The sequence below is a fragment of the Uranotaenia lowii genome, chromosome 3 (genome assembly GCF_029784155.1).
Source record: "Uranotaenia lowii strain MFRU-FL chromosome 3, ASM2978415v1, whole genome shotgun sequence".
Lineage (NCBI taxonomy): Eukaryota > Metazoa > Arthropoda > Insecta > Diptera > Culicidae > Uranotaenia > Uranotaenia lowii.
In genome coordinates this window covers 197288657-197855545 of record NC_073693.1, presented here as the reverse complement: position 1 = coordinate 197855545, position 566889 = coordinate 197288657, and the positions used below count along the sequence as shown (strand labels likewise).

The 566889-nt window shown below is 36.5% G+C and overlaps 13 protein-coding genes and 5 long non-coding RNA genes across 29 annotated transcripts; 6 read left to right on the top strand and 12 right to left on the bottom strand.

Moving 5' to 3' along the window:
- Positions 1–1180: 1180 nt before the first annotated feature.
- LOC129755209 (DNA replication licensing factor Mcm2) lies at positions 1181–4303 on the bottom strand. Its single transcript, XM_055751584.1, has 4 exons — positions 4144–4303; positions 3875–4071; positions 1884–3813; positions 1181–1813 (listed from the first exon to the last, which is right to left on the bottom strand). The coding sequence occupies exons 1-4, from the start codon at positions 4147–4149 to the stop codon at positions 1289–1291; spliced, it is 2658 nt and encodes an 885-aa protein (XP_055607559.1). The 5' UTR covers positions 4150–4303; the 3' UTR covers positions 1181–1288.
- An 8816-nt stretch (positions 4304–13119) lies between these two features.
- Positions 13120–13649, top strand: LOC129752991 (uncharacterized). Its single transcript, XM_055748785.1, has 2 exons — positions 13120–13153; positions 13201–13649. The coding sequence occupies exons 1-2, from the start codon at positions 13120–13122 to the stop codon at positions 13647–13649; spliced, it is 483 nt and encodes a 160-aa protein (XP_055604760.1).
- A 25661-nt stretch (positions 13650–39310) lies between these two features.
- Positions 39311–95960, bottom strand: LOC129755221 (zinc finger CCHC domain-containing protein 10). The gene is made up of 3 exons (XM_055751609.1): positions 95326–95960; positions 39753–39917; positions 39311–39693 (listed from the first exon to the last, which is right to left on the bottom strand). The coding sequence occupies exons 1-3, from the start codon at positions 95652–95654 to the stop codon at positions 39411–39413; spliced, it is 777 nt and encodes a 258-aa protein (XP_055607584.1). The 5' UTR covers positions 95655–95960; the 3' UTR covers positions 39311–39410.
- On the top strand, positions 41404–129339 carry LOC129755214 (synapse-associated protein of 47 kDa). 8 transcript variants are annotated; one of them, XM_055751593.1, is made up of 12 exons: positions 41404–41578; positions 60969–61105; positions 61173–61386; positions 84585–84875; positions 90374–90385; positions 98036–98115; positions 98193–98290; positions 98366–98503; positions 98656–98795; positions 103214–103341; positions 103518–103733; positions 126940–129339. In XM_055751593.1, exons 3-12 carry the CDS (start codon positions 61178–61180, stop codon positions 127068–127070), a joined length of 1443 nt encoding a protein of 480 aa, XP_055607568.1. In that variant the 5' UTR covers positions 41404–41578; positions 60969–61105; positions 61173–61177; the 3' UTR covers positions 127071–129339. The 8 variants fall into 8 exon arrangements, with proteins under 8 accessions (XP_055607568.1, XP_055607569.1, XP_055607566.1 ...); XM_055751594.1 differs by lacking the exon at positions 60969–61105 and having other exon boundaries at positions 84585–84866; XM_055751591.1 differs by lacking the exon at positions 60969–61105.
- Positions 129340–145651: 16312 nt separating this feature from the next.
- On the bottom strand, positions 145652–154408 carry LOC129755212 (mothers against decapentaplegic homolog 4). 2 transcript variants are annotated; one of them, XM_055751587.1, is made up of 8 exons: positions 153280–154408; positions 151451–151882; positions 151206–151388; positions 150914–151102; positions 150018–150810; positions 149787–149955; positions 149595–149718; positions 145652–149531 (listed from the first exon to the last, which is right to left on the bottom strand). In XM_055751587.1, the coding sequence occupies exons 1-8, from the start codon at positions 153341–153343 to the stop codon at positions 149317–149319; spliced, it is 2169 nt and encodes a 722-aa protein (XP_055607562.1). In that variant the 5' UTR covers positions 153344–154408; the 3' UTR covers positions 145652–149316. The 2 variants fall into 2 exon arrangements, with proteins under 2 accessions (XP_055607562.1, XP_055607563.1); XM_055751588.1 differs by lacking the exon at positions 150914–151102.
- A 2510-nt stretch (positions 154409–156918) lies between these two features.
- On the bottom strand, positions 156919–157695 carry LOC129755224 (uncharacterized). The gene is made up of 4 exons (XR_008739214.1): positions 157582–157695; positions 157319–157487; positions 157120–157247; positions 156919–157054 (listed from the first exon to the last, which is right to left on the bottom strand). It is a non-coding gene; the product is annotated as an uncharacterized LOC129755224 (long non-coding RNA).
- Positions 157696–160686: 2991 nt separating this feature from the next.
- On the bottom strand, positions 160687–173114 carry LOC129755225 (uncharacterized). Of its 2 annotated transcripts, none has more exons than XR_008739216.1 (4): positions 172979–173114; positions 161236–161698; positions 161098–161165; positions 160687–161006 (listed from the first exon to the last, which is right to left on the bottom strand). It is a non-coding gene; the product is annotated as an uncharacterized LOC129755225 (long non-coding RNA). The 2 variants fall into 2 exon arrangements; XR_008739215.1 differs by lacking the exon at positions 172979–173114 and adding an exon at positions 161777–161904.
- Positions 166405–168476, bottom strand: LOC129755220 (protein unc-50 homolog). Its single transcript, XM_055751607.1, has 3 exons — positions 168046–168476; positions 167918–167983; positions 166405–166947 (listed from the first exon to the last, which is right to left on the bottom strand). Exons 1-3 carry the CDS (start codon positions 168308–168310, stop codon positions 166451–166453), a joined length of 828 nt encoding a protein of 275 aa, XP_055607582.1. The 5' UTR covers positions 168311–168476; the 3' UTR covers positions 166405–166450.
- A 2594-nt stretch (positions 173115–175708) lies between the features above and the next one.
- On the top strand, positions 175709–243183 carry LOC129755210 (ubiquitin carboxyl-terminal hydrolase 8). Of its 2 annotated transcripts, XM_055751585.1 has the most exons (11): positions 175709–176637; positions 176715–176853; positions 176906–177261; positions 177323–177438; positions 177500–177716; positions 225329–225459; positions 241704–241803; positions 241880–241996; positions 242059–242268; positions 242332–242693; positions 242758–243183. In XM_055751585.1, the coding sequence occupies exons 1-11, from the start codon at positions 175903–175905 to the stop codon at positions 242876–242878; spliced, it is 2604 nt and encodes an 867-aa protein (XP_055607560.1). In that variant the 5' UTR covers positions 175709–175902; the 3' UTR covers positions 242879–243183. The 2 variants fall into 2 exon arrangements, with proteins under 2 accessions (XP_055607560.1, XP_055607561.1); XM_055751586.1 differs by lacking the exons at positions 175709–176637; positions 176715–176853; positions 176906–177261; positions 177323–177438; positions 177500–177716 and adding an exon at positions 206634–207204.
- Positions 189949–190815, bottom strand: LOC129755222 (uncharacterized). Its single transcript, XR_008739211.1, has 3 exons — positions 190239–190815; positions 190101–190163; positions 189949–190037 (listed from the first exon to the last, which is right to left on the bottom strand). It is a non-coding gene; the product is annotated as an uncharacterized LOC129755222 (long non-coding RNA).
- A 281-nt stretch (positions 243184–243464) lies between the features above and the next one.
- LOC129755217 (transmembrane protein 169) lies at positions 243465–246683 on the bottom strand. The gene is made up of 3 exons (XM_055751600.1): positions 246320–246683; positions 244644–245097; positions 243465–244572 (listed from the first exon to the last, which is right to left on the bottom strand). Exons 1-3 carry the CDS (start codon positions 246482–246484, stop codon positions 243962–243964), a joined length of 1230 nt encoding a protein of 409 aa, XP_055607575.1. The 5' UTR covers positions 246485–246683; the 3' UTR covers positions 243465–243961.
- A 17885-nt stretch (positions 246684–264568) lies between these two features.
- On the top strand, positions 264569–265312 carry LOC129755913 (mitochondrial import inner membrane translocase subunit Tim16). The gene is made up of 2 exons (XM_055752618.1): positions 264569–264940; positions 265004–265312. Exons 1-2 carry the CDS (start codon positions 264778–264780, stop codon positions 265246–265248), a joined length of 408 nt encoding a protein of 135 aa, XP_055608593.1. The 5' UTR covers positions 264569–264777; the 3' UTR covers positions 265249–265312.
- On the bottom strand, positions 265269–265789 carry LOC129755914 (uncharacterized). The gene is made up of 2 exons (XM_055752619.1): positions 265597–265789; positions 265269–265529 (listed from the first exon to the last, which is right to left on the bottom strand). The coding sequence occupies exons 1-2, from the start codon at positions 265738–265740 to the stop codon at positions 265350–265352; spliced, it is 324 nt and encodes a 107-aa protein (XP_055608594.1). The 5' UTR covers positions 265741–265789; the 3' UTR covers positions 265269–265349.
- Positions 265790–268651: 2862 nt separating this feature from the next.
- Positions 268652–269999, bottom strand: LOC129757645 (uncharacterized). The gene is made up of 2 exons (XR_008739755.1): positions 269611–269999; positions 268652–269534 (listed from the first exon to the last, which is right to left on the bottom strand). It is a non-coding gene; the product is annotated as an uncharacterized LOC129757645 (long non-coding RNA).
- A 4608-nt stretch (positions 270000–274607) lies between these two features.
- LOC129757008 (F-box/LRR-repeat protein 7) lies at positions 274608–439717 on the bottom strand. Of its 2 annotated transcripts, none has more exons than XM_055754096.1 (8): positions 439401–439717; positions 438136–438660; positions 336221–336260; positions 286920–287859; positions 276282–276718; positions 275961–276221; positions 275510–275689; positions 274608–275443 (listed from the first exon to the last, which is right to left on the bottom strand). In XM_055754096.1, exons 4-8 carry the CDS (start codon positions 287837–287839, stop codon positions 274908–274910), a joined length of 2334 nt encoding a protein of 777 aa, XP_055610071.1. In that variant the 5' UTR covers positions 287840–287859; positions 336221–336260; positions 438136–438660; positions 439401–439717; the 3' UTR covers positions 274608–274907. The 2 variants fall into 2 exon arrangements, with proteins under 2 accessions (XP_055610071.1, XP_055610072.1); XM_055754097.1 differs by having other exon boundaries at positions 438136–438409.
- Positions 334003–334912, top strand: LOC129757013 (uncharacterized). Its single transcript, XR_008739586.1, has 3 exons — positions 334003–334097; positions 334379–334590; positions 334675–334912. It is a non-coding gene; the product is annotated as an uncharacterized LOC129757013 (long non-coding RNA).
- A 34962-nt stretch (positions 439718–474679) lies between the features above and the next one.
- Positions 474680–564365, top strand: LOC129757009 (uncharacterized). Its single transcript, XM_055754098.1, has 3 exons — positions 474680–475742; positions 554727–555494; positions 564181–564365. Exons 2-3 carry the CDS (start codon positions 554975–554977, stop codon positions 564363–564365), a joined length of 705 nt encoding a protein of 234 aa, XP_055610073.1. The 5' UTR covers positions 474680–475742; positions 554727–554974.
- On the bottom strand, positions 483159–492543 carry LOC129752990 (uncharacterized). The gene is made up of 3 exons (XM_055748783.1): positions 492483–492543; positions 490475–491723; positions 483159–483399 (listed from the first exon to the last, which is right to left on the bottom strand). The coding sequence occupies exons 1-3, from the start codon at positions 492541–492543 to the stop codon at positions 483159–483161; spliced, it is 1551 nt and encodes a 516-aa protein (XP_055604758.1).
- Positions 564366–566889: the final 2524 nt, after the last annotated feature.

The following is a 566889-nucleotide window of genomic DNA, read 5'->3' as shown; positions in this document are numbered from 1 at the left end:
ATGTAATACTAAACTAAAGTCGTGAATTCAATATTTTTCAACTTCATACCATTAAATGGTGAAAAGGTCATCTTCTGGATTTTAACGAACATCTTAACAGTTTTCAATACTATTTGTTCTTTCGTAGTGATTTGATGTTGAATTACAATAAGGCCAACGGACTATCAATATTGAAATAGGTTATTTTAAGTTCATCTTTTGCCTTGATCCGAAATTGATCTTACTATATATTCAACCGTGGCTTATTCTCTGTAAATTTACACATTTTTAATGTTGAAGCATAGCCTTACACAACAAAGATTTCTCTTTACCCACACAAATTTGATTCATATGCACCACACTAGTTGATACTTCTAACTCTTACGTTCTTGTACAGTGATTAAATTCACCATGTAAAAACTATAAAAATGTGAATACTTAGTTGAATTCCCTGCTAGCGTTTTAAGTTGTCTGTAATATGCCTTTTTTGTGAACAAAGTGTTATAAAATCCACTTAGTAGCAGTTCATGCGGTTGAGCTGTTGGAAAAATAATTATCAAAGGATGATTTGCTAATCCCACAACTACAGACCTTTTCAGACCACAGATACAAAGCAAAATGTAACAATTGGATATTCTCAAGTGTTCAGGGATGATTTATCATTACAAAGAATTGCTAGAAAACGATACAAATTAAAATAAAAACGTCTTACTTCGAGAACATTTTGAGTGTAATCCGGTGTTCTTGGAAATCGTTGTTAAACTTGCTGGTATAATCAAAAACAAATAAAATATTATCAATAAAATTAAGCAATTGCAGCAAAAGTATGTGCACTCGAATTTAACTTTTCCGAATGATTCCTACTCCATCTGTCATTCTGGATCTTCCGGGATACATGAAGGACAAAAATAGGGGAACGCATTTATTGAAAAAAAACTCAGTACAATAATTCTTAAACTACAAAATGATTGTGGTTTCCAAAGTTTATTTTGAGCATGACTATTATGATCATCAGTTAGGTATAACTACTTAGTTATTTATGAAACAAAATGGAGAAGATCCAATGCAGAGATATTACATAACCTGTTATGCGGCTGCTTGAATCTTCAACAAAGGAAATTCAAACGATTCATAAATCAACTTCAAAAGAGACATTGTTAAAAGAGAATGTGATATTCAAAACAACTTCAAGGAAAAGCAATGATGGTTCAAAAATTGGTCTTATTCTTAAATAAAAATAATGGAAAAAAGAAAATAGGAGTTGTACAACAGGATGGTGAGCGAGCTTTGACATTGATCTCAACTCGATTTAAGCTTCCGCAGCTTCTGGCACGATTTGGAGAATAGTTTTTCGCTTGGCGTCGTACGAAAAGCCGTTCTTCTTGAACAGCTCACTGTCATAGAACGTTTTCAGGTTGTGTATATCGATCGCCTTGGCCCGTTCGGTGAGATCCTTCTCCATGATTTCAACGTGAGTCGCCCGTGGTCCATCCTTGCATCTCAAATATGCCAGTTGATCGAGCGTCAGTTGTCGTAGGATGAAGAAGAGCAGCTCTGAGTGATCCTTCTGGAAGGACAGATACTTCTGGAACGTGGAACGCATCTTCTTCATGACGCTGAATTTTTGGGCTTCGATGAAGCTTTCCAGCATCATTCGTATAGCCATATTTACGTCCACGTCCTGCACGGTGTCACGCAAATGCATTCGAGCGTGCGCTTCCGACATCCGGATCACACTTTCGATATGACGCACTGTAATAGGAAGGGATCCGGTCGAAAGTGATTCCTGTCGCAACTGCGAATACATTTTGGCTATTTTATCTTGATCCATATTCTGTTGAGAAAATTAAGCAAACAAAAATGTTAGAAAAAAGACTTCAGCAGAACACAAAACAAGAAATTACCGTTAATTTAGGATGAACGTTTTCCTTGGCATAAACGATATACTTTTTGAGCAAATCTTGTGGGATCTGCATGCTGTCAATTGGCTGCGATTCGGGAATGACTTCTTCCATTGTGGGATGGTTCTTGATGTGGGAACCAACTACAAATCGAGCCAGCTGTTGATCTTGCATCGGATCGAATTCATCCTTTACTACGCACAGAATGTCAAAACGCGACAGAATTGGCTCGGAGAGGTTCACGTTTTCTGAGAAAGTCATACTTGGGTCGTACCGACCTCCGATCGGATTAGCAGCCGCAATGACGGCGCACCGAGCTTGTAGAGATGTTATGATACCGGCTTTAGAAATTGAAATCGATTGCTGTTCCATGGCTTCGTGAATTGAAGTACGATCCTGATCATTCATTTTGTCGAACTCGTCTATGAGGCAAACTCCTTGATCAGCCAGGACTAAGGCTCCTGCCTCTAGAGTCCACTCGCGAGTCGCAGGATTACGGCGAACATATGCCGTTAAACCCACAGCAGACGCACCTTGACCGGTTGTGAATACGGCTCGAGGAGCTATTTTTTCTGAATATTTCAAAAACTGAGATTTAGCAGTTCCTGGGTCGCCGCAAAGCAATATGTTGATGTCTCCACGAAGTTTATGCTTCTCTCCGTGATTCTTTGCTTCTCCTCCGAAAAGTGTAAGAGCCAAGCTACGTTTGATGTATTCATGTCCGTAGATTGAAGGAGCCATACTTTGAATGATACGGTCGCTAACCCGAGGATCTTTACTTAATTTCTGAATTGTTGCAATGTCTTCGTCCGTCAGAGAAGCAACAACTTGCTTGCTGTCTTTCACCACGATGTGATTAGCGATTAGAACAGTGGCAAATACTGGGAATCCTTGTTCAGTATTCAACGAGCTGTCATAGTTGTTTGTGTATATTCCAGTAACTTCAATTTCATCCCCTGGTTTGCATTGATCACAAAGATCGGAAAGAAGAATACAATCTTTACTTCTGGGAATACGGCCAGCGGGAATACGCCCAGGAGACTCTTGCAGAGTAACCTTCTGATAGTTTCTGTACAAAGTTTGTTCCATGTTGATTGAGAACGGTCCAGCGCTTTGACACTCGGGACAGGAGCCCGGTTTAACTTCTGTATTCTGACTTTGAACGAATGGTCCCAGAATGTAACCACACTTGACGCAATCGTATTTGATAACCGATAGCTGTGGCAAGACTCCAGTTGTAGCTGTAACTACACCAAGTGTTCGTACTAGCTGATTCAAGTGAAGTTTTCGGAAAGTTCGAAGCTCTTCAACCAACGGCAAATCCGAAATTCTGACATGGACTTCATTGGTCACACGTTCGTATGTGGGATAGATGCTCAAGACCATTTCCTTGGCAACTTTATCCATAATTTCCAACATTTGAAAAGGTGTTTCTGGAAGGAAATAGGCCAAAACATGTTGGTTGTTCGCCAAATCCGGATAAGCAACAACAAAACTTGATTTGTTCTGTTCGCACATCCGTCGGATTCTATCGCGGTAGACATACTGGCCCTTGCTGTCAACAAAGGTACGCAAAAAGCTGTTAAATCGGTTAGCGATTTCGGTTCGTGGACCCAACATCGAAACCCATTCCTTGATACTATGCCCCTTGGTGTCTTCCAAGTTTTCGATCGACTCGATCATCTCAGTGTCTTCCACCACTCCTTCGGCAGCCTTCTCAGCCGCTCGGCGCTTGGCTCGGGGCACATCATCGTCATCGTCATCCTTTTCGTAGAAAAGTTCCCGATCATCTCGGTGAATTCCGGCTGCGCGATCACGACGTCGCATCTCAGCCTCAGCAGCCGCCCGATCCCCTTGCGAGATATCGCTGTAATCTTCCTGGTCCAGTTCATCCAAATCATATCGATCCAAATGGGGAACTGGTCGGTAATCACTAAAAAGGATAATATTTTTTACATCTCCGGAACCAAGCTCACACAGAAGGTTGAACTTACTTTTCCATGTTGTCCCCAAACAGCTCCTCTCCTTCTTCGTCCTCATCGTAATTGTCCTCGCGGACCGTTGTGTCGCCGAGAATTTCTTCTTCATTCTCGAACGGCTCGAAATCCCCGACTGGCGAGGTCATTCCGGACCTAAAGTTACGCCGATCAATGTCGCTCGGTGTATTGGGAGGCGGAGAGCTTGGGTTATCCTGTTAAAAAAAAGCCAAATTATTGCCAGCTATCCTACAAAATTTTATCTTAATTTAAATGAAAACACTTACCGACATGTTGGAAAATAATTTTTAACAACAACAAACGTGGAATAAACGATATTTAACTTTTATTTAATTTAATTTAACTTTTAAAAACACCAACTGCGAAATCGGAAGAGCACTACGAAAACACGCTCATTCAATAAAACGCTCAGTGCAAGACTCATCAATTTTTGGCGCAAAATTTGACAAGGCCACTTGCAAACTGCAAGAACTGCTAGAAAAGCGCGCGAGGGTTTGTTTTGAAAATCGATTTCAAGTAAAAGGCCTTTTTATCAATGCTGAGTTGCCAACAATTCTATTTGAAATATCCGGATTTCCCATTTAGAAAAAAAAATCCTAAAAAATGTTATTGTTCGCGGATGTTTGGATTAATAGGCCTTTTTTCCAAATAAATTAGTAAATTATGGAATTTAAAAAAAATATATATATTTTCTGACCACTTATTGTAATTGCTATTGTTATTTATTGATTTAACGTCAGCCCATACGTATAGTGGTGATATAGAGTAAACCAATAAACGAAATCCATACATACATACATACAACGTCAGCCCATCGATATAGATCATTGTTAGGGTCGAGAAAATAATGTTAAAAAATAGCCTTAAAAACTTTGCAGTATCTTTTTTTTTTTTTATTTACAGGTAGCTTTATTAAGGCATTTAACTCATAAAGTTTTTTTTTTGTCGAGTATTCACTTTCACTTTTATGTGGTGTTAGTAAGAGGGGGGCCGTAATCGTCGCGGCTACTCAACTGTTAATTGATTAACTAAGAGGGAGGGAAAGAGGATTGTGTAGGGTCACTCTCGAGAACAGATTTCCGTCTTTGGTCGGTGGTGGCTTCCTGTAGCGTGGTTTCGTAAGCTACCGCAGGTATTGTGTTCCTGGCCAGCCTTCATTCCGGTGTTATCGAACCGGTCGGACGAGAGGTTGTTCTAATGAATAGACGAAAAGAGCATTAGATAGAGTAAAGACAGAGAGGAAGAGGACTAAACGACCAAGTCAGACATTTTAAGATATTTGTATATAGGGTACAAATATTCAAGATCTAAGTTTGCCAAGATGTCTCGAATTGGAACCCCAGGTAGTTTACTTCGGGCCCTAAGGGTATCCAGTAGCCAAGCCCTCGATCGATCAAACCGTTCACACGTCCACACAACATGATCAATGTCGTGGTAGCCATCCCCACAAACACAAACATTGCTTGTAACTAGTTGTATACGAAACAAATGCGCGTCAAGCCGGCAGTGATTTGACATGAGCCGAGAAACCACACGAATGAAATCGCGACTCATGTTAAAATGCTTAAACCATGCCTTCGTCGGAACCTTAGGGATAATCGTATGGAACCAACGTCCCTTTGTGCCATTATCCCAGCTAGACTGCCAAGCGTTAATCGCTAAAGTGCGAGGTATTGAAAAATATTCATTGTAAGTTATTATCCTCTCAAAAATTTCACCTTGTAACGCGCCCACCTTAGCCAATGAGTCCGCATTCTCATTGCCTTGAATAAGACAATGAGACGGGATCCAAGCTAAGGTAATCCTGTACGAATTTTCGATCAAAGCGCCCAATATCCCTGAAATTTCCAGCAAAAAATGGGAAGAGCGCTTCATCAGTTTCATCGATCGAATCGCCTCAACGGAGCTGAGACTATCCGAATAGATGAAATAGTGGTCTACGGGCAGTGTGCGAATGTGTTCCAAGCTACAATAAATTGCGGCTAATTCAGCAACGTAAACGGAGCATGGCTCTCGAAGCTTGAACAAAGCTTCAAAGCGCTCATTGTACACTGCGAAACCAGTCGCGCCGTCGATTCTAGAACCATCAGTAAAGAACATTTTTGTAGGGTCAATTTCACGTACTTTTGATGCAAAGATTGAAGGAATGACGTGGGGTCGGACGTGATCTGGTATTCCACGGATGTCAGCGGTCATGGACAGATCGAATCTTATCAAGGAACTGCTAATCGGGTAAAAGTGACTCGTGTCCGAATTTAATAAAGAAGGATTTATTTCTAATTGACTAAAAGTTTCATAATTGTTTACATATTTTACTAGCGGATTAATATTCATAAGCCTTTCCAAATTTTCTATCACCAAAGGATTCATAGTAACACTTCGAATTAGGAAACGTAGCGATAAATCGAAGAACCGATTTTTCAACGGCATTATTCCCGCCAGTACTTCGAGACACATCGTATGTGTCGACTGCATACAACCCATGGCAATACGCAAACAACGATACTGTATTCGTTCTAGTTTAATCAAGTGGGTTTGCGCGGCGGACCCAAAGCAAAAGCTTCCGTATTCTATGACCGACAGTATCGTTGTTTGGTATAACCTGATGAGGTCCTGTGGATGAGCACCCCACCAGGTTCCAGTAATCGTTCGAAGAAAATTGATTATCTTTTGGCATTTTTGAGTCAAGTACCTAATATGTTTTCCCCAGAGGCATTTAGAGTCGAACCAGACACCCAAATATTTAAAACTAAGAGATTGAGTTAGAGTTCTACCCATCATAAGGAGCTCTATTTGAGGAGGGGAATGCTTCCTTGAAAAAACTACTAACTCGGTTTTACTAGGCGAAAACTCGATGCCTAGATTCCTGGCCCAATGTGATAAATTATTTAGAGTTTCTTGTAACGGAGGTTTAATTTGAGTGCCTTTTTTACCTGTGATATGAACAACACAGTCATCCGCAAGCTGTCTTAGCGTACAATTTTGTGCCATACAAGCATCGATTTCTCGGACATAAAAGTTGTATAGCAGGGGGCTTAAACATGAGCCTTGGGGTAGACCCATGTAACTAATTCGTTCAACTTTGGTTTCTCCATGACTAAAATGCATGATTTTTTCAGACAACAGGTTATAAAGAAAATTATTCAATATTGGTGAAAGTCCGCAAGAGTGTAACGACGGCTAGCTCAGTCACTCGTTACCTCAGGGTCGGCTTCACTTGCTGGGGAGTGGACAAACGACCTGGGGAGGAAGGGGCAAGCAAATTGACGAAACTAGAACCAATATGTACCAGGGGGTTTCGGACGTATACTCACAAGTGACGTGTACATTTTTAACAATTTATTCAGGGTAACATTTTAGGGGCAAGGGTTCAGGGATAAAGGAACGTTGGGGCCCATTCACGGAAATTTTACTTGCCGGTGTATGCTGGCGGGATTCCGAGCGATGCCGATGACCATGCGCATTGACGAGTTGGTGTCGTGTGATCCTCCCGGGGAATGCCTGGCCCATGGACGCACGTGGTGATATCTGCACCACGAGGGTACTCTCCGAGGCCGAACTACCAGCGCGCCCTACTCTTCCGACCGGTAATGCACTGTCGGATCTATCGGGATTGCAGGGTAATTCCTCCTCCCGATGACTCGGTTGAAGGCGCGCCGAGCTTACCTCCACGGTCTGCAGCGCCGGAACTAGGGGCAGGGTGATAGTCCGGACCTTCGGAGCCACGGTTCTGGTGGGCCGAGAGCTTGGTGTGGCCGCGGGGTCCTTGGAGCTGGGACCTGATGGGGCCTTTAGATGGCTGGGCCCGTCGGTGACCTTGCAGTTAAGCCTTGGGATACCGGACCGGTCTGGTGAAGGAGCCTTGGATTGCTGGCACGAAGGCTGCTGGCACGTTTTGACGAGTGCCACGTGGTTATTTGTTGGTTTGCAGGCGGACGGATTTGGACGTCCTCACCGATCAGCGACCACACTTAGAATGACGTTTTCTTTCAGCGCCTCTTCTCGTCCGCTCAGGAAATGTCATCGAAGAAGGGTTGCCAGTATTCCGAGTTCTGACAGATGAGGGATGGGGGACATTGGTTGGGACGAGGGACCTATGTATTTTTACTAATTCCCTAACCGTTATACAATTCAAAATCCGAGGTCCCAGCACATGAAGGTTCGCATTTAAATTGTTGCTACGGTTAGTCCGTAACAAGAGTTAAGATTACTAGATAGCACTTCTATGGACACCGAATCGAATGCCCCTTTGATGTCCAGAAATACTGCCCCCATCTGCTCTTTTTGGGCAAACGCCAATTGAATGTCTGATGAAAGTAATGCTAGACAGTCGTTCGTACCCTTTCCTCTACGGAATCCAAATTGTGTACTTGACAAGAGATTGTTTGATTCAACCCATTTATCCAGCCGAAAGAGAATCATTTTTTCGAGTAATTTCCGGAGACACGAGAGCATTGCGATCGGCCTATACGAATTGTAATCAGAAACTGGTTTTCCCGGTTTTTGGATGGCGATAACTTTCACCTGTCTCCATTCATGCGGCACAATGTTCATCTCTAAACACTTATTGAATAAATTCAACAAGCGTTTCTTAGCGGTATCTGGCAGATTCTTCAACAAGTTGAATTTGATTCTGTCCAGTCCGGGAGCGGAATTGTTACATGACCAGAGCGCAAGTGAAAGTTCGACCATCGAGAATTGATCCTCCGTTTCGGAACTATTCTCTGTATCCCGATAGTTTTTCTGAGCTGGTACTGCGTCTGGACAGACCTTTTTCGCGAACTGTGTCAGCCAACGACTCGAGCTTTCCTCACTTTCGTTCGAAGGTGTATGATTTCGCATGTTTCGAGCTGTTCTCCAAAGCGTGTGCAGTGACGTTTCTCGAGATAACCCATCTACGAATCGCCGCCAGTACCCACGTTTCTTGCCCCTGATCAAGTTCTTGAACTTGCGTTCCAAGGACAAGTAACGTTGGAACTTCTCTGGCAATCCAGTTCTGCGAAACTCAATAAACGCCTTGCATTTTTCACCTCGCGCGCGTGAGCAGTCTCCATCCCACCATGGAGTGGGAGGCCGTTTCTGTATCGTCGAGCTTTCATTCCGTCTGACCTGTGCCCCGATTGCACAGTCCACAATTGTCCCGGAAATAAAACTGTACTCTGCCTCCGGAGGCAGTTCATCCGTTGAGTCGATGGCTTCAATGACACCTGATGCATACTTTTTCCAATCTATATTCTTTGTGAGGTCATAAGGAATATTGATCTCTTCGGGTGGACTACGACCACTGGTGATAGAAATATTGATAGGCAAATGATCGCTTCCCTGAGGGTCTTGGATTACCTTCCACGTACAATCCAAGCTCAGAGAGGAAGAAGCTAAAGAAAGGTCTAAAATACTATGCTGTGATTGGGATCCATTAATTCGAGTCACTTCCCCATTGTTTAAGGTTCAAAATCGTGGCAATAATCATTTTCCCGTTCATATATTTCATGATTCACAAAACTTTGGAAAATTTTTAGAACATTTAGAAAATAATTTGCATATATCCAATAGTACCCCTCATATTGTTGTTGGAGATATGAATGTTGACATTACAAGTATATCAGGTAAAGCACAAGACTACTATAGTGCAATTTCATCTTTCGGCTTTTTTGTTACTAACCTTCATACGACACGTCCTGCTAGCAACTCACTCCTAGATCATGTCCTTTTTAACTATTTCCATAAATACCCCATTTTTAATGATACCATATTCAATTCTGAAAGCGATCACAATTTTATTTTTACCCACTTTCCATACTCTATCAATAGACATCGCAGTGAACCGAAATATAAGCAAAAAACGAACTTTACGAAACTCAAACAACTTCTCACAATGCGTTTCTCACCAGCGTATATGGGTACTTTCTGTTGCGAGTATGCAACGCAGCAAGCAACTGAACATCAAAGCAATCGTTGCTTATCTTGTATTACTTTTAGTTAGTCAGAATAAATACTTGTTAGAACAAACACGTTAATTTTATTCAAGCTCTTTCAAGTCTGAGCCAGTCCGATTCTCCCACCGCACCTGCCAATAGGTTATGGGCCCAGGCCGGCGGGATCGGAACTGGTGAAAAAGTATTAAAGTCCATCAAGCAAGATGGGGGACCGGATGGTGTCGTTTCCGAAGCTCAACGGCTCCAACTACGACAACTGGAGTTTCCGTATGAAGCTGTTGCTCACCAAGGAGGGCAACTGGACGGCTGTAGCGGATGTGAAACCGGAACCAGTAACGGCAGCGTGGAAAACGAAGGACGAGCAGGCGCTAGCATCGATCGGATTGGCCGTGGAGGACAACCAGTTGCTCCACATAAGGAAGGCAAAATCGGCGGCAGAAGCGTGGACGGCTCTTGAAAATTTCCACGTGAAGAGGACGTTGACATCGAAGGTTTCTGTCATGCGGAAAATTTGCAGTCAGCGCCTGGAGAAGCATGGTGACATGGAAGCGCACGTGTCCAAGTTAGCGGAATTGTTTGAAAAACTCAACAATTTGCAGCCGGAGAAGATCCTGGACGACCAGTGGCTGGTCGCAATTTTGTTCAGCAGTCTGCCGGAGGAATACGAAACGTTGGTTACCGCATTGGAAGCCCGACCGGAAACCGATTTGACCCTAGACATGGTAAAGGGTAAATTGATCGACGAGTGGCAGAAGAAGAAGCAGCGGAACTGTGGCGAGGACGAATCCGAGTCTGTTTTGTTTGCGGATTCCAAGGCCGAAAAGGACCGGTGTTATTTTTGCAAGAAATTGGGCCACCAGAAGGCGACATGCGAAAAATTTCGAGCATGGAAAAATGCGAAAAGTAACAGTCCAGTTACTAAGCAACGGAAAGCGGTTACCAAGCAACATCAAGCAAACAACGTGGCGCACCATGACGACAACAGTCAATACACGTTTCTCACTGAATGCGGTAGTCAAGTGGAAAAGCAGTGGATACTAGATTCCGGAGCCTCATGCCACATTGCCAACTACAAGGAGTTCTTCGAGGAGTTGAACGAAGCAGTCACTGAAAACGTGTGGGTGGCAAACGGAGCGAAGGTTCGTTCGAAAGGCCGTGGTGCTGGACGGATCAATGTCATCGATGGTTCTGGTCAAGAGCGTCAAGTGCTAATCGAATGTGCACTGTATGTTCCTGAAATGAAATCTAACTTGTTGTCTGTGATGCGGCTGGTGCAAAACGGATTTGTCGTCGTTTTCGAAGCAAGTTGTGCCAAAATCATGCGAGGTGAGAAGCTGTGTGCAACGGCGCAGTCTATTGGAAATTTGTTTGTGCTGTGTCAACCGACAGAGCGCATATCCCTGGCAACAACAAGTGGCGACTGCGTGCATGGCTGGCATAGGCGTTTTGGTCACAGAGACTGTGACGCGGTGCTGAAATTGCAGACGATGGCTGAAGGAATTACCATGAAGCGTTGCAGTTGTTCTGGTGCGTGCGAAGTGTGCATTGAAGGCAAGATGCACAGGGCGCCATTCCCGAAGGTTTCAGGAAATGTATCGTCGAATGTCATGGACTTGGTGCACACCGACATTTGTGGGCCGATGCGAACGAAAACTACAGGTGGAAGGCGGTACTTTATCACGTTCATCGACGACCATAGTAAATACACGGTCGTTTATTTGCTGCGTGAGAAGTCAGAAGCGCTCGAGAAGCTGAAGGAGTACGTCGAGCTGGTCAAGACGCAATTCGGAAAGAAACCCAAAATTCTGCGGTCCGACCGAGGCGGTGAATACATTGGCAAGAAGATCAAATCTTTCTTGAGGCAGAACGGTATAATCGCACAGCTCACAGCACCGTACACCCCACAGCAAAACGGGGTGGCTGAACGGAAGAACCGGTATCTGGTCGAAATGGCCAGGTGTATGCTCATCGATGGAAATCTTGAAAAGCGCTTCTGGGGCGAAGCGGTAGTAACAGCGAACTACATGCAGAATCGGCTGCCCTCACGGTCGGTGAGTGGCACACCATACGAGCGGTGGTACGGTAGGAAGCCCAATCTCGGACACATTCAGCGGTTTGGCGTGGATGCGTACTGCCACGTGCCAAGTGTGAAGCGAGGTAAACTGGATAGCAAGGCATCGAAGCTGAGGTTCGTTGGTTACAGCGAGGCATCGAAGGCGTACCGATTGGTGGACGAGGCGACGGGAAAAATAGCAGTCAGTCGTGATGTTAAATTCCTGACGTCATGTGGGTCCGAGCCGGGACCAGCGAATGAAAATCTCGTTGTTCCATTCATCGATTTCCCACGTGTGGATCCTGTCAACGAATCAGAAGAAATTGAATCCGATGAAGACGACGACGGTATTCAATACGACTCAGCTGAAGAAGAAGCAGAAGCATTCAGAGGATTTGAGTCCCAGCCAAGTGTTGCGGTTGAAAACGTTCAACGTGAAGATTTGCCTCGGAGGTCGACAAGGTCCAATATTGGTGTTGCTCCGAAGCGGTATGCTTGTTCGGTGAAAACTTCGGTTCAGGAGGAGCCGAAAACGGTGATGGAAGCGTTGTCCAGTCCGGACAGCAGTAAGTGGCGTCAAGCGATGGCCGAGGAGCTCGAATCGATTGAAGCAAACAATACATGGGACGTGGTCGAATTGCCGGAGGGCTGTCGTGCTATTGGAAGCAAGTGGGTGTTCAAGCGAAAGCAGGATGAACACGGCAAGGTGGTTCGCTATAAGGCCAGACTGGTAGCTCAAGGATTCAGCCAACGATACGGGACGGACTACGACGAAGTTTTTGCGCCGGTCGTTCGTCACACAACGTTCCGCATCATGATGTCCGTAGCAGCAAAGAAAAAGATGTTTGTCAAGCAATTCGACGTTAAAACGGCATTTTTGAACGGCAACCTTGAGGAGGAGATTTTTATGAAGCTGCCTCCCGGGTATGTCGTCGGCGCGGAAGGCAAGGTTTGCCGTCTGAAGAAAAGTTTGTACGGGCTCAAGCAAGCCGCCCGTTCTTGGAACCAGCGTCTACACGAGGTGTTGATGGAGGATGGATTCAAGCGGTGCGAGGCAGATCCCTGTCTGTACAAGAAGAAAGCTGGTGGAAAGTGGTGCTACGTTCTTGTTTATGTTGATGATCTCATCGTAGCTAGCGAAAATGAACGTATCATCGGAGCACTGGAAAAGGCGCTTTCCAGGAACTTCAAGATTAGCAGCAGCAGGTCTAGGTGACGTGAAGTTTTACCTATAGGCATCGAGGTCAAACGAGATGAAGCCGGAGATTTTCACATCAGTCAGCGGAAGTACATCGAAGACGTTGTTCGTTCTGTTGGTCTCCAAGATGCAAAAGTTTCGGCGGTGCCACTTGAACCTGGATATGGCAAGACGGAAGAGAAAGAAGTTCTTCTTCCAAACAATCGACAGTACCAGAAGGTAGTTGGGCAGCTGTTATACATCGCAGTCAACAGCAGACCCGACATCGCAGCGGCAATTTCGATCCTGAGTCGAAAGGTGAGTTGTCCAACCGAGCGTGACTGGACAGAGTTGAAGCGAATGGTTCGTTACCTGAAGGGGACAGCAGATCTGGAGCTTCGACTTAGTAGCAGTGACGATTCTTCAGGTCTAGTCGGCTATGCAGATGCTGATTGGGCAGAATGTGTCAGCGATCGGAAATCGAACAGCGGATATGTGTTCCAGTACTGCGGAGGTACAATTTCTTGGGCGTGTCGCAAGCAAACTTGTGTCTCATTGTCTACAGCAGAGGCGGAGTTCGTTGATGAGTTTATAATGAGCGTGTAGGCAAATTATGTAACGACCGTTGTTATTGGCATCCCTGCCGTTGTTGACAGTTTAACGGCAACAGCCGTTATTTACCGTTTGCAATTTCTGCATTACTTTATATCGAGACTCCGAACGAATAAAACGTGTTTTACATTTTATCTCGTCTTGCGTGATTTATTTTCCGGGCCGAAATCCATTTCCTTTATTAGGTTATGGGCCCAGGTATTCGCGAGTGCCGCGGAAAATAGTAAAAATTATTCGTTGTCGGATTAGCACGAATTGAATCGCGATGGACAATCGGGAATCGACGGATGTTGTGCGGGTTCCATTGTTTGACGGCACGAATTTCCCGTCATGGAAATTCCGGATGCAAGTGGTGCTAGAGGAGCACGAGTGCTTGGAATGCATCCAGCAGGAATTGGCGGAAGTGGAAGCGCTGCGGGTCAAACCCGAAGATGACGCGGGGGCTCGGCAAGCAAAGGAAAGGCTTGTTGAGAAGCGTCGGAAGAAAGACCGCCATTGCAAATCGATTTTGATTTCGCGTATTAGTGATTCGATGCTTGAGTATGTGCAAGACCAAGATTCTCCCAGAAAAATTTGGTTGGCGTTGAATCGAGTGTTCGAAAGAAAAACGGTTGCAACGAGATTGCACTTGAAAAGAAAGTTGCTTGCACTTCGCCATGATGGCGGGTGTTTACAAGAACATTTCTTGTTGTTTGATCGGGTAGTGCGGGAGTATAAAAATACCGGAGCAGTATTAGATGATCTGGATATTGTGTGCCATCTACTGCTTACCCTGGGTCCGGCTTACGAAACAGTGGTTACCGCGATCGAGACGATGCCGGAGGACAATTTAACAATCGAATTTGTTAAATGTCGGCTGCTCGATGAAGAGCTCAAGTGTCGGGGAAAAAGTGAGGAACCAAGTGGTTCGAAACGGGAACCGGCAGCTTTTGCTGGGAAGTCGAAAGTGGATAAAAAGTGGAGGTGTTTTGTTTGCCATGAGTTGGGCCACAAGGCGGCTGAGTGCCCCCAAAAGGAGAAGAAACCACTGGCAAAGAAAGAAGATAAGAAACACCGAAGATCCAGTGCTAATGTTTCCGAGAAGAGAAGTGTTTGTTTTGTTGCTGGGGGAGAAAGCACACGGAAAGAAAAAATAGTGTGGTACGCCGATTCGGGCGCCTCAGAGCATATGTCAACCCGCATACCACAGAGAACAGAGTTCGAGCTGGAGCTCAACACGTGTGTTTGAATACCAACCTAAGTTTCAAACCAAATTCGTAAGTGGACTAACATCCATAAGATGTCGCTACCGGTACACCTATTTTTATTTTCATTTTTTCGACACGCTTAGAAATTAATACTCATAGCTTATCTCAAATGAGGCCAGTGCAATTTATGACAGTAACACAAATTTTGATGTAATAAATTTTAAAACATTATTTAAAAAAAGTGCAAACCATATTGCAATCACACTTGAACGCTGTCATATGCACCAATCAAACAATTTTGGCGCTGAATTGAAAGTTGAATTCCAAGTGTTAAAGTATGTGTTGGGATTTTACCATCAGTTAACAGTTTACTAGAACAGAAAATGTGAACAAAAATGTTATAATTGTAAATTATGGCTCGATATTCTGGTTGATGTTACCTGAGATCGATACATGAAGACTTGTAACTCAGGGTTAGTAATCAGTAGAAATGAATTAATAATAACTGAGTTACGCATGAGTTACCAGATAACATCAACCGGAATACCGACCCAATTAACAATTATAACATTTATGTTCACATTCTCTATTCTAGAAAACTTTTTACTGACAGACATACTTTAAAACTTGGAATTCAACTTTCAATTCAGCGTCATTATTGATTGAACAATATGGGCATATGCTGGGACATATGACAGCGATTAAAATGTGATTGAAATATGATTTGCATTTTTTTTAAATCAAGATGTTCTTAAAATTTATTACACAAAAAGTTGTGTTACTCTCATATATTGCAATGGCCTCATTTGAGATAAGCTATGAGTATTAATTTTTAAGCGTGTCGAAAAAATGGAAAAATAATTGTACTGGTAGCGACATCTTATGGATGTTAGTCCACTTACGAATTTGGTTTGAAACTTAGGTTGGTATTCTCACACACGTTTTCAACACATTTTTGTTCGGGGCTCGATGTCTGTTCTCTGTGCGCATACCAAAAAACTATATCTCAAATAGTCAAAACGATACATATACCCTCCTAGAAAATGTGATTGTTTTTGTAAACGTAGCTATGATTTCAAACCTTACTTCGACAACAATAAGAACAAAACATGAACGTTCATGTGAATAAGTGATGGTATATGGAAAGGTGAATGAAGGTTTAAACAATTTACTTCAATTTTATCAATAATCGTTATACTGTTCTCGAACTATAACGCTTAGCGTTCATGTCATATGTCAAACTCACGTCAAAAAAGACCGAAACGTGGGTCAGAGGTGCCAGATGGGTTAAAAAAAGAAAATTCAGCACGGATTGATAAAAAAAATCCTCCAAATATATTAATCGAATATTTGTTCACATATGGGAAAAAATAAACATAGTTGCATTGTACATACAAAAAACTTACATTATATTAGGAAAATTGAGTTAAGTTGTGTTAAATATATCGCACTCGTTATTTTGTAATTCCTTTATTTGAAACGCCTCACACCTATTCGTTAACAAAAAATCCTTTTTTGCTATACTTATTACTATTAATCATGTTGCATTCAAAAATATGTATATTTTACTGAGTAAAGATTTATCGGTCTTGATCTTTTTGTGCATTATTTTATTTATCTATCTCATGAACTGTGTAAACACATTGCTGCTTGAGTTCAAGAAATATCACTCCTAAATTCACGTTTCTAAAACTCATCAAAGTGGTTTATAGATCAGTAAAAGCTATCGAAGCGATTGCTATTTTCTTATTGATACCATCCAATAACTCTTTTTTAGTTTCACGATTTAATTTCATTTTCATATTTGTACAATTCTGAAAAAATCAGTCTAGTTGGTATCACTGTCGACAAACAAACACAAAAACAAAAACAACAAGAACTGTTCGTTTTTTGCGGTTCATAGCCCAACTCCCGGACGCCGTACCAGCAGCATCCTCTCCGGTTCGACGAACGGCAATCAACAGCCGAGATAAGGACAAACCGGACTTACAGGAAAACGGACACCAACGATGTTCGAACAGGTAAATTTCATAAACAAAAATTAATATTAGATGACACAATTGAGAACGTTTTATTTTTCAGCAACATATTCGCTGGGGAAGAAAGGTCCCGCTTGGAGTAACCTTCCTGACTTCCGAATTCAGCAGCTACGAAAACGTTCAGGTAGATTCGGGTGGTGAGGAGCCACCTCATACGAATCTGGTAACTGGAAATCCGATCATACAGTCTAAACAGACTGGTCCTAAAATTGGAACCCGCCGCTCCAGGAGGATCCTTTATTTCTGCACCCAACCACTGTTAGTCGAGGTGATTTTTTTTTTTTTTGTAAATTATTTATTTGAAACGGCTCATACCTTTAGGCTTTAAGGAGCCAAACTCGTTTTGTTTGATTACAATTGTGTACTTAGATCTAGTTCACTTTTTTTTTTTTTTTTTTTGAAGAAAAAGAAAGATAGAAAGGGAAATATGAAAATAAAGAGAATTATAGTCGAAGATCGATAGCTTTTAGGAAAAGGTATATCTCGAACATATAGTCCAAGTCCATCATACCTAATACATCCCTCACTGGAACGTCGGGTGGTTTTCCTCGGGCCCGAAGGGAATCTATAAAGTTCGCTCTGGCGAATAGGTGGTCCTCACACGACCAAACAATATGCTCGATGTCATGGTAACCTAGACCACATCCGCATAAATTGCTGCCAGCAATATTTAAACGATAGAGTACCGCATTCATGGAATAATGATTGGACATGAGACGGGAAAATATACGAATAAAATCCCGAGTCAGGTTCAATCTATTAAACCAGGGTTTAAGGCTTACCTTTGGGATAATCGAGTGGAACCACCGACCCAACTCATCCTCGTCCCATCTACGCTGCCAGTTGACAAGAGAGTTTCTTCGAGCCAAGAAGTAAAATTCGTTGAATACGATTTCACGCTGGTAAATGTTGCCTTCCATCGCACCCACTTTTGCAAGGGAATCTGCCCTCTCATTGCCTGCTATTGAGCAATGTGAGGGGACCCAGATAAAGGTGATAGAAAAGCAACGTCTTGATAAAGTGGTCAATATATCTCGTATCATTTCGAGGAAGTACGGCGTGAATTTTCCTGGTTTTATAGAGCGGATTGCTTCAACAGAGCTGAGACTATCAGTTACAATATAGTAGTGTTCAATAGGTCGTGTGGCGATACTATTCAAAGCCCAGTGAATAGCTGCTAACTCTGCAACATATACAGAGCATGGTGACTGGAGACTGTGAGATGCGCTGGATATTTCGTTGAACACTCCAAATCCTGTTGTTTCCTCTATAAGTGATCCATCGGTAAAGTACATTTTATCAGCATCGACGTGTCTATATTTAGCTTCGAAAATTCTTGGAATCAGAAGAGGACGATGCGGATCCGGGATTCCACGAATTTCCTGCTGCATAGACAAATCAAACTGGACAGAAGAATGATCGTAATCTGGGCTACAAACACGAGTTGGAGAATACGAAGAAGGGTTTACCTGCATTGACATGAGGATATGGTATATAGACATAAATCTGGTTTGAACATTTTGCTCAAGTAACCTTTCGAAATTTACAATCACCAATGGGTTCATGACCTCACACCTGATGAGGAACCGAAGTGATAGTAAATTGAATCGATCTTTCAAAGGGAGTATTCCTGCCAAAACTTCAAGACTCATGTTGTGTGTTGAGGGCATACAGCCCAAAGCGATACGGAGACAACGGTATTGGATACGCTCTAGTTTGATGAGGTGAGTTTTGGCAGCTGACTGGAAACAGAAGCTACCATATTCCATAACGGATAGAATAGTTGTTCGATACAATTTGATAAGATCTTCTGGATGGGCTCCCCACCAGGTGCCAGTAATTGATCGGAGAAAATTGATTCTTTGTTGGCATTTTCCTTTCAGATACTCAATGTGGGCTCTCCAGGTACACTTGGAATCAAACCAAACCCCAAGATACTTGAAACTCCTCGATTGAGTGATCGTTCTGCCTAGGAGTTGAAGCTTAGGTTGAGCAGGTCTACGTTTCTTAGAGAAAACAACCATTTCCGTTTTCTGAGGGGAAAACTCAATCCCAAGCCCCAAAGCCCAGGAAGACAATCTGTCTAAAGTATCTTGTAAAGGCCTGTGCAGATGAGACTCAGTAGATCCTGTGACAGACACTACTCCGTCATCTGCAAGTTGTCTTAGAGTGCAGCCTTCAGAGAGACAGCTGTCGATGTCACTCACATAAAAGTTGTACAAAAGTGGACTCAAACATGAACCCTGTGGGAGGCCCATGTAAGATGTTCTTCTAACTGCAAAATCTCCGTGAGCAAAGTTCAAATGTTTCTCACAAAGTAAGCTGTATAAGATGTTGTTCAATAGAGGAGGCAGACCCCGGGAGTGCAACTTGTCTGACAAAACCTCTATTGAGACTGCATCAAAAGCTCCCTTTATGTCTAGAAACACTGAAGCCATTTGCTCACGTTTTGCGTACGCCATTTGTATCTCTGAAGACAGCAAAGCAAGGCAATCGTTTGTCCCTTTGCCCCTTCGAAACCCAAATTGAGTATCTGAAAGGAGACCATTTGATTCTACCCATTTGTCCAAACGAAACAATATCATTTTCTCCATCAATTTGCGTATACAAGACAACATCGCTATTGGACGGTAAGAGTTGGGATCAGACGCTGGTTTTCCGGGCTTTTGGATAGCAATGACTCTCACTTGTCTCCAATCTTGGGGAACAATGTTATGCTCCAAGAATTGGTTAAATAAATTTAACAAGCGAAATTTTGCAGCATCCGGAAGGTTTTTCAACAAGTTAAATTTGATTTCATCAATTCCCGGAGCTGAATTGTTGCAAGAGAGGAGGGCAAGTGAGAATTCGACCATCGAAAAGCTTGAGTCTAGACCACTATCAGACCTATCAGGAGGCACGTTCCGGATTATTTTTTGCACAGGTGTAGAATCATAGTCGAGGTGATGGTAATTATGTTCATTATTATTATGTAAAGTGTAAAGTGAATAAAAGTATAACATAGAAGTTAATAAAATGAAAATAAAATCTTAATTATTTTTTTTTTCATTTTCCATCGAAAACAAATTTTCTTTTGTGTGTGTGCGTGCCCTTTTCCAGTACGATTCAGAATACGGTTCGCATAACGTTAGAGAACGTCATATCGGATCGTTTTACAACGATTACTGTTGATGTTCAGTTACCAGAGAACTTTTAAAATAACTGTAACAAAAACAGTTTGATGGCCAGAATACGATTGCCGTGAGCGGTTCATGAACGTTATCGAAACTGTTTGTAGAACAGTTCTCCCATATAATAGTTTTAACAGTTTTTAACAGTTACATAACCTAACAACATATTTAAAATACAATCAAATTGAAATTCACGATTCATGCAATGTATTTTACAATCCCTATAATAGTTTGCTAAAAGTTCTTTCTACGCTTTATCAAATCATTTTGTGATTGTTTTAGAAAACGTTTAGTTACAATCCTGGTTTATGCGGGAAACGACAAGAGCCTCTTCGAAACACTGGTGCCATTGAAAGAGCCGATTGATATTGCCGTAGCATTGAACGGAAAGTGTGCGACCGCTAAGTTTTCGGGATCGGTTAAAGTGTTGGCAATTGCCGGGAACGATCGTCGTGAGTGTACGTTGGAGAATGTTCTTTATTCGCCGGATCTCCGTTGTAATTTATTCTCAATCCGGAAAGTTGAGATGGCCGGAATGGAGGTTTTGTTTAAAAACGGTGTGGTGAAAATTCTCCAAAATTCGGAAGTACTCGCGAGTGGAAAGCGTCGCGGTTTCCAGTACGAGATGGATTTCTATGGCAAGTGTAACGGATCGGTAATGTACTCGTGTGGAAAAGTTCGGAAATGCAATGAACTATGGCACCGTCGTTTCGGGCATCTGAGTGAGAAAAACTTGGAAAGACTGATGAAGGACCAAATGGTTAGGACTAGAAAAGTGCATTAGTGATGATAAAAGTGAAATAGTGTGTGAATCCTGCATCGATGCGAAGCAGACGCGGAAGCCGTTTGGAGAGTGTACAGAAAGGCGTTCAACACGAGTGTTGGAGATAGTGCATTCCGATGTGTGTGGCCCGATCTCTCCAGTAAGCCACGATGGTAGTCGATATTACGTCAGCTTCGTAGATGATTGGAGTCGTTTTACGATCATCTACGGGATGCGCTCGAAGGATGAGGTTCTTAAGTACTTCAAACAGTACGAAGCGATAGTCACGGCCAAGTTTGGCGTGAGAATATCGCGACTGCGCTCGGACAACGGCGGTGAGTACAAAAATAAACCCTTTGAATTGTTTTGCAAGCAGAAAGGTATCGAGATGCAATGCACTATCCCATACTCGCCGGAGCAGAATGGTGTTAGCGAGCGCATGAACCGTACTTTAGTTGAAAAGGCACGGTCCATGTTGTTCTGCTCCAAGGTGGACAAAGCGTTCTGGTGTGAGGCCATAGAGACAGCGGCGTTTCTCGTGAACAGGAGTCCAGCAAGTGCGGTCCAAGATGGAAAAACTCCTTACGAAATGTGGGAAGGACGTAGACCTGATGTGTCTATGATGAGAGTATGGGGGAGCCCTGCATACTGCCACATCCCACGCACAAGTCAAAGAAGAAGAAGACATGTGTCGTTACTAGAATTCGTGTGAACTAAATAACGATTGTGGAAGAACATTCGCTGTAAATATTCCCGAAAACCGCTTCAATGTGTTTCGGAGCTTGAGTTGCAATCTCACACGCGTTATCTAGTGAAAAAGCTATCCATAGCTACTTATAAACTAAAAGATAATTTTATCTTCTGAGCAAGCCGTGATCAGCTATTGTGTGCTATACTATTTGTTCACATCGCGATAAGTGCACTGTCCCGCTTTATAGTTTCTTTGCTGTCCTTCTCGCACAGTGATACGCACTTCGAAAAGTTGCACTATGTCGGTTTCACGTACTCCACCATCATCAGCCATCAGCAGCAATGAAACCAAAACAAATGCCAAGCGAATCCGATCCGACGACGATACCGAAGGAACCGCCAAAACTCTGACTCTGGAAGCCGTACTTCAAGCCATAAACGAACAATTTACCAAAACTTTCGAACGTATTGATTCTATCAATGGCAAAATCGACGCAGTGAAAGCTGAATTGGATAGCAAACTCGATCTGGTTTCCCGTGATGTCAACACGATCAAAGAAGACTGCACGAATCGTTTCAGCCGCAACGAAGAAGCTTTGCGTGCATTGGGTACGAAGGTCGAAGAAATCTCCAATGAATTTGGTGGTATTGTGAACAGAAACGAACTAATTGCTAGTGGGATTCCGTTTCTTCCAAATGAAAACCTCGCTGAATATTTTGCCGCAATGTGGGATCACGTTGGCCTACCTAGAAACAACACACCGACAGTTGACGTCAGACGGCTGAAATCGGGCCCTCAAAATCAGAGCTTGATTTTGATTCAGTTTGCGCTTCGGAACAATCGAGACGACTTCTACAGCGCCTATCTCCGGAAACGTGACCTGCAGCTCTCTCATCTTGGTATTGACTCAAATCGACGTTTCTACATCAACGAGAACCTTCCCATCGAGGCTCGCAAAATCAAGGCAGCTGCTCTACAACTGAAGAAGGCCGGAAAGTTGGTTTCGGTGTATTCGAAAATGGGTGTCGTTTACGTGAAACGGACAATCGACGGACCACCAGCAGCGATCCGGAACGAGGGGCAACTTGGACAATATTTGTAGCTAAGTACCCAGTTATTTTTCGATCACAAGTCGTTTTTTAGTTATTGTTTTTCTAAACCTGTTTGTAGTAGAATGTGTTTTAAAATAGAGTTGCAAATCGCTTACCTTCAGCCCCCTAAAAATTGCTTTCCCTATTACACATGACTCTTAATTGTAACAACCACACCTCAACGCACATCATCAGTGCAGTTTTGAATGCCTCATTACCGTTTGGGAAATTAAATGTTTGCCATGGAAACGCCCAGAGTATCTTAGCTCGGAATTCTACAAAATTCGACGAAGTAAAGGAGCTTTTGTTAAATTCCAAAATTTCGGTTGCCTGTTTCACGGAATCCTGGTTGTCCACTAAAAACAGCAACCGTAGTGTTGGAATTCCCGGGTTCACAACTTTTCGGAACGACAGAGGTTATCGGCGAGGTGGCGGCCTACTGGTCTACGTAAAACAAAATATATCATGCATAACTGTATTCAATTCACAGCTAACAATGAACACGGTGGACAAAACTGAATGTATTGGGTTGGAGTTAAACTTGGGCGGAGAAAAAATACTTGTTTTGTGCATTTACAACCCACCGGATAATGATTGTTCTCAATTTCTCTCTGATAAGTTGGAAGAATATGCCATCCGTTACAGCTGTATTATATTAGTCGGAGATTTTAATACAGATCTCTCAAGGCCAAGTAGGAAACGCTCGAACCTGGAGGATGTTTTCACAAATTTTTCACTTTCTTCCGTCGGTGTTGAGCCTACGTTTTTCCATGCAGATGGGTGCTCTCAGTTGGATCTTTTTGTAACTAGCAGTAATAGAAATGTGCTCCGTTTCAACCAGGTGAGCTTCCCAACATTATCTCACCACGACCTTATCTATGGTTCATTGGATATTGATACGACGATCACACCTAAAGTGGAAATGTTCCGTGACTACATGCGCTTAGACTTCAGAGCTTTAGAAAATAACATCTTCTGTGTCCCTTGGAATGAGTTTTACGAAATGGATGATCCAAACCAATTAATAACATTTTTCAACAATCACTTGCAGTTGATTCACGACAGATGCATTCCATTGCGCAAACGTAAACGCCGAAAGGTATGCAATCCATGGTTTAATGACGAAATCGCCAAAGCAATGTTGGAACGCGATTTGAGTTATAGAGACTGGCGTTTTGCTCCTACAGCAAACAAAGCGTTGGCTCGAAGTCGTTTCCAACAACTCAGAAACAAAGTTAATTCTTTGGTATTTATAGCAAAACGACAGTTTTTCGCAAATTTCTTGGACAGTCGTTTGCCTTCTTCGATTTTATGGAAGCGACTCAAAACCGTTGGCGTAGGCAAGGAGAGATCCACCCAAATCTGCGATTTGGATCCCGATGAAGTAAATCGAACTTTTCTGTCCAATTACGTACAAAACGAAACAGATATCCACGAAAGAAGGGCATCCCGAGTTTCATCAAACAATTTCTCCTTTCGATCTGTTCAATGGTGGGAGGTCGTCAATGCCATAAGAGATGTCAAATCCAACGCAACGGGTCTTGATGGTCTACCGATTAAGTTTATAAAAATCATACTTCCATTTGTAGTAGGACAAATCACTCATTTATTTAACCAGATCATCGAAATGTCAGTTTTTCCTACAACTTGGAAGCACGCCAAAATTATACCACTGCGGAAAAAACCACATTTGAGCTCAATAAGCAATCTTCGGCCAATAAGTATCCTATGCGCCATTTCTAAAGCATTCGAAAAACTATTAAAGCAACAGATGTCAAGTTTTATCGCGGAAAATGAACTCCTCAGCGCACACCAAGCTGGTTTCCGTAAGGGCCACAGCATCAAAACTGCCGCACTTCACGTATATGATGAGCTAGCTCGCGTGATGGACAAGAAAGGCACAGCCATTTTGGTGCTACTTGATTTTTCTAAGGCATTTGACACTATTCCACATGACAAACTCTGTCACAAGCTAAGCACGCAGTTCAATTTTTCTGATTCCGCTGTAACTCTCATTGAATCCTACTTGGTAGGAAGATCTCAAACGGTTTTCTGTGGGGAACAGCAGTCAGGACGTGGCGCGGTACCCTCTGGAGTGCCTCAAGGCTCCGTTATTGGCCCACTTCTTTTTTGCTGTCATGTGAACGACCTGCCTGGTGTTCTTAAGTATTGTTCAATCCAACTCTACGCCGACGATGTTCAACTGCATATTGGCCGTTTAGGTCCTTGTGGACGTGAGATTATCACCATGGTCAACGAAGATCTCAAAAGTATCGAGGAATGGTCCCAGCAGAACCAACTTCTTGTCAATCCAACAAAAAGTAAAGCACTTTTTCTCAACGGAAGACGACGGAACGTGACCCCACTGGAAGCCATCACTTTGGGTGATCAGGTTATAAACTGGACGGAAAGTGCACAGAATCTTGGTTTCGTGTTCCAAACCGATCTTCAGTGGGACAAGTTAATCAACCAACAATGCGGTAAGGTGTACGCGAGTCTTCGTTTATTGCGAAGCAGCGCGATATTGGCTCCTCGTGACACCCGACTGAATCTGTTTAAAGCGTTAATCCTACCTCATTTCCTGTTTGGCGATCTATTGCATGTGAACCCAAGTGCCACAAGTTTCAACAGGCTTCGTGTGGCTCTCAACTGCTGCGTACGCTTCGTCTATGGCTTGGATAGATTCGCACATGTTAGTCACCTTCAGAAAAACTTAATTGGCTGTCCATTGGAAAACCTGTACGCTCATCGCTCCTGTTTATTTATACGCAAGCTTATTACAACAGGAAACCCGCCAACACTTTCCAGCAAGCTACTGTCATCCCGAGGGCAACGGTTGCAAAATCTGATCATCCCAACGAATTACTCATCAACCTATTCAAAATCATTCTTCGTGCGAGGTGTGGTTCACTGGAATTCGCTACCTTCCACATTAAAACGAACGATACAGGAAGCAATTTTTAAGAGGGGCTGTCTAGAGTTTTGGAGCCGTAATTAATTTAATTTGTATTCGGATTAAATAAGAGTAGTTTAAAAGTTAAAGTGCTAGGATGATAAAATGTAATAACCATGTGTACTAAGTTACCCCGATAGTGGCAATTTTAAAAAAGGTTAACCTTTACGCCACGAGACAAATAAATCAACAACAACAACAACAACAACATCCCCAAAGAGCACAGGAGGAAGCTAGACCAGAAATCCTGGAAAGGTATTTTTCTGGGTTATCACTGCAATGGATATCGAGTCTGGGATCCATTGCGTAAGAAAGTCGTCGCCAAGAGAGATGTTATCGTAGACGAATCCGGTGGTATCTCCGGGGACCAAGTGAGCGAGAAAGGTCCTCCGGAACAGGATGTGGTCGGAATCCGAAAGATTGTTGATTCCGATAAAAAGAGCGAAAGTGATAACGAGCAAGAGCAATCCATTCTCGATCATTCCAATGACGAGTTTGTCGATTGCGATGATGACGAAAACGGCACAGATTCAGCAGGGGCAGATGAAGCTCCCGAAGCTCCGCAAGGTCGCAAGAGAGCTCCTCCCGCATGGCACAAAGATTACGAAATGAACTTTGCTGCATACGCTCTGAGTGCCGTAGACTACGTGGAAGACTTTCCAGCCACGGTGAGCGAAATGAAGAAGCGCGACGACTGGAAGCACTGGGAGACAGCTGTGAAGGAGGAAATGAGTTCACACGAGAAGAATAACACGTGGACTCTTACCAAGCTGCCTGAAGGAAGAAAACCCGTGTCTTGCAAGTGGGTTTTCAAGATAAAGCGAGGAGAAGACGGCGCACCAGATAGATACAAAGCCAGACTGGTAGCCCGTGGATTTTCTCAGCGGTATGGCTACGATTACGCTGAGACCTACGCCCCAGTAGCTCGTCTTGATACGGTTCGGACTCTGTTAGCAGTCGCGAATCAGAAGTGTCTTCAAGTCCACCAGCTCGACGTAAAGACAGCGTTCCTGAATGGCACGTTGCAGGAAGAAATCTTCATGGAACAACCCGATGGATTTCGGGTAGGCAGCGGATTGGTGTGTCGGCTGAACCGCGCGCTGTATGGGCTCAAGCAGGCGTCCAGAGCCTGGAATGAGCGGTTCCACCAATATGTGTCAAAGCTGGGATTCAAGCGCAGTGAGAACGACCGCTGTCTCTACATCAAGAAAGGAGAGAGATTGTTCCTGTTGCTGTACGTCGACGACATCCTCATTGCTGGGGAGAAACCGAAAGGAATCGAAGAAGTGAAGTGCCAGTTGAAGCGTGAGTTCGAGATGTCGGACTTAGGTGACGTAAAGTGTTTTCTCGGTATGCGTATCGAGAGAAATATTGAAAAGCAGCAGATAAAGATCACGCAACGAAGTTATTTGGAGAGTTTGCTTCGGCGGTTTGGCATGGAAGAGTGCAAACCAGTGAGTACCCCACTAGAATGCCACCTGAAGCTGAAGAAAGGAACAGAAGCTGAGCGAACGAGTAGCCCGTACCGAGAACTCGTTGGGTGCTTAGCTTACGTTGCATTGACAACCCGACCGGATTTGTGTGCCGCAGTGAACATGTTTAGCCAATACCAGAGTTGTCCCACGGCTGAACATTGGTGTTATTTGAAACGGGTTCTGCGCTACGTGAAAGGAACTCTCGACGTAGGACTGGAGTTCATTGGAAGTGAGCAAGCTGAAACCATGGTCATTTACTCTGACGCAGACTGGGGTAACGACATAAGCGACCGGCGTTCGATTAGTGGCTACATTGTTCGTGTGTTTGGCGGAACTATAGCATGGCTTACTCGCAAGCAGCAAACCGTAGCATTATCGTCGACGGAAGCCGAGTTTGTTGCGCTCTGCACTGGTGTATGCGAAGGTGTGTGGATGCGCAGATTGCTGCTGGACTTCGGCGTGGTGATCGACGGTGCAGTGAAGTATCTCGAAGACAATCAGTCGTGTATAAGAGTGTCAGAAGAACCAAGAGATAGTCGTCGTATGAAACATGTGGACATTAAGTTTAATTTCATTCGAGAATTGGTTCAGGAAGGACAAGTAGTGCTTGTGTTTGTTCCTTCAGAGCAACAATTGGCTGATATTATGACGAAAGGGTTACCTTCTGCAACCTTCAAGCGTCTTCGAGAGGGTATAGGTGTCCTATGAGTTCCATAATTTGAGCAGGGGTGATGAGTTTATAATGAGCGTGTAGGCAAATTATGTAACGACCGTTGTTATTGGCATCCCTGCCGTTGTTGACAGTTTAACGGCAACAGCCGTTATTTACCGTTTGCAATTTCTGCATTACTTTATATCGAGACTCCGAACGAATAAAACGTGTTTTACATTTTATCTCGTCTTGCGTGATTTATTTTCCGGGCCGAAATCCATTTCCTTTATTATTCGTAGCACTTTCCGAAGCATCCCAAGAAGCGTTTTGGTTGCAGAGACTACTGGAGGACCTAGGAGAGAGAACGGAAGTGACATTATTCGAAGATAATCAAAGCTGTTTGAAGATGTTGGAATCCGAAAAATTCAGCAACCGTACGAAGCACATTTCTACCAAGTTCCATTTTGCGAAGGACCTGAAAACGAAAGGTGTTGTCAACTACGAATATTGTCCGACAGAAAGAATGGCAGCGGATCTTCTGACAAAACCTCTCTCGCGGGTACGTTTGGAGATTCTTCGTCAGAAGTGTGGTCTACAGCAGCAGCGTTGAGGAGGAGTGTTGCGAGTATGCAACGCAGCAAGCAACTGAACATCAAAGCAATCGTTGCTTATTTTGTATTACTTTTAGTTAGTCAGAATAAATACTTGTTAGAACAAACACGTTAATTTTATTCAAGCTCTTTCAAGTCTGAGCCAGTCCGATTCTCCCACCGCACCTGCCAATACTTTCTATGATCCCAATAGTTTTTATAATTACTTCGTTGGTACATTCACAAAATCTTTAGACGAGTGTACAGAACTTATTAGAATCAAAACTTCTTATGATAGTATTAATCCATGGATGAATGACCAACTCGTTTCGTTGATAAAAACCAATCGGAACTTGAGAAATAAAAGAAGAAAATTTCTGAGAATACACAGAAAAAAATAATGACTTTTACGTGTCATTGAAAATGTTTGCCTATAAAACAAAACAACCTGTAATAAAAAAAGACACGTAATTTTAAATTGATTCATCCGAAGAGAATAAAAAATCATCTAAAATTACAGCAAATGTCCTGTAACAAAAAGGAGCATGACATTTACTGTAGTTTTACAGGTCGAACAAAAATTACGTGTCGTTTAATTTCACGTGACCAATAATTTTCAATCGCCCATAAGCAAATTCAAGTGCTTCTGGCATCACGGATGAGAATCAGAAAGAGAAACGTCAAAAGAAGCGCGCGCGGACGTTTTGTTTTTATTTTGTTTCGTTCTAGTTCTTCGTTTCGTGCTGGGCCGGAGCTATGATAATACGCGGATTTGGGACGCGTGATAACAATGTTGTCATTCCCATAACAGCGGTAAAACATTCCGTGCGTGAAACATCAGCAGATGCAGCGAATTGCGGTCGTCGAAGTTCATCGAGTTCCGACAACTGTAGCCCAGTGGTTCCGTGGCTGCCTTTCTTGTCCCAGGTTCATCAGCAGCAAGTCCAGATGGCCGTCGTCCAGGCGAAACAGATTGCTAAGCGCGAAGAAGTGAATGCGCCGATATGGGGTGAGTTTTTTTCGGTTTGTTTTTGATTTTTTTTTTCCCCGGAAAACTAATTTTGTTCCTCCGTCATAAACAGTTGCAAACAGTAGGAAGCATCCCGGAGACGGTTCGATTCTTGACTGGAAGCCACACGGTACACAAAATCGTAGTCGATCGGAAGGGTTATAACCTGACATACCGCTAGGAGGATTACAATAGTAATAAGCAACATATTAATACAATTTGAAACAAAGATTAGTTTGAGGTAATAGCCAGAAATGAAAAATGCCATAACAGAATAGCATAGGCAGCTTGTGCTGTGTTTAGTTATTAAAGAGGAATCATACAGGTAGAGCTGCTGCTAAAAAGTATAAAAACTTAAACATTTAGGATATTTTTCGCAGTGAAAACAACTTCAATGTAACGAATCGAGATTCGTTACATTGAAATGTTTTGCCATCAAGACCGAAGGAATGTTCAGTTTATATGTCGCATGCTCTTAAAGCAACGTCATTATTTTGAATTTGTTATCCTCTAGCTTTGTTCAAAATTTTGCAGTGGCAGAGCAATCAATAAGAATTAATAAAGGTAAAAAATGTAGATTAAATAAAAGCTAAATACAGTTTCGAATTATGATGAGTTAGATATTTGACTAAATTCGAAAAAAGCCCATTAAACGAATCTTACCTAGCCATTACACGAATGAACATTTACAGGTCTGTGATTTTAAACAAGCCTGTAAAAAATTCATTCACTTAAAAATAAAAAACACGTATTTTTTTTCGACCTGTAAAATTACGGTAAATGTCCTGCTCCTTTTTGTTACAGGATATTTGCCGTAATTTTACAGCAAATAATTTTTGCTGTGTAGGAAGATTGGTTAATGTAATTGATACTAAAATACGTGACCTAGATAATAGAATTAAAATTTATTCTCAGACATTGAAAAATGCATATTATGAAACTAAATTCACTAACTCTAAAAATTCTAAAGAAACGTCCCAAGCAACCAGAATTCCCTTAAAAAGGTTCCATAGAAGCTTAATCAGCTCTCGTTTGTGTCTGAAGAGAATGCTAATCAGCCCAAAATTTAAGTTCTTAAAGCTACTTTCAAGTTCGTTTAGGTGGCTGTAGAGAACGCTATTCAGCTTCTAAGAGAATGTCAAGAAACTTCTACGCGCCGAAAAAAAATCCGAGTGACAGATTGCTCTGACAACCACATGTCAGATTGCTAGGTTGCCGGTCTATCATGGTCTATCTCATTGATTTTTATTATATTGTTTTGATTACAAAAGCTGCTTACACGCCTAGAGAATTGAACCGCTGCTCTCTAGTTTGCAATGAAACTCATCAGCCTCTCGACCAATCCATCAATAGCTAATTGCCACTGTAATGATTAGTATTTAAACTTAATGTCATTTGAGATGATTGAGTGGGTTGGTCAATAGAAGGTACCTTATTTCGTTCAAAGGACTTTCAGTACACAATATGAATCGAAACAAAAATTCGCATCATCAAAATTTATTCGAATATCTTATTTAACATTTATAAGAAAAATTCGAAAAAATCTTGAATTCCATTTGTAAATATCAGTACAGATATAAACAAAACAAATACCATGACAAAAAATTGACAGACATTTTTGACATGTCGCTTAGAATTCCCATATAGGTTCTTTAAAACACCTTCAAGTATCTTAATGGTGCGCCTTAGAATGTTACGCGAACGTTATCGACCTTCTTGAAAAACATTTATGACATGTCGCTTAGAATTCCGATATAGGTTCTTTAAAACACCTTCAAGTATCTTAATGGTGCGCTTTAGAATGTTACGCGAACGTTATCGACCTTCTTGAAAAACATTTTTGACATGTCGCTTAGATTTCCCATATAGGTTCTTTAAAACACCTTCAAGTATCATAATGGTGCGTTTTGGAATGTTACGCGAACGTTATCGACCTTCTTGAAAGAAGTTCCATTGAAAGCGCCTAGAAGTTCTGTTATCGATAGTTTAACCTTTCAAAGGGCGATGGAAGTTCCTGAGTAACTTTTACGCGACAAGAGTCACCTGAAGTTCCCGTAAAACATTTTTTCAGCCAAATGTGAACTTCAGAGTTCCATCTTTAAGTAAAAACGCGACTTTTGGTTGCTTGGGGTGGAACACAATTAATGAAGTTTTAGGTCGCTCTAAACCTACTTCATCAGTATCTGATATTCGAGATACTATTAGTTCTCAAATTATTACAGACAAGCAATCCATAGTTAACAAATTCAACGACTACTTTTCAACGATAGGTAAAAATATTGTTCGACCGTGGAGTACCAAACCCACTGGGTACGATGTGTCATCGCTGGCGAGAAAGCTGGCAACAGTGTTCCTCACTCGAGTACAGTTAAGTGACGAACCAAGAGAAAACCGCGTGCTTTTTATACTTTGCTACCGAATAAAGTTTTGTCATATTAATCCGTATATTTCCACTCTTTCACGCTAATTCCACTGTCCGAAAACTCCTACAGGTTACGGACCCAGTTTGCTAGTGGAATATCGACGGGATTGCGTAACAAATCGCGTATTTTCGGTTCGCAAAAGTTCAGTTTTTCGGTTCGGTTCAGCTGCAGGAGGAGTCATACAAAATGGCTGACGCGGCTCGATTCAGTTTCCCGAAACTTTCCAACAACAATTATGTGACTTGGAAATTTCGGATGGAGATGCTGCTCACTCGTGATGAGTTGTGGCATGTCATCGCGGATGTAAAACCGGAACCGGTTTCCGCGCAGTGGACCAGGGATGATCGCAAGGCAAAAGCGACTATTGGTCTGGCAATCGAGGATAGTCAGTTGGGTCTCCTCAAGGACGCAGAAAATGCGAGAGCTGTCTGGGACGCTCTGAAGAACCACCATGAAAAAGCAACGGTGACGTCACGGGTTTCGCTGCTGAAAAAGTGTTGCAGCAAGAATTTGCAAGAAAATGGTGACATGGAGTGCCATTTGATGGAGCTGGATGAACTGTTCGATCGGCTTCAAGCAGCTGGTTTGGACTTGGGCCAGGAAATGAAAGTGGCCATGGTTCTCCGAAGTCTCCCGGATGATTACAGTGCATTAGTTACCGCGTTGGAAAGTCGGCCCGACGCCGACATTACCATGGAGCTGGTGAAAGGAAAGCTCCGTGATGAACACCAGAAGCGTGTTGATAGTGGTAGTGTGTCGTGCGGTGACAAAGCTTTGAGATCGGAATCTCAGCTTCCCGAGAAAGTGTGCTTCTTTTGTAAGCAACCGGGGCACTGGAAGAGGAATTGCCGTGCGTTGAAAAACCTCCGGAGAAGTGAGGCAAGCAATTCCAAAAGCCCGAGCAGTGAAAGAGGGGGAAAGCAGAAAGGAGCAAGTGCTAGGCAGGCACAAGATGATTTTGTGTTTTATGCGAATGCGAACTCTTCGGACGAAGAAGTGTATAAGTGTTTTTCTGCAAGTAATGTTCCCCAAAGCTCGCGCTGGTTTGTTGATAGTGGTGCGACACAGCACATGACGTGTAATAGAGCTTTTTTCACCGAGTTGGTTGAAAATGTACACGTTGATGTTACCCTGGCAAACGGGAAGAAAACGGCGTCTGCTGGCATGGGTAGTGGTGTGATCCAATGTGTCGGCGCCAGAGGAAAGAAGAGAGACATTACTCTCCAAAGTGTGCTATATGTACCCGAGCTCGACGAAAACCTTCTGTCTGTGAGCGTGCTAGTGTCAAGGAAGTACTCGGTTGTGTTTGATTCCCAAGGTTGCCGTGTTCTTAGCACAGACGGCGAAGCAATTGCGATAGCTGAGCATCGTGGGGGAATGTATGTGTTGAAAACAACCGAAAGCTCGATGGTCTCGAATGTAAGTCGCCACTCGGAGTTTTGCCAACACACTTGGCATCGGCGCTTCGGCCATAGAGATTACGACGTGGTGAAGGAAATACCTCGGAGAGAGCTTGGCACATACATGAAGATAGTGGATTGCGGAATAAGGCTAGCTTGTGAGTGTTGCATTGAAGGCAAGTTACACAGGAAGAGTTTTCCCAAAGTGGCTGAGCGACGTAGCACAGCAATATTGGATTTGGTGCACACAGATGTGTGCGGTCCCTTTAAGCACGTCACTCCAGGGGGGAAAAAGTATTTTATGACAATGATCGACGATTACAGTCGATTTGTCATCGTGTATTTGTTAGCCAACAAGTCGGACGTGTTCGCGAAGATGAAAGAGTTCGTACAGTGGTCCGAAACGCAATTCGGGAAAGTTCCGCGAGTGATCCGTTCGGATAACGGAGGCGAATATGTGAACAAAGACTTAGAAAAGTTCTTTAGTGCAAAAGGTATCAAGGCTGAGTATACCAGTCCATATTCACCGCAACAAAACGGGGTTGCGGAGAGGCGCAACAGATACTTACAAGAGATGGCTCATTGTATGCTCCTTGACGCAAAGCTTTCGAAGGAGTACTGGGGCGAAGCGGTTATGACTGCAGCGTTCTTGCAGAATCGCTTGCCGTCTCGTTCTGTACCGTGTACACCATATGAGTTGTGGTTTAAACGAAAGCCAGCCATGCGTGATTTGAAGATTTTCGGCTGTGAAGCGTATGTGTTCGGGCCAAGCGAGAAGAGAGGTAAACTCGAGAACCGTGCGAAGAAGATGATTTTCATCGGCTACTGCACACAAAGCAAAGCGTACCGGTTTCTCGATACGACCACGAAGCGCGTCAAGATCAGCCGAGACGCCCGCTTTCTGGAGCTGGGAGCGGAGGTGATGCCGGAGCAGGAAGCTGAAACGGAGCCGAAGGAGAGTGAAAAAGTGTCTAAAGAAAAAGTGCCTAAAGAAAAAGTGATAGAAGAAGAAAAGAAAAAGTGGAGTGTTGCCATAGGGCGAGGTTTACCCGACAAAGAGTTGGAAGAAGAAAGTGAAGTGCACCAAGAACAGTCCGAAGAAGAATACGAAAGTTTTTATAGTGAAGCGCCGGACGATAGCGACCCTATCGGGGCGGACAACAGTGATAGTGAAATTCCTGTTAGACGATCTGAGAGATCGACCAAAGGTATTCTTCCTTCGCGACTGGGTGATTATGTTGTTGGAGAGTGTGAAAATGGTTTTGCTGCATATTGCGCCGGTGAACCAACAACGTACAAGCAGGCTATGTCGTGTGCTGAAAAAGAAGAGTGGCAAAATGCGATGCAAGAAGAGTACGACTCTCTCGGAGAAAATTGGTGCCGCTGGGTGTACAAGAAGAAAGAAGACTCTAATGGGCAAGTGATTACACACAACGCAAGATACTGTGCCACCGAAGACATGAGAGCTGACATCATGACGAAGCCTTTAGGAGCTACCAAGGTCCGGAAGATTTCATCGATGCTGGGCCTTACCAAATCAAGTTCCTAAGGCCATCGCTGCACATCGAGGAGGAGTGTTCGACCGTGGAGTACCAAACCCACTGGGTACGATGTGTCATCGCTGGCGAGAAAGCTGGCAACAGTGTTCCTCACTCGAGTACAGTTAAGTGACGAACCAAGAGAAAACCGCGTGCTTTTTATACTTTGCTACCGAATAAAGTTTTGTCATATTAATCCGTATATTTCCACTCGTTCACGCTAATTCCACTGTCCGAAAACTCCTACAAATATGGCATCTAAAATTACAACAAATCTTAATGACTCGATTAATAAGTACAATAGTTTAACCTTTTCCAATAGCACCTTTTTTCTCACACCAACGGATGAAATAGAAATATCTTCATTAATCAAATCCTTTAGTAATCACACAAGTCCCGGTCATGATAACATTACTGTATATGTCCTCAAAGCTGTAAGTGATATCGTTTGTCCAATTTTATCCGATATTTTTAATCTTTGTTTTGAACGCAGCATTTATCCCAATAGTCTAAAAATGGCTAAGGTCACGCCCATTTTTAAATCTGGCGATTCTTCTCTATGCAACAATTATCGACCCATTTCAGTTCTACCTATTATTGATAAAATACTAAAAAAAATAATAGCGAAAAGAATAGTTTCGTTTCTAAATAATAATTCTTATTTTTATCCTATGCAATACGGCTTCAGAGAAAAATCTTCCACAAATAATGCAGTTATTGAGCTTATAAATAGTATTCAACTGAATCTGGATAAAAAAGAGGATGTCCTCGGTTTATTCCTAGATCTTTCTAAAGCATTTGACACGGTAGATAGGGAAATACTTCTTAAAAAAATGAATTTTGCTGGAATACGTGGTGCTCCTTTAGACTTGATCAAAAGCTATTTTTCAGAAAGGTCTCAATTTGTGAAACTCGATGGCTACCGTAGTTATTTAACATCAATCGATATTGGCGAACCCCAGGGATCTGTTCTCGGACCTCTATTTTTTACTATTTATTTAAATGATATTGCTGCTCTACCTCTTAAAGGTGTTCTTCGATTATTTGCTGACGATGCTGCGTTCTTTTACAATAACACTAGCCCTGAAAAAAACGATAATAATCTTTGTTCTGACCTCACATTATTGAAAGACTATTATCGCATAAATAAGTTGACTTTGAACATAGAGAAATCAAATATATTAATTTTCAAAACGTCTCAAAGATGCACTCCAAATTCCTTAGAAATCACCAAAACTAATTTTCCTAGTCTTAGAGTTGTGACAGAATGTAAGTATTTAGGAGTTATCTTAGATAATCTTCTAAATTGGAATTCGCATATAGACAGCCTTCTACATAAACTAAATAAAACAATAGGTATAGTTTGTAAAGTCAAACATAAAATTTCGCCTTATATTCTTCAAACTATTTACTTCTCTCTTTTCCATTCTCTACTAACCTATCTTATTTCGTCTTGGGGTAATGCTTGTAATTCTCAACTCGATAAACTTCAAGTTGCTCAAAACAAAATACTACGCATTATTAATAATCTGCCATACCGTAGTCATTCTGCCGAACTGTACAATATCAAAAACAACATTATTCCTGTTAGAGGCCTGTATATTTTGCATATATGTAGTTTCATTTATTTTAGCCAGGGTTCCGAAAATCAATCATAACAAACACTCAGGATGCGTTTCCTGTTGGAAACATTCTGATTGTATAATGGGATAGCGCCTCTCGCAACTGCTTCGCCTGGCTGGTATGCAATCTCGATCAGCGCTCCTATCAGCTATGCAAACCGAGTCGCATCATTCAGAATCATCGGTTTAGCAAACATCGCATATCGGAGATGAGGGAGATACAAACTGATCCATTCTGAATGTAGCTCACTCAGTATCTGCCTGAATTATATGAAATTCAAAATTATTTTTTGCAGGACGAAAAAAATCAAACAGTTGTGCGGGACACCATAAATTCTCAGCAGTATTAACGTGACGGACGACAGTTTAATAAGAGAACTTGTAAAAATTGAAAAACACGGCGAAAGTGAACATCTTTCCCTCACAAACACAACTACAATTTGATTTTGATCATACTGATGTTAAAAAACGTTATAACCACAAATAAATTTATTCATTTGCTATGTATCAAATCAAACAAAATACGCTAATGATCGGCTTCATGTATCACTCACTCACTGCCTGATCCATTCACTCCTGATCGAAGACCAACATGATTCGCCATATGCATTGCGCATTGGTGAGATTCCAATTTGATGATGGTGCTGCACTGTTTTGACAGCAAGCATCGTGCGAGGTGATCTGTATTTTAGCGATGATTTGAACGATCGATGATCGGGTAGGTCCAGTAGCAATCAATAACGAAACCCGACCGCTGTACGTTCAGGTGCGAAGTGCAATCAGAAACATTCATTGAAAATGAGTGATATTCGGAACACTGATTTAAGCATTACAAATAGTACTCACTGCAATATATCATTCAATCGTATTAGTCATCAATATTCAACGCGTAACAGAAATATGTTAGATCGCCCTTCAATCAGTTCTTCAATTGGAGAACGTTCCTTAGCCTTCAGAGGTGTAAAGTTGTTTAATTTTCTTGAAGAGACATGTGGGCCTTTTAATAATTATACTCATTTTAAAAAATCTGTCAAACAATTCTTACTGAATCCAGAAGTGTCATCAACACTTTTAAAGTCATACAATATTTTTTCACTTTAACTTAATTAAAAAAAAAAAACATGTTCATAAATTTATCGTGATAAGTTATTTTTATTGTTATTCTTGTTATTATTTTTTTTTTTTTATCGTTGAATCTATCAATTTGATTATATTTTTTTTATTTTATTATCACTCGTCAGTTATTAGTTTAGTTTCCTAAATATACGCAGTTTGCTTTATATTCACCATACAACTCCTTAAAGGGCAATGCCATTGGAGTTTTAAAACAAATCTCATGTATGTAATGTATTTGTTATGTTGTAAATAAATAAATAAATAAAATAAACTGTTTTGCTTTCAGCCAAAAACAGCTGTTTCATGTTTTGACAACAACGTTGAGAGTATTGGTGAACTTCTCGCAAAACTGACTTTCTTCTCAGGGCGACTCCGTCCATTTTTCGAGCGAACCTAGGTTGCCTCTAGAGCAATAAATGAGCAAGATGACTGCAGCTAGAGCGAACCTAGGTTGCCTCTAGAGCAATAAATGAGCAAGATGACAGAAGTTAGAGTGAACCTAGGTTGCCTCTGGATTGCCTCCATGTGAAAAAAATACGGTAAAAGTAAAATTTCTCAATGAATAATTTATAACCTATAAACAAAAAAAAGAGTTCTAAATTATACTTTGATTGATCACAACCCGCATAATCAATTACAATATATAGAGAATATTCTATATTGTCTCTAAACGTTATCGTTTATTGTAAAGTGAACAGTATATGTACAATAACACAGACCATATTAACAATCTGTATTATGATTATCTGTTAAAGTACCATATGGGGAAAGGGCTGTTAAGCATGTTTACCATTCAAAAAAAGCGATTTTTTCGAACAAATATTTCATGCTACATTATTGGATACGGTTAAAATATCATCCACTTTTGGCGAGCAAAACAATCTACCTGAATGTTCTAGCTACGTTGGAATACAAAATCATAGATTTCATCAACTTCAATGGATATAGTTTGCTTATAGTAGTTTGTAGTAAAAATAACGCTCAATCATACGTTCCGCATATTGTAAAATATTTTTAAAAAGAGCTTCCCTGTACCATAACCAATATAGTTCCAATTCTTTCCCACAAAAAATAAAATAAAATTAAAAAATTTAAATGTTGAGATTTTTATTTTTTATTTCTGATATTATACATGGATTATAGAATCTTACCTATTTGTGCAGATCTGCATTGTTCAGCCTTTCAGTAGATTTTTTTTCCGCTCTCCGCTCAGCAGAGATCTTTGTTTCTGTAATTTCATTAGTTTTATTTAATCTCACTAGTTTTTATCGATAATATAATATAGTTTTACTTACTTTTCGCGTTCTGTGTGTTTTTCTCAGCGTGATTCTTTTTTTTCGGAGCCATTTTGAACACAGTTTTCAGTTCCGAACCTGGCGTGGGGTTGCCGACACAAATTTTAACGAAGTGAAGTGAAAATTAGCAGATGCTGAACCCAAGAGCGAAAAAATGCATAAGCTCACAACTACATCTTAAAATAACAATATTAGTTATTATCCGCAAGAGGTGAAATGATAACGACTTGTCTAACTCATACAATGTTGTCAATGTTGTTTTTTTTTAATTTAATGTCTAATGCTAAGAAAATATAAGGAAACTTTGTCGTACACTGTTAGAGTCCTGGATAAGGTCCAGAGACAATATTCAAAGGTTGCAAATTTTTATTCTCTTATTATACTATACTTACTAAATCATATATCATATTGTCACTGTCACTGATACGATCCTGTCATAATTTATTGAGGTAATAAAATTTTGAACATGTATAATGAAATGATACTTGGAAGATATTTCATACTGGTACTGCTACCAATATATTAAGTTAATAGTTAGTACTATATCCCCAACTGTTTTTAATTATGCGGGAACGCAATGATCACAACAAAGATAGGTTGAGAGAAGATCAGGCGTTTCGAAGCAATAAAATTTAATGAAATTTTAATAAAGTTGCGAACATTTATGTATTCAGATCAAGTTTATTAGCGGTAAGAGTGAAACTACACCAGTAACTTTTAGTATAGTTTTACTTAGAAGATTTATTTCTTAACTTTCTTCTTTTTAGGTTTGCCTTTCCCAGAATCCGAATCTGAATCACTGCTACTACTACTACTGTCGCTACTACTGCTACTACTACTGCTACTAGAACTGCTGCTGCTGCTATTGGAGCTGGTCGAGCTCTCACTATCACTCGAATCTGAATCAGATGAGTCGGAACTTGAAGAACTGCTGTCGCTACTGCTATCGGAACTACCGGATGATTCGGATTTCTTCTTATCTGTCTTTTTTTGTTTTGTTATAGTTTCTGCCGGGTTAGACGAACTGTAAAAAAATGTCTATGTTATTGCAGCGCCAAACTAAATTTCGCAAAATAAGTTTACCTTTTTGCAGGATCGGTTTTCTTCAAATTTTTTTTCAGCATCTGAGTTCGCGATGATCTATGCACATATTTTCGCTTTCCTTTACATTCATAGCTCCAGTGACCAAATTCAAGACACTTTTGGCACCTGATACCTTTAGGGAAAGCTGCGGCGAGTTTTGCTTCCCTGCGAATAAAAATTTTACTTGATAGTATCGATACCGTTTAATATCAATTTATTGCAGATACATGCAATTGCAGATGAATAGGAATTAGTTGAATAGTTTATTTACGTGTTATTACGTGCAGATTATGAACTACTGTTTTTTAGTTTTTTATTTAATTTATTATTCAAAATTACGATAGCCTTAAAGTTATACATGTAACTTTTGTACAAGATAATTTTTCAAAGATCTTTCAGCTATGACTAATACTAAGAATAATAAATTATTTATTTCTCGACATGCAATCCATCGGGTGAATAATGGATCTGGTCCTAAATAGCTTTGGTTTTCTCAAAATATTGAAGAAATAAACGCCACCTCACCGTTTAATATTATGAGTTGGGTTTACAAGCGATAATTTTTGTAACTAACCAGAATTACTGCTTTTTTATCGTATAAGCAAATGATACTTACTTTTGTTTTTGTGCTAATTTAACTGCCCCCAGATGCATATTGACATCTGTTGAGATAAAAAAAAACTTGTAGCTTTTAACTAACGTCCTGAATAATGAATTGTATGTGTTTAATTTCGTTTATTTTACTGTAGAAGTAACACAAATTATGGACATAATTCGAGAAAAGATGCGCTTTTTGTGAATTGAAAAAAATTGTTTTGACATTTGCAAACTGCTGTAATCAAAAGGCCTTTCCAATTTCCCTTTATACGCTAAACTTGAAGTAAACGAAAATAGTTTTAAAAATGGTAAAAACGACCTGCAATCACCACAGACTAAAATAATACAGACAAAGCACTCGAAGTGCCTGCAAGTTGTTTTTGTCATTTACACTCTTTACAACAAGGATAAGATTAACCTCAAAACAATTAACCTCAAGAACTATCGGTACAAAAAACGGTCGGTGGCTTTGTTGACTTTGTTTGGTTCCAGCACGAATTTTTATTATAGAAAATTACAAATCATTTCAAAAAGTGCTCATTTTTCTGTCGAAAAGTAAAAAAAAATGCTGCAAAAATGATGCAGCGAATTTCTATTTGCCTGACCTAGCCAGCAGCAAATAGGACTATTACAACCGTATAGCAATGTTGGTACCAATGAGCTTTCCGATTACTTTTAAGGGTACATACTTTCAGAATATCATCTCGGCTGATAATTTGACGGATGTTCGGTGGACGATTTTACTACTATTACAAACATGAAGAAACAAATTCTAATTCCTGTAATGTATGACAAAAATTACTCTTTTCTGTCGAAAGGTAAAGCAGCATGAAATTTTCGTCATGAGAATAAGACATAAAAATCCCTTTTGGAAATAAATCCGTTCTTGTCGTTTTTTTATTCTGATGTACACAGATATTTAGCCTGAAATAATAACGACACGCCTTATTCTTCCTTTAAAGTTCCCTCTGTAGTAAATATCAATGTTAGATGGAGATTTTATGCAGTGTATTTAATCTCCTCCCGAAATTTCAGTCGTGTTGTTTATTTATATTGTGCTTTATCAAAGGAAATCGTATTACTGCCACTGGCGAGAAAAAGTTTTTTTTTTAAATTATTGGTGAATGATTTACTGTGTGTTGAAAAACTAAAGTTACTATAACTCGCGAAGTAGTTAAGTTTCAAAGCGTTTTGTGAAGTGACGGATTGATCGCATAAATTGGCAACAAGTATGTAGAAAAATTCAACTACAGAAACACGAATTAAACTTTGATCTTGTATTATCGATTTTCAAAGTAATGGGCATGAAAGTAAATAAAAATTCAAAATAACATTTTAAGGGGAATCATTTGAAAATATTTCTTTAAATTGCAATCTTCTGAACAGCTGCAGTTTTTTCAGCTCATCTCAATGGTTTTTTAAATAATATCGGTATCAAATTTTGAATACGGCGAATGCGCCAAGACCTTTGTTTTGAGAAAAACGCATTCCAAGTTTCAGAAAATAAAATCAATTTCCTATTTAGCTGCGTACAATCATTTTCCTAAAGAAGTCGCTAAAATGCTTTCAAATTGGTTTAATTTCAACACCCGATCGATAAATTTAGCTTTTCCGTACTAATTACCACAAAAAATTAATAAATATAACTGTGGGCCCTTTTACCACAGACTGGTGCTCTCATTTTGTTCATTCGCCAAATTGGAGTGCCCTTTTGAATTGCAGAATGACTATTCGCCTTTTGGATCACTCATTAAAGAAGCAATGGCCCTTATTCTGCGCCTCGAGTGACGTGACGATAGTAGAGTCACCCAAGTCACTCTATTCCAGCAGTCGGTTTAGGTGAGGAACGTCACTTCTGATGAACTTTGTGAGTTCTTACCCTATTCTCGTAGTCACCGTGGGTGAGAATCGTCGCATTCGGGTGACGATTTTAGGTGACAATTGTCGGTACCTTTTCAGGTGGCGACGAGAAAGAAATTCAATGAAAAATTTATGAAACAGGGAATAAATTTGCTCTATAAGTTCAACATTAAAGTATGACCATTTTAAAAACAATTTTCACGAACAAATCTAGATTCGCTGAACTAATTCGGCAATCGATGAGGATTGTCGGTACTTTTTCAGATTGTGACGAAAAAGAAACTGAACAGATAATTTATATACATGGGAATGAAAGGCTTTAAATAGTTAATTAAATGATAAAGAATAATAGTTTTGAAAAGATGGAAGCAAATATGTATTTTTTTTTATTTATTGATTTTTTGCAAAATATGAAAACGTAACACGAACACTTTGAAAATAAAATATTAGCAATTAGTCCGTTTATTTTCACTGTTATTTTCCTCGAAACCTTTCCCGACATATGTAAAAAAAATTACTTTTGTTGTTCCACCTCAACTGGTCCGCAAATCCAATGTTTTCCGGCTTATTTCCGTTATTGGGTCATGGCCTTTTCGTATCGGAAAGTTTGGTTTGGTCGGTCGGTAGTTTGGGGATGTGGAGGGAAGTGATGCCTTCTAAGATACATACAACACAGGCTTCGATCAGTTTTTATAAAAAATCGGCTGAATGCTTTTTCGACGGAATACAACTTTCCTGTGGCGCAGCCTCGAAGATGGCGATGTCATGTTGTAAGTTCTTGTTCAGTTCTAAAATTGCGACCACTCTTCCAAATCTAAAAACAAAAATCTAACAATGGCCCTTATTCTGCGCCGCGCATGAGGTGACGATTGTCACCTCACCTCGAGTCACCGTGAGATTTGTCACCTTATTCCCGGAGTCTGTGTGGGTGAAGTGACAGGTGCTCATTTGTGGGTGAGTGACCAAATGAACTTATGTGTCTAACCGGCTTGGTTTGTTTTGTTTTGTAAGCGCTTTCAAACTTTTAAATTCGTTTTTAATTCAACTAGTAAGATTTTCGGTTCGGAAAAGGCTACCGTCGAATTGCACGATCTAAGCAAGGCATTCAAGCTAGATAAGAAGTTCAGAAGTGCAGCGGATGGTGTGAAAACATAACCATGTAGCTGGCTGATACGATGATACCCAGAGGAAAATATGCAAAACGAATGCAGGAGTCGTCGGCTGCTGTCCCGACAAACCGGTATTGTATTGTCCCTGGATAAGAAAGGATTTAACAACAAGTAAGTTTAAAAAAAAACAGAAATGATCCGAGCTAATCCGGATATATTTTTTTGCACTTTTCGTAGGGGTGAATTGAAGGTGGCAGGTTTTGTTAGCATAATGGAATGCCGCCGAAAATTGGAAGCAACCGTACAACCTATCGGCTATCAGATGCGGATGCGATCCAGGAAACATGTTCGTCAGAAAGCCTCAGTTCCAGGCTTCTATGGATCCAACTGGAGATGGGCAAAACTGGAGATGACCACTCGTTGAAAGGATTATATTATCATCAACACCTTCATACCAATATTGTGCTATTATTGTAAAATTTAAATTTGGATTTTGATTTCTAAAATAAATAACTTTATACATGCAGAAACAAACTTTAGATTTGGATTTGAAAATCAGCTCTTTAAATCATCTTCATTACAATCATCTTTTTACAAATCATCTTTTTCATTACAAATTTTTTTTTCACGGGGTGAAAAAAATTGATTTTCTTTAAAAAGGTAAATAAGTCTGTGGTGAACTATTTAGAGCCTAACTAAGTTTGCTTTATGGAAAATTTTCATTGAATTTCTATCTTGTCACCACCTGAAAAGGTACCGACAATTGTCACCTAAAATCGTCACCCGAATGCGACGATTCTCACCCACGGTGACTACGAGAATAGGGTAAGAACTCACAAAGTTCATCCGAAGTGACAATCCTCACCTAAACCGACTACGGGAATAGAGTGACTTGGGTGACTCGACTATCGTCACGTCACTCGAGGCGCAGAATAAGGGCCAATAAAATCAATTACTAAAAAATCAGTACGCCACAATCAACTAGCTGTTCGGATCGGCAATTTCCGGCATGCCACGGTGGTAACCTCGGTTGGGGAAAATATATAAACCGGCACTATTCGGAGCCGTCGGCATCTGATTTTGGTTTTTTCGGCAATAATACTCATGCAGATCCGAACCCAGCTTTGATGAGCGAAATTTCTACTTACCTCGCACAAATCGTCCGTTTATTATCCTCAAGCAGCTTGCTGTGACCGTACAATCCGATGATGGCCATTTTCGAACCGAAATTCTAACCCGTTACACAAAAACCGAATTCGGAAAATCCGAAGCGAGAGCAAATTCAAAACAGCACCAGCTAAATTCTACCATTTTGACAGGTGTGTTCATTTGACCACTCACCAAGAATGAACCTCTGTCACTTTACCCATATCGACTCCGGGAATAAGGTGACAAATCTCACGGTGACTACGAGGTGAGGTGACAATCATCACGTCACGCGCGGCGCAGAATAAGGGTCAATATTCAAGCAAATTTCGGCTTGAAAGCGGGTCCAAATGATCACGTTAACACATTAGCACATTCAACGATCTTATAAATACTGATTTGTGCATCTCCTCGTCCTGGATTTTTTTTTTTTTCGAAAACTTCAATGCCCTTTTTCCATCTCGAGATAACTATTGGCCCTTTTGTTCGCGACAAAATTTCGAGGGGAAATGGGCGAATGAACTGTGGGATTACACACTCATAAAAAAAAGCTATTCGCCTTATTTAAAAAATTAAATTTAACTTCACTAAAATAAGAAAAATTGAAAGGAGATCATATTTTCGGATGTAAAATGAATAGTTTAACGCATTTATGTGACTATCTGGATTTGTTTACAGTTGGCGCATTCGCCGTATTCAAAATTCGATACCGATATGCAATTTGATCGACTCATCTATTCTATTCTGTATTGTTTATTTAGAAGAGTTTTACCCAACTTGGTCATTCGTCCTCTTAAGAGATTTATAATACTTACATTGTTACTCAAATCTAAATTATATATGATACTAGCTAATTTTACCCGGCTTTGCTCGGGTTCACATAAAATATTAATCAAAATGAGTCGTTTGACTTTCCGAAATTATAATCATTATATTAATCATTATAAGAAATTTGGCCCATGTAAGCTTTGCAAGTTGTGTTAGTCTGTTAAAGTTTTGGTTGAGATTGTTTACTGTGTTGATCGTTTTCAAAATATTGAAAAACTTATAGTTATGAGGATTGTGTTGATAGAAATTTAAAATAATTTCCCTTGAATGCTTATTCATCCTATTACGAAAAACATTTTATACCCACCATTTTTTTAGGAAACTTGAATAGATTTGGCCTTATATTTATTATCCAAATTAGGATTCTGTTTTTCCGGACTATGCACGTTCAATTTAATATTGCCCCATTCAAATTCCCCGACGGCTATCGAAGCTTTAAGATTGCAGCCTTCAACTCATCACTCTGAATTTAATTAATATAAGGAATTCCTAAAATAAGAAAAAAGTTGGTTCTTAAAAGCTGGAATTTATGAAAATGGGTTCATTAGTTTTTAGCAAACAGTCTAAATAGTTATCCAGCTGAAGAATTAAATTCATTTTGAAGATGAATCATTGCATTTCCTCTTTACACTCTGCATATTCTTGTAGACTCTTAACGTTTTCCAACGGCGGTAGAAACCACTTTGAAAACCACTATGTACTAATTCTAATTAGGAGTATTTTTTATCCAAAAAGTGGACTTATTATTTCATCCAAGAACCACGTGCTTGAGCACTGTGCTACGAGCAGTAGAAGAAATAAAAAAAAGCCCACCAAAAATTTCGTTATCAAATTTTTAATCACTATAATAGCAGACTCTGCATAGTCGTTTCTAATGCACGACCCATGTTGATGGTGAAAACAACCCAGCAAAAGAAAACGAAAATTGGTTAGCAAAAAATGCGAAAATGCGAATAGAAACGAAAGTTGTATGGGATCTCAACTCAGATCCCGGCAACGATATACAAACCGTGTGGAGCACATCTCTCAGATTTAAGCTTTTTTCCTCAGATTTAAGCTTTTTTTCTCTGATTTGAGCTTCCATCTCCTATCCTCTAAAGTCAAAAGAAGCTTAAATCTGAGGAAAAAAAGCTTAAAAACGAGATTCACCAACACTTAGCTAAAAAATGTTGGTCACACAATACATAGAAAAATCCTGTATCTTTGCCGGGATTTTTTTCTCAGATTGAAGCTTTTTTGCTCTGGTTTGAGCTTTCATCCCCTATGCTCTCAAGGCAAAACAAAGCTTAAATTTGAGAAAGAAAAGCTTAACCCTTCGTTTCATGATTTTTTATTTTTCCTAGAAAAGTATTTTAAACAGTTAGAAATGATGTGTATATCAAGAAACAAAATTAAAATAAAATACGATTTTTCCATTTTTGCAAACTTTTTACTTTATGAAACGAAGGGTTAAAAACGAGATTCACCAACACTTAGTGAAAAGATGTTGGTCAGACGATACATAGAGAAATCCTGCATCGTTGCCGGGATCTGCTCATTATACTCTTCTGAATAAAAATCTTACGATTTCTCTTCAAAAGTAAGCATAAATATAAAATATCTTAGAATCTTATGTTTTTTTATGGAAAACAGTCTTTCTATTTTATACCGATTTTTTTAAAGCCGAGGTTCAACGCAAATGGTATGGATAAAACTATCTTCAGGATCGTCGTCAATTTTCAACTGAGGTAAATTATATATTTTTAAAATTTTAATTCCAAACCTTTGATTATACGGGAAAATTTACCTTTTTAAATAAATATGTGCGAATTTGCAAAACTCTAAATTTTGAAATCGTATTTTCTTGAAACAAGTTTTTGGCAAGCCATAATCTTTCATTGATAATCCCTTCTTTACCATGTTCTTCAGGAAAACTATCGCACATTCAATCTTTTATTCCTCATGAAGCAAAAAAAAGATTGTGATAAAACCAACCTCCTTTCAAAAGTGATTACTAAAATCCACATGTTTATATGATTCGCATAATAAAACAACCGCATAAAAATCTTTTCAGTAAAAATATAATCAATTCAGTGAAATTTTTACATTATATAATGCGCATATACAAAATATCTCAACGTATTTGATCGAATTTTAAGATAAGTAAGATAAGTACAACATTCCATTTTGATCAAGTTTTTTGTTACTGTTAAATGCAATCCTTAATCGATTATTATCGCTAGATCAGCATCTGTAAAAGTGCCTAATTTTCTTTAGTATTGAGCCTTCATGTATTCAATTCTTCATGTTTTCTACATATGTATTTTATAATCAAAATTCAATTTATCATTCAAAACAAAATACCTATATCTTCGTCTTGAATCTGTCCTCGACAGGGCTCAACTGCAAAGACATTTTTATTTAAAACCAGCTGATCCCGTACGAACCTCGTTTAAAATATTGGATACGATACACTTGTTCGACAATATAGGGTAAAACATACAACAGTGTTTAAAATCGCCACTTTTTCTTGTCCTTCAACTTGAAATTCAAATTAAGAGGCTAATTGGCTTTTCGATAAAATTTATGTGAAAGTGTTTTCTTCTCAATCATTTGCAAAATTACGACATTATGACAGAAACATGTACTATTTGTTTATATGCACAACTCCTCTGCTTGTCCTTCATACTAAAATTAGATACCAAGTATTAATTGACTGTCTCCCATAGAATAATTGCACAAAACACTGAACTTTTCATGTAGACGACCTCTTTTACCGTCCCATGGCCCGAAATGAGATAATTGAAACCAATTTTACGTCTCTCAAAATTCCCTTGAGCGATGTTTTCTATTCAAATCACTTGTATAATAAAGTCAGTAACTTGAAAACAGTGTACAGATAATAGACAACCCCTTGGGCACACCCATGACCCGGAACTTGCTACCTGAAGTCAATTGCTCATAGCTTATAGCCCTCATCTGCAGATATTCATCTCAATCCGATGTATAATCACGAAAACAGTGAACAACTAACGTGAACGACCCTTTTTTGGACCGCGCTTCAAAACTTGACAACTGGAATCAAACTTTACTGTAAAACTCCCATGTACCAATTTTCATTACAATCCTATGCAAAATCAAGACAATATCGTAAAAACAGTGAATAGATAATATGGACGACTCCTTTTACCGACCCCTGACTCAAAATTTGAAACCTCAAAGCAATAAAGCGTCCTTCAAAACTCCTATGCAGAATTTTTCATCTCCATCCAATAAAGAATAACGTCAATATCTCAAAAACATTATTAAAATGTTAATATGGACCACCCCTTTGACCGACCTCTGTTCCTTAATTTGAAACCTGTAATTGATTTTTCATCCCTCAAAACACTTATCTGCTAATTTTCATCACAATCCGATGTATTGCGTATTCAAAGAAAAATTGGATTCTCGCAACGGTAGTTAGACCCGAAATTTGACAACCGTAATTTGACAGCTCTGCTGATGGGTTGCATTTTCGTCAGTGTAGCCGAGAAACACTAAAGCAAATCATCGCACAATATGTAAATCGTTTTTTGAAGATGTACTTAATTATTATTTGAATGAATAAATCGACTTCCGGCGAGTTTTGAAAATTATTACACGCTCTTTTTTTTTAACTCAAAATAAAGTATGACCGAGGTTCAAAACATAGTTCGATTCTATGAACTTAAAGTTAAGTACCCTTTTTCCTCCTTGCGATGGATCAAAACGGAGTTCGAACAGCGAACTCAAAATTGATCCCATTTTTTCCTTCGGCGAGGGATCAAAGCTGAGTTCGACCTTATGGGGGTCGGGCGCACTGGATTTTGACAGCTGAACAGAGTGAAGGAAAATGTAAACAAATGATGCATGGAAACAACACTTTTAAAAGTGAAATTTTGAAACACTTGCCGAATTTTCACAAAAACTGACGTAAGGGAAAGTTCGGAAAACTGTTCAAGATTCTTTTTTTGCTTTTTTTATTTTTCTCAATGTATTCTCAGGGTGAGTATTATGTGGTTGAAGTCAGTGCTTTCAAATGGTATTAAAAAACAAGCTTTTTTAAATAGTGATTTTATCAATGAAAAATTATCATTTTTCAATTTTTTCCAACTTTATATTCTTAAAAAATGTTCGAATAATCACATATTAGCGAGTTTTGGTTGTGTCAGGTCTTCAAGGTATGGTAAATCGGCTTGAAAGTTGACTTTTTTTTTTGGTTTTCTTTGTTATTTTTGGATTGATTCAGTTGAAAATATACACAAAGGTAAGTGAATTAATACAAAAATCAGCATTCATTATGCAAAATTTATTATTACTTTAATATTAAACTATACTTTACTCAAAAAATGTACTTTTCATGTCTAAATAATTTTAAAAATTTAAAAACCATAATATCAACAAATCTTAGACATGTTAGTTATTTATACTTGATGTCAAATTAAAAAAGAATCTCATTTTAAAAGCAATTTAATATTAAACCGATAATTTGATTTTTTTTTAATTGTTTGCCAAACATAATGTGAGGCTTTATTAAATTGATTACCAGATGTGAATCGTGTGATGAAGTATCGTTCTTAAATAATTGTATGTTTAATCGCTGAACTTTTTTTTCCATTCATTCCTTGTAACTATTTTAACTTTTTCTAAACTTATTAAGTGTTCGGAAAAAAGATCATTTTTACATTATTTAAATAACCAAATTGTAACCGAATGAACTTAGTAAATAGACAACATAAACTGTAGCCTTCCATTCGCATATAGTCATTATTCGCTTACTCGAACTGCATGCATCTTTGAGGTTAAACACACTTTATTTGCAATTTTTGGCTGACTAAGCATTCAAAACTTTTTAAGTAAATAAATTAAAACACACCAAGGTCGTTTGACCTTTATTTACATTCCACAACCGGTTCCGCTAGAGAATTAGTTTTGTTCTAATATGCTTATTTTGGTCAATGAAATCAGTGATTTTTTATGTTAAAAAATTCGGTATTTTCAAATTTTAAAATTCTACCAAAAATCATTTTGCAACTAGTTATATCTCTATTAACTTCTAGTGAAAAAAAACGGGGAGGGTTCAAACAAAAATTCATCATAAAATAATGTTTTTTGTGGAGTTCTATAAAGTAATGAATTAAACATGCATTTTATTTTAATCATCTGTCACTAGATCGTTTGATAAATTTTTAAAAACTATACGAAATATGAATCTACTTACATTAAACAACAAACTTGTAGAAGAAACGGACCAAAAAAACCTTTTTTAACTTATGAAATAAGTGTTTGAAAAACCTTATAAATATGCTCACTTTGTTTACACTTGAGCTCACTCTGTTCGTAAATTTCACAGTTGGCAGCAGTGCAGCAGGACTGAAGCGAATGAACTAAAAATTGAACTCTCTTTGTTGGACTGAAAACACTTAGCGAGTTCAGTCCGAACCGGAACAGCAACCAACGAACACGTCGCAAAATTTTGACGTTCCGGAACAATTACCGGAAGACTATGAAGGAACTTCATAATGGAATGCATGTTCACCGTGTCAGCGTAAAATTCTGTCCGTCATTGTCACCATATGGTGTGCGGCTTGGAATGTCCGGAAACTTCCGGATGTTGTTTACTTCCCATAGGAAGTAACATCCGGAAGTTTTCTTTGACCGGAAGTGTCAAAACTTTCCACCGCTCTGTAATTGCAATGCATTGTACCGGAACAGCAACATCCAGGTACAAAAAATTTTAATCATCCTTTAATTCCCTGAAAATAAGCTACCCTCGAAAAAAGGATAAATTCGAGTTCGGAAGTTGAAGAAGTTTTTGACAATTTGTTCCGAACACAAAAATTCGCAAAAGATTCAAAGTTTGAAAGAACAATTTCTTATATTGTATGTTAATTCTTCGATTTTATGTATAAAGATGCGGAGAAAAACCATTCGAAATAAGCTCTGCATTCTTTCTTTTTTTATCTTCTGATTGAAGTTTCAAATCAAGTTCACCAAACCCGATCAGGAGCGAAAAACAAAATTATATCAAAATGAGATATTTTGATACTTTTTTTTTCTATCTAAATGAGTTATAATTCAGTACTCGTAGGATGTTAAAATATCTCAAATTATATCAAAAAATCTATACGATCATAGCTAAATTATATCAGTTTTTGATATGCTCCTATCAAGATTATATCTGGTTCAGATAGCATAGTTTGATATTGGACAGAACAAATTATATCAAAATTATAACTTATCAAGATATGAGTGCTTCGAGAAAATTTTCTAGTGGAAGGTCAATAAACCACATTATTTGATAAAACCATGCCCCATTTTTGTTTTCCCAAAAATTTGATTCAATTTTATGAATCTGTTGAGCGAAACTCGTTAATGTAAGGTTTGAGCCGTTGACTTCGATGTCCGTGTTTCAGAAAAAGTTGTACATATATCAAAATAAGATATAATCATTTCATTTTGGGACAACCCGAAAAAAATCTTCATCATTGAAAATTATCTCAACCCCATTCAAGTCTGTCAATCAGAATAAGATATAATTCAGATTGGAGAAACTTAAAATCTAAATTTTTTAGTATTTAATTATAACTGAATCAGATGTAAATATCTTGGTGAGATACGTTTGAGTTATTATTTTGATATGCTCTCCTGATCGGGAAGTTCTTTAAATAGGTAAACAATGTTCCAATCAGAACGTTACCATGTGCAGTAATCATTTAAATGGTTTAAATGTTGCTGAAAAATCATGATTGATTCTGAAACATGATGTTTGTCTTAGTATAATAACGCCAATATCGCCAAAACATTAAACAGTTGATATGGACGACCCCTTTTGCTGACCCCTGACCCCGAATTTAAACCTGAAATTGATGGCTGGTCAATCAAAACTCCTATGTGGAAATTTTCATCTCAATCTAACGTATAATAACACCAATATCGCAAAAACAATAAAAAGTTGATATAGACGACCCCTTTGGTCGACCTCTGACCCCAAATTTAATACCTGGATTTGAATGCTCGTCACTCAAAACTTCTATGTGGAAACTGTCATCACAGTCCAATGCATAATAACGCGAATATCGCAAAAACATCAAACAGTTGATATGGACGACCCCATTTGGCCGACCTCTGTTTCTAATTTTGATACTTAGAATCGATTGCTCGTCCTCCCAAACACTCATGTGCAAATTTTCATCACAATCCGTTGCATAATAACGCAAATATCGCTAAAACAATATTTGTCATGTATGGGCGACCACCTTCAAAAGGGGTCATCCGGAATTCTAAAAACATTTTTCATCATTCCTAGTCCTAATGAGCATCCATGCCAATTTTCAGCTCTTAAGTCGGCTCAGTCTATAGAGGACAAACAAACAAACATACAGAATTTAATATTTTTTAGAAAAAAAAAATATTTTTTTTACAGTTGTATCAAAGCATACAGGGTCAGATGCCTAAAATAAATTTCCTATAATGAAACTGCATGTTTCAGTTTACAAAGTTATGGCCAACAAATCTTCAAGTAAAAAAAAACAACTGTATGCGGTAGAGATGTACCGAATAGCGGTATTCGGCGAACGGCCGAATACCGAATATTGACCTTTTCAACTATTAGCCCAAACGAATATTCGGCCGAATATGCTATAAAGTTTCTAATGAAAAAAAAAAACAAAAGCGATTATTTCAATTTCCTTCTATTTCTTGCATTTTAATGTGAGTTGTGTTTTGAGTCGATTATTTCCAAACATGAAGGACATTAGGTGACTCGTCGCCTCTAGGGCGTTTATCAACAAGGATATTAGGTACCTGTGAAATCTGAAAACTTGTCGAAACAGGAGCAAGGAATTTGAAATTACTTTTTTGATAACAAATTAGATGAAGATCGAATTTGAGTAAAATGTTTTCAAAATAAAGCATGGATCACGCAAAATCTGGACGCATTAAAAAGAGTCTATCTCGGAGCTATGTAAACGAAATAAAAATGTTTTGTTCTCAAAATGTACGTTTTTTATTGCAGGAGATTTATTAGAGGAGAAATAATAAAGAAATTATTCCGATGTGGTTTTGATGAAATTTCGAACTTTTCGTCGTGTACCACTCATCATAGTTTGGAAACCCTATTCGCTGACATCAGCAGCCATTTTGTTCCACAATCTTTTCATCTCTGTTGCATCCCGAGTCTTTCTACCATTCTTCTTCATCTTCTGCTTGACAATTGCACAAAATTTTTCGATAGGGCAGAATTGAGGGCAGTTGGGTGGGTTGATGTCATTTTCGACAAAAATCCACTTGTTGGCCCAATACCACTGTAGCAGGGTAAATGATCTTGAGCGGAACTAAATGGCTCAATTCGACGCACCGCGGAACAGTTGATCAAGCGGTGTGGCTTTGGTTTATATCCGAACAATTTTTTTTCAGTTCAGCAGGGCAGATAGATCTTTGTTTCTGCTTTGTAAAGATGAAATCCTAATAACTCTAGAGCTGTTTTACTGAAGTAAGAATTCTGATCTTGAGCGGAACCACGCTGATCTTGAGCGGAACTAAAATATGTTCTTGAGCGGAACCATTTTCTTCTGTCAACATCTTTTAAACATCTTATTCCCAAAAAATGTGTAACTGTGAAAACTTGAATTGAATTTCATCTTTGAAGATTTTAAAGTTCCAAAATTAATGTTTTTACGTAAAAAAAGAAATTTAGCGTTCCAAAGTTGTTCTCAAAATATCCGTTCAAATTTGTTTCTTGCTTTAAAAGAGTCCAATTTTCCCTAAGAATCAAATTCACATTTCTTGTACCCAGAAAAAAAAACTTTTTGTGTGCCTAGTTTGGTACGCTGTGACACCAATCAATTAAATTTTGTCCTATGCGAACTTAATTTTACATATTTTCTTTCCTTAAGCTGCTGTAAAAAGAAAGATACAAAGGTGCTGCATACATTCAGGGGTAAAAACCGCGTGTGAGACATTAGGTATAAGGCAGCGCACCTAGCGGTTTATTTCGGAAGCTAGTAGTTCCGCTCAAGATCAAATATGGTTCCACTCAAAATCATATTTTACTTTTAAAAACTACGCCATTAATTGATATTTTAATGGAAAACTTGTTACAAAAACCCGAATAATGCTTTTTATGAGTTTTTCTACCATTTTATTCATTAAGAACCAGTTTATAACGGTCGAGAGTGACATAAATTGACTTTCAAAGTCAGCGTGGATTGATGAAAATTGCAGCAGAAATGCGTATGTTTTTAAATCTTCTAATAACATTATTTCAGTTAATAAATTTTAGCAAAAATGTCAATGCTTGTATGAAAAGATCTTGAGAAAGTGTTTTTTCAACATTTTGATAATATTCATAAACAATCATTGCCTAGATCTTAGGAAAAGTAAATAGTTCCGCTCAAGATCAGATTTCGACTAGTTCCGCTCAAGATCATTTACCCTACCTTCTAGCTGTAGTGGCAGCATGCCAAATCTGGCGAAAACTTTACTGGCCCTTTGTGAGATCTAATGTACGAAAAAAAAGTTTTTTAAGGCACTCTTCCTTGTACATTTTGGAGTCCATGGTCTTGTTTCTCAAAAAAACCGGGGTTTTTCGTCCGCAGCTGCAAATACCTTGCCAGATCAAACACTTTCTTGCCATTTTATCGGCAACAGCAGTGTAAAAATCGTATTGGTGGATTTAACAAAAATTTATATTCATTTTGGAATTAATTAAAAATCGTTTTTGAATACAAAATCTTAAAATTTTCATGTAGAAATTTTAGTTTTTTATTTGATTTAGCAAATAATCTGAATTAACCCGGGCAAAATCCGGAAAGTTTTAAGCAATATCTGGGCATCTCGGCCAGATATAACTTATCTCGAATTCTTTATTGGATCTATGGGCAAGCCAGCATAAAGCAAGAAAATCTGGAATAAATGATAATCAAAGTATAAAGCGATATTCGTCAGCATTCTACAGTGAAAGGTATATAGATACTCCTAAGATGTTTTGCTGAACCATAAGTTTTGATGATTGTGTAGCTCTTTCAACATTACTTTAGGATATTTAATAAATTATCTATACAAAATCATTTGAAAATTTTGACAAGTCTGTTATTGTTTGAATTTAAATATAATATACATATGAAGATGAGTTGGACTTTAGGTAAAGCATGGATCACTACAAATCTGGACGCACTATTTATTTTACCATAGTGCTCCTAGTTGTCGGATCTGGAATGTTTTGGCAGCAGTTTGTAGAGGAATGTTTCTTCTACCAGTGCTGAAAATTTCATTACGATTCGTTTTGTTTCAAAAAAGTTACACGTGATGGAAGCCGCGAGATGAAAATACATTTTGAACACCCACGTCAAAAACCAGACGTGGTCGGGTTCAAAAATCGCGAAATCGTTAAAAATGGTCAAATCAACCGTGTGTAGCGTTCTCGAACGTTTCCGTGAGATGCGTACTATAGATCGGCAGGTTCATACCAAGCGTCATAGTGGAATTAAGGATCGGAAACTGCATTTGAAGGTGTTGAGAACGATCAAGGAAAACACAGGGTAGTCGGACTATGACATTGCCAAGAAATTCAACGCCGACCGTTGCACCGTCAGCAGAATTCGTCTACGCGAAGGAATACGATCCTATCGTACCAGTAAGCAACCAAACCGGACATTGAAGCAGAATTTAGTAGCCAAAGGACGTGCCCGCAAGTTATACAAGAAGATTCCAACGAAGTTCGACGGATGCATCCTCATGGATGACGAAACGTACGTGAAGATGGATTTTGGGCAGCTTTCTGGCCAAAAATTATGTAAAGCCACTGCAGTGGTGCACTGCACTGGTCATGGTGATGTCCTCGGCAACTTCAAATTCGTTTTTGCTGATAAGTTTGCAAGAAAGTGTTTGATCTGGCAAGGTATTTGCAGCTGCGGACGAAAAATTCCGGTTTTTGTGAAAAACAAGACCATGGACTCCGAAATTTACAAGGAGGAATGCCTGAAAAACTTTTTTTTTTTCGTACATTAGATCTCACAAAGGACTGGTTAAGTTTTCGCCAGATTTGGCAAGCTGCCACTACAGCTAGGAGGTTCTACAGTGGTATTGGGCCAACGGGTGGATTATGTCGAAAAGGACATCAACCCACCCATCTGCCCTCAATTCCGCCCTATTGAAAAATTTTGGGCAATTGTCAAGCAGAAGATGAAGAAGATGAAGAAGAATGGTCGGGAAGCAACAGAGATGTAGAGATTGTGGAACAAAATGGCCGCTGAGGTCAGCGAATAGGGTGTTCAAACTATAATGAGTGATACTCAACCAAAAGTTCGAAAATTCATCAAAACAACATCGGAATAATTTTTTTATTATTTTTCCTTTAAAGTGAAATAAAAACCCTACCTTTCAAGTACAAAACATTTTTATTTCGTTTATATAGCTCCGAGATAGACCCGTTTTAATGCGTCCAGATTTGTAGTGATCCATGCTTTATATGTTTGTTTGTTTGTATGCGCCTTATACAAATCCACACCACTTAAACGATCAGCCTGAAATTTTGTACAGTTATGTTTTCGGACCATGCAAAGGTTTTAGTAAAAGTTTTGAACCCCTCCCATCTAAGAAAAGGGACCTTCCCATACAACTTGCGTTTTTATCCTCACGGGCCAAAAGTCATGGGACCCATTTTGTCATTTTTGTCATGGCCAGCAAATCAAAACCTGCTAATGATTGAAAATTTAATAGCGAAATTGTTGGCAGGCTTTTTATATTTCTTCTACTGTTCGTAGCTCAGGGCACAAGCACGTGGCTCTTGGATGAAATAATAAGTCTACTTTTGAGATTGAAAAAATACTACTCGCCCGTTCGGAATATATTGATGAGAAAGGTGATTTTCAAAGTGGTCTCTACCGCCGCGAGGGGTGTTGAGAGTCCACAAGAATTCGCAGTGAGTAAAGTCAATGCATTCATCTTTATAGTGAATTGACTTCTTTAGCTGAATAACTATTTGGACGGAGTGCTGAAACCTAATGAACCGATTTTTATAAATTCCAGCTTCTAAGAACCAACCATTTTCATATATTTCCAATTCTACATAGAGAAAGACAAATTAATCAAATTCAGAGTTACAAGTTGAAGGCTGCGATTTCAAAGCTTTGATAGCCGCCGAGGAATGCAAATAGGGGATAAAAAATTGAACGTGCATTATCTGGGAACACCTCATCAGACGCATGAAACTTGATATAAATAAATCTGAGGTTTTAGATTTATACTATTCGATTTCATTAATCAATTTATACCTTTTAAGTTATTGTCGCCTACAATTTGTCGCTTATTAATGTGTTCAATATTACCATCCAATTATGAGTAAACTAAAACCGATCAGTAAAGCAAATTCAAAAGAATGATATCTAAGAATTGTTACATTGAATACTCTTCAAATTGCAATAGAACTCAAAGAAAACTTTTTTCATAACATTATAAAGTTAATATAACCTATTTCGGTTCCGAGATGATTTGTTTTCGATAACTTAAAACAACTATTATACTAAAATCTATTTAACAAAGAAAAACTATCATAAGACAATGTAAAATTAAACAGCGAAAAAAGGTTAACCTGCAATTGAAAACATGCATGGTTCTTCCGTAGCCCCGCGATACACTTCTTCAACTTTAAAAACACGTTTGGCTCGAACGGCTTGGATGCCATTTTCACTCTGTTGTGTTGTGAGCCTCCTTGGTTGAATGATTCAACTGAATCAAAGCAATCGAAAGATTCCTTTTAATTCAACCACGGTACGGAAGTTTTTTTTTTTTTAAATTTTTATGTTTATGTAAATAAAACATGAGTACACCATTGTACGGGGAGATCATCCATCTTGAAAAGTAGAATAAACTCCAAAAGAGATTTTCACTAGATGGGAAAGGGGAACGATAAAAAACAGTTTTATCATTTGAAGATAAAACAAGGATAAATCTATTCAATCTTCCAAAAAAAAAAACGGTGGGTATAAAATGTTTTTCGTGATGGGATGAATAAGCATACAATGGAAATTATCTCAAAATTCTATGAATACAAACCTCATAACTATATTTTTTTTCAATATCATGAAAACGATAAACGCAGTAAATAATCTCAAACAAAGCTTAAAAGAGACTAACAAAACTTACAAATGCCTAGAAAAGGTTACATGGCTAAATATGAGCCAAATTTCTTATTATGATGAATGCAAAGCTTCTAAAATTTCGAAAAATTAAACGATTTATATTTTTATGTGAACCCGAGCAAGGCCGAGTAAAATCAGCTAGTAATAAATATTCGGCCTAAAAGGCATATTCGGCTGAAAACTTAGCTCAACTATTCGGTGAGCCGAATATTCGGCTGAACAGTTTTTTGGCGATATTCGGCGTCGAATATTCGGCCGACCGAATATTCGGTACATCTCTAGTATGCAGACTCGTGGACCAAACATTTTAATATTGCCTGAAAATGACTCAGAAAAGATTTTATTTTATTTCAGGAAAAAAAAGAGCTCATGTTTTTTGTCTTTCAAATTCTTCTAAGCCTTACTATTTATGACTAGCATCTTATAAGTGTTCAAACCACCAATCAACCGAATAAGTATGTACCGTAAAACGGGGTAACATTGATCACCGGGGTAGCTTTGATCAACATGAAATTTCGCCAAATAATCATCAATAACTAAGTCTATAGTTTGAATTTTTGAAAACTGTTTTCTACGTTTGAAAGCCTATTAATTGAGTATCAAATAGGCAAAATCTTAAAATATCTGTCTTTTCCAAGGCTCGCAAACAAACAGCTCTCCTGAAGATACCAAAAAGCATTTAGAAGCAAACGAGTTGTTGAATGTGAAAGAACAACTTTTTTTCTTTGTATTTGTGTAGTTGTAGTGCTATTTTTATAGGCATTTAGTGATAAACTTTTTATATTCAAAAATAAAGGACGTTTTCCAAGAGTAAGCCCGTATTGGAAAATGGCTATGAACCCTATCAAATGGTTAACTTTGAAGAAAAAATGAAAATGGTAATAGTGGGTGAGCTTAGAAGAACGTGTGAAGGTAAAATTTCATTTGTATTTTGAAGCTAAAACTATTTAGCAATTGTTATAACTTTTGCCCCTATATGTATGCAGCATCAGTGTTCTTTTTTTCGATTATAAATTTTTTTAAAGAAAAGGTTAAAAACTAGGTCAAATTGATGAACAAGCATTTAAAATTTTATTATTATGGTTTTTTGTATTCTTTATGATCAAGAAAACTCGATAAAACCGTCAAAATAGAGATTGATCAATGTCACCCCAAAGCATCAAATTCTGAACAGAGACTAAATCGATTTTTAAATCAAATTTAAAGAAGTCTAATAAGTTTTACGTTCATAGGAGCCCAGTACTGGTTTTAAAAATATTAAACATGCCACATTCCCCTTAACAGAAAAAATAATCGAAAAATATCGAAAAAAGTTATCAATCTTACACCGGATTACGGTACCTGCTATGTATACCATGAGCGAGATTCGAAGAAATTATCAACAAGGCCACGATCTCCGGGAAGTTGAATTTAAAGACCATAACATCGGATTGCAAAAATAAGATGTTTAATCTAGAAGAACATTACGCAATAGAATTTGTAATTCTTAGTGAAGATTAATTAGATTGATTTCCATGCATCTGTTGACAACAACAATAGTGTTAACATCAAAGGTTTAATAAGGTTATAACTGTTGACCTAATGGAGATTTTTTTCAACCTAGCATAACTATTTGTGATTAATAAGCTTGAATATATAGTTGGTATGAACTTCACAAAATCAAAATGTTACTTTTAAATTATTTGCTTTTTAGCTTGAGAAACTTAATGCTCTTGAAAATTCTAATTTCAAACACAAAAAAAAACCGGTTTTGCTCAGTCTGTAACGAACCACCAGGCTGCAGTTTAACGGTTTTTCGACTTGATTTGTAAGCCGAGAATATAAAAAAAATCGCCCGAAAATGTGTGACAGATGAAACTCGGCAATAGTTGACAGCTACAGGCCATGGGAGGACACAGTAGCGATACTCCATCAAAATTGTCCGCCAGTGTACGCATGCCCGAGGCCACGTTCCACTTCGACCGCCTTCGTGCCTTTCGGAATCCTTCGGGCCCAGAGCGTTTCGGTCGGTGAAGTAGTAGTTTTTCACTCCGACGGCAGATGCGCATTTGCAGAACGATTTCCGATTTGGAATTCGATCGGTTGCCGTGTCAAGTGGTGGACGGAAGTTGAAACTCGTGGTACATTTTCCAGAAAATTTTGCTATCCAAAGGTCCTCCTTTCCAAATTCTTCACTGGACGGGTGTGCTCCAACTGAGATTACACATTCGTTATTCAACTTAATCTGGTAAATTAATCCTACTGTTGTATTATATTTTTCTCCTGAAAAAGGGCTGGGAAAATCCTTTGTCTTTAATTAATGTCCGATGTGTGTGAAAATTTTCTTTGCACTAGTGAATAAATATCTTAAAATCAATAACGCGTATTGGGGGAGAAGCTTGAAAATGGCATTTTCATGAAATTTATTTACTTGGGAAATAATACAAGCAAAGTGAAATTCTCGAAATTGGCTTAGCAGGAAATGCGTGAAAAATTTACTTGAGTAGAATCGCAATCAATTTGGCACAGCCTATAATTTTTCCTGTGATCGGTAGAAAAGTAGTTCAGAGTGAAAAGTGAGAGGAAGAAAATTCTTATCGTGTAAAGGAAAATTCATCTCGTGCTCTCGAGTTACGTGATACCTATTGTTCCTTGCTTGTGATTTAACCGCGCCGTGAAAAAGTTGAATCTTGTAACAAGTCCAAAGCGTTTTACGTAGTCTGAAGGTTTCTAAAGGTCTGAATCCGTCGTCGTTACAGTGAACATGTTTTCCGGATTAACAAACCAAGTCAGTTCGTGGATCGGAGCTGCTAAAGGCGAGCCACAGGATGAGGAGGTGCCTACACCCCCAAATTCTGCAGCAACAGCTCCAGCGACGGCTACCGTGGATACTTCAGCAACATCGGCAGCAGGAGCAGGAGCATCATCAGCAGCAGCAACTGCGACATCCGCGGCCGATGAAGGCGACAAAAGGTAAGCCACCCAAATCTCCCTATATGTTGGTTCGGTATCTATCCATTTATGTCAGCTTTTCTTCTTGCACTGCTCTGAAAGGCTCTGAATTCAATTCGGATGCTGAAGGCGTGTTTGGTGAGAACGGATGGATGAAAAAAATCTCGCTCATTGAATATGCGTGTATTTTCAAACAATTTTATAAGCTATCTGCATTGATTTGAAACTCGACATCAGCATAAATTTAACGATTTCGATCGTTATCGAATCCATTCCAAATCGCCTATACTCGCACATTCTAATTCATTTTTCTCTCGGGACAGATTATTTGACTGACTCTTTTTGACAGTCTGAATTTTGACTATAGGGAGAGGCTTTTGTCCATTTCTGCCTTTCCTTTTACTTTTAATCTAGTATCACAAGTTTCACTATCACATGAGACCTAAAAACGGCCAAAGGCATGGTAGAATGCGTCCGAGTTCACCAGAACTGGAGAAAAATCTAAAATTGTCCTGAATCTATGGGTGCTGGAATAGATTTTCACTGATGACGAAGAAGAAGGTCACGTGACGGTGTCCCATCGTTTTATGACATTCGTTGTGTCATCCTTTTGCTTAGAGATGAAATGATCAATGATGCAATTCCAACGCGGGTGTCAGATGACTTCAGTTCATCTCGGTATCGATTATTACCTTTTTCATTGTGACATAAAGCTTAGTTCTTTTAGAAATGGGACACTTTCATTTGCCAATAGCTCGTTAACTAGTTATTGGATATTGAAAATTTTGACAGCATTTTGTTGCCTGTAAAAAGTACTATTCGACCTATTTTTTTCAAAATTTTATATTTACGCGTTTTTGAGATATGTACGATGCAAGAGAAAAAGAAAAAAATAATTTTGCACAGTTTCCTTGAAAATACGTCATTATCAAATTGATAGCTGACAAAACCGTTGATTATTCAAAGAATTACTGAGTTTCTGTGGTGGATAAGTATGCAAACACTGTCAATAATGTCCACAAAGTTCAAATCAAGCATTGGAGAGAAGCACATGATCGGCAACAACGGTTCAGGCTCATCAAGGAAGTCGAGTCTCATACCAGCATTTTTAATTTTCAATAAACGAAAAACTAAGGGTAGATCGCTGAAACGTCCAAAACAATTTTCTCCGATAAGCTGAAAGTGTTGCCTAGTGATGACTCATTGAAATCCAACCTCAAACAACCATTTTTTGATAGTTCCAAAGCTCTTAAGCTGAAAAACCGGTACCGAAAAAAAAACGTTCAAAAATGTGGTCAAAAATATTCAAATTTGTTCATTTCGAAACAACTGTATCCACTAAAATGCTTCCAGTTTCCAGTGTCCAGAGAAGAATTGGACCAAAAAGTATCAGAAATTGAAGAAGGAGGGTGAAGCTACCTAAAATATAAATTTTACGAAGTATAAGTTGGAGAAACTGATCAATACCATGACTGAAAAAAGTGTGCGCCGGCCAATGGGAGATACCACGAATAAAGTAGAAATTTCTTTAACAAAAAACGGTAAATATTTTTTTTCAAATTTTTTCATAAAAGTTCATAACATTACCTTCTTTTTCTTCATAGAAAGTATTTCGTTCAAACGAATGGTTTTTTAGATACAGGCATTCGTAAATGTCCCATTTCTAAAAGAACTAAGCTTTAGTTAACAGCACCCAAAGGATTGATGGAGAACGCAAATCGACAGCACGAAAAAAAACATAACCTCATTCACAGAAATTCATTCAGCCTTCATTCTGCAGTTTGAAACTGTAGAGCTAGAGACGCGATGGATGCTCCATTCAAGAGGATGGTTATGGGATGATAAGTTTGATTCAGTATTCAACGACTTCTGCATTCAAGTGCTATTGAAGCAAGCTTTTATAATTAAACACATGAATTGATGTGTGGTTATGTGCACTTCAATCAATGGCTTCCAAATATCGCAAGATCAATACCACTTGTCAGGTACAGTTTCTGTCTTATCCGGTGTTTCCAAACTTTCGGAAGGAAAGGACCCTTACGAAGCAGGTAGTTATCTGTGATTTGAATAAAAATCTTGTAAAAAAATTAAGTTCTTCATATATCTATATTAGAATGAAAAAACCTGCTAATAGCTTGTATGACTTGCTGACATTATTTATGTTCAAACAAAATAAGTATTCATGAAATAAATGCAATGAGATTCAAAACAATATTTGAACGTGATGAATTTCATAGATTAACTTTTGAGCTTGAGCTTGAGCTTGCTATCAACTACGGTCGAAATAACATAAAATTTTGTTGGTATGTTTCTTAAAACACTCTGTTTGGACAGGTATTATCAAAAAGAATGAATGATCCCCAGTGATTTAAATCTTATTGACCTTACAAAAAAACAAAGGTATTAAAATAAGTTTTGAAAAAATGTATTGTTCTAAACAACTTTAATGTTTAAAAAAATTAAAACTGACAACTGGGGGAGCATTCCTTCTGCTTATTTCGAATTAAGCTGTACGGATATCAGACAACATAGTTAATTGGGCTGATGTTTTAGATTTCTCGATAAATGACGTCATCTTCTTGAGGCGAATTAAGGAAATTGCTTTTAAGACAGCTCAGTTGAGGACCTCAGAGCCAAAGGGATATAAAAGAAAAAAATGGTCGATAATCCTAACCAATGTTCCATTTCCAAACTTTTTTTGGTGACTTTTTCAGATTTTTAGATATTTATTGTGTTGTGGTTCACCTAAAAATGAGTTAGATTAACAAAACTTTCATCGATTAGGAGAGCAAGAGCAAACGGAAAAAGGGAACTTGAATACCATATTTCAAATAAGAACATAAATTCTCGTTCATTAATATCTTGAACGTGGAACCGTATACTCGATCTTTCATTAAAACCATATTTCTTCATCCAACTTCCACCTGCAGGAATATATCTTTTTATATCATTTACATACCTACACAGATAAAAAAATGTAACCTTACACTACAAGTGATTTTACATTTTTACACCACCGCTGGAAAAATTTGAAAAAGAGTATAGCATGTTTGCCTCTTCAATGAAAATTACATGTCAAAGCATGCTTATTCCAGCATCAGCCTCAGTTTGTCGGATTTGTTTTGTTTTCATTCCTATTCGTTTCAGGTTCCTCTCTGCGTCGGCAGAAGTTGTCGGCAAAAGTTTTTAGTTTTTCTTTTAATCTGACCGTGATTGCGGATAAAAGGTAAATCAATATTGAAAATAACTGTGATTGATTTAACATTTTCATCCTAATTGCTGATATTTACAGGAAATTGATGCGAAATCCCCAAAACATCATAGCCTCAACTGTGCGACAGCCAATTTTCTGCTGTCTTATCGCACCAGCCGTCGTTTCCGTCATCGGGGGAATCGTCGAGAATTAACCAACATTTGGAAGATGAAGATCGGTGTAAGTGTTGTTGTTTAAATAAAAAGTGTGATCAAAGTTAAATAAAAGTTTTTTTCTGCCTCGAACCGGTGATTTTTTTCATTTTTTGAAACAACTCCTTGTCCAGTAAGATTCATGAGATGTGCTAAAAAATGTAAATGTACAGTAAACAACAGGCTTGAACGCTACAGGGAATTTACATGAATTGTACAGTTTTATCACACGCAAATGCCCGATTCCTTTCTACCCATGTTGTTGCATGTAAATCTACGTGGATTTTTCTAAGTGTGTAGTTTTGCGTTCGAAAGAAAAATACAAATTTTCGAAAAATATATGGAAATTGGAATAACACGGCCACTTTAAAGCGTGTTTTCTTGAAATAAGCTATTTCGCAACTATAACCCTTTGGCTTCAAGGGTCCAAAAACAAGCTTGTTGATCATATCAATGATTTTTTGTGTCGTTATATTTATTATTTTGATTGTATTTACCAACTTTATTATTGTTAAAATGTGAATAAGAACACTTGTATAAAATCGGACATCTTTTCTTTGTGTCATTCATACGTCGCTATCGATGTTATCATCTATATATATAAAAATGAATTTCTGTCTGTCTGTCTGTCTGTCTGTCTGTCTGTCTGTCTGTCTTTCTGTCTGTTCCCTATAGACTCGGAAACTACTAAACCGATTTACGTGAAACTTGGCAGGTGGGGGTAATGGAGGCCGGGGAAGGTTCCTATTCTGGTTTGGGACCCCTCCCCCTTACAGGAAGGGGGGGAGGGGCCTCCCAAATAAAAGACAATTTTTTGCATAACTCGAGAACCCATCAAGCAAATGGTATCAAATTTGGCATGAGGTGGTATTTGGGAACGGGGAATATTTCAATGAATATTAGGTACCCCTCCCTCCTCTCAGTGGGGTGATAAGAAGGGGGGAGGGGGGCTACCTTACAATTTTTCATATAACTCGAAAACTAATCAAGATATTGGAACCAAATTTGGCATGGAAAGGTATTTTGATATGAAAAATATTTCAATGATTTTTTGAGGCCCCTCCCTCCCTGCATTTGAAAGGGGGAGGGGCCTCTTTCATATTTTTTTACATAACTCAAATACTAATACAGCAAATGGAACTAAATTTGGCATGGGAAGGTATTTGGATACGAATAATATTTCAATGATTATTTGAAACCCTTCCCTCTGTCCAGTAGGGAGATATAAAGGGGGGAGGGGCCTCTTTTTAATTTTTTACATAACTCAAAAACTAATCAAGCAAACGGAACCAAATTTGGCATGGGCGGATGTTTGGGAACGTGACATGTTCTAATGATTGTTTGAGACCCCTTGCTTCTTCTAGCGGGGAGAATGGAAAGAGGGAGGGAAGTTTCATAAAATTTTCATTGCATAACACAAGAACTACAACAACAAATGGAACCAAATTTGGCATGGAATGATATTTGGGTACGAGAAATGCTTCTATGATTATTTCGTATCCCTCACACCTTCAAAAAGGTGGATGAAAAGGGGGAGAAGAGGTCTCCCTTACAATTTTCAGTATAACTGGAGAGCTGATCGAGCAAATTGAACCATATTTGGCATGTGAGGGTATTTGGATACGTGAAATGTTTCTATTATAAATTGAAGCGCCACCTTTTTTCAACGGAAAGATAAAAAGGGGGAAAGGGGGGCTTCCATACAATTTTTTTGCATAACTCGAGAATTAATAGAGCAAATGAAATAAAATTTGGTATCAAAAAGTTTTTGAGAACAAAAAATACTTTTATGAATATTATGATCTCACCGCTCCATTCAATGGGGAGGACAGAAGAGGGATGGTACTTCCTTTCAAGTTTATGCATAACTCAAGAATTTACAACGCAAATAAAACCAAATTTGGCATGGGATGGTATTTTAATACGAGAATTTTTTTTTCGTCAAACAATTCCTTTCTTGCAGTGGGATGATAGAATTGGGAATAAAGGAAGGAAAGAGGAGAGAAATGGACAAAACTTATCATGGAAAATCATTTTGATATGATTCTATGATTATCTGACACACCATGCTCTATTCAGTGAGTAGGTACATGGGAGGAGGGAGGTTAGCCCAATACAATTGTGTTAGCATTAGTTCTCAATTTATGCTAACGAAGCCAACAAATGGAAATAAATATGGCATGTAAAGGTACTTGGTTACGAGATATGTTTCTACGATTGTCATAGACCCTTTCGCTTTACAGTGTAGAGAGGAAAAAAAGGACGGGGTTCCATATAAATTTTATTGTATAGCTTAAAAACTTATCAACCAATTTAACAATATTTGATTTTTGGGAATGAATAAAATGGGTATGATTATTAAAGATTACCACCCATTCAGCAGGGGGGGAGGGAAGGACAGGGGGGGGCTCTCTTATCAGTTCTCTAGCATAAATCCAGAATATATCAAGCAAAAACAACCATATTTTATCAGTTGAATTATTTGCGTACGATTTATTTGAGACCCTCCTTTTTTAGGGCGATGCCTAAAGAAACAGATTAAAATTATCAGATCATTAACACAAATTTATGGATGGAAGATTCAGAATATAAGTTTAAGTTACTTTTGGATTGCCATCCGAAACTCCAGCTGCAGCTCCCATTTTATACGGTTGCTTATGAATTATGTTATAATTTGATTCAAAATAATGCCAATAAAACAGTAAAAATTTGAGTTAATTCTGAAAATTTCATTCGATTTTGAAAGGTGTAGCAAAGCACACCGGGTCAGCTAGTGTTGTATAAAAATGTTGTTAGTTGACGCGATATCAATTAATAATCATCCCAAAAGAAGAAGGTTTGAATCTGAGTATTTTTACAAAAAATAAAAAATAGTGGCAAAATCGGGTAAAAAAGGTGACAAAATCGGGGGCAGACATAATCGGTGCGTGACAAAATCGGGGTTTCACTGTATTTGAAATTAATTTAAAATGATGATGTGATAAAACGGTAACACGAAATTTTTTAAAATATCTTCAAAAATTGATAAAATTTGCTTGGCAGGATCAATGAAGTTGGAAATTATTACTTTCCCATGAAGTTGAAAATTATTACTTTCCTCCCAGTTTCCTTGTTTGTTTTTGTCTAAACTTTAAGCATAACAATTTTTCGATTAACTCATATTTTAGGGGGCTTCTATTGTAGCTTCACCGATTGCATGAGAAAAAAGAAATCCTTTTTAAAACAAGCGAAACTAAAATTTTAAGCATTTTTCAAAATATTATTTGAGGCCTTCAGGAGCGCAAAACTCAGTTTTTTCATAATTTTTAACACCTTAACACACTTTCTTTAAACTATCATTTGAACACCTCTACCTCTCTGATCCATAGCTCCTGATTTATTATGATATCAACAATTGTCATACACATTATTGCCAACAATATTTTTTTTACTAAACAAATTAGAACAATGAAATAGCTGTAAATATCATACGAAAATAGAATTGCTTTTATGTCATGAGTACACAATAATGTTGATTATTATTAAATGCAAACAGGTACTCATCGTTCGCCAAATATCAATCATTTTTCGTGATGTGACCACCTGTCAAGATCGGTATTAAAATTTTATTTTCTATGGACATTCAAGTTTGGCGAAAATGAATTGATTTTTTAAACGATCAATTTAGCTGAGAGGCTTGAGAGTAGTTAAAAATCTTTTGTTTTGAAGCTAGGAACTTAACAGTTTTATTGTCTATCATCGAAAAATTTAGCGGAACATGAGTGCTATCGTTGTTTTTTTCTTGTGCCTCAACTTGAACACAAATATCATATAAGACATGTGGAATATTAGCTGCTTGCTACTTGGCTGACAAAATTTTTTTTCCGTCACTACTTCTTATTCTAATAGTTGTAAATTCAAAAATGTTACTAGTTAAAATTGATGATAAATTCCACTTATCTGAATATCCGGAGCAGGTTACTGGAGCTCAATCCGACAACTCGTCTGAAGAATAGCATACTTAAGATGGTCTTTTGTTCCGGGGGCGTTCATTCCAAGCGAATGACTTTTTTGAAAAATATTTACATTTTTTTTCAAAACTACACTTTAAAGTCAAAGAAAGTACATAGACACTAAACTTGAATCAATAACCATTTTATATTTCTTCATATTTTCTAAAACGAGAAACGAAAATCACAAAAAACGCAGCGAGGAAACAAACAATGTCCGGTCTCGAGCAAGGATTGCTGCGATCTCGCCTGAATTTCATAGATTAACTTTTTATACCAAACAAATTTATGAAACTTTCATAGAAAATAAATTACTTGTAAAATTATTTTTAAAAAAACTGTCCTTCATTAAAATTTCCACCTCGAAGAATGTTACAAAAAAAAAAAACAAATCGAACTTCATATTCACATAAAATCCCACTTTTAACTGAATTGTAAAATTAAACAATTTAAAATTAGTACTATCACAAGGTCCCATACAAAATTATGTGGATTTTGTTCGGAAAAACAGTTTTCACCAATAATTTTGGTCTTTATCAAACGAATTTTCTTTTAGTTTGAGTGTTTTTAAAGCTTTAACTATGACAATGTTTCATCTGAAGAATGCATTTCGATTTAGAGTTATCATAAAACTGTTATTAGGCATCAAAAACGTTTTTATAAGCGTCGATCAACGACCATTCATGTAGTTTTCGTTGGTTGACACTTCAGAAGCTAATTTTTTAAACTCATTTTTTTTATCATAAATGGTAAAACTGGGTTTTAATGTTCCTTTCAAACTGATCCTCTAAATTTAGCAAACAACTTTGTGCTAGGGCTATGATCAATTTTAGCTTGCAACTTATAAAATTTTCATAAGTTGGCTAATTTGGGTACTCTAGTGTCCAATAGTGTCCATTAATGAACTTCTCATAGATCGATGCCTTTTGAAATTATCAATTATTTTTCCTTTCCTTTGTTATTAAATATTAAAAAGATTCAGAAACACATTTAAACACTTTTACGTACAAGTTTTTACTAGCGTTGGTTTTTTTTAAATATTCACGCGATTGCACAACTAAATTTCGAATAATATTGATATGCGCTGTGTTGCAAACCTTATCTGGTTATATAGGCCTTTTTGGATTCAATGCACTTAATGTGTTGGGAATAAATAGATCATAGTTTGATTTAATTCATCTATACAAACAAAATCAATTCGAAAAACTCACCAAGCCTTGCTGCTATCTCATGACCAAAAATCTGACAAATGATTAAGTATTTTTCGATTTAATTTAAACAACAACTTATGCCTTTTTCACCAAACCATTAACAAAATCTTGTGTTTTAATTGCCAATAACTTTCGGACCTAATTTCGCCCTGCCAAAGCATAACTACATTTAGCATATTGATTTGTCAAAAACGTCTGGTAAATTAATCTTTTTTTATTTAAAAGATTTAGATCCTGCTGACAAGTAAATAACATGTAGCGTACATTTATCCGCTATCTCCCATAATAGCTCAGCGAATATTGAAACTGAAACGTGACCATAATCAAAAGTGGTTCGGTCCTCCAAATTCCGATACCATCAGTTTCTGCTAGGATGCCAACCTAAAAAAAAAGAGTTTCCACCACTCCACTTTATGCTACATGGCAGTAGGACAAATCGAAGGGATATCGCATTGGTAGACTTATGCTTTGGCACTCCTGCCTGCCTGGTACGTTTTATAATGGCGACCAAAATAGCGCCAAGGGATTTGGAAAATTGCACTAGAGGCGACGAAAAGTTCAACGCTTTGTTTAGAGAAAGCTGTTAGACCGCTATAAATTGATTGCCCTTTTGGCACCACTTGTATCCTACAATTCTGTAGATAATAGCCTTATGAAGTTTGGGGAATCCCAAAGCGGGCGGAATGATATTTGTAATCAAGAGGAAGGAGTTGTATACTACTGTTGTATACATAAGAAAGAACTGTAATGACAAATTGCTAATCTGCTTAGGTTTGAAATGATTTCATATTCCAAATAAATAAAGTTTACAAATCCTGCTTCATTTAAAGTACTTATTTATCCCTTCAAAATCCCTTCAAATTCCCAATCCCTTCAAAATCAATCCAGCATACCGGGTTGGCCAATTAAAATTTTTCTTATTTAGAAGCTACTGTAAAGTGGAAAATTTTATTTCCATTCTATTGCTTTCAAAATTGCTGAGACGTAAAATTCATTTTTTGTGAATATCAAGATTTCAAGATTTTCTTTAACCAAGGATAACAAACAGTCATCAGAATGTTTGAATAAAATAATATTTGTAAGTTAAATCTTTTGCATTTTCCCCCTGGAGCCACCATATCGAGAAAGCTTATTATTTGTTATCTAGTTAAACGATGCTTGTATTACAATGTTGTTTTAAATAGTGTTTTCTGCTATTTTCGTTTCCTAGAAACAAGGAACAGATTTTACCATATGTTGTAGATAAGCTTTGCGAATAACATTCTCTGGAGTCCCCTCCTCATATTTCTGAAGTTTTATTTTTTTTTTAAATTAAACAACAAAAATATTTTAAAAGTTCAAAATTTTAAAAATTCTGATTTTTAAAATAAAATGAATAGGAAAAAATGATAAAGTATGCGCTAAAGAGTGAATAACTGCTAATTTGTTCATCGTGGTTTTAATTAAGTACCTAACAAGGCTTTTTTATATTTAACTCTGGTTGATTTTTTGAATTATAAAACTTTCGTTGATAAATTTGTCAAAATAAGACTTAAAGTTTTTTTTTCATGTTGTTTGAGTTCAAGTCCAACATGAAAAAAATATAATTGAAATATTTATTTCGATAATAATATGAACTTCATAATGCCATATTTTCAAAGCATTGGTTAAAATTCAAGGAACACATTTTCTGAAATGCGACCTCCCTAGAGTTGAAAAATGCATAATTTTCTTCTTAGTAGATCATGATCACTGCTAAACACGATCTACTCATGATTATAAAATAACTAATTTAAAAAATTGATTTTGTAAAAATAATTGAAATTATTACTTTTATTGAATGAATATTTATCACCGCTATTCGTGTTTGTTAATCCGTTTTTACTGCATTATAGATTAATGTTATGTGTTTTTAGTACGACCATCTCAAGATTTGAATAATCATTGATAAATAGAAGCAGATTAGGTAAACAAATCTACGCATCTGTTAGCCAAGTTTTAATTTTATGAAGAGATTAATCACCGTAATTTAAATGAGAAGAAATAAAAGATGTTCTTACTAAAAAAGACATAACTTTTCACCACCAAGTAAAAATAGAATTAACACGTTCGTCGCCATGGGGCCCATATTCGGGTGACTGGTGAATTTCCCGGGAGGCCCCGTCACATCAAAAACGTGTAACGCTCTTTTGCTCATGTTAGCCTCCCAGTTTAGCCACACGCTGCAAAGCTGGAGCTCTCCTTCTTTACCTATTTTGTCGCTCCGAGAATTCCTTCGGGCCGGGTTAGTAAAACTCCAAAAACGAGCTTGGCGACGAATGTGTTAAATTATCACACATTCCTCGAATAATACTCTCTGGAGCCACTTTCACAGATTTCTATTTTTTTTGTTTTTTTTTAATCAAATAACAAAAACAATAATTTAATAATAAAAAATTTAGAAAAAATCATGGTTTAAAAAATATATGAAATAAGTAACACATGCATTGGAGGCTCCAGAGAGTAAATAAGACTTAATTTCTTCATCATCGTTTTAATCACTTAGCGAAGGAACATATCTTCAATTCATATATAAGGAATTTTGCCAAAACGTTCGCAAGCCAGGTTTTTGAAACTATTCGATCATACACTATTTTTTTCATCATCTGAAATTGCTTTAAAATAACGAAATGAATTTTGAAATTTCAGTTTTAGGTCAACTCATAAACTTTACATGTTATTTGGTCAATTAAGATTTGGTGGGCCACGATTCCCCACCATTTTTCAAAATCCAAAAAGTATTCCTTTTTTAAATAATCAGAACTTGTGGAAAAAAATTAAAAAATATATATATGGGAGAGTGGGGAATCATGGGCCACTTTTTTTCGTTGTTCCATAACTTCTTCATTATAAAAGATAAAATGAAAATAAAAAATGGTATGGTTTTCTTCATTTTCAAGGTATCATAAGGTATTTTTTATAGTTTTTAATAAATTATTTTTCCCAAATTCTGACTGTTTGAAAAAAAGCAATATTTTTTGGATTTTGAAAAATGGTGGGGATTCGTGGGCCACTAAATCCAAAAAGACCAAATAACATGCAAAGTTCATGAGTTGACCCAAAACTGTGATTTCATAATTCATTTCGTTATTTTAAAGCAATTTCAGATGATGAAATAAAAAAGAGAGTTGTGTATGATCGAATAGATTCCAAAACCTGGCTCGCGAACGTTTTGGCAAAATTTCTTATATAGGATGGACAAAATATTTTTTATAACTCTTCATTTGGCGTAAGAAAATTTTGCAGATACGTAAAACGTATTTTAAGTTCTGAATGTGTACAAAAACTTAAAAATATAGGTGATTCAAGATGTGTGGCCCACGATTCCCCACAAGCTATGATTTGCAAATTGGTTGCGTTTGTGTGACTCATTGATGTTTCATCAAAAATTCCTTTCCCACGTGAAAGATCGTGACAAAACTAAGATCATTAGCGTATGAGCATATTTTTGTTATGCACTTTAGGTTCCCCATCGATGAAATTAGCGGGTGTTTTTTTAATTATGTAAGTAAATTTTTCTAACTATTTTTAGCTTGATAAATAAAAGAAGCATATGATGCATATTTCAGTTAACAACATATAGGAATACATGCTCACGCAAAGCGACGACGATGACAGTTGGTTTGAGATTTTTATCTCAACACACATCTGAGATATTAAAAGTGGCCCACGTTTCCCCATGGCCCACGATCCCCCACTCTCCCCTATAAATTCGTCAGAATAATACATCAAAAATGTAGAAAACTATACAAATATTTTTTTTCATCTTATCTTTGATAATAAAGAAGTTATGGTAAAGTTGCCAGATCGGCCGGATTTCATTGAAAAATGCCCGGATTTTGCCCGGATTTTTTTCACTTTATTTGGCAAATCAAACCAAAAACAATAAATTGTTTTGTAAAATTTTTTTACTTAGCCACCAAAAACAAAAATTTTTAAGCAGATTTACTACGTTTTCATTCTAAGGTCCATTATTCCAAAAGTTATTAGTTGAGATTTGGCACATTTAGATATTCCAAATGTGCATTGCTCTATTATCAAAAAGGGTTAGATATTTTATTTTATTGTAAATTTTATTATTTCAGATGTTTTGGGATTTCGATGACTTTTTTCTGATACGATTCTAATAGTTTTTTTTCCCGGAAATACCTACTTCTGATTGATCCAAATGAATTCGAACAGGCTCACTCGAATTTAAATTATCGCCTTAAAACAAATTTTTAAAAACTTCAATGAATAATTATCAGGAATCCTGTAGAATCTGATCGAAAAAGACTTAAACCGGACCTAAGGTTTCGACTTAACATATAAAGATTTTCATTTTGTTCTATCTGGAGAGAGAGAAAATTTTAGATTTAGCTTTCTTTCCTTTAAAAAAAGCTTAAACCATACAAGTTTGAACTTCAAACTGGTTTCAATAACTAAAATTTTAACTCGCATTTAGAAAGTTTGGAAATTAACAAGAACAATTATCTAGAACTAGCTGACCCAGTATGCTTTGCTATACTGCCGTTCTAAGCGAGATTGTCCCATGTGGAAAAACGTGCAAACGGAAAAAACGCGATTGAAATGTCAGTTATATTTCCAATGTTTCTCTCAAACTAAAAATTCACCGACAGTTTTTTCGTAGTGAACAGTTCAAGTTAATCATTTTCCAATGTTTTCTGCCAAGAAAATTACATTTCCTACAAAAAAAAAACAGCAAATTAGAGCCAAAAATGCTCCGTTTGACACTTTTGCGTAGAATCAGAACGCATGCCGATGCTAGTTCTACGAAAAACTGTCACACAGCTACAATTTTTCTATCATTTTAAAAGCTTGCGTAGTTTATTTTTTTCCAAAAACTCATGCTAAACCGTAATTTGAGAAACACGCTCCTCTTTGTTTATAAAAATGTATAGTTGAGTATGGATCTTGTAAGTAGTGACTACCGAAAAGTGTTTAGTGAAAGTTTCTCTAAATAAAACACTCAAGGCTTCTCGCTCCTCCTCTGCCCACTATTTTAGTGTTCTTTTCAGTGAATAACATTAAATTCAACAGTTTGAACTCATCTTAAGACAATATTTTGATAAAATTTGCATTTTTTATAGAATTTTCTCTAGTGTGACATTCTTGCGTAGAACTATCAACATAGAGACAACACCCTTGATGAAAATTTCGTATCAGTTCAGAACAAAGTATACTTGTTTGTGTTTTTATTCGAAAGTTAACACTAAAAGAGACCGTTTCCAGCAAAAAAGTGAAAATGACCAAAAAGTCACATGGGACATTCTTGCTTAAAACGGTAGTATACCTTCCAGAAATTTATGAAATTTGTGAAAATCATTTAAATTTTGATTAATTTTAAATTTCAAATTTTAAATCCTTAATTTCCGGAATGATTTAATCTATATTTAAAAAAAATCAAGAATTTTAGACTTTTTTATAGCTCCATTAGGTCTTCAATTCTACCAATTGTTGTTTCATTTATATGAAATCTGGTTTCCTTCCTTATGTGAGGGCGGTTCTCGAACTACCTGAGCGATTTTTTTTAAATTTTATACAAAGCTTCACATGCAAAATTTAACGTCTTTAGCTTGGTAAGCGAGTTAGTGAGAAAATTGTTTAGCCTCTTCCTTCTTCTAGATTCCCATCGTATAGAATAGGGTTGCTAGAATTTTTTCAGCACTTATCCGGGCCGGACAAATCCGGGCTGTTTTATCTAAAAACCTGGCAAAAACCTGTCAATATCCGGCACCCGGAAATTACACAACAAAAACCAAGAAAAACAAATTTGAAATAATTTTTGTTTCTCTTAAACTCATCAGCAGATTTATATTTTTTTTTCGGCTTCCAAAAAACTGTTCATGCTTATATTCATAAAACTTGTCTCAAAATTTTCGTTTTGGAAGCATAAGTAAAAAGTTTTTCAACACAATTTGTTTCTTTTACTTGATTTGGCAAACAAAGTGAATAAATCCGGACAAAATCAGGGACCGGACCGGACTTTTCTTAAATTTTGTATTAAATCCGAGGAAACCCGGATAAAACAGGGCAATATGGCAAGCATGCATTAAAGCCAGTTAACGGTGTATGTGTTTTGACATAAGAAATGTTTCACATAGGCTGTTCAAATTTAACGTTTCAAATGGTTTGATAAAACGTACACATGTAAGGGCAGTGTCCGGCACAAATCCGCTAATCGCTGATTAGTCCGTTAACTTTCGGTTAGTGAATTTATTTTCTCGCTAATTTCTTCTTCAGCTAGCGAATAAGAAAGTTCCGCTAATTTTTAGTTTCGCTAACTGAAGAACGCTACCTCTTTGGAGTGTTAATTTGTCCATTAACTTATAGGTCATAAATTCGGCATCATTCAGATTTTAAATTTTGAATCCGATCAGGTATTTAACTTTTCGTTAAAGATTGATTTCAGAAGCTATTTGATCTCGATTTTGACTGGAATCAAAGAAATAGGCAACTTCTTGAATTGTCTTCACTTGAATTTATGTCTGAAGCATAAGCCTTCTTTGAATATAAAAGAGATGAAAAAGTTGTGAAAAATAGAAATTTCCAGAACAAAATAAATCAATAAATCAATCAACCTATTGAGTATTAATGTCAAAATAGATGAAAATCTATTCCGGACAAAACAAAACATCTACATAAAAAGAATCTTCGCATTAACTGATGTAAAAAAAAATTGATAAACGGGTGAATATTTTGAAAAATTTGATGCAAAAGTTTTTACTTTTACTATCCATCAAATACGCTAACTAAAACTTAAAGTGGACTGACGCAACTGATGTGGACAGAAATGTTACAAAACAAGTTAGAAACTGCCCCTATCGATATCATTAAACAATTTTATAATATTATTATAATTAAAGATGGCTGCAAAATTTGTGTTTTGCTTATCTTTTTTCAAAACTTTCTACTATCGATTAGCGATTAGCGATTATAGATCGATAACTTTTACGCAACATTTAGAGGTCTTAATTAGCGATCGCTAACTTTGAGTGAGTTAGCGATCTAATTAGCGCCGCTAACTTTTCAGTTAGCAATGCCGAACACTGTGCTTCATGATTAACAAAAATTATTTTAAAAAATTTATGAGGATTTCATTTATATGATAGTTCGTTTATTCTCAAATCATTTTTTTATGTTTTTATAAGAAACGTTTTAAAATAACCGCGTTTATGCGAAAAAACAATAAGTTTCTTAGTTTCGTTTAAAAATTTGATAACTCAATTCATTTATTGAAGCGCATTGTTCTGTTAAACTTCCATTGAAGAAATACTACAAAAGTGTTGAAGTTAAAAGTCTTGAAAAAAAGGAAATCAATTTTCATGACGTCATAATGCATTCTTTACCCGGGTGCAACTCGCAACCTTCTGAACTGATTTTCATTACAATAAATGCGCTGAATTCCTCTCTAAAAGTTCGAAGAGACCCTCAATTTTCGACAATAAGTGACGTTTAAAGGAACCATGAATTGAAAAGCAGTAGAATTTTCGTGACGTCAAAACGCTTAAAAATAGATACCTTTATCACAGATTCTAGAGCGTAAAAACTTGCATTGATTATTCTTTATCTCATATCATGCTTAAAAGATGGGTTTTAACATAATTTTGCATTTTTTTTTTGGCATAGCTAGATTTTTGACAAAGTTATGTTTCAAATAAGGAATAATTGTTAAAATCATTTTTTTCTTACTAAAATTTTAAGATTTCAACGATAACACACTCAGTTCGAAACAATAGTGACTGAAAATCTTTTGACGGAAAATGAAGCTCAAGAATTAACCTTTGCTGATGGAGTGCAATTAATTTTTGAATAATTAAAATTGAAAATTAGTTCTTCCGTTGTGGGGTGCTTGTAATGGGTCTTTTATAAAGAATGCATGGATGTGAGCACTTACTTTGATAATACTACAGTGAATCCGGGCACCCATGGTAGATAATATACATACAGAAACAAAAAATAGCTAAACCTTTTAAATCAAAGAGAGCTTCGCGACGCCTTTTAAATGATGTTTTCAAATACTGTGAATGGAGTACACTACCAGATCTTCTTAACTGCTCCCTATTGTTCTAAGGATTTTTTTTAATGTTAAGTATGGGCTTCGACCTGTCTCTGAAGATGTTCCGTAGAGTTGAAAAGACACCGGACAAAAATCTATGAAACATGGTTCTTAGGTGTATACGGCTCGAAAGATCTCGATGAGACAAGAAAGGGATTCTTAATGAGGCATAAAATGCCTTTACCGGTTAAGGCCATAAATACCTGGATTTCTATTTTTACTTTAGAATTAAAACTACACCTTGAACCTTTTATCGACGTCAATTCTCTAAGTTGCACAACTATTCGTTTATTTCTGGGGAAAGAGAATTGTCCATGCTTTCCTTCAAACAGGAAATTTGATTTAAAACTCCTGTTCGAGTGCTTGATGAAGAGGCAGTTAATTTTTGTTCCCGAAACTATATGTTGTTGTAAAATGTAAAATGGCTAAATATCTAAATATTCAGCCGCAAATTTTTGGATATTCAATCATTGTTTATTTCAAATATCGATTAGAAATGAAGTTTATTTAACATACATTTTTTTGTCTATTTTAATAACTTCCGTCACTTGAAAAGCCATCAGTTGATCGTTGAAAACACCTTCGTTCGAACCAAACCTTCCCCTTATTTATCTGATATCGCATATCGCACTGGGGTTCTTCTGATCCTCAAAGAGTGGTAACATTGATATGCTTCAGCTGCTGGAGTTGGAATACTAGGTGATTTGTGGAATCACTGACGAAATTTCTCAACTAAGTACATTTGTATCCAAAAAAATGATTGATTCCGGGTTCTGGATCTGGGTTCCACTACAAGATGTTCTGAAGTAGCTGGATGAACACCTTGGCCCTCCAGATATCGAAGAGAGGGCATTTGGATGGATTTGGTTTCAGCGTCATGTTAACTCCAAATAGGTCCTCCGCGCTGTTGCATGTTAGCAAAACGCAGCTTTTTCCGCCAAACTAAAAATTAATATACATTGAGCCATAAACGGGTTTTAAAAACATAGACGATTGTAGAGTTCACTTTTTCTTACCATATTCGCCAATAGAACCTTGAATAATATTCCAATTAACCTTCCCATGCCGTTCGCAAAATATCTGTAAAAAAATTTCGGGTCTATTTGACCTGCAGTTTGTTATCGCTCCCCTGGCCACAAATAATAACCGATTTTGATGATATTATATTCGTTGTTTAGGTAATTTTATCTAGTTTCTCAACGTTATGAAATTAAGTCAATATGTTTTACGAAATTACCGGTAGTCCAGAACCATTAACCTTTCTACAGATGTACAAATATGTGGGGGTCCAGTGGAAGGTTTGGCCGCTATTCCAGAACTTCCGGTAGAAAAAAATCTTACTTCAAAAAAGACACCCAATTTTGGCTTTGCATCACTGTATCTCGCTTATCAATGGACCGATTCTCAAAGTTCAAATTTTAGTTTTTTTTCGTCAACGCTATTATTAATTTCATTCATGGTTGATGGGTTCTCGGGGTTTTGTCATGGTGATTTCTCGGAAATTTTCACTAAAACTGTCCACTTTTTATATACCAAGAGATTCATTAGAATCTGCCCTTTCGATTGGTATACTTTTTGTGAAGTTTTCCAAAAATTTGTAACAACGTTTTTCCAATATACCGAAACTTGTCAGATTTCAACCAGTCCAGCACACTTTTCAGATCTGCAGACCGGTTGGCGTACTGTTTTAGCACCCCTTCGCGTAGTCTCAAGAGAAACGAAATCCTTTAGCTCTCCTGTCGCTCACCAAACTTACCTCCCAGCAGCAAACAGGAGGAATCGCCGTGCCGCGTGGCTTGTAGATTGAATTTTGATTGATTTTGCTCATGCCGATACCTACGTAATGAATATTTTATTTTAGGATTTGATTTGCTAATAAATATTTATCATAACCAATGAAGTGCTTCAATCTTTCTTTCAGTTGTATCACCTACTTGTCTTATTCGAATATTTTTGAAAAGTGTTATTTCTTTCACTAAATTCCGTCAAGCATTATATCTAAAATACAAGTGAAACTTGAAAATAAGGGAAGATGATATCTTCGATGTCCTGAGATTATGCTCTTTAGCCAAAAATCTTGAAAGTACACTGTTCATCCTCTTGAATCCATGATTTTTTCCGGCCTTGATTAAAGCTTTATCTAAAGTATTGAAAATCCATATCATTATAAAATAGAATTAATTAGGGGAAACTTATACTCAGAACTCAAATTTAGAACTCAGAATTCACAATTAAAAGTTCAGGATACATAGATACATTGGTTAAGAAGAAAGTATTCAGAACTGAAAATTCCGTATTAGATTTTACATTCATATTTTTCTGAATTCTGTATCAGAAATCAAAATGCAGAATTCAGCATTCCGAATTCCTGAATTCAGAATCTGAAATCTCAATCAAAATATATTGAAATTAAGAATTTAGAATCTTGAATAAAGAATTTAGAATTGAAATTCTAAAATGTAAAATTTTGAATTTATAATTGAAATTTTTTAATTCATAATATAGAATTAAATTGAGGATTTAAGCGTTTGGAACAAAGAATTATGATGAAAAAAACGAAATTTCTACGGGTTTTGATAATTTTTATAAAAATTATAAATTTTTCAAATGAAAATTCTAAATTCTAAGTTTTCAATTCTTAATTTATTATTTCAAAATCTCATTTCTGAATTCTTCATTTGTAACTCAAACTTCTAAAAACTAAACTACAATTCTAAATTAAACCTTAATCAGAAACCATAATCAGAAATCTGCATCGGAAATCTGAATCTGAAATCTGAATCTGAAATCTGAGTCTGAAATCTGAAATCTGAATCTGAAATCTGAATCTGAAATCTGAATCTGAAATCTGAATTTGAAATCTGAATTTGAAATCTGAATCTGAAATCTGAATCTGAAATCTGAATCTGAAATATGAAATCTGAATCTGAAATCTGAATCTGAAATCTGAATATGAAATCTGAATCTGAAATCTGAATCTGAAATTTGAATCTGAAATCTGAATCTGGAAAATGGAATCTGAATCTGAAATCAGAAATCTGAATCTGAAATTGGAATCTGAAATCTGAAATCTGGATTTGAAATCTGAATTTTTAATCTGAATCTGAAATCTTAAGCTGAAATTTGAAATCAGAAATCAGTGAGTTCGAGCACAGTTGTACCGGATAAGTTTTTCCATGACTGTCTGAAAACTGTATCGTTGATATAAGGCGCGAATGACATAAAGGCTATAATAAAAACAGAAAAAAATGTTACAAAAATAATAAATTTCACAGTTGCAGAAGATTGTGCTTGAATAAAATGGATTAATGTATAATACCATCCATAAAATATAGGTACACGTACATACCTATGTAATAAAAAATATCAAAAAAGATTCAAACAATACCTACAAAAATAAAACATTTATTACGTTATCAGCATCAGCACAATTAATTACCAAAGCCATGCGGCGAGACGGCAGTTCCTCCTGCTGCTGGGTTGGGTGGTAGATTTGGTGAGCGACAAAAAGAGAGCTAAGGAATTTGTTTCTCCCGCGGCTACGTGAGGGGTGCGAGATTTGTACAACAACCTGCTGAAAATGTCGGCCAAACTGATTGAAATCTGACAGGTTTCAGTAAATTCGAAAAACGTTGTTACAAATTTTTGAAACACTACACAAAAAGTATGTCCATCGAAAGAGGAGACTTTAATGAATCTCTAGGTATACAAAAAGTGGCCAATTTGAGTTCAAATTTTAGAGTAATCAAGCTAACAAAATCCCGTTAGCCTACCAACTCGAGGGGAAGTTTGAAAAATGGCAAAAAATATGTGAGATTCATTACGATATACTGAAGAACTGAGATTTTTAAGGAACCAAGTATGTTTTACGAAAATAATAATAGCGTTGACGAAAAAAAAACTAAAATTTGAACTTTGAGAATCGGTCCATTGGTAAGCGAGATACAGCGATGTAAATCCAAAATTGGGTGTTTTTTTTTGAAGTAAGATTTTTTTCTACCGGAAGTTCTGAAATAGCGGCCAAACCTTCCACTGGACCCCCACATATTTATACATCTGTAGAAAGGTAAATTCTTAACAATTTCGAAAATCGTTAAGTTAGTTCAAAACAATAAATCGTTCAGAAGTTATAAGCATTTCAAAAAGAGCTCTTTTTTTGGACTTTTTTCATTCGGAATGGACTACCGGTAATTTCGTAAAACATATTGACTTAATTTCATAACGTTGAGAAACTAGATAAAATTACCTAAACAACGAATATAATATCATTAAAATCGGTTATTATTTGTGGCCAGGGGAACGAGCGCAAGAGCTCGGGTCAATATGACCCGAACGGCATATTATCGGTTTTTTTCATGGGGCCATTTCCGGTGGTCACCGGAAGTTATCTGGTACTACAAATTGTGTATTCTGCGGCTCTGCATAATTGTTCCAAATTTAAGATTTTTCCGATTTTTTTGTCACGAGTTATGATGAATTGAATGTACGCTTCGGGTCATATTGACCCGAGCGGCGCGGGAAGGTTAACACTGAAGTTTAAAAATTTTTCGTTTGGTTTTGGAAAAGTTGTACGCACAATAACATTTTCACCCATAATATTATCATAATCTTGATCGCAGTGCCTTCTGAGTGTCGTTTCGAGCTGCAAATCGCCAATACAAGATTTAATAAGTTTCCGAGTTCTCAGCAAGCCTTGGTCGAGTGCGGTCGTGTTTTTTTCGCTCGTTCGAATGTTTGCGTTTTAGTTTTCTGGGAAGATAAAATTTAATTATATGATTTTGCTGTCGAATTGGAGCTTCTTGTGATTTGCTAAGCGGATCGCATCCGTTGGTTGTGTGTGTTGATTGCAACACAAACGTTTGATGATTACTTTATTGCGAAGAGATAATAAATGAAGAAAGTGTTCTGAAAAGTGAATTGCCAAAATTCATTCTAACATTGTGTGTCAAGAATAAGCCTTCGGTTGGATTGATGACTTCGGTTGGAATGAAGTTAAAGGAAGGAAAAGACAAATGTTTCGTGTTTGGTGCTTTTCCCTAACGCTTTTAACAATGAATAGCTCAGTTCAGTCGTTTAGATGAAATAATTTAAAGATGGATGGCGGCAACAACTCAGCTAAGTGTTTTTTTTTTGTTTGTATATCATACAATTTCTTTCAAAACCATTGTTTCGTGGTTAATTGAATATCCCCCAAAAAAAATATGGAGGTTAGTATACAGTAAAAGCGTGGTTTTTCCTATGGAAAAATTTCATTTTGGCTGAGAGATAGAGAATAGTTATAAAATCTTTCGTACAATCATGAAACATTTTTTTAAAGTGATTTACCAGATTTGCCTTGTTTTTGTTTAGATCTAATATTAAAAAACCAGAAATTTTTCAAGATTTGTAGAACCGATTAATAAAATTTGATAATGTTTTCAAATCAAATTACAATAGAAATATTAACAAAAGGCCTTTAGTCAGAATACATTTTTGAGTTTACCGATCTGAAATGAACCGCTTGTTCTTTTAAACATAGTTTGTCAGCATTTAATGTACCATTTATCACAACACAATACTGTATTCGTTGACATTTCAGTAGGAAACATGAGAATTTCAGAAGATTGGAAACGACAAAAATACAAAGTGATGGAACCTTAGAATGAAACATTCAAAGAATATTAATTACAAATAACAAACGAATTCAAAACAATCTGTTGAACCATTCAGCTTTGTTTACAAACGGACGGCTTTCAAACTTCTAATGCTTTTAGGTTTAATCAGGAGTTTCAATAGGAAACATAGGCATTTCAGGAGAATAGGAGAATTGAACTCAAGTGGCCACATCATTTACCAAAGTGATTTCCATGCCACATCACCATTACCCCCAAATAATCAGCGTGAGATTTGTGGAGGGATGGTGTACAGCCGGTCTCCGCAAAATAAATCATCACATGTGCTGCCCTTTATTTCCCTCTATCGACTATACGGACTTGGCCGGCGTCGTTATTGGTTCATTTGAAAGTAGGAGATCCTTAAAACTGTACAGTGAGATTATATTGCTTGTTCCCAGCAATTTTTCAATTGGTTCATTGTGCATATTGATTATCTCGAGCCAACCACGGAGTGCAATCATTATGCCATTAGCCGCAGGTGGGCCGTAGTTGATAGCAAGCTCAAGCTCAAGATTTAAAATTAACAGGTGCTATTATTTTTTTTCTTGCTAATAGAGTCCTGAATTCATACGAAAAATGTTTAGAACTTTAAGTCTTTTAGTTTTTTTAAGATCAGTTAGTGAGCAAACATATTCAATACTGTATTTTCTATATTAATTTAAACTTTGAGCAGTTTCTTTCAATTCAACGATTCATAATCATTGGACAACAGACTAGACCAGAAACGACTAATAGATTTTCAATTTTCTGCTTTGTTATGAACCTGAAATTTGGTCGACTTGACTTTTACGTAACCTTGTCTCAGTTTAAAAAAAATCCTTTTAAGTACGTGCTACATGTTAATAAATTTGTTTTGTTTTCTCTTCTCGAAAAACACCAACAGCCCCACAAAAGCTGGCGTTTTCTCCGGCGTCTCATCGAAAGTAACAGGTTGGCTGGGTAATGCATCCATGCCGTCAATGCCCGCGATGCCATCCATGCCAACGGTTTCAATGCCAGCGATGCCTGCAATGCCCTCGATGCCGTCGATACCCGGACTACGAAAGGCGAATCCAGACGAGAACGGTGGCATCGTGAACGAGGGCCTAGTCACGTCACCGGAAAAGACCACGAATCAAGGTATTGCCGGAACGACGGACGCCGCGGACGACGAAGACCGGTCCAGGTATATTAGGTAAATGGGCCGATACATAATTGATTGAAATTACCCAAGTTAGTGAGATGAAAATAACACACAAGCGAAGAATCGAAAGAGGAATCGAAGTGAGATAGATCTTTATTTGTATCGCTCTCGGTGAAAATATTTCAAATTTGATTTGCATCCTCTTTCAGTCAATCGACTCTCTTTCTTTAGATTTCTGTAAGCATCAAGGCACAGTAATTGCGAAAATCTGAATTTAGCCTGTCAGCTATCTGCTGCGTATTAGTTATATTTCATCGCGCGCTCATTTAGCATACTAATGCTTGCTTCTGGCTGTACCTTATGTACTTTTAAGTGTACCTTCTTCGTATAATGCTCATGTTTTTTCTCGGTGGTGATAAATATGAATATCCGTTGTGGACGTACTTTCTTTCGCCAATCTACTGCTGCAACAGTAGCTTCAGGAAGTGGTGTAGATCTTTTATGTATTCCCAATCAGTTGTTTCTTATTGTACTTTTAATTTTGGCATGATTGATGTTCAACTAGTTTATCCTTCGAATAGAGGATATTTTTTCGTTCTTTTTCTTATCTTTCAGTTTAAACTTGAATATCCCCAATCAATATTGTTTCAGTTATGTTAACTTCATGTTGATTTCACAACCATACTACAAAACAAACAAACCAAAAAAGAAAAGAAATTTTCGTGATGTGTAGAAAACTGGCACTAATCTCACCCTATCACCTAACATTCACTGTTTCATCGCTTCTTCACATTATACCTAGTACACATCTTCACGTCGTACATATTTGTTACGCTAAGTTCACCTGTAAATACGAAATGTTGACTAGAATAAGATCGTTCAACGCTAGATACAACTAGCAGGCTACTCAATCTTAACATGATCGATGATGCGCTCGTTCTTGAAAACTGTCATAGAAATTTTCTTAGTATTTCTTTCTTTGATATTTAATGCTAAAAAAAGCTGAATTTTATCAATTGCACTTCGAAGAATCGTTAAAATCACAAAATTTTCAACTACTTATATAAGTAATTAGTTTTGCCTCATAATCAAATTAAACTACATGATAATTTCAATTTCAAAATTTGTGTTAAGTTGTGCAATTTATCAATGTTTTTCATATTCCGTCACATAACTTTCGATTGTGTTTGTTTTATAAAAAAAACCTATTGAAATTTTCCACGTTTGTTTGTAGAACGTACCTATAAAATTTAAATGAAAAATCGAACCATTCCAGCATTATGAAACTTATAAAAACTTTGAAATTGTATTCGATTTTTCAATCACAATTTCCAAAATTATTTTTTTCATAACGTAGTGTAAAACATTCGAACAATTTCGAGAAATAGCTTCAAGCTAACTTCAGAAACTATTATCAAATTGGTATTTCGGTTCTAAAACTTTTCGTTCAAATAAGAATTAACCTTGAAGTAATTAGTAAGATTTCAAATAAAAAAAAAAGTTGAGGATCTAGACTTGGAAAACTCAAAACTGAATCAGATTCAAATTTTTTTAACGTTTTGATAATTTTACTAGTCATCAGTCATCAGAACTAATTAGAATCCAAATCAAGAATTAAAATTCAGTTTAAAATTGCAGTTAAAACAATTCACTGTCGAAAATTGAAAGCCAGTTTTCTGATTTACAATAAATATTGAGATTCAGACGTTGTAATCAATATTTCAGCATCAGAACCTTTACTTCAATCGTATTTGTTTGGCTACTTTATTAAAACAAAACAGCTTAAGTGTCTTACGAAATTTATTCACGATTCACGTTCATATTTTACATGCCTGCTGTTTGTTAAGAAAAGCGATCCGGTTCCAGATTTTCTATTCTGAAATTGTTGACCTTTGTTTCAGTTCAACCTCTGACTTTGTTTCAAGTTCATGTTCAATGGCATTGTTCATTCAGCTTCCGACCTAAAGCGTTGTTCAACTTCTAGGATTTAGCGTTTTGCCTCAAGAGTGCTGCCTTCCTCAGATTGTTTACCGAAGGAAGAGGAGCGTATGGGCTTGAGTAGAGATATGTACCTTTACTAGCTGTCAATTAGGGTGCTGTTTAAATTTTCATAACAATTAACTGAAAAAAGTACAGAATGTAGAATCTTAAATTAAAGTCTTAGCAAATGTATTTTTCCTGAATTTTTTATTATACTCAGTCTTGACCTTATCTATTTTATCTCATCTAACTGGAAGTTTGAACTACGCTTTTTGGCCTTTCATTATGTTCCATCTGAATTTTCTCTGTGGCATAAAAAAAATCTTGAAAAATTTATACAGTACCACCCTACTGTTATTTCTTCATCATCTTTTTTTTCCTTCCTTCGAGAATCATCTCCTCGACCACCTCCGGATCACTAACAAGGAAAAATGGCGAATTCTGTGCATACTTGAACGAAAATTCTTCTCTATAGGAACCACCCTTTGTGTACTCTGATACGGTTGTGTTTTTCTTACGTTGTCTACTTTCACCCTTCTGTTCAGTTAATTTCACCTGCTACACCCTTCCATAATATTCTAATAACGCTACATAAATGTCAACATCACTCTCGTCTGTGTATTACCATCTCATTCCACCGCATCTTCTCATATCCGTACTCAATCCGTTTTCGTACTTTCGCTTAACTGTCATTACTTTTCGATCCAATTCGTAAGAACCTACTACATCTGATAACATCTCTAATTTGATACAACAAGATCAAAAATAAAAGTTTCCAATTGAATCGAAAACTCAAAAGTGTAAAATAAACCAAAATGCTACAGTACAGAAAAAATAGATAAAAAAATCACAAAAATTTCTTCATTTGTGTATGGCCCATTTAAATCTAGTTTTAAGTGATATTGTTTCAACATAATCGTTCTTCTGAGTTCCGTTACCATTATTGAGTCCTTTTTGTTTTGATTTTTATGTTTACGTAATAGATACTAATATAAGTATAAGCATCTCATGAGTTGGTAAACGAAACATCCAATATTGCACCAATTGACATCACATTCAGTCGAGTTATTCCAAGTTACACTGTAATCATCAGTAAACTTATACCTTCCAATCCCAAATAAAACATCGTTATTTTAGATCTAGTGGAGGCTTGTGTCTCAATTATGCTGCATAGATCCTATATTAAGATTATATATTATCGTTCTGGCTTCTTTACCAAGTATTATGGCTTTACAAGATAGAATGATTTGAAAAAAATTTTTAACAGATTAAAAACACAGATTAATGCAAGTAGATCCTAATTTCAAATCCCAGCATTCAGGTCATAAATTTTATACCAAATCCTAATTGTGTGTTCATAACTTTGTATTTCACTGCATTGCATCAACATTATGCATCCGATTCAGGTGTGAGGATTTGACTCTGAATCGAACGTATGATTCTGAATCCTGAATCTCAATCTGATTTTGAATTTTGAATCTCAATCTGATCCTGAGTTCTGAATCTCTATCTGATACTGAATTCTGTTAAATCTGTTAAATCAGAAGTTTGATTCTGAATTTATTTTTTTTTCTGTCTTAATTTTTTTATTGAAATACAAATTCCTGAATCCTGAATGGATCCTGAGTTAAAAATAAAATTAAATTTGGATCTGAGTCCGAAATTGATATAAATTCTAATTTTTTAATCTTAATTATAAGCTTCAAACTCAAAATCTTACTTTTATCTATGAATTGACCTAAGTTGTGAAATTATTGTAAATATAAAAAAATTAACAAATTTAAATTTAAAAAATAAACCTATGAATTCTAGAACTAAATGCTGGATCTGAATTCTTAATCTAAAATATGATCCAAAATTTAGAAAACAAACTCTTAATTCATAATTCTAGATTTGAGATTCTGAAATAAATCAAAATTTAAATTCTTGGTTCTAAATCTGAATTTTGAATCTCGATTCAAAATCTAAATTTGAATTCTTGAATCTGAGTCCTTTATCCGAAAAATGAACTCTAATTCTGCGCTTCGAATCGAATTCCAAATCTCGCTTTCCGGTGCTGAATTCTGATTCTGATCTCGAATTAACACTTCTGAATTCAGAATTTAGAATGATTTCATGAATTATTTTATCGGTTATATCGGTGAAATGCTATATTCTTTGATAAAGAATATTTAATAATTGAAAGATTGTAGACGGATAGAAGATACGAATAAGATGAAAGGTGTTCGTTCGCACTGCAAGTTTTCGCTTGTTGGGCCAACCATGCATGGCCTACTATTGTGTGTTGGTAGCTACATGTATGCCCAAGATGAACAAAAATTCAAAACTATGAATTGAAAAGCTGATTTCTTATTCTGAAACCTGAGTCTGAAAACTAGATTCAAAGTCTGCAACCGGAAATTAAACTTACCTTGGTTTATTGGTTCTGAATTGGAATTGAATCATTATTTTTAATCCGAATTCCAAATCTGAGTTTGAATATTATTTTTAAATTTAATTTAATTCTAAATTCTGAATCTAAATTTATGTTTTAAATTTTGAATCTCAATTCTGAGTTCTAGATTTGAATTATGAACCTGAATTAAGAATTATGATTCCTGATTCTGATATCTTAAATTTAGTTATTAATTTTGAATCTGATTTCCGTTTTCTGGTTCCCGATATTGATTTCGAAATCTGAATTTCAAATTATAAATCTGAACACTGTTTCCGGATTGGGATCTTGATCACTTATTGAGAATTTGAGTTATGGAAATAATTATTAATTTCAATTTCAAATGTGGTTACTGAATCTGAGTTCTAAATTCTGTATTCGAATTTTGTACTAGATTTTGAAGCTCAATTTCTATTCTGAATATGAATTCAGAATTAAAATTTTGGTCAGTTTTGTATTTTTTTCATATAAAGTTAATCCAGAATTTTATTCAATTTTCACCATCCGCTAACTAAAACATAAAAAATTGACCGCTTTCGATTGTTGCTTTGAGGAGATTAGCTTTCCACAGATACGTGCAATCCCAACACTTTATTTGAAAAGCTCTGAAGAACTAAATACTTAAACCGGATGTGTGCTGAGAATTGATAAACAAGCGGCCTGCCAGGAAGGGCAGAGCAGAATATCTACCGGAAACTCCCTTCAGGGAATCCCCGCAAAGACTGGATGGGGTGCGTGGCAGTAATTTATGACGACAGCTTGGCAAAATTACATCTTCCGTCCTGAAGATTAGAAGAAAACTGAAATGCTGTCACTTTTCAGCGCTTACATATGCATATTTATTTGATGACTAGTTTGAAACTACTTAGCTGAAATTTATTTTGAAAATACTTTCAATCTCATAGATTTTAAAACCAGTTTTAAGTTTCTCTTAAATGATAAGCTCCTGAGTAATTGTTCGCTTTTTACCAAGCAGTATTTTTTTAGGAACTCAAAAATATTTCCGAATAAGCAGCATAGTTGAGACTGGGCCGCTTCACCTACCCATACATTCATACAGTAATTTTACACTTGTTATTTTATCTTTTATCTTTTCAAACCCGTCGACAACTTTTGTTCTGTAATGTATCTACAGACCACAGGAAAGGTACAAACTTCATTCAATAAGTTCCGTTTAATGCTTTTGAACACATTTTTTTATCCAAGTTTCTGGTTGTTTTTTTTTCTCTTGAGGTTGATTCTCTTTTTTCTTTATATGAAAACATAAAAAAAAACTAAATAACAATAATGCTTCGTACAAGTTCGTTTTAGCTTATGCTTTTAGCTTTAGTATTGAAATGCAACGCGCACTGGTCTTAGTGAATTGAATAGAGGTGATACAAACTGTCAGTTTTTATATGTTTTCACGGATCCGGGTATTTGATTTTAAAATTGTCGACCAAAAATTCGGGCTAATTTGGTCAAAACCCAGGAATTGCTCAACCTTTCATGATTATTTCTTAAAAACTTGCTCAAAAAAGATTATTTTTCTCTCATAAATAATTTTTACAAGGTAATTTTTTGTTTGTTTGTTTTGGCAAAAAAAAAATGTGAATAAAAATCAGGGTTTTTTTCAATGAAATCCGGGCATCCGGGCTGGACCGGACTTTTGTAAAGTTTTGTATCAAATATCCGGGCAAACCCGGATAAAACCGAGCAAAATAGCAACTTTAGTTTAGATTGTATGTATGTTTGATCTGTAAATGTGGCTTGGCGTTACAAATACAGTTTCTAATGAGATTGTGCCTATAGTTCAAAGACTTTTCCGTATTTCATGTCCTTTGAAGTTAGAATGTTATATGGTTACGATATTATTATATTAAGATATGATAAAATTTCCGCGATGACAACCTGGGGTCTCGAAATAAAATCATTTCTAAAGGGCGAACACGAAATTATTGCGACACCGAAAATGTCATTCCATTTTTCTTATAATGTTTAAAATCAAACCAAAATTTCAGGGTAGTTTTATACATATGTACATTTACTTCAAAAATCAAAAGAAAAATTAGTCGATGAAGCCTTGAGTGCAAAATTGAACGCATTTTCGCTTGATGTCCTCCATCAAAGTCATTACAGTGTCACCCAGTACCAGTTTCTCAGTTTTTTTCCATTTTCTTAACATGTCCTTCTCGTCTTTGACTGTCTTCTTCCTCTTCCGAAGTTCCCGCTTCAATATTTCCCAGTACTGCTGGACAGTACTGGGTTCATGTGGCGGTTTCATGTCCTTTGGTATAAAATGGACAGAGTTGGCCTCATACCATTCCAGGACACTTTTGGTATAATGGCATGATGCCAAATGTGGTCAAAATAGCGGAGCTTTGTCGTACTGCTGTAAGAACGGAAAAAGGCGCTTCTTGAGGCACTCAGATTTGTAGATCTCGCCATTTACTGTGCCTTTTGTCACGAAAGGCTCGATCCTCAGTCCGCAAAAGCAGATGGCCTGCCAAACGAGATATTTGGAGCCGAACTTCGACATTTTTTTCTTCTTAAATTTGTCATCCACATCGAACTTGCCCTTGCGGTGAAAAACTCCAACCCCGGAATTTGCTTACAATCGGCTTTTATATACGTTTCGGTCATATTTTGTCAGCATCTTCTCGTAGAGCTTCTGTGCCCGAGTTTTAGCCGTCGATTATGGCCTCTAATAGCGATTTGGTAAGTTCTCTACCTTGTATATATGTTGTCCGATTGTATCCCATTTACCCGAAAACCATTGCCCAGAATGAATTTTTCCCAGAATGACAAATACCCGAAATCAAACCCCAGAATGAACCATTTCCCAGAAAAAAATTCCCCAGAATGCACCATTTACCAGAATTTTTTTTCCTAGAATGGACCATTTCCCAGAATTTTTTTTCCCCAGAATGGAACATTTACCAGAATGGCACAAATCTCAGATTTTTTCCCCTAGTATTTTTATTTGTTTTTTTTCTCTAATGAATTCTTGAATATTTCATATGATTCGAAATTAATTTTTTCAAAATGATTTTGAACTACGACTTTGAAATTTTCCAACTAAATTTATTTTAGAACCAATATTGTGCTTTTTTATGGTTTGGGTACTTTAATTGATTCAATGCTTACCATGGTCCTTTAAAAAACCGTTTTGGCATCCGACTCCTCACGCTGCGCGTTCGAACTTGAAAGACGTTTTGTCCTTCACGCTGTCGCGTGGCGGACGGGGCTAAGGGATCACCCCTAGCTTTCACGCAGACCTAGGAAGCCCCGGCAGACCTAGACCAATGTCTTAGGGCCGCCGCTTCCGACGGCGGGTCGGCGGCCTCCTCGGATTTGGGAGCTTCGGCGGCTTTGTGCCGCCTCAGCCCCTTCATCCTCGTTGGTTGCGGCCTTGCCGCAAAAGAATAAAGTTATGAAACCCCATTTTTTTTGTTGTAACAATTCCTTTTTTTTAAATAATTTCTAGGTAGGATAAATGCTTTCAACTTTCTGGGAAATGGTCCCTCTGGCGAAAAAATTTCTGGTAAATGGTTCATTCTGGTGAAAAAAAATCTGGGAAATGGTACATTCTGGCGAAATTTTTTCTGGGGAATGGTTCGTCTGGGGAAAAAAATTCTGGGGAATGGTTCTTTCTGGCGATTGGAATTCTGGGGATTTTTCGTTCTGGGCAATGGTTTTCGGGTAAATGGAGTACAACCATGTTGTCCTGCTCTCTTCTCTGGATTCTGGGCGTAGCTCTGCGACATGCTGATCTTTTTAGGCAAATCACGGTTTGAGACGTTGGAATTTGCTTTAATCATCCGCTTCACCTTCCCCTCCGTCTTTTCCAGCTCCTTTGCCGTGGTTCAACGTCAACTGCTCCTGGAACTGCTTCAACACTCTGGAGATGGTTGAATGGTGAATGTTCCATATTTTTCCCAACTACCGGGGTGACAGGTCAGATAATTCCATGTGTTTGGAGAGCATTTGTTCTCTCGACTTGCGTTAGTTTACCTCCATTTTCGTTGAATCGAAAAACACGACTCCGAGTTTGACAGCATGTAAACAATACACATCAATGAGAAAGTGTGCAAAATTTGGTTGATTTTTACCCAATGGTAAAAAAGTAATGCCCTGTTGAATGTGTAGCAATAATTTCGTGTTCGCCCTTTAGAAGGTTTTGGGGAATAATTCCGACTGGAATTTCATCTTTCAACCAATCTCTATCGACTCTACCATGTTACACATGCTAGTTGGGTCGCTTTTTCGAGATTTTGATAAAACAAGATTTTTTCACGTTCATTTTCAATTTAACTGTAAACCGGGCTTTTTTTAACATTGCCTTCGAATCATGGGCAAACAAAGATTTTATGTAACATTTGGTCTATTTGCTAAGTGTTAAGGAATCTCGTTTTTATGGCATTGGAGATGAAATAAGCCCGAATCTGAGAAAAAAGCTTAAATCTGAGAGAGGTACTCCAGGCTTCTATAAGGTTGCATAGGTCTAGGTCTTTATCGCTTTTCAATGTGTATACCACATTCAACACGTCATGGGACCCATATTCGGGTGACGGGTGTATTTCCTGGGAAGCCCCGTCACATCATAAACGTGTGACGCTCTCTTACTCAAGTTGTCCACTCATCTAAGCTACACGTTGCAAAGCTTGAAGTTCTCCTTCTTTACTTTCTCGCTCCGAAAATTTCTTCAGGCCCGGATTGTAAAACTACCAAAAAACTCGGAGCGTGAAAGTAAAGCGAGAGAGCTCCAGATTCACAACGCGTGTCGAAACTGAGCGGCTATCTCGAGTAAGAGAGCCGTCACCCGTTTATGGGTCCCACGGCGTGTTAACACGATCGTCGTCATAGGACCCATAACCGGGTGACGGCTCTGTTACTCAAGATAGCCGCTCAGTTTCGCCACGCGTTGTAAATCTGGAGCTCTCTCGCTTTACTTTGACGCTCCGAGTGTTTTTTGGTAGTTTTACAAGCCGGGCCTAAAGAAATTTTCGGAGCGAGAGGCGAGAGTGAGAGCTTTAGAGGCAACTCAGTTGGTTATGTTTCGTGATGTTCGTTTTCCGGTGTTTATGTCCCTACCCTAAGTAAAGTAAAGGAGGACCGAATTTGCACTTCAGTGTAACGGGATTTCTCATTCTCTCAAGGGCCGACTTTGCTCGGCACTCGCCTTCGGTTTCACTCTTTTGCGAGCAGAGATGGTCGCCAGATCACATTCTGCAGATTGTTTGTATACTGCTAGCTCATTGCATGTGTAACAATCATATATTAATGGCAAATGCTATAAATGCAATGCAGTAATATTGTGCAGTAGGGGTAGTTTTACATAATCTTCGCAGCGTTCCCCCATTATAAATATTTATCAAACGCTTTTCAATCACAAATTCTGTATTTCCCACCATTTTGCCATGAATATTTTGAACTTCGATTTTTTAAACTATTCATACATTAAATCAAAAGTCTGGAATTGTCTGGAAGAAATGTCAAAAATTTGAAAGTTTGGAAAGCCTAAAAAAATGTCTATCGAGAGTTCAAAAAGTCTGAAAGGTTGACATCACTGATCACCAGTGTAGAGCATTTCGGAAAAAGTGTAGCGATCTAAAAATCATAGCAGAGAATAGAGCGACTTATCCAATCTGCTGTCGAATTTCAAATGTGTTTTCTGATCACCTTCACCAGAACACTAACTTCTTTGTCTTTGGCTTATCGATTGGGTCGATGACTCCCGAAGGTTCCGACGAAGACGCCATCTCTTGCCAATTCGAGCGACTCTTTCCCTTTCCCCTTTTTTTCATTATATTTACGGTGGAGTGGAGAAGGTTATACCAGGATAGAGGTTGGAGAAACTGTTAACAGATGCTCTTCGACGATGAAGTCATGTACACTGTTCGCGATCTCAGATTGCGATCCCCGACTCCTTCTGCAAAACTGTCTTAATCTGGATACCTATCTACGATATTAATAATTTCTGCCTACTGTTGAAAATAATTGTTTGGCTCTCTGCGCCACAAAATGAAGATGAATCGCAAACAGAAATTCGATAATTTAGCCCCATTTCATTTTCTGCCCCCATAAAATTTGATTTTAGTGACTTACATCATCGTCCAATCGTTTGGCATCCCTGCCGAGTTCGGCCGATCCACAGCTGAAACGTGCTCCTGCGATGATTGCCCTTCTTTTCTTGCCTGTGCACATTGGATACCTGCGCACCCGGGTCCGACGTTTGGATGCAGTCGGGCACACGATTCACGACGGTTTCTTCCACTGCTGCGAAGAACAAACTCGAGCAGCACCCAACACTGAAGTGCACTTGTGCTACTTTCGCGCGACGAGAACTGCGACCACTGCTCCGGTGTCTGATTTGAGATCTGGACCCCAAAGATGCCACCGACTGCTGCTGATGTCGAACTGTCATCAGTAGCCATAGTCGAATGAGGCGATTCAGCCTCCGCGATGCCGCTCCTGGAAGATCTTCCACTGCTCCGGTTCTGGGAAAATTTCAACCACTCCTGGTCCTGTGTATCTGTGTGGTTTTCCTTTGCTCCAGTGTTTTCAGGATGTGAGCCTTTCACTTTGCGGTAGTCCGCACACGCACTCCGGGCCCAAATCGGAGAAATTTCCTTGCACCCGCGGTCACGAACAATTTCGACTTCGCGAAGGTTGAACGCAGCACAACCTCGATTTTCTTCCGTTCACCACGTTTTTATTTTCCGCCCGTGTCGATCAATCGTTACTGTTCAAGTGTCAGTTGACCCGCCAGAACTGTTGCCAACTTTTTTATTATTTTTTATTTTTGATGATGTTTTCGTTCAGTATGCTGAACAAGGGGTGATTCATGCATATTTTGTGCTTGCATGCTAGATTAATTTTATGAGGGAATGGGTAAAATAAATAATGTTTGCGACTTTGCTCGATATCGTGTTAGGAAATTAACAATAAAAAATTCAAATGTAACACTACATTTTCCCGTTTGTTTGGATAATTTGTCGCTATAATTCCTCTTTTATCTTAGCTAAAGGACATAGGGATTGATTTATTTATCACTCTCTATATGCTTGTCAATCACAATACAATAGCCAGCTGTATTCTGTCTGGGCTATAACCAAATTTTACATTCTCGTTACGTATCCTGCAGTGTTCTACGAGTGGCTCACACTGTCATAGCTTCTCTAACTCGTGTTCTTAACTAGCCCCAGGGACTGAAACTAGGATTTCTTCTACGAGCCGTAAGATTTTGGTCTTGGTTGGGTCTTCAACATAAAGTCGAGTCACCCTCTGTGCATTGTCCCCGACTCTACAAACTTCTTTGCGTTCATCACCTTTCGCTTCCAGGGAAGCTTGCTGTCACCATTTTTAGGACCACACTGTTCACTGAACGGTTTCAGAATTTCGTCCACTTGTACTGCCTTGAACGCAAAACCTGGCTTCACGTGGTCCCATCCAATTCATCTCTGGGGTCCTGTTTGCATTGACTTTGATAACCCAAATCCGCTGTTGAGTGTCAATATGACAATATTGGAAGTTTGACGGCTTGTAACTTTACTCGGGTGCATCCAAATAATACGATTTTTCGGGTACCCTCAATAAATTCGTGAAATCTTTTATTTTGAATCATTACTTTTTTATGGACGCACACTGAAAGACCAGGAGAAAAATCCCTAATCAGACCTTGAGGGTCAATTTGACACTCCTCGCTTGCAATTGACATAAAACAGCTACCTTTGAAAATTCGTCAAATATTCTGTGTTCCGTAATTTGACAATCTATGTGAAAAATGATTGAGGTGAAAAATGTTTGAGAAACATATTTGAGTTATTGTAAAAATCGGTTGTGAAAGAAGCGAGATATATTGGTTTTGGTCAGAAGTGTCGAATTGACTCTCCAGGGACTGTAACGGGTAAAAATTTCAGGGACGGATGAGGATTAAGGCATCAGAATCTGAATGACATCTAAAAAAGCTAAAATAGAAAATTTGTAAGTCATGAGCATATAAATTATTTGAATAGTGATTTGGAGAAGAAGGAGCGATTTACATTGACTGTTATACAATGTAAATCGCTTTTTCCTCTCCAAAGGAAGAAGGAGCGATTCACATTGACTGTTATACAATGTAAATCGCTCCTTCTTCTCCAAAACACTATTAAAATGAAAAATTGTATTGGAAAATAATTGGCTGAATTTCATTTATTTTTGTGTTGGTACGAGTCATTGTCAACTAAATTATGTGTTCCAAAACATGGCTATAATAACCATGCAAATTCAGCAATCGCTACTAAACAACTGTTACAGTTTGCCATAAATAAATGGGAAATTCACTATCTAATCAATTCATCTATAATCCAGTGTTCACATTCATAGCAGAGAAGAAATCAATGTTCCAAATAGAAGTGGTTCAAAGACATTGTAAGATTAAGTTTTAGTTAGCAGCGATTAGAATGTATTTCACTACAATTTGTTTGGTTTTTGCGTTTAGAGTTAGTTCCTTGTACGAAGCATTGTATTTTACCAATTTCATCGATTCCAATATACTGTCTTGTGTTTCAACACTAACCTTTTTCAACACTTTTCACAATAGTTTTTATACGTAATGTTTCAGAGCGTTATAATAACACAATTTTACCCTTTTCTCACAATTTTAAACTTTTGGCATTATTTATTACGATACTAGTTTGATATTTAAAACTTTTTATATTATAATCCAACATTTTGAACTTTTGAAGCATTTTTGCAAAACACGTGTTTGCAAACATATTTGTCAATCTTGTTGTTTCTTTCAACTTCTCTTCAACAAACGTCGAAACCACAGTGCTACAGGAGGCGCAGACTCTCGACCTGCCACAGGTCCCGGAACACCCACAGAGGAAAATGCCGGTCAGATTGGTCAAGGTTGGTATACCGCGATTGCAAAAAGACCTTTCTAATATAAGTGAGCTTGAAATGACTCTAATATTTGTTTGCTCCAGTTACTCACAAAGTCACGGCCGGAGCAAAGTCGATCGGTTCATTCCTGTTCACATCATTCAACAAGGCGGGTGATAAAATCAAACACCTAAAGGACAACGTAGGTTTTTCTCTTGAAAAACAAATAAGAAACAAGTGAGCATTCGGTTGATACTATTAATAAATCTTGTTCCAGACCATTTTGGGAGAATTCAACAAAGAACAGGAAGCATTCATTAAGAACCAGAAAGGCGCTGGAGGAGCAGGCGCTTGCCCCTGGTCCGGGCATGCAAATGAGGCCAAGATTAAAGAAGAAATTCTCAGTCTATCTGCGGTAAGCGTCTTGCGTCTCGGCAAAAGCATCCGCCCGGAAAGGCTGTCTTCGAACGCACGAAGGCTTCTGTAAGCCGGGTGGAAGCTTCGGACCGAACGGACAACCGATGATGATGATGATGATGTTAATTCAATTTTACCTATTTAAAACAGGACCGCCGGAACTTTGTACGAGCGCCACCCGCTGGAGTCGAGTTTGAATTCGATTACGACAGCTGCTATCCGGTAGCGTTAGCCATCATGAACGAGGACAAAGAGCTGGAGAAAATGCGATTTGAGCTGGTACCTAAAATGTGAGTAGCATCAATATAGTGCGTTCTGCCCGTACGGAGGAGAACAGTTCCATGCGTTGTGGCGAGCCAAATTGAATTATCCTAAATTATCCTTTTTCATTTTTTTTAAATTTGTGGTTTCGTATATCTATGGGTATAAGATATGTTGGTCACAGTATTTTGTCCAGTACCAAGGATAAAATCTAAAAAATAGTCTAATTGACGCGAGAAGTTCTTGTATTTCAATGAACGATGGTTTCGGGGAGCAGCTGAACTGAATTGCAAGAAAGGATTTAAAAAACCGATTCCTTGTTTTTTAGTATTTATAAGCTTTAAGATGTTTTTCTTACTTGCGACATTTCTTGTGTCCGAAGTCGAATTTTCATCCACAAAATAAAACCTAATATTTCTAGAGGAGTCCTCCCAAAACACCTGTCCAATGTCCAACGAGCTTTCATTGAGTTTTATATTTCGATCCTTCGTCCAGCCATCTCATCGAAATTACTCTACACGCTACACATGTGTTGGTGTAGCGCTAAAAATGCTATTGTTTTGTCGCCAAATTTGAAAAAAAAAACGGCAGATCACTTAAGGATACCAGCATGCCCTGGAATCCATACTAGGCTTACCATTCTATGTTCTAGAATCTAGTTTAAACTCGACGGATTGCACCCATGAATTTCGTAATTTTCCAGACTCAATTGATCTTAAGCAGTTTGCAATATCAGAAAAAATGACACACTTTCTGTTTTTAGGCGAATTTTTAATGGCCATAAGAATTGTCATAGTTTCAGCACAAAAAAAAACAGAATAAGTATTCTGTAATCTTTCACTTTTAGTGATTTTTTCGGAAAAGATACCAAAGCCTGTTGTACCATTTGCTTTAGAACCATCAGAGAATATTATCACACAGTCTGGGTATACATTTCTAATTAATTCATTGTAAACTGATAACACTTTATTAGAATTATCTCCTACACGAACTTGTTGGGCAATGTACTAGTCAACTTTAGTCCCATCTATGTGGTCCCCACTTGATGAAAAGTGAAATTTTAGAAACACAGCATGACGTTATTGCTTCAAAAAATGTGGTAACTTTTTTAATCAAGACCAGATCTTCTAATGTTCTTCCCATTTCAAGCATTATTATAGCAATTCTAGCTTCAGTTAATGCTACTAGATAACCGACAGGAAGTTGACTAGCTTCACATAGCATAGATTCGGTAGGACTTGTGCAAAAAGCTCCTGACGCGAATCGCATAGCTTTATTATACACTGGCTCTAATATAGGTAGTACCTACACGTTCTTTTTTCCTACCAGCTACACCTATGCCATACAATAATCGGGGAACAACAATACTTTTTACGATCTTTATCAGCGTTTTTCTGGAGCCTCTTACTTTAGAACCAATCATTTTAAAAACATTTATCATATTAGAAGCAGACTCCTGTCTTTCTTTGGCATGCTTCATAAAATTCATTTTTATCAAAAGTTACACCCAGGATTTTGAGTGTTTTGACTGTTCGAATGGTAAGATCACCTACAGTGATCTCTGGAACATGTCCGCGATGATAACGATTGTGACACATATGAATTGACAAATCTGTTATTGTGGTATTCGGCCTATTCGGCCGTATATTTAAATCAACTATTCGGTGATGTAACCGTCGGTTACATGTTTTTGTGTGGCTCCGCCACAAAATCAGATCATCCCTGTCCCTTAAGGAAAAACAAAAACAAATCCTGCAAACAGAATAGCTAACTCCGTGTTACAATTGGCGCCCGCAAAAAAAAAATTAGCAACGGTACATTTTCCCGGAGGGAGGAATAGTAACAGTTCCTGTTAGCCTATTGGATCGTTCTCCTAACGATTGTTAATCCGATAACCATAAGTTTTTGAGTTGGAGTTGAGGACTTTTACATCATGCAAACAATTTTGAAAATCAAAATTTTGGGCCTTCATGGAACTTCAGAAAACTCTGAAGCTTTCCCTTTGCCGCTGATTAGAAAAAATCTACCAATAATGGAATAATGTTTCCCCTGTTATTTCTTGAAAAATTTACTAATATTTTCTTTTTGTTTTCAGAATTGGAATGCAAATAAATAAGAACGGAAATGAGTTTAAAAATTGAATCAAAAAGTGAAAAACACTACACGGACATAGATGAATTTTTGTACAAATTGTTCAATAAGTTCAAACCATTTCAGTGCATGTTAAACATGCTAAGTTTGAGGCAAAATATCTGTGGAAATTTGAAGATGATTCTAAGAACACCACACAAGAATGCACCAGAATTGTATTAGAATCCAGAATCACCAGAATTTATTATATTTTTGTTTTTTGCTTTAATTTATTACTAGTTACTATTATTAAAATTTTGTGAATATGTAGAATAAGAAATTGTGAAAATGTTATAGTTTTGAATCGGTATTTACCAGTTGGATTGGCAAATTAAAAGCCACTTTTTCTCTAAACTTTTGTATATAGTTCTTATTTTCTTCACCCCCCTAGGAAGTGAAAAATCTTTAGTTGTGGAATTATGGATGTTTTCCCGCAGTTTTAAGATCTAAGCAGAACAATTAGTTTCTTCCACAACGAACAATTTAGTTGTGAAGAGTCAGTATATAATTATTATAATTTTGATTGTTTTCTCCAGATATTTCTAATACTTTCTGCATGGATTTGAAATTTGTCATTGTTTGAGCCTCAAGCCTACATCAATTCTCTAATTCGAAAAAAAAACAAGAATTAAAATACATTATGAAAGGTCCGATCAAGAAAATGAACGTCGTCATAATTGAATATGTCCCAAACTGCTTCACGTTTCGAACTTTCGAATTTTTTTTCCTGATATAAGAATTGGATTTGACTTTCTAATGTAGTTAGAACTATTAAAATTGGTAAATTTGCTTTGAAGGAATTTCGGATTGGAAAAAGAGAGAATCATACAAACTTTTTAAAGTAATTTATTTGGAATTTAAATCTCAAAATACATAAATAAATTGGAACACTTACATTTTTAGGAATGAAATATTTTCCACGGTTTAATTTTCACCTAGGGTCCCATTTATTATCCATCAATGGACCCATGCAAATGCAACTAGCATAAAAATGATGACTCGCTTTTCCGGGAAGTTAACTTGGTTCTTCTCCGTGACCGACTTGAGATTCACCACCTACAAGAAAAAAATAAGAATATTACAAAGTATCTATTCATCAAATGTGACGATACATAAAACCTACCTGAAACTGATTGTTGTCGTTTTTCTTCCGTCCCTGGAACCGCGGTCCTTGTGATGAGAAATATAGAAAAAGGCACATCGAAAAACAACCGCAAGATTGCCCAACTTTTGTTATCCAACGATTCGGATATGTTGAAGCAAATCTCCAGCTGAACGGATCATCTGCTTCGTTAAATTTCTGCTTCTTCCGGACTTCTTCTTTCCGCAATTTTAGCTGAAATAGAAAAGAGATAGAATAACTGATTAATTTACTAAAATTTGCCAATAATAAGCTTTGTGAGAATACTTACCGTGAAATATGAACAGAATATTTTCCCGAAGATTGATCAACAATACCAGCTCCAATGTTTACATTGAACTCTTTGTTATTGACGTTTGTCGTGAGTGACCGTCAACAAAACACTCAGTAACTTGACGTTGTCGTGAGTGACCGTCAGTAAAAGTGCTACACTGAAACAAACGATACTGTTCCAATCTAGTGATGATTGAGATATATAGGTACTTCGTTTAAAAAGACACCATAGTAAAGAAATATTCTTTTGATCAGATCAAAATAAATTATTTCAAATGGACTGTTGCATTCATCTCCCTCATAACAAAATGAATGAAAGTTCATTCATTTTGAGAAGGGACGATGGGGTAATGTAACCGTCGGTTACATGTTTTTGTGTGGCTCCGCCACAAAATCAGATCATCCCTGTCCCTTAAGGAAAAACAAAAACAAATCCTGCAAACAGAATAGCTAACTCCGTGTTACAGTGAACCGAATATTCGACTTAACGGTTTTATTGTGGTATTCGGTGCCGCATGTACCGAATCGCCGCATGTGCCGCATCGTTGGCTAGAATTATCAAAATGAGTTTTTTTCGATTATATTTGATTTTCCATCTTTATGGCATTCGCGACTTTTTATCAACGTTGCAGTTGGCGGACAGTAATTGAAAAACTTATCATAACCCTTGTCTTTATGTTCCCGCTACTTATGATTCAGGCGTTAAAATTGTTGTGAATAGTTATGAAAGCTAAATTTTGACGAAGGATTATCAAAAGCGCCCGCATTTTGCAAACAATTTCATCGCTGTTATGAGGGAAACGGTTTCGAAATTGGCGTTCTACGGAACTATTAAATGTTTTCTAAGCTTTTATTACATCCAATATTCTTTCTCATAACATTTTGTTTTGTTCCCACATTCAGCATCACGGAAGAGAACTTCTGGCGTAACTACTTCTACCGCGTCTCTCTGATATGCCAAGCCGGAGACCTCGGAACCCTGGGCGACAACAACGATCTGGTCAAGCGAGGAATGAGCGAAGATACAGAGGGTAAACATAGCTTTTAACCATATTTTTCCATCGTCAAGATCACAGCTTCTTCTGTAGCGGCTCACCACTACGTAGAGCAGAGATGTACATTTGCTGTTTTTAGCGTATAATTTTGTATTTTTATGATTTAGTTTGATTTTTTTCCGATTTTTTGCGTTTTTATTTTCGTTTCCAAGAACCATTACTAAAAACAAGCACCAAAACGAAAGTGGCCGCGACCGAGGGCTCTGTCGGCGAAACGAAGGTTTCCAATGAAACGGAATTTGTGTCCGATTCATTCAAAGCCACCGATGTCGACTTGGAAGAAGTCCGGGCCAGTATGAAGAAACTAGGAATCGATTCGCTGGCTAAACAAGCCAACGAAAGCATTGGCAATGATTCTGAGAAAACTGGTAAGATTGAACCTGTACTGGAAACGGGAAACAACGATAATTCAACATTTTACTAATGGTTCTTGAGAGTATTGTTTCTAATGATTCCGTTGTTGCGAACTGATAAGTTGATTATTATTTAGGTGGTGGCATGGTTCATGAACTTTTACAATGATAGTGATTCAGGTAGTCAATCATAGCTACACTTTTTTTAAATATCGCTTCATCATATAGAGTATATGTGTATCGTAGTTTACGGCATTAAATACCAAAAAATAGCATATTTTATACGAATATAAAAAGATTGCAAAACCAATTTGTAGGGCTTGTTTTCAGTAAAAATGATTAATTTTTCTATCAAGTGCTGTCTTTGGCAAAAACGGATGGAAGAACTGGGTTGACCACTTTCCAATAAGTCTCAAAGTATTGTGATTTGTCAAAATCATCGATGTTGAAAACTTTTGCGATTATTCCTTGAAAAATTGGCACCCTGATTGCAATTTATATTTTTTCCTGATACTTTTATCAATTTACTGAGACCCCTAAAAGGATAAAAAATTATTAAAAGTTACTAACTTTTTGCAAATTTATGATAGTCCAGAATCACACTTTATACTGAATCATAACGGGATCGAATCCTTAAAACAAATTCTTTACATGTAGATGTACCCAAAATTCAAAAAAAAAAACTTGTTTGGCGAGTTTAGCAACCACGGCTACCTTTTGCCTCAAGTTTTAAAATAATTTTTGTGATTTCTTGCGAACCAACCTTAGGCAGTCGTTTATTATTGAATTGATGTGTATCTTAGATAGTCAATATTCGAAACATTTAAAGTAAATATGATTTATTTCTGTAGAAAACTAACTTTTCAAGCATGCCTACAGGGCAATGAATAGTCTGGTTTAAAAACAAAATAAGTTTTTTGATTTATTTACAGCACCGCAAAAAGTCGAAGCATTGCATGTCATGTGAATAATGTGATGCAATAGAGCAGACTAGTCAAAGTAGTGCATCTTATATGATTCATTTTTAAATGGATTTATAATAAGCGGACATTGTTTCAGCAAATCTAAAGGGTGTTATGAAAGCCAGTAATGGTAGGTGATTTTCTGAATATTGTGAAACATTTAAACCCCCAAAAACTAATAGCAAACAAAAAAATCATTAGACTTAAACTGTAAAGATTTTTTTTTTGTCCCAATTCAACTATATACAGTGAATGTCTTAAATGGCATCACTCGTCTCCAGATTTATTTTTAAGTTTTAACAATCAGTTTATTCCTCGTAGTTAAACGACAAGTTTTTCTGCCAATTTCAGCTGATCGCTTCATTAAAGGACCAGTTTCAAGAAATTGCTGTAATATCCGATTTCCCTAAAACACAAATGCAATTCGCAAAAAAAAGAAAACATCCCGGTATGCACACTTTTACGGACAATTTTTTCACCTAAGTTTTACCGATACCTGCAATTGTGTGCTCTTCTTTGGTTATGTTCCATTTGTTTATTTTTGAAATCATAAAATCTACCCAAAACACTATAGTTTTCGATGTCGTTGATTGCTCTGCACTTTCCATTGAGATGCAATACGCAAACCTGATCTAGGGTACTCGTCTTCCTGTTTGCCATAGTTCTTGTATCAATACTATGTGTAAGTACGTGTTTTTCCTCCTTCTTGTGCCAAATTAGATTAAAGTTGCCAACATCTATAGGTATTTTTCAATTACTGTAATATATTATCATATTGTACATTGAGATAAATCAAAGAATGAGTCGTTTCTCCAAGCAAAATTTTTAAATTAAAAATGAAAACGGTATAAGTAGCGAATTATAAAAGATTCTAATAATTATAATTAGTAGCTTTGTAGTTCTTATCTATCTATCATGATGTAATTCTGATTTGTTTTATTTGATTTCAAATTCTATAGGATTTTCGTTCTGTCCTGAACATAAGTATTACTTCGAGTTCAGAATACTGATCCTCATTTGTCATTCGAAAATCTAATTTGGAATTTCGATCTAACAATGAATTTCTTAATACTTATGATAAATTAATACTTATCAGAAGGTTTTGTTAGCAGGTTTCCATTGCAGATTCACACCAAATTATTTGTTCCCTATTCTGGATCACTTTATTCAATTATGATATTAAGGTATCTAAATCCCCGATTTTAAATCTAAATCCGATTTTAATTTTGACTCTGATTCAGAATTCCTTTGTGGATTCTACTTTTGGATGTCGTTTCTGAATTTTTTATTTGAAAATCTCAGATCCTTAACATTGTTCTAATCCTATGCTACTGATTTGAATTCAAAGGTCTCGTTCTACATTGTGGAGCTCTGAAGTCTGGCTTACTGGTTTAGCGTTTTTTAATTCGAATTCTCAATTTGTATCCTGAAGTTTAATTCTCAATTTAACACTATTAGAAGTTCTATGGCCCGTAGCTTTTACAGGGGTCTCCCAAAAAACTTTTTCTTCTGAAACCGATAATCAATTCATGGCATTTTTTTCTTTAGGTTATAAGAAATATAAAAAAATAGTGAATTTTACACTGAGTCTATACCTAGTCAAACTAGTTTCAGTCGTCTCGTAGTAGAAAAAAAATTGAAAGTTGGAATAAAAGTGGATCGATATTTAACACATTTAGGCATAATTAAATTTTTAGAATACGAAACACAGAATTGTTGACGAATTTCAAAGCTAGCTGTTTGTTCAATTTTTTGTAATTTTTCATTTTCTCAGATTATCTTAACACCTGCAGTAAACTTGTGTCTGAAGTTTGAGTAGTATAGTATAATAGCGCAAAATTTTCGTAACTATATTCACACACCGAAAGAAAAGTTCTAGTAAACTTTACCTTAGGATGTTTAGTAATGTAGGGGAGAATGGGGTTACTTGATCCCCTCTTCTTATTTTCATCATATCTTTTTGGGAAAATTTCGTAACTCTTTTTAAGCATTTTTGACAGCGTATAATTCCATATGCTTCGAAAAATAGAAAGATACATGAACTCAAAGATGAAATTTTCGTGAGACCAACAAAATTGTGATGTTTTTTAAGTTACAGGAGACTTGATCCTTTACTAAAGGAGACTTGCTTCAGGGTGACCTGACCCTAGGCGAAAATCTAGTGAAATTTGGAGATAAAAGGTCCATTGACTATTTTTTGTCATGTTAGTTGAAATGAGTTGAAATGAGTTCACAGTTTGTGAGTATCAGAAAAAGAGAATTTTAAAAGTTTGTTTACTACCCTAGAGTCATTGCATACCTTAAGACGTAATTTTCTAGTTTATAGATAAGTACAGTATTTTAGTCCTTTTTATCAGATAATTACTGGATAAACATTAGCTATTGGACAGATATTAGTAATTTCATGGTAACCAATGATCACGTTCCTTTCAGAAGAAAAATATATGAGGCCCTCAGAGCCAAAGGGGTATAAGTGACAAAATGGTGGATTTTAAGTTAATGATGCCAACCGATTTTTCATATTTCAAACAATGTTTGATGATTTACTTCAGATTTTTCAAATTTATTTACATACTTTTACGTTCCAAAGCAAAATTCAAATTTTCGAAAAATGTACAGAAAATTGCCAAACACAACAACTTAAAAGCCTGTTTTCTAGAAATAGGGTATTTCGGGGGAATATGCACCTGCTAAGGGAAATGACCGAGCATGCGGAATGCATAAGATGAACATTCAAATACATTGCAACATGTGCTTCGTATTTCTATCTTCTACTCATATTCTGTCCAAAATATTACTTTTTATTGTAAAAACTATGAAAATATTCGATTTTTTAGAAACGCCTTTAAAAGCAACTGTTGAAATCATTGGATGTTAAACGCCCCAGTGTAGGCAAATAATGCTCCAAAACATTGGTTCAAAACGACTCGAAAACAACACATTATTCACAGTGAAAATAAATTAATTCTGTTATTTGATTCGGAAAAAAGTCAAAAAATTTTTTTTCCAAGATTATTTACACATAAAAACAAGTGGCTTGTGAACATTTTTCAATGAAAAAATTAAAATTTTTGAAATTCTTGTCTTTATTTTGAACTGTGTCAGTTTCAACCAAATTTTCCTGCTGCTTTTAGCGACAAATTTAGTGAACCGATTCGATTTTCTGTGCACGTTTTTTGCTCAAGTCCGACCGAAAGTTATAATTATTTTACATCCTAATGATAATTTAGGACTAAGCAAAGAAGAAGATCGATATATCATTTCGATAATCGGTCTGTATTCATGGAAAACTGCACTCCAAAATTTAGCATAAAACACGTGGTTTTGTTTACATCTTACCGAACAGCACCTTGAGAGTAGGGCGATTTATCCATAAATTCATGGGGGCATTTTGATCGTATATTCAAAATTTAATATATCTTCAGTTTACCATAAAACAACAATTTACCAGAGTTTTTCATCAATTGATAATTCAAATATATAATTTGAACAATCATTAAAATCAATGGTGAGGCTGTTTTAAGCAATCATCTTTGAGTAAAAGCCTATTTCATTCGATCACTTTTTACAACTTGAGTGATGGATACCCACCTCAAAATTTAATTTGATTGTTATTCGTGTTTTAATGAATATCTGGTAACCATTTTTATTAAAATTACAAGGAATTGGTTTTAAAAACACATTTGTGTAAAAAGAATCCATTAGAAACTTTGCAAATCTCCAAAATTTATCAAAATATAGTCGCTGGCGTTTTACCCCGCAAGGGCATTATGGACAGAAGTACCCTAAGCTTTCATGCACTCATACCCCTTTGCCCCTTTGGCTCCAAGGTCCTCATATGTTTTAGGACTCTAGGGATCAATTATACTCATAAAGTACATTTTGGGAAAAAAATTCTTAAAAAAATTGAGAGTTTCCCCAACACTGACAATTTCCACGGGTTGCAGCAACCGCCTGCTTGTAGTTCAAACCTCGGGCAAAACTGGTGGTTTTTTTAATTAATAAACGAACACAATGACAGCAGTTAGGGCAAAACTCGTTGATAACTAGGTTGCCATTGATAATAAACGAACACTGTAAGCTTTGCACCTACATTGTTTTCGATTTTCCGACTGCTTTGATGGTCTTGAACGACATTTAACGTCGCTATGCGACCCATATTCGGGGGTCGGGTGTATTTCCTGGGAGGCCCCGTCACATAAAAAAACGTGTGACGCTCTCTAACTCAAGTTAACAGCTCAGTTTAGCCACACGTTGCAAATCTTGTAGTTCTTCCTCTTTATTTTCTCGCTACGAGAATTTCTTTGGGCCCAGCTAGAAAGATCACCAAAATGAGCGTGGCGACCAAAGGACTGAAGCAACTGTCAAATCACGTACGAGCATTCGGAGGTTTTTGCTACCTATTAGCAGCTTACCTAACTCGGATAATGAAAAAAAAGAAAAAAAAACGATACACAGTCATCACTCGAAAACGTTCACTGAAGAAGATGGTAAATTGCTATCGTAATACCGGTATCTGAATTTTTCATTTACCGTGGTTGAATTAAAAGGAATCTCTCGATTGCTTTGATTCAGTTGAACTATTCAACCCAGTTAGTCGAACAACACAAAAGAGTTTCCAGAATATTATTAAAATATTCTGAAAAATAAAATCGGCTTTTTTGTGCCATTTATATAAAGGTATTGTGTAACTCAATGTTTTGCCGAATGATATAAAACCTTAATAATTTAAAAACAATGTCCCAAGGCATTCATAGAAACTTTCAACATTCCTTCATAAATTCCTTCACCAATCTAGAGACTAGAGACATCCAGATTGGTTCTTGTTATTGGCTTCAAAAGGAACGCAGAATCGTGTTATGTATAAATTACTAGCTGATCCCATACGAACTCCGTTTCGCTTTCAACTTGGAATATGTCATGAACAGTTTGTATGAAAGCCAATTGCCAAGCATTTTCCAGATGCACTTCTGAATTCATTGTTAAGTAAAAATTGCAAAAAATATTGGTCGATCACTTTGTCTGTCGTCTGCTACTAAATTTGAAATCAGAAATCCTTTGACCGTGCCAAAAAACCACGTGTATAAATTTCGATTCGATCATTGCATAACAACGCAATTATTGCCAAAAAGCTCAACCTCTTTCGGGGGCTCTTATACAATCTTTGATGACTGAAATCGATTTCCCTTCCCTCAAAACTCCCGTTTGCAAATTTTCAAAGCAATCCATTATATAATAACGTAAATATTGCTAAAAACAGTGAAGAATTAATTTATATGGACGACCCCTTTCGTCGGCCCCTGACAAAACATTTGACATCTGAAATCGGTTGCTCGTCCCTGAAAACTACCGTGTGCAAATTTTCATCCCAATCCGATGTAAAATAAAGACGATATTGCAAAAATATTGAAATGGACGACTATGATGATATGGACGACCCCCTTTGCCGGCCCCTTACACTGAATTTAATACCTGAAATCCATTGCTCATCTTTCAAAACTCTCGTGTACCAATTTTCGTCTGAATCCGATGTATAATAACGACAATATCGCATCAACAGTGAACAGTTAATATGGACGACCCCTTTGGCCGACCCCTGATTTTAGTTTTGATAAGTGGAATCAGTTGTTTATCCCTAATAACTCCTATGTGCAAATTTTCACCCCAATCTGATGTATAAAAACGTCAATATCACTAAGATACTGAAAATTTAATATGGACGACCCCTTTTGCCGGCCCCTTACACTAAACTTGATACCTTAAATCGATTGCACGTCACTCAAAACGATCGTGTACCAATTTTCATCTGAATACGATGTATAATAACATCAATATCGCAAAAACTGCGATCAGTTAATATGGACGACCCCTTTGGCTGACCCCTTACACAAAATTTGACACCTGAAATCGATTGCTCGTCTTTCAAAACAATCATGTGCAAATTTTTAACACGATCCGACGAAAAGTAACGTCAATATCGCGAAAACAATATTTGTGTTCTATGGACGACCCCCTTCAGAAGGGGTCATCCGAAAATCTAAAAACATTTTTCATCCTTCCTGGTCCTAATGAGCATCCATGCCAAATTGCAGCTCTCTAGCCCTTAAGACGGCTGAGTCTATAGAGGACAAACAAACAAACAAACAAACAAACAAACATACAGAAATTGCTTTTTATATCTATATATATAAAAAGCAATTTCTGTATGTTTGTTTGTTTGTTTGTTTGTTTGTTTGTCCTCTATAGACTCAGCCGTCTTAAGGGCTAGAGAGCTGCAATTTGGCATGGATGCTCATTAGGACCAGGAAGGATGAAAAATGTTTTTAGATTTTCGGATGACCCCTTCTGAAGGGGGTCGTCCATAGAACACAAATATTGTTTTCGCGATATTGACGTTACTTTTCGTCGGATCGTGTTAAAAATTTGCACATGATTGTTTTGAAAGACGAGCAATCGATTTCAGGTGTCAAATTTTGTGTAAGGGGTCAGCCAAAGGGGTCGTCCATATTAACTGATCGCAGTTTTTGCGATATTGATGTTATTATACATCGTATTCAGATGAAAATTGGTACACGATCGTTTTGAGTGACGTGCAATCGATTTAAGGTATCAAGTTTAGTGTAAGGGGCCGGCAAAAGGGGTCGTCCATATTAAATTTTCAGTATCTTAGTGATATTGACGTTTTTATACATCAGATTGGGGTGAAAATTTGCACATAGGAGTTATTAGGGATAAACAACTGATTCCACTTATCAAAACTAAAATCAGGGGTCGGCCAAAGGGGTCGTCCATATTAACTGTTCACTGTTGATGCGATATTGTCGTTATTATACATCGGATTCAGACGAAAATTGGTACACGAGAGTTTTGAAAGATGAGCAATGGATTTCAGGTATTAAATTCAGTGTAAGGGGCCGGCAAAGGGGGTCGTCCATATCATCATAGTCGTCCATTTCAATATTTTTGCAATATCGTCTTTATTTTACATCGGATTGGGATGAAAATTTGCACACGGTAGTTTTCAGGGACGAGCAACCGATTTCAGATGTCAAATGTTTTGTCAGGGGCCGACGAAAGGGGTCGTCCATATAAATTAATTCTTCACTGTTTTTAGCAATATTTACGTTATTATATAATGGATTGCTTTGAAAATTTGCAAACGGGAGTTTTGAGGGAAGGGAAATCGATTTCAGTCATCAAAGATTGTATAAGAGCCCCCGAAAGAGGTTGAGCTTTTTGGCAATAATTGCGTTGTTATGCAATGATCGAATCGAAATTTATACACGTGGTTTTTTGGCACGGTCAAAGGATTTCTGATTTCAAATTTAGTAGCAGACGACAGACAAAGTGATCGACCAATATTTTTTGCAATTTTTACTTAACAATGAATTCAGAAGTGCATCTGGAAAATGCTTGGCAATTGGCTTTCATACAAACTGTTCATGACATATTCCAAGTTGAAAGCGAAACGGAGTTCGTATGGGATCAGCTAGTATATAGATAAATGGCCAACGTTATGAAATTTTTTGCTTCTGGTTTTGAATGATACTACATTTTCTATATATTTATAAAGCTTTTCTCTCTGTGCAAACTTACTTAGTGTTGGAATCATTAACCATATACTACTTAACGATTTTTAAGCTTATAAAGGGTGATACGGTCAAAATTTGGTCAAGGGAAAACGCGTGTAAACCGGTGAAATCGTTTATTTAAAAAATCAAATTTAATTTCTTTTTCAAGTTTAATTACCTAGTATAAAATTCAGGAAAAATAATCAGTTAGGCTTTCGCTTTTCCAAATCCGAATTGCCGAGCCTTACGCTTAACCCCTGCCATCAGATTTTGTACAGCCACGTTGTTCACCTTCTTCGCCGCAGAAAGCCAGTTTGCCTTGAACTGCTGCTCGTCCTTAGCAGTTTTTTTGGTCTTCTTTATGTTCCGCTTGACAATAGCCCAGTATTTCTCAATTGGGCGGAGCTCTGGCGTGTTGGGAGGCTTCTTGTCCTTGGGAACCACCTACATGTTGTTGGCGGCGTACCACTCCATGGCCTTTTAACCGTAATGGCAAGATGCCACATCCGGCCAAAACAGTACGGAACAACCGTGTTTCTTCAGGAAAGGCAGCAGACGTTTATTCAAACACTCTTTCACGTAAATTTCTTGGTTGACAGTCCCGGAAGCTATGAAAATGCTGCTTTTCAAGCCTCAGGTACAGATGGCGTGCAAAACCAGATATTTTTTCGCGAACTTTGACAGTTCCATGTGCTTGAAAATATCTGCTACCTTTCCCCTTTCTTTTGCCGTATAAAACTCCTGTCCCGGAAGCTGCTTGTACGGTTGTAGACGATACACCCAGCTTAAAGTCTGTTTCACATAGAATCTGGTCGCATAAAATAAATCATTTGTCTGCAAATAAATAACGTACAACAAAAGTAAAAATGTCATTTTGTAGGGTTTTTATTGCACTTTTAGGAAACAAATACATACAAATCATTCGTCACCTTTTCGGATGAATTTTCGAACTTTTTTTGTGATACCACCCATCATTTTCTGCACAGTACTGCAGGTAACCTCATTCGCCATCTTGTTCCACCACTTTTCCATTTGAGCGGGTTTTTTCATGGTTTTGCCACATTTCTTCAGTTTGCCCTTAACAATTGCCCAATATTTCTCGATGGGACGAAAATCCGGACAGTTAGGTGGATTGATACTTTTTTCAACACAATCGATCTTGTTCTCCTCATACCACTTAACGACATCCCGGCTGTAGTGGCAGCTTGCCAGTTCCGGCCAGAACTTCACCGGACCTTTGTGGGACCGAATGAACGGCAAAACCCTCTTCTGGAGACATTCTTCTTTGTAAACATTTTCATTCATTGTGTCCCCAGTGATGAACATCTTAGTCTTCTCCCCACAACTACAAATCCCTTGCCAAATCATCAACTTACGAGCAAATTTATCTGCGAAAACAAACTTGAATCTATCCGCAACATTCCTGTTGGGGGTCAACGACCTTTGGTCGGCACGTTTACCTGCTAGCTTCGATTGCTCTGCTACCGACCCTTGTTCCAACATCGAGGGGGGTAAGGTTGGTGGGGTTCCCAGCTGGTTATCGGCTTTTGTTGGTTGTCGGATAATGCTTTAGTTCACCGTGGTTTCTGGATTGTGGGTTTCCGGGTATTCAGGGTATGAACACAATAGAGCACACGCGACTGGTTCAACTTAACAATTCTATTTCGACTTAACTTTAACTTTTTACTAAATATAATAATAGGTTTTGGGACGTGCAAATATATGGGCGTGCAAAATGTTCTCCCGACCTAATCTGACGGTGACTCAGAACGAACTGGATTGACGATCATTGGCTACCAATGAGCTGCTCGGCTGTGGTGAGTTTATGATCTTTGTGGAGAAGATCGCCTATCGCTCGATTGTTGTTGACGATCGCGGGAAAACTCTCACAATCTCCCAATGGCCCACCGTATAGTTGGGAGGAGGCATTGGTGGGCTGATATCGCTGGCGTATCTAGGGTTGTTTCCGTACATCCTCACCCACCCAGAAATGGCACGATTTCTGAAAAAATAAAAGAAAATCCTCTTCTTTGGGAGGGGAGGAGGGAAGGGATGGATTTGGGATTCTAACTGACATCTGACACATTTTCATCTTTTTCTGGTTGAACGGGTAGTAGACAAATACGTTCGACTGCTCTTGTTTTTAATCCCATTGCAGTCTTAAGCGTGACAACCCGTATTACCCCATCACTTCCTGGATGTACTGCGTGGACCCGACCCATCTTCCAGTGGATTGGTGGAGAATTTTCATCGCAAATTACCACAAGTTTTCCGACTTCAACGCTGACCGGTCTATTCCACCTCTTTGTTCTTGCCTGTAGTTGGCAGAGATATTCTCGTTTCCATCGAGACCATATCTGCTGCAATTTTTGTTGAACAACTTGAGAATTATTCAATCGGTTCGTTGCTACATCTCTCAGATCTCGTTCCGGTAGACATTGAAGAGACGAACCAAGCCAGAAGTGTGAAGGAGTCAGTGGCTCGAGGTCATTAGGATCATCCGTAAGTTGTGTAATTGGTCTCGAATTCAAACAACTCTCGACCTGAACCAATAATGTGCACATGTCTTCAAACGGTAACGGTTGATCGCCGATTACTCGCAGGATGTGGTGCTTTGCTGAGCGTACGGCTGCTTCCCAGAGGCCACCGAAATGAGGAGCTCGAGGAGGGTTCAAATGCCACTGTATTCCCTCATCAGCGCAATGTTTTGAGACTTTCTCATGATGCTGTTTTGATTTTAGTAGTTGATTTAGATCTCGTAAATAATTCTTAGCTCCAATAAAATTTGTCCCGTTGTCCGAGAATATATCGGTGATTTTTCCCCATCTTCCAATAAACCTACGCAACGCTTGGAGGAAACGATCAGTAGAAAGATCGGAAACCAGCTCCAAGTGTACCGCCTTAGTTGCGAGACACACAAACAGGGAAACATATGCCTTTGAAGCAGGTTTTCGAGGTCCGGGCCGCACATAGATGGGACCAAAATAGTCTACGCCGGTTTTAGTGAATGGCCTAGACTCTGTCACTCTTTCTACAGGTAACTCTCCCATAAATTGTTCGATTGGGGTCGGCTTTGCCCTGAAGCATTTAAGGCAGCGGTGGACAACATTTCGAACTCCACTTCTACCTCCAAGAGGCCAGAATCGTTGTCTAATTGCGCTGAGCATCAATTGGGGTCCACCATGAAGCAACCGTTCATGGTAATGTTCAAACAACAGCTTGGTTAAACAATGTTGCGCTGGGAGAACGAGAGGGTGCTTAAACGTTTCAGGTTCCATGGAATGTTTTAATCTTCCACCCAATTTTATTAGGCTGTTTTCGAGGAAAGGATTGAACCATCGAAGAGGGGATCGACGTGACACGAACTCATTATTAGAGAGGGCTTTAAGTTCCTCGTTGAAGCATTCCTTCTGAACAAGTCGAACCAAAACGTTTTCTGCTTCTGACAACTCCACAGTGGTAAGAAATCCAGCAGTAATACCTTGTGTCGGCTTCTTAAGCAACCGCAACAATCTTATCCAAATGGCGGTGCTCCGAATTAACTTCGTGTAGGTTGAGAAGTGCGAAATATACCATCGATTGAATTCCTGCTTTTCTGAACCTGTGGCCACAATTGTAGAACGCCTCCGTTCGCTTTCTTCGTCTCCTTCTGGAAATGTTTTCATGGTTCCAGGCCAATCCTCGGGATGTTCTGCCAACCAACTTGGGCCATTCCACCAAAACTGGTTGTCTACAATTTCTTCCGGAGTGATTCCGCGGGATATTAGATCGGCTGGGTTTTCCTTTCCGGCAACGTGATTCCATTCACAACCTTCTGTTAGAGCTTGGATTTTACTGACTCGATTTGCGACGAAAGTGTTCCAAGTAGATGGAATGGATTCAAGCCAACGAAGAACGCAGGTGGAATCAGACCAGAACACGGTTTTGAGACACATTTTGACCGACCTTTTAATCTGTTCATTTAGCTCTGCGGCCAAAAGGGCCCCGCAGAGTTCAAGTCTAGGTATACTCTGACTTTTGAGTGGAGCTACTCGTGATTTTGATGCCAGCAAGCTAACCATTATCTGACCATCATTATTCTGACTACGCACGTAAGCACACGTGCCATAAGCCTTCTCTGACGCATCAGAAAAGAAGTGCAGCTCAATCGAAATCGGTTTTGGGATAATAACACAACGGTTAATTTCGATTTGGTTCAAAAGTGGAAGTTCTTGGTGATATCTCTTCCACTGCTCACCCACCATTTGAGGTACCGGCTGATCCCAATTTAGTTTTCCTCCTTGTTCATCCTGCAGCGTCCAAAGAAGCTGCATAAAGATCTTCGCGCTTGCGATCGTGGCTCCCAAGAGCCCTAGGGGATCAAACAACGTAGCAATAATTGCTAAAATTCGGCGTTTAGTAATAGGTTCGTTGTCGTGTAGAGGTTCTAAGGAAAACTGAAACCTGAATTTGTCTGTCACAGGCATCCATGTCAGCCCTAAAGTTCTAACGGATGGATTGGAATCCAGTGGAATTCCTTCCGTGCAAGGAATAGCCAAGTTTTCTTGGGGTATATTTCCTAGGATTTTCAAGCAATTTGACGCATACTTCCTCAAGCGAAAACCTCCGCTTGCCATTAAACCGTCCAGCTGACCTTGTAAGATACCGGCTTCTGATGCATCATCTGTTCCTGTGATAACGTCATCCATATACGTATCTTCAAGAACAGCCTTGGCTGCTAGTGGAAAATTGACCTCCTCATCCATAGCAAGTTGTCGAAGCGTGCGTGTGGCCAAAAAGGGTGCTGGTTTTGTTCCGTACGTCACCGTGCAAAGTTCGTAGATCGAAATCTCATCATTAGGGGAGAATCTCCATAGTATCGACTGAAGATGTTGATCTGCTGGGTGAACCTTAATTTGACGAAACATTTTCTCCACATCAGCGACTATCATAAACTGTTTGGTACGACAACGTAGGATGATCGATCGTAGATCTTCTTGAACAACCGGACCGACAAGCAATGAATCGTTTAGGGATATTCCGGAAGATGTTTTACAAGAAGCATCGAATACCACTCTCACCTTCGTGGTGGTGCTGGCCTCTTTGACCACCGGGTGATGGGGCAGATAACATCGTTCGACTGATTTCTGACACATGTTGCCTTCTAACAAAGTTCTGACATCGTTTACTAACGCATTCACTGACATTGTTCTTACTGGCTTATCAACTGACTCATCAACTGACCTTTTAACAGACTCATTTACAGACTCATTCTCAACCATTCCAACAGACCGTTCTGCTGACTCTTTAACAGACTCATTAGCTGACTCATCAACTGATCTCATGTCTGACTCATGAACTGACTTGATAGCTGACTCGTAATCTGACTCAATAACTTTACGCATATGACCCATACTGACATATTCTTCCATAAAAGCGATGTATTGATTCCTCAGGTTCTCATCTCTAGCTAATCTTCGTTCCGTGGATAGAAAACGCCGCAATGCGATCTCTTTAGATTCGCCAAGTTGCGCCAAAACGTTTTCATTTTTGGGTAAAGTGACTGTATAACGTCCATCAGGCTGCCGCTGCACGGTCTGGGAAAATAGGGTCTCGCAGCGAGTTTCTTCAGGGGATAATACGACCGGGGACTCGACCTCCTCTAGGGACCAAAATCGAGTCATCAAGGATTCTAGGGATTCTTCTGCCGAAATGGAATTATTTGCCACGGAGATAGAGGTTCTAGATTGAGAAATCCCACCACAAGCCACCCATCCAAATACGGAGTAATTTAATGTCGGTAATCCAGGCCCAAGATGAATTTTCTTGCCACTATCAAAGTACTCAAAGAACGCTTCAATACCCAAAACGATATCAACTTCGCCAGAAACCGAAAAGGAAGGATCAGCAAGGTCAATTCCCTTTGGAATCTTCCATCCCTTGGTGTTTATAGAAGCGACAGGCAAGTTAGCAGTTACCTTAGGCAAAACGAGGAAACTCATCAACCGTTCGAATTCAGAAACGCGTGATCTGACCGTTGCTTGAATTCTCTGCTTAACCCTGGTGGATGCTTGCCCGATTCCTATCACCGAAATGTCCACCCTTTCCCTGGAAACCTTCAGGCGTTGGCTCATGCGCTCCGTGAGTAGGTTGCTCTCTGAACCCGAGTCCAAAAGAGCCCGTGCTGGATACCGATTACCGTAATCGTCCTCTAGAACCACCACTGCGGTTGCCAGTAGAATTTGGGCAGAGCATTGCGAAGCATTCGATGATTTCGTGACCGTTGTTGCTGCGTTGGTGACTTGTGTGGCGCTGGGTTCAGAATCCGTTCGTGCTGGATCACTTCTGCGTTGTTCTGAACTTGTTGATGCTGTTCTTTCCTGGTTAAAGCAGACCAAACTATGGTGCCGACCCTTGCAATGCCGGCAAGAATATTTCGACCTGCATTCCGCTGCCTTATGACCCTTATTAAAACAATTCCTACACATTTGGTTTGTTCGCAACAGCTTTTCCCTATCCGCAACTGCCATGCGTTGAAAACTTACGCATTGATAAAGCGGATGTTCAGACGCGCAAGCTACACAACGTTTAGCGAATGTTTGAACAGTGTTGTAGCTACCCCTCACGAATTGTTTTGGTTTAGCGGATGATTGATGCTGCGACGGTTTTGGTTCAACTGGTTTAGCTGGCAACGATTCCAAAACGCGAATTCGCCTCTGCAGAAATTCCGTTAAATTTTTGATCAAATCCTGGTCCTCATTTGCCGAAAATTCTTCCCATCCTCTGCGTGTCACTGGATCGAGACGCGAGGAGAGAATCTGGACCAACAGTAGATCTTTATAATCCACGGGTTGAACGATTTGATCCAACGTCTGCACAATTCTTTCAAAACTTTCCAAAAGAACGTGCAAATCGGTGACGGATTCCTTGGTAAGCGTTGGCAGCTGGAACAGGGCTTGAACCTGTCTTTTCCGAAGTTGTTTGCTGTTGTTGTATCTTTTAACTAACAAATCCCAAGCGATTTGATAGTTTGCCTGGGTTATTTTCAAAGGGTCGATAAGGGCCTTAGGTTCACCTTGCAAGCAGCCCTTTAAATAGTGGAACTTTTCCACTTCCGGCAAGTCAGGTTTCCAGTGAATCAAGGAGGTATATAAATCCCGAAAACTCAACCACTCTTCAATGTCACCATTGAAGGTCTGAAGCTTGATCTGAGGAAGTCGAACATGATCAAGCGTGGATTGTGACAAGGTTTCGTTGGCTCGTGAGGTTTGTTCACTATCCGGAACCCTTTTCCGTTCCTTAATTCTCTCCATTAAAAACGATTTTGCGTGATAATATTGCTCACTGTAAAGAAGCCTATCTTTTTCACAGGTATTTTCAAACTCATCAAAGTCTTCGTGCGATTGAATGTCTACTAAAGCATCGTTAAACCGTTCCCATAAACTGTCTAACTCCTCCAGGCGGACCTCAATTTCAGAAGTAGAACATTCATCTTGAAAATTATCGACAAAACGCCAAATGTCTCCCGCCGAAATTTGAATCTGTCTAAATTTAACATTTAATAGCTTTAAGGACGGCGCAGCAGCAGTTGTTGCAGCTGCAGATGTCACCTTCTTCGTGACAGGCATAGTTAATCAGAATCTAATAAATTCCAACAAAAACTGACAAACACAAAGTGTTACTGACGGTAAACCAGCCCAAAGCTGATAAAAATCTCTGACACAATCTGACAATTAAAAATTCGTATATTTTTTTTATCACAACCAGCCCAAAGCTGATAGAACCTCCGACACAGTCTGACGAATTCAATCTGATTCAACTTATAATCAATTTCAATTTCCGTTTTTCTCGAAACTTGTTTATTTGGTAACGCACCAATCTGACACAATCCAGACTCAAAAAACCGGTAGGGTTTACATTGAATTCAGACAAACTCGAAAGTTAACGTGATCAAGTTCAACACTTACAGTTTTTCCATTATCCGGTTAATCCGATATGATTATTTTAATCCAAGAATCGATAGCCAAATCCAAAATGATAATCAAATCAGAATACCAATCGTAGCACTCCGCAATATTAACACAGAATTACAAAGCTACACTGTGGCACGGTGAGCTTTCATCAAGATCCAAAATGCAAGTTTATTTTCAACCTTCGGGTTAACCAAACCAGATGACAAAGTCCGACACAAGCTGACCAAAATCACCAACTCACAGAGGATTTCCAAGGCAATCGCACCTGTAACTGACCAAATAATTCGACAGACAAAAAAAACCTTGAGTCATAGACCTCTTGTCCAATGACGCCAGGGCTCAGGTAATTGTGTTTGGGTTGAAGAGGATTAGTTACCGTTAGAAATATATTTTCCAAAAACAAAAATCAACATTTTTTCGATTTTTTAAACTTACGTTAAGTTCAAAGGACTTCCAGGTAATCCAAGTTGAGCGCCACTGACATCTACCGATGCGTGTTGACCATTGACCAAGCGGGTGGCGAAACCTATCGCCTCGTACGAGCAGCAACCGATGAGGATAATGACGATGACGTTCCAATCACCGTCCGTGAACTGGATTAATACTGGCCGACAACGATGTTCCTATCGCCGCCAATCGATTCTGCCTGCCAACGGTCAATCCGAACGAGAGCTGAGTTCTATCTAGTCACCGAGGTCCAAACCAACGACCAAATCCGTTGGCACCAGAATTGTAGTTAAGTCACCAGTCGTGGAGATGAAACTTGTTGCCTTCAGAATGTTTCATGCAGTTGATTCCAAACGGCAGCAATTGTTTGATCTGATGCACCAAGCCAAGCCTAACAATAGCGCGCGTGCAAAGTTGGTATTGTTAGCTTGATTCCGATCGCGATGGCGAACCAGGCTTGGGTTCAGCGATTTAATTGCGATGGCGATCGGCGATGGCGAAATGGTTATTGACGCCGTCCCAGATTACTCCGAAACTGGTTCCAAATCCGGTTCGAAGGACCAAAATGTTGGGGGTCAACGACCTTTGGTCGGCACGTTTACCTGCTAGCTTCGATTGCTCTGCTACCGACCCTTGTTCCAACATCGAGGGGGGTAAGGTTGGTGGGGTTCCCAGCTGGTTATCGGCTTTTGTTGGTTGTCGGATAATGCTTTAGTTCACCGTGGTTTCTGGATTGTGGGTTTCCGGGTATTCAGGGTATGAACACAATAGAGCACACGCGACTGGTTCAACTTAACAATTCTATTTCGACTTAACTTTAACTTTTTACTAAATATAATAATAGGTTTTGGGACGTGCAAATATATGGGCGTGCAAAATGTTCTCCCGACCTAATCTGACGGTGACTCAGAACGAACTGGATTGACGATCATTGGCTACCAATGAGCTGCTCGGCTGTGGTGAGTTTATGATCTTTGTGGAGAAGATCGCCTATCGCTCGATTGTTGTTGACGATCGCGGGAAAACTCTCACAATCTCCCAATGGCCCACCGTATAGTTGGGAGGAGGCATTGGTGGGCTGATATCGCTGGCGTATCTAGGGTTGTTTCCGTACAATTCCCTTTACGCTTCGCAAGGTAAAATTTGTTACCGGGAATTTGTCCAAAATCCATTTTGACGTAAGTTTCGTCGTCCATCAAAATGCATCCGTTGTACTTGGTCAACACTTTCTCGTACAACTTCATTGCCCTGGTGTTTGCTTGCATGATACGACCGCAAGCCTTCTCGCAACAAATTCGTCGAGCTGTACTGTGGTTCGTCTTGAACTTTTTCGCCAAATCACGAAAGGAGATTCCAGGATTATTGTGAACTGATCGAATTACCTTAGCTCGCAGCTTCCACTCATATGTTCCACTTTTACGCCTGGTTTGTTTTGCTCGATCCACCGTAAGGGTCTCCCGGTAACGCTGCAGCACCGAATTTACAGTCAATTTTGGATATTTCAGGAATTTCGCGATCTTTACCCCTGACCACGTCGGTTTCTCTACGTGAGTGTTCAGAATTTTCAATCGCCTTTCGCGTTCCAGCGTCGATAACTTTTGACTGACTGCTCAATCTTGATGAAATTTTCACCACTAAGTAAACAAACCATCCGGATCAAAACACTGTCAATAGATTCGTGATGTGACAACTAGGGGCGCTGCAGTAAATAAAAAGATGCGACCAGATTCTATGTGGAACAGACTTTATTTGCGGCATCTCGGAGAGAGATGTTAGGGTTTCGCTTGAAACTACCGTCAACTCTCTTTGTCGTCTCAGCGGCTTCCGGTTTTCGATTTACCCCCGATCCAGACTTCCTGGCTGTCGACAAACGTTCCCCAAACACTTTAATTACTTTTGTAACGGTTGATTTTTTTAGCGATTTTGCCAGCTTTGCGTGCGAGTAGCTCGGATTTTCGCGATGCGCGAGCAAAATTTTGATACGCAGCTCTTCTTCCTTGGACGGCATTTTGAAAACTGAAGAGTGAATTCCAAAATCAAAATAGGAGCAACATTCTATACACACACACACACCTTCAAAATGAGAGGTGTTCAGGTTTTTTAAATGCAAAATTGAAAAAAAATACGTCAAGTTGATATTGACCAAATTTTGACCGTATCACCCTTTACACACTCTGAAATAATTTAGTAATGATACACCTTTAAGTTTTTTTTTCGTAAATTAAAAAAAAAAGCATTTTTGATATATTTTTTAAAAGGTTTCGTTCAATATTTATTACGAAGCCTCGATTATTTCGCATAAAAATGTTTAAATTACCTTTCCTTTAAGATTTTTTTCCAGTAAAGCATGTTTTTCAAGAAATCCAATTCCGTAAATTGTTCAAACAAATCTATCAAATTCATTTAACCTGTTACATTCTGATAAATTTTAGTATCTACTTCCTAAAAAAGATTTTTGAATGAACTAAAACCATCGGCTTTCGATATAATTTATTCAATGAATTTAAGGAAACGCCCAATTTTATATAAAAAAAATTCCATTGAAATAGTATATGAAGCATTGATTTAACACTCAGTTTACTGACTCAGACATTGCATCATGTTAACACTGTCGCAATAATCCTTCGCAACACATTTTTGAGCTGATTACGAATCATGCCATTGCGCTTGTAAAAACCTTTGTATACCTTGTTGAGTTATTAATTTCCTTCTAATTTATCAGATAAACTCAATTATGTTTGATTTACAATTTACCTGCTTTCAAATGTGCCGCAAATGATCTCACTGCTAGGCTTACCATATTCCACTGATTCATCGCAAATAGAGTTGCCAGATTAACTTACTGTGGCTATGATGTAGTTTTATTTTGCATTTCGTTGTCAAAAAAGTACTATCTGCCAAATTATAACCACGATAGCTTTAGGCTGTTTGATATTTTTAATTAGACTATCCCGGTGTCATGAGTTAAGCAAGTATGGGAAGTCAATCTGGCAACACTGTTTTGGTGCTACATATAATCGGTTGTATCAAAGATCACTAGTTTCCCGTAACCACCATTGAATATTTCGATCACTTTGTATCATTTCCATTTATGCTGTGTTTCATAGTTATAGATTCTGAAATCATCAGTATTGATTGTATTTGTAGAATTTTTCTGTCAAGGGTGGCGTAACTAATTCTTTTTATCCTCTCCTTTTTGCCAACATTCAAACAGCCTAAAGACGTAGTTACAATGTTAACGGCTTATCAAGCACTAATGACCGTATCAAAAAGTAACGAAACATACGCGTGTTACAAATCTGTATGAGTAAAATAATAAATTAATAACAACTCCGTAATACGAAGATACATCTCAACATTGTTCGTAAAAGAGTTTAACAACAACAACAAAAAGACAAAAGCAGAAGTCTTCAATGCTTTCTCACCTCATCATTACCAACGCTAGAAGGATTTCTGAAATTATTAGTACTAATACAAGCAGGAAACGTTAAGTTCAATTAAGAATGTACTCCAATCATGTTTAGATTATGTATTACATTTAACTATCAATTTTAACTAACGTTGATTTTGCAAGCATATAGAAATTGTTATCACTTGACCATGGTTGGTGGTTTTAAAGAAATAATCTACCTTAGTTCCACTTCAAGAACATTGCAAATAATCGACTATTCAACGCAGTAAGTGTACTTTTCTGTCTTGATGTGATTTTTCTCGTAACCTCAAAGTAAATGATAATCCCCCAAATTAAATGAAAAATATCGGATAACATCAACCCAACTTAAGCTAACACACACCACTTTGAGAATATAAAATTGAACTCTGCAACGGCTGTGGTTTCGAAAGATGAATATTCTTCCTAGTTCTACATACACATGAAAAAAAAGTAAACAACCACATCTGCGAATTGAGCGCCACTTGCAAACTGTTAAGAACCACACGAACAAACAAACATAAAAATGTATAGTCGCGTAATTCGTTAAGTACAACTCACAACCCACCGAGGCCGAGAAATTCACTATGAGTTGCTTTCGTTTCTTTTCCGAGTGTTCTCTGGAATGTTCCAGCGTATTTAAAAAAAAATCAGCCTGGGTTGAGTTTCCATTCATTTTCGGTATGTTGAGTATTGATCTAATTGAAAGTTATCATTACTCAACTTCTCTATTCGAACCCACAACGATGCCATCTTGTGATTTGAACGTCAACCATTTGGTGAACATCAACTATTGTGCAACCTAATCACCTACGAGAAAAACAAAGAAACATACAAAACACATTAACACATACACACAAATCACACGCAGACAATTAACTTGCAGAATCTCTGTATTTGAAGAAACAAAAATGGAACTCTCTGTATATACGAACATTTTCGCGTTGAAATTAAACGAAAGATTATCATAACAGCAGCAAAAAAATAGCAGTATTCATATATTATTACTTATTAACTCTGAAATGGAACACGAGGGAATGAAAATTTAAAATAAAACAAAACAGATTTTTTCAATGTTGTGCATTTCGTTAAATCTATACATCTTTGAAAGACAAAGTAGCATATACACGAGGTCATTCAAACAAACATAAAAAACTTAAAATAAAATAAAAAAAAGCTAACCAATTATTCCAAGAGGTAGGGCGTTGCAAGTAAACAAGAAAATAAAATCAAGAGAAATACAAAAACACAAAATGAATATGGTGAATGTACTTATTTAAAGAAAGATATATTTAATTCGTTACAACTCAATTAACAAAAGAGGAAGACATTAAGCTAAAATTTAAGAGAAATGACAATACAAACTAACATCGTTGAAAATCAAGAGAAATCAAAGTGTAATATTAAAGAAGGAAAATGCGACCGGAAGAAATAAAAAAAAAACATGTAACACACACGCCGAATCCACCGTACTTGGAAGATCAGAGTGACGGATTAAAACCAAATTGCGAACGGGATATGTAACGTGTTAGCCAGAATTCCATAACGAATCGTGCAGAAAACGAACGAATAATATTTAGCCATGTTAGGTTTTTATCCTCCGTTTGTTAAATAACAGCAAAAAAAGCAACTGCTTCTAGCACCCACAATTGGTTTCTCTTAGATTTCGCCATTGGTTTTACACTTTGAGGAAACCTATTACGGTAACATCACAACCAGATTAGCGCATCCAAACTTGTATGTGTTCAATGTTTTCGTTGTGTGCAGTTTATTATTGTTGTTACCACTCTTTGTCCAGCATTTTAGAACTCAACTCCAGTTTTACTATTACCAATACTGTTCTAGCAAAAAAAAAGTTGTATGATGCAATAATATCTGTATAGAAAATAAATTTTAAGGCAATTAAAATAAGCTGTGATTAAGTAACATTGAAAACCACAATGAAAGGAACATATTGACGGGCCGATTGCAAGTGATGGTATAGCAAAATGGATTCTTATTTTAATTAAACTACAAATGGATATATTGCGGAAAACATAAACGAACTGGTGAGAATGCGAAAACAATTGACTCATACACGGATCCGAATAAGAAGGTTATGATAAAAAAAAATCATCCCCAAAAACAAAACAAATAAGTTGTAAATATCAGCTGCAATTTGTGCGAAAAACATAACGACACAACGTGGCATTAGGGACAATTAATCAATTCTATACAAAATGATTTCTCGCCTGTGTTAGGGATGCGATTTTAACCAAATTATTCGTGTTGCAAACTTCCCCTGTGTTTGTTTGATTGATTTGTGACAAGACGTGGGATGGTTTCGTGTAAATGGAACAGGACTACAGCCATCACCAATCGAGGGACTGGTCGAGTTTCCCCAAAACGGAATCCTTTCCACATTTCGTTAGTTGAATATACATTTCCTTGGGACTTCAAGGGCAAATATGAACGATCATTATGTTTTTGGTAGATATGATTAGATTATAAATAGTACAATAAAATAGATCACCAAAATAACGGATGCTTAATAGCAGGACAGTGCTTTATAGCCACAGTAAGAAACAATCTCTAGAGAATTATTATGGATCTATCAGAATCGCGAATGTGTAAGATTTTCCGTTGTTTCTTGAATTTGTTTTTCTCTTTATTCAAATAATTGCTCCATTTGTTTTATTTTCAATTGATCTAACTTCCGATTTTATTTTCGACATTGATGAATAACACACTTCAACGAATTGGTAATTGAACACCAAATTCCCAACACATCTCCCCATCGATCTGAATGTGAATATTTAACCCTCAAAACGGGGTGGCTACATCGTGCAAAAAAAAAACCACAACCGCAAACAACACTAGAAGAGCAATGGGAAAAGGATCTGGAAGCCGAACTGCAAGACTACGAGGTGGTCAACGACGGAAGCGGCCGAAATTCGAACTGGGAGAAAGATGTTGACGAGCTGCTAGACGACGAACCCGACCTCAAATAAATCGTGAGTGTCCCTCGTACAGTTGTTTCGTAATGTGAAGAAATGCTGCATTCTAGGTGTATATAAACTAATTTATCATCGTATAATTTGTTGTAGGTTGAGTTATTTTAACTTATTGAAAAATAAAATGGTTTTCTTGGGGTTATCGTACGTTGCATATCGTTTTCTATCGCAATCGATGTATGCCGAACAGGATTGTAAAACTATCTTCAAAAAAATTTCGATTACTATTCCAGCTGTTTGGTACGGGGTTTCGTTCATTTTCTAATATCAATTTTTTCCATTCAATTTGATTTGGTAAACCATTACATAAATTGAGCCTGTCTTCAATACGATTTTATCTTATTGAGCAACAGAGCGAAATGTATCGTACAACACAACTGACGAAGGCATTATCAATCGCTCGGCTGTGAACGAAACACTAACACAATCGAAGCGTTATTCGGATGATTTACATCCAACGAACTTTATCTTCAGGAGCCATTACATTTAAGAAATTTTTCAAATTTCGAAATATACCATTTGATACCGACAGGTAGGGCAGAGAAAAATCACAGCTAAACATCCCATAACTCCTTTCTAGCACTGTCACCGTTTTTAACAAGTTTTGATTGTGACAAGGCAGCATTTCGCCAGGTATATGAGCATAAAAATAGAAAAAAAAAGTAAAAACAAATTCCTATTTGAATCGCATCCACTACCTTGGAAGCAATTTAGTTGTCTAAGAAATGTAATACCTCTGAAGGAATACACCTCTGAGCTAAAATCTACTTCAAATGGAAAAAAGTTATCCAATCTTTACTCACTACGATATCGAACGAAATTATATAACCCCAAACAAGTGCGAAGGCCGAATTGTCACAAATCAACTAGATTCATATTGTTATCGGCACGAACCCTAACAACTCAGAGCAGCAAATCTTTTCGTATTAAATATTGTTTTATTACGAGCGACTCTCCATAAAAACGGAAACCCAGTTGAAGATCATTTGAATGTTACTGAGAACACGATTGAGACAAAAAAGAATCCTCGGCGATACACCTGTTATCGGCGGTTGGGTATGTGTTTTGAGAAATTATGAAAAAGGAAAGAAAATGAAAATTGGTCGTTGAAATGGTGATGTCTCACTACAAAGCCGTGGAAAATTCACTCACCGTCACGTGACGCTACGTCGATTATAGGTCAATCATCGAAGACAAACACAACCAAACCAAACGAATGAAATCAGTTCAATTAGGATGAATTTTTAACGTTTTAACTTTAACTTAACAAAAAGCTGCAAACAGACTTAGTGCAACACTCGTTTCTTTTTACTTTATCTCTGAATAAAAAAGCGAACTCAACACAATCTTCCAGACTTATAAAATTTTATCTTTTTTCAAAAATATGTATAACAGATTCAATTAGTAAAAAAATATTGATTACACACAAACTCTCAAGCTTACGATTTAAGACAAACAAAGAATAAACACTGATACCAATATAACGGAAACAAAGACATTTTCACATCGCACAGTTTTAGATTCCAACAATAACAACAAAGAAAACTCATAACAAGTGACAGACAAGAAGAAAAACCATTAGTCAAGTCGAATTTTCCCAAACGATTCCTGTTTGCTGTAAAAAAGAAAGTAAAACAAAAACAAAATTATCCGTAATCAACAGCGAAACTGTCAACGGTTGTCCGATCCGCGTTAGTGATGAGACGTATTTGCACTTTTTTGGTTTTGTTACAGGAAAATTATAAATCACAAATGTCAACCGTTGATAAAATCGTACAGAAACGCGTGTTGTCTCTCGGCGATTCCACCTTAACAACCTTATTTGACCATTCCATTTTATGTTTGAACGCGTTCCGAGCATTCCGGATAACGATGCATGCAAAATAGTTGCAAATCCAAGAATAGCGTCGAGAAAACAAAAAAAACACTTTAGAAAATAGTCGAAAAGATATTTAAAGAAAAAGCAACACCAGCCGTACGTACTTCACCACTCTTTCAAACGCCTGTTTGAAGTATTCGCATACTCTTCTTTTTTCCGTTCGTAATATCTTTCAAAGCTGCATCCGCAGAAAACGACAGAATAAGAGTTAAAAAAATAAAGAATCTATCCTATATTTAATGAATAAACTGAAAGTAAGATTGTTTAATATATTATAACACAATATATACATATTACGATATACTACCGAATATTAAGCATTGATATGTGTAAGAAATCAGAAATAAAAGTAAATAAACAGAGGGATATTGTGAACATTAACTGAAACTATGATTTCTTTCTAATTTACCTAAGACATTCCGAATTAAGTTCCCAGTTGATGTTGGATCAGTTGAATTAAAAATAACAAATCTATTGCACGAACCCATAACTTAAATATTTGGTTCCATTTATTTGTTAAAATTAATAACTATTATTCATAAAACGCGAACAGTGGTTTAAAACTCGAAAAACGTGCAGATCGAGGGCTTTTTGAAGGCTTAAATGTCAAAAAAAACCTTATGATATGTTCTACAATGTTCCATCATTTTAAAATGCGCATATTTTATTGTAATTTTTTTCCTGATTAAGTAGCTCATAAGTGAGATAATTTTTCTATTTTTTTTTGTATTTATCATTTTATCACTATGACGTCTTCGAAAAAGTTGTAGATCATCACATTTTAAAAAACTTTGTTGAAGACGTCAGAGCTCTTTTAAAACAACATGTTTCAAAAACATTTTTGCAAAAACTAACCTCAAAAAATGAAAAATTCGTATAACTTTGTTCGAAGCGAATTTTGAGACCAATTTTGTATAAGAGAGTTGTGACAACTGTAAAACTACACAAGTTCATTGCTGGTTTCAAGTCACTATTTTGAACTTTAATGGTACTTTTTGGGTTATTTCTTGGATGTTTTCATGGACTATCATGGACATATAGTTTCAATTGTATGTATGAAGTTTTACTACTAAAATAACTTAACTGAAAGATACCAGTTTTAAGCTTCATGCATGTCATATGTGTTATATATATATGACATGTCGTCATATATGTTATCGGCTGGGTTGCCAGGTGCCCAGATTTGTCTGTAAAACCAAGACTTTTGACCCTTCGTCCAGATATTGGTCAGAAACAGATTTTGCCCAGATTTTTGCTGAGAGTGCCCAGATTTTACTGACTTTCAAAATTGACAGATAAAATCAATATTAACACTAAACATACCGACACTTTGTATATACCTATTCATACCGCGAGCGGTCAAATGACGGCAAACACCGTTTTCGCTAAAACTCCCTTGTTTCTCAACCGATTTCTATCAAATTTATAATTTTGAAAAGCTTATAATTTGACTCAAATATTTTTCACAGACAATTTCCAGCTACAATCAATAACTTTAAAGTTATTTGCAGTACAAGAAAAATTTTATGAAAAAACATGCTTCAGGAAAAAGGTTGTAAATCAGTTATTAAGTGCTCGAAAAAAATTTCACTTAGTGCCTTAGAAAGCTGAAATTAGAAGCTATATGTTGCACATATGGAAAAATTTTTTAAAAATTTTCTAACATCATGGCCACAAAAAATGTAAAAAAGTTGTGTAAAACCCGTACTTTTCAATCAATCAACTGCCAAAGCTGTTCCTGTTACAGTAGAAAATTTTGAAAAAGTGAATTGAAAAGTAGACGTAATTTGTCACATTTTGACATCTTTAGATTTTTAAAATACTACACCCAAAATTCAGCCTCTGTGCCAATGGCGTGTAGTCAATTACATAGCATCATTGGTACAAGAAGATAACGCGATTGGTGCTGATTCGATTTGCTCCCACCGGCATTAGGCTGATGTCATGCTGAAGCAACTAGCAACGCGACCTACAACGCAACGTTCACACGACTAACCAGCTCTCATTTGATCCCCATGGAAATCGCGCAGACCTGTCATACTGGTCGCTTTGTGTAGCGCGACCAATCTGATGCCAATGTGTTTAGTAGCGCGACTAGTAGGAAATCCAATAGGAACATTGTTTTTTCTCGATTTGAAGCAGTGATTCCGGGTTTTAAGCACAATAGTACGAAGATCTGTCCGAACTTGTGATAATAAACTAAAAACTATCTTAATCGGCGAGAAAATTTTCATGAATTCTTAGTTCCGGCAAAAAAACAAGGAATTTTGTCGGTTCAAATTCCGGCATTCTTGCAATCCGGGTCGTGATTTGATGAGTTTTTGATGGCTCCGGAAAGAAAGGAGACGATTCAAAGCATTATCAAATGTAGAGAAGAGATGATTTGTAGGGAATTTCAAAGTGACAGGTCGCGCCAGCATGACATACCAATGCAATGCAACGCAATCTTGTTGGAACGTTGCGTTGCGTTGCGTTGCTAGTTGTTTCAGCATGACATCAGCCTTAATCTCCCAAGTTAACCGAATTGCGTATGTCTGAAAGAAACAAAATAAAAACGCTTTCACGTCCCTCCCTATCGCATCACAAGACGAAGAAGGATGGAAATAAATACCGGCCAACACCAGGCAGCCGGCGAACCGAGCACTGTGCGTGTGTATGTAGCAAAAGCAACAACAAAAACATTCCTTCAATTCACCGGCAAACAACCATCGGCCAAGTTGCCCAGCTTTGGCAGCTGTGTATATGTAGCGTGTGTATGTAATAGCAGGCAGTAAGCAAAGCACAGTTCTCATTCAATGGGTTTCCCGTTTCCTCCACTCCCGTTCCCTTTCCCGTTTCCATCGCAAGACAAATGAATACCTTGAAAGGAGGCCAAACGCCGGGAAGCCACTGTCGTGCGTTTCTTTTGTGATTGATCGGTGGCAGAATGCCTATGACCAAGCTTGCAAATTTTGATTTTTTTTGCCCGAGCCGAGTTTTTCTTTGACTCCATCCTTATGCTGCCTGAGTTGGGTAGAGAATCCGCTCAAGCTAACCCGGACAGAGCCGAGTCAAATAAAATCACCACTCTAGACTCTCTTGCTCAAGATCAACTCCCTACTCAACCGAGTGGTGAGTTTAGCAGACTCGCAAGGAGCCTGAGTCTGATGGGAAAAAAATCCGTAGAGTAAAAATAAAATCCGCTCACAGGTAGGCTGATTTTAAATCCTTGAGTCGGGAAGAGTCTCTTGGTTTTGACTCGCTTGAGTATTTTATTTTGACTCGCTTGAGTATTTTTTTTGACTCGCTTGAGTATTTTTGTTTTGACTCCGATTCTTTTCGGCTAGCTTGATTTTTTTTAGATTTTGACTCAAGGTTTTTCTGGCTTGCTGGAGTCGTTTGATTTTGGCCGGCCTGAGTCGTTTTTTCTACTCGCTTGAGGCGTATGGAGTTTGGATTCTGGCTCGGCTCGTCGTTCGTGTGGAGTGCACTGGTAGAGATGATTGATTCCTTTACCTGTATTATACAGGCTGTTTATACCGGGACAAGCGTCGGGTGTCTGGTTTGAACCAAATTTGTTCTATTCGCGCTGTTTGCTTGCGTCGCTGATTGTAGTGCGCTATTTAAATTACAAAAGAGTTTTTAATTTCTATCTCTAAATATAATTCATTTAGAAATTGTTTTGAAAAATTACGGCATAAGCCAATTAAGTTTGTAATCATACAAGAAACAATACGTTAACGCAATATTTATTATGTTCCATTTTTAAATTTTCAAAACTACTTAACATTTTGGATGATCATTGCGAAATTGCGTTTTGAAATTCTAAAACTGTAATTCAAAATTAATTTGACATTTTTTATACAAATTTATTACAATTTTATTATTTATATTAAAAATTTTGAAATTCGTAACTCAGGGTTGAAAATGAGCCCTAAAAATTCACAATTCCTTAATCGAAATTCGAACTTCAATCATCAAAATTCTAAATTAAAATTCAAAATATGAAATTCGAAATTCAAAATTCAACCTACAAAATGCAAAATTAGAAATTTCAGATACCAGATTTCAGAAATCAAAATTATAAATCAAAAACACAACATTTAAAATTTAACATTCAAAATTCCATATCAAAAATTTGGAATTCATAATTTAAAATGAAAAATCTTAAATTTCAAATTCAAAATCCGATTTCAAAATCAATTTTAAAAATTGAAAATTTAAGATTGCCAATTCTAAATTCAATTCAAAATTCCAAATTCCAATTTCACAATTCAATATAAAAAATAAAAAACAATTCAAAATTTTAAATTTAAAGTTTAAATTTTAAATTTAAAATTCCAAATTTTTAGTTCTTAATTCGTAATGCTCAACTAAAATTTCCAAATGCAAAATTCTACATCAAAAATTTAAAATTTGCAATTCAATGACAAATTCTGAGTTATTTATTCTGTATTTCGAATGATGCATTGTGAAATGGAAATTTTGAATTACTTTCGAACACTTATTGGATATTATCCATGATCTAGAAATGCTCATGATGTTGTAGTACAGTAGTTTTTTGATTTTTTCACGGTCGAAAAAAATTTCACCGTGAATATGGCGAAACCGTGAATTTAGCGAAACTAATAAAAGTGGAAAAAGGATTTTTATTGTCTTTAATCAATAATTTATAATATTTTCAGTGGTGAAAAGGTTTTGTATCAATAAATTTTGATCATAAGATTCTGCTGCAAATTTCAATTTTTATTATTTTAATCTTCACACCTTTGACTAACTAAAAAATTTACCTTGTCGAAAAACATTTTTAAATTTGCTTAACTTAGACTTTTAAAGTATGTTTCTTGATAATTCTTTGTTTTTCATATGAATTTGAAAAAAACTAAGGTCCTGGAAATGTTTTCTGAACGATTTCTTAAAATGCGTGATAAAATCAAAACAATAACCGAGAAAAAATCGAGCGTGAATTGGCGAGTATTGATAAAATCAAGCAGTGATAAAATCGCAAAACTATAACTGTAATTATTGAATTTGGAATATGTTATTTTGAAATTTCTATAAAGAATTTGGAATGTAAATTTCGTATTTTGAAAAAAGAAAATTATGAATGTTAAATATAAAATTTTGAATGTTGAATTTTGAATAATTATTGAATTTGGAAAGTTTTGAATTAAAGTACTTAAATTTGAATTTTGAATTTCTAAATTTGGATTTTGAATTTTAAATTTAAGATTTTTCATTTTAAATTTTGAATTTTGATAATACAATTTTGAATGATTAATTTCAAATATTGTGTTTTCAATTTGTAATTTTAATTTATGAATTATATTTTTTGCATTACAATTCTGAATTTTCAATCTGGAATTTCGAATTTATAATTAAGCATTTTGTAAGTTCAATTTTGAATTTTGAATTCAGAATTTTGCATTTTTAATTTTGAGTTTTTAATTTTTTCCCTGGAATTTTGAATTTATAATTTGATGGCTGAATTTTGAATTTTTAATATGGAATTAATGGAGTTGTGAATTTTGCATTTTGAATGCTTAATTTTGACTTTTAGTTATGAATTTTAAAATTTTAATTGTCAATCATAAAATTTGTTTTAAAAATATCAAATTTTGAATTTTTGAAAGCGAATTCTTTATTTCGAGTTAAAGTTTTAAAATTTCAAACGCAATGATCATCCAAAATGTTAAGTTATGAAAATTTAAAAATGGACCATAATAAATAATTGCGTTAACGTATTGTTTCTTGTATGATTATAAACTTAATTGGCTTATGCCGTAATTTTTCCAAACAATTTCTAAATGAATTATATTTAGAGATAGAAATTAAAAACTCTTTTGTAATTTAAATAGCGCACTACAATCAGCGACGCAAGCAAACAGCGCGAATAGAACAAATTTGGTTCAAACCAGACACCCGACGCTTGTCCCGGTATAAACAGCCTGTATAATACAGGTAAAGGAATCAATCATCTCTACCAGTGCACTCCACACGAACGACGAGCCGAGCCAGAATCCAAACTCCATACGCCTCAAGCGAGTAGAAAAAACGACTCAGGCCGGCCAAAATCAAACGACTCCAGCAAGCCAGAAAAACCTTGAGTCAAAATCTAAAAAAAATCAAGCTAGCCGAAAAGAATCGGAGTCAAAACAAAAATACTCAAGCGAGTCAAAAAAATACTCAAGCGAGTCAAAATAAAATACTCAAGCGAGTCAAAACCAAGAGACTCTTCCCGACTCAAGGATTTAAAATCAGCCTACCTGTGAGCGGATTTTATTTTTACTCTACGGATTTTTTTCCCATCAGACTCAGGCTCCTTGCTAGTCTGCTCAACTCACCACCGAAGAAAAAATCACATGTGCTGTGCTGAGCAGATTTTCTAGTCATCTAATTTGACTCTACTCACCACTTGAGCGATTTTTTTTCGGAGCGAGTATGCGGTGCTTGGTGAGTAAGGTTCAAAAAGGAATCTTGATTTTATTTTACTCTCGCTCAGCCTGGGGTGGATTTTTTTTCTGTTCCGCCTCACACTCACGTTCGTATGAGCCGATTTTTACTCGTTGAGTTCCCGCATAATTAAAAACAGTTGGGGATATAGTACTAACTATTAACTTAATATATTGGTAGCAGTACCAGTATGAAATATCTTCCAAGTATCATTTCATTATACATGTTCAAAATTTTATTACCTCAATAAATTATGACAGGATCGTATCAGTGACAGTGACAATATGATATATGATTTAGTAAGTATAGTATAATAAGAGAATAAAAATTTGCAACCTTTGAATATTGTCTCTGGACCTTATCCAGGACTCTAACAGTGTACGACAAAGTTTCCTTATATTTTCTTAGCATTAGACATTAAATTAAAAAAAAAACAACATTGACAACATTGTATGAGTTAGACAAGTCGTTATCATTTCACCTCTTGCGGATAATAACTAATATTGTTATTTTAAGATGTAGTTGTGAGCTTATGCATTTTTTCGCTCTTGGGTTCAGCATCTGCTAATTTTCACTTCACTTCGTTAAAATTTGTGTCGGCAACCCCACGCCAGGTTCGGAACTGAAAACTGTGTTCAAAATGGCTCCGAAAAAAAAGAATCACGCTGAGAAAAACACACAGAACGCGAAAAGTAAGTAAAACTATATTATATTATCGATAAAAACTAGTGAGATTAAATAAAACTAATGAAATTACAGGAACAAAGATCTCTGCTGAGCGGAGAGCGGAAAAAAAATCTACTGAAAGGCTGAACAATGCAGATCTGCACAAATAGGTAAGATTGTATAATCCATGTATAATATCAGAAATAAAAAATAAAAATCTCAACATTTAAATTTTTTAATTTTATTTTATTTTTTGTGGGAAAGAATTGGAACTATATTGGTTATGGTACAGGGAAGCTCTTTTTAAAAATATTTTACAATATGCGGAACGTATGATTGAGCGTTATTTTTACTACAAACTACTATAAGCAAACTATATCCATTGAAGTTGATGAAATCTATGATTTTGTATTCCAACGTAGCTAGAACATTCAGGTAGATTGTTTTGCTCGCCAAAAGTGGATGATATTTTAACCGTATCCAATAATGTAGCATGAAATATTTGTTCGAAAAAATCGCTCTTTTTGAATGGTAAACATGCTTAACAGCCCTTTCCCCATATGGTACTTTAACAGATAATCATAATACAGATTGTTAATATGGTCTGTGTTATTGTACATATACTGTTCACTTTACAATAAACGATAACGTTTAGAGACAATATAGAATATTCTCTATATATTGTAATTGATTATGCGGGTTGATTTTTTGCAAGCTTGCCTATGACAAATATCCCTCTTCCTGCATGAAGCTCAAATAGTACACTGGTTAAGATGTCAGTCTGGCAAGACCATTTGGTTAGTGATTTGAGTTCGATTCTCCCTACGGGCGCTGTGGTTTATAATTTTATTTTCTTGTTTCTGCACTGACCGAAATCTGGCTATAACCCGCATAATTAAAAACAGTTGGGGATATAGTACTAACTATTAACTTAATATATTGGTAGCAGTACCAGTATGAAATATCTTCCAAGTATCATTTCATTATACATGTTCAAAATTTTATTACCTCAATAAATTATGACAGGATCGTATCAGTGACAGTGACAATATGATATATGATTTAGTAAGTATAGTATAATAAGAGAATAAAAATTTGCAACCTTTGAATATTGTCTCTGGACCTTATCCAGGACTCTAACAGTGTACGACAAAGTTTCCTTATATTTTCTTAGCATTAGACATTAAATTAAAAAAAAAACAACATTGACAACATTGTATGAGTTAGACAAGTCGTTATCATTTCACCTCTTGCGGATAATAACTAATATTGTTATTTTAAGATGTAGTTGTGAGCTTATGCATTTTTTCGCTCTTGGGTTCAGCATCTGCTAATTTTCACTTCACTTCGTTAAAATTTGTGTCGGCAACCCCACGCCAGGTTCGGAACTGAAAACTGTGTTCAAAATGGCTCCGAAAAAAAAGAATCACGCTGAGAAAAACACACAGAACGCGAAAAGTAAGTAAAACTATATTATATTATCGATAAAAACTAGTGAGATTAAATAAAACTAATGAAATTACAGGAACAAAGATCTCTGCTGAGCGGAGAGCGGAAAAAAAATCTACTGAAAGGCTGAACAATGCAGATCTGCACAAATAGGTAAGATTGTATAATCCATGTATAATATCAGAAATAAAAAATAAAAATCTCAACATTTAAATTTTTTAATTTTATTTTATTTTTTGTGGGAAAGAATTGGAACTATATTGGTTATGGTACAGGGAAGCTCTTTTTAAAAATATTTTACAATATGCGGAACGTATGATTGAGCGTTATTTTTACTACAAACTACTATAAGCAAACTATATCCATTGAAGTTGATGAAATCTATGATTTTGTATTCCAACGTAGCTAGAACATTCAGGTAGATTGTTTTGCTCGCCAAAAGTGGATGATATTTTAACCGTATCCAATAATGTAGCATGAAATATTTGTTCGAAAAAATCGCTCTTTTTGAATGGTAAACATGCTTAACAGCCCTTTCCCCATATGGTACTTTAACAGATAATCATAATACAGATTGTTAATATGGTCTGTGTTATTGTACATATACTGTTCACTTTACAATAAACGATAACGTTTAGAGACAATATAGAATATTCTCTATATATTGTAATTGATTATGCGGGAAGCTTTATCAGATTTTTTAGTGATTTTGCACTAAAGGAAAATCCAATACTTTTTACGAATGTATACACAACTTGAAATGTATAGATTTTTGTTCTGATTATCTTTATCGGAAATTCCAATGGATGTAATAGTTTGTCAATTTGATTTAATTTACAGTTCAATGCAGTGAAATAAATGTTTTCGTTTTTTTTCGGATTTCGTTTAAATGATACATCGTGATTTAAGTTTAGATTGTTTTTATTGATAAATTATGTACATATACCTGTAGGTCTGGCTGACGCATGTATGGTTCAAACTTCTGAAGTGGTCGATGTTCCGTTTTCCTGCTGCTAATCCACCGTTGCGATTAAAATTGCCACTTGATGCACACTAGCATCGTTCCAGAAGTCAATCTTGCCGGGAAATAGATTTGGGGATTCAGGGGCCTTCCGAGGGCAGAAATTTATTACCTTAAATAAAAATAAAAGAAATATTTTTACTGAATAAATTTGTTGAGTATGATTTATAAAGACAAATTTTCAATATTCTTACCTGAGGGTCTACTAGAATCTTGTTCAAATAATTTGAATATCCAGTTCAGGTGAAGTTCTCTCCGGAAGAACATCTCCTCGTTCATCAGAATGGGGCGCTTCTTTTACACCATCGAAATATTTCTTTTTCCTGTGGGGAAAGCGATACGAAGGATTAATTTTGATAATTGGAAAAATAATGAGACATTTAGCTTACTTACCTGTTTTACAATCCAATATTCGCCATTTTCCGTGTTTTTCCTATCCATCATTATAATGATTGTAAACATAGAACAATTTTAACGAACATCGGTTTTTCTTTATAATTTCACAGCCTGAACCGAAAATTATTTGTTCTGAATTCAAACCACACCTACTAAAAACTATATCGAATCATATTTATGAAATTTATTAGATTTTCAGATACAATTAATATAGTGTAGTATTACAGAACGAATGTATAAAATTTATTGGATTTTTGATTAGTCTATACTATGTACATCGTAGACAAAAATTAATTGTACAATTTATAGGATTTTAGCATTACATTTATTGGATTTTCTAGTACTTTATATCCACCTTCCTTAAAATAAAAGCTATTAAAACGATTTAGTGAATTTTATTGCCTGATTTGGTTCAGTGTGGGATGAATTATCCAATAGGAACGAAATCCCATAAAATGTTTTTCTTGTTTTGCTTGAATGTAGTGGTCATGCATCATTTTAGTTGGGAGGCGAGTCCTTATGCCAGTTACGGTTTTTCAAACATATCATCTTCGGCACAGTGCACATTTCAGCGCATTATCGGCACAGAGATGTGCTAAATAGGCATTGGATTTTTGCAACCTCTTCTATGGGTGTAGATACATAATTTTTGACGGCTTTTCAAAGGTAGTTGTTTTGCGAACTTTTTATGAATCTGGATTTTCTGAATCAATCCCTACACCCAAATTCAGCTTTGCACTGGATTTTGAGTACGTTAACGTATAGTTTAGGCAACAAAACTATATGCAAAAGAAAGCAAATTGCCAAGCATTGCACCGCCAATGCAGCTACACCACTAGAACCAATATGAAATAAGCTTTCTTTTGCATATAGTTTTATTGCCTAAACCTTACGTTAACGTACTCAAAATCCAATGAGCTTAGGTGTAGGAATTGTCTTAGAAAATCCAAATTGATAAAAAGTTCGAAAAACAGCTTCCTTTGAAAAGTCGTCATAAATTATGTACTTCGTATTTAAAAAATCTAAAGATGCCAAAATGTGACAAATTATGTCTACTTTTCAATTCACTTTTTCAAAATTTTCTACTGTAACAGGAACAGTTTTGGCGGTTGATTGATTGAAAAGTACGGGATTTACACAACTTTTTTACATTTTTTGTGGCCATGATCTTAGAAAATTTTTAAAAAAATTTTCCATATGTGCAACATATAGCTTCTAACTTTTATATTTTCAAAAATTATCCTAAATCATTTGAAAAATTTGACAATTATGTTATTTTTTATATTTAAAAAATAAATATTCGGCCTATTCGGCCGAATATTTAGTTCAACTATTCGGTGAGCCGAATATTCGGCTTAACGTTTTTTTGACGGTACATATTCGGCGCCGAATATTCGGCCAACCGAATATTCGGTACATCTCTACATTTTGGCCCTTATTCTGCGCCTCGAGTGACGTGACGATAGTAGAGTCACCCAAGTCACTCTATTCCAGTAGTCGGTTTAGGTGAGGATTGTCACTTCGGATGAACTTTGTGAGTTCTTACCCTATTCTCGTAGTCACCGTGGGTGAGAATCGTCGCATTCGGGTGACAATTTTAGGTGACAATTGTCGGTACCTTTTCAGGTGGTGACGGGACAAAAATTTAAAGGAAAATTTATGCAAAACGGAATAATTAGGCTCTAAACGTTTAATTACACTAAAGTGTGATAGTTTAAGAATCAATCATAACAAAAATCACTTCAATTTTTGATTTTTTCAATCATTTGTGCAACAACAAAAAATTACTAGGTAGAAGTTGGAAATAAATTGAAACATATAAAATTGAAAAAGGTTATAATTTCATTTTATACAACTTTATTTACATGCAACGAGTTTAAAATAACACATTTTTTGCACTTCACTTCATCTTATCCAATTCCCGTCGCGGGGGGATTTTTCACTTTCACCCGGTAATGTTGTTTTCGAACAAATTAATGTTACAACTTTGAAGTCCTGTACTTAACCATTGTTTATCGACGTCGAGGTGTCGTATCCCATGTGTTGATCTGATGCAAAGGACCAGTTTATTGGGGCAGCAGCCGTCGATTTCCGCTATTTTGTTGGATGTTTTTTTTCCAAGCCGCTCCAGGAACCAAACATATTAGACTAAATTCTGTCCGATTCGCTTTATTCGCAGCGCCAAAAGTTATTCCAGCTGCTTACTTAAACCTTGCAATCCGTTAGTGACCGTTTGCGTACCGAAATTTGTACATTTTGATTTTAAATTTAATTTCAACATTTGGAATCGCGAACGAAATAAAAACAACCCGAGCAAATTTGACACATGAGTTCATTCGGTCGCTCACCTAGAGTGAACCTCTGTCACTTTAACCGGATCGACTCCGGGAATAAGGTGACAAATCTCACGGTGACTCCGAGGTGAGGTGACAATCATCACGTCACGCGCGGCGCAGAATAAGGGCCTTTAACTCCATTGCCCCTTGTGCTATTATTGGTGCATATGTGTGTGTACCTACTTGCTTTGCGAAGCATGGCACACTGCACAGTTCAGCACGATGGTGGATTCGTAGCCGGGCCACCGAGAGTAACTGACGGTCTGGACGTAAGTTCTGTGGTGATACTATAAGAGGAAAATAAAAATAATTATATAAATCTAACAAAAATTCGTAAAATAGAGTCTCACCTTACTTCAGCGTACGAAAACAAACAAACTCCAATGTGACAGCTCGATTGCTGATTTTCCAGCAAACTAGATCAATTGCTGGAAAGTCCAGCAATTTGAAAATCGATTGCTGATTTTTCAGCAAACATGAAAAGACCAAAAACGATTGCTGAAAAATCCAGCAATTCGAAAACCGATTGCTGGTTTCCAGCAAAAATTTGGATTGCTGAACGTTTCCAGCAATTTTTTTTGCTGGAAATCGAGGCAAAAATTTACTGTGTTTGTTCTTTCACACAGATTTTACACAAATAAGCCATTCAGAGCTAATTAAGTGAACATCACATAGAATTCAACAAACCCGTTTTTTTTTAGAAATAGCTTCAATATATTAAAATGTGAAATCCATGCTTCAAAGCAAAGCACATTTTAAGTAAAAATTCTTTATAACTGTATTTGAAAAGACCATTTTTCACAAAACAACAGATGAAATGTCATAAACGATTATATTAAACATTATCTAAGACATAGCATGTTCGGGGTTGAAATAATATTACATAAATTTCCACAATCGAATAAACAATATAAAATCTGAATTTCGATAAAAAAAAGAGTGAAATATGAGGTTAGCTCAAGGTACCATAAAAATGTTATGTTTTTGACCTGAAAATCATGAAAATTTAAAAGTTATTCATTCTATACTATTACAATTGGTGCCAAACGGTTAATGACAATTACGTTGTCAACTAACTTAAAAGCTCGGACTGATTTCAGCGGTAAGCGATAAAGTTTGAGGCTGTGAAGGTACCCAATACGGCGCGCGTGATTACAAGTGCTAACGAATGTCATAAAGAGAAGTTTTTGCGATAGAGAAGCTGTTTTTTCGTAAGTAATAAAAATATCATTATTTGGTTGGTGTTTATATATTTTGCCACTTCAACAGGAAGCGGAATTGTAGCAGCTGGGATGATCACTCAACCGCTATATGAAGCCAGATTAAATACAATTTTTTCGAAGATTTTGTGAAGTGAAGAAAGTATGCAGTAGATCGAATCCTTATTCACATCCGATCTACGTTATTTTCACGTACGGCTTCACCAACAACTCATATGAAAATTACGTGAAATCTGCTCGCTGCGCGAGTTCTGTTTGCTCCTGAAATTTACGTAGATTTCACGTGATTTTCATGGTGGCAAAAATCTGTGTACATATTCGCATTTTTTAATTTTGTGAATTTTGCATCGGTCTAATAATCCTCTGCGTTAATTTTTGTTCGTCGTTGGTATTTTTCATTTACAGTGTAAGCTAGCTTCGAGCCGCGATCGTTTGAATTTTCAAATTTTTCGCACGTTCGAACAAAATTTGCTCTTAAAAAGTGGGTTTTCCGTTATCGTCCCTTTAAAAGTTCAAAATGTATCGAAACATGGATAAGGAGGCTAATGTTTATGTGAAGAATTTAAATCCGGCCATTGATGACAACCGGCTCCAGCGCATATTTGGTGTGTTCGGCCTGATCGTTTCGGCACGGGTGATGCGTCATCCGGATGGCAGGTCGAAGGAATTTGGATTTGTTTGCTTCAATACCCCGTATGATGCCCGGCGTGCAATTTCCGAGTTACAAGGACGTATAGTAGACGGGAAGCCACTTTATATTTGTGTAGCCCAAAGCAAATACGAACGCCAAAAACTGCTCGAGGTACAGTTCAACAAGGGACAATCCGTTGACCAAGTCGACATTCCAGAGACGGCTGCCAAACGGTTCGATTCGGTACAGCGTCGCATCGCTCAAAGTTCCCTTCTTCCTACCGGTAAAACGGAAGACGAACGGCTTGTGGCCGAACGCAAAAGGCTGTTGATCAAAAACATGGCCATAAGTGCCCTCTATCCTGATATTTCGGACAGGATTGAAGAATTGATGATGTTATTCGAAGAAAATTGGCTGCAGCTTTACCACGCCCATAGAATGTATCTTCTGCCAATTGTTGATGAGCTGGCTCGTGCTGTGCTGGACAAAAAGGTTTGAAAATGTGGCGTTTTTTCATTTAATTTTTAATAGACAATACTGAGAAATGTTGAAAGACTTTGCTGGTTTTGAATTAATCTTTGTAATGTATTTTTAAAACTTAATAACTGTAATATGACTTCTCTAATGTCAATTTTAATACTTTACCTGTTATTTGATAAACTAATAAAATTTGTTCAAAATAATAATTGTAATTTTATTGAGTAATGATAGCCTTCTTTGGTACTAGGTACAGGTTAAGGAAACTATGAAGAAGGTGTTTAACATTGGAGAATCAACGTTACTACATACAACTCATAATAAACTAGAGTAATATTTTTTACGGCGTTTTTGGTTTTTACAGGTCTTGGTAGGTTTAAGTTTGGTTTCCAAGGGAATGGTATTCCAACATGATGCACCTTGCACCTGTGCTCTGTCTGGATATGATGAAGTTGCGAGACCTCTCGAGCTGTCCTCTGCTGGTGTTGTTTTTTTAAATTATTGTGTAATTTTCTGCCTGTTCTACCGAAAAAGTTTTTCGAAACTTTAAAAATATCGTGTCGAATATAAATAATCGACATATTTGAATGAATTTGAATATTCGACATAATTGCATCAAATCTAGCATTAATCTCATTTTGTGAAAAAGATTACTTACCTGTTAACCTCAACTGCTTCTGGAATTATTTTGTCTTTCCGGAAAAAGAGGAATCACTTAAAAAGTGGGATGGAAAGAGTATTGTCTTACGGAAATAGCTACATTCATTTTTTTTAACTCGTAGCAAACTCTTGTTGAATCCAAGGGGTTTAATTTTAATGAATAAAAATATAGGAATTTGTGCATCTTATCCTGCTTTATTATATGTATTTAATATATTTTCCTGCCAGTTTAAAATACGTTGCAGATACAAGTTTCAATGACTTAAACTATATGAGAAATTCTTATCTATATATATAAAAATGAATGTTTGTCTGTCTGTCTGTTCCCTATAGACTCGGAAACTACTGAACCGATCATCGTCAAAACTGGCATCTGAGGGTTTTTGAGGCCGGGGATGGTTTCTGTAATAGTCAAAACTCCATCCGACTTAAGGAAGGAGAGGCTTCCATACAAAATTTGTAGTTTTTCGAGACAAATTAAAGTCATGACATCCATTTTCTTGAGTTTTTTTTTTCCTTTGGGCGGTTTGTTTTTCGTCTCTATGGTCGAGGCGTCGCGAGCCAACGTCGCAAAAGGGTAGTAACCCAGGCATAGCATACTGATCAGTAGGAATATTTTGGCGCGTATTTCTCAACCAAGCATATTTTCTTTGAGGGGTTTGTTTTTCGTCTCCATGGGCGAGCAAACGTCGTCGCAAGAAGATGGTAACCAAAGCACACTGTTCATTGATTGCTGGAAAATTTAACAATAAGGCGCCTGTTTCTCAAACACGTGGGGCGATATGCAACCTAGATGTGTTTTTTTCTTGCTTATTTGATTTGTACACAGCATGTGGTAATAAATGACGCCTAGATGTGCCACGGATTGGTATGTTATCAATAGAATGAAAACCAATTGAAAGATTTGCAAAAATACTTCCATATTTGGTTCGTGTTAATGTTGGTAGCATTCGACTTTTCATTCAAGGAACATTAGAACATGTTCAAACGTTCAACTTTTTCTGTTAAAAAAAATTACAAATTATGTTTTTTTTCTAGAAATTGTTACTTCGGCCCAAATACACAACTGAAACGAATTTAGAAATGAAAATGGGAGCATTTTATTTTGAATAATTCTGAAAAAAACCATCGTACTTTTTGCTTACATACCATTTCAAGTACATACTTAACATGAAAAGTATTTTTGTGTTACATGGCTGCATAAAAGAGACTTTTGATCCGCTTTGATTTTGAAAAGCGAGACTTTAGAACTGATATTCAACTGGACGCAAAATTTTTAAAAGAAATTTTTAGTTTACCCTATATATGATATATGGTCATATATCTTGCTTGAAGATTTTGCTCAAGAAGCTGTTGCAAATTTTGAACAGCTTCTTGAGCAAAATCTTCAAGCAAGATATATGACCATATATCATGAATTCATGTCTATGCAGGTTAATCCTTCGTCGTATTCTCCTATTCGTGTTTGTCACCCTGACTACGACAACTCTTCTGTCCAGTTTGATTTGTTCATGCAGCATGAAATTCGAGGAATTCCAGAACAACATCGTTCTCTTACTGTTCCAAGGATTTTTGATGTAAAGTATGGACACGTCAATGCTGATAAAATGTACTTTACTGATGGATCCGTTATCGATGAATGTACCGGGTTTGGAGTGTTCAACCAAATTTACAGTGCTTCCTTCAGTCTTCAATCTCCGTGCTCAGTGTATATCGCGGAGCTGGCAGCTATACATTGGGCACTAGACAGCATAGCATCAAGACCCGCTGATCACTACTTTATTGTAACAGATAGCCTCAGCTCCGTTGAGGCTATTCGTTCAATAACACCCGGGAAACACTCCCCATACTTCCTCGAGAAGATACGGGTAGTGTTGAGTGCTTTATATAGTCGTCGCTTTTTTATCACGTTTGTGTGGGTTCCTTCACATTGCTCAGTTATGGGCAATGAAAAGGCAGACTCACTGGCGAAAATAGGAGCTGTAGAAGGCGACATCTATCAGCGACAAATCGCTTTTAACGAATTCTACTTTGTAATTCGAAGAAATGCTCTTGTCAACTGGCAGCGAAAATGGAACGAAGATGAGTTGGGCCGGTGGCTCTACTCGATTATCCCAAAGGTAAGCCTTAAACCATGGTTCAATAGGTTGGACTTGCGTCGGGATTTTATTCGAGTATTTTCCCGTCTCATGTCCAATCATTGTTCCTTAAACGCGTTACTCTATCGTTTTAATCTTGCTGGCAGCAATTTATGTGGTTGTGGTCAAGGTTACCATGACATCGAGCATATTGTTTGGTCGTGTGAGGACCACCTTGTCGCCAGGGCGAATTTAATAGACTCCCTTCGGGCCCGAGGAAAACCACCCAACACCCCAGTGAGAGATGTATTAGCTGCGATAAACATTGATTACATGCTCGAAATCTACCTCTTTCTAAAAGCTATTGATCTCCGTTTATAACTACTACTTTCTTTTTCACTTTATCTAAATCTTTGGATACTTTAAAATGTAATTACACAAACCAGACATTGGCTCTTTGAAACCTACGGTACGAGCCGTTTCAAATAAATGCATTGTAAAAAAAAAAAAAAAAATAGTTTACCCTTAAAGTGTTAAAAACAATATTCCTTTCTGTCAACTTACACGGTAGGGCAAGGGCAAACGTTGAACTTTTAAGAAATTCATCTTCAAAATGATTCAATATTTTGGAAAGACCAGAAGGGGTATTCCGAATGTTGAAACTGCAGCGGATATCGAAAATTCTTAAATGTCTTTGTAAATGAAGGTCATTCCCTTTGAACAGCATTCGATTTTAAAGCTATTACTCTGACGCATCTGTAAATAAGCTTTGCATTGACACTTGCCCCGATATACGGGACAAATGAAAACTTAGAAATTTGTTTTTGCCTACATTTTTGAATATTTGACTTTCAAAGAGAAAATAAAAAAACGCTGAGAGCTTATTTAGTGATGCAACTGATATTTTTTTAAATTTTTATATGTTTACCGTAGTAAATTTATTAAAAAAAAGAAATTTGCACTGTACTTAATACATAACTAATTTAATATATTTTTTATTACCATGATAAGTGCTGTTTGGGTATCGAGCCGGTTAAATTTCTTCTTCATGCAGTGGGGGACAAAATTGAAAAAGATGGGAGAGCTCCCATGTAAATTTAAGATAAAGAGCTTTTCAAAAAGGGACCATATTAAAAAAGGTTTTTTTGGGTACAGAGTACAAATTTCAGATCTTGGAAAACGAGTTTAGAGATCAAATTTCAGTAAATAAAATATACCATCTTTGAATTGCAATTCAGAACTGCAGCTGCAGCTTTCATTTCAAAGTTGTTGGTTCTGAAGTATGATGAGGTTTGATTTAAAAAAATGGTATCTAAAATCTAAATTTGAATAAATTTTTACAAATTACATTTATTTCCGGAAGGTGTAGCAAAGCACAACGGGTCAGCTAGTACATGCGATAAACGAGGAAAGCCATTATCCCATTTCACGGCATCTTTCGGTGCTTTACACATTTTTAATCAAACATTTAATTTGTTTTTGTTTCTCTAGCGTTTGACTCTTCTTCGGAAGCTAATCATTGTAAACTAGGGTATTGTTACAGTTAATTAATCGTTAAAATATCACTTCTACATTTTTATATCTTAGATATACAACACAAATCGCTTTAAACGCTCGGGTTAAGTTAATTTCCTAAAATTAGTTGTTTGCGAAAAATTTCAACCGAAGGTTCGCAAACCATAATTGGATAGACTTTTCCGGGGCAGATTTATAATCAGACTCGAGAACATAAACGAAATCGAATCGAGACGCGATTGCGTATTTTGGTTTTTTTCTTCACATTTTGTATAATTTTTCTCGTTTTATGTTTACAAAAAACTAAAAACATAACAAGCATGAAATAATTGGTTCAGGTTTTTACAAGATTTTTTTTTGTTTTTTTTCCTCTGTTTTAATAAGTATTCATTGCACTTGTGATTTGTTTTAATTCACCGTTGTGAATTACATCGTTTGGATGCCGATGTTGGAAACAGAAATCAACAAGAATATTTTTATTCAATGTGTTTGTGATGAAAAGTTTCTCTGATTTCGCAAACCAGGACAAAAAAAGATAAAAATATGTATTAGGCATAGCTGTTGTTCATCGTCATGTTAGGTACATACTCCTTCATAAATATTCGTTTTTTACTGATTAGAAACATGCAACATTATTTACTGCGTTTTAGTAGTATATCCTCCAATACTTTTTGTCATTCATAGATTGCAATTACACTTCGTATATTGATCCTGAACTTCCATATTTTGTGTTTGTCATTTTCACACTGAATTAAGCTACTTGTTTCTAATAAATGTATTTTATTTGTATGTGTGAGTTGATGTTTTTTTATGTTAGAGGTAGAACATTTTGTTGATTGCAACATTTCTTGCTATATTTTATCTCATTATTGTTCAGAGAATTTTTGAGACGATGTCATACTTTAATAAACGAACAATCTGCGGCGCTGGCTAATTCTAACATTTTCACTATTCTATCTGGAACCAGTACAATTTTGGATGTAAAACGGTTAGTATTTTTTCTGTCAAGTGTACTTAGTTATATTACCTAAAATTTTCTGTCTAACAAATCACACTTTTTCACCTTTGAATGGCTCATTCAACATCTTCAAATGAAAAACTATTTTTTTTGTCGAAGATTTTTAAGTCTACACAACTTAGTCTTGCGTACATCTTTTCTTATATACTATGAGAAAAACTTTAATTCCACCTAATATGGTTGAGAATATATATATCATAATAGTTCAGTATAAACTCTTACGACTCGTCAGTAGAATTTTTGGTAGGAAAATTCTATCCAATCAGAATTGGACTAGTGGACAGTAGGATGCCGAACTTTGCTTTAAGCATTTGTTTTTTATAATGACACAAAAACCGGAAAAGTTCTCACTCGCTCAGCAATGATCGACACTTGTGATTTCGCATGGCATCATAAAGGTTCAATAGCTTAACCGAAATAAATCTCTTAGTCCTGCTAAGGGTGTCAAAACTGCACGTAAATATTTTACTCCACAATTCCTCGTGGTCCGTCGATGGGCATTTGATGAAGTACTTCGTCCAGTAGCTGCAATGCTCGATGGAGGTGAACTTCAACCCAGCATGGCGTTTCCTTTATCGATTGCCTTGGGTAGTCCGGGCCCCAGCCCTTAACGAACGATAACCGAAGGATACAGAGCCGGCGCAAGTCATCCACACCAATCCCAGCAGCGGCTGTGAGATCTGTGAACAGGTATTTAGGATTATAACGTAAACATAGATGGCACCAAGGCAATGAATACTTACTTCTAGGAGCAGCAACTGGCATTCCAGAAACACCGGCTACAGCGGCTGCTTGCATCTGGGCGGCCTTCTGTGCACTGGTAGCTAAGGATTGCATCTGAAGATGACATTGTCTCAAGTCAAATACCTGGAAAATGAGATCGAATATATTTTTATTAGAATTTCAATTCACATTATTGAAAAGTTCCCACACACCTTTATGCAAGCTGCCGGATAAATCTTATGCACTGCATCCCCAGGTGTCCTTCCAGCTTCTCGGTCTAGATAATAACTTTGCACGAATACTGAGTGATCACTGAGACACCGTAACCAAACGTCTCCTTCACCGCGCAGATCCAACTGAACTCCCTTTCCAATGTGCAATCTGTAATAAAAAAAAACAAATTGAATAATGATGCCCATTCTGAAAAAACTTTCGATAAGTACCTAGCCTTTTCGCTTTGCTCCGTTCGGTGGACGTTACTGAGGGCTCCCAGACAGAACCTATTCCCACCGGATGGATCGACGTATCCGTCGACTGTGACGTTCGGACGATTCGAGGGTACTTTGAACATTTCGCCAACCTGAGTATCAAGTTCGAAGTAGGCAACCGAGCACCAGTATTCGGGGGCCGGCTGTCTCGAAAGAAGACGCGGTTGACTTGAGAGTTCCTGCAGTTGGCCCGAGTTGGAACCAGCCGTACCAGATGAACTTCCTCCGTGCTGCCAATACTGCTGTTGACCACCATGGGACCGAGGATCTGGGGCCGGTGGTTGTATGGATTGTGTGTAAGTCAACGTATTGGAACCGGACCAAGTGGCAGCCCCTGCTTGATGTTGACCATATTGACCGGATGAAGTTTGTTGCTGCGACTGCTGCTGTTGTTGTTGCTGCTGCTGCTGTTGCTGTTGAGGGTTATTCGATCCGGGTACATATCCATTTTGCTGTAGATGTGGTGAAACGGGCGATGCAGTGGAGATATTGTTTTGGATACCCATGTTCGGTCCCATTTGCGGATCTCCTCCTAGGCTGGGATCTACTGAGTTATTTGCGTAGTATTGGCCTTGGCCGTCATTCCCAAGCAGACTAGGTTGCGACGAACTACCAATAAGTCCGTTTCCACCATTTGTCATTTGAGGATTTGCTTGCGATGAGGGAGGACCCTGTGGCTGTGACGATTGAGCTGGAGGACGTAAGCCACCACTTCCGGGTATGCCAACCGGATTTCCTAACACAGAAGCTGACAAGAAAACAACAATGTGTAATTAGTTGATAATTTTACTTATCAAAAACATGATGAAAAGGTAACTAGCAACCAAAAAAAAAAACATAAAATCGCTTACAATGAGGCAGTGAAGTGGAAAGTCGGTTGTGGGAAGTAGAACTGGCAGCCGAAGACGACGAAGAACTTTGACTGTTCATCCAATTTCCTCCGCTGTTGTTTCGAGGTTGATCAGATGGTTCTAATTTTGGTATCGGGCGCGGGCCACTTCCTGGTGGCGGTGGAAACATGCTGCCTATTTGAGATGGGTCTAGTTTTCGTCGTACATTAACACAACAAGACAACCAAAAAAGAAAAGCAAACCAAAGAAAATCATATAACTGATAAGGTGGAAAACAATTTCTTGAACATACCTGGAACAGCTTGGTGCATTCCCATGCCTCCATAGCCACCTCCCGGTATCAGACTTGGGTGATGTTGGATAGTACCTACTTCATTTCCGTCTATATCCATCGTTCCTCCGACTACGGAACCCGGTGTGTATTCATCCTTTATCAAACGACTAGGTCCTGTTTGGAGAGTTAATCCTGAAAGATCTGAAACAAACAAATAATCGCAAATAAATTACTAACTTCTCAAAAGTTTTCAGAACAATTACCGATTCCTGGCGATACGACTCTTTCGTAATGGTACGGATTGACACAGACTGAATCACATTTGAGATCGAAAGCAAATTGGCAATATTTGACATGCTTGAGCTCGTTTTTGTGAAGATCAGGCCACCGCCAAATGCGCGCGTAGATGACATGGGGAAATCCTTTCCTACCGGCAACCTGCAGCCGCCCGTCTAGGGTCCGCTGTATGGTGACACACTTGCTCGGGTGGGCTCCGTTTGTCGTTATGGCGGTGATGAGTGAGTCCAGCTCGTCCCGTTTTTCCTTCAGCTTTTTCACCAGAGATTCGATGGCCCGTTTCGAAAAACCTTCGCTCTCGCCGCCCTGGCGATGACACATCAGCGAGTGCACAATGCTAAGACATGCATCGGCACTCGTGGGTGCGGCACTCGGCATGGAGGACATATCGCGGACAACTGTCGGGGAAATGGAAAGATAAATGGTTAATATTGATAAAATGTTTGGGGAGGGTAGTACCTAGATATGTTTTGAAACTTTTAAAATCTTAGAAGCAATGACATATCCATAAGCATTCGGTTGTATTTTTTTTTCAAATTAGTACAACAATAAGCTCCTCCAGTTTTTGGAGGCTCCGGTATATCCACAGCGTTAGTTAGGATCGCCAATCTCTCATATTTATAGTATGATACCTAAGCTAACTTATCTCATATGGCTTTAGATTAGGATTGTTCGATCTACTGGAAAAGATCGATCCAGCCGAATGGTTCCAGGATCGATCTACCTAAAAATCGAAGCAAAAGGATCGATCCACCTAAAAAATCCAAGCAAAAGGATCGATCTCTACAAGATCGATCTTTGAAATTTTGTTTAATAAGGGTGCTGTCTGAGGGCTGCTTTATGCTGAAATAAATAGTCAAAACGACAGCAAAGCTCATGCATTTTAAAATCGCATTAGAAAGGAATAATAGTATGAATATTGTAATATTGTAGCTTGAATGATAAAAACAATTCAACCATTTGAAGTATTCACTTAATGAATGTTTATTTTGAAAAGGCTACAGATTTTTATTTAAGCTGGTGTTTTCAATACCATAAGTTCAGCCACAGGCCACGGTACACAAATTATGTATTCAGCTACCATCTGGAAGTGTAAAATTCATTTTTTCAAATATTCAAATTTTTTAATTTTCTTTAAGAAAAGAGGCAATATCAAATTATTATTTTAAGAAATGAAAAAAATCAAATGTAGATAGAAAATAAACGCTTTTTATTTCTATAAATATTTTTTATTGCGGTTTCATTCAAAACACTGAAGAGCCTTCAAACTTCAGGGTCGTTGAGCGAGCCCTTCCCGTGATCTGATCTGGCCCAAATTTGACATGAGATCTTGTGCAAGGCCTAGGATTAATTTTAGTCTGCAGCGCAAAATATTTCACAGGTTTTGAATTTCCTATACAAATTTAGGGCAGTCTAATGTATACCCTTTTCATATGTTGGTGCTGTAATGTTTAATTTCTAGATTTGGAATTATTAAAAAAAGGAAGTTTCCAAAATTTGAATCTAATTCAAACAGATAATCCAGCAAATTTGCAGCCGACAGAAATTTTTTTCTCGTGCAGACATTTTACTTCTACAAGATTTGCCTCTCTGATTCAATGTCTATACTTAATGTTTGTTATTTTTGAAAATTAATCTGAGAATAATGTCAGCATTCATCGAAACAATAAATTTAACGAATGCCATTTTTATAGGTATTGCTAATGAGATAAACCGAGCGATGACGAACGATTTCGATTAGGAAATGTACCTATTAGGCCATTGAAATTACTCATCGGAAAATTATGACACTTACTCTCTTGTGCCGGCGGAAGTCCTGCTGCATACAAATGGGCCGCTCCTCCTGAAAGACCGACCATCCTCTCGAAATCCTGGGTTAGACCCAGGTTGCTTTTGGTATCCACTTTGAAGTCGAGTTTTGTGCTTACGCGATCGAATCAAAGCACGCTCGTCGTCCCTCAATTGCACTCGAAGCGAAAAGGCAAACAACCCGAAAGAGCTAAGAACAAACGCGACCCCACTGAGAGGACAAATTTGCCAAAACTTTGCTGAACACAGCACTTGAACTTCTTTACTTGGCTTGATGGTGCACAAAACTACTTACATGGAGGAACAAAATTAACCGAAACACATAGGGCACCAGTAGGTATTTGACCCAGTTCTTTCTCGTCAAGACAAGGCAGCACTTTCTTGCGAATAAGCAGCTATAACAAGCTCTCAACAAGCGCTTTTCGCATTCAATCTAGTGTAACATTCTTTAATCCATTCATAGATATCAAACGGGACCCCTTGCTGAGCTACATCGATGGCAGATGTCTGAAAATAACATCTACGGAATTCAATATCAACCCAAACCGCAATTCAAGTTAGTTTTGATCAATGGCCTTAATTTCTGGGACCAGACGATTATCCTTAGCAGCTCTTTTCCAATTGCGTAAATCCAACATTAACACGAACTAGAAACACTTTCATGTGAGCATTAATTATTCAACTTTCATACCCGGCCCATGCACTGCACGGTCAATGTTTTCCACCTCACCGCTGGCCTACAGATTTCAGCCGTATTTGGTTTACTGATTTACTTGCGGACCAACTGACGGCGCTCTAGCGGTGCCCCAAATACACATATCATAGCACTGGCAACAAAAAAAAGTTGTTCTTAACTATGCCAGAATGAAGGGAAGGGAACCATCTAATAGGATCCCATGGTGAGCACTTTTCGAAGCGTTTTAGGCCGTTTTAAGCCGCCATCGGTGATAATCTGGAACGGAACCGGGCACTGCAGGATTTCAGCATGTTTCGGAAGATGTTCACAACACCAAAAACTCACGGCGCGATTATTAATTTGCGATTACTTCTTCCGAGCGAACTGCAAACGATTTGGTTTTCTTCAATAAAATGGCGAATTGCTTTTCCTTCTCACTATTCACGTTTTTCGATGAGATGCCGTTCTTCAGTATGCACGGTAATCAAAGTTACTCTAATCTGTATAAAAATCCATACAGATTCGAGAAAAGTGTCTCCACTTAGTTTTATGTTTGAGTGCTTTATACAGAGCGTGAGCTAAAAGCTTTTACACATTCGAAAGCTTTCAGCCAGTTAGTCAATTCTGTATATTTTGACATGGGGATGCCCATACATTTTCAAAATTTCTTCAGGAAAGTAAAAATTAATGAAATTTCTCAAAAAAAAGAACAAACTTTAAATCTCTTGCGTAGCAATAAAATCTTTATTGTCAAACCGTCATTCTGATGCCGAGTATTCTTTCATATTTTAGTTTATTTTTTTTTAATTTTATTTCGGCAGCAAACTCAAACATGATTAAAATTATAACTTCCAACGTACGATCGTCAATGTTGCCAAATTGAAATGAGGAGAATGAAGAATCTGTAAAAATGAATTTATGTTAATCTTTTGTAACATACAATTAATTGTGTAATCATGCAGTTTAGTTGGTAATGTAACGAAGTTATTATACTAGAAAACAAGGAATTCTATAAATACAATTATATTGTTAAATTGAAAATGTGCAATGAGAGGGCAGATTCCCTTGCAAAGGTGGGTGCAATGGAAGGCAACATTTACCAGCGTGAAATCGTATTCAACGAATTCTACTTCTTGGCTCGGAGAAACCACCTTGTCGCCAGAGCGAATTTCATAGATTCCCTTCGGGCCCGAGGAAAACCACCTGACGTTCCAGTGAGGGATGTGTTAGCTGTGATGGATTTGGACTACATGTTCGAAATATATCTTTTCCTAAAAGCTATTGATCTTCAGCTGTAATTCTTTTTATTTTCATATTTCCCTTTCTATCCTTCTTTCTCTTCTAAACAAGTGTTAAGCTAAGCATACCAATTGTAAAAATGCAAAACGAGTTTGGCTCCTTAAACCCTAGAGGTATGAGCCGTTTCAAATAAAGCATTTACAAAAAAAAAATTGAAAATGCATATATTTTTTAACGCCAGTCGTCAATTGTATTTTCAATTTAAATTCCAAAATTCTTAGGAAAAATTTTGTTAGATTGGATTCGTAAGTTTTGTCTGATTGGAAATGACAATTATCCACTATGAGATACCTTTCTGAACGGTTCCGATGAGCTGATCAGAATGAACACCCGCATAGCTAGAAACCATACGATGCATCTTTCGAATTATTCGGTTCTGATTACATTAATAGTTACGATTTCTTTTGGGTCATTGCTAATGTGCCTTTGCTAGAAACGAGAAAAAACCATTTCTAAAAGATAAGATTAATCTTCCGAAAAACTATTTGTGTAATTTGGCAACGCGACGATAAGATAAAAAAATATTCCTGAAAGATACAGCTATTAATCATGAAAAATATTCGATAATTTTAGCAACGCACCTCAAAATTTTCTGCTGTCACATCACACGTGCATGGTTAAATTTGTGCAGAATATAAAATTTAGTACGCCGGAACAGTTCGAGGAAATTCCACTTTTTCGGGATTATTCGGAACGCAACAGTACCGGTTCCGATGGTGCGAAGGATCGGTTGGCGACAGCGCCAGTTCTGGTTGTGCGAGGGTAAGTACTCTGATTTATTGGCAATTTTCAGTTTTACCAACAGAAAATTATTTTTTTCAGTCGCAGCTAGCCGGATGTCTTCAGATCAAAACGCAGACGCCAGAATTAACTTAAGGATCCCTTTCAACGGAAAAATTGTTAAGTTAAGCCGGTCCGTTAGGCAATTGCACCGGTTCCAACGGTGGGAGGGTCGGTAGACGACAACAGCAAATTAGCATCGGGAACAGCAGCACGACGACACTATTTGAAGTGTAAACAGTGTTTTTTTTTGTATTTATGTGTATTTTAAATAAATTATATGTATGTGTTGTGAAAAAAACGCTTTAATTTTTAAACTGATTTCCATTTCAATAATTTTAATTTTAATAATTGTATCAAAACTACACGATATGTTGTATCGTTATTCTTTTTATGGGAAAAGCATTAAGTTAAGATTCCACGTATCATACAACTCGCTCGGAGCGAGTAGAAAAAAGCAAAAAAATTGAATCGTTACTCTACTTAACGACCCGTTCGCTGTATCGTAAAGTGCGTCCATACGATTCCATTCCATGGAAAAATGATAAGCCTTATCTTACATTAATAATCCAAAACTATAGAAGTAATCTTTCGTGTGTCTCGGGAAGAAGATAATGCGAATAGTCATTGTATAATACTGCTCCATGCGGGCAGTCTGTTCCCACAAGCTTACAGGAAGAAAAAAACAATGATTGACAAATCAGACAACATTTAAGTTTAAATTAAAACCGCATGGGATATTAAATATTATGGAATATTAAATATTATGGAATATTAAATAATACTTACATTTTTCAACGTATGGAGGCTCCACTGAATGGCGATCTTTTTCATCTGCCTTAAGCTTCTCTTATAAACGGCCTTTTCATTTTCCTCTTCATACTTGAATCGGGAATGGTTCTGCTTGCCGTAATGGAATGGAGCTGATCTTCGTCCTGCTTCTTGGTGGTGGAGGGAGCCTCAGCTGCCTTCACTTTCATTGTACAAAGCAGATACTGATAAAACACTAAAAATGTAACATATAGGTAGATATGAATATTTGCTCTTCAGAATTGAATACGTAATGCTTACCAAATTCAACGGAAACAGCCGGCGGCGTCTCACGGCAGCGCTTGAATAACCAAAACTCATATTCCCTTGGTTTTACTCTGATGCAGATTGGATAGCACCACACCAGATGTAATGTTACTTTTCGTATTCTGAGTACAAAATTAGAAAACAAAAAAAAATGGAAGCAAGTAAGACAGAATATTCATTTTTATCTACTCACCAATTTCCGAAGCTCGAACGAACAACAAACTTTTCCCCGGCATATTTTTGGCTTTCGGTCTTCCGGATCCTGCTAGTTGACCGCATCTTTGTTCAAATTTTTGTTGAATCTTCCGGAAACATGAACGACAGTTTCCACCGGCTGTAGTAGATGCTTTTATTCCAACTGACTGTTTTAACATTACAAATAGAAGAATTCGATAAAAGAATTAAGTTGAATGATGATAAATAATTACTAATAATTATTAAATGATAAGTAATTACCTTTAATGAATTAAAAATAATGATTTCATCTTAAAAACGATTGAAATTAAAAACCAATGTGAATCACAATACAACACAACATGATTCCGAAAGATTTTTAGCTTTGACATCCCCTTCCAAAGCATTCCAACAACAGCAAACTTTTTATACAGACACTGACCGAAATCTGGCTATAAGCTTTATCAGATTTTTTAGTGATTTTGCACTAAAGGAAAATCCAATACTTTTTACGAATGTATACACAACTTGAAATGTATAGATTTTTGTTCTGATTATCTTTATCGGAAATTCCAATGGATGTAATAGTTTGTCAATTTGATTTAATTTACAGTTCAATGCAGTGAAATAAATGTTTTCGTTTTTTTTCGGATTTCGTTTAAATGATACATCGTGATTTAAGTTTAGATTGTTTTTATTGATAAATTATGTACATATACCTGTAGGTCTGGCTGACGCATGTATGGTTCAAACTTCTGAAGTGGTCGATGTTCCGTTTTCCTGCTGCTAATCCACCGTTGCGATTAAAATTGCCACTTGATGCACACTAGCATCGTTCCAGAAGTCAATCTTGCCGGGAAATAGATTTGGGGATTCAGGGGCCTTCCGAGGGCAGAAATTTATTACCTTAAATAAAAATAAAAGAAATATTTTTACTGAATAAATTTGTTGAGTATGATTTATAAAGACAAATTTTCAATATTCTTACCTGAGGGTCTACTAGAATCTTGTTCAAATAATTTGAATATCCAGTTCAGGTGAAGTTCTCTCCGGAAGAACATCTCCTCGTTCATCAGAATGGGGCGCTTCTTTTACACCATCGAAATATTTCTTTTTCCTGTGGGGAAAGCGATACGAAGGATTAATTTTGATAATTGGAAAAATAATGAGACATTTAGCTTACTTACCTGTTTTACAATCCAATATTCGCCATTTTCCGTGTTTTTCCTATCCATCATTATAATGATTGTAAACATAGAACAATTTTAACGAACATCGGTTTTTCTTTATAATTTCACAGCCTGAACCGAAAATTATTTGTTCTGAATTCAAACCACACCTACTAAAAACTATATCGAATCATATTTATGAAATTTATTAGATTTTCAGATACAATTAATATAGTGTAGTATTACAGAACGAATGTATAAAATTTATTGGATTTTTGATTAGTCTATACTATGTACATCGTAGACAAAAATTAATTGTACAATTTATAGGATTTTAGCATTACATTTATTGGATTTTCTAGTACTTTATATCCACCTTCCTTAAAATAAAAGCTATTAAAACGATTTAGTGAATTTTATTGCCTGATTTGGTTCAGTGGAGCTGAATAATTGAGTTTTAGTTTGCATCTGTATATTGATGACCCAAAATTACCCAAAACTGTATTGAGGGTATACAAATTTTGAACAACAATCAATTAGTTATTTTGAAGGTGTAATCTCAATACATTTAATGAATAACTCAATTTTTCCGTGTGGAGCTAATTTTTTTAGGGATGTTTATAAGAAAAAAAATGAATGTTCGCAATTGTTTTGTAATTGATTATTATTATTAGGTGTGTTCAACAGAACTCAATCGAAATCAATTGAAATGGATTGACAGCTGATCAGCTGTTTTTCCAATTGACTTCGATCGATTTCTATCAGGCTGCTGAATGAACAGCCAGACACTAATACTAATGCGCTTAGTTGTTGTCATTTTCTAATTCAGCTGTGTACTTTTAATGACGAGGTAGCGAGCAAACGAATTGCATGGTCAACCTATATAGATTGACCAGATAAAGAAATGCAAATAAACAAAAATAGGAGAAAATTTTAGAGGGTTCCAGCCAGTGTCTAACGCCATAGAGATGGTACATCACCCCGACGGCCCTGCCCCAGGTCATAGCGGTACCGAACTTAAAGCCCTGACATCTCCCAGAAGTTGCGGAATCTGCCCACATAGGTAGGAATGCTGCAGGAGAGGCCCCTTAGAGTCCGGACAAGAAGAAAAAACGCGTAACTACGCTCTCCTCAAATGATGGTGCAGGAGGCTGCGTCGGAAGCAGCATAAAAGGAACAAAAGACGTAGCATGGGAGGAGCATTAAGTCAATTTGTGGAAGCACAGGTGATGGTTACGATAGGGCAGATAGGAAAGCATGAGAAATAATAATAAACAAAAAAGAATTTTAATTGAATGGTTTATTCAATTTGTGTGTATGTTTCTTTAACAGTTAAATTCCGCATAAAACTGTCGTTTTTTTTTCACCCCCCGGGCAGGGGCTCTGTATGTCTGATGACGATTAACACAGCACTTCTAGCATAGCACCGCTAACACGACATCGACCGCCATCACTTTCAGTGGCACAGCACCACCGACTCAGAATACCTGCACAGCACCACCGACCCAGAATAGCTGACACAGCACCACCGAAGAGCACCACCGACCAGCACAACTGATACAGCACCGCCGACTCAGCACGACAAGCACAACACCACCGACTCAGCACACGACAGAGAACACCGCACCGAATGACACCACTGTCATTTCTTCTCATAATTTTGCTACAACAAACCAAATCAGCTGTTTCTGACAGTAAACAACTGCATGTGTGGTAGTGTGATAGAAATCGATAGAAATGAATCCTGCCTCCGAGCTTGATTGGTTTTGACTGGTTTCGATCGATTTCGATTGGCTTCATTGAACGTCAATTGGATTAGTTTCGACCAAAACATTGGCTGAGTGAACAACCATTTACCAATCGAAATCGATTGAAACCGATTTCAATTGCCTATTGAACGGGGCTATTATATTATTATTCAAAATTTTTGAAGATAATCAACACGGTAACCAAAGTTACTCTAATCTGTATAAAAATCCTTACAGTTTCAAGAAAAGTGTCTCCACGCACTTTTATGTTTAGGCGTTTTATTCAGAGCGTGTCTATAGAGCTTTTATACATTTGCGAGCTTTCCGTCGGTTAGTCAATTCTGTATATTTTGACATGGGGATGCCCATGCATTTTAAAAATTCTCCAATAAGTATTAGATTTTTTCAAATTAAAAATAAAACAATTTGCTTACGTAAAAGCTATAAGTTTTTTTTATTGTTTACAGGCACATGTTAATATAGATAAATAACATTTAACAGGAAATCGCCTTCTGTGCGATTTAGCAATGCAGCCAAATGTTACTGCATGGAAATTTTCCTTCATGGCATCGTTTTGTTACTTTTCATGGCCCTATATTATCTTAATCTATCCTCCGGTAAATTGTACAGTATTTTGCAGCAAAAGCTTTCCAGTGACGTCCCGAAAATCTCGAAACAATGCTTTTGCTTTAGGTGGCTCTGGGAAGGCATTTTGTAGATTACGGAGGATGTACCAGGGCGATGACGACAGCAAAATCCAGACATGTCCCGCAGTAAAGGTGAATTTTGTCTGTTCAAGATGAGATTATTATAAGTATATTACCAACCATACAGATCGAAAGGATGCTTTTTAGATTAGATCCAAGGAAACAAAAACTCACCTTTTATGCGCTTGGAATACCAAATAGGAGGGTTTCCCCAGTCGGTCCTCTACCAATTAAAATCCATCCTGTGAACGGTTTAAAGAGAAGCAGTGATAACAATAAATCGTTAGTGAAAACACATTCAATACAACAAACCTATTCCGGTGAAATCTTCCGGTTGTTCCCTTTATGTGACCTTTTCACTGGTACTCAATGCTTTCGAAAAGGGCTTTGACAATAAGTTACAAGCATACTTAATAGCTTGGCTTAGCTGAATGATGCTTGGCAACCAAATCAAACAACCAAAATTATAACACCTTCGCTAAAAAAAACTTGCACAAACCGGTCCATAAAATTTAGTTATAATTCGATTGCTTTTTGAAGGAATACAAAAGCAGGTCATACTCGTCCTCGCCGGTCGTTTTTTAATCCCTTTTATTATATCGTGAATAGATTTGTCCATGTCTTCATCCGATAGGAGGTCTCCATTGCTTTTGAGCTGCTGTACCATTAGCTGATTCGGTTGTATGTTTACGCTTTTTGTTGGGTTTTTCGATCTCCACCTTAACTTTTGTTGCCTTGCTTGGAGGTGGTATGACATTGCATAACGCCGAAATATCTGAAAAAAACAAAGTTTGCCATTTAATGCGATAATTGCTCAAGCAAAATAACAATTATTGTCTTTTCACAAATTTACCAACACATATCACAATTATCCGGTTTGCTTTAGTATAGTTTCCGACGTTTAAACGTACCCGAAAAGTGAAAATATTACTTTTAGTAAACGAACCATTCATTCCGTTTAAATGAACTACTTTTGTTGACAAATTTCAACTTCAAATTGTAAATAAAACTCTTTTTCTATATCAGCAATCTTCCAACCAGCAATCAATATGTCTTCCGAATTTGCTTTTTTGCTTTCGCATCCCCTTCCAAAGCTTTCCAACAACAACAAACTTTTTATACAGAGCATGACTAATCGAATTTTAGTTCACTTTTGTATTTTGGTCATCCAAAACTACCCAAAATTGAATTGGGATTAAACAATTTTTGAACAACATCCGCTTAGTTATTTTGAAGGTGTAATCGTAACACATTTCATGAATAACTCAATTTTTCCGTGAAAAAATCGGAAAGAAAATTAGAAAATTATTTAATTATTTTATAAAAACCGTAACATTTAAATGCTCTCTTCTACTCGTCTTCTACTCAAAAAGATAATGGTAACGGGGGTAAAGGCAACGGCTTAAGATATGCACATAAGTCGCGCATGGGAAATCACCAGTATTTATAGAGTTTAACCACAGACTAATATATTAGTCTGTGCATGTATTTCGCATTTATTTATGCGATCTAAGAAGATGTTCTGCATGTTATTTTTATTAATTGGTGGTGCCCTGAAAAATCCTGATTTTTTTCATCGCGGTGTCCTGATTTATGAAAAAAACACCTGGCACCTCTGATGCATATATGAACGTCGATGAACGGTTGATCTGCACACTCATTTGGCGCAACACCTTAAACTTGTAAAATTGACCCATTGCGAACAGCCGAGATCTGTCAAAAAAAGTGTCGTTTCCTCGTGTCAATTTTACACATTATTTAGAAAAGCTGGCTTACTAAATAAAGGGTAGTTTTTTAACTTGTCATTCAGAATATAGAACTCTTTCTGCCGTAACCGATCTCGTTCGACGATTCAATGAATCGGTTAATGCTGAAAGATCAGTTCAGTTGATGGAGTTGATTGAATATTATCCTATTCTGTAACAGGAGCATAATAATTATACCTTGCCGAATACAGAAATTCAAAACAAACTGATTTGTTTTTATTTCTTTCTTTCCATCCTTCTGACACTTTAAGGGCTAACATCAAAGGGCTGACATCGCAGAGCGGGCTTCCAAAATAATGTGTAGATTTTACATGCTTACATTACTAATTTTCACCTCTGCTTTGACGTACATGCTGTGTACACTATAAGGGGTACAAGGACTTTACATGAAAAAGGAGTTAACCCAGTCTTTTCCGATAACGGGTCAAAACTACACTAAGCCCGTTCAACAGCCAATTGAAATCGGTTTCAATCGATTTCGATTGGTAAATTGTTGTTCACTCAGCCAATGTTGTGATCGAAACTAATCCAATTGACGTTCAATGAACCCGATAGGAAATACACCCTACTATTCACTATACTTAGTCGGCTCGCGAAGGGTGCGTCGGCCGATTTCCGATCATACTAATCGGCCTATTGTTGCAACGTCGCTTATGGGAGTTTTTGCTGGGCATCAGCCGATTAGTAAGCCGATTTCGTAGGCCTATCAAATAGGGTGATGAGTAGCATGATTGTGTAGGAACCGACTTAATCGCCTGATTAGTAGGGCGATGAAGTTGATGAGATTTTCGACGTTCAGCTATTTAATAGGGGTAACAAACGAGCTATTTAGTATTAACCACCCGACTCAATCCGACTAAATAGCAGAATTGATTGGCCTCAAAAATCGATTGTTTTTCCTACCACCCTACCCAATCGTACTAAATAGCCAGATTGATTGACAGCAAGAATAGATTTTTCTGTGTAGCACCCAACTCAATCCGACTAAATAGCAGAATTGATTGACCACAAAAATCGATTGTTTTTCTACCACCCTACCGAATCGTACTAAATAGCCGGATTGATTGACCGTTAAAATTGATTTTTCTCCCTACCACCCTACGCAACCCGACTAAATAGCTGAATTGATTGACCGCCAACATCGATTTTTTTCCTACCACCCTACCCAATCGTACTTAATAGCCGGATTGATTGACCTCAAAAATTGATTTTTCTTCCTACCACCCAACTCAATCCGTCTAAATAGCCGGATTGATTGACCGCAAAAGTACCATCCGACTAAATAGGGCGATTTATGTAAATGGTTCATTTTCGTATCTCGGAGCAAGTCCAGTTAAGGTATTTTTATTTTTCTGTAGTAAAAATGTAGGTGGTTGTCGAAGTGAATTTTTGGCAGGTAGCCTGATGGTGGAGGCACGAACCTGCAAACTGGCTCATTCGGCAATGAGAATGCCGGAATCTTTGATCCTAGCATCCTACAGTAGCCGGTCGGGAAACGACCTGACCTGTGGAGAACCTTGCCATCCAAGCACTGCAAAATTCCAACGATCTACCAAGGCTTCCGTAAACTTCAGACTCAACAGCAGCTCGCACCTGAAGGTGGAAATCCGTTTTGAATGTTGAATGTTTTTCTATTGAAATAAGAGGAAAACAATCAAACTATTTTCCAAAAAAAAAAATTTATTCCATCAACTCACCTCCGGCACCTCATCCAGAAACTGGCCCACGGTGAGGGCGTCGTCAGCGATGCCTTCATCGGAATCATGAACACCTTCGATTACGGCTTCAGGCATGCCCGGCAAACGTCCGGGAACTTGGTCAGGTTGACGTCGTCATGACGGAACCGATAGAAACCCGCTCGCCACTCGAACGAACTGCTGATGAGCACTGACGAACCGTGGGTCAAGCTTTCCCTTCGATGAACTCCATCACACAACACATGTCAAAAACTAATTCAGTTATGCGACCATTCCATACTAAATAGGCTTAAAATTTGCCAACTAAATAGAGTCCTACGAAAACCTACTAAATTGACCGATCCCCCCCGATTACGTCGATCAACTTATTGTGCTACCAAATCATGCGTAATTGTGTGAGCCTACTCATCAGCCGATTTAGTATGGCATCTATTTCATATTCAAGCATAGCCCGATTAATCGGCATACTAAATAGGGTCATTGATTTAGTAGGCTGATTCGTAGCCAGACTAAATCGGCACCCAACTAAATATGTGAACGGCGAAATTTTTCAACTGTCAAATTTTCTATCGGGAAGCCAATCGGATTCGATCGAAACCAATCGAAATCGATCAAGCTCGAGAGCAGGATTCGTTTCTATCGGTTTCTATCGCACTAACACAAATGCAGTTGTTTACTGTCAAAAAACAGCTGATTCGGTTTGTTTTTAATTTTTAAGTTTGAAAGTGATGTCATTCGGTGTGGTGTCCCCTGTCGTGTACTGAGTCGGTGGTGCTGTGCCGTGCTAAGTCGGTGTCGGTGGTGCTGTGTTGGTCGGTGCTGCTGTGTCGGTGGTGCTGTGCCAATCATGCTGGGTCGGTGTTGCTGTGAAAGTCGTACTCTGCCTGGTATTCTGACTCGATGGTGCTGTGCCAGTGAGAGTGATGTCGGGCGATGTGGTGTCGGCGGTGCTGTGTCGGAGATGCAGTATTTAATAGCATCTTTCAGTGTAGTTGCTGCACCGAAGCAAATGTCGATTTAAGCGGACTAAATGTTAACCGTCATACGGTGCTCCCGCCCGGGGAGTGAAAAAAAAACGATGTTAGCAAATTAGTTTTGTTTTTTAAGTTAACCGGAGAATAAATTTATATAAGTTGTATATTGATATAAGAAATAAAATATTTAATAAAAATAAAACGCTAGCTTTTAAAAAAAACTTTATACGCATCGTTGTTTTTTTATTTTCTTTTACTTTTACTCAGTTTTTTTTGTTTTGGAAAATAAAATTAAAGATCATTTCGATTTTGCTTTTTTTAAATAAGACAATCAATCCAGAAACCTCACAGTGTATAGCTGAATAACAAAATGACAATAAACACAGCGCGTTAGTATTAGTGTCTGGCTGTTCATTCAGCAGCCTGATAGAAATCGATCGAAGTCAATTGGAAAAACAGCTGATCAACTGTCAATCCATTTCAATTGATTTCGATTGAGTTCTGTTGAACACACCTACTATAAGGGGTTGCGCCAGATGAGTGTGTGACAATGCGCTCTCACTGAATCATCATTGATTCACTCGCCACTCACTGTATATTTCTCACTGTTGTTATGACAGATGTAGCCCTATCAGAAAAATTTAATGTATTTGGTCTACTATTACCCTATTATTGAATCGTTATTCATTACTTTTCAATTTAAAATCGTATGCGACTTGGACACATTGCAATAACAGAGTTTTGTACTATAGACTCTTGGAAATGAGTACATATAGATAGTCTTTAATCATTGTGTCTTATCCGACCTGATGTATAGACCTGCGATTTAATTTTCAAGAACTTAATATTGGTATACTTAAGGTTTGCATATGTCAATATTCTAGAAACAGTTTGAACTACCTATTACAATTGAACCGATCTTATTTTCAAATGAAATTTTGTCCCATTCAATCTTCGTACATCAAATTGAATTTTACTTTATGCTATGAATTCGGGTTTAAACTTTGGGTTTTGATATTATAAAATCTAAAAAATAAAAACAGCTTAATGTAATAAATACATTTATTCGTACGCCGTGCCACAAAGTTGCTTAAAGAACGCGATAATGATAAAAATACATCAATGAAACACTCAAATTCCAACCGATGATAAGCGTTACCACGTAGAAAAGAAACAGCACCGGTAACATGACCAGAAATATTCTCGTGTTTCTTAAATTCGGTACAACGTTGTATCCCAAAAAGGTGATATAAATATAGTAACTTAGAGCGGCCAACCAAATGGTATTACCGATGAATGTTGAAACAAACCATTCGTGGCTGATCAGAGCTTGATAAAAGAACAGCTGTATAAAATGCAGCAAAATTAAAGGCGGAAAGAAAGCATTCAGATGTACATCGAATGCGTAGCCCCATTCGACGTCCATGTCTGCTGTAGATTCTCGCAGATATCGGTTGGCCACAAACCATAGCAAGGTGGCGACGATCATACCGCAAAAGATACAGTCTACGAATACAACGTACAGCAGGAACAGGATACTTTGGCCTATTCCCAGTCGAAGGACCCATGCGAATCCGATTGAAGTCACTGTAAGAAAAATTGTTAGAAATTTTGTTAGATTATTTAGCCAGAATATGGACCAAAGAGGGGCGGGCTCGCTATTTTGTATCATAATACTGCCCCTACTCGCATAACAGTCCCATATGAATTTTCGTCATTTTTCATCTAACCTGACAGTTCGTTATTTTGAACATAGGGCTTCAATATAAAACAATAAAAAAAGAGATTTTGTTCTAGAAATTTTGAAAAAAATATCAACTTGTGGCTGTCCCATATGGAATATACCCGCATAACAGTCCCATATGTGAAATACCACGGATTTGGTTACTTTTCAATGCTTCTTTCGGCGAAATAGTCTTTGATTTATTGCTTTGTATCATTTAAAAAAGATTTAACTCACTTGATGTCGAATTATGCACCCTAGTTTTCGAAGCCAGGTCAGTAAGAAGGAAGGAAAATCTTCCTAAGCGAAAAACTATCAGATGCAATCAAAAATCGTAAAAAGATTCAACTTACAGTGCGGAATTCACGATATTTTTCCAAAAGTATGTTTCTTTTAATGAAAATTGTTTTTAAAGGTTCAGAAATGATCAATTTTATGTCTTAGAAAGAAGCTTGGTGAGAAAAACATATTCTGTATGGGACTGTTATGCGAGTAGATTTAAAAAAGGTTTGAAATATGCTCGCATAACAGTCCCATAACGAAAAAAATGTGCTTCCGACCTTACCAACGACCCAATTTCGAAAATTTCAGGTCTTACGATTTATTATGACAACCTAGAACACATTCCATCAAATGTTTTTCGTTTATGCTGAAAGTTGTGGTCACAATTTCAAAATATATTCCAAAACAGGAAAAGCTGATTTTCTCGCTTGCTTGTTTTTGCATATGGGACTGTTATGAAAGTAGGGGCAGAATAATTCATGTGAAAAATCCTGTGGAAACTTTGAAACGCCTTTGCCTCATTTGGTTTTGATAAGAGTAAAAACAAATTACCACAAAGTGCTGCTACTAATAGGACAAGGAAAGCAGGGTCATCTCTTGCAAACTGAGACTTTGTTTCTAAAATATTTAAAAAAAAAATGAATAATCGTAATTCCAGAAATGTAACAGATTACGCCTACGCTTTCTATAGTTGACATTCCGGTACACTTTCTTGGGCGCTATGAAAAGGTACAGCATCTGCCACATTGCAAATTCAAAGTCCATTTGGTCGAATTTGACGAACCGCCGGAGATATTTGTAGCTTTTACTAGTCGCACTGAGGCAATCGCTGCTCCTGAAGTTTGCCGGAGGTGGCAATGGTGATGTGGTCCTAGATGATGACGAGGCCATTCCGAGCAGCGAGCTGTTACTGCGTGACGGTGTGGGAGACGTCGAGTACTTCATCTTCTTACGATTTTTCAACGAAAATTGCTTTGAAATTATGTTAAAGGACACGATTCAGGGTGCAGACATTACGTTTTATTAAAGAAAATAATATGATTTCCAAATATTTTATATGTAAACAACACCCCAACAATTTACACGCTCGTTGCTTTGCACTCAAAAATGAAAAATTCTCGCGTGAGCTTTCATTACGTCGAATGAAACAAAATATGAAAAACTGAGATATTCACTAAAAAAGCTTCATTATAACATTATCTACCTATGTGATTGATAAAACAATCAATTTAAACCCTTTTAATATGTAAAATTTAAGACTTCCAAAATGACGAATGAAACAGAACCTTGATTGCCAATTTCAATGTTGCTTACGTCCCTGTCGTGACTGATGCACCTTATTTATCATCAACTGCACTTTTTTTCACTATTCAGACTCTTCACCTTTCTTTTACATTCAACTTCAAATCACACGACGCGATAAAAAGTCCGTGCTTCTCAACAATTCTTTGTTGACTGATGGCCGATACTCGGCCGACCCAATACGATTTCTCTCTCAGAGAACTTTTCAACCATCGAACGTCTTTCTCCTTGATGATGATGATGATGTGATGGAAGGATGCTTATTCTCAAATTCTCACCTTTGAACCTCAATCAACTCTCTCGATCAAGTTCTCTCGCTAAGCTTTGCATGTTGCCAGTCTACAATTTAACCGTTAATGAATAGATCGATTCAGAATTACCATTTATAAAATAATTATATAATAATTCCGCATTTTTTCCTCCCACTTCATTTAACACATAATTTTCATATTTTTCTATTTCACTTCCAATATTCCCTACATTCGCCTCCACCCGTACAGTGGGACTTCTAACGACCAAACATTTTCGTTCATGAACTTTCATTCATCATGAAGTTTAAAAATATATATTTTTTTGTACATGATTCCAACTCATATTCAAAAGTGCTTACAACCTTTGTCAATATTTTTAAATAAACATTTTATACTCTTTGGACAACTAAGAAAACGTTATTTGAAAAATTTTAGTTTGATAATTTCATGGCTAATCGATCCTTTTTCAAATTACTTAAAGTTCACTTTTTCATTATTTCCACTGATCATCAATACACACAAATAAAATCAACTACAAAAGCCTTTTAATTTAAATTTTTGATTTTTTTTTTACTTCCGCATGCTACAATTACTCACTATTATATTGTTTTTATACTCTTGCCTCAAGGCTTCTGTTTTCCGAATCTTAACATATCTTTTTCTTGGCTGTTAAATCATGAATCTTCATCATGGACGCTGATCCGTAAAAAATTACTATATTGACGCTGTGGTTTCAGCATTAAGTAGATTATATCTCTTCAAAGAAAAATAACGTAACTCTAAGATCGTATATATGTATGTTCGTTTTCAAATTTCAGCTTCTAGCCTTTCAAACCAGGATCCTTAATTTTTAATTTTTTTTTTTTTTGACTCTCGACTAATAACTGTTTTACACATTTCTCTGATTATTAACGGTTTTATAAATTTCTCTGATCTCTGATTATTAACGGTTTTATAAATTTCTGATCTTCACTCAATTGCTAATGTCTTGGTCAAATGACACTTAACTTTTGATTTAACTTTGAGTTATACCTTTTTCTTCAGTGTTACTTTCAACTTCTCACCAATTATAATCATTTTTAACGAAATTTTCGCGATCTAACGGGACCATCATCTTAATTTATTACATACTAGCTGATCCCATACGAACTCCGTTTCGCTTTGGACATGGAATATGCTATGAACAGTTTGTATGAATACGCCAATTTCCAAGCATTTTCCAGATGCACTTCCGAATTCACTGTTTAGTAATAATTGCAAAAATCCTTCCAAAAGTCCTAATGAACATCCATGCCAAATTTCAGATCTCTGGCTCTTAATACGGCTGAGTCTATAGAGGACAAACAAACAAACAAACAAACAAACAAACATACAGAAATTGCTTTTTATATATACAGATTTCCTACAAGTAATCACAATCAAATTGATTTTACAACTAACTATCATTACCTCTAACAAAAAATTGTCTACTTTTAAAATTGCGATTTGAAAATCATTGAGAAATTACTCACACGAAGATATTCAAAATTTTCAGTTCTTCAAATTCAAAATAGTATTATCTTACACAGCATTTATTTTGGATCAAATTTTTTTTTTATGCCACGTCACTAATTACGCATTTCTAAACATTTCATTCTTTCGTCTCTTCTTCCTAGCTTCTCATATTCTTATCAGTTGATGTTTCAAGGTATACAAAAAAAAATTTTTTTTATTATCTTCAACTCTTCTTTCCTATGATTTGCTACCTTACTATCTAATATTTTTTAGTTTAAGCTCTCTTTTTCTTCCCAATATATTTTCATCGTTTAATTTGTCCCAATTTTTTCTAAATTTCACCCCCTCAGATTTTCTCGTCTTATCATTTTTAGATCTTTACTTTTTCTTATCTCTCAAGCATTTCAAATTAAAACTTTTTCATTATCTCTTCCCTTATTTCTTCATTTTACTATTTAATTTTCTTACCTCATCATTTGATGATTTATCGCCATACTTCTTATTTTGCAGCTGGCCGACCCTTTTTTGGATTCCTTTCAATTCATCTTTTCAGCAAGTCATTAATTTCACTAGCAGTTTAATATATTGTTTCTTTTTTAACTAACTTTTTTTTTTAACTTGACACTTGTCTTTTTTGTTTCTGTTTACTTTCAACTACCTTTAAAGTTGAAACTTCTCTCTCATTTTTATACGAGCTCTAGAACTTTACTTTGTCTTGTCTCTCTATCATTTCAATTCGTTTTTTTATCTTTATTTTTATTTACTCAGGACTTTGCTCTCAATTTATATTTTCAGGAAGTCATTAATTTCACTAGCAGTTTATTATACGTAATAATAATTTTTTTTTAACTTGACACTTAACTTTATACCATTTGTTTTTTTTTCAACTACCTATAAAGTTGAAACTTCTCTCTTGTCCAACCACGACCTCTATTTCAGTTAAATACCCGTTTTTAAATATAATCCAAATTTGTTTTACAAATTGGCTTTAAAAACCCTGTTAGGACTTTTTCAATTGTGTTAGTTGCAATCTACACCCTTTGCAGACTTTTCCCCCATTTTTGGTATTAATTTGGTTTACTTCTTCTTAACGAATAACGCAGCTTCAGGATCTGTTCTATCATCTTCTCATTTTTGAACTGTTGGTTTTTCTTTAAATTTAGCATTATTTTAATGTAAAACATTACATTCTCTTTTCTTTTCATATTTTATGAATCGTTTTATTTGCTCATAACCTCAGCAGAGTCAATGCTTCAAGCAGTCTTTACTCTCTCAATTATTCATCTTTTTATCTTCTTTTCGTCTTATCTATCCACCTTCTTTACCTAAACATCTGTTGTTCCAGGATTTCATCTCTCATCTTTTAATCTTTTCAACTTTTACCTTTTTTCCTTTTTTTTTACCTTATAATCTTCACTATTTTTAAAACTTCATTGCACATTTATCTTCTTGTTTCTCAAGTTACAACTTTACTTCTTTTATTTTACCATCTTTTCTCAAGTTCCAAATTCATTTCTTTTATTTTTTGATTATTTTATTTTCTCATTGTTTCATCTTTGCTTTCTCTATTATCATCTTCTAGACTTCTTATGCTTTCATTTTGTCATCGTTTTTTTCTGCTCTATTATTTGAAATCTTTTAAATATATTTTTTTTTCATTTTCTTTTACATTCCTCCCACTTCGTCAGCCCACCAGGGACTGTTATTCACCCTAGTGGAATCCTTTAGGGACTTTATTTACCCCAAGGGACTATATATTTTTTTTCACATTTTTCAATTCAGTCAACTTACTAGGGACTGTCATTCACCCTAGTGGAACCCTTTGGGGACTTTATTTACCCCAACGGGACTATATTTTACTTTTTTTTCAATTTAGTCAACCCACTAGGGACTCTCATTCACCCTAGTGAGACCCTTTGGGGACTTTATTTACCCCAATGGGACTATTTTTTTTTACCATTTTTCAATTTAGTCAACCCACTAGGGACTCTCATTCACCCTAGTGGGACCCTTTGGGGACTTTATTTACCCCAATGGGACTTTTTTTTTTTACATTTTTCAATTCAGTCAACCCACTAGGGACTGTCATTCACCCTAGTGGGACCCTTGGGGACTTTATTTACCCCAACGGAACTAATTTTTTTTCTTTTTTTTTTTTTACATTTTTCCATTTAGTCAACCCACTAGGGACTGTTATTCACCCTAGTGGGACCCTTTGGGGACTTTATTTACCCCAACGGGATTATACTTGCTCTTTTTGAAATAAATTCCTTCTACTTTAGATTTTTTTTTTTTTTTGATAATCAGTTCAACGCACCCTTTAATTGAACATTCTTTCAAGATTTAAAAATAAATTGCCGCGCATTAAAATGGATACACCAAGAAAAAAATAAGCGATACACATAGCATCTTCACCTCCAATATCTATCACATTGGACAGCCAAAAGTTTTCGGTCGCCATCTTAGAAAACATGAAGTTTTCCAACATCAAACCATCAAGTATAGCACATTCCCATTTTGGAATCCTAAACTTCAGCAACCATATTCTCTGATAAATTATACTTACACGACTACCGACTGTGCCATTGTCGTGACTGATGCACCTTATTTATCATCAACTGCACTTTTTTTCACTATTCAGACTCTTCACCTTTCTTTTACATTCAACTTCAAATCACACGACGCGATAAAAAGTCCGTGCTTCTCAACAATTCTTTGTTGACTGATGGCCGATACTCGGCCGACCCAATACGATTTCTCTCTCAGAGAACTTTTCAACCATCGAACGTCTTTCTCCTTGATGATGATGATGATGTGATGGAAGGATGCTTATTCTCAAATTCTCACCTTTGAACCTCAATCAACTCTCTCGATCAAGTTCTCTCGCTAAGCTTTGCATGTTGCCAGTCTACAATTTAACCGTTAATGAATAGATCGATTCAGAATTACCATTTATAAAATAATTATATAATAATTCCGCATTTTTTCCTCCCACTTCATTTAACACATAATTTTCATATTTTTCTATTTCACTTCCAATATTCCCTACAGTCCCTTCTTCCAAACGGCGAATGTGCAGAGGAAGAAAAACCTAGCACATTCGCTATGGATTCCATGAGCAAACAAGTGTATACAGGTAGAGGTTATCAGAATATCAACCTGGCAATGAATATTATTTCAGATTCTTCTTTTCAAGCGTTCTTAAATCGGTACTCAAGCAGGCTTTCGAACGCTGTAAAATAATGCAGCAAGGAAAAGAAACCGAACAGCAGCAGTAGCAGCAAACATACAACTAACTGCATCAGGCTGAGCGGCAGCAGCCTGCTGCTGTTAGTCACCCAATCACCCGATTCAGACTTTTATTACGCATTCACTAATAAATTTACCGCTGCACTCGACAACTCAATAAGTTAACATTCACTATGCCGAGAAAATTGAAAATTTACCGGTAATTGCCTCAGAAACATTTGGGCGTAAGTGCAAGTTGAACGAATCAAAGGACGAATGAGACAAATTTCCCCTCCAGCTGGTCGGCAACAGAAAGCTGATCAGCAGCAGCGAGCTGATTTGACCGATGGCGCACCCGATTCACACATTTCATTATGCATTTACTCACCAATTTACCGCTACACTATAGATATTAAACAGCCACTACGCCAAGAAAATTGAAAATTTTCCATAGTATTTACATGAGAAACATTTGGACGTATGTGCAAGTTGAAAGAATCAAAGGACGAAAGAAAAGAGACGAATGAAACAAATTTCCCCTCCAAACGACGAATGTGTTCAGACGTATGAACGATTTATGTTCGAATATGTCGTATGTTCCTATATGATTAAAAAATAGCTCTAAAAATTGCAAAAAATTAAATTCATAATGTGGAATATCTGACACAATTAGTTTCCATGAATATTGCGTATTTTTTGAAGGGTTATCGGCGAAGGAATGAAAATAGGATTTGAAAAACACTCTTCAAATTTCAGAAGCGTTTTTCTCGGTTCGGTGTTTCTGTTTCATTCGACGTAATGAAAGCTCACGCGAGAATTATTTAATTTAGAGCAGAGGTGCCAAGTGTCCTGATTTTCCAGGATTTGTTCTGATTTTCTAGAGGCGAATTGAACTGATTTTTGAAAATTGGCTTTTAAAATGTCCTGAATTGTCCTGATTCTCAATTAAAACATCTAAATTATAATCGAATTTGTTATTGAACTAAAAGTCGAACTTCGAACAAATCAGTAATAGAATATTTAAACTCGTCTAACCGATGGTAATTTTCGGTTCAGATCATGATATGACGCTATGAACTCCAGGATAGCCAGGAAGCTGCTTATCTGTTGCACAAATTAAGGCGTTAACTGTAAATTTACAGCACCTGCATTTCGCCTGCTTCTAGTATCTTGGTAGCCGGATTACGTGATGGTGGTACTAAGAAGGACATCGAAACCCGGATCAGAAAAGCCCGATTTGCGTTTACGAGTCTCCGAAACATCTGGCGCTCAAGCCAGATCTCTCTACGAACTAAGATCCGAATCTTCAACTCAAACGTCAAATCCGTATTGTTGTACGGGTGTGAAACTTGGTGCACATATGCGATGACGACGCGAAAACTTAAAACTTTCAAATTATTGATCAAATTCAATTGGGCGAAACTTCCTGTTGATGCATTTTCGTTGGTACGTGAAGTTACGCCTATTCAAAATGGAGTGAATTTTTCTATCCGTGTAGGGCCAATAGGCGTAACTGAGTTGACCGTGTGTGACAAAACGGCCTAATTAGTTTTTGCGTGAAGAATGGGCGAAACTTCAAAACCAAAACAAAAACGGCCGATCAATTGGGCGAAACTTGCAGGCGTAACTGAAATCGAAAACAATAAAAGGGCGAAACTCGAAAGTCTCTGAAATTAAGTAAAAAAAGTTAAAGTTCTTGATAATCATCGAACAATAAGTGAATATAATGCACATTTTTTTTATTTTGTTGAACAAAAAGTGGTCGATTTTTTAAATAGGATTTGAATAGGTGTTCCGAATTTTCAAACGCGTTTTTCTCGTTTCGAGCTAACTGCTAGTTTCGCCCTTATGAAACGTTACGCTAGAGTTTTAAAAAAATAAGAACAGTTTCTCGACATCAAGACATTTAAATCCTGAAAAATCAGGACAGCTGGCACCTCTAATGATGATGAATTTGGTTCATTTGGTTGGTTGGGAATAATTTTACCCAAATGTGGGTCAAATGAGTTAATCATGAAGTTTAATTTGAAAATTAACTTGGGTTTGCAGCTTTACAGTGTAAATGTAGCAAAAAAGCGAGTGACATTGCTTGTTATCAGCGGAATAATAATATTAAATTTTCCTAATATAATTCTATTGCATTTCGCCAATTTTACGGAATAATCGAGAACACCGATTACGCTTTTGGCAACTAGTGCTTTAAAGTTTACCTCCGATGAGAATTTATGAGTGTTTATTTCAAGCGACAAAAAGTTGAAAAAAATGACTCAGCCAAAGCAATTACACTTGGGCACCTGCTTGGAAGATTTGGACCAAATTTACAAAATAGAGAAAAGCACGACTGCCAGAAAAGTTCTGCATTTGTGCGGAAGTGCCAATAAGTTGAAGGAATTGGCTGATCGTCATTATTTGGATCGCGATGAGGAAAACGCCTATGTGTTGTATATGCGCTATATATTGCTGCTGAAAGCCATCAAGGATAACAAAGATTATTCCGACAAAAAGACGAAAGTCTTGGAGGTCCTCGGAAGCAATAAGGAGGTTCACGTCATAATGGACAAGCTAGAAAAATTAAAGGACAGCCTTGGCCGTCGTTATGCAATGGCCAATACGAAAAAGATGCGTGAAGCTAGCAGAGCTATCAGCCCCGTAATCCAAGTGGAACCGAAAGTCAGCAACCGGAAGCTTTACGTAGATGCCGGAGATTTGTACACCATGATCAACGACAGCAAGTTTAGCATGTTGATTGTTGATTGCCGGTCGAAGCAGGATTTCGAGGCTTCTAGCATCAAGTATGAGTATTTGGTCAATGTGCCGGCCCATCTTTTGGTTGCTGGCATGACTGCTGGGAAGATACATGAGCGTTTGGAACTCCCGTATCGAACCTATTGGACATCTAGATCGATTAAAGAACACGTTGTGCTCATGGATGCAGACTCAAGGGGCATTCCGTCCAAAGATACGCCTTTGTGGGTGCTTTTCGACATATTAACAGATGTAAGATTATCAATATGCATTTTTCTAAGTAAGTATTGGTTTTCTGTAATGAAAAAGTGGTTTTTTTTCACTTTTAGTGGGATCCCGATGTTGTTTATAAAAATCCGATTTTGAGAGTTGAAGGTGGCTACTATGACTTTATGTTGCGATATCCAATGTGCTGCAAAAATCCACGATCGATTCCCAGCTCGTTACCGCCAATCGACTATCACCTCAGTATGTTTACGTAAAATTTTTAAAATTTTTACTTATGAATTTTTTTTTCTAGATATCGAGTATCCAGATGACATTGAATACCAAAATGTCAGCGACATACCGATGAAAGATGATAGTTTTGGCAGCGCTCAACCGAATGCTCGACCTTTGGTAGATCGTAACAGCAAAGCTGCGGCTTTGCAAATTTACGATGGGAAACCCAAACAAGTCGCACTCGAAGAACAGGAGAAGCTCTTGGATAAATCGATCCAGAATGAACGGGAAATTATAACAACGGCGCAGCAAATGGATCAAACCTTTGCCAAGGAACAAACATCGGTCGACGATGAGGAGAAAATGGAACTGCGCAAGCAGCTTGTAGAGCAGAGACACAAGCTTATGCAAATGGAACTGGCGCAGAACGACTATGTAATGTTTGAAATTGTTTTCATTACATTTGAAATTTATTTAGAGATTTATTTCTCAATAGATGTTGGAAAACAAAAATCTTAAGGAAATGATCAAACAGGCTGAAATACAGCAAGAACATGGCAAGATGATTACTCCACAAGAAGCATCCACGATCGAAGAAGAAGCTATGCGACGGTAAGTTAGGTGAAACATGGCCGTAGTGCCTTAAATAAAGTTGATACATACTCACTTCCAGGCGCAGAATTCGAGAGAAAGAAGAAGAACAGCATCGAGCGGAGGAAGAACGCAAGCGACTTTTGAAAGAAATGCAGAGCGTTGTAGATCCTCCAAAACCACCCAAGATCCCCCAGTTCGATCGCACTGTAAAACCGGTGCCTCCGAAGTCTGATATTAACAGAAACGTACCTCCGCAAATAGTTAAACGCAGCTTCTCGCCAGTTCTGGGCGCTGTGGTGAGTACTAAATTCTCCTTGATATTTTTTTCTAGTTTTTACTTATAAAAGAATTGCAAGCAATTAATTTAGTTCAGCGATTTTCGAAGCGTTTGTTGTAAGGGCTCAAACAACAACACCTGTCATCTGTTCTAATGATTGACATTGATCTTTTTAATCATCACACAACGAAAAATTTCCTAATTCAATTATTATTTCAGCAGCAACATGAGAAAAGGGTATAAAAGACAAAGTAAACAAAACCGGGTTTCAGTGGATTCAAATAGCTCAATATAAGCTCTACTTAACACAAAAACCGTTTTTAATTTTCAGTTTTCGTAAGGTTTATAATGCAGTTTGAGTAAAGGATCTAAAAAAATTAAGGCCATAAAATGACATTATCCTCACACAGATTGTTTTATACACCCTTTACTCCACAACGAAGCATACGGTCTAGATGCAAAACATTAAAAGGGGAAGAATGCGGAAAGCTATTCACTCACTCCTATAGCTAGAACCATAAGCTTTTGTCAAAAACTAGGGGAAACTTTATCTCCATCTCACTCACACATATGAGACATACAGTACAAAGCGAAGGGTGTATAAAACATTTAGACGAATTTCATACTCCAGCTAGGGTCTATAAACAATTGCGAGCTAGTTTTACATTATAAAACAGTGATAAAACCGTCGTATCGATAAAAAAATACTTAGAATGATCCTACGCACCGTTTTGACCATAAAGACTAGGGAGATTCCTCGTGAATTTTAATTAGCGATTTGAAAAAGATTGCAAAATTTTCAAACGCGTTTTTCTCGAAACGTCATATATGAACATAGACCCTTTTCACGTGTTGGTGCTGATTTCTATTATTTGAACGATTTTTAATAAACATGTCAAGGCAGGGCGATGCGCATCATGTCCGTTTACCCATAAACGGAAATTCATATTTTAATTTCTTGAATTTAATATAGATTCAATTAACTATTCACGAGAATATCAGTAAGGTACACCGGGGTAAGTGTGGACGGGTTTTCGTATAGTTCAAATTTAAAAAATCATTAAAAAATCAGCAGTGGAGCAATTTTGATAAATTGACGTTCAATGTGATGCAGAACATGTTGTTTACAAAAGCTGAAGAGATGAGCTCGATAGAAGCAAAGCGAAAAAAGTTATCACGTAGATCGCTATGGACGGCTGGTGTCTTCACTTACCCCGCTTTATGGGGTAAGTGTGGACGGTAGATTTTCCCTTTGATTTCTCAGGAAATTTTCAAAAAATGTGTGTTTTCTTGGTTGAATACGTTACTTTATTGCTCGAACCGTCCAAAATTTTGAAAAAAGTCCATGATACTGTAATTATAGTGTGTAATTTATGTTACAACACACGAGATCCGATTTTATCAAAAACACAAAACAAATAAGTACTTTACTCAAATTTTCATGATCCGAATGCTAAATATCGTTAAATAATACAACTCATAAAGGATGAAGGACAGAAAATTGAAAAAATGAGTAAACATCAAGTCTTTTTAAAGCCGTCCACACTTACCCCAGGTAGGGGTTGGAGACAAAATTTTAGTTTTTTGTAAATAAACTCTTTTTTCTTAATTTTTAATCGCCGTTTCTTTTCCTAACTGGTTGTTTGGAATGTAAGGATTGTTTCAATGTAGAGTTTTTCATCGAGAGCCAGCTAGTTTAGGAGAAATTTGCAATTGAAAGAGATGCACATCAACTCGACATCGTAGTTGAAAATAGAAAATTCCGAAAAAGTCGCTGTAAACATCCGTTATTGTCTGAATCGTATCTTTTTCACAGTTATTGGATAGATTACAAGTAAATTGAACATTCTGCATCAAAAGTTTGAAAAAATAGTGCACAGTATTGTTTTTATAGCCATCGTCCACACTTACCCCGCGTCCACACTTACCCCGGTGTACCTTATATCTATGGTAGCACTGTGCGTAGCAATGCATTTTTCCATCTGTGAAGAAGAATATAGAAGTATTTTTACGGCTTTTAGCTAAGAGCAGTTTTGTTTTGTTTTCGTCTAAATGCGACTTATTAATTTGCTTTTTTGTAGAAAGGTCAAAATCTTCTTTTCTTCGGTGGGACAGTTGGAAAGAACCTGTCGAAGGTTATCTGCAAGCCCACTTTCAACTCGGGCTTGATGGTACTGCGGACAGTTCAGGATAATATGTTTGACACTAAGCGGGATTTTACAGGCAATACAGACAGGGGGATCTTCCTTTTCCATCAGGTACTCGTGGGTAAGTCGGGTATGACCTATTCGAAGACGGGTTAAAATGCGTCTCTCGCTGACGGTTTTCCGATCATTCCATGTATCAGTAGAATTTTTGACCTCTCTGAGTATATTGTCGTGTATGTGGTTCCACTCATGGGACCAACATAATTTGATTTTCTGTTTTAGCCATTTGATTGCATCTGGAGACGGTACTGCTTGGTTGGGAGGATCCATTTGGGTTCCGACGTTTGCGAGCTGATCAGCTATTTCGTTGCCCGGGATGTTAGAGTGCCCGGGGACCCAACACAGAGTGATGTTTTTTCGGACAGCTACTTCTGATAGCTCGGCTATCCAGGGATGTTTGACGTTTCCGCCAAATGAAGCTTTCAAAACGCTGGCAGAGTCCGAGAATACAACCGAGCCAGATGGAGGGCAGTAGTTGAGGTTGATAACAAAGCATATGCCTCTGAACTGAAGACCGAACAGGTAGTGGGGAGGGATAATGATACGTTCAGATTTTCGCTGTGGATACCACAACCTACCCGTTGGTCGGCTGTTTTTGAACCGTCCGTATTATACTATAATAGTACTTGGGGACGTTTCCATATTTTTCCCTTGAGAGGTGGCGAAAAAGGGGTAACACTTTGGAAGGATTTTCGCCTGCTTTTACTTTTGATAGTAGACTGAGGTCAACGCTGGGCATTTTTCTATTCCATTTCAGCAGTCTTGGTTCGTTACGAGGAGATATATGAGGAATCGTGGCTTGGATTTCATTAAGTAGCATTTCAGTGCGTGCAATCAATGGGACTGCAGGGTCTCGCGCAAATGACAACCATCGTACTGTTTTTGCGGATAGGCTTTTCAGAAGGATGTACTCAAAGGGAACTTGGCCGCTTTCCGACATGAGGGAAGGTATAGGAGAGCTTTTGAATGCCCCGCTGATCATTCGTATCGCATGGTTGTAGGCAGGTGCTAGTTTTCTTATTGCATAATCATATCCACGGCCGAAAATTCCGATACCATGTAACATTGTAGGCAACAGCCAACCATGGACGAAGAGGAACAAAGTTGCCCGCGATTCTGAAAAGCTGCGTCCGCATAGTTTCTTGAGGATGTTAAGTTTTCGATTGGCAGTTTTACGCACTCGGTTTATGTGATTTGAGAATTTGAGCTGGTCATCAACCCAGACCCCAAGAATACGGGATGCGCGAACTAGGGGAATGGTCTTATTGCACAGGTTAAGAAGAGGAATTTTGCGCAATCTTTTTCTATGGGGACCAAAGTGCAGCAAATTAGACTTCTCCGGAGCAAAAGTGAAGCCGATTGTAGGGGCCCAAGCGGCAATTTTGTCCACAGCTGTTTGAAGCTTCCTCCGAGCGATTCGAGAAAAAGGAGAGGTGGCTATCAGCACTGACCATACTGACTGGACACTCGATTTCGTTTTCTGGATAATTTTTCCAGAAAAAAAAAACAAAAAAATCATTTTTCCAACAGTACGCAATGTCGATTCCAGAGTGCGCATCGATCGATTTGAAGAAATGCTATCCCAGTTAGGAAATGCCACCCAACTTTAAAAAATAAAACACGCAATTTCTACGATAAAATCGAGCTAAACAGGACCATTTTTCCTACAGGGCATTTTTTGTCAAATTTTTCAGGTTCTCCACCTGCCGTCGGTATTGCGAACCTGCAAAAGCTGACAACAAAAAATTAGACAGAAAATGGTTGAATTTTTGTTCTAAGAGTCAAGTCAGTGTAGTCAGTGCTATCAGGGTGATATCATCAGCATAGGCTAGCGTTTCAATTTCTTCGGGGATGATTTCAAAAAGAGATTGCATACCGATCAAGAAAAGGGTGGGAGCTATCACCGAGCCTTGTGGAACTCCATTTGATATTTCTCTAGGAGGCGAGTAAACTCCATCGATGAAAACCTTGGCCGTTCTGCAGGACAGGAAGCTTTGAATGTATTTGCCTAGCCTACCCAAAATTCCCCAACCTTTAAGAGAGCTAAGAATTTTGTGGCGGCTAACTCGATCAAAAGCCTTGGAGATGTCTATATACTTAGAGTATCAGCAGCGGTCAGGTGTCAAAGCTATAATAACACCCCATTTTGACACTTAGACGGCGCACCGCAAGGTTTCAAACCAGGTGTTATCTTGCTCCTGGGTGTTAAAAAAGCAAGCCAGGAGCCATATTTGAATACCGACCAGCTCCTGATTTGACAGGTGCTAAAGTGTCTAGGGAAAAATTACAAAAGAAAACAGCAACAAACAACAACAACACCTATCGGAGCGTCACCAGTGGCAAAAATGGAAACCAGTTTAGCACTTATCGGTGCGCAAATGAGCTGCTAAAGTTAAAATAAGACCTAGAATGTGTCTCGGGTTAACACCTGGGATAGCACTTACCGGTACTGGTGCTCTTATACCGTGTCGTTACCGGTACTTTAAATTTTTCCATTTTTTCTACACGCTCAGACAATAGTACCTTCAACGAATGAAAAATGCACTCAATGCCAAATGTATTTTCAGTCACCCAATCGGGTATGAAAATAATTGTATGATTTTTTGGTTTTTGGCCTGTATTTGTTTTTGTCAACAACAAAAAAAAAAAAAAAATAATAAATACATCAAGCCTCCCAATAAACATTTTGGCTGCTTAAGAACGGCAATTCGCTGAACAAAAGCTGAGCTAAAGCGTAATTGCTGCTTCAGCTTAATGGTTGAATAAAGGCACACTATAACCATGTTTCAGCGTTTAAAGAAGTCTCAGTGCAGCCAATGAGAGGAGTTGAAGAGTTGCTTCCATAACATTTTTTCAGCCTTTGTTCAACCATTCGCTACCATTGGAATTTGACAGACTGTGAACTGTGGTAAAATTGCCCTGATGCATGATGGCGGCTTGATTGGAATGAGAGGGGAATTTATGTTTTCCTTTTGCAATGAGATTTTTTTTATGATTTCTCATTTAGCTCAATTTTTAAATAAAGAGTAAATTTTCTCACAAATTTTATTTTTTGTGCCCAAAACTGAAAAAAAGATAATTTTTCTCACAATTATTTTGAAAAAATCATCGATTGAGAGGCATGTTGGTCGCTTAAGATCGACAAATTTTCAACGCACCGCAGACTTCATGATTGGTTCTGCGTACTGCGGCATGCGACCAACAAGCCGGAGGTTTGAAAGTCGGGTCAGTTGAAACGAAAAAAAAAACAACACAGAGGGGAAAATGTGGGTGCCAAACATCGGATAGACTGATCTTTTTTTTGTTTTTTTTTCGCGTTGATCCGTCAATTGACGTTTAATGACGTTTGCTGAATAACTTCTCCAGATCAAGATGATTAAAGGCTGAAGATACGTGAATTAGTGAATTTTTGAGGCCTTCTTTCAGCCAGATTGCTGATTAAAAATTGAACCACGATATTTTTTCAGCTTTTAATCAGCAAAAAGTGTTCGTTGGGCTAATCTAAAAAAAAATATATATATAATTTAGAATAAATTTCCATGATAAACATAAAGTCAACAATTTGCTCAGTATTACTTTTTCCACAAAATTATTATCTCGGTAGAATTGGTAAAAAATTGGCGCGTTTTGTTATCGGATATCTGTAATGAGTATTATGCAAGGGAGTAATATTTGAAGAATTTTGATATCGAGTTGCTTTAAATGCCTTTTTCTTTTCCCTTAAATTCTTAAGAAGTGTCCGGGTAACCTCTATGCAATTACTCTGCTCCGACTAAGAGGCCAAATTCGGTACTCGGAAAGCTATTCCAGTTTTCTAATATTTTCCGAAGCATGTACTGAAGTCCTATCTTGGCCAAGGAATGACGCGAGGCTTACGTGCTATAATTTTGCAATGTTCGAACGAAGATGGGTGGTGAAACTTTCAATTGATTAGATTTGAAATGCTTCGTTATGAGTGAAATTTGTTTTAAAAATCTGATCCTTGAAAAGTGGAGTTTATTTATCCAATCGAGGGTATCACAAATTAACACATCATACAGAAATCCTGGGGCAAATAATAACTTAACTATTTTGAAATTATAATTTATATTAAACCAGACTACCAGACACATAATTAAACCAATGATCATACTGACAGGACACTTAGAACAAAAGTTCGATCATTTTCTGGCTAATTTTTTTCGTCAAATTTAGCAGGTTCGTGTGAAATCCTCGACTTGTCCGCGAAGTGGTCCAATCCAGACTGGCTCCGTATAGCTTGGCTAGTTACCCAGTAGTCAAATCGCTCTCACTCTTTGTAGACTTTCTCATGCTTTCACGCTTAGCTGAACCTAATTTAGTTGGTGTAAATAATACTCTAATTGTAGGATGCCACATCCTCCCCATGCCACATGATTAAGAAGTAAGAATAACTGATTTAACATTTTGGGTCAGTGTTTCATTTTGCTGCTAGTAAATACGATAACGGTAATAATAATAATAACGGTAACGATATTGTTTTGTTTTTTTTCCAATGACATACAATGCTTTCTGCATCTAAAATCTTCTATAAAATTTAGCTATACTTTTTCAACAGTGTTTCTTATGTTTTTTAGAACATCTTTATTTTGAACCTTATTTTTTTTCAATGTACATTCCGTATTTAAAGTGTATGTATTTCTATTGTAATAGTTCCGTTGTTTACTTAAACGAAACACTTAATCTCTCTGAGAATTGTACATCATCTCATTAAATGTAGCATCATCCTTCATCCTCCGCTTACAAAAAAGTGATTCGAAATGCTTTTATTAACATTTAAACTCATTTGGGGTTCAGCGCTTGATATCGTTTTCTAAATTTTTAGTTTTATCATTTGGTTTACTAAGATTCTTGCTATCCAAACACTGCTATTTTTTCTTATTTTTATTTTTATGTATATAGGAACACTGCCATGAGCTGAAACTCGGCTGTTGTGTTTTTTTTTCTTATTACGAGACACTGCCATCGGCTTAAGTGTTTGATTTTCTTTTCTTTTTTTCATTTACCGGAACACTGCCATGAGCTTAAACTCGGCTGATGTGTTCGTTGCTTTTTTATTTAATTTTATTTCAACACTGCCATGAGCTGAAACTCGGCTATTGTGTTTGTTTTTTTTTTCTTATTACGTGACACTGCCATGATCTGAAAATCGGCTGAAGTGCTTGATTTTTTTTTCTTTTTTTTTCATTTACCGGAACACTGCCATGAGCTGAAACTCGGCTGATGTGTTCGTTGTTTGTTTTTAATTTTATTTCAACACTGCCATGAGCTGAAACTCGGCTGTTGTGTTTTTTTTCTTTTTTTAATGAAACACCGCCATGATCTGAAAATCGGCTGAAGTGTTTGATTTTTTTTCATTCACCGGAACACTGCCATGAGCTGAAACTCGGCTGATGTGTTCGTTTTTTTTTTAAATTTCATTCAAACACTGCCATGAGCTGAAACTCGGCTGTTGTGTTTTTTTTTATTTAATTTAATTTAATTTAATCTTAAATTATTTTTAATTTAATTTAATTTTAATATTAATAAAATTTTATTTTAATTTAATTTTAATTTAATTTAATTTTAATTTAATTTTAATTTAATTTTAATTTAATTTTAATTTAATTTTAATTTAATTTTAATTTAATTTTAATTTAATTTTAATTTAATTTTAATTTAATTTTAATTTAATTTTAATTTAATTTTAATTTAATTTTAATTTAATTTTAATTTAATTTTAATTTAATTTTAATTTAATTTTAATTTAATTTTAATTTAATTTTAATTTAATTTTAATTTAATTTTAATTTAATTTTAATTTAATTTTAATTTAATTTTAATTTAATTTTAATTTAATTTTAATTTAATTTTAATTTAATTTTAATTTAATTTTAATTTAATTTTAATTTAATTTTAATTTAATTTTAATTTAATTTTAATTTAATTTTAATTTAATTTTAATTTAATTTTAATTTAATTTTAATTTAATTTTAATTTAATTTTAATTTAATTTTAATTTAATTTTAATTTAATTTTAATTTAATTTTAATTTAATTTTAATTTAATTTTAATTTAATTTTAATTTAATTTTAATTTAATTTTAATTTAATTTTAATTTAATTTTAATTTAATTTTAATTTAATTTTACAGACCCCGTTCGATTTTGGCAACACGCTCGTACATTTTGTGTTGCCAAAATCGAATGTTGCCAAAATCGAACGGTTTTTTTTCTCCACTTTTTTATCAGTTATTTTTACAAAATAACTAATATTATTATCAAAAATGTTATTTTTAGTCAATTTTCGACCATTTCTAGTAATTTTTGTTTTTTTTTCATCATGTTTTTGATGCATTTTGCACTTATCTTGTTTTGTTTATAATGTTTGTTTTCATTTGTCATATTTGCTGTTTTTTTCGTTCTTCATCATTTTTCAGTTGTTTTTAGTCATTTTCAGTCTTTTGTTTGAATTTGTTTTTTAACTTTTTGAATTTTTCATCTTTTTGTCATTTTTTAGTACTTAATAAATTTTTTAAAAAACTTTTATTTTTATTGATGCATTTTATAACCATTTCAGAACACAAAAACGTATTAGTGGTATTTGTCTGATTTAAATTGGTCCTGTTATAACGAAAACTAAATTGTAATGTTGTTTCTAAAAACCGTTCGATTTTGACACATGTGCCAAAATCGGATGTTGCCAAAATCGAATGTTGCCAAAATCGAATGTTGCCAAAAACGAACGGGGTCTGTAATTTAATTTTAATTTAATTTTAATTTAATTTTAATTTAATTTTAATTTAATTTTAATTCAATTTTAATTTAATTTTAATTTAGTTTTAATTTAATTTTAATTTAATTTTAATTTAATTTTAATTTAATTTTAATTTAATTTTAATTTAATTTTAATTTAATTTTAATTTAATTTCAATTTAATTTTAATTTAATTTCAATTTAATTTTAATTTAATTTTAATTTAATTTTAATTTAATTTTAATTTAATTTAAATTTAATTTTAATTTAATTTTAATTTAATTTTAATTTAATTTTAATTTAATTTTAATTTAATTTTAATTTAATTTTAATTTAATTTTAATTTAATTTTAATTTAATTTTAATTTAATTTTAATTTAATTTTAATTTAATTTTAATTTAATTTTAATTTAATTTTAATTTAATTTTAATTTAATTTTAATTTAATTTTAATTTAATTTTAATTTAATTTTAATTTAATTTTAATTTAATTTTAATTTAATTTTAATTTAATTTTAATTTAATTTTAATTTAATTTTAATTTAATTTTAATTTAATTTTAATTTAATTTTAATTTAATTTTAATTTAATTTTAATTTAATTTTAATTAATTTTAATTTAATTTTAATTTAATTTTAATTTAATTTTAATTTAATTTTAATTTAATTTTAATTTAATTTTAATTTAATTTTAATTTAATTTTAATTTAATTTTAATTTAATTTTAATTTAATTTTAATTTAATTTTAATTTAATTTTAATTTAATTTTAATTTAATTTTAATTTAATTTTAATTTAATTTTAATTTAATTTTAATTTAATTTTAATTTAATTTTAATTTAATTTTAATTTAATTTTAATTTAATTTTAATTTAATTTTAATTTAATTTTAATTTAATTTTAATTTAATTTTAATTTAATTTTAATTTAATTTTAATTTAATTTTAATTTAATTTTAATTTAATTTTAATTTAATTTTAATTTAATTTTAATTTAATTTTAATTTAATTTTAATTTAATTTTAATTTAATTTTAATTTAATTTTAATTTAATTTTAATTTAATTTTAATTTAATTTTAATTTAATTTTAATTTAATTTTAATTTAATTTTAATTTAATTTTAATTTAATTTTAATTTAATTTTAATTTAATTTTAATTTAATTTTAATTTAATTTTAATTTAATTTTAATTTAATTTAAATTTAATTTAAATTTAATTTAAATTTAATTTAAATTTAATTTAAATTTAATTTAAATTTAATTTAAATTTAATTTAAATTTAATTTAAATTTAATTTAAATTTAATTTAAATTTAATTTAAATTTAATTTAAATTTAATTTAAATTTAATTTAAATTTAATTTAAATTTAATTTAAATTCAATTTTAATTTAATTTTAATTTAATTTTAATTTAATTTTAATTTAATTTTAATTTAATTTTAATTTAATTTTAATTTAATTTTAATTTAATTTTAATTTAATTTTAATTTAATTTTAATTTAATTTTAATTTAATTTTAATTTAATTTTAATTTAATTTTAATTTAATTTTAATTTAATTTTAATTTAATTTTAATTTAATTTCAATTTAATTTTAATTTAATTTTAATTTAATTTTAATTTAATTTTAATTTAATTTTAATTTAATTTTAATTTAATTTTAATTTAATTTTAATTTAATTTTAATTTATTTAAATTTAATTTTAATTTAATTTTAATTTAATTTCAATTTAATTTTAATTTAATTTTAATTTAATTTAATTTTAATTTAATTTTAATTTAATTTTAATTTAATTTTAATTTAATTTTAATTTAATTTTAATTTAATTTTAATTTAATTTTAATTTAATTTTAATTTTAATTTTAAATTTAATTTTAATTGAATTTTTTTTATATTATTTTATTTTTGTTACATGTTTTTTTTTTATTATATTTTCCTTAAATTTTATTTAATTTTTTTTTTCAAAATAAGTGTTATGATAAAACTCAATTTCCAAAATATTCGATAATTTGTTAGTGTTTTTTTTTCAGTTAATATTCACGCTGAATATGAAATCAATTTTGTTAGCGTGAATAACAAAAAACACGCGTACAGTGTTATTTAATTAAAAGTGTACCAAACACCGAAGATGGCAGCAGCAACCAAATAATGATGGCGAAGATGCCTCCATCTTCCCTCTCTTACCGATGCCTCCCGGAATATACGATTTGGTAAAAGAATCCAGTATAAATGATTTCGTAACTGTCCCTGGATCCAGGGACCCGATATCCTCTTTGCCGATTCCTCCGAAGCTCCAAATTTGTGTCCATATTTCCGTTTCTTTTCGTGTTCATTTCTCTCTGAATGGAAAAAAAACAACTGCTTGACTAATTATTATCACCACTCAACCTGGCAGAAAATCGCCAATGTGAAATCCTCGACTTGTCCGCGAAGTGGTCCAATCCAGACTGGCTCCGTATAGCTTGGCTAGTTACCCAGTAGTCAAATCGCTCTCACTCTTTGTAGACTTTCTCATGCTTTCACGCTTAGCTGAACCTAATTTAGTTGGTGTAAATAATACTCTAATTGTAGGATGCCACACCGAAAATAATTTTCACTTTAAAGGTAAGTGACATCTGGAGTGAATTTGCGCCATACGTAAATTCATGTGAATTTTAAGTGACCGGTCAAGTGAAATCACTTAAGTGAGCGATCAAGTGAATTTCAAGTGAATGGCAAAGTCAATTTCAAATGTTTGCTCAGGTCATTAATATCTTTCAATTGTAGTGGTTTTTAGGTGAAATTTCGGAATATCAAACATTAATCAACTTTGTTTCTACAAAACAATTATTTATTAAAAAATACAACGTAAAAAACGTCACTTTTTCTTCTTCAAAAAGATTTTTCGGCTTCGAAAAATCATTGACTTCCTCACTTTGACGAGACATTCGGGTTGATCTTTTCTGAAATAATAATTAAAAAATAAAATAAATTTAACTACACCGAAAATAATTTTCACTTAAAATGTAAGTGACCTCTGGAGTGAATTTGCGCCATTTGTGAATTCATGTGAATTTTAAGTGACCGTCAAGTGATATTCACTTAAGTGACTGGTCAAGTGAATTTCAAGTGAGTGACGAAGTGAATTCTAAGTGAGCCTGAAGTGAATATGAAATGTATGCTCAGGTCTATTAAATCTTTGAGTAATAGTGATTTTAAGATGAAATTTCGGAATATAAGTTATCAATAAACTTTGTTTAATCAAAACAATTATTTATTTATTTACGAATTCGATAAAATACATTGTTTTTTTCACAAATTTATTGATGAGTTCAAATTAAAGTTTTGGCTTGAGATACTCATTTACTTTTTCGATTTTTTCCCAAAATTTAGGTTGATTTTTTCTGAAAATAAAAAAAAATTAATAATGTTTCGAGGTTTTATTTTCCTGATATGTACCTACTTACTTTTATTTGCACTGTTCTTGAAAATTTCAGAATAAAAATACCATCGGGAAGCATTTCCGAAACCTGTGTTGAAGGACAGAAAGAAAAATAAACATTAAATTGAAATATTTTGATTATTGAAAATTTATCACAACTTACATCCAACAAAGATTTCCCACCATGGCCAATTTATTCATAGTTGCTCTGTAGAAGTTACAACTTCTGCCGATTCATATTTTGGCCCCTCATTCGGATGAATAGTTGCACTACGACATATTATCCGCCTCACAGGATATTTTTCTCGGGCTCTGGAAGTATATAATTGTTATGAAACTTATATAAATGACTCTTTTTCTGCACCTACCAGCTCATACACAATTCTGTTATGTTTCCATAATAAAAACAATCTTTCACAACATGGCTGTCATTCGCTACCTGTACATTCATTTCAATTTTAAGTGACCGATCAAGTGAATTTGACAATTAAGTGACGGGTCAAGTGAATTTTAAGTGAGAATGTAATGAAATTGAAGTGAGCGGCGAAGTAAGTGGATTTTCAGAGGAATTTCAAGTGACAGTCACTTAAAACTTATGTGATGAGTTAGTGAACATTGATTCGGTCACTTGAAACATAAGTGACGGGTAAGTGAAATCTACATGAGCCACTTGAAATGAAGAAATTCACTGAACTCCCACTTTTAAGTGAAACGTCAAGTGTATTTTAAGTGTGATTTTGGGTTCAGTGCACAGTTCGCAATACCGACGGCAGGTGGCGAATTTATAATTTTTCCGGTAGAAATGCCCAGTAGGAAAAATGTACCTGTTTTGCACGATTTTGTCGTCTGAATTGCCTGTTTTTTTGAGAAAGTCGGGTGGCACTTTCTTACTGGGATAGCATTTCTTCAAATCGATCGATGCGCACTCTGGAATCGATATTGCGTACTATCGATTCCAGAGTGCGTAAATTATCCAAAAAACGAAATCGACTGTCCAGTCAGTATCAGGGGTGCCAGGTGGTTTCGTCAAAAATCAGGACAACGCGAAGTTAAAAATCAGGATTTTTCAGGACACCTCGTGATTCATGAAAATAATTAGGATTTTTGTTTAAATTGCATAAATGAAGGCGCAATACAGGTGCTGAAAGGGGGCATCCATAAATTACGTAACGCTCCTAGGGGGGGGGGGGAGGAGGGGGTAAGCTCGAGCGTTACGAATTGTGACATAGGGGAGGGGGGGAGGTATGCTCATCGTTACGTAACGATTTTTTCTTTAAAAATTTCAGTTTTATCGCAGCTTTTTTATGTCATGCAATTTTTGCAGGATGATATGCAAACCAAAATCAGTTTAAAATTTGTAAGCTTCTACATGATTGAAACTGGTTTGTAACTTTTCCTCTTTTAAGATTCATAGGTAGATTTCTTAAAATGTGTTTTGAATATCCGTGAAATAACCGTTGCAAAACCGAATATGAAGTACATCTACCCCCAAGAACTCAATTCAACCTTAAGACGGAAATTTTACTATTTTTTCTCAATTGATTTAAAAAACGCAATTTTGGTTATTCTAACGAATATTACTAAGTGGAGTATATCTAGCATAACAAGCTATGCTCTTGTCACAAAATAAAGTAAACAAGGTGGATCATCAGTTAACAAACACAGAGCAACTCGTAATATGCAATCAATTTATTTTATGAGAGAGTTATCATCAATCAGTACTAAGAAGCGATTTGGATTATTATTATATTAATTCCGCTTTGAAAAACGTTTAAAAAATTTACGATAAATTTTTTTTAACTTCGAAAATCAGCATTAAAAATGTGAGAAGATTGAAGGGGAGGGGGGGGGGGGTAATTATCAGCGTTACGTAATTTTCATAGGGGGGTACGTCGAAGCGTTACGATTTGTGACATACGGGGGGGAGGGGGTCAAAAAAGTGCATTTTTGCGTTACGTAATTTATGGATGCCGCCTAAACGCTTTGATTTATGCAACAACAGTACGCAGCTTGTTTGCTGGCATGTAGTTCATATCGAACAACACCATTCAAATATCATCTGAACCGAAGATTACCATCTGTTTAATGGGTTTATCTCTTTTTTAACCTATTTTATCGATTTTATCATAGTATAACTACAAATTCGACCATATTTAAGAATTTTTTATGACAATCAGGACAAATCAGGACATTTCAGGGACAAACTTCATAAATCAGGACAACTCGACCGTTTTTCAAAAATCAGGACGGTCTCTCGAAAATCAGGACAAATCCTGATAAATCAGGACACCTGGCACCTCTGGTCAGTATGGTCAGTGATTAAATTCTTATATTTGTTATTTGTTATTTGTTATTTATTTCTGATCAACGGATCACATGTTGATCCCAATGATTACTTAAAATTAAGGTTAAAAACAAAACATTTAAATCTAACTACGGGGATCTCAAGGCCCTAATCACTTTTCTTCGGAAAACATCCCTCGAAATGTCGAAGTCAAAATGCTCCGAAAAACGGTTGAAAGATTTCATTGCACCGATGAGGGCGCTGTTAGCTCCGTAATTGTTCATTCGAAAGGGAATGTACAATTGAAGATCCTGATTCCTGAATCCACGGGGTCGTACACTAAGCGGAATAGCCTCCAAAAGCGTGGGACAGTCGATTCGCGATGTCAGGAGGTCGGCGACAAATGAGGCACGTGTTGCTTGTCTGCGGGCTTGAAGGGTGTCGATATCTAAGAGGCGGCATCGATTTTCGTAGCTAGGCAAGCGAAAAGGGTCTTGCCAGTTCAGGTGTCTAAGGGCATATCGCAAGAATCGCCGCTGAATGGTCTCGAGCCGATCGACACCGTTCTGGTAGTAGGGACACCAGACAGCTGAAGCGTATTCAAGGATGGAACGAACAATGCTGCAGTATAAGCTTTTCAAGCAATACACGTCCTTGAAGTCCTTCGCCACTCTAAAAATGAAACCGAGGCTTCTGGATGCTTTGTCAATCACATAGTTGGTGTGTGCCTTGAATTCCAGGCGCTGATCTAAGATTACGCCAAGATCGTTAACGTGGTTCACACGTGCGATGGGTTCGTCTCCGAGGAAGTACTCCGCAATTAAAGGCTGCCGCTTACGAGAAAAGCTGATGATTGCACATTTGCTGCGGTTTAATGGCAGGCAGTTAATGTCACACCACTCAGCGAAGAGGTTGAATTGACGTTGCAGGAAATTGATGTCGTCGTTGTCGTTTATGGTGTAAAATAGTTTTAGGTCATCAGCATAGCCAAGTTTGGGGACGTCGAGGAGTGACAACACGTCGTTGAAGTAAATTAGGAAAATAATCGGTCCGAGATGGCTACCTTGAGGCACACCGGAGGTAGCAGGAAATTGCCTGGAGAAGGTGTCACCCGTTCGAACAATCAATTTACGACCAGTTAAATAACTGCGGAACCAGCCGAGTAGAGTACCACAGAATCCTAAGCGTTCGAGTTTACCGATGGCAATTTCATGGTTCACCTTGTCGAATGCAGCAGACAGATCGGTATAGATTGCATCGGTTTGAGATTTGGCAACAAAACTTTCATGCACAAAAGAAGTGAACGTTAGCAAGTTACTTGTCGTAGAGCGTTTGGGCATGAATCCGTGTTGATCATTGGAGATGTTATTTTTGCAGTACGTGAAGAAAGGATCCAAAACCACCAATTCGAATAGTTTGGCAATCGAACATAAGGCAGAGATTCCACGGTAATTGTTAACATCTCTTCTATCTCCTTTTTTATGTACCGGGAACATGTAAGCTTCCTTCCATAGTAGAGGGAAGGTGGCTCTATCTAGCGAAGCTTGAAAAATGAGCCGAATAGGGGTCAGCAAGACAGGCATGAAACTTTTTAAAAAAGCAGCTGGTATCCCGTCCGGGCCCGTAGAAAAGGAATTCTTAAGCTTCGCTGCTGCTCTAGAGATGGCTGCCTCCTCGATTTCAATACCATTTATTGAGAAGCCCAATGGCAAAACGTTCCTGACAGCGCTATCTATATGTTCTGAGGATGTTGAAGCTGAAGTGAAGATGCTGGAAAATTTTTGGGCGAAGAGATCGCAGATACCACGGTCAGAGTTCGCCGTTATGCCGTCTAAGAACATGTTTGAAGGTATACCAGGTTCTTTCCGCTGACTTTTTACGTGTTTCCAAAACGATTTTGGGCAAGTCTTGAGGTTACGTTGTACGCGACGTAGATAGTTATGGTAACAACGTTCACTGGCTTTTTTATAAACGGAGTTAAGTTTACGATATATATCCTTAGTATGCGATGATTTATGCTTCTTGTAGTTTCGAAGAGCACATCTTTTTGCCGTCTTCAGTTGTCGCAGCTCAGTCGTGATCCAAGGGATTCGCATATTTCTGCTGTTAGAGCGTTTTGGGACGTGGCGATCGATGACGTAATTCAGAATGTGTGAAAAGGTATCAGCGGCAGCGTTGGGATTAGAAAGATCAAGCTCAGATACCCAGTCGATAGTGCCTAGAATGTGAGAGATGTCATCGAAGTTGGCGTTCTTAAAGTCGAGGTAGAAGGTCACTGGTTTTTCTACTGCAGCGTTCAGCCTAGTTACTTCGAGTGATGCCATGAGAGCAGGGTGATGTGGGACTACTTTAACAAGCGGTGCAGGAGCGACTTCGATGGTCGGTAAACGAGGTCCGTCATTGGCAAAGCAGAGGTCCAGCGTACGACCGTATTCGTTCACCACATCGTTGATCTGGCGCAAGGTCGCTGCACTCAGGGAGTCCAATATGATGTTTGAAGGCGCCGAAAAAGTAGAGCGTGCTGGGTCTGGGTACAGAAAGCTGCCATGGATGGAGCACCACTTCAAACCAGGCATATTGAAGTCGCCAATGACTAGTAAGTCATCTTCAGGAGCGCAGAAGGAGCTAACTTCGAAGATGCAGCGAGAAAACGACTCGGCGAGGGCAACATCTCTTGAGCGATCGGGTGGCAGATACACTACACATACGTACAATTTCCGGTCTACAAGATCAATGCGAATCCATACAAGTTCCAGATCGCACCAGGAATTGTTGTCGATGAACTGCGCTGGAAGATTCGACTTCACGGCAAGTAGTACCCCGCCTCCACTGGACTTTTTGCTGTTTCGGGCGCTACGGTCACAGCGGAACACTGCGTAATCAGGGCCGAAGATCTGACTTGATAGTGTGCGGTCATTCAGCCATGTTTCCGTGAAGGCGATGACGTCATAGCAGGAACACGAAGTTGCGAGCAGGTAGTCGGTCAGGCAGGAATTGATACCCCCCACATTCTGGTAGTAAAGGGTAATGGTATCTAAAGGACCCGGAGCGGATCTGGTGAGACGTGCACTAGAAGGTGGAACATCATCAGGCACAGGAATACAATCAGGGGTACCATACTTGCCTGAATTCACAGGCTGGAGAACCCCTTCGCCGCAGACGAACTCAGGGCCGGGACGACTGATGACGCTGGCAGGAATCAGCGCGACTGAGTCGAAGGGCTCAGGGGTCTCCGAAGTGCCTAGCTCGTTGCGTCCCGGTGTAGAAACCCCAGAATAGTTGGAGATGTTCTCGTTAGGTGAGTGGTTGCCGAAGTAATACTGGCTGGAGTCAGCGCTGTTGGTACGACTGGAAACCGAAAAAGCGTCACGCGGTGTGAAAGTTCCAAAGGACAACTTATACTTGCCTGTCGATGCAGGCTGGAGAACCTCGTCGCCGCAATCGAACTCAGGGCCGGGACGACTGATGCCGCTGGCTGGAAACAGCGCGACTGAGTCGAAGGGCTCTGAGGACTCCGAAAGGCCTGATACGTTGCGTCCCGGTGCAGAAAACCCAGAAGAGTCAAAGAAATTCTCGTTCGGCAGGTGCTTCTCGAAGCGATACGGGCCAGAGTCAGGTATATTGAAACTGCTGGGGTTCGAAATTTCGTTACGCAGTGGAAAAGTTCCGAAAATCAATTTGTACTTGCCTGTCGTTGCAGGCTGGAGAACCTCGTCGCCGCAATCGAACTCAGGGCCGGGACGACTGATGCCGCTGGCTGGAAACAGCGCGACTGAGTCGATGGGCTCTGAGGTCTCCAAAAGGCCTGATACGTTGCGTCCCGGTGCAGAGAACCCAGAGGAGTCGAAGGTGTACATGTTCGGCGGGTGCTTGTAGAAGTGATAAGCGCCGGAGTCAGGTAAGTTGAAACAGCTGGGGATCGAAATTTCGTCACGCAGTGGAAAAGTTCCGAAAAACAATTTATACTTGCCTGTCTTTGCAGGCTGGAGAACCTCGTCGCCGCAATCGAACTCAGGGCCGGGACGACTGATGCCGCTGGCTGGAAACAGCGCGACTGAGTCGATGGGCTCTAAGGTCTCCGAAAGGCCTGAAGCGTTGCGTCCCGGTGAAGAATCTGATAAAGTCGGTAGTCCGTAAGAATCCTCCATATCCCCATTGTCGATACGGGAGAAAGATAGTAGGAGGTCGTCGTCAAGTCGAAGCGTTGTAGGGATAGCAGATGGTCCATCATTATCGTGAGTTTTGGTTAAAACCCCGGAGTAACATTGCCAAACACATGAACAAGTCGACCGGATGTACCAATCGGAGTGATTTGGCTTGTGGGTGCTATTTGAGGTATGCGGTTTCGAGTGGTTTGCCTGTACAGGTTTTTTGAGCCGGAGTCCTCGAATTCACGAAACAGTACACCGGCTGGCCATGTGCTCGCGTCTAATGCCACAGATTTCAGGCTAAGGTCCACGCCGACCTTGAATGACACTGACTTGAGTAGAGACAAGTCGGTGTCTTTCTTTACCAGGAGATGAGCCTCGGCGGAATCGCAGGATAGGCATTCCTTTACGAGGTCTACGATGTCATCGGTCGTGACGGTATTTTGAAGTCTGGCCAAATAAATCCAAAATTTCTTTTCCGGGGGGGCGACGGTAGCAACACTTTTTGCTGTTGTTGTTTTAGTGCCCACTACAGGGGTAGCCATTGACTCGTGATAGGCCCTTGGAAGGTTATCGGTGCGACGACGTTTATTCGGCTGACTATCGAGGGTTGGCCAGGGGCTTGCTCGATTTGACGGGACGTTCGGACGAGAGCTAGAAATCTTTTCCAAGCTGGCATTAATCTTCACTAGCTCAGCTTGGACATCGGAAATGACTGAATCATGCTTTTCTCTCATATCACGAAACACAGTTTCGTAACTAGCTAAAGCACGTTTGAAAGTCACGTTCGTCATAAGCTTAGTACATTCCTCGCACAGCCAAATAAAACCTCTCACTTCACTTTTGGCCTTGAAGAGCGATGGAGTAAGGCCAGCACACTTAAAGTGAGAAACGAAGCTACAAAAGCCTTGGCACCTGACGCTGTCGTTTTCGCTTACCGGCTTCGAGCATTTATCACACGCCATGTCGTAAGATCTTTTCGAAGAAAAAATTCCGATTCGACAAATCACGAGATTACCGGATACCGATTTGTGTCAGTGTTTGAGCTGCAGTCTGTTCGCCGAATATCTGTGCCGATCGAATAACCAAAACAAACAGCGGTTGCGATGGCGGACAATAGCCTCAAAAGCGAATATCAATCGTTGATTTTGCAAGCAAAAAACGGATCACAAGCACTTCAAAGGAACGCGAAAACACTGATAACTTCCCGGACACACTCAGTAAAGGTAAGAAACAACAATAAAAGCCTAAGCGACAAATAAAACCATTAAAAACAATCAAAAATCAAGGACGAAGGAAAACACGTCTAGACAATGTCTTTGGCTTGTTCTATATTACCTTTCTCATCAAACAATATTGTTTGCTTTTCTTCCCAAACAAAATCACTGGCTCAATACAAAACGGGTATCAAATAAGTCAACATTGCCAAAACAAAATGATTTCGTTTAAAGAGCGTATAGTTTCTGCCCCAAATTTCATTACACAGCAAATTTTTTTTTGCTGGAAACCAGCAAAATTTTGCTGGTTTTTGTCCCGCTGACTTTCCAGCAATTTGAATTGCTGGAAAAATCAGCAAACATTAATGCTGGATTCCAGCAATTCAAATTGCTGGAAATCAGCAATCCAGATTGCTGGAAACCAGCTATTTCTTTCAAAACATTCGGCTGTATTTGGTATCAAATTTATATTTCAATTCGAAATTAAATATTGAATACTGCACACAAAACTTTCGAGGCTCCACTTAGCAAAAATGAGCTGTTACTTTCCGTTAGCAAAAAAATTGTTTTACTATCGAGTTAGCACTTCCCCAAATTGTCATAACTTTTGCTCAATTTGAGTAAAAATAACCATTTTACTACTAATTTTAGCAATTATAGTAGCATGGACTCAAACTTTTAGCCTGTGCCCAAACTGCGTTCTTTAAGTGCTCAAATTTTAGAAAGGCGACACAGGCGGGAACCTGTCCGATTATTTTGTTTTCATTTTGCACCGCGCGCGGGTAAAACATTTTTGTTCCGCTCCTCGGTTTTTCGTCGTTTGGTTTGAAGTTGAAATTGGTAAGTAGTACATACAATAGTGGTAGATACAATTAAAAGGAAAAATGTAGAGAAAAATTTGCTTCCGATACCTTCAATTCCTCAAATCGGCATCGACTAATCAGGTTTCCGAACTTTTCCAGGATCAACAGCAGCTCGTGGGAGGGAATGCTGCAGAAGTAGCCATTCTTCCTCCAGCGGAACGGTTACCGGTTCGGTAATCAGTGGAAAAATCGCGGAATCCTTATGCCGCCGGTACACGATACCGAGAAAGGAGGAGAAAATGGTGAAGCGCAAAACCGAACCCGAACCGAAGCAGCAGAAGTGTTTCCGTCGGGTGGTGTGTGAGGTTTACCTGTTTGGTGGTCAGTATTTTTACTATCAGCTAACAAAAAAATAGACTGTCTACCTATTATAGTTTTATTTCTATTCTTCAAAATATGAAATGCACTAATCTTAATTATTTCTGTTTTTCAGATTTCATTGGTGAAGATGTAATAGTACAGCTTCAAGAACGCGATGATGGAATACATTTCGAAATTAATTTCGAAACCCGCGGGATGATGCGAACAAAAATAAAAAGAAGATAAAAAAAAATCAAATGTCACTTTTTAATATTTGAAAATGAAAACCCTTCATTAAAAATAATTTAATTTTGGATTTCACTCAAATTCTAGAAAACGTTAGAAAAATGAATTTTGCTAAAATTTCAGCAAATAAAGATTTTTGTTTACTTGAAAATTAGTAAACATTCAGTCGGGACACATTTTGCTATTTTGCTAAAATTTAAGGAAAAAAAATTTGCTAAATAGGTTGCTAAGTTTTTAGCTGGTCATATTTGAGCAAAATTTTGCTAATTTTCGGCCTCGGAAATTTTGTGTGCACACAAAACTTTCGGGGCTCCACTTAGCAAAATTTGGCTGTTACTTTCCCTTAGCAAAAATATTTTTTTACTGTTGAGTTAGCAAAAAGTTCAATTTACTTGATTTTAGCAATAAAAAGGTTCATTTTACTTGATTTGAGCAAAACAAAATTTTTCTAGCCGCTTTGTTTATGGACAGCAGCCGCCGCCGGTTGATCAATAAAATAACAACTTGACGCGATTAAGTGCGGTTCCGGAGTTCGATGCTGACGGTTCTCGTTGTGGCTAAGTAAACGACAAAATGATAGCCAAATCGACACCGGATTCGGACAGGTAAGGGCCGATCATATAAAGCGCAAATTTTGGATTTTTAAATTGAAAATTTCTTGTTTTTTTCTAACAGGTTACAACTGGCAGCGAAAACGACAGATTTTAGCAACTGTCCGGAAATTTTGAGGGTTGCATCCGGCGAATTCGTTAGTTAAGGTCGGAAACTTGGCATTTCCCTTGCCGGAAGGTACATTTCCAGAACGGTACTAATTTAACTACATTTTACAAAAAAGTGTTTAATAATGTCACGAAAAAAGTATGAAAAATAAACTAAAAGCTTAATGATTTGTGTATTCTAGTCAATAATCAAACATTCCCCTGATTCTCCAGAGAAAAAATAACAAAACATGAAATTACGGATCCGGACAATCTTTTTCTCCGGTTTTTGCTAGAAATTTGAGCAAAAACTGCGGCGGCTAACTTTTTTCTCGTTTACTAAAACTTTAGTTAAAAAATATTGCTAAATTGGTTGCTAAGTTTTTAGCTGGTCAAATTTGAGCAAAATTTTGCTAAATTCCGGCCTCGAAAATTTTGTGTGTGTGCAATGAGGATGATGAGCAATAAATAAGAATTATTTTCTTCCATTTTTTTTTTAATTATATAGGTATATTTATTTCCAAACCTATATATTTTTTCAATATACCAGCACCTGCTCTGCTCTGGTGTGGCAGCTTTGTGCCAAAGTGTTGACCACCTGAAATGGAGTTTGGATTAGTATCTTTCATGAAATATTTATCTATCCAAAAAAAACTCACCCTTGACTTGATGTATGCAGACCATGGTTGCTAAAATGTAGAGGAAAATAAGAATAATTGATTAATTTATTCAAAGTTTGTGAAATAAATTCTCACCCTTTTCAGCGTACAAAAACAAACAGACTCCAATTTGACAACTCGATTGCTGATTTTCCAGCAAACTAGAACAATTGCTGGAAAGTCCAGCAATTTGAAACCCGATTGCTGGATTTTCAGCAAAAATGATAAGAACACAACCGAATGCTGAAAAATCCAGCAATCAGAAAACCGATTGCTGGTTTCCAGCAAAAAATTGGATTGCTGAACGTTTCCAGCAATTTTTTTTGCTGGAAATCGAGGCAAAAATTTACTGTGTACGTTGCTTTCTCTACACCCAAAAAAAAAGAAAACTAGCTTAACTCTGTTTCAGTCCGACCTGGAAGTAAATTTTGGGTTATTTATGTTCTGAGTGTTCTCAACTGTTGACAAACAAAACCAACAACAACAGCTAAGTCACTTAGCTAAGAGCCACTAGATGGTGCTGTTTTTAGGCCAATTTTAACGGTTTTAAAATGGCCGACGATTCAAATTCTTACACACGGATTCGACACATATTTGTTCGGGGCCCGTTCTCTGGTTCTCTGTGTTTTATCTTCGGACTCGCAAGTGATCCTTGTCGTGACGAATTTGCGTCCTCGAAATCTGCAACGTCTATACTTGATCAAAATGTCCAAAAAAACTGAAGATCCAACGTTTCTTTCTGAATCCTCGTTTCCCTCTCTCTAGGAATAAATCTATCTCTACAAACTTTACAGAGAGAGAAAGAGATCTCTGACTCTCCTATGTTTGACAGGAGCGAACCAATTTTTTTTTCTTTTTTTTGTACACGGTAAACAAAAGATATTTACATTTGTATGATTGCAGCTTTTATTAAATACCTATTTCTGAATTTTATATTGCAATTTAGTCTTGTAATCTCGCTATAGATACATTACAATCCTAACTTCGAAGAATCATTTGAAAATTAAGGAACGTGCAGTCAAATGATTTTATCGCACGGGTGACTTTTACTTGCAGACACGTTCGACGTTCTGTTCGCAAGGTAGAAAATATCATTTTGTGTTGAAGCGGTTCCAAGAGCGGTTGACGATGGACCACGGCCATCGAGCTGGAGGAGAACCGGGACCGGAGAACAAAAATACGGAGGGAAAGGTGAAGCGGATGATTAAAGCAATCCCAACGTCTCAAGCCGTGATTTGGCTAAAAAGATCGGCATGTCACAGAGCTTCGTCCAGAATGCAAAGAAGAGAGCTGGACTACATACATACAAGGTACAGAACTTCCCAAACCGCGATGAGCGGGAACAATCAACGGCTAAAACTTGGGCACGGAAGCTCTACGAGATGATGCTGACAAAATATGGCTGATGTGTGATGGATGACGAAACTTTGCACTTTTTCTGTCCCGAGATTTGTCCTGTAATTTCAGCTGTTGAAAATACAGGACAAAATCCTCCCGAACACAGGAGAAAAGATTAAGTGTGTATATAAAAGTCGATTCTAAGCAAATTCCGGGGTTGGAGTTTTTCACTGGCAAGAAAAAGTTTGATATGGACGACAAATTTAAGAAGAAGAAACTGTCGAAGTTCGCCTCCGATTATCTCGTTTGGCAGGCCATCTGCTCTTGCGGACTGAGGAGTGAGCCTTTCGTAACAAAGGGCACAGTAAATGGCGAGATCTACAAATCTGAGTTCCTTGAGAAGCGCCTTTTGCCGTTCTTGCAGCAGCACGACGAATCTCCGCTATTTTGGCCAGATTTGGCATCATGCCACTATTCTAAAAGTGTCCTGAAGTGGCATGAGGCCAATTGTACACATTTTGTTCCAAAGGATTTCGTGTTCGCCCTTTATGCAGGCCGAGGATTGTCTAGGGTTGCTCTCGAGAACAGATTTCCATTTTGGTACAGAGCTTGGCTCCCTGTAGCTTGGTTTCGCAAGCTACTGCAGGGATTGTCTTCCTGTCCAGCGTTCTTTCCGATGAACCAATGAGGGATTGTTCTAATAAATAGACGAAACTAGCATTCAATTTCCAACGAGAAGAGGACTGAACGACCAAGTATGTTAGTATGTAGCTTTTATTGAGGACTTCAACGCATCTGTTCGTGACTTCCGTCGTGCTGATTTTGAGGTATTGAACCGAGCGCTATCCGAAATTGACTGGACGAAATTTCTGATGTAATAGATATGGCTGTGAGTACATTCTGCTCCATTTTGAGTGAAGTTTTCGATAATTCTGAACCACTGGTAAAATCTCCTCTCCGACCTCCTTGGACAAATAGTCGCCTAAAACAGCTAAAACAGATTCGATCGAAATGGCTACGACTGTATTTAAAAACGGATAGCTCCCGTTGAATGATGCCACCAGAAGATATCGGATCTACAATCGCCTTTGCTATCGTCACACAATCTGACCTTCGCCGTAATCCGAAAACGTTCTGGAATTTCGTTAACACCAAAAGGAAGGAGTCTAGTCTACCTGCGGTGCTTCATTTGAAAGACAGAACCGCCAAATCTTCTGCCGAGAAATGTAACAACCACTTTTCCAGTGTTTTCACGATACAATCGTTAAGTACAGATCAAATCAATGCAGCGGTAACATTATTACCCAGAGATGTGTTAGACCTTGACGTCTTCGCTATTACCGAAGAAATGGTTCTTGATGCTATCAATCATTTAAAGTTTTCTACCTCAACCGGTAAAGATGGCATACCTTCGTGGGTTTTAAAAAGGTGTTGCGCCGTACTGGTAAAGCCACTCACTCACATATTCGACCTGTCCTTCGAACAACAAAAATTTCCTGCCACCTGGAAGAGATCATTCATGAGCCCTATAGATATATCTTTAAAAAAGGTGACAAACAGGATGTGCGTAATTACCGAGGTGTGACATCGCTAGCTGCCTGCTCAAAGGTTTTGGAGAGGATCGTAAACGATGAAATGTTTTCTTCGTGCCGGAGTTGGATTTCTGAAAATCAGCATGGATTTTTTCCCAAAAGATCAGTAACCTCCAATCTGGCAGTTTTCACTTCATTCTGTTTATCCGATATCGATGGCGGCAAGCAAATTGATGCCATATATGCTGACATTACTGCCGCGTTTGATTCAGTGAATCACGAAATTTTGCTCAAGAAGCTACAAAATTTACGATTTTCCGAAAGATTGTGTGTATGGATCAGAAGCTACCTAACAAACCGTCGTTTAGCTGTCAGAATTGGCTCCGCTGAATCAATCGACTTCATTCCAACTTAAGGGGTACCACAAGGCAGTAATTTGGGCCCATTACTGTTTACGCTGTTCTGCAATGATATTCACATGCTTCTTGTTGGATGTGGAGTACTCCTGTATGCGGATGATCTGAAAATATTTATAACCATAAACAGCCTTACTGATTGCCACGAGTTACAACAATACTTCGATACAGAAGTGAACTGGTGTGCAGTCAACCTTCTAGTTTTGAGTGTTGCTAAGTGTTGTATCATAACATTTGGACGCAGGAAACAACCTTTCGTGCACGATTATAATATTCTGGGCGAACAATTGCATCGTGTAGACCAAATTAAAGATCTTGGTGTTATTCTAGTCAGTCATATGACTTTCAACACCACTATTCTGCAACTATCGAGAAAGCTAACTGAGAAAGCATGCTGAGATTTATCTTACGTTTGAGCAAAGAATTCATTGATCCTGTCTGCCTGCGATCTCTATACTGCTGTTTGGTTCGTTCAACATTAGAGTCTGCAAGCCTAGTGTGGTGGCCATTTGAAGCTGTGTGGATTGCGCGTTTCGAAACATTCGTACGATATGCTCTTCGGGAGTTGCGTTGGGAGAACCCTCTAAACCTGTCACCGTATGCTCAGCGTTGTTACTTACTGGGACAAACGTGGTCGATCTGTGATTGCGTTTGGTACGGTGATCTCCAGGTGTACTTGAGTGGGAGGCGGTGCTGGAAAAAGGTACTACGGACGGCCATTCCTTTGGAGGCGGCGAAATCTATAAGTCTGGGGTCGTTTTCGTTGGTCAGCTGGTGCGCACTGAACCTTCCAATCGTCGGTTTGAATTCCACCTTCTGGCTGACCTGAGCATTAAAATCCCCGATGGCGATCTTGATATCATGTTTTGGGCAATGGTCGTATTCACATTCGTGAGTTGATCGGCCACCACCCGATCACGCGCTTTTGCATCTTTCCCATCACTATAAAAGCTGTTCCAAGCTCGTCTGTGTTGTCGCAGCTCTGGTAGATGGCATCTAGGTATGTTCGTACCGTGGAGCCCTTCCAGCATACCTTCTGGAGCGCTACGATGTCGAATTTGCGGCTCTTCAATTCGTTGGAGAGCACGTGGGTACTGCCCACAAAATTTAGAGATCGGCAGTTCCATGTTCCAAGTTTCCAATCGCTAGACCCTTTTCGTCACGTTGGTCTTTGCCGATTTCCATCCGAAATTTGTTGTTCGTTGCTTATGTTTTTTTTGTAGCCACGGGCCCACAAGGCCCGCAGCTAACTCCACTATGTTGCTGTTTTGAGTCCCGAACAGCCCCAGAACCTTGTTGCACTCCGCACGCCGCCCTTGACATGGAAAACAGAGGCGTACGAATCCCCCTAACTCAGTCTGCATGGGACCAGAGCATCTATCGGGGTTAGGTACCCGATCTCCGCTAAGGTTGCACGCACCCCAGCTAGCACCACGGGGAGGTAGAGAATCGGAGTTGCAGACAAGAGGTGATATGACCACTACCCGAAGGTTGGGTGTATGGGGTCTGGAGTTGCACATTGTCTACCTTTCGCTAGCCAACAATATATTTATGTAACCTTAAATTAAGTATATCATTAAGACAACTATGTCAGATGGCAACAAAGCATAAAACATTGCAAGAGTTAAACAATATCTTGATAAAAACTCTAAGTATCATTTCAATACATCTTTACTTAAGGGTAGAGCTTTTAAGTTCACAAATAAAACAATAAGTTAACAAAAAGATAAATCATTTTTTTGGAAGATATTCTCATCAAGTTTTTCAAACCTTTTTGTTTTGTGCCTCAAGTTTTTAAATCAATCAAGTGGTTATTGAAAAGTTTATTAGATTTGATTGGATTGGAAAGTTCGTGAAACTCATTTGCTCTTTGTTTCAACATAAAATTTATCAACACTAAAAGAGTTTCCTGTATTTCCAATAACTTTTTTTTTTTCAAATTATCAGTACACTATTGAATCAGAATTTAGAATTAAATTCAAAATCTCAATTCAGAATCAAAATTCAAAATGAGATAAATGAATCAGAATGAGGTATCGTTATCATCATCATCGTCATCATCATCCATCACCACAAAACACGAGTTTTTCGAAAGATACAACTTTCGGCTGTCACGTTTGAAAATCAAATCAGTTTCAGGTTAAACACCAAGCTGCTCCTTGAATTGACGCATTTCAGCCAGCGCTTTGTTCGGCTGCGTGCCAGCTATTGGAATTTCTGCCTAAATACTTCCGTTGTGTTTTGAAATTCAATACTTTCGTATACCTACCTTCAGCATTGCTTCGTACCTACATCGGTACAACAACACAAATGTAACCGAAAGACAAACTGCTGTTTACGTAGTTCGTCGACAAAGCTGCGACAACCGACGCAATCCGGCACGTTGTCCTGTCGGTGGTGTATTTTCTATGTTATCGCCTCACCAAACAATTCCACCCCCAGGAGGCAGGACAGGCGTTCGTCGCGTTGTCGGTAGGTTTAGAATAGAGTAGAGACCATCGACATGTGCCACTTGCTTCAGGGGGCGGGAGGCTTTTTTATCATCCCAACCCCCACCCAACGATGGTCGGTATCTGGCAGGTGGTAAGGCAATAGTTTTTTCGAAAGCACACAAAGACTATAGGATGGAACAGGTGCGGAACGGTGAGGTTCTCCAGAATTGGTTCTCTTTTTCGTCGTCCGGCGTCCTCTGTTATTATGTTGTAGTGTAGGTATGTCGAACTGGCATTTCCTTGCGCAGGAATGGTAAGTGGCCGAGGGATTCGGAAGGAGTAGTAGAAAGGACGACTCCAGTCTGCCCCAACTAACTAGTGGCGGGCATAGAATGAGCGCGAGGGTGTTTCATTATTTATGTTCAAACTTATTCAGATCAGTTGTTCCTCAGAAACGTTGATAAAATGTAGTGCTTTCCTCGCGGGAGCAAATTGGTCGATTATTTGGATCGGAGTCTTAGCTATTTTGCTGTGATTATCGGTGGCTGTGAAGTGATAATTACAAACAGTGGTTTAAGATTTTCCTATTGTGACCGTGTACCTGATGGGAGAGTTAATATTTAATATTTAAGACTGAACATTTGGAAACGAAAAATTTCGATAGCAGCGAATGAGTAGTGCAAATAAATTAGTTCCAACATTTTCGGCCACAATAAATGTGCAAAATTTCTATACACCCATAGTAGAAGATCGATGATTGAATTTATCCGTGAGGAAAAAGTATAGTACCAAATTGGTCGGAGCAATCAAAGGATTAGTAACATCGCACAAAGGACAAAACGGTCAACCGGATCCTATGCGGCGTAGCAAAGTGGAGCAAAATTTGATCAAATTACTTTCGGCGATTAATTTCGTCTAACACCATCAATCATGGTCGTCGTGGCAGGATACAAGATAAAGTTACCGCACTACCATTTGCTGATTCCCTACAAGAAGGTATGTTGTATTGTATAGCAGTGCTATGGATGGCGGGTGTTTAATTTAATTCGCAGAAAATCAGTCTACCTTTCTTGTCTCGTCTTTCTGTTTTACAGCCATTTTTTTGTGGTTGTGTCGCCAATTAAATTCATTTAAAGGTAGCGTTATGCTATGCAAAATATTTTCGATTTCGTTTGCATCTGAATAAATCATTTGTTCTTCGTCGAATTAAATTTTTGCTCTCAATCCAGAAGTTAAGTTGTCCAAATTAACAACGCTTTGTGGTCGGTTAAAGGATAGATTTCTGTGCCTTTGTTAAACAATTTGAGTTAGCAGAAGTAACATAATTTAAGCTCAGCATGACCCGTGGATCAATTAGGGATGAATCAACCCAAGAGGTTGAAAATCGCGGGAAATATCCCTAAACAGTCACATGTATCGAACCAGAAATTAAACTTATGTTCTCTGAAGGACTTCAGTGACATTAACACCCATCGACTTTAATTATAAGACCAAAATAAGCTGCATTTATTTATTTAATTTTCATAGTAGGGGTGATAAGGGCATAACGAGCAACCGAGCCATAGTAAGCATTTCTCTTTTCCACGAAAGTACGAATTATTTAAAAAAAAATCATGATGAACAGTTTTGTAGTTCATATAGTATTAATTTTCCAGTACAAAAAAAATCTCCTTATCATCTTTACAGAAATATTAATAAAAAACCAAATAGGTACTCAAGTGACGAAAATATTCTAATTTTTGAGTACCGGAAAATAACTCCTATGATCGTAAAATCATCTTGATCTATAATGTACGCACTGCAACATGATGTACACATTTTTTCTCAATATTTTTCACTAAAATCAATTTTATCAATCGTTTTTTCTTTAACTTGTTGATTCGGGGCATGTAGAACACCATTGATCGGGGCACGATGAGCATTTTCTGCCGTAGAATTGAGCAGTGAATTGAACTCGATGAAGTCAACTGAATTATAGAGCCACAGCTTGGCTAGTTTTCATCTGAAGATTTGGCTTATTGGTTAGGTGTCGGAGAGGTAACCAGAAGACTCGAGTTCGATTCCTGGTCGAGACATTTTTTTTTTCATTTATTATTCATGATCGATTATTTTGATTATTGCATTCTATGGATAGTAGCATAATCTGCCAAACAAAGCACCAGAAAAACAATGTATGAGTGTGTAGAAATGTTTGTATTCTACAAACAGACATACACACTAAGATTGCAACTATTCCGCTCGGGATCATCATCCTCTGAATTACGGGAAAACAGCTCAAAATGACACTTGAATGTTCAAAAACAAGAAGTTTTCCTGAGGCACGTGGAGATTGCTAAACGATTCTCGTAGCACTTCATTTCTCCTGAAATTCGAAGGAATTCTTTTTCGAATATTCAGGAACTCGAGCAGCGATTCCCTGTAATTCGTAACACGTGAAAAATTTTCTCTGTCATGTGGTTCGAACATTGATCGGCAAAAACGATTGTTCCCAGTGATTAGTCTCGACAGTTGCAACCGCAGAAGCAGCTAAAAATCGTGCGGCAACATTCATCGGCAAAGTGTCGTCAATTTCGGCGCGGAATTGGCAGTACAGTGTGAGGCCCAAAATTTTATTTTCAGGACCGCTGCTGGTCCTGACGCCTACGAGACGCCTGATTTATAAGATCCAGTATCGATGATATCAGAAACATAAATATGTTGCTAGAGCAGGTAAATATTAAATTAAATAACATAAAGTTTACCTAAAATTCATGTGTGACCATTTTTTTCCTATTGGTTTCCAGGTGAAATATGCTTCAAATTGGAAACAACACCGAAAAAGTTGCCCAGGCTGGAGAAAAAGTTCATTCCGGGGAAATAAAAACAGTGCCGATCAGCCGTCAAAAACAATGGACATTTCGGTCCTTCAACTGACTTTATAGTTTAGTGTACAGCGAAAATTGAATAAATATTTTCATTTTTTAATTAAAAAAGTTTTAATCATTGCTGAAAAATTTCCGAATTCTTTAAAAATGGTGGATGGAAGCCGATTCGAGCCCACAGGAACACTTCAAAATTCCCTGCAAATTACAGGAGAAACCTGTTTCGAACCTTCAGGTGAATTTGACAGTTGTTTTCCTGAGCGTTTTTGCCGTCCTGAAATCGTCCTGTAATTTCAGCTGTTGAAAATGCAGGACGAAATCGTTCCGATCACAGGAGAAAAATTTAAGTGTGTACATTATTTTGTTGTTGCTTTGTTTGATGGATCTACGGCTCACCGTTTTTGTGCGAAATGCATCGATCATGAAAAAAAACATCTCGACCAGGATTCGAACTCTAGTCTTTTGATTACTAATAGGCCAAATCGTTAGATGACACAAGTCAAGCTGTAGCTCTATAATTCAGTTGACTTCATCATATATATATATATATATATATATATATATATATATATATATATATATATATATATATATATATATATATATATATATATATATATATATATATATATATATATATATATATATATATATATATATATATATATATATATATATATATATATATATATATATATATATATATATATATATATATATATATATATATATATATATATATATATATATATATATATATATATATATATATATATATATATATATATATATATATATATATATATATATATATATATATATATATATATATATATATATATATATATATATATATATATATATATATATATATATATATATATATATATATATATATATATATATATATATATATATATATATATATATATATATATATATATATATATATATATATATATATATATATATATATATATATTATATATATATATATATATATATATATATATATATATATATATATATATATATATATATATATACATATATATATATATATATATATATATATATATATATATATATATATATATATATATATATATATATATATATATATATATATATATATATATATATATATATATATATTTTTTTTTTTTTTTTTTTTTTTTAAACGTCTTTATTTACTTTTTCAAGTCTTAGGCCGCTAGCAAATCGACTTTTTAAGTGTCTGAACACGAAACAATGAAGTAACCTACAAATTATAGCTGTTTTCTAGAATTCATTCGGCCCCTGGTAGCCGTTCTCCAGTTTCTCGGGCATCCCACATTCGCCAGATCACGCTCCACTTGGTCTAACCACCTCGCTCGTTGCGTCCCTGCTCGTCTCGTTCCTACCGGATTTGTAGCGAACACCTGTTTTGCAGGACAGACGTCCTGCATTCTCGCAACATGTCCGGCCAGCGTATCCGGCCAGCCTTCACCACCTTCTGGATACTGGGTTCGCCGTAGAATTCGCCTTCACACTCCGTTCTCATGCACGTCGCCAAAGCTGGATGTACGCAGGTCCTCCTCGAGCAACATCCATGTCTCGCGCCCCCTTAAAGGGCTTAGTCTTCTCGACCGCAGTTGTTTGTGGAGTCCATAGTAGGCACGACTTCCGCTGATCATTCGCCGGCGGATCTCGCTGCTGTCATTGTTTGTGGTCACCAGTGAGTCGAGATAGACAAAGTCTTCGACTATCTCCAGCTCGTCGCCGTCGAGCGTGACCTTGATATTACGGTACAAGCGGGCTCGGTCGGTCCCGGATCCGCAGGCCAGCATATACTTCGCCTTGGACGTATTAATCATGATCTGCCAATAAGTTGACTGTTGAAAATCGTGCCCCGCATTTCGCCCACCGCTCGTCGAAAAACATTTTCTAGCGCCACGTTGAACATCATGCAGGATAGACCATCGCCTTGTCGAAGCCCTTTGCGCGATTCAAATTAACTCGAAACTTGCGATTCATCCGAGATCCGCACACAGTACTGCGTTCCATCCACCTTGATCAGTCTGGTCAGCTTCCCGGAAAGTCATTCTCATTCGCGCCGTATGCGGCTTGATGAATAAATGTTGCGTAGGGACTTGGTGTTCACGGCATTTTTGAAAAATTTGCCGTAATGTGAAGATCTGGTCCGCCGTAGACCGTCCCTTCATGAGACCGGCATGTTAACTTCCCACGAATCTGTTTGCTTGGGGCGTTAGACGGCGGAGTAGAATTCGGGACAGCACTTAGTTTTCACAGTCCAATTTATCACCCTTCTTGTAGATGTTGCGCTCCTCCTGCAGCTGTTCTGTGTCCCAGACCATAAACTGGTGTAGGCAATCTCCTGCATGTGCTCCGTTCACCATAATACCAAGGTTTTCGGCGTACTTAATCAACAAATTGAATAACGTAATCATTAAAAAGTAGGTTAGTTGTGGATAGCTAGGGAATGATTGATGTTTTCCGAAGAACATAGCTTTGATTTTAGAGGGATTGATTGGTAAAATATTTGCGTTAGACCATTCAGTCAGTTTAGTGAGATCATGGTTTATTTTATTGAAGAAGTCATTCAAGTTTGTAAACAGATCGCTTTTCACAAAGGTATATCTGCACATCATCAGCGAAAAGATGTATACAACAGTAATGCAGGGCAAAAGGTAGATCATTGATAAAAAGCGAAAAAAAAACAAGCGTTCTAAAATTGGTCCTTGAGGAACATCTGATTCGATGGTAGCCTGGACCAATTCAACTGCTGACCTCGAAAAATTATATTTGGAAATCAACTTGTTGATAAATATGGTATGCGAAAGACGGTCCAAGGCTTTGTCGGAACATCGGAACAACGGAACATCGTTTTTGATCTAAAATTACATCATCATAACGATGTTGATACATCATTGAGGCGTGTATATTTAGACCAAAGACAATGCACGAAAACGAGGACCAGCTTATTGTCGTGTAAAAATACACAGCCATGTAAAGTTTTATATTTTTGACTCAGGATATTTGCAATTTTTATGAAATATTCTGAAACTATGAGTGATATGAAGAGAAAAATACGCGCTATTTAACATTTATTTTCAAATAAAAAAAAACATCATTAAGAAAAAAGATCTGAATCCGTAAGAGGCATAGTTACTACAATGCTCCCTATAGTAAAGACACTTTTGAAGCAATGGATGCAAACTTGGCCCCTTCTTTCAGTGTTTATCTCTCTCGATGGCTAATTTAAGCCGAGAGGTCGGAGATATCACTGTGTTTCAGTGGAATTGTCGCAGTCTAATCCCTAAACTGAATCCGTTCAAATATCTTCTGCATGAAACTAGTTGCGATATTTTTGCCCTTTCTGAAACATGGCTTTCTTCTCAATCAGATATTCCATTCCACGATTTTAACATTATTCGTTTGGATCGCAACGATTCTTATGGAGGGGTGCTTTTGGGGATCAACAAGCGCCACTCCTTTTATCGAATCCACCTCCCTTTATCAGGAGGAGTTGAAGCTGTTGCATGTCATACAACTATAAGAGGTAAGGACTTATGTGTTGTTAGTTTGTACTGGCCTCAGAGAGTTGCAGTGGATCGAAGTCATCTAGAGGACCTGTGCTCAGTGCTTCCTGAGCCAATGTTGATCCTGGGTGACTTTAATTCTCATGGAACTGTCTGGGGGAGCAAATTGACAATAGTCGTTCTACTCTTATCTATGACATCTGTGACAGTTTCAATTTAACAATTTTGAACACGGGTGAAAAAACACGGGTACCTAAACCTCCTGCAAGACCAAGTGCAATTGACCTCTCACTATGCTTAAATTCACTATCATTGGATTGCCAGTGGAAGGTAATCCCTGATCCCAATGGTAGTGATCACTTACCTATCAAAATTACAATCACCAATGGGATCAACACTTCAAATTCAACAAATATGGCATATGATCTTACAAGACACATCGACTGGAAAAAGTATTCGGACGCAATTATTTCAGCTATCACTTCCATGGAGGTTCTACCTCCGTTGGAGGAATATAACTTTCTTTCTCGTTTGATTTTTGAATGTGCAGTTGGTGCTCAAACGAAACCCATCCCAGATCCATCCGTTCATCGAAGGCCTCCCAATCCATGGTGGGACAGCCAGTGTTCCAAACTTTACGTCGACAAATCGAACGCTTTTAAAGTTTTCCGGAAACATGGAACCCTGGATAATTTCAACACGTATTTTTCTCTTGAACAGCAATTCAAAAACCTTATCAAGGGGAAAAAATCGTGCGCATTGGCGTAATTTTGTGGGAGGTTTATCGCGGGAAACATCCTTAAGCACTTTGTGGAATGTGGCTCGGAGCATGCGTAATCGTTCTTCCACGAACGAAAGTGAAGAACATTCGCATAAATGGATTTTCAATTTCGCGCGTAAAATATGTCCAGATTCCACACCAGTGCAAAAAATCATCCAAAGTGTGCCTCCGAATAGATGCGATCTGGATTCTGCTTTTTCGATGGTAGAATTCTCACTTGCTCTGCTTTCTTGTAACAATTCATCTCCAGGAGTTGATAAAATAAAATTCAACTTGTTGAAAAACCTTCCTGATGCAGCCAAATTTCGCTTGCTGAATTTATTTAATCAATTCTTGGAGCATAACATTGTTCCCGAAGATTGGAGACAAGTGAGAGTTATTGCTATCCAAAAGCCTGGAAAACCTGCGTCCGATTTCAATTCGTACCGTCCGATAGCGATGTTGTCTTGCATTCGGAAATTGATGGAGAAAATGATTTTGTTCCGATTGGATAAGTGGGTGGAAACAAATCTCCTTTCAGATACTCAATTTGGGTTTCGCAGGGGCAAAGGAACAAACGATTGTCTTGCTTTGCTGTCTTCAGAGATACAAATGGCGTACGCAAAACGTGAGCAAATGGCTTCAGTGTTTCTAGACCTAAAGGGAGCTCAATAGAGGTTTTGTCAGACAAGTTGCACTCCCGAGGTCTGCCTCCTCTATTGAACAACATCTTATACAGCTTGCTTTGTGAGAAACATTTGAACTTTGCTCACGGAGATCTTGCAATTAGAAGGATCTCTTACATGGGCCTCCCGCAAGGTTCATGTTTGAGTCCACTTTTGTATAACTTCTACGTAAGCGACATCGACAGTTGTCTCTCTGAAGGCTGCACTTTAAGACAACTTGCAGATGATGGTGTAGTATCTGTAACAGGAGCTACAGAGTCTCATCTGCACGGGCCTTTACAAGATACTTTAGACAGATTGTCAACTTGGGCTTTGGGACTTGGGATTGAGTTTTCTCCACAGAAAACGGAGTTGGTTGTTTTCTCTAGGAAGCATAGACCTGCCCAACCTCAGCTTCAACTCCTAGATAGAACAATCACTCAATCGAGGTGTTTTAAGTATCTTGGGGTTTGGTTTGACTCCAAGTGTACCTGGAGAGCCCATATTGAGTATCTGAAAGGAAAATGCCAAAAAAGAATCAATTTTCTACGATCAATCACTGGCACCTGGTGGGGAGCCCATCCAGAAGATCTTTTAAAATTGTATCGAACAACCACTTTCTCTGTGATGGAATACGGTAGCTTCTGTTTCCAGTCAGCTGCTAAAACTCACCTCATCAAACTCAAGCGTATCCAATACCGTTGTCTCCGTATCGCTTTGGGATGTATGCCTTCAACGCATAACATGAGTCTTGAAGTTTTGGCAGGTATACTCCCACTAAAAGATCGATTCAATTTATTATCACTCCGGTTCCTCATCAGGTGTGAGGTCATGAACCCATTGGTGAACGCAAATTTTGAAAGGCTACTTGAGCAAAATCTTCAAACCAGATTTATGTCTGTATACCATGTCTTCATGTCCATGCAGGTAAATCCTTCTTCGTATTCTCCAACTCGTGTTTACATCCCAGACTACGACAACTCTTCTGTCCAGTTTGATTTGTCTATGCAGCAAGAAATTCGTGGGATCCCGGATTCACATCGTTCACTTATGATTCCTAGAATTTTCGAGGCTAAATATAGACACGTCGATGCTGATAAAATGTACTTTACTGATGGGTCTCTCATAGAGGAATCAACAGGATTTGGAGTGTTCAATGAAATCTTCAGCGCATCTTATAATCTCCAGTCACCATGCTCTGTGTATATTGCAGAGTTAGCAGCAATTTATTGGGCTTTGGACAGCGTTGCTTCACGGCCTGCAGGACACTACTATATCGTCACAGATAGTCTCAGCTCTGTTGAAGCTATCCGCTCAATAAGACCGGGAAAGCACTCTCCGTACTTCTTAGAGAAGATACGAGTCACATTGAGTGCTTTATCAAAACGTCGCTTTACCATCACCTTTGTTTGGGTTCCCTCACATTGCTCGATAGTGGGCAATGAGAAGGCAGACTTTCTGGCAAAGGTGGGGGCGATGGAAGGCGACACGTATCCACGTGAAATCGTCTTCAACGAATTTTACTATTTGGTTCGAAGAAACTCTCTTGTCAACTGGCAGCGCAAATGGGACGAGGATGAGTTGGGTCGGTGGCTCCACTCAATTATCCCAAAGGTAAGCCTTAAATCCTGGTTTAATAGATTGGACTTGAGTCGGGATTTTTTTCGTATATTTTCCCGTCTCATGTCCAATCATTATTCCTTAAACGCGGTACTCTATCGTTTTGATATTGCTGGCAGCAATTTGTGTAGTTGCGGCCAAGGTTACCATGACATCGAGCATATTGTCTGGTCGTGTGAGGTCCATCGTGTCGCCAGAACGAATTTCATAGACTCCCTTCGGGCCCGAGGAAAATTACCTAATGTTCCTGTGAGAGATGTACTAGCTGTGCTAGATTTGGACTACATGTTTGAAATCTACTATTTTCTAAAAGCTATCGATCTTCGTCTATAATTCTTTTTTATTTTCACATTTCCTCTTCTATCTTCTTTTTTCTTTTAAAAAAAAAGTGCTAAGCTAAGAAAACGATTGTAAAAACAAAGAAAACGAGTTTGGCTCCTTAAAACATAATAGTATGAGCCGTTTCAAATAAAGAATTACAAAAAAAAATTAAGAAAAAAGACTCCCTGATATTTTACCCGCTCCGCGTCACTGGGGGATCAAAGGGAATTGCGTTCCGGACAGTAATGGTCCGGATCCACAGGTCACTGCCGGGTCAGGATGGGTTTTTATTCACTCCACGGAAAATAATAAAAAGGTAAAATTTACCGAGTAGCGAGGTACTGTTTTCCACCCCTCTTTCGAGGTAAATTTTACCATTTTTTCATTCACCTAGCAAAAAGGTGAATTGTACCGTTTTTCTTTTCACCTAGAAAAAACGTAAATTTTACCTTTTTGGGATTCACTGAGTAAAAAGGTACATTCTACCGGTTTCCCATTCACTATCTAAAAGGGTTCTGCTTATTCACTAAATTAAACGAAACAAAGACACAAATTCATTCAAGATTTTATTTTTATTTTTTTATTACCTATGTCATTAATGTTTTGGGAATCTATGCTTTAATGTTCATCTCCGTTTTTTTCCTCGAATGTTCCGTTTTGTCGGAGTAAAACACTATTGCATCCTCTCGGCCATCAACGTGTCCATCATGGCCACTGAATCCTCCTACAATTAGCACATTTTGTCCCTTCTCCGTTCGACTCATCCGGCCAGTTGGGGGATAATATTGGCTGTTCCGGAATGATGAGGAAAACACTCCGTAGCTCAGTAGTCCAATCTGTAATATAGTTTTATGATGAGAACCAGCACAACAAAATAAAATCTAATGCTAAATTTACCTTTCTGCTCCTATTTTCACGTAGGGGAGATGAGGGCATAATGGGCACCTTAAGGAAAATGCTTATTTAACCATAGAGAACAGCTGTAATATGTGAATTACATCATTGTTTCGTGTTCCGACACTCAAATAGTCTATTGTCTAATTGGATGAAACTTGAAAAAGTAGATAAAAACGTTTAAAGATGCATTTTAAAAAAATTTGCCGAAAGCTGAAAACCAGTCACTGTAGAGGCATAATGAGAAACCCCCCGAGGCAGTATGAGCACCATTAATGAAGGCATAATGAGCATTTTCTGCCGGGGAATCTAGCAGCGAATTCGACTCGATGAAGTCAATTGAGTAATAGAGCTACAGCTCAACTTGTATCGTCTGACGATTTGGCCTATTGGTTAGATGTCGGAGAGATAATCAGTAGGCTCGAGTTCGATTCCTGGTGGAGGTGATTTTTTTTTCTTCTTTTATCATTTATGATCATGATTGCACTAAACGGTGAGGCGTAGATTCATCAAACAAAGCAAAAACAAAATAATCTAGGTCTGTTTGTAGAATTCAAAGAATTAACACATGTTCATACATTATGTTTCTGGTGTTTTGTTTGACGGATGATGCTTTGATGCTATTAGCCGTATAATGTAACAATAAAAAAATCAATCATGAATGGTATGTGCAAAAAAAAATCCCCTCGAACAGGAATCGAACTCGAGTCTACTGATTACCTCTCCGACATCTAACCAATAGGCCAAATCGTCAGACGATACAAGTTAAGCTGTAGCTCTATTATTCAGTTGACTTCATCGAGTTGAATTCGCTGCTAGATTCTCCGGCAGAAAATGCTCAATATGCCTTCATTGAAAGTGCTCTGTTCGCCTCTAGTGAACAAATTAAAGTAAAAACGCGTTTTACAATTGATTAAAGTGAAAAATCAAAAATTTTATGATGCTGAAAATTTAGAAACAATGTGTAGATCATGTTGCAGTGCGTACATTTCAGATCAAGATGATTTAAAGGTCATAAAAGCTTATTTGGTGGTGCTCAAAAATTATAATATTTTCGTCACTTGAGAACCTAGCTGGTTATTATTTAATATTTCTGTAAATATGAAAAGGATATTTCTTTTTTGGTGAAAAATTAATACTATAGGTAGTACGAAACAAGTCCTCATGAAAATTTGTTTAAGAAAATACGTACTTATGTAGAAAAATGGACTTCTCATTATGCCTCGGGTGCTCGTTATGCCCTCATCTCCCCTATTGCACACGAAACAAAACTTATTCCTGAGTGAAAAAACAACTTAACCTCAATAAACGGGTTCGGAAAATAGTTACCTTTGTTTCGAGGTGAATTGTACCGTTTTGTTCAGCGCAATCCAGGTCAACTTCACCTTGCTACGAGGTAAGCTTTACCTCGAACAGGTAGAAAGTACCTTTTTGGATTTACCTTTTTTTCTAGGTGAATTCTACCTTCTTTGTCTGCTCGATTCAGGTAAACTTTACCTCGTTGTGAGGTGAGTTTCACCTCGGTGAGGTAAAAGTTACCGTTTTGGATTTCACCTTTTTATCTCGTAAATTTTACCTTTTTATTATTTTCCGTGCTCGGATTGTTCAGGCTCATTTCTCTCCAGGCAATCATATTCCGGATCCCTGCCGCTGCAAAATCTGCGGTCGCTAACATCATTCGTTTGTTTTTCATTTTAGAACCATACTTTTAGTAAACTATAGAGATGCAGGAGCTGCGTCTTGGAAAAAGAGAGATACATGACTGAACTGGCAATGGCACAGACAATTAATGACATTCAGTTTTAAATCAAAGATATATAATTTTACACTGTTTGTGACATAAATTTCATTGACCGCTTGGTTTTGACATCATGGAATGTAAAATTACAGCAAAACAATTTATTTCTATTCGCTTCTTAAAAAAGAATAAAATTACATCAACAGGAGTGGAAAATTACATCTTTTTTTGATTACACTTGTGAAAAATTTGATCACTCGTGTTTTAGATTTCGTATATTCTTAGAAATGTGGCGTCAATATGTTCGACCGCCTCGACTCATTAACAGTGATGAATACCATCCTTAAAAGAGTTAGCCCATTTTTGAAGCCTAATAACTTTCATATCTTTACTCTAGTTGAAATGCAGTCTTCGGATGAAATATTTGCCATAGTTTAGGCTTTAATAAAACCCGTTTTTGAAAGAAATCGGTCGACGGGAACCAAAGTTATTGACGAAAACCTGGTTTTTCATGTTTCTCCCGAATAAAATGTCTCAAAATCCCATACAAACTTCAGGCTCGTTGAGCGACCCCTTCCCGTGATCCGATCGGGCCCAAATTTGGCATGAGATCTAGGATCAATTTCAGCCTGCGCCTACGAGGACTAGGATCAATTTCAGCCTGCAGCGCATAACATTTCACAGGTTTTGAATTTTCCATACAAATTTGGGGCAGTCTAATATCGACTTTGTATTGAAATGTTGAGTAATTAGAATAAATTACCTACACAATGAATATAATATCATGAAAATCGGTTGACATTTACAGCCTGGAGAACGAAATCAAACTACAACTCAAATTTCCCCGAAACGGATATTTAGCAAACGGTTTTCAAAGGTAAAAAAAAATCAAAAAAATGATATCCATATATATATATATCTATATATATAAAAATGAATTTCTGTCTGTCTGTCTGTCTGTCTGTCTGTCTGTCTGTCTGTCTGTCTGTCTGTTCCCTATAGACTCGAAAACTACTGAACCGATTTGCGTGAAACTTGGCAGGTGGGAGTATTGGAGGCCGGGGAAGGTTCCTATTATGGTTTGAGACCCCTCCCTCTCTCAATAAGGGAGGGAGGGGCCTCCCAAACAAAAGACAATTTTTTGCATAACTCGAGCATCCATCGAGCAAATGGTATCAAAATTGGCATGGGGTGGTATTTGAGTACGAAGAATATTCCTATGAATATAAGGTACCCCTCCCTCCTCTCAGTGGGGTGATAGGAAGGGGGGAGGGGAGCTACCTTACAATTTTTCATATAACTCGAAAACTAATCAAGATATTGGAACCAAATTTGGCACGGGAAGGTATTGGGATACGAAAAATATTTCAATGATTATTTGAGACCCCTCCCCCTTTTTTGTAGAAAGGGGGAGGAGGCCTCTTTCATATTTTTTTACATAACTCAAAAACTAATAAAGCAAATGAAAAACATTTCTATGATTATTTGAGACCCCTCCCTCTTTCCAGTGAGGAGAAATAAACAAGGGAGGGGCCTCTTTTATAATTTTTTACACAACTCAAAAACTAATTAAGCAAATGGAACCAAATTTGGCATGGGCGGGTAGTCGGGAACGTGACATGTTCTAATGATTGTTTGAGAACCCTTCTTTCTTCCAGTGGGGAAAAAGGAAAGAGGGAGGGGAGTTTCATACAATTTTTACATCATAACTAAAAAACTACAACAGCAAATGGAACCAAATTTGGCATGGAACCATATTTGGGTACGAGATGTGCTTCTATGAATATTTGGTATCCCTCACTCCTTCAAAGAGGTGGATGAAAAGGGGGAGGAAAGGTCTCCCTTACAATTTTCAGTATAACTAGAGAGTTGATCGAGCAAATTTAACCATATTTGGCATATTAGGGTATTTGGATTAGAGAAATGTTTCTGTCATAAATTGAAGCTCCACCTTTTTTTCAGATATTAAAAGGGAAGGGGAGCTTCCATGTAATTTTTTTTGCATAACTCGAGAATTTATCGAGCAAATGAAACCAAATTTGGCATCAAAAAGTTTTTGAGTACGAAAAATACTTTTTCTATGTGAAACAATTCCTTTCTTGCAGTAAGATGATAGAATTGGGAATATAGGAAGGGAAGAGGAGGCTTACATTTAACTCTTTTTTTACAAAATCCGAGAAATGGACAAAACTTAACATGAAAAATCATTTTGGTATGATTCTATGATTATCTGACACACCATCCTCTTTTCAGTAAGTAGGTACATAGGAGGAGGGAGGTGAGCCCAATACAATTGTGTTAGCATATGTTATCAATTTATGCTAACGAAGCCAACAAATGGAAACAAATATGGCATGGAAAGGTACTTGGTTACGAGATATCTTTCTACGATTGTTAAAGATCCTTACGCTTTACAGTGTAGAGAGGGGAAGAAAGTAGAAGGGTCCATATAAATTTTTGTTGTAAAGCTTAAAAACTTATCAACCAATGGAACTATATTTGATATAAGAGGATTTTTGGGAACGAAAAAATTAGGTATGATAATTAAAAATCACGACATGCATTCAGCAGGGGGTGAAGGTAAGGACAGGGGAGGGGCTCTCTTATCAGTTTTTCAGCATAAATCCAGAACATATCAAGAAAAAACAGCCATATTTTATAAGTTAGATGGTTTGCGATTAATTTGAGACCGTCTAGACAGCTTCAAATTATCAGATCTTTAACACAAATTTATAGAGCGAGATTTTTAATATTCGTTTAAGTTATCTTTGTGTTGAAATTCGAAACCCCAGCTGCAGCTCTCATTTTATAGCGATTGCTTATAAATTATGTTATAATTTGATTTAAAGTAATGCCAATAAAACAATAAAAAATTGAATAATTTCTGAAAATATCATTTGATTTTGAAAGGTGTAGCAAAGCACACCGGGTCAGCTAGTATATATATATATATATATATATATATATATATATATGTGCAACGTACAGAAAAACTAACTTCAGCTTTTTTGAAAGCTAAGTGACATTTTTTGAGCATTCTAGCATTGAGCAGTAGCTGATCTACAGTCTTTTTCCTGAAGCATGTTTTTCGGATTTTTTTCTAAGACTTTGAATAACGGAAAATTAAAGTGTTGTAGATGAATATAGTCTGAAAAACATATTTGAGTTACGTTACGAGGTTTGAAAAACTATAAATTTTTTAAAAATCGGTTGAGAAACAAGAGAGATACAGCGGTTTTAAGCGAGAAGTGTCAAGATAACACTCAAGGTTTTTTTGTCTTCTTTAGGTTCCGCTTGACAATAGCCCAGTATTTCTCAATTGTGCGGAGCTCTGGCGTGTTGGGAGGGTTCTTGTCCTTGTGAACCACCTGCATGTTGTTGGCGGCGTACCACTCCATGGCCTTTTTACAGTAATGGTAAGATGCCAAATCCGGCTAAAACAGTACGGAACAACCGTGTTTCTTCAGGAAAGGCAGCAGACGTTTATTCAAACACTCTTTCGCGTAAATTTCTTGGTTGACAGTCCCGGAAGCTATGAAAATGCTGCTTTTCAAGCCACAGGTACAGATGGCTTGCAAACCAGATATTTCTTCGCGAACTTTGACAGTTTTATGTGCTTGAAAATATCTGCTACCTTTCCCCTTCCTTTTGCCGTATAAAACTCCTGTCCCGGAAGCTGCTTGTAGTCGGCTTTGACGTAGGTTTCGTCGTCCACCACGCAGTCAAACTTCGTCAGCATCGTCGTGTACAGCCTCCGGGATCGCGCTTTGGCCGTCGTATTTTGTTTATCATCGCGATTTGGAGTCACTACCTTCTTGTAAGTCGATAGTCCAGCTCGTTTTTTGGCTCGATGCACGGTCGTAGACGATACACCCAGCTTATTTGCGGTATCTCGAGAGAGAGGTTAGGTTTCGCTTGAAACTAACGGCAACTCTCTTTGTCGTCTCAGCGGCTTCCGGTTTTCGATTTCCCCCCGATCCAGACTTCCTGGCTGTCGACAAACACTTAAATTACATTTGTAACGGTTGATTTGGCAACTTTTGGCGATTTTGCCAGCTTTGTGTGCGAGTAGCTTGGATTTTCGCGATGCGCGAGCAAAATTTTGATACACTGCTCTTCTTCCTTGGACGGCATTTTGACAACTGAAGAGTGAATTCCAAAATCAAAATAGGAGCAACATTCTACACACACACATCTTCAAAATGAGGGGTGTTCAGGTTTTTTAAATGCAAAATTGAAAGAAATACGTCAAGTTGATATTGACCAAATTTTGACCGTATCTCCCTTTATTTACACATATTTAAAATAACAACCCAATTTTAAACATGGATTTGAATTTTTTTCCTATTATGAATTCTAACGCTTAATTAAAACTTTTACAAGTTCCATAATGGTGACCCAGAAATGAAATATTAGAGTTTCATCATTCGGAACTTTCAGTCAATTCACAAGTTGAATTACAAATAAATAATTGAAGTAAAAATTCATATAGAAAATCAAAGATTCTAAGTTCGAATAAGAAACTTCTGTTAATAATTATTGGGAATTTTTGGTTGGACTGTATATTCAGAAATCTATTTTATAGGATAGGAATTCAAAACTTGTATTCAGGTTCAAAATTCAGAATTTAGATTCGGAATTAAAATTTAAAATTGCCTTTAACAAAACACAAAACAGGTAAAACAACTGTTAAAAAATAAGATCTGAACTCATTTTCAAAATTGCGTTCCTTGGAAATTCTATGTTTTATCTATTCACAGGATTTTAATAATGAAATAAATTATTAATGATAATTTATTGTTGTTAAAATAACTTGTAGTTCATCTTAGAGTTCAGGAAATATATTTTATTGATTTGTTGTTCAGCATTATTTATGTTGTAGATACTTAAAAAAACTAAAATCTGAATTAATCGAGTCTACAAGAGTTTTCCTTTCAAATAAAGCCTTCAAGATCCCTTGTTCTAGATCCCTTAATTTTTTTTTAGGATTTATAAAGCAATGATTTGAAATGAATAACAATTAATATAAAATATAATTCAAACCCGAATAATGAGATACTCTTAGCATCTTTTTTTTCCTTTTCTTTATTTATATATTTTTCAAGCAAAAATTTTGTAGGAAAAATTTTGTCACCAAAACCCCCCCTATGAGGCAGTTCTTCCTACGGCCCTGACTCTAGTTAATAATATTTTCCACTTTCTCCTAGTAAAAGAACCTCTTATTTGTCAGCAAAATGCAGGCTTTCATTAATGATTTTGAGAAATTCATCAGTTGATTTTGCTTAGCTTTGAATTAGCATTGGAACCAGAATAAAAGAATTTTGATTATGGGTTTGAAACATATCCCAATTGGAAGAACCCTTTGTCTTTTGACCAGATGACCATGAGATTGAGTCCAAAGATAAAAATTAAACACTGCTCACGGATATAAATCGATCGTACAAAAAAGATGAATTAAGGCATCTGTTCAGCAATAAATGTGTTACTGATCGTTAAATGCGATAGAATCAGATAAAAAAACTAAATGCATGACTGATTAAACGTTACTTGATATTGATATTCTATTGGAATTAAGCTACAATCATTTCAACCATGCATGATGTTCCTTCTAGTCGTGTCGTGGAGCTGCCCCTCAGAATTAACCAAATGAGCTGAAATTTTGCATAGGGCCTTTTGGCAGGTCAGGGAACGATTTCAGCCTTCAATATTTTCAGAATGTACAAACATGTCTAAACTTGCACACAAGGTACATATTTTCAATCAGTTTCGCGAATTTCAAACATGTTTATGTTCAATTTTCGGTATTTTATGGCGTTATGTTTTTCAAGTGTTTTCTTACATGTTTTCCATTTTTTTTTCGAGAAACTGGAAAAGTCCTGGATTAAAAAGTTTCAATCAATGTCTTAAAAACTTAACTGTGTTTACCTACTCTCCGGTTTACAAGTGAATCACTTGTGACTGCATGCTACCCCCCAAGGTTTTTCTGACTAGTTTTCAATGTCCTGCTCTTGTTTTCCCCTGACCGTTATCGGTTTAACAGGTAGGAGGTGAGTCAAGTGTCAAGCAAGCAAGTCCGCTTTGATTACGCGATGTCGGTCAGAAAGAGAGCTGTCACATTTCCATCCACGTTTTGCCGTTGGACAACCCCACAGTTTAAGTCTAGCTAGGTCGTTGATTTTTACGCGACTTTTTCCCAGCTTACCATTCTTCTACAAAATGACGTGGGAATGCGGTAGAGGGGTTCGGTCATAGGGATTTTTTAATTATTTCAAGCTCTTAAATTGTGGGTCACGCTACAAAACACATTTATTGTCGTGTTATTCAAGAACCCATTCAAAATTAACTCAGTCAACTTTAAAAAAATACTTAGTCTTACAGTATTTCGTAAACCGCCTCAAATTGGGCCATCCTACTGAGAAGGCAGTAGCTAGCTAGACAGCATTTCTTCTGTTTGGTGGTTTGTCATCGTAAACTTGACAATTGTTACTTAACGCAAAACATTCCGAGCGCGTTACATGTTGACAAAAAGGAAATGTTTTCCTGTTGTATTCCTGTAGCATTGACAACCTGACATTGCACTGGAATTTTAATCGTATAATTTGATTATATTGGGCGGTGATGTTTTTTTTTATTCTCGTACCTACTATGTATCTCTACCGGTTCATCATCAAAGCTCTGTTTATGTGTTTGGATTAATGTTTGCTTTTCTCTGCTTTCAGCGTGTCGGATTGACCGGACTTAAAAATTTAGGAAATACATGCTACATGAACAGCATACTCCAGTGCCTAAGTAATACATCGATGCTGAGGGAGTATTTCCTGAAAGAAATGTTCAGACAACATCTCAACAGGTGATTTATCAATGTTTATTCTCTTACAACAAACATTTCCACATCTACCTTGAACCCATTTTGTTCATCTCCTAGTAGCAATTAGTAAGTAACATGAAACTACATTCGTCAACTATACAGTCGTGATTTTTCGGGTTTCACAAACCTTTTCTCAACCAACTGATTTTAGAAATCAGTATTTTTTAGTTTTTTAAAAAGCGCCAGAATGATCTTTATTTTTTTTATTAGAGAGACAAAACAATCTAAATAAGACCCTCAGATATTTTGAGATGACTTTTAATGTTCATTTCAGGATTTGTTCAAATAGGACTGATACTTAGCGTTTCACAAACGCCTTACAGAAAATAATAAAACCTTATACCAAGGTTGCAAAAAAAAAATTCAGTGTTTTTTCAGAAAAAAAAAATCTGATTTTCTTTGATTAAACCCAAAAATTCGGTGACGGATTTCTGTGATGGAAATAGCATTTATTTAATTTAAAAGCAATAAAAAAATGGGGTTTTTCACAGTTTTTATGGGACAAATCAATTGAATTAACATTACCAATCTCATCATATTTTTCCTAGACAAAGAAATTGTGTGATAAAAATTTGCTCAAATATTCTGTTAAATTATAGATTTTTCAGTGATTCGGCAAGGTTGCCGATGCCGATTGAAAGCGATTGAAACACATTGCATGTTTCCTTTTTACTATCATAAAAGTTACGTCGAAGTGCAATAGGTTTGGTTCGTATGTAATTTAAGAAGAAAGACTGGATTAAAAAAAGTCTTTTTGTGCAATAATGTTAAAAATAACAATTTTCCAAAATTGAACAGAAAAATTTACCTAATGCGTTAATTCCATCAAACTGATTTTAACAGAATAAAGGTCAACGAAATTCAAATATTTGCTAGTTTTATACCTATATATATTTCCAGCTGATTTTAGCGCTGAATCTAAATGTGTAATAAGTTTTATTTCTATCAGCTCTAGTTTTTGAGATTCGAGGAATTCAAAATTTCAATTCAATGATATATTTTCAAAAGATTGGAAGTAGTTTAGACTTACGAAGTTTTATTCTTGCTTATTTCTCCCCGGTAGGTATAATTAGGGAAGTTAAACTAAATGGAAGAGATGGATGGAAATTTGACTTCAAACCATAACAGCCGGGTGTTTGCTGCCGTGTGTGGGTTCGTCCCACTTAAACCACCTTGAGCTTCGTGTGCCAGATGTGCCCCTTGGTTTCACCCTATGATACTACATCAAGGGGTAGGCTGTGCTCATGCACTTATACATCTCACCCTTTTCCTCTTTCTCAATTTTTCCTCAATTTCTCCTTGATCATCGTTCTGCTTTATCCTTCTTCCTCCTTCTCCTTTTCCTCTATCGTCAACTTCAGACTGGTACGGAAGACCCCGAAACGTGTGCCGGTTAGGTAACGCTTTCATAGTAACTCGCGCCCGTCACAGCAACCACTTCCGCAGGATTTCTAACCACCAAGGCATGGCCGATTGAGAAACTACCAAGCTAGAATCCCGACACGACCACCCCGAATGGTATCTCCGCTTCCTTTTGCTGCAGGAAAGATCGTAGCTGAGTACGTGAGACCTTTTAAGTCCCACCACACGTATGAGTCCAGATTAGGGTTATACCGCGCCCTAAGATCGCGTTGCTTTTGAATTGAAGTGTCATACGAGGCCCAAGACCTTTCATTAGCTTGTCAAATTTGGTTGACTATCTCGCTCTCTCCGTTCATCATCTTTCCTGATCCTTATCAGATCGCGCATGATTTGCGAGATTTCGTCGACTATAGCACGCCATGACTGTTCGTCGCGACACATTTCACTCACTATGTTTTCAGCGTTCAAATTTTGAAGTTGTTGACGCCTTGAATTGAACCTGGGGCAGACAAAGATAGCATGTTCTGCCGATTCCTCCGTCTCTACGCATTCCGGGCAATAAGGCGAGCTGATAAGCTTAAACCGATGAAGGTATTGCTTAAAGCACCCATGACCCGAAAGGAACTGCGTCAGGTAGAAGTTGACCTCTCCATACTTCCGATTTACCCAGTCTGAAAGTCTCGGGATTAGCCTATGCGTCCATCTTGCGTTGTTCGATGCGTCCCATTGCTCCTGCCACTTGAGCATTGACGCTGCTCGTTGAATATTACGCACTCCTCTAACAGCTCTTGCTTTGTAACATTCCATATCCATATGTAAGACAAGGCCGTGCGAACGGGGGGGGGGGGGGTTTTAGGGGTTTAACCCCCCCCCCCCCATGGAGATTTTTTCCAAGTAAAATTTTCACCGTAGTATCGAAAAAATACACATTAAAAGGTGTTAAAAAATAAGTGTTGACAAGCAAGTCAGAAATTTGGATCGCAATGAATGACCGTTTTTTAATCCACACACTCAACTTGTTTTGAGTACAAAACCTAGATAGATTTTATTCATCTGACAGCATTACGCTTGTTTATTTGTAACCATCATCATATATTCACAACACCATGTAACAAGCGTTTAACTCTCGCAGAATTAGCAAAAAAAAATCTAAAATCTACTACCCTTTACCTAATTACTAGAAATTTGATTGAAATAGAATCATTTATGTCTTTAAACATTTTATGCTGATTTGAAATTTTGTTAAAGAAACCAATTTCAGTCTCAATTTTATATTGCTTTTGTTTTTCTCAGCATCACATTTCAGCAGGTTTTGATAAAATACACAAGGCCAAAAAATTTACTTTTTTCCGAGGTGCAATGTATTTAAAACGTAATTTTGACTAATTTGAATGCCCTGAACCTAAATATGCATTTTTTCTATCATATTTTGTTATTGAAATAACTTTTCAAAATAGGTTATAATTATTTAAGAAACTTGAAAACAAAAACATAACATTTGGAAATAAAAGATTTGAATCAATCATCAACTTTCATCAAGACTTTCAGTCATTTTGAGTTCTGCGATAAAAGTTATAGAAGTTTTCTATTTGTTAACTTTTTCTCATTTAAAGAATTTGTAAAGAAGTTTTAAACTAAATGGAATTTGGTTCTGACAATAATGTCAAAAATACTTGTAATGATATCTTTTCCAAGTTTTAAAAACTGGTGAATATTACTTTTTTAGAACATGCATTATCTTCACCATCAAAATATTATTTCTTATTTGAATGAAATATAATAAACGAAATCAGAATCAGATTTTTTCTTAAATGTAGGTTTGATAGTTAAACAGTTATCAATGATTGATTTCACTCAAAACTGACACATTTTTAAAGTTCATATAATCAAAACTAAATGCTATAGTCCAAATTTGACAAAAGATTCGAATTCAGGATGCTGAAATCTACCAAATCAATTTTTAAAACATAAGCACTAAAATGGTGTTCCCTTGAGTTATCAATTTAATTCTTTAAATACGTTTTTATAATGGTAAGTCGTGTTTATTGAAAAAAAAATCCTTCATTAATGTTAAAAACCCCATCATTTTCAACCTCATATTTTTTTAAATTTTCAAATTATGTAACCAAATTTTATAGTACAGTTTTTTTTTTAATTTTGAATTAAATTTATCGAATTTTAAAGACAAGCTATTTTAATTTTAAGAATTATGCTCGATAAGTTTGTCTATGTTTTTCAATTTTGAATTTATTCATTCTATAAACATAAACTTGTTTTTTTTTCCAAATTAGAAATTCATATTTCAAATCGCGATTAATTTATTTCTTCAAATTGAAACCCCTACAGCGGAATTTTTCAATCAACCCTTCAATTGAAAATGAAGAAAAAAAATGTCAATTAAGATGAATAGTAAATAACAATTACTGTCATTTTCCCAACAATTTATCATGGTTAAAGTTTTACCTGATCTAACATTTATTTTAGGATTCAGATTTTTTTAAATCCTTGTTATAGACATATTTATTTCAATTTTGAAAGCTAATCTGTTTAAAATTATTTTGAAGCAAATTTCTAGCTCAGCTTTAGGAACAACATTTTGAAAAATGTATCAATGACTTACCGTAAATATCATTGATTTGAAACTTTCATTGTGATTTGATTTGAAGTTGTGTGATAATCATGAGTAAGAAAATGGTTATGAATTCATTTTCTTGTTAATTGTGTATTTTTGGTGTTATTACTATTTTTAGCTAAATTTGAATTCCGAAAACCCCCCCCACGAACGGGTCCTTCGCACGGGCCTGATGTAAGAGCAAGTTCACTGGTGTTGGGAAAAAGTGCAGGGCTGGTAGCGAGTCACTTTTTAGTGACTTGGTCACTTTTTTTGGGTCAGTCACTAAAAAGTCACTTTTTTCATCATTTGGTCACTAAAGTCACTATTTTCCGAAAAATGGTCACTTTTATCACCAAAAGTCACTTTTTTCACCGATAATAAACCAATGAAAGAGTAATTTGAATTGCGCGTGTTAATATTGACGGTAGTAACGGTAAATTACTTGATCAGTCAGTCACAAATTTTTTCGCCTCCGGCGGAATTTCGGCATGGATCACCCTTGGCTTGAGACATTTCGATCTACGACATTATTTGACGTTTGTGAATTGAAGCTAACTTTGATTGTATATAGATTCTAGTTTTTAGTTCAATCAACCTTTTGTATTGGAACTCAAAACTTGATATACAAAAACCCTATCTCGTCTTTAGTTAGAATGGGTTTTTATTAAGAAGTGTAACTAAGATTGAGATTGAAACGAATCATTTTTTTATGAAAAAAAAATCTTTTATGTCATAACAAATGTTATGATGATATGAAATATTCTTTAAAAAACAATTTCAGACTCAATTTTATTTCGTGTTTTTTTGTTCTTCTAAATACTTAAAAAAGGGGTTGTAAAAATTCACACAAGGCCACAAAAATTACATTTTTTTAGGTGTAATGAATTTAAACGGTAATTTCAACTAATTTGGGTTCCCCGAATCTAAATATGTATGCAATATTTCTATTAGCTTTTATATTTATTATTATTTATTTCGTCTTTGGTTTAATTACCGCAAAGACTGATGACTTAAAAACTAGGAAATTCTTCTTAAGCCTATTTTAAAACGACGTTTGCACATATTAAAATTAAACAAATTATACACTAAATTAAAAAGTTCACAACACTTGTCAATAGGGTGGTTTTGGCCATAGGCAGTACGGTGGTGAGGAATTGAAAGAAACTGACGTTGTCGAAGTGTTCTCGTTGGTACATAAATGTTAACACGTTGTAGAATGTAAGCACAGTCAATGTGTCGAATGTAAAACCTTGCTGCAGTTCGACGCGCCGCTTTTCGAGTGAGGTTCCTCGTACGGTGGGTTTGTTATTGAAATGAAAATAATTTAAAATCTTTAGAGAAGTTTCTGCACTTTCTTTTTACAAAAACTCAAATCAAAAACATATTATTCAGAAATAAAAGTTTTATATGAATTAATGAGCTTTAAATAGAATCAAGTTTTTTTTACACTTTCTGCAGTGATGTCAAAAATACTTGTAATGACATTTTCCCATAATCAGTTATCTATCAATTTTACTAGTAATAAACTCTTTATTACCAAAACTAAATGGCCGAATTTGACAAAATTTCTAGTTGAGGACACTATTTACCAAATCAATAATTGAAAAAATAAGCACCAAAATGGTTATGATGAAACATGTTTATTGAAAAAACTCTTCCTGAAATGTTTTTAAAAACTAATCTTTTTTATTTCCATACTGTTTTTTCAGTTTTTTAAATAAATCTACCGAATTTTATTGTACAGTTTTTTTTCAATTTTATAATCAACTTGCCGGATTTTTTTTAATCAAACTTTTAGAATTTTTAAGACATATTTTTAACAATTGTTTCCTTGTTTTAAAATTCTAAATTTTCGTGTTCTTTAACCATAAGCCTTTAACTCCAAATTTTAAATAAAAAAACATAATTTCAACCTTCTGTTCTTTCAGGACCCAATATTTTAATCAAAAAAGACAAAATACTCAGAGCTTGTAATTCAAAGCTTAAAAACCTGCGATTGAAACTTTAAAAACTTTTTATTAATATTTTTTATATGAAATCATATTTTTGGATCGATCATGATTTTTAAATTAATCTAAAAAGTTTGAAAAATTGTTCTAAGTAGCAACTTTCAAAATAAATAGTGCAGTGTTAATAACAAAAGTTTTGAACTCATTATTTTTATTTTTTTTATCAGTTTTTATCATTCACATAATTACTCATTTTCTAACATTTCTTTGTCAGTAGTTGAACATGGAGGATTTTACTTTATTAAAGGTTTTATGTCTGGCTTCTATAACTGGCTCTTCTAAAATAATTATAAATATATTCTTCTTTTTATAAAATTAAATTAAAACATCAAACATTGAATAAACTCTGTTCAAAATTCATTTCTTATTCAGTAATCGGTAATTTACATTTTAAATCGTGATTAAATATTTTTTGTTCAAATTAAAAAATTACAGCGGAATTTCTCACTAAACTTCCAGTTAAAAATGAGGAAAAGAATTCCAAATTTAGATGAATAAAAATTAACAATTATTATCATTTTCCTAACATCTATTCATGCTAAGTTTTGTACAAGATTTGACATTTATTTTAGAATTCAGATATTTTTTAATTTTAAATTTGCTAAGAAATTCTTTTGAAACTAATTTATTTCTTACTTTCTTGACTTATCGAAAATTTGAAACATTCATTGTAATATGTTTCCAAAATTTTGTTTATCAGTCATTTTTTTTTTAGTTTTTGTGTTGATCATGAGTGACAAATGGTGTAAGAAAACCCTTTCCTTTTCAATTGTTTATTTTTGGTATTGTTATTAATTTTATCTAAATTTGAATTTTGAAAACCCCCCCGGAAGGGTCCATCGCACGGCCCTGACTGGTCACATTTTTTGTACTTTAAAGTTATTTTTTCGTTCTACATAGTCACTATTTGGTCACTTTTTTCGGTCCTCAAAGTCACTATTTGGTCACTTTTTTTCAAATTTTGGTCACTAAAGTCCCTACTATTTCATTGTCAAACCGCTACCAGCCCTGAAAGTGGTAGAAATTTTGACATTTTGAAAATTTTACCATGCAAAAATGTTTTCAAGATCTTTGGGCGTTGTATTTTTTTACAACACTGTTTCTATTTCAGCCGTATGTGATAGAAATATTGCTATTTTTGCATCACAGCATGCGAAACTACTGTTGTAAAAAAACTTGAAGGCCACAGATCTTGAAAATGTTTTTGCATTGCAAAATTTTCAAAATGTGCCAAAAGTGACAAAATTTCTACCACATTTTCTCAACACCAGTGAACTTGCTCTAACAGTTCTGAGCGATGTGTAAAGGTTACAATATGATTTTTAATTTTTCGCTTTGCCTAGAAGAACAAAATCATTGCTAAGTAAACGTAATGAACTTGTTAGAGTAACCAAGGTAGCCTTGATCACTAACGTAAAATGTAAATTTAGGAAGATAAAACTTTAGTTGTTACCAGACAAAAAAAACACTTCAGACGTCTTTTAATTACTGCGTTCATCAGGTTATGCGCCCAGCCTCTGACCTGTGAGTTCTGGTATAACGATGCGCGATGGAAAGCGAAGATTCCAAGAAATGGCTTTCCGATAATTGGGTGTTCCGGATGCAAATCGCGTTGGAAAAGAAGGGTCTCATGGACTGCGTGGAACGTTGCGCAAATGAGAAACCGTATGCAAGGGATTTGGCCACGGACATACCGGAAGTACGGACTGCGAAGGCCGCGAAGCGTGCTGAAAGGTTGCAGCGAGATCGTCAATGCAAATCGGTGATTGTTCATCGGATTGCCGAAAGCCAGCTTGAGTACGTGAAGGACGAGCGCTCTGCAAAAGATATGTAGGACACTCTGAAGAACACGTTCCAACGGAAAGGTTTCGACAGCCAAATTTTTCTCCGCCGGAAACAGCTGACGATAAAGCTACATGAAGATGTTGAGATCCAAAGCCACCTACTGGAATTCGACAAGGTTTTGCGAGATTTGAAGGCGAGTGGAGCAAAAATCGACGAACAAGATGCAATTTGTTATTTGCTGCTGACCCTCCCTCAATCCTATGACGCATTAGTGACCGCCCTGGATACTGTGGAACCCGCGAGGCTTAACCTAGGATTTGTTAGAACACACTTGTTGGACGAGGAGACTAGGCGTGTCAAAAAGAACATGGGCGGAACATCTGGAGGAACCGTGTCAGCATTTGTAAGCAAAAGGTTCACCTTCAAATGCTACAACTGTGGTCAGTCAGGACAGAAACGGGCTGACTGTAAGGAGAAACCTGCGGACTAAAAAGAGCGTACAATTTTCAAGAAAGACGCTGGTCGGAAGCAGAGAGGGCAAGCTCACGTTGGTGTGGAAACGGCAGCGAGTGGCGAAGAAGCGCTACTTGTCAAGACAGCGGAAGCAGAATCGAAAATCGACTGGTATGTAGACTCGGGAGCGACGAACCATTACTAAACTCCGAGGCCTATTTTGAAAACTGCACAAGTTTTCGGAACCGGTTCAAATCATCGTTGCCAACAGCGGTCAGTGCATGGAAGCGGATTATGCTGGTACTGTGCGAGCGGAAACCGTTGTCAATAAAAGACGGTACAGAGCTGTTCTGGAAGAGGTTTTGTACGTTCCGAAACTCAGCTGCAATTTATTTTCTGTGCGACGAGTTGAGCAAGAAGGATTCAAATTCAAGGTGACGTTTTTCAATGGCTAAGTCGAAATCGAGAAGAACGGGAATTTGTTTGCTACCGGAAGGCGAGGTCGATCGTTGTACAACCTGGACATCTACATGCCGCAACCGAATTCGAATGCAATGTTGGCTAAAGCAAACAATATTGGCTTGTGGCATCGAAGATTTGGGCACCTTGGTGTTGCGAATCTAAAGAAGCTGTGGTCCAACGAGATTGTCATTTCGAAGGAGACGATACCCAAAGCGAAATTGGACACCGTTTGTGAAGGTTGCGTTGCTGGAAAATTTTCACGATTACCGTTTGTCAAGGTTGAAGAAACGAAATCTAGAAGACCGCTGGAATTGGTTCATACAGACGTATGTGGGCCCTTCAACCCAAGTACATGGAACCGAAAAGGTTATTTTGTGTCGTTTGTTGATGATTTCACACACTTCATGGTGGTTTACCTGTTGAAAGCGAAGGACGAGGTTTTCGAAAAATTCCTGGAGTACCGAACGAAAATGACGGCCTATTTTGGATCGAAAATTGCCAGGTTGAGGTGCGACAATGGCGGTGATTACGCTAGCAACAAGTTCCAGAAGATGTCGTCAAGAAGGGGTGGGGTGAAGCTGTGTTGATCGCTGCCTACTCAGGTTTGGATTCTGTATAAAGTTCATTGTTCTTGAATTTTAGTTTGGATTATCATTTGGTTGAAATCCTGATTTGAATCTAGGTTTTGCATTTCAAACTTAAACTAGATGCGTTTTCTATATTCGAAACACGCCATTTCGGAATATGAAAACCAATTTTTAAATTTCAAACCATTTTTACGACATGAATTTTTTACTTTAAATACTTATGCAGAATCGAAACTTATCACATTGAGCACCAAATACGAGATATCTCGTAGCTGCTTTTCTGCGAGTGTGCTACACTTAAAAGAATAACTCTTTAGTTGTAAAGTATGTACGATATTATATTCTACAAAACCAAACAACATTATGAATAACTCAATAATATTAATTAATTAATCAACCGAGATAGATAACTTTAGAATTAAAACAGGATTCAAATTTGGAATTTAAACTAAATATTCAATTCAGCTCGAAGTTAACCCTTCAAAGCCGTTCGGGTCAATATGACCCGAAGCGCAGATTCAAATTATCTTAATCGTCGTTCCAATATACTGAGGAACTGAGATTTTTTAGAGACAACATATGTTCTATGAAAATGATAATCAAGTTGACGAAAAAAAAAATTGATTTAAGAAAATCTGTTCAGGATCGCCCCTGATTTTTTTTTTTTTTTTAATGTTTTATTTGTCTAGTTTGTTTTAAGATTATCTTACATTCAGTACTTAAATAAAATTTTAACTCATTTGTGTTGATAGTGCTACTGGTTTGATTAATATAAACTATGTAGTTAGAAAACAGTTTCAAAATATCTACTCTTTGATTTAATCCTACTCGTTCAAGCGTTGGAAACAGTAGGTCTTGAAAAGAAAAGTTCATTCGTCTGTCTATAATGTCTTCAATTTTTCTTTGAAGAACAGTCCATGCCGGTAATACTCGAGTACACGTCGCAAATTTATGTTCAAGTGTCTCAGTGTTATTACAGTGATCGCAAAATTCACTGTTTACTCTACCCATTTTATGCAATAACTGTTTGTGCACTACTTTTTCATTCGCTAACATGTAAAGAATATCTCGCTGCTTAGAAGTTAGAAGACGGCAGGCTACGTTTTTCCATGTTCGAGGCCAGTTGACATTAGGATGTTTCATTTCTACTTTGGGTCTATCAGTTTGTTGCAAGAACCAACAGTAGATGGATGCCGAGGACGGTCGCTGGCGAAGGTTTCCTGGGAGCTGTAATTCAGTTTCTGCGATGAACTTCAAGCATCGCAAATCACTAGGAATGTTGTGGATTGCACTGTTTGTTTGTAGAAGGGAATCATAGAACGGGATGCTTTCTGATTCGCAAAGATGTCTATTCAGCAGTAGAGCTTTGCTTTTAAGAGCCGGAAGATGCAGGTTGAGTCCTCCTTCGGGAATGCTTCGTGCAAGCTGTTGAATCGGGACCCGTGTGGGAGAATTCCTCCAGAGGAAAGAACCAATCGTACTTGCTAGTTTAGCAGTATGTAGGCAATACGGTGGAAGCAACGAAGCAATGTACCAGATCCGAGAGGAGACAAAGATGTTCAGCAGTAGAACTTTCTGATGGATTGTAAGTATTCTGGTAGTGTGTAGCCAAATGAGTTGGGAGAATTTGCTCACTATTGCGTTCCAGTTAAGGCGAATCATGACACGGATTGAATTCGCAAAAATAACTCCAAGCACCTTGAGAGTGTGTTCCGTTTTTAGCCAATCGGTATTCAGTGGGGATCCATTGATAGCACCAACATCAATAGAACATGTTTTCTGGAGGTTCAACCTTGCTCCCGATACTCGCTCGAAGCTCTCGAAAAGTGTTTTGATTGCTTCAATTTTTTCGGTCGATGTCACAACTACAGTTACGTCATCGGCATACGCAACTACTAAATCGCTCCCACAGATTCGTTCTAGCTCAATCGATCTGGCAGAATCGATAGCATCAGACCTTTCTTCGATAAATAAAAACCGTATACACATTTTCAAAACATTACAACAACTTTAGTGGACTGTATTTTACTCCGATAGACTTTTAACAATTATGGACTTCTCACAAACTATAGCCCCCTTGGACCCCTGACTCTGGCCACTAGGCCTCTGATTTTGTTACCGTCTCCGCTGGTGGTTGGCTGGGAAAAGAGGCCGAGCCTAGGGCTCAATTTGTTTCGAACCTTTGGAAAACCCGAGGCCCGAGGAAAACCCGAATGTTTTGGCGCGCAACGCCAACCGTTAATGCTAGCAGCATGGCGATGCTACTACTAAGCCTTTTCTGGTGTTAGGGTGGTTCGACGGAGCTCGTGCGTTCCAGAACAAAATCGGTTCATTCAGAAATGAGATACACAGCAAAAAAATCTGAATCCTTAACAACACTGAAATTGAAAACCTCTAATATTACATGACGTAGAACGCGATTTATTAATGTAAATTTACAGATTCAAATAAAGTTGAATCCTTAACAGCACTGAATTCTAATGACACAAATAATACTTGACACGGAACGCGATTATTTGATGTAAATTTACATCACATATGATGAATTGATTGAATATTACACGTCTTAAATATTTTACATGCCTTTCAAATTATACACGTCTGTTGAAGTTTACAATCGTGTAATATTCAACTCGCACTGGAAATTCAATCATATATGATGCTTCTTTTTCGTTACATCATATGTGATGTAATTTTACAAATTTATTTGGTCACACAAAATTATCAACAGCACTGAAGACAATTTTCTTAAAATTACATGACCTGGAATGTTATATGGACATTGAATTTTAATTAAATGGAAATTACTTTACACTGAACGCAATATATCATGTAAAAATATAGCCTGTCAAACTGGCACACACAAAAGTAAACAAAGTGTTGCGTCAAGTGTTGCAATTAGTCGAAAGATGCTTTGAAGAAGTTTTCACGTTTGTAAGTTAGTGGATACTGTTGATTCATCGAATTCATTGCGGCGCTACGGCAGCGGACCCACAGGATGCAACTCTGGGAGCGGCATCCTGTACATAATTGTCCTTCGAAGCTGGCAATCCGGAAAAGTTGCTGATGAAATATGCAAACATTTTCGGATAAAAATTATTTAGTGTTCCCATGTGTTATAAATTCTAATGCCTTCGAAAATCTTTGTTCTTTAGACGATAAAAAATAATTGTAGAGTTCATAGAATTGGATGTTTAACAAATAAATGATTTTTATTAAAACCAAATTGATTTTATTTTAGAGATGAAAATCCGCTATTAAATTGGCTTTGGCATTCCTAAAAGTAACTAAAAAGTAAATCAAAAAAATCCAATAGGAAAATTTTGCCTAAATTCAGTGGTTTTAAAATTTACATGACTTTTAAATTACACGTCTTTAAAATTTCACAGGCGTGTAAAATTCAACACACACTGAAAATTCCGTCATATATGATGCTTCTTTTTATTTACATCATATGTGATGTAATTTTACAGATTTTTTTCGTTGTGTGTACAGCGATGCAAAGACAAAATTGGTTACATTTTTTTTTCTACCGGGAAATTCGGAATAGCGGCCAAAATGTTTGTTGTGAGACAGCGATGTAGTTTCGATTTATGATTTATTCTTTTGGAACTAATATAAAATTCCTAAAATTAACAAAGGTTCATGAAAGCCAGGTTTGTTTATCGTAAACTCACTGTAAGTGATCGGCCGTCACACAACTTAGTAGAAAATTTCGTATCAGCAAGTAAGTATAGCGATCTATAACGGTTTGAGGTTAGAATTGAATGGGTGAATTCTAGTACACTTTTGTTACCTTACCGTTTACTTTTTATGTCAGAAACGCCTGATTGCTCGATCACTAACTTTGTGCTGAGTTACTGCGAGTATACTAATAGTAAAATCGAAAGTTAGTTTCCCGTTTGGGTGGTAATTAGATATTCTTACCGATCAATGCTTTTGTATGTTGCAGAAGGCAACCAACGTGGAGTAGAGTAGTAGGTATGGTAATTAGCCTGGCTAGAGATACAAAGTATTGTTACATAATATGTTTTCAATTTTAATTTAATGATTAATGGCATTTCGGTGAATTATACATTCTAATAGGAAGAATTTCAAATGAAAGTAATGAAAATTATAGACGGATAGATTAGATTAGGAAGCATGAAAGGTGTTGAAAATGAGCCAAGAGCGTGATTTGAGAAAACTTCTTGCCGCACAAGACCATTTGTCCCACATCGTATTATTGTCTAGAAGAAGCAAAGTCGATAGGCTGACTTTGCATTGATCTATACAATGATACATGGATGGATCGAAGCACGTGTTTTTCGTACCCCGATCGGATCGGGGTACGAAAAACACGTGCTTCGATCCATCCATGTATCATTGTATAGATCAATGCAAAGTCAGCCTATCGACTTTGCTTCTTCTAGACAATAATACGATGTGGGACAAATGGTCTTGTGCGGCAAGAAGTTTTCTCAAATCACGCTCTTGGCTCATTTTCAACACCTTTCATGCTTCCTAATCTAATCTATCCGTCTATAATTTTCATTACTTTCATTTGAAATTCTTCCTATTAGAATGTATAATTCACCGAAATGCCATTAATCATTAAATTAAAATCATAAACCAGCGGTGATAAACTGTTAACACACATAATATGTTTTCTGATTAATTCATGATTCTGATTTCTAAGTAATTCATGTAGTACCTTCGGATAAGAACAACGTAACTATGGATATAATTAATTCACCCGTCTTTGTCTTTAAGCGCCGAAACACACTTTAGCTAGACAACTTGCAATGCGAATCACTACCTCTTCTACTTAGATTTCTTCTTCTTACATACTACCGAAGCTTTTCCTGTGTCAAAGATGACAGCGGATTTGACAGGGTTTTATAGGGGAGTGATGTGTTCGGAGCACTAGTTGGCGCTCGTAACAATGTTTATTGGACCCCCGTCAGATAAATGTATTCTTAACAATTCCAGGAATAAAAGACGCACTTAAATACTGCACAGTTGTCAAAAATTATAAGCAATTTAAAACAAATTGTTTTTTGGGACTTTTTTCATTCGGAACCAACTACAGATAGCCTGGTAAAACAAATTCACTTTACTTAAAATTATTTAGAAACAAGAATAAATTACCTACACAATGAATCCAATGTCATAAGAGTCGGTCAATATTTGCGGCCACGGGAATAAAAACAAATAACGAGACAAATTTCACCGAAACGGATATTTTGCGAACAGCTTTGCGAGGTTAAGTTTTTTTTATCAAATTAAATATCATTTTGAGAAGTTCATTAAGGATTCAAATTGCAAGAGATCGCAGTTTCCTTATTTTAATCCTGTTTAAAAAAATTTTTTCTTCAATTAAGTAGATACAGTTTGGAAACACAAATCAGACGAAATCACACATATTTTTAAGTGGCTTTATCGGTGAATGTTATAGATTTGAAATGAAAGACGGTTAGACCCAGATGGCTGCAACGTTACACGATTTGTCTATGTATCGTGTGACCAACATCTTTTAAATAAGTGGTCGTGAAACTCGTTTTTAAGCTTTTCCTCAGATTTAAGCTTTTTTTTGCCTTGAGAGCATAGGAGACGAAAGCTTAAATCTGAGGAAAAAAGCTTAAATCTGTCAAAACGAGGGGAAACAAAGGGGAAATCTGAGAGATGTGCTCCATACGGTTTGAATAGCGTTGCCGCCGTCTGGTTAGACCATAAGAAGAAACTAAGGTGTTGAAAAGTCCGAGGAGCATTTTGAATAGAAGCTTGATCACATTTGAATTTGAGATCATTTCAAAGATTTTGTTCTTAGAAAGTCTAGATTTTATTTTTTTTTTTAATTCTCACAGGATTCTTATTATAAATGATAAGTTTGTGATGATCAAACAACTTGTACTTAATCTTCCTGTGAAAATCCAGCTGAAAATATATTTTACTGGTTTGTTGTTAAAGATTATAAATATTGCAAATTCTTCAAAAACAAAGTACAAACTAAAATCATTAAATTTTAATCGAGTTTACAAGAGTAAAAAAAAATTTGATTTAAACCGCAAGAAATTAATCTCTAAATTTTGTTTTGTGAATATTTGATACATTTTCACCAATGTTTATAATGATTATGCCTGTGGTTAAAAAATAAGCTTATTACTAGCTAATTTAAGTGTGTACAAAGTTTTTCTATTGAATAAAACCTTTAAATCCTTTATTTGTTTTTTTAAAACTTTATAAAAATTGTTTGGACTTATTTTCGAATATTAGGATTTTAAATACATAGAGAACCATAATGTAAAATAACTCAATCCTAAATAATTATACAGAATTGATTTTTTTTTCTTTTATGTATGCATTGTTTAAGTAAAAAAAATCACCAAACCCCCCCCCCCCCCTCCCCATGAGCCGGCTCTTCCTACGGCCCTGGCTGAAGCGTTGGTCGAGTATGCACTGAATGCTGAAAGTTTTTTGGAAGATTTGCCGTAAAACTATCGAGGGACTGAAACAACGTGAGGACTGAAATTTTTGGAAAACGGCGATCGAGAGCGAATTAGAATCTTTGCGGCGGAATGAAACTTGGGAATTGATGCCAAGGCCGCAGAACTTTACTTACTTAAATTACTTAAAATTCTGTGGAATTATAGATTTTTCCGTGATTTCGGCAAACTTGGGTCTCACTCGCATTAAACACACTATGGCTTGTTCTCTGGAGGTCGGACCAATTGCGAAACATGTGGATAGTTTCTGAAAGTACCTTTTCTTCTTTACTGTCGCAAATTCAGTGAGCAGATAAATGAAGAGTCGTTTGCGAAGTTTTATCATGTGAAAAATCATATCTATGATAAAACCCATGAAGAACAGCTATCATACTTTTCAGGAAAAACAAATATTGGTTTAAATGACTAATATGATTATATAAGCTTTTCTTAGTTTTTTTTGTTTTCTTGAATTTGTCTCTGATTGCAGATCTAACAAAACTCAGGGCCGAATCTGTGAAGAAGTGGCAGCTGTGATAGAAGCCCTTTGGACCGGTCAATATAAATGTATTGCTAGTAAAAACTTAAGGGTGAGCGACATACTAATATAGCTATTTGAGTAAAAAAAAAACATATCGAGTAAAAATTTACTTTTTCAATTCATAGTACGTTGTTGGGCAGTATGAAGGCCAGTTTGGCGGAATTGAGCAGCAAGACTCGCATGAGTTTCTCACCATCCTAATGGACTGGCTGCATTCAGATTTGCAAACCATTCCGATCAGGGTAAGTGATTCGTGACATAGAAATTTCAGTTTGTCAGCTTCTAACGGTACGCATGGTTCCAGATTGATCCGAGTGTGCAGAACATTCCCGCCTCCGAAAAAGCCCTGATGGATTACTTAAAAGGAAAGGAGAGCTACATTTCACAGCTGTTCTACGGTCAGATCAAAAGCACTCTGAAGTGTATTGCCTGTGGGAAAGAAAGTGCAACTTATGAATCTTTTTCAAATCTCAGTTTAGAACTTCCTTTAGCTGCCAATCGGTGCCATTTACAGGTAAGTGTTGTACTTCTCATTCGGATAAAAACAAAATTTAACGAATCGATGCGACCGTTTCAGGACTGCTTGGAAATGTACTTTAACGGTGAAAGGGTTGCAGGCTGGCACTGCCCTAACTGCAAACAGAACCAGGATGCTATTAAAAAGTTAGATATATCTCGACTACCCTCGATATTGGTGGTCCACTTTAAACGATTCTATGCTGACCCGGAAGCGATTTCCACGGTCTATCGAAAGAAGCAGAACTATGTCAAGTTCCCTCTAGTCGATTTCGACATCTCCAAATTCATCGCTCCATCGGAAATGAATCGAAACAAAAATCTCAGGCGTCGCCGGTACCATCTCTACGGAGTATCGAATCACTACGGTTCGATGGAAAGTGGCCACTACACAGCATTCTGCCGGAATTCGATGCATCAAAAGTAAAGCTTTTTAGTTGTTGGTGGTTTCAGTTATAATTTTAACATTTAACAAATTCATTTTCAGGTGGTACAAGTTCGACGACCACACCGTTTCTAGTCTTGATGGCTCCGATGTATGCTCCAGTGCTGCATACATTCTGTTCTACTCCTCTTTCCCGGAACAGGCGGACCTGCAAATGCGATAGGGCTTACCTTGATGAAACATTTCCGTACTTGTTGATATTTTCTTCAAATTTTTGTACCCAAATTCCATTATATTTTGTTTTTATGCGAGAGTTTATTCTATGAGAAAGCAAACCAGTGACTCGACCTTGTCTTCAAAGGAGGTTCCATGATGGAGGTTCTTTGGCAAATTTGATTGATCGAAAGCAATGATTGCTAGCCTTTCATCGATCGATCGAAAGTACTGTGATTATCAATCAAAACGCATCGGATAAGATTACCTACATATATGAAAATAGATCCGAGTATATTTTAAATATGTAAAATATTCGATTTGTGATGCAAATGTTGGTTATGTGGAATGAGACAGAAAAGAAAGCCTTTCATAGTTGTCGGAAACACATAAGTTCAATCCATTGTCGATATTGAGAGCTTTTTACATAACTTGAGTAGACAATTAAAAATTAGATAGAAAAAGATTTAAATGTTTATTTTCATTTTTTAAACTACTTTTGTTTCAAAGGATTTTTATCCTTTTAGGGTGATTAATTTTTTTTTTTTTTGAAACTATGAGAGACAAAGGTTGGGTGGTTATTGAAAAGAATAGAATTTTAAGGGTAGCTTTTCAGCAGTTGTATCGTTTATTAAGCTTAACCAGCTGAATATTTACATGTATTTTTGGGATTATTGTTTAATATTATTGAATTTTTAACGTTAGGTTGAGAGCACCTTACTTTGATTCCGGATATATTTGAGTAGATTATTGGATAAACATCGAAATAGTCTATTGATTCCTTTATCAAGTCTTAATTACTTGTAGAAAGTCTCCGGTTAAAGTTGTAGAAAAAAAATATGTTTAAACTGTTTATCTAAACTGATCGTGCTCTCAAAAAACCTAATCCAATATAAGTTATGATCGATAGCTAAATTTAAACAAAATTCTCTAACCTAAGATTACTTTAAGAACGTGCAATGGTCCCTCGTGTCACCTAAGATGGCTATTCGGTTTACTCGTGTGAGGGATACTGGCATTTAGTTATTTGATCGAATTTCACTATAACACAAAATTGCCGCCCGATTGGAAGTTTTTGTTTACAATATGCAGTCTATAGTGATAACTCCTCAGTTGAAGAGTTTATCTGCGTGGATTCGCTCTGCAATGGCCGATCTGCACCGGCCGGTGTTTCGGCAACTGGATAAATATCGGTCAATATGACCACTTCGTATGGACTACAGTCTGAGAGATGCAGGAACGAGCAAAGCCAGCCATAGAATCCTTTCTCGATATCCGATATTTCGTTGATCCAGGACGTGAAATGTAGACTAACTTGCTTGATTCCGGCATAGATGCCGAGTCCCAGTGTACAAAATACAATAACCAGTGGATAAGCGAGAACCAGTAATGGGGACATGAGTAACTTGTGAAAGTAAGACTTCTCCTCGTTGAAATAGGTAAACATGTTGTACCATGTGACCGTGCCTATGTAGAACGAGTAGATGCTGGTGGTTAGCGTGACAAATGGAAGGCAAAATAAAGACAGCAATAGAATGTGAACCCCAGCTCGCAATGTGCACTGGCAGCAACAGTTCTGCTTTACGCGAATCGCTTCTTCATGGACCGCCAGAGCCTGTTTATTTATTTGCTCCAATTCCTCTCGCGAGATGTTCAATTGGATGTCCATCGATTGTCCTTTCTTGCGGCCACGCTTTATGGTTCCTTGGAATTGAAAAAAAAAAAAAATGTTTCAATACTGTTTCATTTCAGCACTGAATGACCTCGAAACCTACCTGTAAGTGTCAAGTAGTTATCCGGCGACATGGATCTCCTGCTATTATACCTATCCAAGCTGTACTGGTCGATTTCGGCATTCAGCACGCTGGTTTCTCCCGATTCCAGATCTTCATAGTTACAGATTGCCGACGGTGACTGCCGGCTACTGATTTCGTCGACATCGGTGCGTATGTTGACGCGTTTCTTGGATCGTTTACCACTTCCGGTCAGTAATTCGTGCGATTTGCTGGACTTCCGGTCCAGGCTGCTCTCCGAAATGCTACTCGGCGTAACCGTTGAACTTTCCTTCAAAGGATGGAACTGCTGCAGCTCGTTCAGGTCATCGTCTTCGTCCAGATGCTCGCCCTGGCAGTTTCCATTGCCGATTTCAATGATCTCCTCGCTGTTCCAGCGTTTGGTCCTGCTGACGTTGTCCCGCTCTCTCTGCAAATCCCAGTCTTTTTTATTTCCCTGAAAGCATGAAGAACGGATATGTTTTCTCAACGTTTTGCACAATTCGATGATGACGAAGAAAATTGGGTTAAGGAGTTTTAACTTTTCAGTTAATAAAAAGTGGCTCCAGAGAGCCTTCTTTCAAACTGGTATACAAACAGGAATAAAATGTAATCTTCTGGATTATCGGTATAATTTTTTCTAGAACAATTTTATGGGTTTATTCCAACAATACAAGAACAAAATAAAATGCACTTAACTCTCTGGAGCCACCTTCAAAACCATTTGGCCCTATTTGGAACTGAAGAGCAAAAGACCTTAACTCTCTGGAGCCACTTTTTCAGATGGTTTATGGAACAGAGCATGCATGCATGTATGGTTTATGCAGAACAAGTTCTGTCAAGATTGCAGCACTGATAAGAATGCAGTTTGTTTTTGCAATTTCCAGAATATTTGAAATGAACTTTATAAACGGAGGACTAGTAGTTTTCAGTTGGTAAGTACTTTCTTTTATCACCAATTTTTGTTTTACAGCACATTTGTACAAACAAATAACAGATGGTTGTCTTGCATGTAACAAACAAGTGTAGAAAGAGGCTGAGGAAAAGTTGAAGAAAGCTGGTTAGCGAAAAAATAAAGGTGAACAAAACTTGACTGCGAGAGTAAAAACAAAAAGGTTGACTAAAATATACGCAATTGCTGTCGAATCTCGAACGAAACTTGAATGAATATCGAATCGAGTATCTTATTATATAGTTCAAAGGTGATCCAAAATAGGTCCCAAGGGTGGTCCAAAATACCAACATGGTGGTCCAAAATACCGGCCGGAGTAACTATCGAATAAACGAGTTTTCATACTTAAATCTTGTTGCATTGCATTGAGATTCATATTTCAGATTCCGTTCTGTGGTTGACATTCAGATTGCAAATTTAAAATTTCCTTCGTGAATTGATCTTTCTTTCATGACATATGTAAATAGTTCTTGTACGAATCAAAACAACAAAGCTGTCTCGTCCAAAAATCGTTTGGCCTTCCGGTTTTCGGGATCCTTAAAATGTTTGGTTTGTTGTTCTTGATTGAACGTCAAAACAAAATCGCGCACATGCGCACCACCATAGCTCCTTTATGCAAAGTTTTGGCAACAAAAAAGACTCTCGAACCGGACCCACCCAAGAAATGGCGGAAAATTGATATGATACCAAATCAACATAAAATCTGAGAATGAAACCTGTAATTTACCTGTAAATTTACAATATGATCTACATGATTGCCTTGAGCGGTTTTCTTGGCAGCTTGGCGTTTCCGCGGTGGGATGAAAACGGGATAATCAGACTGTGCGGATTGCGGCATCTGATGCGGTGAAAGTTGTGGTCTCATCAGCAATTCTCCACTATGGCCAACCATTTTTGAAGCATCACGATTGTTTTTCTGATCTACGAACTCACTAGTTTAGGCGAATGATTTCAACATTTGATAAACACCTGCCAGAAAAGAACTTAAAAATCAGAAAAGGAAGGGATTTAGCGATAGGCGCTCAAGCAACTATAGAACGCTAGACTGTGATTGGGGAAAAACGGAAAGCTACTGAATCAGAAGGATGTTTGTGGACTTTTGTATAGCTAGGAGAACCTGTCACATGTTTCTTCCTATGTCGTCCACTTTTTTGATGCATCGAAAAGGATATGCGTGGGAGGCAAATCTGAAGTTCTGCTCAATGGTGTCAGCGATTTTCAAATAAGTTCGATTCCTGAAAAAATTATCAATGAAATCAACATAAATCTGCAACCTCTAGTCGAATTTTGATGACAATATTTGAGGAGAGTTTTAGAGAATCATAAATCTTAAATTTAAATAGGTATAAAAACTATCTTTATCTGGAAGGAAAATTTATAATCAGAAGTTTGTAACTATGTAGTTAAATACTTGCTTCTCAAATCTGAAACTCTAAAAAAAGTTTTTTTTTCTTTCATTTATTTTATCAAAACAATGATCAATCAATCTGTATGTTTAAAAAAATCTCCGACTTTGAAACGAATGATTGCAGTTGAATAGTGTAAAAAATCATATTTGAGTCACGTTACAAGCTTTCCAAAATTTTTTGACGTAGAATTACGTCTTACGGCAACACTATAGGGGGACAAATCGAAATTCCCAAACGAATCTCGCGTCACGAAAACGTTCCAACTCAAAGACATCCTTTTTGAAAGACATATCATCTCTACTCGTCATGGATTGGCTGGTCAAAAATGAAAAAAAAACACCGACGCCCCGCCCCTTGATGGGTTTTGATTTTCCCTGTCAACGAAATGTATAAAAACGAAGGGTCGCCTTGCGAGTTGGTATCAGTTTCTGTTTGCCCGTTGTGTAGGAAAGTTCTACTGCTGCTGCTTCGATCTGCGTTTGGACCCCACCAGTGGTAATCCAACGCAGATATCAATTTGCAGATTAGATCAGTGGCAAGCAGCAGAGGCGGTGCTGACGACAAGCGGCGGACACATATTGACATGTCATGTTGACTTGTCATATGATGTCAGGTTGACATGACATCTTTAAACAAGTCATTCACGTCAATTTGTATTTAAATGTCATAACAACACCAATAGCGTTTGATACTAACACACATCATCAAACACATATCAGATGAACTGTTTATTTTCATATATTTTCCACACGTAATTTTTATGCGCACTTGATTCAATTGTTCGCACATACATTCGCCCATTTTTCACACGCAACCTAGGATGTTGAAGGTTGAAAAAGTAAGTGAAAGCAAGCTTAATAAATTGTCGAAATCAATCATTAAGGTAAATATCAAACATAATTTCAATACCAAGGACTGCTAATGATTAATTGCTTGGGCTTTCTAAATAAAACCTTCCCTGCCTTCATCTGATACAGGACTGCTGGCTCGATTATCGAAAAATTCAGTTTTGTCATTTTTTTCTCATCGAATAAGCCCCGCCTCCATTGACCGCAACAATACGAAAAGCCCGGGTGTAAAAAGGCATAAATATAACTACCGTAACATTTTCCCTTCATTTACATTAAAGCTTCTTTCGTGTATGGTCGTTGCTTGTAAAGCAACCAGCTAGGAAGGAAACAAGTGAAACCATCCAACATCAGCCTACTCCGTTAATGTGTTGCATTTCGTTCAAAATTTTCTCGCATAGCGCAAAGCGAAAGCTACATGAAAATGTTTCAGAAGAACTTGGTACGGATTCTCTCACATTCTAGGGCAAAACATGATAAGAAAAAGAAAAGCAAAGAAAAAAGTTGTTATCATTGCTTTCTATTTTATTGTTTGATAGATTTTATTATTTAATAATGAGCAGTTTTGAAAGATGAATAAAACATGAATGTATAATTCACCACTGTTTTCGATTTTTTTTAAATTTTCATGATTTTTTTTATCGGCAGAATTTGACAGAAATTAACGATTTTAACTTTTCTTGTCGTAATTCTACGACAACTTCACGGTCGTGTGTTGCACAACCTCTTCAACTTTTTTTTTTGTGAAAACCGGTTAAGAAGCAAGAGAGTTTTAGCGGAAAAACTGTTAGTGGTCATGTCATTTGACCCCCGGCGGTGTAAATATGTAAACCACATACGTTTTTCGGAATCTACAAACTCAAAATAAAACTATATTAATGTAAAAAAACGTGGATTTTGTAAAGAAAAATGGACATGAAGAAAAAAAAAATAATTATGATAGAAGTTATAGTCAACTGAAGTTCAATAATGCTATTTAACCCCCTTCTTTACGTTTAGTGTTAAAATCACATTTCATTTATTTCATTAACACAATATCAACAACAATATCGACGGGAATTTTTTTATGTCCCTTGATAACCGTTGCCTGTTCGTCCAAGCTGTCCAATTCAAAATTCTATTTTAGAAGAAAAAGATGTTAACAACAAGCCCACAAAAAATGTGTATCACTTACGACGAATCACCCGTAATTTCTCAAACAGCCAGCAGCAACGGTTAGATGGAAGCCATATTGAGTACTGTATTCTTTCACATAGATTTTACGTGAATAAGTTATATTCACAGCTACGTAAACATCACATAGAATGCACCAATAGACTGAGTCGATTTGGGGTCATTTTGGAATTTCTGAAACCCTGGGGTCTTAAAAGCTTCGTTTTGGTCCAAAACTCATCCATATTTTTTTGCAAAATTTTTAAGTAACGTTTACATGAGTAAATTTGAACTTTTAGGTTTGTATGGGAAAATTGAATATTTTGTACTGAAAAATCAACATCTTTTTTCTTTCGTCTGTGAAACCGAGCCAGCTGATGGCTTTTGTGCCAATTTATAAAATTCCTAAAGGTAATTTTCCGCTGAACAACTTTGTCGAAGACTTAAACTTCGTATCTTATTAGGAAAAAAAGTTATAAGCTGTTTAACAGGGGTATGTCTTTTTGCACCGATAAACAATAAATTCAATTGACATCCCTGCAGGGTGCCTTGCAAGGTATTGCGTGACTACTTTCCATGCAACACTTCGCGAGGCTCAAGCAGTGATGTCAATTGAATTTATTGTAAATCAATGCGAAAAGACATACCCAGTCGAGTCACCCAAGTCACTCTATTCCAGTAGTCGGTTTAGGTGAGGAACGTCATTTCGGATGAACTTTGTGAGTTCTTACCTTATTCTCGTAGTCACCCTGGGTGAGAATCGTCGCATTTGCGTGACGATTTTAGGTGACAATTGTCGGTACCTTTTCAGGTGGTGAAGAGATAGAAATTTAATAGAAATTTTATTGAAAACGGAGAAGTTAGGCTGTAAATATTGAATTTCACTACAGTATGATAGTTTAAGAATCAATTAAGAAAAATTCACTTTCATATTTGAATTTTTAAATACATTCATACAGCGAAACAATTTTTTTACAAGACGTTATAAATAAATTCAATCATATAAAATTGGGAGAAAGTTAATTTTATTTCTCTGTTAATATTCAACATGATAAAAAATCACACATATATAGCACTTCACTCCATTTTATTCGTTTCCCGTCGCTGGGGGAAAATTTCACTTGCACCGAGTAGTGATGATTTCGGACAAATTTAAGGTTCGGCTTCGAAGTCCTGCCCTAAACCTTTCTTCCTCACTCGCACCAGGGGCGGTCCTAGAGTTGGCTCTTGGGGGGGGGGGGGGGGGGGGGGGTGATTTTCCAAATTTTCAAAAATCAGTCAATATGAAGGAACGTAATATCTGGTGGAAAAACGATCGATTTTAAAAACCGAAAAGAGAGGGAGGGTGGCGGGGGTGGGGTCACTAATGAGGTTTACCTCTTTCAAATGAGTACAATGAGGTTGACGAAATAAAATAAATAAAAATAAATAAAAAAATAAAAAAATAAATAAATAAAAAATATAAGCTGCACACTGCTCCTCCTCCTCCCCTACTTCAATTTCACTGAACAAAATCAGATGAATTTCGAAAAATATAAAACAAGAGAAGAATTATGAAATTTTTTAACAAACTTTTTCAATAATTATAGAACCACCAGCAAATCTATAATATTCAATCAAAAAAAAAATGTTAATAAGAAGAAAACTGTCATAATTTGTTATCTGGTAGTTTTAAATTCTCACATTCGGGGATCTTTAAAGAATTCCTTGTTATAAATTTCATTTTACAAATGAAAATTATACACACGTTGTTGAGCTTCTGAATATTAGTGCTAGACCAAACAAGAAGTATAGTTTTGAGATAAGTTTTAATCAACTTTTGCTATGAATTTCAAACTGGTTAACGGTGATTAAATTTATCATTGAAGTAATTTACTGAATAGTGATTTGGAAATTTCGTAATATTTTTCCAATTTGGATACACAATCCTCGTTTAAAATTCTGTTTTTGATTTTTCAAATTCTCAATATAAAAAATCAACACTCCAACTATGTATAAATTTAGTTGATAATAAGATGATCAAAATGAGATACTGAAATATGAAGCTTTTGGAACTTAATTTTAAATGATTTGCTCTTGAATTTCAGGATATAATATAAAAATTTCAATTTTAATTGAACTGAAACAAATGAAATAGCAACAAATAAATTATAAAGAAGGTGAAAAATCGTTTTTTTTTCATGAAGGTACCTATTTATAATTCCAAACTCTTGAAATGATATTGATGTATGATAAAAAAAACATGGAATAAAGCCATGAAGGGTTAATTCAGTGAAGAGTATTTAACAATTGCGATTGAAATAGCCAAACTTTCAGATGTAGAATATCAAACCCTAAACTGGATTTCAACTTAAAATTTCAAAATTATTATGTGAATGAGCTGAGAGCAGTTTCGGCGATTTAATTGGTGTAGATCTTGAAATCCAGCAGTATAAGTCAAAAGTCACAAAAAGTTCTTTCGAGTGTTAGCTGGATGGATTGCCTTGTTGCCGAAAAAATAATCGATTGATAACAAGAAACTTTTAATCCACAAGGGAAAATATAAAACATAGGCAAACTGAATTTGAAAATTTTTTGCGTCATTTACTCGATTTTTTTTTATCAAATTTTTTGTCAGAAAACTTATTATACCGTATTTGTTTATGCCGAGTGTTGCACTAGTGTTGCACTGGTGCACCACTAGGTGCTGTCAAACTGTTTGTTTATTCGGACGGTGTTGCACTGGTTTTGACCTGTCGGAGTTCTGCTTACGGACGGTGGCCCACCGATAATTTTGCCAGTGTTGCGAGATAGCGTGTGAGTGAGCGAGGTAGCAATACACTGGCGAGGATTTGTGTTTGTTTTATCGGGTACGGTGGAACACTCCACGAGTGGAGAAAACAAATACAGTATTAGTTTAGAGTTTAATCGATCAATGAAAACTGATGAAGCAACTGACCTACATGAACAAGAGATAATTATTTTGAATCTATAAATTATCTTTTATTCATTCAACGATGCAGATTTTAGGGAAGAATGCCAGTAAGTGGCAAATTCTCGAAAAAAAAAAACGATACAGATTTTTTCCTAATGTTTCAACAACGATTTGAAAAAATAAATTTATCATTTTTTTTGCAATTCTGAAATTTTGTCGTCCAGAAGCCACTGTAATTACTCACAGTCTTCAGAAAAATTGATCATGAAGTTAGAACCTTTTTTTCTAAATCATTTTGATACTGTACACTTTTGCTAGAAAGTGCATAAATTTTTTCAATGAATTTTAACGTTGTGTTTTTAAAAGTTATACCGAAAAAAAAAGCAGATACAAAAAATACAAATTTGCATTCAGATGTGTTGGAGATGTTTTTAAATTCTATTCCAAAACTCCTAACACTTTATATTAAAACAGCTTTTATAAATAGTTTTTATCCCTTATTGGCTTCAAAAACTCATAGGGAACGCAAATATTACAAATTCTGCCCACCATTTTTTCTTTTGATTAATTGTTACTCTGGAATCTCTTGTGTTTTATTAATGCATTAACTTGAATTCAGAAATCTTTAAAAGGTTTGTAAAACGGAATTCTTACATTTAAAATTTTCATATTCAATTTCTGTTTTTTTTTACGGTCGATGTGATAGATTTCAAACCCAATTATATTAAATTGGATCTAAGTTTTTTTTGAATTTCTTAATAAAGGTTAGTTTGAAGTTTCATAATTCATATTTGAATGATGTAAATTCGAGGGAGAGATTAATTCGTGCAAGAGAAACTTTACTGTGATTCAAAAACTCAATTGTTATTTTGCAATCTATGTAATTATGAATTCCTCGTAAACGCAAGTGAGAATAGTACTGCGTTGGATTTTGGAATAAGTTAGACATAACTTTATACAAATTTTTAATTTTCAATAAATCAACTGTAAACAAAAGAAAAAAAATACAGAATTGGAAATTCTAATTAATATTTAAATTTCAGATTCGTCTTAGCTTTTTATTCTTGAAGTAAAACTGCATGATAAAGGCAATCAGTGTATGACTTCAGAAAAAAAATATTCAAGTATTTCAGTGTTATAACAATATTCACTCCCCTTTTGACTTTTTCAAATGTGTTAGTCCAACAAAATCAAAACATAATGAAGATTCTGTAACAAATACAAAATTTATCACAATTTGCTTATGTAAATTTGGGCATATGAGGGATATTAGTGACAAGTGAAAAAAAATGTCCCTACATTTCATTACCTAGCTCAAATGTTAAGTAGATAAATGGTTAGGAAATTCAAAGTCAAAACTCTAAGAAATTCAACAGAAGTTGATTGGTATAATTCGGTCCAGGGAACTGCAAGTTACAGCTGCTTGAGTTTGGTAGACCGACTTTTCTTCAATCTTAAGCCTTTAAGTGATAAACAAACTTTTTCATTGATTAAACACCCCCACGGAGTGGAAAATTTTTGAAAATTCAAAAGCACATATACTAGGGGAAGTCCAAATTTTTTTTAGAAATTCGAGCATCTACGGGTATATTGCAACGGTTTTTTGCCGCTTGGGGGGGGGGGGGGGGGGTGATCACCCCGATCACCCCCCCCCCATAGGACCGCGCCTGACTCGCACCCACGCCTTTCGCCATGTCCCGCGATCAATTCCGCCTTTTGTGACCCGGCTGGTTGAAGCAGCAACCATCGATTGTTGTACTTTTTTGTTCTTTTCCATGCGAATTCCGGATTCAGCGTTTTCACGCAGGGCGCACAATAATGCCCGTTTTTTTTGTTGCTTGCTGTCACCTTACGACCCGTTGGTGGCCAGTTACGAACCGGAATTATCACAAAAAACTTGGAAAATCAGCTCGGAAAATTCGAATTGCGAGCCAAAAAAATTAATATAGAAGCAATTCTGCCATTTTGACAGATGTCCTCATTCGGTCACTCACCTAGAATGAACCTCTGTCACCCGTATCGACTCTGGGAATAAGGTGACAAATCTTACGGTGACTCGAGGTGACGTGACAATCGTCACCTCATGCGCGGCGCAGAGTTAGGAAGTTTTGAATTGTAATCTTGTCTTTGCATTCTCAGTTCGTAATATTTAAATTCTTTATTCATGTTTCGTTATTATATACATTCTTAACTACTGTTCTAGATTAAGTTTATAGATACACTCGGCTAATTTAAACTTTGTTAAAGTAAAAGGCCTAGTAAACATATAACTGTAATTTAAAAAAATAATAATTCTGAAATTACAAATCTTTTTTTTTATCTCATGCAGTTGATTGATCGAAAAGTACGGGTTTAACACAACTTTTTTTTCATTTTTTGTGACCATGATCTGAATTTTTTTTTAAAAAATACCATGCATGCAATATATATAGCTTCTAATTTCAGCATTCTCATGATCTAAGTGAAATTTATTTTGAGCACTTATTAAATAATTTACAACCTTTTTCCTGAAGAATGTTTTTTCATAAATTTTTTTTGAACTTTAAATAACTTTAAAATAATTGATTGTAACTGAAAAAGCTGTAGCATATGTGAGTCACATTATAGACTTTTAAAAACTGTAAATTTTGTAGAAATCGGTTAAGAAACAAGAGAGTTTAAGCGAAAACAATGTGAGTTGTCATTTGTCCGCTCATGGTATGAATAGGTATACCACCTATACCACACGCATCCCAGCCAACAATTTGGTAGGTATATCAAAAGATATACGTCCGTCTATGTCGACACAAATCATCGTATATGACGTTAGAAAAAAGCATATACCTACCAAAAGTGGAGGCAATATACGTACATGTTTTCGTTATTTTCTGGTTCACGACATCGACTACATCATATGTGATGTCACTTACGATGTTAGAAATACTTTGGTACTTTATGTCGCATTGGCGTCGTTTTGTACGTTACATTAAAGGATTCGATTCATGCGTATTTACGATGATGGGAGGATTGACAGTTCCATCCACACTTTATGCGATGTGTGTTTTACCCTTTTACGAATTGAAGCGATATGATGATAAATTGGCGATTTAAGTCATCCTTTATGCGAGGTGTGCCGAACTCTTGTACGACTTGAAGCAATCTGTCGATGGATTTGCGATTTAAGTCACCTTTTATGCGAGATGTTTTGTACTCTTGTATGACTCGAAGCAATCTGACGATGGAATGTCGACTTATGTCACCCTTTATGCGAGATGTGTTGCAGTCTTATACGATGTTCATAGATTTTAGCATCGATTGACAACTTAAGTCACATTTTATAAGATGTGTGTTGTAAGCTTGTACGATATGATGCAATTTGACATTTGATGGACTCTTTAAACGATATTTTATGTGAGTTGGGATGTACTCATGTACGATTTGTATCATTAAACGATTTGGCGGACCATTTTATGTAGCATGTTATGTGTAATATTGTGATTGAAATACGACGCTAGGAAGAAATAAAATTAATTGATGATTTTAACTGATTTTTATTATAACTAACGTTGAAATGCACTGAATATATTTTCGTAGGTACCGCAACCGTGCATTGTCCCGCTCGCTACTTTCCTAACTGCCACCGCCTCCATGCCTCCCTCAGGATCTTTGACGCCTCTTTCTTTCGGGTTTACAGCGGAATTTGCCGGGCCACAATTCTGTCCGTGAACATTCCTTGATACTCGTAGTCACATGCAAATCGCCGGGTAATTATCCGGCGGGGTTTTTTAATCTGAGCCTAGTCTCTGCCCTACTAATCCTGTTATTTGAGGTTAGTGAGGTTTCTGTCCAACATTGTAATTCCAAAACCTACCTTTATTATTTTATTTCATCCGTTTGCTTTTTGGCTTTAGTCGTCAACTTTCACAAAATTAAAATGCTGATACAAAATTGCAAGCACGATCGCAAAATTGCATATCCACTGAACACGATTTATCACGATGAAGTTTTAATATCATGATGAGATGTGGGCAAACGCTAAGTATCTGTTAATGCGAATCTGATTTGATCGCATTAAATATATTTATATCGTGGGTAAAGTGACCGATTATACGATTATAATTATACTTGTTATAATATTTGTAGCTATATCGGAAAGAAACGGTGTTAATTTGCCTACTAATGTGACATTCTAGTAAACATACAACGTGATACGAAAGACGATGCTTACGTATAGTATTTTTTACGAATTTATTCGAAGTTATTTACGATTTCGATTCGAAAGTAATTTGTGTACCAATAAAATGCTTCTTAAGAAATCTTATGCGATCGTTATAAGATTTCATTTGACATTGGTGGAACTTAATACGACTTCATCCAACATATCGTAACTAAGTCGTATTTCATTGGGATGTTGCATCTTCTACGATGAATAAACGATATGATCGAATGGTAAGTGTACATATTTACGATTCCGATTTGAATGGCATCTATATACGAGTTCGACGATGACACGACGACATGACGACGACACAACACTTACAAAGATTTTAAATACGTAAAAATACATGCATTCTAAAAATTAAAATAGTCCTGTCGTTACATTTGCGAAAAAAATATATTAGGCGTTATCATATCATTTAAAGTTCAAAAACCGTCATTTGACCGCCTCCGGTACGTTTAGTGTTAAATATTCCTTGGTTTCAGACGTCGCTCCTCTTATAAATATGTAGGTTCACTATTTAAAGCTTTAAGCCTCAATGTACAACTTTTTTTTTTAAATTTTGCCTGTTTCAAATTAAAATTTCTCTCTGTTGACTCAATTTGATTCAAGGAATATTTAAATATTCCTGAATTTGATCATTAGGGTAACGGACCTATTTTGGACCGCTTTGGGAAGTGGCTATGCTTTTTTCTGAAATAAAAAAGTACATGTTACAATTTTTGGCTTCTTTATCCGTTCATTACGAAGATACTGGCTTTTTCTATCGAAACATATCGTCGTTTGTTGCAATGTAACAAGATTTAAGCCTAAAAATTCGTTTCTTCGATCATTACTCTGGTCGGTATTTTGGACCACCAGATTTCTATTTTGGACCACCCTCTGGACCTATTTTGGACCACCCTTAAACTAAATAAGTTTTTTTTTAATTTTGCTATATTTACGACAGCGATTGATGCGCAATTATGCGAATAATTCAGTTAATCTTTTCCTTTCTTATTCTAGTAGTCGAGTTTTGTTTGTTCACCTTAATTCATTCCTGAACTAACTTTTTTCAATTTTTCTCAGCCTCTATTTAGCTACACATGTTTCTTGAATATTTGCTACTACAACCATCTGTTGGCTTATCTTTAGGATCGAATTTTGCGTTCTCCTTTAGGCGACCCAATGATAAGTTAAGAAAGTCTGACATCATCAACTCAGCGACATCAATTAATGCATTTTGACTTGAAAAACCTTGGTGGATTTGGTTTGGCTTCAGTTCTGTAGAATACATAGATTCAAAAAGATAAAAATGTGCGAAAATTATGCGATCTTTTTAACCATCTAAAAGCCAGATTTTTTTCGCTGGAGAATTCGCAAAAGTTTATTTTTATCTTTAAAACAACTTTTGTTCTACGAAAAAAAAATATCGTGGGAGTAAATTCTTTAACCGTTTTTTTTTCATCTATTGCATAACTACAGGGACTGAGAAACTAGATTTCTAGTATGTTTCGCTTGTAATTTTTACACATTTTAATTTTTTTTTCTATGTTTTGAATCACGTTAAGACTATCTCATAGCTATAGTTGAATATATTATTTACTAAAATTGTCCTTCTATTAGCTGAGATATTTGACTATTTCAAATATTCAACTCAGTTACATATTTGTCAATTTGTTGTTATTTTTTTGCAACCCCTCCATTAAACGGGGTTTATATTTCGTCTCTTCTACCTAACCCAGTTTATTTTGATCTCTCAACAATAAACCCTGTATGGTTGTAACTTTTAGACCAAACTGTCAATAATTTTTCATGAAGCATAAAAAATAACGACTTAATAAAAAATAGGTACATGTCAGTTTTTTTCATATTTTTAAGCGTCTTTAAGCTGTAGCTTTTGACAATTGCTTATCAAACAGTTGTCATTAATGTAGATAGTAAAATTAACGTGGTTTAAAGGATAGTGCACAAAAAGTAAGTAAAAACAATGATTGGCTTGGTTTTATGTCGTAAACCCCGCTTAAAGGCGGTTTTGGGCTTTAGCGAGTTGAACGGATAAAATAATGCCAAAATTCCAAATTTTATTCATAATAAACGATTGAAATAGTATGAATAATTCTTTTCATATTGCCGTTAAACGTTTTATTACGTCCATGAAAATTTAAAAGCATGTTGAATACTCAGGTTATGTTGGGTGGTCCAAAATAAGTCCCTAAGGAGTTAAGTTGGACCTATTTTCGACATGGGTCAAATTGCGATTTAAACAAGTTTTTTTTGTTCTTCGAGCTTGCAAACTAGTTTTCAAGTGTTTTATCATAGCTGTGAACATGTTTGTAGTTGTTAAATTCATCACAGCTAGAAAGAAAACTTCTTGGAAGTTTACTCCAATATAATGGCACGTCCTCCTGAAATGGGCTTGATTTGGCCCAACTGTGAAAATTCAAAAATTTATTTTCAATTTTTTATCCCTTATCAGTTTATTTAAATGGAATCTTAGATATGATTAGAATCATAAGAAAAAGCTTTTCCTATATCTGTTCAAAATTTTCATGATAAACATGATTTATGAGAGAAATATTGAAAAAAAGCTGCAAGGTGGTCCAAAATATGTACCCGGTCCAAAATAAGTCCGTTACCCTATATGTGGCAAATTGATATTGGTTAGTCGCCCTATATTGCCCAGTTTTCGTCATTTTCAGAGTAAGGCCGATGACATAGTGAATACGATGCGATGCGATGCGGTGAATGCGATTCAATGCGGTGAACCACATTTGATGAAAATGTATGAGAATCGCTTAAACCTGACATACTCAACGCGGCGAAGCAGATGTCAATTTGTTCCGCCGCTCGAGTTCGCATAGGCTGCGTCCGTAAATTTTCCGCCAATTCGCATCGCATCGCACTCACTATTGGCGTATTTTTTTTTTATTCCGGATTTGGCTCTGGAACCGTCAGAATAAAAAAGCGAGTTTCGTGTTTCGAGTTATTCCATACGTAGGTGTGCGTGAGAACGAGCGCAATGTTTACATGCAGCTGTCATTTTGTTCTCCCTTCTGGATTCCTTCATTCGGTTCTTCACATCCGGATTGCCGTTTTTCGTGTCCGGATTGCACTGGACTGCAGATAGTACGATTTTGCTTGGCTGAGAGGTTCAAAATCGCGGCAATAATCATTTGCCCGTTCATTATTTCAACTGTTTTGTTTTCAGCCAAAAACAGCTGTTTAATGTTTTGACAACAACGTTGAGAGTATTGGTGAACTTCTCGCAAAACTGACTTTTTTCTCAGGGCGACTCCGTCCCTTTTTCGAGCGAACCTAGGTTGCCTCTCGAGCAATAAATGAGCACGATGACAGCAGTTAGAGCGAACCTAGGTTGCCTCTAGTTTGCCTCCAGGTGAAAAAAAATACGGTATATGTCCAGCGTTGCCACATTTAAATCTGTATTTTGGAGCCAAAAAATCTTTTTTATCTGTATAAAATCTCAAAAATCTGTATTGAAATCTGTATCACAAATTTTCATTCCGGGTACTTACGCTGAACTACGGTGACAATTTTTATAATGCGTAGCGCACTCATTTGGACTACGCTGCTCATGATATTTTGTATACGCGTACCATTTTTGGTTTAACTTTGTCCGATTAATTGTGACGGTCAAAATACATGTCTGCTACGTATAATATGAAAAATAAGGTTACGCAAAGTTTAAGGTCGATATATTCCGTTAAATATAACGAACTAGGGGCCGTTCACATACCACGTGGACAACTTAGAGGGGGGGAGGGGGTATGGAAATGTCCACGCTTGTCCACGGAGAGGGGGGTAGGGGTTTGGGTCATGTCCACGAGGACATGCTTACTTTCAAAATATTTTCTAAAGGTGAATAAATATTAAGATGTTTAAATCAAAATCTTAAAACGGCATACCTTTTCAGTTTAAGTTTAACAATAAGTAGCTTTCAAGTAGCAAGTGATGATAATTGAAAAATTTAAAATTTTAATTTTTTTTTATATTAGGAAATTCTTATTCGGCTTTACAAAATCAGCCATTTCTATAACAAAAAAGCAAAAAATTGTGTTTTCTTACCGTCAAATTAAGGGTATTTAAAATAAAAACTTTTTCAAATGTGTCCATGTGGACATCCGGGGAGGGGGGTAGGGGTTTTCCAAATGTCCACGTTTGTCCACGGAGGGGGAGGAGGGGGTCAAAAATCTCATTTTTCTGTCCACGTGGTATCTGAACGGCCCCCTATGTCCTTCTGGGGCTTAACAATCAGTCGAGATTCGAACATTGTTTCAATAGTCTTTACCATTAAAAGTTACATTTCCTATAATGTAATGATCAATTTTGGTATATGATTCTTAAACACAGGTTTTAAAACTTCCTTAACCTGTTGCTTGTTGTATTGCATTGTAACGGCTCCGAGCTCTGATCTGGAAGTTTTTCCTTATTTGTAAGCGTGATAATTGATGGCGTGATAATCATCAAAGTAGATAATTATTGATTGACTTGAAGTATAATCAAAATATCTTGGAAAATCTTTGATTTTCTGGAAATCTGTATGAAATCTGTATAAATTTCCAATTATCTGCAATCTGTATATACAGATTCTGTATTTGAAAATTGCCAAAAAATCTGTATACTTACAGAAAAATCTGTATATGTGGTAACGCTGTATATGTCATCGGCCTAAATCAAGAATCCTATCCCCCGGTTATTTACACGTTTAAAATAAACTATCTGCATTGCATTAACGAAGTTTTATCAGTTTTTCTATAAGGGTATATTAGGATATATTGACAGTTTTACACGAACACCACCTTAGCAGGAGGCCTCAGCCCTAACCTCAAACCATAGGAGAACAGAATCAATTTTTGAGAAGGGCGCACGATAAACGCGATTTTGCGGTACTAATATCGACAAATTCGCCCTGTGGAAAAGCGACACACAGATGCTCGTGTTTTGATTTTTTTGGGTGTTCAGGGCTGCCAAGTGCATTGATATTTGGAGAATGATTATTTTTTTTTTAATTGCATTTTTATTGAAAAACGTTTTCATGGGTACTGAGAATTTGCAACTTTCCCGTAGATTCCAATTAGAATATGAAATTAAACGCAACATTTATCTGAACTTAATAACAACTGTCTGTATCGCACACTTAAACGATGTAGCGAATTATGTGAAAATATTATTAATAAGGGGCCGTTCACATACCACGTGGACAACTAAGGGGGAGGGGGGGTGGAGGGTGGTATGGAAATGTCCACGCTTGTCCACGGAGAGGGAGGTAGGGGTTTGGGCCATGTCCACGTGAACATACTTACTTTCAAGATATTTTCTGAAGGTGAATAAATATTAGATGTTTTAATCAAAATCTCAAAATGGCATACCTTTCCTGGTTCAGTTTAAAAAATAAATAGCTACTTGAAAGCAAGTGATAAATATGATATTTAATAAATTTAAAAAAATAATTTTTTTTATATCAGAATATTAATATTCGGTTTTACCAAATCAGCCATTTCTATAACGGAAAGGCAAAAAGGGTGTTCTCTAACTGTCAAATTTTAGGTATTAAAAATAAAAACTTTTTAAATTTGTCCACGTGGACATCCGGGGAGGGGGGTAGGGGTTTGCCAAATGTCCACGCTTGTCCACGGAGGGGGAGGAGGGAGTCAAAAATCTCATTTTTCTGTCCACGTGGTATCTGAACGGCCCCTAATCAGAGCAAGCAGGCTATTATTTTCATAGTCAACATAGACGTGGCTTTCATTAATTTACTTTTTTTTGTAACAGTGAATGATTTTGCATTCGTTTCGAAGTTGGAAACAACTCTTTTTAATTTACCGAGCAGTACATGAAAATATATTTCAGATGTTTTAAATTTAACTTGAAAATTCATTAGCGAAAGATGGCTTATCTTCATCAATTTTATTAGAGACGCACCGTAATGAATTCAAACGTTTAGCTGTTGATTGTTATTATAATTAGTTTAAAAGAAACAAAAACTGATTTTAGTAACGCACCTAGCATCACTGATGAGGCCGTCAGCTCATCAAAGTTTGAGGTTATGGCTGAGGCCGATTTTTCGCCAATACTATCGCCCGTATATACCCTTATACGGACGATAGTATTGGCGAAAAATTGGCCTCAGCCATAACCTCAAACTTTTATTTGCTGGCGGCCTCACCAGTGATGCTAGGTGCGTTACTAAAATCATTATTTCTCGCGTGAGCTTTCATTACGTCGAATGAAACAAAATTTGAAAAACTGAGATATTCACTAAAAAAGCTTCATTATAACATTATCTACCTATGTGATTGATAAAACAATCAATTTAAACCCTTTTAATATATAAAATTTAAGACTTCCAAAATGACGAATGAAACAAAACCTTGATTGCCAATTTCAATGTTGCTTACGTCCCTTCTTCCAAACGGTGAATGTGCAGAGGAAGAAAAACCTAGCACATTCGCTATGGATTCCATGAGCAAACAAGTGTATACAGGTAGAGGTTTTCAGAATATCAACCTGGCAATGAATATTATTTCAGATTCTTCTTTTCAAGCGTTCTTTAATCGATACTGAAGCAGGTTTTCGAACGCTGTAAAATAATGCAGCAAGGAAAAGAAACCGAACAGCAGCAGTAGCAGCAAACCTAACAACTAACTGCATCAGGCTGAGCGGCAGCAGCCTGCTGCTGTTAGTCACCCAATCACCCGATTCACACTTTTATTACGCATTCACTAATAAATTTACCGCTGCACTCGACAACTCAATAAGTTAACATTCACTATGCGAAGAAAATTGAAAATTTACCGGTAATTGCCTCAGAAACATTTGGGCGTAAGTGCAAGTTGAACGAATCAAAGGACGAATGAGACAAATTTCCCCTCCAGCTGGTCGGCAACAGAAAGCTGATCAGCAGCAGCGAGCTGGTTTGACCGATGGCGCAACCGATTCACACATTTCATTATGCATTTACTCACCAATTTACCGCTACACTAGATATTTCACTTATTAAACAGCCACTACGCCGAGAAAATTGAAAATTTCCCATAGTATTTGCATCAGAAACATTTGGGCGTAAGTGCAAGTTGAACGAATCAAAGGACGAAAGAAAAGAGACGAATGAAACAAATTTCCCCTCCAAACGACGAACGTGTTCAGACGTATGAACGATTTATGTTTGAATATGTCGTATGTTCCTATATGATTAAAAAATAGCTCTAAAAATTGCAAAAAATTAATTTCATGATGTGGAATATCTGACACAATTAGTTTCCATGAATATTGCGTATTTTTTGAAGGTTTATCGGCGAAGGAATGAAAATAGGATTTGAAAAACACTCTTCAAATTTCAGACGCGTTTTTCTCGGTTCGGTGTTTCTGTTTCATTCGACGTAATGAAAGCTCACGCGAGATTTGTTTGATTTCAACTACATAATTATAATATTTCTGAATTGAATAGATTTTTTAAATGTCAACAGCTAAACGTTTGAATTCATTATGAGGCGTTCCAAAATGGATGAAGATAAGCCATATTTTTCTAATGAATTTTCAAGGTGAATTTAAAACATCTGAAATATGTTTTCATATACTGCTTCATAGATTCAAAATTTGTTTCTATCTTCTAAACGAATGCCAAATCATCAACTGTTACAGAAAAAGTAATTTAATGAAAGCCCGTTTATGTTGACTTTGAAAATAATCTCCTGCATGCTCTGATTATTAAAAACAAATCCACATAAATCGCTACATCGTTTAAGTGTGCAATACAGGCAGTTGTTATTCCGTTCAGATAAATGTTGCAATCAATTTCTATGCATTTAATTGCATTTCATTTTTTTCTAGAAATCTACGGGAATACGGCAATTTCTCAGTACTTATGAAAAGGTTTTTCAATAAAAATGCAATTAAAAAGTATAATCATTTTCCAAATATCAATGCACTTGGCAACCCTGAACGCCCAAAAAAAATCAAAACACGAACACCGTGTATATATCGTTTTTCCACAGGGTGAATTTGTCGATATGAGTACCGGAAAAACGCGTTTATCATGCGCCCTTCTCAAAAATCGATTCTTTTCTCCCATGGTTTGAGGTTAGGGCTGAGGCCTCCTGCTAAGGTGGTGTTCGTGTAAAACTGTCAATATATCCTAATAGAATTTTTATTTGTCCCAAAATTAATGGAAAAAATCCATTGTTTTTGCGGCACTTTCCTTTGAAACTAATTTCTATGTTTCTGCGTGTATGTATATAATATATATTAAATTTTTCTCGGCGTAATTATTATACACCTTCCAAAATAAGGTAACAAATTATGCCCCAATTACCTAATTTTTCATTGATAAACACAATTACCATACATTCTTATCCAGTGAATTAATTACATTTTCCCCATTGCTTTTTATTTAAAAATTTACGTAAATATATTTTTTAACCAAAAACGTTGCAATCCAAATAAGCGTGTTTTCAATTGTCAAATAAAATAGCGATCATGCGGTGTTCGTGATGTTTTGAAATGCCGATTTATTTTTACGTTGTGTAACATCAATATTTTGCTGTTTGGTGGTAGCTCGAAATGATCGATAGTTTAAAAAAGTACTAGGGAAACAATCTTTGAAACTGGTGTTAAATCCTTTTGTAGATTAAGAAAACTACCGTCTACCCGTTCGAACAGTTAAAAATGGCAAAATACATCGCTCAAATAATCGTTCTGGGCACTCAAATAGTTGGGCGAGCCTTGGCTCGGGCTTTGAAACAGGAAATTGCAGCTTCCCAGGAAGCAGCCAAACGAGCCGGTGGCGGGCAGCAGGGTCAGAATCGGGTGGCGGCTAATTTGAGAACTGGTAAGAAATTACATTTACAACGGACATGAAAGTATCGAACTCTATCAAATCGGTTTGTTTCAGGCATGACCTTAGAGGAAGCTCAGCAAATCCTTAATGTGTCTAAGCTAGATCCCGAGGAAATACAGAAGAATTATGAACATTTGTTTAGTGTCAATGAAAAGGCAAAGGGAGGTTCGTTCTATATACAATCCAAAGTATTTCGCGCAAAGGAACGGATAGACCAAGAATTCCAAGCCAATAAACCACCGGAACAAGGTAATGCTGAGCAAAGTTCTGCTGATTCTAGTGATCCAGGGCGTAAATAAAAACCATGTTAATTTCCTTAAATAATTTAGAGTTTATCGGATAAAACGCTTATGAAATGGATAATCAATGGAAAAATTATATATGACTCCGTAACGTATCACTAGTCATCTTCTTCACTCTCTTCTAAAGATTTCAGCAAGTTGGAAGGCTGGATGTTGAGATTAAGCTCCTGCTTGTTTATCTGGTCCGTAGATTCGATTTTGACAAAATCATCATTTATACTGGTACTGGTCGGGAATTTCTGTTCCAATTCACGGGACTTTAGTTGTAGCTCTTCTACCTGTGGAAAAAGGAAAACCCGGAAAAAGTTCAGCATAAAACCAGTTCTATGAAATGAAACGACTTACCAACAGCTGGTTCAAATGATTGTTGATTTTATCAATCATAGACTTAAGCTTAGTTTCAGTGGCTTTGAGGATTCGCTGTTCCTTCAAGAGTGAACTTATTTCGTTTTTTGAACCTTGAATGCAACTTCCCCGTTCACCGTCCATGATTCTGCTTTTGATTTGGCTTTGATAAACAAAAAAATTGATCGAAACAAAATTACACGCTGGAAAAAAGAAGCTTAGTGTGCTTCAAAGAGCACCCAAAATTTTTATGGTAGCAATAGGTGGTTTGCTAGAAATGATTACTTTCTATTCATTGCTACTGATTATGTAATTTAGATTACTTTTGCTTTGATTATATTTATTTAAATCTATACTACGTTATTTGTAACTTTCTGGTTATGATTATTATGCATAAATGCTGACAGGTGGAATGCAATTTGACAAAATGGTTTAAAAATTTGAAATAAGGACACCGGGGTAAGTGGGGACGGTTTTTCGTATAGTTCAACTTTTAAAAACCATTAAAAATCAGCAGGGGGACAATTTTGATAAAATCGCGTTCAATGTGATGCAGAACATATTGTTCACAAATGCTGAAAAGATGAGCGAAGCAAAAAAAGTTATCACGTAAATTGTTATGGACTGAGCTGGTGTCTTCACTTACCCCGTTTTATTGGGTAAGTGGAGACGGTAGATTTTCCCTTTGATTTCTCAGGAAATTTTCAACAAATTTGTGCTTTTTTGGCTGAACACGTTACTTTATTGCTTGAACCGTCCAAAATTTTGAAAAAAAATCATGGTACTATTAATAAGGCATCTTTCAATGATTATTGTGTGTAGGAATCCGATATTATCGAAAATATATACTTATTTTAGAAAAAAAACAAGTACTTTTCCCAACTTTTCATGATCTGAATGCTAAATAAATCTAAATTGTATTGAATGTAGGAGAGAAAATCGAAAAAAAAAAAAATCTATACTTCAAGTATGTATAAAGCCGTCCCCACTTACTCCAGGTAGGGTTTGGAGACAAAATTTTAGATTTTTGCAAATAAATCCTTTTTTCTCAATTTTTAATCGTCGTTTCTTTTCCTAACTGGTTGTTTCGAATGAAAGGATTGTTTCAATGTAGAGTTTTTCGTCAAGAGCCTGCTAGTTTACTAGAAATTTGCGATTGAAAAAGACGCACATCAACTCACATCTAGTTAAAAATAGAAAACTTACAAAAAGTCAGCGTAAACATGCGCAAATGTCGGAACCGTATCTCTTTTACAGTTATTGGATAGATTACAAGTAAATTTAACATTCTGCATTAAAAGTTTGAAAAAAATAGTACACAGTATGTACCATCAACTGGGGCAACATGCAACAATTTTCAACTTCAATGGCTTCTAGAAAACTTATGTTCACAGTTAATCGTATCCTTTAAGCATCAAAAGTTTTAAGGATGCTGGGGCATCAAATTGGCGTAGTTAAAAAAATTATTGGTTTCTTCAGTTATTTTTAATTTTCTAAAAACATGCGATTTTCACACTCCTTAGAAAATGGGGTAACTTGCAACAAACTTTGTTTTTAATGAAAAATGTTATGAACACGTACGAAAATTCATAGTTTTTAATAAATTTGCGACGCCTTAAAGACCATTACGCATGACAACACCAATTGCAGTAGTTTTTGGGTCTGTAAAAACAATTTCTCACATTTTTTCTGAAAATAAGGGTGCTGCATACATTTAGGGGTTAAATAATACTACGAAAAAATCTACAAGCTGAAATCATAAAAATAAATGAAATTTAAATGTTTACAAACGCGTGATGCAAAACATTCATATTCCAGCACATGGAAACGAGATTTACAAGGTATTTCTTTGATTTGCATTTTGTTGCATTTAACCCCAGACACCTAACTGAATTTTAAAAATATTCATTTAAAAAAATTGGGTGATTGTTCGAAAAATATTTTTACACCAACAATGTTGGTATAACATGAGGAAACCTGTAAAAAGATTGTAGGTAATTTTATCAAGCCGATCCGTCATACTGGGTAAAGTTTTTTTCGCCATCAAAAAATGTTAAAATTTGTACATTTATTGCTCGATTTTTCAAATTTTACATAAAAATAAAAAACTTAAGACAACTAGCTTAAGATACGAGAAATTATGTCATCATCATTTTGTTATCATTAAAAGATAACTTTATTACAATACATTAAATTAAAAATTAATTCAATGTAGTGTTATATAAATGTTGCATCGAACCCCGCTGTTGCATGATGCCCCGTTTGACGGTATTGTTTTAATAGCCACCGTCCCCACTTACCCAGGTGTACCTTATCTATTTTGCACGGTATTTGGATGTTGAACTTTTGCCGCTTAATTTTAAATTATTTAAGAAAAATCTTCACTTTCTGAAATCAAGATAAAAATATGCGATTGCAATTTCCTAATTTAGAATTCAGAAAGAAGAAATCAATTAACAAAAATTATTCACAATGATTGTCATCACAAAAAAGCAAACAAGAAAAATAAGAATGAACTTTAAATTTATAGAGATGAAAAAATTAATAAAAAACAAACATGACAAAACTGTCAAAATTGACAAATTACAAAAATGACCAAAACAAAAATATATATATATAAAAATGAATTTCTGTCTGTCTGTCTGTCTGTCTGTCTGTCTGTCTGTCTGTCTGTCTGTCTGTCTGTTCCCTATAGACTCAGAAACTACCCGCATAAATCAGTATCATAAATTGACCGTTCCTGTAATCTTTTTCCCGAGACACCATAAAGATTCCCCTTATAGTAATGGATTATAAATGGACGATTAAATAAATAGTATTGGAATCGTTTGGACACACTCAACGATACAGTGAACGGGTCGTTAAGTAGAGTTACGATAAAATGAAGATTAATTTTTTCGAACCAGTTCGATCATACGTGTTATCTTTTTATAATGATCCACCCATAAAATTATGACGATACCTAATCCTCACTCAACAATAATAAGATTCAAGGGTTTTTGTTAATTTTGCATAATTTTAATTCGATTTTCGTATACAATGAAAACGATTCACATAATTTTAAAGTATTTATTTCATTCGTAGTAATTGAGTAACATACTTATTATATCCTGATGCTCAGAATAACATTTTTTGGATGTTGTGTGTACTGCCGTTCCAAGCAAGAATGTCCCATGTGACTTTTGGGTCATTTTCACTTTTTTGCTGGAAACGGTCTCTTTTAGTGTTAACTTTCGAATAAAAACACAAACAAGTATACTTTGTTCTGAACATATACGAAATTTTCATCAAGGTGGTTGTCTCTATGTTGATAGTTCTACGCAAGAACTAAACTCTCTTCGGTAGGCACTACTTACAGGATCCATACTCAACTATACATTTTTATAAACAAAGAGGAACGTTTTTCTCAAATTACGGTTTAACATGAGTTTTTGAGAAAAAAAAGAAACTATACGTGCTTTTAAAATGATAGAAAAGTTGTAGCCGTGTGACCGTTATTCGTAGAACTAGCATCGGCATGCGTTCTGATTCTACGCAAAAGTGTCACACGGTGCATTTTTGGCTTTAGTTTGCTGTTTATTTGTACGAAATGTAATTATTGTTGAGAGAAAACATTGTAAAATGATTAACTTGAACTGTTCACTACGAAAAAACTATCGGTGAATTTTTAGTTTTGAAGAAAAATTGGAAATATAGTTGATATTTCAATCGCGTTTTTCTCGTTTGCACGTTTTCCCACATGGGACAATCTTGCTTAGAACGGCAGTGTAGCACCGTATGCATGCGGGTGTTGCTTGTGATGATCGGTTTTGGTTTTGACCATCTTGAGGAAATGGCCGCTCGGTCGTTGGTAACATCATGCGGATTCGCAGATTCGCAGTGCTGCTACGGTGGTGTTGTTTACCGCTACTTTCGGTATCAGGATTCTTCCTCCAAACCTATAACAATATGCGGTTATGTAAAAACCATTGAAATATTTCGCGGAACAAAATAATTTTATGTGATTTAACTTACCTTTACGCTTGCGCTGTTGTGATCCTCGGCTTTAAATTGGATCCGTACAGATTATAAAATTTACACGACCAAAACTGCCCGAAGATTTTTTGTTATTCAAATAAATCAGACCGCGTGTTTCTGACAGAAGATAAATTGGCGCGTGTTGCAAAAATAAGCAGTTCATTTTGAAGACCGTTAATTGTATCTTTCAGAAATATTTTTTTATCATATCGGCGCGTTGCAAAAATAATCAATTTGTGTCTCAGAATATTAAGCGTATCTTCCAGAAATAATATTTTATCCGTTCTAGCAAAGGCACTTCGAGCCAAAACGCATCAGTGAACGTTACTATAAATGTAATCAGAAAAGAATAATACGGAAGATTTAGAGTATCGTATTAACTTATGCGGGTACTGAACCGATTTACGTGAAACTTGGCAGGTGGGGCTATTGGAGGCCGGGGAAGGTTCCTATTATAGTTTGGGACCCCTCCCCTCAACGGGAAGGGGGGGAGGGGCCTTCCAAACAAAAGACAATTTTTTGCATAACTCGAGAACCAATCAAGCAAATGGTATCAAATCTGGCATGGGGTGGTATTTGGGAACGGGGAAGATTTCAATGAATATTAGGTACCCCTCCTTCCTCTTAGTGGGGCGATAAGAAGGGGGGAGGGGGCTACCTTACAATTTTTCATATAACTCGAAAACTAATCAAGATATTGGAACCAAATTTGACATGGGAAGCTATTTTGATACGAACAATATTTCAATGATTATTTGAGACCCCTCCCTCTTTGCAGTTGAAAGGGGGACGTAATTCAAAAACTAATAAAGCAAATGGAACCAAATTTGGCATGGGAAGGTATTTGGATACGAAAATATTTCTATGATTATTGAGACCCCTCCCTCTTTCCAGTAGAGAGATATCAAGGGGGAGGGGCCCTCTTTTATAATTTTTTACATAACTCAAAAACTAATCGAGCAAATGGAATTAAATTTGGCATGGGCGGATACTTGGGAACGTGACATGTTCTAATGATTGTTTGAGACCCCTTACTTCTTCCAGCGGGGAGAAAAGGGGGAGGGAAGTTTCATACAACTTTTAATGCATAACTCAAGAACTACAACAGCAAATGGAACCAAATTTGGCATGGAACGATATTTGGGTACGAGAAATGCTTCTATGAATATTTGGTATCCCTTACTCCTTCAAAAAGGTGGATGAAAAGGGGGAAAAGAGGTCTCCCTTACAATATTCAGTACAACTGGAGAGCTGATCGAGCAAATTGAATCATTTGGATACGAGAAATGTTTCTATTATAAATTGAAGCGCCACCTTTTTTTCAACGGAAAGATAAAAAGGGGGAAAGGGAGGCTTCCATACATTTTTTTGCATAACTCGAGAATTAATAGAGCAAATGAAATAAAATTTGGTATCAAAAAGTATTTGATAACAAAAAATACTTTTATGAATATTATGTTCTCACCCCTCCATTCAATGGGGAGAACGGAAGGAGGATGGTACTTCCTTTCACGTTTATTCATAACTCAAGAATTTACAACGCAAATAAAACTAAATTTGGCATGGGATGGTATTTTAATACGAGAAATTTTTTTACCTCAAACAATTCCTTCCTTGCAGTGGGATGATAGAATTGGGAATAAAGGAAGGGAAGAGGAGAGAAATGGACAAAACTTAACATGGAAAATAATTTTGGTATGATTCTATGATTATCTGACACACCATGCTCTATTCAGTGAGTAGGTACAGGGGAGGAGGGAGGTGAGCCCAATACAATTTTGTTAGCATTAGTTCTCAATTTATGCTAACGAAGACAACAAATGGAAACAAGTATGGCATGGAAAGATACTTGGTAACGAGATATGTTTCTACGATTGTTATAGACCCTTTCGCTTAACAGTGTAGAGAGGAGAAGAAAGGAGGGGGTTCCATATAAATTTTGTTGTTAAGCTTAAAAACGTATCAACCAATTTAACAATATTCGATACAAAAAGATTTTTGGGAATGAATAAAATAGGTATGATTATTAAAGATCACTCCCCATTCAGCAGGGGGGGCTCTCTTATCAGTTTTCTAGCATAAATCCAGAATATATCAAGCAAAAACAACCATATTTTATCAGTTGAATTATTTGTGTACGATTTATTTGAGACCCTCCTTTTTTAGGGCGAAGCTTAAAAAACAGATTAAAATTATCAGATCTTTAACACAAATTTATGGATCAAGATTCAGAATATAAGTTAAAGTTATTTTTGGATTGTCATCCGAAACTTTAGCTGCAGCTCTCATTTTATAGCGGTTGCTTATGAATTATGTTATAATTTGACTTAAAATAAAGCCAACAAAACAGTAAAAATTTGAGTAAATTCTGAAAATATCATTCGATTTTGAAAGGTGTAGCAAAGCACACCGGGTCAGCTAGTCTATCTATCTATATATATAAAAATGAATTTCTGTCTGTCTGTCTGTCTGTCTGTTCCCTATAGACTCGAAAACTACTGAACCGATTTACCTGAAACTTGGCAGGTGGGGGTATTGGAGGCCGGGAAGGTTCCTATTATGGTTTGAGACCCCTCCCTTTAACAGGAAGGGGGGAGGGGGTCTTTCATATAGAAGTAATAAGTCTTCATAACTCGAGAACTGATCAAGCAAATCAAACCAAACTTGGCATGGGAGGGTACTTGGGTACGAGGGATATTTCTAAGAATATTTGGTACCCCTCCCTCCTTTCAGTGAGGAGATAGAAAGGAGGGAGGGGGCCTACCTTCCAATTTTTTACATAACTGGAAGACTAATCAAGCTAATGGAACCAAATTTGGCATGGGAGGGTAGGGGAATACGAGGAATGGTTCTATGATTATTTCAGACCCCTCCCTCCTTCCAGTGAAGATTCAGGAAGGAAGAAGGGGGTTTTAATACCTTTTAAATTGCATAACTTGAAAACTATTCGATCAAATGAAACCAAATTTGGCTTGGAAGTTTATTTGGGTACGATAAATATAGTTCTTTGAACAATTGCTACCCTTCCCTCCTTCCAGTGAGGAGATAGAAAGTGTGGGGGGGGCCTCTTTTACAATTTTCAGCATAATTGGATAGCTTATCAAGCAAATGAAACCAAATTTGGTGTGGGAAGGTATTTGATAACGAAAAATGTTTCTATGATATTTTGAGGACCCTCTGTTCTTCAAGTTGTAGAACCTTGAGGGAGGAGGGTGCTTCCATACAATTTTTACATTACTCGGGAACTTACCAGCAAATGAAACTAAATTTGGTTTGTAAGGGTATTTGAGCACATGGAATGTTTCTGTGAATATTTGGTACTACTGCCTCCTTCCAGTTGCGTGATAGGGAAGAGAAATAGGGCTCCTTTACAATTTTTCGCGTAACTTGAGCAAATGGAAACAATTTTGGCATGGGATAGCATTTTGATACGTAAAAAGGAGATTAGCTTATTTGAGACTTCTTTCTCCTTCAATTGGGGATACAGTTAGAGAGGACGGGAGCTCATATACGATTATTTTGCATAAACCAAGCACTTATTTAACAAGTGGAACCAAATATGACATGGGAACAATGATACAATCGAGCAAAGGGATCAGAATTGGGAATGGGCATGCATTTGAATACACGAAATGTTTGATCTTGATCCCTTCCTTCGAGGTAGCGGATGATAGGCATCAAGAGGGGTTCCAATACAAATTTTATGGCACAACTCGACAACTAATAAAGCAAACGAAATCAAATTTGGCATGGGAGGGTATTCGAGTACAAGAAATGTTTTTTCGGTGGTTTAGCACCCCTATCTCCATTCAGTGGAACGATATAATGGGAAGAGGGAGACTCATATATCAAGAAAATGGAACCAAATTTGCATGGAAGCATATTTGTGTACGGGTAATGTTGCTTCGATGGTTTGAGACCCCCTTCTCCTGCCAGAGGGGAGATATAAACTGGGGAGAGAGTCACCCATTTTTTTAATAGCTCGAGAGCTTATCGAGAATGAATCGATGTAATCGTATTGGTATATAAGAAGTGTTTTTCTGATGTTATGAGACCCCATTCCTTCCATTAAAGTTAAAGGAATGATGCAGGGGTTCACTCTCACAATTTGTATAATAATTCTAGAACGGATAGGTTAAAAGAGTGTCCCTTGATGTTATTTTGTTACAGAAAATTTTTCTATGATAGTTGGAGACCCTCTCTACAAATGAAGGGACAGCGAAAATTCCATATATAAATAAAAATTACATAAGCTATAAACTTATGAAGCAAAGAAATCTAGAGTCATAAAAAGGATGAAAACACGGATCTAAAAAAAAATAATCAAGATTTCAAAATAAAAACGTTGCAATTTTATTTTGAAAAAAACATTTTAATGATATTGAAATTGAATTTAGAATTTTGTGCAAATAAATGAAAAGTTAAATAACTAGGGACCACAAATTTCAATAATTTTTGGAAGGTGTAGCAAAGCACACCGGGTCAGCTAGTAACATATAAAAAAGAAAAAAAAAAACAATATAATTACAAATTCCGCACAATAGCACGTTAAACGTCGCGTCACGTTAGCTGTCACAGCTTTCGTTGAGTATCTAAAACGCTGACGCGACGCACTTAACATTTTTGACAGAACAATACGGCGTGCACTGCCAATGTTTTCCCAAACTTCTGAGACAAAACTCGGTGCAAATAACCAAAATAAAATGTTTCATTCAAATAATTTGTATTTCTGAAAAACGATAACAAAAAAATCTAAACTGTTTATTACCTATAACTCATTGTTGTTAACTTCATCATTCCATTTTTTGTGAATGAAGATTCAATGAAGCGAAATGTTGCGCCATACTTCTGCAATTCGTAAAAGGGTGTTCCGTTTCTCATTACCTACCTCACATACAATATGTGTTTTTTTCTCTCTCTTTTTTCCACTAATCATAACCACTACATAAAATAAAGGCGTTTCCATTTTTTAAAAATAAATACATTTTATTTCATCTATCTTTCCTTTTTATAAATAAAAACTATACATCGTTAAAAATGCAATTAAAATACAATATTGTTTTTCCTTTTTAAGTTAGTATACAACCAAAACATGAAATGAAAATAAGTACATTAAAATATTCCACTAATTTAAAAAAAAGGTTAATAACAATTTCTGTTCACTTTGTTTTTTGGCAAAACTGAAATTTAAAGAGCGACCATTAACGAATAATTTGCTACGATTTTTTTTACGTTTGTCTAATTTTCAAATAGAGAGTCTTCTGAGGTTTAACCATGCTTAACGTTTAACGATGCTAGCAGAATCCCGGATTCGTATGTTCTATCACACATCGTTTGCAGTACTTTTTCACTGCTCGATAGCCTTCGACGGATATTTGGCAATCTTGAATATTCAGCTGCTGTAGACCCCGGCAATAGTACGCGATGCACTGGATTCCCCGATCGGTTATCATATCACAATTCCGCAAACTAAGCTTCTTGAGGTTCGGGCAACTTTCGGCCAATGCTCGAAGGCCGGCATCGCTGACGTCGCACTTGCCAATGTCCAGGGCCCTAAGCCGAGGACAGGAACGCGCTAGCACGTTGATCGAATCATCGCTGACGGCTTCACAACCCCGAGCATTTAGATAGCGAAGTTTGTAGCACCGCCTAGCTATCACCTTTAAACCGGCATCCGAAACCTGATCGCATTTGGCCACCGACAGATAGCGCAGCGTTGCACCGAGCTTGGCCAGTTCGTACAGTCCAAAGTCCGTCACGTTTGTACAATCCGATACGCTCAGTTCCCTCAAAGCTATACAGAAGTTTGGAATGAATTTTAGACCAGCATCTGAAAATGAGAAATGAGATATCTTTAGTATTAGATTCAGCATTTTGAATGCGACTTTAAATTTACCAGTGATTTGCAGACATCGTCTCAAGTAAAGGTACACCAACAGTGGACAATTTCTGGCGATTATCTTCAAACCGGAGTCCGAAATCGAAGCGCAATCGGTTAAATCCAAATACTGAAGCAATAATCGTCGCGGAGTCTCCAAGCCTGGATTGATGTTTATGCATGTGATTTGTGCACAGCCTGTAAGGAAGAAAGCAGTGAGTCAAAACATCTTAGGAAAAAAACAGTTTTTTATATTGGTTGTCTCAACAATTAAAATGAAAAATGGAGAGAAACCACATTTCTAAAAACTGTATCTCAAATTTAAAACTAAAAATTAGACTTAAAATCTGAGTTACATATATATTAAACCAAAACATAAACCTTTCAACTGAATCTGAAACTTTCATTTTTGACATCAATTTATTCCTGCTACTTATGACTCATTGGCATTCATCTGGAACAAACTAACCTGTTATGTCGAGATGTTGCAGGTTGGTACACTTCGTTACCAAATCGAACAGTGCCTGATTTGTGATGGTTACACTGTTCTGAATCTGCAAATGTGTGATCTCGGGACACCTCCTGGATAGTAGCTGCAAACTTTTATCCGTCAATCGGCACCCATCGCTAAGCAACATTCGCTCTACCCCTGGACATGCGCCGTTCCGCGTTTGACCACACAATCGTCGCAGGATAGTTTTGATAGCTCTATCACCACTGTTATTTTCTCCTGAAATGGATGAACACTTTTAATCATTATTCTCGATAATATATTGACCCGGAGATTTACCCTTGATTTTGATGACTTTCCAAAGCACTGGACTCCAAACAACCGACTCGAAACGCTTGCAGACACGCGCGATATTGCACAATTCGCAACTGTCGAGCCATTCAAAGATTTTCACCATCAGCTCGTTGGACAGTAGATCGAACAGTGGACCGGAGGTGAATAACGAAGAGGCGTTCCCATTGATCAGATCCCCGTTGATCGACGCTAGGCTGTTGCTATTCAGTTGACCGCTGCTGTTCAAACTGGTGGTGCCATTGGTTAGCGAACTGCTGCTAGCTTTGGGTATTGCTGTATTCCAGGAAGCGGGAATGGTCGATTGCTGCTGACCGGATGGCGAGGGCGAGACCAGCGTGTGGTAGCCCTGATCCAGGCTAGGCGAAAAACGGCCATACCGCGACACGCCCTCGCTGAAGTGATGTGACTTGTTGTTGTGGATTCTGCAATGAGAAAGAAACGTTAAACTTCATTTTAGAATCTATCAACCTACGAGATATTGAGTAAAGCTTTGTGAGATGTTGGAGAGAGACCTTTAGATTGGCGGCTATATACGACAGGGTTCTATCAACCTGTCAAAGATAGCAGAACGTTGAACCTTCATCACCTAAACTACTCGAGGGATCGAATAATAGTAATCACCGATATGAGTAATCTGAATTGTTACTAGATAGGCCGAATATGTCAACCAGAGAATTTCCACAGCCCACCAGCTCAAATGAATCGATATCATGCTATCAGAAGAGAAAAATCAGAACATTATAATCTTGGCTAAATAGGCTGTCCGAAGAATATCATTCGATGATTGAAAACATCAGGAATCCAAGTGACTGCCTACGCAATCAAACTGAAACTGATCTCTACGGAAATGATACTTACACACCGAACACGGCGTTGAGAAGTGATAAGACAAAGAACGAGATTTAAGAACAGTTCCAATTGTAGAAAATGCTTTTACAGTTTTTACATATCACTATAAGGAGTTACGATCAGTTCAATCGACTGTAATTTGTTGATTTTCACGTCCCCAATTTTAAGGATGCAGAATGCCAATCTCAATGTGAATGCGCGTTAACTTGATTTTATGAAAGCACGAAAGGCTAAGGCCTGTACATTATCGAATCTAGGACGATTTTAGATAGTCGTGAGATTCAATTCATCAACTGAACCTAGAAGCACCTAGAAGACTGTTCTTGGTTGTTTTCTGTTCAAGAATTTGATCCCTGTTAACAAGCCAAACATGACGAGGAGAACGATCACCGACAGTACGATGCTCGATTAGTAGGATTCATTTGTTGCAAATGATTCCTTGAACGTAGTGCAGACAATGCATCCGACCATCACCTTGTCCTTGGCGAGATACGACGAAGAGTTGCGCGTTCCAACGGCGCGAGGAGAAAGTCGCAATTGAGCAGGCATGTACCGGGTCAGCCAAAGCAGCCGCCCGCTTACGATATGTGGAGCTGGAAAAGGCAGTTAAACGAGCTTGTAGACGAGGCAAGAGAGCTTGGACAAACTCCCAAGCCGAAGAAGGGGAAAGAGCCGCCGCCAATGGAGATATCCGATTACTTTATGACATTTCTCGCCGCCTTAGTGGTGCAAGGACTAATACTGAATGACACTAAAAAACCGAGCAGGTCAGTTATTGACCGATCGAACAGATCAGCTCAAACGATGGACTGAGCACTTCGAAAAACTCTTCCGAGTCACAAATAGCGATGGCCAACAGAACCCGCAGCTCGTAACGCCAACTGTAAGTCGCATTAATGTTCCGAAAATCAGTCATTATCGATTAGCCACGCTTTACTGCAATCAGAGCCAAAAAATCGAAGCAGTCAATTTTTCCTTCTCCAACCAAATCGTATAAACAGTAATGCCTGACAACGACGCTTCTGTATTTGAAACATTCCCGCAAAACATGATGTGGTAAAGAAGGACGCAGACCTAGGATCACAACTGATATGTATCAGTTCAGAGCGATTTATAAAGGTTACAATATGATTTTTAATTTTTCGCTTTGCGTAGAAGAACAAAATCATTACTAAGTAACCGCAATTAACTTTCCAGCATGTGCTCTGGCTTTTTTCAACATGTGCTTCAGGCATTTCTTCAGATTTTCCTTCTGAGACATTCTTGATCGTCTATCATTATAAACAATGATAGGAGCATAGACGTTCGGGAATGATTGTGGGAGCGACGTTCAAAATGTATCATCAAGTATGTCGATAACCTTTGATTAGCCATATTTTGTTGTATTCAGTTAGTGTTGAGGTTCGACAAATATTCAACGTATACTTCTACCACGTGCGTATCACAGCACTCGAAGGTATACATTTTCTAGCTTGAAACGAATCCTGATTGATTTTCTTGAGCGATTTTCCAAACATTGAGTCGCATTAATGGCGTCAACTCGGAAGCTGAAATGCTGAAAGCCGACCTGCCTTGTCAGCACAAATATTACACCGTCTTCTCGCTGACATCTGGGATACTGCAACATTCCCGGCCGACTAGATACAGGCAAAGATCTCCAAGTATCAAGATAGTCGAGCTGTTGTTTTTTCTAACAAATCGTTGGTGTCACCTACACAATGGGAACCAAGCTTTGCAGCTTTCCGCACAAGCATTGCAGCTTTGAGTGGAAGCATATCATCACACTATTATTTTTTATTTATTTACATAGTATTCCGTCTCACGACATAACTTAACGAACATAATTCCTAAAATTCACTCGGTTCATAGCAACCGTTCTCCAATTTCTTGGGCACCCCACGTTCGCCAGATCACGCTCCACTTGGTCTAACCACCTCGCTCGTTGCGCCCCCGCTCGTCTTGTTCCTACCGGATTCGTAGCGAACACCTGTTTTGCAGGACAGTCGTCCGGCATTCTCGCAACATGTCCCGCCCAGCGTATCCGGCCAGCCTTAACCACCTTCTGGATACTGGGTTCACCGTAGAGTCGCGCGAGCTCGTGGTTCATCCTTCGCCTCCACACTCCGTTCTCCTGTACGCCACCAAAGATGGTTCTTAACACTCGTCGCTCGAATACTCCGAGTGTACGCAAGTCTTCCTCGAGCAATATCCATGTCTCGTGCCCGTGAGAACAACCGGTCTAATGAGCGTCATATACAGGTTACACTTCGTGCGAGGGCTAAGTCTTCTCGACCGCAGTTGCTTGTGGAGTCCATAGTAGGCACGACTTCCGCTGATAATTCGTCTCCGGATCTCACGGCTGGTGTCATTGTCTGCGGTCACCAGTGAGCCGAGATAGACAAAGTCTTCGACTATCTCCAGCTCGTCGCCGTCGATCGTGACCTTGTTATTACTGGACAAGCTGGTTCGGTCGGCCTCGGATCCGCACGCCAGCATGTACTTCGTCTTGGGCGTATTAATCATCAACCCAATCCTTCCTGCTTCGCGTTTCAGTTTGCGGTAGATCTCCTCCACCGCCGCAGATGATCTGCCGACTATGTCAATCACACTAATACTTTGAAAATCGAGCGTAACTTCACTCACACAATGCACTGGTGCATGTGTGTGCGTAAAAAAAGTTCAAACTCGAGCTTGGATCTCAACCCGTCAACCCTCATTTGGTGCTAGTGTTTTGTCGCCAGTATTCCGTGGAAGCCGATACATACATAAAGGACGAACACGAAATTATTGCGATACCGAAAATGTCATCCCAATTTTCTTATAATGTTTAAAATCAAACAAAAATTTTAGGGTAATTTTATAACATATATTTACTTCAAAAATCAAAAGAAAAGTCAATTGATTGGGCCTTGAGTGTAAAATTGAACGCATTTTCGCTTGATGCCCTCCCTTTACAGTCATCCGGTACCAGTTTATCAGTTTATTTCCATTTTTTTAACATGTCCCTCTCGTCTTTAACTGTCTTCTTACTCTTCCGAAGTTCTCGCTTCATTATTGCCCAGTACTGCTCCATCGGGCGCAGCTCCGGACAGTTTGGCGGGTTCATGTCTTTGGAACAAAATGGACAGAATTGGCCTCATACTACCCCAGGACACTTTTAAAATAGCGGCATGATGCCAAATCTTTCCAAAATAGCGGAGCTTCGTCGTGCTGCTGCAAGAAAGACAAAAGGCGCTTCATGAGGCACTCAGTTTCGTGGATCTCACAAATTTCACGTAGCTTCCATCCTCAAAACCAGACTTGTAAACCATCGACATTTTCTCTGACAGTCGCACAGCCTGCTTTTATCAGTGTCATTGTTCGTGCCATCAAACGAATGCGACCGAAAACTTGCTGAACAGTCGACTACCATCAAACGAAACGACATTCATTCTTCTTTGTGTGATTGTCGAACGAAATTTCGTGTCTTGGTACACGAGAGGGATAATTTGATGGTCAAACGACCATAATTACCGACAGTTTACGACATCACCTATCTCTTCCACGCAGCAGAACTTACAGACTCAATAAGCAAATGCAATCATTTCTATTCACTCCCTCCTGTTGAAAAAAAATTCGCCACTCTGCAGCGCCGGGTGGTGTTTGGATGTGTTGGTCGAACAATGTGGAATGATTATCTACGCAAGAGGGATGAAAGTCAAACGACTAACCACAACAAAGATCAAACTTTCATTTGACATTTTTGGCTCTCCGATCAAACGATTGCGCTCTCCACGATTGTCACGAACGATGTGTGGTGATTGTCTCCGGAAAAATTCAAACGATGGTGACCACTTACAAGCCTGCTCAAAACACGTTGAAGGCACTTAAAATTCATGTAAGTTGTACGTGATGTTTAAAGAGCAAAAAATCCTAATAGGGGAGTGTTTACTTATTTTATTCGTACAAGTTTCGTAAAAATAAATTGTGAAAATTATGTAGTTTTTCACGTTGTAGATACGTGCAGATTATTTTGCGTGTGGGAATCGATAAACGAAAGAATAATCGTAGTCAGATTTAGAATACGGGTTAGAAGCCTTAATGGTTCAGCGTATTCAAATCAACTTAAGCGACACAAAGATTTTCTCCGATAACCAGGACTTTAAACGCCTAATAGGCCGCCATGGTCTAGGTCAGATGAGCGAAAACGGAGAGCTGTTTGTAGAATTCTGTGGCAACAACAACATGGTGATCGATAGATCGCTAAGGTCACTTGGGTATCCCGAGATGGCCGAAAAGAAAATCAAATTGAACACATCTGCATCAGCCGAAAATGGAGAAGGAGCCTTCTTGCTGTCCGCAACAAACGAAGCGCAGACATTGCATCTGACCATCACCTCGTCCTTGGCGAGATACGACTGAAAGTTGCGCGTGTTCAACGGCGCGAGGAGAAAGTCGGGTATCAATACGACGTTCGCCGGTTGGAGAATCCAGAGGTGAAACGGGCTTACGTTGAACAGCTCGAAACCCGAGCTTCGAATCTGCCGACAGACGGAACAGTCGAAGAACAGTGGTAATGAATGAGATCATGACTGGATCGATTGACTGTAGTAGACCAAACCGAGGATTGTCGTGGAATTCTTCATCTCAATTGTCAAATCCGTATTGTTGTACGGGTGTGAAACTTGGCGCACATATGCGGTGACGACGCGAAAACTGCAAGTTTTGCGCTGCCTGCGGAAAAATCCAAGCTTGGTGGCCTGGCAACTGGATCTCAAAAGAGGAACTACATCGCCGGTGTCATCAAAGGGCGCTAGAAATCGAGATTCGGGAACATAAGTGAAGATGGATTGGGCACACGCTGCGAAGAATGAGAACGAGATTTGCAGAGAGGCGCTTGAATGGGACATCGAAGGAGAGGCAGACCCAGAAACTCGTGGCGGCGAAGCCTAGCCGCCGAAATCCGAGCCGTCGCCGGAATCTTGACTGGGACTGGGATTAATGAAGTAAGTAGGATTTGCTTGTCTACCAAACTGAAATTCAAAATAAGAAATTGATTGACCGCCGAAAAAAAAAACATTGTACGAATTTTCGTATTGTTCGGATGCATAATAACGCATAATGCATAATCATTCATAAAACATTTAAAAAAAGTTCCGAAGGTTCCTATCGATCGACCGATATCGATTCCGAGGTGATTCCGAGGTGAGACGAGGCCGAAGCCAGAGGTAAAACATCACAAGCAACACCGACCAAACCTGTGTCCGAAAATCCGACCAGCGTGTTTGTTGGTGGGATTTACCCGTTCTGGTGTGCCAGCCGCCAGCGCTTTCGAGTCGCGATCAACCTTGTGTGCGTGACCGCCCTCCGCGTGGCTCGAGCATTTTTGGTCCGCATCTCATCCAAGCCCGAGGTGCGCGCCAAACAAGCGCGCTAAGCCAGTAGCGTAAACGACGACCAGCCTTGTGTGTGTGATCCTACACTACGCGTGGCTTGGTCAGTCTGGTCCCATCCCAGCCGAGAGAGAAACAGCCAGCCGTTAGCGTGGTGCGTGGTATTGCACCTCTTCCATCCCATCCGTTTCCATACGTTGCGTCCGGTGCGACGACGACGGTCCAGCCGAGAGGTCCCATAGGCGCGTGTGTGGGTTGCCTATCCAAGCCCGGTAGAGAGACTGGATTGCCCAGCCGTGCCGTGAGTGTGGTGCGTGGGACCGCGCCGCTCCTCCCGTTCCATCCAGGCGTCGCCCGTCCCGTGGCGACTCCGACGTTCAACCGAGTGGGCGATTTCCCGCTACCAGCCCGACCCCCGTGTGCTTTCCACCCGAGAACCGAATTCGCCGAAATACACCAGCTTTTATAAAGGTAACTTTTGTGTTAGGAATCTACCCATCCGAAAGCTCCCCCAGCCTAACATACGCCCTGAGACCCAGGAACAAAAGAGGCCTTGAGCGCCCAAACCCGTTAGTCCCCGTGGCTTTAGACCAGGGACTGGGTGTTGCTGGGCAGCCCCTTCTGGGCTGAACCCGTTCCTGGGGAAAAAGCAAAGTTTCACCTGGCGCCCAACGTGGGGCCCGGCTATTTTAAATCAGGAATAGATCCTTCGTCCTGCAAATCTCCGGTGTATGGATTTTCGTCTCGAGCTATTGCAAAAACATTAAAAATTTAATATGATCGTCCCCTTTTCTGTCGTTTGATTCACAATTTGAACCCAGTAGTCAATTGTCCGTCTTGTAAAACACCCGTGAATGAATTTTTGTTCGGATCCCCTGAATAATAAAGCAATTATTGCAAAAAATACCAGTTAATATGGACGACCCCTTCTTCTGTCGTTTTATAAAACTCTCGTGTTCGAAATTTTGCAAGTAACGTAATTATTGCAAAAACATTAGAAAATTATTATTTATTTATTTATTTATTTATTTATTGCAAATCAACGGAACACATATTGGTCCAAATGATGACTTAAAATTAATATAAAAAAGTACTATTACAGGGTTCTCAATACACTTAAAACTTTACTACGGAAAACATCTCTCGAAACGTCGAAGTTGAAGTGCTCAGAAAAACGGTTGAATGTTTTCATTACACCGATGATAGCGCTATTAGCTCCATAATTGTTCGAACGAATGGGAACATACAATCGAAGATCTTGATTTCTAAGTCCACGGGGTCGCACACTTAGAGGAATGGCTTCTAGGAGCGTGGGGCAGTCAATTCGCGATGTCAAGAGATCGGCGACGAAGGAAGCTCGTGTAGCGTTTCGGCGGGCTTGAAGAGTGTCAATGTCTATGAGACGGCATCGATGTTCATAGCTTGGCAAGTGAAACGGGTCTTGCCAAGGCAGGTGTCTAAGGGCGAATCGCAGGAAGCGCCGCTGTATAGCCTCGATCCGTTCGGCCCCATTCTGGTAGTAGGGACACCAAACAGCTGATGCATATTCAAGGATAGAGCGAACAATACTGCATGCAATACAAACTTTTCAGGCAATATACATCCTTGAAGTCCTTGGACACTCGAAATAAGAATCCAAGACTTCTCGAGGCTTTGTCGACAACGTAGTTTGTGTGTGTCCTGTATTCCAGCTTCCGGTATAGAATTACACCCAGATCATTGATGTGTTCTACGCGTGCGATTGGCTCATCTCCGAGGAAGTACTCAGCAAAAAAAGGCTGCCGCTTTCTCGAAAAGCTGATGACTGCACATTTACTGCGATTCAAAGGCAGGCAGTTTATATCACACCAGTGTGCGAAGAGGTTAAATTGATTTTGTAGGAAATCAATATCGTTCTGGCCGTTGATGTTGTAAAATAGTTTTAGGTCATCAGCATAACATAGCTTTGGGCCGTCGAGGAGTGAGAGCGCATCGTTGAAGTAGATTAAGAAGATAATCGGCCCTAAATGGCTTCCCTGAGGCACACCAGAAGAAGCAGAGAATTGTCTGGAGAAAGAGTCATCCGTGCGAACTGTTAATTTACGTCCTGATAGGTAGCTCCGGAACCAATCAAGAAGAGTTCCACAGAAACCCAGGCGTTCGAGCTTTCCAATGGCAATATCGTGGTTGACTTTGTCGAATGCCGCAGACAAATCGGTGTAAATAGCGTCGGTTTGAGACTTCGCAGCAAAACTTTCATGCACGTAAGAAGTAAACGTCAGAAGGTTAGTTGTCGTGGAGCGCTTGGGAAAGAATCCGTGTTGATCGTCGGAAAAAATATTCTTACAGGACAAGAAAATCGGATCCAAGACCACCAATTCGAATAGTTTGGCTACTGCGCATAATGCCGAGATTCCCCGGTAGTTGTTGACATCTCTCCTGTTACTTTTTTATACACCGGAAACATGTAAGCCTCCTTCCATAGTGAGGGGAAGATGGCTCTGTCAAGCGAAGCTTGGAAAATAAGCCTCACAGGAGTCAGCAAAACAGGCATGAAACGTTTGATAAAAGTAGCAGGTATTCCGTCCGGACCCGTAGAGAAGGAATTTTTGAGCTTAGCTGCTGCTTTTGAGATGACTGCATCCTCAACCACAATGTTGTTTATAGAGAAGCCCAGTGGCGCAATATTCCTGACTGCACTATCCAGATGTTCAGGGGATGTCGATGCTGTATTATAGATAGAATTTTTCGGCAAAGAGATCACAGATTCCAGAAACATTTGGTTTGGCAGACCAGGTTCGTTCCGCTGACTTTTAAAATGTTTCCAGAACGATTTAGGTCTGGACTTGAGATCACGCTGAACTCGAGCTAGATAGTTTTGGTGACTTTTTTGTAAACAGAATTTAGTCTACGATAAATGTCCTTAGTATAGGAGGATCTTGATTTGTTAAAACTTCTAAGGGCACATCTCTTTGCCGTCTTTAGTCGTCGAAGTTCAGTCGTGAACCAAGGAGTCCGTATATTCTTTTCAGTAGTATGTTTTGGCACGTGACGATCGATAACGTAACTCAAGATGTGCGAGAAGGTTTCGGCCGCAGCGTTGAAGACCCCTTTTATCGTTCGCTTGTCAAAATTTTACACCTAAAATCAATTACCTGTGCTGTAAAACTCCCATGTGTAATTTTTTATTACAATCCGGTAATCAAGACAATATCGCAAAAACATTAATCAGTTGTTGCTCTGTTGAAATCAATACTAATGTTATGAAATCGTTTGGTACATCTTTGTACCTGAAAATAATCACATTTTCGTAGATGACGGAAAGAATTAAAGAAACATAAGCTATCAAAGAACGAATGTGCTCGCTCGGCTTAAATCCCGAGTCGATGGGTGGGGTTAGAGAAACAAGAGATATCAATAGCGGGAAAGATCACATGCGGGATATACATTGTGTTTTCGATAGAAGGTCCAGCAGTTGATCGGCATAGCTCGATTGCTCGGGTTCGCCGGTTTCATCACGTTCACCGTGGTGGAATTGGCTAACGCGCCGTTGTACTGAAGCGGAGATTGCAGGTTCAAGTCCTGTCGGTGAGCCGTTGTATCTTTTTCGAAAAACTCATGATATTTACGGCTTATGTTCTTTCGTTCTTTGATAGCTTATGTTTCTTTAATTCTTTCCGTCATCTACGAAAATGTGATTAATCAGTTGATATGGACGACCCCTTTCGTCGACCCCTGACCCAAAATTTGATACCTGGAATCGATTGTTCGTCTCTCAAAACACTCATGTGCAAATGTTCATCACAATCCTGTGTACCTCATGTCCTAATAAACATCCACTACTTTAACTCCTATTCAGAAGGAGTCTCAACGAAGGTCCATGGAGTTCAACAGTGTCAACGCAGTCGAATTGCGACACAAGTTGACAAAGTTTGATATTGAACTACTGTTCACTAGCTCTAACAATCAACTGAAATCCATCTTAGGGTCGACTAAAGATCCAGTGGAGCTCCTTCATAGATCTGGTGTGTGCGGAGTCAGTTGTTCCGACTGTGATAAGGTGTACATTGGACAAACCAAAAGAAAATTTATTCATAGATTCGAGGAACACATGGCTATAGCTAGATCTGACTCAAAGAAGAAAACACTTCCTTCAAAGAATCCTAGATCTGCAGTAGCTTTACACATGTCTGAATCTGGTCATTCTATTGATCGAGGAAATGTCTCGCTGATCCGGTCTTTGAATAAGGAAGTAAGGTAGTAAGTTGCTATCGAAATACTGGTATATGAACTTTTCCTTTACCATGGTTGAATTAAAAGGAATCTTTCGATTGCTTTGATTCAACATCCATGCCACATTCTCGAAAAATCCAGAATGCAAAACTTAAAGTTTATTCAAAACGTCTAAAAAGCGTAAACCTACCTTCCATCAACGAAATCTGTAGTCTGGTTTCGCAGCTGCTGGGCTAGCCGTGAACTCCTCCCGTGATATGCTGGGGACCCGCGTATTCGATCTATCAGGTACCTATCTGAGCCGCTGGTTTCTGGGCTCGAAGCCCTCCTTAGCAGGTTCGGCGAGCTGGAATCCAGACAGTCGTTGTGACTCGATGACGCCTTGGAGGAGTTGTGCGAGTTTATGGTGGTCACTCCAGCCGCTGCATGGCAAAAGTTGTAGATTGCATCGATGTTTTCGTTCTCCAAGAAGTAGCGTTCGGTGTTGTTACTGCTGCTGGATTGGTTCCGGGTTAGGCTGGACGGCGTGTTGGCATTTCTTCGGATGGCACCTTGAATGTAGAGTGAGTCCATTTTTTCCTCGAGGAAGTATCTGTCTGCTTCAGACAGCGAAGTCAGTGGTTGTCCATCGGGTTGATAGTTGACTGCGTTCCGTTGAATGTCCATGATAACCGGTGTCAGTCTTTGTTGTTGGTGATGTTGATAGGTGTTGGTGAGTAGTGTATCTATCGGGGTGTAGGTTCTAGGTCGTAACGGCCGATATTCGCCCCTTCTACTAACCGTTGGGGGTGGTATCGTGCGAAGGAAGGAAGCACTCTGATCTAACGATGAGGGAGGATTTCGAGAAGTGTGGTTGCCATTTTCCAGAGATTTGACACTGTTCCGTCCGTTTGTGGAGGGTCGATTTTCCACCAGACTCGTCTCAGCGGTGTAAATGTCCGATTCGATTCCTAGGATTGGCGTTTTTCGAGACATTTGGTATGCCTGCGGGTCCAGTGGACTGGAACTCAACGGGTGATGGTACTGGATGGCATCCATGGATGGAGTGTTCCTTCCCAGGGATGCCAGCGGGCACTCGACCGGAGCACCTCGTCGCGGTTGATGCGACATTTTGAATCAGTAGATGTTATCTGAGGGAGAAAGTAGAAAACACAATTTTATGAGTAAAATTATTTTCATTTCACTACCAACATTTTCCAATGTTGAGTTGCTTTAAAATTTCCAAGCAGGCGTATAGAAATGTATGGCTATGTGGTTTATAATAAGTTTTAAAATGAATTTATAGATATATAAATGCATTATATGGAAACATTTATTATATCATTCTTGAAAGCTGAAATAGTTTTTGATTTTACAAACATCTCTTTGTTCAAATAATCTTACTTTGCTTAAAAATTGTCATTGGAATTAATGTAAGCTTAAATGTAACTTGCGCGCTTCCGCGAGCGTTGTTTTCAAATGTTATCTTTGACATTGCTGCCATACTCTCTGAGCATGTGGTGGTCGGTGAACGATGTTCTTTGTCGATCAAGGAATGCACGGCGGTCATTATTCTTGTGCCCTCTGGAACCGTTTTCAGACTCTTCTGTTCCAACGATCCTTCCGATAAACGGAAAGATATCGAGATACGTTGTACGGAGAAAAAAAAGCGTGCTGTTACCATTTTTCGCTTCTTCCTCAATGCAATGCAATGCTTGGCTGGTAGAGAAGCTTTATCACGGCGCGTACCGCTCAAAGCTAAAAAGTACACTGTTTTATTATATGAAAATATCAGATATTCACAATCAGAGATCTCACGGGATCCAACGAAAAAAAAGAAGGGAAAAACAATTGCCATCGGTAGTTGATGGATGGGTCCCAATCGGCCCATTGGCTCAACTTCGTCATCGTCATCTTCGCGCTCAGTTAGCAAGACTTACATTTTAGCTCCCAAGTGTTTAATCTGGGCAGTACAGAACTTCGATCGACGTCCATGGTTGATTTACAACCGTGAGAAGGAATTTCTCTGTCGCCACAAAACGGCAGCGAAGGGGAACAAAACTTAAATCTAAATAACGCTGTAATTTGTATATCCGCGGTCATTCATATGAATTATCAGATTGAAAAAGGACCATTCTTGGCGTATCGCCATGGTACCGTAAGTAAGTGAGTAAGTAGTAGGTATCGTTCCGCCCCGTGCGGTTGCTGGTGTCGGCCTAATGGCCAACTGCCGTTCGACAAACGGCGCGATCATCTTTGTATCATGTTTTGAAACAGTTCCTTGCTACTGGCTGGGGGCGTCCTGATACTTTATAGGTGAATTTTCCGGTCTCGTTACTAATCCTAGATTGATTTTTTTAAATGTGCGTTGGACAATAGTTTACACAATAGTTGGTTCTAAGTCAAAATTCTGGCCATAGAAAGAAAAACAATCACTTAATCTTTCCTTAGTAAAAATAACTTAGAATCAAATTTTAAGAATTTCCCTTCCCTTAAAACATATTTCATTGAACTAAATCATAAGTTTTTTGGGCGAATTTGAGAATTGTAATAGAAAGCTCTTAAGACCGTACATCCATTTTGTTTTCTTTCTTATTGAATTCTACACCCAAAATAATTTTCACTTAAAAAGTAAGTGACATCTGTAGTGAATTCTTGCCATACGTAATTTCATTTGAATTTTAAGTGATGGGTCAAGTGAATTCAGTTAAGTGACCGGTCAAGTGAATTACGCTATGACGTTCGAGTGAAATTTATCTGAATTTCAAAGTAAGTTTCAAGTTAATTATCTCTCGCGTTTTTAAATAAAAGAACATTTATAGAACACCACTTCGATTTCAAATACTTACATTACACTTTCGCCATAAATTTATTGATTGGAAAATTCCATCGTAATCCCAAGGCAGATCGGTTACTGCGGATAGTGCGACTTCTAAATCTTCCCTGCTGCAAACCAGAAAATCTGTCCAGTCCAATCCACAAGCTAAACATGATAACACCTTTAAAAAACTTTTTCTTACATCACGTTTAACACAAACTACCGCCAAAATCGCCTAGTAAAGAATTGGGAAAATCCAAATCCAGCATAAGCTTTAAACGCTGCTCTTTAGAATTTGCCATTTTGAACTTTGAAAATAAACACAATTACAACCCGACATTCACTTGAAATTCAAGTGATGGTGAAGTGAATATTTTTTCTCACTTCAAATTCAAGTGACCACTGAAGTGAATGTGGATGAATTCACTTAAAATTCAAGTGACTGCCAAGTGAAATGTATATGGCGCACTTGAATGGAAGAAAATAACTGGATCCTTGTTTTTAAGTTAAAAAATTGAATACATTCATATCGAATCGTCTCAACTAGACAATTTTTTTCCGAAAAGTTTTTCCAAAAAAATGTGGGGATGAATAAACCAACTGGTTTGAAATCCAAAAAAAAAACGATTATCAGAAAATTTATATATGTACATTTCCAACATGACATTGTAATATTTATTATGTCGGAAACTACAAAAAAAAATTCTGAAGCCTTCCACACACAAACGCCACGATAATTTTCTTTGGGCAGTCAGCAGAAAAGCCATCCCTTCTGCACACCGACTTAAAAAGGTTCTTCTTCGTTCACGGGCGTTATACAATTGAAGAAGAAATCAGTTCACTCGTTTCCTCAAGGTACCCAAAATCCAAATTTTACCGTCCAATCGTTTTTAAAACGTGAAACATTCTCAATAAAACAGATATTTTTCGTTTTTTCATTATTCTGGAGCTCTGAAAATTTGCTGCCAGAAAAAAACATGTCTGATCTTTTCGACCACAGCCTACTCTTGCGGAATCTTTAAATTTTAATAATTAATCAAAAAACACCATGAAAGATTTACGCAAAATTCACCAAAATTGGCCAATGGGGGGAAAAGGATGTGTGAGACAAATTTCTTCCTCGAATGTTGAAAATGGTCCATATATACTTTTTCTGATTAGCCCTAATAACTGAACTGGTGCCTTGAAACGCTTAAAGTTTTGATTTTTCTCCTTCAAAAATCACCCTAGGGCAGTGGTCGGCAACCTTTTGAGTCAGAAGAGCCAAAAATTTCAAATTTTCAAAATTTCAGAGCTTTAAAGAGCCACAATAAAGATTCATTGTTTCTAAATTTAAAAAAAAAACAGAATATATGGGTGATAAATGAACAAAACTTTTTAGAAAATAACTTTGAAATCATTAGAGTTTTTTCTTGGATATTGGATATTTTTTTTAAAATCTGTTTCTGATTATCTCTGAGTACATGAATTCTCTTCTGGATCGTCAACTCTTCTAACATGGTTGGATTTTATATCTATTTTAATCAGAAATATCGGATCAAGAAAACTTAAAATCAATATCAAGATTGAATGAATACTTTACATGATGTTAAAGTGAAAGAGTTAAACATATCAACATAAGCAGAATATTTCTAATTTCTTTGGCAATGAAAAGTTTTTAAAATATCAATGTAAAAGGAAATAAAATTTCTAAAAATTATTCAGCTTGTTGTTGACATTTTCCCAGATTTAGCTAATCCTACTCAAAATCCAGAAGTATGAGTTTAAATTCAACTGAAATTAATGTAGCTCAAAATTTTAATCTTCAAAAAATATGTTTCTGAATCAGAAGTTCTGATAACTGGTTTTCAGATTTTTTCCATACATCAAGGCCGGGCAAATCTGGGCATAAGGTTTCTAAATTTTAAACTCAAAATCAGGTAATTTCCGGGCAAATCCAGCCAAAGTATTGGTATTTTCCATATAAAACCAAGAGAAAAGCTGAAAAATAATCACACAAAAAAACAAAAAAACCTTTTCCTTCAGTAATCGGATCGGACCGGGCATTTTCCAATTTTTTCTCTCAAATTCGGGCAAGCCCGATTGAAACAGGGAAAATCTGGAATGCTTATGAGGTATCTATATTCTGATACATTAAAATTATAGTTTTCAATTCAGATAGAAAAGATTGGATTGAGGTAGTTTTTCTAAAATTTTTATGTTGTTGTCCGTCAAAGTTTCAAATAGTTGTCAAAATGGTTGATAAATTCAAAATCGATTTTGGAAGTATTAACTGAACATTTTTCATACAGGGCAAAAGAGTGCTTGCGAGTGCTTAAAATATAACACTTGATGAGGGTTACATTGTTTAAAAACAAAACAGAGGTTATCTAAAAAAACTACTTGAAAATAAACTTTGGTTTTTCTGTTAGCTACAGCTCAACTTTTGTGTTCGATTGATTCCAAAGTATACCCGTGTTTTGAAAATTAATAATATGATTTTAGTTTTTGTTGTTTGAAAACAATAGTTATTTTCGCTTGTTCGTACATTAAGATTTTCTTCATGACCTCAAAAATCCGTGTGATAGGTCACAAGACTCATTTATCGATTTAGCAGAAATTTTTAAATATTTTATTCTAAAATAGCGCAGTGAGCTAAAGAGCCGCAGCTTGCCGAGCTATGCCCTAAGGGGACCAACGGAAATTAGGGAAATCAAAATTTTAATTGTGATGAAAAATGACTGCAAAATCATTATACGAGTTCTAGTGTTATCTAAGAAAAAAATAATTTCGGTCTAAAACGACTTTCGGATAGCGACGTTTTTTTGGCAAACCGGTGGCTTTATTGCAAATGTTTCAGTTTTGCCATATTAAATGAATGACAAACGACATGTACACTATTTTAATGTTTATAAGTTTTATTTGTTGTGGCATCTCAAACATAATTTTTCACTGGGGTGGTACAGTCACTTTTCAATAAAGTAGTGGTTCTAAAAAAATAGTTAAAACCAAAACCAATAGAAAAGTAATATAAAAATTAAAAGAAAAATTAGAAAATGATAAAAAGGGAAAAATGAAAGAAATAACAAAAATAACAAAAAAAAATAAAATAAATGGCAAACATTTTTTTAGCGTTAATCAGCTGTCCCGATGTGCTTTGCTACACCTTGTAAAGTTTATGGAAATTTTAAAAATTAATTAAACTTTTATTTGTTAGTGCATTATTTTATGTTTAAATTTCAATGTAGAAAAATCAATTCTTTGGAATGAAACCTGCAACTCCAGTTACGAATTGCAATACGAAGAAGATAAATTCGAATTGTCTTAAATATTTTTTTCTCTCCTCAAAAACTGATCTAAAATTGGTTTGCGAATCATTACTTTCTATCTGAAACACAAACTCTGTATTTTTGATTCATAAGTTCCTGAATTCAGCAAAAAATTTATCCCGTTTTCGAATATCATCCCTTACCTTATTTGTTTTTTTGTATGATTAACTCTATAGATATGCAACAAAAATGTATGGGGCCCACGTCTTCTCCTGCTATTTCACTCAAAAGAAGAAAGCGGGGTTTCAAATAATCATAGAAGAGTGCTCGTACCCAAATAATAATCTGCCAAATTTGTTTTTGTTTGTTCGAATATTTTTTGAGTCATGCAATAATAGTGTGTGAGCTCAACTTTCCCCTTCCTAACTCTTCACTGACAGGAGGGGAGGGTACCTAGTAATCATTGGAAAAATATTCGTTTTCGAATACAATCCCTTACAAAATTCGGTGCCTTTCGATTGATTTCGAAAATCTGCGAGTGGCCCTTGTCCTCTTTCTATCTCCTCACTGGGATCAGGGGGGGGGGGGGGGGTCTCAAATGACCATAGAGTCTTATCCCGTATCCAAATTTCCTCCATGGCAAATTTAGTTTCATTAGCTAGATTATTTCTCCAGTTATGCAAAACATTGTATTGTAGCCACCCCCCATTTCTGTTTCCTCAATGGAATGTGAGAAGCACCTCAAATAGTTTTGGGAACATTTTGCATGCCAAAATGATTTTTATCGCTTGATTAGTTATCGAGTTATGCAAAAAAAAAATGTATGGGTGTCCCCTATCCTCTCAATGGAAGTAGGCAGGGGTCCCCAACGATCATATAACCTTTTCTCATACCAAAATACCCACCCTTGCCAAATTCGGTCTCATTTGTCTCGACTAATTCTTTTTTTTTTTTTAATCTGTATGGGAGCCCTCTGCCCACAATCTTTTCACTTGAAGAATTGAGGGGTCTTTAACTCTCTTGAAATGTTTAATTCACTCAATATGTGTTAAGGTCTCAAAATTTATATTCACATTCACGAAAATTCAAAACTCTTTCAAAAAATTCTTTCCTTTTTTTTTAAATATAATTTCTATCACTATTTAATCAATATCGAATATTTAAAAATGTGTTTTCCGACATGAATTTCCTGATAAGAGGTAGATAAAATTATTTCCATCAACATTTTCTTTTGTATTCAAGTTAAAGTGTTGAAACGAAATCAATGATAAAATCCAGCTGGGGAATGTGGGATGGGCTTTTTTATCATTTCACTCACCATCGCCTTCCGCAAGATAGGTGCCTGGATTTAACCAATATACTAACCAGCAGCAGCGGTTGAAATGAAGTAAAACTGATGAAATAAGAGTTAACTTGACTGGTGGTAATTTCATACAAATTGATATTAAAACTAGCAGGTTAACGATTTGATTAGTCACTATCAATAATCCTGGCAATTAAAATCAAATTATCATCTCATTTGATGAAAGCTACTGAAGTGGATTCGAAACCTAAAGATGCTTGCTTATTTACAGATTTTCTTAATCTTTAATTTATTTAACTCAGCTCATCAATCAAAACCCAATTATGGCAACAGTTTTGAAAAGTTACCAACCGGAAAAGGTTGAATTTTCTGATCAGATCTCCATATCCATTTTCCAGGGTTGCAATCTGCAACAACATGGAAAGCAAGTTTAACTGCCGCAAGCAAACAATATGCACCATGTATTCTAATCACCCTTAATCTAAAGTTTGTTGAACGAAACTTTGGCTTCATAATCCCGAGGGGGTAAAAACATGAGAGAATACATCCTACCTCAACCCAACGACACGACGTGATATAAATCAAACCACGCTGAAGCCACACATTTGGGCTCTCCCCGTTCTTTGGGTGTCTTTCTTGATAGGTACACCTGAGCTGTCCACCGTTCGTCACACCACCAATAATCATATAATATCTGGGTAATTATAATAATATGTCCTGTTTTATGTTCCTCTCTCGGTACTTGCTTGATTTTGCTCCACACTTGTTAGAATTTATGTGTGAGATGGCAGTGAAACGATACCATGTATGTAGTTTCTCGAAACGATCAAAGCAGATGCAAAAATGCAACGTTGATCGATGCGTTTCTGGCATGTTCGAGTATGTGTGCGAATCTTGGACCCCCTCTTTGAGGACTCATTGAATCAGTGCAGCACCCCCAACCTCCACGACATTTTGTTTGTTGGAAAAATGTTGCTTACGCTACCCTGTTCAAAGGTTTTCAAACAGCAGATGATAGCCAAGGGGCAGATGCTGCACAGCAAAATGATAACGGATTTATTCCAAGACGTCAAACAGTTCCATGAAAATTTAAAACTTTATCGAAAACACACATTATGTAACTGCGATGAAATATATAGGGGAGAGTGGGGTATCGTGGGCCATGGGGAAACTTGGGCCACTTTTAATATTTCAGATGTGTGTTGACTGTTGAGATAAAAATCTCAAACCAACTGTCATCGTCGTCGCTATGAGTGAGCATATATTTCTATACGTTGTTTACTGAAATACGCATCATATGCTTCTTTTATTAATCAAGCTGAAAAAAGCTAGAAAAATTTACTTACATAATAAAAAAAAACACCCGCTATAACATCGATTGGGAACCTAAAGTGCATAACAAAAATACGCTCATACGCTTATGATCTTAGTTTTATCATGATCTTTCACGTGGAAAAGGAACTTTTGATGAAACATCAATATGTCACACAAACGCAACCAATTTGCAAATCATAGCTTGTGGGGAATCGTGGGCCACGCATCTTGAACCACCTATATTTTTATGTTTTTATACACATTCAGAACTTAAAATACGTTTTTCCTATCTGTAAAGTTTTCTTATGCCAAATGAAGAGTTATGAAAAATATTTTGTCCATCCTATATAAAAATTTTGCCAAAACGATCGCGAGCCAGGTTTTGGAATCTATGCGATCATACACAGCTCTCTTTTTTATTTCATCATCTGAAATTGCTTTAAAATAACGGAATAAATTAGGAAATCACAGTTTTGGGTCAACTCATTAACTTTGCATGTTATTTGGTCAATTTGGATTTGGTGGCCCACGATTCCCCACCATTTTTCAAAATCCAAAAAATATTGCTTTTTTTCAAACAGTCAGAATTCGGGGAAAATAACTTATCAAAAATAAAAAAAAATACCTTATGATACCTTGAAAATGTAGAAAACCATACCATTTTTTATTTACATTTTATCTTTTATAATAAAGAAGTTATGGAACAACGAAAAAAAGTGGCCCATGATTCCCCACTCTCCCATAAAATTATGTGTATAGCACCAAACCGAATAGCGACAGTTTTACTAGCGACACTTTTTACTAACGAGATTTCTGTCATTCGCCGGTTTGTTCATTTTTTTAGTCCATTATGCTATTTCAATGTTATACACAAACATTGTTTTCATTATTTACTGTGCATTTTCCTTAGGCAATAATCGCGTGCTTCATGTCACCTAGGAAACTGGCGATGCGTCGTTATGATTTTCAACGTCGCGACGTATGCGACGAGTCGCTAGTAGGCAAAGATGCTCTGCTATGATTACACTAGTTATCAGCATTTTTGAACTAAGTAAACTGAAGATCATTTTTAATATAAAATCGGGTGCTGAATCCGAAAATGATATTCAAAACAATTTTAGTAGAACAGTTTTTAAGTTATGCTGTAAATATTAAATTTTAGAAAAAGAAAAAAAGGAGTATTTCAAATATTTCGGATAGCCTAACTTTAAATTGAACTCTGTATTTTGCATATTGAAGTTGAATGATCATGCATCGGAACTTCATTATTCTGTTTGATTAATTGTATTAATGATATTTGTGAATTTATGATAAAAAATGCTGAAAAACGAAATTTTTTTGGGATTTTTTTCATCGGTGTTTTAAGACTCGATGGTAACATTTTAATAATCTTATTCTCTATGGACCTAAAATGTCAATTTATAACAAAAATTTCAAGTGGTTGTGAAGTTATGATTACTTTACTACAACAGAATTGTTTCAATTTTTAAATGACTTTACGAACCACAGTGTACGGTAGACCGCAGTAACTATGCTGAATACTGTGGTTCGTTAATTTTTTTTTAAGTCAAACATTACTGTTGGAGTTAAGTAAACAAAACTTTTACAAATTTTAACCGATTTTAATAAATAACCAATAGAAATTTATTGTTTAAACTGAAATTTAGGGTCCATAGAAATTAAGATTTCAAATGTCAAATCGTCAATAAAAACAAAATTTTCATAAAAAAAGGATTTTTCGATGCACAACAGCAATTTGCAAAAATCGTTCAAAAATGAAAGCGTACCAATCGAAAATAATGTACCAATTTTTAACATGTTTGGAGTGGTTTGTTAGCATAATAACAAGAAAACCTAGTTTTGGACATAAGCAATTTTCCGACAAATTTTTCGTATTATTTCGACAATTTTGTTGCGTTTTGTCGTTTGTATAACACGATTTATATCTTCCTGATTATTGTTCTGGTAACAATTCATCTATAAACCAAACCAATCTTTTAATTCTGCAGCTTAAAACTCAAAAACTATTATAGAAAAAGGGTCTGATTAATGTGTAGAAAATAGATAATCGAGAAGGTAATATTATTTATTTTATTTTCATAGTATTCCGTCTCACGACATAACTCGACGAACATAGTTCGAAAAACTCACTCGGTCCATGGCAACCGTACTCCAATTTCTCGGACATCCCGAATTCGCCAGATCACGCTCCACTTGGTCTAACCATCTCGCTCGTTGCGCCCCTGCTCGTCTCGTTCCTACCGGATTCGTAGCGAACACCTGTTTTGCAGTCGTCCGGCATTCTCGCGACATGACCTGCCCAGCATATCCGGCCAGCCTTCACCACCTTCTGGATACTGGGTTCGCCGTAGAGTCACGCGAGCTCGTGGTTCATCCTTCGCGTCTACACTCCGTTCTCCTGTACGCCGCCAAAGATGGTTCTTAACACTCGTCGTTCGAATACTCCGAGTGTACGCAGGTTCTCCTCGAGCAATATCCATGTCTCGTGCCCGTAGAGGATAACCGGTCTAATGAGCGTGGTGTACAAATTACACTTTGTGCGGCGGCTAAGTCTTCTCAACCGCAGTTGCTTGTGGGGTCCATAATAGCTACGACTTCCGCTGATCATTCACCGCCGGATCTCACGGCTGGTGTCGTTGTCTGCGGTTACCAGTGAGCCGAGATAGACAAAGTCTTCGACTATCTCAGTCCGACGCTGTCGATCGTGACCTTGTTATTACTGGACAAGCGAGTTCGATCGGTCTCGGATCCGCAAGACAGCATGAACTTCGTCTTGGACGTATTAATTATCAACCCAATCCTTCCTGCTTCGTGTTTCAGTTTGCGGTAGATCTCATCCACCACCGCAGTTGATCTGCCGACTATATCAAAGTCGTCAGCAAAGCAGATAAGTTGACTGGATCTGTTGAAAATCCTGCCCCGCATTTCGCCCACCGCTCGTCGAATAACACCTTCTAGCGCCACGTTGAACATCATGCAGGATAGACCATCACCTTGTCGAAGCCCCCTGTGCGATTCGAATGAACTCGACAATTCGTTCGAAATCCGCACACAGCACTGCGTTCCATCCATCGTGGCCTTGATCAGTCTGATCAGCTTCCCGGAAAAGCCGTTCTCGTCCATGATTTTCCATAGCTCGTTACGGTCGATCGTGTCGTATGCGGCTTTGAAGTCGATGAATAGATGGTGCGTAGGGACTTGGTGTTCGCTGCATTTTTGGAGGATTTGCCGTAATATGAAGATCTGGTCAGTCGTTGACCGTCCCTACATGAAGCCGGCCTGATGAATTCTGTTTGCTTGTGGCGTTAGGCGGCGGAGTAGGATTCGGGACAGCACTTTGTAGGCGGCATTGAGGACAGTGATCGGTCGGTAGTTCTTACAGTCCAATTTGTCGCCCTTGTTGTAGATGGGGCATATTACCCCCTCCTTCCACTCCTGCGCTAGCTGTTCTGACCATCAACCGGTGTAGGCAATCGGCCAACTTGTCCGGGCCCATTTTGATGAGTTCAGCTGCGATGCCATCCTTCCCAGCCGACTTTTTGCTATTCAGCTGGCGAATGGCTTCCTTAACTTCACTCATCGTTGGGATTGGCTCCTCCACGTCGTTGGCTACGCCGGCGATGTACCTTACCCCACAGTCTTGATCTCCTACATGTGCGCCGCTCAGGTGTTCATCGAAGTGCTGCTTTCAACTTTTGACCACCTCACGATTGTCCGTCAGGATGCCTCCGTCCTTATCCCAACGTATTTCGGCCTGCGGCACGAAGCCTTTGCGGGATGCGTTGAGTTTCTGATAGAACTTTCGTGTTTCTTGGGAACGTACAGCTGCTCCAGCTCCTCCTCCTCCAGGCGGCGCTTTTTCTCCTGGAAAATTCGGACTTGCAGCCTCTTCCGCTGTCGGTGATTTTCCACATTTCGACGGGTGCCTTTAGCACTACTGCCGCGCGGCATTCTCTTCGTCCATCACCCTCCTACACTCCTCGTCGAACCAGTCGTTCCGTCGAGATCGCTCCACATAACCGATGACGTTCTCCGCAGCACTGTTGATGGCTGTCTTGATGGTATCCCAACAGTCCTCGAGAGGGGCTTCGTCAAGCTCGCCCTCTGCCGGCAGCGCTGCTTCGATCGATTGCGCGTAGTCTGCCGCGACCTCAGGTTGCTTCAGTCGTGCGATATTTAACCGGGGCGGGCGCCGGTTTCGCGTGTTGTTCACTACGGAGAGTTTTGGGCGCAGATAGTGATCTGACTCGATGTTGGCGCCTCGACAGGATCTGACGTCGATGATGTCCGAGAAGTACTATCGGTGTTCAGTAAGATCCTGGAGCAGCTAATAGCAGATCGGATCTCACAATTCCTGAAGCACCATGGTCTACTATACAGCTATCAATACGGCTTTCGCGAAGGATCAAGTACTCAAACAACAGCAACTGAACTGGTAGATGCCATACACAATGCTCTTGATAATAGAATGTTTATAGGAGTGTTATTCTTAGACCTTAAAAAAGCTTTCTACACGATTGACCACGCGATACTTCTCCAAAAATTGGATGCCCATGGAATCAGGGGTAATGCGAACTTTATTCTTTGTCAGCTACCTAGCCAACAGCAAGCAGTACGTCCAGACAAATCAGGTTTCTAGTGACCTTGGAGACCTGCCTGTTGGAGTCCCTCAGGGTAGCAACCTAGGGCCTCTCCTCTTCGTCTTATATGTATATGATTAACACAAACGACAATTACAAGGTAAACCCAGGCTGTTTGCTGACGATACATCGTTGTCATATGAACATAATGATGTCGGGACTGCTATTTCCCAGAAATCAAATGATGTGATAGAACTGAAATCATATTTTGACAAAATCCTTCTTTCACTTAACCTGGATAAGTGAAAGTATGTGATCTTTAGTCCAACTCATCGGCTTCCTATCAACTATGGTCAGCTACTAGTTGATACGACTAGACATAGAGCAGTTCAAATCTTTTAGATATCTGGGTCTGAAATTCGATGAACGACTAAGATGGGACGCACACATTAACTTTCTAAGAAAGATCTAAGTGCATTCACAGTATAATTTGGAAGCTTTCGAGATTTGTACCGACCAAACAACTAGCGTGCTTGTATCATGCATCATGGAATTCCCTGAATACTTCAGCAAGATGATGTACAACGCTCTTCCAGGATATCTGAAAATCCCAAACAACAGAACCAGCTTCAAACGTTCATTTAAAACATACTTCGAAACAAGCCTAGCAAACTACCTAACATGACGTGAAAATGAAATAACTGAATTGTGAACTAAGCAGCTAACTAGTTCGAAAGATCCCCTTAACACGTTCGTCGCCACGGCACCCATATTCGGGTGACGGGTGTATTTCCTGGGGGGCCCCGTCACATCAAAAAGCGTGTGACGCTCTCATACTTGAGTTTACCGCTCAGCTTCGCCACACGTTTCAAATATGGGAGTTCTCCATCTTTGCTTTTTTTCTCTGAAAATTTCTTCGGGCCTGGCTAGTTAAGCTACCAAAATGAGCGTGGCGACGAACGTGTTAACAGAGAGTAATCTCACTGGAGGCCTTGGAAAAATCAATTTCCTCACCCAAAATTATCAAACCTGCCACAAAACGACTTTTCTTTACATCCCTCTCTGCTAGCCACCGCCGCTCACCACAGTCACCACACCACAAAACCGCCCACCAAATGCCGCAACTGCAGAACCGCTAATTTAATGAAATAGTGTTGAAAAGAAAGTGTGAAATGTGAGGAGGTTTTATGCCTTCGGAATGCCTTTTTTTGTCAAACATTACTGTTGGAGTGAAGTAGGGTACTTCTATCCATAATGCCCTTGCGGGATAAAACGCCAGCGACTATATTTTGATAAATTTTGGAGATTTGCAAAGTTTCTAATGGATTCTTTTTACACAAATGTGTTTTTAAAACCAATTCCTTGTAATTTTAATAAAAATGGTTACCAGATATTCATTAAAACACGAATAACAATTAAATTAAATTTTGAGGTGGCTATGAAGTTGTAAAAAGAGATCAAATGAAATAGGCTTTTACACCAAGATGATTGCTTAAAACATCCTCACCATTGATTTTATTGATAGTTCAAATTATATATTTGAATTATCAATTGATGAAAAATTGTGGTAAATTGTTGTTTTATGGTAAACTGAAGACATATTAAATTTCAAATATCCGATCAAAATGCCCGCATTAATTTATGGACAAATCGCCCTCCTCTCGAAGTGCTGTTCGGTAAGATGTAAACAAAACCACGTGTTTTATTTTAAATTTTGAAGTGCAGTTTTCCATGGATACAGACCGATTATTTGATTAATTGATATATTGATCTAATTCTTTGCTTAGTCCTAAATTATCATTAGGATGCATAATAATTATAACTTTCGATCGGATTTGAGCAAAAAACGTGCACAGAAAATCGAATCGGTTCACTAAATTTGTCGCCAAAAGCAGCAGAAAAATTTGGTTGAAACTGAAACAGTTCAAAATTAAGTCAAGAATTTCAAAAAAAATCATTTTTTCATTGAGAAATGTTAACAAACCACTTGTTTTTTTGTGTAGATAAACTTGGAAAAAAATATTTTTTGCACTTTTTTTCCGAATCAAATAACAGAATTAATTTATTTTTACTGTGAATATTGTGTTGTTTTCGAGTCGTTTCGATCCAATGTTTTGGAGGGTTGTACTCCATTTCCCCGAAAACCATTGCCAGAATGAAAAATTACCAGAATTTCAATCACCAAAAATCCACTTCCCCAGAATTTTTTTTCCCAGAATGAACCATTTCCCAGAAAAAAAATTTCCAGAATGAACCATTTCCCAGAAAAAATTTTTTTCGCCAGAATTGCCATTTTCCAGAAAATTTAATATATTTATCCAACCTGAATTCAAAAAATTAAAATAAATTTTTTCCACAAAAATTGGATTCTCATAATACTTCTTTTGCGTCAAAGCCGCAACCAACGAGGATGAAGGCTGTACCTCCCAAATCCGAGCTGGCCGCCGACCCGCCGTCGGAAGCGGCGGCCCCATTACATTGGTCTAGGTCTGCCGGGGCTTCCTAGGTCTGCGTAAAAGCTAGGGGTGATCCCTTAGCCCCGTCCGCCACGCGACAGCGTGAAGGACAAAACGTCTTTCAAGTTCGAACGCGCAGCGTGAGGAGTCGGATACCAAAACGGTTTTTTAAAGGACCATGGTAAACATTGAATCAATTAAAGTACCCAAACAATAAACAAAGCACAATATTGGTTCTAAAATAAATTTAGTTGGAAAATTTCAAAGTTGTAGTTTCATTCAAAAAATCATTTTGAAAAAATTAATTTCGAATCATATGAAATTTACAAAAATTTATTAGAAAAAAAAACAAATAAAAATAATAGAGGAAAAAATCTGGGATTTGTGCCATTTCGGGTATTTGTCATTCTGGGAAAAATTCATTCGGGGCAATGGTTTTCGGGTAAATGGGATACAATCGTTTTGGAGCATCATTTGCCTACACTGGGGTGTTTAACATCCAATGATTTCAAAGGTTGCTTTTTTTTATTTTTCTTTATTTTCATAGTTTTTACAATAAAAAGTAATATTATTGACAGAATATGAACAGAATGACATTTCCCCAGAATGACAAATACCCGAAATCAAACCCCAGAATGAACCATTTCCCAGAAAAAAATTCCCCAGAATGCACCATTTACCAGAAATTTTTTTCCCAGAATGGAACATTTCCCAGATTTTTTTCCCCAGAATAGAACATTTCCCAGAATGACACAAATCTCAGATTTTTTCCTCTTGTATTTATTTTTTTATTTTTGTGCTGTTCAATCTAATGAATTCTTGTAAATTTCATATGATTCGAAATTACATTTTTTACATTTTTTAAATGACCAATTGTTTGAAAGTTTCCAACTAAAATTATTTCAGAACCGATATTAAGTTTTGTGGTTTGGGTACTTGAATTAATTGAATGCCAACCATGGTCCTTTGAAAACCGTTTTGGTATCGGACTCCTCACGCTACGCGTTCGAGCTTTTAAGAAATATTATCCTTCACGCTGTCGCGTGGCGGACGGGGCTAAGGGATCACCCCTAGCTTTCACGCAGACCTAGGAAGCCCCGGCAGACCTAGACCAATGTAATGGGGCCGCCGCTTCCGACGGCGGGTCGGCGGCCACCTCGGATTTGAGAGCTTCGGCGGCTTTGTGCCGCCTCAGCCCCTTCATCCTCGTTGGTTGCCGCTTTGCCGCAAAAGAATAAAGTTATGAAACCCCATTTTTTTTAACAATTCCTTTTTTTTTGTTAATAATTTCTAGTAAGGATAAATGTTTTCAATTTTTTGGGAAATGGTTCTTCTGGCGAAAAAATGTCTGGTAAATGGTTCATTCTGGTAAAAAAATTTCTGGGAAATGGTACATTCTGACGAAAATTTTTCTGGGGAATGGTTCGTCTGGGGAAAAAAATTCTGGGGAATGGTTCTTTCTGGCGATTGGAATTCTGGGGATTTTTCATTCTGGGCAATGGTTTTCGGGTAAATGGAGTACAACCCCTGAGCCGATGTACGTGAGTTCGAGCCCAAGAGTAAACATCGATCACAGTTGTACCGGATAAGTTTTTCAATGACTGTCCGCCAACTGCATCGTTGATAAAAGTCGCGAATGATATAAAGATGTTAAAACGACTATAATCGGAACAAAAACTGTTCCGAAAATTAAAATATCTTATTGTACACTTTTTTTTATTTATTAATGCTCAGCTCAAAGTTTATGGCTATATGCATGTCTTATAACTAAATATATACATTAATATTACAATAAAAGCATCTTCGTTATAAAATTTCCAACTTATTACAATTCTTTATAAATGTTAGTTTCATTTAAAAATTTAAAAAGGTTTTTCAGTTCAGCATTTGTTGGTTTTACAATACTATTCAAACTTACAGAATATTTCCTTCTAATATTTTCATTTTTCCTACATTCTTCTAAAATGTGTTTGACTGTTACGTCTGTGTTACAAACATCACATTGGGGTGTGTACACTTTTTACGTTACAGGATATGGTAATCCTAATTTTGTCTGCTATTTAAAAGTGTGTGTTATTTCGCATATTTTGAGGGACGATCGATGGGTTTCAGATCTTATCTCACCCACCACCACAAGATCTTCAAGTTGGTAATGTCCTTCTTTGTACTCGAGTTTGATGAATACCGTCTCACGCCGGGGGGGCAGGAAGCTTTTGCATTTGATCAATGACCACGATGATGAAGCTGTTTTCGGCAAACGGTAAACGCATGGCAGCTGCAGTTTACAAGAGCTTAATGGATGCTACCTCGTCATTCTAATGAGACGTTTTTGGAGGTTTATTTCACGCCGGTTTTGGGTTTTGAGTTAATTTTATTTTTATGCTGAATGTCGGTTCTGAATTTTTATTAATTTTAATATGTTGATTCACAAATAAGTATAAGAAACTCAGAATTTTCGTTCTCTATTACCTAGATCTAAATTTAAACTCATTGAAAATTTTATATTAAAAAAAATATTGAATTTTTGACTCTGAGTTTTTAATCTGGTTTTTGGAATTATCACCAGCTTTATTAGGAATTGCAGATTTTTTTGGTAAGATATATTAAACGGCGTTCACCCCCAAAAGCACGCAATTTCCAACCTCTTCTATCGGTCGCGACAAAGTAAATTATCATGAACAACGGATCGGAGTTGGACGATGATTTGCAAATACAAACCATAGAGCCCGGCACATCGTGGCGTGATCCTGATGGAGTGTGGTTGGGCTTGTTTTCTTCCCTCTCCTTAAGTTTTTTTTTTCGTTTAATTCATTTCATAAGATCACGTAGTACCAGCAGAAAGCGGCCTATGTTCGTGCATAACTAAAATAATGGGATGTTTGCTGCAAGCCAAACGCTGTGATTGGCAGATTTCAATTATGATTTCAAATGACCTTATTTTTCCATTCGCTGGGCAGTAGTGCATCAAAAGTATGTATCGAGGTATCTGGGAAATCCAAGCTATAGGCCAGTAGGGATGATCGTTTATGGAAAGTTTCACTTTCAAGGAACAAGTAGCTTACAGCACATAATCATAGTTTTTCACATGAAAATAAGGATTTTTTTAGTAGATATTGTATAAATTGTGTGAAGATATTGTTCTGCATATCATAAGATTTAAGGTTTTCGAATTTGTAGTCGTGTTTAACTTTTTGCAAAGTTCCTTGTATAAAATTTTTAATCTTTCATTCAGTGCAATTCGCAAAGTTAATTTCAGGCTGAAGCTTTAACCTTTACATGACCCCGTACTAATAAGGGCAACTCGAAATCCCACAACTGACTAGAAACGATGTGTAAAAATGTTCAGTGCCATATTTCATTCACTCCATCATTTACGATATGCAAACGCGCTGCTAAAATCGGGAAACAAATCGAAAAAGCACACAACAACGGCACACGTTGCGCTGGTTTGCCGAAATGTAGCAATCAAGAGAACAACAACAACCGCAGTCAAACTATTAAACGTTATTTCTGATTTCCGTTTCCAATTTTGTGGACCATCATGGCATCTGAATCGATTGCAAGCTGTAGGTAAGTTTTTGTGGTTGTTGTTTGTGAAACATTTTTCTTGCCTGCAGGTTTTTTTTTACGTTCCTCCCGTTACTGACTGATGACCGATGAGAAAACATACCTAACATAAAAGAAGCAAAGACTCCTCTAAATGCGAACAACGATGTGATTTTGAATTGCTGTTCAATCAATTAGTAGTGTGGCCTGATAATTGTCATGAACGAGTGAGTGAGGTTTTGGTCTCGGTGAAGTACGTGTGTGTGATAGGTTATTGATTTTGTTCAAACAATCATGCCTGAGAAAATGTTTGACGGTTCAAGCAAGTGGGGAAATGTAACGTTTTAGCTTGATGAATTAAGTAAATATCTTCGATTTGGAATTGTTCCAAAATTTTACTGATATTCCATACGTTTTCTCAGTTCTGTTTTCCTAGCGAAACTTCAAAGATTAAAAAGAACTTCCTCGAAGAGGAACTCTGCACAACAAAAATTATTTCCTGTAAAATTACGCAAATGCTCTGTAACAAAAAGGAGCATGAAATTTACCGTAATTTTACAGGTCGAAAACATGATTACGTGACATTTAATTTTTAGTGTACAACTTTTTACAGGACATTTACTGTAATAATGAATGAATCTTCGTTAACTTTCAAGGAAATCCATTTAAAATTACAGGTTTTGTTAATTACAGGTGATTTATTTTCAAGGTTGCAGTTTTCAATGAAACGTAATAGACAAACAAAATTTCTGTGTGGGTACTTCATGGACAATAAACACACGATTGAGGATAGCCCCACGATTAAAGTTGTGGAAATGAGATTCGAACTTATTTGCAATGGATTTCGTACACTGAACCCAAAATCACACTTAAAAAACACTACACGCGAAATAATTTTCACTTAAAAAATAAGTGACATCTGTAGTAAATTCTCGCCATACGTAATTTCATTTGAATTTCAAGTGATGGGTCAAGTGAATTCACTTAAGTGACCGGTCAAGTGAATTACAATATGACGTTCGAGTGAAATTTATCTGAATTTCTAAGTAAGTTTCTAGTTACCCAGACAACCATTTGGTTGGTATTTCGAATTTGCAACGCAAATATACGTGCAAATATACGTGTAAACATATCGTATATAATGTAGCAAAACCAGTATATACGTATCATTTTGGAGGCCATAGGTACATTAGCAAACATATTCTTGATTTGGATTGTATTAAATTACGATTTGCACGACTTGTCATGCGCATCATTTACGACTACCCTGATTCTTTTTGGAAAATACTATGACAATTTATATCATCATATAGATGATTGAGGTTGTAATATACGACATTTTTCGTAACAATATGGAAAGTTTGACGACTTATTTGGTCGTCTGTTGCGACTTGAGCGCAGGGCTCTCATTTTCCGTCAGTTGAATAAAAATAAGATTTTTTTTTGTACTTTTAACCAATTGGTTTTTTATCCCCAAAAATAATAAAAATAAGATTATTTCAAAGAAATGCGTTTTTTGCTGTCAAATTCAAGTATATATCGTACAAATTTATTATTTGCCTGATTGCTGATTTTTTTCAACGTTCATGAAGTTATTGTTAGTACCTGGACTTGATCCCCTGACCATACGATCTGCAGCTCATGATGGTTCCTCGACGCTATCTGGAATATATAAATTCAAGAGGATTTGCTTCAAAGGCTTTAAACCAAATGCAAACCGTATATTTCTATAACTTAAATCTTTTAAATCGTACAACACGTCATCGATGATCTAAAAATAGACCAACCTTTTGAAGCCTCCTTTAATACGATTCCAATCATCGATGTCTCATTATCATAAACGATTTCATTGAACTTTTTTGTATTCTTTTACGATTGCCAGCAAATACGTTTTACGGAAATCAGACATGCGAATTAATTTGCAAAGGTATACGATTGCATGCACATTATTACGAATCAATGCAGTTATATACGTTTTTTATTTCGAATTATTTTATGCATAGCACGACAAAATCTCTCAGTCACGACTGATCACCGTATATCGGTCGTTTCACGGATTTTTTGCGAATTGTCGTACACAAAGGTCGAGTTCATATGTTCATAAATACGAGTCTCTCTTCTTGTCGTAATAAAAACATGCAATGCTTTTAAATACGATAAAGAATATGCATGGACCGCACATTGTAGGTGCAGATATACGAAAATGAGTATAAATAACATTCTATACGATGTAATCTGTAAAAGAAAATACGACTTCTGGTTGTCTGGGTAATTATCTCTCGCGTTTTTAAATTAAGGGGGGAGTAGGGTCTAAAGGGTAAAAAAAACACAATTTTCACGATTTTTTTAGAGCTACACCCATAGAAGAGGTAACAGAAATCCAATGCCTTTTTAGCAAATCTCTGTGCCGATAATGCTCTGAAATGTGCACTGTGCCGAAGACGGTATGTTTGAAAAACCGTAACTGGCATAAGGACTCGGCTTCCAACCAAAATTATGCATGACCACTACTCCACTACATTCAAGCGAAACAAGAAAAACATTTTATGGGATTTCGTTCCTATTGGATAATCCATCCCAGAAACAAGAAAATAAAAATAATAACCACACCACGTGGGGAGATTCGAATTCAAATCACAATTCCAATCGTCTTACCAGTCCGACATCTTAACCAGTGTACTATTCGAGCTTCATGCAGGACGAGGGATATTTGTCATAGGCTTTCTGTTACCGATCAATCACAAAAAAACGTACAACGGCGGCTTCCCGGCGTTTGGCCTCCTTTCAATGCATTCCTTTGTCTTAAGATGGAAACGGGAAAGGGAACGGGAGTGAAGGAACGGGAAACCCATTGAATGAGAACTATGCTTTGCTTACTGCCTGCTATTACATACACACGCTACATATACACAGCTGCTAAAGCCGGGCAGCTTGGCCGGTGTTGTTTGCCGGTAAATTGAAGGAATGTTTTTGTTGTTGCTTTTGCTACATACACACGCACAGCTTAGCCGTGTTTGCCGGTTGATTGAATTAGAAGGATGTTTTTGTTGTTGCTTTTGCTACATTCACACGCACAGTGCTCGGTTCGCTGGCTGCCTGGTGTTGGCCGGTATTTATTTCCATCCTTCTTCGGCTTGTGATGCGATGGGGAGGGACGCGAAAACGTTTTTATTTTGTTTCATTCAGACATACGCAATTCGGTTGCGCTGGGAGGTTAATGCCGGTGGGCGCAAATCGAATCAGTGCCGGTCGCGTTATCTTCTTGTACCAATGATGCTATGAAATTGACTACACGCCATTGGCACAGAGGCTGAATTTTGGGTGTATCGTTCAAACAAATGTATTCACATTTTTTGCATTATACAAAGCATTGTTAAAAGAAAATTTACTATTTTTTTCGTAGAAAAATATTGAAAAATGAGCCGGTAACGGGACACTTTCGAGGATGCCTTTTAGAAAACAGGATTTGCGGTGGACACTGTATCTCAGCACAGAAGCATCTGAAGTCAAAAAATCAGAGCAAAATATTTTTAATAGATGTTTTTCTGGACCCCAACGATTTTATTTAACTTAAAAAAAAAAATTATGAAATTTTTGTGGCTGTTTGAAGTAAAAACTTCGATTTTTCACGAAAAAATCCGCCATTTTTTATCTGTAAAATCACCCCATAGTAAAAAAAAAAGAAAATCGTTGGGGTTTGGTATTTTATATGAAGAAAATATGTTCCAAATTTGAAAAGAATCGGTGAAGTATGTAGTTTTAAAATGACGATGTCCACTGACTTTAAAAATGTGCTTTCGAGAAAAACGCGTTTGAAGTTTCTGCTCTGCTCTGCTGCAGTATTAGATAAGAGGAGATAAAGGCCTATAATTTCTACAGTTTTGCTTCGATTGACTTGAAAATTTTACACAACATTCTTGAAATGTTTTACAATAAGAAAATAAAAAAAAATAAAATTGATTTTTTGAAAGTGTTAGACCCTACTCCCCCCTTAAAGAACATTTTTAAAACACCACTTCGATTTCAAATACTTACATTACGCTTTCGCCATAAATTTATTGATTGAAAAAATCCATCGTAATCTCAATGCAGATCGGTTACTGCGGATAGTACGACTTCTAAATCTTCCCTGCTGCAAACCAGAAAATCTGTCCGGTTCAACCCACAAGCTGAAACATTATAACACCTTCAAAATAACTTTTTCTTACAACACGTTTAACACAAACTACCGCCAAAATCGCCTAGTAAAGAATTGGGAGAATCCAAATCCAGCATAAGCTTTAAACGCTGCTCTTTAGAATTTGCTATTTTGAACTCTGAAAATAAACACAATTACAACCCGACATTCACTTGAAATTCAAGTGATGGGGAAGTGAATATTTTTTCTCACTTCAAATTCAAGTGACGACTGAAGTGAATGTGGATGGATTCACTTGAAATTTAAGTGACTGCCAAGTGAAATGTATATGTCGCACTTGAATGGAAGAAAATCACTGGATCCTCCTCCGAACTCGGTAATTTTCATTTACTGTGTATGCAACCTTTTCCATACGCTCGCCATCACGTCCATCGCTTGACATCTGCGTGGTTAGCTCGACACCAGGATTCAAAGAGGTAGCTACTGGCTTGGCATTCTAGATCTGGAACTTTTCCAGAACAGTTTCGATATATGCCTCTAGGTCCAACGCAATGGTGTCCTCCAGTCGGGTGACCCGGATGTCCAAGCAGTTCCGCACTGGTCCCAAATCCTTCATTCGGAACGTACTTATTCTCCGTTTTGATGTCATCTTTTTCGGTCTTGTCGCTTACGAAAATCATTACATCGTCAACAAAAATGGCAACGAACAGCATTTTGCCACCTTTGCAGCGGTGGTACAAAAACGGATCGTATTTCGAAGGAACCAGGCCGAGCTTTTTCAAAGCTGCATCCTATTTCCGGTTCCATACCCGGCTCGATAGCTTGAGCCCGTACAGGCGCCCTTTTCAGGCGATATACTAGGAGCCGCTATCCAGGTTCCTTTAAGCATGGCGGCTGCTCCATGCAAATCTCCTCTTCCAAATCACCGTGTAGTAACGCGGTGATTGCATCCATCTGGTCGATGTGTAGATCGTGCTTCGGTGCCAGGGCGAAAAGGTATCTCAGAGAACTGTGACGAACCACGAGTGAGTAGGTTTCGTCGTATTCCATCCCCTCTTGCTGAGAGAATCCTTTGATGCCCAGCGAGCTTAAGAACGGTCAACGTTTCCTGCGGCGTCGTACTTCGTCTTGTAGACCCATTTGCACGGAATGACCTTCCGTCTCTTCGGAAGTTCAGTCAAGGACCACGTGCCATTTTCGATGAGTGCGTTGTACTCCTCCTGCATCGCCTGTTTCCGCTTCGCACAATCGTCTCGACCCAGAGCCTCAGCATGCGTTGTCGGATTGTCATTAAGCATGACATCCGCGGACTACGAAACGATTTTTGCTACAGCACCCAGCCGTTGCGGATTTCCACCTTCCGTAGACGGACCAGCGGTAGTGGACGACTCAGTAGTACATGATTCCTGCGACGAAGTAACGTAATCGAAAAAGTATCATACTTGCCTCGGCAACACTTTCGCAATCGGTGAAAAATTCGTCATCTGTTTCTGGAACCTGATTGCTGCCTTCAGATGCTCGTCGATGTGGTGCTGGTTCAGTACGGGGGACCTCTTTGATTTCAAACTGCACCATGGTCGGTTTGCGGTCGAGAATCAATTTTCCTTCATCGATGAAATCAACCAAAATGCTCTTGAATAGACGTTTGGCCTTCATGTCGTACATCTGGTAGCCTTTTGTTTCTTCGTCGAAACCGAGTAGCCGACATTCCCGAGATTTCGCATTTTGGGGGGAACGGTTAACCAGATAAACCGCCGCCTGCACTGCTTCCGCTCAGAAACGCTTTGCTATACCAGTCTCGAACAGCATGCACCTTGCACACTCGACAATCGTTCGATTCGCTCGCTCAGGCATACCGTTTTGCTCAGGTGTGCAATCATTTCACCTCTGATACCGGATGCCGTGTTTTTTCAGGTACGCTTGCATTGGTCCGTTGACGTACCGTACCGTACAGTTGCCTGCCGTTTCCTTGATGATCTTGACGCCGTTGACCACACCGTTGCCAAGTTCAAGGTGTAGGTGGCCCATCCTTCGATGCCAGATATCCAAACTGCCAACTGACGAACAAGCTAGCACGCTTCCCATACGTTGCTCCAGTTTGAAAATATCGCTGGATCGTTTCCAGTCGCTAATACTTCGCCGGCTTGATTCAGTACCTTGCAGCCCCTTTTTGTCGAAAATCATTCGGTGACCTTTCTTGGAGATTTGGTTGACGGAAAGCAAATTGACTGATAGTTCTGGTAGATACTGAACTTCACTAACAAGAGTATCGTCACCGTGGCAACGTGGACGCAAAACAACTGAACCTATTGCTTTGATCTCCATGCTTTTTCCGTCTGCTGTCACCACCGTTCCGCTTGAGGGCTTGATGTTAAATATCCAGCAAGTTGCAAGTTTCCGTCATATGGACACTCGCTCCAGAGTCGAAAATCCATTCGTCGTTTTTCACAGCTTGATGCGTAGAGAAACTAGTGAAAAATACGTGCTTATACAATTCTTCGCTAAATGTCCGTACTTGGGGCATTTTCGACCCTTTGAACCCTTCGGGGGAATCGATTTCGTCTGTTGGCTGCTACCGTTGCCACGACCACCGCCAGCGTATCGCTTTTTTGATGAAAGCGCCGCATCAACCGTCGGGATTTGGAGTTCTTGCAGCAACTTTGTCTTGATTGCGTCTCCTGTGATTGGGAGCCCGGAATTTTCCAAGGCCATTATCATGGGACGGTACTCCGACGGAAGCCCTGCCAGGAGCATGGAACCAATCCACTCCTCGGAAATTTGAAAACCGATGTTGTTTATTTGATGACCAGCCGAAATGATAGTGTTCATGTAGTCGGCCATGGAATCGCAGGATGACAGATCGGTTTTTGCGAATCGTTGAGGAAGACCAACTTTCTTTCCAGACCACGGTCCTCGAATGCGGATTCCAATTTCTCCCATACTTCTCGAGCAGTCCTGGCGTTCATGACGTGGACATAATTGATGGGATCGATCGAGTTCAAGAGGAGATTGCATCGCAAACTTCCAGGTGCCCCAGTTCTCACGACCTAGGAGTCGTTCCAGGGATGCTTGAAGTGCGTGAGACGCTTGACATTCTTGCTGAATTCCGTAAAAATCTTCCTACAAAACGGTCAGACCCATAACCTAATAGACAGAGTTAATAAAACACGGGTGGTTTGTAGGAAGTGTTACAATGGAATGAGAATTTATTTGGTTGCTAACTATTACTAATAACATCGGGTTACTTAGTTCAATAAACTGAATTTAAAAAAATTGATTAAAATTTGATTGTTCGACAATTATTTTAACATCATCAGCGTTTTTACCTATAGGATAACAAAACCAATATAAAGATTTTTGGTTATATCATTAAGATAATTCTTCATATTGGGTAAAGTTTGTTTACGGCTTCGAAAAATGTTAAAATGTATACATCTTTTGCTCGATTTTATAACTTTTTTATGAGAATAAAAATCTTTAAAAAACTACATAGCTTTAGATGTGAGAAATAATGTATTCAACATTTTGTGATCATCAAATGATAAACATTACATTGAAATCAAAATTGAATTGCTGTGGTATACAAATGTTGGATCTAAACCCGCTGTTGCATGATGCCCCGTTTGACGGTATATCAGTATTGAGTGAAAGTACACTCAGCCGAAAAGGAAACTTTAAATTCACCTGGATTTTCACGTAGGCACTCATTACGTGAATTTTTCTATGATTTACGTGAATCACTTGAAAGCTAATACAAATTCATTTGATACGTACGTGAAAATCACATAGCCGTTTGTTGTCAAAACTAAGACACATTCGATTTACGTGAAAATCCAGTGATCCGCCAAGTACAAAGGGGTTTGGTGCATTCTATGTGATATTCACGTAACTCAGAAAAGAATATTCACGTAGCATCTATGTGGATGAAAACAGTTTTCAATATGTCGCCGGATCCAACAGTTGGTGCTGGAGCTGGAAAATAGACAAATTCCGGGGCATGCAAACGCTGATTTTTCGTAAGTACATAGTAATAAATTTATTGTGTATTTGTTATTTTATTCTTTTACTATTTACACAGGATTCGGAATCGGGGTCGCTAGAACTGCCAGCAACGCGGCTCATCCTCAAAATGTCATTTCATCGACGATGTTTTAGTGATTATGTGAAGTGTAAATGTGTAGTTAAAGTGTTAAAGTAGAAATAAGAAGTATGTGCTTCGTGTTATAAAATTAATTCGACATAATAAAACTCCCTGCAAAATTAAAACATTTTATTTATTTAATAGGCGAAATAAAACACCCGCTTCGTTCATATCAATATTAAATCTACGTGAATTTCATGTAACAGAACGAATTGTTTTCTACGTACGCTTCAAGTGGAACTCACATAAAAATTACGTGAATTCTGCTCGCTACGCGGGCTCTGTTTGCTACCTGAAATTCACGTAGATTCCACATGATTTTCAGGGTGGCAAAAATCCATGTACATTTTCACGTAGCGGTCATGTGAATAGTTTTTTCGGTGTAGGAGATTTAACATTTTCACCACTTCTCTACACCCAAAATAATTTTCACTTAAAAAGTAAGTGACATCTGTAGTAAATTCTCGCTATACGTAATTTCATTTGAATTTTAAGTGATGGGTCAAGTGAATTCACTTAAGTGACCGGTCAAGTGAATTACACTATGACGTTCGAGTGAAATTTATCTGAATTTCTAAGTAAGTTTCAAGTTAATTATCTCTCGCGTTTTTTAAATAAAAGAACATTTATAAAACACCACTTCGATTTCAAATACTTACATTACGCTTTCGCCATAAATTTATTGATTGGAAAATTCCATCGTAATCCCAAGGCAGATCGGTTACTGCGGATAGTGCGACTTCTAAATCTTCCCTGCTGCAAACCAGAAAATTTGTCCAGTCCAACCCACAAGCTAAACATGATAACACCTTTAAAAAACTTTTTCTTACATCACGTTTCACACAAACTACCGCCAAAATCGCCTAGTAAAGAATTGGGAGAATCCAAATCCAGCATAAGCTTTAAATGCTGCTCTTTAGAATTTGCCATTTTGAACTCTGAAAATAAACACAATTACAACCCGACATTCACTTGAAATTCAAGTGATGGGGAAGTAATATTTTTTCTCACTTCAAATTCAAGTGACGACTGAAGTGAATGTGGATGAATTCACTTAAAATTTAAGTGACTGCCAAGTGAAATGTATATGTCGCACTTGAATGGAAGAAAATAACTGGATCCTTGTTTTTAAGTGAAAAATCATTTTAAGAGTGAATTTGGGTTCAGTGTAGATCTTGAATTGAAAATTTAAGTTTAGAATTAATAGGAAATTCTGCATTTAAAAAAGCAATAAAGGAGCAAGATATGAAGTTTGTGGCAGAATATGGGTTTAATAATTAAAATCTTCAGAAAAATTTTGAAACTTAAGATTAAGGTTTTGCCACAAACAAATACCTATGACATAATCAGTACAGCAGTACCTATGCAAGACTTGATTTGATAATTTTCGGAATTCCGAACTTTCAAGGCTTGAATTTAGAATTTTATTTTAAATTCTCAATTTGCTTTTAACACATTAGGGACCGCGAAGAAATCTTAGTCGAGACAAACCAAAATTTGGCAATTTGTATCTCAGATATCACTGAACCGAATTTAACGAATTTAGTATTTATAAGCAAGTGGTGTGCTTAATATCTAAGAATTAACCCTTCGTTCCGTAAAGTTACAAATTTGCAACAAATAATGTATGAAAAAAGTTAAAAATCATATTTTATTTTATTTTTTTTTCTTTATGTACTCATCATTTCCAACTGCTTAAAATCATTTTTGAGGAAAAATAAAAAATCATGAAATGAAGGGTTAAGTTTTATAATCAAATTCATAACATTTGAGTTATGCAAAATCTTGTATTGAGAATCTAGAATCTTGAATTGTTGAAGATTCAAGATTTAAGTGTCAGATTAAGATACAAGATTCGATTGAATCTTGAATGAGAGTCTTGAATGTGAATCTTGAATCCTAAATCTGGAATATTGAATCTCGAATCTTAATTATTGGATCTTGAATCTTGAATTTTGGATATTGAATCTTGAATTTCGGAATCTTGAAATTTGGAATCTTGATTTCTATGGATTTTGAATCTTCAATTTGAATTCGTAGCTCGAATCTGAATTATGAATAACGGATTGAATCTTTACATTGCAATATTTATTCTAAATATTTTAGTACCTATTTCCAAATTACTTTCTAACATAAAAATGTGCCATGATGTTTTAAAACAAGGTCACTCCACTGTGACTCATTTACGGTGTTGCTGTGAATGAGTTCATGTAAATCGAGAACCGGCACCAGTCGGATCCTGTCTTCTGGAATTTTGAGTAACGGCAGGAAGGAAAGTCCCAGGTCAAAAGCAGTAGCGGAATTGGCACAAGTGAAGAAAAAAAAAGTTTATAATTATATTCATGGAACCGCCGAATTAAGCAGAATCAAAATATTTCAGATACTTTTATTTTCGGATTTATTAAACACTTAGGCTTACAGGTTTTGTTTCCGTCGATTGCTGACACCGAAATGTAGTCGTTTTGTTTGAGAAGTGCACTGGACTGGTTCAACTTAAAGGCTTATTACGCTTTTGTAGCCTCCTAAACAAATTTTATTGGTACTTGGGTAATGATATAGAATAGTTTTGTCGTAGGGGAGAGTGGTGTATCATGAGTCACTTGTTTTTTGCTCCATAACTTCTTAATTATTAAAGGTAAAACGAAAAAGATAAATTTCATGGTTTTCTACATTTCTAACGTATTATCTGGAAATTTTATGTATTAAAAAATATATGTCCCCTAGTTCTGACTGTTTAAAAAAAGTATATATTTTTTGGATTTTGAATATTGGTGGGCAATTGTGGACCAACAAATCCAAAATTTCCAAATAACATGCAAAATTCATGAGATGGTCGAAAACTGTAATTTCACAACTCATTCAGTTATTTTAAGGCAATTTCAGGTGAGGAAATAAAACAGAAAGTTGTCTATGAACGGATAGTTTAAAAAAGCTGGCTCGCCAACGTTTGTCAAAATTTCTTATATAGGATTTATGTTTGTCTCTATCGCATTGAATTGACAGAATATTTTTCATTTCGCTTAAGAAAACTTTACAGATAGGAAACATGTATTTTATTTGATGTTATGAATGTGTGTAATCACACTAAAAAAGGTGGCCCAAGATACTCCACATTGTGTGGCCCACGATTACCAATAAGCTATGATTTGCAAATTGTTTTCGTTTGAGGGACTTATTGAAAAATTCTTTTCCCATGTGAAAATGCAAGACAAAACTTAGATCATAGGCATATGAGCATATTTTTGTTATGAAATTTAGGGCTTCCACCGATGCAATTTGCGGATATTTATTATGTAAGTTATTCTTTAGCTAGTCAAATAAAAGAAGCAAATTAACAACATATAGAAATATGTCCTTTCGCAAAGCAACGACGACGACCATTGGTTTGAGATTTTTATCTCAAACACATCCGAGATATTCAGAGTGGCCCACATTTCTGCATGCCCACGATAACCCACTGTCCCCTAATATTTGAAGAAAAAAATTGTACTTGTTTTTATGAGGATACCATGAATAGTTACATGAGTAATGAACTAAAGAGCTTTTGTCAAAGGTTATAGAAATATTGGACCAGTCTAATGGAAACATTGTTCGGAAACAACCGGGGCCTGTCCATCGCAGCGGGTGGCTCCTGAAGACGAGTGGTCTCTCAATCCGATGCGAATGATGGTGTCGGCTCTTCTACTGACAATCCCCACATCACATGTGTTATCCCCGAGTCTCGACTGATCGAGGGTAGAAAAACCCGAAATGAATATTTTCAAAAAGTTATGCAAAGATGAACGACAACGACAACAACAACAAAAAAACGCGATCTCGATCCTCCTCAAGTGGATCGACAACGGTTACTCGAAAAGTTGCGAGAGCGTGTTAAGTACGTTAAGTATTGAGGTGTCTCTCCTGGCAGCCAGCAGCAGCAACGACCGAACGGGGCCACATGTGCTCCCATTTTGGAAAATGCGGTTGTCAATCTGTCAGATTATGTTACAGATTGTTTTTTTTTCGTACGCTCGCTTCACTCTTTTCATTTCTGAAAATCGGTTGCCCGCTTCGCATTTTAGTAATTGATTGTCGACCGGCCGTCGGTCGTCGTGAGTAAGTAAGATAGTTTGAGATCGAACTGCTTTTATGGAGAGCAAAGCGAGAAAGATGAATGGCTAGTTGGAGAGAAGTGATTGTTTTTCGGCACTGCAGTGTCAGAGCCAGAAGCGCCGTTCATATGAAGGAATCATTCTAAAGGGCATTTTAAACAACTCCTCCAATAAATTTTGAAGACTTTTAAACTGAGCTCATAACCATAAAAAAATTCCAATAAAGATTAATGATCAACTCTTGTAATTTTCTCATTGAAATAGATGCCAAATAGGCCCAAACAACCAACACCAAAGCTTTGTTAAAACTTGATCAACTCACAGTTTTAGTTCTTTTGATATTTATAACTACACAGAAAAAAAATCTGAATCCTTAACAACACTGAAGTTGAAAACCTGTATCATTACATGACGTGGAACGCGATTTATTGATGTAAATTTACAACTTAAAAAAAGTTGAATCCTTAACAGCACTGAATTCGTATGACACAAATATTACTTGACACGGAACGCGATTATTTGATGTAAATTCACATCACATATGATGTAAATAAAAAGAAGCATCACATACGACGGAGTTTTCAGTGCGAATTAAATATTACACGTCTTTAATATTTTACATGTCTTTAAATTTTACACGTCTTTTGAAGTTTACAGACGTGGAATATTCAACTCGCACTGAAAATCCTATCATATGTGATGCTTCGTTTTTGTTACATCATATGTGATGTAATGGAAATAGAAATTTCTTAAAATTACACGACATGGAATGTGATGAGGACATTGAATTTCAATTTAATAGGATCAGACAAATTTAAACAAAGTGTCAAGTCAAGTCGTGCACCAAAAAGTAATTTTTAAGCAGTTTTCTCGCGATTAAAGTTCCCAGAAATCTTCGTGAAGCAGGAAGCGGTTCTGGAAGCAGCTCCAATTTATTCAACTTTGGATCCGGTCTTCGAGAAAAAATAAAAGTGTGAATGTGACTCCTAATATAAAAAATTGTGAGATTAAAAAAATCATTGTCACCAAATGAAATAAATTAAATCAATTACAAAAAGGTTTTATTATTATTATGACATGAGATAATTCCATTATTGAATCATAAATACCAATAAATAAAACAAAATAGATTCCAATTGGAATTTTTTTCTTCCAATATTCAGTGGTTTTATAATTTACATCATTTTTATTTAACATGTTGCCATATTAAACATCATTTTTTATTTTACACGTTGCAACATTTCAATGGCGTGTAATTTCCAACTAGCACTGAAAACTCCGGCATATATGATGTTTCTTTTTATTTACATCACATGTGATGTGATTTTACAGATTTTTTTCGTTGTGTGTATAACTCGTATTTATAATTATTCACAAGACTCTTACAGTTTTCAATTTTTCATAAGAGTCTTCTGAACTTCTGAGCTGTGTTGAAAAAAATCTTATGTAAAAATTTAAATAGAAGCACTGTGAAAAAATAATGAACAAAATGACTCAATATAGCTGACTAATTTAATTAGCATTGATAAACAATCAATTCAACTGACATCACTGCTGATGCCTAGCGAGGTATTGCATGACTACTTTTCAAGTAATGCTTTGCTATGCACCAGCCGTGATATCAGTTGAATCGATTGTTTTTCAATGCCAAAAGACATTCCCCTATAAAACAGCTAATAACTATTTTGTCTGATAAGATAAGAAGCTACGGTCTTCGACAAAGTTGTTCAGCGGAAAATCTCCCACAACGATATTATAAAAAGGCACAACACAAACAGAACAAAATATTAAATTTTCCCATACATACGTAAAAGTTCTAAATTTACTCATTAAAACGTTACTCAAAAATTTTGCATACCATCACGGATTAGTTTTGAACCAAAACAAAGCTTTTAAGACCCCAATGTTTGATAAATTAAAAAGTAAACCCCAATCGACTCTGTCCAAGCAATGCACACTGGTACAGAACATCTCTACCTGAACTAAATTAGAGCCTAGATATGAAAAAATAAACGGTTAGTGTAGGCTTGCTAGATGGTTTAAAAAAAAGCGGGATATTTTGAGAGAATAAGCAGGATATGTGTAGCTTAAAAATGCGGGACATTTTTAAATGTGTTAGAAAAAATCATGGTATGCATGTTTTCCATTAGATAAAGGGTGTGTCACATCAAATTGCATCACGGGATCCTTTTGAAAATTTTAGACAGTAAAATAAAAACTATTAAACAACTTTTGGCATTTTCTTTTTATTCATAATTCGAGCTCAAGCCCGTATGCTCGCACCTTCCTCTTTACCCCTTCCATAAAGTTGCATACAACGTCAGGTTGTAGTTTTTTTTAACAGAAATCCATCTTCTCTTGAAGTTCGCCTCCGATTTGACAACTTTTGGGTTCTTCCGGAGGGCCTGCTTCATAATCGCCCTCCAATAATTCTCTATTGGGCGAAGCTCCGGCGCGTTGGGCGGGTTCATTTTCTTTGGCACGAAGGTGACCCCGTTGGCTTCGTAGCACTCCAACACGTCCTTTGAATAGTGGCACGAAGCGCGATCCGGCCAGAGGATGGTCAAGACCTCGTGCTGCTTCAATAGTGGTAGTAAGCGCTTCTGTATGCACTCTTTAAGGTAAACCGTGCCCGTTTACCGTGCCGGTCGTCACGAAGGGTGCGTTCCGCTTTCCGCAAGAGCAGATCGCTTGCCACAACATGTATTTTTGGCAAACTTGGATAGTTTCTGTTAGCGAATCTCCTCCGGAACGCCGAATTTGTCCTCTGCGGTGAAGAACAACAGGCCCGGGAGCTAAACAAAGTCCGCTTTGACGTAGGTTTCGTCGTCCATTACCAGACAATGCGGCTTCGTCAGCATTTTGGTGTACAGTTTCCGGGCTCGCGTCTTCCCCACCATGTTTTGCCTTTCGACGCGGTTAGGAGACTTCGGAACCTTGTATGTACGCAGGCACTCCCGCTGCTTGGTCCGCTGGACGAATGAACTTGTCAAATTCAGCTTTTTGGCGACATCCCGGACCGAACTTCTCCGATCACGTCTAAACTGCTTAACTACGCGCTTGTGATCTTTTTCACTGACGGAGTATCCATTTTTGCCGTTTTTAACCTTCCGGTCGATGGATAGGTTCTCTAAGGATCGTTTTAGTACTCTGCTGACCGTGGACTGGACGATTCCCAGCATCTTACCGATGTCCCGATGTGACAACTCCGGATTCTCGAAATGAGTGCGCAGGATTAATTCACGACGCTCTTTTTTCGACGGCATTTTTCCAAATTTACGAAAAATTGACAGTGAAGCATGGCCAACGTGGTCTATACACTCTTATCTGATTATAAGCGAAAGCTGAAGATATAATTCCTAAAAATTTAATTTCTACAGCGTTTTTTCCATGATGCAATTTGATGTGACCCACCTTTTAATGCTAAACGAATTATGAATTGAAAGAAAACACTAAAAGTATGTTTGAGAATAAAATGTGTTTTTTAAATCATTGTTTCTTTTATTTAATAAAGAAAGTACTCTGTAAATCATTGTGTCCATAAATTTGAAATTGAAGATTGGTTAAATTCCTTTGTGGTTCCTAAAGTTTTTTTGGTTTGGATGCGCTTCAAAAAAGTTTTCTTCTTCGGCTGCCTTCTTTCAGGATGAATTCAAGTACATTATCTACAAAATGATACGAAGAAAACGCTCTCGTCGATTGTTTTTGATAAGTTTGCTTACAATTAGATTGGTTTTTTTTCAACGAGCCGGAGTAGGCGGTGATTGAAAAGCGAAGTACAAAAATAATTTTCTAAAGTGCAAAAGTGGAAAACAGTTAAATTGAGAATTTTGGACATTTCTTAACACTGATGGTTCCTTCAGCTGTTATTAGTTGTTGCCCAAGTTCCAAATTAGGTCCGCAGCGTAAAAAAACTTTTCCAGAATGCTGTTTCCTGTTCCGGAAACCGGATCCATCGGAATGTAAACCGAAGAGAAATGCACCAGTTTCTCAGGCAAACTCATTCAACTTTAGGATTGAATTTGAATTGGCATTCCCTTATGTTCCTTTTTTTAATTGTACTAAGACAGTGAAAACGGGAGAGGTTTCAGGTTTTAAACTCCTAACGATTTTTTTTTCAAATCAAATATTATTTTCAAAATCTTAAAAATAGCTATGATGTTTGTTTGATTATTTGTTTTGTCAATATCGATTAAAATGGGAAATTGAGTTTAACGATTCTGGAATTCGATGTATTAAAAATAGAATTAAAAATTTGTATTTAAAAATGTGTCATCTAGTGTCAATAAGATAAACTTTGAATTTTTAACAATTTATCATCATTTTACGATGAGCGTTTTGAATTGAAGAATTTTTTTTGAGAGATTGTTTTGTCAATATCATTTCTTTAAAATAAATCGAGTTAAAAAAGGGAAATCGTCAACTCGAAATGCCACTGCATTTTACGGTTATACGAATGACTTTTTTTTTAAATTTATGTTGAGGAAAGATACTAGGACTGTTCTTAAGAAATAGGCACTTGGCGATAATAGTTGATTTTTTGTCGGGCTTCTGATATAGCTCAGTTGGCAAGTCCGTTGCCTCCTGAGCCGATGTCCGCGAGTTCGAGCTGGTCTCCAAATCAATTCCTTTTCCCCCATTCCCTACCAAAATTATTTTGCTAGGATGTAGAGTAGACTGCCCCAAATTTGTATGGGAAATTCAAAACCTGTGAAATGTTATGCGCTGCAGGCTAAAATTGATCCTAGTCCTAGTACAAGGTCTCATGCCAAATTTGGGCCAGATCGGATCACAAGAAGGGGTCGCTCAATGAGCCTGAAGTTTGTATGAGATTTTGAGACATTTTGTTCGAGAGAAACATGAAAAACCAGTTTTTCATCACTAACTTAATTTCCGATGGCCGATTTCTTTCAAAAATGGGTTTTCTTGAAGTCTAAATTATGAAAAATATTTCATCCGAAGACTGCATATCGATCAGAGTTAAGATAAAAAGGTTATTAGGCTTCAAAAATGGACTAACTATTTTAAGGATGAACATCAAGAACTAAAGTTGTTGATGAAAAGCTGGTTTTTCATGTCTCTCCCGAACAAAAAGTCTCAAAATCCCATACAAACTTCAGGCTCGTTGAGCGACCCCTTCCTGTGATCCGATCTGGCCCAAATTTGGCATCAGACCTTGTACAAGGACTAGGATCAATTTAAGCCTGCAGCACTTAAGTTTTTTAAAAGTCGGGTCATTTGGGGCACTCTAATGATGCTCAAAATAGATCTTTCATCCCTTCCAACCTTTACCAATCTATCCATTGATTACTAGGACGTTGCCGGCGCCGTTGTTGACGTTCAAAGTGACGTTCACCATTCATTCGACCTCTGAACAAAATGGAAAGCCTCTTTAAATCACGGAGTAGCAACCTGGTTCCTGGTTGCTGCAAACATTAGCGATGTGGAACTTGTTCCATTGAGCCACGCCAACGATCGTGGAATTTAAAGTGATTGCAATCATAAGTTGATTCTGGAACGAATAATATGCTTACAATTTCTTACACCATGGATTTCGGGTTTCCCGGTTTAAGGTGGATGTGAATAGTTAATCAAGCTAAGCAAAAAAATGAGTTTTGTAGCTTGAACGAATGGGAGCTGTACAATCGTAAACAAGTCAAATCAAACCGATATCAGTGTCTCACAACTGTTTTCCCTGATTTTACCACACCGAACTAAGCAATAACCAATAGAAATACCGTTTTAAGATGTATTTAACACTGAAATTGGTTAGAATTTCCTCTCATGACAACACTTCACCTCCTCTGTTCAAACGTTTTCGAAATCTATGTCGCGTTGTTTGGTTATTAACACACATTCCTAAGGATTTTCGGTGATTGCCCAGAAGTGATCATCACTAACAATCGGAATCGTATATCAAGGCCACCCTGGAGGCTTTGATAGCGTTTCTTAACTTTCGCATGAAAATTTATTGCTATAGGTAATCTCAAATGTGGTAATCCACGAAAATAACAGTGATTTTATAACAGCTCTTGTAATATGACAACGAAAGACATTGATAAATTGGATCCTTTAAAATAAAAACTCTTGTTTATAATAATGACCTGTCGTCCATTTATGTATCTATATGTATTTTGTTTCAAACTTAAACGTGTTTTGAGTTTTCAATTTGGAGTTTTCTCCAACGAATCCTTCTGCTGCCTCCGCCTTTGTTCCGTGTTTGCAACCATACGTAGGATCAGTTGTAAATTTTTTGGCAGCTTCTCGCGGTGAGCTGGAGTGCGAAGTTGCTGGAAAGTGGAAGCTGAAAGCATAACCTGTGATATTTGAATGATTGAGTCGTTTTTGGCTCGATATGTATGAAGGTAGGATAGTTATGCGGCCAGCTGCGCAGTCAGTCTGGTATTCCGAAGTGGATCGCGCCGCGCCGGTGAGCCCACATAAGCAGATTTTTTTTTGGCTAAGCAAACAAACGAGCTAGTTGTTATGATCGCTGTTATGCAGCGGATATTTAGCGTCAAGTCTCGTGGGAACGGGTGATTTCACCTGGGCGTGCGGATTTGGAGGAGTTTTAGAAACGCAAGCACCGGTTGCCGCATTTCTTAGAATCCGGTAGCGGAAAGAATTGGACAAATAAATTAAGACAAACGGGGAATGAAATCTAGCCTATAAATATTCCCATCGATTGTCGGCAGTCCTTCTTTCTGGTAATCCATCAGGCCTGAATCCAAAACTGGACAACAATCTTGTGGGGTGGCGAGATACCTACAGAAAGCGAGCGAGACAGAGCCACAAATGTTTTCCTTCAGCTCTCAACCGCAGAAATGTGGTTTTTTAGTCGTCGTGATCGTTGTCGGGATCAAAACGGCAAACCTGCGGCTTACCGGCCGGAATGTCTTTGGGGTTTGGGGACAAAAGTTCAATTTTCTCCCAACAGACATTTTTGAAGCTAATTAAGTTGTTTTAATTTACCCATCTTATTTGTCAAAAATCGAGTGAACTTAATCGCCAAAACGTTCTGGAGGTGCATTTTTTGCCGTCGATTGCCGCCGCCTTGATGAGTTAGAGCTGTTCCCGATGGATCCGGGACTGGACTGTGGAGCTGGCAGCTGCGTCATTTCGTTTGGCTCATTTTTTGGGAACCGAAACCCAGTACGTGAAGACATTACGCCATCAAGCCAGCCAGCCAGCCGAATGGGGCAGATGGGACAGAAATGCGACGCGCAAATGCAACGAGGGGGTTCAGTTGTTGCACTCACCATTTTCTACGGATTCGCGACATGTTCGGGACCATAGTTGTTTTTAATTAATTCGCAGTAAAAGAGAGGCATTTTTTCCATGCCCAATCCATGCCGATTTTAGGGTTCTTTTTGCAGTCGACCGATTTCTTTTTTTTTTCGGTCGCTGATGTCCTTCAGTGGTTTCGATAAACCCCCGTCTGGATGCCAGCTGAATATCGAGGCGGTCGAACGGTCAATGGCTAGGAGTTGAAATCGGTTTTGGGAGCCTTTAATTGTAATTGACTGCTATCATTTAGGGATTGCTTCGTGGAACAGTTATTAAAACATGCTTAAGGAGCCCTTAAGAGAGTTGAAGGGATAAAACGGGCCCGAAATAAGAATTGCAGTGCAGAAAAAAAGTTTCCCTTTGAGTTGCTTTTTTCGATAGGAATTTATTCTGTTACATGTTCCGGAAGTATTTGCAAATGATGCGCAACAATGTTTTCTTTCTTGGTAAAAAGGTTTTTTTTTGCGAAAATTTTTTTGGATATCGCTTCAAGTGATAGGTACCTAATGAATGACAAAAATTGTCGAACAAAAATGATGTTATTTTATGACGTTTACTCAAAGCTTTATGGAGAACATAGACTAAAAACCTGCTTCCCCCGAATTGCCATGGAAAAAGTCACAGATATAATAATCGAAATTAGAAATTTGAGAACAACCATTGGTTTCATTCCTTTCATTGGAATACTGTTGCTGAATCCCCATACCGGAGTTTTCTTCAACTTCAGCAGCCGAAACCAAACAAAAGAAAGGGTTGCCGATTGTCGAGGTGTTTGATGAATCGTCACTGGTCGACAAGGTTGCCAATCACTAACTCGAAAACTTCGGATTTTAACTGCAGTGACAATACAAATTGCTGCCAAAAACCCTTTCAATAACCCTTAAAACGAAAGAAAGTTTGAAGAAATTTTTAAGTTTTAATAAAATACAAATTTCCTGTAGAATGGTCTTATGAACTGCATACAGTAAGATCGAATGAAAGTTTCGCAGTGTGAAAAATGAATCATAATTTGGTTAGTTAAAAAAAAAACTGATTATAATTTGCATAAATTGCTAAAAATTTTGAACAAAAATGCATAGCATTTCTCAGAAAAATTGTTCTTTTAAACCTTTCTGTGAGAAAATTTACAGTGGTATCGAATAAAACAACCCGTGAGAAAACACTTTCGAATTTAAGAAAAAGAATAATTTTTTTAAATCTTTTATAAAGCTTACTGTTTTTTCTCGCTTAAATCAGAGGGATACTTTCTATTAATTATTATTTAATAAAAACTCCTTGAAAATGATGGACTTGAAATTATACTAAATTATAATTATGAGAAGTCCAAAAAATTAAGGTTTTTCAATATCGAGTTTGCTTGAAATGAAACAACCTAAATTTTTGAAGTCTCAATGTGATTTTTATACGAGAATTTTCGGCTATAATAAAATCTTTGAACCGCAATAACCTTTTTTTTGTGAAGAAAAAAAAGTTATAATGAAAAGCCAAAATTTGTTGTTACTCTCGAGCAAAATACATCAAGATCCTATTCACATTTGAGACTTAAGCAACCCCTCCCCAAGGTCAGATCGTTCTGAAATTTGGCATGTGGCCTTCTGGTAAGCCAATAATAATTTTTGACTTGAGAACTAGTTTGTATAGCTTAGTTTAGCTTAGCTTGATTGGCTACTCACATCCACCTTAAATTGTCAAATTGTCACATCGCCAATGGTTGCTGCTCCGTGATTGACCGAGGCCATCAATTTTGCGCAAGGGTCAAAAGATTGACGCTTGGGACTAGCAACTCATTCTCAATGCACAAAACTTTAAACGTCAATAACGGCGCCGGCCACGTCCTAGTAGTCAATAGATAGGTAGGAAAAATAGAGAAAAGGATGAAAGAAATAAATTTGTGCTTTAGGACCGAGGTCACCTCTGCATCCTAGCAAAAAAGGTTTGGTTGGGAGTGTGGGTTCAGGGATATCATCGGGAAACACTTTTGACAAGTGCATGATTCTGAATGTTCAACCTATCCACCTAATGTCTACACAGTTCATTGCAAAATTCTTAAATCATGTTGTAGAATGTTTTCACGGGGTTCAATAATTTGCTTTGTTCTTGATCAAAAAAAGTGTTCTAGTTTGGTTTGAACTTTTTTTTAATTTACGAAACCTCTGACTAACCTTTTACGTTAAATTTTCAATGGCAGGTTTTTTTTTTCTATATTATGAAAATAGTTTTATTGTCGGATAAACTAAGGTTTTCTTAAGCTATGTTCACAAACAAAACTCGTAAGTACATTTTGTAATGAACTTCGTCATCTCATTGTCCAATTTATAAAATACTATCAATAAACTTTTGATACTTGCATAACTTTAAATACTAATACGAATCAATTAAAGTTGCTCCTATAATTAATATAAAAAAGTGTTTATCTCCTAAATAAAATAAAACTCTTTTTGAAATACTTAAACAAGATTTGAACCGTGAATTTATTGGCTCAATAAGCTACGCACTGTTTATTTAAAAAAAATTAAAACAATGTAAGTGATGAAAACTATCAGAGAAGCATAGAAATAACAATTTTGATCTAGTTTTATCTTCGACATTGGAATTTTGGAAATCACTTTAAAATGCAATGTATTTCGTATCTCTCTGGGTGAATATAATGTTTAGACCTACATATCAATGAATTCTGAAAAAAGCAAAAAAAAACTTCAATCAAATCATATATTGCTGTTTGTGCCAAACACATATCTGACACTAAAGATTACTCTTATCATTTTTAAGTTTTGGTTGTGTCGTTGGTTTTTCACTGGGTATGACATTTTGAATTTTTTTAATAAATTCTGTTTAAAACAAATTGATAAATAACAAATTATATGAACAAGGAAAAAATACATATTTAATTTTTTTTTATGAAAATCTAGCGTTTGTGTGCACAAATCCAAAAAATATTTCACAAAAAAATCCCGCGTGCATAATATTTTTCATGTTGTTAAAGTTACTCAATTAGGTAGTTTTTTTTTTATTTAAATGCACCTTCTGTAAAAAAGATTTCTGTCCTACGTCTTGGGAACCTCCACAAAGTCCAATTATCACGCACAATCATTAACAATCAGGAAAAGTGGTTCAAAACAACACTTCTAATAACGGCTTGCGTCAACAATCCAATTTAAAAGAAAATCAAGTATCGAATTAAAGTTGATGTTAAATTATTAAAATACCTTTTCATGTGATCAACTTCTATACCATTCTAAGAGCATCTGTATCCGTGATCTATTCTTGGGTCTAATTTATACATGAATTGAACCAGCGAAATAAGATCCAATCCAGTGAAAAAACGGGCAACCCCACTCGTGTTCCATTGACCGTCAAACGGTTTAGAACTGCGTCAAGTTGGATCCAAATTTTATCAATTTTGGAGCAATCCTTATACCGATTCTAATAAAATGTGAGATGAAACTGGTATAATGGAACACGGATGCCGTTGCTTGGGTCGGAATTTGGGTCTAAACTGGCTGTTTGGATCACGGATACAGGTGCTCTAAGATGTGAATTTTACTAACATTTTATAACAGTCTGTTTAGAAAAACCTTCATATTGATAAAATTGACACCTACTATCAGACACAATTGAACAATTGTTAGTGTCTTGATTTTACTACCAACGCTGACAGATAACTTAAAGATACTTAGCTTAGTTTGGTTGTTTCCTTTCCCGAATCAGTTGGATATCCTTTCGATGTTCACAGCTATCACTCAGTACCAAATTTATTATGTTTGTTTTGCAGGCGCCGTCCTTTGGGTTGTTTTGTTTTTGCGTTCTTCTCATTCTTCTGACATTGGATGGATGAATCTAACCGAGGCGTTACTTCCACTTTCCGTTCTACTTTTGAAACAAATTCTTTTGACTTGAGAATTAGTTTGTATAATATACAAACTTACTTTGATTAAAAAATTGAAATTAGTAATAAAAATTACGATTTACATTCCTCAAACATTCAACTCATTTACGAGCAAAATCAGAATCTGACTCTTAGAATTTTAGTTTATTTAGAAAATTTTGTTCAATACAAAAACCTTCAATCATTAAAAGATCTTAGTTTTGGAATTGATTTTTAAGGAAAAATATTTGGTGTCACAAGAGATTACAAGAGTCAATTTTTTTTCGAACTAAAATCATCAGTTTGGATCACATTTGCTATAATCAGATTAGAACCGCTAATTTTTAATATTTTCCTTTAACTTTTGAAATTTTCATTTATTTACATTGCCGATGTCCGCGAGTTCGAGCCCAAGAGTAAACATCGAACACAGTTGTACCGGATAAGTTTTTCAATAACGATCCGCCAACTGTAACGTTGATAAAGTCGCGAATGCCATAAAGATGGTAAAACGACTATAATCGAAACAAAAAAAAAAAAAAAAATTTATTTACATCGATGCACAATGGGGAAAAAAGTGTACAAACCGCGAAGAAATTCAATATCTTTCGTGCTACATGACCCAAATCTATGAAAATATACTTTCCTTTTGTGAAAATTTCCGGAAAATCGAGTGGACATAATTTCAAACGCCGCACAAGCTTACGAACGGAGATATAGTGCCTGCCCAGACAACCAGAAGTCGTATTTTATTTTACAAATTACATCGTATAGAATGTTATTTATACTCTTTTTCGTATATCTGCACCTACAATGTGTGGTCCATGCGTAATCTTTATCGTATTTAAATGCATTGCATGATTTTATTACGACAAGAAAAGAGACTCGTATTTATGTACATATGAACTCGACCTTTGTGTACGACAATTCGCAAAAAATCCGTGAAACGACCGATATAAGGTGATCAGCCGTGACTGAGAGATTTTGTCGTGCTATGCATAAAATAATTCGAAATTCAAAACGTATATAACTGCATTGATTCGTAATAATGTGCATGCAATCGTATACCTTTGCAAATTAATTCGCAGGTCTGATTTCCGTAAAACGTATTTGTTGGCAATCGTAAAAGAATATAAATAAGTTCTATAAAATCGTTTATGATATTGGGTCATCGATGATTGGAATCGTATTAAAGGAGGCTTCAAAATGTTGGTCTATTTTTAGATCATCGACGACGTGTTCTACGATTTAAAAGATTTTAGTTATAGAAATATACGATTTGCTTTTGGTTTAATGCCTTTGAAGCAAATCCCCTTGAATTTATATATTCCAGATAGCTTCGAGGAACCATCATGAGCTGCCGATCGTATGGTCAGGGGATCAAGTCCAGGTACTACAATAACTTCTTGAACGTTGAAATTGAATTGTAGGATAAAAATTTGAATTTGTTTTATTTTTTATTTTATGCTAATTTGAAAAGAAATTTGAATTTGACAGCAAAAAACGCATTTCTTTGAAATATTCTTTTTTTTATTCAACTGACGGAAAATGAGATCCCTGCACTCAAGTCGCAGAAGACGACCAAATAAGTCGTCAAACTTTCCATATTGTTACGAAAAATGTCGTTTATTACAACCTCAATCATCTATATGATGATGTAAATTGTCATAGTATATTCCAAAAAGAATCAGGGTAGTCGTAAATACTGCGCATGACAAATCGTGCAAATCGTAATTTAATACAATCCAAATCAAGAATATGTTTGCTAATGTACCTATATGGCCTCCAAAATGATACGTATATACTGGTTTTGCTACATTATATACGATATGTTTACACATATATCTGCACGTATATTTGCGTTGCAAATTCGAAATACCCACCAAATGGTTGTCTGGGTGTTTAACCCCTAATTCCCCTATGTTTTGTAAACATTCCAGAAAAACACTGATTCGAACCAGAGAATTTTGAACGAAAACGGACCTATCGTGTGTAATTTTTTCTGAGGAATCGAATGAAGGCTGTTTTGGCCACCACAAGCTTCAGAAAATGGAGTTATGGCTGTTTTTACCCTCAATTCCCCTATATTTTTCAATTATTTCAGAAAAAAGCTTATTCGAACTTGAAAATTTTGAACCAAATAGGTTGTATCTTGTGTGATTTTTTTCCGAGAAATCGATTGAATGCTGTTTGGGCCCCCGCACGCTTTGTAAAATGGAGTTATGGCTGTTTTACCCTCAATTCCCCTTAATTTTTCAAATTGTTAAGAAATTGCATGTTCGGACTTGAAAATTTTGAATCTTTTGGGACGTATCTTGTGTAACTTTTTCCGAGGAATCCAATAAAGGCTGTTTGAGCCACCGCACGCTTCGGAAAATGGAGTTATGGCTGTTTTTACCCTCAATCCCCCTACATTTTTCAATGATTTAAGAAAAAACCTTATTCGGACTTGAAAATTTTGAACCAAATGAAATGAATCCTATGTGATTTTTTCCGAGGAATCCAACGAAGCCTATTAGAGCCACCGCACGGATTAAGAACAGGAGTTATGGCTGTTTTACCCTCAATTGCCCAACATTTTTCAAATAGCTCAGAAAAAGTATGTTGGGACCAGATAATTTTGAACCAAAAGTAAAGTATTTTATGGAATTTTTTCCGAGGAATCGAATGAAGGCTGTTTGAGCCGCCGCACGCTTCGGAAAATGAAGTTATGGCGGTTTTACCTTCAATTCCCCTACATTTTTCAAATTGTTAAGAAAACGCATGTTCGGACTTGAAAATTTTGAATCTTTTGGGACGTATCTTGTGTGATTTTTTCCGAGGAATCCAATGAAGGCTGTTTGAGCCACCGCACGCTTTGGAAAATGGAGTTATTGCTGCTTTTACCCTCAATTCCCCTACAGTTTGCAATGATTTAAGAAAAAAGCATGTTCGGACTTGAAAATTTTGAACCATATGGGTTGTATCTTATGTAATTTTTCCCAAGGAATTCATCGAAGCCTATTTGAGCCACCGCACGGATTGGAAACGAAAGTTATGGCTGTTTTGCCCTCAATTTCCCTACATTTTTCAAATAGCTCATAAAAAGCATGTTCGGACTTGAAAATTTTAAACCAAATGGAACGTATTATGTGTGATTTTTTTTGAGGAATGCAACGAAGCCTATTTGACACACCGCACACATCGGAAACAGGAGTTATGGCTGTTTTACCCTCAATTCCCTTTCATTTTTTCAAAAAGTTCAGAAAAACCATGATCGGACTTGAAAATTTTAAACTAAACGAGACTTATCTTATGCAATTTTATCCGAGGAATCCAATGGAGCCTGTTTGAGCCACCGCACGCTTTGAAATAGTGAGAAACGGCTGTTTTACCCTCAATTCCCCTACATTTTTCTAAAATCACTAAAATCACGTACACAGAAAAAATTTTTGACTCTTACGTGTCATTGAAAACGGTTGCCTGTAAAATAAAACAACCTGTAATTAGAAAAGCATGTATTTTGAAATAAAAAAACATTAACTTTACAGCAGCTGTCATGTAACAAAAAGTAACATGTCATTTGCTGTAGTTTTACAGTTTGAGGGCATCCAATTTTAAGCGAACGTATTATTTACAGGTCGCTCATTAATTACAGGTCTGTAAAATTTTCAGTTGTCAAACAAAACAAAAGCAGAATATAATCTCGTGAAGAATTTGTCGATACCAGAAGTTTACCAAGCTGCTGAAAATACTCAACTTCCACGTAAAGTACTCAGGAATTTCACGCGTAAAATTTCAGTGAACGCCTTGACCCATCTATTGTTGCATTTTTTGAAGCGTGTACTAACGTAAACAAAAATAAACTATTCGAACCGTCGTGGATTAAAATCGTGTTGGTATTATTCAACAGTGGCTGAAGATTTCATTGGCATTAATTTGTTGTCTTCATTGTGCTGTTCTAGCGATAAATTATCGCATCTTTAGGGTTTAGTGATGGACGAAAAGAGGAGCAGCAGCAGCACCATTATTCCTACTTTGGGAATTTCGGTGCTTCCCAACAATTCGACAGACTGAGATCAGGTAGGTAGTTGTTTTCATTGATCTATTGGAGTTAGAATCTTAATATTTTTTTCCCAGCAGCAAAAATCTCTCCAACGGTTTGCTCGCGATGGTGCCGCAGGACATCAAATGAATTCTGGGATCCCCCTCAACTGCCCCGCGGAACTTCGCCTCCGTCGCTCCGCAGTATTAGCGATTCGTAACCATCCGCTGAAAATCTTCAGTTTTTATCAACTTCTCAATTGAACGACCTCGTTGTTGGGTCAGCCCCAGTTTGCTTTTCCAATCGGATGGATTCATCCAAAGGTTTTTTTTTCTACGGATCTTTGATTAGGTAAGTTTAAGGTACATTCTATGTCGAAATGAAATGTTATCTTTAGCTAAACAAAACAATCACTTTTATTCCAGAATGGCATGAGACCGATAAAACAACATGGGTGACGGAAGCAATACTAGTTGCCGAGCCTCAAAAAGAGCGCATACAAGCCGCCCCAGGTCTCCTCGGGAATTCACCATTCAAAATCTATTAATTTTCTGCGGGTGAGTAGTTAGAAGTTTCTCTGCAATTTCTATTTTTTTACGTTCAGCAAGACAAACAAGAAAGTTAGTGCTACCTAGCTCTTATTGTTTATTTTTTTGTAAAATGTTCAGTTAAAAATCGCCTTCAAAAAAACTAATTTCATCTGTTTTATCAAAAATGTCTAATTTAGTTTTTTTTTAATTTTTCAAAATCTGAATGCCCAAAAATATGCTTCGTACAAGCTAGCAGACAATACATTACAAATTTAAAATATTGGTAACAATTTTTCAATTAATTTTAGCTTCACATAATCAACATAGACTTGACTGTGGCCTGTATTATTTTGATGTTTTCCGGACCAGACAACCGTTGAATATTGTAAGCTTTTCAGGCTATCTGGTGGAAAACAGTCATCAATATTCTTCATGCCATCTTTGAAATCGATATCGGACGGTAATGTTATACCACTACGAAATTCAGAAATACAACACCAGAAAATTGCTGAAGGTAAAGGTAATCGAAAAATGTGTTCCAAGTTATAATCAAGTGTGTTATTTTAATAATATTTGTGTCCCTTTGCTTTTCATTATGATACAGGACAACACATCGTACGAGGAATTGTGGAGCATCATCCTGCAGTTCCAACGGCCAATCTTCGATATTTACATCCGTGCAAAAGATGTTGGTCATAAATCGAACAACGTCGCAGATTTAACACAACGGCCAACGCAATCATCTGTTTATCACTGCAAACGTTTATGTGATGATGATGTTAATGATGATTTTTCCTGTGGTGTTTCTGAACGATTGCGTTTCTTAAAAAATAGTAATAATAATAATTGAAAATTAACGCATGTCGACCGCAAAAATGCATAATGGTATTGTGAAATCAGATTTTAGTGTTGTGGGAAAATAAACATGCGAGTTTAAACTGTTAAATAAAGTTGAACGATCATGATTTTGTTACCTTTATTTCCGCCGAAAATAAATATCAATTTAAAAGAAAATCAACGAAAAAAGCCTATGTAAACAAATCAATGAATGAAAATTTTACACTACTGTAATTTCAAAGCGGCCTGTAAAATATTTGTTTTACTGAAAAATAAAGGTCCTGTGATTTTTTTCGACCTGTAAAATTACGGTAAAAGTCCTGCTCCTTTTTGTTACAGGATATTTGCCGTAATTTTACAGGAAATAATTTTTGCTGTGTAACTGTATGTACGAAAAACTAATAATGTAAAAGAACCTAAAAATGGACACTCCAATAGTACCTACTAAAATTACAAAAATCATTCATGCATTGTTTAAGTCAAATTATTAGATTAAAAAAACAGCCACCAAACCCCTCTTCCCTCATGAGGCGGTTCTTCCTACGGCCTTTGAATAAAAGTACATACGTTTTTAATTTTTCCAAAATTTCATATTTGGAGCCATAACTCAAAAACTGTTCTACTGAGATTTTTTTAAGTTTCATTTTCGGATTCAGCGTCCGATTGCATATTAGAAGTGATCTTCAGTTTACTTAGTTCAAAAATTCTGTAAACTAGTGTAATTAGTGTAATGCTGCTCTAAAATATCCGGGTTCAATTCATTGCTAGATAAATGCAATAAGAGTTACTTTTGACTGGACTGAATTTCACTTCCTTTATTTTATACGGTTTTTACTTATTGACTTTTCCGGTGAATGATTTTTTTTTTTGAATTTTCGTAACTTTTCATTTTTCTTCACCCATCATCAGATATCCCCCAGAGTAACCCGAAACGTTAAGTAAAACTAAAAAAAAAAGTTGTTTCACTCACCGAAAAAAGTCGAATAGTAAAAACTAATTAAAAAGTATCAGTGATGAGCTTTTCTTCATTCCTTTATTGTTGCACTACTGAGGCAGTTGAAATAACTAACAGTTTTATAATAGTTTTTTGCACTGGACAAATGGCAGGACTTTGAGGAAGGAAATAAAAAAAAAGAAATTGCAACGTCTTCCAACTAATACATAAATTAAAAAATATATAAAAAATTTAAACGAACTGAAGGATTGCGTGCAAGAAATGCAATAATACAAATATAACCATATGGTAGAAGCATTACATTTTTCATGTTAGATTTAATTAAAAATGTATTAATTTTAATTATGTTTCAACTTACCTATCTTTCCCGATTCTGTAAGCCATGTCTGCCGGACGAACTGTAAAAAAGGGAAAATAAAAGATTAGAATTAAAGTACAAGAATGAATACCTTAATAAATTTTTACACATTATGTGGCATTGAAGAATCAACGACACAGCTACTTGACCACTATAAACAGTCATACTAAATTTAGTGGCGGATTCACATGACTTTCAAATACTCACTGACGTTACCATTGAGCAAACAGTGGATTTAAACTTTAACAAATAGAGTTACACTTTACACAGTATGCACCTGATATTTCTATTATTGGTAGCAAAAGTTCGTATGATGAATCACAATCAAATACAAACTTCGTCCTAAATAAATAGTCGGCTTTCGTTAATGTGTCTGATACAACAAACATTTAACCTCTCACTTAATACCCTGATGGCAAGCAGCAAAAATAATCCTTACCAGCTGAGAAAGCAACATTGGACGCATTTTTGCAACCGAGATTAATTTGCATATGAGTACACGTGATTTGGATCTCCTTAGGTATGCTAAGTGGTTACTTTCGGACGCTTTCGGTTGGATTACCTGCTTTAGCTTTACATTGTTCAAGCAGTGCTTTTCTTCATTTTTCGGTAGGCCGCCTCGTCGTGAGTCTCAGGTTTCGAAAATTTCGTCGGAGGAAAGTGCAAATAAGAAAGGGCGATATCGAACCCTGAATTGCATCAAATGGGACCGCCTCGTTCTGTTGGCAGAATCACCCGACACTCTCTTTTCCCTCGTTCAACCTATCGAGCATTGTTATGAGATTTCGGTATACACACTTTGGAACTTTTGGACAAAGGCAGGACAACACTTCCAAAGGGGAAAGCAGAGAATTCTTGTGTGCATTCAACCTTCAGAACCATTTGTCAGATTGTCAGTTTGGTAGGATAATTTATGTTCAGCCTGTCGCATTCATACGAAACGGAATGGGGGCAAGTGTATGGGTTTTTTTTTTCGAACTTTTTCGATGTTCATTCATACAGGATGTTTTTGTATTCTAAAAGTCACAAAATATCGTTTAAAACAGTAAATCACACCAAGATTATCAAAAGATTTTCAGTAGTAAACACGAATTGCTAAAAGCGGGCAGCAACTAAATTTTTTTTTAGAAACCACTAACCTATTTGCTGACTGTTTTAGCAATTTTCACTAAAGCAAGCTCAATTATTAATTTGGTATGCAATTTTTAGAGAATCATTTAACACATTTATCGGACGGAAGGTCTGAAGAGCAATTAATAAAAGTTTTGTAAGTTGTTAGTGAAATCTTTTGAAAGAGTGTAGCCTTTTGACGAACTTATTGGACGTTACACGATGCACGATCATTCTCCATCATAGCTGTTGGAAAAGCCTAAATTGACTTTTTTTATAATTAATTATCAGGAGTACATACCAAGGTTGCCGAACAATATGTTGTTGTTTTGAATTCTAACTTTCTGTGATTTTAGAAAAAAAAATTCTGTGATGGTTTTCTGTGATCGCTTTTTTCAATAAGTTCAATTAAAAATTATGCCAAATTGCGTCATTTTAACATTTTACTTGAGAAAATCAAATAACATGACTTATCTTTTAATATTATCCAATTCATAGTTAAAAATCTAAAATTTATATTTACGTAAAATAAATCAATTTTGAAAAACGTATGCTGTTTCAAAATTCTGTGAAATCTGTCACAAATCATTTTATTTGCAATGTACATTCTGAAGATTTCTGGTCAGTTTGATATGAACTTTTTTATAAGTAGGTCAACTAAAAAATCATGATTTTTGAAGTGAGGTCATAATGTTTTGTTCCCAAGAAAGAATTTAAATAAAAGTTGATTTGTTGATCAAATAGGATGCTCATCTCTGGCCTACATTATGACTAATAGACTGAATCGATTAAAGGTCAATTTTAAATTTCTCGAACCCTGGGGTCTTAAAAGATTCGTTTTGATTCAAAAATCATCTATGATTATTTGCAGAATTTTATTCTGAAACATCAACATAATTTTTTTTCTTGTCTGAAACCGAGCCTGCTAATGGTTTTTGTGCCAATTTATAAATTCATTATAGGAAAAGAGCGAAGATCGTGACTTTGTATCTTATCAGACAAAAAGTTATGAGCTGTTTAATCTTTCTTTGCGGTTAGGGTCTATATGGCCCGAACTGTATCTTTTAAAAAAACGAACACACACATATAGGATCTCAGTGAAACTTCATATTTCTTTGAAGAGATCTAATTTTCTTAACTCTAAGGCGTACATCTTTCAAGGATATTATGGCTAGCATCTTACAAATGCTAAAACAACCAGACCACAGAAAGAGTACTATATGTGCCGTGATCGGGATTCGATCTCATGGACTCTGGCTTAGAAGACTGGAACGCTATCCTCTAGGCCACGGCCGGCGGCTGAGAAGCTCTACAATGTCTCATTTTTAGAGTTTTGAATAACCAGAGTCACCCAGCAAAAAACAGGACAATTTAGCCGGTAAGGGTCATATAGGGTTATTGTTTTGGTTATAAAATCAAAACCTATACCGTTTTGAAATTGTTAAAAAATAAAAAATTATGGTCTTCAGAAAACGATCTTAAAGTAAAAAAGTCCTTAAAAATGGATGTTTTACATCAAAGATTCAAAGACTCATTTTGTTGAAGTCGTATTGAAAAACTTTTGATTGATGTGTATTCATGAATCCATGAAATATTAAAAGTGCTTGGTTTTACAGACCACAGCTGCAGCCGAATTCCGGGCAAAAAAGTCGTGAAAGAAAAGAAATTATTGAAGACAGTTTTAAAATTTTCTTATCTTGGAATTCCGGTGAATTAAAAAAGACATTTTTTGACGTTTAAAAAATAAAACATGATTTTCAATCTCTTCGGATTTTTTTTCGTTGTGAAATTTTCTTAGATTGACATTCCGGTCAATTCAAAGAAGACATTTTTTTTGACGTTTGAAATAGAAAACGAGATTTTTAATTTCTTCGGCATTTTTGCTTCGGAAATTTAAAAAGACATTTCTTTTCAGTGAGGATTTTTGTTAAATTAAACGTTAATACCTATTAAAACTTGAAAATAATGTAGCAAATGATTGTATCATATTACTACGCAAAAAAAAGGAGTATAAACGCCAAGAAAAAATCGAACTACTTCGGCATCGTCGTTATTTGAGAGATATTAGTAATCCATTTGATATTTCGGATGGAAATTTTGAAAAATTATTTCGAATGCCAAAATGTTTGGCTGAGAAGTTTATTAACTTATTGGATCAACCATTGAACGCTATCCCATTGAAGGATGAAAGTACCACAACAATTCCGGTACATTTTCAAGTTCTAACAACATTACGATATCTTGGCTCAGGTAATCGATTAAACCTAATTAATTGTACTTCGTCGAATTCTGTGGTAAAATTATTAACATCGTCGCCATTCAACACATCCGATTGTTTACAAACACATTACTTTCTAGCTTCATTTTTCAAAATGTCCAATTATGCCTTCAACACTCATCGATATGTTTTTTTTTTCATATTTAATTGCACGCACGGTTGTGAGCAAGATTTGAAGTATTTTATCTAGCAATATTGACTATTGCTGTTATAAATAGTTTTCAGAATTACAAAAATAATTTTAATCTAATACCATGCTCAATATCGGGAAACAAACTAACATGGGGGAAAGACGGTGCCAACAATAAGTCGTTTTGAAAAGTCTCACCGACAACAAACGTCAAAGACGTCTAGCGGTGAAAAGGTGAACTATACTTTTTTCTTCTCTTACATTTGTTTTTTTTTTCTTTCTCTTTACTTTTTAGGAATCAGCCAAGAAGAAAAGACATTTTTATGAAGAGAACGACAATTTTAGAATTTCTTTTCTAGAAGAGATTTTTGGTGATTTTCTTCAAGTACCGGAATTCGGCTGCTGTTTTATAATTATAAGCTTATTATTCAGTTAAAAAACAACGATTTTCAATGAGAAAATCGACGAGTTTTCAGTTTTTCATATTTCTTTTCATAGCATATGATCGAAGCAAACGGGTACGATTGATCGACGTTATTTTTTCCAAGCTTTAAAATTAATAAATTTTATTCGAAAATGAACATTAAAATATATTGTTCAAACAGTTTATTGTTGTTAATTAGTCCGTGGTTAATTTTTGTATCTGTGAAAGTGTTTAGTGAATTAGGACTTCGAATTAATAAGATTTGAAAATTATTCGAAGTAGCTGAATTGGAGGGCTGGATCAATTTTCAATTACGAACCGGAAAAGAAAGCTCCTAGACAATTTTTCTCTTTTGTTATAATTTCAAACATATTTTAATTATAAAAGCTAAAAAAGGTGAAATTTTTAATAATTGGACTGGAAAAATTTAAAAAACACGACAACGAGACGGGAATTATTTCAAATACATCAAAGCTTGCGTACAACTTTAAAGGTTGCAAATTTTTCATTCCAACGACAGTTATTGTTGTATACATGAAAGTGTTTTTCGACGCATATAGAGCAAAAAATTGGTACCACGAAGGTCATATAATGTACCTGCAATTCCATCGATACTTATCAATAATAATTTAACAATTGATGATTTGAAAAACCATAATTTATATTGAATTAAACCTACACAGCAAATTTTTTTTTGCTGGAAACCAGCAAAATTTTGCTGGTTTTTGTCCCGCTGACTTTCCAGCAAAATTTCCAGCAATATCGATTGCTGGAAAAATCAGCAAACATCAATGCTGGTTTCCAGCAATTCAAATTGCTGGAAATCAGCAATCCAGATTGCTGGAAACCAGCTATTCCAATCAAAGCATTCGGCTGTATTTGGTATCAAATTTATATTTCAAATCAAATTTAAATATTGAAATTGGCTGTGCACATGATAAGTAATAAACAACATATGTTTTCTTCCATTTTTTTTTATTATGAATTAAATGAATTAGCAGAGACATATGTTTTGTCAATATACCAATACCGCCTCCGGGGTGGCAGCTTTGTGCCAATGTGATAATCATCCGCCACCTGAAATAGAGATTCGATTAATACCTTTCATGAATCTGATAAATCCATTTTCCAATACAAACTCACCCTTGACTTGATGTCTGGTTGCTAGAATATAGAGGAAAATAAAAAAAATAGTATTAACATAAACAAAATTCGTGAAAAAGAGTCTCACCTTGCTTCAGCGTACGAAAACAAACAGACTCCAATTTGACAACTCGATTGCTGATTTTCCAGCAAACTAGACCGGTTGCTGGAAAGTCCAGCAATTTGAAAACCGATTGCTGATTTTCCAGCAAAAATGACAAGAACACAACCGAATGCTGAAAAATCCAGCAATAAGGAAATCGATTGCTGGTTTCCAGCAAAAATTTGGATTGCTGAACGTTTCCAGCAATTTTTTTTGCTGGAAATCGAGGCAAAAATTTACAGTGTATAACAGTTTCATTTTTAGCATGATAAACTTTTCTTCCAGTATACCTGGAAATCATCGAGCATCAAAATTACAAAATTATCCAACGATTTTTCTAAATCAATTTAATTAGTTCAACAGTTTTACAAAATTATACAAAATTTTACTTCTCATTCGAATTTGATACTTTATGATACTCTTTTGACAAATTGATGCTTTCGTTTCATCTTCAGATTAATAGTAATATCGTTATTTTTTTCAATAAATTATTCACTGCCTCTCTTTGTATTTCTTGGTTTTATTTAGCAACACCTAGTGCCTAGTATTTCATAATTTTTTTATTTTTCCAATTAAATATTTTATCAAAATAAAATAAACTATCACGTGAGCCCTTATGTTACATACAATACTGATATCGTGTAATTTGTATTTGTATGTATATTACTTAGTGTTTCATTTACAAATAAAAAACCAGGGAATATAAAACATCTATTCGTATTTCTTGTGTCCCCATCACAGATAAGAAGTTTTTAAAATTGAATCTCTGTAGGTTTTGTTTCATTTTTCACTTAAGCATTTTCCAGTGAAAATTATCTGTTTTTGATTATTTTCATTAATGTCAAAATGGTTTTTTTAAAGTTAACGGAGAATATATTCAATAGGTATGTATATAAGTATAGTAAAAACTTTGTTCATAAAATGTTTTTGAAATTCAACTTTTTTCAAAGGGTTTTATGAAAGTTTTAAAAACTTTTTTTTCTGTTTTATCAATGTTTTTTTTACAAGAGCGAGCAATGGCGCTGTATCCAAGGTCAATGACCAGAGATAAAGTGCAAAAAAAATCAAAATTATCACATCACCAGTTCAATAAATTTAAGCAACGAAAAATGTTTTTAAACAAATAGATGAAAAGCAAACTCCGCCTAAAATTTTGAAGTTCTCAGTGAAATAATCTCGGAAATAATCATTTCCATCCACTTGAGAAGGGATTATCAAGAAGTACACGACTTTCTAGCAAATAAGCTCTCAATGTAAAAAAAATCTAATGTATGTATGTATGTATTGTATCCACCTTGGGTTTACGGCAGCGCCGCGGTTGTGGCAAAAAAAATAACCCACACGTCCATCTTGGCTACCACGCAACACAATCATAACCACTCAATGAGACTTCTAATGGAATGGAATCGTAAGCAGAGGCACTAACGGTATCCAGGGTGAAAAGGGGAAAAGTCTCGAGAAGCTATAACCATATTGTTGACTAACCACGATAGCATGCAAATTATAATCCCGCCTCCAAGGTTTCCGAAAAAAAGAGTGCGTCCTTATTTTACAAAAAGTGATCAAATACTTTATTTTTCTCAACCATGCCAAATTCCCTTGACATAAATTGAGGAACGTCTAGTATTCAATACGGTACTAGCATACACGGTAACCCGCTCTTTTTGTAAAACGAGGATATCCAGATGCCCCTGCCCTAATTGTTTAAATATGAAATAATGGCAATATGAGTAATATTGTAATAATAAAATATGATGTTATAGAATACAATAAAATATAATATAGTAAAATCATATGTGAAATAATATAAAACATTTTAATATATTGTGAAATAATTTATAATACATGAAATACGAAGTAATATAAAAAAAACAATCAAATATATCAAATAATAATATAAAATACCATCGAAAATATTTGCTGAAAAGAAGGTTAATTATTAATCAATGTTTTTATGTTGATATATAAACTTTTAACATAAACCTAACAAACGAATGCTATCGAAATAATTTATATTTAATTTAAGAAAAATGTAATTTTTGAATGAATAAAATCAGCATGAAAAATGCAAAATAATAATCATTATTAATCAACGATCATTATAACATATTGTGAAGATAATTTGAACTATTTAATGAAATCAGTTGTATAAGGCAGAAAAATGAATATTTTTATGAAGCATACAAAGATTCGATAGCTATCACTAGATTATCGAGAATAAAATGCTATATCAATCATGTGAGTAAAAATATATGACATTTGCAACCGATGAGTGTAAATGTAGAAGTCACATAAAACAATTATACATAACAACATTTAATAATAAAATATAATGCCGGAAACTAAAAAACTTTATACTGGATGCATCGTTTTAAAAATATCTCAATTTGCTGCCTATATATACATACACTACAGAAGGTGACTCAATCAAGCGAATTAATAAAAAAGATAGTTGAAATATATAACGAATTACAGAAAATGTTAAAATTTTCAATACGGAAAAAACACGAATCGTTCTCCTGTAAACATAGAGTTTATAAAAAAAAAGGTTATTTCATAAAATTTAAAAACCACTGCGTTCATCCTTTGGTACTGGAACCAATAAATATGTTAGTAAAAAATCGATAAATTACTACGAAACCAATTTACTGTGTGGTTTGCATCCTGTCCCACAGATGTACTCTGAAATGTTAAACATTAAAAACAAATTCAAAATTTTGCATGATTGTTTAAATTTCAGCATTTGAATCCTATTGGAGAAAGATATTTCTCCTGCTTTCATAATAACACAATAATAATAATTCGTTAATAACAGATGTAAATATAATATTCAATAGTTAAACTAACTAAAAATTTAGAAGTCATGATTTTTACAAAAGATAAAAATATAAGTAAAACTCACGGAAATAAAATGAGATAAACAAAATTAGATATTTTAATAGGAATAGGTATTAATAATCCAGGCACCGTTAAAAGCTGAAATTCAATATTTAAGAATGATGGTAATGAAACAGCGATAATGTTAACACTATTTTTTTTGAAAGTATTATGGTTAACCTGAAACTGCAACTCAGCGACAGCGACATTCCATTCCACCATCCACCCGACCGGAGAGGAAACGAAAACCGACCGCTCTCGTTGAGCTCACGACTGGAACTGTGAAAGATGTACGCTTTAGTTTTCAGTAGAATTTAGATCTCTTCAAAGAAACATGAAGTTTCACTGATGTGATGTGATCATTATATGTGTGTTCGTTTCGTTTGAATAATATTGTTTAATAAGTTTTATTAGATTGGTCGGGCTTCGATGGAACCGCATTGATCGCCATCCTACTTTATAGAACAAAATCTGTTATATCTGTTATCTGTTATTTACAATCATAATTGGTAGTTAACTGTGCAATAAATCTATTTCGGTGAATAATTCTACAATTAACGTTATAAATCACGAATATGAAGTTCATGAGACACAAAAATTGTAGAATGAAATTTTATCATGACATACGGCTAGGTTTACGCATTATAAAAAATAATTTAATCATGAAAATGGAATAGTTTATTAGTTAGTTAACATATTAGTTTTATCTACTAAATGATGATTACAGTCTCAATCATATAGAAAACACAAAATGCTAACATACACCTCGTACAAAACAAATGAAATAAGTACAGACTATTTTCTTAGTCAGTGATTGCTGTGGTTATTGATAAGAAATTATTTACATTATATTGAGAAGAAGATAAAATGAAGACGTCGTGAAAAGATGTGTTGAAACTATACCCGTTTATGGTACTTAGTCTGTTCTACCGTTCTACACCTGCCCTAATGCAAACATACTTCGACTCGCGAGGTCCTATCACCATTACATAAAGCACAGTTATCATTTAAAAAGAACTACCACATCTTTTCCAAGTTCTAGTTTAAGGAAGAATCATGAAAAACTTCGGATTTCAACTTTGTTCCTGGCGAGAGCGTAAATTTTATTTAAAAATTTCTTTAGCCTACCGCATCGCAAACATATCATTCACTCGGAACTTCGAACTGGCGACAACCCTCGGAGCATGCATGTTTATGACACGTACACTAGCCCACGATATTAAACGCCTACTTAGACCAAAGTTAACGCAATTATAAATTTGAAATAGACAAAAAAAAACCTTTTGAATGACTGGAGAGGAGAAGAAGGAGGAACAGACAAGATAATGAATATTGGAACTGGCTCACCGGGTTTATCAGCTTTCTAATGATGACGCCGCTCGCCTACTTCGATTGCTGAGACATGTTCGGACATGTTTTACAAGCGTCAGCACGATGCAGACACAAACACAATTTCTTACCAAATCACTGTAACACATGAAACACCGAAATTATCTTCACTAAAATTTCGTTTTACCCGACACCACACTATCATTTAAGGATTTTACAAGCAATCAATCAATAAATTGCGGCCCGAAGCTCAAAAACAAAATTCTAACAAGGTTATACATTCCATTCCACCATCCACCCGACCGGAGAGGAAACGAAAACCGACCGCTCTCGTTGAGCGCACGACTGGAACTCCTCAATGTAAAAAAAATCTAATCGTGGAAATGTATGGTACTGTGTCCACATTTCTTCCAGTTGTCTTTGCATCCAATACTGCAAAGTGGGCCCGCCCTTGTAAAGATGGTTAGTAAATGAACTTTTACTACTCACCGGGATGCTGGTGAAATCTGGCTGTGTATGTATTTTTCATGATTCGATGTTATGAAAATCGGTTCAGAAGTTTGTAAGATACAGCCAAAAAAATAATCAATGGGTGTTCAATAAGTTCGAATACACTTTTTAACCAAATGGTTCTGGGATCGATTCATCTAAAAAATCGAAGCTTGAAGATCGATCTTTTCCATTTGCAACAAGAGGGAACTGCCTTTTATTTAAATATGCAAAAAAGACACAAAATTTCAAATTTGTATAATCCTTCTACATACGAAAAGAAAAAAAATCTAAGCGCTTTTATGTAAGGTGAACCGGAGTTAATGTTTTTGAACAACACTAATCAAAATGCAAATATTTCGGAAACGCTTTGATATATGTATTTAAATAATGTACTGACGAGAAATATTTTGGAAATGAAACGAAATTATTTAGTTTTTTTATTAAGATTTTTTAATGTATATGAGTGATATAGAAAAAAATTATGCGGATAAAATTAAAAAATCCAATTTATTTATTTGAAAAAGTATTTTTTTTGCAAAATTGCTGTTTTTTTTAAGATGAGCAAATTCTAGCAATTTTTTAATTTTACTAAACAATCAACTTAAATACCTTCCTGCACCCATTCACAAGGTTTGGGAATAATTAGCAAAACTGTACTGAAATGAATTAAAAATTTCAAAAATTATTTTTAAATGATCATGAATGCTAAATAAAAAAAATCGGCTCGACCAGGAATCAAACTTGAGTTTTCTGATTATCTCTCCGACACCTTACCAATTAATAGGTAAATCGTCAGATGTAAACTAGTCAAGCTGTAGCTTTATAATTCAGTTGATTACATCAAATTTAGTTTGCTGCTAGATTCTACAGCTCATCGTGTCCCGATTGATGGTGCTCAAACTGCCCCTACAATGACTGGCACAAAAATTTAAAATGCATTTTAAATCCTTTATGTCTACTTTTTTTCAAGTTTAGTCCAGTCAGACTTTTTGAGTGTCTGAACACGAAACAATGATGTAACTCACATATTATAGCTGTTTTCTATGGTTAAATAAGCGTCCTCCTTATAGTGGCCATTTTGCCCTTATTTTCTCTAAATAAGAAAAAAAAAAGATCGAAAAATAAAATCGAAAATAAACCGATCTAATCGATTTCTTCCTGGTCGAAGAATCGATTTAAAAAATCGAAAATCGGAGATGAAAAGAAGGATCTTCCAAGGATCGATCCAAGATGGACCAATCCTACGGTGGACTCGAGAAACCACTGAAGCTTATATAATTGGTTTAAGGTAATACATTTCCTAAACAAAAGGTATGATTGACCATTATTGAATTACCTTTCCATTTGAGTAAAAAAAATTTGTCCACCGTTATTTTAATTTGTATTCAAACTTATTGAACACCCTGTATATGAGCTAATACCGGCTAATTGTCCTTTTTTTACCGTAAAGGAAGGTTAAGATGGGTATGTCTTTTGGTATTGAAAAACAAGCAATTCAACTGACATAACTGCTGCTGCTGCCGCCAAGCGAAGTTTTGCTTGAAAAGTACACGGAAAATAATAAAAAGGTAAAATTTGCTGAGATAAAAAGGTGAACGCTCGTGAAATCTAAAAAGGTAACTACTACCTCTTCGAGGAGAAACTCACCTCACAGGGAGGTAAAGTTTACCTGAATCGAGCTAGAAAAAATGTATAATTCACCGAAAAAAAGGTGAATTCAAAAAAAGGTAAATCTCACCTCGTTGAGAAGTGAAGATGACCTGGATTGACCTTAACAAAACGTTATAAATTCATCTAGAAAAAAGGTAACTATTTTCCGAACCCGTTTATTGAGATTTAGCTGTTTCGTAATTCAGGAACAAGTTTTGCTTCGTGCCCAATTTGTGAAAATCCTAACAAAACGGTCCACGAGTTCGAGCCCAAGAGCAAACATCAACACAGTTGTACCGGAGAAGTTTTTCAATAACGATCCGCCAACTGCACCGTTGATAAAAGTCGTGGTAAATGTTGATTATGAAGATTTCGACTGTATGTTTTGGTGTTCGAATTACGGCAAATCAGTCCAATCTTTCATTTATAAACGACGTTTAATTTATTCCGACGTTTCGGTGTTCATTGACACCATCATCAGGGATCTAAGTTGTCGTTTATTACAGGCGGTACCGCCTGAAAGTACGCCACGGTGCTTCTCATAGAAAGTTTTTAGAGAAACAAATTGAATTTGAGGATAACAATTATTTGTATATTGGACAAGGCCTATTCAATCTTCGTCAAAGCTATTGTATTGCCAAGCATTGGAAATAAGATGCATGACCTAAATCCAGCTCACGTTTAGCAATCGCTGGATAATTATCTGTGATTTTAAGTAAAAGCTTATTTTCCGATACATCCTCCAGGAGCTGTCAATTTTGAGTGTCACCCTAATGGTTCCGGGTACTTATATGGAAGCGCACGCATAAGGAGGCGCAATCATGCATTAGCCCTATTTGTCTCCCTTCTGCTTTGTTGGGCTTATCATTTTCTAGTCACTAGTCTCATTAACAACAATCCTCCAGCTTAGTTCAGTTTTAATAGAAAGCCTTAAATAACTTATGCCTCTCTACCCTTCCTCATCTGAGATGAACGACCATGATCCGGCAGCTGGAGATGCGATAAGTGTCAGTTTAGAAAAAAATGCAACCCGATTGAATTTGAGGTATAGAAAAAAAAAATAAATCTCACATCACAGCCTCACATTTCTCGTTCGTTTGGCTTCTTCGGCATGCGTGGCGATATGTTGCCATTTAGACTCGCCTTATTATCGCAACTGTCACCGGGCCGAATGCTTTCTTACACTCTGCCCGGGACAGCCTCTTAGGGTGGTTCGAATTTCTCACGCGACTGTCCAGCAATGTCTTATCTGTAGTAGGAAACGACTTGTCTTCAGCGTGCTATAAAAGTGTGATCATTTTGCCAGCTGGAATGCAGCCTGAAAAGTTGTTGCTCCTTCCACCCGTTGGGAAAGGCATATGGGTACGCAATGTGGATTTAAAATTTGTGAATCACGAACAAACTTTCCCGATGGGATGTTACCTTGTAAAAGCTGTTCGAAATATTAACAAGTTAAAGTGCTTCAAATATCTATTTTTTTTGTGATCAATAAAAAACTAAATTATTTTTTCCATACTTGAAATTTAGGTACCGGATTATTAAACCAGCTTTGAATCCAACAATTTGATTTTTTTAAACGACGAAGTCAGTGGGACCATTCGAAAAAGTAGCGTGACCTGAAGTTTTTGTTTTTTATTTGAAACATCATTAAAACAGTTTCGGCTTGTACTATATCAAGTTTATGCAAAGCTGCACAAATTCAGCAATTCGTAATTAGTCACTTCCGACTTTGGTCCGCGCGGAACCGACCCGAGGTAAAACAGCCATTTCGGCCTAATGGTCGTGCGTCTTTCTCTCTCCTTTTCTCGCTTGGCGCTACTGAGCGGAAAATCTTCCCACACCAACCAAAGTGGTGGATAAGAGCCAAATTTGCCGCGTTTTATTACATTTCGAGATAAAAATCTTTGTGACCTCGCTCGGCTTGGTTGGGCGATGGAAGCCCACAGTGCGTTGAAATGTTTGAAATGATCCACCACTAACAGCAACTGACCTGCACTAAATTAACTGTGTTAAAATGAGCAGATTAATCTCCGAATGTAAGGGCAAACGCAAAGGAAGTAAGAAAAAAATCACAACAATCAACAATTATTCTGTACTTTTAAGGCTCACCACCACACTATCGTTCGTCATGCGCTTGGTTGGCGTGAAATGGTGGGAGGCTCGTAAATCATTTGAAGAGTGCTAATGTAATTAATTACCACCAACAATATGACTTTTTTTTTTTATTGGCGCGTTGTAGATTTAAAAACACAATACACATTTGAAAGTGCTCAATGTGCCATCTTGTCTGGAATTGATTACGCAAATGTCCTGTAACAAAAAGGAGCAGGACATTTATCGTAATTTTACAGGTCGAAAAATAAATTACGTGACATTTAATTTTTAGTGCACAACTTTTTTACAGGACATTCGCTTTAATAATAAATGAATCTTCGTTAACTTTTAAGGAAAACAATTTAAAATTACAGGTTTTGTTAATTACAGGTTTATTTATTTTAAAGGTTGCAGTTTCAGTGACACGTAATAGTTATTTTTTTTCTGTGTACTTTTGAAAATAACTGTTAGCAACAATCTAGCTGTACGAAATTAATAGCGCCCAGGGATGAATAGGTAGACATTTGATGTCTTCAGTAACATTGTTCAGTTTTACATGGAGCATTTCCTTGTCTGCCGTGTTACACCGAAGTGACGCTTAAACCATTTTAGTTTTTAGCGAATAAAAGCGATTTTCTCTTTTTCCTCTTTATTCGTTAATCTGGGACTTTTCTTAAAATGTGATCTGTAGAATTGATGTAAAGATAGATGACAGATGCAGCCTATTGAAACACAATTCATCATTTTGATTAAAATTCGTACAATTGCTTCAAATGGATATGCGTCAGTTCGGCGTTTAAACGTTAGTTTTGATTTGATGATTTTCCGTTGGAGTGACGTTTATCCATAGTCTTGTCGTGCAACTGAAACAAATTAGGTTCTTCAGTTAAAATGGCCAGTGCGTTGGATCTTCTTAAATTGTATTCGAGTGAGGAAGAAATATAGGGTGTTAAAGATAGGGTGTCCAGCGACCAAAACTTGCCGGTATCAAAGAGATGGAATCCGTCAGAGGATCTTTTCGTTTCATTATGAACCTGGTTTTAAAGGAGATTGAAAGCGATTTTCATTATTCACAGTGAAACAACTCAAGGAAGTATCGTGTCCGGACTTTGACCTTAAATCTTTTTTTCACTTTAGAAATGAAAACAGAGGAACATAGGTTGAAAGAAAAAAAAAAAGATTTAAAAAAAACTTTGTCCACTAATGCCAGATAATAAGAAAGATTTTAGGGAAAACACTCTATGAAAAAAATATTTTGGAGGAGTTTTAATTTTGAATTATTGTTTCTTTTATTATTTTCTTACCAAATAAATATTTGAATTTGAAAAAAAAATTCTTCTCATTTTTGAAACTGGAATTTTTCACATTAATAAAACTCGAGCGCACAGCTTTAAAAATAAATAATACTTCTGATTTCACCACACAAACAAATTAATTTGTAATAAAAAACAACGTAAAATTTATGAAATTTAAGTTTTATTCTACAAATGTTAAATATTTTATCTAGTTTTTCTATTAATGTAGATGTTAACATTTGCGTTCAATTTTTATTTACCAGTAGGCTCGACAACTTCTTTGTTTGGGAACCCTTTTTTATGAGGAAGGGGGGAGGGGGACCTCACTATATTATATTTATTTATTTATTTATTTATTCATTGAACACGTAGTGTAAGGTAATTCAATTCCTTTTTTAATACTACATTTAGTGCTGCTAAGTTTGTATTCAAAGATTCCTTATAACTATAACTTATTTAACTATTCTCTTAGTATACATCCGGTGCAAAAACTTACTGATTCCCCCCATTGAAAAAACTATGACACTCTCTCCGAAATGAATTTAAAGTGTTACTCGTTTTTATACTGTTTGGAAGATCATTCCAAACAGCTATGCCCCTGACAAAAATTGTTTTATTGTAGCTTTCCGTGAAATGACGTGGTATTGAAAAATTAAATAAGCGATTACTTCTAAGACGAATAAATTTGCTTAGTAAATAAGTTGGACTTCTTGAGTTGATGATTTTATAGATAAAAATACTAGATCTCAATTTATAAAAATTATCGAAAGATATTCCTAAAACATGTGATTGATCATGACTACCTCTATGGTAACGAGATAAATTGAAGATGAAACGAATGCAACTGTGTAATGCCACTTTAAGCCGTTTCATTATAAGATAAAGCGCGCCGACTAGAAATTCGGCTCCAAATATCATATGCGGGATTATAAGAGTTTTCACCAGTAATAGTTTTATGTTTACAGGTAAAAAATATGAAGTGAACCTAAGCATACGTAACGTTCTATATATTTTCGAACACTGGGCATTGACAAACGATGTCCATTGCAAGTTGTTTTGAATTATTACACCAAGATTTGTTAGGCTATCTACGTATTCGATGTTGTCATTGCCAATTTGAAGTGGTGGTAAACTTGAAATATTGTGCGAAGCCGAGAAAAGCAATGCTTTGGTTTTATCGCTGTTAATGGGCAATCGATTCCTTTGAGACCAGCTGTGTACGTTTTGTAAGTCGGTATTCAATGTATTAATAAAACAGTCTGGTGAAGTATTAAAAGCATGCGAATAAATTTGGACGTCATCGGCAAACATGTGGATGTTAGAGTTTCTGCAAGACATTGGCAAATCGTTTATAAATAGAGAAAAGAGTATTGGTCCTAAAATTGATCCTTGAGGAACCCCAGATATTACTGGAGCAGAGCTGGATCGAGAATCATTGCATGATACGAATTGAATTCGATTTTTCAAGTAGGAGTCCAATAAAGAAACCGCACTTCGTGAAAACATAAATTGGTACGAGAGTTTTTTTAGAAGTTTAACATGTCAGACTCTATCAAATGCTTTTGAGAAATCTATCGTCAGCAAGACGGACAGAAGCTTCTTGTCCACTTTGCTATGAATATCGTCGAGCACTTTAGCTAACGCTGTAGTGGTACTATGCTTAGATCTGAATCCCGACTGAAACTCGCTAAGCAGATTAGAGGAATTTAGAAAGGATTGAATTTGTAATTTCAGCACACGCTCGAAAACTTTAGAGAGAACGCAAAGGATACTAATAGGACGAAGGTTCGAAAGGTCTTTACTACTAGATTTTTTTCCTTATAGGTAGGATTTTAGTTACCTTCCATACTAATGGGAATTTATTTGATCTGATAATGATGTTAAAAAGCTTACAAAGAGGAATCAACAAAGATGGTAAGAGAATTTTTACAAATTTCAGCGGAATTTGATCAGGACCTATTGCGTTGGATTTGATTGAACAGATCGTCATGTTAAAAAATGATTCTTTGCCAAATCTGAGTAATGTCACTTGAAAATTATACGGGTTATTGAAATTGTTCTGTATCACTTTCAAAAATGCATGGATATGCGTCACTTCGGCGTATAAATCGCACTTTAGGCGATTCGTTTTTCTCGATTTTCTCAAAAACCGTTTGATATTTTCTAGATTTGTTGAAAGTATTTGAAAGCTCATATGAAAACGCACAAAATAGCGTCAAAAAGTCAAAATCGTAAAAAATGGATATGCGTCACTTCGTCATATCACGGCAGTTGTGTCATCGGGTCCACCGATAGCCAGAGAAATATGCTAACTTTTTTGTTTTTCAAATTAGGGCTTTGATGTTCTCGACCAAGTTGTTTATCTGATCTTAATACGAAAGTTTGTTGAATATGTCGAAGTCCTATCACATAACCCTCAGGAGTTACAGTCAAAGTGAATCTCTTGAAAAAGCAGTTTTTTGAACCTGAAACGTTGTAGTTTGTATGACTTTTTAATAGTAAGGCAGATTTCTGTAATCGGAATTATATCTTTACACCCAAAATAATAGAGGGAATCGGGATAAATGAGACGTTTAAAGTAATTTTATCAGAAAGCGGTGTAGTGTAGACCATTCGATTCCTCGTGTTTCTTACATAAAGAATGGTTGTTTTTTCAAGCGAGAAGTTCTTGCCTGATTGACTAGTTTGAAATTAATCCAGTATGACATAATGTACATACCGTAAAACGGGGTAACTTTGATCACCGGGGTAAATTTGACTAGCAAGAAACTTTTCCACATTATCATCAATAACTCAGTCTATCAGGATATATTGACAGTTCTACACGAACACCACCTTAGCAGGAGGCCTCAGCCCTAACCTCAAACCATGGGAGAACAGAATCGATTTTTGAGAAGGGCGCACGATAAATGCGTTTTTCCGGTACTAATATCGACAAATTCGCCCTGTGGAAAAGAGATGCGCAGATGTTCGAGTTTTGATTTTTTGGGTGTTCAGGGATGCCAAATACATTGATATTTGGAAAATGATTATATTTTTTTATTTGCATTGTTATTGAAAAACCTTTTCATGAGTACTGAGAATTTGCAACTTTCTGGTAGATTCCTATTCGAATGTGAAATTAAACGCATCAATTATCTCAACGAAATAACAACTTACTGTATCGCACACTTAAACGATGTAGCGAATTATGTGGATATGTTTAAAATAATCAGAGCATGTAGGCGATTATTTTCAAAGTCAACATAGACGAGGCTTTCATTAATTAACTTATTTGTAACAGTGAATGATTTAACATTCGTTTAGAAGTTAGAAGCAACTTTTTTTTAATCTATCAAGCAGTACATAAACATACATGTCAGATGTTTTGAATTCACCTTGAAAATTTAGCAAAAGATGGCTTATCTTTATCCATTTACGGACGCCCCGTAGTGAATTCAAACGTTTAGCTGTTGATAGTTAAAAAATTTAATCAATTCCAAAATATTATAACTAGTTGGAAACAAGCAAATACTGATTTTAGTAACGCACCTAGCATCACTGGTGAGGCCGCCAGCAAATAAAATTTTGAGGTTATGTCTGAGGCCAAATTTTCGCCAATACCATCGTCCGTATATACCCTTATAGGCGATTATTTTCAAAGTCAACATAGACGGGGCTTTCATAAATTGTCTTGTCATTGAATGGTTTTGCATTCGTTTAGAAGCTAGAAACAACTCTTTTCTAATCCATGCTGTACATGAAAATATATTTCAGATGTTTTGAATTCACCTTGAAAATTCTTTTGCAAAAGATGGCTTATCACCATCCATTTAGGGACGCTCCGTAATGAATTCAAACATTTAGCTGTGATAGTTAAAAAACAATCAATTCTGAGATATTATTATTAGTTTAAAACAAGTAAATACTGATTCTAGTAACACACCTAGCATCACTGGTGAGGCCGCCAGTGAATCAAAATTTGAGGTTATGGCTGAGGCTAATTTTTCGCCAATACTATCGTCCGTATATACCCTTATAGTTAGGATTTTTTTAAACTGTTGTCTACGTTTGAAAGCCTATTAATTAAATATCAAATAGGTAAAATTGGGTTTGTATTTGATTTTTTTTCTGTTAGTAAAAATCTAATTTCAAAAACTTAAAATATCTATTTTTTCAAGGCTCGCAAACAAACGGCTCTCCTGATGATACCAAAAAGCATTCAGAAGTAAACGGGTTGTTTAATGTGGAAGTACAACTTTTTTTCTGAACATGAACAGTTATAGTGCTATTTTATGGTCAATTAATGATAATTTTTTTATGTTGAGCGCTGATGTGGTCTAGTGGATAGGCTGGCGCGAGTCTGGTAACCCAGGCGTACTGGGTTGGATTCCCGGTATCGACAAGAAAAACTTTTGGGTTCGAATCCCATAAGTTGCCGACAGGTAAGATGTGTTTCATTGTATAAATAATCATATATTTCAGAGGGAACGCATCTGGGGATAACCTGAAGAGACTATTGCAAGCGGAGTGGATTGCCAACCATTGTAGGTCTCTGAAGGTTGGATGCCTGCCCTCGACGAACCATCGGCCGTGGAAGCCCGAGAAGCAATTCGAAGGCCAAGCCACACAAACATAGGCTGGACCTTGCTACCGATGGGGGAACCATACATACAGTTGCGTTCAAAAAAGAATGAAATCGCGTGAAGCTGCGCACCCACTTCCAACTTTGACAAGCTGCCATTTCTCTCTAGTTTGTTATTTATTCATGAAAATTTCACACAATCTAGTTCAACTATTCAACTAACACTCTACAAAATTTGAAGTCTTTACAATGACTGAAAACAAAGATACAGCTACTTCCGAAAAAAAAGGAAATTTGGTATTGTTTCACTAAATCTGCTGTATCTTTGACAATTTTCGTTGAAAAATCTTGAAATTTTGTCCAAAGATGTAAAAATGTTTGATCTAATATCAGGCCAAGTTTTGTTAAAATCGATGAACGTGATCAAAAATGGTGCCGGATAGAAAATGAGGTTCATTATCGCCCAGTAGACGATTTCATTCTTTTTTGGACGGATGTTTGTATGGAAAAAATCATAATCCATGTATTCTTGTTATTTTCTTTCACAAAATTAAAATTTATCACAAAGAATGTTGTGAATCATAATCTTTAGTGAATAGTGAATAGTGAATAGCTGTATCTTTGTTTCCAGTCATTGTAAAGACTTCAAATTTTGTAGAGTGTTAGTTAAATAGTTGAATTAGATTGAATGAAATTTTCATGAAAAAATTTCAACCGAGAGAGAAATGGCAGCTTGTCAAAGTTGGAAGTGGGTGCGCAGCTTCATGCAATTTCATTCTTTTTTGAACGCAACTGTACATACATACATACATGTTAAATAAGTTTGATCTACCAGACTCTTAAGCAAACTCAAAGATATTAATCATCGACGAAAGCGAACTTAGCTCATCTTTTAGGATTAGGACCAACTTTCTTAAGTTACGATTTAATACGAAAATTTTAAAGTCAAAGTACTTCAAAATGAAAAATCATATAGCTACAAACATAACTAGTTTTTTTTTGTATTCGTGAAGCTGCTAACATGCATTACAATTTGACATAACATATTGATTCATCGAAATTATCTTCCAAGAGTCAGCTCTAAAATACTCAACGGATTGATTTCCATAAATAGGAGAAAAAAATCATCACTTTTCAGTTAGGTTCCAAATTCTTCCTCGCCTTGGACACAAAAGACTAGCCAAAAATCCGGCGGTATGACTCAATCAATGCTTCGTTATGAGAAAGCCGCCACACGTCAGTGAAGACAACTAGCTGTCCCCACCCCACTGACTGAGTGCGCTCTCAGCCAGGTATCAAGTTTGACAAATTCTTAGCAGATTACGCCGACTTTCAGCACCACACGTCACCCGGTCGGTCGGTTGATCTTTTCGGTCTAATTTAGCGACATTTGTTTGCGTTTGCGGCCCCTCGTGTCGTCTGACTTGTGACTGTGTGCGTTGTTATTGTCACACGACCGGCATCTGCCACACCGATTTTTTTTTCTTGTTCCTCCAAATCTCCAACCCGGTCGTCATTCCTTGATGCTGGTGTGATTTTCCGTTTACCGTGTCCATGTCCAAACACGAGCTATCAATTTATTTAGATGTCAAATGAAACGAGTAAAACCTATAATAAGCAATAAAATATCCCATAAATAATCCGTTAAATTGAGCTTTCTTTCCGTTTGTCACTAGGCATAGTTGTATCCGATCCGATGCCTTTCGGCGTCTCGCCCTTCTTCCCCAACGCACGTGTATACCCTATTCCGAATTCTGGTTTAGCTAACCGCTGCTCGACCGTTCGGGGGAGCAAACACGCTTTTTGGCATATTTCGTCTCAAGTTTTTAGGGTTGGGACACGAGAGGGGTAGCAAATATGATTGAAATAGGTCGTTGGAATTCTAATACCTTCAACTGTACGTTACAGCGCCAGTGGCTGCACCAGCCTTATTGAATGCTGTAGGTTGGATTTTGAAATTCCAAAGAAACTGGGGCTTGCGACAACTTCAAAACATACATAGGATTTACCCTTCAAGTGGAGATCATCAGGATGTTTTTCACACACTTAGAGTACAATCCATATCTTGCCGGGGGAAATATTGTGATAAGAAGAGAAGTGTTGATGCTGATTGCATGGTTACAAACACGGGATTTCTCGTAAGCTCGGTTTGGAAATTTCAAGAAAAGTTTACATTTCCTAATTGAATAAACATTGTCTGTGTACACAACGAGGTAGTGAGGTCAAGTGAGGTTATTATGAAAAAAATATTAAGTGCTTCTATTTTCAGCAAAGAAAAATACTTGAACTCAAGTAATCACTCTAAATTAAAAGCGAAATAAAAAAGTATCGTATTCCTTGATCAATTTAGGATTTTTCGGCTTATTTTTAAGGTTGCACTTAGTGGTCTGAAAATGCCTGTTCAAAATTGCCCCATGTGTTCATTAAAATCTCTCTTGGAAAATATGAACATTGATAAAAATTTGGTTTGTGATAACATATGGTTTGGAAATATTTCTAGAGGAATATAACAAGTAAATAATACCTTCTTGTAATATTTGTGGTATAACAAAATAACCAAATTAATTGAGTTCCAATCTGGCATAACACAGTGGTTTGAATCTCGAAAACGTGATCATTAACCTTTGAAGATTTTTATGTCAAAAAAGCTTGATGTTGTGTTCGTTGTAATTTTTTCTCTCGATAAACTCACCTAAAAGTGAGATAATTTTTCTAAGTTTTAACTTATCATCTACTCACGATGACATCTTAGGATACGTTGTAGCTCATTCAATGTTCAAATTACATTTTCTTATTCAAAAACGAACCTTGAAAAAACATGCGCATTTTAAAATGAAACATTGCTAAACACATAATCAAGCTATTTTGATATTTAAGCCCTCAAAAAGCCCATACACATGGTTTCGAGTTTTACTTCCATCTGTACCGTTGAACCGGCAACACGTACGCCGGAGCATCGTATCGTTTCTGTGTACCTGCAAGAACTTTTTACATTATTTTATTTTCTTACCTGTTATTCAATCAGCACTTTTCAGTGCTAAAATTATTTTAATTTTTCTTTTAATAATATTTCCACAGCAAGGGGAAGTCATCGGCCGGCACAAAAGCCGAAAGAAAACGAGTTGTCGAACCTTATTCATGTCCATGGGCCAAAAATTGAAATTTCCAATTCATTCGATGTTTAAATTATTTGAATAATGAAAAACACAAATTTTTTACATACGACACTAAAAGTGATCGTCCCTTTAAAGTTGTACTTCGTGGTCTCACCGGCGATCAGACACCGGATGAGATCACAGCCGAATGAAATTCTTTCTCCGATTCAAATAATTCAAATCAGGAAAAGGACCAACACGAATAATACCAGTAATGTTGGTTTTGCTCCTGAGCTTTGTTTGATCCATTTTTAGTAGGATCAGATTGATAATTTTCAAATTCTTGAAAAGGCTCGTCTTATGTTTCATTGTCGAGTCAAATTTGAACCCTTTCAAAAATCTTCTATAAATTTTTTTCAAAATATAACTCAATGTCGTCGTTGTCAAGCTTTTTGTCATGACACTAAAAATTGTAGAATGAATGCCAGATGTATGCTTTGCGGCTCATTCGATCATGGAAAATTTGTGCGAGTGTGCGAATTGTGCAGGTAATCATTCCTACAATTCCATAGATTGTCCCGTTAGCGGCAAAAATTATTGCGTCTACGAAAAATCCTAAAGTTGTCAGAAAATTTTCTGTTTCGTCTTCACACGTTAGGCCGGTAAACAATCAGCCTGTTCTAGGCGCGGTCCTAGGGGGGGGGGGGGGTGATTGGGGTGACCACCCCCCCCCCCCCCAAGCGGCAAAAATTCGTTACAAAATACCCGCAAAAGCTCGAATTTCTGTAAAAAGTTGGAACTTTTCTTAGTAGATGTGCTTTCCAATTTTAAAAATTTTCCACTCCGTGGGGGTGTTTATTCAACAAAAAAGTTTTTTTTATCACTTAAAAGGCTCAATATTAAAAAAAAAGCCGGTCCACCAAACTCAAGCAGCTGTAACTTAGGATTCCCTGGACTGAATTATACCAAATAACTTTTGTTGATAAGTTACTCAACAAAAGTATGTTGTTGAGTGTTGATTTGGAATTTGCTATTAATAAAATGTATGGACAACTTTTTTTTTTAAATTGTCACTAATTTCCCTTTTATGCCTCAATTAAAACGAGCAAATCGCAACAAATTTTATTATTTGCTTCAAATTCTGAGCCTCTGAATTCTTGTTTTGAATTTTAATGAAATGAAAAATTTGGAAAAGTCTTATAGGGGGGTAAAAATGGTTATAACACTGAAATACTTGAAATATTTGTTCTACTTTCATCATACATTTATTGCCTTCAATTTCAAAATAAAGAAAATCAGGTTCTGAATCACAGTTAAGATTCTCTTTCGCGGGAATTTTTAACCTTCAATTAATCCACCATTCAAATATGAATTATAAAATTAAAATTAATAACCTATATTATGAAATTCAAAAACAAAAATTTAAATTTTAGATCTGATTTTATTTAATTCTGTTTGAAATGTATCACATCAAACATTTATATTATGGATGACTGTGAAAAAAATACAAGTACTGCCAAACAGAAATCAAATATAAAACATTCATAGAATTAGTTTAAATTGAAAAAAATCCACTCAAGAGATTTCAGCAACAATAAATCGAAGAAAGAGATTACGTTTTATGACTTGCGTTTCCTATGAGTCTTTAGTGCCAAAAAGGAACAAAAAAGTATTTATATCAGCTGTTTTAGGAATTAGTGTTGGAGATAGAGATTCAAATTCATCTCTTGAACCCAAAATCTGCATTCAAAACAACACAAGAAAACAAAATTCACATTTTCGAAGTGCAAAGAATTTAAAAAGTGATTTCAACTTATTTAGGGGCTCTACATGCAAATTTGTATTATTTTATCAGCTATTTTTTCCGGTATAAATTTTGAAAATATAAGGCTCATTGGAGAAATTTGTGCACTTTTAAGCAAAAATGTAAAATATCGAAAAAATAGAAAAAAGGTATTAACTTAATGATCAATTTTCATAAAGACTGTGAGCAATTTACCATGAGAAAAAATTATAGAATTAAGTATCTTTTCCCATTTTGTAAAATACAAAGATTATCTATACGAAATCTGTATTGTTTTTTTTTCCGGGAATTTGTTACTTTTTAGCATTCTTCCCTCTGACCTGCATCGTTAAATGAATAAAGGATAATGAAAAAAATTAACATATTTTTTTGTTGTTCACGCTAGTTACTTCATCAATTATTATTGATAGATTTCACTCTGAACTGCTAAGTTTTAAAATTACTCAATGCCAGAAAATAAGAAGGGGGAAAAAACAGACAAAAAAATCGAGTTTGAGACGCAAAAAGCTTCCAAATTCCAAAATCAGTTTGCCATGGTTTTAATTTTTCCCTTGTGAATAAAAACTATCCCCTTATCATTCCACTATTTTTCCGGCAACAAAGCATTCTATCATGCAAAATAGTCAGAAGATTTTTTAGTGATTTTTAACCAACACTCCTGGATTTCTAGATCTACAGCAATTATGTCACCGATACTGCTTTCAGCTCATCTACACAATAATATTGAAATTTCAATTTAAAATTTAGCTTAAGGTTTGATATTCTTAATCTGAAAGCTTGGCTATTTCAATTGCAAATGATTGAGACTGTTCACTAAAGAAGAGTATTTACATTCAGAATTAACACTTCATTTCATAATTTGCTTTATAATTCAAATTTTTTTAAAGAATTGGTAATTTTGTGAAGGTGAACAACAATTAATAACTTTTCTTTGTAATTTATTTGATGTAATACAATTAAAATTGAAAATTTTGAATGAAAACTTTAAATTCAAGAGCAAATCAAATGAAATTCGGTTTCAGAATTTTGAAACTGATTTTGATAATTGGTTTTTTTCTACTTTATTTATATTTAAAGTGTTGATTTTATATATTATGTTTCCAAATTTGAAAATTATAATATGTACTAAATTTCCAAATCGAGATTCAGTAAAAAACCCCAATGAAGAATTCAATGCCCGTTAGTTATGTTTGTTAATTTGTTCATCGGGCTTATCGATGAAAAGTAAAATACTTCCGATAAACTATATAATACCAGAGCGCTTATATTTAGAAGCTCAGGAAAATAATGAAGATAACTTGATTTTTTTTTTCTACGTGTTCATCTCTCAACAACGTTTGTATTATTTTCATTGAAAAAATTACATTTATAACGAGAAATTTTTTAAAGAGCTCTTAAAGTGACAATTCTAAAATACCAGATATACCTACAAATAAAAAAATATCAACATTTGTTCGCAGTGGTTATTATAAATTCGCTGGTTGTTTTATAAAGGGATAACCCCCCCCCCTCTCCCCGCAACCCCTCCCTTCTCTTTTCGCTCACTCAAATGATTGTTTTTTCACCAGATATTAACGTTATATTGACTGATTTCTGAAAATTGGAAAATCACAAAGCCGACTCTAGGACCGCCCCTGGCCTGTTCGCGGTCAGCCGCGGTCAGCCGCGGCCAGCCGCGGCCTGCTTTGGAATCACGTCTTGGTAATGCTCGAAGTGATTTTAATGTTACCTGTGCTGATTCAGCGCCACAGACTCGTTGTTTAACATTCTCAGAGGTGGTTAAAATGGGTGGCCTGTTTCGGGTATAAAACCAAGTCTCTACGTTCATGCGAAAGTTTGGGAAAATCTTCAAAATTCAAATACGTTTCCTTCTCCTTCATTTTCTGATCCCAACAATTTTGTTGATTTGGGTGAGATTACTGAGGAAAAATTAAAATTTTTGCATCAAAATTTAATGAAAATGATGCCACTAATGATGAAAGCAAATTCAATGTTTGAAGGTTTCCAAACTTCTTTTAACTATGCTAACAAAATTATTATGACTATACGGTTCCCTCATAGATCAAAATAGCAGGGCTGGTAGCGAGTCACTTTTTAGTGACTTGGTCACTTTTTTTGGGTCAGTCACTAAAAAGTCACTTTTTTCATCATTTGGTCACTAAAGTCACTATTTTCCGAAAAATGGTCACTTTTATCACCAAAAGTCACTTTTTTCACCGTAAATAAACCAATGAAAGAGTAATTTGAATTGTGCGTGTTAATATTGACGGTAGTAACGGTAAATTACTTGATCAGTCAGTCCGAAATTTTTTTCGCCTACGGCGGAATTTCGGCATGAATCACCCTTGGCTTGAGACATTTCGATCTACGACATTATTTGACGTTCATGAATTGAAACTAACTTTGATTGTAGATTTTAATTTTTAGTTCAATCAACCTTTTGTATTGGAACTCAAAACTTGGTATACAAAAACCCTATCTCGTCTTTAGAATGTATTTTTATTAAGAAGTGTAACTAAGATTGAGATTGAAACGAACCATTTTTTTTTTATTAAAAATAATCATTTATGTCATAAGAAATGTTATGTTGATATGAAATATTCTTAAACAATGTCATACTCAATTTTATTTCGTGTTTTTTGTTCTTCTAAATACTTAAAAAAGGGTTTAAAAATTTACACAAGGCCACAAAATTTACATTTTTCTTAGGTGCAATGAATTTAAACGGTAATTTCAACTAATTGGGGTTCCCCGAATCTAAATATGTATGCAATATTTTTATCAGCTTTTGTTATTGAAATGACTTTTGAAAATAATTAAAAATCTTTAGAGAAGTTTCTGTACTTTTTTTTACAAAAACTCAAATCAAAAACATATTATTCAAAAATAAAAGTTTTATATGAATTGATGAGCTTTAAATATAATCAAGTTTTTTTGCACTTTCTGCTGTGATGTCAAAAATACTTGTAATGACATTTTTCCATAATCAGTAATCTATCAATGTTTGATTTTACTAATAATAAACTCTTTATCACCAAAACAAAATGTGTTCGGCCGAATTTGACAAAATTTCTAATTTAGGACACTATTTACCAAATCAATTATTTAAATAAATAAGCACCAAAATGGTTATAGTGAAACATGTTTATTGAAAAAACTCTTCCTTGAAAAAACTCTTCCTTGAGAGTGTTTAAAAACTTGAAATGTTTTTAAAAACTAATCTTTTTTATTTCCATATAGTTTTTTTCAATTTTCAAATAAATTTACCGAATTTTATTGTACAGTTTTTTTTCAATTTTCTAATCAACTTGCCGGATTTTTTCTTAATCAAACTTTTTAAATTTTTAAGACATATTTTAACAATTGTTTCCTTGTTTTTAAATTCTGAATTTTCGTGTTCGTCAACCATAAGCCTTTAACTCCAAATTTTCAATAATAAAACATAATTTCAACCTTCTGTTCTTTCAGGACCCAATATTTTAATCAAAAGAGACAAAATACTCAGAGCTTGTAATTTAAAGCTTAAAAACCTGCGGTTGAAAATTTAAAAACTTTTTATTAATATTTTTTATATGAAATCATGTTTTTTGGATCGATCATGATTTTTAAATTAATCTCAAAAGTTTGAAAAATTGTTCTAAGTAGCAACTTTAAAAATATATTTTAATACGCAGTGTTAACTAACTTTGTATTTGATTTGTACTTTCAAAATTAATAACAAAAGTTTTAAACTCATTATTTTTATTTTTCATCAGTTTTAATCATTCACGTTACTCATTTTCTAACATTTCTTTGTCAGTGTAGCTGAACATGAAGTTATTATTCAAGCTTCAAAAATGAAATTTTGATAACTGGAGGATTTTACTTTATTAAAGGTTTTATGTCTGGCTTATATAACTGGGACTTTTCAAACAATCATAAATATATTCTTCTTTTTATCAAATTAAATTAAACCATCGAACATTGAATAAATTCTGTTCAAAATTAATTTATTATTCAGTAATCGGTAATTTACATTTTAAATCGGGATTAAATATTTTTTGTTCAAATTAAAAAATTACAGCGGCATTTCTCACTAAACTTCCAGTTGAAAATGAGGAAAAGAATTCCAAATTTAGATGAAAAAAAAATTGACAATTATTATCATTTTCCTAACATCTATTCATGGTAAGTTTTGTACAAGATTGGACATTTATGTAAGAATTCAGATTTTTTAATTTTAAATTTGCTAGAAATTCTTTTAAAACTAATTTATTTCTTACTTTCTTGACTTATCGAAAATTTGAAACATTCATTGTAATATGTTTTCAAAATTTTGTTTATCAGTGATTTTTTTAGTTTGTGTGTTGAACATGAGTGACAAACGGTGTGAGAAAATCCTTCCCTTTTCAATTTTTTATTTTTGGTATTGTTATTATTTTTATCTAAATTTGAATTTATTGAATTAATTCCTACTTTGAAGATGGAGATAAACTTCTTTTACCTAACGCAGAAAAAGCTCAAAAATTAGCCCAACAATTTGAGTCTGCTCATGATTTTAATTTAAACGTTGTAAGTCCAATTTATGCTCAAATTTCCCTGGAATTTGATGATATTCTTTCTAAACAAAATTTATTCGAAAGTTTTGTGAGACAAATATTGATGAACTTAAATTGATTTTCAAAAAAAATTGAAAATATGAAAGCACCGGGGTAAGATGGGATTTTCTATATTCTTAATAAAAAGTTGCCTGAAAGCACTTTAGTAGAATTTTCAATAAATGTCCAATAAATGGAAAAATGCCAAAGTAACTCCGATTTTGAAACCAGGAAAAAGTGCTTCAGACCTTCAAGTTATCGACCAATTAGTATGCTTCCTTCTTTAAGTAAACTATTTGAGAGAGTTATTTTAAATAGAGTGATGATCCACATTAATTCGAATTCTATTTTTCCTGATGAACAATTTAGTTTTCGTCATGGACATTCTACTACACATCAACTTTTGAGTGTAACTAATATGATTAACGCTAGCAAATCTGAAGGTTATTCAACTGGTGTTGCTCTTCTTGATATTGAAAAAGCTTTTGACAGTGTTTGGCACAAAGGTTTAGTAGCTAAATTAGCTCGATTTGATTTTCCTGGATATCTCATCAAAATTATTCAAAATTACTTGGCTAGCCGAACCTTACAAGTAAGCCATCAAAATTCATGCTCTGAAAAGACACCCATTAGAGCTGGTGTCCCTCAGGGCAGTATACTTGGGCCAATTTTATACAATATTTTTACTTCTGATCTTCCTGATGTACCAAAAGGAAAAGGTTGAAGATTATTTGCTGATGATACTTTGCTTTCAGCCAAAGGTCGAAATTTAAGGGGGGGTACGCAGTAGATTGCAACAAAATTTAAATTCCTTTTTGAATTACTTGAGATGTGGAAAATTTCTCCTAACGCTTCAAAAACTCAACTTATTTTATTTCCCCATAAGCCAAGAGCTCAATTTTTTAAACCTAATGAAAATCATTCTATAACTTTTAATGGGGTGTCATTAGAATGGTCTGATCAAGCGAAGTACTTGGGACTCACACTTGATCGGAATCTTACTTTTAAAAATCACATTGAAGATATTCAATCTGAATGTGATGAATACACTAAATTTCTTTATTCTCTCATCAACAGGAAATCCCGACTTTGCCTGAAGAATAAGATGCTTTTTTATAAGCATGTGTTCCGACCAGTGATGATGTATGCAGTTCCGATTTGGTCTAGCTGCTGCGCGACGAGGAAAAAAGCCATCCAAAGGATTCAGAACAAGGTTCTGGAAATGATTTTGCGGCTTCCACTTTGGCACAGCACCGAAGATCTTCATCGGATTGCGGGCATTGAATCGATCGAAGAGATGGCCAACAGAATCATCTCCAACTTCAGAGGAAAATTTATGCAGCCTTCCATCGCAGAGATACGTTCTTCGAATTCACGTGTTTTTTGAGATATTTACGATGTAAGAGAAAATTAAAAAAAAAAATAGTTTTGCACAGCTTCCTTCAAAATCCGTCATTATAAAATCGATAGCTGACAAAACCGTTGGTTATTCAAATAATTACTGTATGTGAGTGTTGGAAAAGTATGCAAACACTGTCGAAAATGTCTACAAAGTTCAAATCAAGCATTGGAGTGAAGCACATGATCGGCAACTACGGTTAAGGGTCATCAGGGAAGTCAAGTCTCATACCAGCATTTTTAATATTGAATAAGCGAAAAACTAAGTGTAGATCGTTGAAATGTCAAAAAAAAATTCTTCAATAAGCTGAAAGTGTTGCTTCGTTATGAGTCATTCAAACCTCACTTCCAACAACACATGTTTGCTTGTTCCAGATCTCGTAAGCTGTATAGCCAGTACCGAGGCTATGAGACAGATGATTTCTGATGAACGACAAAACTTATGAAAAACCCTAATTTGAAAAAATACAGCGTTTGAATCCTATACCATGTTTGCTCGTGGCAAGGTCCCTAGCATATTAAAGTATGTATTTCTGGTTGTATTATTTAAAATATAATGATTTGCCAACATTCCACTTCTGTGAAAAAAAAAAACAAAACAATTTAAAAACGAATATTTTGGATTTCTCAATTTTTAAAGCCCTAAAAGAGTAATCTTGTATGTACCTTTCGCAACCTACGATCTATACTAACCGATTAAACTTTGAGTTCAATCTCATGATGGTTTTACTTCGTTATTGTCAAATTTTGCCGGCAGAAATTTTATTAAAAACGCTTAAAAGGAGATCATAAATAATCAAGTTTTGTTAATTTCAAAATAACAGTATCCACTAAATTTCCCACAGTATCTTTTTAAAGATAAATATGGACCAAAAAGTAGCAGAAATCGAAGAAGAAGGATGCAGCCACCTAAAATTCAGATTATACGAAGTATAAGTTTGAAGAACTGATCAAAATCATAACTGAAATAAGTGTGCGCAGGCCGATATGAGGTACATAGAATATAGAGCAGAAATTTCTTACAAAAAACGATAATTTTTTTTTCAAATTTTTTCATGATTATCATAAAATAACCTACCTTTATTTCCTTCATAGAAAGTATTCCGATCAAACGAATGGTTTTTGAAATACACGCATTCGTAGCTGTCCCATTTCTAAAAGAACTAAACTTTACAGGATGTTCTCCTACATTAAATATTTGATTGCGCTCAGCAAATTTAAGTCTTATAAATAAATTTTCATTATCTAGTTAACTATAGGACTCTGAACAGTTCATTATTGAGCTGAACATCTAAATTAATTTTAAAACATTTTGGATAATCGATCTGTATATAGTTTTCAGCTTTAAAACTTATTTGTGAAGCTCAATCTTGTGTTTCATTTCAATTTTCAATAACATTAAGGGTGCTAATTTGAATCTTGAATATGAAAAATAATTTTTTATATCGGTTTTCTATAAATTTTTCTAGTTCACATATTTTTCTAGTGCTCGTGGATACAAAATTGTGAAGTCGAATCGGTAATCAACGGTAATTAAATTTATAAACCAATTTTTCAAATTTTACAGTGCACTGTGAAGGACATATCTTTTATAAAAAAACACTCCGTAGATATAAGTGCTTTAATCCCTAAATATTTCATTTTCGATAAAAAATTAGATTAGAAATATTGCTATTTATTAAGGTGAATACCTAAAATGTACAACAATTTTTGCTAATCGAAATATGTTGACATGTACCTAGATTTTTATTCAAATCAAACTTGTAAGCTACATCAGTCTCACATAACTGCTAGGTATCAAAAATGTCTACCAGTTAACTCCCTGGTCCCCCGAAGACAGGAAAATATGAAAAATTTGCGGAGAAGTTAAATTGAATTTTTCGCCCACGGCTGGATAACCTCCGCAACACCATGCAAGTGTTCAACTAGTTCGAGAGTTTGTGTACCTACATGTTGTTTGAACCCGCCGTATATTCTACCAGCTGGCAGAGCCATAAACTCAATAATCTGCATTCCTGTTACATACATATTGCTACACCCAAAGACGTGATGTGATGGTAAATAGCAGTAGTGAATCTGTTTTTATGTGCAACATTTTCACTTCGGAGATATTTTACTTATCAAATCTTCCTTTTTTAGGAAAAGGACAACCGGCAAGTGAAAATCTTCTTACCCTTGATTTAAGTGCTCAATTTATATGCATTACCTAGTTTATGACAGTTATTTTTTTCTAAAAGAGAACAGCTAAAGCTAACCATCTGGAAGGTGTTCTGGAAAATTTTATCCAACGAGAAGCTAACGGACAGTACAGCAGTATCTTTTTATGTTGTCATTGTCCACTTGATATGCAATTTGGGATGAAGCTGATTTTAATAAGAGAAATTTTTTGAATGTCTAGCAATGAAATGGATGGTATTTTGCACAATTGACATTCCTTCTGAAACCTAAAAAACCACAGTTTTTGTTTTCCAGATTTATGAGCTTGTTATAAAATACGGTTTGGTTTGTGGTTCTGCATAAAATGCGAATTCGCCGCAGAAATAACTAAAATTTCGAGAAAATGGTTATTACTTGATACTATTTCCCGGCATATTGTAAGCTTAAAAATTGAAAATGTCGCAAGAAGATTCATCAAACAGTCCAAATGAATCATTTAATACGCAAGTTTCTTGCACGTTAACAGTTAATATTAAATTGGTAAATCATCTATTCTGGTAACTGTTTTCTTAAATATTCGTGTTTGGAATGATTCTATGCTCTTTATTCAATATGTTTCATACTGAAATCAATTGTTTTATCACCAATTTTAGTTCCTTTACACTTATTTAAGGTTGCCAAATTGCCCGGTTTTATTCGGGTTTGCCCAGATATTTAATACAAAATTTGGGAACAGTCCGGTTCGCCTCGGTTGCCCGGATTTCATTGAAAAATGCCCGGATTTATTCACTTTACATTTATTATCACATTTCATCTGAATGAATAATCTACATGAAAGATTAATTCTAAGTTTAACGGGAACATTACAAATATAATTCACTAAAATGTATAATTTTCTATCGAGACAATCAGATTTCTAAGTTGTGGCGATTTATTCGGCAAATCAAACAAAAAAAACCAACGAACACCTCCAAAACGAAATTTTGTGAGCTAGTTTTATTAAAATAATCATGAAAAGTTTTTTTGAAAAATAAAAATTATTTTCTTGATTTTTGTTGAGTAATTTCTGAGTTTTGAGAAAATTTGCCCGGATGTTACTCGGATTTATGGTCGTCACTTTTGAAATCAAATGCCTGAATTTTGCCAGGTTTTTATACAAAATTATCTGGTTTGTCCGGCTCGGATACGTACTGAAAAAAATCTGGCAACCTTTTTTTTTGCTCAAGGACCCTCCGCCCACCCCCTCCACCAAACAGCTCAATTGAGCTGCCTGGTGTGGGCTTGGGGCTATAGACGAACTGGCAGCATATAATAATGATAACAGCAATAATAATTCAAGTTGTTAATTCAAATTCAAATAAATACTATTAATAACTAACTAAATGTCTATTGGCCATATGAAAAAGAAATTAAATAAAAAAAGAAAGTGAGCAAAAATATATACAAAAAGTGCTTCCCAGTGGATTCGAAATCCTTTGAAGGGAAACATGATTTAATTGAATAGAAATTTTGAACTAAATATTATTGAAACTAAGCTAAATTTAATCTAATTATATCTATGAGAAAAAAATAAGTAAATGTATTTACACTACTTACTGAAATTACTAATTACTAAAATTTTTTTTGCCAATGACGGAAAACGAAGATTTATTTTGTTTCCTATGTAATGTGTGAAAAATTTCATTACAACTATGTCATCATGCTTCGCGTGGGCTAACTTCACGTTTGATGTACGGTACCCTATAATGAATTTATTCTGATTTCAGCGTTAAACGTACTTTCTGATAGAACAAAACTGTTAAAAGACTTTTTCAACATGTTGTATTGAACGGCGCATTTCAGATTCATTAGAAATTGTTCTTATCTTTCTTCGTAGATTTAACCATAAAAAATTCAATAACATAATTTGCACAAAGTTCTGTGTGTGTGCATCAAATATGCATTTTGGAAATTTTAGAAACACCAGTAGAATGACCTCAAAAGCTGACTCGTTTGTCGATCACATCTCTTCCCGATACGCAGATCAACCAAACCCATCCCAAAGAATAGACATTCCAGTGCCGCGCTGCAAAACGACCATTTGAAGGCGTTTTCCGTGTTTGGTTCGCTAGGTTTTGAGTCCCGATCAGTGATTGATTTAATTTTTATCTATTCAGCATCTGCGGAATTTTGTTTTTTATTTTATTTCTCTAACCGAACGCGTAGGTACCTGATGTGAAACATCTGAAACACACAAAATGCGCCGCGCCGCCATGACGGCCACAAATCCAGAAATGCGCACGATCGATTTGGCCGGACATAAATCCTTTTCATGGGTTGGCATAAATCACTCGCTCACACGCCGCTTGGTTTTATTGGCAGAAGATGCCCACCCCCCACGCTCTTCCAGTCTTCCCGATATTCAACAAGAAGAGATCTCCGAGGAGAAATATGCGCTGATAAAGTCATCTTTGGCGACGCGATATGCGCGATGTGCAGATCCGACCGAAACTTGCCAGATAACGAAAATATTGAAGAGCGAAAAATAAAGTCGTGGCGTGGCGTGTGGGAATTTGACCCCAACGGCTGCCTTAGTCATGCTGGGCTTGTAATGGTTTTCCCCTTTCTTCTCGAAGACTTTGCGTTGACAAATTCCTAATTTCTGATTGATTTTATGATTTTTGTTTCAATATCAAGTTTTCTCTAACGCTCTGTTGAGTGAGATTCAGATATCGCTATCGATTTTCCAATCAATCATTAGTAGGTATCAATTTAAATTCATTTGATCAAGCTATATTGCTACACCCATAGAAAAGGTTGCAAAAAAATCCAATGCCTATTTAGCAAAACTCTGTGCCGAAAAGTGTACTGTACCAAAGATGATATGATTGGAAAAGCACTACTGGCATAAACACTTAAGCTTTCAAGCTAAATGATGCATGACCACTACATTCAAGCGAAACAAGAAAATCATTTTAAGGGATTTTCATACTATTGAATAATTCATCCCAATAAAAAAATATAGTGAGAATCGAGCTCACAGCAACATCTCATCTCGGTTTGCCAGTCCGATATCTTACCCAGTGCACCATCTAAGTCGTTAACAAACGAATGTTTATTGTCACACGCACAGCTCATCTTGCCGTTGATTGGATTTTTTTTTCTAATGCCGGTTTACATACACACACAGCGTGTCGAATGATGCAGCGCTCGCTACATCATTTGACAATATCCTTGCTGGCTGATTTTTTCCATTCTGCTTTGTCTTGTGATAGGATATGGGATATGTTATGTTTGGTTTCTACACAACGCGGTTGAGCTGGGAGTACAATGCCAGTTACTAGAAAGCTTGTTAATGCCGGTCCGGAATAGAATCTTGTATCAATTATTCCACCTCCAAGGATGTTCATAATTGGAATAGAATTTGGTTTTTTATAATTGTGTTTGTGTGCTAAATCTTATACTGAGGCAAAGATAGTGTTAAGAATGTTTACATCTGTTCGTTGGTTCACTGCTTTCGTGGTTTTAAAAATTTGACACATATCTAGAAAGTTCAGAGTATGTTTGTTAAAGCTACTATCCAATACGCTAGTCTGGCTAAGGTTAAATGTGTGTCCTGTCTCTAAACTGTGTTTGATGAGAGCTGTGTTGTCTTTCCCGTTATGTCTATTGGCTGCAATGGTGTTGATGACATTTCTATCTCGTATTGTCCCTAGTACTATCATGTTTCTACGATGTCTTGAGAGTCGTTGGCCGAGCGTATTGTTGGTGAGTCCAATGTGTACGCATGGGCAGGACTCATGGAATCTGTTAGATCACATTGGATTTCTCTCCGATCCTCTTCGGGTCCTTCACTCGTGTGTGTAGATCTCCTACTGTTAGGTTCATCCTGCTGGCGATTCTGACGTTTGGGTATGTTGCTGGATGTTTCTCTATTTTCAAGTGGATTTAGCTCAACCATCAACCATCTCGATCAGTCATCAAAACCACACAATAACACCGGCCAGAATCAATCATTTACCAACAATTCCGCACTTCATCAGCAAGATTTCACCCAAACTCCGTACTTCAAAAGTGGTTTAACATAGACGGCAGGGCCGTAGGAAAGGGGAAGGGGGGTTTGGGGGTTAAACTCCCCCATGAGTGTCCATCAAAAGCAAGCAAGGTATTCTTCACTCAAAATTTGCTATTCTAAATCAAATTATGATAATGGAGTAAGGTTATTCGATAGTAACAATCTTGACTCAGAACTGCTGTCAAAACCTCGAAAACTAATCCCAGGTTCAGAATTCAACTGCAGTTTTTCAAAATTTTCTCATTATTGGTAGTAATTCATTCCTGAATTTTAAATTTTAAATAAGAGTTAGTTCATTACAGAGATTCTTTTTCCTTATAATCAAAATCGAAATTGTATTTGTGTTTTCATATTTCGGATTATGTTTCCAGTTTAGGATTCTTGATTTTCGGTTCGAATCAGCAATGGAAATTGAAATGAAAAGCTGTATTTGTAATCGTCGTAAATTTGGTTTAACGTTTCCTTCTAAATTTGATTCATGATTTTTGACTCATACGCTGTTTTTACATTTAATGAATGTTTTTTCCAAATATGAAAAAAAATAGAAATCATTCTGAGTTTTCGTTTAATCTTCAGATTCGAAGTTCATAAACTTTATTCTTATGCAAAATTCAAACATAATAAAGCTTCAAAATGGCGATATAGATTCATCATTCAAAATTTTTATTTTTATTTACATTTGCAAGTCGGATAAGAAATACATATTTGAAATTAAGAACAATCATTGAAACCCGAAACATCAGAATTATAATTATGGATTCATGATTGAGGGCTCTGAAACTGATTTCAATTCTTGACTCATATTTCTAAATTCAGAATTCGTTTTCGTGTTCATTTCAGAAAACGTATTCAAAAACAGATTGAAAATTCAAATTTTGAATCCAGGTTCAAAATTAAAATTCAAATAAAGCTCGAAAAATAGTTTCACGATCAAAATAAAATTATCAAGATAACTATTTTGATGAGGATTTTAAATTGCAGGAGATTGTAGGCTTAAAATTATGATTTTTAAATCGATTTTAATATCCAACCAAAGTCAGTTCGTTTGTACAACTCAGCTGAAAATGAAAATAATTAAGTGGAATTTGAGTTCATTTTGTAAGTTTAGTCTTATGAAAAACTTATTAAAAAAAACATCCACGGGAATTGATTTTTTAAGAAAAAGTAATTGATGGTAAAGACACATGTATTTTCTCTTTGAGAATTCGCAAGGAATTTTAGTTGTTTTGGATCTTTAAATCTTTTACATTTAATTTTGAAAGTTGAATTTATTTTTAGAAATTTTGTTTATTGAAATTGGAAGTTTTTTTTTTAAATAAGCTTATTGTAAGTTCAAATCAAATAAGTAAAATTAAACGAGACAGGTAATCCGATTTCACCCGGACTCGCCTGAAATTCTGTTGAAAATATACTGATTTTGTCCGGATCCATTCACATTTTTTGGTAAATCAAACGAAAAATTCAAATTGCATCTTATTTTTTTTTATTATGTCGCCCAAAAATGGAATCTTTTAAGCTAGATTTATTAAAATAAATATTAACCAATTTTTGAGAGCATGAAATACGATTTAAAATCGGGTTATGTTTTATCGATGAAAAATACTGATTGAAATGATTTTTTGTTGAATAGTTTCTGATTTTTTATCAAATTTTCCCGGATATTGCCCGGATTTTGGTTTGAAAATTTGAAAATGGATTTCTCGAATTTCTCAGGTTTTAATAAAATTGTGATAGATAAAAATAGATCACCAAACCCCTCCTCGAGGCAGTTCTGATAGACGGCCCTGATAGACGGTAAAAAGTTTTTTTTTACTGATTTGAAGTGAATTCAATGGAAAAAATTGAGAATTAATAACATTTTTGTTTTATTTAAAGCATAACTTTTATTCATATAATGAAAATTAAATAAAAAATAATATCCTTTTTTGTGTGTTCAAGTTTGAATATGATTTCTAGTACTGTTATTATTTTTATTATCAATTCTTGATTATTTCAGAAGAAATGATGAATAGGAATGCATACAAGATTTTTTCAAATATGGAATAAATTTTTAGCAATACATTACATCAATTCGAAAACTTTGACTTTAAGCTCGATTAAACGTCAAGGAAACTACAGAAGTTAAAAAAAACTGTGTTATTCGAGAGTTCGACTGTATATTTATTGATGTTTATTTTTTACGGCAAATCAGTCCAAGCTTTTTTATGACACGAGTTTTTATTATTACATGCCCGACGTTTCGGTGTCGTATGACACCATCTTCAGGGGTTAAATAGTCGCTGTGTCTTGCTTTTGTAAAAGCGTACTGTTTAAGATACCGGTAATCGAATAGTTTCACAAATATCGAGACAACACTTAGCCGTAACTTTTAGGCGGCAGAACGTAAAAAATAAACGTTAAAAAAAACTTTTCAACATTTAAAGTATTACGTACGATAGGGAAATTTTAAAAAGGCAGTCGGTGAAAAAATAAACGTTTGAATAAAACAATAAACATTTGGATTATTGCTGTATGAGTTTTTCTGTATTGCTATTTCGCTTCGCGTCACATCACTGTATTAAATATATACTAATATTTTTTTTAATTATTATTTCAATCAATATAATCAAAGCACTCAAATTGTGTGATAGTTGATAAAAAATCGGTTGATGATTTTTTTTTCTTTTGATTTTGTTGTTTTTTTATAAGTAGGTTTTGCCCGATTTCCCCTATTTTTCTTTGAGTATAAAGGTATAATTCCGATTTTATCAATCTGGCTTGCTACTAACAAGTCAAATAAACCATACTTAGTAGGTAGTAGGCCGAAACGTCAAAAGAATTGTTTGTATTTGATTTCAAATTCACCGAAAAGCATCAACTAGAAAAGCCAATAAGAATTAGCGGTGATCAAAGCTCGTTAACATACTTATTTATGTAAAAATGTCGGCTGAATCGATTGGTGTACTCCAATTTATGTTTTTACTGTGACAAAAGGGCTCATTTTGGCTCTTTTCCCCTAAACATAAGACATTTTTCAAAGAAATGCATTCAACAAAGTGTAATCCAAAACTTTTTCATCATAAATGGTCATTTTTTGTAAAATTTGTTTAAAAGACATACACCGTCTTAGCCGATTTAGGCTTTACAGACTGAATTAATGACGTGGACAACTTAAGATTAACATTTCACACCCAGTACCGAGATGGGAATCGAACCCATGCCATCAGTGAATCAACGATTACCGTCTTACCACGCTAACCACTCGACCACCGAGACGTACGGTTTATTCATCCTCAAGCTGATTGTGTCACTTTTTTGCACTAGAATGAATAAAAACGACTAAATACCCTCAACTTCCCCTAGCTTTTTTTTTAATTTGTGCTTAAATTTCACTGTAACAATCAAGCAATTCACATACCAAATGCAAAAATCAAGTGATTTAGTGTAGAATTTGTCGCTGGATCGAATGCACAGTAAACGAAAATTACCGAGTTCGGTAATTTTTTTTACCGAAATCCTAACATGTGTAAATCGTTAAACAGTTCGGTTATTTTTTAGGTAAAAAATAAACGAACATCGGTAAATGTAGAATTGATTTACCGATGTTCGTTTATTTTTTTCCCAAAAAATTACCGAACAGTTTAACGATTTACACATGTTAGGATTTCGGTAAAAAAATTACCGAACTCGGTAATTTTCGTTTACTGTGTGGCGTACACCGCTTAGTGCTCGGCTTACGAGAATAGCCGCAATCACCCCGATTTCTCCAAAAATCGAGCGGTATGTTTAAAAAAATCATTATAACAAATTACTATACATTAGAAAATGCACAAAAATGAATGAAACAGGTGTCAAATTCATTTCTGAATCGAATGATGTACACCGCTTAGCGTTTAGTTGATGAAGAGAGCCTCAACCACCCCGATATCCCTTTATTTATACAATTTCTTCGAAAAATACATCGTAACAAACGAGAATGCAATTGAACAGATGCAAAAAAAACCTTGAATCGAGTGTAAAACTTATTGCTGAATCAAATGATGTACACCGCTAAGCGTTAAGTTGACGAAAAGAGCCTCAACCACCCCGATTTACCCTAAATTTGTGCAATTTCTTCGAAAAAAAAAACATTGTAACAAACGAAAATACAATTGAACAGATGCAAAAAAGATTGAATTCGGTAAAAAACTCATTGCTGAATCGAATGAAGAACACCGCTTAGCACTCAGTTGACGAGGAAAGCCTCTTTTTCCCCAATTTCCCCTAAGCTCATTCATAAACTCATTCGATTTCGCAATGAGTTTACCACCTGATTCAATGTTTTCTAAAATTTAGGAGAAAAGAGACAAAATGAACCACTTGTCGTAGTAATAACAAAAATTGGAATACACCAATCGATTAAACCGCCATTTTTACATAAATAAGTATAGTTTATTTGACTATTTTGTTGCAAAGTAGATTGCTACAAACGGAATTCTATCTTAACACCCCAATAAATAAGGGAAATCAGGCAAAATGATACTTTCAGAATAATTTTATCAGAAAGCGATTCGATTTCTCGTGTTATTTTTTTTGCATAAGAAATGATAATTTTCCAGAATTTTTTTTGATTTAAAAACCTTTTTTGATTAAAGGCCTTTTTTTGATTAAATTTCCCCACTGTGCATTGATTGAAAATATTGAAACATTTTAAATTTCATCAGAAGAATTGATTTTCAGGTGGTTTTTCTAACGAGATTTATTAATATAGTTCCCACTAAATTAGAAGACTTTTCTAGGAAGGATTAGGGAACAGATTAGAGATAAAAAGTATATAATCGAATCTAAGTTGTAATTGAGAATGCTTGACTAGAAATAAATAGGAAAAATATCAGAAGAAAGTTATCAGTTTTGGTTGATCGCACTAGTCAAAAGTGCTTCCTGATCATATCTTTTCACCAATAATTCCAACAACAGAAATTGTTTGCTAGGATGCAGAGGTAACCTCGGTTCTAAAGCACAAAATTTATCTTTCATCCCTTTCTACATTTTCCAATCCAACCATTGATTAATAGGACGTGGCCGGTGTCGTTATTGACGATTAAAGAGCATCGGATTTGAGTATTGTGAATGAGCTGCCAACCCCAGGCAACATTGTTTTGACCTTTGAACAAAACTAATGTCTCGGTCAATCACGGAGAAGCAACCATTGGCGATATGGAACTAGTTCTACTGAGCCAAACCAGCCATTATGGAATTCAAAATGTATTGATTCAACTCTAGAAAGAAGAAAAAAACCTTCAAACAAGCATTGTTGTAAAATTGTATTATTTATTTCGGGTTCAATGATTCAAGGTAGATGTGAGTAGTCAATCAAGCAAAGCTAAGCTAAGCTAATTAGAGATCAATAATGCATTTGATTAAAAAAAAAAAGACATACACCGTCTTAGCCGATTTAGGCTTTACAGACTGAATAAATGACGTGGACAACTTAAGATTAACATTTAACACCCAGTACCGAGATGGGAATCGAACCCATGCCATCAGTGGACCTAGCGATTACCGTCTTACCACGCTAACCACTCGACCACCGAGACGTACATCACCTAATCGTATCGTACGTATCACCTAATATTTTTTTATTTTATGTAGATATGTAAATTATAATGTATATAAGAAGTGTTCTAAATAAACGTTATTTTTACTAAAAAAAACAATAGGGACGTCTTTCAAATAATACCATGATAAAGGTAATTGATGTTTAATAAATTATGGAGGCGCAAGTTCTTAATGACAGTTTATAAGAAAAATTTTTTAACATAGTGACTAAAAAAAGATAATTGCACTGGTTCGATTTTTTAAAAATGGTCCATTTTGTCATCAGTTTTCACAATATAATTTTTTAGAAACTTTCGAAAATATCTATCAGTGTTGTAGCAAGCTTGTTTTGGTTATTCAACATTATTTTCCATCTCCGACACAAAGGTCAAACCGAATCATTTACCGCCACCAATCGGCTGTAAACTTCCACCGGATTCATGTCTGCGATAATCGAATCCCAACCAAAGATTCGAACCACCTACATCGATCATCAACGACCGCAGGCAACGAAAATACACTATCAAAAAGTTAGTCGGGAAAGTCGTCATCCTAAACGATCCACTTAAACACATTTACAATCCCTAGCGGATCGGAAGCGGGCTGGCGGGCGGCCGCGAACCGAAAGCCATCAACCGGCCAAGTGGCCGTTCCTTCCCGGAAAGCTCCCACGTTCAAAGATTCTTTGCCGGCCGCAACAGAAGAATATGTCACGCTGGAAATTAGCTAATCTATCGGCAAAGTTATTAGCTTATATCGGAGCCATTCGCTAGGACATAAATCTCAAAAGTATGATTTGATCAACTCGGAAACGTTCAAACCGCCGGAGGTCGCGGGGGAAGATACTGCGCCGATCATTGCCTTCTGGAAGGTCTAGCTAGGCGATCATCATGGGAGGAGCGCACTTAATTTCGTGGGCACATAAAGCCATTAATGTATCCGAACAATCCCAGGTCGTGAAATTAATGCCTTTCTCACACATATGGCCCGAAACTATCAACAACAACAAACAACTCGACGCAGCTTCTTTCGCGAGAAACTTGGGCTGAAATCAAATTTAAATTTGAAATACCAACCATCATTGATCACTTTTTATTTTCTATCGTAATCCGAATATATATTCCACTATCTTTTCTATCTTTGCGCTTATAATTTGAATAATTTTTATTATCGTCAATATATTTTGTTTACGACGGAGCCGCATTTGCCATCAACCATATTGGCTCGAGAGATGTCCGAAACATTTTGTCCCTCACTCCCATTTTCCAGCATCTTCCCACCATCCAGCAAGCTGATTGAAGTGAAGAGTTGGTAGGTATCGAATGGCCTCAACCAACATCAGATTCTGTGTCTTGCTGCTTGAAGAGAGAGGTTGTCCCACATAAAAATGCATTTGATGTGTATGGTGGCACTTCGAATTCGACAGCTCTGGCCATGTCATGTGTGAAAAGAAAACGGTTCCAAAAAGTGAACCTCAGCTCAACTCAGCTCAGCTCAGATGATATGCGGAATTCAATAATTTGCGGACAGGGATGGAGCGGTGTGATGAAATTCAAGTTTCAAAAAGAACTGAGCACACATTCCAAGAAATGGCGTCAACAAATTCTGAACAAAATATTGTGAACTCAAATTCGAAACATGAAACAATTGGAACCTAATATTCAAAATATTTCTTTTTAATGGAGTTAGCAAATAATGACATTCACAAAACAATCACCGGAAAGGAAATTTATGTGTAGATTTTTTTTTTCATATTAAAATAGAGTGGTGTACCGTATGTAAATAATGCTCATTTACTATTCAAGGACATGAAATTTCTCAAATCGCCTTTCCTCAATTGGAGGATGAAAAAGGTGGGTTAGAAGGTTTACAGTTGCAAGCTCAAGAGGGCTTGAATGATCGTAAAATACAACGAAACTCAAATATCGTACAACTGGTTCACGTGAAATTTGGCATCATGAGGTTTTAAATTTGGAAAGATCTCTGATACAAAATCAACAAAAAAATACAAGCCATTCTGAACATTTTTCAACTATTCAACATGAAACTAGGCATCATAAAGTTTTTACACCTGAGAATGATTCTTAAGTAGTTATTTAAGTAACATATTATTTTTCAGCACGAATCGAATGTTTATCGCAAGAGGCTTGCCGAACCAAATTTAAAATATCTTTAAGCTTTTTTTCTATTTTGTATGATTATAATTTTATTGGCATGTGCGGCGGGATGAAAACAAGAGAGAATTTATTTTTATAGAAATTTGAAAGAAAGATGGATAGACAGGCATTCGCATTAGTGCGCCAATAGGAGAAAGCTTGATAGGTGTTGAAATTTTAGGCTAGAGGGCATGTTGATGAAAAGCTCCCATGAATTGCTCCCGCCTTTGCTCTACACTAGCTAACTATACATGAGAAACTCAGAAAGAGATTTTTCTATTTTGTGATCCATGCCGCTGATTTTGCAGCAAAAATAAGCAGAAAAAACTCCGAAAATTAAGATTTTTTTTGTGATTTGGACAACTTTGGAGATGTCGCCTGATCCTGATCCTGATTCTTGATCCTGATTCTCATCTTCATCCTCATCCTCATTCTTATTCTAATCTAGTTTCCGATATTGAACCTGATTCTTTTCATTCAGATTCTTATCGTGTTACTGGTCTCTGTTTTGATTCAAATTGGGTTCCTGATTCAGATCCTGTTTCTGAACATCATGTTGACCCTGACTATGATCTAATTAAGTGTATATTCTGAATATTATCCTGGTTCCCATCCAGTTGCAGATCGTGATCCTGATGCTAACTCTGACCCTGTTCTTGATTATTGTCAAGATTTTGATCAAAATCCTAATCTTGATCCCGATTCCATGTTTCTGCTCCTGAGCCTGATTGTGATCCTTTATCTGAAAGTGATTCTGGCCGTGGTTCTTATCCTCAAACGTAATCTGTTCTGATCCAGATCCAAATAAGGGTTATTCTCCTGATCTCATCTCTATTCCTGAAACTAACCCTGATGCTGATACTGTTCCTGGTTATGATACAGACACAGATCAAAATCCAGAATCAAATCCACATCCTTTTCTGACCCAAATCCTTATAAAGAATCTGATCCTGTTTCAGACTCAGATCCCGACTCTGAGGCAGATTTGAATCCAGATGTAGATTTATATCCAGATCCAGATAGTGATCATTGATGTGATCCTTATTGTGATCCGCTAGCAGTTCGTGATTAAAATTCTTACATTGATCTAGATCTTAAACATAAACCTGATTCTGATTCCGTAGCTGGTCCAGATTCTGGGTTGAAATTGAGTTATTTCAACTCCTCAATAATAATAAATAATAGTACCTACATGAAAGAATTTTTCCATTTAGCTATTTCTTTTTAAAGTAATCTCAAAACGACCTTTATTACAACATTTGATTTTGGCATTTGATGGCGGAAAATTGAAACAGTGCAAATCATCACCATAATGGCCATTGTGTAGCCGATAATTACGAACGCGACACTCGATAAGCCATTCCGAATCAATAATCCCTCTTTATCGTCCTCACTACACGCACACACACAGCGGCTGATATGTCGTGCCGTGCCGTGCGTGAGCATCAGTTAGCTAACGATATTCAGTGAGATAGGTCGCGTTGCTCCCGTTCAGCCAGTGCAGTCCCAGTCCCGGTTGTCCCACTAAGCGCGTCCTCTCAAAAATCGACAGAGCATGCAAAAAATTGAGAGTTGAGTCACCGAACTTAGAATAAAACGGTTGATTTCGGCGACACTCCAAAGAACGCAAGAATTCTCATTCGGTTTGTCCTGCCGAGATACCTAGAGGCATCGAATACGAATGCGTACATGCGAAATCAGTTTGAATCGTACACTCGTACGGTGGGCACGCATTTTATTCCCGTGTTTTTTATATGTGTGCTTTCAATCGTTGCAGTTGGCAGTCTCAGGCTGGCAAACACGCGTCTCGAAGAGAAACATACAAACACGATTCGGATTTCGTTCGTGTGTTTCTCTGGAGGGCGTGTCTTAGATTATTTCGTGTCACTCACCCAAGGCACGCGTATGGTGTGTTCCTCTCTGATGATGCAAAATCGCAAGAGAGATCGATGCGATCCCTCAGTCGATTTGAGTTACCTCTCTACCGATTTATGTTTACTGGGGTGTAAAGCATATGTTTCACAATGGCGAATCCTGCCAGGAATGTTTTTTATTCGTTTCAGTAAGTTTTTTTTGTTGTGGTAGTAAAGTAAGTGTTGAAACCTTTTTTTTTAATTTCCGGTAAGTTGTCATTTCTATTAGAATTTGAGAGAAAATAAATAGAGCAATGGGACGATGATGGCGATCGTGTTCCTTTGCAAGTAATGCTTTTCAAAATTGCTACTTTGGCCAGTTATCATATCTGTGGCAGAAACATACAGGTTTGAGGAAATTTAAAGGCATTTGTATTCAAAACGATAATCAAACCAACAACGACAGGAAAACTTCGAATTAGTGGCTTTTTTTTCACTGATGAAATGGAGAACAATGGTGGTGGTGTGCCGTTCCTTGTGCTATTTACTACTTTTTCTCACTGTTTTCGCTTCATCGGTTTTATTTATGCACACATTCGTTTTGGTTCGCCAAAGTGAGTTAGACAACGGAGGGTAAAAAAAAAATTTAAAAAATCATACAAGGTTTTGATACATTTTGATGTAATATTTCGACTTTTAAAAATTATACGTAAAAAAGTTTAAAACAAAAACTAGGATGATTTTTGTTTCTTACTCAAATGAACTTAAGAAATTAATCATATTTCAGCTTTTGTGGAGGTTTAATAATGATAATTTAGTGGAACAATAGAGTGTTTTTGTATGCCCCCATCATGTTTGTAAAATGCCTCCATCCTAAAATAACAGGTTAAATAGAATAAATAAATGATTTTTATCATTGAACCTCCAAATCTAAGCTCTGAATAACATCTTAAGAGAGAAATGAAGATCTAAATACAGGTTTGATAAAGTTTTTCTCATGGATGAACTGCCTCCATAGTATGGCAACCCTAACTTTTGTTTTATTCCAAAAAATTATAATATACATAGATTTTTATAAAACTTCAGCTTTGTCGTACGGAAATAATTACTTTCTAGCAGTTTCAATGAAATCCCAGATCGTACTGGAACGATCGTTACTGGAATCGATCAGAGCTTCGAACATCTGTGGGTGACCATAGATACGGGCCAGCAGAAAGTTTATATTGGCGTTGTTTATGTTAGTCCTGCTGATGCTAGCAATCCGTCAATTATCGATGCTCATCTAAACTCAGTGGTCGCTGTAGCAGATATTTTACGTCCAAACGATCGGCATATTTTGCTTGGTGACTATAATCAGCCTCTACTGAACTGGGTGAAGAACTCAGCAAATTTTGCGTATCCTGACCCGTCAACTTCGACATTCAACTCTTGCTCTTCGGCTCTCTTAGATACGATGGATCTTTTGGGTAATCGACAGATGAATTTAGTCGCCAACTCTCATAGTCGCACTCTAGACTTAGTTTTCATTAACGAAATGGATGGAGATAGTTGCACTGTGACAGCAGCAATGGAACCATTAATTGATGCCGATCTTCATCACCCCCCTCTGCTAGTCGATCTAACCTACTCTGGTTTCACCCCGTTCGAAAGCGCAACAGATACATGTTCATTAAACTTCTATAAAGCCGATTTCGCTCAAATATCCGAAATATTGCTTCACACAAACTGGTCGTTCATTGAAAGTGCAACTGATGTTGATCAGGCAGTGGACTTCTTTACCTCTACATTACACGAGTCATTCCGAGACAACGTCCCATTGAAACGACCTGTACGCAAACCACCTTGGTCTGACGCACATTTGCGTATGCTGAAACGTAGAAGAGCCGCCGCAATGAGACAGTTGTCGCGCGCTAGAAATCCGGTCAATAAACGTAGGTTCAACATTGCAAGTAACGATTACAAACGCTACAATCGATTTCGGTACTCACAACACGTTGAGCGCATGCAAAATATGTTAAAGCACAATCCGAAGCGTTTTTGGTCCTTTGTTAACGAGAAGCGAAAGGAAACCGGGTTCCCATCAGAGATGTTTCTGGGCGAGCATAAATCGACTAATTTGGAACAGACATGTAATCTTTTTGCTGAACATTTCGCCAGTGTATTCAGTACTTCGAACGCCACGTCCACTAAAATCGCAGGAGCCCTTCGGTACGTTCCTAACAACATGCTGAATCTTACAGGAATTATTTTCTCGGAGGGAGAAGTTAAAACAGCTATATCTAAGCTAAAACCGTCGTCGACTGTGGGACCTGATGGAATTCCGGCCAATACTTTAAAAAATTGTGTAGACGCTTTGTGGAAGCCACTCTCAGTTATCTTCAACCTGTCCATTCGCACCGGTAAATTTCCAAATGCTTGGAAGAAGTCGTTTATGTTCCCAGTTCATAAGAAAAATAATAAGCACGACATAACGAACTACAGGGGAATTACTTCTCTTTGTGCCTGTTCGAAGGTTCTAGAAATTCTGGTATCACAGAGACTTTTTTATGCAGCTAAGTCGTACATCTCTATTGATCAACACGGATTTTATCCTGGACGTTCGACGAACACGAACTTATTGGAGTTCACTTCATTCTGCATTCGCACTATGGAAAAAGGGGGTCAGGTTGACACAGTGTATACTGATATAAAGGCTGCCTTTGACCGCATTGACCATCGTTTGCTCCTAGCAAAACTTCAACATCTCGGACTCGGAGAACGACTAATTCTTTGGTTTGAATCGTTCTTGACAAATCGTTCTCTCACTGTTCGGCTAGGAAATGCTGAGTCATATGTGTTCCAGAATAACTCAGGAGTACCACAAGGCAGCAACATCGGACCTCTTCTTTTCTGCATTTATTACAACGATGTAACATACGCTCTTCCATCCGGGTGTAGAATGTTGTATGCTGATGACTTGAAAATTTATCGGAAAATTGAAAGCTACAGCGACTGTTTGGAATTGCAGCAAATGTTGAGTAAATTTCTGGAGTGGTGTAAATTGAATTGCTTAACGGTCAGTGTGGCGAAATGCAATGTAATCAGTTTTACTCGGAAAAAGAATCCACTGACTTGGAATTACACTCTCCAAGATTCCACTCTTGAACGAGTTTCCGTTGTGAAGGATCTAGGTGTACTGTTGAATTCCAAAATTACATTTGAAAATCAACTAAATTACGTCGTAGCCAAAGCGAATAGGAGTTTAGGATTTATTTTGCGAACCACTAGGGAATTCACAAATCCACAGTGTCTACGAACTCTATACTGTGCATTAGTTCGCTCGCACCTGGAATCTGCAGCAGTCGTCTGGTGCCCTAGCCATGACACCTGGGTCAGTAGAATCGAATCCGTACAATCCAAATTTACTCGCTCAGCACTCCGAATTTGCCCCTGGCCAGTCCCGGAAGAATCTCCTACGTATTCACAGCGATGCTCCTGGTTGAATCTGGATACCCTCGCTAACCGACGTGAATACTTGAAGGCGGCGTTTGTTGGAAAATTGCTGCTCGGTGACATCGATGCGCCAAACATTCTTGCGAGAGTCGACTTCAACGTGGTGCCTAGACAACTGAGAACGCGAGAATTTCTACGGCTAGGATTTCATCGAACACTCTACGGTCAGAATGAGCCTATTCGTTCCATGTGTGCAGTATTCAACAATGTATGTAGTGAATTTGATTTTAATTTAACGAGTGATATGTTTGTGAACCGCTTACGAGCTACAATGCTAAGTTAATTTTTGTTTTGTTTTCTGTTTGATGATAGATCTTAGTATTGCTTTTATTTTGTAAATCAGTAGTATTAGTTTTTACATTCTGTTAATTATTGTATCGTCTATGCTATCTCCACTGATGGGTTTTTGTGCCTTGTGCTTTTCCCATCACATCCATTTAGACCTCTGGTCCGATGGATTAAGAAATAAACAAACAAACAAACAAACAAATTATACGGAAATATTGCCCAAAAAACAGAAATTTTGTTCAAAACATAAATAGGCGCATTTAGCCCGCACTGTTTGAGGTTCGGCCTTTTAGACAACACTTATAATAAAATCGATTTCTTGGAAACAGAAGAAAATTTTAACATATAAATTATTCCAATGTATAGAAAACAGATGCCTGCACACGTGTATATAGTTTTTGTACACATATTCGATGTGATATTTGATTAAATCAGTGTTCTGCTTAATAGGCGCATATAGCCCGCTCCTCCCCTATGTCTTTTAATAGGTTGGATCGAACGAAAGGCAGGATTCATTTTTTAATTGTTTTGTATTTTAATATGGTTTAATAGTATAGTTGCAAAAAAAATGAATAAAACAAAAGAGACTACTAAAAAAACTAATAAGGTCAAACTTTTTAATAACGTGGAGAATTATAAAATATATATTGATGAAATTTGGTTATTCATAAATTTCAGAAAAAGGTGAGACGGAAGGTCTTCATCTGAACAATCGTTGGAACGGGAAGTCCAACAGAGAAGGTGAGACGGAAGGTCTTCATCTGAACAATCGTTGGAACGGGAGGTCCAACAGAAAAGGTGAGACGGAAGGTATTCTTTTTTTTTAAAGACATACACCGTCTTAGCCGAATTAGGCTTTACAGACTGAATAAATGACGCGGACAACTTAAGATTAACATTTAACACCCAGTACCAAGATGGGAATCGAACCCATACCATCAGTGGATCAGCGATTACCGTCTTACCACGCTAACCACTCGACCACCGAGACGTACAATCGTTGGAACGGGAGGTCCAACAGAAAAAAGGTGAGACGGACGGTCTTCATCTGAACAATTGTTGGAACGGGAGGTTCAACAGAAAAAAGATGAGACGGAAGGTCTTCATCTGAACAATCGTTGGAACGGGAGGTCCAACAGAAAAGATGAGACGGGGGTTCCAACAGAAGAAGTCGAGCTTTCAGCTACGGATGGTTGGAAGATTAGTTAGTTAGTAGACATCTTGTAAAACTGAGCTTGAAACCCAATTCAAGCTTTATTGCAATGAATTATTCAGTTGGAAATTTGATTTTTAAAGTTCTTATAGATGATTCAATTGAGAACGTTCGTGAAGAAATAAAAAAAAAAGAAACATAAAAACTGCAAACCAAACCTAGCAACAAGAACGAACAAAAAATGGTATGTTGCCACCCAAGAGCTCCGGATTTTACAATAACGGTTCAATCGATAGAAGCTTTTTTATACCATTTTATACAATCTTTATACCAATATTATTGACATAAATGATGAGATGGAAACCGCGCTCACAAAAATGGTTAATGTTCGAGGATTAGAAATCGAATATGCAGGTGTTTGCATTTTCTCAGTTTAAAATTTTTGATTCCAAAAATTCTGTTTCTGTTTTTTTTTTGTATTTGTGTGTAGGGGGGAGATGTGTAGCCGATAATTACGAACACGACACTCTCTCGGTCGATAAGCCATTCCGAGTCAATAATCCCTCTTCATCGTCCTCACTACACGCACACAACTGTCGTGCCGTAAGCGGGAATCAGTTAGCTAACGATATTCAGTGAGATATTTATTCGATTTTTTTCTTGTTGAGCTACAAATCAGACCCTCAAAATTGTTACAAACGTAATTTGACCAAAAATAAATCCTTACCAAGGCTCGCTTATAACGTTTACCTGAAACGAAAAGAAATTATATTTAATTAATAAATCTGGATGAGTTTTTAAAATCATTGTTTAGAAATGAATATTTCTATTTTTCTAAAATTTTGTAACAAGAAACCTGACTAAAATTTTACACAAAATTACACTCCCCATTAGAGTTTCGCAAAAAACGGAAACAACTGCAATGAAAATCCGACAAAATTCAACCCTGTCCAATCATATTGAGCAAAAAGTTGGACATTTGCTTTTCACACCATCTCTCACTTGTGTCTCTCCTTGTGTGTTGTGCTCGAAAGATGATGATGACGATCTAGCTGATCGTTTGCTTCCCTTGTTTTACAGCTACAACAAAGTGTTTCCCGTTCGTGCGTTTGTGCAATCGTTTTGATATTTGTTCAGTCTTGAAGGACAGCTAGCAAGGCAGCATCGAATTATCATTAGTAGGAACGGGTATATAGTGTCAAATGTCTGGCGCATTGATGGCCGCATGACTTTAAGTCCTAAGCTAGGCAATCCAATAGCCTATCTCTCCTAACGCATTTAGAAATTCTCAATTGAATCGGGAAGGTACTGAGTTGAGTTGATCAGAAAAGACACGAACGCGGACGCTGGCGATCATCATCAATTGGCGGAGTTCAACAAGACCTGAATGCTTGTTATTACAAGCTGCAAACCCGTGTCCGGTTTGTCTGTCGATTGGTATGCGCGCGGGAATACCTCTACCTACTACATATGGAAAGGCAAAGGTAAGGGAGTGGCTATCATATGGAATGGGGAGTCCAAGCCGTTCATTGAGATCCCCCGGAGGCGCGTGGATTCCGATATTGGACTGGTTATAAGTGCTGAGCGACTTCTGACTGCATTGATCTCCCGGTTTGATGGGCCGCACGTTGCTCCTCTACATTCGACCGGCAACTTGAGAGTGGGTTGAGTGGGTTGGGGAACATCCCAATCGAAAGCTGGTCGATCGCAGGCGTGGGTGAAGGAAGGGATTGTGGACGGGTTCGGGGATAAATATATGTATGTACGCTCTTACCGCTGCCAACATGTGTTCTAACTAGCAACGGTAGCAATCGGATACCGACAGATTTGCCCATAGCCATGCATGCACTTACAACCAGGATTATAGCCGAGAACGCTTGATGGTTGATTCGCTTTGATAGTTTCTGGAGGCGCTAGGAGCGCTAGTAAAATACCGAGATTTTTATAACCGGCACAGTACATATAATGTTTCTACGCTTTAAGACATTTGTAGCCTTCATTGGTATTTGGATAAATATATTCGGACGAGATATTATTATTTTTTTCATTTGATCGGTATTGTGAATAGGAAGAAAAAACTATGTTAGAACGTGTTATAATTTTTGGCATTCAATGAAAGTTTCATGAAACTCCTTTTTCTTTTATGTGCGTACTAAATAAAAAAATCCTCTCACTTTGAAATCTTAAAATTTCGATAACTTCAGTCGCTAAAGATCTTGTTGAATTTCAATAAGTTCTTTGGAAAACTGGTAACTTCAAGATCATTTGAACATTATCATTTTTATATTTTTCTTCTTCTCAGTAGCAATAATTTTACTAAAATATAACACCAAAAAATCCATTTCATGATTTATTTGATAAAAATGATAAAACAAATAACCATCAGTTGAAATGACCTTTTTTGGCTTGCTCATTCGCTAACCGCGCCTTGCATACCTTTTTGTAAGGTCTTTCAGATATTTCAGGGGTGGGCGGGTCTAGCCAGACCTCAATACAGTAAAATAGCTTTGTATTTATTCAAAACTACAGTTTTGTTTACAATAACGTCCACAAACTCTCAATAGGATTCATTTTGGGGCAGGGTTCAACACGCAGGAGTGCGTCGATTGAGAAAGAGCAAATAAAACGCAGCTCTTTCGTTCTCGGTTCACGGGCACATTTGATTGCTCGAAATTCTCTCGAGAAATTTGCGACCAAAACGCAGATTGAAAATTTTTGAGCAGAGCGAATTCGCGCGCGCCTATTCGAGAGCGCGAGCGGTTCGGAAACTGCGTTTGCGTTTTTCTGCCGCGTGCGTGTAGGAACACCGAGCATCTACCGAGAGGACACGGCGGCTCACCGGACAACGCGCGCGGCTCTCTTTAGCACACGGAGTGTTCGCCGTGTTTTCGTTATTGAGGGCATTGAGGGCCGACGGCATAATCTGTGCGAATAATTAAATCAATAGATATGGTAAAACAGGTAGAAGCACGCAATAGCCTTGGGAGGAGCGTTATAATAATCAATGTTAGAAGTTTTAAAATACATACTAGTAATAGTAACTAGTACTAGTAACTATGAAAAATTTACCATGAAATAGTAAATTTTCGCGAAAAACGCCAAATGAAAGAGCTTTACGCAAGGATTGTTAAAATGAATGTTAAAAATGTTTTAGCCACTAGTAATAGTTACCAGCACTAGTAACTATGAAAATTTTACCATGAAATAGTAAAATTTCGCGAAAAATGCTAAATCAAAAAGCTTTACACAAGGATTGTTAAAATGAATGTTAAAAATGTTTTAGCCACTAGTAATAGTTACCAGCACTAGTAACTATGAAAAATTTACCATGAAATAGTAAAATTTCGCGAAAAACGCCAAATGAAAGAGCTTTACACAAGGATTGTTAAAATGAATGTTAAAAATGTTTTAGCCACTAGTAATAGTAACCAGCACTAGTAACTATGAAAAATTTACCATGAAATAGTAAAATTTCGCGAAAAACGCCAAATGAAAGAGCTTTACACAAGGATTGTTAAAGTGAATGTTAAAAATGTTTTAGCCACTAGTAATAGTTACCAGCACTAGTAACTATGAAAAATTTACCATGAAATAGTAAAATTTCGCGAAAAATGCCGAATGAAAGAGCTTTACACAAGGATTGTTAAAATGAATGTTAAAAATGTTTAAGCCACTAGTAATAGTAACCAGCACTAGTAACTATAAAAAATTTACCATGAAATAGTAAAATTTCGCGAAAAATGCTAAATCAAAAAGCTTTATACAAGGATTGTTAAAATGAATGTTAAAAATGTTTTAGCCACTAGTAATAGTTACCAGCACTAGTAACTATGAAAAATTTACCATGAAATAGTAAAATTTCGCGAAAAATGCCAAATCAAAGAGCTTTACGCGTAGAATGTTAAAATGAATGTTGGAATACCTGTGCAACTAGTTATAGTTACCAGCACTAGTAACAATGAAAAATTTACCATGTTATAATTATTTTTCGCAAAAAAACGCTAAATCAAAGGTGCTAAAGATTGTTCAAATGAATGTCGAAATATTCTAGCGACTAGAAAACACATACATCTATGGTCACAGAATGCATGCACACATCACTCAACTCAGTTTACATGTTAGTGTCAACAAATTTTCAATGAAAACAGATTTTAATCAGTTCTACATATGTGTAAGCTTTTTCGTTTTTTTTAGAATTCCGGGTCAAATGTCGGATCTTCGATGATGTCATAGTTATTTTTTAATAATAGATTTTTTTCTAATATTTCCGGAGACAAGTTGACACGGAATTTGATCAATATTTTTTCGTTCTTCGCGAAATTTTACTATTTCATGGTAAATTTTTCATAGTTACTAGTGCTGGTAACTATTACTAGTGGCTAAAACATTTTTAACATTCATTTTAACAATCCTTGTGTAAAGCTCTTTCATTTGGCGTTTTTCGCGAAATTTTACTATTTCATGGTAAATTTTTCATAGTTACTAGTGCTGGTAACTATTACTAGTGGCTAGAATATTTTTAACATTCATTTTAACAATCCTTGTGTAAAGCTCTTTCATTTGGCGTTTTTCGCGAAATTTTACTATTTCATGGTAAATTTTTCATAGTTACTAGTGCTGGTAACTATTACTAGTGGCTAAGACATTTTTTACATTCATTTTAACAATCCTTGTGTAAAGCTTTTTCATCTGGCATTTTTCGCGAAATTTTACTATTGCATGGTAAATTTTTCATAGTTACTAGTGCTGGTAACTATTACTAGTGGCTAAAACATTTTTAACATTCATTTTAACAATCCTTGTAAGCTCTTTGATTTGGCGTTTTTCGCGAAATTTTACTATTTCATGGTAAATTTTTCATAGTTACTAGTGCTGATAACTATTACTAGTGGCTAAGACATTTTTTACATTCATTTTAACAATCCTTGTGTAAAGCTTTTTCATCTGGCATTTTTCGCGAAATTTTACTATTGCATGGTAAATTTTTCATAGTTACTAGTGCTGGTAACTATTACTAGTGGCTAAAACATTTTTAACTTTCGTTTTAACAACCCTTGTGTAAAGCTCTTTGATTTGGCGTTTTTCGCGAAATTTTACTATTTCATGGTAAACTTTTCATAGTTACTAGTGCTGGTAACTATTACTAGTGGCTAGAATATTTTCAACATGCATTTGAACAATCCTTGTGTAAAGCTTTTTGATTTGGCATTTTTCGCGGAATTTTACTATTGCATGGTAAATTTTTCATAGTTACTAGTGCTGGTAACTGTTAATAATGGGTAACGTTAACCACCTAAATCAATTCTCATAACCCTCCGCCAGATCCCATTGCGCGCCTACATATGTTTCAACTATCCTGTTGATAAAATCTTACACACAGATTTCTCAATCGGCACTGCAAACAGAAACACGAACGAAACACAAGGCCCTCACTCGAGCCCGTGCGCGCCGCCCGGTGACGAAAAGAGGGCCGCCTCGGACCATTCGGAGAGCCGCCGCGCGCTGCATTTTGGGCCGCTGCGTGCTGTTCTTTGAGCCAAAAGAGAGGCCTCACCCGCCGCTCGATTAGGACGCGCGAGAGCTAGCCGTGCCTGTTTGACTCGGCCGCTCGCGCAGATTTCGGATAGTGCATCTCGTCGACGAGAACGAGGGGAAAAGATTGAGCGCGCGTGTTTTTGTTTCGAGCGAGAGCGCGTCAACGACCAGAACGCAAACGAAGAAGTGTTTTGCTCGAGAAAAATGGTTTGCGTGTGCCGCGCGCGTCTGAAAGAGTGCGTTTTGTTGAACCCTGTTTTGGGGCTAGGGATGGTCAAATGATTGGTTTGGACCTTGTAGATTAAAAAAATACTTAAAGTGTTAAGTGTTTATAGTGTTTATTTGGTAACAAATTAACGGATCACATGTTGATCCCAATGATTAAATGGATACAAAACAAAATAATAACAATTATAAACAAAAGTTTCTACAAACTACCAAGACCTAAACGCTATTAAAATTTTTCTTTTAAATGAATCTCTCGATGTTCCGAAATCAAAGTATTCAGAGTAACGGTTAAACGTCCTGATCACACCGATCAATGCACTATTTGCCTCGTAGTTGTTTTGACGAAGGGGAGTGTAGAGCTGTAAAATCCGGTTCCGTAGTCCTTGAGGTCGGACACTATTGTCGATTGATTCCAGAAGCAAAGGCCAGTCAATTTTCGATGTTAAGATATCGGAGACAAAAAAGGCCCTTGTGACTGCTCGACGGTCTTGTAACGTGTCTAGGCCATTGAGGCCGCAGCGGTTCTCGTAGCTTGGAAGGTGGAACAGATCAGACCAGTTGAAATGGCGTAGAGCATTCCGCATGAAACGTCGTTGTAATACTTCGATCCGATCAGCGCCATTCTGATAGAAGGGGCTCCAAAATGCTGATGCATATTCCAGGATGGAGCGAACGAGGCTGCAGTAGAGGCTGTTCAAACAGTATACGTCTTTGAAGCGCTTCGTCACGCGGACAATAAAGCCTAAACATCGAGAAGCTTTATCCACTATATAGTTTGTATGTGTCTTAAAGTCAAGTTTTTGATCAAGAATCACACTTAAATTCTTGATGTGGTTCACACGAGCAATTAAGTGGTCCGAAAGGAAATAATCGGCGGAAATGAGATGCCTTTTGCGCGAAAAAGTTATGACGAAACATTTATTGCGGTTCAACGCCAGGCAGTTGTTGTTGCACCAGGTAACGAAAAGGTCGAATTGTCTTTGTAGTGAAGCAGTGTCTTCGGGGCCTTTGATTGCGTTGAACAATTTCAGATCATCAGCGTAGGCGAGTTTTGGTCCGTCAAGCAGTAGAAGAGCGTTATTAAAATAAATAAGGAACACAATCGGTCCTAGATGGCCTTGTGGAACCCCGGAAGTAGCAGGGAATTGTCTGGAATACGAATCCTTAGTTGGAACGGTCAGGTTTTTCCGATCAGGCAGCTACGGAACCAATTCAATAGGCAACCGCAGATTCCAAGACGTTCGAGTTTTGCAATAGCAATTTCATGATTAACCTTGTCAAAGGCGGCAGACAAATCTCTGTAGATTGGGTCGGTTTGGATACCTGCTATAAAACTGTCTTGCACAAAGGATGTAAATTTCATTAAGTTCGTACTAGTTGAACGCTTGGGCATAAACCCATGTTGATCATTGGAAAAATACTCCTTGCAGAATGAGAAAATGGGGTCCAGGATTACCAGTTCGAACAATTTTGCAATTGCGCATAAGGCGGAAATTCCTCTGTAGTTATTCACGTTCCTTCTGTCCCCTTTTTTGTGCACAGGGAACATGTAAGCGTCCTTCCACAGTGAAGGATAGACAGTTTTGTCCAGTGATGCTTGGAATATTCGTTTAACAGGAAACAATAAAAGAGGCATGCAGCGTTTCAAAAATGTGGAAGGTATTCCGGGCTCGAGGAAAGGGAGTTTTTCATTTTAGCAGTCGCCTTCAAAATGGTTTCCTCTTCCATGGCAATGTTGTGTAGAGAAAAGTTCAGGGAAGGGACATTCCTTACAGCGTTAACTATTTGATCTACAGAGATTGGTTCGTTAGTGAAAACACTAGAAAATTTTTTGGCATGCGGATTACAAATATCAAGGGCCGAACAAGCCGTCTCGCCATCCAGGAACATATAAGTATGATATCTTTCCTAACTTTGAAAAAACTGGAGAATTTAATTATTATCAAAATATTATTTCTAAATTGGATGAAATATAATTTACAAATTCGGAATGGTTTTTTTTTCAAAACTGATTCATTTTTCAACTTTTAAACTCCATATCAGTAAAACTTGAGTTAATTCTCTAAATTTGCTTTTAAATGGTTCGACGTTTTTATCGAAAAAAGGTACAAAAACTTATCTTTTTTATCTTAATATTTTGTTTTGATTCTTTAATAAATTTACCGAAATTTATAGTCAAACTTTTTGATTTTATGTAATATTTTTGATAAGTGTGCCTTTGTTTTTCAATTCTGAAAATGTGTGTTTTGAAAATATAATCATCTTTCAGCGTAAACATCTAAATTTATAATAGGAAAAACATAGTTTCTACCTTTTGTCCTTTCCATGTGTTTTGAAATAAAAAAAAATTAGTTTAAATTGGAAATATCTAATCAGGAGTTCACACTCCTAAAAATGATTAAATATTTTTTCGAATTCAAAATATTGGAGCAAAAATTTTAAATCAACCATTAATTTGTAAATGTAGAAAACAATGTGATTTATATAATTAGAATTTTAAAAATTATCAGTTTTTAGTAAAATTGATCAAAGTGTCTGGTAAACTAATTAACTTTCATGAAAACTTGAGTCCCTTTTTACAACTTTTTTGAAGACTGCGACTCATGTTTAAAAAAGTATTGATGATTCAATTTAGTTTTAATCTTCTTTGAAATTATGTCGAAATGTGGAAAATCACCGACAGCGGAAGAGGCAGCGAGTCCGACTTTTCCAGGAGAAAAAGCGCCGCCTGGAGGAGGAGGAGCTCGAGGAGCTGGAGCAGCTGCATCGTTCCCAAGAAACACGAAAGTTCTATCAGAAACTCAACGCATCCCGCAAAGGCTTCGTGCCGCAAGCCGAAATGTGCCGGGATAAGGACGGAGGCATCCTGACGGACAATCGTGAGGTGATCAAAAGGTGGAAGCAGCACTTCGATGAACACCTGAACGGCGCACATGCAGGAGATCAAGACGGTGGGGGAACGTACATCGCCGGCGTAGCCAACGACGAAGAGGAGCCACTCCCAACGATGAGTGAAGTTAAGGAAGCTATTCGCCAGCTGAATAGAAACAAGTCGGCTGGGAAGGATGGCATCGCAGCTGAACTCATCAAAATGGGCCCGGACAAGTTGGCCGATTGCCTACACCGGTTGATAGTCCGGATCTGGGACATAGAACAGCTACCGGAGGAGTGGAAGGAGGGGGTAATATGCCCCATCTACAAGAAGGGCGACAAATTGGACTGTGAGAACTACCGAGCGATCACTGTCCTCAATGCCGCCTACAAAGTGTTGTCCCGAATCCTACTCCACCGCCTAACGCCACAAGCAAACAGATTCGTGGGAAGTCATCAGGCCGGCTTCATGGAGGGACGGTCTACGACGGACCAGATATTCACATTACGGCAAATCCTCCAAAAATGCCGTGAACACCAAGTCCCTACGCACCATCTATTCATCGACTTCAAAGCCGCATACGACACGATCGACCGTAACGAGCTATGGAAAATCATGGACAAGAACGGCTTTTCCGGGAAGCTGATCAGACTGATCAAGGCGACGATGGATGGAACGCAGTGCTGTGTGCGGATTTCGGGTGAATTTTCGAGTTCATTCGAATCGCGCAGGGGGCTTCGACAAGGTGATGGTCTATCCTGCATGATGTTCAACGTGGCGCTAGAAGGTGTTATTCGACGAGCGGTGGGCGAAATGCGGGGCACGATTTTCAACAGATCCAGTCAACTTATCTGCTTTGCCGATGACATTGATATAGTCGGCAGATCATCTGCGGCGGTGGAGGAGATCTACCGCAAACTGAAACGCGAAGCAGGAAGGATTGGGTTGATGATTAATACGTCCAAGACGAAGTACATGCTGGCCTGCGGATCCGAGACCGACCGAACCCGCTTGTCCAGTAATAACAAGGTCACGATCGACGGCGACGAGCTGGAGATAGTCGAAGACTTTGTCTATCTCGGCTCACTGGTGACCGCAGACAATGACACCAGCCGTGAGATCCGGAGGCGAATTATCAGCGGAAGTCGTGCCTACTATGGACTCCACAAGCAACTGCGGTCGAGAAGACTTAGCCCTCGCACGAAGTGTAACCTGTATACGACGCTTATTAGACCGGTTGAGACATGGATATTGCTCGAGGAGGACCTGCGTACACTCGGAGTATTCGAGCGACGAGTGTTAAGAACCATCTTTGGCGGCGTACAGGAGAACGGAATGTGGAGGCGAAGGATGAACCACGAGCTCGCGCGACTCTACGGCGAACCCAGTATCCAGAAGGTGGTGAAGGCTGGCCGGATACGCTGGGCGGGACATGTTGCGAGAATGCCGGATGACTGTCCTGCAAAACAGGTGTTCGCCACGAATCCGGTAGAAACAAGACGAGCAGGGGCGCAACGAGCGGGGTGGTTAGACCAAGTGGAGCGTGATCTGGCGAACGTGGGGTGCCCGAGAAATTGGAGAACGGTTGCCATGGACCGAGTGAATTTTAGGAATTATGTTCGTCAAGTTATGTCGTAAGACGGAATACTATGTAAATAAAAATAATGAAATTATGTCGAAATTCTCGTTTTTTGCAGATTTGGGGAAAATTTACAAAAAGAAAACTTGAGTAACTTTTTTCACAGAAGTCATTATTACTCGCGGTCTTCGGGAAAGTTTATCATTAAGTCAAAAATTTATGATTCCATAGTATTTCTAATGTGCTGAAGTTTTGCCGAAAAAGTGTACAAATTTATTTTATGAACTTAAACCTATTCTAAAATCTGGTGTTATGTTTTATGTGTTTTTTATTCTTAAGGACATTCTGATTTTATTCAAAATTTTAAATCGCATTCGTTTGCTGGTGTTTCGAAAGTATTGATTCAAATTTGTAAACTAGACTGCTTTTAATTCAGTTGCAAGCAAATTCTTAGCTCAGAATAAGGAACATAATTTTAAATGATTTTTTAATGACTTACCGTTGGAAGTATTGATTTGAAACTTCGATTATTATTTATTTTGTGTTTTGGTTTGTATGATGACTAGGAGTAAGAAAATGGTTGTAGAAATCTATTTTCACATTTTTATGCACTTTTGGTATTTTTATTATTTCTAGCTAAACTTGAATTTCGAAAACACTACCCTTCCCCCCCTCTCCTCCACTAAGGACGGATCCTTCGCACGGGCCTAATAAAACAATGGTATAATATTAACTTTTCTAAAGAAAATTTTATTTTTCAGCTTTTTCATATTCAATGATCGCTTTAAAAAAAATTAAAGTTATTTTAAATGAGACTCCCCCCCATTTTCTAAGCTGAAAGGGGTGTCTTTTCTTTTGTAAAATCATCATGTCAAGATAGGTATTTGTCCTAAATTTTATGAAAATCGCTTCTAAATTATTAGATCTGCTAGAGTTTTCCGTATCTCTTCCTTGGATTAACGTATATTAGTCACATTGGCGTCAAAATGGCACATTTGTCACTTCGTTTTTCTGAACTTACTCGAAAACTATATGGAACATCATAAACTTTTCAAACCATTTGAAAGCTTGTTACGGATAGAATAGCAGCGGCTAGACCAGGCAAGGCAAGGTACTCTAAGAGTACGGAACCTCAGGGTACGGAGCCTGTCTGTAATGCGGCGTGTAAAATCGTGTCGCGTCGCGACGTCGTGATTCCAGAAACTCAGTTCCGGAACAGGAGCGCCGTCGATGTAATGGCGTATCGACGGGGTGCCGAAACCGTTGGCGCAAGCGGGCGTTGCAGACGTCTTCCTTCTTTGGCTTTTAATCGGCCTGCCCACGATAGTCCCCCGTATCCGGACAGGCCGAGAAGGGAAGTCCTCCTTGATAATTAAGGATACGAAGAACCCGAGGACGAAGATGATGATCCTATTACGATTAGGCGCGAGATCACAAGGATCTGCGGGCCGAGCCGTGGGGAAGCCAACCAGCGTTTCCGAGAGAATTCCTTGGAACTTCGCGAACACTAAACGAGGACTAGACTTCACACACGGACGCCTGATATAGAAAAGGCTCGAAAAACGGAAGCAAGCTTCGTTTTCGGCTTTTTCGTTTCATTTTCCAAATATTCCTTCTTTTCCTTCAGTTTCAATTGACAGCAGCTTGCAGAAATGTAGCCTACTGTGGTGCTATCTTATTGTGAGACTTTATAAAACATGAATTTTCCAGAATATAACATTTAAATGTATAAATTAAAACAAAAATTCAACAATTTGTAACCAACCGGTTACAAGCTTTCAGAAAACTGCATAAAATGAGGTCAAAAAGTTACAAAAAGTTACAAAACCGATTAAAATGGGTGTTCGTCACTTTGTCCTATCACAGCAGTGCTGGTAACATAAAGAAACATTTATTGAGAATTTTAAGATCTTTTAAAATTGTGAATGAACTAAAAATGGATACAAGTTAGTAAAATGACCCCTTTTTGATTTAGATACTAGATAGAGATGTACCGAATATTCGGTCGGCCGAATATTTGGCGCCGAATACCGCCAAAAACCGTTAAGCCGAATATTCGGCTTACCAAATAGTTTAGCTAAGTATTCGGCTGAATAGGCCGAATATTTATTATTTAAAATTTAGACAAAATTAGACTGCTCTAATTTTTCAACTGATGTTGGATTAAGGTAATGATGAAAAACCTTCTAAATAATCAAAAACCTATGGTTTCAGTAAAACATTTAAGATGTAACCGTGTATTTTTCACTGTAGATACCTTCATACTTTGATTAAAGTTTATTCCAAATTTTCTTGATATAACCAGGCTTGCCCATAAACCAAATAAAGGATTTTAGAAAAGTTGAATCTGACCGGGATGGCCACATATATTTTTAAACATTCGGAATTTTAGACGGGTTTATTTAGATTTTTTGCTAAATCAAATGAAAAAATCAAATATCTCTTCGAAAATTTGTAAATTTTCTGTTACAAAACAATTTTTAGAGTAAATTTATTCCTTAGATACGATTTGAACACGGCTGTTGTAATTCGAAGAAAGCTTTAAATTTCTAGTTATTTTATTTCTTTTTTCTCTTGTATGTTTGAGAATATTGCCTAGTTTCTGTTCAGATATTCCCTTTTTTTTAAATTTTTTCAAAAAATCGTTCAGACTCGGCCGTCTGGACACCTGTCGTATGTTAAAGATAATCGTTCTTTTTGGCAACCATTTTGATTAAATATAGCAAAAAATAGACATTTATCAAGTTTGATATAAAAAAAAAAATTCGTCAATATTCGGTATTCGGTCGTTCGCCGAATAACACTATTCGGCCTACATCTCTACTTAGAATTCACTGAGTACTTTGAGGCACCCCTAAATAAAGTTCGATTGGGCTGAAATTTTGCACAGGTTTGTTGGGTCAATCTACGAAATATATAGATATGGTCGGATTTTCAAAATTCAATCATGAATTTTTTTTTTCATACATTCATTGTCACCCTATTGGTCATGCAGACCCAAAGCTTTGATAAAATTGGATGATCCGTTTCCCTCCATTCTAGATTTCTACAAGGGGGTTCGAAATTCCACCTAAATATTCCCCGTATTTCATTAAGACTGTCTCCAACTCATGCAATGAAACAGAAAACATCGTAGGTAAGCAAACTGGTGAGGTGCATGTCTAAAGGTGCTGGTATATGAGTGTGATCTGCAATTACTGCTAAACAAAACTAGACATGCAACCAAAAATGTTTGCGGAAGTCACCTGGCACCTGAATTTCGCCTTATAAGACAATAAATGTTAACTAATAATTGGAACCGTTAGTTAGCCGCGTGCACCGCAACAACCCGAAGAGACACCGGGAGACAGATAAGAAAGCACGGGAAAAGCGAAAGATCGGGTGCGAGAGAGAGAGAGAAAACAGCAGAAGAGCGCACATTGCATTTTGCTTGTCGCGCCGTCCGTTGATGAGCCAACGTTTTTTTTACACACAGCAAACGCAGGGGTTCCTGGAGTTTAGTTGGGGCTGGGCATTGAGCAGCCATTGGCCATTGACCAGGTTCAAGATATGGGGATAGACGAGATAGGTATGTATACAGTAGAAAGAAAACGAACCACCGAGGCCGATCGAGCCCATTGAGCCGGGTGAGTGGCGTACGGTTGACCGTGCGTGTGTGACCAAGATACGATGCAGTTGATGTGTGAGAATTCGTTCATCTTAAGGCTCAGGTGTGTAACGAGGGATTCTTAGTTGTGTATTAAATGTTATGATTATTTACAGGTTTAGTAAAACGTAATACCATCATGCGTCAGTCGATCTTTGATCATTCTATTGTTTTTGCGCAAACGCATCACCTATTTCACCAACAGCTTTGGTACATGTCTCTTTCAATGCTCACACGATGTTTTGAGAATCCTTTTGTTTCTGTCATTTTCAGGAAACCTGAGTTGGCTCTGCGCGAGCGGCAAATAGAACATCGTGGAATTTAGACGTAATATTACGTCTTACGTCATTCCATCCTAGTAGCTCGCACAGTGCGGACGTGTTTTCGTTTACTGCAGTGTCGGGGTGTGTTTTTTTTTATCTCGCCAAATTAAGTGAGTTTTTTTTCACACGGAGTGAATTTCGTTGCTGATTCGGGCGTCAATTGCCGGATTTCCTCACAATCACAATTGGCAAGTGTTCAATTGCCAAGTTGAAAGCAGCATTTTATCACCATCACCATCCTGGCCATTATCGTCAGCAAGTGCGTTCCAATTCGCCCTACAAATCCGGGTTTTCCACACTGTTAGGGCGGTAGCTAGCTTGTTTTTGCCGTAGCCGAGGGAACTCAGAGCGGCCAAGCATTCGTTTCGTTGGGCTTCTCCGGTTGACGTCGCCATCTTGGAGGATCAACGGAGGACCACGTGGTTGGAGCAATCCATATACACTGAAGAAAATACCATTTTAAGAAGTGCAAAAAAAAAAATAAGTAAGGTCTTTTTTTATTCTTTTCTCCCTTTTTTTTCTCTATCTTTTTCCCTTTAAAAATATATGTTTCGATAATTTTGTGCTTCGCTCATATTTTCAACATGGAGGGCATTCGTTTACCCGTTGAAAAATATGAGCGAAGGGGAGAGGTTATACCCTCCAATTGGGGATGATGCGAATTTCACATATGAAGATGAGGAGCATCTGGAGGAATCAGCTGATGCTGGTCCTTCAGATGCAAATCGTTCGCGGATGGATGACAAAGTTGGATCATCCCCAGTTGAGAGTAGAGTCACCTGGCTCCGACAATATACAAAGGGTTTATCTACCTCTGGGCCATGGGCAGTTTCCATCCGGGCCAAAGCGAATGGTAAACAGCTAAATGTGGTACAGATCACAAAAGATCTGGCGAGGTGGCCCTCTGTAACCAGTGTTACGAAATTGCGTCCGAACAAGCTGCACGTTGTTGTGGCTAACTGGAAAGCCGCAAATGAGATTCTGGCCAGTAAATTTATAAACCTAGAGTATCACGTCTACATCCCGTCTCGAGACGTAGAGATCGAGGGCGTGATCACTGAGATGAGCCTAGAGGCAGAGTATGTTAAATCCAACGGCGTTGGTAAGTTTAGGAGCTTGATTCGACTTCGGTCGATATCTTGGATTGTCGCCAACTCCAAACTACCACCGTCTTAAATGGAGTTAAAAAGTACTCCCCTTCGGCTTCATTTCGTGTGACCTTTGCGGGTACCGCCCTCCCTCACTACGTCTTTATTGACGGACTTTCAAGGCTACCCGTGCGACTCATTGTGCCTCGCCCAACGGGTTGCAAAAATTGCATTAAGTTGGGGCACACTGCGTCGCATTGCTGCAACAAGCGGCGGTCCCCAAATGCCGGGAGAATCATGGGGATGGAGCGTGCTCAGCAATAGAACAGAAATGTGTCTATTGCAGGGGCTCACCCCATGAAATCTCTTCCTGTGAGGCATTTAAGAGTCGCTGGGATAACAAAAGTGCTCTTTAAAGGAACGGTCAAGGCGGTCTTATGTCGCCATTTTAAAGGGCGCGGCGCCTCCGATCCAATCTCATTCGAATAACATTTTAGCTGTATTGCCAGTTGACAATGTGGAAACGGACACAGCCGACGAAGAACTTCCAGTCGTTTATACTGTCAATTCCTGAAAACGTCCAAAACCAGCTCCTAAGAACACCAGAATCCCAAAAAAAAAAAAACTCACGTTAAGCCCACATTTTTGACAGTGTTTGCAAATTTTTCCACCACTCACACACAGTATTTATTTGAATAATCAACGGTTTTGTCAGTTCAATGTGATACTGATGGATTTTCTTCTTCTTCTTATTCTTCTTCTTCTTCTTCTTCTTCTTCTTCTTCTTCTTCTTCTTCTTCTTCTTCTTCTTCTTCTTTTACCAACATGGCCAAAACGTGTAAGCATCCTGGAAAATGAAAGGACTTGCATCCTTCATTTTTCTTTTCAACTTAATCTCTGTTACATGTAAACATGCATTGCAGAGATTACTACGGCCAGGCCAATCATGTGCAAAACACCGCGAAAGATACTGGAGCAAAGGGAAGAATAAAGCGTGGAGTTCCCTACGAAACGCTTCATATGCAATGTTTAAGTGATTACATAATTAAAACTATAAAGTTCATTTAGTTATTATGAGAAAAATAGTGTAGAATGTGTGAGCTGGATGTATCGTGAAAATGAGATGAAAGATACATTTTGAAAACTGGAGCTGCATCTAAAGCATGGATCACTACAAATCTGGACGCATTAAAACGGGTCTATCTCGGAGCTATGTAAACGAAATAAAAATGTTTTGTACTTGAAATGTAGGGTTTTTATTGCACTTTAAAGGAAAAATAATAAAAAAATTATTCCGATGTTGTTTTGATGAATTTTCGAACTTTTGGTTGAGTATCACTGATTATAGTTTGAACACCCTATTCGCTGACCTCAGCGGCCATTTTGTTCCACAATCTCTTCATCTCTGTTGCTTCCCGAGTCGTCCTACCATTCTTCTTCATCTTCTGCTTGACAATTGCCCAACATTTTTCGATAGGGCGGAATTGAGGGCAGTTGGGTGGGTTGATGTCCTTTTCGACAAAATCCACCCGTTGGCCCAATACCACTGTAGAACCTCCTAGCTGTAGTGGCAGCTTGCCAAATCTAGCGAAAACTTAACTAGTCCTTTGTGAGATCTAATGTACGAAAAAAAAAATTTTTTCAGGCATTCCTCCTTGTAAATTTCGGAATCCATGGTCTTGTTTTTCACAAAAACCGGAATTTTTCGTCCGCAGCTACAAATACCTTGCCAGATCAAACACTTTCTTGCACACTTATCAGCAAAAACGAATTTGAAGTTGCCGGGGACATCACCATGACCAGTGCAGTGCACCACTGCAGTGGCTTTACATAATTTTTGGCCAGAAAGCTGCCCAAAATCCATCTTCACGTACGTTTCGTCATCCATGAGGATGCATCCGTCGAACTTCGTTGGAATCTTCTTGTATAACTTGCGGGCACGTCCTTTGGCTACTAAATTCTGCTTCAATGTCCGGTTTGGTTGCTTACTGGTCCGATAGGATCGTATTCCTTCGCGTAGACGAATTCTGCTGACGGTGCACCGGTCGGCGTTGAATTTCTTGGCAATGTCATAGTCCGACTACCCTGTGTTTTCCTTGATCGTTCTCAACACCTTCAAATGCAGTTTCTGATTCTTAGGTCCACTATAACGCTTGGTATGAACCTGCCGATCTATAGTACGCATCTCACGGAAACGTTTGAGAACGCTACACACGGTTGATTTGACAATTTTTAACGATTTTGCGATTTTTGAACCCGACCACGTCGGGTTTTTGACGTGGGTGTTCAAAATTTATTTTCATCTCGCGGCTTCCATCACGTGTAACTATTTTGAAACAAAACGAATCGTAATGAAATTTTCAGCACTGGTAGAAGAAACATTCCTCTACAAAGTGCTGCCAAAACATTCCAGATCCGACAACTAGGAGCACTATGGTAAAATAAATAGTGCGTCCAGATTTGTAGTGATCCATGCTTTACTACAATAAAACTTATTAATAGTTATAAACTCGATACGTAATAAGCAGAAGCTAAAAATGGGATGACAAAAATTCGGGTCAGCTCTAAATTTCTTTCTAATTACTTAATTTCTCGATTGCTTTATTTCATGATGCAAGGGAAAAATGTTATTGTGGAATGTATCAACAAGAAATAAATAAGCTCTCTTTAGATATAACATCACTCAAATGAAAATAAATCAAATAGATCGAAACAGGCTCACCAAGACAAGATAACGGGTTTAATTTCCAGCAAAGTTCTATCGAGTAAAACTTCGTCTATATCTTGATGTTCTTTTTTGGCCGATTTTGTGGCGCTTCGTTAACCGGTAGCAAGTTTCATGAAGTGTAGTAGAGCCATCGTCCAAATTGATGAAAAACAGTAGCACGTTTTGACGACATTATTGTTAATTTTCCTGTCCACATTGTGGTTCGATTTTGCGTTTTTAAATTTTAAAAATTCACTTCCAGAAAAAACATCTAACGAGATACTTTTCGCGGAGCTGTCATAAACACGACCGATCACTATTTTTACTCCCGTCCGGAGCGCGTAACACCAGCCCCCAATTTTTAAACACTTGGAACTTTGGCTTATGCACTTCACCGATTTCATTAATGACACTCATATCCGATTCAAACCATTATCTACTGCTTTTTCGGACAAATATTTAAAAATATCCTTATTTTTAATAGCGAAAAAACAAACGAGAAAAACGCGACGTCAGAAAAACAAGTCCATTCTCGAGCACGGCTTGCTGCGATCTCCTCTTATCAATGTGATAATGATGGATTTTGAAGGAAACTGTACAAAATATATTTTTTCTCTTTCTCTTACATCGTAAATATCTCAAAAACGCATAAATGTTAAATTTTGACATAAATAGGTCTGATAATACTTTTCACAGGCAGCAAAATGCTGTCAAAATTTTGAATGTCCGATTTCTAGAAAACGAGCTATTAGCAGAAGAAAGTCTCCCATTTCTATAAGATCTTAGATTTAAATATCTTACTATTTTTAATGAAATTTCAGTGACATTTTCAAACCGAATTCAAATTTATGTACTAAATCGATCCTACGCCGCTGTTGTGTGATGCACCAATAATGGCATCATCATTCCAACATCATCAGAGGCAGCAACAGGAGCAGCAATATCATCGGACAGTATTGAGGTAGCTATAGAAAGAATCAGGGAAGAAGAGGGAAGGAAAAGGCATCTCGCGTAGGAACTGATAACGCCCGGGGGCAAATATTTGCTCCACCAGCGTAGAAACCCCTTGTTTTTCCCCAATCACTGTCTCCTCCTGTTCCGCCTCTTTGTGACTGACTGATGGTGTGTATGATCTTCCCACCAACGATCGCAGAGGCTCTTCATGAGCCCAACAACGGTGAACCTCCGCTGCTAAATGCGACCGACCAAAGCCACAGCATCCGATTCTTTGCTTTGCATACAAAATAACCTAAGTAGTGGGTCGTGTCCACCGAGAGGCCCCATTTCGTACTGTTGCTGCTGATATTGTTATTGTTGTTGTATTACCAACATCTGAGTTCTTTGGGCCATCAAGATATACTCACTCAGCACCAAAAAGTCCCCGGAAAGTCGCAGTCAGAGGACGGGCGCACAAAAAAAAACTGCATCCCAACCGTTGCACTCCGAGGGTAGAATGAATAAAAAAAATCCACACATAACCCGGTGAAAATGTGTATGGTTTTTATAATAAAAACAGCGTTACTGGCAAGTTTATTTTTTTCTTTTATTTCTCATAAAGCCGTATTAGTGTGTAAAGCGGGTTTATGTGTTTCTGCACGCAATGAATGCATTCATGCATCCGATGCACTTGGAAACGTTTGTAGGCACCTACGACATACAACATACCCTCAAGTCGAGGCGATAGCAAAGTCAAGGCTTTGGTGTGGCGAAGCAAAATGTGGCGAACACCCATGGAAAGCGGTACACTTTTTCCTCCCCACAACGATGACGAAGACGACGACGACGAGGGGGTTGGTAATTTAAGTTTGTTTTTCTCGAGTTACATCTTTACGCAGAATTAATGATTCACTCGGGTTAGCAGCAGCAGCAACGAGCAATACAATGTTGTGATTTACGGCTCCGGATCCATAAGTGAGGCAAAAGCTGATGCGCTATAAATATGTCATATGTTTAGTCATTTTTGCTCATGTTGTCGCATTTAGATGAAATATTTCTATGTAATGATCTAGTAAGTTAGAATAACCAGTAATCCCAAATCATAAATCTATTATATGAAATTAGTGCTTCAAAGAATTAAGTATTGCTAGCTCAATCCAGTCAGAATTTTATTTTTTTTTGTACATTTATTTAACGAGGGTATGTAACATAAGTTTTCACCCTTCTTAAAACTAATTGTTATTTTAAAATAATTTTCACTTTGATTACAATTTTTCAATGAGTTTGGTTTCGTTTAAAAAAGCAATTTGTAATTTTGTCCTACTCACATCGCCATACATTAAATTCTCCTGGCTTATTTGATATTTTATCCTACTCTCTTAGTAAACCTCACATTCAAGTAAAATATTTTTAATAGTAATTTTTACCTGACAAGTATCACATATTGGTGGATCTTTTTTTTAAATCAAATGTTGATGCGTCAACCTAAAGTGTCCTATCAGATTTTGTACAGCCACCATGTCCACCTTCTTCGCCGCGGAAAGCCAGTTTGCCTTGAACTGCTGCTCGTCCTTAGCAGTTTTTTTGGTCTTCTTTAGGTTCCGCTTGAAAATAGCCCAGTATTTCTCAATTGGGCGGAGCTCTGGCGTGTTGGGAGGGTTCTTGTCCTTGGGAACCACCTGCACGTTGTTGGCGGCGTACGACTCCATGGCATGTTTACCGTAATGGCAAGATGCCAAATCCGGCCAAAACAGTACGGAACAACCGTGTTTCTTCAGGAAAGGCAGCAGACGTTTATTCAAACACTCTTTCAAGTAAATTTCTTGGTTGACAGTCCCGGAAGCTATGAAAATGCTTTTTTTTCAAGCCACAGGTACAGATGGATTGCCAAACCAGATTTCGCGAACTTTGACAGTTTCAGAAAATATCTGCTACCTTACCCCTTCCTTTTGCCGTATAAAACTCCTGTCCCGGAAGCTGCTTGTTGTCGGCTTTGACGTAGGTTTCGTCGTCCATTACCACGCAGTCAAACTCCGTCAGCATCGTCGTGTACAGCCTCCGGAATCGCGCTTTGCCCGTCGTATTTTGTTTATCATCGCGATTTGGAGTCACTACCTTCTTGTAAGTCGATAGTCCGGCTCGTTTTTTGGATCGATGCAAGGTTGTAGACGATACACCCAGCTTATTTGCGGCATCTCGGAGAGAGAAGTTGGGGTTTCGCTTGAAACTATACTAACTATAACTTTGTCGTCTCAGCGGCTTCCGGTTTTCGATTTCCCCCCGATACAGACTTCCTGGCTGTCGACAAACGTTTTCCAAACACTTAAATTACATTTGTAACGATTGATTTGGCAACGTTTAGCGATTTTGCCAGTTTTGCGCGCGAGTAGCTTGGATTTTCGCGATACGCGAGCAAAATTTTGATACGCTGCCCTTCTTCCTTGAACGGCATTTTGACAACTGAAGAGTGAATTCCAAAATCAAAATAGGAGCAACATTCTACACACACACACACACCTTCAAAATGAGGGGTTTTCAGGTTTTTTAAATGCAAAATTGAAAGAAATACGTCAAGTTGATATTGACCAAATTTTGACCGTATCACCCTTAATTTCGAATGCGACAGAAAATATGGACATTATTGAGGGAAGTTGATTTGAGATTTTTATTCTAGGGCTAAACATTCCAACGCCTTCATGACCATTGGCCACAGATCCATCAGTGTAGTACTTAGCACGATCTTTGTATTTATTCCAAAGGATATCTCGGAAAATAGTCACAACTTTTGTCTCCGGCTCTGCATGATATTTTCATGTCCCTATCAATCGATGGTTTAGGACCATTGCATTTTCTACCACCTACGTATACAATTTATGGAAGCCTTGACATCATTTCGCTGGTTATATCGTTGAAAGTCTTATTTGCATTATTCCATAAGCAGCTCATCGATTTTCTAGACTTTTCGAGTACTCTGTCTGACTGCCCGCCTCACAAAAACATAACAAAGTAAGCTTTTAAAATCTTTCCGTCCACTTTCAACAACTAGAGATGAATAGGGATATGTTCTAAATGCTCCCGAGCTTATTCTTAGAAAACTGTGATATGACACATCTAACTGTTGAATTCCAACGGATTAAAAAGTTCAGCCGCATAAAATAATCTCGATATTATAGTTGCCATTCCAATCTGCTCCAAGCTTTTCCTATCACCATAAAATGTCAAAGCAGATAAAAACCCCTCTCTGACTAGACAAGATGCACTGATTTCTTTTATGTGTCTTTTAGCGTCGTCTCTTCTGTTGAAATACTCTCCCAATATTCTCATCGAACAAACTCTTTTCAAAGGAACATCACTTAACATTGGTTTGATACCTTTAGAAAATCCCACACTGTTGGTCCAGCTTTCTCTAACGTTAAGACTTAGCTAAGCCTGACGTAAACCGCACCGAGTGTACTTGGAGCCAATAATCAGTAACAAGTCTTTAGCATAAACCATTAGTTTTTCGAATGGTAGTGGGTTAAAAATGACCGAAAATTGCGTTATGTAATATTTGAACGGCCCCTAAGAATAGTCAATACCAAAAATCATAGACCAACTTCATTTCAAGCTTATATGAATTTTCTGCATGATTTAATGTGCAAAAATTTCTTCTTCCATACGAATTTCCATACAAAATTGAAACGCGTTGCGCTAACTCAGGAATCAGCTAAATCATCTCAAATTTTACACTGATGCTTGATGACCCAAAAGACATCGGAAAAACATATGGGAGCAAAAAATCATTTTTTTGCAGCGGTCTAATATACATTGTATGTAGGTATCGTTCCAATCACAACGCTGTTCAAATATTTCATTGGTTTTGGTCTAAGGTTTTGTTATTGTTTTTTTTCTTCAATTAAATCTCAATCATACATTTACCCATTTAGGTCAAATGATACAGTAAAAAGTATATGAGGTTATTTAAATATTGTATTCTATTTTTTCTATGTATGTTTTGTTTACTGACATTCAGTAAATAAACCAAGTCTCGAAATATATTGCGAATTTTCGTTTCATTTTTGATTTTCTGAATCTTCCAAAAGCAAATCACAAGAGATATGCCGCCGCCCGTGGCGTAGAGGATAGCATTCCAGTCTTTTAAGCCAGGGAGTATGAGATCGAATCCCGGTCACGGCATACATAGTACACTTTCGGTGGGTTAGTGGTTTTAGCATTTGTAAAATGCTAGCCATCATATCCAGGGAAGATGTACGCTTAGAGTTAAGAAAAAAGGAATCTCTTCGAGGAAACATCATGTTTCATTGAGATTCTGTAAATGTTCGTGTTCGTTTTTTAAATTGAAGATAAATGAAGGTCTTTTGAAACCTGATCACGCAAAAAAGTCAGAATCATTTTCAAGGCAAAGAGTTGAATTGCACTGATGATTTTCCAAAATCGATCTTATTCAATTTTCACAACCTACATAACAAGTTAAAAATTAAGAAGAACAGAAAGGGGATCCACTTCGTCTATTAACAAAATTTTAATATTTTAAATATCTCCTTATAAATATACTATGACAGAAGTATGTTTTTTAAAGGGTCGTTTTTGAAAACACATTAGTGTATCAGGAACAAAAAATAGGAAAACAAGTTAGTTTAACGAAAATTCAAACACATATTTTACTTTACTTTTAAACTTTTTATCACTGCCTCAATAATAGAAATAGGAGTTTCCTTCAGGAAAATCTAGGAGCATAGGAGGTGTAGGAAAACTCGATCGCACCATTCACCAAAATGGATCCTGATCTATAACCTTTCCCCTACTAACATAACTCTTTCCTTGGATATTCAAAAATAGATTCGCAGACGTATGGACGGTTTCTATAGTTGGTGATATTGCCTTACCTTTGTTCCTGAATTTTTCAAAATAAATCTTTGGAATATAAAGGAACAAAAGGTTGTTAATTGATCTTATGAAGTATCCTACTAACAATCCTTCCTTCATTCCTCATTGACTACTAGGACGTGGCCGGCGCCGTTATTGATCATTTTCAAAGAAAGAGCATGAGTTTTGTGCATTGTGAATGAATTGCTAGTCCGAAGCACCATTCTTTTGGTTCTTGCGCAAAATTGATGGCCTCGATCAATCACGGAGTAGCAACCATTGGCGAGGTAGAACTTAAGTTTTTTTCTGCTTAGCCACGCCAGCGATCATGGAATTTGAAGTGAGTGAGTTTAATAAAGTCTAATCAAATATGTTATCTGAAGTTTTGAGTGAATGGTCAAATCTAAGCACTTCAAGTTCAATGATTTAAGGTGGATATGGGTAGTCAACTAAAGGGTGATACGGTAAAAAATTGGTCAATATCAACTTGACGTATTTCTTTCAATTTTGCATTTAAAAAACTTAAACACCCCTCATTTTGAAGGTGTGTATGTGTAGAATGTTGCTCCTATTTTGATTTTGGAATTCACTCTTCATTTGTCAAAATGCCGTTCAAGGAAGAAGAGCAGCGTATCAAAATTTTGCTCGCGCATCGCGAAAATCCGAGCTACTCGCACGCAAAGCTGGCAAAATCGCTAAAAGTTGCCAAATCAACCTTTACAAATGTAATTTAAGTGTTTGGGGAACGTTTGTCGACAGCCAGGAAGTCTGTATCGGGGGGAAATCGAAAACCGGAAGCCGCTGAGACGACAAAGAGAGTTGCCGGTAGTTTCAAGCGGAACCCTAACCTCTCTCTCCGAGATGCCGCACGCAAATAAGCTGGGTGTATCGTCTACAACCGTGCATCGAGCCAAACAACGAGCCGGACTATCGACTTACAAGAAGGTAGTGACTCCAAATCGCGATGATAAACAAAATACGACGGCCAAAGCGCGATCCCGGAGGCTGTACACGACGATGCTGACGAAGTTTGACTGCGTGGTAATGGACGACGAAACCTACGTTAAAGCCGACTACAAGCAGCTTCCGGGACAGGAGTTTTATACGGCAAAAGGAAGGGGAAAGGTAGCAGATATTTCCAAGCACACGAAACTATCAAAGTTCGCCAAAAAATATCTGGTACCGGTGGCTTGAAAGCAGCATTTTCATAGCTTCCGGGACTGTCAACCAACAAATTTACGTGAAAGAGTGTTTGAATAAACGTCTGCTGCCTTTCCTGAAGAAACACGGTTGTTCCATACCATTTCTGTTTTGGCCGGATTTGGCATCTTGCCATTACGGTAAAAAGGCCATGTAGTGGTACGCTGCCAACAGCGTGCAGGTGGTTCCCAAGGACAAGAACCCTCCCAACACGCCAGAGCTCCGCCCAATTGAGAAATGCTGGGCTATTGTCAAGCGGAACCTAAAGAAGACCAAAAAAACTGCTAAGGACGAGCAGCAGTTCAAGGCAAACTGGCTTTCTGCGGCGATGAAGGTGGACAAGGTGGCTGTACAAAATCTGATGGCAGGGGTTAAACGTAAGGCCCGGCAATACGGATTTGGAAAAGCGGAAGCCTAACTGAATATTTTTCCTGAATTTTATACTAATTAAACTTGAAAAAGAAATTTAATTTGATTTTTCAAATAAACGATTTCACCGATTTACACGCGTTTTCCCTTGACCAAATTTTGACCGTATCACCCTTTAAGCTAAGCTAAGTACACTAAGGTGTTTTCAACGCGGATTGATTACACTGAGTAACGAAAAAAGATTTTTTGAAAATAGTCCAGGGTTTTTCAACTGAATTAGACTAATATTGACGCCCTGAGTCCGAAAATGACCATGGTTTTGTTCAATCAGGTCAGGATATTAGAATACTGTATCTCAAAAAGTTGACCTGTCTAGTCTAAATCAGCTGAGAAACCCCAGACTATGTTCTGGCTGTCATCTAATTACATAGTTTGAACTCAAAACCCCTATTACTAGCATATTGAAGCGTATATAGCCATATGGCTGTATCTCAAAAAGTTGAAAAAAAATTTGCAAAAATAAGAAGTCGCAGTTAATGGCTCAAAATGTTATATTTTCTCAGAAATTCAAATCTGCTCACAGATTTGACCGGAGACATCTTAGTGACGCATTATATGCTCTATTTTACCCAGCAAAAACAATGATAACTTCGTGAGAATGAATTTGCGAAAAAAAAACTTCAGTAGAACTGTTTTTGAGAAACTTTCTTATGATATGTGACAGATTCATGATGATTTTGGAAGCTTTACATGAGTTACAAGCCTTTTATGTGATCCTGGTTCCATAAAAAGTTGCTATTTTGACCAATTATTTTTTTGAAAAGATAAATTCTTATACAAAAGTGAAGATATTCACTTACATAAGATCGATATATATTATTTTGAGAGTTGTGAGAGTATGTTGCATCCTTAAGCTTCAATTTGATGTAAATTCTGTCAAAAACGATTATTATTCAAATGAGATACAAATTAATTGTTTAATAAAATGGCAAAATCTACATTGGGGTAAAAGGGGCCAAAATTAAGATCTTCTCATTTGTTTCAAGTGGATAATAAAGGGCAAAAACATCTCACTGAGATGTTTCCGAACCCATTCGATGGCAGGTTTGAATTTTTGAGAAAATTTTACGAAAGATAAGTTTTATCTCAGGTTCTTAAACTTGTGGCTTCGATTTTTCTTGGGTTCTTAGAGTCAAAGTTTCTAATTGTGCTCCAAGAACGCTTAACTGAATCAGAATCTTACTGTAGTGCTTGAAACTTTAGAGTTATTATTCATCGTCTAATATAAACTATGAAAAATGCTGCTTACTTCGAGGAAAAAGACGAATGCTCAAAATTTTCTATGTTGAAACAATGAATTCAAATGGAGACTAAAGTTTGATTTTTTCCAGTTTAAGTCAGTGAACTTTTAAAAGTTTTCCCAGAAAAAACAGGAACATTTTGAGGTAAAAGCAAGACGGATGGCAAGCAACTCTAGGTAATTTGCCATCATTGATTCATCTTAGAAATCTGAATATCAGCTACCAAAGGCTCACAGAATATCATTTAGTATTGAGGTAAAAGCTGTATCTGCTTGAAACCTATGTGTTTCAAATAATGCACAATTAACACACGACGTATTACAGGACACGACACTTAACGTTCTTACAAACGGAAAAAAGGATTCAAAATTACCTTTTTTGTCGACCGGTTTCGGGCTCGATGTTGCCCATCTACAGGACGATGTCCGACTGATTACTTGAAGACAATTTAGTGTGGAGTTGCAAAAATTACTATTTTTAAATCGTCGTTTTTGAAGTTACGAAACATCTAGAAACTTCAGTCTATTTAATTTCATGGCTCATTCTGTAGCAGAATCCGCATCAAGGCCATAAAAAGAACTCATCCAGGATACACAGCATTCGGTTTCGAATCATAATTGCGTGAATTGGATCTACTACCTTCGTCGGTCACCCCTGCTCACAAATAAGGAAATCCACAATAATTGGACCAGCATCAGCACCATTGCTAACATTGTTGCGCATGGCTCCAGTCCAGTGTGTATTTTTATCTTGTCTTTTACTGCCAGCAACACCTTTGAAAAGTCGTAAAAAAAGAACTGCAGTTCTTGAGTCAGCACCATGCGTGAGGGTCTGATTTTTTTCTTGTCGTCGCGCCAACGACAAACCTGTGGCTGATGCGTCCGTCCAGTCTAACAAAACGACCTAAACGTCGACTTCTAAGCAGCATATGGGGATCCTGGGTGCCTTATTGTGCTCTCGCAATCAGATTGAATTGAATTAATGACTCCAATGGAATGCTCGGAAGGTGAGCGAAAGGATTGCAGAAAGATGCAAAAGCTAGACGATATAACAACTGGACTGGAGGACAACCTCAACTTCTGCTGATACATTCTAACTACATACCTATAGGCGACACATGAGCTTCGATTCGAATAAATCCGGGAAGGAGAAGTGCGAGAATTAAATTTATCTTCACACTTTTGTACGGTCGAGATTCACACACTTGCCACAGACCGTTGCAGTTGGGGTCTTGCCTTGTCTATCTATGCATCCTCATCGTTGACATCAGCTGTCCAGTCTAACTCAAATGGGTGAGATGCAATTAGGGGCTGTGCATTTGCGTGGTGATTTCGTTTGACATTGGGTGTTGTTGTTGGTTATTTTTTATATTTTATTTTAAAAAGTGGTTACGCAAAACTCCAAACTGTCATACTATCGCCGCTATGAGCGTCTCTTGAGCGAAGTTTGGATTGAATAAGTTTCAATGAGCTATTGTGAAAGCCAACCAATAGTGAAGTTTTCCCAAATTCGTTAACTTTATGATTATCTGTAAATGACAGAAAAGACTATTTAGAAAGAATTACGTTGTAAACATTTCAAATGAATATAGTTTTTGTACGTTTTTTCATTAGGCTGGACTAAATTTGAAATCTTTTCTTTGTCACTTGGAGCTGAAGCATAACGAAGAGGGGGCAAAAGGGGGAGGGATATTAAAAAAATAATCAGAATTAAAAAAAAATTGGAACAAATTGGAACAGAGGCTTGAATGCAACAAACTTTCATACAAACCACATTCATTTAAATTGAAAAATCGAGTTATTTGATATCGGAAACATAAAGGGTGATACGGTCAAAATTTGGTCAAGGGAAATTGCGTGTAAATCGGTGAAATCGTTTATTTAAAAAATCAAATTAAATTTCTTTTTCAAGTTTAATTAGTATAAAATTCAGGAAAAACATTCAGTTTGGCTTCTGCTTTTCCAAATCCGAATTGCCGGGCCTTACGCTTAATCCCTGCCATCAGATTTTGTACAGCCACCTTGTCCACCTTCTTCGCCGCAGAAAGCCAGTTTGCCTTGAACTGCTGCTCGTCCTTAGCAGTTTTTTTGGTCTTCTTTAGGTTCCGCTTGACAATAGCCCAGTATTTCTCAATTGGGCGGAGCTCTGACGTGTTGGGAGGGTTCTTGTCCTTGGGAACCACCTGCACGTTGTTGGCGGCGTACCACTCCGTGGCCTTTTTACCGTAATGTCAAGATGCCAAATCCGGCCAAAACAGTACGGAACAACCGTGCTTCTTCAGGAAAGGCAGCAGACGTTTATTCAAACACTCTTTCACGTGAATTTCTTGGTTGACAGTCCGGAAGCTATGAAAATGCTACTTTTCAAGCCACAGGTACAGATGGCTTGCCAAACCAGATATTTCTTCGCGAACCTTGACAGTTTCATGTGCTTGAAAATATCTGCTTCCTTTCCCCTTCCTTTTGCCGTATAAAATTCATGTCCCGGAAGCTGCTTGTAGTCGGCTTTGACGTAGATTTCGTCGTCCATTACCACGCAGTCAAACTTCGTTAGCATCGTCGTGTACAGCCTCCGGGATCGCGCTTTGGCCGTTGTATTTTGTATATCATCGCGATTTGGAGTCACTACCTTCTTGTAAGTCGACATTCCGGCTCGTTTTTTGGCTCGATGCACGGTTGTAGACGATACACCCAGCTTATTTGCGGCATCTCGTAGAAAGAGGTTAGGGTTTTGCTTGAAACTACCGGCAACTCTCTTTCTCGTCTCAGCGGCTTTCGGTTTTCGATTTCCCCCCGATCCAGACTTCCTGGTTGTCGACAAACGTTCCCCAAACACTGATTTTGCAACTTTTAGCGATTTTGCCGGCTTTGCGTGCGAGTAGCTTGGATTTTCGCGATGCGCGAGCAAAATTTTGATACGCTATTTTATTTCTTAAAGAAATTGCAAAAAAAAGCACGATCGTGATCAGAATATGTAATATGAAATTTATTTGATTGAGGTTGAAGAATTAAAAAAAAACCATCTAAATTTTTGTTTTCGAGCACAAATGTATAACGCAAACGAATTTTCATCATATTCGGACATCTGGAAAACATGTTACCCCACGAGACCCCATTCTCATTCTTACTCAAACATTGAAATGGAAGTCTAAGCTATCTAACAAAACAAAAACTTATTGCTACTTTTTGCCAATTCAAAGGTTATTCACGTTTTAGTGGAACATGTTTTCGGACAATTTTCGTACTTTTGGGATTGCTCTTGATAATGTTTTTGCCAGAAAAACTTGAACTCAATCGATATTGAAATTTAGCTCATTTAAATTTTATTTTGAAAATTTATTCTACTCCTAATAATTTTGATAATACTATTTCGGTTTTTTAAATGTTTTTATTTTATCTACAGATAAGCAGATAACATTCTTTGGAATATAAACTTTCTATAAACTTCTCAAATCCTTTTACGGTAGTTGCTAAGTATCTGTTAACTAACTTTATTTTTTATTCAACATTTTTTTTATTCTCTACAACATTCGTTCAAAAGGGAAAAAACTAGATCTTTTAGTTTTACTCAAAAATAAAATAGAAATCATTTACACACTGTATGTTTGTATATTTAAAAAAATGCAACCATGTTTTATTGCTGTCATATTAAGCAACGGCCTACTTGATCCATTAGCTACTTATATACCTAAGGTACTAATATGAGTTTATAGCTTATTAATCTGAACTTATTTGCTCTGTTACTGAGCTCTGACATTGCACAAGTGTTTTTTTTTAAATCCGTTTGAAGAAAGTTTGGTTGATTTTTTCTGAAGTTGTTTCCCGCGGTTTGGTTAAAAATGTTCCGGAGACTAGACGTTTTTGAAATGCTCAATAAGAGCAGTCACAAGGCCTTAAATAATAGAATAACCTACGTTCTAGGAAAAATTGAGCAATTTGTAATTATGGACTGTGAAAAAACCTGTGAGAGAAAAATTACAACAAAATGGAAACGCTGTAACCGCACTGATACTTTCTTCAAGGCGAAAAAAATCTTTGGTTTCAAACTGAAATAAGTTTGGACAAAGCTATCAATGAAGGTAAAATGACAATCATTGATTCTGCAGGAGGAAAACTTTCAGTAATTTTTTTAAAATTCTTCAGATCGTAGAAAACGTAGAAAAGTTACTGGATTGCCTAAATCTGTTCCAACACAGCTTGCAATGGCGACAGAAATGAATTTGCGCTCAGAAAAACAGCAGAAGCCAACCTTGTAAAAGAAATATTTCTTCCAACTTCTTTAGCTCAATTTACTTGATTTGTTCCTTGTCAAGTTCCTACCAGTTGTTAGATCTTTTGTGGTTGCTTGGTTAGTTTTTAGGTAGAAATTTTGTATGGGAGAGTGGGGAATCATGGGCCACTTTTTTTCATTGTTCCATAACTTCTTTATTATAAAAGATAAAATGAAAATAAAAAATGGTTTGGTTTTCTACATTTTCAAGGTATCATAAGGTATTTTTTAAATTTTTTTAATAAGTTGTTTTCCCCTGATTCTGACTGTTTGAAAATAAGCAATATTTTTTAGATTTTGAAAAATGGTGGGGAATCGTGGGCCACCAAATCCAAATTGACCAAATAACATGCAAAGTTTATTAGTTGACCCAAAACTGTGATTTCCTAATTCATTTCGTTATTTTAAAGCAATTTCAGATGATGAAATAAAAAAGAGAGCTGTGTATGATCGCATAGATTCCAAAACCTGGCTAGCGAACGTTTTGGCAAAATTTCTTATATAAGATGGACAAAATATTTTTCATAACTCTTTATTTGGCATAAGAAGACTTTGCAGATAGCATCAACGTATTTTAAGTTCTGATTGTGTATAAAAACATACAAATATAGGTGATTTACGATGTGTGGCCCACGATTCCCCACAAGCTATGATTTGCAAATTGGTTGCGTTTGTGTGACTTATTGATGTTTCATCAAAAATTCCTATTAGACGTGAAAGATCATGACAAAACTAAGATCATAAGCGTATGAGCATATTTTTGTTATGCACTTTAGGTTCCCCATCAATGACATTAGCGGGTGTTTTTTTAATTATGTAAGTAAATTTTTCTAACTTTTTTTTTGCTTGATAAATAAAAGAAACATGTGATACGTATTTCAGTCAACAACATATAGGAATATATGCTCACGCAAAGCGACGACGATGACAGTTGGTTTGAGATTTTTATCTCATCACACATCTGAGATATTAAAAGTGGCCCACGTTTCCCCATGGCCCACGATACCCCACTCTCCCCTACCATTTCTATGAAATCTCCTTCTTCCAGAAAAGAGATGGGTCTCAAGCTAGCTTTAAAATAACATGCATTTCTCTCTTGACAAATTTATATCTATTTGAATTATTAATTCAAGAGTTGTGCAGATATTCAGGTAACATTTGTATGGGAGCCCCCATTCTTGTGAGGGAAGGGATCTCAAAACATCATTAAACATTTTAACGGTCCTAAAAACCCTTTCATGAAAATTTTCACGCCGATCGACCGAGTAGCTTCCATGTTAACAAGGAAAATCAGCTAAACAAAGTAATCTAGATTAAATTTCACAACATCTAGATGAAAAACAGTTACATCAATTTAAGGATTTAGATCAAATGAACAACTTATTTGTAATTGTCAGTTTGTTTTTAAAATTTAGTAAACCTTTTGAGATGAAACTCAAATCTTGATACACAAAAACCCTGCCTCGTCTTAGTTTTTTGTAAAGTGTATCTAATTAGGTTCTTTTTTCCTTACTTATTACTAATCAGTTCGATCATTTAAAAAATCGTTTATATCTATACAAATTTTATGCTGCTATGGAATATTTTTCAAGAAAACGAGTTTTAGCCTCGATTTTATTTTGTGTATCTTCTTCTTTTCGATGCTAAACTCCACATTCGAAGGGTTTTGATGAACTACACAAGGCTATAAATTCACATTTTTGTTAGGTGAGAATTGAAAAGCTGATTTTGGGTAACTTTGGTGCCTAAAGCTTTTAAAAAATAGGTCAAAATTATTTAAGAAAATTTGACACATTTCTGACAAAACTTAAAATATTAGAAAAATTGAAAAAATGAAGGGTTTTATCAACTCTCTCCAAGATAGCAAGTAATTTCGACTTTTTCGAAAAAAAACTTCTTTTTCTTTTCTTTTCCCAAAACAGTTAAATAACAGATTTTAACGAATTTTTAAAGAAGTGTTAACTAAATTTAATTTAAGATATTTTTAAAAGCAAAACTCGATTAATTTTTCAGACTTCAACACAATTTATGGAAATGAAATAAAAAAAAACAACTTTGTTCAATAATGTCAGAAATACTTGCCTTTTCAAATTAAAACAAAACTAAAAATTAAATTTTTTTTCGATTTTTTAGCACCATCATCATAATCATCAAAATGTTATTTCTTAATTGAAAAAAGAATAATAAACGAATTGAAAATAAGCTGTTTTGATTGTTCATCAGTTATCAATGATTTATTTCACCCAAAACAGATTCATTTTTAAACTTATAAACTCTATATCACTAAAATGAGAGGTGATAGACAAACTCTGACAATAGACAAACTCTGACAATAGAAAAAATCTGCCAAATCAACCATAAGAACATACGGCATTTTGGGTTATCAATTAAATTCCATAAATTTGTATGACGATTTTATTGAAAAACAATTCTGATAAATGAAGATAAATGGGATGAGATAAATCTTTTCTTTTTTTATCTTATATAAATTTATGAAGAATTTTATCACCGCTAGTTATAAAAAATAATAGAAAGTTAGAAGTTAGAAAGTTAGAATAAATGAAAAGATATTAATAATAAGTGAGTAGAATTCGATAAGAAGCATTTTGATCATATGCCATCAATTTGTTCCTAATGAAACAAATGTTCATTTTCATTTTCTTGAAATGTTCTCACTAAAATAACTTTACTTTTACCAATAAGGCTGAATAATGTAAATTTACATTTTAGTTTTATTTTCTAATCATTTTACCGAGTTTTCTAGCCAAACTTATAAAAAATTAGAATTATTTACAAAAAGTTCGCCTTCATTTTCAACTCTGAGTTTTTGCGTTCTGAAAACAGAGACTTCTTCTAAAATCATAAATCTTATTTGGTAATGAGAAAAACTTAGTCGATTTGTCGTTTCTCAATATTTCAATTGTACTTTGTCAGTGATGATGAATTGAACATTTTGTATTTGAAATATTTAAAGTTATTATTATGCACTTCAACCAAACATAGCCCTTCTAGATAGTTAGAAGAATAAAAAAAAATTAGATCTGACATTGTTACACTTAAAATATTTTTTTCTCATTTTACAGATTAGATTCAATCATCATCTATGTGTCGTGAATTGATTCAAATCGTGATAAAATATTATTTACAATTTAAAATGTCACAAAAGAATTTTCATTAACTGGAAATAAAGAAAAGAAATTTAGGTCATTTAAAATAATTATCATTGAAAAATTATTATGAACTTCTTCTCTTATTTTAAAATTTGGATTTGGTTTTTTCTCAAATGTTATGTCATATTTTATGTTTCCTATTTTTATGCACTGATCCTTATGTCTTAAATCTTAAATTCTGGTTTTATTTGAAATTTTAATTCGAAATCGTTTTCTGGTTGCCTTACAATTTCTAGTTCCGAATAAGGATCAGCATTTTAAATAACTTGTTAATAACTTTCCGCAAATAACATTGTTTCGAAACTTTGATTCTGATTTATTTTAAATCGTATTAATAAACTTTATTAAACTTTTCGAATTTTAAATTTTTCGAATTTGTGTGATGTTCATGAGTTATTTAAATTGCGGTACAACCGTGCACCCGAGGTGGCTACCATACATACATACATCATGCAATCCACAAGTTGAACCAGAACTCTGAATAATAAATTGCTAATTGATGATTTTATACGTTTAATACTTTCTGTATTTCTGATCTGGAACACCACATATAAAATCTGAGATCAGACATGAAATGTTGCTTTTTAGTCTAAGAATCCTTATTCGGAATATAAAAACGACAGTTAAGTTTCATTGACATTCGAATCTCAAGTTGCGGCTTTCTTTTGTAATAAGTTGCCTCTGAAGAAAAAAAACTAATATATAATTAGAAAAATTAGTGTTTATTGAGAAACTAATTTAAATTTAATTGATTTTTTTAAAGTGTAACAAACCACTCCGAGTCTTCTTATTTAGCTTAGAATAAGAAGTTTTGAATTACGCGTTTAAATATCAGAATCCTAGCTCTTAATCAAAATTATAAATCCAAATTCATAAACAGGTTTTTAAATCAGAAAATAACTTTTGACCTATGATCTTACACTAAAAAATGACTCAAACATTTTCGTTTTGTTTAAAAAAAATTTATTCATGAATTCTGATACAAATTGCAGCCGCCGTGTCATGCTTAAAATAAAATTACGGATTTCAGAGCCCATTCTTGCACAATTCTCCACAGTGTTTGTTAATGCAGTGGGACACAGCTATACTCCTAATTGAACTTCTTCAGCTGAATTCCCATTCTGCAAATTATATAACTAAATCGTGATCAATACAGTCAATGCGATAGAAATTATAGTTCCATTTCAAATATATATGTTTCGTCTGCATCGATCACGACTGCACCACATGAGAGGCGATCCACGAAAAACGCCAAGAATAATTTAGCCTTTGAAAATTGAGTTTACGTGATGCATAAATGAAGCTGTTTGGATTAGCGCTCGTTTTTTTTCTAGAGATTTACATGATATATGAACAGCCCCCGATGACAATTTCCAGTCAAATAGCTGGCCCAGGAGCATGCAGAAAGACAGAAAAAAGTGAAATATGGGAGGGTCTTGTCTGATGTATCGGGCCGGAATAAACACGTCACACAGTACGAGCCTTGGCTGCTGAAAGTCTAAACCTTTTTATGGTTGGCTTAAAAAACAAACATGATGACAAATAGCAAACGTTGTTGCGGTTCCAAGCTCTAGAAATCGACAACTCGACGCGACGACGACGACGGTGTTATGGCGAAGAAAAAAGGTGCAAATCGTCGACCCTTAGTCATCCAATAAATTCCCATTCCACGTTCGCTTTCAAGCTTCGGCAGCAGACAATTCGCAAAAAAAATAACTGCAGCTGTATGGGAACCAGCCGATTTCGAGCCTAATTAAAAGTCATTCTAATTAAGTGAACGATCTTGTTATTATGCTTTCGATGCTGAACGTCTATTGACTTTACGGCTTAGCGTTTTTTCCCGTTTCGTTCCGTTCGGTTTGGTCTGGTTGAGGGCTCAAGATATCGGTTGCAACATATTTACTGGGTCGCACACTAATTCAGACCGCCTCTCCTTCGGCGGCCCTCTAATTGCTTATCCATTCCATTCAAATACAGACACGTTTTTTTTACTGTCTCGTGTTGGAAAAATTTCAATTCTGACACATTTGATTTGGCGAGAGTGTGAAGCAAGCGCAAGGTGCGAAAAAATAACCTCGAAACGGGGAGCATCATGTTTCTCGCAGCGATGGAAAAAAATCGCTTCTAACGATTTTGAGCAGCGAACGACCAACGTTCGGACTCGTTCAAATTGCTGCTGGCAGACGACGCCGTGTGTTCTGCTTATGTTGCATGGAGAGATCTCAGAGAGCGACGAGTGACCAGAGATTCGAAGATGCAAGAACAGAAAAAATCCTGTTGCGTGCACTCGCAACGCTATCCCATATCTTCTATATGGCTTGTTGCGCGTGGTTACGACAAGCTACGAATCTCGAAGGATACAACTCCCGAATCTCCCCGATCACGGTGTGTTACAACTTGCGATCGGATCGAATCATGGTGTTCATAATCATGATTTTTTGAATGATCCTGCTCTGTTGTATGTTGCTTGGTCGTTCGTTCGTTAGTAGTTGGAATCGATTCGTTCGCAATTATTTAGAAAGATAGCGACATGGAGTGTTATTGCTGTACTGTCGAAAAAAAAAATCCCTCCGATTGTGGGTGGGAGGGGGTGGGGCAGTTTCTGTTTTATGACCATAGCAACAGGTAAAAATATGACCCATTCCAAGCGCCTCTCAACTTGAGAACCTATTTTTATTTTTCATTATTTAAAAATATTTTGTAATTTGTAATTTGTAATTTATTAACTTAAACGTAGCCTATCAGTTACAATGAACTATTAATTCAGGTTAAGGAAAACAAACGAAACGTGGATTTTGTACAGCATTAGAATGGCTATTTCTTGAGCTTCATTTCCCATTATAAAATAGTTACCTTTTTTTAGAATTGAGTTTTTTGTTGTTGAAATTTAAGAACTTTAGTATGAAAATTAACTGATTTCAACAATTACTCTTTATTTCAAACAAAACTTTGTCAAAAAACTAACTAAGGTACACCAGGGTAGGTTGGGACGGTGGCTATTAAAACAATACTGAGAACTATTTTTTCAAACTTTTAATGCAGAATGTTAAATTTACTTGTAATCTATCCAATAACTGTAAAAGAGATACGGTTCCGACAATTGCGAATGTTTACGGTGACTTTTTGTAAATTTTCTATTTTCAACTACGATGTGAAGTTGATGTGCATCTTTTTCAATCGCAAGTTTCTCGTAAACTAGCTGACTCTGGACGAAAAACTCTACATTGACACAATCCTTACATTCGAAACAACCAGTTAGGAAAAGGAACGACGGTTAAAAATTGAGAAAAAAGGGTTTATTTGCAAAAATCTAAAATTTTGTCACCAAATTCTACCTGGGGTAAGTGTGGATGGCTTTATACATACTTGATGTTTACACATTTTTTCAATTTTCTGTCCTTCATTCAATACAATTTAGCTATATTAAGCATTCAGATCATGAAAAGTTGGGAAAAGTACTTGGTTTTTCTAAAATAAGTATATATTTTCGATAATATCGGGTTACACATAATAATCATTGAAAGCTGCCATATTAATATTACCATGAACTTTTCTCAAAATTTCGGACGGTTCGAGCAATAAAGTAACGTATTCAACCAAAAAAACACAAATTTGTTGAAAATTTCCTTAGAAATCGAAGGGAAAATCTACCGTCCCCACTTACCCCATAAAGTGGGTTAAGTGAAGACGCCAGCAGTCCATAACAATTTACGTGAAAACTTTTTTCGCTTTGTAACTATCAAGCTCATCTCTACAGCATTTGTGAACAACATGTTCTTCATCACATTGAATGCGATTTTATCAAAATTGACCCACTGCTAGTTTTTAAATGATTTTTTAAAGCTGAACTATACGAAAAACCGTCACCACTTACCCCGGTGTACCTTATATAAAAAATTGCAAAATGATTGTAAAAGGACATTTTGAAACATGATATTAGATTAAGAATAACTACAGCAACTTCACGTTCTAGAACCGGTGATAAAGGTATGTATTTTTAAGCGTTGTGACTGCAGATAGTTATCTGTGGCTTGAATAAAAATCTTGCAAAAAGATCATGATCTTCTATATTAGAATGAAAAACCGCGCTAATAGCTTCTATTACTAGCTGACATTATGTTCAAACAAAATAACTAAGTATCCATGGATCAAATGCAAACAAAATTAAAAAAATCTTTATACATGGTAAATTTTATAGATACATTTTTTCCTTCTAACAAATTCATAAGAATTTGATGGAAAATAAATTTCTCATATATATTTTTTATGTTTAACTGTCCATTATTGAAACTTCAAACTCAAAGAATATTACTAGAAAATCCAAATCGAGCCCCGTATTCACATTAAATCCCACGGAGAGACTTTCGAAGGTATAAAAAAACAATAAAATGAAGGCACTAGCACAGGGTTCCATGCAAAATAAGGGCCATCCATTCATATTATGGAAACCTAAAGTTTGTATACAATTACGTGGATTTTGTTCGGGAAGAACAAAAAAAACAGTTTTTCACCAATGAATTTGAGCTTTATCAACCGATTTGTCTTTTAACCTAAATGTTTTAAGCTTTAATTATGACAATATTTCATCTGAAGAACGCATTTCGATTAGAGTTATCATAAAACAGTTATTAAGCTTTTAGATAGGTATATGAGCGTCTAATTTCGAACACACTATCTTTTTTTACCATAACCCTTATCGAAATGGGGCCTTGGGATACTACAGAGATTCGTTGATTATAATGAATCGATACTTTTCTGAAATTTTCATTAAAATTTGATCGGAGAGAAGAGCAGAAAAATGCGGTTTTATTAAAAAACTGAAAAGTGGAAAAAGTTACGCGTTGTGACGTTACGATTTCTTTTGCAAAAATTTGGATAACTATTTGTTCAAGAAAAATTCTTTTGATTTCATATTGTAGCAAACTAAATTCTTAACATAGAGGTATGTTTTTCTTTAATGTGTGATATGAACGTTGCAAACGTTGTGACCACATGCTGGAATGGGTCATATTTAAAAAATTCAACAAAATGCTCAAAATGTAGAAGAAAATAAAAACTGACAAAACTTCCATAATTGACAAAATTAACATAATCGTCAAAATTTGAAGAAAAAAATTCAAGTATTACAAAAGACAAAATAGACAAATTGATATTTTTTTCATAGTTTACAAAGTTACAAAATTGACCCAATTGTGAAAATTGACAACAATTTTAAAAATGACAAAAATATTAGAACTTAAAAATGACCATAAATTAAGAAACCATCAGAATGACCAAATTGATTAGTTGAATGAATTTGAAAAAAAAAGAACAAAATAAACTGCTTTGATAATACATATTGGCCGATTTCGCAAAATGGAATCAATTGAAAAAAAAAAATACAAAAGTAAACAAACTGACTAAATTGACAGCATTGATAAAATAGAGGAAATATAAACTATTGAAAAAATTTAAAAAATTCACAACATTGGCAAACTTGGTAAACCAATAAAATAGACAAAATATTAAATTAAATGAGATACAGTGAAGCAAAGCAATGAATGGATTTTTTGTCTGAATTTTTTTTAACCAAATTTTCTGAAATAGCGGTAAAAATTTCCTTGAACCCTCGCCCATTTATGCACCTTAGTATAAATTTGTTCTTAACAATTACAATTATTGTAAAATCAGTTTAATACAATAAGACTGTCTAAAGTTGTTTGCATTTTTTAAAGTGATTCTTTTTTGGTACTCTTTTCAAAGCCAGCTTCGGCTAATTTACTAAAACATATTGAACCAGTTTTTAAATGTTGAGAAACAAGAATAAATTACGTACCCAATAAATCTAACTATAGCAAGTGGAACGACTACAAACTACGAATAAAATAAAAAAACGACATCAGTTTTAACGGAAACTTTGCAAACGGCATGGGAATATTTAAAAAGTGCCAAACAAATTTCTCATAGAACAACGCCCGTGCGTATGTTTTTTTTTTGTATCTATCCATACCCGGGCGGTTGGGTAACTCGAGAGCAAAACAAATCCTAGCCATCCTACCTAACCAACAAGTGCCGAACTTTGGGAATGGTTGCAACAAGATGTAGGAAATCCCAAAGTGTACAAGTCTCGAGTTTCCCCGATCACGGTGTGATACAACTTGCGATTGGGTCCAATCATGTGCAAGAGTGACACTCACTCTACGCGAGCGACGCGTACGTAGGAATTTATTCAAGTCCGAGCATAGAGAGTAGCATCCTTCTCGGAGCTACATCACTCCCAAAATGTTGCATGTAGGTATTCAACCATCATCATGCCAACTCGATTCAGCTGCCGACGGGATTGAGTTCGCTCTTGGTTTGTAACATACCGAGATCTTGCGACGTTGCGAATAAACGTTGATCGAATCGAAATCATTTCGTTTCCATCGCTGGTTTCTCGTGTATACCACAGATCAACTTTTTTCGCTTATTTAGGTTCAAAGAAAGTGATGTTGGCATTAGAAGCTGTCTGTTCGTCTATCACAGATTCTTTCATAAAAATGTTGCTGAATTTTATTGATAAATGTTTAAGATAGAAAGTGGACATTTATTTTCATTATTCTGGGGTGAAATTGAAGCAAAAAAAAAATCAAAATGATTTTAGACTGTACAAAAACTGCTTATGTGTTAATGAAACTGTTTCAGATTTTTCAATTCTGGATCACCATTGGAAGTTGAAATGTTGTAATAGTTGTATTTTTTTTTAAACTCCGAAATGATGAGTTTTGATTATGGAAAATGCATCTTGTGAAGTTTAAAATGAAAAAAACAACATTTGTATCAGGTTTTTTACGATGATGATCCAATCTGGATTTCAATAAAAAAAAAAAAAATAATTGGAGAATCCAAAATCTGATCATAGATATCGAATTTTAATGTTTGTAAGCAGATTTGGAACCACAAAATCCAGAATTATTCAAGTCTAAGCTAACCAGATATTTTTCTGCCAACATCAAAATTATTTAATAAAAATCATGAAAAAAATTACTTATAAACCTGTTCTGTATAGCAAAACACATCAGTCAATTTAGAATCATATTTTAAGTTTCTAAAAATTTTGTTCATGTTAATTTGATGAAATTTGCTGCTGGCAAGTTTAGTTTTTTCTTTTTAAAATTCAATATTCGGGACCAAGGAATATTTAAATAAGGTAGCGCCAAGAGCCACATTGAATTTTTTTTGTGACGTCACAAAAACGATTAAATCGAAAATTCCTATGAGAATTGTAGAAATTTCAAAGAAAAACACGTTTTAGAACAAAACCGAATTCCAATTTCATTTTGATTATGCTGTAAGGCCTCTATTTCACTAAGTTATGAAGTTTTTTGGTCCTTTGAAGATTGCATTGTGTTGTTTTTTCTGTTTTTAATCATGAATGCAATGTCGCCTAGAAGCTAAGAAGTGCAAAAATAAAGAAAATATCAACTTCAAAAGGGTCTAGCTGGTAGATATTGAGTGTTCAACTGATTGTCATGTTTTCAATCCAACCGGTTTACCATATACAATTCTTATGTAGAACAATTAACATCAATTCATGATTGTCAACTCAGTTTACTAAAATGCCAATAAAATATTGTGGTTTTGTATAAAAAATGTGTTTTGATCACTTTATTTTAATGAAAAGCAAAAACTGCACTGACTTGGACATTTTCATGGAAGATTTTGAACTTTCGTAAAACGGGGTAAGATTGATCACTTTTTTCAATATTTTTCGATTATTTTTTCTGTTAAGGGAATGAGGTATATTTCAGAAAAGCGATTTCGTCTTTGTTTAGGATTTGATGCTTTGAGGTAACATTGATCAGTCTCTATTTTGACGGTTTTAACGAGTGTTCTTGATCATAAACGATACAAAACACCTTCATAATATTTACAAATGCTATTGACAAACTAAGGTAGTTCGTGTGTTAAGGACGAACAACAACTAAAATCGAATGATGGACAATGATGCTGCATAATTTAAGGGGCTAAATTTTTCAACATTACTGCTGCCTCAGTTTACTCAACCGGTGGATCGCAGAGCAAAAAGAGCAACAAGGCATATAGTCATTGGTACTGGGAAAATATTTTGGCGGAAGTATACACGGAAAAAAATTGAGTGGTCATCCCAAAGACGCTGTCATGATAATTTTACCATTTCAGCGCTATAGTATTTTCAACCACGAAAAGTTTAACATCGATTTTGTGGAAGTGCGCATGAAACAATATTGAAATTACTATGTACCTGGTAATTTTCGATAACTCTCAATGTTTGTTGTCGAAAATACTATGGTCATGATAATTTCATCATAATTTCTATCACAACTACCGTCCGCATAGTAATTTTGACATTGTGGCACCAATTCATATCAACAAAATACTACGCACGTCGTACTTTTGAGAACAAAAAATATTTGACTCAAAAACATAAGTGCGTATGATAATTTTACTATGGTAAACATTCTTGTTGTTTACACTAATTCAGGATCATTAATCATCAAACCCGTTTGTAAAAAAACTAATTTTGAGCTGCTTTATAGTTACATAACTTTGAAAATCATTCCAGAGCATCTGGAGAACACACTAACATTGACCGACGTGTGTCAGAAGTGTGAATTTTCATGTTTCAAATAATGTCATAATGCATGCATGCAAATAAACAAACAAACATACATAGTAATTTTACTATTTAAATCAAGCTCCTCGCTCCTCCTAATCTTTATCATAACACATACTAGTTTCATCATGAAACATATTAATTTTACTAGGGACGAAGTAAAACAATGCATCATTTCATTGACAATTTTACTAAAACGCAGTCGAATTTACTATGCGCAGCCAAATTGAGCACATGGTAAAATAGCTATGCGTAAGGTATTATAAACAACAAAACATATTTGACTCAAAAATATGGTCGCCTGTTGTTCGTTTAAACCACGGATTTAGTAATTTTACTATGCTTTTTTTTGTGTGTAAGAACGGTATTATCATCGCGGTTATATAAAAAGTAATCAGAAAATGGGTGTAAAATATCAAATTTCTTTAATTTCCCGAAATATAAAACGTTGTCGATAAGATTCTTAAAGTGAACAGAAGTAGATAAGAGGATACTGCGTGTGAAATCGACCTCAGTGGTAACAAACATTGATAACATATCATACTAGGTAAAATGTACAAACAAACACAAATTGACTTATTAAAAAAAATATATTAACATCGTTTAGGTCACAAATCAGCAGTAGAAGAGCAAATTAATTCTCCACGCCGCCTACTAAGTGATTGAAACCTATGCAGTACAATCGTGAGTAGCAATACTTATAATTAGAACAGTGAGGTTAGGACATTCATTTTACTTGTAGCTCGCAATCGAATATTGGGAAGAGCTGGTATAAACAGTGGTTTTCAAGCACGATTATATAGAGTAAATCGTGAGTATAAATTTGAATCAAAGTTGAAGACAAATATTAATTGCTCCAATAAGGATTTAAATTCAAAATAGAACAAAAACAACGATAAAAACTTCTCGAGCAAACGGTGTGTGAGGCGTCAAGTTCAAAATAAGTCAAGCAAAAGTAAGTAGGCTAGCAAATTGTAAGTATTATTAGAAAAATGAATACAATTGTGAACTCATTTGTAACTAAAAATATACAATTTCAGTTTGAGCTGCTATACTGCTACAAAAACCTAGTGCTTAGTCCATTCCGATCCCCAACAATTACTTATAAAAATTTAATTACAAAACAAAAAGAAAATTTTGCCTTCATTCAATTCTCTACGCCCTCGCACTGCTTCCTTTCATTTTTTCCCTTTAAACAATCGCAAAAAGCGTGGCGTAGCATATCGAAAAGGCGGAAGTAAAATGAGTTCTTTTTGAGTAAATATAAATTATTAACAACGCAAATTCTAACAATTCTTAAAACGTTATCCAAACCCTTAAACATCGTGATTGTAATGTTACTATCGATTTAGTGCAAAGTTAAAAACAGAAAGAATGAGGTCAAGCACTCGTAGTAAATGACTTATTTGTTATGACTTCATGAATAACTTAACATACATTGAATTACGACATTCACAATAAAATCTTCCAGCACAGATTTTGGACCTTTGCATTGAGAATTTCCGCCAGCACTTTACGAGTAAACAAACAAACTACATATTCTTAATAAAATTTTTGCGCCTTTGAGTTTCCTTAAATCGAAATCCATTAAACCATATTCTGTTTTCATTCCGAGTTTTTAACAACGATTACACAACAACGTTTTTAACGAACGTTACCTAGAATGTCATACAAAACAACAAATCAAAATAAGCGGAAGCTTAGTAAAAATTAAAAAAAAAATAGCTAAGAGACGAAAATTAAACATTGATAAAGTAATAAAATAATGGAAATTCAAAAATGATTATTATTAATTATTTCTAGTTATATTTAAATAGTTTTTTGTAATTTGGATTATCATTTGTTTTATAATAGGTAGTAAAGATTTAAGGAATAATAAAAATATTTCATTTCAAAACCAACATGCATGCCATTCGAAACTTGAGATGAATTTTTATTTATTTTCGTAACATTCTATGGGGAAACAAAATATTTCCTTCATGATAATCACAAATCACATGATGCTTAATGTGCACTCAATTTTCATTTTAAATTAAAGACAATGTGCTGAAATTTTGTTTTCTCCTCGATAATCGTTTCGAAACAATAAATAACAAAAGAAGAAATTGATATTTGTTCCAGCGTAAGTGTGGTGAATATTGGTTTCAATTATATTTGCTTTAGTCCTAGACTGGCTTACTCTTGGAATACGTCCCTATTTCAAAACATCAAAAATTTTCCTCAAATGACAACAAAAACTACACTAAAACTATAAATGTACCAAGGAAAAAAGTTGAACTGACTTATAAATCAACCTGCTGCTTCTAAACGCTTTGATTTCAGCAGGAAGGGTGTTTTTTTGCAAGCCTTCGAAAAAATAGATATTTTAAGATTTTGAAATTACATTTTTACTTTGATTTGAAATTTCCAAAACAAAACCAGGTTTTTTTCAGTTTGAAACTCAACTTACAGGCTTTAAAATGTAGAAAAAAGTTTGAGATATTTTAACTTAAGACTTAGTTATTGATGACTATGTGGAAAAAATTCACGTTGATAAAAGTTACCTCGTTTTACGGTAATTTTAAAGTTTTGCAAATTTCAGTGGTGTAAATCCACCATTTTTTCGAACTATGATGGTCTATTTTATAGAATTTTTTTCGTACCCATCTTGAAGAACAAGAATCTTTCTACAATTATGTGTTTTCAAAGTGGAAAATTTTCAGCAGATTCTTCAAATTATCATCGAAAAAGAAAAGTTTACAGATTTTTCGTGATTATGACGTCTCAGCCTGTACTAATACTAGAGCAAGGCTGCTTTGGCACTACCTTCTTCAAATATTCCTTGATTCGGGACTGAATTTCGGGAGAATTTTTTTGAGAAACTGTAGTAGAATTGTGGACCTGGAAAAAGATTTCGAGATTTTGGCTTTATATTTAGAAATTCTTACTCTTGAATCAGTAAGTAGTTCATCAAAATTTGATAAGGATTTTGAAATTTTTAGAACATTTCTCTTGGCATTTTTAGAACCTCATGGGGCCCCGTTCCTACGGCCATGATACTGGTGTTCATATTTTTATTTTGAACGCTTAAAATTTTCTGAATTTCCTAGTTTTTGGAACCTCGACACCAAATATGCTGTGATGTAAAATAAGACAAACTCCTCAGTTCTACAAAAAAAAAAACAATTTAGTGAAATTGTTTAAATTCAAGACCAAAGTCAACATTTATATGATGCCTCTAGAATTGGGCAAGAGCTTTAATTAAATGTATTCCTTACTATGAGTCAGAACCAGTCACATGGAGACCAGTAGAATCATACAGAATTTAAATTGATTTCTTTATCAGAATAGAAAAATTGTATGTAAATTCATAATCACATTCGAAATTTAGAGGAAGTATGTGATACAGGAACATTTCTGCTTTTTTCTATCTTTTTATAAATTCATTTAAGGTCGGAACAAACTTCAAATCCTCCGAATGGGGGTAGGCCTTATAACGGAACGTTATCCAAACATACGGGAAAATTGTGCCTAAATGGCATACTAAATCCTAGCACAAAACCTATAATTCAAGTAATTTTTATATCGAAAAATACAATTAAATCTGGAATACAAAAAGTGAAATAACTTCGATTTTTTCATTTCGAGGAAGAATGACCTTAACGGGTTAAACTCCTATCAAAAAGAAAAAAAAAAGAATTTTTCATAAAATACGTCCATCCTAATTTATTCCACTTTTCGGGTTTTTTGGAAATTTCGAAGGGGGGAGGGGGAGGGAGGTGACAAAAGAAGAAATTTATATTTGTTCCAGCCTAACTAGGGAATAAAAAAGGGAAATTCGGTAGCAACTGGATGAAAATATTCAATTGTTCATCTATTCATATAGGGCATAATGGTCACTTTAAGGAGGACGCTTATTTAACCATAAAAAATAGCTATAATATGTGAGTTACATCATGAAAAAGTCTACTTCGGCTAAAACTTGAAAAAATGAATATAAAAACGTTTAAAGAGTCATTCTAAAATTGTTTGCCGAAAGCTGAAAATCAGTCGCTGTAGGGGCAAAAATTTCAAAATTATTTGTTTTTTGTTGAAAAATGTTTGGAATCTATTTGTTTTAATCTGTAGATAATCTTTAGAAAAAATATTTTTTCCACTTTTTCTGAATTTTCAACAGAATTGATTTAACTTCATTGTAAACATTGTGTTGTTTTCAAGTCGTTTTGATTCAATGATTTGGAGCATCACTTGCTTACACGGGAGGTTTCACATCCAATGATTTCAAAGCTTGCTTTGACGAGCGTTTGAAGAAAAATCGAATATTTTCATAGTTTATACTATTAATAGGGAAGGAGCGGGCTATATGCGCCTATTAAGCAGAACACTGATTTAATCAAATATCACATCGAATATGTGTACTAAAACTATATACACGTGTGCAGGCATCTGTTTTCTATACATTGGAGTAATTTTTATGTTAAAATTTTCTTCTGTTTCCAAGAAAACGATTTTATTATAAGTGTTGTCTAAAATGCCGAACTTCAAACCGTGTGGGCTAAATGCGCCTATTTATGTTTTGAACAAAATTTCTGTTTTTTGGGCAATATTTCCATGTAATTTCATTGAAACTGCTAGAAAGTAATAATTTCCGTACGACAAAGCTGAAGTTTTATAAAAATCTATTTCTTCTATTATATTATAGAATGAAACAAAAGTTAGGGTTGCCATACTATGGAGGCAGTTCATCCATGAAAAAAACTTTATCAAATCTGTTTTTAGATCTTTAATTCACTCTTAAGATGTTATTCAGAGCTTAGATTTGAAGGTTCAATGATAAAAATCATTTATTTATTCTTTTTAACCTGTTATTTTAGGATGGAGGCATTTTACAAACATGATGGGGGCATACAAAAACACTCTATTATTCCACTATATAATCATTACTAAACCTCCACAAAAGCTGAAATATGTTTAATTTCTTAAGTTTATTTGAGTAAGAAACAAAAGCCTACCTAGTTTTTTTTTAAGCTTCTTTACGTATAATTTTTAAAAGTCGAAATATTACATCAAAATGTATCAAAACGTTGTACGATTTTTTAAATTTTTTTGAGTTTGTAAATTCATAAAATTCTTTCTTGCCTTATGTTTTAAGCGTATCACCCTCAAAATGCATTGGTCAGATAAGCTGTCTAGTCAGCCATTTCATCAAACAGCCGTAGGGTCATTTAACCCGATAGGCCCATTTAGGAAACCTTTCCCCTAGTCATTTTATAGGCGATGGAAGCGCTGCCGAATTTGGGTGATGGTTTTGCATTAGTGTAAGAGGGATGTAGCTAAAATTTCACCCAACTTTTGACAGAACTTACGGGTTTTTCTTAGGGAGAGAAAGAATAACTTTTCGATTCCATCGCCCATTGACAGGATATGAGAAGCAGATAGATATTCGAGGTACACTGGTGGCCAAAAATTTGGGATCACCCCTTCACAAAACATGAAAATTTTTATCACTCCGTTGAGGGCGATGGGAAGTTTACATGAAACAAGCAATATTGATACATACCCGACTCCTTTGTACCCATGTAGTAGCATGTAATGTTACAAGGATTTTTATAACTGTGTAACTTTGAGAAACCTTTGAAAGTACCATGGAAGGAAAACGGTCGCTTCTGTAGACATTTCGGTAAATTAGGCCGTTAATTGTACCAATCATTATGTACCACTTATCGATTTGCTTCTTCCACAGATTGTCAGCCAAATTTAAGCACTAAATATCATTTTTTTTTAAATTTTTCTTCACTTTTTTCTTCGGAACATCCAGGTTAGGTTATTCAATGAAGAATTTCGGACAGGTCCCCAAACTAAGTTCGAATTGATTTCCTTCACGCAATTTTTCAAAATTTCATCCCGCTCATTGCAAGGTTGCCGAAATCACAGAAAAATCTGTAATTTCACAGAATTTTGAGCAAATTTTCATCACAGAATCTGTGTCACAGAACACAGAATTTTGAAGTATTCAAAGATTTCTCAGGATTTTTGCATTTTGATTTGATTTCTAAAATTATAGTTTTTTTGACCAATTTAATATAAGATTTCTTACTTTCAATTTGAAAAGTGTAATATTTATAATAATAATTGATTTTTTCCAGCGAAAATGAGAAAATAACAATTTATCATAAGTTTTCAATGAAATTAAAAGGAATAGCATCACAGAAAACTATCACAGAATGTTTGGTAAAATCACAAAAAGTCATATTTTCTCTTCTCGAAAACACAGATTTTTTTTTCGACAACCTGGCTAATTAGTCTATCATTTTGCGCTTGATTTAACCACCGTATTTTCTATATTTCATCAGTGGACAGCTTTTTTCATCACTTAAACGCGATGTTTGGTCTATTTTTTTTTTGGTTGGTTTGGCAAATCATACAGAAAAAATTCACCTGCTCTACTACTTCTCCAATTAAACCCCTCCCATCCCATACCCTCATGGAATTAATCATCCTTACTTCACTTGCTTTATTCAAATATTTTATCACTGTTAGATTCTCTAGGATTTCAAGAATGATCAACAACGTTAATTTTGGTCGCAAAGTAGATTTCCTGCTATTTTGGGGTCTTTCCATGGGACTTTCCATGATTTTTCACGATCCTACCCAAAATTTTGACAGATTGCCACAAAATTTTGCACATGAAAACATTACATTACTAATTAATATCACTAAAAATTTCATCAATACAGTCCTAAATAGGTGAGTAGTAGATCCATCAAACAAAGCAATACCAAAATAATAAATGTCTGTAGAAAAAAAAAACAATTCAAACACACTCATACATTATGTTTCGGGTTCTTTGTTTGGCGGATGATGCTACTAGCCGTATCATGCAACAATCAAAATAATCAATGGAAATGAAAAAAAAAATCGCCTCGACCAGGAATCGAAATCGAGTCTTATGATTACCTCTCCGACATCTTACTAAAAGGCTAAACTGTCAGTCGTTAGCTAGCCAAGCTATAGCTCTATAATTCAGTTGACTTCATAGAGTTGAATTCACTACTAGATTATGGCAGAAAACGCTCATCGTGCCCCGATCAATAGTGCTCTTTTCGCTCCTAATTAACAAGTTAAAACAAACAACGCGTTTTAAAAATGATTATAGTGAAAACCAAAAATTTAATGATGATGAAAATTAAGGAACAGGTGAGGTGTTGCAGTGCAAACATTATAGACCAAGATTACTTAATTATCTCACAAATAAGCCTTTATTTTATCAGTGCTCAAAAATTATAATATTCTCGTCACTTGAGAACGTTGTGGGTTTTTTAAATATTTCTGTAAAGATGATAATGCGTTTTTTTGCTGAAAAAAATATATTTTAAGATCTTCAAAACTGTTCCTCGTGAAAATTTATTTGAGAAATGCGCATTTCCTTAGAAAAGAGGGGTGCAAAGTTCGCCCCAAGTGCTCGTTATGCCCTTTTTTTTTTAAACGAACACACACATACAGGATCTCAGTGAAACTTCATGTTTCTTTGAAGAGATTTAAATTCTACTTAAGACTAAAGCGTACATCTTTCAAGGATATAATGGGTAGCATCTTACTAATGCTAACACCACCAGCTCACAGAAAGAGTACTATGTATGCCGTTACTGAGACTCGATCTCATGACCTCTGGCTTAGAGGAGCAGAGCGTTCAATCCTCTAGGCCACGGTCGGTGGCCCTTATCTCTCCTATACTAAATATTAAACTATGTAGGTTCTATGGACGTTGTAACTTTTTCCCACCGGTACTTGCATTGAAATGTGATATAAAGCAACGCAACAAAAGCTTGTTATGAGTTGACATGAAGACATACATACCCAAGTAACATTTAAAATGTTTTAGATTTGGGATAGAGGAGATATTAAAGCTCAACTAGCAATAAAAGACTCCAATAAAGCTTCCAACATAAAAAAATCGGATAAACGAATTTTTCTTTGAACCTGGTATCTAAGGATTCTTAGTTAATGTTAAATTTATCAATACGTTCACATTTAACGAACATAAACATCATTCTTGGGATGAATGACAGCTTGCTGTTAAATTTAAAAAAAAAATTAAAATCATTCAACCTTTGTATAAGAGGATAAATAAAATTAATATAATCTTACAATTACTGCTTACCTTATTGAAATGCACGAATCGGCCACCACCTAGGTTTGTTTTCTGTTTTGAGAAATCAACTTCGCCTGCAGAAATTCGGCTGGAACGATGGATGGTTCGTTCCCGGGTACCAAATAACAAGAGAAAAAAAGATCCTCTATGGCTGCTGCTGACTGACGGACTGGTGTCTCAAGATCACTTCAAACCTTCACTCACACACTCTCAAGCAGAAAAAAAATACGCACGGGCACTTTTCAATAGCTACACTTTTCTCCCATCATCAGCTAGGCCGTTTCTTTCATGTTAATGTGTGAGGATATGTGAAATTATGCGTGAAAATTTCTTCTCATTTCTCCAATCGAGAGTAGATCACTGATTTGTAGCTGTGTTTTTTTTTTTCTATTTTGGGGTTGAAAGGTTTTCTAATTGAAAACACTTGCCAAATACATTCACCCCACTCACAGCATCCGCGATCAGTATACACTATGGCCATTCAATTTTTCGTTGAACCAGATGGAGATTTAAACATGCACAAAACTAGTTAGGCTGTATTTTTCGAGGAACAAATCGGAACAATCATTTGCCGTTATAGATCAGATTTTTGTTCAAGTGTCTTTAGGGGAAATTCCCTGTTTGGCATGATTGAGCAAGTGAAACTTTGTCACCTTTTAGTGTCCATCTTTGCAATTTTAAGTGGTTTTCTTGCTCTTGTATTTGTTACGACTGGTGCAGTTTTTTTTTACAGCTATCTTGGGCTGTCCCCCCTCATACAACGTAGGGGCCGTATTGCACTCAATGGGTTTGATTGTCAAACTGCCCAATCTGATCTCGCAAAACAATCGTCAATGATCGCCATTAGTAGCAGCCCAGGAGCAATGTGGCAAAATGGATTGCGTAAAAGAGCGAGCACGGAGCAAGGAAAAAAACCAAAACATAAAATTCATACCAAAATTTCCGTACAATGGCCTGTGGAATGACATGTTCTCACATACACCAGGACACGGGCCTTATTTTCTACATGCTAAGGCTTAGCCATGGTACTTGAAATGATTCTTAATAATCTTTCACTTTATTTCAAACTCGAAGCACGGGGCCAAGCCTCTCGCGCTGTTTCTTTCCCTAGAGGTCGCAATCCAACTCGACTCTGAAGTGGCGCAACCGGGACAGCAACAACATGCGGGCCAAACATCAACAACAACAGCCCACTTTTGTACAACCCCCGAGAAACATACGCACACATAAAAAGCACAAAACGCAGAAAACCACAGATCTTGGCCTGAACCTACCAAGAGTCAAACATCACAACACACCACGACGGAATAAGAAGAGCACGAAGAGGTATGGCAACAGCAAGAAGCCACAGAAAGTATACGAGTAGAAGAAAAAAAACTGTAGTGCCCCGAGCACCACACGTCAATAACGCGCGACTTCCTTTCTGAGGTTCCTCCGTCCTCTCTCTTTCTCACTCACCACAACACACCAGAGAGTTCCCCCGGGTAAGTTCAATTGCGGGAAAAACAGACGACGAACCCGATCGCAAAACGAGAAGACAAATCACGACAAGCAAAACCGCAGAACCGAAAAACCCGAGAGCTCAGCGCAGCTCAACTTCTTGTGGCAAACTGAACTCCGAAACAGATGGAAAAGCTAACGGAGGAGCAGATATTTTTCTCACTAGCCGCCGGAGTTTAAGATGTTGTTGTGATCGAGCTTTTTATGATCCAGTTATGTTGAGGGAGCTTTCTCGCTGGGAGAGCTGGGAAGATTTGGAATTTGTATGTTTTACTCTCTTGGAGCAATTAAGCTTTTGAGGAGTGTCAAACAGAATGTCCCGACATTTTTTCAAGAAAGGAACCAGATGATTGACTTCTAAGCATCAGAAAGTATAAGACTATCTGAAAACCTTGATCACAAAAATGATACATATGACAAAAATGACAAAAATGACAAAAATGACAAAAATGACAAAAATGACAAAAATGACAAAAATGACAAAAATGACAAAAATGACAAAAATGACAAAAATGACAAGAATGACAAAAATTATAAAAATGACAAAAATTACGGAAATTACAAAAATTACAAAAATTACAAAAATTACAAAAATTACAAAAATGACAAAAATGACAAAAATGACAAAAATTACAAAAATTACAAAAATTACAAAAATTACAAAAATTACAAAAATTACAAAAATTACAAAAATTACAAAAATTACAAAAATTACAAAAATTACAAAAATTACAAAAATTACAAAAATTACAAAAATTACAAAAATTACAAAAATTACAAAAATTACAAAAATTACAAAAATTACAAAAATTACAAAAATTACAAAAATTACAAAGACGACAAAAATAACATAAATGACGAAAATTACAAAAATGACAGAAATGACAAAAATAATAAAAATTACGAAAATTATAGAAATAACCATATTTGTTTTTGTATGTTTTTGTCAAAAAGGTTATGAAAACATTCAAAACGTTGCTAGGTGACTGAGTGTGAGTTTGAGTCTTTTTAGAAGCCATTTACGAAAAATGTTATATTATATAAAGCATTTTCCTCGTTCGTCTAAAAAAATCGCTGTTATATGCATATTTCATTTGACTTTATTCGTAACAACAGGAAACTTAAAATCGTTTGAAAAAAAAAATTTCCGTAGATTATGCATCATAAAGAACCGTTTTTTACCAGTGTTGTTTTTGCAGGCTATGAAAAAAAAAGACATACACCGTCTTAGGCGATTTAGGCTTTACAGACTGAATAAATGACGTGGACAACTTAATATTAGGGTCATTCCATGTCAAGTGTGCACAGCGAAAAAAAAAATCTTATCGAAAATTCGCCAAACTTGGCCGAAAGACTTTCTGAGGCCTACAAAACAAATCCTCAATTTTTGAGAATGAACCGCTCACCCCCCGTTACAGGACCCTCCCTTCTTTTTTTCAAGATTTTGAAAAATTCATCATTTTTAAAATACAATATCTCCGGACTGGAAAATCATACCAAAATGATAAAATATGCGTTGTGTAGATTTTAATAAAATCTATCATTTGATATTATTCATTTTCTGAAATAGTGACGTTTTTAACGTCAAAACAAAGCTCTAAAAATAAAACGTTAGTTTTCGCAAGGAAAGTATATTTTTTTCTTGAATTTTATGATTTCATTGTATTTTTGAGAAAATTTTACGTAAGAACCAACCAAAATCCCAATATAATATTTCTTGTTTTCGAGTTATGAAAGAATTAAGTTTTACTGTCCATCTAATATTTTCTTACAGTATCCCCTTAAACTTTTGGTAATTCCATTCACGATTTTCTTGACAAATTTCATTTAAAATCAGCATGCAGACTGAAGTTTACTTCTAGTGAACAGCAATTTTTTGTAAAAAATAAGATGCTTAAAAATAAAATAACACTTTAAGTTTCATTTTGTTTTGCTATTGAATGATAATTTTATTTATTATCACACTGTTTTAAATCATTAAGTAAGTGCTTCCTTAGCGGATGCTGCGGATGAATAAATGTGAGGATTTGGTTCATTATTTCAAAAAACTGTTAAACTTATTCACAGAAGATGTATAAATGTCAAGAATCTGCTGGTCTGTTGATTACCTACTGAACTTACATGAATTATGGCGATACTGATCTAATAATACTGAATATTGACGCACAGCATTTGTTCATTGTATATCGCCTTTATTTATTCAAAGCAATCACAGCAGATTTTTTTTGTTGACACCGAATGGAGTACTGAACAATAACATTTTTTAACTAATTCACTGATCATTGCGAACGAATTGCTGCCGCAACTGCTCGCTTGCTCTTACTTGCAAGTAGTTTTGAATACAACTTCTTAAATCGAAGATTGCTGTTGAAATATCCAGTTGCCTTCTGTTACTGCATTAGAATGGAGTTGTCTTAGTGACTTTTATTGTTAAGCTTCTGAATAGTCGGGAACAGTTTTCTTAGCATGGCAAAAGCAACGTGTTCAATTGGAAAAGAACTTCATAAGCGATGTTCAGTGGATACATTTTTCAAGAACACACGACTTTTTACCGCAAGGGGGTGGAATTTGTTCAAAATGCGATCAGAAGTGCATAATCTAAAGCCTATCTACAAAAACCATTCTTACAACTTCGGTAAATTGTATCCTGTTTCGCAAAATGTTGCTTAAGTTGAATGCTTTCAAATCAATATAACATTGACTGGAAGGTTTGAAGGACAATCTAAAGATAATTTAACTTGCAGTGTTGGAACGAAAAAAATAGTTATATTTCGAATAAAAATATTTCATAAACCGAAAATATTGTTTTTCTTTCATTCAAAATGTTAATTCTAATTTTCCTTAGCTATAAAACAAATCATGAAAACAAAAAATCTGTTCAAGCATGGAAGATGTGACTAAAAATTTCGATGATTAATGCACTCGAGTAAAACCACTGAGTGCTGCAAGTGTAAAATTGTTTAACAATTCAACTTAAATCTTTCATATCTCGAAAACAAGAAATATTATATTGTGATTTTGGTTGGTTCTTACGTAAAATTTTCTCAAAAATACAATGAAATCATAAAATTCAAGAAAAAAATATACTTTCCTTGCGAAAACTAACGTTTTATTTTTAGAGCTTTGTTTTGACGTTAAAAACGTCACTATTTCAGAAAATGAATAATATCAAATGATAGATTTTATTAAAATCTACACAACGCATATTTTATCATTTTGGTATGATTTTCCAGTCCGCAGATATTGTATTTGAAAACTGATGAGTTTTTCAAAATCTTGAAAAAAAGAAGGGAGGGTCGTGTAACGGGGGGTGGGCGGTTCATTCTCAAAAATTGAGGATTTGTTTTGTAGGCCTCAGAAAGTCTTTCGGCCAAGTTTGGCAAAATTTCGATAAGATTTTTTTTTTCGCTGTGCACACTTGACATGGAATGACCCATTAACATTTAACACCCAGTACCGAGATGGGAATCGAACCCATGCCATCAGTGGACCAGCGATTACCGTCTTACCACGCTAACCACTCGACCACCGAGACGTACCAAGCAGGCTTTATTGAAATGAAGTCTACATAATTGTTTACAAAATCAATATCTCAATTTCCAATTTGTCTTGTAAAAAATGAGTTAAAAATTATTTTTCGTAAACAAGACGTAACAAATCTCCGTGATTGACTTTTGTTATTGATCCATCTGTTAAAATGAAAAAATGGAAAATTAGAAGCAAGAAGCGCCAAGTTTCAAGTAAGGCCTAGGCCTAGGAGTTTGAAAAGGTCTAAAAAGCATTATTATTTATTTACATAGTATTCCGTCTCACGACATAACTTGACGAACATAATTCCTAAAATTCACTCGGTTCATAGCAACCGTTCTCCAATTTCTCGGGCACCCTACGTTCGCCAGATCACGCTCCACTTGGTCTAACCACCTCGCTCGTTGCGCCCCCGCTCGTCTTGTTCCTACCGGATTCGTAGCGAACACCTGTTTTGCAGGACAGTCGTCCGGCATTCTCGCAACATGTCCAGCCCAGCGTATCCGGCCAGCTTTCACCACCTTCTGGATACTGGGTTCGCCGTAGAGTCGCGCGAGCTCGTGGTTCATCCTTCGCCTCCACACTCCGTTCTCCTGTACGCCGCCAAAGATGGTTCTTAACACTCGTCGCTCGAATACTCCGAGTGTACGCAGGTCCTCCTCGAGCAATATCCATGTCTCGTGCCCGTAGAGAACAACCGGTCTAATAAGCGTCATATACAGGTTACACTTCGTACGAGGGCAAAGTCTTCTCGACCGCAGTTGCTTGTGGAGTCCATAGTAGGCACGACTTCCGCTGATAATTCGCCTCCGGATCTCACGGCTGGTGTCATTGTCTGCGGTCACCAGTGAGCCGAGTCTAAAAAGCATAGTTTTGGCTCAAAACTCAGCCATATTTTGATGTTAAATTTGTAACTAACGTTCACATGAGTGAATTTCGAAATTTTAGATTTGTATGAGAAAAATAAATATTTTGTTCTTTAAAATCAACATCTCATTTGTTTTTAAGTGGATCCGAGCATGCTAATGGTCTTTGTGCCAATTTATAAATTCTTTAAAATGACGCAAGTGAAATCCTGTAAAGGAAATTTTCTGCTGAACAACCCGGTTCAATATCGTAACTTCGTACCTTATTAGGCAAAAAAAGCTATTAGGTGTTAAATAGGGGTATGTCAATTGGCATTGAAAACCAATCAATTAAACTGCCATCACTGCTAATACCTAGTAAAGCGTTGATAGCATAGTAGTCAGCTTAAATCTCGTTAGGCACCAGCAGTGATGGTAGTTGAATTGATTGTTTTTCAATGCTAAAAAACATTCCCTTAATCAACACCAAAATAATAACTTTTTTGTCTGTAATAACTTGATGAACCACGATATAACTTGATGAACATAATTTCTAAAACATTTTTACCCTATTAGATACGAAATTATGCCTTCGACAAAGTTCTTGAACGGAAAAATTTCATTTAAAGAATTAATAAATTAGCACAAAACCCGTTAGCAGACTCGGTTGCACATAGGAAAGAAAAATGGTTTTGATTTTTCGGAAAAAAAAACATTTAATTTTCCCAGACAAACCTAGAAGAGCAATTTACTAATGTAAACGTTACTTAAAAATTCTGCAAAAAATCATTAATGAGTTTTGGGCTAACACAAAGCTTTTTAGGCCCCAGGGTTCAGGAGATTCAAAAATGACCCCAAATCGATACAGTCTACTGATTATAGCATAATATTCAACAAATATGTAGTTATGTACACAGCCCATTCCCGATAGCCCATTCACGCGAATCATCGACCGAGACACATTCCCAGATTGCGAAACATCAACGTTACTGCATCTTCACGAGAACTACATCGATGCAGTAATCGGAAACCTGAGACGCGGCAATCTGATGGGAGAACACATCGGTTCCAGCGAGACGTTCCCAGCTGGCCGGTGAAGTTTTTTTCATTAGATTACGTTAGGTTGCTAGATGGTCGGAAGACCAGAGTTAGTTCGAGTCGCGTAGTTAGATCAGCCAGATCGTTAATTGTTACCTATTAGTGATCCACCAATTAAAGTGAATAAATGTTCTTTTTTTTAAAAATCAATTCAACCCAATAAAACCATAAGTATGTATGTGCATAAAACAATCTGTAAATGAGCAGATATTTTTAATGCATCTTTATTTGTACGAATTCATCATTACTAATGCTATGATCATTTAGTATCCGGGCAGTTACAAACGTGTGTATTTTAAAGACTATTCATTTGATCGAAAAACTTTCTATGGAGTAAATGAAGGTGTCAATATGAAATTAAAACTAAAAATATTTATCAATGATTTCAAGAAATACTCTAACTTTTTCATAAAATCTCTTTCTTATCTTTGCACACTTTTTTCAGTCATGTTTTGATTTATTTTTTTTACCACAGAACCAAAACCTTTTCATAATCATGATATTTTACACAAACTCACCTGGAAAAAGCAATTTAAATCTGGTTGGAACCTTTTCATGAGTTGGTATCTCGAAAAAATTGATCTCTTAAATCCGGTTTTAACATAATTTTTTTTTGTCCATCAGAACACATCTGTCATATTGCGTAAAAACTGGATGCGCAGATTGCGATCTTTGGATCTGATCATTATTAGTTATTTACTTGGTGTCTACTAGTCAGGCAAAACTTTTTGCCTCTGCCGGAAATGGATTTTTTGCATTATGTAGGGAGTCTTCATTCAGTTATCCCAAATAACCATAAACTTTTCACCATATTTAAGATCAAGAGTTGCACTTCGATGGTTGGTTTGAACATCATGTAGATCCTAGAGTGGCTCCTTATACTTCTTAACCATTTGGTTCGAAAAAAAAATCAGAAAAAACTAACGGTTCATGAGCTTTCAATTCAACAATGAAGAATTTTCGAGGCGCAAAATGCGTAAAAGGAGCCAATTTGTGCAAAATTATTTTTACCATGTCTTTTTGCATCGTAAATATCTCAAACACACGTTAACTTAAAAATCTATCAATAATAGGCAAGATAGTCCTTTTCATAACCAATACAACGCTACTAAAGTTTTGCATATCCGAGCTCTATTAACGTAGCTATCACTGAAATAAAGTGCCCGGATACTAAATGATCATAGCCTTACTATTACTACTACTACTACTAAGGGTCCAGCGCCGATTGACCGGCGCATAGGGCTGAGATAAAAGATCTCCACTGCTGGCGATCCGGAGCCAGCGTCTTCACTTGCTGCCAGCCAAGGTTCTCGTCCTCTGTGCGGATTTCAGCGGCTAGACTTTGCCGCCAAGAGCTTTTGGGCCTGCCTCTTCTTCGATGCCCATCTGGATTCCAGTCAAGCGCCTCTCTGCAAATCTCGTTTTCATCTCTTCGCAGCGTGTGCCCAATCCATCTCCACTTACGTTCCCGAATCTCGATTTCTAGCGCCTTTTGATGACACCGGCGATGAAATTCAACGTTTGAGCTCCAGTTGCCAGGCCACCAAGCGCGGATGATGTTCCGCAGGCAGCGATTCACAAAAACTTGCAGTTTTCGCGTCGTCACCGCATATGTGCACCAAGTTTCACACCCGTACAGCAATACGGATTTCATCATTACATTTTTAAAAAAATTACTAGTTGATCCTGTACGAATTCGATGCATTTTTTTGACATTATCGGGCAAATTATTCAACAGTGTTTAAAGTAGCCACATTTTATTGTCCTTCAACTTTGTGGTTTTTTAAGAACAAACACATATCCCAAGTAACAATTTTAGCTTTATTATGGTCAGCAAAATATCGTTTGGACTATCGCATTAATCTTCATAAAAAGCTAAAGCGCATTCTATAACATCACCTGGACTCTAATAAAGCCAAAATCAGGCTATTTGGCCCTACCCTAGAAATGTCATCAAGACGTATAATTGTTGGTCATCAATGTTGGTCACCAAAGCTTTTAAAAAGCTGTTATTAAACATATTAGAAATTTTTGTTTTTTTCGGTTCTGTCAGTTCTCGGAGTTTTTTTTTTTATTTTTTCCAGCAACCATAATGGTTGATGAATGATGATTGCATTATTCAGATATGATCTGGTAAAATTAATAGCTAAAAAACCAATGTTTTAACCATATATTGAGCGTCTTTTCTACTGCCAGTCAAGATTTTAGGTAAAATGTATATGAAATAGTATCTTAAAATAAATGCGCCTCGTCAAATCTGATGGTCAATCATGATAGAATTGATGGAAAAAGGCCTGAAAAAATATTTTCCAATGCTTGCATTGTGAATCCATCAACATGGCGTCATTTTGTGCACTTCGATTTTGCAACCAACATGGCGTGAGTCAATTCATAGTTTTATTATGGTTTAATGATGACCCCAAAAAAAGCTACGATTTGACGTTTCTCTCGCAAGCCAACCAATTACACGCTAAGGTTGAGTTCCTCATTTCTGAGTTGTTAATCATTAGTACAGTAAATGAGGACAGACTTTTTGAATGAAAAGGGATTGGTTTTGAATGACCCGTGGAATAAATCATGAGTTGAAGTCAAATTTCGTTGTCTGACGCCATCTTGAAATCCAAGATGGCGGCTTCCGCTGAACTTTAAAATGGTGTAAATGACTTGAAATCGCATGAAACCCCAACAAAATGGGTATCGGGTGAAAGGGCTAAACGAGTAGAAGTTGAATTTCGCTATCAGACGCCATCTTGAAATCCAAGATGGCGGCATCCGCTCAACTTTTAATGCTTTAATGCTGACAAAAAGCCGCATTAAACCACCACTATACGGGTATTGGATGAAAGGGCTAAACTTGAATTCGATTTTTTTCTTTCCGACGCCATCTTGAAATCCAAGATGGCAGCTTGCACTGAATTTAAAATACTGTTAATCAATGAAAATCGCTTGAACACAACTTTTTTTCACGTAATACTACATTAAAACTACTATTTTAAGACAATTTAGATCATTTTAAATCACTTTTATTATTTTTTCATTATGTTTCTAATGCATTTAGCACTTTTCTTGTTTTGTTTATAGTTTTTGTTTTTTTTTTGCCATTTATGTAATTCTATTATTCCTATCATGCTATTATGTTTAAATTGTATTGGTCTTATTCTAGCGAAAACTATAAGGTAATGTTGTTTCTGTTAACCGTCTGATTTAGGCGCATGTGCCAAATTCGATGTTGCCAAAATCGAATGTTGCCCAAAACGAACGGGGTCTGTATTGTGGTGGTTTTTGTGGGATTTTCAGTCACTTATAGATTTTCAGAGAAACGCGAAAAGAGATATTTGACTTCTAGCATTTAGCCTTAGCACCCAATACAATATATTTGGGAGTTTTATGCTATTTTCATTCATTTACAGTATTTTTAAGTTCAGCTGAAGCCACCATCTTGGATTTCAAGATAGCGTCAGAATGCAAAAATAAACTTTTTATAGCTTATCCCAATTGACAAACACCCATATTTTGGAGGTTTCATGCGATATTCAATGATTTAGAGCATTTTTAAAGTTTATAGAAAACTGCCATCTTGGATTGCTATCTTCGTAAGATAGCAATATTCGACTTCTACTCGTTAAGCCCTTCCACCCACTACCACCTGGGTTTCATGTCATTTTAAGTCATTCACTGCATTTTAAAGTTTAGCGGAAGCCGCCATCTTGGATTTCAAGATGGCGTCAGATAGCGAAATTCAACTTCTACCGGTTGATTTCTTTCAACTTATACCCCTATAATATAGGTTTTATGCGATTTTCAGTCATTTACAGTATTTTCAAGTTGAGTGGTAGCCGCCATCTTGGATTTAAGATGGCGACGGGCAACGAAATTTGACTTCTACTCGTTCATTACTTTCACTAATAACCATATTGTGAAGGTTTCACGATATTTTAAGTAATTTACAGCTTTGAAAATAAAAGCGGAAGCCGCCATCTTGAATTAATGATGGCGTCAAGCAACAATTTTTTTCCTACTATTTGGGCCCTTTCACTCAATACTCATATTGTAAAGATATTCATACCACTTTCGGTGATTTCAAGTTTTCAAAGATGTATTTTTTTAATTTTAACTCAAAACCAACACGCATAACTTACCAAAAATGTGTAAAAATAGGAGTTCCAATTCAAATATGTGCTATCTAATCTGAGCGTGTCCTGTTTTGACATCTTGATCGAGAACTGTCACTAAGTTTTATGGCGGTTTAATAATCATGCACTGAGTGCTATTATAGAACATGCAAAAGAAAGCTTGGAGCAAACTTCTAGGTTTGTGTTTTATTATAGTTTAAAAAGAGCATTCATAACTCTTTCAAAATAACTAAAGCAGCATGTTTAATAAAAGTTTTATTAGCGTTTTCAAAACCATCTGAAAACATATGGTCGAAAAAAAATTATAAGCATTCTGCATGACCATAATAAAACCACCATAAAACGAGCTGCACAAAAAAATGCCATAATTAAACCATAATAAAACTTCCTAATGCTAGTTGGCATAATCTGTGTTACTTGGGATAGGATCTCAGTGAAACTTCATGTTTCTTTGAAAAGATTCAATTTAGCTAACTATAAGGCGAACATTTTTTCGAGGATATGAGGCTAGCATCTTACAAATGCTGAAATCACCAACCCACAGAAAGAGTACTATGTATGTCGTGATCGAGATTCGCTACCCTCTAGGCCACTGAGCTTGAAATTGAAATTAAGAGGTTGATTAACTTTTTGATAAAATACTTAGAAGGTGTTTTTTTGACCGGTTGAAAAATCACGACATTTTAAAAGAAACATGCATTGTTTGTTTATATGCACGCTAAAATTGAATACCAAGTATCAATTGACTGCCTCCCACAAAGTTATAGCAAAAAACACTAAATTTTTTTTATATAGACGACCTCTTTAATCGTCCCATGTCTCGAAATTCGATAGTTAAACCAATTTTCCGTCTTTCAAAACTCCCTTTCTCCATATTTTCTACTCAAATCCGATGCCTAATATTTAACGTCAATAACTTGAAAACAGTGAACAGTTAAACAAGGCGACCCCTTTTCACGACTCGTGGCGAAATTTTCTACCTGAAATCAATTACCCATAGCTCATAACCCCCATCTGCCGATTTTCATCTTAATCTAGGCTTGCCAGATACTTTCAGAAAAAGCGGGACATTTCACGACAAAAAAGCGGGACAAAGCCGAAAAAAGCGGGACATTTTAGAAAGTCTTTAAAATGCTTAATTGTATTGCCAAACTTAGACGCATACCATGCAGTTAAAGTTATTCATAGAAAGTACTCTCTAAGGTCATTTTACCGTGCATTGATTTTGCTCAGTTTTTCTTACATGACTTCGATTTAAACGGTTTTTTGCCGGTTATTTTCCACGGTTCTGGCGAATTAATACGTTATTTAAGAGAGTGATTTAAGTCCTACATGTAAACAGCTTAAACGTTAAAAACCTTTATGCAGTAAAAAATATATGCCCTAAATCATCTGGATTTGGAGAAATTATCTTGCTAAACAAAAATAAAATGACCCATGTTTGGCACTCACTTTTTTCCTTCCATGTTGTTTATTTCGTTTTAACCTGTCGCAGTACGCAGAACCAACCATGAAATCTGCAGCGGGATGAAAATTTGTCGTTCTTAAACGACCACAATGCCACTATGCAGAAAGGAAATATTTAATGTAGGAATGATCTATTCGAACTGAACATGAAATTCTCGCAGTAAACCATTTTACCTTTTACAATTATGGTAGTGAGATATCATGAGAATTTGCTGTCTATTCGAAAAACAAAAATAATTTCAGGTCAAAATATCCACCATATGCATTGCAATTTCAAAGGTAGCAGGAATGGTTGAACAAAAGCTGAAAAAATGATACGTGAAATACTCTTCAAGTTCTCCCATTAGCTCCCATTAAAACTTCTTTACACGATGAAACAGCACTTCAGATTGCCTTTATTTAGCCAGCAAGCTGAAACAGCAATCACGCTTTACCTCAGCTTTTGTTCAGCGAGTTGGCGTTTTTAGTCATCCAAAATGTTTGTTGGGAGTAATTGAGATCTCGATGTTTTAATCAAAGGATTTAAAATTGACGAAATTCAAATCGTGCGGGCTAAATGCGGCTTTCAATTTAAAAAAATTACAGGTCTTTTAGAATAATTGTGATAGGATTTTTTGAAAATGGTAAAAACTGATGATAGTTATCATTCGCCAACGCTGAAGTTTCAGAACAATCTAAATAGGTTATTATAGATTGTTCTATGGCATCAAACAGTATAGTGTTCCATAACCATTCATACATATATTCCCTCTCTGCCCTAAGTAGAACATAAATTTCAGATTTTCTGTCCAAAATCTACTGAGCGTTACAAGCTCTTATACCTCTTATATATCTCATCATTTTTGAATTTTCTGAAATGTTCGAGTTCTTTATTTTTTACTGAATTGGAAACAATCTCTTAAATCTACTTAAACCTCTATCACTAAAATGTGTTATAAAAAGTTATCAAACTATTACTACAGGGGAGAGAAATATCACTGTTTACACCGATGTTGGGTTGGTTGCTCTCAATTGACATTCAGCATAAGAGAAAATGTTGAAAATAGGAATAAAGTTTTTTTTTATTCAGTGAAATTATTTTATCGGCTATATCGGTGGAATTTATATTCTTTGCGAAAGAATATTTTTGAATTGAAAGATTATAGACGGATAGAAGATTGTTCATATTACCCTTCCGCTCAATTTCAACATATTTCATCTTATTCTAATCTTCTATCCGTCTATAATCTTTCAATACTTAAATATTCCTTCTCAAAGAATATAAATTTCACCGATATAAATAGCCGATAAAATAATTTCAAAAAACAAAATTTACGGTGATTAACTCTTCGTTTTTTTTATTCTTTTGTTTCTTATATTGCGAATTGTTTATGTTTATTCGCTCAGACATCAGACACGAAAAATTGCATTTCACTTAAATCCACATAATAAATCAAATCACAAACAGTACTCATTAAGTGCAGATATCTAATCAAATCGCTAACCGTATGCATCACTTTGGAATTGATTGAATTGTGATACGCACTTCAAACATCATACCTCAATTAAATTAATTCCCAATCATTACGTTGAGCCAAAACTTAATTCTCAAAACATGTCGGTAGTTTCCTGCAGCTGTAGAGAGTTGATGGAGTGCCAAAAATAAATGTGATTGTCAGTTAGTAAAAGCTCAAAAATATTTCCCAATCTACGAGGAAAGACCGAAATTCACGTTTTCATAGGATGTAAATTATTTTCGGTACCGTAAAATGGGGTGAATCAGGACAATTTTTGAACTACTTTCGTAATATTTCTGTCAAATGCTGCTCTTTTAGCATCCGATTAGTTTAAGATGATGTGTTCTGTTGACCTGAACAACACTTTATCAAAGAAATAAAGTCAAGTTGGAAGGGATTTTTACTATGAATTTTTAAATATTAATTTTTATCACCCCTCAATTGGGATGAAAAGGGACAGTTGCTTATTTAGTGAGTAACTCATGTACTGTTCAATAATAAAATATACTTTTATTTCAGCTTCCATTATAAATAAAAAACAAACCAGTGCATAGTTTTTCGCTTCGCAGATATTTTTTTGATTTTTTCAATTCCCAGTAATGTCCCTTTTTTATCACCCACACTTAATTCGAAGAAATGGTGCTGCCTAACTCCAGAGACAACAATAGACAAGAAAATTTAAAAAAAAAATTCAAAGTTTTTCAGCGCTAGTTGAAGCCAAGTTCTTCTGAGATCAACTTGTAATTTTATTTTATTTTCTGTTTGACACTATTTTCAACGATCGAAGAGGATTCACTGTTTTCTACATGTCCCGATAAACCCCACGATAAAGTGGGTCCAAAGAATATTATGCTAAAACGTGTTACGATTTTAAGCTGCTTGAATCATGTCGAAAGAATCCTTTTTCGTGTACCAAATTTGCAGACATGACACATCACAATTTGGAGTGTCTCCAAACAACGCTTGTCATGGTCAGTTTTGTAATTGGTCACTGTCGGGAATTCTGGCCGTTTGACCATCAAATCATTGCTACTGCGGAGTATTATTTAGAGTGTTTCGGATCTTACAAACTAAAACTTACTTACAGGATGGCCAGGAACAAAATAGGCCGAAGCAAACTGGTTTATTTTCCAAGAAAACTCACAATAAAATTCGTGAAAACCCGATCGTTTGAATTCGCGGAAAACCGAACAATAATTATGTTTTTTTTTATATATACATGTATTGCTAACGCCTTACATTCTAATTTTTAAAAGATTGAATTTGAGTTCATTACACGGAGTTCGTGGAGTTTGTTTACCAATAAAGACCTCAGTTCAAACAAATTTACCGATTTTTACAAACAAATTCACTGAACCTCATCGTGCTCTCCTCGTCTACTTACTGTGAAAATCAGAGAGTGTTCTAATAACCTTGGCACGAACATTGAAACTGGTAAAAGCAGGCTGCTCTGATAATATTTTTTACACTCATCATCCCTCATGAAATTGACACATTTTCCCTTAATATATGAAGCTGTCAAAAAGATGTGTGTTTGTCACACTGCCAATCTGTGTGAAATTGACACTGCATGGAAAAAGCCGAATAACTGGAGAGATATGTAGCAGAAAGTCGGGTAAGACGGACACCCTAAGGTAGAATCGCAATAGAAACCCAGATATTGCTTTTTCATCGCAGTTTTCGTGCAGATGGACAGTTTAGGTTGTTTGCTATCGCATTGACCATTTGAAAAAGGAAATTTCGTTCATCAAGACTGTTTTTATGGCTATTCAAAACATGCTTGCAAATAGAACTTTTCAAAATAGTCGGGTAAAACGAACACTGCTCAGAAAAGGTCCATTTTGCCGCAAAAATTACTGTAAAAGTAGATATTTTTGTGGATTAAGTATTTGGAAACGTTTTTCAACCATAATGGAACCAACTGGTCCGAGTCCAGAACCAAAACAGTGTGGTTTCGGAATTCCGTATTTTATAGGCGCTTTCTTAACCGGAGATCCTGTTTTTACAGTAATTATGGCCTGTTTGAGATGATGATTGCTTTTCGATCGACGATTGCTCTTGCCAAGGTCTTTTGAAGGCGTATGGAGGATCAAACCAATGAAAAAAAATTCAAATACCTGGAGAAACTTATGTGTCCCTTTTTCCCGACCTTAAGGTGTCCGTCTTAGCAACTTTTTTTTCATAACGTTTGTTGTTCAAGCCCTTTGACAGAAATTCGCTGAATTTCTTCCGGATGGTTAAAAAAAACTCTAATAAACACTCTTCCTTTGAAAACGGTTGGAGTTTTCGAAAATTTTGCGAGTTTTAAATTATTTTATGAGGAGAGAAAGTTACATCAGATAATGTATTTTCATAGTTTTTGTTTTTTTTGTTTACTTTTATAAGACCTTGCTTGCTATAAATAAATAAAAGGTCTCGAAAGTGTTGATACACTTAGACGAACATATTCCCATCATTAGATTAGTGCCAAACATTGTAATTTTCGAAATATTGAAAGTGTCCGTTTTACCCTCTGTGTCCGTCTTACCCGACTTTCCCATAACAGCAATTTGTCAATTTGATTTTCTTTTCTTCAAGGCTAAAGAAGAATTTTCTATGGTATGTATAAAGCGTTGTTCGATCAACTTTTTACAAATAATATACTATTATGTTTCGTGTTTCAGTTCTGGTCTAATACAATTCCGGCAGACGAGCCATAATGGAAATCGTTGGAAGATTTTCGCTGAGATCGGAAAATCGGAAGAAAGGTAGTCTCCTGACCAACGCCAAGGTCGGCTAGTGGATCCCGGTAAAGGAAACCAATGTATTCTTTTTAATTTTTAGGTGAAGTGAAAAAGGCTACAAATTTCTTGAAATATAACATTACAAAAAACGTTTAGTTTCTTGCATTTCTTTTGCCATTTGTTTGCCTTTGTTTATAAATTTCAGCCCCGATGCTCTCAGAAAATCTGTGTAATTTTGAGTACCTTTATCCAACGAGATGTGTGAAACTTACACGCCAATTATCTCTAATCCGGGTAAACACTTTTTAGTGTTCGGCCCTTGAGCACTGAAAAGGTGTTCACCCAGATAAGCTGAAAAGGTGTCAAATTTCACACAGAAAAGTGTAAATTACGGTATCAGTGTGTGCGACTGTCAGAGAAAATGTCAATGGTTTACAAGCAATGAGGTACAAAGAATGGTGACGAACAAACACGCACACTGTTCCAGAGCTCGTTATTCAAAAAGTAAAAAGGTAAACAAAACCTACGTCATTTGCCAGGATGTTTATGAATCATAGGCGAGAATCGTAAACATCAGTTGGCAAGTATTTTTTCTCTAATTTTCGCTGGTACAGCGATAATGGTTGTTTGTTAGAAAATGCAACTGACGTCATGACGTTACAATGTTTACAAAAAAACTTACTAACACTTAAGAGGAATCAAGGAACGTTTTGATCCTGAAAAGAGCAAAAAATGTCTAGATTGCTTGATATTTGGATCACAACAATTTTTGCCATTTCCCATGTCCCTATTCACCCCATTTTACGGTATCCATGAAGTCTTATTCAAATGAATACTAATCAAAAAATCAAATACCAATACTAAATATTTCTAGAAATGAGAAGAAAGATATAATAAATATCAACATTGGGAAAATAGAAACTACAAAACACAAAGAGAACAATCAGAATGAATTTCAAAAACCGTTTTCAGAAATGAATTGATAAATAAAACTAGTTTGTATTTTTTATCCGATAACAAAACAACACCTCGTTACATTTGACGCATCGGGCTACACGAGAGAGAATAATAGCAAAAATTTTAAATGCCTTTTGTAACCCATCCAAGAGCGAAAGCTCAAATAGAGAAACTTTTCTTTTTTTCCGATATATTTCTCTCACCTGTAAGTTGTCTTATGGCTGATCAACTTCGAATAAGAATTCTTGCCCTGCCTTAAGAGTTGAGAAAAATTCCTTTATGCTCATTCCGTGCTCTCGATTCAACAAGCTCACGCTGCGGCAGATCTCTATCTTAAACATTTGTTGTAGTTGTTTTAATTTTCTTTCTTTTCATTTGATCTCCTCAAAATGGGCTGGATACCTTTTATTATGTTCGCCTTTCTTTCACCAATACATTTTCGCTCAGCGATCAAAGTTTCGTTTGAGTCGCTTCTCTTTCCCTCTTTCTCTGCAAACTAATATCGACACTTGCAGTAAGGGTCTCTCGAAAGAGATAGTGTATTGCTTTCTTTTCTGCTTCAATTTTTTGCTCTTTAATTTCGCAACCAGATCGCACTGCTGCTGATCAGGCTGGTTGCAACGAGCGTGAGTGATCACAGATCGTGAAAATACCGTAAAACAATCCACCATTCATTGATGTCTTCACAATCATAATTCGTCGCCTCGTTAAGGAGATGACTCACGACTTGGCCTGGCTGAATGGTAGGGCTCGAATGGCTTGGAGTAGTGAGGCGAATTAAACCGTTTTGATTCATTTGATGATAGCCTAGTGACTTATTTTGTGTTTAAAACTAATAGAGAATGTGAAGTCAGAAATCAAAATTTGATCAACACAATTTATAAATTGATTTAATTTTATTTAGTTTCAGTTTATGACCGAAAAAACTTTTTCATTTTTTGATAAATTCTCTAGGAAAACCATACGTATTTAAGATTATGCATATATTTGGATTAATATACGATTTCATACAACTGAAGAAAATACCAATTATTTCGGTGAAAAGACTTCTTAGGGAAAATGATTGACAATAATTATTCTTCTAGGTGGCAGATCAATGTCACTTATGTATATATTAGCAAATTTGCTAAAAGCATTCTTATTCGGCATTAAGTTGCTTCAATCTAGAAGAGCTCTATGAGTAGATGCTGTTAGCTTTGTCTTCAAACTCGGCTTGAGCTGACCCGGACATGAAAATATTTGCATTTCTTCAAGAACCAGATCCATTAGAATTGACCATAAAGTAGGTATGTGATCCATAGAATTTTTCTGCTTCACCTACCAGGATCGAGACCATTCCGAGAGGTGTAGAATGTTATGCGTGATAGGGTAAGATACCCAAGAGAAGCTGAAATTTACTGTCCAACAAGATATCTTCAAAAGAGGCGCCAGCAATTTGCTGCGGCACCCTACTCAGCGCTTCAAGGGTCCATGTAAGAAACATCTCGCGCATCAAAGGCTCCTCGGTGACGCAAGGCAAAGAACGATCGATCGGTTCAGCAGGAGTGATCGCCTGGCTCGCACATTTTGTACGGCCCTTTTTGCCTCTAGAAATTCAGCCGGTCGTCTCACACGGTGCATAATTTATAGGTAAATTTATCCAACGGGAGTAAAATACCATACACATCTAGGGTGGAGCAGATAGGAAGAAGGAAAAAAAAAAATGACAAAGTCGCGTTACCTTGGTCAATGCCGTCGCCAAATGCATTCGCCGATTGGCAGCGAATCGAAGAAGATGCGGCTTGTTCACCGGAAAATTGAGAAAATAAACTTTGATACCCAGGGGCCTGAAAGCGGTCACAATCATTTATTGATTCAGGGTTAAATGTATATTAGAAAAGTGGTAGAATCGAATGTTTGGGATCAGACCGTTAAGGAACTCAACTGGCCTAGTCTGAGAATCTTAAAAATAAACATATATACATATTTACAAGTTATCAAAACAAAATTTATATAGATACATGAACTAACACTAACATACACCAACAAAACAAAGTGATTTTTTTTAGTACGACACTTTATTTGGAGTTAAAACCAATCTGTGTGACTCTTTTTTTAAGATAGTATAGTGAGATACCTATAACTTTTTTTCCAAAAATATAGCTTTGTGGAATATTTGATGCATTAATGTAAATACATTTTTGTACTTACATAAAAGTGGTAATTGGTGAATGAGAAAAATCATTTTCGAATTTCCAGACTAACAAAATACATTGTGTGGATACGATTTACCCCAAAAATATTACCAGGGGGGATAAAATCAGAACGACTTTTGAAAATAAACCATTCTCGAGAAAAAAGGGAAGATTTCTTTGGAATGGTTAAAAATTGGCATGTGAAGTAAACCACAAATCACTCAAAACCACATGGAACCCATTTGAGTGTTGATAAGCCATTTTTGACTAAATTTTCCATTGGGATGGTTTCAATATTTTCTACTAGGGTGGTCCTAAAATAATACATATAAGACGAAAAAAAAAATCAATGACAAACTACATTGAGTTTGAAAAAAAAAACACAAAAATGACAAAAATGACAAATTGACAAAAATGACAAAAATGACAAAAATGACAAAAATGACAAAAATGACAAAAATGACAAAAATGACAAAAATGACAAAAATGACAAAAATGACAAAAATGACAAAAATGACAAAAATGACAAAAATGACAAAAATGACAAAAATGACAAAAATGACAAAAATGACAAAAATGACAAAAATGACAAAAATGACAAAAATGACAAAAATGACAAAAATGACAAAAATGACAAAAATGACAAAAATGACAAAAATGACAAAAATGACAAAAATGACAAACATGACAAAAATGACAGAAATGACAAAATTGATAATAATGATAAAAATGACAAAAATGACAAAAATCACAAAAATCACAAAAATGACAAAAATGACAAAAATGACAAAAATGACAAAAATGACAAAAATGACAAAAATGACAAAAATGACAAAAATGACAAAAATGACAAAAATGACAAAAATGACAAAAATGACAAAAATGACAAAAATGACAAAAATGACAAAAATGACAAAAATGACAAAAATGACAAAAATGACAAAAATGACAAAAATGACAAAAATGACAAAAATGACAAAAATGACAAAAATGACAAAAATGACAAAAATGACAAAAATGACAAAAATGACAAAAATGACAAAAATGACAAAAATGACAAAAATGACAAAAATGACAAAAATGACAAAAATGACAAAAATGACAAAAATGACAAAAATGACAAAAATGACAAAAATGACAAAAATGACAAAAATGACAAAAATGACAAAAATGACAAAAATGACAAAAATGACAAAAATGACAAAAATGACAAAAATGACAAAAATGACAAAAATGACAAAAATGACAAAAATGACAAAAATGACAAAAATGACAAAAATGACAAAAATGACAAAAATGACAAAAATGACAAAAATGACAAAAATGACAAAAATGACAAAAATGACAAAAATGACAAAAATGACAAATATGACAAAAATGGCAAAAATGGCAAAAATTACAAAAATTACAAAAATTACAAAAATTACAAAAATGACAAAAATTACAAAAATTACAAAAATTACAAAAATGACAAAAATTACAAAAATTACAAAATTACAAAATTACAAAATTACAAAAATTACAAAAATTACAAAAATTACAAAAATTACAAAAATTACAAAAATGACAAAAATGACAAAAATGACAAGAATGACAAAAATCATAAAAATGACAAAAATTACGGAAATTACAAAAATTACAAAAATTACAAAAATTACAAAAATTACAAAAATGACAAAAATGACAAAAATGACAAAAATTACAAAAATTACAAAAATTACAAAAATTACAAAAATTACAAAAATTACAAAAATTACAAAAATTACAAAAATTACAAAAATTACAAAAATTACAAAAATTACAAAAATTACAAAAATTACAAAAATTACAAAAATTACAAAAATTACAAAAATTACAAAAATTACAAAAATTACAAAAATAACAAAAATTACAAAAATTACAAAAATTACAAAAATTACAAAAATTACAAAAATTACAAAAATTACAAAAATTACAAAAATTACAAAAATTACAAAAATTACAAAAATTACAAAAATTACAAAAATTACAAAAATTACAAAAATTACAAAAATTACAAAAATTACAAAAATTACAAAAATTACAAAAATTACAAAAATTACAAAAATTACAAAAATTACAAAAATTACAAAAATTACAAAAATTACAAAAATTACAAAAATTACAAAAATTACAAAAATTACAAAAATTACAAAAATTACAAAAATTACAAAAATTACAAAAATTACAAAAATTACAAAAATTACAAAAATTACAAAAATTACAAAAATTACAAAAATTACAAAAATTACAAAAATTACAAAAATTACAAAAATTACAAAAATGACAAAAATGACAAAAACGACAAAATGACAAAATTGACGAAATGACAAAATTGACAAAAATGACAAAAACGGCAAAAATGACAAAATTTTTAAAAAATTTAAAAATCATAAAAATCATTAAAAAATGCAGTTCCAAAAAATGCGTTTTCCAAAAATGTTATTAAAACAAAGGTTACTATATTATAATGTTTTGTTGTTTCCACAGGAAAGTTGCCCAAATCACACGAATTTCGTTTAAAAACACTGAGGATATCTGAGGTACATGAGGATATTCATAAAATCTCCTAACAATCCTTGGATCCTAAATTACGAAGAAATAACCTCTCGAATTCCCAGGAAATCGAACGTATTCAGGATTGGTACTTTGTTTTACCCAGTAATTTTCGCCTACGTTCATAGAGATCTATTAAAATATTTAAAAAATAACAACAATGTTTCTCTAGAGTAGGAATACCATTGACAAACCCGTTGAAATATTTACAGAACCCGTTCGTTTTTGGCAACATTCGATTTTGGCAACATCCGATTTTGGCACATTCGCATTCGCATTCGCATTCGCATTCGCATTCGCATTCGCATTCGCATTCGCATTCGCATTCGCATAAACAGTCGCCTAAAACTTCGGTTGGCTCTACTCGTCAACTCACCGTTTTATGAAATTACAGTCATTAAGAATTGCACCACCTTCTTCCCTAGATGGTATTACACTTCCTGACTTTTAATTTCAAAAGAGGCAACATCCGATTTTGGCACATGTGCCAAAATCGAACGGTTTTTAGGAACAACATTACCATTTAATTTTTTTTATAACAGATCCAATTTAATTCAGACAAACATCATAAATACGTTTTTATGCTCTGAAATGGTGATAAAATACAACAATAAAATCCAAAGATTTTTAAAAATTTTATAAAGTACTCAAAAATGACAAAAAGATGAAAAATTCAAAAAGTTAAAAAACAAATTAAAAAAAAAATATGACAAAAACCAACTGAAAAATGATGAAGAATGACAAAAACAGCAAATATGACAGAAGAAAACAAGTATTATAAACAAAACAAGAAAAGTGCAAAATGCATCAAAAACATGATAAAAAAAATTTAAAAAATTACTACAAATGGTCTTAAATTTACTGAAAACAACGTTTTTGATAATAATCATAGTTATTTTATAAAAATAACTAAAAAACAAGATGAGAAAAAAAACCGTTCGATTTTGGCAACATTCGATTTTTGCAACACAAAATGTACGGGCATGTTGCCAAAATCGAACGGGGTCTGTATTTGTGTTTAGGAAAAAAGTTCAACGGACCATAATCATTTTGCCGTATTCCATTTTTTAGCTTTCAATCCAGGATACAATTTCGAATAGGAAATTGGAATTCCATCGTATTATTTATTTGCGATTTAAAACAAGACCTTCAAATCGTCGATGCAATTGGAAAAGTCGATGCAATTGGAAAAGGCAAAAATGTCACGTATAAATTTTAAGCACGACCCGTGAATTCACGGCTCGGATGAAGCATTTTTGTGTTTTCATCAATCGTAAAATTGAGCAACAACTCAACCGTCCGCATGGCAACATAAAAAAAAAGTCATTCACCGGCATCAGCTTTAGAAAACGCCAAATCGACGAATAAAAGTTCGGCAGCAATGAAATGAACACACCTTCGAAAGCACACAACTTCTTACTTTTCGGACTTGTCGACTGCGGCCATAATGCTCGTGCCATTTGCTGCCTTGTCTACTTGCAGGCGCATTTCTAAACAACTGGCTAATAAACTCACCAACTGGCACAGTTTGTTAGTATGGCTACATTGCTTTTCCGAAATGTAATTGAAGAGTGGAAAATTCGTTTCTCATGTCTCTTTCCTCTTGCCTGTCAGTCGCTGGAACTAGGTTCGTACGGAATGAAACTGTTCTGCATTAGAAAAAAAGAACGATCTCCGGGTGAAATGTTCGCAACGATAACAAAATAATCAATTCACTTATTTCGATTATCGTTCCTAGAATCGAGTGGATTTAATTGACTGTTCTCAGTTTGTATGGCTTCAAAGGAAGCATAAGTTATTTTCAATTTAACTTAAATTGAACTCCCATTAAAACAGTTTATATTGTTACCTGTTCGTAATTACCATAAGCGTTCTGTTAACTTGAATGAAAAATATTTCACTAGAATGAAAGCTTAGAAGTTATCCTAACAGTTCAAGATAAATTGAAAATACGGATGCGAAGATAAACAAATATTTGAACAGTTCTTGACAATTCAACAACAACGCTCGGACCAATGTGGTTTATGGTCAACTCTAATGAGCATAATGAAGCTGTAAACTCAAAGTCCAAACAAGAACAGGTGTTAGTCACCCACTGTATGGTGTCTTCTTGAGTTTTTTTTTTCTTGCGGTGCGTAACAAGAATAGAAACGCATAAGCGGGGCTTAAATTTAGCGTTGGGATGCGTCTTGTTTTTGTTTGAGTTTTTTTTTTAAACATCATGAGGGTTGAGCTGAAAAAAACACGTTATCGAAAATTAATAATTTTCTAACTACAAATATATTTGTATAAGATTTTAAATTAGTAGTTAATCGGTATTATACAACGAATTCATTGAACTAAACTTTAATTTTAGGTAGGTTAAAATGTATACATATCCAAAACTATTAGAAGAATTTAATTTAGAAAAGATACACATCAGTATTCAACTCACTAATTATCCTTTTTGGTATTTTTTTTTTTAAAGAATATATGGACAGAGTTCGTCATCCGAACAACTCAAAAACTATTTTACATAGAGTTGATTTCTTGAAACACATATAGTGGTATGAATAAGGTTTAGCAATAGGGGGGGTGGTTAGCTCAGTCAGCTAGCCGGTCTGATTTTCAATCAGATGATGAGAGGTTCGATTCCTCACCCCCCTAACAAAAAATAGCCCTAAGTTATACATCTTTAGCTTAGGGCTAACAAGAATAGGTCTTCGGACACCCACAGAATAAGAATGTCTTCGGACAATAAAAAAACCAAGAATTGTAAACTCTTCATGAGTAACAAGAATCGAATAAAGGCCTCGGCCAAGAATAGGTCTTCGGACAAAACATACAAGAAATTGTAAACTCCCCTGGAGTATAAACACAAGAAGTAAAAAAAAAATCGGGTATCGCCCATACAACCATGAATAACAAACATGCACATGTATTCGAAATAACGATTGTAAACTCCCCGGAGTATAAACACAAGAAGAGCAGGCACAATAGCTACCGATAAAGTAGATTCGAAAATTCTAAAAATAGATATGCAGAAAAACAACACAAGAACACATATACACAAAAACTGTAACATACACTAGTCAGCCAAGTTGGACCATAATTGGCCTTAGGCAAAGTCGTGTAAACGCAGACAAATAAAAAAAAAAGGTTTAGCAATAGCTTTGGTAGCTTTTACTTAGCTCGAAATCAATCAAAGCAAAAGTCCAAAGCATTTGCTTAGTTTGGTATGAATAAACATTTGCTTAGCGGATGTGTACTAAAGTCTTAGAACATAGCTTTTGCTTCGAAAAATAGAGCTATCCAACCAGCAGAATCTGAAGTTTTCTAAAGTTAAATGAAAGAAGACGATCAGAAAATTGAAAAGTACGGCTAAAATAGCCATGAAGTCGACGGTGCGGATGGTGGGTGTAAGAATGATCGGAAAGTTTTTGGTTAATGCGAAGAAAAATGAATACATATTCGAATATAGTCAAACAACAAATGGCCTAACTTTAACATTTATCATAGCTCTCCCAAACGTATTCGGATCGGGATAATCCGATGTATAAAAAATAGGCAATAGGCGCGCATCTTAGTTTAAATATTTTTTTAATCTTAGAAAGAAAAAAATCACGTAAATATGGAAATCTGTATTATGTTTTAAATTATAACAATTTTCTACCAATTTCGAGCCGATTGGGACTTCTTCCACTATAGCCGGAATTTTTTTTAATTTGGAATATTTACTAATTGATTTGTTTAGTTTCATCTTAGACGAATCATTTCATACAACGACAGGAATACGAGAAAAATGCCTTTTTGAATTGTATTGAAGCGTAATATTGCTTATTTAATAAATTCATGACATTGCTACAGAATTTTTTATTGGAAAAGTCTGCTACCGAGCATGCTTAGAAAATAAAGCAATTGCTAGGAGATTTGTCGAGCGATTACTTTAGATTTGGGCTTTATTCATACCAAATTAGCTTGTTCTAAAAGTAAAAGCTCCTGACAGAGAAAACAGCTGTCAAAAAAAACTTAATTCATATCAACCGAAGCAATTGCTTTAAGCGACTGCTCGACTGCTCGATTCAGTTTAGCAAAAGCAATTGCTAGGTTTTTTTCATATCACCTATAGCTTTTGCTTCGAAAAATAGAGCTATCCAACCAGCAGAATCTGCAGTTTTCTAAAGTAAAATAAAAGAAGACGATCAGAAAATTGAAAAGTACGGCTAAAGCAGCCTTGAAGTCGACGAAGCGGGTGGTGGGTGTAAGAACGACCGGAATTTTGTGTTAATGCGTGCTCGTATGTTGATGTTTAAAGAAAAATGAATACATATTCGAATATTGTTAAACAAAAAATGGCCTAACTTTAATATTTATCATAAGCTCTCCCACATGTATTCGGATCGGGATAATCCGATGTATAAAAAAATAGGCAATAGGCGCGCATTTTAATTTAGATTTTTTTTTTAAATCTTAGGATTATAAAGAATTATATAAAAATGAGAGATCTGTATAATGTTTTAAATTATTACAATTTATTTCTTACTTTGAGCCAATTGGGACTTCTTCCACTATAGCCGGATTTTTTTTTTAATTTGAAATATTTACTAATTGATTTGTTTATTGTCATCTTAGACGAATGATTTTATACAACGACAGGAATATGAAAAAAGTTGGGTTATCACTTCGACTTTTCTTTATCCATGTTGAAAATACCTTTTTGAATTGTTTTGAAGTGAAATTTGCTAATTTGATAAGTTCATGACGTTTTTGAAGATTTTTTTATTGGAAAAGTCTGCTACCGAGCATGCGATGAAAATAAAGCAATTGCTATGAGATTTGTCGAGCAATTGCTTCGGATTTGAGCTTTATTCATACCAAACTAGCTTGTTCTAAAAGTAAAAGCTCCTGACTGAGAAAACAGCTGTCAAAAAATACTTTATTCATAACAACCGAAGCAATTGCTTTAAGCGACTGCTCGACTGCTCGATTCAGTTTAGCAAAAGCAATTACTAAGTTTTTTGCATACCACCCATAGAGCTTCTTGATTGACGGAATGCTTAAATTAAGGTCGCTCCCCCACAGTTTTCACATAATGTCACGATTACAAAACTTTTTAAAACGGAGTATTAATTTCGTGGAACCCATTGAAGTTCTATGCAGGGTAAACAATCGTATTTGGAGGTAGTCTTTTATGCATATTTAGCCATTGATCGTGTCCATGGTTGGTCCGCACAAAATCCAACAGTGCGCTGTGTAAATCGCACCGTTATCTTCTACGATTTGTAGAGCACCACACTTCCTTCCGAAATGCTCTACACTCGTTTCCGAGTACAGCCGAAGCCAAGTGCCGAGCAAAACCGGTGCCCCAATAGCAACACTACTGTGTGAGAAGGAGAAATCCCAAAACACACAACTGAAGTGCAATTTTTTCCTTCTCTTCCTACCACAGAAGGCAAACAAACAGCACGAAACCATATTGCTTGTTCTTCTTACTTTTCTTGTTAGGAAAGAACCAAAACTTACTGAGTTGCTTTAGCGCTGCTTCCCTACACTTAATGGGATAATTTCTTTCTCTTGCTCTTACCCTGGGGAAGCCTTCTCTGATCTTTGATTGGGTGTACGCCCGGCATCTTAACAGAGCAGGGCAAGTGTTCCAAAACGAAAAGTTCACTGAGTTGCATTTTTCAAGCCGCTCGGAGAGAAATGGACAACCATGATCGTGTCAATCGTTTTGAAGCACTGACTGATTTGCGGCTTTCAAATATATACCGTATTTGTTTTCTCCCCTCGATCAGTGTTCCAGTGTATTGCTACCTCACTCACTCACACGCTCTCTCGCAACACTGACAAAATTTTCGGGGCGCCACCGTCCGATGGCAGTGCAACACCGTCCGAATAATCAAACAGTTTGACAGCACCTAGTGGTGCACTAGTGCAACACTCGGTATAAACAAATACGGTAATAGTCAGCCTCATCACATTTTTTAATTGTTTATTTCTGGAGCATCCAGGCGACACCTTTCAACGAAAAGTTTCTAGCTGGAAATCTACCAGGTGTCCGCAAAATAGTTCGATTTTCTGTCCATTTCGAAATTTTTCAATATATCTCCCCGCTAGCGGTCCAAATATCTTGCGCATGATTTGATCACCGTATTTTGTTTATTTTATCGGTGGTCAGTTTTTGTAGCTTGTAAAAATGAAGTCAGGACTGTTTATTAGTGCGCTAGGTAAACCAGTCGGAAAAATTTATTTTTTTATCACTTCCCCTACTGAAATTTTAGGCTTGCGTTTAGTAAAACCTCTCACATTTTCAACTTCATAAAATCAACCATTTTCATTTTTTCCTAATTTTAGCTCACTATTAGATCCTCTAGGACTCCTTCAACGCCATATGAACTTTGGTCGAATAGATGATATCTAGTTGTTTTTGGGGCTTGCCTGTTTTTTCTAAATTCTGACCAAAAATTTTCTCAATGAGCTTCTGTATTCGCTATCTCAAAAACCAATTAACAGATTGTCACCAAATTTTGTACACATTTACATTACATTACCAGGTAGCTTCACTCAATATTTAATAAATATCCATTTATGTCTTCAAAAGTTATTCACAAAACAAAGTGTTGCATTTTTTTCGAATACACTCCTCATTCGGGTAAGCTCTCTCTCAAGATTCCTTCCCCCCTGCCAATTTTACTAACCGCTTCTGAACCGGGGCCTGAGATGGAGAGAGAATTCTTTTTATTTGGAATGGCAATGCTAGAAATTCCACATTAACTGCACAATTTGCAACAATTCCACAATTTCTTTTCCTCTGAACACTGGTTTCTCTCATTTTAACACAAATTTACTCACTTTCCCGCACAATTAGCCACAATTTCAATCATTGGCTGCACGACTTGTGTGATCTTTGACGTATCTTCTCTCTCTCCATCTCAATCCCCTGTTCTTAACAGCTTCCATTTGGCTTATGTGTAGGTACTTGGTACAGGGTCCGGCAATTGAAGTGCTACATTGAAATAAACAGATAAATTGATCAACAACTTTTTATTTCAAATTCATTCAATTTCTCTTGAAAACAAATTACTTTTTCAAACTGGTAAAGTTCGCCTTTTCGCCCTTGAGTTTAACCACTCGCCGCAGACGGTCGATGAACGTATTGTATGAGGCCCGCAGGTGTTCTTGTGGTACTTAATTCCAGGCTGCCACGAGATATCGCTTCAGGACGCCAACATACTCCAGACAGCGAAGACCAGAGGGTTCAGGTCTGGCGAACTCGCCGGCCACTCGGAGCTCGAAATGGTCCTTGGAAAATGTTGCGCAATCCACAGTTGGGTTTTCTCCACTTTGTGAGCTGGCGCCGAGTCCTGTTGGAAAACCCTGGAACCAAAATGTCGACGTGCCCACGGTTCGACGACATTCTGTAAAATTAGTTCCCGATTTGTATTTTAGTTGATCTTAACTCCTTCAGGCACGAAAACCAGCGGAGTCCGGCCATCACGGGTAATTCCGGCCCAAACCATCAACGATGCTGATTTCTGTCGTCGAGTGGCCTTCAGCAAGTCGGCATGGCTTCGTGATCTGTCTGGCAACCAAACTCTGCCCTTCTGCTTATTCACGAACTGCTGTAAGGTGAAGAGTTTTTCGTCGGTAAACACGATATTCTTCAACCTTTCTTCCACGGCCCTCTTCAGCAGCGCCCTCGCTCTTTTTACCCCTTCTTGTTTCTGCTTCACCGTAAGGTCTTGAACCTTTTAGATCTTGTAGGGCTTGGTCTGAAGTTTATATTTCAGGATCCGACGGAGACTTCTATCCGATATGTTGAGATCCTCTGCCAATTAAGTGGCACTACTACGACGATTTCTCTTAAGGCGCTTCGACAATCTTCGCCATTGCAGCTGTGACCACAGTAGGTCGGCGTCCCCCACCATACCGTTTTTTGGAACTTCCGGTCTCCAGGTATCTTTTAGCTGTACGGTATTCAAAACTTCTGCACACACTTATATCGGACAGCTCACGAGCTATGTCCTTCTGCCGTTTGCCAGCTAGGAACAAGGCAACCACAGCGCTACGTTTCTGTTCGAGATCCATTTTTTCCGGATAACACCTGATAACAAAAGTAACACTTACATCCAATGCATGATAGCTAAGACTTAATGTAAACAAAGCGACGAGGGTCGTTCAGTGTTTCGTGGGCAAAGAAATAATTACTGTCGAAGTAATGTAGCAGTTCAATTGCCGGACCCTGTACAAGAGCTTCCTTACTATGATTGCGTTGCGAAATCGAATCGCGATCGCACTAACCTTTTTATAGTGTATGGGTTCTACAATTTTCCAGCGAAACGTCTCACTACTCTAACTAAAGCGAGCCCATCTGCTACTACATTGCTGACGTGATTCCTGAATCTCTTTCCAGAATCCAAATTGATGCTTTAATCTTTTATATAGGTAACAGTTGCAATATTTTCACAACAAAATCACACAACGAAACAACAGAACGAAGTTTACCGAACACAAAATGTGTAACCAGCATAACCTTTACTACTTGGTTTAGTGAGAATCGTTTCATAAAATCCGCGTATTATGGCAAGGAGGCGCCTTACTGGGTAAGGTAGAAGGACCACCCAAAAGTTCCCGAGAGCATCACCACCCAACACGATTATGCCAACTGGACTCAATTTCGCAGCAGATGGTGTTGTGAGTCATGATTAGGCAGCATTATCCTGCCAACAAGGACAAAAGGGCATGATGGGAGGAATTTATGGATGGACTACAAAGCCTTTGACCTTTGTACGGGGTCAAAAACCTCATACTTGTCCCGCTTCATTTGGATGAAAAAGTTCGAACAAACAACACGTTCCGGTGAATGTCAACAGTTGAAGTTTGAGTGATCCATATCGAGCATCCAGGTAGCAACCGTGTTGGACCCCGCACAGGCTAGCCACTAACAGCTTCCGCAATTTCTTCTCCCATCATGTCCCTCTACAGGACCCCGAGTTTCGGTTCGAAAAACCGACCATCCATCAACATCGCCCGCGTTCGTCAACCCGTGCTGGTCGACCTAGGCGACACTGAGCCTCGTGCTGGTACCGGATACGACTCCGACATTTCGGAGTTCAACCCGGACCAGCCGTGCTAGTGTTTGAGAGCGAAAGCAGATTCCGTCGCCTCGTGGGTCTAACCAGTTGACCTTCCGGACACCACTATCCCGTAACCACATCTGGATCAAGCCTGGTCCTAGCCCGCATCGTTGGCACGTTTGCTGCCCCGACCTGCCGTTTGTACCAAGCGACCACAAGGTGGGACTTTTACAAAGCGCATTAAGGTGTTTCCTTGTTCCGAATAACTTATCGAGTGTGCCGACCCTGATGCTTAGAGGGGGGGTTCTTGCTCGGCTGAGCAGTCTGGGGAACCGTTGGTTACAAATGTTGTGGATGACTTATTTTGCCCAATTTTCTTGAGTGAACTATATGTACTGATTATTTAACTTGAAAGTTGCAAGAGAGATTTATAAGTACGTTGTAATAGACTTAGGTCACAAAAGGGCACATAAGTGCCCAAAAGTACTATAGACGGGATTTACTAATTCACAACTCGAGACCCCATACACCCAACCTTCGGGTAGTGGTCATATCACCTCTTGTCTTACAACCCCGATTCTCTACCTCCCCGTGGTGCTAGCTGGGGTGCGAGCAACCCAGCGGAGATCGGGTACCCAACCCCGTGAATGCTTTGGTCGCATGCTAACGGAGCCTCCTCCGTACACATCTGTCCTCCACGTCAGAGGCGGCGTACGGAGTGCAACAACGTCCTGTTCGAAGTTTCCAATCGCTGGTTCCTTTTGCAGTCACGGATTTTCGCAGGAGGACCGTCGTGATGTTGCTGTTTTGGGTTGCAGTTGCCGTTTTGGTGTTCGAGACTCAAATCAGCAACATCATGACAGTCCTCCACAGTTGGTATTTAGTGATTTTCATTCATTTACGATGAGCTATTTAAAAAAAGGTTGAATCGGATAGCAGTTAGCGGATAGCAGAATTTGAGAATATGCTTATTCGACATATACGATTTGAGTGAACTGATTTACGATATCTGGGCGGTCCTTGACACTCTATCCGGCCAGATTTAGAACACGGATTAGAAACCTACAATGGTCTAGTGTTATGCGCCAACAGACGTTGCCGACTTGCAGGAGAAAGAGCATTGGAGATTTGTCGACCTCAATAATCTAAGAATGCATGTGAGCACATACTTAGGCAGAAACTGCGTTAAATCCGTGCACTCATGGTGTATTTTTTTTTTTTTTTATTAGTTGATCACCCAGGTGGTAAATCCTTTTTACGGATTGCATTCCAAGGCACGGCGAGCCACCGCGTCCCCCCAGTTTGCTACTCTGGGTCCATGGGTGCAATTGGACGACTCATGATACTATGTACCCCTACGCCATAAAATCCACCTGGGGCCTCTGGCCATAATTCCCATCCGGACCTAGCAACGAAGGCTTTACCCATGATGGGAGACCATACTCGCGCAATGCGCTCCACGGCAAATACTCGTTTTATTCGTACTACACCAGCAATCTCAACCACTCTTTGTCACGATTCACGACTTACGGGTTGGCAGTCCGTTAGCCGCTACTCGTGACTCGAGTCCCACATGCGCCTCTCGTCGCAATTCGTGACGTCATGACCCGCCTCTCCTCACGACTCGAGGCCCTCTCACATTCCCCCTCTTGACACAAATTGAGGCGGCACGACCCACCTCTCCTCGTGTCTCGAGAGCCCTCGTTCATTCCGTCTCTTGACCCAATTCGAGACGAGAACAACTCGCCTCTCCTCGGGTCTGGAGATAATCACAAATCCCACTTATTCTCCGTCTCGACACTTCGAGACCCATCCTGAGGCCCATCCAATGGGCACCACATATTACGGCACAAGGCCCCTCTGCCCGTCGTGAGTCGGTCATATCCGCGAATCAGGGCTAGGACCACCCGACGCGCGAATTCGACCAACACCCGCTCGAACATTTGGTCGTCCCGCATATCGGGGTCGCGACTACCCGATACACGTTACGACCCCTCCCTCTTGCAACTGAGCACTGGTACCAAGGTGCCCAGTCGCACCACGTTTTTGCCACACTCGGCACGCAGCCCGTCGGTAGCTGACTGTACCAAGTGTGACGTGTAGTTCTCTTGGCCGTACATCTACAGGTGACGAGTCTGTAGACACGTTTCCACTCTGCACCACGGGGAGGTGGAACTACGGCGCAGAGCCACTCTAGCACTCATGGTGTATAACCATACATATAGAACAACATGTTTATCGGTGGATCGCTCTTCCCCCATCGACCAGCACATAAGGTCACTTGGGTATCTCGAGGTGGCCGAACAGAAAATCATATTGACCACATCTGCATCAGTCGAAAATGGAGAAGGAGCCTTCTTGATACCCGCAACAAACGAAGCGCAGACATTGCATCTGACCATCAACTCGTTCTTGGCGAGATTATACTGAGAGTTGCGCGTGTCCGAAGGCGCGAGGAGTCTTTCATACTCGTCCCTAGACACGCAGTCACTGTTTAGTCGCCGAAGCACGTTTTAAGACTGACTCAACCGTTAAAAGTTCGGCTTTATCCCCATTTTCAATGTATTGGTTCATTCTTTTAGAATGTTCTTCCGATCACACCACCACAGACAATTCATCTCGTGAATATGTATAAATGACGGTTAGATTCATTTCAGTGGCATTTCCTTACCCCAAATCATCGCACCGTCGATGTTATATTTTTTTTCGAACGACCACTCCCTCGTCGTTGTTTTCTTATCAAGGTGTGCGGCGAACAAAATAGAAGTGACACGCAGATTGGGTAATAAACAAAATAAGTCTAATTTTCTTGTTTTTATTATAGGTATACTTCTTACCACCCACAGGATTGTTAGGAATTCCAATAAGACTTAATAAGATGATTGGTTTTTTTCGGATTGCATAGAAAACCAGGTAAGTGAAAATAATTTAAAAGCTAATATCGAATGTTTTATTCTCTTGTAGGCTCCATCTACTACAACGACGTCCGCCAGTTGGAGAATCCAGAGGTGAAAAGGGCATAAGTTGAACAGCTCGAATCCCGAGCCTCGGAACTGCCGACAGACGGAACAGTCGAAGAACAGTGGTGTGGAATCAAGAATGCCTTTATCACGACGAGCCATGGTACTATCGGTGCGGAGCTGGAAAATGTCAGTTATTGACCGATCGAACAGATCAGCTCAAACGATGGACTGAGCACTTCGAGCAACTCTTCCGAGTCACGAATAGCGATGGCCAACGGAATCCGCAGCTCGAAGCGCCAACAGTAAGTCGCATAAATAGCGTCAACTCGGAAACGGCAATCAAAGAAATGAAAGCCAACAAAGCAGCAAGGATCGATTGCATCCCTGCTGAAAGCTTACTCTGCATTGTCAGCACAACTGTTGCACCGTCTTTTAGCTGACATTTGGGATATTGCAGTTATCCCGGCCGACTGGATGCAGGGTATCCTCGTAAAGGTCCCAAAGAAAGGAGACCTGACCAAGTGCGGTAACTGGCGAGGCATAACGTTGATCTGTACAACTCTCAAAGTACCCTGCAAAGAGATCCTGAACAGGATCCAGGAGAAAATCGACGCTGTACTCCGACGGCAACAAGCTGGATTCCGATCCGGACGATGATGAGTGAACCACAGCACAACACATGTGGATGTGTCTTATCACCGCTACTTTTTCTAATCGTAATGGATGAGATTCTGACTGAATCGATCGACTGTGCACCGAACCGAGGATTGCCGTGGAATCCTTCAACAATGGAGCAACTGAACGATCTTAACCTGGCTGACGATATTGTTTTGCTCGCTCAAACACAATCAAATATGCAGAGCAAACTCGACGACCTCTCCGAAAGCTCCAAGGCAGCAGGTCTCAAAATCAAAGTCGGAAAGACCAAGTCGATGGAGATCAACACAAAAAATTCCGCCAGTTTCATGGTAGTTGGGAAACAGGTTGAGAAAGTGGAGTGCTTCCAGTTTCTTTTTAGCCAGATAACGCCTGATGGTGGAAGATGGTGACTCCGGATTGTCAACAGTGGAGGTCTTTTACCACGGCCATATGCACCGGAGGATCGGCGCGGGAACATTAGGTAATTAAGTATCAGAACATTTCATGATCCTTGAATCAATTATTTTCTTGTTTAAATGATATATCTGAAAATTTGAAGGAAAATCTGACAGTGTTGGTTGATTCTGTTCAAGAAAAAAAATGCTCTGTTTGGGACGCTATAAAGACTTTTTCGCAACTCTTACCGCTTTGCTGTCTTCCGCAACGTTGTAACCAGCTTCTTTTATTGGAATTTCATTTGCATCGCGTGAGAACAAAATATCCAAAAGTTATAAAAATAGACATTCTCGGAACAAATTTTTGCGGTTTTTCCATATAAGACTTTCTAGACTACAGGCGTTTTCAAATTCGAAAATAAAATGCAAGTTCAACCCACCCTAATGAATACTGTCAGTAATACGTTTGACTAAAGTTCGATTTAAAACCAAAGTGTTGCTTTGAATGAACGTTATTTCCCACGCAAAGCAAAATGTTTCAAATTCTTCCCTCAATGATTAATGAACGACCCTCTCGAAATCGACGCACTAGTGCTGTCAGCTTCATCAGCGTTCGTCCTTGTCAGCTGATCCGTCTTCGTTAGACTTCGACATCCCCGACTGCCCGACGACGACGACAACGACGACGTCGTCATCTTCGTAATGTCGCACATGGTCTGGTCTTCCCCCTTCATTCAAGAGACCACCACGTTCACAACACAACACAACATCTCAACCGAGAACGTGTCGAAGAAGGTGGATGGGATGCTATACTCATTCCCTCAAAGTGGCTAAGTATTCTTTAGCCGAGATAGTAGGTAGGTGGCGATGTTGATGTGAAATTACAAAAAAAAAAACACCCGGCACACAATTGTCCATCAGCTATCAAGCAGCAATCAGCAGTCAGCCAGCCAGCCGAACAGTTCAGCAAAACACAACACTCTAGAGATAAGTCTTCATTCTTCGTTCAGTTCATCGTCTGCTCCGGTGGCGTTCGGTTGAAAAGTTTGCGTCGCGGCGCCGTTCTTTCGATTCGCGGTATTCATTTTATTCCCCAAGAGGGTCAATATCAAATTGAGTCGTACCACAATCTGGGATTCGAACATTCGAAACTTGTTGATTTTTGTGAAAGTTTATCAACTGCCCCATTTGTTGGTGGAAAAAATTCTAGCTTACGATTTCCTTCATCGAACCACTATCTTCGAGATAGATAATGTGCGAAATTCGTTAATCGACTAAAGAACATCGCGCGCACATGTAAACAAATATCGAAGTGTTACAATTCAAATCCTCTACCCCTCAACAAACGATCGACAGCGCACGCCATACGCCTCACGCCTCGTCGATCGTGAAACCCCTGTAATGTGTGTAAATTTTTCGCGCCAACGCGTGAGATTGATGATGTGATGCTGTTTCGGTTAGCAGAATTCGAATGATCGGGGTTTTTTCTGCGTCTTCTGGCTGATTTAACTCACCGGTTTCGATCTATTTTTTTCTGCTTCTTCTCCTGACCACACTCGAAGGGTGCGGAAGGAAGTTTGATGCGTGTGTTTGCATTTGGAGGTTACATTCCTACCACCGCCAGTTTTTTCTCTTCTCGTGTCGATTAAGAATATTTTGGACCTACCAGACGGGCGCGTTGGTCTAGTTCTGTTTTGTTCGTACTTTGCCCAGCCGGTTTTTTTTTCTTACCTACTTAATGAGATGTGTTAAAAATAAATCATCACCAAAAATAATAACAACAAAAGCAAAGTTATTATCAGTGAGTCGCGTGAGCATATTTTACCAGCCAATGTTGAGTCAAAATTGTATCAAACGAGGCTCAAATTGATTGAAAAAAGAAGAAGTAAAAAAAGAGTTTCTGTTTAGATAAGACGTGATAAGTGATAGCGCACAGTTTTGCTAATCGAGTGGAGTAGAGCCGAAAAGTTATACCTTCATACTTACATTCTATCGATTGTGTGGCGCGCGGAAATCCTTGGAAGAAGATTGGCCGTGTCGTTTCAAGTGTTTGATTTACCTTTAATAGGTAAGTAGCTGACGAGATTGTCGAACATTATGAGCGTTTCGTTTTTTGATTGTGTTGGAAAAGGTATTTGAATCAATCGAGGAACACAATTCTTCAAAGTCCTACATGTCCTAACTAAAACATTCAAAAAAGCATTTTGTTCGATTTTGCAGATTTATTGATTAATTGAAACTAAAATTGTTTTCAACATAATTTTATAAGCTGAATTCCGACGACTAGTACGACAACTAGATATTTTTTTTACAAAATTAACAAGTTAAAAAAATAAAAACCAACCTTTTAAGTAAATTTCCAATTATTCATAACCATAGTTTTCAAGTTATAATTTTCGTATCGAAACAACCAATAGCTAATAATTGCATAAAACGCATAAAAACTGAGTTATCTAATGTTAATGTTAAGTTTATCTTGTTAATAAATATAGGTAAAACTAGGGATGGTAATACCGATCTCTTTTTTCAAAATCGGAATTCGGTATTTTATTTTCGTGAAAACCGTAAATTGTTAAAATATTTTAAAACCCAGCAACAAAAAGACGATACTGTTTTAAGTTGAGAAATACGATTATAGACTACAGTAAGTTGTAATGTAGTTTTGTTCATAAAACTTTACAACATTATAACTTTATAACATAATGATTAATCTGATTCTAGTTACGTACCTTCAAAATTAAAAGACGGTCTCACAACTCCAAACATCCTGTCTGGTATAACAAAGATTTGAAAAACTTACAAGGAAGCAAAAGGCTCATAAAGCCTACAGAAGCGATAGAAGTTCCACAAACCATCAACATTATATAAATTTATGCAACCAGCTCAACTCATGTATTAAAAATTCCTTTGAAGAATACAATCAGAAAATTGAAAATGACTTTAAGAAAACCCCAAAAGCATTCTTTGGCTATGCTAAAATGCGGATGAAAAATTCAAACTTTCCGACTTGTTTGACACTAGACGGAAACATTGGCAATAATCCGTTGGAAATTTATAACTTATTTGCATCCTTTTTTCAAGAAGTTTACACATCTTTCTCTGAGAATAACCGTGATAAAGAATACTTTCCATACATTCCAGAGTTAGCGTGTGACATTCAAGTCAATGGAATTGATTACAATAATGTTAACGAAGGACTTAAAAACTGGACTCCCCCCATGTTTCCTTAAAAACTTAGCCGTTGAGTTAACCGACCCTCTTCTGCTTCTTTTTAAAATGTCGTTAAGTAATACAAAAGTGCCCAAATTTTGGAAAAATAATTTTTGATCCCCATTTTCAAGTTCGGAAAAAATCAGATGTACGAAATTACCGAGGAATAGCCATTCTATCTTGCATTCCTAAACTCGTTGAATCAATCATAAATGACAAAATCTATCAACAAGTAAAAACTAGTGTAACCAGCAAACAACATGGATTCTTCACAGGGCGCTCTACTGCATCAAATCTTCTCGAATTCGTTACGTACGTGATCAATTCCATGTGCCAAGGCTTTCACGTTGAGGCTCTTTATACTGATTTTAGCAAAGCTTTTGACCGCATCGATATACTCCTACTGATTCTAAAATTAAAAATAATGGCTTTCATCCAAATCTCCTTTCTTCGCTTCAATCATACTTAACCGATCGAACACAAATTGTTCGCTTCAAAACGAATTATCCCAACCTGTAACTGTAACCTCCGGTGTGCCTCAGGGGTCTCATCTAGGACCTCTTCTTTTCATACTGTTCGTAAATAAAATTTTCTTCATTCAAAAACGGATTGATATTGTTTGTTTATTGATTTGTCTTTGTTGAATGGACCTTACAGACTTTGTATCTTAAGATTAAGGAACACTACTTATAGTACTACGTTTTGTTTCTAGTATCAAAATCAACATATCTAGTATAGTGGCTTAGTGCTGCATTTGTTTTTGTTGAACAAACTTTTCAAATTGAGTTAATATAGTGAAAAAGTCAATATTTCGACATGTACGCACTGTTGTGGAAATTCCGGAAAATTCACGGGGTAGGGGAAAATTCTGAGTACTACGTTTTGTTTCTAGTATCAAAACCAACATATCTAGTATAGTGGCTTAGTGCTGCATTTATTTTTGTTGAACAAACTTTTCAAATTGAGTTAATATAGTGAAAAAGTCAATATTTCGACATGGGAGGATTCGGAGTAAGCGTTGACTAGATAAGACGCAAACAATTTTATCTCGTGTCAAAAAATTGAAAAATTTAAATGTTTTGATATTTTATTAAATTCAAAGTGCAGTAGATTGTGAGAGTTGGATATCAACACGGATTGCAGGGTATATTATTCAAAAATCGTTCCTGAAGGGATGTTAAGTTAAAAGAAGCTTGAAAGTGCTCTAGGGTTATTAGTTAATTCTGCCTAAATTATACCTATATTGGAAAATTCAACTCGTTGAAAGAATTCGTGAGTGAACACTACAGCCCGTCCGAATAAAGTCTCGTGCGTGCATGGACCACAAATTCTTAAAAAATTGAATTTTCTGTGGTCGATCGTCGAACCATATTGCTGCGTGTTATTATCTTACGGACGCCCCCTTCAGAAAAATCCTTATTACGACATTGAACAACTTGTGGATGCCGAATCGCAAGGCAAAAAGCGTTCCAGAGAGGATATCAACTTGGCCGGATCCGACACAATTGGTAGTTTTGATGAGCTGTGGAGAAGAATCGAGGCCAAGATAAACGATTCCCATTCCCGGCTGGAAGAGAAAATAGATAACTGCCGCACCGAACTTGTAAAACGGATTGACACCATCGAGCAAGACGTATCATCCTTCCAGAGTGAGTGTTTTGCCAAAACAACCTCCCTCAATACCGAGATCAACAGAATTCGTGAGGAGTCATTTTCGTCGGCTGAAGCTTTAGAGCGTCTGAACAAAAGTCGGGAAATCATCATTTCCGGTATCCCATTTGAAAACCAGGAAAATTTAGCTAATATCTTCCAAAATATTAGCAAACATTTGAACTACACCGCTTGCCCACTAGTGGAACTCAAACGTCTAGCCAGGTCGCCGATCGTTTGCGGAACTGCCCCACCTATCTTGTGTGAGTTTGCCATGAAAAATTCAATGTCCGAATTCTACAGTAGGTACATCACACAGCGTACACTTTCACTACGGAATGTGGGTTTCGATTCGGATAACCGAATCTACATCAATGAACATCTAACCCCACACGCTAGGGGAATCAGAACAGCGGCATTAAAACTCAAAAAGCAAGGCCTAATCGAAAAGGTGCAATCCAGAGAAGGAATCATTCGTGTCAAACTAAATCATCAAGCTCAGATGGTGCCCGTTACAAACACTGACCATCTTTCTACAATCTGCAACAAACCCTTATCCAATTAAAATATTCTCTTCCTTCCCGTTCTTCCTTTGATTCCCATCCTTAGAATCCTTTGAATCCAAAACCCCTCCTGAAAGTCAAAAAAATAAAAAATCAAAAACAAAACCTTTCCTAGCATTCTCACTTTTCCTTCCAACATTCCTCTGATTCCGTTCCCTCGCTATCCCGTGACTCCTTGTCCCTCCTAAAAGTCATTCGACGTCGCCAGTCATCACCGCCAGTCTTCATCGCCAGTCATCATCGTCAGTCGTCATCACCAGTCATCATCGCCAGTCATCATCGCCAGTCATCATTGCCAGTCACATCACCACCGTCACCACCCTTCATCGCCGCCATCCATCCATACGTCCACGATCAACAAGCAGTACAAGCAGTAGTCCCACCACCATGTGCTGCTCTACAGAGGTACCTACTTGTAACGATACAGTTTCTCAGAGACAACTCTGAAAAGTAACATCGCCCTTGCATCATCGTTTTTCATCATCATCGTCATATACTGCCGCCGAGAGATCGAGATCCAAACGAACCGATGATATTCCGGAGAGACAACTTCCTTCTCTGACCAGTTCACCGCCACACTTCGACCAAGACCAGCTTTCATCAGCAAACGCTCCTGCTACACATCGCATCTCGCATTATTGTTATTCGCGAATATCATTTCAGCGAATATCATAAGCTGACGCCAGGGATTGGGATCTGATGTTATGCTCTATCGAGGACGTATAGACCCCCCATAGGTACTCGCAATACCAGACCCGGTGCCTTACCGCAACCCATCGTCGTATATGTATGCTACTATTCGAAGGGTCAATGAAAGAGCCAAAATAGCCGATGTAATGCTGAGAGAAACTTCTGATCCCAGAGATATCTCAAATCTCATCACCGTAGTAAGTAGAGAGGATAGAGGACAATCGATGTACCCATCAGTGATGCCACATTTCTATCGGTATTTTGAAACCCAAAAAAATCTTTTATCGGTATGTAAATCCTAAAAATCGGTATGAAAATCGGTATTTGAGGTGGATATTCAAAAATGCTTACATTTTCAACTTCCTAATGTATTTTTCTTTAAATAGAAGCTTGCAATAAACAACAAGTCTAAGAACTCTTATGAATGTTCATTTGTAGCTCAAAACTAGCTGACTAAATGTGATTTAGCATATACTATTGCATTTTCTCCGTAATTTGGTTCTAGGTAACACTAGTTTACACAAAATGACGGTTTTAAAATTTTAACAGAACTTTATGTTTGTTTGACTTGTACATTTTTGTTTATTTTAAAACTATCTGCTTTTGCTGACGAAAGCAAAAATCACAAATGAAAATTCAGCAGAAAATCCAAAATCTTTCCAGTACTCACAACTGAATGGAAATTTATTTTAAAAGCAAAAGCAAGTTTGATAAGCAAAATAGGGGCATGGCGAACACCTTCAGGTTACACGTCGGTTAGGCATATAAATTAAATAAAAACTTAAGACTTTGATGTTTGGCTAAAGTGGGATGTAAATTTGATAAATTCGATAAGGCAATAATAGAACCAGGTCAACCTCAGGCAAATTTTAATTTAGTAAGCACTTACATATGTATCCAATGGCTTTTTGACGTTCGACGTAAATATGGGCCCAAGTTGATGGTCTTCGTTTTATTAATGGATTTTCGCCAATCTGGCCAATTCAGCTTTAAGTATTAGATATGAGTTCTAGCGATTAGAAAAAGAAATGATTGCAGAAAGTTGAGAGAGTTGTTGCTTCAATTTTTTATAGCCAATAAAAAATTAATTTTATTCTATGAAAAATCACGCATTAGTCATATGAAAATCCAAGAATTTTTTGCGAAAATAAATGAGAGATGTGCTCTAAAAGAAGGTGTTCTTCCGAAAAAGATTAAAAAACACATTGTTTTACTATAACCGAAACCCATTTTGCCTGGCGTGGTCTTTAATTCTGCGATTTCTGCAGTTTAGGTACTTATGATATAATTTATTTGGCTAACAAAATGCAGAAGGATTGAAGATTACACCGATGATATTAAAGCTTAGTTCTTTTAGAAATGGGACACTTTCTTTCGCTAATAACTCGTTAACTAGTAATCGTACATTCAAAATTATGACAGCGTTTTGTTGCATGTAAAAAGTAATATCTGACCTATTTTTTCCAAATTTTAAAGTTTACGCGTTTTTGAGATGTTTACAATGCAACAGAAAGAGAAAAAAATAATTTTGCACAGTTTCCTTCAAAATCCATCATTATCAAATTGATAGCTGAGAAACCGTTGATTATTCAAAGAAAAACTGTGTGTAAGTGGTGGAAAAGTATGCAAACACTGTCAAAAATGTCTCAAAAGTTCAAATCATGCATTGGAGTGAAGCACATGATCAGCAACTACGGTTAAGGGTCATCAAGGAAGTCATGTCTCATACCAGCATTTTTATTGTTAAGTAAGCGAAAAACTAAGTGTAGATCGCTGAACTGTCCAACAATTTTTTCTCTGATAAGCTGAAAGTGTTGCCTAGTAATGAATGATTCAAACCTTACCTTGAACAACTATTTTTTGCTAGTTCCAGAGCTCGTAAACTGTATATCCAGAACCGAGGCTATGGGACACGATGATTTCTGATGAACGACAAAACTTATGAAATACCCTATTTTAAACAAATTCCAGCGTTTGAATCCTTTACCATGCCTGTTCGTGGCAAGGTCTCGGGTATATTAAAGTATGTATTTCCTCGTTATTTTGTATAAAATATAATGATTTGCCAATATTCTTCTCCTGTGGAAAAAAACAACAATTTTCAAAAGAAAAATTTTTATTTTCGCTGTTTTTAAAAGCCTTAAAAATAGTAATCTTGTATGTATCCTTGGCAACGTACGATCTATACTAACCGATTATACTTAAATTTCAATCTCATGATGGTTTGACTTCGTTATTGTTACATTTTGCCAGCAGAAATTCCATTAAAAACGCTCGAAAAGTGGCTCAAAAATAATGAAATTTGTTAATTCCGAAACAGCTATATCCACTAAATTGCCCTCAGTTTCTTTTAAAAGAGAAGTATTGGACCGAAAAGTAGCGGAAATTGAAGGAGGAATATGTAGCCACCTAAAATACAAATTAGACGAAGTATAAGTTTGAAAAACTAATCAATATCATGATTGAAAAAAGTGTGCGCCAGCCGATGGGAGGTACAAAGAATAAAATAGATTTTTTTCTTACAAAAAACGTTAAATATTTTTTTTCAAATTTTTTAACGAATTATCAGAAAATTATCTTCATTTCCTTCATTGAAAGTATTTAGATCAAACGAATGGTTTCTGAGATACACGCATTCCTAACTGTCCCATTTCTAAAAGAACTAAGCTTTACATACCGTGTATCTTATTGCACTTCAAATCTTGACATACCCCATCTGGCGGCTAGTTGAACAAGGATTATGATTATATTCAAACGGTGTATGTATTTCCTTGAAAAGTTAGCATCTCACGAGACAAGAGCTTTAATGCGATCGTAAATTGAGATTGACCTTAAGGAATTTCTATTGACAGTCGCAGAAGGTCAAATATCAGCCTTGAGCTTAATCCATTGGCTTTGAGGTTGAGTACCATAATAGTGCATCATTTGACAGAACAAAGGAATAAAACAGCCCAAACAACTGAACGAATTAGAGTTCTGGAGATCTTTGCAGAATAGTTGTACAGATCAAAGTTACGCCACGCCAGCTACCGAACTGTTTTCTTTCTACGGGACCTTGGAAATTTGGAAGTGGAACGAATTTTGAGTAAAAATCTTAAAAATCGGTATGAAATCGGTATGTTTTGCTAAAAATCGGTAATCGGTATATACCGATTCTTGGTCAAAATTTTGCTTAAAAATCGGTATAAATACCGGAAAATCGGTATGTGTGGCAGCGATGGTACCCATGTAGGTACCCACAAACTTCGTCCTCAAAAACTGCCGTCACCCGTCATCGAGAATCCATACGCTGCTCTTGAGATCGAACCGAAGCTGAGCGGCATGCAGCAACTTAGATGACGGCCTATGAGATCCTTTTGAGTGCCGCTAGCTTACTGATCTGCTGCTGAGCTGCTGTTTATTTTCGCCCAACCGTTGAAGGCAAACGACGTTACTCTGGTGGATGTATGGTTATCGTTGTTGCTGGTCGACAGAATGGAATTACCAAAAAAATAGTATGCCGCCGTATTTTTGTTGCTATTGCGCCCTGGATGGAGTCTTGAGTTGCCGAGCTGCCCACTTCGCTGATGAATACTAGAAAACGCCCGCTTATTACTCCAAGGTACTGTATACCTGTTCAATCAAGGGATTGCAGTGGAGAGAGAATTCTTTGCATTTGGAATGGTAATGATCAAAATTCCACAACTGCTTAACAAATCGTAACAATTTGCAACAATTAGCACATTTTCACTCTCTCTGAACACCGGTTTCTCTCATTTTAACTGAAACCTTCTAATTCTCTCTAACAAATTGCAACAAATTATAACAAATTCAATCATTGGCTGCAAAATTTGTTTGATCATTGACGATGATTCTCCGTTTATCTCAGTCCCCTGTGTTCAATGCTATCAACAGTTGGTCAAACAAATGACACCGGTGCATTATTCGTCTATTTGCATCAATTAGTACCTATTTATATTTTTTGCAAAAATCTTGATTAACGATAATTCCGTTCCATATTTCAAAAAAACTGATAATCCTAGTAGCATTTGATTATTATGAATTGTACTGAGTTGATTGTCGTTCCAAACATGTTTCTTCTTAGCAACTTCTTCTTGAACTTTGATTCCTTAACCTTGCTTCTTCCTAATGGATAATGATCCTAATAGTAATGCCTCGACGAGCAATGATATACCCATTGCTGTTATTAACAGCGTTCTATGTAATGACATGCTGAATGTTAGCCACATTAATGTCCAGAGCCTTTGCGCTCGCCAATTTTCCAAATTCATTGAACTTAAAAATCTATTCATAAACACCAAACTAGATATAATTTTCATGACTGAGACATGGCTTAGTGAATCAGTTAGTGATGCTGTAATAATGATTGAGGGTTTCAATTTGGTTAGAAACGATCGCAGCAGGCGCGGAGGTGGCGTTTGCATTTATTTCAGAAACAACCTCAAGTGTAGAATTCTTTTGAAATCTGATAATAATGAGGCAAATTGCACCGAGTTCATACTCACTGAATTTTTCATAAATGATCGGAAACTATTATTCGGCCTCTACTACAACCCTCCAGAAAAAGATTGCTCTGATTTGCTTCTAGCTCATGCACAACAGTTTGCGGTTACTTGTAATAGCGCTTTCTTCTTAGGGGATTTTAATACTGACCTTTTTAAACAAAATGGAAGAATCCTTAACTTTAGGGATTTCCTGCAGAGCACTAATTTTTCCTGCATTAATGAAGAACCCACATATTTCCATAATACCGGAAATTCCTTACTTGATCTGCTCTTATCCGATTCCCCCGATGCTGTAATCCGATTTAGCCAAATTTCATTACCGGGTGTTTCACACCATGACTTAATTTTCTCATCATTATCTTTCCCTAAAACTGTTCAAGCAGATGGATATTGGTTCCGGAACTACAGAAATTTTGACCAAAATGCACTCCATGCTATTCTCAACGAAGTAGATTGGAACGTTTTCATGAGCATAGATGATCCAGATATACTTGTTCACCATTTTAACACTTTTTTGTTAGAAATTCAAGAGTTGATATTTCCTCTGAAATTTAGAAAGGTTCGTAAAAATGAATGGTTCAATCATGAAATTAACCACGCAATAATCAATAGAAACTTAGCGTATAATACTTGGAAACGTTCGAAGTCAGCCGACGATAAAAATAAGTACAAAACTCTGCGTAATAAAGTGAATTCTTTAATTTCTAAAGCTAAAACTATCCGGGACAAGAATCGCATAAATCTTGATTTGCCCGCCAGAACATTTTGGAATAATTTAAGAAAGTTTGGGTTGTCGAAATCTTCAGGAAACCTAACTGTATCTAACTTTGAAGCTGAAGAAATAAATAACTACTTTTCATCAAACTTTACTAGTATCGACGTTGATGAATTTCATTATCCTTATAATCCACAAGGTTTCAAATTCAAGGATTTTGAAAACAGCGAAGTTATTAACGCGGTTAGTTCAATACAATCTGATGCATTGGGAATGGATGAAACTCCAGTTAAACTATTTAAAATTATGTTACCACACATTCTACCTGCTCTTAAACATATTTTCCACACCATAATTAAAACCTCAAAATTTCCTTATCAATGGAAAGTTTCAAAAGTTATTCCTATTCCTAAAAAAACTAAAGCTTATGATTTATCGAACTTGAGACCGATAAGTATCTTGAGCGCAACTTCAAAAATATTTGAAAAAATTATCAAGTGTCAAGTAACAGAATATTTGAATCAAGCCAATATTTTATACGAATTTCAATCGGGTTTTCGCCCTTCGCACAGTACTGAAACTGCACTTATGAAGGTACATAACGATATTGCATATGCCCTAGATAAGAAAGGAATTGCTGTATTGTTGATGATAGACTTCGCTAAAGCCTTTGACCGTGTTTCGCATGCAATATTTATCAACAAGTTGATTTCCAAATATAATTTTTCGAGGCCAGCAGTCGAATTGGTCCAGTCATATTTACAAGGCCGCTTACAAACCGTTCTATTTAATGATTGCTATTCAGAGTTTGCTCCTATCAAATCAGGTGTTCCTCAAGGATCAATTTTAGGACCCCTGTTTTTTTCGCTATTTATCAACGATCTACCTTCTGCTTTGCAGTACTGTTCTATACATCTTTTCGCTGATGACGTGCAGATTTATCTTTGTGGAAAGCGATCTACAAACTTGAACGCCTTCTTTGGTCAAATAAACCATGATCTCACTAAACTGACTGAATGGTCAAACGCGAATCTGTTACCAATCAATCCCTCTAAAACAAAAGCTATGTTCTTTGGAAAACTTCAATCATTCACTAGCTATCCACAACTTATTTTAAATGATGACGTTATTCAATTCGTTGATTACGCCGAAAACCTTGGTATTATTTTCGATCGTGATCTCGCTTGGAATCGACATGTGAATGCTCAATGTGGTAAAATTTACGGTGCTGTTAAAAGGCTAAACCTAACAACTAGACATCTAGATGTTAATACCAAACTAAAATTATTCAAAGCTTATGTTTTTCCTTTGTTTATTTATGGGGATTTTATCTACTTGAACGCTTCAGAGAGATCTATAAGTAAACTACGAGTCGCCCTTAATTCCTGTGTAAGATATGCCTTCAATTTATCACGGTTTTCTCGAGTTTCTCACCTACAAAAACTTCTCATTGGCTGTTCTTTTGATAACTTTTACAAGTATCGATCATGCATGCTAATGCATAAAATTCTCAACTCAGGAAAGCCAGTTTGCCTAAAAACATTGCTCTCTTCTCTAAGAAATTCACGCACTCGAAATATTTTAATTCCTCCGCACAGTTCTTCTTATTACGGGAAATCATTCTTCGTTCGAGGTATTGTTAATTGGAACAATCTTCCCACAAGTTTAAAATTAATTACAAGGAAATCAGAGTTCAAAAGATGTTTGCTGGAAGAATACATGGAGTAACAACGACATAGATAAAATTAGGAGCAGAAATGGAACGATTAGTTATAAGTAGATCCAACAGAATCAACCAAATTGTAACAACTTAAAAGATGTGTATCTTACGTTACATGAATAAATAAACAAATAATAATAATAATAATAATATTCCCACCTGTTGGGTTTCGCGATTCCCGATTCAGCAAAGTTTTTAGTGATGCAATGCTTTTTGCTGGACTGATTGTGCCTGAAAAGGAGGGACTGGTACTGAGCCTTCCGGACCGATCCTGAACAATATTTCGCCGGGACTAGGAAGCTGCATTTTAAAGATAAGTACTTCTGTTTTCCATAGTTTTTCTTAAATTTATTCAAAATGTTTTTAAAGGTTATTATAAAAAAATGTGTTCCACAATTTTGGAACTTAGTTATTCTTTATAAAATTGGTTTAAAATCTTTTATTGGCAGATCTTCATGCGAAATCTGCAAGAATCAGTTCATATCGAAGTGCATAAAAAATTGTAATATCATTCAGCACCATTATTAAAACTTCAATAGTGATATTTTAATTTGTATTCAAAATATTCATTGATTTTTTATTTATGAGTGATTTTTTTTAAGATTAAACAAAATGTTTAAAGAAAATCGAGTTTGTTTCCACATAAAAATTTTATATATACAGTAACAATGATTGTGCAAAGAGGTTTAAAATGTTACAATATAGAGATATGTTTTTTCAAATGATCAATTTAAAACATTTTTTTTAATCCATTACAACCAAATCTAACTTTTATTTTTGTAATCTGTCAATGTAATATCTAACTGACAGAAATAAGATATTTAGTACAAGATAAAGTATATTTTAATTAATCTTTATAGAGAGGCTAAAATGAAAACTGAAATAATTAAGCACTGAAAAGTATTAAACAACAAAATATGAGGCAGATATTTGCAACGAATCGCAAAGTTTTTCAAATGACAAATTTTCTGCAAACCTTTCTCACATGTTTTCAAATTGCATCATCTGCATCTTTTAAATTCTTCATACCATGATTTGGTTTGGTGTGTATTTGTTAATTCTTTTTAGAAGTTTTTTTGATTCTGTCCTGTTTTAGAGATTACTGTAGGGGAACAGGTAGGTTGTGGGATATTCGAATGGTTACTTTTCTTATTATTAGAGTGTTAATTTTTTTGATTTTTTAAATTAAAATCGCTTTGCGCATGTTAATAGGAGTTCCGTAAGGAAATGTTTAGGAGCATAGGAGGTGTAGGTAAAATGAAGATCGCACCATTTACCAAAAATGGCTCCTGATCTATGACCTCTCCCTTACTAATTCAACCCTTTCCTGAGATACTTGAATATAGATTCGCAGACGTATAGACGGTTTCTATTGCTGGTGATACTGACTTATCACTGATTCAGACTTTTTCAAATAAGCTTTTGAAGAATACTGGAATAACAGATTTATGGGTGATCCTAAAAAATATCTTACTAACAATCCTTCCTTCATTCCTCATTGACTACTAGGACGTGGCCGGCGCTGTTATTGATCTTTTTTAAAGGGAGAGCATGAGTTTTGTGCATTGAGAATGAATTGCTAATCCCAAGCTGCATTCTTTTGGGTCTTGCACAAAACTGATGGCCTCGATCAATCACGGAGTAGCAACCATTGGCGATGTGGAACTCGTTCTACTTAGCCACGCCAGCGATCATGGAGCTCGAAATGTATTCAATATGTTTGTCCAATTAATCAAAGAATTAAAATGTTTCAAAATAATGTTAGTGAAGCATTTCGGGTTAAATGATTGAGGTGGATATGAGTAGTCAAACAAGCTAAGCTAAGCTAAGATTAAGGGGGGGGGGTAGGGTCTAACACTTTCAAAAAATCGATTTTTTTTATTTTTTTATTATCTTATTGTAAAACATTTCAAGAATGTTGTGTCAAATTTTCAAGTCAATTGAAGCAAAACTGTAGAAGTTATAGGCCGTTATGTTTGTTTGTTTATGTTTGTTTATTTCTTAATCCATCGGACCAGAGGTCTAAATGGATGTGATGGGAAAAGCACAAGGCACAAAAACCCATCAGTGGAGATAGCATAGACGATACAATAATTAACAGAATGTAAAAACTAATACTACTGATTTACAAAATAAAAGCAATACTAAGATCTATCATCAAACAGAAAACAAAACAAAAATTAACTTAGCATTGTAGCTCGTAAGCGGTTCACAAACATATCACTCGTTAAATTAAAATCGAATTCACTACATACATTGTTGAATACTGCACACATGGAACGAATAGGCTCATTCTGACCGTAGAGTGTTCGATGAAATCCTAGCCGTAGAAATTCTCGCGTTCTCAGTTGTCTAGGCACCACGTTGAAGTCGACTCTCGCAAGAATGTTTGGCGCATCGATGTCACCGAGCAGCAATTTTCCAACAAACGCCGCCTTCAAGTATTCACGTCGGTTAGCGAGGGTATCCAGATTCAACCAGGAGCATCGCTGTGAATACGTAGGAGATTCTTCCGGGACTGGCCAGGGGCAAATTCGGAGTGCTGAGCGAGTAAATTTGGATTGTACGGATTCGATTCTACTGACCCAGGTGTCATGGCTAGGGCACCAGACGACTGCTGCAGATTCCAGGTGCGAGCGAACTAATGCACAGTATAGAGTTCGTAGACACTGTGGATTTGTGAATTCCCTAGTGGTTCGCAAAATAAATCCTAAACTCCTATTCGCTTTGGCTACGACGTAATTTAGTTGATTTTCAAATGTAATTTTGGAATTCAACAGTACACCTAGATCCTTCACAACGGAAACTCGTTCAAGAGTGGAATCTTGGAGAGTGTAATTCCAAGTCAGTGGATTCTTTTTCCGAGTAAAACTGATTACATTGCATTTCGCCACACTGACCGTTAAGCAATTCAATTTACACCACTCCAGAAATTTACTCAACATTTGCTGCAATTCCAAACAGTCGCTGTAGCTTTCAATTTTCCGATAAATTTTCAAGTCATCAGCATACAACATTCTACACCCGGATGGAAGAGCGTATGTTACATCGTTGTAATAAATGCAGAAAAGAAGAGGTCCGATGTTGCTGCCTTGTGGTACTCCTGAGTTATTCTGGAACACATATGACTCAGCATTTCCTAGCCGAACAGTGAGAGAACGATTTGTCAAGAACGATTCAAACCAAAGAATTAGTCGTTCTCCGAGTCCGAGATGTTGAAGTTTTGCTAGGAGCAAACGATGGTCAATGCGGTCAAAGGCAGCCTTTATATCAGTATACACTGTGTCAACCTGACCCCCTTTTTCCATAGTGCGAATGCAGAATGAAGTGAACTCCAATAAGTTCGTGTTCGTCGAACGTCCAGGATAAAATCCGTGTTGATCAATAGAGATGTACGACTTAGCTGCATAAAAAAGTCTCTGTGATACCAGAATTTCTAGAACCTTCGAACAGGCACAAAGAGAAGTAATTCCCCTGTAGTTCGTTATGTCGTGCTTATTATTTTTCTTATGAACTGGGAACATAAACGACTTCTTCCAAGCATTTGGAAATTTACCGGTGCGAATGGACAGGTTGAAGATAACTGAGAGTGGCTTCCACAAAGCGTCTACACAATTTTTTAAAGTATTGGCCGGAATTCCATCAGGTCCCACAGTCGACGACGGTTTTAGCTTAGATATAGCTGTTTTAACTTCTCCCTCCGAGAAAATAATTCCTGTAAGATTCAGCATGTTGTTAGGAACGTACCGAAGGGCTCCTGCGATTTTAGTGGACGTGGCGTTCGAAGTACTGAATACACTGGCGAAATGTTCAGCAAAAAGATTACATGTCTGTTCCAAATTAGTCGATTTATGCTCGCCCAGAAACATCTCTGATGGGAACCCGGTTTCCTTTCGCTTCTCGTTAACAAAGGACCAAAAACGCTTCGGATTGTGCTTTAACATATTTTGCATGCGCTCAACGTGTTGTGAGTACCGAAATCGATTGTAGCGTTTGTAATCGTTACTTGCAATGTTGAACCTACGTTTATTGACCGGATTTCTAGCGCGCGACAACTGTCTCATTGCGGCGGCTCTTCTACGTTTCAGCATACGCAAATGTGCGTCAGACCAAGGTGGTTTGCGTACAGGTCGTTTCAATGGGACGTTGTCTCGGAATGACTCGTGTAATGTAGAGGTAAAGAAGTCCACTGCCTGATCAACATCAGTTGCACTTTCAATGAACGACCAGTTTGTGTGAAGCAATATTTCGGATATTTGAGCGAAATCGGCTTTATAGAAGTTTAATGAACATGTATCTGTTGCGCTTTCGAACGGGGTGAAACCAGAGTAGGTTAGATCGACTAGCAGAGGGGGGTGATGAAGATCGGCATCAATTAATGGTTCCATTGCTGCTGTCACAGTGCAACTATCTCCATCCATTTCGTTAATGAAAACTAAGTCTAGAGTGCGACTATGAGAGTTGGCGACTAAATTCATCTGTCGATTACCCAAAAGATCCATCGTATCTAAGAGAGCCGAAGAGCAAGAGTTGAATGTCGAAGTTGACGGGTCAGGATACGCAAAATTTGCTGAGTTCTTCACCCAGTTCAGTAGAGGCTGATTATAGTCACCAAGCAAAATATGCCGATCGTTTGGACGTAAAATATCTGCTACAGCGACCACTGAGTTTAGATGAGCATCGATAATTGACGGATTGCTAGCATCAGCAGGACTAACATAAACAACGCCAATATAAACTTTCTGCTGGCCCGTATCTATGGTCACCCACAGATGTTCGAAGCTCTGATCGATTCCAGTAAGATTAGTGAGAGGAGAAGACGTGAAACGGTTTGACACTGCAATGAGAACACCGCCTCCTCTACTCAAACCAGTACTGATGGGGTCACGGTCACGACGAAAAACGTTGTATTCATGGCCAAACAGCTGCACCGATGTAATTTCGTCGTTTAACCACGTTTCGGTGAGCACAATCACATCATATTCGGAATCCAAAACTGCCAAAAAAAGTTCGTCGATTTTGGTGCGTAAACCTCTGACATTCTGGTAGTACAACCGAAGATGTGAGCTGGAATATGTTATACAATCAAGTGGCGAAGATGCCTGATCAAAAGAGTGCGCAAACATACCTGCAGAGGCAGGTTGGAAGGCCCCTCCTCTATTGTTACACACAGGGCCCAAGCGACTACGGTGGCTGCGACGTGATCTGGACACCGGCTCACCTGTGGCAACGGATCGGGGGCCTTCCAAAGTGCCAGAAAAGATGCGCTCGGGATCAGACGTTGAAGCAAAACGATGACGTATGCTCAATTGTCGGTATTGAGTTGAATTTGAGCTGGAACATGAACAACAATCAAAGGGCGAAGATGCCTGGTCATAAGAACATGCAAACGAACCTGTAGTGGCAGGTTGGAAGACCCCTCCTCTATTGTTACACACAGGGCCCAAGCGACTACGGTGGCTGCGACGTGATCTGGATACCGGCTCACCTGTGGCAACGGATCGGGGGCCTTCCAAAGTGCCAGAAAAGATGCGCTCGGGATCAGACGTTGACGCAGAACGATGACATATGCTCAATTGTCGGTATTGAGTTGAATTTGAGCTGGAACATGAACAACAATCAAAGGGCGAAGATGGCTGGTCATAAGAACACGAAAACATACCTGCGGAGGCAGGTTGGAAGGCCCCTCCTCTATTGTTACACACAGGGCCCAAGCGACTACGATGGCTGCGACATGCTCTGGATACCGGCTCACCTGTGGCAACGGATCGGGGGCCTTCCAAAGTGCCAGAAAATGTGCGCTCAGGATCAGCCATTGAAGCAAAACGATGGATTATGTTCAATTCTCGGTGTCCGTCAATCCACTCCTTTGAATGGGGGTGTCGATGCTCAGCGAGTTCCAAGGTTTGTTGTTCACATTCCTTCCAAAGTTGCGAAATTCGTTTTTTGGTAGGCCAATAAACTCACGAACCTTAATACTTTGCGGCCAAGATGAAAGAAGAAGTGCTTGTTCCTTCATCGCAATATCCAAACCGATTTTATATGAAACAAACGAATATCTAGAATCATCAACATTTCTTGGAACAAGTCGGAAAGCTTCGATATCGTTTGTTGTATTTAAACAACGTTTTGCTATTTTCACCACATCATCATCGGTGATCTTTGGATTGAATCCACTTAGGTAAATCCAAAATCGTGGGGGTGGAACTGCAGCAGCGATAGGACACGTCAGTAGCAAATCACTCAGATCGATGTCACTAGTTCCATTGGAAGTAGAAGAAGGCGGGACAAACTCTACTTCAACAGGCTCACCATTAGGGCCGCAACGTCTTTTGCGAGAACGAATAGCGCGATTCCGTTTGTCGGGGTTAGAAGGAGTCTCACCAGATAGTTGAGGCCAAGTTACATTTGGTGGACGTTCAAGTTTGGCCATAACAGCTTCATGATTTTCCCCTATTTGCTTTTGCAAAGCAGTCACGAGATCGGATAATTCTTCGACTTTTTTCCGAAGCTCATTAACCTCATTAGGTGGTCGCCGAATCGTATCATCCAAAAAAGCATGCAGTGTTCGATTGGCAAACAGCTTTCTGCAATCAACACAAAGCCAAAGTGCTTTATGGGTGCTGAAAAGCTGTTGAATGCTGCTTCGGTTCGCGTCGCAGCATTCCTGCTGCACATGAAAATATTTTTCGCAACAAGAACATTGCGCAGGTTCGATATTTAAAATATCTTTGTCGCATTTTCCACATCGGGGTTTCATTGTGGTTGCAATGTACTGTACTCCGAGCGTTACTAAGCTAAGCAAGCAGATGGCGCCGATGATTTGTTGATGGGTTTCGGCGGCAGATGGCGATAATGTTTTGACGGTGGGAGTCTTTGCTGAACTGCGCGAATATGGTGTGTCGGAAATTCGAGCAGTGGTTCGACAACACAAAACAATAACAAAGCAGCAACGGATGTACCTTATTTGCGGAGGCGGAATAACTGGATCAGTACACTGGTGTCACAACACTCCACTAGATCCTTGTGCGCGATCGCGAGTTATACCGGTTAGTGCAAAAATTAAATGCGAAACACTTTGAAAACGTCCGAATTATACTTGTGAAATACACGGCAGAATCAAAACAACTCAACGGTAAACAAGTAAGTGAAAGTATCTCCTCCTATCTAATACTGCAAGAAAGCAAGAGCAGAAACTTCAAACGCGTTTTTCTCGAAAGCACATTTTTGAAATCCGTGGACATCGTCATTTGAAAACTACTTATCCGATTCTTTTCAAATTTGGAGCATATTTTCTACATATAAAATACCAGACCCCAACGTTTTTCTTTTTTTGTTTTTTTACTTTGGGGAGATTTTACAAATCAAAAATGGCGGATTTTTTCGTGAAAAATCGTAGTTTTTACTTCAAACAGCCACAAAAATTTCATAAAAATTTTTTTAAGTTAAATAAAAACGTTGGGGTCCAGAAAAACATCTATTAAAAATATTTTGCTCTGATTTTTTGACTTCAGATGATTCTGTGCTGAGATACAGTGTCCACCGCAAATCCTGTTTTCTAAAAGGCATCCTCGAAAGTGATCCGTCACCGGCTCATTTTTCAATATTTTTCTGCGAAAAAATTACTAAATGTTCTTTTAACAATGCTTTGTGTAATGCAAAAAATTTGAATACATTTGTTTGAACGATAGCTCTAGAAAAAAAACGTGAAAAGGGTGATTTTTTTATACCCGTTAGACCCTACCCCCCCTTAAGGAACACTACTTATAGCTATTTTAATACTACGTTTATACATGTTAAAATCAAACAGATGGTATACAGAATTGAAACGTTCACAACATTTATCCAACGGGTGATTTCGGCCATATGCAGTACGGTGATAGGGGATCCAGAGAAACTGGCGTTTTCGAAGTGTTCGGGTCGAGACGTACATGTTGACACGTTGGAGAATATATGATGAATCAATTCGGCAGGTTAGGGTATCGAAAATTAAAGTTTGCTGCAACTCGGCTCGACGCTTTTCGAGTGTCGCTAAATTCACCAGGCTGCATCTTTGTTCGTACGGTGGTAGTCGATGTGGATCATTCCAAGGAAGCTGTCGTAAAGCGTATCTAACGAAACTTCGCTGAACTCGTTCGAGGCGGTAAGATTGGGTGTTCTGGGAAGGAGCCCAAACCTGCACAGCGTACTCCATGATGCTACGCACTGAAGAGCAGTAGATGGCTTTAAGGGCATAGATATCGTCGAAATCAGAAGTGTTTCGGCGCAAAAATTCAAGAGCTGCGAAACCTTTTGCAGCAGTAAGCGCAATGTGCTCAGAAAATGTGAGTCGGCTATCCACTTTAACACCTAAATCAACAATAGACTTCACGTTCTCCAAGCTCATTCCAGAAAGTTGATAGTTGTAATGAACAATATTACGTGAACGTGAGAAATTAACCACTTTACATTTTTTTGCGTTCGCCGCCATTCCATTTGAGTGGCACCAGTCCTCTAGTTTGGCGATGTCAGTTTGTAGGGCGAGGCAATCAAATTCGCTAATCACTTTCCTATAGAGTTTCAGATCGTCGGATTGAATTCCTTATATATGCTGACGATATGAAACTTTTACTGAAAATCAAAACAACCGAGGATGTTGAAGCGTTTCAAAACGAAATCAATGTGTTCTATGAATGGTGCAACAAAAGTCTACTTCAATTGAACGTTAAAAAATGCAACTCCATATCGTTTAGTTGAAAACAAATTTACCCACTCATTGAAACTGAATTAGGCAGTGAACCGGTACAAAAATGCCAAATTGTAAGAGATCTTAGTGTCATCTTGGACTCGAAATTTACGTTTTTAGAACATCAGAACACTATTATTAATAAAGCTAACTGCATGTTAGGATTTGTTAAGCGTTTCAGCCATCACTTTCAAGATCCATACACCATAAAGTCACTTTATATATCTTATGTACGATCGATATTAGAGTATTGTAGTGTCATATGGAATCCTTGTTCAAATAATCACGAGCAACGTCTTGAATTTGTTCAAAAACAATTTTTATTGCATGCACTCCGTGAAATAAACTGGACCACTTTTCCTCTTCCATCATACGAATCACGTTGTAAGCTAATTGACATAGAACCTCTCAGTAAACGTAGAGAATTTTCTCAAATTTCGTTTTTAAATGATATTGTTACACAAAGAATAAACAGTCCAGAATTACTTTCAAAACTCCATTTTTATGTACCCTCCCGTCCATTAAGAAACAAACAATTATTTTACATTAAATTTTATGACAAGGACTATGCAAAATATCAACCCATTAATCAAATGATGTACAAATACAATGCAGAAAGTGAAATTATAGAAGTAACAATGAATAAAACACAATTAAAAATTGCATTTAAAAACAAATACATACAACTACAAAATAATAGATAACATTAGTTTTAACTAGTTTTAAGTATTGTAGTCTACGAAGTTTGACGAAATAAATAAATAAAATAAAGAAAGGGGGTCGTCCATACAAGACAAATACACACGTGGATTTTAAGGGACAGGCATTCAATTCCTGTTATCAAATTTTGTAAAAGGGGTCAGCAAATAGGGTCGCACATATTAACTGTTCACTGTTTTTGAGATATGGACGTTATTATGCATAGGATTGAGAAGAAAATTTGCATAGAAAGATTTAAAGCAACGAGTAATCGATTTCAGGTATCAAAATTATATAAAAGGGCTTTGCTCTATTATGGAAAAAGATTGATATGAAAATTTACACATATAGAATTATGAGTTCAAAATTTAGGAAAATGGGTCATCCATATCAACTGTTTATTGCTTTTGCCAAAATTTGCAAAAAAATCAATTTGTTTTAGGTTTTGAACTTTGGATTATCGTGTGACATCGTTCTACTGTCCCGTTCTCGCTTTATTGTCGTCAAAATGAATCGGGTCGATGTGCGAATTGAAGAACGGGCTTTGGAAAAAAAGAATACTCTTTATAATGAGGATTTTTTTTCACTGTAAGAAATATGGATTTTTTCTTTTCAACATCTTATAAGGGATCAGCTATTTTATTATAAAAACCGTATGCTTAAAAAGGTTGCTTCAATATCGGTTTCAATGACGAAGTGTAAGCGCAAAGAAAGATGTTGAATGAACTTGCGATAATATTTATAAGAAAACTTTAGAAACTTCTCAAAAGCATTGTTTTCTCATTTCTTCTTTTAGCATCGAATCACGAATAAATAAATTATCATAACAGAATTTTATTTTATTTTTTTTAATTGTATGATTTTCCGTCTCACGACAAAAATGCTCCTCCAATTAACTCGGTCCATGGCAACCGTTCTCCAATTTCTCGGACATCCCACATTCGCCAGATCACGCTCCACTTGGTCTAACCACCTCGCTCGTTGCGCTCCCGCTCGTCTTGTTCCTACCGGATTCGTAGCGAACACCTGTTTTGCAGGACAGTCGTCCGGCATTCTTGCAACATGTCCCGCCCAGCGTATCCGGCCAGCCTTCACCACCTTCTGGATACTGGGTTCGCCGTAGAGTCGCGCGAGCTCGTGGTTCATCCTTCGCCTCCACACTCCGTTCTCCTGTACGCCGCCAAAGATGGTTCTTAACACTCGTCGCTCGAATACTCCGAGTGTACGCAGGTCCTCCTCGAGCAATATCCATATCTCGTGCCCGTAGAGAACAACCGGTCTAATGAGCGTCGTATACACTTCGTATACAGGTTACACGTCGTGCAAGGGCTAAGCCTTCTCGACCGCAGTTGCTTGTGGAAACCATAGTTGGCCAGACTTCCGCTAATAATTCGCCGCCGGATCTCACGGCTGGTGTCATTGCCTGCGTTCACCAGTGAGCCGAGATAGACAAAGTCTTCGACTATCTCCAGCTCGTCGCGGTCGATCGTGACCTTGTTATTGCTGGAAAAGCGGGTTCGGTCGGTCTGGGACCCGCAGGCCAGCATATACTTCGTCTTGGACGTTTTAATCATTAACCTAATCCTTCCTGATACGCGTTTCTGTTTGCGGTAGATCTCCTCCACCTCCAATGTCATCGGCAAAGCAGATAAGTTGACTGGATCTGTTGAAAATCGCGCCCCGCATTGCGCTCGCCGCTCGTCGAATAACACCTTCATTTTTCATAGCTCGTCACGGTCGATCGTGTCGTATGTGGCTTTGAAGTCGATGAATAGATGGTGCGTAAGGACTTGGTGTTCGCGGCATTTTTGTAGGATTTGCCGTAATGTGAATATCTGGTTCGTCGTTGACCGTCCCTCCACGAAGCCGGGATGATGACTTCCCACGAATCTGTTTGCTTGTGGCGTTAGGCGGTGGAGTTGGATTCGGGACAGTACTTTGTAGGCGGCATTGAGGACAGTGATCGCTTGGTAGTTTTCACAGTCCATTCTGTCGCTCTTCTTGTAGATGGGCCCCTCCTTCCACTCCTCCGGTAGCTGTTCTGTGTCACAGATCTGGACCATCAACCGGTGTAGGCAATCGGGCAACTTGTCCGGGCCCATTTTGATAAGTTCAGCGTGATGCCATTCTTCCCAGCCGACGTGTTACTATTCATTCTCGTCGAACCAGTCGTTCCGTCGACTTTGTTCCACACGCCCAATGACGTTCTCCGCAGCGCTGTCTTGATGGTATTCCAACAGTACTCGAATGGGTCTTCGAGCCCAGGCTTCCGAAAAATACTGGCGATCGACAGTATTCTTGCGAACGTCGCACGTGCACCTCGATGAAAGCTTTCCGAATATTTCTTCCCCGACAGTTCTAAAAGGAGCGGTCGTGCGATGTACAGCGAGGCCTTGTTTTACCTCATACGAAAGTTTGTTTTAAGCTTCGTGACAGTTTTGGGAAAATCTTCGTGATAGTTTTCAATGCGTTGAATTTCGCATGACAGTACTACCTGCTCCGTCCGACTGTAGTCGAGATTCGCTTTGGATTATCATCCACGCTCGGGCCGAGTTAATTTCGAACGAGCGTAGGTATGAATTTCTTTCTCGCTTGAGGGGGGGAGGGGGGGTGATCACCCCGATCACCCTCCTCATAGGACCCTATAGGATAGAAGGTAATCATATCGCCTAACCTGCACCGGTACCACACATCGCGTTTCGCCTCGGTCGTATGCTCCTGCTCGATGGCTCGTTCGATCTATTCGAACCGAGCAGCAGCGCATACGGCCGGGCATGGGTACGGTATGGGCACGACAGTCAACCGTGGCTCTGCGAATTAGTTCCACCTCCCCGTGGTGCAGAGTGGCAACGTGTCTGCAAGTCCGGCGTATTGCAGATGTACGGCCAAGAGAACTACACCAAACCCACTAGAGGCTGTCGACGGGTCCGCCAAACCCGCGCGGAAGAAGTGGTGCACCCGGGTACTTAGGTACCAGTACTTGGGTGTGTGCGTGATGGTCCAACACGCTTTCGGGGGGTCATGGCCCTGATATGCGGACGTGACCGGAGGGAGAGCGATCGCCAACTCGTTTTGCGCTTCGGTGGGTATAGACCCGATTCGCAAAATGAGTAGATGCGCAAAGTGGTGGCCAATGGTGGGCCGATCACTTAGGGACGTGTTTACACGTCAGTGTCTGAGAGGCACATTCTGCCGGAGGTGTCAGGGTTCGACACGCGTTTCGGGAATTGTTGCACCCGAACCGTGAGTGTGACCTGATGAGGGCGTTCTATAGCCCGATCTGCGCTTCGGGTGGTCATGCGCCCGACTTGAAGATCGGGTAGTTGCGCTGAGTGGTGACTTAAGTCAACACTATTTGTGAGTTCGGAGGAGTCTGAGTCCTACACGTGGCCTAGGGGGCTTACCCCCCCTACCCACGTGTTTGAACAGAGAAAGTGTCGTCGAAAACTCGCTTTGTGTTTCTGGATCTTGGACTGGATTCACAAAGTTAGTAGTTGCGCTGCGTGGGGACCTCATTCACACGATGAGACGTCGGGTCCTAACTCGTCAGAGGAGGGGTCGCGCATCGAGTTGTGTTAGAATGAGGTTATGCTGACAGAGGATTCGGAAACGAGTATTGCCTTGGAGCGCACTAGCGCGAAATGACCTCCCACTATTGAAGCAAAGTGTGTCAAACAGTTCGAGGTGGGAACAAAGGTCAGCGGCCCCAGGTGGACTTTATGGCGTAGGGGGTACAGTGTTCCTTAGCATTGTATCATGAGTCGTCCAATTGCACCCATGGACCCAGAGTAGCAAACTGGGGGGACGCGGTGGCTCGTCGTGCCTTGGAATGCAATCCGTAAAATGGTTGTACCACCGACAGTTAGATGAAATCATTCTAGAAACAGGAGGCCTGAAGGGATGAAAAATGAAAACCAAACTGTCGGTTGGGTTCGCTACAGCTTAAAGCACAACATTTTCGGCAGCGTAAGCTTTGAGCCGATTGTTCAGATACAGCCTGCGTTCCCGCACGTGTGTGATGTAGCCGAAGCGTTTCGATTCGTTACCGACGGTACAGCAGCAACCGAGTGGTAAGAAAAACCGAGACAGTTTGTTCGACAAGAAAAAGGCTGTCGTAGCCAGCGTTGCCAACCTTCCAGATTTTTCTGGAATCTTCCAGATTTTTATGTGTCATCCAGAAATACAGACCTCATGTTGTCTGGTCCAGACTTTTCATAAATTATCGAGATTCGTCCAGAAATTTCTATAAGCTCAACGTTTTTATAAAAAAAAACTATTGAAACCCAATCAACACAGAATTTACTGTGAAGCAGAATACAGAAGTTGACTGCTAAATGGGTCTAAGCTTTCGGTTGTTCAAGCTTTTGTGCATGGACTCAGACATTGATTATTTCCAAGTAACGAGTATTACGATCCCTAGACTACAATATTCGTATTCGTACTACAATCGTACGTCTCGGTGGTCGAGTGGTTAGCGTGGTAAGACGGTAATCGCTGGTCCACTGATGACATGGGTTCGATTCCCATCTCGGTACTGGGTGTTAAATGTTAATGTTAAGTTGTCCACGTCATTTATTCAGTCTGTAAAGCCTAAATCGGCTAAGACGGTGTATGTCTTTAAAAATATTGCGATCTGGCGACCAAAAAAAAGGTCGTCACCTAGAAAGTTAGCCATCCAGACTTTTCCAGACATTTTTTTCAAAATCTTCCAGACATTTCTAAAAAACAGTTGGCATCACTGGTCATAGCAAAGCTGTACTTTTCGGAAGCCTGTTCGAGCCATTGCGCATAGTCTGCTACGGTTGCCTCAGTCGTGCGATGTTTAACCGAGACGAGCGTCGTTTTGTTCACTACGGAGAGTTTTAGGTTCATGTTCACCATCACCAAACACAAAAGTTAGTTTGTTTTAAAAGTGGTTCCGGTTTGCTGTCGGTCATGTTATTTGTATTGATTCGTGCCCGGGGAAAAAAAAGTTAAGAATTTTTAAAGAAAAGGCATCATAACTTCCGTGAATGGATGAACATTGGATGTGAAAGAGTTTGACGTGAAAAAATGGCATCCGCGAGTTTCATTTGCTGGAAATGCGATGAATCGAATCGAGTGAAAATGTCGCTTGAAAAATGTGTGCTTGCTGTTGGCTGGAGTGACCTATGGAAGTAAACATTCAAGCCGGATAGAGCCGGGGACGCGATCCAGGAGATGGAGCCAAACTTGGTGAGAGCGTTCTAAGGCGTTATTTATTTATTAATTTTTCTGTTTTTGTGTGTCTGTGAAGTCCAGAAAGAATTAGTTTTTTTTTCAATCGTAGTAAGCCTTGATTTGCAAATGTTTTTCGTTAGTCAGCCTGGTCTATGCGCTCAACGTTCGTGCGGTTCGTGCAGGTTTGTGTCATTGCTGCTATTAAAGGCTCACGTTGGGCGGTGGGTGCGCCTTAAATGGTTGTGGCGAATAGTAGATGTTCTCTTACTACTGGATTGCTAAATCGTCTAGTAGTGATAAGTAGATGTTTCTACTAAAATTGTGTTCGATCCAGCTGAATAAATGAACTGTTACATAGCATGCATTTAAATGCGACAGCAGACATTTTAATGAATATTTCTTTAAAATTTCTATCACATAAAACATTTCTGTTTTCAGCTTTCAATACTGGCGCACAGTTTTTATAATGATTAGAACTGTCTTTTCGAAATGTTTGTTGAAAGCTAGTGAAAGAACCAGTGAACATTAATTCTCATTTTTTTTGTAATTTATTTTTATCAATTTTAAAAAAAGTGTTTGAAGTGCGCTTGAACTTTTAGCAAAAACATTTAAAATAATTTACTCATATACATAGTTCAAAAGTTTATAAGTCCATTTTGTTTCATATCTGTCATTTTCCCCAAAAATTGTCCAAAATATTCAACCTTTATAATGTATTTAACCGTTGCATGTGTTGTTTTATTATGTGTATAGCACCAAACCGAATAGCGACAGTAGGACTAGCGACGCTTTTTTACTAGCGAGCTTTCTGTCATTCACAGGTTTGTTTTTCTTTTTTCAGTCCAGTAGGCGATTTCAATGTAATACTCGAACTTTGTTTACGTTATTTACTGTACATTTTCCTTAGGCCATCAATCGCATGCTCCAGGTCTCCTAGGAAACTTGCGGTGCGTCGTTATCATTTTCAAAGTCGCGACGTATGCGACGTGTCGCTAGTAGGCAAAGCTGCTATGATTATTAGCGCTCATATTTTGGATTTTTTCTGCATGCATAATAATATGGAAACATATTAACTCTTTTTAACATATCGATTCTGAGAAAGTCTTTTAAATTCATTTAACCATCTTTTTATTTTAAAAATAGGAAGAATTTGGGCTCTACATGGTCAAACCATTTGAAGAAGTAATACAACAATTATTAAATGTTTGAAATTTTTTTTTCTATCATTTGCACTTCTCTATAAAATATGCTTTTCAGTTTTAAAGAAAATTAACAGTTATAGATTTTTTATTTCAAAATTTGATTCAAACCGCATGCGTTATTCTTCGTTTGATTTTTCCATACTTTGCAACATTTTTTAATGAATATTTCTGATTATATTTTTACATTTTATTGTTATTTATTATTTAATGGAAGATAGAGAAGAACACTGTATTTATATCTGATATGAAAAGTGTCGAAAAGATAGTTTGTATAATTCATATCGCTAGTCGAATAAATCCATTACCGTATGTTGGGATGAAAAGGGACAAAACGTCCCAATGCTGGTTTAATTATATATGCATATTAACTTTTATTCTTTCAGATACGTATCCTTTTAAAACAAAACATTTTTAACTATTTTTATAATTCATTCATATTATCGTATTATTCAGATTATTTTAGTAATTTTCCTTACGGCCATATACTTTCGTTTGGGGTAGGGATATTTTAGAGGGAATGCATCTGGGGATAACCTGAAGAAACTTATGCAAGCGGAGTGGGTTGCCAACCATTGTAGGTTTCTGAGGGTTGGATGCCTTTCTTCGACGAACCATCGGCCGTGGAAGCCCTAGAATTAATTTCGAAGGCCAAGCCACACAGACATAGGCAGGACCTTGCTACCGATGGGGGAACCATACATACATACATACATACATGTTCACCATCACCAAACAGTCTGACTCGATATCGGCGCCTCGAGAGGATCTGAAGTCGAGGATGTCCGAGATGTGCCGGCTGTCTATCAAAGCGTGGTCGATCTGTGATTGCGTTTGATACGACGATCTCCGTTCGTTGGTTTATCGGTCGTCACTCGCTCCTTCATCTTCCCCGTCATTATAAATGTTCCAAGCTCATGTGTGTTGCCGCAGCTTTGATAGATGACATGACCATCTTGGAACGTTCGTATCCTGGAGCCCTTCCAGCATACCTCCTGCAGCGCTACGATGTCGAATTTGCGGCAACAATTAAACACTAAAAAATCTAACTTCAGCTAAAATGTATTTAATATATATAATGATTCCAGAATTAAACAATTATAAAACAACACAAAGTTTAAAATAATATTTAACAAACGTTCTTCTTGACAATTGAATTGCAGAATTAATAAAACTATAAGTTCAAAAATTTTCATCGTAATGACCTCGCTGAGAAAAATACACCAAATCCTGAATGTTTATCTAGGGGAGGAGCGGGCTATATGCGCCTATTAAGCAGAATACTGATTTAATCAAATATTTCATCGAATATGTGTACAAAAACTTTATACACATGAGCAGACATCTGTTTTTTATACATTGGAGTAATTTTTATGATGAAATCTCCTTTAGTTTTTGAGAAATCGATTTTATTATAACTGTTGTCAAAATTGACGAACCTCAAACCGTGCGGGCTAAATGCGCCTATTTGTGTTTTAGGCTAAATTTCTGTTTTTGGCAATATTTCGGTATAATTTCATCGGAAATGCTGGAAACTAATATTTTTCATACCACAAAGCTGAAGTTTTATAAAAATCTATTTCTTTTATTATTTTATAGAATAAAACAAAAGTTAGGGTTGCCATATTATGGAGGCAATTCATCCATAAGAAAAACTGTTTCAAATCGGTTTTGAGATCTTCAATTCTCCCTAAAGGTGTTAATTGGAGCTTAAATTCACAGTTTTGATGATAATAATCATATATTTATTCTTTTTAACCTGTTATTTAAGGATAGTGGCATTTTACAAACATGATGGAGGCATACAAAAACACTATCTTATTCCACTTTCCAATCATTATGAAACCATAATAAAAGCTTAAATTTGTATTTCTTCTAAGGTTCATTTGAATTAGAAACAAAAACCACCGCACTTTTTGTTTTGAGCTTCATTACGTATTATTTTTAAAAGTCAAAATATTACATCAAAAGGTATCAAAACTTTGTATGAATGGTTAAATTTGTTTGAGTTGGTTTATTCATAAAATTCTTTCTTGCCTTTTGTTCAAACCGTATTACCCTCAAAACGCATTGATTAGACATGTTGTCTTGTCAGCCGTTTCGTCAAACGGCCGTAGGGTCATTTAACCCGATAGGCCCATTTAGGAAACCTTTCCCCTACTCCCAATTTATTGAACTGTATAACCCGAAACACTCAGCTTCAATGTAATCTCCATGTTCCAGTTCAGACTTGATTTGCAGTCTGTGTGATCCAAAATGCACTAGGTAGCAATTCGATTAAAATAAAATTCAGCTTACGCGCGCGACCAAATTAGTGACATTCTAATCTCATGCCTCTGATAACGTGCCTATTTTAGTGCGTTATCTGTGATTTGACTGGGGTTTGCTCTGTGTGTCTACGGTCTTGTGTTATTTATTGTTCGTTTCGCTTTTGGCGTTAGATTTTGGGGGTTATTTTTCGTCAAACTCTTCCTCAAATACAAAACGCCAGGCCGGCCGGCCCGAAGAAATCCCAAGGTTGAATATAGCTGCTCTTTGATGAACAGCGACAAAGTGAGGGAAGAATGAAAAATCAGGGAAAAAAAATAAAATATATTTTCGCATGAACCTCCCAAACGCAGTATTTACCAAACATCAAGTGTTTATCTCACATTCGTGAATAAAAACATCATCTTCGCAGAATTTTTTCTCGTATCTATCGGTCTTGTGATATTTGAAGCGTATACAATGGGAATAAATGCAGATTGGATTGTTGTTTTTGGTCTTGACCTACGAATGGGCGTGTCGATTATGGGTTTTTAATTTTAGAATGGAAACGAAATGGTGTTGATGAAATTAGTTGCACGAACTTGGATAGGTGTTGCCTATGAGTTTTTTTTTATTTATACCTAATGGATACAATAAATAAAATGAACACAGTAGATGGTGAAATAATCTATCTTCAGGATACTTTAATACTCCGATAAAAGCCGTTTACATATATCTTTTTATGTCTTTCGTGGCTTAGCCGATACAAATGTGTTCGAGGTTTACTCTTAAGATTGAACTTGTTACCATAAGCTTATTTAAAAAAAACCTAGGAGCTGAGCAAATTACTGTTTACACCAAGTAGTTTTTTTACGAGGTATGATATCCGACGTAAAAAACGTTGTTTAAAAAAGACGTGTTTGAGAAATGGAGCAACATCAGCCCGACCTCAGTGTATTGGTTAGCAAAAAATGCATCTGGATCGATCAAATGCGACTTTTTGTATCGTACAAATGTTTTTGAATCACAACCAACAACAACAAATTGCTTGATGTTGATGGATTTGTAAATAAACTATTCGAAACCGGGAGCCAAACAGCTCAATTCATGCTAGCTTCTTTTTTCTGTTTATTCTAAATTACCTAATTCATTCAGGAGCGTTTTCGTTGAATGTGAGGTTAAGGTGGGGTTCAAAATTAGATCTAAATTAAACAACGGCTTCGATAATCCAAAACGATGGGAAAATATCGATCTAAAAATAATACCAATTAGCTCGGGTTAGGTGGAATCGCATCTTCGGCCGATAGGTTAATTTTCTTCCGCATGTTTCACCACTAAAGGCACTTAATTTTTTCACATAGAATGTTGACTGGAGGAAAAAATAGTTTTAGGTACATGTTTAGGCTGCAAATAATTGAAACAAAACTTGTATACGAAATTTATGTACATAACCTATGACGTCATGAAAATTTCCAAAATAAGATTATAAGTCATCTGAAAAATACATGATGATAAAAATGAAGCCTACCCGGCGCATTTTTTTCAGTTTTTGATTCATCAAACTAATCAGCCTTATAACCAAGCATGTGAATTCCACTGAAGACAACCACATTGTAACAATTTAAAAGATACTGTAATCTTACGTTACATAAATAAAAACATAATAATAATAATAATAATAATTCAAGGGTCATTCATAATACTTATATTTTCATGAAATCCTGGAGCTCCAAATTTGAAAGGTTATTTTCTTGACACATCAAATCGAACCTTCTGCTTTCCGGTTAGCCGATCGGTGTTTGTTTTTGAAACAATTCTTCTACAGAGTGTATGTAGCTACGTTTTGTTACGGTTTGTTAGCGATATTTTACCATATCAGTGGCCAAGGCCGAGCGAACGGGTGGATAAGAGCTTTAACTCTTCCATAGATATTTTTTCCAAGTAAATTTTTTACTGTAGTATCAGAAAATTACTTGATCTTGAAAGGTGTTTAAAATTAGGCGTTAAAAAGCAATTCAGAAAATTTGGAATTTTAATAGTGTTAAATCACCCTTGGCTTGAGACACTATATGACGTTCACGAATTGAAACTTATTTTTAAATTTAAATTTCAATTTGTAATTTAATAAACTTTTTGTATTGAAATTCTAAACTGAAAAATAAAAAACCTACCTTGTCTTTAGAATGAGGTTTTATTAAGAAGTGTAACTAAACAAGAACAGAGTTTTAAACAAGCCATTTTAATTTCAAAATTTATTCATGCGATTTAAAGCTATTCTAATCATTTTTCAGGTTCCAACAAATTTGTGAATGTAATTAAGTTTTTATTGAACTTTCTGCGGTTATGTCAAAAATACTTGTAATGATATGTTTCCAAATTTTTAAAAACTGTTGAATTATTCTTTCACCATTATCATTATCAAAATATTATTCAATGAAGATTAATAAGCGAAATTAGAATCAGATTACATAGGAATCAGGTATAAAACATGAATCACGCGTAATCTGGACGCATGAAAAAGGGTCTATCTCGGAGCTTTGTAAACGAAATTAAAATAGTTTGTACTCAAAATGTAGGGTTTTTATTGCACTTTAAAGGAAAAATAATAAAAAAAATATTCCTTTGTATTTTTGATGAAGTTTCGAACTTTTCCTTTTTGACAAAATTTACCCATTGGTCCGATACCACTTTAGTATCTCTTTGCTGTTGTGCCAGCTTGCCAAATCTGATCCTTTACTGATCCTTTGTGAGATCTAATGTACGGCAAAAAACGTTTTTCAGGCACTCCTCCTTGTACATTGCGGAGTCCATGGTCTTGTTTTTCACAAAAACCGGGGGTTTTCGTCCGCAGCTGCAAATACCTTGCCAGATCAAACACTTTCTTGCCAACTTATCGACAAAAATGAATTTGAACTTGGCGGGGACAACACCCCGACCAGTGGCTTTGTAAAATTTTTGGCCAGGTAGCCGCCCAAAATCCATCTTCACGTATGTTTCGTCATCCATGAGGATGCATCCGTCGTACTTCGTTAGAACCTTGTCGTATAACTTCCGGGTCCGTCCTTTGGCTTCTACATTCTTCTTCAATGTCCGGTTTGGTTGCTCACGGGCCCGATAAGATCGTATTCCTTCGCGCCGATGAATCCTTCTGACGGTGCACCGGTCGACATTGAATTTCTTGGCGATGTCATAGTCCGACTGCCCTGGGTATACCTTGATCGTTCTCAACAAACCTTCAAATCCAGTTTCCGATCCTTAGATCTATTATAACGCTTGGTATGAACCTGCCGATCGATAGTATGCATCTCACGGAAACGTTTGAGAACTCTGCAAACGGTCGATTTGACCATCTTTACAGATTTTTGAACCCGACCACGTCGGGTTTTTAACGTGGGTGTCCAAAACTATTTTCGTCTCGCGGCTTCCATCACGTGTAACTTTTTTGGAACAAAACGAATCGTAATGAAATTTTCAGCACTGATAGAGACAGGGCCGTAGGAAGACCCGACTCATGGGGGGGGTTTTGGTGACTGATTTGTACCTTTTATTTTTTGCCCAACAAGCACAAATTTTGTTTGTTACCATATATGATTATTCATTTTTAAGCACTATGAAATTGATAGTTTTCTTATTAAATCGTAACTTTAAAAAATGGGTCCTAAACCTAAAAGGAGAGCAAAACTCGCTTTCATCGATGGGTAAAATCTTTTAATTTGTTTTATAGTCGTGTAGATCAAACATAGTTAATTTGGTCATAAAATAAGCTTATGGGGAAAGTCTTCCTTTTAAATTGGGTATTTAAAAAAAACTTAGCTCAATCTTCCAAACTAGTTTGCTAATTTAAAGATTTTGACCTTTGATGAAACTATATCAAATTTTGAAAAAAAAAAAAATAACTGATGGTAATCATCCGATTTTCGTATCGAATTTTCTTGATGGAAACTTGAACCAAATTAATAATTTTAGTATGAAATTTGGCTTTAAAAACCTGCAATATTTACACATTGCGGACCAAATACGAGATCTCGTTTTTTTCCGCTTGCTGCTTGTATGCTTGTATGTATTAAAAGCATAATTTAAACGTTTTGAATCTAAGAATGAAACCTCATTCTACAAAATTTAACATATTAATTAGCAAAATGTTGGTGTCCTTAATGTGTGAATAGTGTTAAACAATACTCTGGGAAAATAAAGAATTTGGTGCAGATTTTTTTGGCGTTAACAGCAAATGTTTGTCATAAGGAATCAATTCTATATTAAAAATCCTGTGGATGATTTTTTTTTAAATAAAATTTAGGTTTTTCGAATAAAACAATGAACTCAAATTCTACCTCTTATTTGTGATTTTCAATTAAATTGTGTTTACAAACAAATTTTGTTTAAAAACGAAATTTGGAAATTGAATTGACAAGAAATCTTAACACACTAAGAACCAGGATGAAATCTATTGCGAGAAACACCAAAATTCGGCATTTTATATCTCAGAAATCGCTGGACGAATTTTTTCAAATTTAAAATTTTGAAGTTACGGCTAATGTTGTGTTCAATTTTGTCGTATAAAAATTAACATTCAATTTCAGTTCATTTGAGTTATATTTCGAAGTGTAGCACACTGTTGGCATACGAAAAAAACGAGATATCTCGTATTGGGTCCGCAATTAAGTTCATGATCTCTTGAATTCCTCAACAATTTATGTTGATTGTGAAATTTATTTATAAGTTGAAACTTTTTCAAAGTTAAAACTTTTGCCTTCTGAATATGAATTCAAAACCTGAAATTAAAAATTTCTTTTTGGAAAGATTTCTGAAATGTACAAAAATTGCGATTTCCGAATCTTGTTCCAGATCAGAATATCATGAGCAAAATATCAGAGCACTCATTTATGAATCTATAATTTAAATTCTTTAGTTCAGGTTTAATCTTAATTCACTAGGTATTTAAATTATTTATTTTCAATCTGTATTGTGAACCAGAATTTAAATATGAATTTACAAAGATCTCAATCTTTAATTTTCAATTTTTCATTACCAATTAGAAGCTATAAATTTTTAAATTTTGTGTAAGAATTAAGTTAAGGAACTCAAATTTGATCAAGAAAAAATCAAGAATCCTGAAATGGATACAGAATCCATACAAAAATCGGAATACAATTTTGGTTATGAGAATTATGGAATTGGGACCTCCGAAATGGGTTTAATTTAATTCAAAATTTATTATCAGACTTGAATTTCGATGAAGAAGTGAGAAAATTTTGAAAAGTGTAGCAGCATTTTGGATTTTGGTTGGAATTTTGAGATCTTGGCCTTAGTTTTTAGTCTAGATTGTTACTCTTGGTTCACCTTACTCTATTATCATAATTGGGTTCTGAATTTATAATTTTGAGTGTAGAGTATAATACCTCGCGTGCTATTTTGGATCCTCATGGGGGGGGTTTAACCCCCAAAACCCCCCCCGTTCCTACGGCCATGGATAGAGAACACATTTCCGAACAAATTACTGTTAAAACATTCCAGATTTGACAACTAGGAGCGCTATGGTATAATAAACAGTGCGTCCAGATTTTTAATGATCCATGCTTCAGGTTTGAGAAACCTCCATACATATTATCAATACCAAATGTGATAGTTCAAATTTAACAAAAAATAAATTCTAGCTCAGGACGCAAAAATTTACCAAATCAATCATTAAAACATAAGCACCAAATCTGTAATCAGTTAAATGCGATAAATAGGTTTTGAGAATGGTAAGATAATAATAATAATAATAATTTCTTTATTTGAATTCACTTGATGATTTCTAACATTCCCAGTGAACATATTGTTCTTTTAAGGGGTTGTTATTATAGTTAATTGGTGGCTAACTTATTACTGTATGTTATAATTTTCACTTTACAATTTTCAACAGTTTTTTTTCTATTTTTTTTTTCACTTCATTTTTGTTTGATATCGTTAGTTTGAATAGTTGATTCTGCTGCGATTTCTAATTGTGGGTTTTTGGCGGTGGCTGGTGGTGTTGGCGATGAAATGAGCAGTTGGGCGGTGGTGATGGCAGTTGGTGGTGGCGGTGGGTGGAGGCTGTGGTTGGAGGCGGTTGGCGGAGGTGGTGGCGGAGGTGGCTGAAAGCGAATGTTAAAAGAAAATAGCAAAACAGATTTTAGGCCAATAGTCTTTCAACGTTGCTCTTGAGGTGGAGTTTCAGCCGATGTTTGAAGTTTGATGAAGGGCAAGATTTAATGGTGGCAGGGATACTGTTGTAGAGCCTAGCACCTATCAGGCTGAACCTTTTCTTTCCAAACTCAGAGTTAGATCTCTGAATTGCTAGTCGACCAGCTTGTCTTGTTGCTCTGCTTGATCCAGTTCGTTGTACCGATACACTGGGTTGAATGATTTGTCCTGACGCTATAGAATGCATATGAGCAATCGTTTGAAATTCAAAAAGTCCTCTGATTGGAAGAAACGAGTCCTTCTCGTTGTGGTAGAGCGATATTGTCGGGAACAGATGAGGTTTTCTAAACACTGCCTTCAAGCATCGATTTTGGAGGATCTGGAGTTCACGCAGTCTAGATTTGCTTGCATTTCCCCAAACTGATACAAGATATTGTAATCTAGAGTGTACCAGAGAGAAGTACAGTTTTTTTAGCCAAGACACAGGAACATATGAAGATATTTTCCGAAATATTCCACATATAGGAGCAATTTTCTTTTTAAGTAGGTCGAGATGAAATTCCCAGCTCAGCGTGGTGTCAATAACGAAGCCAAGATATTTACACGATAGGACTTGATTGACTTGTGAGTTTCCCACAGGAATGCTCATAAAGTCGGACTCTGGACGCCTGGATGAGCGGAAGATCATATACGTCGTTTTGCTCAGATTTAGAGATAGTAGATTCGAATCGAAGTATTTCTTAAGCACAGTCAAATCCTGTTCCATGTGTTCTCTTATTCTTTCACAGTTAGGATTACTGTATGAAATACTTGTATCATCGGCGAAGAAACGTATTTGGCCAATCAGCTTGAGGCGTGATAAATCATCAATAAATATCAAAAACAAGAGAGGGCCCAGTACACTACCCTGAGGAACACCAGTGTGAATAGATAGTAATTCGCTAATTTTTCCATTTGCTGATACACATTGCCATCGATTTTCTAAATAGTTGGTTAATATGTCGAGAGCTTTTCCTCTTATTCCATAGCACTGAAGTTTTTGCAGCAGCAGTCCATGATTAACAGTATCGAAGGCCTTTTGAAGATCCAAAAAGAGAGCTCCGGCTAACATTTTTCCATCGATTGCCTTGTAGATATCTTCAGTCAGCTCACATGTGGCGGAGAGAGTGCTGTACCCTCGTCTGAATCCATACTGATGCTTTGACAACAAGTTGAATCGGCTAAGGTATTCCATTATCCTCGTTGCTAATAATTGTTCCAGAATCTTGTTCAAGATTGATAACAGTGATATTGGCCTATAGTTATTCAAGTCCATTGAATCTCCAGATTTGAATATAGGAACAACCTTAGCTGTTTTCAAGCAATCTGGATATCGACCTGTATCAATCATTTCATTGAACACGTTTTCTAAAAGTTTTGCAAAGGCTAGATGATGTTTCTTTATTGTGTCAGGGCTTACAGCATCAAGTCCAGGTGATTTTTTATTGTCTAATTTCGCAATCAGTATTATTATTTCCTGGGCAGATGTTCTTTTCAAAAACATAGAACAATCATTGTTGGGAAGGGTTCCAAACTTGAAAATGTTTCTATCACTTTTCAGCGTGCTTGCTACGTTGGATCCCATTGAGCAGAAAAAATTATTTAGTAAATTACTAACAACATTCCCATCATTCACTTCTGCATTCGGTGTTCTCAATGTGATAATTGAAGATTTTTTCTTATTTCCTAGCACATCATTGATGAGCTGCCAAGATTCTTTCTGCGATGCATTACCGAGGAGCTGATGATAATAGTTTTTTTTACAGATTGCCTTTTCACGCTGCAGTTTTTGTGAGACATGTTTGAATAGTTCTTTGGAGTGAGTGTCGGTTGGATTGCGTTTACAACGTTGAAGTAGATTATCTTTGTTTCTGATTAGTTGCCACAGATTTACAGTCATCCATGGACAATGTCCTTTTATACTAGCTTGAATATTAACAGTTTTTGTGCAGTTTTGCCGGATTTCTTTATATTTTTGAAGAACGTATTCGAGTTTTCCTTCACCACTTAGTGTTGTTGGAATATGATGTGATGTGTTTATTGAAAAAAAAACCCTTTTTAAATGTTAAACAACTTATCTTTTCATCTTTATATTTTGTTTCAATTTTCACTATGTTTTTCAATTCTGAATCTTTGAGTTATAAGACATGAATCTTTAATTTGTTTCCTAATCAAAAATTCACTTTTCAAATCGCGATTAGTTTTTTTATTCAAATTCATAATACTACAGCGAAATTTTTCAATCAATCCTTCAGTTAAAAATAAAGAAAAAAATGTAAATTACGATGAATAAAAAATAACAATTGAAGCGCTTGGAGCCAAAGGGGTTTAAGTGACAAAATCGAAAAAAAAAACGAGATAATCATCTAGATCGTTGACTGCAAAACACCCTTTGCTATTTTATTCACAATTTTTTAACAATTTTGTCTTATGTTTTGATCTCGTTGAATAAATCCTGCTAACTGAAAGTCACATTTTGTTTGGAGCTAAAGGATATAAGTGGAGCACTTATACCCCTTTGTCACCAACCCATATGTTGATTCCAGAAAGTAGTGTTTTTTTCATCGGGACCAAAAATCATAAAAAAAAGTGCAATTCAATTTTTATTTGCAAAGTTTATGATATTTGAAAGTTTACTGTTAACAGAATGATTTCATTGCGTTTAGTAATAGAATGGACGGAAAGTGGACAAGATATTATCAAATTATTTGTTCCAGTCCAACCCCCAACGAGAGATGAAAAATTCTTGATTCCTGGTTATAATTATATAAAATTTATCACAAATTTGGGGCTAGGCTCAATATGTATTTGTATTAGATTATTGAGTTAACGTTGAATCGCTAGTCGTAAAATTACTGTTAAACATCAACTCATAATGAGAGGAAGACCATTCACAATGATTTATTAATTAGGCAAAGGCGCACGAAATATGCAATGATTGAAAAGTAATAGAGAAATGCCTTCCACGAATTATTCTAATAATAATTCTGATAGAAAATTGTTGTTTGAAGAGATTGACTTCAACCTGACAACACCAGGTCGATGTTTAGACATGAAATCTCTTGACCAACTATACCAGGGTACATTTCACATCAAAACAGCAAAAAAATTATATGTTTGCAAATCAATTCACTTTCACCTAATCAAATCTTTATCAAGCCAACAGTTAAAATCGCCTGAGTATCAAAATTTATTGGTGTTCGAAGGGGTATAAGTGTATGTGTTTGAAGCCAAAGGGATATAAAAAACACTTTAATTAGCGTCTAATAAACGTTAACATTTTTATAAAAAATGGTATCCGAGTTTGCTTCTAGCCTTCGTCGGTATCGGACGTATTTTACTCTCGATCACGTTCAAAAGGCAACGATTTTTTTTTCATCGATAAGGTGTTATAGAGCGCGTGGTGATGAGCCCATCACCGGGTGACCATCCTAACCGGACAATCCCGGAATGGATGGATCCCCAAAGTTTACACGGTCGTTTGTATTATTTGACGCTTCAAGGTGCTAAAGGAAAACAACTGCCAAAAAACCCGTTCTTGATTGGACGTTCCATCGAGAACTTTGCGGGTAAAATTGAAGGAGCTTTCTTCGAAAAATCCCGGAACTGGTACGTGCTTAAGATCAGGAACAAAAACCAAGGAAGATTGCTGACAACATTGACCACCCTATTAGACGGTACACCGATCATGATTGGTCGTCATCCAAGCTTAAATCAACGGAAACTAGTCCTCACCTGCCGAGAAGTGGATGGAATGGATGATAAAGTCTTGTTGGAAGAACTCTCGCCTCAAAAAGTTATTGATGTCCGCCGCATTACAAAAAAAAACCACTACTGGAATCATAGGTACGTCAACGTTGATTCTTACGATCAACAGCACCATTATCCCGGAATTTATCAATTTCGGACTCCTACGCGTTCGCACACGAATTTATTATTCGCAGCCTTTATTATGTCGACAATGCTTGCAATACGGTCACCCTAAAAGCCGTTGCAAAAATCTGTTGGCATGCAAAAATGGTTCTCGAACACATGAAAGCGCAAACTGCCAAGTCGAACCCTTTTGTGGGAATTGCAAAACAACAGGTCATTCCCCTTTGGACAGAAAGTGTCCCATATGGACAGCAGAATCGACAGCTCTTAAACTCAGCACCGATAAAAACATCACGATCTACGAAGCCCGACGAATGGTACACACGAGCAGCAACACAACCAGCTACGCGGATGCAGTTAAAACCAACCAAACACAAAAGAGTACAACACATCAGCAGCAAGTTAATAAAAACGAAGAACCAATCCAACAGACGAGCCAGAACCAGAAAAGAACACTTGAAAAACCGCACACTCCAACAGCACCGCAAAAATCTATCCAGACTGATATCACCAGTTTGGATTCAGATTCACCGCCTAGAAAAAGGACCCCTCTTCCAACCTCTCTTCCTGCAACTTCGTCACTAGAAGTTGTTCGCGAAGATATGGTTACAAACTCTTCTCGATCAGTCGTGACGCGCAGTATGCAGCAGGCGCGGCGGCCACCAGAGACACCCAAATAACCCTTCCTTCTCACTTCCTTCCTCTTCCTATTTCCTCCAATAATCCCGTTCCCAAAAATTAAATTGACCCTCGGCACATTTTTACTTAGATATTTAAGTTAAATGCCTAATAAACGTTATGCTAAGAAAAAAAAATGGTATCCAATTATTTGTTTTAATTTTAGAAGATCATACTCATTAATAAAGTTCATAAAAATATATATGGAATTTTTTGGAACACAACGAAGTTAAAGTGCTTTTTCTCGAAATCAGCTTTTTTGCCCCTATACCTCTTTGGCTCCAAGGATCTCAATTATTATCGTTTTTCTATCAATTAATCATGGTTAATATTTTACCTGATCTGACATTGATTTTAGGATTTAGATTATGTTTTCAAATCGGTGTTACGGAAATACTTATTTCGAGTTTGAAAACAAGTCTGCTTAGAAATTATTTTGAAGCAAATTTCTCGTTCAGAATAAGGAACAACAGTTCAAAAAAAATTATAAATGACTCACCGAAAACATCATTGATTTGTAACTTTCATTGTGATTTGTTTTGGAAATTTCATCAGTAAAACGGAACGAGGTGCGTTATAACTCAGCAATTTATACAACACATTTGACGGAATTTTACATGCAATAAAAATTTACGTGGATTTAAAGGAAAAAATATGAAACTGTGTCATTCCTATTATAATTTAAAGAAGATTGTGTTTCAAAAATTCAGAATTAAAAAACAAAGTCAAACTTATCTATCTATTATATAAAATTCTCTTGTAACGGTGTTTGTAGTACTACTCCTCCGGAATGACCCAACAGATTCAAATGATATTATTTTTAGAATATTCTGTGGGCATGCGAATCGGTTTATATCGAATAAAAACAACAAAGAGTCGCATCAATTGTCCGTAATCGTTAAATTTGTAATAAATTGAATCAATTTAAAGTCATGGCCTTCAATTTTTTCGAGATTTTCTTTCTTTTGGGCGCCGGGCGGTTTGTTTTTCGTCTCCATGGTCGAGGCGTCGCGAACAAACGTCGTAGGAGTTTAGTAACTATGGCATAGCATACTGTTTAGTGGGAATATTTGGGCGCGCATTTCTCAACCAAGCATTATTTCAATGCATGTGGTGGCCATATGAAGTCTAGATATGTTTTTTTCATCTTGATTCCTAGATCATTTGTACAGCACATAGTAATGAATGACGCCTACATTTGAGCCAGCTTGATATTTTGCCGATCAAATCAAAACCATTTAAACGATTTAAAAAAAAATAACTTTAATTCGTGTTATTTAAAGAAGGAATTGTTGTCTGAATAATATGAATTTAGTACTGATGCATATGAAATAATGGTATGACTCTTTGCGGACATTTGAAAAAAGAAAAGTGGAAAGATTTGGTTTATAATCCAATACGCTAGAAATATTTTTCGAACATATACAAATGTGCTTCACAGAAGTTGTATCAAGCGCCTTTAAATTTACAGAACAACCACGAAATCCGTTGCAAATGAACAGACACATGAACTGAACAAGAGCCTGTCCTTTAAAATGGATTATATAGGATTGATGTTCATTTAAAGACCGAATGCAAAAAAGTGCAAACGTTTAACATTTACAAAAAATGTATACATGATACTTAATTTATAAATGGTTGGGCCCAAATAAACAATCTGACTAAATAAACTCAACTTTTTTTTAAATCGTTCACCAAAAAACTGTTTACAGGTTCCCTGTTTTTTTACACAGAATTCAAGTACGTACTTAACATAAATATGTGTTTTTGTTCAACATATTTTGGCTACATAGAAGAGACTTTAGCTCCGATTTTTTGTTGAAATTTTTTTTTGTGATTGATATTCCAGAAGAATTTTTTTTTTGATAAGTTTTATTAGCCTTAAAAGATTAGTTCTTTTTATGTATTTAATTTGTTTAAACCTGCATTCCAATTAAATGTTATTGAATCTTGAAAATATCACATAATCTTAAATAGAATTGCAAATCTCCTTCAACACTGTTTAGGAAAATTTTGAATCGGACAACAATGGTTTAAATTGGCAGGTATGTCTTTAAGGATAGAAACGAAAATAAAAATGCTTTAAATCGGTTGAGTATCAAAAAATTTTAACCTATATTTTCTCCTTTCAAAACCAAATTAAATTCCTTTGAACATTAACCAAATAAATGGTTAATGGTAACGTTGAGTGCTGAAAAAATGGAATTTGCAAGGGGAAGCTGATACCTGATACCATTCGGCAATATTCAAAGCATCCGAATCAAAGAAATGTAAATGAAAAGGATACATATAAGATGCATGTAAAATTAATTGGAGATTTTTTTTTAATAATTTATGAAAAGACCCGTAGAATTGAGTTGAAATTCCTAGATTTGATTCCGATATAATTAAGCGGGACAATTCGAGCAAACGGAAAAGATGGATATGTTGTTCATGTTCAAGAAAGCGAGACGATTAACAACTCAAGATTTGATGCTTTTTTTTAAGTCAAACAGCGAGAAAAAAAAATTAAAATAGACGCCAAGTTTAACATGGTAAGACGAAGTTTACCGGGTCTGCTAGTATATATATATAAAAATGAATTTCTGGCTGTCTGTCTGTCTGTTCCCTATAGACTCGGAAACTACTGAACCGGTTTGCGTGAAACTTGGCAGGTGGGTGTATTGAAGGCAGGGGAAGGTTCTTATTATGGTTTAAGATCCCTCCCTCTCTCATGAAGGAGGGGAGGGGCCTCCCAATCAAAAGTCAATTTTTTTGGCACGGGATGGTATTTGGGAACGAGGTATATTTCTATGAATATTAGGTACCCCTCCCTCCTCTCAATGGGGTGATAGGAATGGGGGAGGGGGGTTACCTTACAATTTTTCATATTACTCGAAAACTAATCAAGATATAGGAACCAAATTTGGCACGGGAAGGTATTTGGATACGAAAAATATTTCACTGATTATTTGAGACGCCTCCCCTCCTTCTTTCCAGTAGGGAGATATAAAGAGCGGAGGGGGCCTCTTTTATAATTTTTTACATAACTCAAAAACTAATAAAGCGAATGGAACCAAATTTGACATGAGCGTGAATTTGGGAACGTGACATGTTCTAATGATTGTTTGAGACTTCTTCCTTCTTCCAGCGGGTAGAAAGGAAAGAGGGAGTGGAGTTTCATACAATTTTTACTGCATAACTCAAGAACTACAACAGCAACAGTACGAGAAATGCTTCTATGAATATTTGGTATCCCTCACTCCTTCAAAAAGTTGGATGAAAAGGGAGAGGAGAGGTCTCCCTTACAATTTTCAGTATAACTGGAGAGTTGATCGAGGAAATTAAACCATATTTGGCATGTAAGGGTATTTGGATACGAGAAATGTTTCTATTATAAAATGAAACTGCACCTTTTTTCAGCGGAAAGATATTAAGGGGGAAAGAGGGGCTTCCATACAATTTTTTTGCATAACTCGAGAATTTTTCGAGCAAATGAAACCAAATTTGGCATCAAAAAGTATTTGAATACGAAAAATACTTTTTCTATGCGGAACAATTCCTTTATTGCAGTAGGGTGATAGAATTGGGAATAAAGAAAGGGAAGAGGAGGCTTACATTTCATTTTTTTTTACAAAACCCGAGAAATGGACAAAACTTAACATGGAAAATCATTTTGGGTTGATTCTATGATTATCTGATACACCATCCTCCTAGGTAAATAGGAGGATGGAGGTGAGCCCAATACAATTTTGTTAGCATAAGTTCTCAATTCATGCTAACGAAGCCAACAAATGGAAACAAATATGGCATGGAAAAGAACTTGGTTACGAGATATGTTTCTACGATTCTTATAGACCCTTATGCTTAACAGTGTAGAGAGGGGAAGAAAGGAGGGGCTCCATATACATTTTGTTGTAAAGCTTAAAAACTTATCAAAGAATGGAATTATATTTGATATAAGAGGATTTTTGGGCACGAAAAAATGGGTATGATTATTAAAGACCACGACCTCCATTCAGCAGAGGGAGAAGGGAATAACAGAGGAGCGGGCTCTCTTATCAGTTTTTTAGCAGAAATCCAGAACATATCAAGCAAAAACAACCATATTTTATAAGTTAGATTGTTTGCGTACGATTAATTTGAGACCCTCCAGACAGATTAAAATTATCAGATCTTTAAAACAAATTTATAAAGCAAGATTAAGAATATTATTTTAAGTTATTTTTGTGTTGCAATTCGAAACTCCAGCTGCAGCTCTCATTTTATAGCAATTGCTTATGAATCTATATATATATATATATAAAAAGCAATTTCTGTGGGTTTGTTTGTCCTCTATAGACTCAGCCGTCTTAAGAGCTAAAGAGCTGCAATTTGGCATGGACCAGGAATGATGAAAAATGTTTTTAAATTTTCGGATGACCCCTTCTGAAGGGGGTCGTCCATACAAGACAAATATTGTTTTCGCGATATTGGCGTTATTTTTCGTCAGATTGGAATGAAAATTTACACATAGGGGTTTTGAGAGATTAGAAATCGATTCCAGGTATTGAATTTTGTGTCAGGGGTCGTCAAAAGGGGTCGTCCATATGAACTATTCAGTGTTTTTACAATATTAACATTATTGTGCATTGGATTGATATTAAAATTTGCACATGAGTGTTTTGAGGGACGATCAATCGATTCCAGTTATTCAATTCAGGGTAAGAAGTCGGCAAAAGGAGCCGTCCATATCAACTTTTTAATGTTTTTACGATATTGGCGTTATTATGCATTGTATTTAGATGAAAATTTGCAGACGGGGATTTTAAGGAACGGACAATCGATTCCAGTTATCACTTTTTGTAGAAAGGGTCGGCAAAAGGGGTCGTCCATATCAACTGTTCAATGTTTTTGCGATATTGGCGTTATTATAGGTTTGTTTTTGATGAAAATTTGTATCAGAGTAATTTGAGGAACGATCAATCGATTCCAGGATTCAAATTCAGGGTCAAAGGTCTGCCGAAGGGGTCGTCCATATTATCACTGTTTTTTTTGCGAAATTAATGCTTAAATACATTGGATTAAGACGAGATAGAGACGAAAATTTCCACACAGAAGTTTGCGAGACGAATAGTTTCAGATTTCAAATTTCGAGTTAGGCAAAAATGGTCGTCCATATTATCTGTTCATTGTTTTTGCTACATTGGGGGTTATTCTGCGAGTCGAGTGACGTGACTAACAAAATTTCACTTCTTTATTCTGACTCTAGGAAATGTTTCAGAGAAGAAACGTTAGTATGAATGAGCTCCAAAAATCGATCTTGAGTCGGCACAACGATGTGAAATTTTGCACGTGACTCTCAGAATAAGCCCCATTGTCTTGATTATACATCGGATTATAATGAAAATTTGCACATGGGAGTTTAACAGCACATGTAATTGATTTCACGTGTCAAATTTTGACAAGGAATCGGTAAAAGGGTTCGTCTTAATGTTTTCGGTTTCTTTTTGCAATAATTACGTTGTTAGGCATCATATCGAGGCAAAAATTTAAACACGAGAGTTTTGCAGGATCAGGAATCGATTCTCGATAACAAACTTTCTATTAGACGACAGAAAAAGATTTCGTCCACATTTACTGTTTAATGTTTTTACAATAATTGTTTTATTATGCGTGAGATCCAGACAAAAATTCATTCATGAATGTTTTACAAAATTGGCAATTGATTTATGAATTAAAACTTTTAATCAGACGACAGCAAAGGGGTCGTTAATATTAACTTTAAAATATTTTAAACATCATTTCGTTGTTATGCATCCGAAAAATACAAAAATTCGTACACGGATGTTGCGTTCCAATTACCAACCAAATACAAAATCATCAGCTTTAAAGTTAAAAACGAAACGAAGTTCGTACGGGATCAGCTAGTTATGTTACAATTTGATTTAAAATAATGCCAATAAAACAATAAAAATTGGATTAATATTTGAAAATATTATTTGATTTTGAAAGGTGTAGCAAAGCCCACCGGGTCAGCTAGTTATAAATAAAATATTTCAAATTGTTTTTAAAAGTTTGACTACGGTCAATTAATTTGAAAATTTTAAAACACTATGCTACAAATTTTGGTAGAATTATTTGAAAATACTCATAAAATATGAAAAACAAAAAGATAAGTATTTTAGAAAAAAAAATCGTCAATAAAAAATTTCTTATCATTTATAAAATTTATTTTAAGAATTTAATTGATTACTCAAGAAAACCACATTCTGGAGCCTATGTTGTTTGGTTAATTTTGGCGTCCTGAACTCGAATCTATATTCATGTGTTGTCTGTCGCATCTAGTTTATATAATATTGAGTTAATTAATTTTAAAAATGATTCAATGTTGAGTTGAATCAATCATTGATAAGTTATGAACTAACAAATCTACAAAAAAAATCTGGTGCTGAATTTATTTATTATACTTCATTTAATTCAATAAAAATATGTTGATGATGATGAAGTATCTAAAAAAAATTAATTTTATAGTTTTTTATAATTGGAAAGATATATGGAAAGATAATGATTTATTTTATTATCCCTATTTGTTGAAGGCTGCAATTAATTAAATTTTTACTTTTAAAAGCCTCGAAAATTCCATATTGGTTGAAACTTCTTATACAAATCGTTGATTTTTCCTTATTTAACAGAATAGAGAAAAACTTTTCATACTTTATCGCAGAACCATGATTGGTACTTGCTGCTTGTGATATAGCTCAGTTGGCAAGTCTGTTGTCTCCTGAGCCGATGTCCGCGAGTTCGAGCCTAAGAGTAAACATCGAACACAGTTGTACCGGATAAGTTTTTCAATAACAACCCGTCAACTGCAACGTTGATAAAAGTCGCGAATGCCATAAAGATGGTAAAACGACTATAATCGAAACAAAAAAAAAATTCTTAGATTATTAGGTTCGACAAATTTTCAATTCAAGTTCCCTTACAGGTATTCCGGTACCCGTGTTTGAAACTGGCAACTGATTGAACATTCTTATTGAACATTCTTATTATAAAAGGAAATACATCTTACCTGTCGGCAACTTACGGGGTTTGAACCCTAGAGTTTCTTGCCGATACCGGGAATCGAACCCAGTACACCTGGCATACCTAGACTAGACTCACGCAAGTCTATCTGATAGACCACATTGGCGCTAAGATTTTTCAACATGGGTGCACGGAATGGCTGTAAATTCGCCGTTGTTAATTATATAGAAATAAATAGTTTTCAACTTGCTTCAGAACACAAAATATTTTTGAGTTTGATATGATAGGCATTTGAAATGCAACATTAGTCAATCGAAAAACTTTTAAGGAAAAACAAATCAATGTGTACATTTGACAATGTTGATTCATTATTTTTATTTCCACTGTTTTCCGTCGCATGACATAACTTGATGCATATAACTTGATGCATCCTAAAATTCACTCGATCCATGATAACCGTTTTCCAATTTCTTGGATGTTGATCAGATCTTATCAGATAAATATACGATGGCAAAAACCTGTTTTTTAATAATAGATAAATAAATTTATTATTTCAAGATATAATTGAAATATTCTTTTTCAGGAATGAAAAAACGGAGCTTAAAATAAAAATCATTATTTAAATAATTATGTCTCAGCATGAAAGACATAATTTCGACTTTGGTTTAGTTAAGATTTGTAATAATGCTTTTTAAAAAATTGCAAAAAGTCCAATATTTGATTAAAACGCGGTGAATCCGTGCACCCATAGTGAAAAACCATGTATATAACACAAATTTTCATTTGAATCTTAAAAAGTCTTTATTCTTTACCTTTAACATGCAAAAAAATTGATTTTGGATGAATGGCGGTTAATCCGTGCACCCATGGTAAATTGCTCTACTTATATAAAGAACTAGCTGACCCGGTAAACTTCGTTTTACCTTCTAAAGTATACATCGTAATAAATGTTTAATTTCACCCACACGTCCTTAACTGCATCGTGCTCGCGAAGCGATTCTTATGGAAATCGTAACAAATAAAATTTAATTTGTATTGGGACCACCTTCCATAAAAAGTGAGATCCTTGAAAGTATTATACAAACCATCTCTGACCCAAAAAACCCTCGGATACCAAATTTCAATTCATTCCGACCGACCATTCATACGTGATGTTGTAACATAGAAAACGCCTCCATTTTTATATATAAGATATGCTTCAAAACCTACAATATCAGGTATAATTTATAGGCATCGGGTTGAAAAACTTCAGAGCGATGGATGCTAGAAAGTATCTACTAAAACAAAACTGAAGTGAAACCGTGCACCCATGGTCAATAACCATAGCCATCTAACATGTTTTTATTATTAGATTGATAATGTGTTCCAATTTTTTGATAGTTATTTGACACTAGCTGACCCGGTGTGCGTTGCTACACCTTCCAAAATCAAATGATATTTTCAGATATTATTCAAATCGCAATCGCAATAAATGAGAGCTGTAGCTGGAGTTTCGAATTGCAACACAATGATAACTTAAAATTATATTCTGAATCTTGATCTATAAATTTGTGTTAAAGATCTGATAATTGTAATCCGCTCTAAAAAAGGAGGGTCTCAAATTAATTGTATGCAATGAATCTAACTTATAAAATGTGGTTGATTTCGCTTGATATGTTGTAGATTTATGCAAAAAAAACTGATAAGAGAGCCTAATAATCATACCCATTTTTTCATCGTTCCCAAACATCCTCTTATATCAAATATAGTTCCATTGGTTGATAAGTTTTAAAGCTTTACAACAAATTTTATATGGAGCCCCCTCTTTTCTTCCCCTCTCTACACTGTAAAGCATAAGGGTCTATAACAATCATAGAAATATATCTTGTATCCAAATACCATTCCAAGCCATATTTGTTTCCATTTGTTGGCTTCGTTAGCATAAATTGAGAACTTATGCTAACAAAATTGTATTGGGCTCATCTCCCTCCTCCTATGTACCTACTCACAGAAAGAAGGATGGTGTGTCAGATAATCATAGAATCATACCAAAATGATTTTCCATGTTAATTTATGTCCTTTTCTCGGATTTTGTAAAAAAAAAGTTAAATGTAAGCTTTCCTCTTACCTTCCTATATTTTCAATTCTATCATCCTACTGCAAGAAAGGAATTGTTTCACATAGAAAAATTTCTCGTATTAATATACCTCCCATACCAAATTTGGTTTTATTTGCTTAGTAAATTCTTGAGTTATGCATAAACTTGAAAGGAAGTGCCATCCCCTCTTCCATTCTCCCCATTGAATGGAGGGGAGAGCATAAAGCTGAAGTATTTTTCGTAATCATATACTTTTTGATGCCAAATTTATCTTTCCGATGAAAAAACTGGGGCATCAATTTATAATAGAAACATTTTCTGTATCTAAATTCCCTTACATGTCAAAAATGGTTCAATTGGTTTAATCAGCTCTCCAGTTATGCTGAAAATTGTGAAGGAGAAATCTCCTCCCCTCTCCATCCACCTCTTTGAAGGAGTGAGGGATACCAAATATTCATAGAAGCATTTCTCGTACCCAAATATCGTTCCATGCCAAATTTGGTTCCATTTGCTGTTGTAGTTCTTGAGCTATGCAGTAAAAATTGTATGAAACTCCTCCCTTCGTTCTTCTCTCTCCCCGCTGGAAGATGGAAGGGGTCTCAAACAATCATTAGAATATGTCACGTTCCCAAATACCCACCCATGCCAAATTTGGTTCCATTTGCTTAATTAGTTTCTGAGTTATGTAAAAAATTATAAAAGAGGCCCCTCCCCCTTTCTACTGGAAATAGGGAGGGGTTTCAAATAATCATTGAAATATTTTACGTATCCAAATACCTTCCCATGCCAAATTTGGTTCCAATATCTTGATTAGTTTTTGAGATATATGAAAAATTGTAAGGTAGCCCCCCTCCCCCCTTCCTATCAGCCCACTGAGAGGAGGGAGGGGTACCTAACATTCATAGAAATATTCCTCTTTCCCAAATACCTCCCCATGCCAAATTGGATACCTTTGGCTTGATTAGTTTTCGAGTTATGCAAAAAATTGTCTATTGTTTGGCAGACCTCTCCTCCCCCTTTATGAGAGAGGGAGGGGTCTCAAACCATAATAGGAACCTTCCCCTGCCTCCAATGCCCCCCCCCCTGCCAAGTTTCACGCAAATCGGTTCAGTAGTTTTCGAGACTATAGGGAACAGACAGACAGACAGACAGACAGACAGAAATTCATTTTTATATATATAGATAGATATTCATTTTATGACATACACGCATTCGTCAACTATGCCAAACTGAGGTGATTCCGGGCACCCATGGTGAAAAAATATTTCAATTTTATAACAAAAATGTTATCGAATTAATAAAAAAATAATTTCTAAAGAAAAAAATTTAAAATATTTTGATAGAAAAAATTTCTCCTTTACCAGTCATTTTGACTGGTCACGGTCCGAATAGGTATATTCAATTTGCCGGTCCTTCTAGTGTTAAAAATGAATCAGTGTTGAGTTAAATCGATCATTGATAAGTTATCTACATAAAAACAATATGTTTCTGAATTTAGTTTTTATACTTCATTTAATTAAATAAAAATATTTTGATGATGATGGATTATCTAAAATAAAGTTTAACTCTGTACTTTTTTATAATTGGAAAGATATATGGAAAGATTACGATTTATTTTATTAAACCTATTTGTTGAAGGCTGCAAAATGATTAAACTTTTACTTTTAAAAGCATCGAAAATTCAATATTAATTGAAACTTCTAAAAAAACGTTGAAATTTCCTTATTAAACAGAATAGAGAAAAGTAAGCAAATATAAAACTTTTCTAACATTATCGCAGAAGCCAAGATTAGTACTTACGGCCTTGGGAAAAGTTGAGTTTTAAATGAAACCCTTTATACTAAAATATTGTTATGTTTTAAAGTTTTGTAAAAACAATTCCAAAGTTTTTAAAATGATTTTAATTTTTTTTTAAAGTTATTTAAAGAAAAACAAAAGCCAATAGAATAAAATCTAATTGCTTATTACAGGGCACTCAACTTATTGAAAATTAGCTCAAGTTTGTGGCATGAGCAAATAAATGATTCCAAGTGTCAAATTTTGGGTCAGTGGTCATCGAAAGGGGCCGTCCATATTAACTGTTCACTGTTCACTGAATTGGGACACGGGGGTTTTTAGGGACGAGCAATTGTGTAAGGGGTGGGCAAAAAGGATCGTCCATATTACCTATTTAGTGTTTTTAGTATATTGACGTTATTATGCAATGGATTGGAATGAAAATTAGCACACAGGGGTTTTCAGAGACGAGAAAGAATGGAAATTATAGAACAGGAGCTTTTAGAGAAGGACAATCTTTTTCAAAGGGGTCGTAGATATTAGATATGATCAGTGTTTTGCGATATTGATAATATTGATTGAATAATAACATTGGATTGGAGTGAAAATTTGCACACGGGGAATTTTAGACACGAGCAATCAATCGTTTCCACCTATCAAATAGGTCAGCAAAAGAGGTCGCTGACTCGTCGGTGGATTAGTTTCCAAATTGGCTCACAGGGTTTTTGAGCCACGGACAGTTGATTTAAAATTTTGTATCAGACGTAAGCAAAAGGGGTCGTCCATATTTACTGTCTTATATGTTTGCAATAATTGCATGATATAACATGGAGTCGAGAAGAAAATTCAGTTTTTAGGCGAGGTTTTTTTTTTGGGACGGATGAGTGATTTCTGATTTAAATTTTGTTACAGGCAACAGAAAAAGGGATCATCCATATTCACTGTACAACATTTTTTCATCCGAAAAATGTATCGTAAAAATGCTTCGCAATTATCATTCAAACACAAGCTATTCATCACATTTTAAAAGTTGAATGCGAAACAAAGTTCGTACGAGATAAGCTATTTAACTATAAAATGGAGGTTTTAATTTTTTTGGGTAATTCTGTTGACTATCGTTAGCATTAAACGCTAATCAAATGGCTACCAATCTGTTGACATGTTAGATAAGTATTAAATAGATGAATGAATTTTGAAGTTGGCTTCAAATTCAGAACTTGGTTGATTACGTTTCTTTATAAAAATCCATTCAAAGTACAACCAATTTTTTGAGCTTCAATACAGATGAATTGCAAAAAGAAATTTGCTATTTTTCATCCCTATTTGTTTATTTGCGTAAAACCATCAACGCATCACCTGTTGATCCTAATGATAGCTTAATAAAATAATGAGTTACATACAAGTTAAAAACTACCTTAGTCTACACAGTCCTCGATACCATTAAAATTTTTCTTCGGAAAGTGGCTTTAGAAACGTTGAAATCGAAGTACTCGGCGAAGCGGTTAAAAGTTCTAAAAATTCCTATAAGAGCGCTGTTGGCTCCGTAGTTGTTCAGCCGGATTGGAACATAGAGCTGCAGATTTTGGTTCTTAGTCCTCGGGGTCGCACACTGAGGGGAATAGCTTTCAGCAACAAGGGAGAGTCAATTCTCGAGGCGAGGAGATCCGTTACGACTAAAACACGTGCAGCGTTTCGGCGGACATGAAGTGTGTCCAAATCAATTAGGCGGCAACGGCTTTTGTAACTGGGTAAACGAAACGGATCTTGCCAGTTCAAGTGTCTCAGGGCATACCGCATGAAGCGCTGCTGGATAGCCTAAATTCGTTCGGCTCCATTCTGGTAAAATGGGCACCAAACAGCTGATGCATATTCGAGAGTTGAGCAAACGATGCTGCACTACAAGCTTTTTAGGCAGTACACATCTTTGAACTCCTTGGTTACGCGAAATAAGAAGCCAAGACTTCTAGATGCTTTATCAACGATGCAATTCGTATGAGTCTTAAACTCCAGCCGATGGTCTAGGATCACGCCCAGATCGTTGATGTGGTTCACCCGGGCGATGGTTTCGTTACCAAGAGTGTACTCCGCATGTATAGAGTTCCGCTTGCGAGAAAATGAAATGACAGCACATTTACTCCGGTTCAGAGGCAGGCAGTTGGTGTCACACCAGTGAGCGAAGGTATTGAACTACATTTGCAAGAAGTCGATGTCCTCTTGGCTGTTGATGGTGTGGAAAAGTTTGAGGTCATCAGCATACGCAAGTTTAGGTCCATCAAGGACAGTGAGTAAATCGTTAAAATTGATGACAAAAATTATCGGTCCCAAGTGGCTTCCCTGAGGCACGCCTAAACAAGCGGAGAATTGTCTTGAGAAAAAATTTCCTGTTTGAACTGATAATTTTCGTCCCGTTAAGTAGCTTCGAAACCAGTCCAGTAAAGATCCAAAGAATCCTGATCGTTTACAACTAGTATAAATTTAGAAACGTCTAAAAATGTAATGTTGGACTAAATTCCGCCGGAAGCGAGCAAATTCTCTGAAATGGTTATTAAAACTATTTTTAAACACCTTTAGGGATCAAGTTACGTCCCATTATTACGGTTGAGAAAAATCGGCATAGAGAAGGGGGGGTTAAAAACCCAAAACCCCTAAACCCTCATTTGCACAGCCTTGTTGTATACATAGATCACAGCGATAGAAACTAGAAACAAACACTACTTTTGCACTATGTTTGCAGAAATTATTTTGTAAGGAAAGAAAAAGGAAAAGGCGAATCTACAATTCATCTGAAGTACATCCGCTACCATACAATATTTTACAATCTTTTTCGGATTTATTACCTTCACCATTTCATTTCATATACTTACACATTTGCAAAATTACAGAATGAATTTGTAGGTCTAATTGAAATATTTTTTCGTGGAAGTCCTTGAAAAATACTTACGTAAAAGAATCAAATTTACGCAGGTCCTCCCTGACATGGATATTGCTCGAGTAGGACCTGCGTACACTCGGAGCATTCGAGCGACGAGTGTTAAGAACCATCCCTGGCGGCGTACAGGAGAACGGATTTGGAGGCGAAGGATGAACTATCCTTCTGGTGGTGAAAGCTGGCCGGATACGCTGGGCGGGACATGTTGCGCGAATGCCGGACGACTGTCCTGCAAAACAGGTGTTCGCTACGAATCCGGTAGGAACAAGACGAGGGGAGGCGCAACGAGCGAGGTGGTTAGACCAAGTGGAGCGTGATCTGGCGAACGTGGGGTGCCCGAGAAATTGGAGAACGGTTGCCATAGACCGAGTGAATTTTAGGAATTATGTTCGTCTGGTTATGTCGTGAGACGGAATACTAAGTAAACAAAATAAAATAAATAATCAAATTGACATTCTTAATAGGCGACTTGTTCAGATAACCGTTTATGATCACTAGCTTGGAAGTATTAAAACTTTTGCTAGTTTCCTACAAACTCAAATGACTGAATGCATCTATTAAGACGATTAAGAATTTTTAAATGCAATTATATTGGAAACACTTTACATCTGCTCTTTCCATAATGATGTCTGGGAACATTTACTGCCAATGATATGGAAGCACTTGGAAGCAAAAGCATCGCAGTATTACTCCTACCAAAGATGTCGGCCCGAAACGTGCCAGCAATGCTCCAACTAATACATACGGTCTCCTCCCCTGTACCGTCACAATCTATCGAATCCAATTGATTGTAAAGTGGTCGTAGAATATGACATCATTACTTTTTTTCGCCCGGCCACCAATGATGCAGCACAGCAACGCCTCGTGCCGAAAGGTTAAATCGCATCAACTAGTAGGAAAAGCGGAAAGATAAGTAAACTGCAAGTGGCCACCGATAATGGTGACAAATCAACCACTCACTCAACCACTTCCAGTCCTCATCCTTTGGTGTCTGCCTTCCGTTTTTGATGATAGCAGAAAACATGAAGGAAATGGAGAAGTTAGATGGGATGCTTCGGGTCGATGTGCATCTTTCCGGAATTTCAGACTCTCTGATGGTCTGGAGAAAAGAGCTTCTTGGGTCTTTCAGGGTGTAAATTTTAAAAAAAAAATACACATCCACCTCAAGTATCTCATCAACGGCCTACATATTAACGATAAAATAGACTTTAGAAAAGTTTTTATTTTACACGTACGGATTTACAGAAAATCTTCAGTTCAGAGAAAATGTCAAAGGAAATTCACATTCCTATAGGCCTAGTCATGAACATTCTCATAATATGAAACTAGTGTACCGAAATGCTTATTTTTCATATTTTTTTCAAAAAATCGTCCTGATGTCTTACAAACAAACTTAAATTAAATATTTGAATATGCATGAGCTCCGTCTTCAATGGTACATCTTGCCCCCGCATACTCATGATAAACAAACGGCGCAATGTGTAGCGTTTCCCGTCGGAAATTGAGAAAAAAAAATCCTGCCGGAGCTTAGCGTTTGATTTTCCCCGGTCAAAGCAAGAACTCATGTCGGCAAACAGCAGCATTCGATCCAAATAAATACCCCTGTGACCCTGAATGGGTGGTTCGATAAAAATCGGTTCAAATGGTTCATGCTTTTTCCCGACTGTTTTCATCCGCCGGATACATAGTGGGAGGAATTTGAGTAACGGAGTTTTGAGCTTTGCCTGGCTGGGCACATCGTGTAATTACCAAGCTATCAATATAAAACGGATCGGAGTCAAACGAATCTTCCATATAAATGCTATGAGATTAGAATATTCATTTTTACAATCATTCCAAGAGAACCTTCTGCTTAAGATAAAAATGAAGACATTATCAAAAGGAAATTGTTGCTTCGAAACTTTAATATTAAAATGTTTTGGATTTTTTTAGGAGTGGAATGATACTGAGAATATAAAATTGTCAGTACACGTGTAATCAGTGAAAGAATTTTTATAACCCGCGCCAGCGAAGATACTCGAGACATTTAAAATTGATCACTAAGTTTATTATTAAGCTTACATAAGTTTCAGTATGTCTAGAAGTTTGTTTATAAAGACAGTTGAACTCCCTCGGAAAGTCTAAAATCAACAATGTTTGTATTGTTTCCGGACAATTTGGACATGCATAAGTTTATTAGAAAACGTCTATGAAATCAAAGTCTTTTCAAATTAACTTTTACAAAATTATGCGATATCTCAGGAATGACCGAATGACTGATGATATTACACGCCCGTTTATATTCAACCATTTTTGGTTAAAAAAATAACCATTTTGTGGCTTTAGCTTAGCTTAGCTTGATTGACTACTCACATCCACCTTGAATCATTGAACCCGAAATGCTCCTTAAGATATCTGGATGAAGAATTTATAAGTATTCTAGTACACTCTGTGATTGATTTCTTAATTTGGTTTAAATACAAGTCAATACATTTCGGATTCCAAGTTCGCAGGCGTGGCTCAGTAGAACAAGTTCCACATCGCCAATGGTTGCTACTCCGTGATTGACCGAGGCCATCAATTTTGCTCAGAGGTCAAATGAACGGAACCTGGTATTGTCTACACATTCACAATGCACAAAACTGATGCTCTCTCTTTGAACATCAATAACGGCGCCGGCCACGTCCTAGTAGTCAATTGATAGGATAGAAAAAATGAGAAAGGGATAAAAGAACAACTTTGTGCTTAAAGACCGAGGTCACCTCTGCATCCTTGCAAAAAAAATTTGTAGGGAATGTGGGGGAAAGGAAATAATAAGGAAACACTTTTGATTAGTGCTATGCTGATAGCTTTTCTCCTGAAATATAATTTATATTTATTAAAACATTTTAACCAGGTAAGAAACAACATTTTTGAAAGGTGATAATGACTAAAACACATTAGAAGTCAATCCATCAAGTAGATTTCCATTTTCATATCTCTAATAGTTGTTGTTCAATTATATGAAAATTTCGAAATGATATTCAAACTGGTGTTCTAAATCATATTTTTGTAGGAATTTAAAAACCAATAAAAATGTAACAGTTTAAATATTTTGGAGAAAAATTCCGAAAAAGATTGTAATATCTAAAATGTTAAATATTGAATATTGAAGAAAACAAGTCCAAATAGAACGTTTTACCACTTTTTTCAAGAGAAATGGAGAGAATGTGATCACATATAAAAACATTAAATGTTGATTATTTTAAACAATTTCAATTGAAAAATTCAGGTAACGACTTTCCGCAATTGATCAGAAACATAAGGATTTAACGTGTTCCCTGTTTTTGATTTAATCATGATATAAATGAGTATCGATGAGTCTTCAAAATTTTGAACATTTGAATAAGGAAAAATTGAAGAGAAATGTCAAAAGAAGTTATTTAATAAGTCAATCCATGTTTTAAACATTAAAAAGAACCAATTTCGTTGAAAATATAATTTGAATAACGATTGAATCGAAACCATTGAAAATCATTTCATCAAAATAACGAAATGTTTTTTTTTTGTTACATTTTTAATTTGACAAAAATATTTGTGAATAGCTTTCCACATTTAAAACATTGTAGTATTTAAGGTTGATTTACAGTTTTGACTAACTGATTATTCAAAAAAAAAAAAAATGAGAATACTTAGCTTTAACGTTTTCCGGATACCAAACTTGAATAGATGACTTCGAAAGTTTTAATCCTCGATAAATATGATTTGCCGACCGCATTTCAGAAAGGCAGGATAAATAAACATTTGAAATAAGGGTTTGAGAGCACATGCAATTTTTTCCACGAAAACAAAACCAAAAATAACCATTTTGTGGCTTTAGCCCAAAAACTGCCAATGTAGTTATTTTTTAAGATTTTTTTCTTTACCAATTTTTATCCATTTTTGTAGTTTTCGAGTATTATCCAAATAATGTTTGAAAAATATGGTGTTTCTATCGTGGCCGTTTTGAAATATTCAATGGAGGAGTGAGCGCGTTTTTTTAATTCCATTATTCCGCGTAGGTTAATTGTTCGTTCTCAATTATATTGGTCTTTGTAATTTCGGAACACATCGAATCTGTTTCGGCTGCTATTGGCGTTCGTCTAGCTCGTCTGGTGTCCTTTTCATTGTGGGAAAAAGTATAAAAGCACAGAAGTAGATGAAAGCACAGAAGTAGATGAAATAAAATAAACTACCTACATATTTGGAAACCGTGTTTTCCTTAATTTTGTTTATAACATTACAATAAATTTCAAGGCCAAAATATTGCTTTTTGAATTACTTTTAAAAAATATCTATTTCCTTCTCGAGTGTACATCCTTAGGTTTGAAAAATAACCATATTTCAACTTCTCCTCGAAAAGTCATTTCATGGGTTCTTATGGAGAATTAAAAAAAAATAACATAACGCGGAAAAAGGTAGAAAATGGTTACATTTTTAACCGAAAATGGGTAACCAAATACCAGCGTAAATGTGAAAAAAAACTACTTTTTCTAAATTGAGGAGTTTTACGGTCTGTATTATCTGTCTGTAGTTATCCAGCAAGAAAGTTCATTTTGTCGGTTTGGGTCATATATTGTCAGATTACTATTGATTCCTTAATCAAAACTACTGGATTGATTTTCATAAATTACAACATTTAATTACCTAGACCAATTTGATAAATTTTTCATTGAAAATAAAAAATTGATTTCGAAGTCAATCATTGAAAAAAGTTTCTACGTTTTCCTCCAATTTAACATTTTGCCACCAAAATATTCTGAATAGTGTGAATAAGTATATTCACACTATTCATTCTGTAAAACTTGCGAGTTTTATTATTCTCATATCATTTCCAAAAGAACTCAAACCTAGTGGATATAGTAGAACTCGACTATTCGAGAAACTTCAAATACAAACTATGTTCAGAACTATTTCGTTTTCTAGTCACTATTTCTATGATTTTTTTTTTTTAACGCAATCAAGAACGTTAAAAAAGTTTATTCAAAGACAAAAAGCAGACATAAGGTCGAGTCCAAAATGCTATTATTTATGGAAATCGATTCAGTACTTAAGTTTCTTACAAGGAGTGTTTACAGAAATGACTAGTTTGTTTCCTTTTGTCAATAACTCAAAAACGCGATACACACTAGTTGTGTAAGGTTGTGGAATGGATGGAGAGTAGATGAAAGATGGTATTTCTGCTAAATCTGTTCTTTAAACCTTCTAGAACTGTTTTTATTTCGATTCTTCCGTTAAAGTAATCGAAAAATTTCGAATTCTTCATTAATGTGACGTCATTCAAGAAATTGTATATCAGACTGAGTCGACCCCTAGTAGTCCCGTCACTTCACTCACCTCGCAGAATAAGGTCCCCAGGGCCTCTTGAGGGACTCTTGAGATGGACTAATGTAGACTTATATATTGACCCGTTTTGGCTTACCCGAACCAACCACGATGACCACTGCGTCGAACCTTCTTGCCACCCTCGCCATCTTGCCAAACCGTTGTCCGCACTCGAACGCTGCTGCCGAACCAATCGTCCACCGATCCAAAGGAAACCAACAGTTTCCCGAAATCGTGCCTGGTTCTTCCGAATCTTCTTCGTTTCGCTGAGGCACCATCGACGTGATTTTACGAATCTTACGAATCTCAATTTAGAGATTTACTAAGACACGTCTGTCGCTCGAAAGGATAGATCAATGATTGACTTTTAGTCTGTTCAACGAAGTCTGATCGAAACGGGTCGAAACAAGTAGAAATTCGTAGACTTCGAACGATTTCTACCAGGTCGAAACGAATCCTGCTGCCGAGCTGAATTGGTTTCGACTAGTTTCAACTTCCTCCATTGAACAACGACCTGACTAGTTTCGACTAAAACATTGGCTCGTTGAACATCTACCAGTTGACAGAAACCAGTTGAAACCGATTTTTACCAACCATTGAACGAAGCTTTTGTTTTGTTTGTTTGGCCTAGTGTTGCCATAGAAATTCATTTTATTTTATTATCTTCAGTGATGCCAAATACAACAATTCTAGAGTTTGTTTTGATTAGGTCGTATGAGCCACCTGACTTAATTCGAGAAAATCGCTGTTAAAGTTTTGTAATACATTTTCAATTCTGGTATTTCTAATGTAAGTCAGAGTTTTCTGAAAAGTTGATATGCGATACTCAGTACAGGCTTAAATTTAGATGTTCTGGTGAAAACGTACTTACGACCTTTAGCAATACTTTTTGGGCGCATACGTCGTATTGCTTATTAATGAATTTTATCTTAGTTGAAAAACTAAAGTTCTAACGTGATATGATTCCTCTGGGGTATGACTCAATCATTGCATTTAAATTGAGGAAACTCTTCTGATGGTATTTCGGCAAGTATCGCGAGAAAGAGCAATTAAGAAAAAGTACTTATGTTTCAATCCATGGAGTGTTATCTGGATCCTCGCAGGTGAAATATTCCCTACAGAATGGGTGGGAGGGCCTTGTCCAACCCAAATAGCAAAGCCCATAATTTTATCATTATCAATACTTGTCTCTAACATTAGAGTAGAGCAATCTCCTCGCCACACCGGTGCAGCAGTTTGGAATCTAGCTGTGATGGGCTGTGCATCAGGTTCCATAGTTAACTGGAAATGACCGGGAAGTGCAGGAACTCATCTGAAGCATCTTTAAATTAGCTGCCACTGTATGGAGAAAAAATTATCAGGCTGAAATTAATGTTAGAAATATAAAAGTAAGATTTATTGAACTTACCCAGGAAAAGTTGAAAATTTATACCACTGCAGTATAGTCAGAACAGCCATTTTGAACGATACCCGTTTAAAGAAACAAATTTCCATCATCTGGCAATGCATTTTTTACCAAAATGCATAAGGACACAAAAACCAACACGACGAACTGTTGATTGGCGTCCTTTTGCATCACCATTATGAAAACCAAATTGCACTAAAAAAGAGAAAGTGATTAGACGTCCAAAATTCAAATAATTTTAATAAAATTTTTTATTGATCTAATGAAACCAAGTTTTTACCTAACATAGAATACATATTAATCCATTGTTTGCAACCAACAACTTAGTTTTGTTTATATTGGTTCATACGACGTAATCAAAACTAACGCAAGAATTATTTCTATTAAGTTTGATTTATTTTCTACATACATACTCTTCATCTCATCTCTACAAAAATCTGAATTTAAAAAATTTTCTTCTCTTATTTTTTTTTGAAAAAACGTCCGAGTCAATAAACCAAAGTTTTTTTTTCCTGTTTGATTATCCAAAAAGGTATTTTATTTTTTAAACAAATTAAATTGCTCCACATGAAACTGCAGTTGGGTGCCATTCAAGCAAAGATTCGACAACACGAAAACCCCGTTCTAAGTTTTCCGCTGCAAGACGATAAGTTTTAATTCATCTAATCCTTCTTTCAAAATATTTGCTTTCCGCTCAGGTTAATCTGAACCTAGGAGCAGCATCTTTTTTTTGTTGCGAAACTCATTAAATCTTCAAGATGCGACTGCATTGACATGTTGAAAAGAAAACTTAAACACTGTAAGGATATGATGGCAGAAAATTGAAGAAATATGCTTTCTTTTTTATTTTGAACTTCATTATATGTCTCAATTATATGACTATTGAGATAAAAAAGTAAACATAATTGATTTTAAAATGCTTAATTTCCGATAGCCATATCTCAGTTTACTGACGTTATTAGTGATGGAAGGGATGTAAATTTAGATTGACAGTTCGGCGAAATATGTCACGTAGCGAGCTGTAGTATCAGCCTACACGATATCGTGGGATGATTGTAAATAGGGAAGTGCACGCTAGCCGAGAGGCATGCAAATTCGACGGATCTGCCATAATAGAAAACAATTCCTATTCATTGACTGTCAATAGCAGTCATCATTTAGGACGTCCGTAATTATGAACAGAAGGGTGCATTTTGATTTATTGATTTCAACATAGACACATTCAGGGTTAATTTCGCCAAAAGTTTCAATTGGTTTCATCAATTACACTTTAACCATCTCCACGAAGCATCTGGTCTTAGCATATAGATTTAATAGTCAATCCCCACAAATTTAATATAGATTTTAAAATCTTCCTTATCCAATTCCCGAGAACTTTTTTTAGGAAGTGAGTTTCAAGTAAAAGTTTCCACGCTCTTAAGAAATGTAGCTAAATTTCTAGCAGAAGAATTCTTAACTCGATATTTGTTAAACGAGCTTTTAGACGAGACAAGAGAGTCTGGACAAACTCCCTAGCCGAAGAGGGAGAAAGAGCATTTTGAACAACTTTTCCGAGTCACAGGTGGAGATGGCCAACAGAACCCGCAGCTCGAGGCGCCAACAGTAGGTCGCATTAATGGCGTCAACTCGGAAGCGCCCTCGCTGGTTGAAATAGAAGCGGTAATCAAAAACATGAAATCCAACAAAGCACCTGGGATCGATTGCATCCCTGATGAAATGCTGAAAGCCGACCCTGCCCTGTCAGCACAAATGTTGCACCGTTTTTTCGCTGACATTTGGGATACTGCAACATTCCCGGCCGACTGGATGCAGGGTATCCTCGTAAAGGTCCCGAAGAAAGGAGACCTAACAGAGTGCGGTAACTGGCGTGGCATAACTTTGATCTGTACAACCCTTAAAGTACTCTGCAAAGTGATCCTGAACAGGATCCAGGAGAAAATCGACGCTACACTCCGACGGCAACAAGCTGGATTCCGATCCGGTCGATCATGTGTGGACCACATCACAACGCTATGAATCATATTGGAACAAATCAACGAATTCCAGGACTCTCTTCTACTGGTTTTCGTTGATTTCGAAAAAGCATTCGACCGACTTAACCATGAAAACATCTGGGCGGCTCTAAGGCGAAGAGAAGTACCAGAGAAACTAGTCCATCTCATCGCAGCACAATACGAGGCATTTTCGTGCAAGGTCTTGCACGACGGTGTCTTGTCCGAACCAACCCCGGTAACTGCTGGAGTGAGACAAGGATGCATTTTATCACCGTTGCTTTTTCTCATCGTAATGGATGAGACCTTGACTGGATCGATTGACTGTTTACCAAACCGAGGATTGCCGTGGAATCCTTCAGCAATGGAGCAACTGAACGATCTCGACCTGGCTGACGATATTGTTCTGCTCGCCCAAACACAACCAGATATGCAGAGCAAACTCGACGACCTCACCGAAAGCTCCAAGGCAGCAGGTCTCAAAATCAATGTCGGAAAGACCAAGTCGATGGAGATCCACACAGGAAATCCCTCCAGTTTTATGGTAGCTGTGCAACAAGTTGAGAAAGTGGAGTGCTTATAGTAAAGAGACTATAGTAAACAAAAAGGCGCCATCTGATCCCTTTCGAAATAATGAGCTAGCAACCCTGCTGTAGGGCTGCCTTTAAGACTGCTTGTTTTCGCTCGATTGGAATGACACTGACAGAAAATCAAAAATTCCAATCGTGACATTTCGTCTCTTTGTTTACTATATGATCGTTAGCTTACAGTATCTTGGTAGCCAGATAGCGCCTGATGATGGTACCAAGAAAGACATCGAAATCCGGATCAGAAAGGCTACCGATAATCCGAATCTTCAACTCAAACGTCAAATCCGTATTGTTGTACGGGTGTGACACTTGGTGCACATATGCGGTGACGACGCGAAAACTGCAAGTTTTTGTGAATCTCTGCCTGCGGAACAGCATCTTCGCTTGGTGGCCTGGCAATTGGATCTCAAACGTGGAACTTCAAGAAGAAGAGGCGGGCCAAAAAGCTCGTGGCGGCGTAGTCTAGCCGCTGAAATCCACACAGTTGACGAGAACCTTGGCTGGCAGCAAGTGAAGACGCTGGCTCCGGATCGTCAGAATCGGAGATCTTTTATCTCAGCCCTATGCGTCGGTCAATCGGCGCTGGACCCTTAGATAGATAGATGGATAAAAATAAGTGCATGATCTATTTTTACCCCTTTATAGAATAGAGTAGCACATTTTTCGTCTAATTTGGTATCACGGACCAGATTCTGGGGCAATTCTGAGCCATATATTAAAAGCTGAATTAAAAATGTGTTAAAAAACTTTAACAGCGATTTTCTCGAAACACATCAGGTGGTTCAAACTCTAGAAATAAATATTTTTTTTTCATATGCCAGGGACAACAACGGATGAAATTGATCTCATCGGAAGCGGAAAACGATGTAAAATGGTGATAAAATTGTTTACGCAAAAACGGAGCGTTTTAGACCCATAGTGTCTTCGGGACATTTTACCTACATTTAAAGCACTTTAAAATGAGCTTTTGTAAAAAAAATGATTCAATCACCTAGCTGAGAGATAGAAAAATAATTTTTTGTAATTTTCATTTTAGAGCAATTATGCATTTGGCAAGTTTTTATATTGTAAAAAATGTAGCAATTTTGTTCAAGACGTCAACTTCGTAGAAGCTAACCCAAAAAAGTTAGAAGGGTTCAAAATAAAAAAATATTTTTAATTCAAAATTTTTAGTTTTTTAACTATATCTTTTCAGGTTGAGCTTATTCAAGTTAAATATATTTGAAAGAGTTTTGACTCACCCAAAATCAAATAGTTTTGTCGAACGCTTTTTATAAAAATACTCAGACTGAAACGAGTTAGATTGGAAAAACTATGAAAAAACAGCTGTTTTCAAACAACTGTATCTTTCTAGTTCGGATGAGTTCTGTTTATTTTTTGGTTTCATCAGAATCAAGCAGGTTTCACCGTTATAAAAACATAGAGTTTACAACGTTAAACTGTTTATTTTGTAGCTTTGTGAATGGTTGAAGTTATCAATTTTCAGGGATTTTAGAGGGCAAATTTCATGTTTATTTAAACTGACATTTAGCAACCGTTTTTATTTGTTGAAACTTTAGCCATATTATTCTCTCGCTCGCGTATGACATTTTTAAGCCTCCATTGACGAACCTTACAACCTATCTTTTCGTTTAAAATACAATATATCAGACGAGTTAATTTTTCGGTTATCTAATTTCAAATGCAAAAAAAATATCCTCTTGATTCCTTAAAAAAAGCTAACTTAAATCATTTGTAAGGCTACAAAATATACAACTTAACGTTGTAAACTCCATGTTTTTATAACGATGAAACCTACTTGATTATGATGCAACCAAAAAATAAACAGAACTCATCCGAACTAGAAAGATACAGTTGTTTGAAAACAGCTATTTTTTCTTAGTTTTTCCAATCTAACTGGTTTCAGTCTGAATATTTTTATAAAGTGTGTTCGACAAAATTATTTGATTTTGGGTAAGTCAAAACTCTTTCAAACATACTTTACTTGAATAAGCTCGACCTGAAAAGATATAGTTAAAAAACTGAAAATTTTGAATAAATTTTTTTTTTTTAGTTTTGAACTCTTCTAACTATTTTGGGTTAGCTTCTACGAAGTTGACGTCTTGAACAAAATTGCTACATTTTTTACAATATAAAAATTCGCCAAATGCATAATTGCTCTAAAATGAAAATTACAAAAAATAATTTTTCTATCTCACTGCTAGATGATTGAGTCTTTTTTTTCAAAAGCTCATTTTAAAGTGCTTTAAATGTAGGTAAAATGTCCCGAAAACACTATGGGTCTAAAACGCTCCGTTTTTGCGTGAACAATTTTGATCACCTTTTTACATCGTTTTCCCCTGTGTGCGCCCGGCAGAAAAAAGGATTGGCTTACTGCGCAGTATTAATTTTCCGCTGGAAGCGGAAACCTCAATAAAATTTCCTGATTTGTAAGATTTGTAATGAACATTTCAAATTTGTCATGATTCGGAATAATTGCAGTTTTACGGTTATTTAACAGTGAATGTAATCCATGCCAATTTAAACAGTCTCTCAAGAACTTCAGAGCATTGTGATAGAATTTCTAAGTGAATAAATAAAATTCTTCGAATGATTCGAAAAATTGTGTTCAATTATTTTTATTATCTGCTACCTACACTTATTGGATTATAGAGGTTTCATAAGATTCCTTTCAACGATTTTAACAAAACTCATCAAGCCTAAAGCGGTTTTCTAGGAAAAACTTATAGATTGCTATAGAATTTTGTCGGTTTAAAAAATTCCGATCAAGCTACCCTTTCAAGCTTAATAAACTTTCAGAGAACAAAAATAATTGTTTTAAGTGTTTAAGTTTAATTGGTAATTTCGAAAAAAAAACAAAATCGTTTTTTAAGTATTCACCAACAACTATGAACAAAATTAAATTCTCCATGGCCAATGATGATGATTTTTTTAACGATTGTTTTCTATTTTAATAAGTAATCCTCATCTTATTCATGCTTTTTTGTGATATTCATCATTCTTATAAATGAAAGAATATAAAAAAAAATTGAACGACCACAAAAAGCATCAAGCTTAAAAATTTCAAATTTGTATTGCTTTAAGGAGCCGTTTACAGCAGGCCCGTTATTTCTTCAGAACTTTCTCATACATATTTGCAGTAAATCTATAAGCTCAAATTGATTTACCCGACTCGTTCTTTTACCCCACCTCACTCTTATGGTTTATATCAAAAATTCAGAATTATGAAATAATATTTAATTTGATCACAGAAAATGACAACCAAATTTATTGTTAATCCATGCGAAAAGACATACTCCTGTGCAACAGCTATTAACTTTTTTGTCTAATAAGATACGAAGTTACGGTCTTGGACAAAGTTGTTCAGCGGAAAATTTCCTATAGTAATTTTATAAATTGGCATTAAAACCATAAGCTGGCTCGGTTCCACAGATGAAACAAAAATGATGTTGATTTTTCAGAACAAAATATTCAATTTTCCCATACAAACCTAAAAGTTAAAATTTACTCATGTAAACGTTGCTAAAAAATTTTGCAAAAAATCATGGATGAGTTTTGGACCAAGAAAAACCATTTTAGACCCCAGGGTTTGAGAAATTTCAAAATGACCCCAAAGCGACTCAGTCTATTGCCCAGGGCCCCCGGCTCAACATTACTTTAATCATACTACTACAAATCCATGAAATGAAATCAAAAACTAGAAAATCGGAATGAAAACTTGAAATTTAAAAACTAAAGGGCACCCGTGAAATAATATCTAGATTAGTTTTTGTCTCAAAAAAGTTAAGGGGGGCCCTAGAATAAGCAGTGAAGGAGTTCTCCCACATTTTGCGCGCTGAGAATATCAAAATCTTCTGAACAAAACTGAATCCGAAAAAAAATTAAGAAGAATATGAGGAAAAACACCTTAAATTTTTATTTTTTATCGAAACATATCAGTTACGATATTTTGTACAGAACAGGTAAAATAAAGAAAAAACATTTCCTCATTTTCATTACATTCATGTTTGTTGTTACGTTTAGTTTCCAAGTTATGGTTTACTGCACTAAAATAGCAGCTAATTTCGCTTTGTGATATACATTTCAGAATTTTACCAGGATAGTATCCGGGTTAATGCCGCGTATTATAATAAAAAACAAAATTATCTGATGAGAATCATATTCAAAAATATCTCATGATTTTTTTTTTTGGTGTTTCAAAGACATAGAATTGAAATTAACATTTGGTGCAACTTCTGCTTTTGCTCTGATTATAACTTTGTATCTCTTTTTTTTTTTTTTTGTTTAATTCATATTTGGTTTCTTGATTTGAAACTATGATTTAGATTTGATACACTGAATTTTGATCTGAATATAACGTGATTTAAAGTTTTGATTTCTTAAACTCTTATATCTGTATCTGTATGGAATGTGGATTTGATTATTTTGTTTGTTTTTTTTTTCTATGTTTCAAATCTTCATGATACTTCCTTATTTCCAGTAGGTAAATATTTCTCGAATAAGCACAAACCAAACGATCAATGCTGATATGAAAATCATTTAAAATATCTATCCGGTCATTTTTTTAAATTAGAGAATTTTAGTTGGTAATATAACCCATATGAGAATTAAATTTTGCATTTTGCAGCTTAAATCAGAGTTTTTATTTCTAAGAAATTTCTAAACTCTTCCGCAATGTTTGCACGTTATTATTTAACAATTTTTATTTGAAGATATTAGATATATATTTTCTACGCGCACAACATGGCTAAATATAATATTCTGAACTCATCTCCAGTTTTTTTACACGTTCAAAAGGTTTTGTATTTTCTGGGATAGCATTTGAAACAAAAATCGAATTATTGGGGCCCCCGTGAAAAATTGCCCCGCCCCCCCGTTGGCATAATCCGGCCCTGATTATTAATGACAACCAAATTCCGAAGCAGAATTGTTTGTAATTGAAAATTATGCAATGCATAGATTTTATAAACTTTATTTAAACAGAATTTTAAATTTTCAGTTGGCTAAACGAGGTTTTGTAATTTGCTCAACAGAACTTATGGCAGTAGGCCTTTTTGTGCTATTTACCGTTGTATTGAAGTTTTATAGATTCTTAAATAACTGAACGCGGTTTTATAGTTTCGATTCAAAGTTGGCATGAAGTTCCTAATAAAATCTAAATTGTTACTTGGGAACTGCTTATGACTGCGCTCAACTACGTTAAAAATTTCAAATCGCTCAATTCATTTGTGCAAAAGAGATGCAATTTTGTATGAGAATTTACTTTTGTAAAAGGGATATTGATTAAAATATATTTTTCTTATAACAGTCGGATTATAAGTAATACTTGTAACTTCTAATCTTTAACAAAATCAAATGATCATATCAAAATGTTTCCAATATTATTTTTACTGAAAATCTTTTTTCTCAAACTCATTAGCACGAAGTTACGCTTGTCTTTTACTGGGTCGGATACACTACACTCAGATGTATCTGGTTTAATCAGACGGATGATTAAAATTTCTGAGAAAATTGAAATCTTGATATTTTTTTTAAAGTAAGATAAAAATTGGTTCAGGTATTAGAACATGCAGCTTGGACTTTTTTTTCTGAATTTTAAGTGTAAATCTTCCCATTGTGCATCGAGTTGAATTCACTAGAATAATTTCTGCAGATCCAAAAAAATAGAATTTTTGATTTGCGTTCTTCGGTTCACTGCCGAACAAATATTATGACTGAATACACCATGTGGAGAGCAACTGCTAAGCAAGATCGGAACCGGCCCGCACAGATATGTATTTCAATACTCTTGGATTCACACCAACGACGATGATGGTCTGCCTTAATTGCTCCGGGGGTTTTAGTGTTTGTTAATGGATTCCGGATTTGTTTGGGACATCAAATATTCGCCAAACAAACTCACTGCTGTTGGGCGCAGTCAAAGTGCCACAGAATGGCGCACTTCCAAATGGCCGTAACGATCAGTTTTATGTATCGAATAGAGCTTAGAGAAATGATTCGGTCGCACTCTAACACCAACTATTTAGTGTTCCGCAATCAATGAAAATGCACTCCACCTAACTACTCAAGATGATAAGCGAGTTGCCAACAATCTAAAAAATATCTTATCAAATGCTTCAGCTGTGTCTAGCACTCATGATATGAATGGTTCTCATAAATGGGAAGAAACGTACCACGAGGTAGCAAGATGTTGTTTATGAGTTATGGAAAATCTATCAACGAATAGAATGGTCTAAAACACCCCCACACTTGCTGTGCTGCTTGGCGCTGAGTCGGACAAGAATGGACGCCGTGACCGTAACATTGAAAGGCAATTAATAAAAAAAAGAGTCTACGCAATTCTTCCTGATGTGATATAGGCTGAGCTGAGTGTGGGATCCAATTATTGGGTGAGGTTTTTCAATTTCTAAAAATAGAAAAGATAAGTTTATTTATTGACTAGCTGCTTATCGAAGAAGTTGTCCATACCATTTGTTTGGACGGCACGAGCTTAGCGAGGATCGCGCTGGGAAACTGATGTTTATGATTTTTTTTATACAGCTAATCCTAGGGGGCAATTATTTTTTATTATGAAGTAGAAGTTAGCTGGTGAAACTTTTCATTCGAAGTTGAAAATTGGTTTCTGGGAAACTGTGAAATATTACAACATTACAAATATTCCTTCTGTTTTCAGTTTTTAACATTCAATTATAATGAACAAGCCAAACCCATGCATCTAATATAGGGTGTTTCATTAAGCCTAAGAACGATTTTAAATGAACAGTAAAAACACAACTTAGGAGCATATATAATTTGTTCTCTGTAGTCTTCTTTAACGGTGATTCAATATAAAATTAGATTTGCTTGCCAGTGTGATCGAATTTTCGATCCAATAGTATTGACTATTGACGTAGCAATTGGCGTTGAGGACCAAAAATGTGAAAAAGGGGTGCGAAATAAGAATTGTACGTCTCGGTGGTCGAGTGGTTAGCGTGGTACGACGGTAATCGCTAGGTCCACTGATGGCATGGGTTCGATTCCCATCTCGGTACTGGATGTTAAATGTTTAATCTTAAGTTGTCCACGTCATTTATTCAGTCTGTAAAGCCTTAATCGGCTAAGACGGTGTATGTCTTTTAGAAATAAGAATAGTACCACTTGAGTTTTTCAACAAAAACAAGATTATTTTATAAATTTACTGGGTAAAAGTGAATAATAATAATAATACCAATTATTTGAATAGATAACTACATTTTAAGCAGTTTTCCAGAATTCCAAAGGTTTTCAAAGGTATTAAAAGGGGGTTTTAAAAGATGCTCCTCTAGCGTTAAGGAATTTGATATTTCAAAAACGATATTTTGTTGTTCCGACTTTTATAATCATAAATTTTCAGTATCGGTACCTATTTTTTTTCCTTATTTTGATTGGCACTTGAATAGAAACATATTGAGGGATCATACGTTAAAAGTACTACTGTCTTCATTTAAAGATTCACCAAAAATATTTTTTTTTTCAATCTTTTTATAATATTTTTATTTAAAAATAATGAACTTATCAAAAAAAAATCAACTAAATTATGCTCGAATTGTAAAAATCCAACCATTTGGAGAGTCAAAACAGCTTTCTGAACACATTTTTCATATAAAATTTAACAAAAAATCAAATTTTGTGACGTGAATTCACTCATTCGCGCTGTTGTAACTCAGCTAGATTCCAACCGATTTCTATAAATTTTAGAGTTTTAGAATCGTCTTATCATTTTCAAAGAAAATCTAACTTTTTATTTAAAAAAAAGACAGAGTTTTCTCATAAAATTAAAAACTTCCCTTTTTTTATGACGTGATTTCACTCATTTGCGACTGTTTTTGTTTGCTTTTCAAACCAACTACATTGGATATAAACAAATTCTTTTTTCTACAAAATGAAGCCGTGTTTTTGCCTTCTGAACATACTAAAAATATTTCCAAAAAAAAATCATCCATATATTAAAATTAATGATTTTGTAAAAGTTGTCAAAAACACCACTTTTTTCAACAAAAAAACTGATTTTCAAAATCATCTAAAACATGTGTAAAAAAACTTTTTTCTCTTTTTTCCGTTGGTTTTATGTGATTTGAACTATCAAAATTATAGACAATTTTAAAATTTTTGATACGCGAACGGATAAAAATCACTTTTGAGCGGTGGAATGTGTCTATAGACCCATGTGCAATTAGACCAATAGAATTCACACTAACAATATAAATGGGTTTTAACGTTCTCGAATGTTGATAAAATATAACTACTTTAACAAAACTATCAAAATTGCATAAAACATCCAAAAGAGAAAAAAAAACTGATAGTTCAAAAACACAAACCAAAAACTAAAAATGACAAACAAAATGACCAAAACATGATGCAAAATGACTAAAATATCAAACAGAAGGAATAGGAAGAATCGGCTAATGGGGGGGGGGGGGGTTGTTCCAGGTAAGTTTTTCGATGAATGATGCGCTAACTTCATTGTAGGTGAATGTTACGAATGGCACAATGATGTAATATAATTGACTATAATTGAAACAACAAAAAAATAATTTTGAACGCTTCATAAAAAAAAAACTTTTCTTACAAGCTAATTCTTTTGAACCACAAGCATTGCCATTTTAAGCATGGGTAAAAATATATCAAATATTTAGAAACAAAAGTAAAGAATCAGGTTAACGGTAAGGTTTTTTTCTACTCTTGTAAACTAGATTTTAAGTTTAACTTTTGGTTTGTTGAAATCGCAATATATGTTAGTAATGATAAAAAAAATTCCAGCTGAATTGTTACCTAAGGATAAAAACCAAGTTCAAAAGTTATCATTTATTATTGAATATTTCACAGTTTAAATCCGGTGATTAAAGTTCTCAAAATTAAAACTTTAATTTTAAAAAAAATAAAATCATGGAAGTGAATCCAGATCTTATTTTTTATTTGTGATTTTCACCAGGCTTGTGTTTCTAAGCTGCCTTTGATTGAATTTAAAACTTTAATTTTGAATCAAGAATAAAGTTATGAAACTGCGATTTCCTTCAATTTGAAACCTTAATGAAGTTAAAACATTGATATTTGAATATTGATTATAAAACTTAAAAATTTGATAAATCTGAATACAGCTAAATCTGAAAATCCAAGTCTGAATTTTACATTTTGAACCCAAATTCAAATCTGAATCTCAATTCCACCTAAGAAATCGTATGAATTTGAAACCAAAAAGCGAAATTAGTATCAAATCTCTTTAATCAGAAATCTTTTATTTGATTCTGAGCTTATGATTTTCAATATGATTTTTTTTTTCGTATTTGAACTTGTCAATTCAAATAAAATTGTGAATGATGAAATTCTTTCACATGTTTTAATCTGAACTCATAAAACTTTACTATGATTCAACTCTGCATATAAACTGAGTATAAAAATTTCAGATCCTAATCTTAAAAATGGTTCGAATTTTAAATATTTTTTTTTTCATATTCCGAAATTTGAATATGAAAAGGAAACATATTTCAGATTGGAATGCAACAACAAGGTTCGAAGCATTATAATATACCAATGATGATCCAACATGAAAATCAACAATAAACTGGAGACTAATCTACTAGATATGTTTCCGCAAGTATCCGGGCTGGACAAATCCAGGCAATTTCATACTAAAAACTTGATTTCCCGAAAGTCTGGCCAATATGCAGGCAAATTTCGAAACCATTCCATTTAAACCAAGAAGAAAAACACATGAAAACTGGATTTTTTCCTAAAAACATCAACTGATTCAAAATCATATTTATTAAGGCTCCCAAAAAAATCGATTATGTTTACTTTAACAAAATTAGCTAGAAAACATGATTTGGGCGCCAGATACACATTTCTGAGTATTCATTTATTTTCGTTTCATTTTGCGAATAGAGTTTGAAAATCTGGTCGAAACTCGGAAAATCTGGTTATCTTAGTCTAACATGATTGGGATTCAATATTTAGGACTCAATTACTATCAACAAGTGAGATTTTTTTTGAAAAACTGTTGTAGAATTGTGGTCCTGAAATCAGATTTCAAGGTTTTGGAGTCGAGATCGTTACACTATTGTTTCTCTTGAATAATTGTAGATGTTCATCGAAATTTGATTAGAATTTTACAGTATCAAACAGTATCAACATAATTAAAAAAGAGATAAATGTTTCTTAAAAAATGTAAAAAAAATTATAAAAAATCCCTTAAAATTGTCAGTAATGAACCAAGAATAAAAATAGGGTTTTGAGTAACAAGCTAAAAAATTTGAGGACGAAAACGTAAAATTCGATTTTGGCAATACAAAGTATTTGGACGTGTAGCCTAAATCGAACGAGGTCTGTATTTTATTTATCACAAATAGCTTTTCCAGTTTAGAAGAACTCTCGATGTTTTATGATTTTTACAGAATCTCAACATTTATCAAACTATGATTTTCGGAGGCTTCGGAGGCGGCTGTCAAACATGTCTTACAAAAAGTACCAGCTTGGATTTTGGACAACGCCAATCAGTTTATATTGCTGGATTTATTTATCCAACTGGGGAACATCTAAATTCAAAAAATCATTTTCAAATTATCATTTATCATTTAATTTTTGCAAGATTTTTTAATACAATGTTAAATAAGTCAGCTTATAAATTCAACCTTGAGGGGAGATAAGGGCATAGTGGTAACCTCATGAAGTACGCTAATTTTACCATAGAAAACAGCTGTAATATGTGAATTACTTCATTGTTTCATGTTCGGAAAAGCCTTTTTCCTATCGAGCTAGGACCAGAAAAAGTACACCCATAGAAGAGGTTGCAAAAATCCAATGCCTATTTGGAACATCTCTGTGCCGATAATGCGCTGAAATGTGCACTGTGCCGAAGATGATATGTTTGAAAAACCGTAACTGGCGTAAGGACTCGGCTCCCAACTAAAATGATGCATGACCACTACATTCAAGCAAAACAAGAAAAACATTTTATGGGATTTCGTTCCTATTGGATAATTCATCCCAGAAACAAGAAAATAAAAATATAAACCACAGCGCCCGTAGGGAGAATCGATCTCAAATCACCAACCATATGGTATTGTCAGACCGACATCTTAACCAGTGTACTATTTGAGCTTCATGCAGGAAAAGGGATATTTGTCATAGGCATTCTGCCACCGATCAATCACAAAAGAAACGCACGACAGTGGCTTCCCGGCGTTTGGCCTCCTTTCATGGTATTCATTTGTCTTGCGATGGAAACGGGAAAGGGAACGGGAGTGGAGGAAACGGGAAACCCATTGAATGAGAACTGTGCTTTGCTGCTGCCTGCTACTACATACACACGCTACATATACACAGCTGCTAAAGCCGGGCAGCTTGGCCGGTGCTTGTTTGCCGGAGCCGGGAAGGGATTGAATTAGAAGGATGTTTTTGTTGTTGCTTTTGCTACATTCACACGCACAGTGCTCGGTTCGCTGGCTGCCTGGTGTTGGCCGGTATTTATTTCCATCCTTCTTCGTCTTGTGATGCGATAGGGAGGGACGTGAAAGCGTTTTTATTTTGTTTCTTTCAGACATACGCAATTCGGTTAACTTGGGAGATTAATGCCGGTGGGAGCACATCGAATCAGCACCGATCGCGTTATCTTCTTGTACCAATGATGCTATGTAATTGACTACACGCCATTGGCACAGAGGCTGAATTTTGGGTGTAGATAAAAACAATAATGCATATTAATTTTTTTTGCCAAAAGCTGATAATCAGTCACTGTAGGGGCATTAGGAGAACCCCAACTGGGGCAGTATAAGCTCCATTAATCGGGGCACACTTTAACAAGTTTTTATGAGCCGAGGGTATTTTTTACAATTGACTTATTGCTAGGGGGTTGGAAATGGTTTGAGGAACAAGGAGGGGGTTTGGGAAGGTTGGGATTAAGCGTGGTTCCGCATTGCCGAAAAGCGGCAGAGGATGGTTTCTCAGACGAGCTATTTCCACCTCCTGCTCCACTTGAGGAGTCTGAAGGGAAACGTTGAGGGGATGTCTTTTTCCGGGGTGGTGAAGCGACGGTCAGATGGATGACTGGTTGTCCAGAGGCTGAAGTAAGGTGATCTCGTTTTTATTGTTGTTGTTGTTTTGATGTGTTGTCTAGTGTTTGCTGCTGCTGCTGGTTAGTTTGTGGAGTTTGATGAGTCTTTTGTTGTACGTTTCCAGATCGGGTAACTTGTGCGTAGCTGTGTGTATTGTTCGTGGTTTTGATACGCTGACGATTTTGCTCAACACTTAAACAAAGAGCAGCAGTTTCCTCTATCCATTTGGGGCAAGTTCTTTCGTAAGGCGAGTGATCGGAAGTTTTGCAAGTGTGGCAGAATTTAGATTCGGTGCATTCACTACTGTCATGCTGGGGGCTGCAGAAAATACTACATCTCTTCTCATTGGAGCAACGTTTTTTTGTATGTCCGTAGGTAAAGCAAAGGCGACATAGTAAGGGCTGCGGAATGTATACACGCGTACGTACTCGTAAAAGTCCAAAGTTTACGTACTCTGGGATAACAGTTCTATTGTTTGTTAACACCAACGGTGTACCGCTGATGCCTGTGTTTTTTTCGTTATTCGTCGTACCGTAAACTGGGGGAACTTTGATCACTTTTTTCATTCATTTTAGAATATTTTGAAATACGTTGCTTTTTCGTAATACCTAAAAGCTTTAAAACCCTTACTGAGGTGAGGAGTTCTAAACATGATCATGGATTGCAGTAAATTCAAACGATATTTGTGGTCATAATTAAATGTTTGTTACAAAACCAGATTTCAAGTTTCGGGGTAACTTTGATCACTATGGTTTTTACGTATCTCAACGTCTTCAAATTTATTTTTTTTGATGCTTAATGGCACAGACGGCTCAAAACATCAATAACAGTAATTTTATGTTTGGACTCAATTGAATTTTTAAACGTTTTCTTTCAAAAATAAATATACTCGAAAGATGGACAATGTTGCTGCATACATTTAGGGGCAAAAATTATTAACATTTCTCAATATTTTTTGGTCTCGAAAACAAATATAATTTTACCTTCATGCAATTCCCTAAGTCCTCGTACTGTTCCCACGTTCTTTTTTTCTTCAAATTTTACTATTTGATAGGGTTTTTAGCCATTTTTCCTATACAGGCTTTTTCATGGAAAATAACCGTTTTTTTTCAATATCCAAAAATAAACATCAAATGACCATAAAAATAACACTTAAACTTAACCTAAACCAAGATAAATAGTTGAACTTTTACATAAAACAACCCATTTGCCCCTAAATGCTTGAATTTGATCAGAAGAGATGTTTGTTTGTGAGCCTTCAAAAAACCAGATATTTTAAGATTTTAAAATTATATGTTAAGTAATATAAAAAATCTCCTAATAAAAACCAAATTTAGCTTATTTGTAACTCAATTTACAGGCTTTCAAACATAGTCAACAGTTTTCAGATATTTTAACTTTATACTTAGTTAATGATGATTATCTGAAAAAATTCCATGTTGATCAAAGTTACCCCGCTGATCAAAGTTCCCCCAGTTTACGGTACCTTGATTATTTTCCGGGATGAGAGCTCAGCATGCAATTCTTCGTCAGTCATCTCATTTGCGTCATCGCATCTTACAACAAACTTTCGCTGGTTGAGAGTTGGGTGTCTTTCAAATTAAATCGGGGTTCCGTCCAGAAGTTGCTTGAGCAATGCTAAATGTCTTGCTTGGTCCTTATTCCGAATTTTTATTACGTACCATTTACGTACACGATCGAAAAACGCGCCTTCAACCTTTCCTGCGTGCTTTTCTATCGATTTGCCAACAATAAAAGGGTTTGGAAGTTTATGTCCTCGCTTCGCTGATAAAAATACATAGTAGAGGCGTCCGTGTAGGTTCTGTGGGTCGAGCCATTCCGGTATTGTCCGTTCCGGATGGTCTCCGGGAGACGGACTCATAACTAAATTCACACTAAACTTCAGCACACATCCGAAAGGAGGTCGTTAGCCTTTAAGGAAGGATCGAGAGCAAAAAAACGCGACCGATCTCACCAAAGGCTGAGAAGGAACTGTCGTAGATTCTAGCAGCGTATTCAGCTGCGAACCATAAAGCCACAGCTTGACTAGATTTCATCTGACGATTTAGTCTAATGGTTAGGTGTCGGAGAGATAATCAGAAAACTCGAGTTCGATTCCTGGTCGAGGTGACTTTTTTTCATTTGCCATTCATGATTCATGATACTATGCATTTTGCACTAAACGGTGAGTCGTAAATCCATCAAACAAAGCAATAACAACATAATGTTATCTTTTTGTGGAATACAAACAATTCACACACACTCATACATTATGTTTCTGGTGCTTTGTTTGGCGGATGATGCTACTAGCCGTATAATGAAAGAATCAGCTCGAACAGGAATCGAACTCGAGTCTTCTGATTATCTCTCCGACATATTACCAATAGGCTTTATCATCAGAAGTAACCAAGTCAAGCTGTGACTCTGTAATTCAGTTGACTTCAGGAGTAGAATTCACTTCTAGATTCTACGGCAGCAAATGCTCATCGTGCCCCGATCAATGGTGCTCTATACGCCCCGAGTCAACAAGTTGAAATAAAAACACGTTTTAAAATTGATTGTAGTGTAAAATTAAAAAATTAATAATGGTGAAAATTGAGGAACAATGTGTACATCATGTTGCGTACTTTATAGATCATGTTGATTTAACGATCATACAGCTTATTGTTCGGTGCATTATAGATAATATTTTCCCCACTTGAGAATCAAGTGGGTTTCTTAAGGAGGTTTCTTTTTCGCTGAAAAATTAATACTATATGAACTACAAAACTGTTGCTCATAAAAGTTTTTTTGAGAAAATTCGTACTTCCATGGAAAAGAGAAGTGCCTACTATGCCCCGGGTGCTCGTTATGTCCTCATCTCCCCAAATTCCTATAAATACAATAACAACTTTAAACCTCCCGCCTCTTTAATTAAGATGCTAATGTATTCCTATCGGCAAACATGTTTTCTATTGTGATTCAAGGTTACGTCATTGCAATGCATAAATCACTGATGTACAATTATAAACAACATTTACATCATTCAGCAACTGAAGTTTTACACTTCGTCCTCCGGATAATCATCGCCATGGTCCTGATCCTGGAGTAGGAACCATCGAGGATGAACCGTAGACGGCTTCCCTTCATTGGTTGTTGTTGACTTTAAGATGCCGCCGCCATCAACTACTAGGTATGGCGGACCAAACGGAAGTGAAAACATTTAAACGAAACATACACTCACACAGCCCCTTACAGCAGTTGATCCCGTCGGACAGCCGGGGAATGTAGTGTTGATGTTGTAGGGACTATCAATTTCATTATTTCCATTCGGCTGATCTATTCGAGAATCGATTTTCCCTGCCACAGGATGATGGTGTACTGCGGTGCAGCCATACATATAGTTGTTTGGTGGGCAATACTCAATCCCGGTGCTATTGAATTTCCACTTATTTTAATGATTTCCAGTAGAAGCCCTATAAAATAAATTTCATAAATAATTTAAAAGCTGTATGAGAGGAAAATATGATGTCAAATACCAATGAAGGTAAAGTGTGGATTTAAATTCTAAAACTGTTCTGAGGAGGTGATTTTCCGAAAATCGTTACGAAAAATAAACATATTTATTTATTTATAGTTTGCCAGAAAATCGCATTATTTTTTTCAATCAAATCAACTTTTGTGTATCTTACCATTTTTTGATTTGTTTGATTCTGCGAAGTAAATACATTTTAAAACTCATTTCGACTTCAAATTTTAATCTATGTATATACAAATACATACTTTTTTTTTGTTCAATGTGTTCAGCTTAAAATTTGACATAAGAATCACACATTCACCAAAAAAAAAATGCGTCGTTCTGGAGATATTCAACTTTTAAGATAAAATGTCCGAGAAATTTAAAAAATTTGCCAAGCCAAGCCAAGTACTTTAAATTTTACTGGTTAATTTTTGAGATCGAGTTCTTTGATCTATTTATATTCATCCAACACGACTAAATGCTTTTCAATCGTCAAAAGTAAAACTAATCATTTTATTTTCTTTTCCATTTCAGAAGAGGTTGCTGGAATAGTATTGATCTCAACTCGGGATCCCGTGATCAAAGGCATTTCTCGACTTCCGACCGTGCTACCGCGAAACCAGTGAACGCGACGTGTTTTGTGAGAAATCTATCAATAATGCTTTAGTAAATGTTTCCCCGAAATAAAGAAGATTCGTATCCGTCCATGCATAAAATGCAACCATTTCAGTATGAAAGTGAGAAGCTCTGAATAGTCGGATTGAAAGTTTTCCCAGATAAATATGTGCCCACGTGTGCTGCTCTGGCATCAGCAGCATCCGCTTCAGCTCATCAGCTGCCACTGGATGAGAAGACGAAAATTGAAAGTGTGTCACTTGTTGGCAACCTGGGTGGTCTTCAGTAGTTTTCTATTGCAACTGTCAGTGCATCATGCTAGCGCGAAATGTCACAGTCGGGTTCCGCGGGCTTGCGAGGCAATTTGTATCAACTCCGAGACGACGACAGCAACGACATCGTCCTCCAGCGATGGGCATGGACATGAGTGGAAATGTGAACTGCGGATCATTGTGATAATGCCCAGCAACACCAGCATCGAGGCATCCTATCCACGTGTCCATCCGGTGCTGCTGAAATCCGAGGAATATATTAGATCTCAGCAAATTATCCCGCCCTCGGTGGCCATCAGGTGGATTCACTATGACGACAAATGTGACCAAGCCCGGGCAACCGTATCGGCCATGGATGGTACCGGACTCGAGTGCGGTCATGTCATTCTCGGACCAACCTGTGATCTGGCTTTGGGTAAGTGGGGAGTGTTTTTTTTAACTATAAAGTTAAACTAATGACATCCGAGTGTCAACGATATGCTTTACTACATAAGCTTTGCTTGATAGACAGCTTTCCCTTACTGTTAGCTTAGAAGCTCCTGTAAATTAAATGCACCAATTTAACAATCAATAGTCATATATTTGCATTTCTACAATGGTTTGAAATCGACATCAACAAATGTTTAGAAAATTCCAACATTTTTTATAAAAATTATCTAAATATGTTTGTTTCAGTGTAAAACACTAACCTTTGGAAGTCAAATAAACCAAAAAGGGTTCTAAAGTAGCTCATTATTTAGAATGGATCATTTATTTATTTATTTATTTATTTATTTATTTCAAATAGATACATCTAATTAATACATTTGAGTAAGTGCTCAAATGGCTTCGCCGTTTGTTATTTCTTATTCTGTTATTCTGTTCTTATAGTACATAAATCGAATGAATTGGTTTGAACGATAATGGGTGGTGCTTAAAAATGATCACCCCCAAAAATGAGTTGCTGGTGTATTTCATGATTAAAACGTGTTATCACGTTCAACTGAGTGGTCAAAATTCAACTTCTATATTGTCCCCAAAACGAAATCCATATGGTTTGATTAAAACAGACACACTTTATGGCTAGATTGACAGTTGAAAAAAGATCTCCGGTGCAATTTAAAGATCCGCAGCTATTTTTGAGCTGCCATAAAGCTTCCAAATCGACTCGATGATCATTTTAATTATTTTTTTACGATTATTGTTTTTGACACATTTGTTTCCTGTTGTTGTTTGAAATGAAAAATATTTCCAAAATTCGGCTGCGCTTTGTCCGGGTACGGTTTTGCATTTGTGCAGCTAGACCACCCGCATAGTATTGTGCTGAGGTGATAGGTGATCTTTGTTGAAAAATTTTTGAACGTTATTAAAATAAAAAATACTGTTTACCGGTGAAATGTTAGCCATTTTTTTAAGCTTAACATTTGAAACAAGCTTTAGATTTTCATTTAATTTGCATCTGATTTGAAAAGGTCAATCCAAGTGGAGAGAAATTATCTACACGCCGCCCAAGATGTACTAAAATTCCAAATGAGATTCCTTTGGTAGGATAGCTTTAACTTTAGGTTGTATTATCAACAGCGTCTACTGTAAAAATGTGCAGTAGGGTGGCCCAAAATTGTACTATGTCTGGGATTTTGGGGGCTCAAGCTTCAAACGATAGCTTAGGGTATAAGAAACAATATTTTACATGACGGCGACTCAGAAAAATGATGTTTAGAGGCCGCACTGGTTCGATTTTTGAAAAAACGCCATTTTTTCGTCATTTTGTCCTAATATCATTTTTAGATCTTGAAAAAGTATCAAACATGTGTCTTTAATATTTTTTAAATTTTCTTTATAATGTAAGTTTTGAACTATAAATTTATTGGGACAGTTTTGGACTCTCTATTTGTATGTATGATTTTTTAAAATTACGCAATACTATGAATTTTTGTAAAAAAATGATTGTATCCCATTTACCCGAAAACCATTGCCCAGAATGAATTTTTCCCAGAATGACAAATACCCGAAATCAAACCCCAGAATGAACCATTTCCCAGAAAAAAATTCCCCAGGATGCACCATTTACCAGAATTTTTTTTTCCCCGAATGGACCATTTCCCAGTTTTTTTTCCCCAGAATAGAACATTTTCCAGAATGGCACAAATCCCAGATTTTTTCCTCTAGTATTTTTGTTTGTTTTTTTTTCTGAAGATTTTTTGTAAATTTCATATGATTCGAAATTTAGTTTATCAAAATGATTTTTTTAAAGAAACTACAACTTTGAAATTTTCCATCTTTATTTATTTTAGAACTAATATTGTGCTTTGTTTATGGTTTGGGTACTTTAATTGATTCAATGCTTACCATGGTCCTTGAATAAACCGTTTTGGTATCCGACTCCTCACGCTCCGACTCCTAACCCCTAGCTTTCATGCAGACCTAGGAAGCCCCGGCAGACCTAGACCAATGTCTTAGGGCCGCCGCTTCCGACGGCGGGTCGGCGGCCACCTCGGATTTGGGAGCTTCGGCGGCTTTGTACCGCCTCGACCCCTTCATCCTCGTTGGTTGCGGCTTTGCCGCAAAAGAATAAAGTTATGAAAACCGATTTTTTTGCAACAATTCCTTCTTTTTTTATTTCTAGTTTGGTTTTTTTTTTAAATTTTCATTTTTCTGGGAAATGGTTCTTCTAGCAAAAAAGTTTCTTTTAAATGGTTCATTCTGGTGAAATATTTTCTGGGAAATGGTACATTCTGGCAAAAATTTTCTGGGGAATGGTTCGTCTGGGGAAAAAAAATCTGGGGAATGGTTCTTTCAAGCGATTGAAATTCTGGGGATTTTTCATTCTGGGCAAAGGTTTTCGGGTAAATGGAGTACAACCAAAAAAAATTAAAATTAATAAAAAGGTGTACTTTGGATTGAGATTTTTAATCAATATTTAATTCAAAAGATGCGCGACGTTATGATATGCAACTTTGCAGAAGAAAGTGTATAGCTATGACTTATCGTTTCAAAGTAATTCAAGCTTCACTGTGGAAAAAAGTCACAATTTTTGCTAAGAATTGCTCTATATAATGATGTGGATGAGTTTAGAGCAATCTAATCTTCTGATATCAAACTTTTTCATCCTTTTATCGATCCTTCAATCAGCAGAAACAACCATGACTAGTTTCTTGATTTTTATTTTAAATTTATTTAATGATTTTTGCCATAACACATTCTCCAAACTGTCACCCAAGTATGGGTAACACGACCTTCAATCAATAAAAAATCTAGATACTTGGAATGTTTTTTCTCTCTGGTGATTTAAGAATCGATAAAAGGATGAAAAAAATTGATATCAGGAGTTAATTTGGTTCTTAGATTGCTCGAAACTCATCCACATCATAATATAGAGCAATTCTTAGCAAAAATTTGAAAATTGTGACTTTTTTCCACAGTGAAACTTGAATTACTTTGAAACGACAAGTCATAGCTATACACTTTCTTCTGCAAAGTTGCACATAATAACGTCGCGCATCTTTTGAATTAAATATTGATTAAAAATCTCAATCCAAAGTACACTTTTTTTATTAACTTCAATTATTTTTTTTACAAAAATTCATAGTATTGCGAAATTTAAAAAAATCATACATACAAATTGAGAGTCCGAAAGAGCCCCATTAAATTTTTAGTTTAAAACTTACATTATAAAAAAAATTTAAAAAATATTAAAGACACATGTTTGATACTTTTTCAAGATCTGAAAATGTTATTAGGACAAAATGGCCTTTTTCCAAAAATCGAACCAGTGCGTCCTCTAAACATCATTTTTCTTAGTCGCCGCCATATAAAACTTTGTTTCTTACACCCTAAGCTATCATTTGAAGCTTGAGCCCCCAAAATACCAGACATAGTACAATTTTGGGCCACAATTAATGTGCAGTCATCTCCACAGAATTATTAGTGTTTTGAATACTTATGAAATGTAAGTAAGTTCCAACATTAAAAAAATGTTTTTCAGATATGTAGATATGATATATACCAGTTTTATTGAAGTCTTTCAATTAGGAGTTTTTTTTTCAAACGTTAAGATGAATGAAAGAATTATTCCGTCCATAAAATGAGATTCAATTTTGTACATATTGGTTTTAACTAAAAATTATAATTAGAACTTCCCATAAGTTTGTTCAGAAATATCAGTTTTATTGTTTTTTGAAAATATTTATCGATCAAAACATGAGTGGAAGGAGTTATCATGTGTCAAGTAGGTCGTTTTTTAATATGAAATTTGGCATATCTACATATATGTATAACAGGCAAACTAAATATTTAACACTGTTGATCAACAATGAAAGTTTCAAACAGCTGGTTTACTTATGTCAAGATATTGTACAATATGTAGCATAGGGAAGTATAAGGATATTTGATCCCATGGCGTAATTGGAATTTCTAACAAAAATCTAATGATGGAGAAAAACTTACCAAATAGAGCAAAACAACAATGCTGTTACCGTAAAACGGGGTAACATTGATCACCGGGGTAATTTTGACCAACAATTAATTTTTCCACATTATCATCAATAACTCAGTCTATATTTTGAATTTATGAAAACTGTTTTCAACGTTTGAAAGCCTCTTAATTGAGTATCAAATAGGAAAAATTTGATTTGTATTTGAAATTTTTTTCTGCTATCCTGATGATACCAAATCGAATTTAGAAGCAAAGGGCTTGTGGAATGTGAAAGAACAACTTTTTTCTTTATATTGTATGTATAGTTAGAGTGCTCTTTTAAGAGTCATTTAATGACAAATTTTTGATATTTAAAAAATAAGGACATTTTCATAGAGTAAGCCCGTATTGGTCAAATGGATAGAAACCCTATCAAATGATAAAAATGGAAATACTGGGAGGGCCTAGGGGAATATGTGAAGGTAAAATTTCATTTGTATTTTGAAGCTAAAACTATTTAGCAATTGTTATAATTTTTGCCCCTAAATGTATGCAACATCATTGTTCTTTTTTCGATTATACATGTTTTTAAAAGAAAACGTTAAAAAGCAAGGTAAAATTCATAAACTAGCATTAGTTAATATTATGAACGTGTTTTGTATGCTTTATCATCAAGAAAACTCGTTAAAACCGTCCTAAAAGAGACTGATCAATATTACCCCAAAGCATCAAATTCTGAACAGAGATGAAATCGATTTTTAAATCAATTTTAAAATAGTCTAATAAATTTCTGCAACCATGTTTTACGTTCATGATAGTGCAGTACTGGTTTTAAAAATATGAAACATGCCACATTCTCCTTAACAAAAAAAATAATAATCGAAAAATATTGAAAAAAATAAGATACATTTTTCCTCGGATTACGGTACCTTAAAAAAATGGAGTTCTTGAAATTTTGATTAAAAATATAACAAAATGTGATTAAAAGATCTTTTTCAATAGTTTGGAATATGAACAAAATTTATCAATAATATTTACTTCAATATGTCAATCGATGAGGAGTTATATAAATTTCAAAATGCCATAATTTTAGAGCAAAGGTTAGCTCTTTTATTTTTAAGAGAAAGTTTTTCAATAGGTTACCTTTGAATTCATTTGATCTCTTGAGTTCAAAATGATATATTTTCCAACTCAATGAAAGGTCATAATTTAGCACGATATAACTTATATTTACTGTTATGTCTTTCAGTTGAAAACGCGAATCAGAATAACATAAATACGTTTATAATTAAGTCTAATCTTTATTTTCTAGAAGAGCGATTACAAAAATGTTGTTTGTTCTTCAATGATCGCTATTAGACAAAAGACGTTGGATCATCTCGTTGAGTGTGTTGGTGCGGCATCTCGCTGTGGGCAGTGTTGCCATAGCATTTTCCAAAAAACTGTTGTCTATCCAATGATTGCATGGTTAAAAATACTTAAAAGCTGGATTTTGTCTAAAAAATATAAATTTTCGATGGAAAGTATGTTATGACTTTAAGGTTGTAGAACTTTTTTTTAGAATTCTCTATATCTAAGACTTTAAAACTGAGAAATAAAAAGTAATAGTTCACTTATCGATCTTATGATTACCAATAATCGAGATTTCATTCTGAATTTTGGTCAAGTCTCTGCGCCAGGATTCTCGAAACACGACATCATTTTCTCTTCAATAGATATTTATCGGAAATTACTTGAAGCAAATAAATTTATTAGAGACTATTCGCGTATCAATATGCCTGAATTAATCAGAACGTTTAACGAAATCGATTGGAGTTTTTGTAGCCGAGTAAATAACCCCGACATCTCGGTCGAGCTTTTCAATAATCCCATTCTTGAACTATACAACAGCTTTGTTCCCTTGAAAAGAGTTCAACCTAAGCATAATCCTTGGTTCAATAATCAAATTCGTGAATCGATGCATAATCGAGACCTTGCATATCGGATATGGATATCATCTAAATCAATCTCGAATTTGCAGCAGTACAAACGACTAAGAAATGTGGGGAATAATGAAATTAAACGAGCAAAAGTGGACTTTGTCTCAAATCAAATGCAATCTGCAAATTCAAATCAGGAGCTTTGGAAAAGACTCAAAAGTATTCACTGGTTTAATTCTAATTCTTATGCCACTTTATCTCACACAAGCGACGAAATCAATGAATATTTTGTTTCTAACTTTTCCCCAAATGTTGCACAATTGCCTATTTTGCCACTGAACTAAAATGGCTTCAAATCGGAATCCATCGGTATAAATGACATAATTTTAGCTGTAAGCTCTATAAAATCCAAGGCAGTAGGATACGACGGCATTTCTTTAAAATTTATAAAACTACTACTCCCTTTACTTCTTCCCCCCCTGTGTGATCTCTTCAATTCAATATTGATTTCCACGAAATTTCCCTAACCTTGGAAGATTGCCAAAATTATACCTGTAAAAAAATCAAAAAGCCAAGATATTCTCTCTCTCTCTCTCTCTCTCTCTCTCTCTCTCTCTCTCTCTCTCTCTCTCTCTCTCTCTCTCTCTCTCTCTCTCTCTTTCTACGAAAATGCTGCTAATTCAAGTACGCATCACGTTTCGTTCTATCTTTTTAAGCAAAGTTATTTAAAACTATATGCTCCCAGAATCAGTAAAAGACGACGAGTTACTAAATTTTTAAAGAAACATATGATGACAATAGGAGAACTGTATCAAGAATCCCCATTCTTTTCTATATGTAATTGCTTGGCGAATTATATCAGCGTGTTTTTTTGGAATTTTCCTTATAATCTAAACCTGACAACTTTATTTCACTCAAAAAATTATCTTATTTATATTGTCAGAAATTGACAATTTGATTGCTCACTGAATTCGTGAGACAAATCTGTTTTTTCCTAAATTTCTAAAAACCAAGAAATAATTATAAAACGAAATTAAAACGAGGCTTGCCTGTAGACTTTGTTCTATCATGTTATGTCAATTACAGTAGTTTACAGCATTTTTTAACTAATTAAGGTAAAAATCACTTTTAATGTATCCGCGCTTATCCGAAAATGTAATAAAAAAACCTCAGTAGAACAGCTCTGCTACTAATATGAAATTTAGAAAAAAAAAAAATGAAAAAAAGTACTTGCAATTAGATTCAAACATCTCTAACTGCATAACATGAATTTGAAATATCGTTTTTGCATATTGAAGGTGAATTAATTTGCTATCGATCATTTCAACTATATTTTTGCGTATGATCAACAGTATTGTTGAATTTGTGAATTTTGATAGGAAAAAGAATGAAAATTGGATTTTTTCAACAAAATTTTATTTTATCGACAGTTTCAGACTCGACATCTAAAAAAAACTTTCTATGTTATCAATGATTTTCTATGTTATTGTGAATGTCAATTTAAAACAAAGATTTCAAGTGGTCGTTTCCAAAATCGGTTGATAATTGAAGAAGTTATGGCTATTTTACTTCAATAGTAATGTTTGCATTTTTGAATAATTCAACGAACCACAGTGTACCAATCTTAGAATAGAAAGCATTAAACATGGTATATCTCACTTGCTCCCAGCTAAAATTGATCATTTGCTAATCAGAATGTCAAATTTAAGTAAAATCTGACTCTGGGGAGAGTCTGTGCTTGAGTCTCAAGCGTGAAAAGATTTTAAGGTATTATGGTGAAGAGCAAAACATACTGGTTTTTCATTAACAACCTTTATCTTCATTGACTGAATACTTTTCATGAATTTTTTCTTGAAGCTTCAATCGAGATAAATATTTTACCCTAAAACTACAACACGATAGGACCTCATTATAAAAAGTTATTGCGATGCAAAGATTGTATTTTGGCCGCATATTGTTGTCTCCACGCAGTTAGTTCATTCTACGCATTGCATTTTTATGTCTAATAACACAGACTGATTCCCTTATCATACTATATGATTTTGCGATGTAGAAAACTTCTCTCGTCAAATCATACTTGTGAACCAATTTTAATGAAAACGTTACGTAACGTGAAGGTCTCGACACTTCTATTCTTGGCCCAAAAAACCTTCGGGTGCCAAATTTCATGTACCTCAGATCACTCGTTTTTCGTTATGGTGTCAACACAAAAATCGCCTCCATTTTTATAAGATTTATATTTTGTGAATATTTTTAGATCCAATTTTTTTTTAGAATAGAATTTTAGAAAAGTGGACTTCTTTCGAAAATGGCGTTTGCGGAACCTCTAAACATGATTTTTTTTTAGTTGGCTCTATACAAAATTTTCTTATTTAAAACTTAGTCTACAATTTTGAGGATGAGTCCCCAGGCTCTCAGATATTATGCAATTTTGGGACACATTAATAAACAAAGTTATGAATGATAGAATGTAATGAATCGGTTAAAAAAAACATAATTTATAGTTTTATATCCGGTTTGGATTTATTAATGTGTTTATGACATGTAGTATTCGCCGCTTTCGAAATTACTGTCTTATTTTCTGAATTTATTCTTATTTAATTTTTTACTGTGTATTGTTAAGCGTTACACACGACACGACCAGTGTATTCGTAACGCTAACGAGCTTTTCTGAAAAAGCTTCAATTAAAGCTGCTCGAAGCTTTTCGAAAGCTTCACATACCGTAACAAAGCGTTTCATATATTTCGTTTTGCTCTCTCTCTCTCTCTCTGTCTGTCTCCGTTCACAGCACCTGTTGCTCGAATCGGCCGTTTCATCAACAACGCGGGCGTCCCAGTGATTACCGGAGCTGGATACACGTTCGATTTCGTCCAACGGAAAACGCTCTGCGAGGACGAGTTTTTTATGCTCATTCGCACCGGGTCGCTTAGCTTTAAGCGTATCGCCTTCTTCATGATAGATCTGCTCCGATAGTAAGTATAATAGTTAACATGTGTGTAATTACTTTAACATGGAAGTCCGCAAACATATTTAGATAAAAAAAATAAACTTAGATTATAAAATAAATTAATGGACGTAGATGCCTGAGTGGAAGCAATGACTGGAGTAAACTTTATTATTTATTTTTTTTTTAATTTGATCTTAAGAGTTTTAACATCTGGATGTCATTAATCCCTTGGAAGTAGAGTTAACGAAGTTGGCCTGCGCTTATCTTCAATTCCATAGAGTTCAAGCGCGCGTTAGGAGAATCCATGGAAAAACAAAGGAGAAAAACATAATAAATCAGAAAGTAAAAAAAAAGAAATGACCACAATGAAAAATAACAAATCTGGAGTTTGGTTTGATTAGGTCCAATGAACCATTATGAACAATAATGAGTTGTTGACTGCAAACGGTTGATAAACATGTATTCTTTGTGTAAAGAAAACTTGGTTTCACTAATTCAGTACAGTAGTTTTATCAATTTTTGCAGTGAAACTAGTGACGAACAGATTCAAACAGTACGCTTTTTCCAAAAGCAATAGCAACGACAATTTTTGTAAGTAGAGTTAGAAATAAGAGAACATCACACACAAATTTTATAATTACACGTAAATAATTGTAGAATCCCTGACGACATCGAAACGTCGGTTTAAAAATAAATTTCGTTTGTTAAAAGATAATTGGACTGATTTGCCGGAAATAAATACACATAACAAACATACAGTCGACATCTCGTAAAACCAACATCAATAAATAACTTCAACATTGTGATTTGAATTTAAAACGTATGAAGAATTTCTCACTTTTAAGTGCAATTTGATTTTAAAGACCTTTTGCGTTGCCCTGCATTGTGGTGCATGCAAAAGGACGCAAACACACACCCAAAATAATCCACGCGTCGTGGCTATGTGAAAATCTACATAATTTTTATCCAATTAATTTTCAAGTTGTTTCAACCAATACACCTCAATAAGAATTTGTACTTTATGTAATTCAGCTACAACTTACGTGAATTTCAAGTGAGTTCGATACGATGTGAAGATGAAAAATACATAAAATAATTTTAGTTTGGAAATGAAAATTGGGTTTGTTTAGTTAATGGTTTATTCTCAGTGTTGATTGTAATAAAAAATTAAAATTTTATTCATTTTAACCCTTTCTCCTAAACTAAACACAACCACTATCACTACACTTGTTTCTACTGCACTTAATAGGTGATAAAAATACATTCGATTTCCGCTAGCTCTTGCGGCCCAGTTTACTTCTTGGGCTTCCAAAATTCTGAAAAAGGGAGATACTTTTTTCAAAAAAAAAACAAAAAAAATTATAAATGATAAATAACTCACGTGCAATATACCTTCTGGCATTCGTTCCAGCACGTACGAAGCTTTTCCTTCAGCGGGAATAAAATTTTTATTGCTTTGACTTACCCTTTTCTTTCAATCTATTACCGAAAAATCAAGAAATTACGGAAAACAACGTCCAACCAAATGTTTACAACTCAAACAAGCTGATTGATGTCAGCTATTTTTGTTATCAAAATTTACAACCAAACGTTTGAGAAAATTCCACAATTAATTTCAGAAGCCATTCCCTTAGATTTTATGTGAAATTCATGAGGCAAAAAATAAGTTACTTCTGATTCACGTAGAATCGATGGGACGCATCAAAAGCTCAGTTTACGTGAAAAATACCGTAGAATTTATTTTCAAATTATTTTGCGTGCACAGTTTGGCGAGTTGCATCTTTGCCGAAAGGAATGTATCAAAGAGCTGGGAAACATAATTGAAAAGAATTCATTTCTTAGACTGTAGCTATCTCAGTGCAAAAAATGTTTCTAATTTGTTGCTAGTAAAAAAACAAATTTCTTTTAGGCTGAGCCAATTTTTAATTCATTTTTTATAACAGAGGCAGCCAAAATAAGCTTGAGAGATTTTTATGTGTTTCCGTATTCCTTAAGCGGTTATCAGAGGCATCAGATAGTAACCAGCAATGTGAAATCAACATTCAAGAATGTTTTCTGAAATCAGTCTTTCGCAGACGCGATTCCGCAAGCCTCTAAGCGGACACTCCGCATATCACTGCTACTATCTGTTACCGCTAGCGTTAAATTTAGTTCCTGAACTAGTAATTAAGAAGTTAGTTATAATTGGAAAGAACATAAAGCATTTTTTTAACGAGTTGCAAAACGACGTTTGCACCAAAAATGTAATGCAAAAGGTAATCTGTACTTGAACAACTAAACTGATGCTTAAAACGAACACACTAGGAAAAATCTCATCTGTTTTTGTATCGCATACTTAATTTGCAGATCATTCAGAGTAGAGTGTCCATTTCCCGGCCATTTTCCCGTTCCCGGGAATCGGGAAATCTGGTAGCCTATTTCCCGTGAATTCCCGGTATCCCGGAAAATATTCAAAAACATATAAAATATATGCACTAACCTTTCCTGCATACGAATCCATAATTTGTTCAAAATTTATCTTCATAAGATTTTTTTAAACTTAGTTTTTCA

Bases quoted from the DNA above. Each gene is read 5' to 3' on its own strand.
- LOC129757008 (XM_055754096.1), bottom strand. From the start codon at position 287,839: ATGTCGCATCAACCGCGACGAGGTGCTCCGGTCGAGTGCCCGCTGGCA. The intron at 276,222-276,281 runs GTAAATCTCCGG...CATCCATTTCAG, and splicing joins GAAAGTCATCAAAATCAAGG to GAGAAAATAACAGTGGTGAT. The intron at 275,444-275,509 runs GTAAATTTAAAG...TCTCATTTTCAG, and splicing joins ACGATGTCTGCAAATCACTG to ATGCTGGTCTAAAATTCATT.
- LOC129755212 (XM_055751587.1), bottom strand. From the start codon at position 153,343: ATGGTCGGTCTTTCAGGAGGAGCGGCCCATTTGTATGCAGCAGGACTT. The intron at 151,883-153,279 runs GTAAGTGTCATA...TTTCCCCGACAG, and splicing joins ACTTCCGCCGGCACAAGAGA to TTGTCCGCGATATGTCCTCC. The intron at 150,811-150,913 runs GTAAGCGATTTT...TTTTCTTGTCAG, and splicing joins TTCCACTTCACTGCCTCATT to CTTCTGTGTTAGGAAATCCG.
- LOC129755210 (XM_055751585.1), top strand. From the start codon at position 175,903: ATGACTCAGCCAAAGCAATTACACTTGGGCACCTGCTTGGAAGATTTG. The intron at 242,269-242,331 runs GTAAGTGTTGTA...CGACCGTTTCAG, and splicing joins CCAATCGGTGCCATTTACAG to GACTGCTTGGAAATGTACTT. The intron at 242,694-242,757 runs GTAAAGCTTTTT...ATTCATTTTCAG, and splicing joins CGGAATTCGATGCATCAAAA to GTGGTACAAGTTCGACGACC.
- LOC129755214 (XM_055751591.1), top strand. The intron at 98,504-98,655 runs GTAAGCGTCTTG...TATTTAAAACAG, and splicing joins AAATTCTCAGTCTATCTGCG to GACCGCCGGAACTTTGTACG. The intron at 103,734-126,939 runs GTAAGATTGAAC...AAACAACACTAG, and splicing joins CAATGATTCTGAGAAAACTG to AAGAGCAATGGGAAAAGGAT.
- LOC129757009 (XM_055754098.1), top strand. From the start codon at position 554,975: ATGTGCCCACGTGTGCTGCTCTGGCATCAGCAGCATCCGCTTCAGCTC. The intron at 555,495-564,180 runs GTAAGTGGGGAG...CTCCGTTCACAG, and splicing joins AACCTGTGATCTGGCTTTGG to CACCTGTTGCTCGAATCGGC.
- LOC129752991 (XM_055748785.1), top strand. From the start codon at position 13,120: ATGAAGCCGGAGATTTTCACATCAGTCAGCGGAA. The intron at 13,154-13,200 runs GTACATCGAAGA...AAGATGCAAAAG, and splicing joins TTTCACATCAGTCAGCGGAA to TTTCGGCGGTGCCACTTGAA.
- LOC129752990 (XM_055748783.1), bottom strand. From the start codon at position 492,543: ATGGCTGATCCTGAGCGCACATTTTCTGGCACTTTGGAAGGCCCCCGA. The intron at 491,724-492,482 runs GTGAGCCGGTAT...TTTTTTTGGCAG, and splicing joins CCCCCGATCCGTTGCCACAG to TTTTGGATTCCGAATATGAT. The intron at 483,400-490,474 runs GTACGTTCCTAA...TTGATTGAACAG, and splicing joins AAAATCGCAGGAGCCCTTCG to GTATACAGTACCTTGGAGTA.
- LOC129755913 (XM_055752618.1), top strand. From the start codon at position 264,778: ATGGCAAAATACATCGCTCAAATAATCGTTCTGGGCACTCAAATAGTT. The intron at 264,941-265,003 runs GTAAGAAATTAC...GGTTTGTTTCAG, and splicing joins GGCGGCTAATTTGAGAACTG to GCATGACCTTAGAGGAAGCT.
- LOC129755220 (XM_055751607.1), bottom strand. From the start codon at position 168,310: ATGAAGTACTCGACGTCTCCCACACCGTCACGCAGTAACAGCTCGCTG. The intron at 167,984-168,045 runs GTAGGCGTAATC...TAAATATTTTAG, and splicing joins GAATGTCAACTATAGAAAGC to AAACAAAGTCTCAGTTTGCA. The intron at 166,948-167,917 runs GTAATTTGTTTT...TTTTTCTTACAG, and splicing joins ATTAGTAGCAGCACTTTGTG to TGACTTCAATCGGATTCGCA.
- LOC129755217 (XM_055751600.1), bottom strand. From the start codon at position 246,484: ATGGTTGGCCATAGTGGAGAATTGCTGATGAGACCACAACTTTCACCG. The intron at 245,098-246,319 runs GTAAATTACAGG...TCATGCTTTCAG, and splicing joins ATCATATTGTAAATTTACAG to GGAAATAAAAAAGACTGGGA. The intron at 244,573-244,643 runs GTAGGTTTCGAG...TTCAATTCCAAG, and splicing joins TAACTACTTGACACTTACAG to GAACCATAAAGCGTGGCCGC.
- LOC129755914 (XM_055752619.1), bottom strand. From the start codon at position 265,740: ATGGACGGTGAACGGGGAAGTTGCATTCAAGGTTCAAAAAACGAAATA. The intron at 265,530-265,596 runs GTAAGTCGTTTC...CTTTTTCCACAG, and splicing joins ATCATTTGAACCAGCTGTTG to GTAGAAGAGCTACAACTAAA.
- LOC129755221 (XM_055751609.1), bottom strand. From the start codon at position 95,654: ATGGCTACTGATGACAGTTCGACATCAGCAGCAGTCGGTGGCATCTTT. The intron at 39,918-95,325 runs GTAAGTCACTAA...TTTTATTCGCAG, and splicing joins CCAAACGATTGGACGATGAT to GGAAGCAAAACTCGCCGCAG. The intron at 39,694-39,752 runs GTAAACTTATTT...ATTTTTTTACAG, and splicing joins AAAACCGATCCTGCAAAAAG to TTCGTCTAACCCGGCAGAAA.
- LOC129755209 (XM_055751584.1), bottom strand. The intron at 3,814-3,874 runs GTAAGTTCAACC...TATCCTTTTTAG, and splicing joins TTTGGGGACAACATGGAAAA to TGATTACCGACCAGTTCCCC. The intron at 1,814-1,883 runs GTAATTTCTTGT...TTTTCTCAACAG, and splicing joins ACGTTCATCCTAAATTAACG to AATATGGATCAAGATAAAAT.